This window comes from Cheilinus undulatus, linkage group 20 (assembly GCF_018320785.1).
Source record: "Cheilinus undulatus linkage group 20, ASM1832078v1, whole genome shotgun sequence".
NCBI lineage: Eukaryota > Metazoa > Chordata > Actinopteri > Labriformes > Labridae > Cheilinus > Cheilinus undulatus.
The window spans coordinates 26,521,602-27,089,887 of record NC_054884.1 but is presented as its reverse complement, the minus strand read 5'-3'; the positions used below and the strand labels follow the sequence as shown (position 1 = coordinate 27,089,887).

General features: G+C 39.0%; 15 protein-coding genes and 1 long non-coding RNA gene across 22 annotated transcripts in view; 9 read left to right on the top strand and 7 right to left on the bottom strand.

Annotated features, from left to right (window-relative positions):
- Window positions 1-76,557: 76,557 nt before the first annotated feature.
- On the top strand, window positions 76,558-137,371 carry polr3a (polymerase (RNA) III (DNA directed) polypeptide A). 2 transcript variants are annotated; one of them, XM_041815706.1, is made up of 32 exons: window positions 76,558-76,744; window positions 78,573-78,708; window positions 82,252-82,389; window positions 82,909-83,080; window positions 83,185-83,339; window positions 85,682-85,921; window positions 92,523-92,685; window positions 93,154-93,290; window positions 93,365-93,468; window positions 95,637-95,778; window positions 98,150-98,290; window positions 98,441-98,510; window positions 98,774-98,901; window positions 98,982-99,120; window positions 104,949-105,113; window positions 105,347-105,519; window positions 106,134-106,245; window positions 107,570-107,688; window positions 108,000-108,137; window positions 114,363-114,533; window positions 115,885-115,998; window positions 119,359-119,394; window positions 119,756-119,842; window positions 119,930-120,012; window positions 122,578-122,748; window positions 123,058-123,151; window positions 123,237-123,329; window positions 128,494-128,658; window positions 130,840-131,004; window positions 135,178-135,309; window positions 136,538-136,670; window positions 136,766-137,371. In XM_041815706.1, exons 1-32 carry the CDS (start codon window positions 76,701-76,703, stop codon window positions 136,912-136,914), a joined length of 4,209 nt encoding a protein of 1,402 aa, XP_041671640.1. In that variant the 5' UTR covers window positions 76,558-76,700; the 3' UTR covers window positions 136,915-137,371. The 2 variants fall into 2 exon arrangements, with proteins under 2 accessions (XP_041671640.1, XP_041671641.1); XM_041815707.1 differs by lacking the exon at window positions 119,359-119,394.
- A 5,810-nt stretch (window positions 137,372-143,181) lies between these two features.
- On the bottom strand, window positions 143,182-172,763 carry LOC121528621 (pyroglutamylated RF-amide peptide receptor). Its single transcript, XM_041816136.1, has 6 exons — window positions 172,397-172,763; window positions 156,884-157,042; window positions 156,099-156,160; window positions 152,967-153,202; window positions 147,249-147,346; window positions 143,182-143,579 (listed from the first exon to the last, which is right to left on the bottom strand). Exons 1-6 carry the CDS (start codon window positions 172,761-172,763, stop codon window positions 143,182-143,184), a joined length of 1,320 nt encoding a protein of 439 aa, XP_041672070.1.
- Window positions 172,764-179,839: 7,076 nt separating this feature from the next.
- On the top strand, window positions 179,840-189,433 carry tbata (thymus, brain and testes associated). The gene is made up of 9 exons (XM_041816097.1): window positions 179,840-179,870; window positions 180,168-180,389; window positions 182,994-183,164; window positions 183,284-183,372; window positions 184,485-184,634; window positions 184,864-184,945; window positions 186,395-186,530; window positions 187,287-187,327; window positions 189,095-189,433. The coding sequence occupies exons 2-9, from the start codon at window positions 180,200-180,202 to the stop codon at window positions 189,157-189,159; spliced, it is 924 nt and encodes a 307-aa protein (XP_041672031.1). The 5' UTR covers window positions 179,840-179,870; window positions 180,168-180,199; the 3' UTR covers window positions 189,160-189,433.
- Window positions 189,434-201,672: 12,239 nt separating this feature from the next.
- Window positions 201,673-204,924, bottom strand: LOC121528584. The gene is made up of 3 exons (XR_005993488.1): window positions 204,511-204,924; window positions 203,468-203,642; window positions 201,673-201,711 (listed from the first exon to the last, which is right to left on the bottom strand). It is a non-coding gene; the product is annotated as an uncharacterized LOC121528584 (long non-coding RNA).
- A 6,103-nt stretch (window positions 204,925-211,027) lies between these two features.
- On the top strand, window positions 211,028-221,704 carry star2 (steroidogenic acute regulatory protein 2). The gene is made up of 7 exons (XM_041815699.1): window positions 211,028-211,101; window positions 213,035-213,142; window positions 213,230-213,348; window positions 213,451-213,609; window positions 214,687-214,871; window positions 216,730-216,823; window positions 221,243-221,704. The coding sequence occupies exons 1-7, from the start codon at window positions 211,038-211,040 to the stop codon at window positions 221,345-221,347; spliced, it is 834 nt and encodes a 277-aa protein (XP_041671633.1). The 5' UTR covers window positions 211,028-211,037; the 3' UTR covers window positions 221,348-221,704.
- A 103-nt stretch (window positions 221,705-221,807) lies between these two features.
- LOC121528620 (A disintegrin and metalloproteinase with thrombospondin motifs 14) lies at window positions 221,808-291,681 on the bottom strand. Its single transcript, XM_041816134.1, has 21 exons — window positions 291,034-291,681; window positions 290,277-290,692; window positions 269,638-269,794; window positions 264,923-265,119; window positions 254,581-254,664; window positions 250,498-250,745; window positions 241,305-241,448; window positions 241,051-241,183; window positions 239,175-239,288; window positions 238,842-238,990; window positions 238,264-238,436; window positions 237,966-238,099; window positions 235,329-235,452; window positions 234,990-235,070; window positions 233,710-233,873; window positions 232,332-232,497; window positions 230,174-230,306; window positions 229,843-230,050; window positions 226,555-226,684; window positions 225,165-225,272; window positions 221,808-225,061 (listed from the first exon to the last, which is right to left on the bottom strand). Exons 1-21 carry the CDS (start codon window positions 291,110-291,112, stop codon window positions 224,529-224,531), a joined length of 3,675 nt encoding a protein of 1,224 aa, XP_041672068.1. The 5' UTR covers window positions 291,113-291,681; the 3' UTR covers window positions 221,808-224,528.
- A 13,142-nt stretch (window positions 291,682-304,823) lies between these two features.
- pald1a (phosphatase domain containing paladin 1a) lies at window positions 304,824-412,212 on the bottom strand. 3 transcript variants are annotated; one of them, XM_041815649.1, is made up of 20 exons: window positions 412,035-412,212; window positions 391,276-391,473; window positions 390,975-391,077; window positions 387,523-387,702; window positions 386,940-387,104; window positions 385,708-385,868; window positions 385,129-385,204; window positions 383,011-383,165; window positions 382,773-382,869; window positions 380,648-380,752; window positions 380,232-380,327; window positions 380,018-380,152; window positions 379,713-379,829; window positions 377,816-377,995; window positions 377,539-377,736; window positions 374,632-374,772; window positions 374,465-374,536; window positions 365,063-365,203; window positions 329,294-329,449; window positions 304,824-308,757 (listed from the first exon to the last, which is right to left on the bottom strand). In XM_041815649.1, exons 2-20 carry the CDS (start codon window positions 391,458-391,460, stop codon window positions 308,608-308,610), a joined length of 2,613 nt encoding a protein of 870 aa, XP_041671583.1. In that variant the 5' UTR covers window positions 391,461-391,473; window positions 412,035-412,212; the 3' UTR covers window positions 304,824-308,607. The 3 variants fall into 3 exon arrangements, with proteins under 3 accessions (XP_041671583.1, XP_041671582.1, XP_041671581.1); XM_041815648.1 differs by lacking the exon at window positions 412,035-412,212 and adding an exon at window positions 405,594-405,960; XM_041815647.1 differs by lacking the exon at window positions 412,035-412,212 and adding an exon at window positions 396,380-396,625.
- Window positions 412,213-415,384: 3,172 nt separating this feature from the next.
- On the top strand, window positions 415,385-422,022 carry ndr2 (nodal-related 2). Its single transcript, XM_041816192.1, has 3 exons — window positions 415,385-415,652; window positions 419,036-419,808; window positions 421,569-422,022. The coding sequence occupies exons 1-3, from the start codon at window positions 415,388-415,390 to the stop codon at window positions 421,719-421,721; spliced, it is 1,191 nt and encodes a 396-aa protein (XP_041672126.1). The 5' UTR covers window positions 415,385-415,387; the 3' UTR covers window positions 421,722-422,022.
- A 2,095-nt stretch (window positions 422,023-424,117) lies between these two features.
- Window positions 424,118-427,150, top strand: lrrc20 (leucine rich repeat containing 20). Of its 2 annotated transcripts, none has more exons than XM_041816025.1 (5): window positions 424,118-424,400; window positions 425,590-425,678; window positions 425,957-426,073; window positions 426,215-426,382; window positions 426,469-427,150. In XM_041816025.1, the coding sequence occupies exons 2-5, from the start codon at window positions 425,609-425,611 to the stop codon at window positions 426,597-426,599; spliced, it is 486 nt and encodes a 161-aa protein (XP_041671959.1). In that variant the 5' UTR covers window positions 424,118-424,400; window positions 425,590-425,608; the 3' UTR covers window positions 426,600-427,150. The 2 variants fall into 2 exon arrangements, with proteins under 2 accessions (XP_041671959.1, XP_041671958.1); XM_041816024.1 differs by having other exon boundaries at window positions 425,924-426,073.
- A 5,090-nt stretch (window positions 427,151-432,240) lies between these two features.
- ppa1a (inorganic pyrophosphatase 1a) lies at window positions 432,241-439,859 on the top strand. Its single transcript, XM_041815967.1, has 11 exons — window positions 432,241-432,519; window positions 432,703-432,767; window positions 434,961-435,014; window positions 435,533-435,652; window positions 435,730-435,816; window positions 435,890-436,016; window positions 437,381-437,508; window positions 437,731-437,816; window positions 438,504-438,573; window positions 438,886-438,925; window positions 439,588-439,859. Exons 1-11 carry the CDS (start codon window positions 432,459-432,461, stop codon window positions 439,614-439,616), a joined length of 867 nt encoding a protein of 288 aa, XP_041671901.1. The 5' UTR covers window positions 432,241-432,458; the 3' UTR covers window positions 439,617-439,859.
- Window positions 439,860-440,287: 428 nt separating this feature from the next.
- On the top strand, window positions 440,288-447,961 carry sar1aa (secretion associated, Ras related GTPase 1Aa). Of its 2 annotated transcripts, none has more exons than XM_041814974.1 (7): window positions 440,288-440,331; window positions 442,870-442,936; window positions 443,129-443,248; window positions 443,432-443,497; window positions 444,131-444,234; window positions 446,215-446,346; window positions 446,454-447,961. In XM_041814974.1, exons 2-7 carry the CDS (start codon window positions 442,879-442,881, stop codon window positions 446,568-446,570), a joined length of 597 nt encoding a protein of 198 aa, XP_041670908.1. In that variant the 5' UTR covers window positions 440,288-440,331; window positions 442,870-442,878; the 3' UTR covers window positions 446,571-447,961. The 2 variants fall into 2 exon arrangements, with proteins under 2 accessions (XP_041670908.1, XP_041670909.1); XM_041814975.1 differs by lacking the exon at window positions 440,288-440,331 and adding an exon at window positions 440,346-440,467.
- A 1,715-nt stretch (window positions 447,962-449,676) lies between these two features.
- LOC121527978 (testican-2-like) lies at window positions 449,677-523,533 on the bottom strand. Its single transcript, XM_041815037.1, has 11 exons — window positions 523,284-523,533; window positions 495,284-495,292; window positions 488,532-488,577; window positions 475,360-475,474; window positions 465,785-465,884; window positions 465,163-465,277; window positions 463,773-463,892; window positions 463,438-463,656; window positions 457,592-457,654; window positions 454,629-454,766; window positions 449,677-453,067 (listed from the first exon to the last, which is right to left on the bottom strand). The coding sequence occupies exons 1-11, from the start codon at window positions 523,464-523,466 to the stop codon at window positions 452,922-452,924; spliced, it is 1,254 nt and encodes a 417-aa protein (XP_041670971.1). The 5' UTR covers window positions 523,467-523,533; the 3' UTR covers window positions 449,677-452,921.
- A 10,391-nt stretch (window positions 523,534-533,924) lies between these two features.
- Window positions 533,925-556,320, bottom strand: ascc1 (activating signal cointegrator 1 complex subunit 1). 2 transcript variants are annotated; one of them, XM_041815522.1, is made up of 10 exons: window positions 555,996-556,320; window positions 555,759-555,861; window positions 555,531-555,628; window positions 555,266-555,444; window positions 555,032-555,165; window positions 554,190-554,309; window positions 553,970-554,094; window positions 551,694-551,767; window positions 548,444-548,606; window positions 533,925-534,963 (listed from the first exon to the last, which is right to left on the bottom strand). In XM_041815522.1, exons 1-9 carry the CDS (start codon window positions 556,108-556,110, stop codon window positions 548,490-548,492), a joined length of 1,065 nt encoding a protein of 354 aa, XP_041671456.1. In that variant the 5' UTR covers window positions 556,111-556,320; the 3' UTR covers window positions 533,925-534,963; window positions 548,444-548,489. The 2 variants fall into 2 exon arrangements, with proteins under 2 accessions (XP_041671456.1, XP_041671455.1); XM_041815521.1 differs by having other exon boundaries at window positions 548,465-548,606.
- An 87-nt stretch (window positions 556,321-556,407) lies between these two features.
- anapc16 (anaphase promoting complex subunit 16) lies at window positions 556,408-561,569 on the top strand. The gene is made up of 4 exons (XM_041815523.1): window positions 556,408-556,543; window positions 556,848-557,001; window positions 560,778-560,852; window positions 560,960-561,569. The coding sequence occupies exons 2-4, from the start codon at window positions 556,860-556,862 to the stop codon at window positions 561,067-561,069; spliced, it is 327 nt and encodes a 108-aa protein (XP_041671457.1). The 5' UTR covers window positions 556,408-556,543; window positions 556,848-556,859; the 3' UTR covers window positions 561,070-561,569.
- A 1,444-nt stretch (window positions 561,570-563,013) lies between these two features.
- ddit4 (DNA-damage-inducible transcript 4) lies at window positions 563,014-564,845 on the top strand. Its single transcript, XM_041815015.1, has 3 exons — window positions 563,014-563,165; window positions 563,407-563,636; window positions 563,737-564,845. Exons 2-3 carry the CDS (start codon window positions 563,456-563,458, stop codon window positions 564,234-564,236), a joined length of 681 nt encoding a protein of 226 aa, XP_041670949.1. The 5' UTR covers window positions 563,014-563,165; window positions 563,407-563,455; the 3' UTR covers window positions 564,237-564,845.
- A 557-nt stretch (window positions 564,846-565,402) lies between these two features.
- dnajb12b (DnaJ heat shock protein family (Hsp40) member B12b) overlaps window positions 565,403-568,286 on the bottom strand; it is an 8,700-nt gene continuing 5,816 nt past the window's right edge. Inside the window, exon 9 of the mRNA XM_041815948.1 lies at window positions 565,403-566,313. The gene's annotated coding sequence lies outside the window, so the exon portion shown is untranslated. The remainder of the gene's footprint in view (window positions 566,314-568,286) is intronic.

Below are 568,286 nucleotides of genomic sequence, written 5' to 3'. Positions count from 1 at the left end.
TGCGTACATCTCTGAATGTCCATTCTTAATTAAGGTTTGTGTACATTTTGACACATTTGAAATTCTACTATTTTATGGTTAAAACGCTTTCATTCTAGGTTTTTGCACACCTTATACTGTGGCTAAATAACTGTCTGGAAACTAATGGAAATTTTCAGAAAAGTAACACATGACATTAAAAGGTAGCGTGCATATCTGGGATGGCAGCTGAGATTATGGCATGCGGTGCTATTATGCCTTATTCTTCCATTTAAATCAATAATAAGTGTGAAGTGTGATTGTCAGGAGTTTTAAATGTTTGTATGAACAGAAAAATAGTCATTAGCAAATCGGCATAATAAATCTTGGGAATATACAAGTGACAACCTCTGCTGCTCTGTTTGGACTCCCCTCTTTCTGGCCTGTACATCTACCCCAGCTGTCTAACTTAGGGGGGCTGGTTGTGGGAGGTTGGGCTGGAACAATAGACACCATTTGTCCTGCTAAAAGGTGACAGGAAGCATTGATTTCAGCCTGTTCCAGCCTTGTAAGCCATCCCAGAATTGGCTAGTGTGAACATTAAGAGGAGATTGGAAAATTTTAGGTAATTGTAATTCTCAGGGGTTGTATAAGGATGCAGGAGGAAACTTTCCTGGGTACTAAAGCCACATCAATTTTATTGAGCAATAAAACTCCCCACATGTTCAATAGTTGCAAGGTGCTGCAGAATCTGTTTAAAAGTGCACAAAGGTGGCACAAAGAAGGAGGTGATACACATCGAGCACATCTAACTTTATCGTGTGTTGAAGTTACGTAGGAATCTGCAACTGATGTCAATCAGCATGGATCGCTTGATAAAATTAGACAAGCTGTGCTTATCAGAGTGTGTTTCCAGAAGTTATCTAGTCCAACTGAACTTGGGTTTAATGAAAGAAGAGCAACAAACATATGTCAGACGCACCATAAAAAAACCTTTGAATGTAGTTAGGCAGCTCTAATTGATAGAGTTTATGTCAGCATCAACTATAAAGTACCATAAAATGGCTTTTTTTTACAACTTTGTCTTAAGCCACATGGTATTGCCTTGATAAATACAAAAAAAAGTCTTGGCAGACGAGGTGCAGCAAGGCTAAAATCAGTGCAAAACATTTTGCACTGCTGCCAAAGCATGGCACATTTTGTGGAGGTCTTCAAGGTAAACAGAACAGTGATTTTATTACAGACACTTTCTCGGTTGATCTCTTGTGTTTTGGGGATTTTGATTGTGTTATTGTGTTGGAGCAGAGGCTCGGTGTGTTTTTTCCATAGACTGTAGAAAGAATTGGACAAACCCTGTGTGACGTCAGCCATCTGATTACAATAGGCAGACTCAAACAGCTTTTGAAGCTAATCCATGGCACCTTCCATATTGAAATCACTGTCTCTACCGATCTTTGGATCAACCAAACGGCAGACAAGAGCCCGCCCACTGAGCTTGACTTCCTGTCAGCTAAGCTAGCACTAATGCTGGCCTTCTGGAGGTAGTGTCTGCTTGTCAAGCTATCCGTCAATCAAATGAGACGCGCCAATCAGTGCGGAGCGAGTTTTTTCCTAAATATAATCGTAGCGATTGGTTTACAAAAAAATTCACCCCCCATACAGTGAGAAGACATGAAGTCATTAGCTAATGAGACATGTTTAGTTTTTGAACCAGGCTGTAAACCAGTTTATTTCTTGTGTAAAATCGGCTTTTTAACATGTGTTGTGTACAGGACTTCCAGTGTTCCTGTAGCCAGCCTCAAGTGGACACTTGCAATATTGCCACTTTTTGCACTTCTGCATTGGCTTCACATTTCACGACCGGAGGTCGCCATTTGTTTTTTCCCCTCCCTGCAGGCTGGTTGGGGAGGGCAGGAGCACTGGGCAGTCATGGCTGCAGCTCGTTGGGCGTCACAGCTGCAGTCAATCTTTGGGCAATCAAGATCTCCTCTTTACCGCTTCCTGTTGAGCCTTCAGATGTCAGAGTATCACTTCAGCTTCATGAGTGGTAACCAGCTTTCTCAACTCTAGTTGACTTCAGAAGCGCAAGAAAGATCAGGGATCACTAGGGATAAGAATAGAGAACTGGTTCCAGTTGAGAATGGTTCTAGTTGGTTCAATCCATTGACATCATTTACATCTAGTCTTAACAATTCCCTTAGCTATGTCTTACTTCAGCGTGCCTTGAAAAACAGTCTCGCAAAAGGTGTCAGCAGGTACAAGAACAGAGGAAGTAAACATGGCTGACAGTCACAAAACAGGCTAACACGGCATGTAATGACTGTCAAACAGGGATTTCAGCATATGATAGGAATGCATCTTTTTTCACCAGAATGGTTAATTTTGTTACAAGATTTTCCAGAGATCTAGGATTCACAGACTAGTTTTATATTCATATTTATAACTTTTGTATATTTTAGCATGTTCCCCTCCCAAAACACTTGATATTTAACATTTTAAGTAATCAGAACTGTGATAGTAAAAAAGGCCTTTGAGTTGTCTTTTCTGATAAAGACTCATTTGTTGTTCTTCTTCACTAATTCTTCTCTTGAGTTGGTATTATATTTGCCACATGCAGACAAACTGTCCCAAAGAACAACAAAACACATCCAGCACCCACACGTCCTGCTAGCTCCTCACATAAAAACCAGCACAATGTGATCTTTGAGAGCCGGGGCCGGCAGATGTCTGTGTTTTCATTTACAGTTCCCACCTGGTTATGAATGAACAACCGCCAGGCTCCAGAGAGCAGCCCACATCCTCCACAACCAAGCAACCAACCAAACCCCTGGCTGCTTTCCAGTCCAAATGTGTTCACAGTGCACACTTTGCTGCTCGCTTTCTGTCGCAAAATATGTGTCGGGGTTGTGCATTCCTGAGGGTCTACTTTGGGCCACGTTTGAGAGCTGCGCTTGCGATTTCAGCTTCACTTTCTTTCGCTGAAACGTGAAAATGTGAGCTAAATTATAGCTGTAGAAGACATGAATTGTGGTTTCATTTTACCAACCCCCTAAGGTTCACGTGTGTCCTCTCTCTCTTACATCTTTTATTAGAAGTGTGTTGTGTTTGGGGATTGTTTTTAACCTGTTCGACAAACAGTAGGGGGAAGACGAGGACCGGATTCTGCACTCCATTTGACAAAGTGCCATGAGGGGAATGAAATAAACCCCATTGATTCTCATTACAGCAGCAGAAAGAGAGCAGACATACCTAGACAGGTTGTTCTGAAGCCTCCTGATGGTTTCCTCCTGGTTTTTTTTCTTCTTTCAGACAATATTTTTGAGAAGCACCACAGATATCTGTCTGCCGGCGCCCCATGCTGCTGCTGCTCTGCTTTTTTGGGGGGAGTGTAGAGCCAATCAATGTGAGCTTACAAAGGGGGGAAGAGCGTTCAGAAAGCCAACTGTTCCCTCAGGCCACAGGCTCTGAAGAAGAGGGAGAGACGGAGGGAGACAGTGCAGAGAGAGAGAGCGAGGCGAGGGGGTTGACAACATGTTTCCTTTGCTGCTGTACACAGAGAGGAATAACATGATCAGTACAGCACTGACATGCAGCAAATACAATAGGCTACTGACTACAGCTGCACATAAAGGTGGAGTAATGCTATGGTGAAGAATATAATACAGCTAATGCTAATGGCTATGTATTAATTCATCATTAATGGATAATAATTGCATCAATTAGACATATCTTTTTCACACTGTCAGCTTACGGTGCTACTTACAACCCCTGATGTTTCGCCTTCACGCTGTAACTCTGGCATGTCCGACTGTGTATTGATTTTTTGTTTCATAAGCCAAAAAACTATAACAGATCAACAAATACAGCCACTGTGAAACAAAGATGAATGACAAGGATGACCCAGATAAGCTGTCAAACAAAAAAGTGAATCACAACAGACAAAATACAATGAGTTGGACAGCAAACAACACAATAGTCCTTTAACATGGCATTAGTTTAACAATGGTAAAGAGTCCATTCCTCAATGGTAGCACCATAAAGCAAAGCAAAGCTCAAACTATGATGGTAAGCACAAGCAGGGGTGTAGCTAGGGATTTTGGGCCCCCAGAAAGAGTGTTACACTGGGCCCCCCTTAACCAGCTAGCCAAGCAATATCAATATTTTTACTATGGTTAAATTAAGTTTACTTGCATTAATAAGCAGTGCTGGACAATACCATCTGAACATTTTAAAGGAGAAGTAGCCCTCCCCAGTATTTTATTTTAATCTATTTGATATAAATTTCACTCTGTTGACCAATTCATTTAGCTGCTTTTGATTCAATAATGACACTTTTACTTAGAAAAAATAAATAAAAACACAATTTTCATTGCAGGCTTCTTAAGGGCCCTTCCCGGCTGTGGGCTCAGGTAATCAGTACCCTTTTACCCCCCTGTGCTACGCCCATGAGCACATGAGTCAACCAGCATAAAGGCCCACAATCAACCACACATAGCAACTTGAACAAGCAGATGCAACAAGCCATCCCACTATAACTATTATTCCAGCAACATGAAATTTAAAATACCAAGTCCAGTTCAGAAATATTACATAAGAAAAGGCACATTGAAATACCTAGTTTCCTTTGACTCAGTTTGTATGTGGAGGCCCTTCTGTGTGTTTTCATGCCATGCTCTCTCATGTTTCCGTAACACAACGTGTGACAGCGGAAGTATAATGAATGCACAGAACTGCACTAGATGCATTTGATTTTGGAGGTCAAAGGCCACTAGGCCTTATGTTCACCCCTTACTTTTGAGCTAATATCTTAAAAACACTTTGAGTGATTTTCTCCAAACTTTGTGCTTCAGCTCATTCAACAGACACGCCCACACCACTCGAGAGCAGATTTTACTGCCTTTACTTTTCATGATTTTGAAGCTTAATCTTTTAAACTTAGAGATGTTTTTCATGACTGAAATTTGGCCTGGTGCTTCATAACACAGTGGCCAATCATACAACAAACCTAAAATGAAGATTTTTTTTTATCACTTTATAGGGACTTTAATGCTTTGGGGATTTACTTCAATCTTAGCACAAATGTTCACACTGACTATGTAAAACTAAAAAGATAATAGGTAAAAAGCTAAGCTCATCAGTTACCGTGTTCATGTCATGCTTGTGAATGTGATATCACAACAACGCTTTGAGAGATTTTCTTCAAACTCTGAACTAATATCCACTCTGACTTAAGACGACCTTAATCGGTTTTGGAGTTTAATTGGCAAGTTTTTAGGCCCTCAAGTATGAATGTGATATTATGACAACCCTTGCACGCATGTCCAATCTGATTCAAAGACTAAATTATTAGATTTTAGAAATTATAGGTTAGCCTGTTAGGTTGGACCTTGCGCTCATCTCTTTGTAGGCATATCTCAAAAACACTTTGTGGGATTTTCTTCAAACTTTGCATTAGTGTCCAGTCTGGCTCAAGCATCACCTTGAGTCCTATGTGAACCTACATTTTGACTGACAGAGGTCAAGGTTATTGTGTCTTTTGTTAATACTTTGCTTGTAAGATTTCTAATAATTGCACTGCCAGTGTTCTTGATCCATCGCTGTATGTTGTTTGCATAATTCACAGAGGTATATAGTTCATGATTGTAATTTTCTTATTGTGGTTGATGGAATATCATCCCTGTGCTGTATATATCAATAGAAAAAGCATCAATGTCATGTTCCCAACATAAAGAATCCTATTATTTTTCATGTATTAGGGTTAATCATGTGTTACTTGACAACAATGATCACAAAGTTAATATATATTTTCTTTATTGGTTAATGGTTGATCTGTTGTGTACATGGCGTCGTGCTGCACTGTTTAACCCATACTATGTGTGTGTTTTCATGCTCTGAGAATTATGCATAATTTGCGTCAAACAATCCCTGCGTGACAGATTGAGCTCACAGTGGGTGTTCCACTTAATAAAATCACTTGTGTGCAACAACTCCCACCTTGACATCCCTCTGTTCCCTCTCACAGGAAAAAAAGGTTCAGGTATAATGGGACTGCTGTGAACACTTTTTTTGTTTTCATTTTATGTATTAGCTGACAGGAGGTTAACTAGCTATTTCCAGCTCCATTATTCTGCTGTAACTCCAGGGCAGAGTGAGAAGTCAATTATAGTCAAAGCATACAGTGTTTGTCAGAATCTCCTCTGCTGAATCATTTTCGGCTAAATGCAGCCGTTTAATTATTACCAAGACATTATAGGGCTTAATGAGCTACCACAGTAAATTGAACTGCTCAAATAAAAAAGCAGTTCCTTAACAATATCAGAGCTATTCCGCAGAGCGCTGTGACATTTGAGTAAGATGCTCTTCTTATCGCAGACGATAGGTTACAGCACCTCAGCTGGGAAATGTCACATGTTTTTTAAGGTCAGGGTGGATCTTTTCTGTTATTTTTCATTAAAGGAGCTTAGCAGAGTCATTTCCTACGACACGTATCAACATATATGCAAGATGGAGAGGATTTAAGGTGCAATTCCACGGCAGAAACAGCCTAGTGATGCTGTACGCTACCTGGGATTGTTCATGTTTCTATTCAGTTCCTGTAGCATTTGAGTTATAAGAGAGTTAATGTGAGCTCACTATTGGTCTTTCATGTCAGTGAATTGGCTCATACTACTGATATCAACAAAGTCTGATGCTTTATTTTGATATGGCACTGAGTTCTCCATCATGAACACCTTTTGTGTTATTGTTGGTACAAAATTGGTAAGTGCACAAAGCTGCTTTCGTTCTCTTTTAATGGAAATGAAACTAAAAGCAGCTGTCTTCCTCCTGTGGTTTAAGGCTGTGTTTTTAAGCTGGTCGAACCTCAGGACTCAAAACCACTTCCTTAATGAGAAATCATGACCCAAATCTCAAAGTTTACTATTGGTCATATTTATTTTAAGTAAAATGTTGCCATTTGGACATTAGATGGAACATACCTTGATTAATTCTCTTGAGATGGACAATGAACTTGGAAAGAGGTAGATGACAAGGCATCAGGAGTGAGTATTTCCTTGATTCGCTTTCGCCCAGAGTGACGATAGTGGTGGAGGCAAAACTTTTCCACTCAAAGCTGTCCAAGCTCGTCAATAGAAATACCTCTGTGCAATTAGGACATGTTAGATAATTAGTGCACAGTTCTGACTGTTTTCTAGATAATTTCTTGACTTCTGATGAATTGACTCAATGCATGAGTCGTGCAATGAGATGTGCATTCAAGTGGTCTTCCATTTTGCGGGTGACTTGCTGTTGTTCCTAAATGCTTCCACGTTTTAATAATATCGCTTACAGTTGACTATAGAATATCCAGTAGCGATAACATTTCTAGAACTGTCTTATTGCACAGGTGGCATCCATTACAGTGAGTTCTTCAGAACGACCTATTTTATATCATAAATGTTTGCAAATAGAAACTGCATGGCTAGGTGCTTGATTTTATACACCTGTGGCAACAGGTCTGATTGAGACACCTGAGTGTAGTAATAAACCAAATGTGACCAAATGCTTTTGTCCATAAAGTGTATGAATGTGCAAACCACGTCAGACTCAAATTGTTCACAGAAAGGCTTGAAAAAGTAAAATATTTCCAAGTTATGCTTGAGGTAAGCCTCTAGGTTACATTCAAAGAGAATAATAGCAGAATAAGTGACTTAATTGTTGCTTGTTGAGTTGCATTATGGGTCATGTGGTCCTCAGAGGTTGACAATAGAATATTAAAACTTGTTCTGCACAGTTTTAAAACTATTTTGTAAACTGAAACAAAATAAATCCTGAATTTCTTTTCTTGCTGAGGACTGAAAAGTCAATCTGAAGAACATGAATCAAATCTCACCTTTTGTAGCCATAGCTCTGATTCAACATTCCTTGAATACCACTGCCAGATCACAATGGAAAGAAGCAAACATGACCTCTTTCATCCTTCTTAATAAACCATCCAAGTATCAGTCATTGCCATATAAAGCAACAGGAGGTTATTGATGTGAGAAGTGTAACATCTTGTCAAGCCCCATTGAGGGGAACAGCAGTATTGTTCATAAACACTCACCACCATGCACACGTCCACACATTTGAACCGATGCCCTCATGACAACATCTTCTCCTGCTTTACAGCTTCCCTCATCCACCAGTCTGTTTGTCATGGGTTGCCGGGCAACAGGCTGCATAAACACGGCACCTGACATGTCGAAGGAGAGAGCAACCAGGCGTTCAGACACTTGTCTGCATAGCTCTGTCGACTCCACTCACAAACATGCACTTATCATGCAGAAAATAGAAGCACACTCTTACATGTGTTCATGGAAGAGCTGAATAGCTCTTAGAAATACAAGCACGTTCACTGCCGCACTTACATTTTAGGCTTTTTTTTGGCTTCTCATTGGAAATTCCCCTTATAAATGAGCAGTTACATCAGGATAGAGTGGATAAAAGAGCAGTGTCTCACAATAAATGGATGGGGAATTTATCAAAAGAGCATCTGAATAATCACAGTTAAATTAAATTTGTGAGGCAAATCAAAAATAAACACAAAATGTTTTCTCTGCTGCAAAAACAACTTGATATGACAACAATGTTACAGATTATATCTCAGTTACTGTCAAATATAAAAGTAATTGTGTAAAAGGATATGTAGAATCATGTGTAATCTGTTTATTATGTGGGTTTATGGCTCTATCCGTACTACAGCGAGAGTGCAGAAAGGTTCACGGCTGTTTTTCCTTCTCTGTTATTTATCAGGCCAAATGCTTTTAGCATCAAGGTCAAGGGCAGGTTTATTTTCATGTAAACACTACGGGATGGAGCAGCAAAAAAAGAGTTGTGGCTTGTTGGTAGAGGAAAAAGAAAAAAGAGTCAGGGTTAGAGAGGCACTAAGGCAATAAATGAGGAAAACATACCGTTTTTAAAGATAGAATATGTTGAATTTTCACACTGAAATGTTCACGTTGTATACCAGAAGTATTTTGCTACCCCTGATAATGATTGAATTCAGGTGTTTCTATTCTAACATGACTGTGCCCCAGTGCACAAAGTAAGGACTCTATAGGGATGGCTTGATGAGTTTGGTGACTGCCCTGTACCGACCCCTGACCTCAACCCAACCGAGCATCTTTGGGATGAACTGAAATGGGGATTTTGAGCCACGCTCCTCATCCAACATCAGTGCCTGACTTCATCAATGCTTTACAGAATGAATGGGCACAATTTCTTACAAAGCACTCAAAAATCTTGTGGAAAGCTGTCCAAGAAGAATGGAGGCTGTTGTCTCTGCAAAAGGGAGTCCAGCTCCTTATCAACGTACATGTATTTGAATACAATGTCATTACTTGTTGGTGTAATGGTTCTGCGTCCGAATACTTGTGTCCATAAAGTGCTTTTTTTTAAGTTCACAACAGTTTTCAAAGCCATAAAAAAACCTTTGCTTTTGATGGTTTCCTATCTTGTCATAGTGGCCTCCATGACAGGAATGCTATCAAAATGCATGACACGTTCATGATTATTGCAAAGAGTGGTTGTTACATCAAAAACTGCAACACAAAAAAGTGAGACACTTCTACTCTAAGCTGCTGTTCTGTTGCCTTATCTCATTCATGTTTTTTTGCTGTTTACTTGTGATGGGACACGATTATTCTCTATCATGAGTTTTGTTCCCAGTGATCCCCTCTAACCATTCCCCAACAACTAGATCCCCATACCAGTGGGTCCCCATTAGATATTTCCACGTGTGCTACTCAGTGCTCCCCGCCTCTTTTGCTTACGTTACATTTTAAATGAAGCAGAAAACTGCATTCCATAAGGTGTATGTACTTATCAGTAAACCAAGAATGTTTAAAGGATGTATTTCACATAATGATGGAGAAAAGCTGTTAAAGGTGGCCTTCCTGGTTGGTACTCCAAAGCATTCTGGGATTGATTGCAGTGTTAATATTTCAGAATGTTAGTATTTAAGAGCAGACAATGTCTTATCTTCCATTTGGAAAACTTCTTCTTCTCTTTGAAGTGTGCATCAGAAAAAAAACTTGTGCCTTTCCAGGCAGCGTCCTTGAGTGGACGGGGGCATCTCTCTTTCCCCTACATGTTGACTAGGCAAGTGGTTCCCAAAGTAGGGGTCAGGACCCCCAGGGGGGTCACAAGACAGAGAAGTGGGGTCGCGGAATGCTTTCCATAAAAAAAGAGAAATTTTATTTTATTTAAATCAGAAATTTTATCTATTATTTTCAAAAATGTTGTTAAAATGAATTCAAATTAAAATCAAAACGTAGTTATTAAGTGATATTTGTGCTTAAGTGGGAGTAAGGGTTGCAAGTTTGTGCATGATGCTTTGTGCAATATTTTGTGCTTTATCCCCTTAAACAGAGGATGGGGGTTCCCAATCTCTGACGGCGTTTTTTGGGGGGTCATGGGCTGAAAAGTTTTGGAACCCCTTGGCTAGGCTATCTAGAGGGGGTGGTGCTCACAGAAGCACAAAAATCCCTGCATTTATACAGAAACATGCTAAAAGACATTTAGTCTTATCAGTGTGAACATAGAGCTGAGAACAACAAATCCCAGATGAAGACTGTCATTATATTCATTGATGTTATATTTACTTTATTAGTATTTAAAATGTTACATGTTATACATGTAAAAGACAGTGCATGTTCATATTCTTTATTTTGAAATAGTTACATTCTAATTTGAACTCTGCAAGAAACCTGAGAATGGTTTGCAAGTCGCCGGGGTTGCAAACCAGGTGGGCCTATTTTTAACAGCTTTCTGCCTCATTTTCTTAGATTCATGTATGAAAATAAAACTGCAAAGTGCTGTTCTTATTGAGTAGAGTCCTTAATTCAAAACAAGTAGTTGGCAGTACAGGTGTGTAGAGCTGAGCAGCTCATATAAATGCGTCATCTTTTGTTATTGTTTTGATTGAGAGCCCATTGATGGAATTTACAACTGTGCATTTAAGGTAAGATAAAGTAAAATAAATGCCTTTCAGAAGAATTTCAAGCATGATACTTAAGCTAAAAGTGAACATTTTATTACACTGATTCTGTGTGGATTGCCAAGAAACACTCCTTAGCTGAGTACAATGTCTGACCCCAGTATTTGTTCATCATTACAAAGAGCCAGCGAGGGAAATAAACACCAACAAAGTTCAGTATTTGTAATTCAACATGTAGAGTAGAAAGAAGTGATGTTTTCTGTACCAGTTTTTATTTGTGTTGTCGTGTAGAGTTCAGGTGGAGTTTAAGAGTCTCACTGCCTGAGGGAAGAAACTGAACAGAAGCATTTGTGACGCCACACAGATGGCAGCAGGGCATCCTTAAACTTGACTTGCTGATGTCAGCGTGTCTCTCGGCCAAATAGACAGGGAAATGCTGCATCTTTGTCACTCTGGTAAGGCCGAAATGCGCTAGTCTAATCAGCTTTCTGTTTCCACACCAAGTCAGTCAAGCTGAATTAAATTTCCGTTTTAAGCAATATAAATACACCTTTAGTTTTTACAAGGCTTACTGTAGGTCTTGGTTACCTACCGACACAAATTTAGGCTGAACTTGTTCCACCTTGGCTCCGCTGACACTCCCAGCCTGTATACCTTCACTGTTTCTAGAAGTCCACTTTTTCACTCCGCTGATTTTTGTCAGTGTGGACAATTCAAGGAGAGCCTTTCCTATTGATCTGCGTCCTACAAAGGACAGAGTTGAGAAACAAGATGGATTTCATATATCTATTATCTGATGTGACTCCTCCTCTTTAAGAGGATATGGATTTTCTGCCACTGATTCGAGGAGTTAGGTATCATTGAGGATCCCCTGCCTCTAAAGGTTGTACCCAGTAGATTTTCTCTGCTCGCTAGGATCACAGACTAAAAGGTTGCAATGTAGTGTATAAACTTTAAGCTGACATTTAGCTTTCTGGTTGCCCTGAAACCCTGTTTTCCAACATCCAACACTGTGAGAGTGAATGTCTCTGTATTTTGGACAGAAAAGGGAAAGCCACTTAAAAATTAAGCAGGGTTTGTCTCCTGTTTTTCTGTTCCAATCAATCACTTTTTATTCATGTGACACCAATCATTACCAAACTTGCATTATTACACATTACACCCATGTAAGTTTTTATTTCTACAATGCCTGATGCCATTATATGACTGTAGAAACAAATGAGATCAGCATAGAGAATGACTTTTTCTATTGTTATTTGTTGACAACTGAAACCACTGCTGTTGTGTGTCAAAGTGAGTAACTGGGTACTTATTAGACTGTCTTTTCCCTCATAAAGCTTCTAAATAAATGAAATATTTGGTAGTTAAAACAGCATGAAGATAAATTGAAGGTCTAGAAAGAACTTGTTATAATTTATGGGGAAATTGTTTTATGAGTAAGCAAGCACCATGCACAGTAAAAAATAAAAAATAAAAACATAAGTTTAACAGACAGAAATCCCAAGCAAGACCAGATTCAGAAGTAGACAGTCATCTGCCTTGACCCGTAGTTGGCAAAATACACAGCTCCATATTTTACTGAGAACAAGCATAGATAAGTAAATAATACTAAAGTACAACTGAAAGTTGGTCTGGGAACATCCTGAGGCACAGCACTGGATAAGTTTCATGTAAGAACATATAAATATTCAAATTACTTCAGAAAAAATCCAAGAATGTTGTACTATCAGTGCATGACTTTAGTCAATAATACATGGGTCTACGTTCTACAACTCACTCATTTGAAAAACCTCAAACATGGGCTTAAAATGGAGATCTGGGACGTACAAGTAAAGCAACTCCCCTTACGTACCAAAATCGATGTTTACCGCTCTGGCTTAAATTGTTTGTCTGTACTTGTACAACTTTCGAAAGTAGAGCACAAATGAGCCTTTAGACAAACAACACAGAGAATGATTTAAGAAAGAATGTTGATCAGCTTGATCAACGAAAGATGCTTGCTTCAGCTCATTAGCTTCAGCTAATGCTAATGTAGCTACACTAGCTATGTAGTTAATATTACTGTGTAGGCCAATGTAGCAAACATAGCTAAAGCTTATGCAGCTATGTTGGCTTTAGTAGATGTAGCATAATCTAACCTCGCTTCATTAGCTTTAGTTTTGTCAGTTTTGTAGCTACGTTACCGATGTAGCCTATATAGCTAATGTATCTTCATCAGCTTTAGCCCTAGTTACGTTGGCTGCTTTAGAATGTTTTCATGGAGGACAAGCGTTTTTTTATGGCAACAGACCGTCCACCTTTATTTTCAAAGTTTTAGCATGTATTTCCTTTTTGACAGAGGCAGTGTCTCACAGTAGTGGTCTGCAAGAGGGGGCATCTGAGATCTGTGTTCTGGAGCCAGACTGTCTCGAAGCACTTTACTGCATTATACAAAGGAATTATATTTGAATTCCTCAATAAATGTCATGAAAAGTTCTACTTCTTTAGCAATTACACTCTCAAGCTAACTGTCTAGCTTTAAATATCAGAAAGTCATTGCGAGGACAGTATAGCTACAGTCATCTGCTTCAAGTGGATGGATTGATAAAATGGTATAAAGCTTAAGGCTTAAGCCTGATAAAATGGAGGTATTTTACTTAGAGCTCTATAAACTTATGCACTCTGTAGAGGATCTGGGAAAATTCTAGGCAGACTTCCCCTGAAATGTTGCTGTGTTGCTTTCTCACACATGTACCAGGGTCTCTGGGGAAGGCCGTGATGAAAAACACAGAAAATCTGACAAATTAAAAGAGTATGAAACCAGAATGATGATGGAATAATAAAACTGACATTATCCTTGTGCCAGTAAGAGAAGCTGAATATGCCCTGAATTGTTCAAGCATTGATGGCTCATAGTCACCACAGCTTCGTACGGATAATTTACCAGGGCCCTGGCAGGAAAATTTCAGGTATAGTCTGGGTGAAAAATTGGGTTGTTGAAGTTCCTATGTGCAGCTTTCTGTAAATTTTTGGGGATGGTTTATGTGGAAACGCACTTCAGATATATTCTACAGCCTGAATGTGGAAACCATGCAGCGTTAGCACCCTTAGCCTGCTAGCCCATCCACAAATCATCTCCTTGCTCCTTCCACCAGACTCCCTGCATTTGGCCGGCGCTGATAAGGCCCCGGCGGAATGACCTGGGGGGGGGGTCACAATTTCAGCACTGAAGTCGACGGCGTAGATAGACCACTGCGTCCATCAAAGTGTAACTTCAGGCTGTCTCTCTGCAGTGTTGTCATTTCCCGGGCTGTGGGATGCTTTGAATTAATCTGAAAAACATGGAGGGAGAGATAGCTCCGGCTGTTGTGAGTGCCGAAGCTCCTCTTGGCCTCTATTTCTAACGCATTGTCGAAACATTCAGCGAGGTTAAATGGATTTGTGGAATCTCACATCTCAATGGAGTGACAGTTGTGGTTATTGTGTTTTGACAGAAATTACCTACAGATGACCTCCTGATTAAATGTCATGAATATCTTTATGTAAAGTGAGAATAAAAGAGGCACTGGTAGCTTTCAAAGCATGTACATTTTTACACAGTGTTTAATGACTAATAGAAAGGGATCATGTCTGCTATTAAATACGATTAACTACACAATCACATTAAGCTAAATGTAAGCAGTTATGTTTAGTCCCACTGTTTATTGCAGTGATTAACATTTCCAGAGATGTTAATGCACAGTTTAAGCACTTAATCATTTCCTTTAATAAGGCATTATTTTGGATTCCACCTCAAAGATCAATCCATGGACCCCATGATTGCATGAAGATTGTATTATGTACTGTATATAACTAACTTATTGATGAGATAAACACAATTTCAGGGAGCTCGTGCTTTCGATATTGCACCATCTGGCGTGGAAGTGTTGCAGGGATTTTGCAGAAGTTGCACTACTCATGAAGGATTAATGTTCGTGTCGTGTGATTGTGTTATCACAAAGTCGATCTCCTGTGTGTGGAATTGATTTGTAAATAAATTCTTGACAATTCCCTTCGTGAAATAAATCCCATTCAGAACAATAAAGCTGCTGGCACTGTCTTTTGTTTGTCCGTGACTAAACAAACAGGAGCTGGAACATTGAATTAGCCTCTGTGGTGTGTGTTTGGTTGTGTGTGTGACAAAATGCAGCTATTACCGGCATGATGGGGAGTTCAAAATGAGCTTAGGAGATCTTATGTGATATACAGTATCCATCAGCAATGGGTGAAGGATTTATCGCTCAGCTGTTACAGTTTATAATGTCTCCAAAAACATTTAATCTGTTGTCACTCACTTCTGCATGCAACTTGCAGCTTTCTCTGTTTGCTATCTTGTATTGATTTTACACAGCATAACTTTTGGCCAATCTATTACTTAATGTGATACACAGCACATTCAGAAAGTATTCAGACCACCTACATTTTTTTCAGTGTTGCAACCTGATGCAAACTTTTTCTGAGGCTGTTGGGGCCACTTTAACATCCACAATGTGAGGTATATGAAATTTTGTAAAATCAAGAAAACAAGATCTTATTATTTTGGCTACTTATATTTTTACTATGTACATTGTTGTATCAGTTTAGTCACAGACAACAAAAAGATCAATAAATTCTTCTTGTCAAAATGTTTGTTTACAGAATTAGCATGGTAGCACCTCCTTGTGCTGAAACTAAGAAGTACAATACTGTCAAGCACAAGCTTCATGATCAGATGTAGGCCATATCTCCTTTTTTCATCTAGACTTTGCTGCTGGCCAATCAAAATTGGACCACGGGCTGCATTTGGCCCCTGGGCCATAGTTTGGACACCCCTGGTTTGAATTCAGTACTCATTAATCTGCGTTCCCCATAATGACAAAGTGAAAACAGAATTTTGGAAGTTTAAAAGAAAAAAAAAAGAAAAGAAAAATCCCATTGACATAAGTATTCAGGCCCTACTCAGTACTCATCTGAAGCACCTTTTGCAGCAATCAAAGCCTGACAACAAGCTTTGTAAACCTGGATTGTGGGATTCTCTGCCATTCTTTTTTGCAACTTCTCTCAAGCTCAGTCAGGTTGGATGGGGAGCCATTTTCAGGTCTCTCCAGTGATGTTCAATATTGGGCTGAAGTCAGGGCTCTGGCTGGGCCACTCTAGGACAATCAGAGTTGTCCGCTGCTGTCCTGGCTGTGTGCTCAGGGTCATTGTTGTGTTGGAAACGGAACCTTGGACCCAGTCTAAGGTCCTGAGTGCTGTGGAACACGTTTTCATTAGGGATAACTCTGCTCTTTGATCCATCCAGCGTTCCCAAAACCCTGACCAATCTCTGAGTCCATTTAGCTGAAAACACTCCAACAGCATGATGCTGCCACCAACATGCTTCACTGTTGGAATGGTATTGTGCAGGTGACAAGTAGTGCCTGTTTCCATTTTGTGCTGAGGCCAAACAGTTCAACCTTGGTTTCATCAGAGAGAATCCTGTTTCTCACAGTCTGAGAGTCCTTCAGGTACTTTTTTGCAAACTCCAAGTAGGCTTTCATGTGTTTAGCACTGAGGCATCACAGCAACGATAAAGAGAAATGGGAGGCACCTGGGCTAAATTTCAAGTGCTTTGCAAAGGGTCTGAATACTTATGATTGCTCTATTTGGTCACCTAGCCAAAGGACTGTCAGACTGTGAGAAACAAGATTCTGTGGTCTGATGAAACCAAGATTGAACTGTTAGGCCTCAGTTTTATACATTATGCCTGGAGGCAGGGGCGTAGCTAGGGATTTTGGACCCCAGGAAGCATATTACACAGGGACCCACTTAACTGACTAGCCAAGCAACTTCATTTTTTACAAACATCTATGCATTTTAATGTATTTTTGAAGCATAATTTCCCAATTTATGAGCAATATTTTTACTATAGTTTAATTAAATTTACTTGCATTATTTTGCAGCTCTGGACTGCACCATTTGGATTTTAAAGGGAGGAGCAGAGCCTCCTCAGTAATGTATTTTACTCTATTTGATACAAATTTAAGTCTGCTGACCGATTCATTTAGTCACTTTTGATAATAATGCCACTAATAACTAAGAAACTGTGGGCCTACTGTGGGCCTGGGTAATCCGTACCCTTTTCCCCCTGTGCTACACCCATGTTTGGAGGAAGCCAGGCAGCGCTCATCACTTGCCCGATTCCATCCCAACAGTGAAGCATGGTGGTGGCATCATCATGCTGTGGGGGTGTTGTTCAGCAGCAGGGACTGGGAGACTGGCAATGCTTGAGGGTAAGCTGAATGGAGCAAATAACAGAGATATCCTTAAACAAAAGCCTGTTCCGTAACAATGTGTGGAGTAATAAGAACAAAAATCATGTTTTTCTTACTGAAGCATCAACCTGCTACTTATCAAAATCAAAATAGTGAAGAGGCTCTCTGAATGTACTGTATGTAATTTCCTGTCTCGTGGCTTCAGAAACAGCCTTTACTAAACTTTATTTGTTAAAAAACTAGGACAATAGTGTTAAATTAATGTGAATTAGCAGAAATATGATGATAAAGTGTCTAAATAACAAGAGTGAACCGTAGAGAGTCAGTCAGGCTTGAGGTCCAGCAGGAAACCACACAAGGACAACCTGAGGGCACTGCGACAATTAACACACACGTACTCGAGCAGCGGCACAATAATGCTGGGCACCTTAAGGACCTTGGAGAAGCTAAACCATCCTCATTCAAGCATTATGTAGGTGCCAACTGTCAGAGGTGCCTCTTGTTGTTCCATAATGATGATCAAGCACTTCAATGTTCCTGGCTCTTCTGTTTTTCCCCCCTGTTTGCTCGATGATAAAAGGCTTTTTATGATCCTACTTTTCTCTCCCTATATGTATTGTTTGACATATGTTGTCCCCTATATTTCCCTGACCCCTCCTTGAACCCAACACATCCATTTAATGCAGCGGATAAATGGCGGCAGGCTTGTCTCCGCTCTGGGACCTCTTGGCACTCGGCTTGAGCGCTGAAAGAACACTTATCCCCACTCACCCACATCAAATTCATTTTCTGGCATTGACGCCGCGCTGTGGCATGGTCAGATCGTTCCGAGTCAAGGTAAACTGCCAATAATACACGCCATGAAACATGATGAAACATGAAATATGTTGGCAACACAATGAGCAGTGTGTTTCTCCTTCGCAATCTTCCCCCTTTGACTTCCTCTCATTTCTCTCACTTGAGCTTTAGTGGCGCCATAACCCCCCGAAAGGCAATTACCATGACAACAGCAGTCAGGATTTGCACCACAGTAATTAGAGTGGTTAGAAAAAGGAGGGAAGAATGTGTTGGGTTTTTTTGTCTGATATGACACACATCAAAGTGTGAGGTGCAGCCCCGGGGAGGAACCTGTGGGTGGAAACAAGGAGGTGAAAAATATCTCCAGCAAAGAGAAAAGCAGAGGGCTAGAGCTGTATCAGGTCAGTGTATTAAGATATCCATTAATCACCATGATACAGGGGAAGCAATGAATGGAGCAGACTGTCTCTGTGGAAGTGATGTCATGCTCATGCCTGTAGTAAAAATGATTTTAGAGCAGGGACCGCTCCTAGCAAAAAATCATAAAACACTTTGTGATGGAATGACTTTTCTTTGGGTATGTAAACACTTGTATGGACCTCGCAGGAAAAAAAAAGTGGGAGGACCATTTATTTTCTTGATTCCACTCATTCTGGCTGAAATTCCCAGCATAGAGCGATCCTGAATCTCATTGCCCTGGATTTGTTTCAGAGGTGTGTGCGGGCTCACCTCCAGCCTTGCTCTGCCGCTGTAATAGATGTGTTTGTTGCTAAGTGGCGGTTGTAATGGGATGCTTGTTTGCCTTGCTCGCTGCACTTTCATCCTTCACTGTAGTGCTAATGCTGAGCTGCAATTTGTCTCACGGCTGCAGAACAAAGACGCTGGGAAGTTGTGTGGCATCTTACACTCTGTGCACAATCGGATGTATGTTGTACTTGTGAGCATTTGTACTCATTTGCCTCCAGTTGAGGCAGGGTGAAATGGCCGTATTGAGCGTCTCATTTCGTGCTGCTATTGTGCGGGGGCAGAATGAACAGTAGAGCTCCATAAAATTAGTTACTGCCACTGACTGCCATCTCTCTCTTTCTGTCTCTCAAGGCCCATTCAGGCAGATGACGGTTCACCAGCTTGTCTGTTCTGTGTGTGGTTCTGCCTATTTACAATGCCTATAGAAAGTATTCACCCCCTTGGATGTTATCGTTTTATTGATTTTATCAACCAGTCAAGGTCAATACAGTTTGGCTCTTTGAGAAAAAGTTACCAAAAAATCCTCTTTGATGTCAAAGTGAAAACAGATTTCTACAAAGTAATGTCAATTGAATAAAAATATGTAACATAAATCAAGTGACTGCATAAATACTCACCCCTTTAAGGCAGTACTATTTAGTAGATGCCCCTTTGGATGGCATTCATGCTACCCTCTACCTTTACAGTCCTTTCAGGGCCGGCTGCTAAGAAGCATCCCCACAGCATGATGCTGCCCCCACCATGCTTCACAATGGGGATGGTGTGTTTGTGATGATGTGCAGCATCTTGTCTGTTGGCCAAAAACACTGATTGGTCTCATCAGACCGAAAAACTTTCTTGACTATGGAGTCTCCCACACGCCTTTTGGTGAACTCCCGTCAAGATTAAATGAGTCACAGTGGCCGTACACACACTTCCATACAGGTCTTTTTTGTTTGTTTTTTTGTTTATTGATTGATTAATTATTATTATTTAGTTCTTTTGTAGTTCTTTTTGTAAAATATGTTTTTGCTATACAATTAATATTATTAGTATTATTATTTACCTTTTTTCCCTTTTCTTTTTTTGTTAAAGGATACATATTTTACTCTTTTAAGACAAGTTTATATTGTTCTCAGAGGTCCCCAAAACATGCTTGTGAAGCTTGTTGCCAAAAAAATCACTCCAGTATAGGATTTTTACAAGTCTAAAAATCCCTTTCGGCCCTGATCAGAACGAGCTGTTTCTGTGTCTGTTGCTTTAAATGTTACTGATCTGTCTGACTCCACCCCTGACCACACCCCTCTCAGGAAATGGATTTGGCTTCATGGATGTGGCTCTCCTAATCCCTCTCTCAGCTGGCGGCTGAGAGGAAGATCAGGAGAGGAGGGAGGAATATTCAAGTGGGAAGGGGCCAACCAAACCTGGGGGTGGGGCTAACTCCCCACATGACATCATGGGGGGAAAATCTGAGAACGGCTTGTTTTAGCACACATTTTCTGAAAGGTGGAGAAAGAGAGGATGGGAGGGAGTGGATTTTTCTGGTACTTGAGGGGGTTATGGACAAGCCAGGGGCACATAGTTTTGTTAGAAAAGCCTGAAAAGTGATTTTTGCATAATATGTCCCCTTTAATCTGTCCGTCTGTCTTTTTTGGAGCTAATAGGGGACTTTGGGATGTTAAAACTTTACCTATGTAAGGAAAATATCTTTGTTTTGTAATTATGAAAAGCAATAATAAACACTGTGAAAAAAGACTTAATTTTTTTTAACCCATTTACTAACTTGTACTTTTCAACAACTTTTTCTCTGAATTGTTTGGAGTGTTCTTTTGTCTTCATGGTGTAATGGTAGCCAGGATTACAGTGATTAACCAGTGACTGGACCTTCAAGACACTTTGATCAGTACTCCTGTTTATTCATCTCTCCATCCCTCCTTTCCCTCAATCCCTGGTTCTGTCTGAAGTTTCTGCCTGTTTAAAGGAATTTTCCTTGGCAGTTTTTCACTGATGGAATAAATAAAGTTGGATCAATGTGAAAAATACAACAAGGAGCATTTTTGTTGTGATCAAACACTTAAAAAAGATAGATTGTTTGATTGATTTGCAAAGAGATGAGAGTAAGGAGAAGGCAGGAGTGAAGGGAAAGATAGCACCGGATGTCATCCCATACATCCTTTGATCCATCCCTGTCATTCTGCATTTCCTTTTATCCTTCTTTATCAGCACATCCTGTCACGGCAGGTTGCATTTTATCAATGAGTCTGCTCTTGCTTGAGGTTTCTGCTTAATTAAATGAAGTTTGTCTTTGGGACTGTTAACAAGGGCTAGCTCATTGGTGGATCAATGTTGGGTCTCTTTAAAGTATGGCTTGACACGATTTAGATTCAAAGTGTCACGAGAAAAACTTTGTGGTACAAATTAAAACTGATTTGTTGACAAAGAGAAGAAAGTAAGAGGTAAGGGGGATGGTAGAGATAGTGCCAAGGATCTTCCTACACATTCAGACTGTCACTGTCTTCAATGACTCATTCAATCATGGCTAATCTTCATGGCACGCCTCCATAGAAAAGTCCCTGCTGCTTTCTCACAAACACTCCGCGCGCTAATTCCATCTCAGAGGCCCCTTCGTGTCACCTACAGTTATTGCTGTCATGAATGCATCATTTATATGTCTGAGTATCTCGGCCTCTACACACGATGACCCTGGGTCAGCCTGTGGTGTCATGAAATATTCAGCGTCTGGTAAAGCCCAGACAGACCTCTGTAATTTTTGTTGTGATGAAGTGGGATCCGCTTTGTTACTCTATCATTAAAGGCCTCCTTTAGTTCGAATTGTTAGATGCTGCTGCCATACTGGTGCAGTTACTGCAGCAGTGTGTGAGTGCGTGTTTCGCCTCTAAGTGACATTTAATTTAATTAGACATAATCATCGAATGGCGCATTCTTGAGAGTCACAGCCGCAACCTGGATATGTGGATTTGTGTAGAGAAATCCAGAGCATTAAAGAATGTGTAACCTCGTTTGTTCAGGATGTGAGTGTTTGCTTCTAGCAGGATTTGATTTATTTAGGGTATTTGCACATGATTATCATAATGATAAACAAAGAACATTGATTTTAGGCCACATCAGTAAATAATATGACAAGTAAAATGGCTTTCTACACCCTATTATCTATTTTAATTTTCTATTAAAAGGTAAAAATGTCATTCATTCAATTCAGTAGTGGACTCAGAGAGGGGGTATTGCCACACCCGGTGCCCTAATGTTTGAAAGATAGTCCAGAATGCCTTTCCAGTGGGTGATGTTATTCCATTCCAGTGAACACTACGTGTCAAAGTGACTTCTCAGGAGCCTTACGACTGGATAAAGCATGATAAGGTGTCCTCTAGTTGCACCCCCAGTGAACAATGCATGACGCAGTGCCCTTGAGTTGCCCTCCAGGTGTCTTTCCCATTGGCACTTTCTTGACAAATGTGGTAAAGTGCTCTCTAGTTGCGCTAGAGAGCACTTTACCCAATAAGCAATACATCACAGCTGCCGTCTAGGTTTCCAGGCCATTTGGCAAAACTTGATAAGGTGCCCTTCTAGGGCAATGGTTCTCAACTGGTCGGTAGGTTGCAGAGCCATATTCAGTGTGTCTAAAAAACCAGTGGAAAAATTGGTGGGCTCCTAGTGGACAATACATTACAAAGTGCCCTCTCGGGCAGTGGTTCCCAACCTGGGGTCTGGGGACCCCTAGGGGGGGCGCCTAAGATTTCAGGGGGGGCGCGGGACCCTGTCTGCTCTGACATTGTCAAAATTAGATGTTCATTTAAAAAAAAAAAAAAACATGATTACAAACCTGGTGTACAACATGATATAGGGGCCAACTTAAAAGATTTAAATAGAAGGAAAATCCATTGATTTCTTATCAAAAAGGTAAAAAATTTGTCTGGAAAAAAATCCAAATTTTTGAGGTTATAAAGTCTTATATTAACAACAATTCAGAGTTTCACAAGTCAGGAATTTACAAGAAAAAAAATCAAAATTTTAGAATTTAAAAAGTCTTACATTGACATTAGAAACTCAATTGCTTTGTTTTTTAAAAAGTTTTTCAAATCCTAATTTTATAACAGCGTAAAGTCAAAAATTTACAAGAAACCAAACTGGAAACAGTGGTCAGATTTTGAATTTGGGGCTTTATAATCTTAAAAATTCTTATCCGGGGTTCAGGGACAGCTTTTAAAGCCATAAAAAAATGTATTTTTTAAATAAATTAATTTTTTAAACCTGTTTTTCTTTCCTTTTTCTTTTTTTTTCTTGAAATGAGTCTCCTTTTTCCGAGTGGTACTAATGCACAATAATGGATAGTTTGGACATAGATCTTTAGTCAAGAACAAGTCTATATAGGTCTGTTATGTTGGGATTTTGTCAATGAAAACAATTTCAAATGATGTGTACTTTTTCCACGTGGGCCCGAGGAGGCTTAGCTTTCTTCGATGCAAGTAGGGGGGCTCTGAGGAAAAAAGGTGGGGAACCACTGCTCTAAGGGGACATTCTGGTGGACAAAATGTAGTAAAATAGCCTCTAGTTGGGCTCCCAGTGGGTAATATGTGACAAAGTACACTCTAGGACAGTGGTTCTCAAGTGATGGGTTGGGACCCAAAAGTGGATCGGGAAACTTTTTCAAGTGGTTCGCAAAGTGCCAGGGAAAAAAATCCAGCATAAAGGTTATTGTATGGAAGCCCTAAGGGCACAAACATACATGTGTTTATGGGTTTTTCTATGATGATGAGTAAATTTCAGTGTTTGTCTCCAGATTTGAACTTATTTATCTCCTTATCTTTGGATAACAAGCAGCTTTTTCCAAGATATTGAGTGAATTCCTTATGAAATTACAAAATTTCCATCCTGTCTTGGGAAAAATGAGTAAAATGAAATGCACGAATGCATTTCCTTCTGTAATGATGTTCTTATAAAAAATGTTTTGGCCTGGCTCATTGATCGATTGATTGTGTTTTTCTTCCATTTAGGGTCCAAACTGTCAAATTCTTTATTAGATATATTTTGAGTGGTTGAAAATTTTCAAAAATTTGGGTCACAATTTCTCTTAAGGAGATGGTGGTGGGTCCTGATGTACAACCAGTTGAGAACCACTGTTTTAGGATGCTCCTCTGATGTACAAAATGTGCAGGACTGCCCCCTAGTTGGGCTCCTAGTGAGCAATACAGGACAAAGTGTCTTCTCGGGCACTGGTTCCCAACCTGGGGTCCGGGGCCTCCCAGGGGGTCGCAAAGATCTTAAGGTGGGGCGTGAGGCTTTGTCTGCTCTGAGGCTGCCAAAATTAAATTTGCAAATATTAACTAAAACCATCATAAAGCAGTTGTAAAGTAGCTCACACAAAAGGCTTTTGATAAGAAAAGCATGCATAAGCCTTTTTTAGGGTTTTATTAGTGAAACAATTGAAATCGATGTTGATATCTGGCAGCAGTGTGCCACTTTTTGTTCTCTCCTGGGTCCTGGGGGGACTTCGCTTTTCTTGGTATTTCTTAGGTCTTGAGCAAAAAAGTGGTAAAATGGCCCTTTAGTTGGGCTCCTAGTGGACAATACATGACAAAGTGCCTTCTTGTGTGCCAATCCAATGGACAAGATGTGCTAGAACGCCCTCTACTTAGGCTCCTAGTGAATAAAACATAACAGAGTATCTTCTAGGATGCCCCTCTGGTGGAAAAAAGTGCACTCCAGTTGCACCCCTAGTAGGAAACACATGACAATGTGCCCTCTAAGGTGCCATTCTGGTTGATAAAATGTGGTAAAGTGCCCTCTAGTTGCACTCACAGTAAACAATAGGTGACAAAGTGCCGTCTAGTTTGCCCCTTCATTGGACAAAATGGAAAATTCACCTCCATTGGATAAAACATGTTGAGGTGTCCTCTAGGGTGTGCTTTTAGTGAATCACCATGACAAAGTTTCCTCTTGGGTTCCCTCCAGTGTAACTTGGTAAAGTGCCCTCTAGTGTGCCCTTCTGATGGACAAAACACAGCTAAGTGCCCTCAAGGGTGCCCTTTTGGACAAAACAGGTTGTGAGCCCTCCAGAGTACCTTTCCAGTGGACAATATTTTATAAAGTGAATCTAGGTTGCCCATTGGACAAAGATAAAGTGCCCTCTAGCATGCCCATCTGGTTGACAAAACTTGGTAAAGTGCCCTCTAAGGTGCTGATCCAGTAGAATTGTGGATATGATCTCTAGGATACTATTCAAGTGGACAAATGATGAAATGAGCCATAGGGTGCCCTTCTGGTGGACAAAACCTGGTTTATTGCCCTCTAGGTCGCCCTTCAGGTCTCTTCTGAAGGGTGCCCTACATATAGCAGGTACCCTTTTTAATATTTTTACTCCCACCCCTCAAACATCCTAAGTCTGTCTCTGACTTAATTGCTATTTTTTGCACCGATGCTTCAGTGCTAACGCTCAACCCACCTCCCCTGATTTTTGTATTTCTGAAATGATATTCTACAAGACTTGTAGTGGAGTCGCTGCTGAGTCTTAAGTGGATTCCATGCTGTGTTTTGATAACTGGGCAGTGCGAGAGTCGGCCTGCTGGACCCTGAGGAGGCTCTGATTACAGGTCATAATGGGACCCAGCTGTCAGAAACAGAAACCACGCTCTGTCAACAAATGTATTTTCACCTCTGTTCTGTGGTGTCAAACAGCAATGAGCACTAAATGTTCAATTTGTCTAGCGGTAAATACATTGAATAATTGTCCTGAAAAGCTGAATTTAAGTGTGGGTCACAGGGTTAAACAGGACAACAGGTTAACATAATAAATGATCACAGACGAAGGAAAAGTTGTTGTTTTTATATTAGGGAGTGATATTCAGCAGCAAGATCATTTGAATGTTTTGAGCCTTTAACAGCAGATTTATTTACCAAGGTAAGAGTAAAATCAGCCAAAGAACCAGACTTGTTTATCAGCCACTAATTAATCAATCTGTTTCATTTCTTTGTTACTGATACAGCATGTATTTAACAAAAACATTAAAACAGGCAGGATTAACATTTCAACACAAGGTCTGTGATATATTTGCACATTTAGGATACACAAAGTAGACAAATATTCATGATGTTGAATGACAAGTGCTCCCATGACCTCTTAAAGTTCTCACCTTCATTGCTGATTCTCGCTAACATTTGCACATTCCACCCATTTCTTAACCCTCTATGGTATGCAGTATGATGCCAGGTGGAAAAAAATATGAATGGTGGTTTTGTCATAAAATACACTAAATAAATATAATTTAAAAAATATCCCCCAAAAACTTTTTTGAAGGATACTTTTTGGGTTGCGTTGCCTTAAGGCAACACTGTCCAATAATGGTATGGAATGAACAACAAACAATACAAATACAAACAAAACAATCCCTGACCATTACACCAACAGGGAATGTAATGGCTTTATATTCAAATACATGTACTTTGATATGGAGATGGCCCCTCTTTTGCAGTGACAACAGCTTCCTCTCTTCTTGAAAAACTTTCAACAAGATCTTGGAGTGTTTCTGTGGGAATTTTTGCCCATTCATTCTGTACAGTAGTTATGAGGTCAGGCACTGTTGTTGGGCGAGAAGCCCTGGCTCGCAATCCCTGTTCCAGTTCATCCGAAAGGTGTTTGATGGAATTGAGGTCAGAGCCTTCATGAGCATGAAGGCCAGTCATGTTCTTCCACACCATCACATCAAACCATGTCTTTGTACTTCTTGTTTTGTTGCCACAAAGTTGGAAGCATAGCATTGTCCAAAATGTCTTGGAATGCTGAAACATTAAGGTTGTCCTTCACTGGAGATAAGGGGCTCAAAGATTGAAAAACAGCCCCAACATTATCTATCCTCAACCAAACTCCACAGTTAGCACAATACAGTCAGGCGGGTCACATTCTCCTGGCTTATGCCATACCCAGACTCACCCATCTGACTGCCAAACAGAGAGGGGTTATTCCTCACTCCACAGACCAGTGACTGTGCGAATGCCATTGGAAGTTCAGAACTCTTCAGTAGAGCATTGGCGACTTTTATGCACCATGGGCCTTAGCAGTCACTAACCCAGCTCTGATTTTGCATGGTCTTCTGCTTCGTGGCTGAGTTTCTGTTGTTCCTAAATGCTTCCACTTTCCTATAATGTAACTTAGAGTACTGAAATTTCCTGACCCATGTTATTGAAAAGCTGCCATCCATCACAGTACCACGCTTGAAGTCACTGAGCTCTTCAGAACGACCTGTTTTGTTTCACAGATGTTTGGTAATGGGGACTGCATGGCTAGGTGCTTGATTTTATTCAACGTGTGGCAACAAGTCTGATTGGAATCCAATAATTAACAGGTGTGGCCAAATACTTATGTCCATGAGTTGTATGTGGAGAATTCTAAAGAGCATGTTTTTCATTTTATCAACCACAAGAGAGGTCTTGATATAGATATGTGAATGTTCAAGTTCTACTGGGTGGCGTTGATCAGCATGAATTGATGGAAATGTTGCAATCTTTGCCAAACTTCTTGTGAACTTTATCTCATTCGGCAAATGTTATGTTGTCGAACCTTTGTCTGGAAATGAGGCTTTAAAGTGGAATGAGAACAGTATGTACTCTAAACCAAATTCCCTGTGAAATTAGCGATAAGTATTTGCCGTGAAGGTTTGTGCATAACATCCTGATGGATTGTTCCTAGAATAAAATACTAATAATTAAAGGTTTAAATGGAAACACCAGGGGGGAGAGTATTCCAGGATGCTTCCTTCACTTATTTACACGGATCTGTTGCATGGCAGTGAATCCACACAGCGGGCCTCCCTGCCTGTTCTCTCCACAGGGCATTCACATAAAGCACACTCAATATCTGAGGTTCACTTGGCGCCACATGCAAATGGTGACTTATCTCTAAATGCTGCTGGGGCCAGATCAGGCGAGGCAGGGTTATAGCCCGCTGTGGTAATTAATTTTGGCAGTGGTGGGTTTGTGCTCACAAAGGTCTGGATGTGCCATCCCTCAAGGCTCATGTGTTTTCAGATACTCTGAGAGCACGCCACAGTCTGCAGCCCAGGGCTACGGCGGCAACACGATGCTGCAGCTGACCATAAGAGGCGGAAAGACCACAGACAGGCTCATTGAGCAGCTTCAGAATGAGAGCTCTGGTTGTAGCTCTGAATAGGAAAGCAAAGGAGGAATTATTTTCTTTGAGTGACTCTCATAAAAGAAAAAAATGTCGAGGTAGGACTTGACTCGATGGTTTGCATGGTAATATAAGTAATTTCTGAAGAGCTGGAGTTCATTTTCCCTCTAAAGTTGTGAATTCATCATCAGGAAGTAAGAAGCACAGGGATGAACTCCTGGATGTGCGCTCAAGGGCACACGCCAGGATACGGTGAGAGGAAAAGTGTAATCTGCCAGCACTGACACTGAGCGCTGACCCGCGACCAAGGGCTGATGGGATACAATTTCAATCGACAGGCTCAGCTATTGCTAGGTACAGACCTGAAGCGGTTTAGGTCATATTTCTCTGGCCTTCATTAATTGGTATTTTGACTACAGTCCTCTCTCTTGTGGTCGACCACCCGTCCACCCACATGAAGTCCTTGAAGTGTGACATTGCAATTACACTCGCTGTGACACATGGGAGAAAATCCCAGTCTGCTAATAGAGATCTGGCCGGCCTCTTCCCCCGTCTGCACTGAAAGGAAAAAGGAATTTTCAATAACATGGCCATTTATAGCTGCTAGCACATGGCAGAGTGAAGCCGAGAGCACAAGGAGAACTACTTTTCACTATTGATGGGTGTATAAATGCTAATGGTTGGGCAATCAATACAGCATTACAGTGCCCTCTGGTAAATAGAATTATGATCTGGATGCACTGTATAAATGATCGCAGGATTGATGTTTTAAAGCAGGGCATTATGTTTGACTGTGTATTCAGCACAAAGAAAAGGTCAGTGGAATGGAAAAAGATCATCAGACCAGGTCAATAATCCTGGTGTAACATTGTTTTTGTCGATGGTACTGTCGAGCTGGTATTTAACCAGCTGCATTATTCATTAATTGGCAGAGCCTCATCTTTGTTGGGTAGGATCCTCTGTGATGTTCTATAATGAATACACACATCTTCTGTGATCAGCATCAAGAATGCAGAGTGAATATAGCTGAGTGTTGCATTATTCAAACATGATGCTTTCATATAGACACAAGGAAAGGAAGTGCATGTTGGAAGTACAATGCCATATTCATACATTGGGTTGACAGAACTTAGTGAGAAATAAACTTAATATGGTCAGTCATAGACTGTACATACAAATGGACAACATGCATCAGCCTCCTCACATTAGACAAAGTGAAGTCAAAATACCCCTGAGGGCTTACAAGTTGCAAATTTGATGAGGGAATCTTGAATTAGATTTTGAGTATTCAGCTGCCTACCATTACAACAACAGGGATTGTAAAGACATTGCATTCAACCCCTCTGTTATAGCTACAACAGCCTTCATGTTTCTTGGAAGGCTTCCCACATGATTTTGGAGTGTTTGTGGGAATTTGTGTCCATACATTCTGTAGAGCATCTCTGAGATCAGGCACTGATGTTTGACGACTTGGCTCGCAATCGCCCAGTTCATCCCAGAGGTGCTCGATGGGGTTGACGTCAAGGCTTTGAGTGGGCCAGTCAAGTTATTCCACACCGAACCCATCATGTCATGTCTTCATAGTCCTTGCTTTGTGCACTGGGGCACAGTCATGTTGGAATAGAGAAGGACCTTCCTCAAACTGTTGCCACAAAGTTAAAAGCATAGCATTGTCCAAAATGTCTTGGTATGCTGAAGCATTAAGACTGCCCTTCACTGGAGGTATGGGGCTGGAACCCTGAACAGTCCCAACATTATCCCTCCTCAACCAAACTTCACAGCTGGCACAATGCAGTCAGGCAGGTAACGTTGTGCCGGACTCCACCAAACCCAGACCATCCAGATAAACAGAGAATCTTGGCGTGTCAGTCCAGTGTGAGTGTGCGTTACACCACTCCATCCAATGCTTAGCATTAGACTTGGTGATAAGGAGGCTTCCATGCAGCTGCTCAGCCATAGAAACCCATTCCACACTTTTTGTGCTTACATTAATGCCAGTGGAAGTTTAGAGCTCTTCAGCTATAGAATCAGCAAGCCTGCCAACAGAATTGGTTGGGCCCCTGAATGAGCCCCCCACAGTTGTGATTTACTGATGATGTCAATGCATGTGCTGGATCAGTAGCACTGGTGCTAGGTCCTGGCCAACAGTTACTTCACTTTGGAACTAAAAAGTGTGTCAAGCTATTATTGGGTTATGATGTTCAAATTTGGGGCACTATGAGAACCCTTTTCACCAGGTTTTCTGCCCATTTTTGCCACATTTTTACCTGTTTTTGCTTCTTTTAAACCCTTTTTTCACTACTTTGAACGCTGATTTTTTGCTACCTCATAGCAACTTGAAACACATTTTTGCTACATTTTGCATAACTTAGACCATTTTTGGAGCTGTTTTCACATTTTTCTTTTTTAACACATTTTTGCCACTTTTTACCTGCTTTTCAACATTTTCTCAACTATTGTAACCCTTTTCTGGCTTTTCTTGGCCAAATTTTGCCACTATCCCATTTTTGTCTCTTTTAACCCATTTAGTCTATCTTTAACGGCTTTTCACTACTTGTTTTCTTCCAATTCTTTCCACTTTTAACCAATTTTCAGCTTTTTCACCTCTTTTTATAATTATTAGTTATTTTAGTTCCTTCTACTTTATTATCTGGCATCCTTACCTTTGTGCACATCATGGTTTAGCGCTGGAGTCCGACATTATTTTCCTGATGGTTTAGCCCAGTTTGCCCATCCATATTGTTAACAATTCCAAAAACAGTAAGTCTGCTTTAAGAAACAAGGTTTACCTTTTGTAAAAGGCTTTACTGTATTACTGAAACAAACAAAATAATTTTTGTTACTTTTAAAAGAGTAGTTAATAGTCAGGGTAAATAAAAAATATGGTTATCCCGCCTTATGGGCGGCCTTGAGAATCAGCAGAGCCTTGGCGACTTTTACGTACCATGCGTCTTAGCAGCCGTTGAACCCACTCTGTGGTTTTACATGGTCTTCTGCTTTATGGTTGAGTTGCTGTTGTTCCTAAACGCTTCCGCTTTCTAATAATATCATTTACAGTTGTGTGGCATCCATCACAGTACCACGCTTGAGGTCACTGCGCTCTTCAGAACGACCCACAAATGTTTCTAAATGCAGACTGCATGGCTTGATGCTTGATTTTATACACCTGTGGTAACAAGTCTGGCTGAAACACCTGAGTTCAATAATTAACAGGTTTGACCGAATACTTTTGTCCACAATGGTGTATCTGCACCACTGTTTGCTGTGGTCATATTGGCTGCTGTTCAAAATTAACTCAGGATAAATAATGTACTTTTAAAAGTTTACATTTTGGGGCATAAAGAACTAATTTAGAATCAAAGAAATAAATATTGGTGATTCTGATGTACATGAATTTTTCCAACTCTGCTTGTAAGAAGGTTGACTTTCTATCTGGGTCCTCTGCTGTTAATTTCTAAAGGTATCATCACAAAAACCAACACACCAGCGGACTTCTAAGACCCCAATATGTCACACGTTGACAATCTCTTTACACACTCTCATCCCACACAATTTTCCTTTCCTTTCTCCTCCATGTAGTCATTCCCTCCTGCATCTTGTAAGCCCCTTTTTTTCTTTAGGAGGGGTATATGGGGGGGACCCCAGTTCTCTCCACCTCCTTATCCCTAAATCCAGGCTGGTTTCCATGAGAAACCGGCAGGAATGTGTTTCATTAACATTCTTTGTGGAATGCATATGCACTTCTTGTTCATCAAATCTAAAGCAGCTCACCGCCTCCCCTAATCGAAAGCAGCCCATGACGCCTTTTAAGTGGGGCTCAAGTGTCCTCTAAGCAGCAGCATGTCCATATGAATGCCACAAATGACCACATGTTGGAGGGTGTTGATCCACAGCCAGTCCCGTGTGATCCTCTGCATTGAAAAGGAAGGATACAAATCATTTTGGCAAGATTATGAGACGTAAATAATCTGTTTGTGTGCTACAATATCGGTCGAGTTGACTAACTTAAAATCAAACATGGGCTTATGACGAGGATTTTTGTGGGTTCTGTGTCATATCACGTGCCTACTTCAATGTTTTTACCCGGCTTATTGCAGAGCTGAACCATGGGGCCCTTTCCTGGTTTAAAGGAACCCCAGAGGTCATGGGGACCTTTACACTGAATTGGCCTTTGGGGCATACACACACAAACTCACGTACGCACACAAACACAAACATTGAAACAGAAACCAAAATGGGGTTCAGATACAGTTATCTGTCAACCCCACATGTTTCAGAAGTAATACAAAGCTCAACCATCGTGGTTGGCTGACAGGAGAGAGATGAAGCCATTATAGTGGGAGATTTTTACCCTCAAATCCAACTGGCTCATGGGAAATCTCTACAGAGTGATATATGTACTGATGTCTTGTTTGTAGGATGTTGTTTTTATCTGTGATGTGATATCCCACTGAAAAAATGTGTTCACTCTTCAACAATACCTTTAAAGGAGTTATTAACTCAAAATCTCAACATCTAAAATAGATATTTCTTATATTTTTTATTTTTTATTTTTTTTAATTATTTTATTTTTTTAAGTAAACAGTACTCGATCACTCCTGATATTTTGTGTGATTGTACACAAATTATTTGACAATAATCCCTTTGTCTGTAGAGTTTTCCCAGAAAAAAACCCAAGTGGTAGGTTCAGGGTAAGGCAGTGGGGAAGGTGATATATTTGAGATCCGGTACCAAGGGTTAGGCTTAGGCGCTGGCAGCTGAGTCTAACAAAAAGAAGAAACTTCTGCTTGGGACTTCCGGCATGGATTGGATGTATCGCGACGCCCATGTTGGCCATCTTGACTGCAGTTGGGTCCCTCTCTCTCGGTTAGGGAAGTTCCACCTGTAGGGACCAACTACCAACTTTTATGGAAGAGCACTTTCTGGATGAAGGCATGCATTTCAGTCTTGTTGCTAGTAGTCAATCAAATTAGCTTACTCTGGGTGGCATGATTGTTCAAAATTTAGATATAAGGAAAAAATTGCAGTGGAAGACAAATGTGTAAATTATAGATTTTGACTTGAGTTATACTCAAAAGATGTATTCCCACTACTTAAAAACTTTCAGGTTACCACTATTGACGGGAATTCAGGTTCTTTTTAGTGATCCACGAAAAAGAGCCGGCTCTTTTTACCTGCTCGTTCAAAAATGACACATCACTAGTTACAAGTATTTTGACTATTTTCTACTTGTTCAGTTTTACAGTGTTGGTGTGGGACCAAATAACATGGGTGGATTTTGATATCACACACTACCCTGCCCAACACAGGGTATTTGCCAGTTTGTAGTGCTGTCTAAAAAATTAGCAAATACTCATTTTAACTCACAACTCATGGCCCAACAGCAGATGTTAACAAACCAAGCATTATCACATCATGCATTTGAGTGCAAAGCATTGATGTTGGAATACTATGTGGAGAATTTGAAGACAGAAACAGCAATTTGTAATACAGACTTGGTTTTAATGAGGACTTTTTCCATAAAATTAATGTGGTAGTTTGTAATTATGATAATGACAGGCTCAAGTCCATAGTCAAAATGCACATAAAAAGTTATATCGCAAAAATATGTTTCTTAATTTTGTTAGAAAGAGGCATTTTTCCACAAGTACTTCTGCAAAAAACAGATAAAATTCAGACTTGCCCTGAAGGCTAACTGAGTCCCTGAAGGCAGTGGGGAGAAAAGGATCCCATGAGACAGGACATGGTGTAAAAAGAACTACATGAAAGTGGCGTACGGAGCAGCAGACTGCTATACAACGCTATGATAAGAATACATGCCTTTATATCAGTGCTACGTGTAATTAGACATAACCTTTCAAAGCAGATGGATCGGCCAGATTCCATGTCTGTCATCAGGTAGGTATCTGTAAAGCTCCAATTTGAAATAATTGTGCCAAGTCTGAGATCAGACCTGACCAATCAGTCTAATTTGAGAAGGACAAGGCAGAAGCTACGGGTGTGGTTTAGGTAAGCCAGTAACAAAAGTAAAACTAAAAGTACACTGTAAAAAATGTCCGTAGAAAATACGGCAAAAGACTGTCAAATAGCAACAGTAAAAGACCCTAAAACAAATAAACATATATTACTGTATAAAATACACAGAATTGCTGTAAATCAAGCAACGGTATGAAACCTAAATTTTTACAATTAAAGTACGTAATAATTACAAAATTGTACCGTTTAAATGAAAGAAGATTGTGAAAATAAAGGAAAAATACTGTAATCTTCAAGACGGGCAATTACTCTAAAAATTACAGTAGTATTTTGTTAAAATTACAGACTTTTCTCTCATGTACATTTAAATTCACAGTAAAAATCTGTGAAAAAAATTGCAATCACATACCGTAATTTTAGCAGGGACAAGAGGTTAAAAATACTGCATGATCAGGAAAGTTCTGTAGAAAATACAGCAAAAACCTGTCAACCTGCAAAACCTGTGAACAAGCACCAATTTGTTGTTATGTTCACATTTGTTTCTCAGTGCCACACCACATGATGCTGCCTTGTGAAATAAACGGACAGTTACAGTTAATATGAAAACCTTATTGAAACAAGAATGGTACCAAAAATCATTTTGTTTGTTCTTAATTTGATGGATGAAAGTGGTCAATTATTTTAGTTTAACTGATTTATTGGAAAAGAATGATGTTAATTGCTCTCACAAAGAATGCCATTGCATTTGTAAAGCCATTCCACTTCCTTTAATGCATCTAACACAAAATACATTGATGTACTTTAATGTTTCAGTCAATCTTCCAGAACTGAAATTGGATGACATATATTACTGATAGGAAATATAACAAGGTAATTGGAAAGAACTATTTTATATATACATAAAGAGAGAGAGAGAGAGAGAGAGAGAGACATACTGTATATATAATATGTATATAATACAGTTGAATATATAGTATATACATTATATAAATACAATAGTTATTTTTACTGGTTAAATAACTTAAACATGAATGCAAATGGAATGACAAGAAACCCTCCATAATCAGTTTTAGAAATGAATGGGAACTGTACATATAGTCTATCAAATTGATTTCTAAGGGAAAAAAAATTCTTTAAAAAAAACAATATGAAACCATGGTTTAGTTTCTGAAATTTTAATTTACTTCTCATACCTTATGTAATTTAATCTAAACTTCTCTTTACCTGTATGTGGGGTTATTTATGTCTAGTAAATACGTTTTGTTTCATGTGCCAACGCTGTATTAACTATTGGAATCTGTTCAATAAAGTTGTATCAATATAAAAAATAAATATATAAAAATAATTTTGAAAAACTGTTTCCCGTCGCCATTCAACCCTGTCTACACAGCAACGTTTTCTATTCTGTCTGTACTAGAACAGCGATTTGGGTGTTTAAAAATGGAACAATTTGGAAACGAGCTACAGAGTGAACAGTTTTCAGTCACCTCCCTCCATGTACACAAACATTGCTGCTTTCTCGAAATGCGTTTGCGCACTGTGGTTGCAGTCAATTGCCATGCGCGAATACGGTTTCGCGCAGGCGCGGGGAAAGAAGGACCTTATACGCATGCGTGTGTGGTTCGTTGGAAAATCAAACCGCCAACGGCTGCCTGGTAAACTACAGCGTTTTCGTGTCTTCTGTGGTCTCGTGTGCGCGGAAATATTTCATAAAGTTGCTGTCTGCTCGTAGAACGAGCCGCAAACGAAGATGGAATACAAAGCAGGACATTGGCGTGTATTAATTCGACGTCACCCGTAGCATCAGCCTACGAGCTATTGGTAAGGTATGTAGACCTTCTTTTGACGTAGTGTCAAATATTTCTTGAGTTCTTTTCATTCAGTAACACTACGTGTTTATAGGTAGAAGTTGAATGGGTCAGGAGGCATTTTGTTTCAATCCTAGACCAGCCAACATTGCTGTTTGATTTGTATTTTTTGCTGTCGTTTTAGCGTGGAGAACGTTTAACACTTGCTGTGTTGGGGTCCATAAGCGAACCCCAAGCTCAGAGCTAACTCCGCCCACTTCAGACTTTTGAAAAATGCACAAAAAATGGGCGGTTGGGTACTGGGAACACTGGGAAGAGGGAAAGAAAAAGGACGGAGTTTTCCAGATGAGGTGGGAGTGACCGTGAGGACCGTGATGTCCCCTAGCCAAAAAGTGAGAGTCCCGCCGCAGCACTGATGCTTCAGAGCGACCTAAGGTGAAGGATTTTTCCCTTTCAGAGTCATATTCATATCTGTGTTCAGAGTCATATTCATATCTGTGTTCAGAGTCCCCTGAGGTAGGCTTTCCAGCTTATTCCTACCCCTCCATGAATATGGGCGCAACTTCCGCTCCGTTCTATCTAAATGGGACTTTGCATAGAAACGAGATGCTAAACGTGACTGTTAAAGCAATTTTAATACCAAACTACATAAACTTAGACTGCTTAACCTCAAACGGATAATATTATTATTTCTCTAGCCTCTACTGGAGAGTTCAAATTGATGACATTACTTTAGATAACATACACGGGCATATTTAGCTAACTTTATTAGCTTTATATCAGTATAAAAAGATACATTTCTAGTTTGTAGAGTTGCTGAAATTCTCATTTTACAAACTAATCCCTCTAAAATATGGGAATTATATTTATAAAATTATCCATGACTCAAGTTGCCAGCTCTTCAGTTTGGTAAATGTCAAGTTTTGTATTAAGATTTAATGATAGATTAATACTAAAAGAATCACATCCCCGATGCATTTAGACAGTGGACAGCATGTTGTGAGAGACATATTTAACTTTGTCATAATATTAGTACCATGAACATAGCAACAGGTACTGAGCATTACAGAAAATATGATTAAAAATTTTCAGCTCATTGATTTAACAAAAATGAAGCAGTATTTATTCCAGCAAATATTTATTTATTTCAGAACAACCACTGTTGACACTAAATCACTTTAGTAAGCCTTTGGAAAAATCATGTTTTTGCTATTACTGTTGCTGTACTGGAAGTTCCACTTCCATTCATAGCTACAGTAGACCCCCAGGAATAATGTGGTATCCACCTTATTTACTTATCTACAGCTTATAATACAAACAATGTGAACATGTGATAACAAAAATATAAATATTTACAAATTCCAGAAGAATTCCTATTGAAACAACTGTGGTTCTTTGTTAGTGTCTATAGTTAGTTGCTGTACTTGAATACATGTATTTAATGTAGCCTACTTCCGTTTTGGCACCGGAAGTTTCGCCCATATTCACATTTACAGTAGCGGCCCCAGGAATAAGGTGGATAGTGTGGTGGTGGACTGTGGTGGTCCTGGGCACTACCTGTTTGCTCCAGCACCTCCTAAATGCACAATGGGGATATGTGCACGTCAGTGTCATGGCACTAAAGATTTAATAGCTCACTTGATTTTTGCAGGATGCCACAAAGCTCAAGATTCAGAGAGGACAGTTGGAGGGCTGCTCAGAGGACATAAAGGGTATGGTGTTTCCCCTTCTCTCCTGTTTCGACAAAAAAGAAGACAACCTCTTTTGCCTTGTTGAAACATTCTAGCCAGATGGGGTACCAGTGGAAAGCCTACCCCATGTATTGTTTTTTGTAGTAAGTGGATCTCAGAAACACTTTAAAGACTCATTTGGATGGTAATGGATGATTTGCTTGTAATTCTTTTCTACTTTTGTCATCCTCCCAGGAGCCTCTTGCTAGGCTTCAAGGCAGCTCATGCTATGCATTGACCAGCATTGGGATCCACTCAGGAGTTCCTACAGAGGTAATAATTTTTCCTCTTTAGAGGTAGTTATATGGTATAGTGTAATGCTGGCAAAATGTTGTATTTCCTTCCAGCCGTGTGTATCATATGATACAATATCAGTTATTTTTATAACTGTGTTATCGTCACCTGTTACAACTGCTATCCTGAGGAAGACGGTTCAGGACAATAAGAGTCAAAACTAACAGACTGAAAAACAGCACATATCCCAGAGCAGTTGCAATAATAAACTAGAAAAGCACTCAGAGAGCGCAGACCTCCGCCATTAGCCCTATCTCCCAATAGTGAAGAGTCCTTTAAAAATTCCTAGATCCAGACGATGATCTGGATCAGTCCCAAAATCAAATCAGTTCTTCCTTTTGCCATTTCTGACATTTCCTGGAAATTTCATCAGAATCTATCCATAACTTTTTGGGTTATGTTGCCAAAAAAAAAACTAACAAACCCTGCCGATCACATAACCTCCTTGGCAGAGGTAATAATAATTGCACTGAATGGAACTGTGCAAAATTTCGTACTTGTGTACAATGACAATAAAGATTCTGGTTCAGATTTTTAGGTTTGATAGTATCCAAATTTTCAAATTTAAAAAACAAACAAAAAAAAATAGATGTGCAGCATTTTTTCTAAACCAAAACTGTTGTGAGCAGAAAAAGCGCAAGGGCGAGCAAGATGACATACAGAGCTGTGGGATCAACACACACTAAGTGGAGGGGGTAGCACCAGTCACAGCTTAGTGTTGATTTTAGAAGAACATATAAACACAGCAACACCCATCTGATAACTGCTTGACAGCTGGATCACTCTACATGTATGTCTGCATTTTTGTGTCTGCTGAAGCTTCTGCCACAAAACACAAGGGATGTGACAAGACATTCAGCTCACGGGACAAGAAGAGATTGGGTCCACTCCTTTTTTGAGTGAATTCAAAAATTGGATAGTACTTTGCAATCAGTGCATACATAAGTGTTCAAAACTTCTAAGTTGACATGATTTGGTGCTTTACCTTGTCTTTCTATTTTTCCTTACTCTTTTTTAAGGTCCTGTTTCTTCTGCTAGTAGTGACTAGGACTCCATTACTTCATACTGTCTCCGGTATTCCACTCTTCTAAAAAGACGCCAGTTATCAAGGATTAATAATGGTAAGCCTTGCACAGCATTTGTACATACCTCAGTAAATTCTTAAGATTTATCTTTCTTTAAGCAACATGAAGCCATTTTATGTTTATTTTATGTAGTTTACACCAAGCACTGCATTAATCTAGTCATGTAGAAATACCCAGAATACTGCCATGCCACTGCTTTGTCCAGCTTGTTCTCAGTGTTCTGATGATCACACCATATGGGGGCCAATACAGTTTTCTGTGTGAGTCATATGTTTTCATTATGATTGATTTAAAATTCAGCACCCATCATCTTTGTTACAGCAAAATCCTTTTGTACCCCAAAGCATTTAGGGTAAGTGTACCCATTAGGCCCACCAAAATCTAAGTTCACGTATTTTTCATAGATACTAAGATGGTTTATAAACATGATCATTTGTTAGAATGAAGGATTAATCCCTCATTTGAAGGTATATTTATGTACTTATGCATATTTTAAAGAACAAATTAAAGAAATGTTATGAATAAAGTCAAAAGTCTGGCATGGCCTTAATTGGTACGTAAGTACCATTTAAGCCCACATGTGTTCCAAATAAGCCCACAACCACGTTTATTGACAGAAATTTAAAAAATTATTACATTTTTCAAGTAGTAAACATATATTAATTCAGTAACATGTTATACATGTTAAACACAATTTATTTTTGAACTTGGCTTTAATGTTTGGCTTGTAACAATGGACCACCACAAACATGACTAAGTAGGCCTAAAACTAATTTTCATTGGCTTCAGTATTTAACATTTCATTGAACATTTTATTTAATATTGACAAAATTTGATTCAATATTGACAAAATAAAAAAATGTGTTTGTTTTTAAAAGTATTAAATGACATTACAGTGAATCAACAATATCTTATTGAACTTGGATTTAATGTTTGGCTGTAACAATGATGATTTTAGGACAGTTGCTGTAATTCCTCTTTTTTGTTGGCATTTTTCTCACTATAAACAAATAATTATGCAAAATTAACTGACATAACAATTCTTCTGGGCAGTGTGTGATCTGTGATGTACTCGTGTTAATGAAGTTAGTATAACAACATCCAACACAGGATTACAGCGAAAAGCTATCAAACCTCAAAATTTCATTTTTTTCTATTGAAACACATAAGATGGGCTTAAATGGTACTACAGTGACTACCAGGGAAATGAAGATAATATGTTCTCACCAAAATTAAACTAATGTTTAAAGAAATGCCTGTAGCCTAAATATGCTGTAAAACTTGCCATCACAGTTATTCCTCTTCTGCCAAACTTTCTGAATTATCAAGGAATTCTTGTTCAAAGTTTTATGTAAGATTTATGTAAAATGAATCAGAAAACACTTAGTTTGTGTACTTATCATTTTTAATCATTAAGCAGTGTATCTGTCAGTAGGGCTACATGTATTGACTAGTGATTAGCTCGCTACGCTAGCTAGCATGACTCATCTTTTCACATAAAACTAAATAGTAAGAAATTACAAAAAACTACCTGTTTATACACAAAAAAAAACAAATCAATAATCTCTCAAATTACATAATATGAATGTACTTAACAAGTCAGTGGCTGAAAATGGTTGAAAAGAGGTTCTTTCTGAGGGGTCCCAAAACACCAAAGTTTTGAGGCGACTTTATCTGAGCCTCCTTGAGACTGCACAAATGTAGGCGGGCCTTTTTCAATATCTACAAATGTGATTGTGTCAAACAAAAACTGACATATAATTAAGAAATTGTGTGATTGGACAAAATAATGTATAGCATAAGACAGGCCCCTCTTTTTTTTTTTTTTTTAATTGACTTCAAATTCGCAAGTGGGCTTAAATGGTGCCTGGGCTTAATGGGTAGGCTTACCCTAATACAATACAATAATAACTTTATTCATCCCCGAAGGGAAATTATATAGAAATTATATATAAAATTATATATTATATTTACATGTAAAAGCAAATTCTATATTTATTTGGGTGGTCTTACAAGAAAATATATATATATAGAGCATAGTTTGCAAATATTTATCTTGTGGTTCAACTACCTAAAATCACAATATAACCCTTATGAATGGTTCATACCAAGGTCTTTTGCTAACACTTGTGGTTTGGGCTATTGTGTGTAGCTTTAAATCAGTGTTAATTTAATGACTAAAACTATGACTAAAAATGTTCATCGACAGCTTTGTTTTCCATGACAAAAACTAGACTAAGACTAACAAAAATAGATCTGTGATGACTAAAACTGACAAAAACTAAGTTTAGTTTTTGACTAGAATGTAATGTAGTTTTCGTCGGACATTCAAAATCCATGATATCTCTCCACTGTGGGTAATTCTGTAAAAAAAACAATGCAGCTATAGCTCTTCTGTCTCTCAGCTGTAGAAAGCAGGGACCCCAGGTTTGGCAGGGTGCAGAGAACATCCCACTATGACTTGGTACCAGATGTAAACAAGACAATAAATGCTTGGACTAAAAGTAAAACCTAAAATGTGAGGACTTTTTATGGACTAAAACTAAATGGACAGAAATGACTAAAATGTGACTGAAACTAAAATTCATTTCACTTAAAGACTAAAACTAAGACTAAAATTAAAAATATCTGCCAAAATTAAAACTGCTTTAAATAATGACATCAATTCAAATTTATGTTTAGTTTTTACAGCAATAGCTATGTCACTTTTTTGTGTGGGTCCATATCTTCTTGGAGATGTGAAGGAGGGAGCTCAGTGGATACAAGCCTGGGCACCACAGCTCTAAACTATAAAGGAAAAGCAAATTGCAATTAATATGTCATAACTGTCTCATTATAATCAATAACGGAAAAAGTAATTGGCTGTTGTTAGGTGATTGCTGACTTAATAGCTGGCACTTGTGGGTACATTTGCGTTTCTTTCACCATATTCTATTATAGAAATGATCTGTATGTACTGTACACACTGTTTATTTTATTCTGTTGTGCTGATTGTAAGCATGGCTTATTAGAGCCTAGTTTTCTCAAATTTACATCTGTGTAGGCATTAAACTGAAGCACTGAATCACTCTGACTTTGCTTTGTATATGTACTTCCTGCAGAGAGGATGGAGCCAGTCCAAAGTAGAACACCTGATGAACTGTGCTCGAGTCTTCAAGAAGATGAAGTTTCTTGGCCATGTGAAGCTTCCCAAGTGGAAGGCCTTCTTCAGTCAAGACTGGACTCATTACTCTTGAATCATTTAGGGGCAAGTGACTTTGTTTCATCTTCATGCATTACACCAAGGACTACCTGTCATACATATGGACACAAGCTTTTTCTTCCAAGATCTAAACTGCTTTGTGAGTATACAGACAAGTTATCAGATGTGTTGAAAGGTTTTTTATTGCAAACGTATAACTGCAGAGTTTCTTATTGTTTATCAGAGAGCTTGAATCTTTTGTTAAAAGTAGGAGTATTAGGGCACTACTGCAAAAATCTAAACAAAATCTAAACTACATGTGAAATTTCACATGTTTTGTACTGTAAAAAATACAGTACAACCACAGTTGCTGGTAATTTACTGTAAAATTTAAAGTAAGGCAGTATTAAGCTACTACTGTAAAATCTGCAAACATCAGCTGTAATTTCTCATGTTTTGTACTGTATTTTTTACGGTAAATTTCTGGTAACCACAGCTGCCAGTAATTTACTGTAAAATTTAAGTAGTTATAATAAAATACCGTTAAACATTATACGGGTCTACTGTTTTTATTACTGAGATACATTGTATTTAGGTTTACAGGATTTCTGGTGTTTTTAAAGTAATTTACCGTAAACAGGTTTGTTTCATTATCGTTATTTTTACAGCCAATCCCTGTAGAAAATGTTGTAATAGAGCTGTAATTTCTACATCAAATTACAGTAAGTTGTACAGCAAATTACCGTAAATATGGTTACAGTATAACTGTTATTTTTACAGCAAATCCTTGTATAAACGGTTACAATATTGTATTTTTTTAACAGAAATTTACAGTTAAAAAAAAACAGGTTTGAACTGTAATATTTACAGTTGTAGAATGAAACCACCGTTTTTTCTCATACATTCTCACCGTAATTTTTACAGTAAATCTCTGGTAACCACAGCTGCCAGCGTTTTACCGTAAATTTAACGGAATTTTTTTTTACAGTGTAAACACTAAAATGTGAGGACTTTTAATGGACTAAAACTAGACTAAAAGGATTTTTTAAGTAAGAGTACACTGTACTAGACGGCCCTGCAATGCATTGCAGCTCTCAGCTGACCTTTCCAGCTAGCCGATGAGTGGCCTACAAAAAAAAAAAAAAGGACTAAAATAATGATTTTCAAACTTTTTTTGTCCAAGGCACACCAAAAATCAAGCTGAAGTCTACTAAGGACTATATTCATGTCCTTGCAAAATAGCCTCTTTAGCATGTGTCGCAACATGTCCCAACTGCATGCAATGTGAGTGAATGCCAGCTTCACAATCAGTTTCCTTTTGTAGCATCCTGACACCATTTGAGGGATGCACTGCAGCTCCAGGTTTATCCCCAGTCACCCTGTTCCTATTTTCCTCTCTGTTGCTTGCAATTGAGATGGACAAATAACAAGGGAAGAGGTTGCACAGAGGATGAGAAGGCACCAGGAGTCCCCCACCAGAGGATATTCTTAATTTTCCTCCACTTTTCTCACTCCCAAAACTTGTTAGCTTGTTTTACAAAGTGGAGTGTGATTGAATGGATATTCTCCATATCCATTTACATATTTGTATGGTCTGACTTGCGCTAACATGGAGACAAAACTATGTGGCTCACAGTCGTTAGAGGCGTCATACCTCAGATTTTCCACTTTCTAAGTAAAAGCATGAGGTGTCATATTTTTACATGTAGATTAACAGGGCAGAGAATTGCATATTTAACAGATAACAAATGGACAGTTAGCATGCAATGCTGCATGATGCAATGCAATGTCTAACGCTTGCATGCAGTAAGGACACTGGCTTTAGTGTCTTTAGTTGTTGCATAGTTGTAGTACTAATGTATAGTCACACATAGACTTGTCTCAAGGTACACCAGTGTGCCTCGGCACACCATTTGAGAACCACTGGACTAAAACCTGTTTTAAATGTCAAATAACATTACAACTGCTATGTAACTAGATTACAAATTAGCACGTTTATTGGTGTTGAACTCTATTGACAATCACACTAGCTTTTTGCTAGCTTAGCAGCAAAGCACGGATTAGATATATGTCAGTATAGCAAAACCACAGTAACTGCTTAGTTTGCATTATATAGTATAGCCTATGTTTGAGTGTGTAAGTGTAGTAGCAGTGTATAGTATGTTGTGTTGGACAAAAGTTTTTGGGAGTTTGAATGAAATTGTGTCAAGAAGCAGTAGCCTAGCTTAAAAGCTTTTAAAATATAAAGAATTAGTTTTTTTTTGTTTTGTTTTTTTTTACCCTTTGGCATACATGCTTTAACCAGTTATCACTTCTTTCCAGAAGTTACATCCAAATTTTGATTCCACTTTTTTGTCTGTTAGCTTATCGTGGAGCTAGAGGTGATTAGCCTTTGTTAGCATAAACAGTGTGAGAAAGAAAAAACAGCTAGCTGTGTACAAAGTGCTATGTCCCTTTCTTGGTGTCTGGACAGACTTTAAAAATAAAATGACATTTCAGTGAGTGCTGAAGGCAGACTTTGTGGATTTATTTGTTTTTTCCAACTTTATGGTGTTCATGCTAGCTAATCTAATTAGCCTTGGCTTTAGCTACTCATATGATAGGCTGGTCTGGATCTTACACTTGGCAATGAAATGAATCAGCCGATTTCTCCAAAGTTTAAAGAGTTTTTATGAGTCAGACATGAAATACCACTCGACTCCACTAATTTGGGCGACCTGATGAATGGCTATGTCAGAAAGCTGGACACACAAGGCTAAAGTACCATCAGACACCTATGGTGAAAAATCAGTCTTTAAATCAGTTGAGGTGCACGTTTAAGTGTTTGCATCACATCCTTTACCTCTTTATGACACGGTGTATGACTCAAAGGTGTATGCTGTAGTGGTCGTGGAGATGCTCTGACTCAACCGGCCGCTGACACGGTGACTAGGAGGCACTTAGCTGCAGGAAACACAAAGCAGATCAAAACAAGGCCTGGTTGATCTGTGTGGTCTCTTTGTGGAGCTGTCGGACGTGGAGAGGCAACAGGGAGCACAGGGTGGGGGAGGCCGGTGGTTTCACCTCCTCGAAAATCAGACAGAAAGTCATTGATTTTCCCATGACATACCCAACCCCCTAAAACACACCCCCTTGGAGTCAGACGGCTGGCGTGGTGAACATGCACCAAACACGCTTCTCAAACCTAGAGCCCTGCCCCCCACCTCGGTCCTGCGACCACCCCCTCTCCTCAGATCTCTCCTTCTCCCTCTCTCTCTCTTCCTCTCTCCCCCTGTCTCATTTATGCCTTTGCGGAGCAGCTGCTGCCCAGAGAACGGAGGGAGCAGCATTCACATCTGAGCACATTAGTCACCAGATGTCACCTTTTGCTGCCAGCCCATCGAACATCCAGGCAGACAATGCCCCATGCATTCTGAACATCTGACTTACGACGTCTCCTACAAAGGGGGCTGGGTGGCGCTTTGGACCCCGACAGCCACAGCTTGGTGGAGCTCAAAGCCACGTCGACAGTGACACCTACAGCCTGGCCAAACAAACTTGAGGAGGAATCTAATTGCATTAATGTAAAAAAAAATCACCTTAAGAACCAGATTGTACCACAGCATGACTAGATTTTACACCACAACAAACATCCTCTTTGACGTGCCAAGACTTTTGAGTTTTTGCTTGTTTTTTCTTATACCCTAAATATGTCTGAGCCGCTCAGAGATCTGAGTCATGTGGCGTGATGCTTTCTGACAACCCTGACGTTGCCGTAGACACCTGCAACAGATCTGCTGCTGTCACCTTCAGGGTATCAAATCTGTGTTCAGATTGAGAGACAGCAGCTTGACACGCAGAGAAGGCCAAGAAGAAGGTCTCTACCAAAGAAGTAAACACTGTTAGGGGCTCGCAGAATAGCATGAAAAGCCCAGAGGCATAATATGTATGAATTGCAGAATCCCATTAACTGGCACATGTACCTTTTTAAGCCTCAGGTTGATGTGAAAGTTTTCTATTACAAAATATGCATCTTTTTCAGTGTATGCACCCACACTCTTAAATAATTCATGGCAGTCTGAGAGTGGATGTCGTGAATGAAGTGATGACACCCCCTGAGCCCCATTTGTATTCAGTAGTGGGAATGACTTTAGTTGTCTTCAAACCTGGTCTTGGAGTTTGAAGACAAATATGTGTTATAACTTTATAAGAGACATGGCTGTCATACAATAGCTCCAAGAGGACATATATATCCACATTTATTTTTACTCCATTTTCCTGTGATGAGTGAATTTTGGGTGTTTATCCATCACATTATCTTCACTTCGCCGTGCCCTCCACAAATGCAAGTTAAAGCCTTATTGTTCTGATAAGAAGCCATATGTGAACACAATCCAGAAACACTGCTGTCTTCTCTAAACTAAAGCTCATTTAAAATATACTGAGGCAAAATGGAAAACTGTTCTGTGGTCAGATGAAGCAAAATTTGAAATTCTTCTAGGAAACCATGGACAAGGTGTTCTGCAAACTAAAGAAGACAGGGACCCTCCAGCTTGTTATCAGCTCACAGTTCAAAAGACTGCATCTCTGATGCTTTGTGGTTGCTTAAGTGCAGGGGTGTCAAACTCAATCACAGCGGGAGCCTCATTCTGCATTTAGGTCCAACTGAAGAGCCTAACAGGGTCAACATTTAACCATAATCTGTTAACCTCATTTTAACTTAATAACGAATTTAAAAGGGGAAAAATGATGATAAATGATTGTAAGATTACAAAAAGTCAAAAAGATACGTTTAAAGGCTTTAAAATATGAGAATAAGAGTCAAACTTATTAATTCAAAATGTCAAAACTCAAAATTAAAAGTCAAAAAAAGTTTTAAAAGGCAAATATATGAGATAGAAAGTCATAGTCTTGAGTTTAAAAGGTCAAAATATAAGATAAAATTTCAAAAATATGAGTCGAAACGGTTAAAAAAGAAGATAAAAAGTCCTCAGACCTCAGGGGGCCAGTTTTAATAAAAACATATGATCTTGTGGGCCGGATTTAGCCCCTGGGCCACGAGTTTGACACCCCTGCTTTAGTGCCCATGGCATGCAAAGGGTTAAATATAAGTATCTTGTTGCACCAGCTATGCCTAAGTTCTGTCTTAAGCTATGGTGTAAAGATTGCATGAAGCCCTACGTTATAACAAGTTTTGTCATTGTTTGATTGCACCACAGAGGCGTAAGGTTCATCCTAACTAGTAGAATGTCATGTCCTGATGGTTCCACTTGATCTAACTGAAAGCATTTTTTAACCCAATGTTTGTTTAAGTGCTGCCTCTTCTTTCAGGCAAGGCCTTGCATATTTCAGCAAGGCAATGCTAAACCACCTTTATCAAAACAGTATGGCTTCACAGTGGAAGAGTCCGGGTGCTGAACTAGCCTGCCTGCAGTCCAGACTGTTCAACAATAGAAAACATTTGTAGCATCATAAAACTAAAATTCCAGCAAAGACAACGCAGGACTGTTGAGCAGCAAGAATCCTACATCAGACAAGAATGGGACAACAGTCCTGTCCCAAAACTCCAGCAACTGGTCTCCTCACTTCTCAGACATTTACAGGCTGTTTTTGAAAGAAGAAGAGATACTACACCATAATGAACATGGCCCTGTCCCTACTTTTAAAAAATGTGTGGCTGCCATCAAATTCAAACTCTATTTTGACACTGTTTTATGCACTTTAGTCATACTCTATACTTGTGTTAATACTTCAAATAATTTTTGATTTGTACCTCACATTTGATGCACACCTTTGTTATGCCTTGAGGCCTCTTACTATGTGAGGGCACAGGCTATTGCCTTCCTTTCCTTTGGTGGTAAAACTGTTTTTATGTTAACTTTTTATTGACCGACACTTGACTCTATTAAGTAAACTAGGGGCTTGACAACAGATGTGGTCAGTGCTGCCCATAAGGGTGAATAAAGGGGAGAGCTTTCTGAAGCCCAGTCAAATGGGGTGCTCATGGAGGTCAGGGAATTCATGACCTTTTGTAAATTTAAGCCATGACAATATTTCATTTCTAACCTGAATAATAACCACTCTTACCAAAGCAACAAAAAATAATTTTATTTATTTGTGTTGTCGTACAATATAACCTTTCAAAAACTATAAACCCCCTTTTCTTGTCACGAAATAACCTTTTTATTGGTTATTAATTTCAGACTTCAGTGCAAAGCCATAATGTACACAAACATCAGGATACAGAAGAAAAGCAGTGAAATATTTGTCATTTCACATGGAAAAGCAATTACATAATAGTAAAAAAAAATGCAAAAATTTGTTAAAAGTGGCAAAAAAAAGTGGCATGGGCCAGATGTGGCAACAAAAGGGTAAAGAGTGGTAAAGACTGGAAATGAAATGGGATTAAAGTGCCAAAAGAAGTGGCAAAATGGGTGAAAAGTGGCAAAAATATTGGCTGAAATGGGCAAAAAAAAAAAAAAGAAAAATACAAAAATGGGACAAAGTGCCAAAAGAAATTGCAAAATTGTGAGAAAAGTGGCAAAATATTGGTAAAAAAGGGCAAAAAGTAAAATATTCCAAAAATAAGTGACAATAAAAAGGGCATAATGCAACAAAATTTGGTAAGATGTGGTAAAATGGGATAAAGTTGCCAAAAAGTAGTGGCAAAAATTTGTGAAAATAAGCATAATACTGGCTAAAATCGGTATAAAAAAAACTGGCAAAAATTTGTTAAAATGCCAAAAGAAGAAGCTAAACTGAGCAAAAAATAGCAAAACAAGGGATAAAAGTTTGTAAAAGAAGTGACAAATACATAGGCATTAATTGGCAAAAATGGAAAGAAAGCAGCAAAATTTGGTAAAAGAGTGGTAAAAATGGATGGGACATGGTTAAAATTGGCAAAAATGTAATAACGATACCAAGAAGAAGTGGCAAAAATGGGCATAAAGTGGAAAATACTGTCTGAAATGGGCAAGAAATGGCAAAAGGGGATAAAGGTGTCAAAAAAGTGACAAAAACGGGAAAAAATGTGCAGCAATAAGAAAAAATTAGTTAGAAAGCAGTAAGGGTCGGATAAAAGTGCCAAAAAGAAGTGGGGAAAATGGGCAAGAAGTGGCAAGCCCTGGAAAAGATTGCAACAAAGTGGATAAAAGCACCAAAAAGCGACAGGCAAAAATGGCAAAAAGTGACAAATATGAGCAGAGAGCAGCCAGAAATTTGTATGAAGTGGTAAAAATTGGTTACAAATGGCAAAAATGGGAAAAAGAGGAAAAATGGGACAAATGTACCATAAAGAAGTGGCCAAAAAGTGGCAGAAATAGACATAGAGTGGCACAAAAGGGCAACAGATAGCAACAGTTTGTTAAAAGTGGCACGAAGTAGTAGCAAACATGAGCAGAAAAAGTGGTGAAAAGGGGTTAAAAAAGTAGCACAAATAAATAATTCCAACAACCCAGTAGTAGTTTGACACACTTTTCAGGTCCAAAATGCGTTAACTGATAGCCAGGACACTAACCCCAATGCTACTGATCCAACACACGTGAGATTATCAATAAATCACAACCAGGCCATTCTCTGGGTTTTCAGGGGCCCAGCCAGTTCTGTGGGCAGGAATGCATCTCAGTAGAGTCTGGTATTGTCTTAACTATATTAAGGCATGTTTTGATAAACGCATGTGCTGGAATACAGTTTAAATAGCCTTAGTTTACATCCTGCAGTGGTTAATTGCATCCAAGTGAAAGAAGTCATCCAAACTAATGAGCATTTGACTATTTCTGCTTGTGGCTTGACACTGCAGTCATATATCCACAGATCGGTGCACTGAATCAGACAAAACAACTATTGAAGTGCTCTTTTACTCCCATTGTTTATCCTTGTTACGCCTTATCAGCAGCGTGATGCTTCCTCCTCCATCCGCGCCGCCTCTCTCTCTGCTTCCTTCTCTCCATATATTAAACGATGGGTGGCACTTTCCCCTCACAGTGCTATCTGCTATGTGGAGTCACCTCCAGACACATTAACATATTTAACATCAGCTTCACAGACTTCAAAGTCAGTGCTTGCTTTTCTCCGAGAGATGGGGAAGCGCCACCAGGAAGCCGGCGCAGATTGCAAAGCACTAGGTGTTCCCCGGGGATCAAATATCCATTTAGGTAAGAGGAGGGGGGGAGGCTATAAGCAGAATTCAATTCATTTATTTGCAGTGGTGATGATGTCTTTAGCAGTGACTTTAAATATTTGTTCAGTGCTAACCGCAGCTTTCACTGCAGTTTTGTGATGTTAACATGAAGCTAATACTGGAGGGAGCACTGAGGATTTCTTAGGTTTTTATGGAGGGTGCTGTCAGAGGGATTATTTCCATGACACACAACATAACACACAGCAACAAAACAGAATTTAAGGCCATTTGCATGAAATATATTGTCATGCAAATTAACACCCCAAGTGTATTTTCCTTCTTCTGCTATTTCTTGATAAATCGTCTAATCTGTACATCCACGTTGCCAGGAAACTAGATAAACAGTTCACTAAATCTTCAGTAAGCCACATCGCTCTTTACCTGCTCTTTGTCCACCCACAAAGCACCTCAGGTCAGTCGGATTCGTTCTCATTGAGTGCACACTTGATGGATAGCTTGTCCCAGTGTGTGGCCAGTAAAACAACCACTAAGGCTAAAGAGAGGTCAGTGAGCATTTTCCGCTGTTTTACTGTACATGGCAAGCTTCAAGTGAAGGGATGTATGTGTACATTGACAATGGTAAGAGACATGGTACCACTGACTATATATGTTAATATGGACGCTAAACCCCTATCTCCATTCCATTGTACAAAAGTGAAACCAAAGTACCCGGCACTAGGACATACAGGAAAATGACCATCCAGATTGTCATCAAAGCAGAGGTCAAAAGCCAACATTTGTTGTGGTGTGAGGGTGTATTAGTGCCTATGTCATGGGTCACTTGCACATCTGTGAAAGCACAATGCTGAGAGATTCATACAGTTTTTGGAGCAACATGTGCTTCTACTAAGATGACACAATTTTTCAGGAATGTCCCTGCTTACTTCAGCAAAACAATGCCAAGCCACATTAGGCACGAGTTACAACAGCATGACTTCACTGTACAGGAGTGTGGGTACTAGACTGGTCTGCATGCAGTCTAGACCTGTCCCCTATTGAAAATGCTTTGCCCATTATAAAGAGCAAAATAAAACAACAAACAACCCTGCACTGTTCAACAGTTTAAGAATGGGAAAATCTTCTAAAGCAATCCATGTCTTCAGTCAGGAGCTTGCAAAGTCGCTGGTAGAGGAAAAGGTTATCTAACACAGTGGTGAACATACTCCCAAGCTTTTTGGAGCATGTTGCAGGCATCAAATTAGAAATGTGTGTATAATTAAAAAACAAGAACTAGTTTAAGATGTATAGACCTTTTAAGTAAAAGTTGGGAGCATACCAGTCATACTAAAGTCCCACAATGCATTGCTGTTTGAATAGTGCGGAGGAAAAATGAGACTATGTCAACTAATCTGAAAAGCAAGTTAGTCCACAAGTGGTCAGTTTGTTAGCCTTTGGCTCACTAGCAACAATCACAATCTAGCCCAAAAAGTAGCCTTTAATTCAAAGACATTCCATGGAGGACAAGCTTTTTTACTTTGCTTTATTAAATGTTTTGTAATCAGGTGTTTAACTTTTTTTTAGCTTACACTTAGCTTAATCCTTACTCTAACCTAACCAAAAGTTTAATCCAGTTTTATTTTGAAAGTTTTACTGTGTTTTCATTCTGACAGAGAGGTGGCGTTTCACAGTAAGAGTCTGTGAAAGGGGGCGTCTGAGAGCTATGGTCTGCAGCCAGACCCCTTTCTTTAATCCAGCAAGCCCCAAGCGCAGTATTTAGTCTAAAACCACAAAATATTGCTGAGTTACTTTCCATGTGAGAGACTCTTCATTTTGAACACTGCTCCATGGCTTTCATACGGCTAATAATGAAGTAGTCCTAATAGCAAAATAGTATGATTTTATCTGCTTTGAATTAGCCCACATAATGTCTCTGTGTTTTAATCTCTTTAAATGTGCCATTTTAAACCACCACCTTTCTGTTCACACACTGTCTCTGTTGATTTTTAAACATACATGCTCTGTTAATAATGTGGTTTGAATCATTAATACGCTACATTGTAGGCTCCCATTATAATTGGAAAATTAGTTACAGCATGGTGTCTAACTGCTTCCTACAACACTAATGCTGTCCCTCTCTCTCCCTCTGTGTCATCTAAACCCTATGCTAATGAAGCACAGGCCCACAACATGCAGGAGGTTGAATATCAATTTAATCAGGCCCTCCCTGCAGGGGCTTTCAGAGAGAAATGACAGCCAAAGTGCATTAGTAATTCTACTGCTGTCACTTCTCATAGCTGCTTACCTTGCAAACAAACTGCTCTAATGGCACCTGCCTGCTGGGCAATTTAGGCACTGTAAAGGCAACAGAACATGAAATGGACTGGAGACCACTGACCTAAATAGGAAAAAGCTGGCTCCAAACAAGAGATGGTGGTCTTATCATTGGAGCGGAAGCGTGTGTCATATGTACCATAATTTAAATACTTTTAGTGTCCCTCACACTCTAAGACACGGTAATCTTTACACATGACAGAAAGAGACCGTTAATCAATCACACACGTGTCTGAGTGCCATTTATGAAACATCAGCATGGTTCAGTTTCCTTAAATCTTAAGGTCTTTGATTAAAATCTACAGATAACAGGTACAAACAAACACTTAAATACACAAATGAATAGATAAAAGAAAGAGTTCATTACCTCCACTCATACAATTGAATTGCTTTGACATAATCCCCTTCTATTCCTCAAGGGGATGGGGGAGGGAGAGAGAATGATGGGATTGGTGGTTGTATGTGTGTGCATATTTAAGTGATTGTGCGTGCGTGCATGTTGGGGGAGGTATGGCTCATTTCAGTGTCAGCCTGTGTTCATCAGCGAGGGAGAAATATGTCATTTCTCACTACACCCGGTGTAGCAGCTCATGTTTTCATTCACTCTCTGTCATTATAACACGCTGATGGTGGACTGTCAGCTTTAAGACCTGATTTAAACATGATGGCTGGTGAACTAGCGCCACCTGTTGTTGATACTCACACACCAAATGTCTGACCTAAGCTGCAAGAGTTATGTTTTTTACTGTTTGATTCTGAAATAAATCATTCATGCTGTTTATTTGTCTTTTTTTTTTTGTCATATTCGCTCTCTTCTTCCTGGACTGCAGTGCCAGCAGACTACATGCTCAATATGCTGCAGCCAGATGCCTCTTAGCAGCCAGGACCCTTCACATCAATATATCAGGTCAATAGTGTTGGGTGGTATTGAATGTGTCAGAGAAAAGAACTTCACTCCAGGGAGGTGGGTTGGTGGTGGCAGGAGGAAACGCCAGCCAGTTTGAGTAGATCCATTGCAAAGTAGAAAAAAAGGAAAAGAAACTGTGTAGGAGGTGATGAGTCAAGTAGTGGCATGACAATCTATAACATTATAGAGGAGTTTTATTAGAAATCTGCATTTAAAGTTAAGTTAAAATAGACAAATGCTGCATAACTTTCAGAAAATGTAAAAAAAAAACGGCTCATTTTAATATTTTTGTCTTCAGAGCAGGCACAAGAGTGAGAAGCCCTGATATCACTGTTGGTCATATGAGATCAAAATGGTGCTTTTGTCACCATTAGACAAGACGCTATCTTTGGCAGACAGTTAACACTGCACATCACCACAAACACATCCCCGCTGTGAAGCATGGTGGTGGCAGCATCATGCAGTGGGGATGCTTCTTGGCAGCTGGCCCTGGAAGGCTGGTAAAGGTAGAGGGTAAAATGAGTGCGGCAAAATAAAGGAAAATATTAGAGGACAATTTTATTCAAAAAAGGAATACCAGCTTATTTCCAGTTAATTTTGGAAGCTACTTTAAATCTTGAGGTTAAAATGCCTTTCTGTTTCAGTAGCAGTTTAGTCAACAAGAACTCAAAAAAATTTTTAGTCTTTACTTTTTTCAAAACATTTATTTTCTTTAACCTAATTTTTTAACCATATTGTAAAAAATAACCTGAATGTAAAACATTCACATTGATGCAATATCAGTATTTTAACTAGTTTAAAATCTACTAATGAAAATATTGAATTTGGAATTTCTCTCATCTAATTTCTTCCAGGGTTTTGACAGATTTTATGCACGAGGAGGGAATTTAACGGAATTTGAATGTCTTGAATTCTTGAAAATTTGAATTCCCTTTAAAATTATAAGAGGTTTTCAAATCAAAACAATTCCTAAATTCCCCCAAATTTTCAAGACATGACTTAAAATTTCTGTAAAATTCCAGAAATCCCTTCAAAAATACCCCAAAATGCCCTCAAATTATAGCCAAACATTTCAGTAAACTTTTCTGAAAAAAGCCCAAAGATATAAATGAAATTTTCACCAAAATATTCCATGAAGATTACTGATTTTCAGGCAAATTATCCCAAATTTCAAAGCAAATTCCACTTAAAATTTCTAATCAAATTCCCAAATAATTTCTGCTAAATTCCCTGGAAAATGTCTCCAAAAATTCCCCTAATCTGAAATAAAAGTCTCTAAAATCTCCTGAAAATTCAGGAAAAATTTGCAGAAAATTTCCTACCCGAATATCCAATCACATTTCCAAAACTACTCCTAAATACTCTCAAATAGTCCTTAAACATTTTGGTAAACTTCTCGAAAAAAGCCTAAAGATATAAATGAAATTACCAAAAGTACCAAAGTAAGTAAATACCCCCAAAAATGAAAAAAATTCAAAGGACTTCCCCAGGAAAAATCCTGACAAATTCAATGTGAATTCTCCAGAAAGTTTATAGAAATTCTGGGCAGTCATCTCAAAAATTCCAATAGCAGAATTTATTACTATAGTGCAGGAAAGCCAAAAGGCAACAATGTTCTCATATGTGCACGCAGGGTCTCAGGAGGATATACATTGCACATTTTTGACATTAGTTTGGCTTTTTCTATAGAGAAAATCTCTTTAATGTCAAAGTGAAAGCATATTTCTGCATATTTGACATTAAAGAGATTTTCTCTTTTAAAAAAAGCCAAATCATATTGACCATGACTGAAGTATAAGTCGAAGGCACTCAGAAGACAGACCTTTACCTTGTAGCAGCCCATTGCACATTCACCCTTGTAGATGGGATGTTTCGTGTTGTTCTCTGGTCTTTAACATAGCAGAAACACGACCAGAAGATCTCTCACAGGCATTACGTCGACCTGTAATGAGGAGCAGCCTGGGGTGATTAGTATTGTCTTGGGCACATATTAAACCCTGATTGGATGACACACAGCAAGACTAAACATTTCCCATTCAGTCACTGCGACTGCTCATTTAAGCGCATGCAGACACTGAAAGGCAGTGAGGCTGTGTTTGAACACAACGGCTGGGCTCCCCTAAGTATGCATGAATATTTAAGGTGCTGCATGTAGTCAAAGAGCCTACCTGATGGTCTGTTTAAGTGAGGCTGGATGCTTTTTCAGCGGACTCCCTCTTGCCTTTAACTACTACAAAGCCCCAGTGAGAGTCCCCTTGAAAACAATTGATTCAGAGTCATCTATCTCATAGCCGAGGGCTGGGTAATCACAGCCGCAGAATCAAATCTACCACACTCCTATTCCACTGGGGAGAGGAGTCTGTAATGAAATAACCCTCCTCGCTGTTTAATTGTCTTTTTTTTTTTAACCAGTGGCATATGGATCCAAGAGTCAGTTTGTTGTTTCACCAGAGGAATTAAGAAAATGATCTTATTACGACTTATACTATAAGGCCTTCAATGAATCAAGACAAAAATGAGCAGCTGATGTTTCAGGCTGTTGTTAAGCGGTATAATGATGAACAGAAACTGCAGATCAACACAGAATTTTGGGTGTTGTGTTTTCATGAACTGCAGGTATCGGCTGTATGCAGGAAAACAGGAGTGGACTACATCTGTCAATCACAGAGCTCATTGACTGGCATCCTGTATTATTTTTGAGAAATCTCTATCAACATATGTCATGGAGAAGGAAGTTTCTGCCTGGAAAACTGTTATCTCTTTTTCGGATTATGTGAAGGTACAACTGAAGCCCCAAAAACGACTGGTCCTGAAAAGTTCATACACTGCTTTCCACATTATTAAGCAAATGACATTTTTCTCTTATTTTCCTAAATATTCAGCTGTTTGAGCATAATTCAAATGTTTTTGAACAAACTTCATAATTATAACCGTTATTTTGTTTTTTAAATAAAAACCTCAAAATGCACTGTTCCACATTATTAAGCACAACAGAGTTTTAAAACATTTATAGATTGTAAAGAACTGAAAGTGGTTATTCACTGAATTTGCAGCATTAGGAGGTCATATTTACTTAAATCAAAAGCTATTTCAATCAAAAACATCTTAACAGGACAAGTTCCATGTTAACATAGGAGCTCTTCTTTAATATCACCTTCACTATTCTTGCATCCATTGAACTTGTGAATTTTTGGAGAGTTTCTGCTTGAATTTCTTTGCAGGATGTCAGAATATCCTCCCAGAGCTGCTCTTTTGATGTGAACTGCCTCCCACCCTCATAGATCTTTAGCTTGAGGATGCTCCAAAGGTTCTCAACAGGGTTGAGGTCAGGGGAGGATGGGGGCCACACCATGAGTTTCTCTCCTTTTATGCCCATAGCAGCCAATGACACATTCATTGCAGCATGAGATGGAGCATTGTCATGCATGAAGAAAATTTTGCTACAGAAGGCACTGTTCTTCTTTTTGTACCATGGAAGAAATCGGTCAGTCAGAAACTCTGTATACTTTGCCGAGGTCATTTTCACACCCTCAGGGACCCTAAAGAGCCTACCAGCTCTCTCATGATTCCAGCCCAGAATATGACTCCGCCCCCTCCCTGCTGATGTCACAGCCTTGTTGGGACATGGTGGCCATCCACCAACCATCCACTACTCCTCCATCTGGACCATCCAGGGTTGCACGGCACTCATCAGTAAACAAGACTGTTTGAAAATGAGTCTTTATGTATTTCTGGGCCCACTGCAACCGTTTCTGCTTGTGAGCATTGGTTAGGAGAGGCTGAATAGTAGGTTTATACACGACTGCAAGCCTCTGGAAGATCCTACACCTTGAGGTTGGTGGGACTCCAGAGGCACCAGCAGCTTCAAATACCTGTTTGCTGCTTTGTAATGGCATTTTAGCATCTGCTCTCTTAATCTCTTAATCTTAATCTGTCAGAAACCTTCCTCATTATGCCTTTATCTGCATGAACCTGTCTGTGCTCTGAATCAGCCACAAATTTCTTCACAGTACATTGATCATGAATAATATTTCATGAAATATCTAATGTTTTTATGCCTTCTCCAAGGCGTTGCACTATTTGAGGCTTTTCGGCAGCAGAGAGATCTTGTTTCTTTCCCGTATTGCTTGAAAACTATAACCTGCTTAATAATGTGGAACAGTGCATTTTGAGGTTTTTATTTAAAAAAAAAAAATAACGGTTATAATTATGAAGTTTGTTCAAAAACATTTGAATTATGCTCAAACAGCTGATGACTTGAAAAATATTCTGTCATTTGAATTAATATTTAGGAAAATAAGAGAAAAAATGTCATTTGCTTAATAATGTGGAAAGCAGTGTATACTGTACTTAGGTCTTAGGTAAGTATTTGGATTTGCTTTTATTTACCCCCACAATGAATATGAAATAAAACAAACAAGGTTTAGACTTTCAGCTTTAAGTTAAGGGATTTCACAAAACATGGACTTTACAGTTTGGGACTTATCAATTTTATTCTGAGTATCTCCACTATCAGGGGCTCAAATGTGTTTTAAACTAAAATAATGTAATAAAGAAAACTTGTCCAGTTCTGATAAAACTGCACACTTTTTCAGCAGCTCTGGTTCTGGAAGTAAAAGTTGCCATTGACATTTTGCAAAATCCTTATTGCAAAGCTTTTAATGCATGAACCACGCTATCCAGCCACACAGGTAATGGTGAGTATAAAACATTATCTTTGGTGTGTTCAAAAACTAACATTCAAGACTGTACATACTTCTTTACAAGAAGGAAGGAACTACATATCCCACAATCCGTTGCAATTCATTTTATCTGTTTTAAATGATGTTTTCAATCTTTCAAACCATGCATGTACTTTTTTTACACTTATCTTTATTATAGCGTGCACATTTGAAATAATAACGTTGTAATATTTGCAACATTTTGTTTGATTTTTAGATGCTCCTCACCTACATCTTGACATGTAAGCACAGGACAGTTTGCATTCGGCTCTACTTTTGTCATCCACATTTTTATTCAGATAGCCCTGAAATGCAGACAAGAGTTCAACTTCTCTTAACTGCTCAAATAATAAGAGGCTAAAATCATGTCAGATGCTATCGAGTACAGTTTCTGCAATGATTAATGAGCATGATTAGATTTTTTAGGTACAGTATTAGCCCTGATTCTTGTAGTCAGACCTGCCCACAGGTAAATTCATTGTTGTCACTCTGATAAGATTATGATTCAGGCCAAAAATGAAATATGGTTATCACAGCTTAACTTTAAAATGGATCTTGATTTTGTAGACCCTGTGTTTGTCTACAATTTTCTTTCTGGTTGCCATCAAGCCCAGCCTCTTTCCTGCCAGCATCATCATATCGGTTAATTGGGCATGGTCTGTCATGTCTATTGGTCAAGTCACAGCACAGATTAATGGCTCTTGGCTCAAGATCTTCCATGCAGGCTTCATAATATCAACTCACAGGCAAGTTAAACAACATGCTGAACTCAAAAAAGCCTCCCCAGCTGTTTGAAACATGTCTTTAAAATGCCATGTCAATTAAACTCTAAAAATAATCAGCTTTTATTATTTGAAGTATCTACACATGAATAGAGTGAGTGATTTATCATATAGCTATGTGTCATGAAAACTCCAGATCTTCTGCCACAGCCTCTACACGATGAAGCTGTAAGATTTTGAGCCAAATATAGATAGTAATGCATCTTTCCACTACAATAAAGCTATAGAAACTTCTTTAATGACAACTCTTGAAACACATCAAGGACAAGGAAGAACATGTCTTTTTGTTTCTGAGATGAATGACCCTTTATGAAAGAAAAACATCATCCTAGGAAGTGTGTGCATCATCACACACAGATGCACACACTTCCCCACAACTCTGATCTCTCCGATTGTGCAGTATGCAAATGTTGTGCCATCAACTCGGCCTAGCAGAGAATGACAGGAACATTTGATGCAGCGCTGCTTTTTAGTGGAGTCCCTGCAGAAAGCTATTTTCACAGGATGTTATGTATGCATTTTTCAGACAGATTGCTGCAGGAGACAGGAGCTCAGGAGGGGAGCAAACACGACTGGAATGAAACACAAGACACAGTCTGCTGAATGAAGCCGACCACGACGCAGGCTGTGAGGAAAGCTGCATTCAAAGCGGCATTTTATGCAGAACTGAAATAACATGTTCGGTAAATCTTTGAAATCTTTACATGAAGCTATCCCTGGATCAATGACACAGTCAAATGAAACATTTAACTCTCATCAGCATGACTCATTTTGGTGACTTGTTTACACAAATGAACATGCAATGCTGCTCCGTTCACTGCTTACATTACTAAACCAATTATACAATAAGCTGTGAATCACTATGCAGCTTTGACTCCCTAATCTGCTGCTGTCGTTTATTTGCATAATACAAACTTGAACTAATACAGTGAGTTAGTGTAATTCTGCCCTGCATGGTATTACACAGAAACACCTTTATGAAACATTAGAGATATTCATAGTGCAGCATTTTCCCTCTACAGAGTGGCTTCAAGCGGAGCAGATCACACTTTAAAGTTTGAGATAAAACAGGAAAACTAAATAAGAACATCAACACTTCAATTATAATATGCTGTATTCTCTTGATTAAATCCCTGCTTCTTTATTAAACCCATTAATGTCAGTTTAAGTGGTCTTTTCAGCTGTGATTTATTTAGTTTAATTGGCTTTTCTTAGCCAATGGTAATAATAAATAAACAACCCACAATTATCCAACATATCACATTTAAAAAATGGCTTAAAGATATAATATGTTGACTTTTTGCATTGAAATGTCAGTATTAATTATAAAGATAAGCAAAACTATGATGTACAGTGCATTCAGGAGGTATTCATACCCCCCTCACTTTTTAAGATTTTGGTAAGTTGCAGCCCGATGCTACAGTCAGTTAGTTTACCTGGTTAAACTGAGCAATCAGGGATGAAGGACCTGAGTAAAAGAGGTGACCAAGACCTTGACTGAGCTCCTGAGATCCTGTGTGAAGATGGCACAAAGTATCAGAATGAAAACCATTACCTGGGCTTTGTGGCAGAGAAGCTAGACGGAAGCAAAACACATAAAAGCCTACCTGGAGTCTGCAAAAAAAAGCACCTGAAGGACTCTCAGACTGTGGGAAACTAGATTCTCTAGTCTGATGAAACCAAAGTTGAACTGTTTGGCCTCAATTCTAAACGTTATGTCAGGAGGAATCCAGGCACCACTCATCACCTGCAAAATATCATCCCAGTAATGAAGCATGGTGGTGGCAGCATCATGCTGTGGGGAGGTTGTTCAGCAGAAGGGACTGAGAGACTGGTCAGGGTTGAGGGAAAGCCGAATGGAGCAAGGACAGAGATACCCTCAGTGAAAACCTGTTCTGCAGCACGACAAAGGCCCTAAGCACACAGCCAAGACAACACAGGAGTGGGACAACTCTGTGAAAGTCCCAGAGTGGTCCAACCAGAGCCCTGAACCCTATCAGACACCTGGAGAGACCAGAAAATGGCAGAGTCCCCATCCAACCTAAAAATGATAAAGGGGGTCTGAATACTTTCTGAATGCACTGTAGGTTTGTTTTATAAGTATGATATGCACGATATGGACAACAGTATTCAGCCACACCTGTTAATTATTGAATTCAGATGTTTCAATCAGACCTGTTGACACAGGTGTATAAAATCAAGAACCTCGCCATGAAGTTGCCATTCGCAGCTATCTGTTATACAAAATGAGTTGTTCTGAAGAGCTCAACAGCAACTCAGGCATGAAGTGGAAGACATAAAATCAATATAAAAATACATACATAAAATCACTGAGCTGCGTTTCCAGTACCCTTAGAAATGCACAAAATCTAAATAGTGCAATAAAAAACTGGTAATGGAAACACCTGAATTTCATAAAATCTCTCAAATATTGCTAAAAAGTTTTAATGTTCTCATGAGGAGGCTTTTCAGATGTTTTGATAAAGAAATATATCGCAAAAGTGCAATAGAAACACTTTTTCCGCATTCACAGGACGTGACATACGGTGACTCTTCATAACATCTTACTTATACTCTTATACCCTTTTGCCATACATATGGACTTCGCATCTTGATTATCATTAGTTGCCTTTGTCTTTTGTTCAAAATTGTCAAGGCAACCGCTGTAGCTTTCTTGCAGCGTAGTCTCATGAGATAAGATTTTACGAAAGTTGCAAGGCTAATGCCTAAAACTCCTTTCAATGGAAACACATTCAAAGCGCAATTGTACTTAGTCGAAATTTAAGAAATGTTGCTTTTATTTTGCAAAAAACTGTAATAGAAACCCAGCTACTGACTGCTAAGGCGCATGGTGCATTAAAGTCGCAAACGCTCTGCTGATTTCATAGCTGAAGAGTTCTGAACCTCCACTGGCATTAATGTGAGCACAAAAAAAGCACACCAACACTGGACTGTAATGCAGTTGCAATCTTAATGCTTCATAGGACATTTTTGGATAATGCTATGCTTCCAACTTTGCAGCAACAGTTTGGGGAAGGTCCTTTTCTGTTCCAACATGACTGTGCCCCAGTGCACAAAGCAAGGACCCCAAAGGCATTGTTTCATGAGTTCGGTTTGAAAGATCTTGACTGGCTTGACCTCAACCCCATCGAGCACCTTTGGGATGAACTGTAATGGAGAGACAGGCAAGACAGGCCTTCTGGGCCAACATCAGTGCCTGACCTCATAGATGCTCTAAGGAATGAATGGGCACAAGTTACAATAAAACACTCCAAAATCTTGTAGGCCTTCCAAGATATGTGGAGTCTGTTATAGCTGCAAAAGGGGGTACTCCATATTAAAGTACATGTATTTGAATGTCATTACAGTCCCTGTTGGTGTACTGGTCAGGCATCAGAAGTGTATCTTCAAATCTTAATCGACATATCAAAGAAGAAGAAGGCATACCACACCAACTGCCCACTGTAAAGACTCTAGATGATACACGTTTAAATTCTCATAAGCATCCCTTTTACATTATGCTTCAGTTTATTTCTGATGGATTAAAGGAGCACAGCCAGTGAGTGCTTCAAGAAATGTGTTTCCTGGCTTTCTGCAGTTTTTCCCTGAGGAGACTCAGACCCAACCCCGCCATCTGCTGGCACCATCCAGGTGAACAAAAACTCGTGCTGGCAGATGACCCAAAGCACCTTGTGTACTCAATATGAAGAAAATATGTCAGACATCCTCAACCCTGGTGGCTTTTTCTTAAGGAGTTTGATTTAAAGCAAGATGACACTTGTATGAGCAATAAGACGCACTCTTAAATAATCTTGGCAAAAATAAGGATCATTTATGGAGGAGTGAGAGCGAGAGGGAGCGTGTGGGGAGGGTCGTTGGAGGGGGTTTCAATGCTTCTGAGAGGTGCCTCATTTTCCAGCACCATCTGTTCCTGCTTCTGCGAGCTGGAAGCCTCGTTGGTGTCAAACACCTCCCACACGCTCTGAGCAGGCAGACACCAACAGCAAGGACTCCATCACCTGTTTCAAACAACTGCACAATGTGACCCGCTGCATCCGTTAACTACTAATCACACCGTGTTTGATGATGTTGTTAACCCGCTGTTTGAGAGGTTCCCTCCCTCAGGCTCCTTAGAAAAAGTTCCAACCAGCCCTGAGCCACTGCTAATCTGTACTTTGGAGGAGTATGACAATGAAAAGGTTGACGGAGGAAGAGAAAAGGCAGAGGACCAGGCCGGACCTGGATGACCGAAAGATAGAAGGAAGACAGAGGCGAGCGAACAAGGCCACGCTCCTCCATTTCAATCAGCTACCGCCGTCTCACATGGCAGCGGAGCATCCGGAGGGGAGGCGCCGTCATGAATCCTAATTGCTCCCTTTTCACCACATTGCAGGGTGTTTCTATGCAAATCTGTCCAGAGAGGTATCTAGTTTATGCAAAGGCTGACTGTATGAACTGAAATGTGAGCAGAAATCTTGCCCAGACAAAAGCCTTGGTGGAGAGATGCTGGTGTTATAATTCATTTGGATAAATTATTCATATTGCACATGGCTCTCCTGAGTGCAGGACAGAGTGCGGTTTCACACACGCTGCTAATGTTTTGACATGTATGTATTCCACTCCATCCATGGGCTCTGGCCTCAAGTTAAGATATATTGCTTTAATAAGAGTGACGAAGATGCAAAATAATGAGAAGACTGGGAGGAGAGTACACAGCAGTCCGCTGAGAAAGACTGAAACGAGAACATTATTCTTAAGCGTGTGTGGACTTGCAGAAAATTCTGGCACATTTTTAAACCTTTATGAACACCCAGTGATGCACATTTGCAACTCCTACACTCCTTTAATATGTACACTGCAGAACTAAAGATGGAACGATAGCTGTACAGATCTTAACACGGTTTTAGTCAGAACAAGTGGACACTTGGGCTGGGGTGCTTCAAAATTTTATGTGTAATATATATTTCTGTGTTTAATCCAGTCTGATTTTTGGCTGTTTCTACAGCCCAACATGCACTCATCCATCCATTTTATTCTGCGTATCCAGGGCCGGGTTGCAGTGGTGGCATGCTAAGCAAGTCAGCCCAGACATTCCTCTCCCCAGTTACATTTTCCAACTCTTCCTGGGGGATTCAGAGGAGTTTCCAGGCCAGATTTGAGATATACATTCCCTCCAGCAAGACCTGGATCTACCCCGGTGTCTCCTCCTGTTAGGATGCGCTGGAAGAACTCCACAGGGAGGCGACCAGGAAGCATGTATTCTATGTCTTATTTTATGATTAATATGTACTTCTGTGTTTTATTAAATCTTATTTTTGGCTGTTTTAGCACCCCAGCATGTACTCATCCAACCATCCATCTTCTTCTACTTATCCAGGGTTAGGTCGCAGTGGCAGCAGGCTAAGCAAGTCAGCCCAGACACTCCTCTCCTGAACAACATTTTCCTGCTGTTCCTGGGGGAAACAGAGGCATTCCCAGACCAGATGAGATATATAATCCCTCCAGCAAGTCCTGGGGAATCCTCCAAGTTTGCCTGGAAGACTTCTACAGGTCTTCCTTAACCTCAACCACCTTAACTGGCTCCTTTTGACATGAAGGAACAGCGGCTCTACTTCAAGCTCCCTCCAGATGTCTGAGCTCCTCCTCCTATCTCCAAGGCTGAGCCTGGCCACACCTCCTGAGGAATCTCATTTCGACCGCTTAAACTGGGGATCTCATTCTGTCTGTCATTACTAAAAGCCCATGACCATAGGGAAGGGTGGAAATGAAGATGGACCGGTAAATTGAGAGCTTTGCCTTCCAGTTCAGCTCCCTCTTCACAACAATGGTCCAGTACAATGACTGCAATACTGCTGATGCTCCACCAGTCTACCTGGCGATCTTGCAGTCCATTCTAACCTCACTCATGAACAAGACCCCGAGATACTTGAACTCCTTCACTTGGGGCAAAGACGCCCTCTTCACCTGGAGGGAGCACTCTACGGTATTCCCAGTGAGAACCATGGCCTTAGACTTGGAGGTGCTGACCCACATCCCAAAAACCGCCCCGGCACTGAAGGTGTCTTTCCAGATGTATAAGCTGCCCATGCCATAAGCACTAATGCAACCCTATACCATCAGAGATGCAGGCTTTTGAACTGTTCACTGATAACAGGCTGGATGGTCCCTCTCCTCTGTAGTCACGCAGGACACGGCATCCATGGTTTCCAAGATAAATTGAAAATTTTGCTTCGTCCAACAACAGAACAGTTTTCCATTTTGCTTCAGTTCATTTTAAATGAGCTTTGGAGAAGATGGTGGCATTTCTTGATATTGCTCACATATGGCTTCTTCTTTGCATGATACAGCTTTAACTTGCATTTGTTGTAAACATTTGACAGAGTAGAGTCCAGAAACTCCTTCTTGCTGGATGGGTGTAACAGCCTGCTCCTGAAGGAGCTGCTCAAGGCCCCACAGTGTCATGCAGTGGGTTAGAGGGGTTGTCCATGATGGCCTCCTCTTACCCACTTCTTCCTGTAATTTTTCAGATGGGCACAAATATTTCAGATTTGGGCTTTGCAAGATGGATCTACCTGACAGGAATGGAATCTGGCCAGTCCATCTGCTTTGCAAAGCTACTTTTCTCACAGTATCCCTAATATTTGTCTTTCTATCTATATTTTTAGAACAACTTACTGCCTGCTTTAAAAAAAAGAAATCCAAAATCCATTCCTTCTGTTATTGTCCACTTGCATCTGTTAAAAAACTCAATGAATAAACACCACAACCCTGGCTCTGCTGATTGATAACCAATCAGAACTCTTTGTGAAACCGACAGTACACAGTGTAAATTGTGCCGATCAATATGAGTTGTGAGAAGAATACAATAAAGCTCATCTCCATCTGAGCATGGATGTACACACAAATACACTCTGACACGGGGCTCTGATTACAAACAAACTCGTCGGTCACAAACAACCATAATCTATACTGTGCTTCCCAATGGCTCTCATGGGAAGCTCCCCTCATTTCATTTCTCATCTCATCCTCTTTCACTTTATTTCCAGTAATTCAAAGCCACTAAATCCAAATATGAGGAGACAAGGAGCCCTGCTGTTTTGACAAGCTGAATGACTACAGGCAATGATGTGCTTCCCAGTCAGTCTGTAAGCAGCACACGTTGCCCAGCCGCCGCCTCACTGTGTGTTTAACCAAAACATGTGCATCCCCGTTCCTGCAGCCACCTGACCCCCTCTGCAGCATCTTTTTTGAGGTGAAATTGAAATGGATTGTGTCGCTCAATATTTTATTGACATCAACTTCATAGAATGTTGCTACAGTGACACCGGGGATAATTATTTCACCACAGATTTCTTCCTCCCTGCATTTTCTCTCCCTCTTTTCTCTCTCTCTTTCTGCCTTCCTCCAAGCCCTTCCATTCCTGTAGAGAATTAGTTCTGCATAAATTACCCAGTGGAATATTGAATCAGTCTCCAGCCACCAAAGGCGAGTCTGTGCGGCTGATTACTGAGCGGCATGCACAACATGCGTGCAGACAAACACAGAGGAAGAGGGAGAAGGGGGGGGGGGGGGGGGGGGCTTCTAAGAGAGGAGATGACACCACTGCAGAAAACATGGAAAGAGGAGGGAGAGAAGAAGAAGAAGAAGAAGGGGGAGGGGGAGATCAGCCAATCTGAATATGAGGAGTGAAAGCTGTATTAGCCACCCAAGCTACACACTATCTTCTCATTACTTAGTCATTAGCAGGGCCGTGGTTTTAAAGGAGGGAGGGATCAATCAATTGTCATGGGTCAATGTTTTGCAGCCCTATTATGAACCTTGGGTGGCTCTGTAAATTAAGCACAGTAATTACTCATGTTAATTACACAAAGATGGAGGTTGCATTGATCTACAAATATGTTTTGCATAATGTAAATGGTAAGATGAGTAAACACTGGGTGGCAGTGGAGTATATAAAAGGGTGTCACAATGATCAGATGAATGAGGGAGGGTGTTTAAATCATGTATTTACTCTGCAGTAAAGTCCTGAAACCACTGCAATTAACCAGTTAGTCAATCAACCGCTATTTCTGATATAATTACAAGGAAATTAACAAATGTCCTCTTCTTCTTTATTCTCTAATGTAAGGATAAGTGACTTTCCCCTTTAACTGTTATATTAAGCAAAATATAACTCCAATTCCAAAAAAGTTGGGGCGCTGAAAAACAATGCAATGCTTTTCAAATCTCTTACCCACTTTTCTTTAAAGAAAAATAACCTATTTTGAATTTGATGGCTGCAACGCATCTCACAAAAGTAGGGCCATGTTTACAGTTGCATAGCATCCCCTCTTCCTTTTAACTACAGTTTATAAACATCTGGGAAGTGAGGAGACCAATCGCTGGAACTTTGTGAGAGGAATATTGTCCCATTCTTGTCTGATGTAGGATTCTAGCTTTCCTGGCATGTTTGAAACGCTGCACAGCCCTGAGTTGCCGAAGACTTCCGCGAGACTGAATTACAAAACCACAGAGAACCACGAATTCACCAGGAATAGTATGTGAACAGCAGATTATTTTGCCTTTTTGTGGTTGATTTGCCATTCATTTAAACATGATTCCAACTGCTATCGCCAAGGGTGAGATGTATGTTGTCTACAAAGAATGTGTGGTTTCTATAAACTGTCAAAAGATTTCTGGTTGACAGAAAAGTAGCTTCTGCCTGTCAAGCTATCTGTCAATCAAATGAGACGTGCCAATCAGTGTGCAGTGAGGTTTTCCCTCAATATGATTGAAACGACTGTGGTACAAAATTGTCACCCCCACACAGTAAGAGGACATGAAGACATTAGCTAATTAGACATGTTTGGTTTTTTGAACTAGGCTGTAAACCAGTTTATTTTGTGTGTAAAAAAATGGCTTTTAACGTGTTGTGTACAGGACTTCCGGTGATCCAGCCAGCCTCAAGTGGACACTTCAACATTGCAATTTTTTGCACTTATGCATTGGCTTCATTTTTGCCGCTTGGTGGTTTAATGTGAAATTTTGTCTGTTTCTACCTCAAAAAGTAGTAGCTCTATGACCCGCTGGCCTTCTGATGACCTTTTGCTTGTGCCACATGATGAGTTGAATGTTAATTTAGTTATTATTTACAATGAGTATTGTGTTGTATTTTAAAGTTGACCAGATACGTTACATGTTTTTCCAGCTGATTGGATCAATCTGCTCTACATGGATTGATGAGGTTTGGCATCGGCTGGTGCCGAAAATAGACCGGGTGGTCTAGCAGAGCAGAGTGGAGCTTCTGGGATGTGCCAGAGGCTGACTGGAGCAAAGGAAGTAGTATTGCAAAATTGACTAATTTTTTCTGCAGTGCACTTTGTTGGCAGATTGCAACACAGGTGGAGTATGTGGAAATTGGAGGTAAGTTTGAGGCCTTGGCTGCTGTTGAAATAGCACTGCACTTATGTTTTTCACATACCAATCGATGAATTACACTGTCAAGGTAGGTGACCTGCTTCACAGCTTCCACAGACACAGATTCAATGGCAGCATCCAAGGTATCCCTAGTGCAGGAACATTCCTCAGGAAGAAAAGGGTTTTTGGAGTGCTCAGTGTGTTTGCACTGCAAGGAAAAGGAGCTAGAAACCCCAATTCCAAAAAGTTGGGGAATTACAGCATTACACATACGGTCTTACCAACGATACCCAAAGATGCGCCAAAGAGAATTCCTCACAAAGGAGTCCAGTCGGCACCTCTGGCCATCAGTCAACATCCAGGCCCCACATGAGTACAGCAAGACAGGACAGATGAAGGACCTAAAGTCTCCGACTTTTGTCTAAAAGCTCGGATCCTGGGCAAGCCACACTGGCTTGCTCACGAGCCTATCACCCCATGAGCAAGCCCAAGTCTACAGTAGCTCTCAGCCCGAAAGCCTGGATCTATGTTTAGGCCCATAAAACACACAGTTCCAGCAGTCAGTTCTTTTAAAGAAATTTAAAAGCTCATGCCAGGACTTCACTTGAGGCTGGTAGGTGAGCCCTGAGTGGCCTTCAGCTCTGGTATCAAGTTCCAGGTTTAGCAGTGGTGTGTTGGGAGCTTGTTGACATGCCGCTGCGGGTGTGCTAGGGGTTGAACTTGAGGTGTGTCATATGATTTATGTGTCGCTGTGGCGCTACTGTGTTTTGGGCTTAAGATGGTCCCAACATTCTATCACATATACACACATCTCAGTGATCATGCGAGCCCTATAACCAACTCAGTTCTTCCTACAGATCTCATTTTTTGCTTTAAAAAGTAGAAAATTATTCAGCTATTTATTCACATTTTTGTTTAGTTTTATAGATTTTTGCTAATTACTGTTAAAGTTTTATGAAAATTCTTGGCTTTTACAATGTATGTTCATATGACAGAACTTTGTAACTTTCTTAGTGAGGTAAACTCAAATATCTACTGGCGAACAGCAGAGCGACAAAGGGCAGAGCTAATGTGATCGGTCTGAGTTTAGAAGTACATTTCGAGCACGCACAGAGAGTTTCTAACCTGACTCGCCAGATGGATTTGTTTCACACATCAATCTGGTAAATCTCTCATAGACAGCATTTGGGAGAGGGCAGAGGCTTTGAAAAAAAACTCAGAGGTGCATCCCTACTGAGGAGTAAACTCCATATAGAACAACATAACGTGAACCATGGCGACTGTAGACATGTCAGTACACGACTTTTGTCGTTTTTGAAAAGAAAACAACTCAATACTGTTCTTTGTTCTTTTAACGAAGAAATGTCATCAAGTTCTGATAAAACTGGCTCTTCAGCAGCATTCACGCTAATCTCTTCCGCCATAATTGCACCGGCCTCTTGTTGCTGCTTGCTTACATCACAACTCCGCCGCTCTCGAAAGTACTGCCCCTCGTCGCTGATTGGACCAGTCACTCTCTAACTGGGCCCAAACTATTCAGGCGTGAGCTTTTCAACATGGATTCGCCAGTGAGAAACATAGAAATGGGTGAATCCATCTGCTTTGCAAGGTTAGAGAGTTTCTTAACTGCACAGAGAAAGCTTTGTACGTGTTCACAGGGAATTTTGTTTACGTGCACACAAAGAAAGTTACGTAGGTGTGCACAGAAGAGGCTTTATAGCTGCGCAGAAAAAGTTTCATACCTGCACAAAGAAAGTTTTGTATGTTTGCACGGAGAGAGTTTTGGACTTGCAAAGAGAAAAGTTTATCCGAGTGCACAGAGAAATTTCGTACGGGTACACAGGGAAAATTTAGAGTGGCCACAAGCAGATTTGAGAGCAAGCAGAAATTTTGATCACAAGGAGGCAGTTTTGAGCACAGAGACAGGTTTTAATAGAAAGTTTGAAGGAAAATATGAGCCTAAGATCGATAAGTCATGCTTTCAAAGCAATAAAATGCGCTCTTGTGTTTTGCAACGGTCATTAATCCAAACTGATCTCCATCCACACAAGGTGTGCATATGCTCAGTGCACTGTTTTATAAATGAAACTCCAGCTCTCCTAAAATCTGTGGCTTGACCGATAAAAATTACTAAGTGTGATAAAATCCCTGCACTTTAGAAGATGTACCTTTTGGAAAGTGAAATAAAGTTCCTGGGAGTTCGTATAATTTGTTGTCTTGAGTACCTCCAAAAGTCCCTAAGGAAAGTTCCTCCAGTGGAAATGCAGTTTTATTGAATTTCTGGGACCTTGCTTTGAGCACTTTTCAATCATTTCTGGCTTAAAGTGAAATGATTTGGCAATTAATTGAAAAAAGTCACCTGGAGATAGCTTCATCTAGTGAATACTGTTATTGATTAAGTTCAGGATTTGGTGGAAATGATCCCAGAATCATTATGTGGTCATCACACACCCTGAGGGCTTCAATACATACAAGTGAGCAAAGAGGGAATTATAATTCATGTGAGAGTATTTCTCTTCATCTAAATCTAATAGCCTACAGTATTAAGGGCTGGTGACTAAATCCCAGGATCCCCAGTCCTGAGGGAGACCCAGTTTTCCTCGATCTGAGCAGTCTGGGAAATTCAATTCCTCCACAGGGAGTACTGCGTGCCTCAGTGTGAGTGCTCATAAGATTGGACTATTAGCCTGTACTGTATTTGATAGCTACACAGAGATGCTCAAGAGGCACTTTAAGGAGGATCAGTGAGCTGCCTCTCATGATGGAAGCATGCAGGCAGAAGTCCCTCAAGTGGTTTTAAACGTTCATATGCTCTTTACACGTGTTTACACATGCTGATACATTATGCTTCTTACTTTTATAGTCATCTAGTTTTCACCATAGTCAATACTTTGATACGTTTTTGATAGTGTGTTTTAAAATGTAATGATCTCCATTACTCTGATACATGACAGTATCAAAACGTACCAAACAGCTATGAGACTACACCTATTTCATAAGAAGGGTATGAAGAGGAGGAATCAGTCAATCACAAAATTGCAGCCAAAACTCCTCCACATGGTCTAAGTTGCACAGAAACAATGAATTGTGAATTTTTGAAAGAAATGAACAGAATTGAGCCATCAGAAGGGACTAGAAATTCAATAACGCTGCATTCCTAGTGCAGGAACTAAATGTCCTTTGGGATACTCAGTGTGTTTTCACTGCGAAGGAAAAAGATGTAAATAACCCAATTCCAAAAAAGTTGGGACATCAAAGTGGATAAAAACTAGAAAAAAGTGGCTCAGTGTTGCAAATTATTTTATTTAAAAAAAAAATACATTTTATTATTTCAAATTATTTTATTTTATTTCTCATTTGAATACAGCACTAAGACAACATATTCAATTTTCCTCTCCTTTACACAAATACTGAATTTGATGCCTGCCATGTGTTCCAAAAACCTCTGGGACAGGAGCAAGAAAAGACTAGGAAAGCTGTGTAATGCTCAGAAATACCTGGAATATTCTAAAACTTAGAGACGGTAACAGGTGATAGTTTCATGATTGGAAGTGTAAAGATCAGTCCTAAAAGTCTCACTTGTTCACAATCATTGGCTAGGTGGGCATATAGTCTAGTAGTCTATGACTTATGCCCCTCAACAAGGACCTTTAACAGTGGTTTTCAATTTTTTTTTTTCCCAAGGCACACCTAAGATCAAGCCAAAATTTCAAGGTCACCAAAACTATATCTATCTACAAAATAGCCTCTTGTTACATGTTACAGTAAACGATGTGAAGCATTAGTTCAGGCAGGCCACGGAGTCAAGCATATAACTGAGATCAGCTTATATCACACAAGCCCTCATCAGCTGATGGCAAGTTAATTAACTCTAAGCAAGCTATTGGTAAATCGCATTTATGCTGCCATATTTAAACACTACACTTTGCTGCTCCCTCTGTAAGCCTCTTTACAGCCTTCCTCCACCCCAGCTCCTCCTTTATTCTGCCTCTGACTTTATCAGTGCCATAACTGTTAATAGAGAAAACTATTAATAACCACACATCATGTGTGTTTTTGTTGACAAAGTGGTCCTGACTGAACTCAAGTTATTGTGTAGTTGTAGTAATTGTTGTAGTAATTACTAATGGTTGTACATATTCCCACAGCATACCAAGACTTGGCTCAAGGCACCCACACCACTTGAGAACCACTGCCTTAGAGGTTTCACTATCTTCTGTCCATAACATCATCCAAAGAGTCAGGAGAAGTCCGAGAAATGTAAGGGCCAAAGCCAAAAACCAGCGCTGAATGCCCATGCAGTACTGGCAGTGCTCCAGTACTGCATTAAAAACCAGCATCAGCCTGTGATGACGACGTGGCCTCAGGAACACTTTGGAAAACCCTTGTCAGTTAACACAGCATGTTCCTGTATCTGCAAATGTAAGTCAAGAATCTACCATCCCAAGCAAAAGCCATATATCAACAAGATCAGAAGAACAGCTGGCTTCTCTGGGCCTGAGCTCATCTGAGATTGACTGATCTAAAGTTTCAAATAGTTTTTGGAAATATTAAACATTGTATCCTCTGGACAAAAGAAAATATAAATGTTGTTATTAATGTAAAGTGTTAAAGCGAGCATCTGGGATGTGGGAGTGGATATGTGCCCATCACATGGGTAACTTGCACATCTGTGATGGTTCATTAGTACTGAGAGCTGCATGTAGGTTTTAGAGGAACATATGCTTTGATCCAGATAACATCTTGTTTCAGCAAGACAATGCCAAGCCACATCCTGCATGAGTCACAACAGCATGGCTTCACAGTAAAAGGCGTTAGACTGAGCTTCCCGCACTCTAGACCTGTTTCCCGTTTGGTGCATTATGAAGCATAAAATATGACAACAGAAACCACTGAGCAACTTTACATGTCCATCCAGCAAGTTTGAGAGAGGTCTGGCTACACCTCTGATGGCCACTCTCACAGCCTGTTCATCTGAAACGCTGTTTATTTCAGACTGGAAATACATGCTTAAAAATTCTAAATAAAACCATATTAAACTTCCATTAGGGTTAATGTAAGGGCTAGGATAGCAATAGTTAAAAACCTAACCTGCAAAACCTGATTAAAAAACGTTTGATAAAGATGACTAAACAGTCTGCTTACAGGAAGAAAGCTTGGCATCCATGAAAACACTAACGCAGTAAGCGTAGCTCATGAAGCTCTTTTAGTTGCATTAGTTATCAAGCTAATGTAGCTAACGGAGCTACATAACTAAAGCTGAGCTTAGAAAGCAGCCAGGTAAGTCATGTAGCTACATTAGCTTTAGCTATGTTTGCTAAACTCCTGTTGCTAAAGCTAATTTAGCAACACTGGCTTGTATAGTATTGCTAATTACTTAGCTAGCATAGCTATGTTGGCCTTAGCTAAAGCTAAAGAAGCTAAAGTTAGCCATTATTTGTGTGACTGCATCCTCAAATGGGTCTTTAGTCTTGACACAATGTAATCCTGGATTTGACCTCTGACCTTTTGCTGTTTTGAAATGAAATGTTAATTGGTCTGTAATGTTTGCAGTGTGTTTATTTCATGTAACTGTCAGAATTTGTCTATGAATAAAGTTGAATTTAAAAAAAAAAATCTAAAATGTATTGGCAAATTAGGGCACTTCCGTTCTGAGCATCTCAGAGAATGGCCTGTGAGAGACCCAGCGTTGTTGTTAGAAAAAAAGGGGATGTAACACAGTGCTAAACATGCTCCTGTTCCAACGTTTTTGGAACATATTTCAGTCACAAAATTTGCACATATTGTTTTTTTTTTTTTGCCAAAGATAGTATCCATATGATCTGATTGTTATCAGAATCATCTTGAAGTTTAAAATTACTGTATAGTAACAACCCTAGCTCCTAGATGTAAAGATGAAGTGATGCAGGGTTATTATAAGAAAGCTTACACCATGCTGAATACAACAGAAGAGGTTTAATTAGAGGCCTGTGTGGGCTTTAAGTGGCAGCATTATTAAGAAATGAAAATTCAAATTCAGCCCTGCTATTTTCACTGTCGGTGGTTGGAAGTTGACAGAACAATTAATCAGCACAGAAGCGGAAGCACAACTGTGGAAGGAAACCCTCATCAGGAAGCCAACAGGACTTCCACATCAAACAGCGCAGGTACAGTTTCATTCAGCCTCCACACACTTTCTCTCAACAGATTTACAACTGTTGGACGTGCATCTGGCGCCATCTAGTGGCAGGAGCTCATACTGAATCAAGGGTGCAATTTATGACCCTCGGTCCTACGTGGATGTTTGAATGAGCTGAATATTACCCTTTTAGTATCACTTCAATATTGGTGTATTACTACTGATATGAGCACACTGGGCTATGTTTTCATACCCACACATGCTTCAGTGTATCTAGGTTCCTTTGTTTTACATCAAGAATACATCAGAGTGTCATACTTAATTGTATTTCTCAATTTAAAGAAAAGCATCCAACTGTACAGATCCTTAACTTGGCCCTTGCAAGATACATTAAAAATAACCACATTAGTAGGGGAGACTGGGAGCAACTGTAACAGGGGCGATAGACCATTTTTATGTTTGTACACAATGATGATGTATTTTGTGGGTAGAACCTAATCTACAGAAGAAAGTTAGCCAAAGTTGACTTCATCGTCACTGCCTGTTGCTCAAATGAAAAGAACACTCCTATAGTGTTGCGTAATCAGTAATGCTTCCAAGACTGACACAACCCCAGTTCAACGAGACTGATGTGTCTCAAGTTTTTTTTGCATCTTCTGTCAACACTGACACCCTGGTGTGACATCAGTGACATGTGTCCTGATGTGACCAATAGGTCCCACATACACCAGGATTTAGCTAGGCTAATTTTCTTGACCTGTTGTCACAAGTAAGTCAAGTCCTATTCCAAGTGTAGCCAGTCCATATTGCCCTTTTACATAGGGGCAAGTCCACAGTTGTTTTGTCTTTTTTGTTTTCATCATTTCATAATAGTAGCAAAAGACAAAAAAATGTGTTGACTGATCAGGCTGTAACTTACATATTAAGAAAGGCTTGACCATGTGGACACATTTGCCAATTTTTTTTTTTTTCAGTTTAAGACAAGTCATCTTAATCTAGGCATGCACTAAGCAATTTTTGGGAAATTCAGAAACACATTTTTAGCCATGCAGCTCGCTTTTAATCATTACTTCCTGTACAATATGTGTTAAAGAGCATTAACTTCTAAATTTAAAAAACAATAACAACAACAACAATAACAATAACAACAAAAAACGTTAAGTCATAATAATGAGATTTTAGCTCTCTGTCAATCATATGAAACTGGCCTTAGTTTGGCTTTGACTACACATGACAGTCAGTAGGACAGTCAGAGTGTGATCCACATTTCATCTACAAACAACATTTGCATGTAAATTTATGGTCCATATTGATCCATATTCTCATGTTGTTGATGCCAGTAAAACTAGGTCATATTTAACTGTGCAACTCAGCTTAGATACTCAGGACCCAGCTCTTTAAGTAAACTTATAGTAGTTTTTACTTGAGTAGATTTATTGGGCAGGAACTTAGTTCTTACTTACTTGAATAGATTTTAAACATAACTGTAGTTTACTTGAGTACAATAATATTCTACTCTTTCCCCCTCCTTTTACAAGTTAGCATGGAAAAAATAGTCTTATATAGAGAAAGTAACTGAGACTTAGATAAATGTTTCCAGACATAATGGTATCATTATCATATGGTTTTAATGTAAAAAGTTTAACTTTATGGTTGGGTTTATTTTCTTATTCAGTTATTCAGTGTCAAACAATTTTGGTAATTCAGAATTTGTCCAAACAACTCTGAAAACCTGGGACAAAACGAAGGGAATTCTTGTGTGTTGGTTTTATTGAAATGGCTTATTGCGTGTGTTCGGCCACTAGGCGTCAGCACTCCTCCAGAATGACCGTGCTCTTTTTCTCGTGGTCCCTCTTTGTTGTAGTTGTTGTGCTAACGCGAGTGCTGCTTTCAGGTGTTTCTGGTTAATAATGCTTCTCTACTAACTCAGTCATACATACGTACAGGTTTTACAACGGGTTTCAAGCTCACCTATCCAGATGGCTCTTGAAGGTTTTTTTTTTATTTGCGAATCAAAAATGATGATTGAAATGAAATAAATAAAGGCACTTCGGTATAAATTCCGCATTTTTTGTTCTTTTCTTACTGCGAATTTAATCATTATAATTGTCAAAAAGGGCCTAATCATTATCTGAGATGCCTTTCTGGTTTCATTTACAAAAGTCCTATCCTATCGGTTAGAATTATTAAAAGTGTGAGTCAGCACCGGGCATTCAATTCACCAAGAAGAAGGCGATCTTAAGAGCACCGATTCCCCTGAAGGCATCACTGCTGCGTTTCACATGCTATCAACACATTGCATGTTTCCTGCTAGCATTTTCACAACATGGGAATGCAGAGTGACAGCGTGTTGGTTAAACTGCGAGTCTAGCATGCTGGAATGAGAACAGAATAAAAGTTGACGTGTTCTTCTGGCGATTTGTTAAGAAGAAGCTGCCAAAATGGTGAAGGAGCAGTTCAGAGAGACAGATGTGGCGAAGAAAATGTGAGTAAAATCAACCGAGGAGCAGCGACAAGCTAGTTAGCTCACCTGTTAGCTCGTGCCAGTGTCAAGTGTGCAATATTACTGACAATGACAACTTTTTAACAAGTATGCAAATGATAAATAAGGAACTGAAAGTTTATGTAGTAAGCTGACATTTATCGCTTTAAAACAGACTAGTTTTGGTTTGAAAGAATTGAACGTTAGCTAAAGTCTGCTCACTACGTGTAAATTGATTTATTAATCAACACCAAATCAGCTCAAACGTCACCAAATTAATCAGTATTAACAATAATGCAATTTAGGACCAATTAATATAACTGTAATATTTATATTTTTTGTTTTCGACCTGTTTATGCCGTTCTTCAGTGTTGATATAAAGAGGAGTAGACGACATGAACTTTACTTTGATTTCTCCTTTAATTGAGAAAATATAAACAAACAATCTCATTTTAATCTTGTACAGCGTTGTTTCTCTTTGTTTCTCTATTGTTTAAAATAAATAACAAAAATGACAGGGAATGCAAGTCAAGGATAGATTAAAATGTGTGGAGTGCATTCAGAAAGTATTCAGACCCCTTCATTTTTTTCAGTTTTGTTATTTTGCCGCCTGATGCTGCAAATGAAAAAACATTTTTATTCTCGTTAATCTACACTTATCATGACAAAGTCTAAACAGAATTTTAAACGTTTTGTAAATGTATTTTTAATATGAAAACTGAAATATCACATTGACATAAGTATTCAGACCCTTTGCAAAAACACTTGAAATTTAGCTCAGTTGCCTCCCATTTCACATGATTGTCTCAGAGCATTGAATTGATAGGACATGATTTCGTCTCTATAGAAGGCCTCACAGCTGCATATCAGAGTAAAACCCAAGCCATGAAGTCAAAGGAACTGCCTGCAGAGCTCAGAGACTGGACTGTAGCAAGGCATGGATCTGGGGAAGGGTACAAAAATGTCTGTTGTACTGAGGGTTCCCAAGAGCACAGTGGCCTCCATAATTCTGAAATGGAAGAAGTTTGGCACAAGCAATTCTTCCAAGAGCTTGTACTCTGGCCAAACTGCACAATCGGAGGAGAAGGGCCTAAGTAAGAGAGGTGACAAAGAATCCTATGGTCACTGTGACTGAGCTGCAGAGATCCTGTGTGGAGATGGGAGAAGTACAACAATCACTGCAGCCCTCCACCAATGTGGGCTTCATCGCAGAGTGACTAGATGGAAGCCACTTAGTGCAAAACACATGAAAGTCCAGTTGGGGTTTAAAAAAAAAAAACTCCACATGAAAGCCAGGTGTAAGGCCTTCTATAGAGAGGTGTGTGCCTTCCGAACCAAGTCCAGTCAATTTAGTTTACTACAGGTGGTAGAAGCATCTCAGTAAAGATCCAGAGAAATAGGAGGAACCTGAGCTAAATTTCAAGTGTTTTTGCAAAGGGTCTGAATACGTAGGTCAATGGGATATTACTTTTTTTTAATTTTGAAGAGACTGACAAAAATTTATAAAATGCTATTTTTACTTTGTCATAATAGAGGACTGAGTGAAGATTATCAGAACAAAATTGAGTTTTTTCAACTGTAGCATCAGGCTGCAACATACAAAATAGAAAAAAGTGAAGGTGGTCTGTTTACTTTCTGGATGCACTGTATGTATCCTTCCATTTAATTTACAAAAGAACAAAACAACATTGATGTGACCACTTCTCTTCATCATTTCCACCATCCTTATCAGTAGATCTTAAATGACTAAGCTCTTCAGTCTAAGTATGGAAAGAATAAAACACCCAAAATGAGCTGAAATGATTTTTCTTTACATTTTGTTTGTTTCCAGAAGCCACATCTGCTTTGGTATGAAATCTGCGGAGCAGATGCGCCAACAGGCTCACATCCAGGTGGTGAGTAAGAATCTGTACAGTCAGGACACCAAACATACTCCACTGCCCTATGGAGTGTTGGACCATCGAATGGTAAGAAAAATAAACATCACTGTTTACTGTTGTTTGACTTTGCATACAAAAGAAATCAAACATGTATCTTACTATCCTAAAACCTCTTTGGTAGAAACATGAACGCAACTTCAAATATTCTGACCTAAAAGCAACACTTGTCTTGCTGCATACTTTCTATAGTAACTCAAATTCATTGCTTCAGGGTTCCCATTTAAACACTTTGAAATTACTCAATTTCAGAGCTTACCTAAGAAGAAATATCCAAGGAAGTATGTGTAGTGAAGTAACTATAGCAGCTAAAGGGGTGTTTGAGTTAGTATGTGTTAAATAAAGGTTTGAAAGGAAAAGCAGGAGGGTTTGAGAGATTAGTAAGAGGAGAGTGGGGAATAGGGGTGAAACAGTTTTAATGATAACTGCGGTAAAATCCCTGTGATTAGTGAAACAAACACTGTTTAAATTTGAATTATTTTTAAAACCTTTTTTAAAAGCAGTGCATTATTACCACAGTAAATATAGTTCAAACAGCATTCATGCAGGATTTCTTTTTTTTACTGAGGTGAATTGGAAATCCACATGAGAATAAAAAAAGACTTTTAAGGGACAAGAAGACATTACTGTCTTTCTCCTCTGACCACTTTCTGTCAGAAGATGGAGCGGACAAACACGAAGTGAGTCTGTATTTTAGAGTTTAACCTCTTTGAAAACACCAGAAAATAACATTTTGGGGCTTTTTATGGCTTTGAAGATGGTATATCATCAAAAATAGGGGTTAGAGAGTGGGAAATGAAACACAGGAAAGGGGCCACAGACTGGCATTGAACCTGGGCCCCCATGAACCCAGAATGCAACCTAACTAGACCATCTTTGCTCCATCAGTACTTTTTTGAAAAAACAATTTTAACACATTCAAACAATACCATTATAAAACTGATACTGTCCAAATAAAGAGGATATGACATGTAGATATCATTACATTATTAGTGGTAAGCTCTAAAATGGGCAGTTATACCTTTTTTAAAGAAAACAACTGCTTTTAGACCGCTTCACTAAAAAATCAGACTGGTGGGATATGGGATCAATTTTTTTCTCATAGTTATCACAGAAGTCTTTAAGAAAGCTTAATTAGCTTACCACAATTAGAAGTAGGATCCTTCATTTCTTTGTCGCCATGTTTTGTCTTACTTGTTGCACAAATATGTACATAACTGTGTTGTTGATGTAATGCAGTGGTTCCCAGCCTGGGCTGTGGGCCGCCCTGAGGGAGTGCCAAAGATCTCAGTGGGGGCCCGGGACCCTATCTGCTCTGACACTGTCAAAATAAGATGCACATACATTTTTGTGAAATCATAATTTCAAACATAATGTATGATGGCATATCAGGGCAGACATAAAAGATTAAATAATAAAGAGAATTCATTACTTTTTGAGCAAAATAAAAAAAAGAAAAAAATTAAAATTTTGGTGTGGGTGAGTTTATGAAGTCGTATGTTTACAAGAAATAAACAGAATTCAGAGTTTAGAAAGTATGAAATTTACAACAAAAGGGAAATTTCTGAGTATGAAAGTCTTACATTTTGACATTAGTAACAGATATTTCAGGTTTTTAGAATTGTAAATTTATAGCAGTTTTAATTCAGAAATTTACAAGAAACTTGATTGAAAACAGTGGTTGGATTTTCAACTTATACACTTACAAAAATTTTGGTTCATATTAACAACTTTCAACATCAAATTTTTTTTTCTATTGTTCATGAATAAACGACTTTTTAAACTTTAGAGTTTATTTTTATTTAAGATGAAGACATTTTCTTCATTTTATTTTTAGAGTGACCCTAATTCTCCGTCATAACAATTGATAGTTTATACATACATCTTTTGTCAAAACAAGTGGTTAGGGCTGGCCAATTAATCGCAAATTAGATTAAATCTCAATATGGCCTGCTGCAGTTTTTATTGTGGAAGGTGCAATATTTCTTCGACCTGAAATTTTTGTCAGAATACCGGATTAAAACTTTTTGCAGCAGCAGAGATGTTTTAAAGGGATACTTCAACATTTTGGCATATTTGACCATTGCCATTATCCCTATAGTCTTACTAATAGGTTCATTACCTTTAGTTGTCGGAGCAAGCTATTTTTAGATCCGCGCTGCCGAGTTGGGAGCTGCTCTGCCAACGCAATGGATGCTCACAGAATCCCAGCTTTCCCTCATCAAACTCATCAAATACACAATCCAACAACTCAAATGATCTCGTGGACAAGTTGTGACCTGCACATTCACCACGCTATGAAATAATAACATTTAATTATGTAACATTACGACACATTTGTGATGGTCTCCTGCCTCTAGGGCCTGCTACTGTTGTGTGTGTTTTCCCCTTTACTGGTGTTTGTCTGTCCCTGCAGGCTTGGGAGGAGGTCTGCGCCGCACCTGGGCGGATCCCCCAGGTGCATAAGAGCTGGCATTTACGTCTCTTCACTCTCTGCTCTGCTCTACCCTGCGCTGCTGCAGCTCTGCCCTGCAGCGCTGCGATTCTTCGTGCGCACCATGTTGTTACTTTAGTTATCATTTCACTCAGTTGTTAATCTCTTAATTCACATTTTGTATCAGCTCCTAACTGGGCACCGCCGATTTAAAAATAGCTTGCACCAGCAACTAAAGGTCACAAACCTATTAGTAAGTCTATAGGGATTATGGCAATGGGTGAATTTGCCAAGATGTTGAAGTATCCCTTTAAAAGTGATTGCATTACATAACATGCAATCACTTAAGTGCCATTTTTAAAAATAAAAATCTGCAAAAATCTTATTTTCTTCATTTTTGTACATTTTTCTTTTTAAATATGAGAATGACATAAAAATGATCACTTCTCTCAATACAAGAATTCAAATCTGATTTGCAATACAAATCAAAATCATCACAATAATTTATTTTTTCAAAATTGTTAAGCCCTTCTTTAATGTAATATTGTGTTGGTTTTAATATAGAATGATTAAATGCCTTTTTTTGTTGGAAAATACAAAAGATGAGAAACTTCAGAAATATTCACATCAGTATTGACTTTGACCAAATCAGTGTCTCTCAACTGGTAGGTCTAGACTTAAAGGTGTGTCAAAGAGCTGTTTCAGCCCACATCAATACATTTTATTAATTCCTGGCCATAATGCTTGAATTTGCTTGTTTCCTCAAGATCTTGACTGACCTCCTTTTTTGGAGATAAAAAGGCTGTTTTTCCCAACATAATTGGATTACTTCCTTGAGAAATTGCCATCATTTTTGTTAAAGGAGAGCAATTTGAATTTCTCCTTTCAAAGTATGTGGCCGTCTAAAATAGAAAATAAAAATGTCCTTTCAAGGCCTCTGTATTGGTTTGCTTTTGAAAGTTTGCTTTGTCCTGCCCCTTTGTCGCTTATGGTTTGTTCCATCCAAGATTCAAACTGCAGCATTTGTTGGTCAAATATGTTTTTGTTTTTATGAATTTAGGTCATAATTGCATTTTGCACTGTTGAAACATCCACCCTCACATGGCAGCCCTACTTCTCTGCTCTTATTTTTGCTGCAGGGGACCAGTGAGAAGGACAGACCCTGTCTGACATGTGGGAAGAATCTGGCAGATTGTTTGGGACATTATGGCTATTTGGACCTGGAGCTGCCATGTTTTCATGTTGGATATTTCAAAGCTATTATAGGAATCTTACAGGTGAGATGAAGTCATTAAAACTGTATATAAAACACTCAGTGCTTCACATATTTAAAATGTAAATAAACGTTTAAGATACTTAAGAAAAACAATAAAATCATATATTAATATGAGTCATCCTTTGCATACTGGCTCTGTGGAAGACAGTGTGTGTGCAGAAAGAAATTCTTTTGATGAGATTAATGAAAAAAGTCCATGTAGGAGCAGAATGATCATTGTCCCCTAGGTGGCGCCAGAGTATGATAATTGGAAAAGGTGGCAGAGACTGCTAAAAAGACTGTTTGAGTGTTTATGACTAAATGCGGTGTAAAAGCCAATATGTTTATTACCAGTCAGCGTTATATAAGGTAAATGAATCTGTTAATATGGTTTTACTGCATTTTCTATCATTTTGAAATTCTTCATGTTTGAATAGATTGTTATATCACAAATCAATGCAGCCATAATTTCAGCTGTTTTGGTTTTAAGAAGATACTTTAGATGCTCTCATCATAATGTGTATTGTTGTTATGTCTCCAGATGATCTGTAAGACCTGCTCGAGCATCATGCTGTCTAAGGAGGAGAAATTGCAGTTCATGGATTATTTGAAACGACCCAACCTGGCGTACCTCCAGAAGCGCGGGTTGAAGAAGAAAATCTCTGATAAATGCCGGAAAAGGACAGTCTGTCTAAATTGTGCCGCCTTCAATGGTGAGAAGAGACAGTTATTCTGTATTTCATCTGCTGACTTTTTATGGCTGCAGTTTTGATGTGACATTTAGAAGTGTCTGAATTGTGAGCGCTTTATTCTTCAGGTCCTGTGAAGAAATGCGGCCTGCTAAAGATAATCCACGAGAAATATAAAACGACCAAGAAGGTGGTGGATCCTTTTGTGTCCGAGTTCATGCAGTCCTTTGATACGGCCATCGAGCACAACAAAGTGATGGAGCCCCTGTTGACCAGAGCCCAGGTGAACTTTGAATCCTTGATGTACATAAAAAACACACAGCAGAAGTCTAGTCATGATGCTGCTTTACTGCTGAAGAAGTGTTTAAGGATTGTTCTTAAGAGATATGTGCTTCTGTTGTGCTGCTTGTAAAAGGTTTGTGGACTCTTTTTTGTGTGTTTAATATAACATGTATGCCAGATTTCATGTAAAATATTATCATGTAAGCTTTTTTCTGTAGAAAACAACACCTGGTAGAGGAACAAAAACGGAGTCATATCAGTTTTTAAACATCAGAATACCAATCTTTAGACTCTGTGTTTTGTTTTCTTAAACAAGTGTCCACCTCAATGAGATTCTTATTTTGAAATTAGGCTGAAATGTTAGGTAATAAAACCAAATTAACACAAACCTAGAGCCAGTATGTGCTAATAAATGTGCAAATTTTTAACAACAATAAAAAATGTTGCTTACAAGTAGGGCTGCAGCTAATTATTTTCCTTACTGATTAATCAGCTGATGATTTAATAATCAATTTATCTGAGAATTTAGTTTAGATTTCCAATCCTAAACATTGTTATTCAGTATATAGTGCACTCATTATATCCCACAATGCATTGTGAAAAGCAGTGAATGACCGATGGCCACCAGCCCAACAATATTAACCATCATGCATTGCAGTTCAGAGCTTTAATGAACAGAAAGTGACGGTTGACTGCTCTTATACATGACAGATGGACTATCTCTGATAAACTCTGCTCTGTGGGGGTGAGTGTTGTCATCTTGGAGGATAGAGTTCAGTCTCAGACTGTGGATGTATGGGATTGCCACTAGTTGCAGAATCTCATTTCAATATCTCTGCATTGAGATTGCCTCCAATGATTTCAAGCGTGGTTTTTCCAGTGAGAGAGATGTCGCCTCACATTGTCACACTGCCTCTATCAGAAGATGTTACTCTATCGGTGCAGCAATCAGAATAGTGTTCTTCACATCTCCTCCACACTTTGACACTATGATCCAGCTGCCATAGTGCACGTGAAAGGCATAGCAGGCCTCCTGACAGCCCTATGAGACCTGAGATTAGCTGTTTGCAGTCTGTTTCAGATTGTTTGGGCGGAGAGCTGTCTGCCAAACTCTGACCTATAGATGACAGCCTATGATTTCTAAGCGCTGACAGGGTCAGAGAACAGTCTTGGAGTGTTGTCTTCTTTGAACGCCCACTTTGCAGCCTGTCTCTGACATCCCCCGTTATACGGAACTTGGTCTTCATTTTGAAGATGGTACAAGGCCCACTCCAAATAATGCCACAACTTGGTTTTGTGGAATACCAGCTTGAAGTTACCCTATTCAGATCAGTTAGACGTGACATGCTGGTTCTTGGAGCAGACACCTGCTGGCCACTGTAGCAGAGCCCATGATCACCGGTGCTGACAGTCAGGTGCCAGTTGTCTCGAGAGAGAAAACATCAATTATAGAAAAGATGAAGTAAAAGCTTTTTTCTAATAAAAGGGTGTCTTGAGTAGAGAAGTGAAATGAGGGTCCCACTCCACAAGTCTAATCTCCTTGCGGATCTTAGACTAACACCTGGTTCAAAATGGGATAAAAGCTTGGAAATATAGGAAGGGGCTAGCCTATTATCTGCCTTAAGAGCTTTTAATATAATTTGAAAATTAATTCTAAAAGGCAGCAAGTGGAGAGAAGCTAAATTGGGATATTATGAGCACATTTGTTGGTACTTGTTGAAAGCCCAGCTGCTGCATTTTGTATTGTATGCAGGCGGTGGAACGATTTTTAGCTAGGGCAAGTGTAGTGTGAATGCAGTAATTGAGGTGGGAAGAAATAAAAGCATGAATGAGTGTTTCTAAGTCTTTAGTTGACATGAGGGATTTGACCTTGGCTGTATTTCTGAGCTGGTAGAAAAAGGATTGGACAACTTTTCAAAGGTACAGCTCAAAGCATAAGTCTTGATTGAAAATTACTCCAAAATTTCTGGCGTAGGGCTTCACATAATGACCTAAGATTTTTAGCTGAGAGGTGATTTGATTTCTTTTGCTGAGGGACCAATGACCATAGAAATGAGACATTCAGGAGCAGAGGTAGATTTATCTAACATCCTTGGGCTTTGTTAGAGTGTGCTGAAAGGTTCAATAAAGTATGCCTCTAATGCAATTAAAAAATAACATGCTTAGTACTTTAGTTAATCATGATTAATGCTGGAAGCCCTAATTATTAACCATTTTATCAGTCTGCTTTTGAAGTCTTAGCAGTATTAGAATCTGAGGTTCATGAGATTCAACCCTCGGTAGATTATCAGCACGTCTCTTCATTTTTACAGCTTTTTCCCGTATTTATTGTTTCCTCTGTAGGAGAATCTGAATCCTCTGGTGGTGCTGAACTTGTTTAAGAGGATCCCCCAGGAAGATGTCCCTCTGCTGCTCATGAACCCAGAGGCTGGGAAACCTGCGGACCTCATCCTCACCCGCCTCCTGGTGCCTCCCCTCTGCATACGCCCGTCTGTGGTCAGCGACCTGAAGTCAGGCACCAACGAGGACGACCTGACCATGAAGCTCACTGAGATAATCTTCCTCAACGATGTCATCAAAAAGGTCAGACTGTCCTCTGCTCTTTTTGTGTCTTTAATCCCTTGTCCAGCTGAGGCTCTCTGAAAGGATGCGACTTGTGCGTCATAATATCCATAAAAGAGAAAAATGGCACTGGAAAAGGAAAAGTGGACCCCTAAGGTCATCTGAAGGTGTTATGATGCTTTTTATTTCACCTTACTACACAACGAAACACAAGGTGTACATGAAGTGTGATTTTGTTTCCGTTCTAACCAGCTAAGCTGTCTCTGAAAAGCTGTTATCAGACAGTGCTGCCACTTTTTCCAGATCATAAAGCCTGAAATATCAGTTAGTAGCAAATCCTCTCTGTCTTTTCTCACTCTCTCAGCCAAAGTCAAAAAAGATCACTTATTAATTGCATGTAACCTTGCCATACAGATGGACTGGCCAGATTCCATTTCTGTCATCAGGTAAATCCATCTTGTAAAGCTCCAATCTGAAATGACTGTGAGTTTGTAGCTACAGGTGGGGTTTAGTTGTTCTGGAAGACGGTAGCAATGGCTGCTGCCTGTGTAGCCTTTAGCCTGGATTAAGCTATAATATAGTAGCAGTTTTATCAGAACTGGACCACACGTCTTTATTAAATAAAGAGCAACTAACAGCACTGAAAGCTTTTAATGACAGAAAATATGTTTTTGAGTTTGGAATAGTTATGGGAGGGGTTTGGCTGCACTGTAAGCTTGTGTATACAATGGCTGCTGCCAGTTAAGTGTTTAGCCCAGATGTAGCTATAACAGTGATCATCAAGCTCCCTATCTGGCCCCCAAAAAATGTAATTCTGAAAATATGAGGAAGAAAAAGTTGTTTTTTTTAAGATTATCTTTTTTCTTTTAAGAACTATGAAAATCAACCCCAAAACAATCAACACTGAACAGTTTTATCAGGAATGATTTAACGTTTCATCTGCTTATTATTATTGTTTTTGAGTTTTAGAAAAATCCACTTGTCGGCCACTGTTATTAAATATGATGCATGATAAACACATAATTTTTAGTCCAGGAAATAAGCCTCAACCCAGTGATGGACTAACCTTGCAAAGCAGATGGATCCACCCATTTCTGTGTTTCTCACTGGCGAATCTATCTTGCAAAGCTCCTGTCTGAACCGCTTGGGCCCGGTTAGAAAGTGACAGGACCAATCAATGACAAGAGGCAGCTCTTGGGCACATTGGAGTTGTGTCACAAGCAAGCAGCAACCAGAGGCTGGTGCAGTTATGGCAGGAGAGATTAGCGTGGATTCTTCTAAAGCGCCAGTTTTATCAGAACTTGACGAAATTTCTTCGTTAAAAGAACAAAGAACAGCACTGAGTTGTTTTCTTTACAAAAACGACAAAAGTTGTGTACTGATGTGTCTGCAGTCACCATGGTTCGTGATATGCTGTTCGATATAAAGTTTGTTCCTCGGTAGCAGCCACGCACACGCACCTCGTAGCGGCTACAACATGTCATGTTTTGTTGCTCTGATTTGCCCACAAAGATGTGACAGACAGAACATTCGTCCAGTCACCCTCAGAGTTTTTTTTTTTCAAAGGCTCTGCCCTTTCCCAAACACTTTCTATGAGAGATTTACCAGATGGATTTGTGAAACAAATTCATCTGGCGTGTCAGGTTAGTGATGGACATCATGGCTGCCCCAAAAATATCGACCTAATAATTTTTTAATTGCCCTCTCGTAGCTGGCTGCAGTATAGGCAATAAAGACTGATCTCATTGCTATTACCTGTATTAGCAGGCATTAGCAATTATTGTAGAAAATACAAATTCTAATACAATAATAATTTAATAAGATCAAATCATCTGTTTTAATTTATTTAGTTGGAAGTCTGGCCCCCAGAGAGTCTGATTATAAAAAAGTTGGGCCATGTACAAATGTGGTTGATGACCTCTGAACTTTAGTATCGCAGCACTTTTGTCAGAACTGGTCCAAATTATTTTATTACAACAAGAGAAAATAGCCAGACTGAAAGATTCTCTTGGCAGCGAAGATTTTTTTGTACGACTCCCGACTGCCCTTGCCATGAGTTTTATCCACCAACAAGCTCCACTTTTCTTAAATTATGGCCAAAATAATGCAGATTAATGAAACATGTGCGCATGCACATCTTCACGTAGTGTTCTTTTTATAAATCCCACTCCACCTGGAAATGTGGCACATAGATCTGACCCCTTTTTGTGGCCTTTAGACGCCTACATTTAACCTTAAACGATCTATCATAGCTTCTTATGAATGAAAATGCTTCTCAGTGAGCTGGCAGAACAGATGCTTTTGGTGGTGAATCATGATGGCAACTGGAACGAAATCAAAGAAAATAAACTTTCCAACACCAAAACTAAGGCGCTTTTGAAAGAAGGGATTGTTAAACAACACTGATTATTAGTTTGCCACAGTGTGAACGGTCACAAACTAAAGAAAAAAACGCAGACTGACACAACGTTGCTGCTTCATTCACACGCTCCTCTAACAGTGTTAAAAATCCACCTTTCACACGTTTCACTGCAGTTATTTGTTTATGGGGTTCATGCTGATTTCTTCACATAATGTCAGATCTCTTTCACTATAGGATATTATCAAAGACAATTTTAATTGACTATTACAGGATATTGACATAGAAAAGTTTGATCAATGTACAAAGACCTTTATTCATTTACTCTTTAAAATGCTGGCAAGCTCAGCTTGAACTATAACTGATCATGAGTATGTATTATGATTGTGTGAGAGTTGTCAAGGCTTCGTTAATACTTCCAGTTACATTCGTTATTAAATACATGCAGGGGATAATTAAATGCTCAGTGATAAGAGGGCGAGGATGACTCAGTGGGAAGTAGACACCACTGTGTCCACGTGCGGCTTACAGCAAAGCCTCTTGGCGTTTAGATTCGTATACCAAACATTGAAGTTGTGATTTGGACACTTATAATCAGGGCGAATGAAGGTGAGACTCTGATAATAAATTGTACGGCAGGTTTTGAAAAAAAAAATATAAACACACTTTCACATTATAAAGTAAAATACCACTAGACATGCATGAAAATTAATCTGTCTGCGTATGATGGTGTGGATTGTATTTTGTATTTACAGGGTTCCTGCACTCCTTAAAAAGACTTAAGTCTGATTTTTTAAAATTAAGGCCTCAAAAAGTCATTTTTTGGGAGGGGGGGCGGGGGCTGTACATCTCAACTAGGGCTGAACGATTTGCAAAAATTAATCTTATTGCAATTTTTGTCCCCAATTTTGCGATTTAATATGTGATTATTCTCAGGTTAATCTTATGTATTTTTAAAAAAAATTCAAGCAATAAATAATTCCATAAATAAGACCATGTGCACCAAAACAATGAAATTATTTCAGAAGCAATTAATCCACAGTAGCATGAATCTGAATACGGGGATGCAACAAGCTTTAAGCTATAAAGGAGGTGGCCAGGGTGGAGGAGGTGAAGCTGGCTACCAGCTGATCGCAGCTGGGGTATGACTTTCGTGAGGTACACTAGGCTTCATCAGTTTTATTTAGAATAAGCTTACTATTTTTACACATATTGCAAATGTGATTTCATTTGCTTTGTTTTAGGACATTAGAATTTTTATGTCACTTATTTTGATTAAGAAAAACATACATAAAACATGAGAAGAAGGATTTTTTTATAAACTATTTAAAAAAAAAAAAAAAGACACTTGAATTTTTGCATAATGTGCATAAAATCTCTGCTGCAAAAATGATTTATTAAACTGGTATTTTGACACATTTAAAATTAAAGAAATATTGTAACTTCTACGATTTGTAAATTGCAGCAGGCCATATTGTGATTTTATCTAATTTGCAATTAATTGCCCAGCCCTGCTCCCAACAGTGTAAATCATAAATCAGCCTTATATTGATATAAAAATACACTCATGAACTAATAGGGGTCTGTGGTTGCATAGGGTGCCACAAGCTCCAGGAGGCCCATTGTGCGACTCTGGAACATTTTGAATGACGCTTCAAAACATAAAGTAACAACCAGGCTTTCTACTCCAGCAATCCTCTCTCAGCTCCTCTTGACTAACCGAAGTTTTCAGTAAATTTAAGCACAGAAGAACACATGAACTGGTATGAACTCCAATACCTTGAACCTGATGAATCAAAAGACAGGGAGGTGGATGATGTACTTATCACCAAAGACATATTTTGTTTCACATGCTGAGTGCAACTCTTGCCAGATCAGATTGAATAGACAATGCTATTTTTTTCATCCACTTTCTTTTCTGAGCATCTTAATCTACATTAAAGGGCATCATGAATGGTCTAAGGTTAGACATAAGTAGCATAAAGAGCTCATTGAAAGCAAGAGAAATGAAAAAGTGCTCTTGTTCTCTATCTACTGTGTAGGAACTTTAACATAAACAGTTTTGTGCTCATGGTCAGGTCACTTTATATAACTCTTTTTGAAACAGAAAACTGAATAAAAGTTTCTGAACTGCATGAAAGTCATGTTTATCAAAGTTAAGATGTATTTTTAAGGTGATTTAAGAACTCAGCTCTATATAAAAGGTGTTAATAAAAAAACTGTGACAATCAACTGGTGGCTTTGGGGCCACATCAGGGCCTCCAAAGCTTCCTGTCAAACATCTGAAGATGATTAAATTCAGTAAATGTTCTCTTACCTTTTATTAATCACTACAGCTATTGAAGGAGCCCCAAAACAATTTAGATTGAAATATTTGTTACCAGGAATGGTTTAACATTTGGTTTGGTTTCACCAATCACAACACAGCACATTTGAATCAAACCAAATGACAGACATAATTACAGCCCCAGAAATATGTGGCCAAAGTGTCTCAGTCGCCACCTACATTTTAGTAGAAAAAAAAATAGTAAACAATAACATGTTATTTAGACGAAAAATATTTTATATTCAATAATTTTTGAAAGTCCAGTCCCAACAGCGCTGTGAGGAAAAGGCTGGCCTTGGTTCAGATGTGGTTGAGGACTCTAAATATACCTGTTTCATCGTTCATCCCCTTGAATGTTTGACCCTTATGCTGATTTTATAAACCAAATTGAAAACTGATGTCTACAAAGTTATGTCAGTTCAATGAAAATATATAATGTCAAATAAGTGATTGCATAAATATTCACTCCTTTAAAGTAACTGATCTAATTCAGCAGAGGTCCAGCCAATTGGTAGTAGTAGTATCTCAATAGAAGTGGCTCAAATGATTGTAGAACAAAGACACCTGTATCCAGTCACTGGTTAATCAGTATTCCTGGCTCCCATTACACCATGAAGACAAAAGAACACTCCAAGCAACTCAGATAGAAGGTTACTGAAAAGTATAAGTCAGGGGATAGATAAAAAAAAAACATTTCCAAGGCACTGAACATCCCCAGTGGTCGGTTAACTCCATCACCAAGAAATGGAAGGAATATTGCACATGTGTACAAACAAACTGAGTGACCAGACAAGGAGGAGACAAGTGAGAAGCCACCAAGACACCTGTGACCACTCTGAAGGAGTTACAGGCTTCAGCAGCTGAGATAGGAGAGACTCTGCATACAACAACTGTTGCCCAGGTTCTTCAGCAGTCAAGGCTTTATGGGAGAGTGGCAAAGAGAATGTCACTGTTGAAGAAAACTCCTTAAATCTGGACTAGAATTCACCAAAAGGCATGTGGGAGACTCTATTGTCAAGTGGAGGAAAGTGCTTCTGTCCATTAAGACCAAAATGGTGCTCTTTGGCTATCAGACAAGATGCTGTGTTTGGCAGATGCCAAAAGCTGCACATCACCACAAGCACACCATCCCCACTGTGAAGCACAGTGCTTGCAGCATCATGCTGTGGGGATGCTTCTCGGCAGCCGGCTTTGGAAGGCTTGTAAAGGTAGAGGGTAAAATGAATGCGGCAAAATATAGGTAAATCCTGGAGGAAAATCTTATTCAGTGCAAGAGAATTATGGGTTGAGAGAAGATGTATTTTCCACCAAGACAGTGACCCGAAGCATACAGAGATAGCTACACAGAAATGGTCGGGGGTCAGCAATGTGATGCCTAGTCAAAGCCCAGACCTCAATCCAATAGAGAATTTGCGGCTGGATTTGAAAAGGGCTGTTCACGCCAGATCGCTGTGCACCCTGACAGAGCTTAAGCAGTTTTGCTAAGAAGAATGGAGTAATGTTGCACGATCCAGACTGGGGTTGATTTATAAAATGAGAAAAAAATTGGTAAAACATCCAAAGGGGTGAATACTTTTTATTGGCACAGTGGGCATTTTGAGCACAATTCCAGCTTTTGCCAGCCAATCCCCTGCAGGGTCCTATGAAACTCAGTGCCCTAGTTTAATGACGAATGATGGCTCTTACTCATACATAATTAACTTTGCTGAATCAGTAGAAAGCAAAGGAAAAGATAATTCAGATTTAACAGACTATACTCACATTTTTGCGTATACAACTTTAATCAGTGAAGCCAGACAGAAACTTTTGGGATCTCAAAAAGACCAAACTGTCTTCTGCATAGTTTTTACATCTTTGTATGTGTCATTGAATGCCTGTCCATACCTCTGAAATTATTTATCATAAACACAGCTGACATAAATCCCTGTGTCCTGTAGCATCGTATGACTGGGGCAAAGACTCAGATGATCATGGAGGATTGGGACTTCCTGCAGCTGCAGTGCGCTCTTTATATCAACAGCGAGCTCTCTGGCATCCCGCTCAACATGGCACCTAAGAAGTGGACCCGAGGCTTTGTGCAGAGACTCAAGGGGAAGCAAGGTGGAGTTTGCATTAAAACTGTGACACCTTATTAAAATATTGAAGTTTTGATCTCAGTTTTAATGCAATGTCAACACATTGCAACAATTAACTGTGCTGTGAATTCCCTTAGGATGATACATAAATGAAAACAACCTCTCTGCCTTTATGCCATTAATGGTGTGCTATCTCTTTATCAAGCTGTGTGTTTAAAGTAAAGAACAGCAGAATCAGGCAAAATATTAATCTGTAAATGTGGAAAAGTTTCTACTTTTTTAAACTTATATTTTCACACAGACAGCTAAAGGGCACCAACGTGACAGCCTTTGCTTGCATTTTTTGTAACATCTAATTATCCCCAAAAGACATAACTCATAATCATTAGGCACTTGGCAGGTGTTAATTAGATGCTCTGTTTTCTCTGGAGTAAACTAAGCAAACGTTTTAAAGAGCAGACTGTTTTGTTTTTTTTTAATGTGAAAACTTCAGGTCGATTCAGAGGAAACCTCTCAGGGAAAAGAGTGGATTTCTCTGGAAGAACCGTCATTTCTCCCGACCCAAACCTGAGGATCGATGAGGTGGCCGTCCCTGTGCATGTGGCCAAAATTCTCACGTACCCAGAGAAGGTAAAGGAAAAGATTAAAGTAAAATAGCTACAATGAAAGAACATGATAATGACATTTTTGATGCTATGTTACAGGTGAACAAAGCCAATCTGGAGCTTATGAGGAAACTCGTACGAAACGGTCCTAATGTTCACCCAGGAGCAAACTTCATCCAACATCGTCACGGTCAGATGAAAAGGTGAAGCTGTATCTTAAAACAGCACAAAAACTTAGAGACCCTGTAAAGTGAAATCCAAAGTTTGTGTCTTAACACACTAGATATGTTACAATATGGTTGCTGTAAACATGTGAAAACGCTGAGATCTATTGTGACTGTATTTTGGATTTAGACCGCTAAAACATCTTTCACTTGGGCGCGGCCAATATGTGGGCTCGTGATGTCATGGATAATGATCCCGCCCTTCTAACACTACAATATAAAATCACAGGGCAATTCATCTCAGCACAGTCTGTTGTTAGCTGATGACACTGCCTTTATTGAAAGTTGACAGTTAGTAACATGCTGATTTTTGTTCATTGTGAGGTAAATTTGCCAAATCTATCAGCCACAGTGGTCTATGGATCATTGAAAGTATCATAACAGAGATTTGAGCCAGAAAACAGACTTTTTCTCTTCTTCTAAGGTCAGCAAAAGGGCAAAGGGCAGACTAATGGTGCAACTGCTTTCCTCAATTCAGATTGTTGCATAATTTAATTTGAGAGGATTGTATTTCTCCTTAGTGGGCGTGGCTTCAGCTCATTCAACAGACATGCCCACACCCTCCTGGAGCAGATTTTACTGCCTCATTTTTCATGATTTTGATGCTTAATTTTATAAACTTGGAGATTTTTTATTTGACTGAAATTTGATCCGGGGGTTCTTACCACAGTCACCTGTCATACAACAAACATAAATACAGATTTATTTTCACTTTACAGGGTCTTTAAGAAATATGTGTTCGGTAGATTATTTCTTTGTTGTAACAATGCTTCTTGGCAATAAATCATACACCGTTGGAAAGGCTGTTTATTTCCCTTTTAAATGGTGTCACATTTACAAGGATCATGCGTTCATGGGATGAGCAGCAGAGCTGAGTATGTGGGTTGTGTCCATGAAAAATTTCCCAACTCTACTCAGCCAATGCTATCAGCCTATTCTGCCATTGACTTTTGTTTGGTTGATAGGATGATCGAAGTCTGAAGAAATAAAACCTCAGCAGCATATGGAAGGACTAAACACAGCCACAACAGCCTAGCATCTCCTCCTCATGCTGGTCACCAGTAGGAATGAGTACCAAACTTCAGTACCAATGTAACACTGGTGCCAACACGTCCGATACCTACCGGATAAAATCAAAACAAAGATTTCTGTGCCTCTTTTTGGTACCTGGCCACCCCAATGCAACCCAATTCCAAATGAAAGACAAAAAATACCTTATGGATATAACGTAATTTATATAGGTATACACTTGTTTTATTCAGCAGAGCTTGAGTGTGTAATATTCATTTTGCTACCAGAAACTCTGCTCAAGTCCTCCTTATTCCACCTCCTCAATGAATTGTCTCTGATGCAGCACTCGTATATTAATTTTGACTGCGTTTTTTTACCTAAGGCTGTCATAATGGTTTGGGTTCTTTTTATCCCGAGCTCTAAAGGCATCTTTAAAATTTAGCAGTTAAAAATGTTAATTAAAATAAGTTACTTGAAGTTTAGATGAAATTAGAGAGGCTAGAGTTTTTAGTAGAAAAAATACACTTAAATAGGAGCTGGGTTATTAATAGTGCATAATTTGCTGAATTTGAAGTTTAAAGTTGCAATTATAAAACTACTTTGTTATGTTGTTGACCAAGTCATTTTATCCTCCTGAATGGATTCAGGCACCATTGAGGAACCTGTACCATAATAAAAATATTGACTCATCACCGGTATCGGATAAAACCCAAACCCTAAATCCAACCCTAGTCACCAGTCTGGTCACACACTGCTGTGGGATGGCATCCCATTCTTCAACCAGCATTTGTCAAAAGTCTGCCAGTGTGGTTGTGTTGGTCACTCTCTAACAGCAAGCCCAAGCTGATCCCGCAAGTGTTCAGTGGGGTTTAGGTCAGGACTGCTGGACGGCCATTCCATCCTCTCCACTCCCAAATTCTGTCTCGGATCTTCCATTTAAAAGTGAAATAAACAGACTTTCCAACAGTTGAAGATTTACTGACAAGAAGCATTGTTACAACAAAGAGATAATCTACCAAACACAAATTTGATTTGATTTGATTGAAAGCTTAGTTCAAATGGAAACCTCCACTTCTCCTATGTTGTGGTTCTGCTTCTGAAAGTAATTTCCCCACCCAATTTCCCATTTTTGGCAGGTTTTTGAAATATGGAAACCGTGAGAAGATGGCACAGGAGCTGAGGTTCGGTGATGTGGTGGAAAGGCACCTGATAGATGGAGACATTGTCCTTTTCAATCGACAGCCATCTCTTCATAAACTCAGCATCATGGCCCACATCGTAAGCCTTGACTGCACCTAATTATCATCGTCTTTTAAGCAGATTTTTGATGAAAGGTTAACAACACAGAAGAAAAATAAATGACTTACAGTCTTATTAAATCAGGCTGTTGATGTTCTCCACTCAGCTTGGTGTCATGGTAAAAATTTCTTTATTTGAAATCCAGAGTTTTTAAGCAAAAGACATGAAGTAAAAAGCTGTATGTGTCTGCAGCAATGGCCAGCGCCCAAGACATTATGTCCTCCCATTTTTCCTTCCATTCAAGGACATTCTTGTGAACATGATACCTCAAGAACCCACCTCAAACTTTGCACAGATGTTCACTCTGACTCAAGGATGAACTAGTTAGATATTAGAGGTCAAGTTCATCAGGTTTAATGTTCATCCCTTGCTTCTTAATGCAGTATCTTAAATGCTTTGGAGGATTTTCCTCAAACTTTGTATATAAAGTGGCTCTAAAAAGTCTACACACCCCTGTGCCACATTTTGATGTGTAAAACCTATAAAAAAATACAGAGAGAGGAAGGTGAGTGCTACATAGGATCAAAATGTCTAAAAAATTTAACCAGGATCAGGTGCTATTCAGGATGAGAGGACAAGAATCAAATATTAAAAAATCAACGAACAACTTAATAACCAGATTATTAGCAAATGGAGTCCATGGTAAGGTTGGCGGTCGAACCTTAAGATCCGAGGCACCCTGATTTGATTAGAAATCCTTTATTGTACAACAGGGATGTCCAAACTATGGCCCGGGGGCCAAATGCGGCCTGTGGTCCTTTTTTTATTGGCCTGCAGCAAATTCTAAAAATTTAATGAAATATGGCCCACATTTGAACATGAAGCTTGTGCTTGACTGCTTCATTCCTTTTGGTTTCAGCACAAGGCAGTGCTTCAATGCTAATTCTGTAAACAAACATTTTGACAAGAATTTAGTGACTAAATGAAGGCAACACTGTAAATGGAAAACATATTGGCAAACAAAATAATAACTAAAATTTGATTTGTAATGCCTTGATGGGTTATGAAGTCTAATAGCAGTACTGAATGTGTTTTGGAGGCAGAGCCAGTTGCCAAGGCCAACCAGGGCCCCCTGAAATCTGATTGGCCTCCCTAAAATCCTTAAAATGATTGGCTGTTTGCCTTGTCAGCCTTTAACTATCCATTTAAGCATACCCAATCACTAAGCACATCTTAACCATCATAAGATTAGTTTTACTAACTTTAGTATCCTCAAGGTGAGGCATATGAAAGTGGCGCCACCATCCTTATATATTTTCATATGTGGCACTCAGTGGAAAAAGTTTGGACACCCCGTTATACAGGGATGCATACACATCTTAACTCCAACCAACATAACGCCTGTTCAATAAAGGATTTTAAATCATATCGGAGTGTCTCGGATCTTCCAGGCATTCAACATTTTTAGCCATGACCTATACAGTTCAATTGTAATAATTACCCCTGGTAATATTTCTGGAGATTGCTGGGGATTTTTAGGCCCTTGGGACATCCACAGCACAACAGGGGCTCATGGCAATCCTACTACCTACCCAGACAGTACCCTAGACCAGTGGTTCCCAACCTTCATTTCTAGGAGCCCCCCGTGTATTGTAGAGGAGCTGAGGACCCCCAGGACCCAAACAAAATGTGATACATGAATATCAAAAAATACCAGCAAATTTAAAAGTGTTAATTGTTCAAATCTATATGAAATAGCCCTACACAAAGGTTTTCTTATCAAGAGACTTTTGCATGAACTATTCATAAGTGTTTTATCATGATTTTAGTTAGAACGAGTTAATCTAATTCTAACAGAGTCTTGTGCTCCCCCAACGGGGGTCCCGGACCCAAGATTGGGAACCAGTGCCGTAGACCGTTTTTAATGCCACAGCCACCCTTTACCCTGCCCTTAAGGTGTGTACTTTATTCTTTCAACAGATTGTTATCCCATGCCCTTTGTAATATGCAAGGACATGACATCCAGAGTGTGACAGAGGTTGTGTCAATCCTCCTTCCCACCTAATGGTGCCCTCAGACAGCTAACCCGCCTCATCTGTGCCTCACTTCAGTCTCAATTTTTTTGGCCTTAACATGCCTAAAAGTTATGTACAGTTGTGTAACTACAAAGTAGTAGTCTCAATTTTGCTTTTAAAAAGGAAAGATGTTGAGAAGTTTGAATGCACTCAATAAATCAGTGCTTATCTGGGACCTTGACACACTTTTGATCCTGTATTTACATTAATTTTCTACTGAACAAAAGCATTTATCTGCTTAACAACATTCTGTCCAAGGAAAGCAAACTAAAAGAGTCATTAATCATGTTGTAACCTTCATTTTTCAATTCACTTTTGCTCCTCTAAACTTACAGGCTAGAGTCAAACCTCACAGGACGTTCAGGTTTAACGAGTGTGTGTGCACCCCGTACAATGCCGACTTTGATGGGGACGAAATGAATCTTCATCTACCTCAGACAGAAGAAGCCAAAGCTGAGGCCCTTGTCCTAATGGGGGTGTGTATTATTATTGCACCACGTGTGGTCAGAACAGTATTCACAAAGCTACCAGTGTAGAGAATCGACTGTGAATAGTGGTCCACAGGAACTGAACGGTTAGAAGAAGATTGTCTGCACTTAGACACAAAGTGTTATCTTTTCTTCCAGACAAAAGCTAATCTCGTCACTCCGAGAAACGGTGAACCTCTGATTGCTGCTATTCAGGACTTTCTGACAGGTCAGTGCTTTGATTTTGTCTTCTAATTGTATATAGTGTGAGGTTTCTGCCTAAAGGAAGAGCTCCTAGTGCTATGAGTAACAGGAAGAGGGTTATTTTCAGTATTTAAAGGTTTTGAATTATGTAAAGCTGATGTCTAACATGGACAAAATGAAACCTCATTTAAAAAAATGCAGTGCTTTAAAAACTAAAAACACATTTATTTGTTGTTAAAACCAGATTTGTTTTATTCTATTAACATAATTGCGTGTTATAATCCCCAGGGGCCTACCTCTTGACCCTGAAGGACACCTTCTTTGACAGATCAAAAGCCTGTCAGATTGTGGCCTCAATCCTGGTGGGCAAAGATGAAAAAGTCAGAATCTCTCTGCCCCGCCCCGCTATCATTAAGGTATTTCACTCCTCAGAATGTATTTGATAAATCTTACTGATGACCAATCTGTAATATTCTGCTGTGTCTTTGTCGATCAGCCCATGGCTCTGTGGACGGGCAAACAGATCTTCAGCGTCATCCTGAAGCCGAGTAAAGACTGTCCAGTCAATGCGAACCTCCGGACCAAAGGCAAACAGTACTGCGGGAAGGGAGAGGATCTCTGCCACAATGACTCCTGTGAGTTTTTACTGGAGGTCCTGATTAGACATGGACTATTTTAATCTGAAAAGTGTATCAAAATGATAAAAAGATAGTATGTCAAAAGTTAACATCTGAGACATTTGTTTGTCAAAGCCTCAGACGATACTCATGTTCAACAAGTGCAGTCTGACCACTCAAGGAACAAAGTGTGAGGCAACAAAGAAAGTAATAAAAACCAGGGGAGGAAAGCTGTACATACGGGTGCATCTAAAAAGCTAGAATATCATGTAAAAATTATTTTTTCCCCAGACAGTTTAATTTCCATGTCTTCTAGATTCATCTCGTACAAAGTGAAACATTTCAAGATTTTTTTGTGTTAATCTTAATGATTACAGCTTACAAGTCATTTACCCAAGTGCATACAGACCTCCACAACGCGCCTAGCCTTGCAAAGCAGATAAATTTGCCAGATGCCATGTCTGCCATCAGACAAATCCATCTTTAAAAGCTCCAATCCACATTGTTTGTGCGGGACAGTACGCTGTTCAGACCAATCAGCTTCATTTGAGGAGAACGAGGAGGTAGCTATGGGTGGGGTTTAGTTGTACTAGCCGATTGCAGTCAAGAACTGGACAACATATTTGTTTGAAATAAAGAGTTTAACAACACTTAAAGCTGTTCATGATGAAAAAGTTGTTTTTGCTCTTTGCCAACCTGCTCCAGCATGAGCTTTTAAGAGTTGCAGGGTAGTTTTTAGGTGTACTGTGAGTGGTTGTATACAATGGCTGCTAGTAGAGCGATTAGCTTGGACATAGCCACAGCGGCAGTTTTGTCAGAACTGGACAACATTTCTTGATTAAAACGAGAAAAAAACAACAGTGAAAGCTTTTCATGACAGAAAAGATGTTTCCGCTCTTCTCCAGGCCTTCAGCATGGATTTGCAATTGTTACGGGTCGGGTCTGCTGGTATATCCAGTGGCTGCTGCTGCAGTAGCTATTAGCTCAGATGCAACTCTAGGAAAGTGGCAGTTTAATCGGACCTGGACCACATTTTCCTTTGAAACAAGAGTCACACTGAAAGTTTGAAGATGTTTTTGCACGTCAAATGACCGGCCTTAGCATAAATCTATTCACGGAATTAGGGATGTTCCGATACCAGTTTTTCCTTCCCAATTCCGATACTAAGGTGTTGGGTATCGGCTGATACCGAGTACTGATCTGATACCAGTGTGAACTCTCTGGACTGACTGTGCAGACTGGCAAATTATTGGAGACCTGTATTTGACTCACATTGCTCAACAAATAGAATCATAATAAACAGCATCTCTGTGAATCCTAAAGTTGTTTTTCTGTTGATTATTGAGTTTTACTGCTAAGTAAACTTAAAACAAAAAGTAAGGCAATTTGTGTTTGGTACATTATTTCTTTGTTGTAACAATGCTTCTTGGTAATAAATTTTATACCGTTGGATAGCCTGTTTATTACCCTTTTAAATGATGCCACATTTGTAAGGATCATGCATTTGTGGGATGAGCAGCAGAGCTGAGTATGTGGGTTGCGCCCATGAAAAATGTGCCAAGTCTTCTCTGCCAGTGCCAAACAGCTTATTCTGCCATTGACTCTGGTTGGGTGTTTGGAGGATTGAATAATTGAAGTTTGAAGAAACAAGACACATTGACAATTTAACAATTTATTCATTTAACAAACAGGAGCCTCAGTAGTGTGTGGAAGCATCATACACAGCCACAACAGCCTGGCACTTCCTCCTCATGCTGGTCACCAACCTGGTCACACACTGCTGTGGGATGGCATCCCATTCTTCAACCAGCATTTGTCGCAAGTCAGCCAACGTGGTTGTGTTGGTCACTCTGGCATGAACAGCACACCCAAGCTGATCCTGCAAGTGTTCAGTGGGGTTAAGGTCAGGACTGCTGGCAGGCCATTCCATCCTCTCCACTCCCAAATTCTGGAGGTAGTCTCTGACAAACCCCGCTCTGTGGGGGCGAGTGTTGTCATCTTGGAGGATAGAGTTCTTGCTGACAGGGTGAGAAAACAGTATTCTTGGGGTGTCGTCTTCTTGGGACACCCACTTCGCGGCCTGTCTCTGACATTCCCCGTTATATGGAACTTGGCCTTCAATTTGGAGATGGTACTAGGGTTCACTCCAAACAATCCCGCAACTTGGTTTTGCAGAACAGTAGCTTGAAGTTGCCCAACCGACGGGCTCTATCCAGATCAGTCAAACGTGGCATGCTGATTCTTGAAGCAGACATCTGCTGACCACTGTAGCAGGGCCCATGCTTGCCTGATTGGCAGCACCTGGGGGTACCAGAAGCTCAAAACAAGAGTCAGTAGCAACAGCAAAATAAGCCGTTTAGCATTGGCAGAGAAGATTTGGCACATTTTTCATGGGCGCAACCCACATACTCAGCTCTGCTGCTCATCCCAAAAATGCATGATCCCATTATGCTCTCTTTGAGCAGCATGGCGTGATTACGGAACAGCCTGTGATTGGCTGACAGACCTTCACAGAGAGTAAACAACATGGCAGTTAGCATTCGAGCTCGCGGTAGTAAATGGTTGTAATTCCATTAAAATGAATAAAAAAAACGTCCAGTATCGGGTTTACTGGTGTGGATTTATTCATTAAAGTCCTGAAAAGTCACACAAGTTACAGGCTCACTGAAAATGCTGCCACAAAGGTGTCAGTGACAAGGAACAATGGCTAGCTTCAAAAAGGAAAACAAGTAAGCCGTAACGATTTATGGTTCAAAAGATTTTTGACTTTGGATGAACTGTGTCACTTCTTGTCGTGTACGATAGCGCTGGTCTGGAAGGTGTTTTGACGATCTCATTCAGAGAAAAAAATGCCACGCAGCCACCACTCTTTGCTGCTGCAGTGAGTCCTTTGTTTCTTCTTCACTGCTCTAAAAACAGTAGCGGTAGTTTCGGGCAGTGGAGAAGAACTGATTTCCGGTTTATAGCGCTTACATTTAGCATGGCTAAACGAAGCAAAATATAAAGCAAAACTAAATGGTATTGGGTCGGTGCATAAACTGGAAAGTCCTGCCCTTCCCAGATGCTTGCTATGGGAGCTTTGCACCACGGATGCCATCCAGATTCTCTTAAAGCCATTGGTAACGAGGCTATTGAGATGTCCAAAAGGGGAGGAGATAAACTGAAGAAACTATTACAAAGAGAAACTTTCTGGATCTAGGCTACAAGTCCAGGACTAAACGAGGAGCTGGACTACACCCCATATCTGTATGTCATGTTTCAAGTTTCTTTGTTTTTGCTGATTGTGTGACAATGTAGTGCACCAATTAGGAGTACACTCCCACTTTTCTCACAGCACCTGAGATGAGCAATTGACTCTTAATGCAAGGCAGCTGCCGCAGCCTTAAGATCTGTAAGCAGTCACTTGTTTTAAATAACCTGATAAAGACTTTGTACATCGAAATGCGTAGCCACTTTAGCCCTTTAATCACAGGCGTTTATTTTTGCAACAGTGTGTCTTAGTTTTTTCTGGTTATGAATTTTTTTCACCCTCGACAAAATACAACTCTGAACTTCTTTGCGACCTAAGAGCCTCTGTGTTAAACATTTGAAAATATTTGAAGCAGCACTCCTCAGCCATCTTGGTGGTTTTTTTTTTAGTGTTTTTTAAATTCTGAATTTGTGCACTCCTTCATTGTCTTAAGAGTGCCTGTGTGGGTGCTGATGAGCTTCTTCATTTGCACATTAAAAACAGCACTTACTGAGTGAGAAGTTCATGATCAAACAGAAGTCAAATTTTAATCTGTAAATCCCATGTAGATATTAGAGAAAATTTGGGGAAATATGACATCAGTTATACATCATCTCAGCTCTCTGCTTATGCAGAAACTATACATTTATACCCTCCTGAAAATATGTTATGTAAGACACATAAAGGCACTGACTATCAGATCTTCAGCTCCTATGCGATAATAAAAACTGACATAATGTACATCTCCTGCATGTGGGAGTTATGGTAGTCTTTATTATGATGACTTGAAGTGCTTGTATTCATCATGCAGTATGCATTATTCAGTTTCATCTCCTCAGTGGCACACAAACCACTCACAGACCTCGATATCAATGAACAAATACATTATTTGGTCCTACACTGGCCTGCAGTGCTTGAGAGCAAAGCAGTAATCCTCCAGAGGTCACATGTTCTAACAGGTACAGCAAATTGATCCTAACTTTCAACCTGTTGAGATTAGTCAATCAATTTATTGATGTAGAATGAACTAATTGCCTCTCTGAGGCAATCGGTTTACAATTACATTCGTTGTTTAGTTAAAATGTCAATCATTTAGCAGTTCCAGCTTCTTATTCTTGAGATCTGCTCTATCTAAATCATTGACAGGAAATGAAGGTTATTTGACATTTTGCCTGTTGGGTGGATTAAAATAGTAGCACGTAGGATTTTTGATACTATTTGTTTAATCTGAAACTAGTCCTTAACCCTAACAGATCCAAATTTATGTTATTCTCTAAAAACAGAGACCTTGATAACATTACTTAACATCAAAAGATGATTGTGAGACAAAAGATCAATGTTTCAGTATTTATTTCCAGTTATTTATAACTGGATCTGATACACAGCTTAGAAGATAGTGTTGTTTGTAACAGAACACCACATTTTTAGGTGAGCAGAAGTATTGAAACAGATAGACTTTGGATAGATTAATGTGAATAACTGAGTGTTGAAACTGAAAACACTGGACTTTGAGCACCTTGAATTCTCTGCCTGTCTGATCTTTCTCCAGACTCTGGGACCTTGATTTACAAATGGAAATCTATTGGACCTATTTCCCCTTAGCACGTGAGGGGTGCTGTGACCTATGTGGTTCAGGAGTGACTAACACTAGGAACAAGACACTTTGTCTCAGTCCACTCCTTGTGAACCTCCCTTAAGTTCTTGAATCATCTTTGTTTGACAATCCTCTGAAGGCTGAGCTCATCCCTTTGCTTGTGCACTTTTTCCCACCACACTTTTCCCTTCTAGTCAACTTTCAATGAATATGCTTTAGAATAGCCTCTAAGAACAGCCTGCTCTTTCAGCAATGACCTTTTGTGGCTTCCCTCCTTGTGGAGGGAGTCAGTTATTGTCTCCTGGACAAACGTTAGGTCAGCAGTCGTCCCAGTGATTGTGGTTGTATGAACTGACCCATAGTGAGAGAATGAAGGCTCAGGAAACCTTTAAAAATTGAAATTTTCTGCAAAATATATGATTTTGAGTGAGTAGACTGGTTTGCCATAATTCTCAAGACTAAAACAATCTTGAAATGTTTCACTTTGTATGAAATGAATCTGGAGTTTATAGAAGTTTTACTTTTTGATGAAAATCACAGACTAAAAAAAGAACTTTTACTTGATGCTCTATTTTTTAGATGCACCTGTATAAATGTCCTCCAAAATAAAATCCATCTATAAAAGATGGTTTAATGGATCCTTCTCGCAAGCATATCAAAAGAAGAAACTGGAGCAAAGGTAAAAAAGATGTATTAAAATGCAAAATATGACTTGTGTACTCCTGTTTCTTCTTTGAATTTGCCTGTAAGATAGAGTCTATTGAGGCTTTTTTTAAATGTACTGATCCTTTCTGAAAGAACCGACCTCCACTTGTGGAGTGGATGAAGCGCCAGAGACCCCTGCTGTGAAATATCTGTGTGCTTTTTTTTTTTTTTTAATTTTCCAAGATAAAATGCCACAATCTTCTTCAAAATCATTTTCCACCCAAGCTGATTTCCCTTCTGCACTCACCAACCTTTTTCGTGTATATCAAAGGCACCCTGCTACCTATTTAATGGTATCAATTCTTGTCACATTCACAGTCGTGGTGATTCACAACAGTGAGCTCATGTGTGGCAGCATGGACAAGGGCACCTTGGGATCTGGATCCAAGAACAACATCTTCTACATCCTACTGAGAGACTGGGGACAGCTAGAGGCCGCAAACGCCATGTCACGCCTGGCGAGACTTGCTCCAGTTTTCCTGTGTAGGTTCTCCATAGGGTTTGAACAATACAGTTGCGATATTAAGCCCATTGAAAATGCAAATCTCAGCAGAGATTAATCCAAAAAACATCATGAAATCAGTGAACTTTGCTTTAGTTTGGTGCACAGAAATATTTTAAATCATTTTTTAAATTCTGAAGAAATTATAACATGTAGAATATATATATATATATATATATGGCTTTTCTTTTTTTGTTTTTACATTAATTTACAGCCAATCGGGGCTTTTCCATTGGAATTGGTGATGTCACACCTGGTCAGGGTCTTCTCAAGGCCAAACAGGACTTGCTGGATGATGGTTACAAGAAGTGTGATGATTACATTGAAGCACTACAGACAGGCAAGCTGCAGCAGCAACCAGGCTGCACAGCAGAGGAGACTCTAGAGGTAGGCTTGATGACATTTGTCCATATGTGGAAAAAAAGGAAAAAAACGTTACATGTTCTGGTGTGTCATTTATGCAGGGATTAACATTTAAAAAAGCAAATAGTAAATGAGGTTGATTGGCACAGACATCCACTTGTCCTTTGCTTTTGTCTGGCTCCTCTCTTGTAGTTGTTAGTCTGTTTGCCCAGGTGAGGCAACATCATGTGTGATGACATTGTACTTAAACAGCCTCCGTGGTCATGGTATCTTCTCCTCAGTATCTGATCTGTGTAGCCTGTTGATCTTGTGAGAGTTTTATCCTCGACAAGAAATCTCTTGGTTTCATTTTACAAGGTCTTGTGTGCACATCTCACTACCAAGAACTACAGAACTAAAGATCCATTTATCCTTGACTGGTGTGAAATATTAAGGTGTGCTTTGTGCCCGTAGAAGTATGAACCTGCCACTTTATGTGGGAGTTGAAGTGTTTACATGCACAAAAAGATGCCAGACGTGAATGCTTGTCCCTGCATGCTTCTCTGGATTTCAACATTTGTTTGCTCAATGTGGTTGTAAAAAGTTTTCTCTAGTATCAGGCCCCAAAGTCATCTTGTTTAGTGTTATTTGTTCAACAGGCTCTTATCCTGAGAGAGCTGTCTGTCATTAGAGACAGAGCTGGTAGTGCCTGCCTACGAGAACTTGACAAAAGCAACAGCCCTCTCATCATGGCTCTGTGTGGCTCCAAGGGTAAGCTCACTGCAAAGGAAATGTTCCTGTTGATTTTTCATTTATTTTACTGTATTTCTTGTGAAAAAAGTAAAAATCTAAGTTAAATCAGACTACAGTAAAATCACCTGTGTAAAACACTCTTAGAATGCCTATGTCTTATTTATCAGTGCAGCCAATTGACCTGTATGACATGCTAAAATATGCTGTCATTACCAGAAGTTTTGTCACCCACTGTATCTTACCAAACACTATTGAGAATTTGCCCCATTCAGTTTGCAAGGGGCCACTTCACAGCTCAAAATGTGTTAGGACACACAGTGCGTGTTGTGTCCCAGGGTGAATAGAGTACTTGTTCTGACACTCTAACTGTTTAGGGCTCATGAGAGCTTGATGGAAGAAACTGAGCTTATTTCTGCTTGTTTTGATGAATGTTGCTCTGAACCACTGACCTGCGAGGGGCATAATGATGTCAATTAATAATTAATAATGGGTTGCAGGTGGCTAGATGGTTTGGGGTGCGCCCCATGTGCGCGGACGGCCCGGGGACCCTTTACTGCATGTCTCTCCCCTGCTCTCGTCCCTGTGTCTGACTCTATACACTGTCCTCCTCTGTCAAATAAAGATGCAAAAATGCTCAGAATAAATCTTAATAAAAAATAAATAATAATAATAATAATAACAACAATCAAATACTCTTTGAAATGCATTTAGTTGAAATTATTGTGATTTATTTTTGGCTTTTTACTGCTGAAAATTGGTATTAATTTTTCCTGTTTCAGGTCTTAAAAAGCCTTGAAAAGTTTTTCTTTTAAATTTGATATTAAAAAATATGTAAGAACCCTAAAAAAACAGTTGAAATGAGAAAAACAATTAGTAGTGACATGGAACACAGAAAATGTTCAGGCCTAATATTTTATAACAAAAAAATAATGGCTCAGTTATGTTTATAGATTAAGTTTAAAAAAAAATGTATAGCCTTATGTTTATTTAAAAGATTAATCACTCATGTCAGGGAAATACAAATTACAACCAAAAATAATCAGGAAATAAAACCAAAATGAAGGGAAAGTCTTGTTTTTCTGTATCGCATGCAGACTTAAGATTATAACTGTTTACATAGAGGGACTGAGGAGTTTTTGAAGATAATACGTCTCTGCAGAACCTCAAAAGCAAAATAAGCAACCAGGGACAGTTGATTTATTCTTGTAGAAGTATTTTTATGGCACACGATAAACATTTGTGACCTTCAGTCCACTTTCTGCATGCTTTTTCTGTGCTGCCATGAAAGGACCTTGGAAAATGTACATTAGTAACCTGCTGTCATATTTTTGTGTACTTACAGGATCTTTCATCAATATCTCTCAGATGATTGCCTGCGTGGGACAGCAGGCCATAAGTGGCTCTCGAGTGCCTGATGGCTTCGAGAATCGGTCCCTGCCTCATTTTGAAAAGCACTCAAAAGTAAGAACCCAGCTAATCTAGTTTTTATTTACTTGCCGTCTATAACTCAAAGAAATCATTCTTTTCATTATTTTCTTTATTGTGGTATTGAAAATAACCATTGCATAAATAGTCATAATGTTTAATCAGTCTGATGGGCTTTAGTATATTGATTCATTGCCTCTGCTTTTGTTTTGTCTGAGAATAATGTGGAAGGGAACAGTTGAAGTTATGGCATATAATCACAAAGACATAGGGATGACATCTGCAGGCAGGTTTCACATGTCCAAGAAAACCCCCAAACCTGTTTCCTAATGACTGAATTTCAACAGCTTCCAGCTGCAAAAGGCTTTGTGGCTGACAGCTTCTATGACGGCCTGACGCCCACAGAGTTCTTCTTCCACACCATGGCCGGTCGGGAGGGTCTGGTGGACACTGCGGTGAAAACTGCTGAGACGGGATACATGCAGGTAATGCCAGAAGATTTTTCATCTCTATTCCCTGTGGCTTCTTGTTCTCATAATGATGCCTCAGAGACACACGTGGACAAAATTGTTGGATCCTTCTGTTAAAGAAAGAAAAACAATTGCGCCTGAAACTGGCAAAAATAGTAATACATAAAAATGTACTGAAAATTAACTAATGGAAATCTGACATTGTTTTTGAATTGTGCTTCAACAGAATCATAAAAACAGTCTAATGAAACCGGCCTGGACAAAAATGATGGTACCCTTAACTTAATATTGTGTTGCACAACCTTTAAAGGGCAATCACTGTGATCAAGAGATTTCTGTAACTCCCAGTGAAACTTTTGCACCTGTTTGCAGGTATTTTAGCCCACTCCTCATGAGCAAACTGCTCCAGTTGTCTCAGGTTTGAAGGGTGCCTTCTCCAGACTGCATGTTTCAGCTCCTTCCACAAATGTTTAATAGGATTTAGATCAGGTCCACTTCACAATAGTCCAATGTTTTATTCTTAGCCATTCTTGGGGTGTTTTTTAGCTCTGTGTTTTGGGTCGTTATCCTGTCAGAGGACCCATGTTCTGTGACTGAGACTAGGCTTTCTAACACTGGGCAGCACATTTGGCTCCAGAATTCCTCGATACTTTGGAGATTTCATCGCACCTGGCAGAGATTCAAGCCACCCTGTGCCAGATGCAGCAAAGTAGCCCCAGTTCATACCCGAGCCTCCTCCATGTTTCACAGTAGGGACAGTGTTCTTTCCTTTCTATGCTTCATTTTTGCATCTGTGAACATTGAGCTGATGTGACTTGCAATAAAGCTCCAGTTTTGTCTTATCTGTCCAAAGGACATTCTCCCAGAGGCTTTGTGGCTTGTCAGTATGCCTTTTGACAAATTCCAGTCTCGCTTTTTTATGATTTGCTTTTAGCAGTGGAGTCTTCCCCGGTTGTCTCCCATTAAAGTTCACTTTGGTTCAAACAGCGATGGTTGGTGCATTCTGACACTGATATACCTCTAATCTCTTTGGAAGTTGTTCTGGGCTCTTTGATTACCATTCGTGTAGTCCGTTTCTTCATTTGTCTTCTTTTTCTTTTGGCTTCAGTCCCGTGGACCTTAAACTTCTGAATAATAGGTGTAACTGTAGTCACAGGAACATCAAGCTGCCTGGAGATTTTCTAATATCCTTTACATATACTTGTCTATAATAGTCTTTCTAATCTTCTGGGACAACGGTCTCCTTAGCTCTCTGTGGTCCATGTTCAGTGTGGTACACACCATGATACCAAACAGCACAGTGACTACTTTTCACCCTCTAAATAGGCAGACTGTTCACAAGTTTAAAGACATGTGATGCTAATTACAGGACACACCTTAGTTTAACATGTCCCTATGGTCAACTTGTTTTACATCTTTTCTAGGGGTACCATCATTTTCATCCAGGCCAGTTTCATAATTATTTTTTGATGATTCTGTTGGACCACAATTCAAAAGCAGTGTCTGATTTCCATTGGTTATTTTTCAGTACATTTTAATTTGTAGTTACGTTCCAAATTATTTCAGTGACCAGTGTGTTTTTTTTTTTTCTTTAACGGAAGGATGTCTGCAGAATTTTATTATAACAAAATAAAGAAACAGCAGCCACGCTTTCAGACATATCAAAAAAATCTCTGGGTTTGTGTGGATGTTTCTGTCTGCATGTCCAGCTCTTCCTATACCATCTCTAGGTAAAAGCTTTCACCTCAGTTGAGAATAACTAAGCTTTTCAGTGATGTCAAGAGGACCACAGGTTGATGGTATTGTCTGTGCACTTGCGTATGCTTACATGTGACTGGGGATTGACATGAACTTTTTTAACACCATCCACTGTGGCTAATGGTTACTAGCCACTCAGTGTTTCTACAAACCACAATTCTGTTGTTGGGAAAATATGTTATATATCATATGTATGTCTGGTATAAGAAGAAACATGTGCTCTGTCTTTCTTCCCCCATCAACATGATCAGTATAAGCTCTCCTCTTAATAAAGCACTTCTCTGTGTACAAATGAAACACTACAGAGACATGTGTCATACTAAACTGAAAGTTCAGGTCTTTGTTTATCTTCAAGTACTCTGAAACTTTTGCTCTCAACCTGTGGAAGCCTGAAGTCTGCACTACCAACATGTTAGCGCGGGTTTCTGTGTAGGTGTGTACCTGAGTGTCGTGTTTGTGTGTGTCATTGTTATGCAGCACCAAAGAAGACGAGGATGAGAGGAAATGATGCACCAACGGTCAAAGGGAAAAGGGATGATAGGGAAAAGAGTGACAGGAGGCCAGGAGAAGATGATAGAAAAAGAAAAAAATGAAGATTGATCACGAGTCCTGTATCACAAGTCTGAGTCAAGTCTCAAGGCTTTTGTGTGTGAATCCAAGTCAAGTTTTAAGTCACTGATGTGTGCGACTTGAGTCCCCATTTCTGGTCATTCATAGCGCCTGATATGCTGCTCTGCACACCGCGATATTTATGACCCTTTCATGCTCTTGAATAAACCTCATCCACATGCAGATTATGACAGACACTCTTTTAACTTAATAAACAAACACTGCAAAAAAAGGGGGGCTTAATATAAGATAACACTAAATCTGAGAAGAAAGGTACTCAAAACTAGTAAAATAATCTAGAAATCTAGAATTTTCTTTCCAACATTTTTTTTATCGTGTTTGAAGTCAGAAGTATTCTGCACAATAAGTGGCATTTTTATTGATGCTTTTTTGTGTGATTCTTAAATCAAGCAACTTATATTTGTTACTGAATCTTGAATAAGATCTATTTTGATGAGACTGTGGGTGAGAGAACTAATATAGCTTATTTTAACAGTTATTTAATAAACCTAAGGACTTCCTGACTAATTAAGACAAACAAGATATGATTGTGCTTGATTTAAGATTATACTGTAAAGTTACACTCTAAAGATAAGAAATTAACTTTTAAAACAAGATAAATTATCAAACACTTTTTAATCTAAGTTTTTAAATCTTGGTAAGCACCAAATAAATTGCAGTGTAGGAGTTTTAACAAAATATCACACAGGCATAGAGACAACAGAAGGAGATGCAGACATGTAATATGTGTGGAGAGAGAGAAAAAATGAGTAGATAAGTCAATAGGGACGAACGAGTTTCATCATAAAGCACATTTGCTAAAATACATAATCCTATATGAATATGTTACAATAGGCTGTTTCTTAAATAATTGTTCCCATTCTGCCTTATTTGCTAAATATGTCAAATGCCATTTGCATGTGGAGAGGCCTTTTTGACCGCATAGGTAAACTTTACACTTCATATTGGTCTGTGAAACAGTCCTAAAGTTACTCCTGATGATAAAACCGTAACTCAGGCCAATCAGACATTGATCAGAAAGGACACTGCTGCATAACAGTTGTGAGAACCTGGAGGTGATAATTTGCAGAAAAGAGGGAAATTGTATTGTCGATAAAATTTAACTGAGTACTGATAGTTAAAGTAACAGCGAGAAACTGTTTTCTGTTTTATTTTGTCCTGTACATTTCCCAATGGTTTTTAAATATCCTGCTTTTTTTAAACATGGGGCATGTTTAAATAACATTATTTTATGTTATATAAAATAACACTGTCCAGCATAACCTTTATGATTGTAATCACTCACCTGAAAAGCTCATAAACCAGCCTCAGAATGATATTAACGTGAAGGAGAGCATGCCGTTATTTTCTTTAATAGTTGAAACATTTTCTTTTATTAAATGGCCTAAAATTGAATTTCTGTTGTTAGTGTATTAAACCTTATGACATTGTGCTGCTCGTTAAAATAAAACGGCTGGTAAAAATGTGAGTTAAGTTCAATCCTGACAAACATACATACATGCATGCATAGATAAATAGCTAAAATACTGAATAGAGAGAATTAATAGAGGGTTTTAGCAATGTTTTGTTTAATATGTAGAGAGCATAAAAAGGCAGCTGTGAGAGGAAACTAGACCCGACCATTTATAGACTTATTATATTGTCTGCTTTCATTAAAAGAAATGCATGAACACCATGATTCCTTTGAGTGTTTGTGTCGGTGTTTGTCAGCCCCCTTACACATGGACTTGAGGGTGAACTGATTGGATTTTGGAGAATAAAGATCATTATTTTATGCATTTTTTAATTATTTACATTTAACTTGCTCTATAATCCAAAAGTTTCTTACAAAACCTGGACCTAAACTGCTTAAAACATAAGTTTTCTCCCTCAAAATTCACCCAGACCTCATTCTTGACCCACTACTGTGCTCTCACTATCCTGCAATGTTTTCCCCCTTGAAGATAAATAATGGCCAGGCAGTAGTTCTGGTTGCTTTTTCAGTTCTTGGTTGACATGGGTAATGCAGTGATGTGCAGTTCTTGTCTAACAACACAACACAGGTGGTTATTTATCAAGGATGGGACTGAGCAGAGAGCCCAGTTGTATCCAGGCAGTGAGGCTTTGTGATGTCAGGAATCCAGCATTTTTTTATGTTGAGTCCTCAAACCCTACAGACTCATTCTGCATTGAAGCAAACATTCAACACAGCCCATTTAAACTCCTGCAGAAATTAGAAAAGTCCTTTGTGTTACTATAAAAATGTGTTTATTATGTTATATATGTTTGTTCCCTGAAAAATGCAGGAAATTCAGAAAGAAGGTTTTGTGCCCAATTCCTGCAATCTCACACCGGAATTCAGGTCTTGATTGATCATCTTGGACTTAACACAAGCGAAACATCAGGTTGAAGACACCACGGCTGCAGCACTACTCATATGATACTGAGTCAGTCAAACAATTCCAGCGCACAGACAACTGTAAACATTTGACAGCAGCTCTGACACAGAGAGGAGGAGGCAGGGTCTTTTGGTAAATTGGTAAATAAGATCTGTTCAGTTCTGGTCATAAAGTTGGTAGAAACAAGGAAAAAAATGGGCTCAAGCTATGTAAAAAAAATCCTTCTATGACTTTTATTTAGCCCCGCCAGTGGGCTAGAAGGTTGAGCAAATTGATGCTAATTTCCGACCCTGGTTCACAATACAGTTTTATCATGATTTTGAGGTTTGCTGTTCTTAAAAAAAACATGAGATTGAAGCCAATTAATGAATCATTGTGATGCATTTGCCTAAAAAGGAAAAGGGAAGAAAAATATCAATTGCTCTTATGTTCCTCCATAAATACAAGTAATTATTTTTTGAAGGCTGTATGGTGATAAAAGATCAATGCTTATTTTTTTCTATATAATAATAACACTCATAGCTTAATCGTAATATTTAACAATTAGGGCCCGAGCTCCTACCAAGGGTTGGCGAGGACCCTATTCTATGTCTGTGTCAATTTTCTGTCAGAAGAGTTGCTAATTTAGAGGCTTTAACTTGCTCAAAACTCACCAACCTTTATAGAAAATTGTCCCCCAGTGAAATTATTTTTCTATTTTGGTGGATTTGTGTAAATTCAGATTAATTCAGCTGGAACAGGAAGCTTTTTGCAGGGTTGTGCCTTGACAACCTTGACCTGTACAGATACCTCAGAACTGTGTAACTCTGAATTGAACTTTGCTCAGAACACAGAGAATAGTTAAATGTAGTTGAAAAAGAATTCTCTTGTTGCAGAAGCTGAAATCTTAGCATTTCTGAGTGGATTTTATCTTGTCATCATTCTCTTATTGAAAGTCTTTTAACATTTTCTTTTATTTACTGGTTGAATGGGTTGTCTGTCAGGAAGGAAATAGTTTGAACCACACTTTGAAAGTCTGCTTCAAGATTATTGGAGTCCAGCTGAAGGTCTTGAGCTCCCTCTGGTCCAGAAAGCCAAGAGAATAATAGATCAGCCTGGCCACACTCTCTCATCTGACTTTTCTCTAATGCCCTTGGAGCAGCGCTATCATGCACCCCCAAGGAAAACAAATAGATACTCAAACTCATTATCCTTTTAGCTGTCACGTTTCTAAATGCTGAAACTGACTTGTGGTCAATGCTCACTCTAAGACTCAGGTGTGTCTTGTATTCTATAAGTCTTTAATGCATTTCTGGCATTGTATTTATCGTATCGTGGTTGTCTATATGCTGCTGTGACTGTTTTGCTGACTGTTTTTAATTTTTTTTAATACTTCTCTAAACTCTGAGTATTTACTCTGGTCAGTACAGGTATAGTTGGCCTCTGTAAACCTTTCTGTTGCATAAGGTTTTTTATCCCTGTCTGTGCTCTACAGAGGCGTCTGGTGAAGTCCTTAGAGGATCTGTGCTCACAGTACGACCTGACAGTCCGCAGCTCCACAGGGGACATCATCCAATTTATTTATGGTGGGGACGGTCTGGACCCCGCTGCTATGGAGGGGAAGGATGAGCCGCTGGAGTTTAAGAGAGTCCTGGACAACATCCGGGTGAGTTAAGTCTGGAGCAGATGAGACAAGAACTCACTTGGCTTGCCAGTTATTTGATTTTCTTTTTTAGATTCTTGTAAGGCATAATTTATTGTATCATATTTGATATTTCTTAAGTTTATTTTAGGCTTTCATGCTTTTATTGAGAAAGGACAGTGGATAGAGTTGGAAACTGTGGAGAAGGAGAGTGGGGAAAAACGTGTAAGACAGGAGCCACGTGCAAGATTTGAACCTGCACAACATCCTCTGTCCACGTGGAAACAAACATTCATACTGATGCCTAATATTGAAGGTTATTTCTTCTTTTTTCTTCATCGATAGACACAGATATAGCCCAGCGTCTCTGTGCACTGATACATGTTTGAGCAAAGATTGACTCTTAGTACCATAAAATCCAGTATGAAAATGGGTTATAAATATCTTCCTGCAAGAAGTTTTCCATTGGTAAGTCTAAAACCTTCAGTTTCTGTGCAGCAGCAGAAATGTTTATATTGTGCAAGGGTTCTCAGACCTAATAGTGAAGTTTAAGCTCTCCTTTGGACTGCCTTATTTGCACAGAATGAATTTTTGCAACACCGCCATATCGGTTCAGATTTGTGCTTTGTGTTGTTTTCCCCACATAAGGCTTAACCAGTGCCACCGTTAGCATAGCAAAGTTTTAATTGTTTTGCTATAGCACGTCGAGCAGCTCGGTAACTAACCAAACATCACCAACCCATGCTGCTGTACTTAACATGCAATACAGGTAAAACCTAATATAACTGTGCCAAAGGGGGTGCTAGAAGCCTAGTCTGCATCCCTATTTATCTAAAGGTGCACTCACGCAGCAATCTGTACTCATACTATACAAAAGTCGTTTGAACCCCTCCCAAGTATTCCTTTTAGCCCGCACTCTCACTGTTCAGTGCATGCTGGCCTGAGCACAGATAGGTCACAGGCCATCTGTCATCACGCAGAGCATCCACTAATGATGAATTTAAATGTCTTGATGATTCACCCTAAGTAGGCATTAAGAATTGTTGTTTAGGGCTGTAAAATAGCAACCAGTTTATGCAATATCTGCTCTGACTCGGTTTATTTCACCTGACCTGGGATCAGTTTACAGAATTGAGTGAGGAGAGAGAGAGAGGTTCATTGTGGAGAGCTATCCCTCACCGTAGAGTTCAAAGCCCTTTTCCTGCAGAATGAAATCCTGTCTTTTGAACTCGTATGAATCCTACAGTTGTTCATCTGTCTGAATCCTTGACATACCTGCACATGCCATGAGCTTGTCCTATTAGGAGACTTTGAGCTGGGATTAAGTGCTCTTGCAGTGCTGTTCCCCATTTACAGTCGTCTCCTTTTCTTTTAGGCTGTCTACACATGTCAAGACGAGCCTGCACTCAGCCAAAATGAGCTTGTCCTCACTGCAGACAGCATCATGAAGAAAGCGGACTTCATGTGCTGCAGAGACAGCTTCCTGGAGGTATATTCAGCTTGCTGCTTGACTGTGAATTACAGTTTCCTTTTTCTTCTTTTTAACTGATTTGACTTTGAATCATGTAAGAGGTTGTTACTAAGGTGGAAATCCTATCAAGGAGAAGCTTCAGAGTTAGTTAGTTATCAAACCTAAAAGCATCAATAGCTTTTACAAACTCAGTGCTCAGTACTCAGCTTTGTTTCTTTTTAGTTTTTTTGTGCAGGAAAAAGCATCTTTTAGGTCTTAATACAACACCATTAAATAGAAGCCAAAAAAGTCAAAATTTTGACACTCTCCCTGCCTCACTGTGAGCCTTTGAAACCTTAGTTTGGAGTGTTTTGGTTTCTGTAACTCGTTCATTTGGATCCAGCTTTCCTTTTATCTGTGAACTGGTTAGTCAAATGGAAAAGTGTGGCTATGTGATGATGTGTTTATGTAAACAGGCAAGTAATGAAAAATACAAAATACAGTATTAGGTCTTATTCTCAAAATGTCATCTGCATATTTTACTCACAAGGCCACTCCAGGAGGCATTTGCAAAAAGCACGGCTTTTATTTTACATGCTTATAGACTAACATTTTCAAAATTTTCCCTACATTTTGAAATCACATATTTTAAAAAGATGGATATTTTCTGGTAGTTTATTGTTCAGAAAAGTACCAAAGTTTTCGCACTGTTTATTTTTAGGCTTTACAGAGAAGGACAGTAGGTAGACTCAGAGACGGGGATGAGAGGGCGGGGTACGACAAATGGGAAAGGAGCCACATGTTGGAATTAAACCCGGAGCCTGTCATGCACACGGGGTGTGACCCCACTGCTGCACCCCTATTATCTATTATAATAGATAATAATATAATATAATTATAAAATAATTATAATACTATATCTATTATGTCTTACCAGTTTAATATGGACACATTTAATGCCTAATTTAGAAAAGAGATTTATATTTTGGCAAAAGATGTATCCTGTAGGATAAACCCTGCTTTGCTTTCATGGCAATTCATAAAAGACAGTATTGGTATCATGGGTGTCGCACACCAAAACTATCCGTGCATCTCTACCGACCAGGCTGTATATTACTATATTAGTAAAAGAGCAAACCCTGACAAATGTTGTATTCACTCTTGTAAGCATGATTGTCAAAAATTGTATATGTCAAGACATTTTTCTGCCCTAAATCTTTTTCATATGGACGACAAGTTTCGCTACAAGATATGCAAAGATGTCCGGTTGCGGTAACTTCTGTGGTTAAGTCTGTTCCGCTGACCCTACACAGAGCTTAAGGTCAGCTAGTCACTGCTGACTAGCCTGTCTTCCTCAGCGATTTAATAGAAGGTGTCCAGATGGTCACTAACACTCTGATGTAAACTTACTGTAAGCAAAGTTTCCACCACCAGTTTGGCCCTGCCCAGAAGACCCATCATCACTGTATTCAAGGTTTCTTCAGTACTGTAGGTGTTTTCACAGAATTAAAACAAAGCTTGGCCGTCATTACACCTCTAGATATTCATTCTGGTTCAGGGGTGGTGTAACGTTTGTCTATTGAGCTTTGGTGTTAAAAAATATGAGAGCATGGCACAGTCAAACACAAACTGAGTGCTGACATCCCCTGCTGGCTCTGCTGATCATGTTCTTGCCTCTATTACTACCACAAGTTGGCAAAAGGGAGAAATCTCTTTTTCTCCCAGTAACGCCTCTGCAGCTTTTATAGTGAAGGCGAAAAATCACAGGGACAGAAACATTGCTCCTGGAAACGGCTGTGAATCAGCCTTCTGTTTCTTACTTTGTTTTTAATTGTACTTTATTACAAGTCAAATAATATGAAAATAAGAGGGGTAACCTCGACAAGCATTTGAATTCCATTGAGTCATCAGCATAAAGAGAAAGGCGTTCCTATTATAGCAGTAAGATGCAATTAAATTTTTTTTTCTTTAAATTTTTTAAACGCAAGTTGCATATAACAGTATAGCATTACAGACTTTCCTGGATTACTTTTTAAATAGGGCTGTTAACATTAACAGATTAACGCTTGTGATTAATCTTGAAAAAATAATAGCGCAATTTAATCATATGATTAAGTTTGACCCCAACTTCCTCCCGTAGTCCTCCAGCACGGATGGTTACGTGCCTGGGGGTGAAGAGGTGACAGGCGGGTCAGACACAGCCAGCAGTGATGAGTGAGGCGACAAACCCAGGTCTGCTTGTTGGTGATTTTCTTTTTAAAAAGCTGGCAAATGTTAGTAATGATAAAACCAAAATTGTAGGTACAAGCTGCAGTGATGAACTGTCTTTACACCGAAGCATGACGGGTCTCAAGTTCCACTTTCAGGCAAAGCACATCTTTGCTAATGTTAGCAAAGATGCTAACAGCAACACAGGATCAGGCCATGGTAATACCACTCTCTTTAGCTGTTTCAGGACAGTTTTCTTCTTCAGCTGCTCAGATAAATGCTGAAAGTGTCCAGTTTGTTAACAGTATTAATCCAGTGAAGAAATCCGTGGTGGAATTGGCAAAATAGAAGTTAATTAGCGAACTTTACGAGCTAAAGATGGAAAATATGATGCATTCAGTAAATTAGACGACTGTATTTTATACGTTATGATACATTCAAATGTCACATAAAAATGAGAAATTTTAGTTTTTTAATGAGAAACTTCAATAAATACAGTTGTGAATATGTGTTTATATTTGAGGGATTTACAATAGATGTGACAGACTCCACCAAGCTATAGAAAGTATTGATAGTGGTGTTGATAATGATTCAGATCAACACTTTCAATGTGCTGTACATAGAATTAAAAGAATAAAAATTAAACACTTCACAATAATAACCTTTAAAAATCTAAAAACATAAAAAATACTTATACTAAAAAAATACTGTGATTAATCATGATTAATCACAGTGTAGGGATGTGATCAATTTTATTAATTTTTTTAATCGAGTAACAGCACTACTTTTGAAATTTTCCATCTATTTTCTGGCCACTCCTTTCCCACTGGAAGTTAGAAAGGATGGTTACTTACAGTCCAAAACTCTTTCAACATATGCTTTCCAGTTTTTCTTTTTATTTAATGCTCAGTGTTGTCAATATATGAACAACAGAAAAGGGGAAAGGGGGGGAGTTGCTCCTTGTAAATGTCCAGAGATCATCATGCATAAGAAATAGCTCATATTCAAAATAAAGGCATGATAAAAGCAAATTATCACAAGTATAAGGTGAATTCAAATTAATTCAGATCCAACTGTTCATTTAGCCCACATCCAATAAAACTTATCTTTTCCATGACGTATATTTCATGTACAAGCAGCTTATGATATTTTTGAAGTAATAAATGTGAATCTTTCCCCCTTTTTGTGAAGGAGTTAACTGAAACAGGCTCAGAGAAGTACCTGGAGGTAGAGTGACAGCATGCCAGAGTGTGATTTATTAGAAGTGAGAATGCTGTGTCAGAAAGAATTGCTAATTGATGTCATACACCCAGGTTTTGCTGTTACCTGATGAAATATTAATGGTATTTCATTGTTTGAAAGACTCAAGTTTTAACATGGCATTGTCCTCTCCAAATCACTGCTGGTGTTTTATAGACAGATTGCTCAATGCAGCTCACTTGGATTATGTTCTCTAACTCTTTACTAGAATATTTAACAACTGCATGACAGTGCTGCAAGTGTCAAACAGCATACGCACAATGCGCTCTGTCAAAGACTTTAATGAGCGTCTTGGTTTTGGAAATTTCTTTTTCCCTCCAAACTTTAGGAGATAAAGAAATTCATCAAAAGCATCTCTGAAAGGATCAAGAAGACCAGAGACAAATATGGCATCAACGACAACGGCACCAGCGAGGTAGATACTGTCACTGGAGATTTTAGGAGATGAACACACGAAGATAACTAAAAGCATAACGCTATTTCTGTCTGCTTTGTATTGCAGCCAAAAGTTCTCTATCAGCTGGACCGCATAACCCCCACCCAGCTGGAGAGGTTTCTTGAAACCTGCAGAGACAAGTACATGAGGTACATGTCCATGTTTTGCTTTGTGCATTAGCTTTCTGTGTCCTTTATGTCGCGTACAGGACACTGCAGAGCTGCAGGTGTGCCTATTTAAACAAAAGCAAACCTGAGCCTGACACACTGCAGGGCAGGGAAGCTGAATGAAGCGTGACTGACACTGAATTCACACAGATTTTGCTCCGTTCCTGCTGAGTTGGACTTGTGGGAATAATTATTTGTGCTCCTGAAAGAAATCAGCTTGTAGCTTGCTTTACCACTGCTAACTTTCACTTGCTCATCGCTGTGAACAGAGAGCTAAAAAAAAAGTTACTCTGAGATCCTGCACATTATAACCTCTGGTAATGAGAAGTGAAAAAAACATGGTGAACAACACATATGAGAGGATCATTATGTTTCTCCAAGTTAAAACTAGTTAATACTGGGATTCATGCTGCAGAAGAATCTGCTCTTTGCTGTATTTTGGCTCCTTATTAAAGGGTCAGGGTAGTTCTTTCTGTTTCGACCAACCTAAAAAGCATAGTGAAAGGTCATCCATTGTAATGGCTAGCAAGAAGGTGCAATTGTTGAAAGAAAATAAGATACCAAGGTTTGTAAACAGAGGTAGCAACAATAGCTTGGTAGCATCTACTCACCCACATTTCAGGGTCAGCCTGGGTTCTTTAAAAGAAGACTTTTAGACTTAAGGTGACAAAATGTCTCAAAAGGTCTTGTTTACACTGCAAAAACACAAAATCTTACCAATTATATTTTTCTAAATTCTAGTCAAAATATCTTATCCCACTTGAAATAAGATATAAACACCTAAAGAGTTACATTTCAGTTAGCTATATGAACTTGTCCTTAGACAGTACATCTTGAATATCTTGACAAGTCAAAGTGTATTGAAAATATTTTGTGATGAGTCATATCTCAGATGAAACAAGCTTTTTTGACATTGCATAAGGTTTTTAAGCTGCTGTGTAATTTGTAAAAGTTGAATTGTGTGTGTGTTTGTATTGTGCTCTTGCAAAGGAATTTTTCAACTGTACCTGAAGGTGGTTGAGGCATAGTTGAATGCGGCAATGCACAGTCAAGAATAGTCATGTGCAGACTTGATTTTTAATTTTTATTTATTTATTTGTTTGTTTGTTTGTTTGTTTGTTTGTTTGTTTAATGTTAATTTTTTTTCAAGCATAAATCTCACCAAACTACCATGTTTTTATACTACATTTAACTAATTTCATGCAGATATTTCAATTTAAAAATGGTAAATCAGATTTGAAATATTCTTTGGTGACCCCCCGTCATTGTCTCATGACCCCCAGAAGGGTCCTGACCCCCACATTGAGAACCACTGCTTTAGAGTGGTTTAAAGACTGGTATTCAAAGTGTGAAGTGGGTCTCACCTGGCAGTGCCAGAAGAATTCAAGGGAAACACGGAACCATAAACCAGAAAAAAGTAATTTGTTCAACTAATTTAGTTGCATGGTGCAAAATGGAGAGATTCATATACCTGCAGAGGCACATTCTGGAGTAAGCAGAATAAAGGAAGTATGACCAAAGCTATTTAAACTACGGACTTTCCTGGACTGGTCCTGATGCTCCACAGCCACAGTATGTGATTTGCAAAGAGCTGCAAGCTTTTGATTGCACAAAGCCGTGTAAACTTCAGCATCATACTAAGACAAAGCACCAAGTTTGGTTACCAAGCCATGGGAGGAAACTGGAAGGAATCGCGATAACAAAAAACAACTGAGAGATTTAGCAACGGAAATACCTGGACAACCTGTGTGAGAGCAGGTTTGATAATCAAAAGCAAGTACAAGGTAAAGCTGAAAGTGGAGGATGATAAGCTGTTGTTCTCTTTACATAGTGCGACCCTCTCTCAACTGCACAGACACGGACTCATTGTTCCCACAAAAGTAGAGTGAGCACAATTTAAAAAGGTAATACTGACACTTGGTAAACTGCAGACAACAATAAACGTATTGCCACAGAAAAAGGGATGGTTCTAGACAATATGCAACAAAGAGCTAAAAAAAACCTTACTTTTTTTTAGATAATAGACGCATATTTTTAATAGTTTTGTTTCATATTTTTTAGTCCTCTTATTTCTTGTGGATGGAGGGCTGCAGAATAAATTGTGTTCTTCTAGATGAGACTCACTCTTCCACACTTTGAAAATCCTATATTAGAGAATTAAAAAATGTTGTGAAACAACAACAACAACAAAAAAGTCTCCTTTGTCTTTTTAACCCCTTTGGTTGTCACGACAGCGGCATTGACTCTCTTTATTTGATCGGCCACTATTGCTCTCTCCCTCTCTCTCGAGCTTGTTGAGAAATGCTATGTCTGACACTGCAGCAGCATTCAAATTGATTAGAAATAATTTAATAGGAATAATCACTTCTTTTTTTGATGGCCATGCTTGCTTCTTGTTGCTCAGAACGAGGTCTTAGTATTGATTTCAGACTGTTGCATAACCAGACAACACTCTCTACAGGGCCTCGCAGAGGCTGTGTATTTATAAACAGGGTATACCATCAGAAAAACAGAGAATGAAAGCTGAAATTGTTACTTGTTGTGTAGAGCTCAGATGGAGCCTGGCTCGGCCGTAGGAGCTCTTTGTGCCCAGAGCATCGGTGAGCCTGGTACTCAGATGACCCTGAAAACCTTCCACTTTGCCGGTGTCGCATCCATGAACATCACACTGGGGGTTCCTCGCATCAAAGAAATTATTAATGCCTCAAAAAACATCAGGTGGGATTATGTAACCCCTTTTCTCTCTACTTTGTTTCCTTGTTACCCCTCTGTCTTTCTGGCTGAGGAAAAAAAGCAGAATTGTTATCTTTCAAAGTTTTCTGTGAATTCATTCATAGTTACAGTCTCTTTTGTCACAATTCTTGCACGCATCTTTTTAAAGACCTCTCCAGCTCTGGAATTGTCTTATCACTTTCAATGAAGAATAATTTTATGTGCTTTAAATCTTAGCAGCTTGTTAGATCAAAGCAGTGCATAAACCCCTAACTTTTTGGATTTTTCTACTGAAATCCCATCCTCGCCGATCAGCACGCCTATTATCACAGCTCATTTGGATGTGGAGGATGACGCTGACTTTGCGAGGCTGGTGAAAGGAAGGATCGAGAAAACTTTATTGGGAGAGGTGATGAATCCTGACATATATTTTGTTTACTGCTTTCACTGCTTCAAATGAACTAACTCAGTTAACTCTTTGGCATCCTTCATAGATTTCTGAGTACATTGAAGAGGTTTTTCTACCTGACGACTGCTTCATTCTGGTTAAATTGTCCTTGGAGAGGATCAGGCTGCTTCGACTGGAGGTACCACAACTTTCTTTTTCTTACCTTCTATCTTTTAAATGGACTGTTTTTTTTTTTGTTTGTTTGTTTGTTTGTTTTTTTTTAGGGCTGCAGCAATTGATTATTTTCTAATCGCGTATTCCATCCATCTATCCATCCATACTTATCTGCCCATTAATTGGATGCTCTAATAATAAATATTGCATTTTTTGTTATCAATCACTTTTGCTTTTTTTCAAGATAACAATAGTACTAGACAAATATGGGAAGATGGGTCCCTTAAATAAACTAATTCTATATTAAACTGACAGCATACACCTTCAATGTTCCAAACTTATTTTATTGAAAAACATTGAACAATACCCGTGAAACAATACAGACTTGCTGTTTTAACTGCACATGAGGTAGTTCTCTCAAATATAAATGAAAAGTTTAGAGCATTGCTGTCCAAACTACTAAATTATGTCAGTTCCTTTAGTCTTTCATTTTTCACATTTTAGTAGGTAGAGGTACATGTGAAACCGATCGTATCCACCGATCTTATCTAAGTATTGGCCGATCACCAATCCCCCAAAATTAAGGAAATCTGCGCCAATTCCGATTTTGGCCGATCGATCGGTGCACCCCTAGTTTTATTATGACTATTATAAACAAAACACTTGTTGAGAAACAGGAGCACTTCCATCATTAGTTTGCAGCTTGATGCATTCTCTATCAATTTAAAGGCCAAAACTATGACTATAGTTCTCATCATTTTCATTCCTGCGTCATCCTGTCTGTGTTTTTCCCTGTAATAACCTGCTTCCTCTGCATCAACCTATAGATAATGAAGTCATTATAATTCTAATTGTTTGTTTGTCTGTCTATGATATATTTAATGTTTTTTTTAGCATTTGGCTCACAAACACTCAAAATCATACTTGTACATGAGAATGGGAACAGTTTTGTATGCAATATAGTTTTATTTAAAAATGTACTTGAAGATAAAGAAATTAATTGAAATGATAGGGTAGGTTAAGGGTTTTTAATGATATCCTCCACTTCTCTTTTGTGGGTGGTCAAGATGCAGCCAGTGTTTAGTTAAGGTCTTACCAGCCATTATTAGGATGCTAAATAAATAAATAAATATTAAAATGTCCTGAAAAGGCAACTTTTCCAAACAATAAAAGGAAAAAACAAAAGGTATTTTCATATGCGTATGCACTCTAATATTTTGTGAAGCTTTGAGTAGTCTCTCTACAACACATCGTAAAGGCTGGGATGTTTCCATTGGAGTTCTGGATTTTTTTCTCTGTCTCGTTGTTCCTTCTCACAGCACCAACTTCATCTCTCTTCTTTTACTTTGCTGTTTGGTCTGTTTACATTTGAGACTGCTGTGTTCTTATTGGTTGACGTCAGTGTGGTCAGAGAACATATCGTAAAGGGCGGGACAAAAATCAGACATGCTAGACTTTCAGTCAGGAGGTTGTGAGGTCTTGCTCTTGTTTGTTGTTCACTATGACACTCTACATAAGATGAAATGTGTGGTTTCAACACTGCAACTGTTAGGTCAGGCTATAATCTTGCTGAAAACATGTAGCCTGACCTAGGCTTTATACCTTGTGCCACAGGATTGAAATGTCACAAGATTTCTCATCGAGGTGAAAAGTGTCTTGCATAAACACCAGGAGTACCAGTAACACAGAGATGCTCCTGACACTTTAAAGTTTTTGCGTGGCAGCTAAATGCTACTGCTAAGCTTTTGGAGTCAGTAGAGAACAAATCGAAGAAGGTAATTCATGTAAAATAGCCTTATAGAGAAAGATATACCAATGTCCCACCCTTCTATTGTACAAGAAAGACCAACCAAGGTTCTCATCCAAAACACAACGATGGGTGCAAAAACCCAGACCTGAGACAAATCGAAAGGCAGCATGGTAGAGTCTAACAATGAGTCTAACATTTTCAGAGAGGATGAGGAAGCATGCATTTAAAGAATATCGCCATAATCAATTATGGACAAAGATGTTGCTTGAATGATATTTTTCCTTGCAGCAAAAGGAAAACAGCGTTTGTTTCAATAGAAGAAACCCCAGTTTTACCCTCAGTTTCTTTGCATGACAATCAATATGTTGATTAAAAGACAGATTTTCTTCTAGCTAAAAGCCAAGGTATTTACATGTTTGAACACATTCAATTGCCTCATTGTTTTAGGTAAAAATCTGAGCAATATCTTTACTTGTGACTTAGACCTGGAAAAGCACATTATTGATGATACAGCTTTTTATATTTGAGTATGTTTTAAATACTCTTTAAAGTACTTCTAAAATAATTTAAATGCTTTTTTTGGTGACTCTAGCGGTGAATGCATTTTGTAAGTTAAAGATATAGTAGAATATTAAAATGAAAGATTTAAAGGGGACATATTTCACCCTTTTAAGACAAGTTAATATTGGTCTCAGAGGTCCCCAAAACATGCCTGTGAAGTTTGTTACTGAAAAAACACTCCAGTATAGGATTTTTGCATGTCTAACAATATCCTCTGTTTCAGCCCTGCTTAGAATGAGCTGTTTCTGTGTCTTTGGCTTTAAACGTTACTGATCTGTCTGACTCCGCCCCTGACCACTACCCTTTCAGGAAATGGATGTGGCACTGCTGATGTTACAATGTTACAGACACTTTTATCTAATGTGAAAGACCTGACTGGGATTTGAACCCTCAATCTCCCAGACCAAAGTCAGCAGGGTAGCCCACTGAGCTATCCAGCATCTCAAATGGAAGCTGAGAGGAAGATCAAGAGAGGAGGGTGGAACTTTCTTCCAAGCGGAAGAACCAAACCTGGGTGCGATGCTAACTCCCCTCATGAGGTCATGGGGGGAAAATCTGAGAACGGCTTGTTTCAGCACACATTTTCTGAAAGGTGGGGCAAGAGAGGGGAGGAGGTAATGGATTTTTCTGGTACTTGAGGGGATTGTGGACAGGCAAGGGGCACATATTTTTGTTAGAAAAGCCTGAAAAAGTGATTTTTGCATAAAATGTCCCCTTTGACATGAAGAGCTGTTAAAATGTACAGTGTTAGTCAGAGTTAGACATGTCAGTACTGACAGCCTATTCAGTACAGAGGAATTAATTAAAACATTTCTGAATAGACCTGATTGCGTTGCATTTGTAATTTTCAATTATATAAAAGACACATTTCCCACTGTTTTCCAAAAATTGAAAAATGATAGACTACAAAATCATCTGTGACTCAGTGTGTTCTCTACGTTGTTTAGTTAGTTTTTATTCAGGAAGCAGAATTAAATCATTCAGTACTGAAAATATGTCCTCATTTTAACATTTGTGAACCAGTGATTTCACATTAATAAGTGAGTGTACAGGGAAAAGTGGATACAAAGGAACAGAATAGGACAGAAGAAAAAAAGAGTACACTCAGAAAAACAAAAGTACTCTCTTATCCCTCCTGCCTCCCTGAGGACTCTCAGGTCAGTGAATTAATAGCCTAGCTTGTTTTTACAGTGTCCTTAGAAAAGGGTTCCCAAACTTTGTTGAAGTGCCTCAATTTATCTAAAGTTAGAGACGAATTCTATCCAAGGGAGAAAGCTTGACTCTTTCGTCTTGCCATAATTTCCTTCTCCATGTTGTTTACTGCAGCAAATGAAACGTGAAAACCTATGTGATAAAGTTGAGCTCATTAAGTTCTTTACAAACGTCTCCCCAGATGAAGCAGCTTTTAGATAATTTGAGAGTCTGAAGAAGAAGAAGAGTACAATGGATCTCTTAATTAGAACTTCATGGTCTGTAGGATTAGATGAATAATAGAATATAATACCAATGCAAAACAATAAACACTTATATTGCAATTGTATTTGTCTAATTAAAATTTCTTTCATTGCCTTTCCATTCTCTTTAATTTTCTCTTGTTTTTAAGCGCTTTAAGTCTACGCTGTTTCTGCCTCGCTTTCAGCTCTTTGTTAACGTGAGAAACACAATGAAAACATGCCACTGTTATAGATAACTATTTTCTTTACCTCAATTTAATAATTATGGTGAGAAATACACTGATGACATTACAACAAAAATCTTTCAAAACGTCATCCAAGAAGCACATATGGTTACTCGTTACTGAGGAAAGACTGTCTCTATCATGGGCTACATATTTCAAAATTCCCCATCATTCATCCAACAGCACTGAATCATTTCAATAGATTAACATGAGACGTTTTAAACTTATAGTAAAAAAAATTGTCTCATTTCAAACCTGAATGAGTTTTATTTGAAGAGCCCTGAATGTTACAGTCATTAAAGGGAACAAATATAAAAATGACTTTTTCAGGCTTTTCTAGCATAAATGTTTTCCTGGCCAGTCCACAATCCCCCCAAATACCAGAAAAATCCATTCCCTCCCCTCTCTTTCTCCACCTTTCAGAAAATGTGTGCTGAAACAAGTGGTTCTCAGCTTCTCCTCTCATGATGTCATGTGGGGAGTTAGCCCTGCCCCCAGGTTCGGTTGGCCCTCCCTGCTTGGAAGAAAGTTTCGCCCTCCTCTCCTGATCCTCCTGCTTAGAGGAGGATCAGACGAGCCACATCCATTTCCTGAGAGGGTTGTGGACAGGAGTGGAATCAGACAGCTCAGTAACATTTAAAGCCACGGACACAGAAACAGCCTGTTCTTAGCAGGGCTGGAACAGAGGAGTTTTTTAAGGCATGCTAAAATCCTATACTGGAGTGTTTTTCAGCGACAGACTTCACAGGCTTGTCTTAAAAGGTTAAATTTTGTCCTCTTTAAAGTCTTGCACTTATGTAAGCCTTAAAAGTCTTATGTGATTGTCAAGTTTTTTGTTTGGATATTGTCTAGACTGGCGTGTTTTTTACAGGAAGCATTCTCTGTCATGAATTAAAGCTTATGTCTAATATCTAGTTCTACATAATAAGCCTGAATGGCACAATACTGATAATGAAAGTTAACTTTAATTAAAAAATAGTTCTTTTTCTCCTTTGGAATCTTCATTTGTGCAAAAGCATTATTACATTAACACCACAAGCCAAAACACTGATTATTTAACTTCTTTAAAAAAGGGGGCTTAGACAATGTCATAGCAGAAAACATGGGTTTCAAAGCTGCAGTGTTGATCAGATGCATTAGTGTGCTCTGTGGGGTGAATAACAATGAGATCATCACCTTGATTCCCTCTGTGCCTGTTAGGTAAATGCAGAAACTGTTCGCTACTCCATCTGCATGTCCAAACTGAGAGTGAAGCCGGGAGACATCGCCGTGCACGGCGAGGCGGTGGTGTGCGTGTCTCCACGTGAGAACAGCAAAAGCTCCATGTACTACGTGCTGCAGTCACTGAAAGAAGAACTTCCCAAGGTCTGACTGGTGAAAACACACAGTATTTGTTTCAGTTTGGCTCTGTTTGATACATAGACAAACTATTGAACATTGATGTAAGTGTTCATAGCCACAAAAACACTCTCTTCCTATCCTTTTGTTTTCATTTCGCCTAAAGTACTTGATTTTGTACTTTATTCATATTTAGGCGGTGCTGTCGCATACATATGGGTTATTTGCACAGGATTGCATTACAGGTTGATTTACTGTATAATCCTGTTTTTTTTAACTGTATATATATTTAGATTTGTACTTATATGATCATTTGTAGCCAGTATTTTATTCTGTTCTTTATGTTATTAACAGCAAATTTACTGAATCTGACATTTGGCATCCTCCTTATCCTCCAACACTCACTGGTTGTCGTCCCACTATCATAATTATGAAAAGACCACGACATGTATGGCTTTTCTTCATCCAGTTTGCATCACTAGGGTGGAAAAAATGATAAAAATTTGTTTTATGAAAAAATTAATGCTATTTTTAGTGCTACTGAGAGGATAGCAGAGTTAATGAAATGTTTGCAAGTTATGTTACACAGTTGCATAAAAAATTAAGACTAAGCAAATCGTTACACTTATTTTAGTTCTCATTCAGCTGGCGAGTTGATGATCCTTATCCCAGGATACAAAGACTAAAAAATAAGGCCTTTATTGCTTGTGGTAAGTCAAGATCATCTGCCAATGAAACAAGCTAAATTTTACTGATGTGTCTTGAAATAAGTTATTCTATAAAAATATTCAAGACGTTCAACAATTGAAATTTACTCATTTCATTGGCAACTGTTTCTTACTTACTACGTGATTTGTGCCTTATTTTCTGCTCTTAATGGCATGAAACTTGATTTTTCATGACTTTTTCTTCGAATGTGGAAAAACCCTCTGAGGTTGACGCTCTCACTGGCAAGTTTTCACTGTTTTTATTAATATCTTTGTCATTTTACATCATAAAAATGCGGTTCAAACACTTATGTGAACTGGAGAATCTCCTCTTTCACTTGCTATCCCACTTGATTCACACCCGGAGTTACAGGGCCAATAAGAGAGCAATGGGCACCTGTCATCACCTCCCACTGTGCATCACTGGATGAATCCTCTGTCTGAGGCAGGGAGCAAGAGGAGAGGATTAGACCTGTTGATCTTTAATGATGCTGAAGCGTTTGAATGTTGCAGAAGCTTTGGAAGAAATACAGAGAAGCAGTGATGAAGATGAAACAGTGTCATTTTGGTGAAGCTGCTCAAAAAACAATTTAGCTAAATTTGATTTTAGACATGTTTTCTGCACTTTCCTATTATTTTATTCATATGTTCCCGACTTTGGTAAGTCTATTTTAGGCACCATAACTCATCCACCTGAGTCTATGTTGTGTTATTTGCAAGTACCTTTAGAAGCTGAATTTTATAAATAAAGGAAAAGGCGAGGAGAGTTTACTACTGTTCCTAGTTTTCTCCATTTGTGGATAATGGCTTTCACCATGGTGGCTTAAGTCCCAAAGCCTTAGAAATTGCTTGTTAATCCTTTCGATACTGATAGAAATCATTTACTTTATCTCTCATCTGTTCTTTAATTCTTTAGATGGCGACATGATGTGCTGCATTTGGAGATCTTTTAGCCTACCTCACTTTGTCAGACAGGTTCTATTCACGGGACTTCTTCATTCAACAGGTCCAGCAGTAATCAGGCCTGGGTGTGTCTAGTGAAATTGAACTTAGCTTCTTAAAAAATGAGGTGAATTAACTAATTCATGTTTTAAGTAGATGGGGAGAGCATTACTTTTTTATATGAGGCAAGGTAGGTTTGGGTGGCTTTTTCCCCTAAGAAGTGAAATCAGCATTTAAAAACTGCTGTTTGTATTTACTCAAATATGCAAATAATAAGAACTCATTGGGGGGAAAATATTTTTCACAGCACTGTAGCTCTGTGCCTTTATAAATCCAGAAATTTATAAAGAAGAAAAAGAAGTTAAGTTGTAAATCATGCAGTAAACTCTTCAAAATACTTCTTCTCATCCTTGGTGTTTATCTGTTCTAGGGCCGCTTTTATGTTAAGCTGTCTTTGACTCCTCTGATTCAAATCAAGGAGTTTAATTTGAAGGTCACGTTCCTGATTGTGTATTTTTCCTTTGTGTAAATGCTGACATTATTTCTAATTTCTTGGAAGGTGGTGGTTCAAGGAATACCCGAGGTCGCCCGAGCCGTCATCCACATTGATGAGCAGAGTGGCAAGAACAAGTACAAACTCTTGGTGGAGGGGGACAATATGAGAGCTGTCATGGCAACACATGGAGTGAATGGCAGCAGGACCACTTCAAACAACACATACGAGGTATTAGAGGGAGGAGATTTAAAGCGTATGGAGCTGTAGATTAAATTGGAGCCCTTCATATGTCCTTTTCATTATTGAGCCCCTGCTCTGCAGCTACAACATGAAGCTTTAGATTGAAATGACAGACCTCCAATATTGTATCATACCTGAATGCCAAAGCACAATATATAAAATGTTGACCAAGGCATTTTGATGAAAAGCAGATCCTCAGCAGTCATACACATTTTAATTAAAAGGGGTTTCTTGAAGTGAAAGGCAAATGTTTCACATATATAAGTGCTCTTGTCTACTGAAGAGGATAAGGGCCATTTTCGAAGGAGAAAATAATATGGACAAATCAAGATTAAAGTCTAAATGACGAGAATAAAGTCGAGATTTTGAGAATGAAGTCGAAATTTCAAGAATAAAGTCGAAATTTGAGAATAAAGTTGAAACACAATTTTCGAGATCAAAGTCGAAATGACGAGAAAAAAAATCAAAACTTCTTATGACTAACAGCGGATCATAGACGCTGTGTGTTTATGTGGCAAAGAGAGAATCTCTTTGTTGTTAAATCTAATAATAAGGTATAATTTCACATATTCATTGTTATTAAGCAGAAGGCATTTTGTACACAGTCATGATTCTGTTATTGTCTTAAATATTATACTATACCATATAATATTAAAAAAGGGAACACTTTGTCAGATGTTGTCCATTGGACACTCTAGTTAACAGTATTGAGTATGATGCATAAAGAAAATGTTACCTGCAAAACGCCATGTACACGATGTACATTATATTTTTGTATGAAATTTAGAAATAAAAATCCCCATATGTTTAAGCACACCATAGTATAGCTAAAGCAGTCTGCCGCAGCTGAGAATGTAGTATTGGTTGTAATTTTTTTTTTTTTTTTCTGAGCCTTTTGATACTTTGATGGATCTTGACTGCCTTTCACTGAACAGGTGTTTGTAGGAGGTAGCAGATGCACGCTCTAAGCTGTATTTCTTTTTCTGAGAGCTTGAAAAAAACCTCAGCTGAAAACTGTTTTTTGTTGTTTTTAGAAAATTCCACCTGGTTGTGTGGGATTGAGACGCTTGAGTTTCTTTTTTTTTATTCTGCATAAAGATGAATGAAATTTTGTCCGAGCATGTACAGCAAAAATCCCCACGTTTTCATTGCTGCTTTCATGCAGCGCCCTTATGCTTTTCTTCAAATATGTCAGTAGAGTTGTTTAAATTGATGTTGCCTATCCCACCACAACAAATAATGATCAGTAAATGACTGATGAATCTCCCTTTGCTCTCCCATTACTGAGGTTCAGTCTGTCACCTGTGCGTCTCTACATGCGATCAGACGGGAGAAGACGAGAGCTGTTCTGTCTCTCCTGTTAATGTATGAGTATTTAAGACTACAACAGAGAATTGTGCCTGTCTCTACAGAATGCCTTATGCCTTATATCAGTGAATATGTGGAATTATACCTAATTATTGGATTTAACAACAAAGAGATCTCTCTCTCTACCACATAAACACACAGCGTCTATGATCCACTGTTAGTCATAACAAGTTTTGACTTCTTTCTTGTCATTTCATCTTTAATCTCAAAATTGTGTTTCAACTTTATTTTCAAAACTTTTACTTTATTCTCGAAATTTCAACTTTATTCTTGTCATTTCAACTTTAATCTCGACTTGTCCAAAATTATTTTCTCCTTCAAAATTGGCCCTAATCCTCTTCCGTACTTTGTGCCTATTTCTATCTTCCTGTCCCTTTTTTTTTCTTTTTTGTTTTGTTTTGTTTTGTTTTGTTTTTTAGCACACCTTAGTATAGCTAAAGCAGTCTGCCGCAGCTGAGAATGTAGTGTTGGTTGTAATTTAAATGTTTTTCTGAGCCTTTTGATATTTTGATAGAGCTTGACTGCCTTTCACTGAACAGGTGTTTGTAGGAGGTAGCAGGTGCACACTCTAAGCTTTATTTCTTTTTCTGAGAGCTTGAAAAAACCTCGGCTGAAAACTGTTCCTGAGTTGTTTTTAGAAAATTCCACCTGGTTGTGTGGGATTGAGACGCATGAAGAATGATGACTGCAATTACAGTTGCAAGAAAAAGTATGTGAACCCTTTGAGACTTCTTGGATTCCTGTATAAATTGGTCATAAAATTTGTTTTGATCTTCATCTAAGTCACAACAGTAGTCAAACACAGTTTGCTTAAACTAATACCGCACAAAAAATTATATAATTTCATGTTTTTATTGAACAAACGTAAACATTCACAGTGCAGGGTGGAAAAAGTATGTGAACTTTTGGATTTAATAACTGGTTGACCCTCCTTTGGCAGCAATAACCTCAACCAAATGTTTCCTGTAGTTGCAGATCAGACCTGCACAATGGTCGGGAGGAATGAAAACATATCATTTTTTGTGTGGTATTAGTTTAAGCATACTGTGTTTGTCTATTGTTGTGACTTAGATGAAGATCAGAAAACATTTTATGACCAATTTATGCAGAAGTCCAAGAAACCCCAAAAGGTTCACAGACTTTTTCTTGCAACTGTATGTCCAAGCATGTACAGCAAGAACCCTGCTGAAGCACAGTAAATCCTCTGAGATTTCCAAACGTCCCGGGAAATTTATTTGATTATCTGAATTTGTACTTCTGATGGCCTTAGTTTAGTGCAATGCAATGTCAGAAATGTACACATTTATTTTTAAAAGCACAAGGGGAGGGGGGTGCAAGTGCGCAGCTCTGGGAAATACAGGTAGAGAGAAGCACACAAAGTGATGTATAATGTGTTGTTTTGTGATTATTTTGCAGCAGTCACACTCACAATAACTTAGGAGAGGGTTCCCACGGATTCTCAAGAGTCTCAAATTGGGTATTTGAAATTTAAGGTCTTAATGAGTATTAAAAAGTCTTAATTTTACCAGTGAGAGGTCTTACATTTTAGATGAATGACCTGGAGCAGTTTGCAAAAGAAGAGTGTTACAAAATTCAGGTTGAGAGGTGTAAGAAGCTTGTTGGTGGTTATAGGAAGCGATTGGTTTCAGTTATTTTTTTCCCAAGGGTGGGCAACCAAACACTAAGTTGAGAGTGCCAACAATTTTGTCCAGCCCATTTTTTAAGTTCTGTGTAAGTTTATGTCAATTTTGTCTTTTTTCTTCTGTTTTTTTATGTTGTTCAAATGCACATAAAGGGAATAAACGTGTATGTTGTAGCTATTCACTTCATTTCTTTTGTTTGATAATTTTACATTTATTCATTATTTGTTTGGGGAGAATTTAAGGATTAATTTTGATACAGCTAATGTTATCGTATAGAGTAATTAATTATTGATTGGGGCTTTTGTTTTGATATATTTGGTAGTTTTGCACAAGGTGACGTCTATATTATGGGCAGGTAGGATAGGATGGGCGTGCACCGGGGAAGGTGAATGGTTTTTTACCAGGAAGGCATGAGTCAGACAGAGAGGGAGAACGCCAATTGTTTGTGAGAAGCTTTTGTGAATAAACGCTTCAAAAGTTATAATTTTTGCATGGACATTGACATTTTTGATCCTGCGTAAGATCTACTATCCCCGGGCCACAGTGGTCGCTTTGATTTTTTGAGTTTATGAAATTGTTTGTTAATTGAAAAGAACAAATCGCCGCTATAGTATATACCAAAAACATTTGTAGTTGCAACAATTTCCGGGAGTGCCAATACTTTTGTCCATGAGTGTAATTTAAGTACAGAGGTCCAATTTCCCAGCATGTCCAAAGCAGTCTTTGAACTTATCTGCTCTATTGAAACCCATTGTCTCCTCATGAGTGAAGATGTAGGACAAATTTAAACCCATGAAAAGGATTGAAGACATTTGCTTTAAGTGGCTCTTTTGACAAAGGAAGGACTTTAGAAGATCTGAAGCTGTAGAAGGTTTCCTTTTTGTTTCTGCCTTGAATAAATTTTATCCTACCTGTGTGATGAGAAACATCAATGCAGCAGTGAGACTTTAGTGTGGCAGCTGCATTTCTAACACACCCTGAAGGTTAAAAAAGATAAGTGGAAGCTTTTCGCTTAGTAGGTTGAGTAAAATCAAAAAAGATAATCTCACATATTACAGCCTTGGGTCTTTTGCAATTTAAAACGACTAAACATAAACAGATTGAAGCTGTCCTGTCACTGATTTCTTTTTTTTTTTTTTTTTTTTTCCAGGTTGAGAGGACTTTGGGTATTGAAGCTGCTAGATCCACTATCATCAATGAGATCCAATACACCATGGTAAACCACGGAATGAGCATTGACCGGCGTCACGTCATGCTGCTGGCAGATCTCATGTCCTACAAGGTATGACCACTGCAACAGTAACATAGTTCAGATACAATAACCCTTTATTGATTCACAGATGGGAAATTTATGTTTCAGCAACACAGAGACAAAATAAGGTAGTAGGGAATCCAAATAGAAACTAGAGTAGAAGAAATTAAGGTGCATGATTATGATACCAGAGTGAATAAGATTAGCTTTCTAATAATGAAATCATGTTTGAAAAAAATAGATTTGTTGTTAGGCCGAAGGCTGAGCTCATCCCTGTTGCTTGTTTTCTTACCACATTTTTCCCTTCTTGTCAACTTTCCATTAATATGCTTCGATACAGCCTCTGAGAACACCCTGCTCTTTCAGCAGTGACCTTCTATGGCTTACCCTCCTAGTTGATGTTGTCAGTGATTATTTTCTGGACAACTGTGAAGTCAGTAGTGTTCCCCATGATTGGGGTTGTGACCCATGGTGATGGAATAAAGGCTCAGGAAACCTTTGAACACTGGACTTTTCCACCATGTTCTAATATTTTTAAACTGGGGATTCACTTTAAAATGTTGTTTTTCCCTGAGCTTGGACATATAAAAAACATTCACATTATATTATAGCACAGCTGGAAATATTTGGCGCTGTAGACTTTATTCTTTCTTTGAAAAACTGTTAATTAGAGCAGAAAATGGTTTAAATAACTCCCATGCTTCCACTTCTTGACAGAAATCCTAACAGTGTGAACTTTAGCATCATGTGGTTGTTTTGAGCCACACAGTAGCACGCTGTATTGATGCACGATGTATTATGATAATGCAGAGAAAGGAAACAGAAGAGCTCCTTCATGCAGCTCTCATCTCGTCTGGCTGCTTGTGCAGAGTTCAACTCAGTCCTTGGATCAGGCTGATGGGGACAGAGGGGTTAAAATTTCATGTAGATCTCTGGTATCCACAGACAAACCAAAATAATTTTGTGTTTAAGAATTAGCCTGTCTACAGTAGAGTTGCAAAAATTACAGGAGTGTTTCAGGAGAAATGACAGAACGGGAGGTGGGCGGGAGATGGCCCAAAAATAGGTAGGTATGGAAGAAGGTTTTATCAGCTATACTCTAACCCGAGGGTGTTCACACTGCTTTTGGCTTCATTGTCAGGTTTTTCCGATGTTGTCTGTTTTTATACAGTCTACGTCTAAGTCTAAGTTTTATTTTTATAGTGTTTATGTTAAAGATAATTTCACTGATTCTGTGTGTAAACATTTGTCCTTTAAGGGGGAGATTCTGGGCATCACCAGGTTCGGTTTAGCCAAAATGAAGGAGAGCGTCCTCATGCTGGCCTCCTTCGAGAAAACAGCTGATCATCTCTTCGATGCCGCCTACTTTGGCCAAAAAGACTCAGTCTGCGGTAAACTAATTTCTCACCTTTGTGACAAAACAAACTTCTCTCATCTATTTAATTGGCTCTTAACATTTCCTGTGTTTCCTGTGTTCCCGTCTCAGGTGTGTCTGAGTGCATCATTATGGGGATCCCGATGAACATTGGAACAGGACTGTTTAAACTCCTACACAAAGCGGACAAGGATCCCTCCCCAGTCAAAAGGCCTCTTCTGTTCGACAGCCCAGACTTTCATGTTCCTCTTATTAGGTAGCATTGAAAAGAGAGCCAGAGTAAGCTAGTCTTTATCATATGGACAGCTTTACTTACCTTTAGAACACAGAGGAGCTGAAGTGTCTTGCTTTTCTTACTTTTTTGCTTTTCAATGTGCATCTTCCCACAATATCTCACCTTTTGTTCCTTCAGTAGTGGCTCTTATCACTAAGTTTTCAATTTTTCACATGAAAATGTGGCTGCAGATGGATGAAAAAATTACCTCTTAACCACAAATCAGATCTCACCTGATTAGCCCCTGTGTGTCTCTGTTGTATAAACTGCTTTTTTCTTGGCAATGCATCCCAAAGTGCACTTCAGGAACAGGGTTATGTCTGTCTTTTTTTTTTTTTTAGAGAGAGGTTTTTGGTCTGCAGACTTTATGAAGTGGAACTGATCCGGACTTTTAGAAGCAGTTCATATGATAATAAAATATTGTATATAATGTGATAAAAATATATGACCTTGAAACTCTTGGGAAGGCTCTTTTTTTATTCCATGAAGACTGAACTCTGGTCCATTTCTTAAATATTTGAAGTTTTTGAAACAATTTTGGAATGGAGAGTAAAATGGCAACCCTGTCTGCCTTCCTACCTATCTCCTTTCCTACCTACCTACCCACCTACATGCCAGTCTATCTACCTCCCTCACTGCCTGCCTTCCTTCCTTTTTTCCTCTCTTTTTGACTGTCTGCCTACCCACCTCCCTCCTTCCCTCTCTCCCTCCCTGCCTGCATGACTGCCTACCTACCCGACTACCTCCTGCCCTTCCATCCTACCAGCCAACATACCTCCATTCTCCCCCTACCTACCTACCTACCTACCTACCTATGACTGCGATACGCTCCTGGACAGTAGTCACATCCCAGGACGTGTGAGGTTAGTATTGTGGCACACTTCTGCTTTGTTTGTTGGAAACCAAAGGCACAACTTTTTGCGTTTCCTTGACTAATCTTCAATAAAAGTCTGCCTGAAATCACAGTCAGTGGTCGGAGAACAGAGCAGACATGCTTAGAATCTGTGATTCCTCTGTATATGAAGGACTACAGGCAATGCTGCTGCCATCACAGACAGAGCCTCATAACTAAAAGCAGACACCTACTTAGATGAGCTGGTGGGCATTCCTGCTCTTAGTGCCTCTCTCATTAATGCTGTGGAAAGGTATACAATCTGTTGATGGCAAGACGTGTCGTTAGCTGCTCATGTTACAGCTGCAGTGTTCATTAATGAAGAATTATAGTCATGGCTGATCACGTAGACTAAAAACTTCTTTAAACATTGTTAGAAATAGTTATTTAACAAGCTACAAGTTCATTTTTAAAGTTTACAAAGAATCGAGTAGCTCTACAGAGAGAGGAAAGCTCCACATTTTCTCTTTACACCATTCCTCCTCCATATTGGTTGTACAAAGGGCTGGACCCAGACCAGCAAAAGTAGGAGAGGGTTTAGATAAGTAATCTGAAAGTAGCATAAAGACCCAAATATATAAAACCTAACCTAACTTGCTATAGTCTCCCTTTTTAATCAAAAACTGTATATCAATTAAGGCGGTGTCAATTACTTCTAATATGTTCCAGCCCTTTAGCACTGAGATAGTGCCAGTCACTGGCTATGAATATTGCCTCCACTCTCCTGCCTGCATGCTGTGAATTTTTCTGAAGGTTTCCCTGCGTGAGTTCTCCCTCAGGTCCCCCCTCCAGGCAAGAAAATATTAGTGAGCTAGCAGAAGGAATTTGGAGGATAGTTGGTGTGAAAGATTTGGCCGTCGGCAATTTAGGCAAAGCTTAGTTTGAATATTTTGGGACGTTTTCAAGAGTTAGTGCCATTTCTGTCATTGAAATTCAAAACACTTTAAGGCCACCCAGGCTTTTATGTCCTGAGGACACTCCAGCAGACTCAAATATATACTTATTCCTGCAGTTTGAATACAGGTTTGTGTTTTGTTATGTAGGGCTCATTCCTTTCTCATTTTCAAGTCCACCCAAGAAATTTAGATATTCACAAAACTAGTCATGCTAATATGCACACAGTTTTTTTTTTTAAATACAACTTAGCCTTTGGTAGATAAGAAAGCTGAGGATAGACAGGAATAATGGAGAGCGTACAGGAGACGTGCACCATACAGTGTCAGGGTTAGGATTCCTACGGGCACCAGAAATCTATTTTTACACTGACATTAAAAAGAAGGGATTTTTTTTTTTTTTGCTCCAAAAATGCCAAATTTGTTGACCCTGATTGATTTATAAAATCAGGCACTGTAGTTCCATTGGACACTTCCAGAGTTAACATGCCGAGTGTACTACCAGACACATCTTCATTCAAGACGACTCTCAGCTTTTTTTAAATACATATTTTATTAATCTCAAATTGCATTGCTGATATATTCACAGGAGAAACAGACATATTCGAGCAATGACAGAAAAATAAGATACATTTCCAAAGCAGAGAATAAAAAGAGCATCTTGTACCAAAAAAATATAGACTCAGCTTAATGTTCATTTGCTTTAATTTTCTCTTTTCAAAGGACAGTTATAAAAAATAACAGCCATAACATGACTATATACAACATCTACACCAAGAGAGGTAGGGCTTGATTAGTTCAAAGGTAGAAGGGCAGGGTATTGCAGGGCTTTTTTCATCAGAGGAGAATTGAGAGGCAATTTCACAAACCCCTGGAGGACCTTTTTTGTAAACCCCCACCCCATTCCAATACTTCATTGAAAGTCCTTTATTAAAAGGCCCTTTATGAATTTAACTCGTGTGGAAACCGAGGAGTCCAATTTATTAATGCGATTAAATATTAATCCTTGAGAAATGGCCCCTTTTCATGAGTAGTGACCGCTCATCCTGTGGTTAACATTTAGATAGCAAAATGACTTCAACATTCCTGTGAATCAAATTTTGAAGTCAATTTTCTCAACAATATACTCATAATTGTGGCTAAAAGCCATGCTGCTGATACCTTTACAACAACAAAATGACAGGAGACATCAACAGTACAAAAATATTCCACAACACCATTACACAAAAACAAAATTTGCATTATTTACCTTGAGTAGGTCGTTTCAATAAATGTAACATTTACTTTTTTTGTTTGTTTGTTTGTTTGTTTGTTTGTTTGTTTGTTTCTTCCTGACACAAGAAAGACGAACCTTTCATGATTAACTCCTCAGGTACAACATTTTCTACCAGTTGTACTTAAAATCTTACATTCAAAAGACTTGGCTTAAATATGCATGAATCAGACTTAAATATTTAAGTTGAAGAGTGAAAATAGTGGATGATATCTTTTGTATCATCCTGTTTGGTCCAAAAACTGCAGACTTCAAGTTTTGCACTGTCCATTTAACCCTGTTTCAAACATTAAGGCATGTGGTCCATAGGTCTTAGGTTAATCTTGTTAGTTGACACCAGTATTATTGTTGAACAGTATTTTTTTTTTTTTTTTTATCTTTAGAAATTGACCAACAATAACCATCAAATTTTTGTGCTCAAACTGTAACTAAGCCACCCAACACAAGCAACAAGGCTTTCTTTCCTCACTCTACTGCCTGGATGTAAACAAGAACAGTGAACTAAACTGTGAGTATGGTTCTTCTGCATCCCCCTAACCTGTCTTCTTTTTCTGCATTTGTTACTCTCTCTCTTTTGTCTTTATCAATTTTGGGAATCGCTGAACATCATGGCGGCAGCATGGTGATGCAGAATAACTGGTCCTTTTTCCAAATGGCTTGAACAGTAATGTCTCAGCCTTAGCAAATTAAAAGTGAGTTTAAATGTTTTGTGTAACGCTTGATTAAAATCTCGATTTTAAGTTGCGTGTTAAAAAAACCCTAAAACTACTAGGTACAATCTGGCTGGAGTTTCTGTATAAAAAACAACAAAAACCAGATAAAAGAATCTGTGTAATATCATCCAATAGGATTCTACAGAAGCATCATCTGTTCAGCTTTGATCACTTCATTTTCAAATTTGTGTCTTCTGTTGAAGATCTTAAAAGATCTGTTTCTATGAGGTTTCTGCCCTGTTGAAGTAAGTTTTTTCCTTGCCGCAGTAACTTTGCAAAATGTTGCTTAGTGCTGTGCTTACTGTTTATTATTTAAGTCTTTGTAAATAATATAATGGAGCGTGTAGTCTAGACCTGCCCTTTTTGTGAAGTGCCTTTAGATGACATTGGTTATGATTTTTATTGTTTTTTTTTAATACTTATTTTTGGGCATTTTATGCCTTTATTGACAGAGGAGGACAGTGGACAGAACTGGAAACAGGGATGAAAGAGCTGGGGAAAGACATGTGGGATAGTGCCACAGGCTGGATTCTAACCTGGGATGACCGCGTACATGGGGCGGGCCTTTGAACAGTAGGCCCCCTGCGCCCCACATTGGTTATGATTTTGCGCTGTAAAAATAAAGATTGAGTTTTTCTATCCTATAGGAGCCGTGCGTCTGTCAGTTATTTTGTCTAGAAAGGGGAGATAAAGGTTTATGTAGGCTGTGTCAGGCTTATTTGCATATAGACTGCTAAAACGCATAACCACGTTCAGCACAGCCCTGTAAAACTGCAAGGCAGACTGAAGTACCTTCTGTAGCTTACACTCCTCGTGGAGGATGTCACTGATTGTCTTCTGAATAACAGCGAAGTCAGCAGTCTTCCCCATGACTATGGTTGTGTGCACTGACCCATAGTGACAGAATAAAGGCTCAGGAAACCTTTCCAGGTGTTTAGGGTTAATTAGCTGATTGGAGCACTTTTGAGGACTGAAATAACTGACTTTTCCATAATACTCTGATAAATTTGAGATACTTTTCTTTTTCCTGAGCTTTTTCACTTTTTGAATTAAATTATGTAAAAAGGGACTTTGTCATGATACTTTAATTTTTTGAGATGCACCTGTATGTTAAGAATAGAACTGACCTGAAAGGAGCTGAGGTTGGTGTTGGTTAGCTGGCTTGAATACATCCATAAAAGCAGATTAGTTATCATTTACAGCCAAAAGTCATTTTTCCGATGTGCTCCTCTAAGTGGGTCCCAGAGAGCAATTATACAGCGACACTGACATTTCGTGCTGATTTGAGATGAATCTAATTTCCTGCTCACTGAAAGAGGCTCAAAGACCTGCAGGTTTCAGACAGTCTCACAGCAGATATCTTTCCTTCCTCCAAAAAAAACATGTATATGCACTGTCATGTTGGATTGTTCCATTTCTTTCCTTTCTGCTGCTCTTATAATGAGAAGGGGAAAAACCTCACTTCTGGCATTGCAGAGATACACTGCCTGGCCAAAAAAAAAGTCGCCACCAAAAAAAAGGTCACACACTCTAATATTTCATCGGACCGCTTTTAGCTTTGATTACAGCACGCATTCGCTGTGGAATTGTTTTGATAAGCTTCTGCAATGTCACAAGATTTATTTCCATCCAGTGTTGCATTAATTTTAATATTGATGATGGGAGAGTCTGACCACTGCACAAAGCCTTCTCCAGCACATCCCAAAGATTCTCAGTGGGGTTAAGGTCTGGACTCTGTGGTGGCCAATCCATGTGTGAAAATGATGTCTGATGCTCCCTGAACCACTCTTTCACAATTTGAGCCTGATGAATCCTGGCAGTGTCATCTTGGAATATGCCCGTGCCATTAGGGAAGAAAAAATCCATTGTTTAAGAAATGAGAAGTTACTCATTGCATCAGCTGGGGTTAAATAACTTGTTGCCAGCTCAAAGATAATTGCCCATGCAGTAATTATCCAATAGGAGGCTCGTACCTATTTCCTTAGTTAAATCCAGGTGGCGACTTTTTCTTTGGCCAGGTAGTGTATATATAATGTATAAAAGTGGACTTAGTCTCAGTGGCACCACTTGCTGCTCTCTGAAGAAGAGTTCTGAAACCCTGAAAATGGTGGATATACAGCCTCAAGCTAACATTTAAGCAGCCAAGTAAGAGGCAAAGGCCAAGCAGGTGGTCCTTTACCTTGCTAAATCACCCCCACACAGCCTATGCTCTTAAATACATAAGCTTCTGAGTTGAAAATTTTTTTTTTTCACATTTAAAAACTAGGCATTTTGAATAGGTGTGTATAGTACTGTCTTGGATTTTGCTGTCGGCCTTAAGTGGACACTTGAGAAACTTTTTTTTTTTGTTCTTTTGCATCAGCTTGATTTTTCAATGACAAAAGTTGCTGGTTACAGAGATGCACTAGTTTTAGAAAGAAAACAGCTGGCCTTAGGTTTGCATCTGGTGATCTAGACAACCTAACTGTGAGTCAGGCTTTTCTCAGTTCCCTTTTGAGGAGCTGTTTGCAGGCAGCTCCGTCTGAATGGTGGAGATTTTCTCTCCTATTATCTCCAGCGTGCTTTCTCGAGGCAAGGTACTGGAATGGCCTTTTTCCCCTGAGTTCTGGTTAGAGCTGGTGGCTTCGTCTGACTCCAGGAAGGCTTCCCTGCCGTGCGGTTTGCTGAACTGCACAGTCATCTTGGGTGCCACTGCAGCGGTGCCTTGCTGGTTGGGTTTCCTGATGCAGTGGGAGAGGGTGGAGACGCAGCTCTTCTTGAAGTTCTCGTTCATGAAGGCGTACACGATGGGGTTGTTGAAGCTATTGGAGAAGCCGATGGCCTGGACGATGGCGAAGATCATGTTGACTGTCACTCCGTCGTATTTGTTCTCCAGGTCATCTGGATATTGAAACACGAAGATGAAAACTCAACCTGAAGAACTTCACAAAAACTTTGGACAAATGGTAAAAATGACCAATTTAAGCTAAAAGAATATGTTCCTAATACAATTTAAAAATGAACTCACATAGATGATTGTAGCAATATTTCAAAACATGGGTTCAAGGACCAAATCTTCTACAAAATATCGTTTTTTCTCCCATTACAGGTCATGACAAATTGAAGAAAGTGTTGGCCAAAAATGAGTATCACTCCCATACCAGAGCAGCAGATTAACACTAATCAGTCATTCTGCTGGATTTCACTTTTCACATGTCTGGTTTTACTTTCTGCCTTAAATCCATTTAGACCAGTGTACAGTGTAGCCCTTTTCAAGTCCAGCCACAAATTCTCTCTTGGCTTGAGGTCTGGGCTTTGACTCGGCCACTCCAGAACATTGACCTTGTTGTCTTTAAACCATTTTTGTATATCTTTCCCTGTATGCTTCGGGTCACTGTCTTAATGGAAAATAAATCCTCTCCCAAGCAGTGGTTCTCTTGTAGGTTGAATAAGATTGTCCACCAGGTTTTTACTATATTTTGTTGGTTCATTTAACCCTCTATCTTTACAAGCCTTCGAGGGCCAACTGCCAAGAAGCATCTCTACAGCATGATGCTGCCACCACTGTGCTTCACTGTGATTGTGGTAATGTGCGGTGTCTGGTGCCTGCTTAACATAGCATCTTGTCTGATGGCCAAAAAGCACCATTTAGGTCTCATCACACCAAAGAACTTACTCCCAGTTAACCTTGGAGTCTCCTGCGTGGCTTTTGGCAAACTAGTCAAGATTTAATGAATTTTCTTCAACAGTGTCTTTCTCTTTGCCACTCTTCCATAAAGCTTTGACTGGTGAAGGGCAACAGTAGTTGTATGAAGAGTCTCTCCCACCTCAGCTGCTGAAGCTTGTAACTCTTCAGAATAGGTGTCTTAGTCGCCTCTCTCACTAGTCTCCGTCTTTCACGCTGACTCAGTTCGTGAGGACAGTCTGACCTAGACAGATTTACACATGTGACATATTCCTTCCATTTCTTGATGATGGGTTGATTACCTTGGAATTGTTTTTATCTCCATCCCCTGACTTGTACTTTTCAATAACATTTTCTGAGAGTTGCTTAGGGTGTTCTTCTGTCTTCATGGTGTAATGGTAGCCAGACATGCTGGTCAACCAGGGACCTGACCTTGCAGACACAGGTGTCTTTGTACTACAATCACTTAAAACACATTCACTGCACTCAGGCGATCCCCAGACTCAGTGCTGTGATTCAAGCCAAAGGTAAATCTACTAAGTACTAGTGCTGTTAATTGGTTAAAAAAATTAATCAAGTTAATCACATCCCTATGCTGTGATTAATCATGATTAATCATTTCTTTAAGCATTTCTTTAGTTTTAGTAATCTTTAGATTTTTTAATGTTCTTATCATCAAGTGTTTATTTTCATAATTATTTTATGTACAGCCCTTTGAAAGTGCTGTTTCAAAAATATGTATCTTTATTGTTATTATCTATAAATTAACATTTAAAATACTACCATTTACTTGCATTTTTGTTTGAGATAAATTAGGGCAATTACAGTGTTTAAATGAAGAAATATTAAACAAACTAGAGATTTTAAAATTATTTTTGTTTTGTTAATCAGAGTGTCTTAATTTACTGAGCAATAATATTTATAAACTGCAAACGAGCACAGAAGACAAACACATCAGGTAGAAAATAACTTCTGCTGTAAAGTGAATGATCAGGTGTGCTGTTACCCCAAGGAAGCCGAAGTTGCTGACTGATGTCCACTGGTCTCTCATCAGTGTAATAAATGTAGCTCGGGCCAGCTGCTTCACTTTAGTTGCCTTTTTAGCTGTCATACAGTTCACGGATTCTTGTGACAGTAGTTCTCGTAGGTGGTACGGGGTCATCCGAGGCAACCCGGATGATATCTCTTGTCGTCAGTGATGTCGATGGTCTGCAGTCTCTGGTGACCCATTAGCGATCGCATTAGTTAACTTAGATGTTGTCGTTTTGGGGACAAATCTGGGTCTGCTGGACTGCGCCAGTGTAGCTTGACAATATGACTTGACCCCGTGTTGTTGTTAGCATCTTTGCTAACATCAGCAACATTAGCTATCATGGCTTGATCCCGTGTTGTTGCTAACGTCTGTTGTTGTCAACGTTTTTGTTTCCTCACTTATCACTGCTGGCTGCGTATGACCCGCCTTTAACCTTTTCACCCCATGGACGTAAACATCCGCACAGGAGGACTACGGGAGGAAGTTGTGGTCAAACTTCGTCAAATGATTAAATTGAGTTGAATTATTTTTAAACAGGTTAAGCTTTCCATATTAATCACTAGCGTTGACGCATAAATATTAACAAGCCTACTAAATACTGACCTGAAAGAGGTGAATATTTATGCAAACACTTATCCTACATTACATATTTTTAATTTGTCAATGTGTAGAAATCTGTTTTAACTTTGACATTAACATTTTTTTTTGTAATTTTTCCAAAATGGCAAATTATACTGGCCATTATTGATTTATAAAACAAATAAAAATCTTTGGTCATAAATTGGTGCGATACAAAGATTGACAGATTGATTGCTAGATTTGTAGAAAGGTCTTTTTTCTATATTTGAGTTAGTGCTGCAACTTTTGATTTACCAAAGTTTCTGATTTTCTTTCAAAATAAAAGCTGGTTTTGATCAAAACATGGAGACAGTTACCCTGGGCTTAAATGGTGTGAAATAAAAATAAAAAGCACAACAAAGAATAGTCTCTAGAGACTGTCTCAACTTAATAATTCACCTTTACCATAATGCTTACACAGAGACATTCGTGCATCCACTCCTGCATATGTCTTGTCATGTAGAGGTCTTATCTTTTTTAAAACATATAAACAAACTGTGTATTCAACAGCATAGGCACTTTGAAGCTGTCTCCAACATTTAAGTTACAGTTTCTGATCTGCTCACATGTAAATAATCTAAAAGTCAAGATTGTAAGTGCATTTTCTGAATTCGTAATCAAGTAACATATATCAATCAAATGTTACTGATTGGAAGTGACTTTGTACTATTGGCTAATATGTTTAAGAATGTTGCTGCACAGTCATTTACCTGAAACCAGTGAACTTTTAAGGAGCTGTTGGGTATTGGTTTAGACTGGCATACTTATTGATACCTAATAATATATTAAGACTGTTTTGATGATAATTTTAACACTGGAAGTGGTAATGGCTTTTTTAATATCATTAGCTAACTCCTTTTTCTTAATATGACAAAAAATATTCCTTCTCTATGTAAAGAACATAAAAATAGCTGGTATTATTAGTATTTCTCCTCTACCGTGTTCCCTCATGTGGTTCTTGAGCTGGCAAGATGCGTGCAGAAGAGAGGGCTTGAGCGAGATGACAGCATGACAGAAAGGGTGAATAAAAGTTTCTAAACCAAATAATGTATTTATCAAAGTCAACATACATGTGAACTGTTAAATATAAAACTGATAGTATTCAATGGGCCTATAATATTTTCATAGCGGAAGACTTTGTGAAATCAGGATATGATTGTCTAAAGAGTCAGTGCAGCATTGCAAATTGATATGATTCTTATTCCCCTCACCAATTAACACCAGTGATACTCACAGTACTCAAACAGCATGTGGACTGTGTGGAAAGGTGCCCAACAAATGGTGAACAGCAGAACGATGGTGACCATCATTTTCACAGCTCGTTTCTTTTTCCTATAAAAGGTGAAAAAACAAACAGAGGTGAGAACCCAGTGAAGGAGGTGACAGATAAAAGCTCCAGCAGGGAATTTATATTTTCACATTTTCACAAAATGTAGAGTGTCTTTTGTATAGGATGCAAATACAAGACAAAAGAGTCAATCCAATAAGATCCACAAATCTAACTAAAAGTGTTAGTATTGACAGCTATCTTAAGTCTTTTTCACATTTAAGTCAAACTGATAAGAAGCGATTTGATCAGGTAAAGGAATAATAGTGAATTCACTCTTAATAATATAGATAGGCTACATATAACAAGATGTAAACTAAACTTTAATTTGTGTTTGATAGATTATTTCTATGTTGTAACTATGCTTCTTGGCAATAAATCTTTTACCATTGAAAAGCCTGTTTTTAAATGGAGCCACATTTGTAAGGAACATGCTTGTGTGGGATGAGCAGCAGAGCTGAGTATGTAGGTTGCACCCATGAAAAACTTTGGTTATTCTGCCATTGCCCATTTGTGCTGTTGTTGGCAACTCACGCACTGAAACCTGAACACAGAGCGGGGTTTATCAGAGACTCTGGGATCAGCTTAGGAGTGCTGTTTGTGCCAGAGTGACCAACGCAACCACATTTATCGACTTGCTTTAAAAAGCAGGTTGAAGAATGGGATGCCATCCCACAGCAGTGTGTGACCAGGCTGGTGACCAGCATGAAGAGGAGGTGCCAGGCTGTTGTGGCTGTGTATGGTTCTTCAAACACGCTACTGAGGCTCCTGTTTGTTAAATTGATAAGTTGTTTAACTGCCAGTATGTCTTGTTTTTTTCAAACTTAAATCACCCTATCCACCTTCCACCAAACAAGAGTCAATAGCAGAATAAGCTGTTTGGCATCTGCAGAGCAGATTTAGCAAATTTTTCATGGCCGTAACCCAAATACTCAGCTCTGCTGCTCATCCCACAAATACAGGTACATCTCAAAAAATTAGAATATCATGAAAAGTTCAATATTTTTGTCACTCTTTTCTGAAAGTGAAACATAAATATTACATAGACTTGTTACACATAGAGTGAAATATTTCAGGCCTTTATACCTTGAAATGTTGATGATTGTGACTTACAGATAAGAAAACCCAAAATTCAGTGTCTCAAAAAATTAGACTACATAGGATCAATAAAAAAAGGATGTTTTACACAGAAATGTAAGGCTTCTGAAAAGTATGTTGATTTTTATGCACTCAATACTTGGTTGGGCCTCCTTTTGCATTAATTACTGCATCAATGTGACATTGCATGGAGGCGATCAGCCTGTGGCACTGCTCAGGTGTAATGGAAGCCCAGGTTGCTTTGATAGCGGCCTTCAGGTCATCTGAATTGTTGGGTCTGGTGTCTCTCATCTTCCTCTTGAGACTAACCCATAGATTCTCTATGGGGTTCAGGTCAGGCCAGTTTGCTGGCCAATCAAGCACAGTAACACCATGGTCATTGTTCCAGCTTTTGGTGCCTTTGGCAGTGTGGGCAGGTGCCAAGTCTTGCCGGAAAATGAAATCAGCATCTCCATAAAGCTTGTCAGCAGAAGGATCAATGAAATGCTCTAAAATTTCCAGGTAGATGGCTGCGTTGACTGTGGACTTCAGAAAACACAGTGGACCAACACCAGCAGATGCCACAGCAGCCCAAATCATCACTGACTGTGGAAACTTTACACTGGACTTCAAGCAACATGGATTTTGTGCCTCTCCACTCTTCCTCCAGACTTTGGGACCTAGAATGATATTCTATTTTTTTGAGATGCACCTGCACATGTGTCAGCATTTAAAAAGGAAATAAACAGGCTTTCCAATGGAATAAGATTTATCGCCAAGAAGCATTGTTACAACAAAGAAGTCTACCAAACACAAATATCCTTCCCTTAATTTTTGTGCTAAGTTGGTATATGTCCAATTTTATGCAGTTTATTTGCCTGTAATGCAATCATTCTCATATTACTGAAATGTGCAATCAATGAGGATTAATTAATTAATTAATTAAGTAATTACAAAGCCTTCAATTGTGGTCTTTACATCACTTGCACAGTTTTAACCTTTTTAATTTTAGTCAAGATTTAGTCCAGGAGTACTCAAACATTTAAGTCCAGCTTTAGTCAATAAGAAGTCCAATACAGTCATCTGTGAAAGTAACACAGCTTAATGGGTGGGATTCTATTTAAATACAGTTAACTTCTAACTATCTTCCTTTCTAACAGCTAGTTAACATTTTATATGACTCCAAGTTTGAAGGTTTAAATAAAACTTGATTTTGACTAACCTGACACGCCAGATGGATTTGTTTCATCCATCTGGAAAACCTTCAATACTAAGCATTTGGGAAAGGGCAGAAGCTTTGGAAAAAACTCAGGAGTGTGATTGGATGAACCTTCTGTCCGTCACATCTTTACGGGCCAATCAGAGCAACAAAACACATGACGTAGCCGCGATTAAGGTGCGCGTGCAGAATTTTCCAGGCTGATTTTTCTGTATTAACATTCCTTTTTATTGGTGTTTTGTAAAATTCTAATTCAATCAAATATCAATGTGTTTCCTCACAATACAATCCTGTAAAATACACTTTAACTTTTTGAGCACAAAACACACAGATATGCGTAGCCTAAAGTGACACCTGACTGCCATTTAAATAGAGCTCAGTCTGGACTGAAAGACAACTGCAGATTTTCTGAAAGGCCTCAATGGTTCAGTGTAGATAAGAAATGTAGCCATAAATCAATGTCAGCAACTTGTTTGCCCTTTAAAGATATCAGCATGCCAATATCTGACATTTGAACAAAACTGTTATCTGTCCTGCCCAAAATTGAAATTTAGCCAACTAAAGATATCAAACCTTTTGTGAAAAAGTAGACAGCTTGGTAGAGAGAAGACAAATCCCCCCTCCCCAAAACAGAACATATTAGGCAATGAAATGTAACCACATTAATACAGGCTTATAATTACATTTAGCTGTCCTAAAACATATCTGCCGCAGGTATAATACTAAACCTAAGTCCAGTGGATATTACATGTTTAAATTACTCCCTTCAGTCTCCTCTTTAGCAGGTAAAATGCTCTATAGGGTTTAAGTCTGGAGATAGACTCAGCCAGTCTAAAACCTCCCACTTCTTGCCCCTGATGAACTTCTTTGTTGTTTTGGAGGCGTGGTTTGGGTCATTATCTCACTGCATGATGAAGGATCTCTCAATCAGTTTGGTTGCGTCTTTCTTTAAATTGGTAGACAAATTGTTTCTGTAGACTTCTGAGTTCATTTCAGCTAACATCATGTGTGACATCATCAATGAAGATTAATGAATCAGTCCCAGAAGAAGCCATGCAAGACCAAGCCATGATATTACCTCCGTTGTGTTTCACAGATGAGCTTGAATGTTTGGGATCAAGAGCAGATCCTTTCATTCTCCAAACTCTAGTCTTTCTATCACTTAGGTAACTTTTCACCTTTGTCTCATCGGTTCATAAAACTTTGTCCCATAATATTTTTGGGTGGTCTCTGTAGCCTGGCTTTCCTATTCTTCTTGCTAATGAGTGGTTTCATCTGCTGGTTTAGCCTCTGTACTTATGTTCACCAAGTCTTCTCTGAACAGCAGATGGTGATACTTTCACTCCTGCCCTCTGGAGGTTGTTGCTGATGTCACTAACAGTTGTTTTAGGATCTTTCTTTACAGCTCTCTCAATGTTTCTGTTGTAAACGACTGATGTTTTCCTTGGTCTACCCATTTGAAATCTGTCACTGAGTACGCCAGTGGTTTCTTTCTTCTTCAGGACATTTCTAATGTTTGTGCTTGTGCTTTGATTGATTTCCCATCTCCTCTCATCTTCAAAATCGCTTGTTTTGCACACACAGACAGCTCTCTGTTTTTTCATGTTGATTACACCTCTAACTATAAATGCAGACTGCACAGGCAAAACCCAAATCTGAATCTGAGTGTAGACATTCAGTGCTATTTATTGTGTAAATGATCAATGTAATAGGACACACCTGGGCAACAAAAGACAGCAGTCAGTCAGTTGCTCACATGAAAAATGGGTGGGTTCGCACAAATATGTAAACACCTGGAAAAACAGCTGAGATATTGATCTCTTGTCTCATATTCATCTTTTGATGTCAAACCCAAAAGTTTTAGTCTACAGCAAAAACAAAGAAATTGGCCTCACCGTTCCAATACTTTTGGAGGGGAGTGTAGCTGTAGGAAAGTGGCAGTTTAATCAGAACTGGACCACATTTTTCTCTGAAACAAGAACTAAGAGTCACACAGAATGCTTGTCTTGGCAGGGAAGATGTTTTTGCATGTCTCCCGCCTGGCCTTGGCATAAATTTATTCACCAAACAGCTCCATCATTCACAGTTACGGCAGGAAGCGGTAGCCCGTCTGCTTAGGAGAAGCATATGAAACAGTCTATCTGGTGTCTTAAATGGAACAAAACATGATAGACAGGAACTCAAATATGCCTGAAAAGTGCACAGATACAAAGAGCATGCAAGCCAGTGTTAATTTTGGCAGCTATTTTTAATTTTAGTCTTAGTTTTAGTCTTTAAATTAAATGCATTTTATTTTTAGTCACATTTTTGTCATTTCTATCCTTTCAGTTTTAGTCTAGTTTTAGTCAACAAAAACTCAAAACATTTTAGTCGAGTTTTAGTCCATAAAAAGTTCTCACATTTTAGTCTTTACTTTTAGTCCAAGCATTTATTGTCTTGCCTAAATCTGTTACCAAGTCATGGTAGTGTGTTCTCTGCACTCTGCCAAACCTGGGGTCCCTGCTTTCTACAGCTGAGAGGCAGAACAGATACAGATGCATTGTGTTTTTGACAGATTTACCCACAGTGGAGAAAAATCATGGATTTTGAATGTCCGATGAAAACTACATTACATTTTAGTCTAGTTTTAGTCATCTTGACGAAAACTAAACTTAGTTTTTGTCAGTTTTAGTCATCACAGATCTATTTTTGTTAGTCTTAGTCTAGTTTTTGTCAAGGAAAAAAAGGCTGTCAACGAATAGTTTCAGTCATAGTTTTAGTCGACAAAATAAACACTGATGCATGCATACATATTATTTGTACTCCCTTTTCCCAGCATGCAATTTTTGGGAAACTGGTGGGGAATTACTTTGTTATCTTTGGAAAACCAGCGTTGTTATCTTGAGAAAACTGGATGAATACGTGGAAATCTTGAGAATACGACAGTGGAGACTGAAATGTACTTGTTATCACAGGTAAAGTAAGTAAAATAAAAAGTATTGAAGCAAGTCCTCTTAAGGCCTTATAGACTTTTCATCACTGTTTTTTTTTTCCAGGCACTTTTTCTCAACCCACTTTTGGGCCCCGACCCATCACTTGAGGCAAGTGGATCAACATAGACTGACAAGCAACTTGAGATGCAGGCGTTATGCTGAAGCTCAGAAACAACCCTTGAGACTTACATGCAAATATCTATTTAAATGAAAAAATCTGACAAGCAAACATCTTTTCCATGCAAACCAGAACACTTCTGACATAATAATGTTGTTCCTTGTAAATGTTTCTGCATCGGTGTCTGAGTTTAGTAGGATACACAAGGCATCTAAAAAATATTTCATAGCACACTGTACCTTGAGATCTTACTGATCTCCCTGTGGTTCATTGTGTCCAGGACGGATGAGTCTCCCACCCTCTTGCGGATCCACAACTCAATGCAAATGCGCGTGTAGAGGAACAACATGGTGACCAAAGGCAGCAGAAACAGGGCCACCATGATGAAGGTGGTGTACACCTGCCTGTGAGTCATTGATCTCCAACTCTCCTGGCAGCACACGTGATAGTGATCATACAGGAAGTCGTACTTCACCTTTAATAGTTAGAGGGAGAGAAATGTCAGTGCTATAGGAAGCTCTTATCAATGGGGCGGCATTTACTCTGAGGGTTTGTGACATATGGAGAGGAATTATAACTACTGAGTAGCTACTGATTTCTCCATTTACAGTACTGTGCAGGACATTTAGACATGTTTGGACCAAAAACTGAGGGTGAAGTAAGGCATAGATGCAGAGAGAAAACCTGTCTGAGAAGGAGGACTGAAACATGCTTTGGGGGTATGGGAAAAATAATCTGTTGAAAAATAAAAAAGTCCACACCTTTATGGCAGAGCTGGGGGTTGATGTGGTGAGTAAGCACAGCCTAGGGCAGTGGTTTCCAACCTGTTTTTTTTTTAAGGTCCCACCTTTCTCGTATCTAAGAAAAACTAAGCCCCCCCAAAATCAATTTTAATTGTTTTCATTGATAGATCCCTACATAATAGACCCACAAACACCTGTTCTTGACAAGAAATATTTATAAACTACCTATTATTACGTCAGTGTATTAGGGCCACTCTAGAATAAATAAACAAATAAAGAGGATCTGTTAATTTTCAAGAAAAACTTGAAATTCTCAAGTCATGGTCAAGGTTGCCTAGGGGTGGACGATATGGAAAAAAAAATCATATCACGATTTTTTTGATGGCCAGATGACGATCTCAATTTTATCACGATTTTTTTCATGAAATTTCAAAGACAAATTTGCAAGTTAGTAACCAGAAAAAACAAACTTTTCTCTGATTTTTCTGTATTTCTTCTGCACCATCCTGTTGGCCAATGCATTATATGTGTGCGTGTGTGTGTACAGTGCTTAACAAATTTATTAGACCATGTCATATTTGTCTCAGAGGCCATCTAGCATCATGAAGTGCTTTACCATTTTGAACAGGAATGTGGAATTTCGAACTGAATTCACCTTTTTATACCCAAATTTGAGCCAGCTCACTGGGCTTCTCTGAGAAGTCAGAAATTAATCAAGCATAACATTCAACCTCTAAAACTCATTTTTCTGTTCAGGAATGCAAGTAAATAACTATAATTTGACATATTAATCAAGAAATAATAATGTGCTTTGCTATTTTTTCAGTGTTTTTGTAAATCAGTAATTTGAAAATTCAGGGATAACAATAATAATTATATTTAGCATTAAAAATATCATTTCGGTTAAAGAGCTTCTACATATTGGTGTATTAACCATTGCAGAAACGTAAAAAATGATTTTGGTAATTACCAATGCTGTTAATTTAGGGCAGCTGTGGCATAAACCTTACTTTGGGTGGTGGTCTAATAAATTTGTTAAGCACTGTATATATATATACTGTATGTATATATGTAGAGGTCTTATCCCACAATATGTTAAAGTTCCAAACATTTATTTTCCTGCATTCTGATCTATTCTGTCTTCTGGAACCAATTTCTAAATTTTCTGCACCACTTTAGAATTATTATGTGTGTCTTCATCTGTGTTTTCAAATCTACTTTACTGTTTATTAAGCACATTTTGACACTTTGATTTGCATTTTAAAGTATATGGTCTTTAAAAAGAATTCCTGCAGCTGAAGCTTTAAACAAGTAGCCTGTTCATACAGTATGCAATTTAACATCACATTTACTTCAGCCTTGTTTACAGACTGCCAAATAAAGAAAATATAAATATGGCACACATTTGATGAATTTTTGAGATGTGGTTATGCAGTTAAGTAGTGACTGTATGTTATTTTAACGCAATTTTGATTTATATTTAAAAAAGGTTGTGTATATGCTGATTTACTGCTCTGAATAAGGCTGTGATGAGCAGTGACATAAACGTGTCACACTGGCATCTGCCTGCTACTTAGAATGAAGGAGAGAAGAGGAGGAAAGGCAGGATTACGTGCTGCAGCAGTATGAATGCAGGCCAAAGAAATGCTAAAATGTAAATGATCAATGAATGATTTTACTGTTTAAAACATTTTCTAATAATGATCCATGTCTGGACCTCCGCCTCCCTCCATAAAAAGACGCTGATTTAAAACGTTTCACCCGTGACTGCGTTATCCTGACGTTTACTTGCCAGGTGGAAAGGCTTGTAAATAACTTGGAAAATAATATCTGAAAGCGAAACAATGTTGGCTGTTACAGTTACAACAGTAGGCTACCTGCCTCAGACACATTTTATCCCGCTGAACTGCGGTATTCGGACAGCAGACCGGAAGACACTTTAGAGCTCATCAAAAAAACGTTGATAAGCTTTGTGCAGATTGTGCAAATAAATATTTTTTTGCACACTGCTGGTTCAGAAAACCAAGACGAAGCTTCATATAAGAGTTAGAAACCGTCATGAGAACTAAATCTTAAGTTTCACTTTCACTCGCAGCGTGACTTCACTGCATCAGGGAGCGGCGGGGGCAAAGAGCGAGAAGTAGTAGAGCCGATCTTACAATAAAACAAATTAAGCAGATCGGCAATACATTGTATTTCTTCATGATCTTCTTATAAGTTCGCCCCATTGCAGAGGTCTGTAACAGATGAGCCCAAAACGCCCCACCATATAGGTCTGGTGCCAGATGCCTCTTGTTTTTTTTTTTCATTAAAAGATAAAAACTCATCTGCGTTTGTTTGAGCTTCCAAAAAATCCCCCCTAAGTTTAAAGATTCCCCCATGTGAAGAATCAAGGGGGGAATACCCCCCAGTTGAACACTGGGTAGTCTTCATAGAAATTTTTTCATCACTCTTAAAAAAACACAAATGAAACAACTGTTAAAACTCAGCCAAACATCCTTGCCTGAACCTAAGGAAATTAATTCTTTCTCTGGCAACAAACAAAAGCTGCTGTGATTTAATTATGTTCCATGAATGTGTGCTGATTGAAGGATGCTTATGAGAGACTTGTTATGATATTTGTTTTACCTCAAGCTGTTGTACAAACAGCATGGGTGAGCCCACCAGCACTGAGGCGATCCATACCAGCCCTGCAGGCACATACAGCACAGGGACAGACAGATGCAACCATCAGATAAATCATACAGCTGCAGAGGAAGTAATGCAGAGGACACTATCACACACAGGCTCCACAATTAGATTTCTCCTCAATAAGAGACTGACAGTCCCTTTCAATATAAGCCACCCCTCCAATTAAAAACCAGTCTTTGTTCACAATTAGTCTCCCTTTAAATGTTATCTAAAATGACAGATATAAGTTTCTGAGGCAAACATTTATATCTCTGCTGCTGAGCTGATGCTCATTCTTACATAGACAGACAGTTCAAAGGCTTAGACTAGCTTATGTCTCTCCTGGAGTGTTTTGTGTTGCTTTTTAAACTCTTGAGAAAAGAAATCAAAATCATTGCACATATTAAACAAACATGCACGTCAACATCTAAAGTATCAAGCATGTTCCCCCCCATGCAGCCTGGAGCCTTCTCTATAGAAGGCTGCAGAGACAATTACATGCATCTTTGCACAAGAAGAAGCTAGCATTGATGAGATCCCATACAGCGTTAATGTTGCATGCATAGCATCGAGGATGGATTAGCTGTCATGCACTTGTGAACGCTGGTGTAGCACACAGTGCTTGATCACTTTTAATTTAACGCTGCTGCAATAAACATGCAAAGTGAACCCTTTTCTCCAAGAACACACAAAAGAATCGTCACCCAAGAGGTTAATAAGCCACTCTCACAAACATAGGATACCTAACATCTTGTATGCTCTTCTGGATGAGTACTGCCTCCTCATTTTCAGCGGGAACACTATACCCTGGTATCTTTCAATGGCGATGCATGTCATGGTGAGGATGCCTGTCACTATAGCCGTGGTCTGCACAAAGGGGACTGTCTTGCAAACAAGAACTCCTGCAGGAAACCAAGAGGGGATAAAAAACAAACAAGGGTGAGTAGATGTCAGGAAACACATTTCTATTCAACCCACACCTCTACTTGTTTGACTAAAGGTTCTTCTCCTCATCATTTTCACTTGCCTGAGGAGGGAGGATTCGTTAATATGACAAGTCGGCCATCTCTAATAGCACATTGAAACAGAATTCAAAGTTAATGAAGCATAAAACCAGACAATAAGCTCACCATAAGCTAATTATAAGCCTATCTCAGTAGCAGTGCGTGCTTTGAGCCTGTCAGCTATTGCTATGGCATTCTTACGGCCAACTGTTAGTTGCATTTCCATAAGGGTCCTTGTTGGTTTCAGGCAATGCAATCATGCAGGGAGTCATGTAATTATTTTTTCATGTCTCTGGATGAAAACAAGACCTCTGTGTTATGTTTAGGATATTAAGAGAAAAAAGCATGATGCACTCAGAGGGCTGTACCTGAATTTAGAGCCTACGCAACCTGTTTGTAAAATGTGTGAAACTTTTAAAATAATTTATGCCGTTCAACACTGTGTCAGATTTAAACTAATAAACCGAGTCCACAATTCTCCACATACAGTGCTTAATAAACTTATTAGACCACCATCCAATAACAGCATTGATAATTACCAAAATCATTTTTATGTTTCTGTAATGGTTAATACATCGGTACATACATCAAGCTTTTACTAAATATTTATAATGCTAAATATAATTATCCTCATTATCCATGAATTTTTAAATTTGCCATTTTACAAAAAAACTGAAAAACATTGTAAAGCACATTAGTATTTCTTGATTAAGTTGTCAAATTATAGTTATTTACTTACATTCCTAAACAGAAAAATCAGTTTTAGTAGTTGAATTTTATGTTTGATTAATTTCTAACGCCTCAGAGAAGCCCGGTGAGTCGGGTCAAAATTGGGCATACAAAGGTGGAGATCTCACTGAAGATGAAAGTCCATGTTAAACCACTTCATGCTGGATGGTCTCTAAGACAAATAGGGAAAGACAAAGTGTTCTCACTGGGTGGTCAAGTATGCTTTGAGTCAATTGCCAGTCAACTGGTACTAACAAAATGCACCAATGAAGAGGTGCTCATGAAAAGCAAATTACAAGTGCTTTGTTGCATCATGTCCCTGATCTGGAGGTTTCTTTCCACCTAAACTAGTTAGCTCATTGAAATGCTTTGAAGAGTAGTGTGCATAATACATCTTTATATGAACAATTAGAAACCAGAGAGTGTGGCCAGAGATAAGAAATGTGAGCTAAAATAGCTGACCTCTGGTAAATGACCCATCCAGTGAAGGACTAGACTGTTTTTATTCTAAGTCTAGTCATTCTCATTTGATGACAAGGATTTCTCCAGAGGTCAAACCTCAGAGCAGAATAAAGGTACTTGTGCCTGCATGCTGTAAAAATTGTCTGGAGACAAACATATTATTCCAACCCATACAAAGAAATGGTTTCAGATAACTTACACAGGTACATTGAGCTAACTTTATTAGCTCTGTATCACCTGTTTGCGTGGAAATAAGGCAATTGTGTTTTGTTAAACGATGTTGGACACAATCTTATATATTTTTAAGCAGATGTAGAGCCCAGTCACAGCCTTAAAAGGAACCCTACATGATCAGACAAGTTCATCTTGTTGGTCGATTTTTGTATCTCTTGTATGTATAATGAACTGAAAAACTCACTAGATATCTGCATTTTGAGTAATTTGAGTTAATTAACTCACCAGGCTGCAGCCATGTTTTCGTCCGCGCTTGTGATGTGACATCACAGTTCCGCAGTGCTCCTTGCGTTTTTATGCAGTAACCGCTGTTTCAGACTGGCAGCCCATGAGGGCCGATCTTAGGCCGCAGCATGTCTCACGCACGGAGAATTATAAAATTTGAGGTCTCGTGTATATTTTATTTGCACCATGAGAAGTTATCTGTCCATCTAGACAGGAAAATGATAAATTCAGAGCCATATTTACCTTCTTGTAGCAAATATTTACATTTACAAATATTATTTAGTGAGTTTTTAGTTAAATATACATTTGAGAGATACAAATATCCATCCAACATGATGAACTTGTCTGATCATGCAGGGTTCCTTTAAACATTTCTCTTTTGGCAAGGCAAGGTTATTTGTATAGCACATTCCAGCAACAAGGCAAGTTAAAGCGTTAAACACAAGACAACAACAAAAAAATGGGAAAAAGAACCAGAAACATGAAAAAGTGAAACAGCCAATAAATAGTAAGGATAAACACAAAGAAATTAAAAGAGAGAAAAGGAAAACAAATCTGGCTAATAAAGGACAAAAAAGTTTTGGGATACTCTAAAATTTTAAGTTCCCATTCTAATCTCTGTTACTATTCGTTTTTACTAATATCCATGATTCACATGGTCCCCCCTTCAGCTCATGAATCTGAAATTGCCTATCAATTTATGGAGAATCACATCTGATGCATTCAGAGAGTGAACAGCATGTTCATAAAACCACAGCTGTTAAAGACAGCTGTCAGTAGGGGTGGACCAATTATTGGCCTGGACGGTTATTGAGACCAATATTTGGCATTTAGCAAATTATCTCAATCAGCATTTTATTTTTCTAACAATTGATGAAATAGATTAAATAAATGGTGTGCTACTTTGACCCAAATGTAATGCTTTCAGACCAACACAGTTCTGGTTCTGGTTCTGGCTCTGGCTCCGTTCTGGAGTCTCAGAACCTTGGTCCTTTCTGGTGTACCAGTCCGCATTCACACCAGTTTAAACAAAACCAAAGTGGGAGGACATGATGGACATGTACCACCACATCTCGCTTCACTTCTGCCCAAATCTTTCTTGCTGTCCTGGTATTCCTTAGTTTCTTGAGTTAATTGTTAATTGAGTTAATTATTTGGTCTGGCGTCCGAGTGAACCCATTCTTCACCATCTCTTCCGCAAGTTTTGCATGTAACTTACTCTTCCTTGTGCTACTCTCCAGCTTCACCTGGAACTCTGTCGATTCCCAGATTGCAAAAAAGGGGCTGTTTTTGGCCTTTTTCAGGGGTCATATCTGGATTAACTCCACTGAGGGATTTCATCTGATTTACTTGTACTTTGGCACAGAGCTACATGAGACATGGCTGATGAAAAGTTATTCTGGGTTTTCTCATTAGTTGAAAGGTGTGGCGAGCCCTCAAATTTGCATATTTCTTTGGTAAACAGGAAGTAGTTTATAACTCAGCTGTGCATTGGACTCATATTGCTCAGGAATATTGACGGTCATGGCCTGCATCTATTCATATGATCAGATTTTTAACAGATCCAAGCGCCACCTAGTGGTGACAGGAAATGTCAAGGTTTATGGTGCAAGCTACAGTGTAAAAAATATCCAAGATATCCACTTCAAATTTGTGTCAGGAAGGAATAAAGAAGTGGATCTAGCTTTGTGAAAAATAAAATTGACTTTTTGTCAGAGGGCGTGGGCTTGGTTGGGCGACAAAGTCAAGAGTTGCCATTTTGTCTCGCCAAAAATTTTTAAACAGTCATAACTCTAGTGTACATGGTCTTATCTGAGACAGATTTCATGTGCTTGATAACAGTCCAGGCCAGAACACATCCATACTTGAAACTTTTAAAAATGATGTAGCGCCACCCTCTGGCAACAGAAAGTCACTACTCCTGAATTTCACATCGCAGCACCTATATGGTTGGACAAATCATTCTGAAATTCACTCAGGCAGTTCCCAAGGAGTTGGCCTTACACATATACAATGGTCAAATGTCTACGTTAAAAGGCGTGGCCATGGCAATTTTTTACTTGCCATGAAACAGGAAGTAGATTTTTCAAATGGTTATAAGTCATCTAGAGCAATGAAACTTGGCAAAGAAAAATCTCATTGGCATTCTTAGATGACTGATGTTCATTTTGTAGGTGGGCGTGGCCTATTAGTTTAATGGCGCCCCCTAGATCATTTCAAAAATTCAGCCCCCCATCAGGTTTAACCTAGATTTTGAACATATGTGGGCAGATGTGTCATGTCAGGACACAAAAAAAAAATCCTTTTGGACCCATATCGTAAGTCAAAAAGGAAGTCGGCCATTTATGATTTTTTGGTAAAACAAGCCATATTTTAGGGATCGTATTTGAGCAAACTGTCCAAACTACTTGATCTTTGGTGTAGAGCAAGAAGAGATGTCTTAGGTCCAAAGTTATTTGGGATTTTCTCATCAGCCAAAAGGCATGGCCATGGCAGCCCCTTAAATTAAAATGCTTCATCATGTGATAAAAGTGGCTGGTGCTCACTAAAAAATTTCCATTTATTACAAGATTCCTTACCTAAAATGGTGTGGCAGTGACAATTTTTCATTCGCCATCTAACAGGAAGTAGAATTATCTAGTGCTTACAAAAGTTGTAAACCCATGAAACTTGGCAGAAACACAACCAGTAGCAAAACGAGATGATTGATAGGATGATTGTCGGTGGGCATGGCTTTTTGGTTCAGTAACACCCCCTACAGTAATTTGAAAATTCAGCCCTGCAGCAGGATTATCTGAGGATTTTGAAAATTCTTGAGCTTATACTTCATTCCAAGTTCTACTAAAAAGCCTTTCAGACCCATGCCGTAAAACAAACAGGACAACTGCCAATTTTATTTTTGTGGTCAAAAAGCAGCTCATTTAGCATGATTATCACTACAGCCAATTTTACACAAAAACTATCCTCTGAGAACAGAATCCCTTTTCTTCTTTGTTTTTTTTTTTTTTGTTTTTTTTTTTGTTCTTTTTTAAGGTTTGGTGTTTTAATGTCAATCAAATCCACTAATGTGCCTGAAACTGCTGTAGTGTGCATGCCAGGCCAGTAGTTGGCAGTGTGACTGACAATGAAATGCATGCACACCTTTCCTTCCTCCTGGTGGTGTCAATAGACAAACATGGCTGACACACAAATGTTTGTGTGGACAGATGAAGTTGGGTTGCTTCCTAGTGACAGTCAACCACAAAATAAATACATATTTAAAAAATGGGAACATATAAACATTGGCAGGAAGTGAGCAGCAAACAAACAGCACATTTTTTGTGCGGTCTGTGCAGCACCAGGCTAAAATCAAGTCTCTGACGGACTACATGCAGAACATGGAGCAGAAGAAGAGACAGCTGAAGAAGAGCCAGGACGCTCTGACCGAGCTGCAGGCTCACAGTTTGCACATTTATATTAAACATTAAAACATCTTAGCTCAAGTAAAAACAGGTTAACTTGATGGAATTTTCCTCTTTGTTTTTCATCAGAGAAAATACACGAGATGTCAGGAGAGGAGAAGGAGAACACCAGCAGACACAATGGGGACAGGGACATAAAGGTGAGGAGGAAACACGTCACTGAGAATCTCTGTTACAGAAATGTGAAATAGCTGAATGTTTTTATGTCTGTGTGGCACATAAAACTCTGGAGGAGCAGCTGGAGAACCACAGAGAGTCTCACCACAAACAGCTGAGCCGACTGAGAGACAAGATCGAAGACGAGCAGAGGATGCTGGACGAGCTCACAGAGTAAGTCTGACTGTTTTGTATCCAACTACATTTTTAAAGACGTTAGAGAGCACAGACATAAGAAGAAACATGTGGCGTGAGATATTTTAATCAAAGTCTGCAGTAAAATAAGTATACTAATTATTTAGACCAGTGTTACTGAAAACTGCTCAACCAAAGAGCTAAATTGTTGAAAAATACCTTTGCAATAGCCACATTTAAAGTTGTGAAAAGTGTCAAAAATGGATTAAAAGAGACATAAGTGGTCAAAAAGCAGATAAAAAATGGTATAAAGGTTCAAAACTGGAATAAAATGGCAAAAACTGGGTGAAAAGTGTCAAAAAATTAGTTACAGATAACAAAAATGGTCAGAAAGCAGCAAAAACTGTGCTAAAAATAGTGAAAAGTGACTAAAATGGCCATAAGTGGAAACAGAATTAGTGAAAAGGCAAAAAATAGGCATTAAATGGCAACAACTAGGTGAAAAGTAGCAAAAATGGGGGAAAAGTGATATTAAAATAGGAGTTATGGATGATACAAATAGTTGGAAGCTGCACAAATGTGGTAAAAATAAGTAACAAGTGACTTAAATGGGCAAAAATGTGGTAAAAATTAATGAAAAGTGAATAAAATGGTCAAAAAGCTGCAAAAATGTGGTATAAAATAGTGAAAAGTGGCTAAAATGGCAAAAAGCTGAAAAAAATGTGTTTCAAAAATAGTGGATATGACTAAAATGGGCAAAAAGATGCAGAAATATGGTAAAAATGAATGAGTAGTGATAACAACGACCAAAAGCAGCAAAAAATGGTGAAAAGGTGCAAAATTGGAATAAAATGGCAAAAAAACAGGTGTAAAGTGGCAAAAATGGGTGAGAAGTGACATTAAAAAAGGAGTTACAGATGATAAAAATGGTCAAAAAGCAGCAGAAATGTGGCAAAAAAAATAGTGAGAAGTGACTGAAAAGGTCAAAAGACAGCAAAAAATATTGGTGAGAAGGTGCAAAATTGAAATTAAATGGCAAAAAATGGGTGAGAAGCGACATAAAAATGGAGTTGCAGATGACAAAATGGTAAGAAAGCTGCAAAAAATGTGGTAAAAATAGTGAAAAGTGACTAAAATGGGCAAAAAGATACAAAAAATGAATGAAAAGTGACTAGATGACCAAAAGCAGCAAAGAAAAAAAAGGTGAATAGGTGAAAAATAGGCATTAAATGGCAAAAACTACATGAACAGTAGCAACAATGAGTGAGAAGCAACATAAAAAGGAGTTACAGATGATAAAAATGGTCAGAAAGTGGCAAAAATGTGGTAAAATAATAGTGAAAAGTGACTGAAAGGGGCAAAAAGTGGCAAAATGGGCTAAAAAAAGATGTGAAAAGTGACTTAAATTGTAAAAAGCTACAAAAATGTGGTATAAAAACGGTGAAAATTGAGTTAAATAGTCAAAAAGTGGCAAAAATGTGGTAAATTGTTGGTGAAAAGTGATTTAATGGGCAAAAAGCTGCAAAGAGTGACAAAAGCGTAAAAAGTGTCATTTAATGTCAAAAAGCAGCTTAAATTGGGTGAAAAGTGGCCAAAAAATTCCTAAAAAGGGGAAAGAATTGCAAATAGCAAAAAGCAGGATAAAAGTGGCAAAAAATACAAAACTGGCAAGAAGAAGTGGCACAAATGGGCCAAAAGAGGCAAAATGGCTTAAAAGTGTCAAAAAAAGGAAAAAAGAGAAGAATTAGAAATAAGGGTAATGAAAAAAACTAAGAGAAAAAATAAACGTTGACAATTAATGCCTTCTGTATAAGCGTGGGAAACAAACTGATTAATGTGACTTGATATGGATCATTCCTGAGGGGAACGTTTTTTAAGGTTTCTGGGGAAAAATATTTGAAAGGAAGACATAAAAGAGCCACAAACCATCCCAATGAAGCCACACGTTGAGTTTTACTCATTTAGACTAATAACTGTCTGTGACAAGACTTGAACTGGATCTGGAATTTAGTCTAAAACTGTCTAAACCGTGCCTAAAATTTTGACTTCGAGTCCACAGAGACGAATGAAGCAGTAGAAAAATCAACAAACCTATTCATGTTTGATGTTTTTTAGATCTAGGATATTTCCACAGATTTGACTGGTTCTCACTGAACCACTTGCTGGATTAAATGATCCTAAAGTTTGTTTTTTATTGTTTTTTCAAACCAAAGTAGTGACAGTATTTATGACTGTCTACTGTGTGTGATCCTCATGAGGAACCACCCCTCTTTACTGAGTCAGGAACTTTTAGCTGCATACGACTGTAGTCTGGCTTTACACTGGCTCTAAAAGTCTACACACACCTGTTACATTGTTGTTGTATGAAGGTTCCCTACCTGGGGTCCGGGCACCCCTAGGGGGGGCGCCTATAATGCACTTTTATTTATAGAGTCATGATTGAAAATGTAATGTAAGAGGAAGTATTAGAGCCCTCTAAAAGGTAGAACAAAAGAAAGAGGATCTGTACATTTCTTGGAAAAAGGTGACATTTAAAAGTACATTTTTGAGATGATAAAGTCGTATTTTTTCAAGAACCTGAACTCAGAATTTCCTAGTTCAAAAGTCCTAAATTATTACATCACGCACTTTAAAATTTCAAGTTTGTAATGTCAGAATTGAACATTCTAAAGTAGTGGATTTACAAGGATCCAAACTGAAAACAGTGAACAGAAATGTCTCTTCAGAGTCTGGGGAATAATGATAATGTGATCATTCTTGGATCATTTCCTCACTGATCAATCCTACTAAAAAAAATCTCCTGATTAGGTGATCAACTGTAGGACTTCTGGAAGGAAAACAGCTTATTCTCTTGTCATTTTCTTTTTCCACGGCTCTTTTGGATTTTAAATTTGACAAAAAATTCTACCTTTTAGAAATTTCCAGTTTTCTTTTTCTGGTAAATTTATGACTTGTTACATTAGAAATGTTTGAGATTTTACTTAAAAATTGACTGAACTTTCTCATTTTGGTATTCTTATGGTGGCTCTAAATGCCGTTGCAATGATGGATAGTTTATATGCAGATATTCATGAAGAACTCCTTTATGAAGGCCTGTTATTCTGGGATTTAGTCAATAAAACAATTAAAAATTATGTTTAATTCCTCAGAGACCATCCCTGGGGGGCTTTAGAGTGTTTAGAGTGAAGCCAAAGACTGTTTGGAGAAATTTCCAGAAACCAGATGAACAAAATGAATATATGTTAATGTGGTTTGTTGACATTTCTCCTGACAGTTACTCTGCCGTTAAAAAGCGCCCAATCAGAGCTTAGCGAGCATCTCCTCTCAGTCTGAGCCAGGGTCTGCTGCTGGAACAGAAGAGGCTGATGTCAGACTACGGCAAACTGAAGACTGGAGAGCAGGAGAAGGACGCCAAGCTGCAGAAACTCATGTGAGTAAAGGACTCATCTGTACGTTTATTTATGTGGAATGTGAGTTCATGTGGTTTTTGTTTGCAGGCTGCTGAATGAGCAGAGGGAGCAAGCCAGAGAGGACCTGAAGGGCCTGGAGGGTCAGGGTACCAAAGTATCATTTATTTTGAAAGGGCATTTGAACGTACGGAAATCAAGGAAATGGACAACTTCACTCGTTTTTCGATTTGTGTCCAGAATCAAAAAACGAGTGAAGTTGTCCGTTTTCTTGATTTCCGTATGTTCCAATGCCCTTTCAAAATAAATGATACTTTGGTACCCTGACCCTGGAGGAGACCGTGGTAAGTATTCCTGTTTCTACAGCGGGGGAGATGAAGTCCCCATGAGGGGCTCAGTGATCATCCATGCATGCAAATAAAGACTCCATCCTGTAAAATTCCTGCTGTGTCTGTGTTTTTGTTGCATAACCCCCTACTTACATCTCTGATGGCTCCCCAGGGGGGCGCCGCACCGCGTCCCCCCTTCTCCATCAGGCATGCCTTGATCCAGGTACCGGCCACAGTGGGGTTTGAACCCCAGCGTCCCCTGCAGAACTGGTCTAGTCCAGTCCTCTGTGCCACTGCCGCCATACCTCTCACACTACCATCTCTTCTCCTGGCGTATTTATCCTCTTTGTTCAGGATGTGGCTTTAAAATTCACTGAGACCAAGATGGGAGTCGAACCTGGAACCTCCAGACTCTGAGTCAGTCCACTATCTCATCAGGCTACAGAGCCAGACACGCAGCAGAGCCTCAGAGGAGGTTTTCCTTCTTTATTTGGACTCAAATCTTGAAAACTTAAGGACATTGGTTAGATTTGAAAGGCAAACTCCTGTCAAGGTCTCCTGAAGTCTATATGTGGACTCAGATGAACCCATAGTAAGATTTGAACCTGTGAACTCCTGATTCACAGTCAGTTAGCTTTTCCACTAATCCACTGAGACATGCACCTGTTTGTGTTTCTCAGAGGATCTGATCTTTGCTTTTGGGGATTGGACTTAAAAATGCACCAAGAATCAAACCTACAACCTTCCAACTCTGACAGTCCTCTTTACTCCTGAGTCAGCGATTTACACTAGCAGCTTCAAAAATCCACAGAAGATTTGAACCAACAACCTCATGACTCCAGAGCACTTACCTGCCCAACTGAGCTAACATACAGGCCAAAACTAACCCTAACCCTTTCTCTGAGACTTCACATCTGGAGTAGAACATCTCTACGATCCACAATCTTTGCTGCTGGAGACCATTTTCATACTAGAGTAGAACATCTCTATGATTGACAATCTTTGCTGCTGAAGACCATTTTCACACTAGAGTTGCACATCTCCATGAGTGATGATCTTTGTTGCTGAAGACCACATTTTCATACTTGAGTTGCACATCTCCATGAGGGATAATCTTTGCTGCTGAAGACCATTTTCATACTTGAGTTGCACATCTCCATGAGGGATAATCTTTGCTGTTGAAGACCACTTTCACATCTTGACTTGCACATCTCCATGAGGGATAATCTTTGCTGCTGAAGACCATTTTCATACTTGAGTTGCACATCTCCATGAGGGATAATCTTTGCTGCTGAAGACCATTTTCATACTTCAGATGAGATATAAATGATATAAAAGCATTGACGAAAATGATGAAACAAACTTGTACACATCTTGAGCTCTCTATTTGCTCCTCTGGTTGATCTTTATCACCAATGATTGGAACATTCAGGTAATGCTTTTAGCCAGTTGGTCATTTTTCTCTGTGGAGTGAGCGTGCACACAAGGGAAAGGGAGTGAGGCTGCAAGCATGCAGGAGAGAGAGAAAGAGAAACAGTGGCTGAGCCAAGCAGAGCAGAAAGAGGAGCTGTGAAAATGACAATACAGTGATTTGTTCATAATTTGGAGCTGCATTCAGAATTTTCAGGGTGCATGCCTCCTTCCCATTAGTTTTACTGCCAAAATAATGGCAAGCTCTGGAAATTAATGACAGGTATCACCCTCTGTTTCTATGACACTGTGAGTGTTGCAAAGCTCACATAACCCATAGGTGCATGGGTTGCTACGTATCCACTTTCGCGTAACACCTCGACATGCAATGGGTTGCGAGTGCCCGTTATTGCTGCTTGCAGCTTTAATTATTATTATTTTTTATTTAACCTGTATTTAACCAGGATAAAATCTCACTGAGATTAAAAATCTATTTTTCAAGAGTGTCCTGGCCAAGACAGCAGCAGTGAACAGAGTTTCAGACATACATAGAAACAGTCATACAACAATACAAGATACGTAGACCAAGATATGTAGTCCTTTTGGATCAGAACAAATTTTTTTTTTTTTAAATTCAAAATTAGGTTTGGGAACCATCATGGAGCCCTGTCGGTTGAGAGGCCTATGTGAGGTGCGTCACCCCCTCTGGCTTTGTTTTCACTCTCCACATTCTCACCTTTTGTCCCACCAACATCACTATCTGACTGGCTAGATGTCACACGACTGCCAGCCAAACAACACAGAGGCTGGAATGGCTCTGATACAGGGAGAACAGTCTTAGTAAAAAGTTGAAACTGAACTGGATTGGTCCCTACAGTATCTCCTTTTGAATGGACTTCACATTTAGATCCACTTTCCAGTTTTCCAATCACTCAAAAGTGTTTCACACTACACGGCACATTAGCCTTTCAAGCAGCAGTCACACTCGATGAGGCACTCACCTTTCCATCTCATCTCACTCATGGACACATACATCTGCCTTCATGAGCTATTTCAAGTTCACTTTCTTGCAAAGAGACATCCCAGATAGCAAAAAGTGATTGAATCAACATTGTGATACTGTCAGGCTGAAGACTGCAATCAACATTGATGTCAGACATTAAAAAAAACATTGAAAGTGCTCGCTATGATCAACATGGAAATAATGTTGAATTTCCAATCAGTTCTGACAATGAATCAACCTTGATTCAACTATGATTTGATCAACATTGAAAGAATGCAGAATTGCATCAACTATATAAATGCATTGCGTTATACATTGAAACAATGTTATCCGTGAAGGGAAATTCATAGTTTACACAGTTTTTGTTGTTTTTGCATATTACACACACATACAGTGATGGTGTTGCTGCTCATTGCTAAGTGCCGCTGTGAGCTGTTCAGGGGTTTAGTGCCTTGCTGAAGGGTACTTCAACAGTGCTCAAGACATGATGGAACCTCTCCAGCTACCAGACCAAGGTCCAGCTCCGCTCCCACCTGGACTTGAACCAGCAACCTTCCGCTCTCCAGCCCAATTCCTTCCAGATCTCGCTGGTCTCGTGAGCTGCCTACATGTCCCCCCCATCAGCACCATTGAAACGATGTCAATTCGTTGTAGGGCATTTCAACATTGAAAAATCATCCTCTATACTACACTGATTCAACAACAGTTTTTCAAACGTTGAAATGGTAACTGTAATTAGACATTGAAACAACATAGATTTCTTAACCTCAACCAAAAATAACCAATCTGATCAAAATCCAACATTGATTTAATGTCTTTTGCTATCTGGGATTTAATTAGAGACACAGGCCTGCACTATTCCAACTAATCAAAGTTACGCTGTATCTCCGAGCCACAGCTTCCCTCATGCTACAATTTAGGGTCAACATGGAAGTTAGACCAGACCAGAATCATTTTCTGAGTAGAAAATTTGATGTACTAATTCAGCTGTTTACATATTAAAAGTATCAACAACAAAAAAAAAGGACAGCACAAGTTAGTGTTGCACAATTAATCTAATCGCGATCCTTATACAAGGCTGTGTATTATAAAATTGCATTAAAGTCTGCAATTTTTGTTGTGTAAAGTAGTACTTTAAAAAATGTCTTTTTTTTTGCAACTTAAGATTTGTATGTTTTGAGCTGAGAAATGTGCACTTCAGAACCATCATTATTCTCAGCAGTCTTATTGATAAAGTGTACTCATTTTAACATTTGTGTAAAACTGTCCTGTACAATTGTTTTCATACTCAAAGGCACACCTAAGATCAATCCGAAATCTCAGGGTACACCACATTCACGTCCATGCTACACAGTTGCTTTCGCACTTGTTGCTGTGTCTTTAGTAGGGATGCACAATATTGGTTTTTTTTGTTTGTTTGTTTTTTTTGCTATCCGATATGCCAATTTATTACAGATTTATTTTAGCCTAAAACAATATCAAAATATTTTGTTTGGATCAAAAACATCAGTCCTTATACCTCATGTGAAGATCAAGGAATGATGATGAACAAAAGTAAAGACTTTAGCTGGTCTGGTGGTCCTGACTAAAAGAATCCCTGATCTTAGTTGGACATACAATAGGTCAATTTTTAGAGTCAATACAAGCAGCTACTTATATCCAAAATAGCACGTATCGACAGCCAATATAGGCCTATATTTAGGACAATGTTTACAGCCAATATAGAAAGATATTTATAGCCAATTTAAGACGGTATTTACAGTCGTTTAGGAAGATATATCCAATTAGGATAATATTCACAGCCAATAAAGAAGGTTATTTATGGCCCATTTTGATGTTACAGCCAAGAAGGAAGCTAATTACAGCCAATATAGAACAATATTTACAGACAACAGGTATTTTTTTACATTTGATATAGGCCAATAATAACAGCAAATTTAGTAAGATATTTACAGCAAATATAGGCCAAGTTCACAGCAATTAAAGGACAATATTTACAGTCCTTTAATGTCAATATTTAAAGTCAATATAGGAAAACATTTACCAATCATGTCGCCTGATATTTACAGCTTATATTGGCACACACTGACAGCCAACATAGGTTAATATTTACAGTTGATATAGGCTTATCTTTATAGCCGTTTTAGGATGATATCCACAGCAAATAAAGACCAATATCTACAGCCCTTTAAGGACAAAACATATATCTAATATTAACATATATTTACAGCCAATATAGGCAGATATTCAGAGCCGATATAGATCATTATTTACAGAGGATATAGGCCAATATTTACAGCTGATACAGGCTGTTATTTACAGCCGATATGAAACAATATTTACTGCAGGAATAGGCTAATATCTACAGTTTGTATATAGTTGTAAATATCAGCAGAAATTTTCATTTCTGCCTTTACTAATGATTACTCTTGAATCTTTTTAACTGCAGATTCTGATATCACACCAATAATATTGTGCATTCCTTATCCCTTGTTGTGTAGTTTTACGATTTCCCACAGCACACCTAATCTGGTCTCAAGGCACACCAGTGTGCCCTACCACACCATCTGAAAACCACTGGTCTAGTTTATTCTCAGTCACACAGTATCACCAAATCAAGCAGTACTAGTATCAGAGTTGCTTTTGATTCCTTTTTCTTCTTGTGATTTTTCTTTTTTTTTTCCAGTCCTCGACAGGTCTAACCTCAGGACCCAACATCACCTCCTAAAAGTTATGCACATGAAAGACATCCACTCTTTCCTGTTGATCCACAAATGAAGATGAAATGTCTCATTTTAAACACTTAAATGTCCCATGCTGCAGCTTTTTGCTGACGCTATCATCCTGCACTCCAGGATAAGGGGTTGTAATATGCTACCTCAGCAACAATTATCCTTAACACAAATGCTATGAATGCATAATTGTGAAGGAAACATTTAGAAGATGACTGGTATTTCAGCGTATTTGCACAACATACTGCTGATGGCTACTGTCAAAGGAGCAGGAACTGAAATTTAAACATAAAGAGACAGGACAGGATGGCCAGATCCACCACCCTTGCACTTAAAAATAATTTTGCAGTTTGGGACATCTTTACAGAAGTCCTGTGTGGACTTGCATGTGCTTTTTTTTTTTTTTTTTTTTCTCTTTTTCACATGAAAACATGATTTTGGTTGTTTTCAAGCGATCTTGAGAAATGAACACATAATTAAGGGAAAACCAGTTTTGTTATCCCAAGATAATTACATTTATGAGACAGGGTCTCAAGAAAACAGCCACAAATTACTCATTAGCACAGCAAAACGGATAATAGTCACAAAATGGTCTGTTTTGAGCTTCCATACAGTATTGCCACTGTTTTCTTCTAGACACACATGTGGGACCCACTGAAAAAAAACGGACCCACTTGTCCTAGTCTATTCCTATAACCAGAGCTCATTAAAATGAATATAAATGGCTTAATTTGCCAGCCATTATGCACTAAGTTGCATGCATGCACATGTTAGTATTTGCAAGACTTCCTGATGCAACATAGGTTGATTTTGTATTTTCCAAAGAAAATGAAATACTTAATCCATGTTCCATGTGTATTCAATGACGTAAATGCTGGATTTTGAGGAGCATATGAATTTTTAGTGCGTAACTGAAGTCCTGAAAAGAAGTTTTTAAACCGTGAAATTACAGTGAGGTATCAAACTTACCCCCAAACCACTCCGACGAGATATTCTGCAGCAGAGTGAACGGAATGCAGAAGAAAGTGATGAGCAGGTCGCTGACAGCCAGAGAGCTGATGAAAATATCCGTCGCCGTTTGCGTGGCGCGCTTTTTCAGAACTATGTAGATGACTAAACTATTCCCGGCCAGAGCCAGGACAAAGATGACCATGTACACGATGAAGAAGGTAGCCTTGGCGCTGTACGGTAACTCGGGGATGTAGACGAGCGGCTCGATGTTGTAGGTGTCGATGAACTCCTGGCGGCTCAGGTTGTAGTACTGGAGCATCTCCTGCAGCGCTTCAGGGGTGATCTTTGTGGAGCTCTGCTCTGCATCTGTGGAGGCTGCTGCCATGATCCTCCACACCTGTCACCAACTTGTTTGAAGAAGAAAAAAGAAGAAGAAAGAGAAGTGAAAGCACGGGGATGAAATCTGTAAGAGCGACTGTTCCTCCTTAGGTCTGCAGAACATGATGTTGTGTCTGCAGCTGTTCAGCCGTGGTCATATGTTTATTGTCTGTATGTGTGGGTTAGTGTGTTAGGAACAGGGGCGGAGCCAAGAGGGGGAAATATCCGGGACTTAGCCCAAACCAATAAGGTCCAAAGGCATGCCTTTTAGGGCTGCAGTAACAGATTTTTTTTTTGTAGTCGAGTATTCTATCGATTCTTCTGGCGATTGATCGAGTACTCTAATAAGAAATGTTGCATTTTTTTAATCAGTCACTTTTGCTTTTTCAAGAGAGGTAGTACTAGACAAATGAGAAAAGAAGCTGGGTCCCTTAAATGAACTATTTCTATATTAAAAATTGTTATTAACAGGTTCTCTAAAGAAGATATATTTTACAAAGTGCAATGAAGTTCTGATGGCAGTTTACATTTCTTAAAGTTACAAGGGAAGGAAGTTAAATAATTACATTAGATTAAGCCATATTTAGGGTTTTAGGGATCCTTTACCAGGAAATGTTTGGTGCCAACACTTTTTTTCTTTCATTATAGTTTATTTTTATTCTCCAAGTTGTCATTAAAGTAAAGGGACACTTTATCGTTTTAAAATCCTCTATTTTATGCATGAATGTAATATTTCACATTATAGCAAGAATAAATCTCCATCATTCAGACAGCGGTATGATGTCTGAACGCAGAAAAGAGAGAGAGAGCAAGTAAGGGAGAGGGGGAAAGCACCAAAACAGGACTTGAATCATGAAGCCTGGCGGTGTTCTGTAAAACTGTCGGGTCAATCAGAGAAGTTTATTAAATTTCCTTAAGTCTGCAGACACAAAATGAGCGCTGCGAGTCATGCAGGCAGTACGTAAACCCAGAGATCTGCGTAGGTTTAAAGGTGCTGGCGTAGTGCCGTATCTGCCATGAAGCCGCAGTCAGTGGATGCGTAAAATCGCAGGACGAGTGCCTGTAAACATCACTGTATCTCTTTCTCTTCCCTCGTAATTTTCGCGCCTCGTATCATGCATGTTACGTTATAGTAACAGCGAAAACAAGTGCATTGTGCCACACATATAGCCGTCCGTACAGAACACAGCACGCCGCGCAACACGCGGCGCAATGTCCAGCCTACAGCATGGCCATATATATGGATACATGACTGATTTGAGCGAAGCTTTGAGGCAGATAATTTGCCTCGAGGAATTTTTTGAGTCGAATTACCTGGATAATTCGAGGAATCGTTTCAGCCCTAATGCCTTTTGCCCTTATCAGGCACTTGTATTCAAGCTAAGATTTGAAATCCCCCAAAACACCCCCTAACAGTCGCCAGAAGTCGCAAAATGACGTCATCGCCTAATTTGCATAATAGTCTGTATGCATTTAATGGTACTGGACCCTGTAGGAGAGAGGAAAAATACCATGAGGGAGACAAGAAGTAAGTAAAAGGACCTTAATATGTGTAGAACTACAAATGAACTTGCTTCTGTCGATTCTTGTTTTTATAACATCACAATTCCAACCCTCCTCCTTTATCTGGGCTTGGGACTGGCAAAAATGACTCGAGAGATACTCTGGCAGAGTTACTTTAAATTTTATTTTTAATTTATTATTCAATTCATTATTATATTTTTCTTAGAAGTTTATTTTTCTTACATTTGGTTATAATTTATATTTAAATAAAGGCCGATATTTACAGCTTACATTTAGGCCGGTATTTACAGGCAATATAAGCCAATATTTACAGCTGATTTAGGCTTATATTTAAACCATATATAGTCCAATATTAACAGCCGATAGATGGCATTTACAGCTGATATGGGTAAAACATCCAAGGGGGTGGATACTTTTTGTAGGCACTGCAGGCACATCTCAAAAAATTAGAATATCATGAAAAAGTTCAATATTTTTTGTCACTCATTTCAGAAAGTGAAACCCATATATTATATAGACTCATTACACATAGAGTGAAATATTTCAAGCCTTTATTTCTTAAATGTTGATGATTATGGCTTACAGATAATGAAAAGCCAAAATTCAGTGTCTCAGAAAAATTTGAATATTACATAAGATCAATAAAAAAAGGATATTTTACACAGAAAAGTCAGGCTTCTGAAAAGTATGTTCATTACTGCATCAATGCAGCGTGACAAGGAGGCGATCAGCCTGTGGCACTGCTCAGGTGTAATGGAGGCCCAGGTTGCTTTGATAGCGGCCTTCAGGTCATCTGAATTGTTGGGTCTGGTGTCTCTCATCTTCCTCTTGACAATACCCCATAAATTCTATATGGGCTTAAGGTCAGGCCAGTTTGCTGGCCAATCAAGCACAGTAACATCATGGTCATTGTTCCAGCTTTTGGTGCCTTTGGCAGTGTGGGCGGGTGCCAAGTCCTGCTGGAAAATGAAATCACTATCTCCATAAAGCTTGTCAGCAGAAGGAAGCATGAAGTGCTCTAAAATGTCCTGGTAGATGGCTGCGTTGACTGTGGACTTCAGAAAACACAGTGGACCAACACCAGCAGATGCCATGGCAGCCCAAATCATCACTGACTGTGGAAACTTTACACTGGACTTCAGGCAACATAGATTCTGTGCCTCTCCTCTCTTCCTCCAGACTCTGGGACCTTGATTTCCACATGACATGCAAAATTTACTTTCATCTGAAAAGAGGACTTTGGACCACTGAGAAACAGTCCGGTTCTCTTCTCCACAGCCCAGGTAAGATGTTTCTGACGTCTCTGGTTCAGGAGTGGCTTGACACGAGGAATGCGACATTTGTAGTCCATGTCTAGGATTCATCTGTGCGTAGTGGCTCTTGATGCACTGACTCCAGCCCTAGTCCACTCCTTGTGAAGCTCCTGAAATGAGTGACAAAAATAATGAACTTTTTCACGCTATTCTATTTTTTTGAGATGTACCTTTATTCATGAGGCAGTTTCTTCATATTTCCCTCCCATCCCTCAGTAATAGAAGACAGGGGAATAATCACATTATCCAGCTTAAGGATTAAGAGCTGATCTTCACACATTTGAATCTCTCTAATGGAAAACACCAGGGCTCCTCAATCAGTGGCAGCAAGCACTGGAAATCCCAGAATTTATGCAAGGTATCACTGTTGCTAGGAAGAAAGAATGCCTTTAGACATGTAGTACTTAAGGTTTAGGATAAGCTCATCTTTACAAATGCAACCATTAAAGCGGACATATTTTACCCTTTAAAGACAAGTTCATATTGTTCTCAGAGGCCCCCAAAATATGCCTGTGAAGTTTAATGGTGAAAAATCACTCCAGTATAGAATTTTTGCATGTCTAAAAACCCTTCTGTTTCAGCCCTGCTCAGAACAAGCTGTTTCTGTGTCTGTGGCTTTAAATGGTAATTAGCTGTCTGACTCCGCCCCTGACCACACCCCTGTCAGGAAATGGATGTGGCAGACCTGATGTTACAATGTTACAGACATTTTTATCCAAAGTTTAGGACCTGACTGGGATTCAAACCATCAGTCTCTCAGACTAAAGATAGCAGAATAACCCAAGCAGGGAGGGCCAACTGAACCTGCAGGTGGGTGCTTACTCCCCATGTGACATCATGAGGGTAAAATCTGAGAACAGCACACATTTTCTGAAAGGTGGAGAAAGAGAGGGTGGAAGGGAATACATTTTTCTGGTATTTGAGGGGATTGTGGACAGGCCAGATGTACATATTTTTGTTGGAAAAGCCTGAAAAAGTGAGTTTTGCATAATATGTCCCTTTAAACTGCAGCTAACACAGAAACATGCTGGGTCTCCACCATCATAGTTCAAATACTGCCTTCAATTTGTTTGATAATCCTGACTCTGAGCACTGTGGCTTTAAGGAGACAAAATACAAATCTTTATAAACAAATCTACTTGCAGAGGATTGGTGTGTTAATGATTGGGTTTGTGATGTCTACAGCACCATGAAAAAGATCAAAGAATCCTTAATGCTTCCTGGAGGGGAAAATTAAGTGTAGCAGCACTCAAAGCCACCTACCTTTTTCTTTGTTTTTCCAATACAAGAGAGAAGAAGGAAAACATATTCCATCCTCATTTTAATTCAGTTTGATCATGAGATCTGCTTCGGCGCTCTGTAATGCAGCAGTCCTATACCATGTTGATTTGGACTTTTTTGTATGACTGTATCATTCAATCTTAGTTTGTTTTATGCCAGTGCATATCCAAAGTTTCCAGACACGTTTCAAAGAGGCTAGGTCAAGACAGTATTGACTACATTATTTAGGTAGACCCAACATTAGTACTAAGCAACATTTAGTAAATTTACAGAGGAGAAACTCCCTTCCCAGAAACCTAGAGCACAAACAGATTCATGTTGTCAACCAGTCTGTCAGTGCTGTGTTTACAAGTGTTGGGGGAAAGAGAGAAGAGGGAGATGGAGAATGAGAGAAGAGGGAGATGGAGAAAGAGAGAAGAGGAACATGTAGTAAGAGAGAAGAGGGTGGTACCGAAAGAGGGTCAAGATGCAGGAAGAGGGAAGAAGGGAGTGCAGAAAAAGAGAAGAGGGTGGTGCAGTTAGAAAGGAGAGGGAGATGCAAAAGGAGAACAGGAATGTGCAAAAAGAGAGAAGAGGGGAAGCTGAAAGAGAGGCAATGGAGATGTAGAAAGAGAGAAGAGGGAGGTGCAGAAAGAGAGAAGAGGGAGATGCAGAAAGAGAGAAGAAGGAGGTGCAGAAAGAGAGAAGAGGGAGATGCAGAAAGAGAGAAGAAGGAGGTGCAGAAAGAGAGAAGAGGGAGATGCAGAAGGGGGGGTGCAGAAAGAGTGAAGAGGCAGGTGCAGAATGAGAAGAGGGGGATGCAGACAAAGTGAAGAGGGAGGTGCAGGAAGAGAAGAGGAGGATGCAGAAAGAGAGAAGAGGAGGTTGCAGAAAGAGAAAAGGGAGATGCATGAAGATAGAAGAGTAAGGTGCAGAAAGAGGAGAGGGGGATGCAGAAAGAGAGAAGAAGAGGTTGCAGAAAGGGAAGAGGGAGGTGCAGGAAGATAGCAGATGAAGGTGCAGAAAGAGAGAAGAGGGAGGTGCAGAAAGAGAAGAGGAAGGTGCAGAAAGAGAAGAGAGAGATGCACGAAGATAGAAGAGGGAGGTGCAGAAAGAGAGAAGAAGGAGATGCAGAAAGAGGAGAGGGGGATGCAGACATAAAGAGGGAGGTGCAGAAAGAGAGAAAGGAGATGCAGAAAGAGGGAAGAGGGAGGTTCAGAAAGAGAGAAGAGGAAGATGCAGAAAAAAAAGAAGAGGAAGATGCAGAAAGAGGAAAGAGGGTGATGCTGGAAGAATGGTGAGGACGATACAGAAAGAGAGAAGAGGGAGATGCAGAAAGAGAGAAGAGGGGGATGCAGAAAGAGAGGAGTTGGTGGTGCAGAAAGAGAGAGGTGGGAGATGCAGAAAAAAAATGGACTAGAAAACAGAGAGGAGGGAAATCCAGAACGCAAGAAACAACAGCGCACCAACGAGTGAGCTATTTTTATGGCTGGTCTGGCCATAAATCCATCCTCCATTTTCTTGGACTTTGCTATGATATCATTCATGTTTGTAACAACGTGTGAAGAATGTTTAGAATTAGCATGTTTGATAAAAAAAAATTCTTATATTAGCATACCTGCTAAGATGATAGTGAAATTGAGGGGAATGATATTGAGTACTATAGCAGTTAAAGTTGAGCTGCTTTTAGATTCACTTTAACTTTTCAGATAGTGATGACAGATATAAGGCAGATTTTGTGTTTACAAACCAAACTAAAATAGAATAAAATCATAGAGATTAGGTAGCAAACATCCTTAGTTTTAGTCTTTTACAGCAGCATACACAGTTAATCAGATTACTGCTCTTGCATGCTTCAAAATACATAATAAACATGCTTGTTTATATTCTGGTTGGCTAATCATCCATTAGTGCAGAAGTGAGGGGCATAGCTTCTAGTGCTTTCTGTGTAAGAGCATGTCTCAACAAACTTTCTGTTTGTGCTTTTATATCATGTACAATCAGACAAGGTTGAAACATTCAGGGTAACCTCCTGGTTTTCCTTACTTGATATAAATTGAGACCTGTCTCTCAGCAGAGGCAGTACCTGCCACTGTATATCAGATGAACGAAGCAAAGATAGAAAACATCCTTGAAAAGTTACTTAGTTCGCACCTGTTGAGTCACTTTCTTCAGTCTTTCTACTCCACCAGCAGAACTTTGCATAAATTTATTAACTGAAAAACGTAATTTTTTTTTGCAAATGTGGAACTAGCCATTGTGTTCTTTTTAGGTCAGCAGTGGTTTTGGCCTTGGAACTCACCCGTGGATGCCATTTTTGCCCAGTCTCTTTCTTATTGTTTATTCCTGAACCCTGACCTTATGAGTCAGATGAGGCCTTCAGGTCTTTAGATGTTGTCCTGGGTTCTTTTGTGACATCCTGGATGAGTCTTGTGTGTGTGTGTGTGTGTGTGTGGGGGTGTGTGTGTGTGTGTGTGTTTTTGTTGCTTCTCTCCCTGCCTCAGGCTTTCCTTGTAGGCACAGGAAAGGCAGGAACATGTAATATTGCTGCTTGATGCTTTCCATGTATATAGGTTCGTGGAAGTTCAGAAGGGTCCCAGCACTGTATCTTTATGTTTGAAGGAATAATGTGGAAAATATTCATTATTTCCTGGCTTTTTTTACATTTATGTTATACCCTTACATCAGAGTATTAATGGGGCAGCAAACTGGTAAGCAACACAACAGGGGTTGAGCCTTATACATAATATTCCTCCTGCTTTTATCATCTTCATTTCCATTTTTCTTGAATGAAATACTGTGGCTAATCTATACAGTAGTTATACCCTTTAGTCTTTACGTGCTAAAAAGCAACATTATTGCTGCTTAAAAACCCTGTTTTAATAGTCTCCCTGAGAGTGCCAATCATTGTGCCTGACGCGGTTGCCATTGTTCTAAGTTTACTCGGCTTCCTAGCAACAAATAACAACACAGCACATTCAGTACTACAGGCTGCAAGCTGGACACGGTTTTCTCAGGTAAACTTGCTCTGCATGAATAGTTCTGGACTAATCTTGCTTTTTTTCTTGGTAGAAGAGTCTGTCAAAACGTGTACATTTCTTGGTGAAACTTGAAACTAAAGATTTTTTAAAAAGTGAGTGCAAATTAGGTTCAAGCTGCTTTTGTCTGGCTCTGTGTTGGATTTTAGTTTGTCTTTAGCAGGTGTGGGCACAATTTTGCAATGACAAGAGCCTTTCATATTAGATTATCTGGTTTTCAATCACATCCCTTTATAAAAGGACCTTTGCATAAGGGTTTTTCTCTCATCCCTTTAGATTTAGATCCTCAGCTGTGATTACTTTGAGACATGTCCATAACACCCATTGACTGCCGAGGATCAACAGGAGAGAGGATCGACAGTCAAACGAGTCAAGTCCCATTGAATGACAACTTTACCAAGAGGATAACCACAAGCAGTGCACGCTTTGGTGCCTTGAGTCATCACACCTTCTTCTCCCGACACAACCCACATCCACACAGGGTGAGGCATATTCAAGGTGAGCAACAGCAAACTAGGTAAAAATTAACTTCCTGTACTTTGGGAAAGCAAGTTTCCTTTTTAAAGACTGACACCTGAATTATATGTTTTACCTCCACATTGTTTGTGTTTTTGCATCAATTTAAGCAGCAGAAACATTAGTGGGAGTCTTCATACATAATTGCAAATTTCCCTGAAGAAATAAAGTCAACCAATGATTTACAATACAATATTCCATTTTTCAAACATTGAAGCCGTGTTAACTGTTTTTTCCTTTTCTATAAAAAACAAACATCCTTTTGATCCTGCAAAACAAAAGAAAGGAATTACACAGCTTAAACATAAAGAGGATACTGAACATGTTTTTAGGACCATCATGTGTTTCAAAGGACTGTGATTTATCAAGCATTGTTGGCTCCCTTCTCACCAAATAGCAAGTAGGCCGGACAGTCCTGGGAAGGTTCACCACTGTTCCTAGTTTTCTCCATTTGTGGATAATGGCTCTCTATAAGATTTTAGCTTTAAGATTACTTCACTTTCTCAGACAGGTTCTATTTAAGTGATTTCTTGATTCAACAGTTCTGGCAGTAATCAAGACTGGGTGAGTCTAGTGAAATTGAACACAGCGCTCCAAAAAAGGGGGGTTAATCACAGTTAATTGATGATTTATCAAGAAAGGGGGAAATGCCTTTTTCACATAGGGGCCAGGAATATTTGGATCGTTTGGATAATCAGTGTCCTTTTGTTTGATTTCCTGATTTTGAGGGGAAAAAAAATCATTTTGTCTTATTAATCTTAACTCAGCTCCCCCTTATGACAAAGTAAAAACAGAATTTTAAAAAAATAAATATTTATTTAAAAAAAAACCAACTGAATGACACACTGACATAAGGTTTAAGACCCTTTATTTAAAAAAACACAAATTTAGCTAAATTTAGCAATTTCTCTGGATTGTTGCTGAGATGTTTCTGCACCTCAATTTACATATTTTGTTCAAAATTGTATTATGTTTACTGTTTTTGGCTCATCTGGCTCTCAACCCTGACAGCTATCAATATAACACAGAAAACAAAAACCATCACTAATTTTATATTTTCAGATGATTAGACACAAATTCAAAGAGGCCTAATTATAAATATTATCTTCCATTTTGTTCAAGTTCACTTTGCTAAATGCTACTAGGCTAAATATACTAATATATTCCTTTGCACCATTGTGCCTGGGCTGTGTGCCATCTACATAGAAATGTAGACATGCCACAAATTGCTTTAAATAGCATACTTTGTCCCATCAAAATAGGTAGTCTTTAAATAATAACGATAATAATACATTTTATATATAAAATGCTTTTCAAAAACTCAAAGACACTGTACAGTAGTTAAAAAGACATTATACACCGAGTAAAGCCAACATAAAAGGTAAACAAACAAGCAAACGAGTAGCAATGTGACCGGACAACATCAAAATCCCGCATTTAAAGATTTATTGTAATTTAGAGAAAGTAAATTGTTTTTATGTTTTATGTCATCAAGGTAGTTCTTTGAAGAGGAGTGCGTGTTTGTGGTGATAGAGGTGGTGGAAATGTAAAGTTGTATGTCACTGGCATATTGGTGAAAGCAACATCCATGGTGGTTAAAGTTATTACCAAGGGGGAGCAAGTAGATGACGAATAGAAGGTGCCTTAGCACTGAACCTTGGGGGACACCTTGCATTAGAGAAGCAGTGTCAGAGGAGCAGCTATTGATGTAAATTAGTTGTTGTCTGTCCATGAGATATGATTTGATCCTGGATAGTTTCATACCGGTCATGTTAAAGAAAGTGTTCAGACAGGAAAGCAGGATGTTGTGTATTCATCAGTGAGTAAATACAAAATGCAGTTTTATAAGGATGATTTCATTCATTAAGGGCAAAAAATTCAAACTTACCTTGCCTCATGTGAAAAAATAATTGCCTCCCTTGTTAAACCATGAATTTACTGCAGCTAACCACATTTTTTTGAAAGCTGAGTTCAATTTCAATAACCACACCCAGGACTGATTAATGCCAGGTCTATTAAATCAAGAATTCACTTAAATAGAACAAGGTGAAGTAGGATAAAAGATCTCAAAAGCAGCAAACCATGCTGCATTCTAAAGAAATTTAAGAACAAATGAGAAAGTCATTGACATCTATCAGCCTGGAAAGGGTTACAAAGCCATTTATTAAGGCTTTGGGACCAGCGAATCACAGTGAAAGCCATTATCCACTAATGGAGAAAACCTTAGTGGTGAACCTTTCCAGGAGTGGCCGGCCTACCAAAATTACTCCAAAAGCGCACGGACAACTCATCCAGGAGGTCTCAAAAGAACACAGAACAACATCTAAAGACCTGCAGCTTAGGTCAGTGTTCATGAGTCAACATTAAGAAAGAGACTGGGCAAAGATGGCATCCATGGGAGAGTTCCATTCCATCTTGATGATCCCCAAGGGTGGCACAACCAGCTAATATTGGGCAAGTTTCTTTTTCACATAGGGCAAGGTAGGAGAAATTAGGAAGGGGCAAATAATTTTTACCAGCACTGTATGTGTGGATGTGTATGCACATGTCCTGCACTGTGACCATGATGCTTTTTTCTTCTCACAGGACTCAATGGTCGGCCTGTTTGCACAGTGCGAGATGATTGGTACGTTACAAGTTCTCTATACCCCCATCCACTTCTAAAGAGCCACGTCCTCAGAAAAACAACCAATCCATTAGCCTCCCTTCTGTCCTCAAAAAGTCTAAATGGAATCAGTGGTAATGAAAAGAAATCAGGTATGCTCATAGCAGCAGCCAAGTTGAATAATCTATGCTCTGAAGTTTTGCTTTCAAAGATCTGCATCTGAGCTTCCAAATAAAGCTGGTTTTTTTTTTTATTATTCTTTCTCTCACAGCGTTATTTTCAGAGGCCTGGAGAGATGAACTCAAAGATCTTGCTGCAAAGGTCACTTTGTCCTCTCAAGCGCAAAAGGACAAAAAAGTGGTACTTCTATTCCTGCAAAAGTTTGATTAACATTCAAAGTTGCATACTGGCACTTCACACTGATCACAAACCTTCCTATTTTTGTGTAAGAACTAAGGCTTAACTTTTATTTCAAACATAGCTGAATAAGATTACACAAGCTTTTGGATGGATTCATTAAGAGATGTTGCCACAGTCAAAATCTGCCTGCAAGGCATACTCATTGGTAAATTAACACCTTGAACTTAAAAAACCTTAAACTTGAAGATTAAACTAATGGATCAAACCATTCATACTTAGAGGCAGAAGATGCACTTATCAGCTAAGAAACTAAAACTTGTAAAAACTAAATTGTAAACTAAAACTTGTAAACTAAAATGTAAGTGAATGCCCCTTTAGAGGTTTGTTTACATCCATGTTATTCACATTTCTTTCATCATGACTGGCTGTAGCCAACTTTGTCCATCCATCAACATACTTTACAGTTAAAGCTTGACTCATGAGACTGTTAAGTAGAGGTTAAGTTAATCCCTGTGTTCATCAAACACAAAGCTTACACAATGATGAAACAACTCTCTAGCTAATTTAGAGCTAATCTAATTAGCATACTTTTAGATTGTGAAATGATGCCCAGAGAAAAACCGTGAGGAAACGATCATGAAAACTCCACACAGTAAAGATCCAGCCTAGTTAGACCCACAATGTTCTCACTCTAACCAGTACAGCTAATTTGTGACCGGTGCTTACAGGCTTATGCAAGCTAACCTCGTATAATGAACATAATCCCTTAAGGCCATGTTTGGGTTAGCACTAATGAGCTAACACAAGATATCATGCTTTACAGTCAGTGCTAACCATATAGCTGTTAATTGCTACTAGTATTATAAGCTAGCTCCTGGACTATTTTGCGATCAGGTTCTTTTCCATCAGTGTTATAGCTATCATCTTACCAAATGCTTAACTATATTTTAATACCATCCTTTTAAAGACTGCTTTCACAAACTATTGCTGCTCCCCCAAAAATAGAGGACCTTTTTTTGTTAATATTTTTGGTTCTTTCTCATTGCATTAAACAGTATTCAGTGTTCAGAGTATCAGTGGTTAACAAACAGGATTTTTAAAATTTCTTTCAGGACCAACCAGAGGAAGAATTAGTCCGCAGAAAGACCCAGTATTCAGCTGAAACTGGGAGAATAATTCCACCATCTTCAAAGTCCTACCAACACAGATCATATTCCCAGCGCTTGGTGTATCCACAGCCCCTCCATGATCAAGAGCTCATGGTAAAACAAACTTGTTTTTTTCTTAGGCATCAATTTAAGGTTGAAATGACTGGAATCATTGCAAAATTTTAAGCAGCTGAGCAAAATGAGCAGTCAAAACATCTTTGAAATTCATAAGATTACACAGCCATTGTCCAAAACTATACTTCATCTGCACTGTTGTTGTAAAATACCCCCTTGCTTGTTTTTTTGACTGAAATATGTAACAGCCTCCCTGCTCTCTTGTCAGGTGCTGGAGCTGCTTTGTCAGATCCTGCAAACAGATTCTTTGTCCACGGTGCAGCAGTGGCTTCTGCTTGCAGGCCAAAGAGGTATAAGACTTCTCATTTCCATACCCAGTGGGGTAATGTCATGCTAAAACAGCCAGTTTGAGGATTTTTGTCTAATTTCTTTAATATCTGATGACACATTTTAGTGCAGCAGGTGTATTTATTTTGTATTTGACATGAATTTTGAAAAGAAGCATTTCCTAAATCAGTTTCTCTGTAAACAAGGCAATCTGACATTATAGAGTCCTGACTTTACAGTCAGGACAAAAAAGTTGGGTCACAAAGCCAGTACCATTCAACAAAAACAAATAAGGCAAGAAAATGTTACGTTTGTGTAGTGGTAGGACCCAGGATGCGGAGACGGAGAAGCAGTTTTAAACAGTTTTATTGTGCAGGTAAGTGGGAACAGGGGGGGGGATTCCAAGAGTCCGAGAGGGTGAGAGAGTGCTGGGGCTGGCTGCGGTGATCTGGGCAGGAGGCACTGGAAAGGAATGGAGAGGCACGTTAGAGGTGAGCACAGGAATAAACAAACACTGGAGAATACTCAAAATTTTAAATAACGAAACACTGGTGAACTTCTCTGGAAGAATCTCGTGAGAGAAGGAGCCTGGAGCTGACGTTTACCGTGAGGTAAGTTAGGCGAGACTCAGGCGCTGTAGAGAGCCGCAGCAGGTCTAAAGTAGTGATCTAGATGAGTGATTCGCTGCAGGTGTGAACTCTCCACAGCACCAGGGGGGAGGGGTGGAAGCCTCAGGAAGAGCAAAGAAAGTTAGCAGCCAGTCACAGCCTCCGAAAACCGGAAGTTTCACAAAATAAAACGACTATACACAGTAAAACACCACAGAAAATCTATGATGCACTTTTATTTTAAAGGATATGTCTCCATCCCTTTGTTCCATGACATCTTTTGTGTCAACTCAATCCAAACTGCACCATTTTCTTTAAAAAAACCTAATTTGGGTCTTGATTTGTCATTAAAGGGATGGAGGTGGGTCCTGAGGATGTCTTTATATGTGTGATCATTTTAGGAATTTTTTACACATGACAATAAGATTCCAAGTTAAAGCCTCAGAGGCTTTTAGAATTTTAAGACATTTTAATGCATACTTCAGGGATGTACTGGTGGCTTTCTTTAATAGCTTTTTGTTTCATTTTCAAGCACTGGAAGACCTATAAAAAACCTCCGTTTCATTGACTAAAGAATAATAAAATAATTAGGGTGACCCTACCTGGTTCACGCCTGTTTTTTTGGTCCATTCCTGTGCAGGGCTCTAGTGATTGTCTTCTTTAACTCTACGATTTCTGCCTTGACTAAGTCTGTCACTAGTGTCTTGGTAGTTGATCTGACATCTTTAGAAAAATCTTTTACTAGTTTTCTTTCCAGAGTCTTTGCAGGGGGTCACTTATTTAATTAACCACTTTGAGAGCATGCTTCACTGACACATCGCACTACTGAAATACTGACATTTTTTCCATCATTTTTTCCCTCAGAGAAGGACCTGGTGATGGGGATGATCACACAGGCTCTGGATGGGGTTGACTTCTCAGGTCGTCCACAGCACTGTTTTCTCCCACTCGTTTATGGGCCACAATTTGACCAGTCGTGGAGGAAGCCACAGAGAACCAGGTCAGGATTGTTGCTTGAATTTTAACGTCCCTGTAAAGTGATAAAATATGGATTTTAGGTTTGTTGTATGAGAGAAGGCTGTGCTATAAACCACAAGGAAAAATCATTATGAATCATATCTTTAAATATATTAAATTAAGTTTCAAAATCATGAAAAAGTAGGAGTAATATCTGTTCTAAGATGCTGCTGAGGTGTCAGCCTGTCCAAAAGGTGAAAAACTCTGGAAATGGTGTTGATGTCATTTTCAGAACTTTGTTCCAACATACTGTTGGGGACCAATACAATAAAAGAGTAGGGATAGTTGGAACAGTGCAATAAACAATAGAGGTACTTATCATCCCAGTAGCCCTTGTAGCGCTTTCTAGTAGTGAAAAGGACACTTTTCAGTCTCTCACTAGTGAGACCTGAGGAGAACCCCCAGGGGTCCAAGAGTACTCAAGCTCTTGTGACCCTCTCCTCTTTTACATGCCATCACCTTCCCTGTACTGTGAATCTCCTCACAGCACCCACCTTTCTGTTTGCAGCTCAAATTCTCTAGAATGTTCTAGTGAATGCCAAAGAAAAAAAAGTTCTTTGGTTTTATTTTTGCTTAAAAGGTTGGACAGCTACAGCACGCAGAACAAATTGAAAAAAACATCCTCCAATGCCTCTGCAAGGCTGCTATATCTGAATTTGCTTTACAAGGACATCATTGATGTTTATCCTTCTCAAAGTTTATTGTAAAAGTTTTTAACCTTGTGTGTTTAACTCCATAGCTCTTACAAAGAGAGGCAAACTTCCAGTGATGAAAAACCAGGTAAATAAATGGTTACCTTCTATCTTTCTATACTCTTTGTGCTTTTAAGCTTTTTTTTTTTTTTTTTTAAGATTTATTTTGGGGCCTTTTCATGCCTCCATTTGATAGAGGAAGGGCAGTGGATAGACTCGGAAACAGGGAAGAGTGGGGAGAGACATGCAGTAAAGGGCCACAGGCCAGATTCGAACCCGGGCCGCCCGCGCACATGGGTAGCACCCTAAACCACTCGACCATCTGACAGTCAACCACTACAATCTACAACTAACCAGTAATAAAAATAACCCCTACTTTCTTTCAAAAGCCTTTCCTGGTTGACCTAAGATGAAAGAGGAAAAAGTAAGTGTGGTCTTAGTGAGAATGGGCGGAGAAATTAAAGCTGAGGTTAATAAAAGGAAAAATTGATTGGCTGAAATTACTCCTGTCCATCAAGCAGTCCTCTGATTACTGAAAGGAACCTGCATGTTATCTCTAAATCAACCCAATCAGCGGAAGAAGACTGAGCCAGTGGAGCCATAGATTAAATGGAGCCCTTCAAATGTTCTTGTCATGATTGGGTTGCTGCTGTCTTCTCAAGTCTGAAGTGGCAGCCATACTAGATCGTATGTTTGCCCTGGAATGCTAAACCAATGAATGGCATGCGGACCAAAGCAATTTAATTAAAAATCTGATTTTTCAGCATCCTTCATACCAAACTTGCTTAAAGGTCAAAGTCTAATGTCTAATGTATGGATTCAAATTCAAATCATGCTATTCAAATTCAAAATCATTATTCAAATTCAGTTTCTAGTGGCACAAATCTCAGCCCATATGTAACACTCAACACTTCAAAAAACAAGCAATTATTGGAAATAAATGAGTGCAAAAAGATAACTCAAAAAACATACAATAACAATGCGAAACAAAAATAATTACTTTCATTGCCAAAATAACACAACAGTTAAATATTTACCACAGGGTGAAACCCATGGACTAAACAACAGGGCATGTGACACAGTTTTTGTTTTATCATGATTATTCTGTTTTCATGATTGCAGGAAGCCAACCTGTAATTGAAATTAAAACTCAATTGATTATCAAGTACGTAGTATGCTGTTTAAATATTTGTTTTAGATACAGTGAGGGAAATCACATGACCTGATTACAGAATCTAGTGCAACATTATGTAATCAAAAACACAATTATATGTAATAGACATCTCTGTTGAATTGTCAGATGTAATCTAAAAATATATAGCCAACAAAATATCTGAATATACATGCCCACGTGTGAAGTAGCCTCTTCACATGCTGGTAGTTGATGTCATTTTAAGTGGGAGAGGATGACAAGCGCATCTTTAATGAGATGTACCACAAACATGATCCCTGCGTGATCCAGTTTGATGGGTTTGATGGCCTGTCTCTCCTCTCTTTGAGGAACTCTTAAACCTCATAAGAGTCCTCACTACTCCTCGCAGTTTTCATGTTGGGGTTTATCTAAGGGCTAAGACACTCTAGATTTTTTTTTGTATTTTACCAGGATCTAGTTCACACCTCAGGGAGAAAATTATGAAAATGTCATGATTTGAAACATTTCTTAAAATTTTGCCAACAGAAGTGATACCATAGTGAGCTCTATGAATACAGCTGCACTCTAAGTAAATCATCATTTGAGCTTGTTAGCTAACATTTATATTTGTTCTTCAATTTTCTTAATAGAGTAGATACATAGACCTTATATGCTGCAGGTTAGAAATATATCCACTCACTCATTTTTGTCTCGCTCCTGCAGAGAGGATTGGAGATGCAGAGGTCCTTGAAGTCAACCCCAGCAGCTCCATTTCATCCTTGAGATGAGCACAAAGAGAGTGAAGAGTTCCTGATTTTACCTTCCAGGAGATTTGATATCAAAGGGTCTCTTCTCAGCATTTTGCTTTGTAGATTTTTTTCAGAAATACAAGTCGATGTGATTAGAAAGGAGCAACTCTCAAAACTGAATCTGCTCTTAAATTATATAACATACCGTAGCAACAATAGTGATAGTGTCACAAACTACACGTGGCGTGGTTTTTCATGACTGGATATCGCTTGTTTAATGGATTCTAATTGAGAATTAAAAGCTGAACATGTAATCTTTTATTTGCAGTACAATAAAGCTTAACTGCATACTGGTAAAATGTTTAAATATTCAATTATGATGTCTGCAAAATATAATGTAGCTTTCACACCAGAGCTGTTTGTTCTGCTTTGTTCTGCTTGTCTGTTCCTGCAGGTCTTTAGATGTTGTTCTGGGTTTTTTGTTACCTCCTGGATGAGTTGTCACACTCTTGGAGTCATTTTGGTTGGCCGACCACTCTTGGGAAGGTTCACCGCTGTTCCCAGTTTTCTCCATTTGTGGGTAATGGCTCTGACCGTGGTTTGCTGAAGTCCCAAAGCCTTGGAAATGGCTTTGTAACCTTTTCCAGACTGACCGATTTCAATCACTTTGTTTCACATTTGTTCTTGAACTTCTTTGAATCGTGATGCGTTTCTTTGTGAGCTCTTGTAACTTATGTCACTTTGTCTGACAATTTCTATTTAAGTGATTTCTTTATTCAACAAATCTGGCGGCAATCAGGCCTGGCAACTGAAATTAAACTCAGCTTCCAAGAACTATGGTTAATCATAGTTAACTCATGATTAAACAAGGGGGGCAATTACTTTTTCACATAGGTCCAGATAGGTTTGGATGTCTTAAAAAATCAAATACTCATTCAGACACTGCATTTTCTATTTACTTGGGTTGTTTTTGTTAAATAAAAAAAATTGTAAGCTTTAACAAACGTAACTACAGCTAATGTAACCACATGGAAAACATAGTTATGTAGCTTACGTAGCTGCTTTGTGAGCTTAGCTTTAGCTACATTACCTACGTAGCTCACGTAAGCTACGCTTGCTGCATTAGAATGTTTTCATGGAGGACAAACTTTTTTCCTGTAAGCAGACTGTTTATTAAAAATTTTGTAATGAGGTTTTGCAGGTCAGGTTTTAACCTTTTAATCTTGGTACTCGACTGTTACCTTAACCATTACCCTAAACAGAAGTTTGTGATGAAAGTTAAAGCGTGTATTTCCATTCTGATGAATGGTCTGCCAGAGTGGGCTTTAGAGATCTGCGGCCTGCAGTCAGACCCCTCTCAATGATGACCTTTTTTTTGTCTTCCTCTATGTTCATTTTTTCTTCTTCAGTGCTGTTTGTTTGGGATGACAGCACCGCAAACACATGACCAAGCAGTTGACTTTACAGTTTAATTAGTTTGACCAAGTGCAAGCAAAAATGTGAAAGCAGACTAAACCATATTAAAGTGCAACAAATTTGCAATTTCAGCGCCTAATCAAACCAAGTTCCCCGGTATTATCAGGTGTGAAAATGGCCTAAAATATCAGGTACAATCTGTCATTTTCCTTGAGTATATAAAACTAAAAACAATTCAAAGACATTCTAGGAGCAAAGCTCATAAACAAAATGCTCAGTGCAATAGTTATCAGCCAAGTTAGGAGTAAAGTGTATTAGTTAAGGGTGTGGATCTCTCCTTTGCAAGATGATTAGATTCAGATCTTGATTCCCAGGCACGATCTGATTCACTAACGATTCATTAAAATACAGAACGGTTCTGTCAGATTCAATTTTATCTGATCAAAACTGAAAAGGGGAAGACAATATCTTATCAGAGTACTTATCTTAAGTTTGTTATTCATAAAGAGACAAAATATATGCTCCTATAGAAATATTTTGGCATATTTGTTAACTGAAGAGTTTTTATTAGTTAATAAATCTCTTCTGTACTGATCACTTCACTGGCATCAAGGTAAAGGTTGAGCCTTGAATTGTTCGTTGATTGGGTCAGCAAATATGAATGGATTAAGAGAATCAGGGTCAGGAGAAAGGATTCAGAGTTCAAGTGTTTTTTTGTTTTGTCGGTGGATGTTTGCTTGTTTGGGATTCTACAGGAAGGACAAATTAATTACATATTAATTGGACCAAGTTTTTATTAGCAGGCTCATTTACTGGGCATAAGAAAGTTTTCTCTGAGCAGACTTTCTTAGAGGGTGAAAGTTACTTTCTAACGTTTTCCACTGGTCATACTAAGGACACACAACTTGATTTTTGAGGTGAAAGATTGTAACTGAAGGATGCTTTGACGATGTTCCGTGTATCACACCTTGTGGGCACCTGCCACTAACAGAAAGGTAAAGGTAAAAGGTAAATTCAAGTCCTGCAAGATTGAAGGTGCTAAGCCACAGTACGCTAACTTGGCACACCAGATGGATGTGTACACATCCATCTGATAAACCACTCATACACAGCGTTTGGGAAAGAGCAGAGCCTTTGAAAAAAACACGGAGGGTGATTGGATGAATGTTCTGTCTGTCACATCTTTACGGGCCAATCAGAGAAACAAAACATGTGACGTAGCCGCTATTGAGCTGCACCCCTACCGAGGACTAAACTTTATAGGGAACTACGCCCTGGTACTTCCAGCACATCAGGCACCTAAATCACTAGCCCGACTCTTCTCTACTGTTGTCCCTAAATGGTGGAATAAATTACCCAACTCCATTCGATACGCAGAGTCCCTCTCTACTTTCAAGAGAAAGGTAATGACCCAGCTCTTTAGAGGAAACTATGCACTTAGCTAGACCACTCTCCACTGCTGTCTCCAGTGGTAGAATGAGTCTCCCAACAACAGTTGGCTTGCACTGTCCTGCTCTACTTCTGGGATTTTTATGCATCTTTCTTTGTGAGTGACCCAGCACTCAGAACTTTGGTCATTAGTTGTTGTGAAGACAATTTAATGGATGGTGATGATGAGAGATCTCACATTTTGGTTACTGATGTTTATAAAAATTTTAAAAAGAAAAAAACTTGTATACATTAGGTATTTTGCCTTTAACACTGAATGGCAGCACCTACGTCCAACTGGACTTGAAGCACTTTGTGGCACTTACTGATGTTTCTTCTTGTCTAGATCTTTGCTTGTGTTGTTCTTGCTCTCGAAAAGTGTCTGCTATATGATACTGTAACATTGTAACTGCATAACACAAACTATGGCAACTGTAGACATGTCAGTACACGGCTTTTGCCGTTTTTAAAAGAAAACAACTCTATGCTGTTCTTTGTTCTTCTTTTAACAAAAAAAATTTCATCAAGTTCTGATAAAACTGGCGTATTAGCAGCATCATCATGTCTACCGCCACAATTGCACCGGCCTCTTGTTGCTGCTTGCATACATCACGATGCCACCGCTCCAGAAAGTACTGCCCCTTGTCACTGATTGGTCCTGTCACTTTCTAACCGGGCCCAAACAGTTCAGATGGGAGCTTTGCAAGATGGATTCGCCAGTGAAAAACACAGAAACAGGCGTATCCATCTGCTATGCAACGTTAACAGTACGCAGAATGAGCTGTGATAAGCAGCAGAGTCGCAGTGAATCAACTTCAAACATTAAAGCCAGAGCACTGTCTGATTTATGTTTGATTTTTACCAAGCTGAGGCACTTGAATCTCTGACATCAAGTTTAATTAGTACCCAGATGGTTATCTTTACAGCACTCGCATTGAACCAATGTAAAGTGCCACTCTCAGCTCCAGTTGAGTATCATGACAGGTCACTGTCAGCTAAGCTGTTGAGAAGAAGTTGTTTAGCATCCTGCTGGATCTACAGCTGACACTGTAGTACCTCTTTCCAGATGGCAGGAAGGGGAAGATGTGATGAGAAGCGTAGTGAGGGTCCTTAATGATGCTACTGGAAGATCTCCATCAGTAAGGAGAGGGGGGGTACTAATGATCCTGCTGGCTGTCTTGTCTTTGTTGTAGGCCCTGACACTTCCAAACCAGGAAGTGAAACCGTAAGTAAGGATGCTCTCAACTGGAAGGCATCATAATGGGCATGTTGCCTCCTTTAGTAACTTAGGTTTTTCTTGCTGGTCTCAACACAGATTTCAACATTGGATTAATATTTTGAACAGGACTAGCTACAAAGTTTGGGTGTTTACCATGGCTGCCTTGAACAAGGATCATCTTCAGCTACAGCCAATATGGTATGCTTTAAATTCCACTAAAAGCAGCAAGCAGAGCTGAGTTTACCTCAGCCAGGTACCACATTTTGGTTTAATTCAATACAAATACTATCTCTAGCATACACTGAGGAGCTACAGATTCAACCCCCTAAGAGCTCGTGCTCTCTCTGTCACACTGCCCAATGGAGAAATATCATGGATTTTCAACGTCCCACAATTCAGCACTAACATTTTAGCCTCAGTCTCATTGATACAAACTAAATTATCGTCAGAGTTTTTACTGTCAAAGATCTATTCTTAGCTTGTTACTGTCCTGCCATCCTGACAGCCTTTAAAAAACAGCTTCACTGAGCTGAGCCAAATGATCTGGATCTCTTATTGCAGATCATTTCCTGTCACAGGAGAGTGGACGGACATCAGCTGATGAACACTATGGAAAAACCGACTTTTAATTCAGTCTTTTTTAGGTCGATGAGAGAAAAAACTTCTGCCTAGATCTGTTATATTTCCATGGTTGATATCTACATAGTACATGGGCAAACCACAGTGTGAAAAGGTGAAGATTTGGTCCGATAAAGGGAGCGAGGGTGGGGGGGGGCAAATGAGAGAGAAGGAAGCAGCAGGCGCAGTTTTGAATCATCAATCATCATCTAGAGGACTTGGACCAATGCAAAAATTTGCATTAAATAGAAGCTTTTCAGGAAAAAGTAATAACGGACAAAAGTTTCAGCGTCAGTGTGCAAACATGATTACATCAATATGAGATTCATTTTTTTTTAACATGCAAAAAATTCAGACAAAATAAAATGGACTCATGTGCAAAGACCTATAGACTGAGGCTTTTCTAATCTGTGCCTGCTGCCATCCATGTTTTTTTAAATCTGAATATTTTGCTACTTCCAGGACTCAAAAGTAGCTTGACAGTAAAGAATGTTTTTATTTTTGCACTTTGAACAATTGGCATAGCTGTAAACTGCTCAAAACATGGCCTTTTTGGTAGCTTTTCTCTATACAGAAATCACTTCTTTCCTCCTAACACCCCCACATTAACCCAACACACTGGATTGACAGTTTCAAACATCCATTGCATTAATATATATTTCACATTCATCTAGGAAAGCTCCCATAAAAAGCATTTGGGAAGCTCAGGACTTTACAAAAAATTCTCGGAAGGTGATTGGAGGAAAGTTCTGTCACATTCATGACGGGCCAATCAGAGCAACAAGACAAAGTGACGTTTTATCAATGTGCTTCTCTTAAGCTAACAGGCTACCGCTACCTTAGTTTGTTATATGCTTCTCTGTGAATAAAACTGATGCCAAGGCCAGTCGTGCAAAAACGTCTTCTCTGCCAAGACAAGCTTTCAGTGTGGCTCTTTGCTCTTGTTTTAAAAAGAATTGTGGTCCAGTTCTGAGTAAACTGCTGCTCTGCAGCCACTCAGCTCAACCACTCTGGTGTGGCCACCTCACTCATGGTTATCGATTTTCATTCCATAAAGAAGACAAGCTATAAATGGATGATTGTGTCTTGTCCTACATGAACTTGACAACAGATTGGCGCAACAAGTGAGGCTATTCTGGTATCTGGTAGACCTTTTCCTTCTGGAAAAATGAGGGCACACTCTTATGGCTCTAAGTTTCCACTTAAAATAAATTGAGCTCTAATTCATTGAGAATGGGTTACTCTCTGTGTAATGGAGATTCTGTTCTGTCTCTACCCCAACCCTCCCTTCTCGCTGTTGACCAAGAAAGCATGGTATCAGGCCATAGCTGGCAAAAAATGTTGCAATATCAGAGTTAATCAACAAAACTGTTCTAGAGATACTCCTTCATATTTAGCAATAGAAATTGATGCTAATTACTGCACGGACAAGGTACGTAGAATTGGGGGTCTGACTTATTATTTTGTGGATGATTCCTGCAATCTTGCACTGAAAATTAGGCCTTTTTTCACTATTCTGGACTAAAGACAAGTGAGACATTTGTTCAAACACCTTTGACAGGTACACCAGTAGCAGTGGAGGACCGCTCTCATATGATACAGAGATAAACCACTGTAGCACACAGATGACTGTAAACATTTGAACAATAACAGGATTTTGAAATGGATCCAATTTTGCATAGGCAACGAGTGTTTTGAAGGCCAGAGCCATGTGAGATTATGTTGTCGTGTCAGGTGGCTTACCACTCAAGTTAATCAAGTGTGCACTTGATGCAAAAGCCCTTGACGTTTCCATCACGCCCACGTTAATTAAAATGCCCACTTTGATGGCTGAAACTAACATGTTTACTGCCTGGTATGAAAATGGTTTTGGTTTGAGGCTCTGGGTGTTTATTGGTACATACTGTAATATCGATTTTTTTATACTCATCTAATTTGTATAGAAATTAGGCTAAGAGTTATGTGTATTTGGGTGGATCAGTCTGACCCAGAAGTCTATTGTAGATGTCTACTAGATGTCTACTAACAACTACTTGTTGTTATGTATGTATGTTATGCCAATGTATCATTGGCATAAAGTCCCAGGCTTTGAGTCTCCATCATTAAACAGGCTGTATAAAACAAAGAAAAAATAAAATTCCACTGGCTAAAGACAAATATAAATATGTAAAGGGGCAAAAATTGCATTGTTTTATGGAGAAGAGGACACTTTTGCTCCTCTGCCTGCCTCAAAACCTTTTAACCATAGGTAACAACGCGCCACTAGGAATCAACCATGTGGACTTGTGACCTGCATTGCAGCTCTGAAGCCTGAGTTCCCTTGTTCCGACAATGGAAATTTCAAACAGATAATCTTATCATCCCAGGGTGCTTTGCAGCACTTCACACCAGGATGTGAAAATATACATCTCAGAGTCTCTGACTGGATTAGACCTGGGGAGAAACTGCAGGGGGCTGAAGACTAGAAAAGCTCTCTCCCTCCTCAGGCCTCAGGAACTTTACATATCGTCCCAATGTGCTAGAGTTCCTCTCAAGAGTAGAAGTCTTGGTCTCACATAACACCACGTTCAGAACCAACCAGAACACAACCAACTGTACTTTCATGGAGCACTGAGCCGCAGCCTTTGTGCAGAGGCATTTACATGAATAAATGTTTTCATAATGCATTCCTTCATTGACAGAAAACCTTGTCTGTGGCCTTCTGTTGCTCATTTACATAGTAACTTTTTGCTGGAGAGAAGGCCAGTGTATGGTCTCACATCTACTTATTATTTAAACACCAATATTCAATAAATAATAATAATAATAATAATAATAATATTTAAATCTTAATTCTGAAACTGTGATTTTTGTCTTTCAGGATGTTGCCCGCTGATTTATGTATCTTGATTAATTATTCTATTAAATCATATAATAACAATAATAAAAATAGATATTTTAATAATAAACAAAATCTCGCATTACAACCCCAACAGCACTTCTTGATTGGTCAGACGTGTTCTTGCCAGAAGCGAGATTGAGTAGCTGGAGTGAAAGCTTGTACTGACTAATTTTTGGGACTGATTTTTGCTCTTTTTGGCTGTTGTTAACTGTTTTTAGGATGATGCCCCTTTAACTATTAATCTTGTTTAACTATTTCATTTATTCTTTTTAATAATTACAATAATTATTATCAAAGTTTAATAATAGCCTAAATATTGTATTAAACTCTAATACTGACATTTTGATTGATATGTGCTTGCCAAAAGCAAAATTACCCTTTTCACCACTCTTTGCCAGCTGTTGCCACTTCTAACCCATTTTTTCTACTTTTCACCAATTTTAGTCCTTTTTTGCAACTTCTTTTTTGCCACTTTTAACCCATTTTATGCCCTTTTTTCACCCATTTTGCCACTTATAACCCATTTTTGGTGCCTTTTACCAATATCAGTAAACTTGTTTTTGTTAACCCATAGCTGAGAGACAAACAGACTAAAGTACAATAATGAAAAATAAACCATCAAATTATGTCCTGCATCAGGGAGCAGAAGGCCACCCCCAGCCCCCACCATGTCAAAAATTTAAAAGTGGCATTTAGCTAAAATGTGGGACTTTGCAAAGCTGTGCATTAAGGCTCCTCTGCTAGTTGATATGTTTATTCTGCCATTAACAGCTAACAGAGTAGCCAGAAGTACAGTCATTAAAAGGCTCTTAAACAGCTATGTCTTGAGGTTGCTGTATAATTAGGTACCAAACCACGCTTTGTTCACTTGATTTAAGCATGAATCAAGCTAAATGGTGTCCTCAATAAGTGATTTTATCTAAAGATTTTTTTCTCTGTAAATTTCTTTACTGCTTTATCCCCTCATGTTCACAATGTGTTTTTTTTCTGTGTAACCCTAACCCTACTTATCACCTGGCATACAAAATAAATAAGCCTTTGTAAGTTAGTTGTGACAGACGAAGTGAAAGCAGATGATGGTGAGTCACATAACATAATGATATAGAACCAAATACACCCATGGTTTTCAGTGAACTCTTGACCTCTCTGATCAGCAGAGCCTTGTTGATTTCTCTGTGATGGCCGGCCTCCATCAGAGGGTTGATTAGTTGGTTAATGAGCTCAGGCAGAGAGGGGGACACAAGCACAGCACTGACAATATATCTATTTGTTTTTTCTGATGGTTTCACAGCTGTTACACTCACATCCACAACTCAACACATAGATGCAAAATTTTAGTTGAACTGATGTGGCACTGCACCATCCTCAGCCTATACCCCTGCTTCCTGTTTTACTCACTGGTCAGCTAATACTGTATGAAGATGGCTATTGCCCCCCTTTCTGCTCAAAAGTTTGAAAAATCACAGCAAAAGTGCCTCTTGTATGTAATGTATACTAGGGTTGATGGCTGATGAAGACATCATGTAGATTTGGCAGTGATGGGGAGGTGTAGGGTAGCTCACAACCACACCACACATTTAACCACATTTAAAGGGGCAGCAGCGATATGATAGGCTAACAGTGAGGAAGTGGCGCAGTGCCAGTAGATAAGTGTGAACAGCTGATTATTATGTGACAATGAGTGAGCCTGTTTCAAAGTTCTGGTGTCAAAAGGAGTGCTGTTTGTGTAGTAAGGAAATCAGAAAATTTTTGTTGCCCTTTTCTCCAATTTTTCCACTTCCTTTTTGCTACATTTGATCCATTTAATGCCCTTATTAACCCATTTTTGCCACTTTTTTTTTCCACTGTCAACACTTTCCACCAATTTTTACAACTTCTTTTTTGCCAATGTTTTGCCCTTTTTTTGCTACATATTTTTGCCACTTTTCCCCAATGTTACCATTTATACCTTTTTTTTTTAAATTTAACCTATTTTTTGCCTCTTATTTTTGAATTTTTTTTCCCCTTTTCACCCAGTTTTGCCTGTTCTTTTGCCACTTTGACCCATCTCTGCCAACTAAAGCCAATTTCAATGATCAATTACTAATTTTCATTCCTTTTCCACTTCTGTTTGCCAATTTTGTTGCCATTTTTAATCATTTTTTGCCCTTTTCCACCATTTTTGCTACTTCTTTTTTTTATACTTTAACCCATTTTATTCCCTTTTGTTGCCCAGTTTTGCTACGTTGTCACCACTTGTTTTTCCTGCCACTTGTTTCTTTGCTACGTTTGACGAATTTTTGCTGCCTTTTACCCATTTTGCCAGTTTTTCCTCTTTAACCAATTTTTCCCACATTTGCTTATTTTAACCAATTGTTAGCCATTTTTAATCATTTTTTGTCCCTTTTTACAATTATTCAATATTTTATAATCAGTTAATTTTGCTTTAATAGTTAGCTCTGACATTAATTTCCTTATCGTTTTTGTTTTTGTGTGTGTGTGTGTGCCCAAGAACTTAACAAATTTTTTTCTACCCTTTTTGCCCCATTTATGCTATGTTTTTGCCACTTTTTTTTCCCACTACTTGTTCTTCCCACCACTTGTTCTTTTTAACCAATTTTGGCCCCTTTTCACCCATTTTGCCACTTTTCATTTTTCCTCATTTTTAACCACTTCTTACTGCCATTTTAGCCCATTATTTTCTATTTTAACCCACTTTTGCCATATTTTTTGACACTTTTAACCAATGTAATTTCTTTTTGCCATGTTTAATCCATTTTCTTCCCACTTTTTCACCCATTTTGACACTTTTTTCCACTTTTGACATTTTTTTGCCCATTTTTGCCACTTCTTTTTGCTTCTTAACCCATTTTTACCACATTTTGCTCGTTTTTGCCACATTTTAGCCATTTTAACCAATTTTTGCCTCCCGTAACCCACTTTTTTGTCTCTTTTCACAATCATTCAATTGTTTACCATTAAAGTTGTCTAAGTTTCTTCTGCTTTAATAGTTTAGCCCTGAAGTCTGACATTACTTTGCTAATCCTTTATATTTGTGTTCCCATCCACCCGAGAAAGCACCCCTCTTTCTGGGTTCACAAAAAGATGATTGTGGGTGCTGATGCTAGACCAGTGCATTTAAATGATTAGAAGATGAAATATCATTTTGAAACTGTCCTTCTTTCTGTGGCCTCCCATGTTTTAAAAAATTGTTGAAGATTTGAAAATTGTCTTGTGTGTGGCCAGCCTTAAGGTGGATGCCTTCTTACCAGTGTAGTTCGCCATGGTAAATGATTCTGAGTGTCTGGAAACAATCAGATCCCTGATTAAGGCGGTTTGAGAGCTGATTTTGAGAGGCTGAAGGGAGTGTAAGAAACCAACAAACACACTGGGGTTTTGTTTTTTTTTTAAATATAAAATTGTTAAATAAAACATGACAGTAATCATTCTATTTCAGAGAATCACCAAAGCACTTAACTGTTGACATTTTGACAATAAAACAATCAGTTTATGAATTTATTGTTGTATTCAGACCTTATTTAGACCATGTAGCCTATCCTATACATGCTGTTAACCCAAGTTTACAACAGAAAACGTGCCAATGCATTTTTACATTTTTTGTATAATATGTGGCAAGCTGTCCATGATCAACAAATAAGTGATCAGTCTCCCTGGGCTCTCCCAGGACGCACTGAGATCGTGTCTGTAACCTGTGTGTATCTGCAGCTGATTAGACAGACAGGATGAGGAAGGTAAAAAATGTAATGTATGAGAGGGTGAGATGTCTTGTGTTAAATATGAACGACACCTGTCATCTGTTAGAGTTTTCTGCACTTGATGTTATTCTGCTCCTGATTAATTTCAGATCATTACACACCAGCAACAGCCTCCCTCGCATGTCAGCTGTTGTTGCCTAATCACCAAATGTACATTGTGTTATGCATGAAATGTACAGCTTAGTATTTATATACGATCAGGCAAAGGTACAGGGAAGCTGTTGGAGCAGAGCAGTAGGGCTGTGCCCATTAAGAGAGCAGCTGTGTGCAAACGTGTGCTTGTAAAGTACAGTTTGAACAATAAATCAAGCATAATAAAGTCATTTGTCAACATAGGATGAATAAATTGAAAGAAAAGCACTACAAGAGCCCATAAGCATCAAAACTTCGTAGACAATCTTCTACATTGCCTCTTTTATTTTTTCAGTCAGAAAACGGCGTATGAAAAGCCGCACAGACCATAAAAACACATAAATACCACCCTAAATTACAGAGATGCCAATTCGTATGGGATAAGTATTACCTATGGACCTATGTACACGCTGAAACACAGTAGGTTGTTTTGCCCTGGAATTTTCACTCTGCAGATTAAAGACATGGTCAATTTGCATGTGATTAACAACAACCTGACAAGACATTAAAGACATCCTGTATGATTAGATGAATGACCACAGGTCCCTAGCTAACACTAATCCCATCAAGTCAATCTAAATATGAAATAGGTATCAAAATTAGGCACTGGTTCACACTTTCATTAAAAAAAAAAAAAAAAAAAAAAAAAAAAACCCTCCTGATATGAAAATAGACTAAAAAGAATTGTACAAAGTCTGTGTGAGGTCAACCGTTTGATTACAATAGGCAGACTCAAACAGCTTTTGAAGCTAATCTGCGGCGGCGGACATATTGAAATTGCTGTCTCAACCGAACTTTGAATCAACCTAACAGCCCACCCACGAACTCAACTTCCTGTCAGCTAGCTAGCATACTGGTTGACAGAAAGGTAGCTTCTACCTGTCAAGCTATCTGTCAGTCAAATGAGACGAGCCAATCAGTACGCGGTGAGGATTTCCTCAATATAATGGAAACGATGCTAGTACAAAATAATTCACCCCGTACAGTAAGAGTACATGAAGACATTAGCTAATGAGACATGTTTGGGTTTTTTTAATCAGGCTGTACGGGACTTCCAGTGTTCCAGTGACACATGCGGTATTGCATTTTTTTGCACTTCTGCATTGGCTTCAGTTTTCAGGACTGGAGGTTGCCGCTTGGATCTGAATTAAAAAAAAAAAGAAAAACAGATTGAGGTTACTTTGGCCTGCAGCATGAATGCAGGCTTAGCTTAAACGAATCAGGGCCAGAATACTCCTATGATTCTCCTCTTCTTTAAGAACTCACTTGACCTCTCTGGTTAGCGGTTTTCTGTTAGTTCCACCCAGAGGAGGTGAGATGTTTCAGTCGGTGTTATTTCGTATTCAGTTTTGTTCTGTTCTGTGATTAGTGCTGTAATACATCATTCTTTCACCTTTCCTGGAATTTCTGTTTCATTTTCTGCTGACATTTTCATAATTACCTGCATTCATCCCCTCCTGCAATCAGTCTCACTTGACATAAATATTTCAGACAATACAGAAAAGTTAACATGCTCTCAGCATAGAATAGGCTGAAATCAAAATTATACAGTAGATCTTTGCACGCTGGAGCTAGGAAGGAATAAAGATTTCTTAAAAGGTGAATGAACCTTTTAGCTCTGAGTTCTACCTTAAAAGATACAAGATTGTGAAATACTATGTGTAAAATGGAACTGCCATTATAATGAAAGCAAGTTGACTGTTATAGTCATGCAGCTTGGACAAAATGTACTGAAAAAACTGATAATGGTGGTAAGAAGGTGGTAAATAAAATCTGAACAACAGTTGGAGAAGGTGTGAAATTTCTGCCTTAGGATCAAAACAGATGTGTTCGTTCCTTAAAATCACCCTTCACTGTGTAGCAGTGGTGGGCGGTAAAGCAGTATCAGCGCCGTCACTGGTATAATTCCTGCCACAAGGATTTCTTTGGGTTAGGGTGAATGTGCTGCAGCATTTACACACTGCTGCACTTCACCCAGCAGATATGAAAACTTCTATTTGTTGTTCAAGCAGGTGAATTCTTTTTGCTTGCCAAGTAAAAAGTTTTTATGTCGCTAATAACTTTACAGAGCTCAGGAAACAATTTCACCTCTGTATGATTTACAAATAAATTATGTGTTGAAAAGGTCGGTAAATATTACTAAGACATTGCTATTACTAAGCACTTACAAGGAGTTAAATCAGTCTGTGGCTGTCAGATGTGTAGCGCTTTCTTCATATCACCTGTCCTGATTCAATGCCCTGGGTTCTTTACATTAAACATCTCAAGGAAGTTGTAGCATGACATGTGTTTTTATAGTGTATGCCTGTTTTAAACACCAGCCTTTAAATCCTCTTTTTAAATGCATCACATAAACTTAAAAAACCCTTGCAGAAATGTGTAGTTTTTAGCTTTTACACACCTTAATCACTTTTAACTGTTCTTATTTATCAAACTCACAAAAAGAAAATCTGAATTTCAAGTGTTTATTTACAAAAATCAATAAAATTAATTTGACTTGTTTGTCAATGCAGTAACATTTTGCAAGGATAAAATGCTCTTTCCTCTATTCCAAGTTGGCAACACTAAATAATTACCCGGAGTAAATAAAACAGTCGCCCTTTTAACTCAAGTAATGACAACTTTAAGCCTCCGTAGAAACACTTGAGGTAAGTATCAGCCCTTGTTTCTGCAGCTTATCAGCTTAAACTTTCAAGCTGAGAAAATATCCCTGATGTAACTCTTTTATCATGAGTCCTAAGTCACACAAAAAATACTTCTCACACTTTAATGTGGGCTCATCAAAATAAACACAAAAGCCAGCAATAAAGGAAAATAACCCTGTTGCAGGCCTGACAGAAATTCTGTTATGATGCACTAAGGAACGATGGCAGCATCGTGAATGCTGCAGTGACTCACCAAGTAGGATCCAATGGTTCACACGGATGACGGAGAAACGATAACTAAAACTTCGTCACAGCCAGGGTGAAGCCAGCTCCGTCCCATTGTCTCCGCCACCCTGCAGGTAAATCCACACACCTCGTCTCTGCAGCGGGCCAACAGGAACTGTTTTTTTTTTCTCGTTATTGACAAACTGTAAAGACATACATTCTTCAAGATACAGGTAAAGAACAAAACCTAATTAAAGTAAAAAAAATATATAATTAAAATAAAGGATAATAGCAAGGCATGTAAATCCACTTCAGATGCCATAGTCTCAAATGTTATACATGTACACTGACATGGCAACAATTGTTGATACACTCACCTAAGGACACATCTCCATATAAGACCTTTCTTTATTCAAACACCAACAGTCTCTTCATGTTCTCATACAGTATCCTCACCTGCTGGTTTGTATTAATCAGGATTTGCAATGACACAAAATAATTCTTAATGTCATTCTTGAAATAAATAATCAAAGGTCTCTGATTCTTCCATTTACAACTGTGGATGTGATATTTTCCCATAATAATGTTAATGTTCACCACTGTAGAAATATCATTAGATACATTATCATTGTACAATAGAATCTGCTGTTCTTCAAATGTGCTAATATTTTCTGTTTTGATGCTCAGCCAGTTTTTTGCATTGTGCCAAAAATCAGATGTAATTGAGCATAAAAAACAGATGCTCTATTGTTTAAGGTTTATTATCACAGAAAACACAACTGTCCACCTCGAATTTGAATCTCCTCCTAAGTGTTTCAGCTACAGGGTAATAACCATTGACAATTTTAAACTGTACTTCTTTAACCTTGATATTTGAGTTGCTTAATCTAATTTTCAACTCACATTTATAACCATGGAATATAATTACCTTCAGGATTCTTCCCAGAATTTTACTGTTGGACTTTCTACAATTGGTGTTTGGTCAACTTTTAAGCCCATCTGTACATCTGAGTGTGCAAGAATATTTTCTATCATTTGCATCAAAGGGAGAGGAGGAACAGAGGTCCTCACCTCAGGCCCGGCATGAAGATGGGAAGAGGAAGTCCAGACCTCGGTCTCGGCCATGAAGACATTAAATCCAAGGACAAGGCAAGAGGGAAACGGCAGGTCTCTCTCACGGAAAAGCTCTGCACAAGAGTCAGTTCAGTGCAAAGCGCGCCGTCTAGGCCCCCCTGCCAGAATTAAAGTCCGTGGAGAGTCACTAGCTCCACATTAGCATGATGCTAACCGATAGCCGAACAGTCAGTTATCAGAGCACAAAACTTGTACACGGCTTGTGGCTACAGTAAACCTTCACAATAGAGACGAGCTAGAAAAGACTCACTTGGACTCACTCTTAACTTCACAAACTTAGATAATGGCTAACCGCCATGCTTAAAGGTAAACGGACATGCAGCATCCTAGCAAGAGAGAGCACACTGCTAGTGCATCTAGCCGATCTGCCCTCTCTAACTTTTGTCACGCCCCTAAATCAATCACAGTAAAAGAAACTTGATGTCTCTCTACACTGACAAATTAGAAGCAGGTATCCAAACTTACACATCAAGACATTTTGTCACACCTCATGCTGAAGGAAGTACATTCAAACAAACTACAAAATATTCTCAGTTTTAAAGTGACAGTTTACTGTTATAGTAACTGTAATGTTGTAGCTTTGGGTTTTTAAAGTTTAGATTTCACTCTGGGGTTTATTCCGGGATTAGAGATGTCTTTTTTTTTAATCTGTGAGGCACTGTTATGCATGAAGAGAATGTGAGTGTTGAGGTTGCTTTCTTAGGATTTTCCTTTATTTAGGGAGGAAACTGTGTCATGGTGGTGCTTAAGTGAGCACAGTAATATTCCTTTATTAAGTGCACTTCCACTTATTCTGAAAAATAAACATTGGTCGTCAGAATATGTGAGGGATGCAGTGTTGTGGGTGTGGGAGGAAGTGAATGCCACACACTGCAGGGGTGGGTGATAATGGTCAGAATTTCAGTGGAAGCGGGCTGGAGTGGGATTAAGAAAAGAGTTCCACGCAGGCCTCTAGTAGTCATTAATTCATGATTTGGACAATTATGCTGGTTAACCCAGTGGTCTGACCTCCTTCATAGCCACATACATGTCCTTGTTTGCCTCCAACTCAATCTGAGGTCAACTGGCCAGCAGGTGAAGTTCATCATTCACGTCATGCATCCTTCTCACAAGGACACCTGTTGCCTCCGGCAGATAAGAAGCAGCTGGGTTTTCTATCAGCAGAGCTTCTCACGAGGCAGCATTTGGAGGATAGGTCAGCTCTGGGCCCAGATAGCAAATCACATGAGCAAGCTTGAAAATTACTGTATAATATGGAAGAAGGGAGGTGTGCCTTTCAAAACGAGAGTATAGAGTTTGTGTGATTTTTACATTTTAGAAGTACCTGAAGAAATAATTAGGCATAATATTAAATATAGAAACAGGAATCTGTGGTGATAATGGCATTACATTATGGGATATCACAGAACAGCAGCCCTCATCCACCAGATCCTTATCTTCCATTACAACCCTCTCTGCTAATGTATGCTGGAGAGCTGAGGTGGGTAACTCTGGCACAACTTCACCAACTACCAAGGTGCATGGAGGATGAGGAGAGACTTGAAGAGAACAAAAATAGCCTTCATCAGGGTCATCATGGTCTAATGTACGCTGGCACAGATGTGCAAGTAATGTGGCTTAAAATACATGCATGATCTTTGTCGACAGCCCTTCTGACACATGATTACCATTTTCTCTAATTTGCATTCCAGCAATCATATCCCCTATAGTGCTGTGCTTCCTTTAGCAGGAAAATAGAAGGGAAATCATGCTTATTAAACTATTTCTTTCTAATATATCATCTCCAGAAACTGATCAGACCATTTTAAAGCAAATAATCACACATTTGCTTTTCATTTGCTTTTTTTCCCCAAAAAGCACAGCTGGTGTATCACTTTGATAGTCATCCTTTTTAGTTGCCCTTATCATTTTTCTGTTTCTCAGCATCACATTCAAGACCAAATTAAATAAAAAATGTCTTCAAATTCCCATTTGTCTCCAGAGATCTTAGGCCCCACCAGTCATGCAGTTTTTTTTCCTGCCAATTAGTGCAGAGTGTGTGGTAAGATCGACACCTCTAATCAGTGACATTCTGCCCAACATGAGCTCTGTCATGTCAAACGATCCCCCTCAATGATTTTCTCTGCTAATGATGTCGTTTACTTTCCTGTGTGTATATTATGAATAAAATTGATTAGAGTTTGAATTTAGCACACGAATCAATGATTTAATGCAACACTTCTATCATCTTCCTGCCATTAGTCTTGATGTTTGAATTTAAGGATTAGTTTTACCTTGAACAAAGCTTTCATTTGTTATGCTTTTTCGATATCACCTACTTTTTTGGGATTAGTAGGACCTGATAAGTATAATAACAAAACATTATATATCCACAACAAGTAGTTAAAAGAATGACACCCTCATATGAGGACCATGAGTCTATTTTATTGTAGGACACAGTAAAGACAACATTGCATAACACAATATGTGCAATTCTACCAAACAGATGCAAAACAGAGTTAGAAATATCCTGAAATTTTAAAACAGTCTTCATTCTCTAAAACTTTTGTCTGCATATTGGTAAATACATAAGGTATTTTCATAGTTTCCTAGTTTTTTTGTGTCCTCAAAATCTGAAACAAAAATGATCTTAAAAAGCTTTTTAGATTTTGTTTAAATCTACAAACAAAATATTTATATTTTTTTAGTGTTGTTCAGTTAATGCAATATTTATATAAAACATTAGTAAGTATTATTTTGGGGGCTTTTCTATATTTGAAGAAGCCTAGCATTAGTTCATGCAGTATATTCGCCCAGCTGGGATCAGCTGGCTGCCAGCTGATCCTAATCATCGCCTCCCAGCTCCTACAGCCAGTCACTTCTCTTCCTCTCAACACAGCAGTGTATTTAAATATGACATACTTCTTACTTATCCCTGTGTGCATTTATGCTGCTGCACCATGCTGCTGCTGCTGCTTAGCTTCCTCCACCCCAGCCTCCGCCTTTATAGCACACAGCTTGTTGCACCCTCATATTCAAATTCATGCTTTGTATTAATTGCATTTAAACTAACTGTATTGTATTCAATCATAAATTTTATAAATGTATCTACCCATATGGGAGTTTCTAGCCATGCGCTCCCTGGAAAGTCAAAGCAGGCATCTTTTGAGCAGAGCCTTCTTCACCAAGTTTAACTGTATATCCATTTTGCAATAAAATGGTGAAATGTATGACGAGAGTGCTCCTGACTGAACTATATTTTTGTTTTAAAAGGCAAAAGCCTATTACCTCCGCCAAGGAGGCTATGTGATTGGCAGGGTTTGTTTGTTTGTTAGCAACATAACTCAAAAAGTTATGGAGAGATTTTGATGAAAGTTTCAGGAAATGTCAGAAATGGCATAAGAAAGAACTGATTAGATTTTGGGAGTGATCTGGATTACCGTCTGAATTTTTCTAAAGGATTCTGTACTATTGGGAGATAGGGCTGCGCTCTCCGAGTGCTTTTTCTAGTTTGAACTGATGTCAAAATTAAGGGCTTGTTGGTTTAATCCACATTTAACTAAAAAACATCAAAACATCATAATCAATGGTTCTATGTTTTATTATTTATGAGAAAATTAGCCATGTCATGGTAGTAAAAGTTCTGTTTTGTTTGTGACAGCTAACCTTGCAAAGCAGATAGATACGCCCATTTCCATGTTTCTCACTGGTGAATCCATCTTGCAAAACTCCCATCTGAACCATTTAGGCCCAGTTAGAAAGTGACAGGACCAATCAGCAACGGGGGGCAGTAGTTTCAGGCACGGAGGAGTCATGACGTAAGCACGAAGCAAAAATGGGACCGGTGGAATTATGGCGAAAGACATTAGCGTTGATGCTAAAGCGTCAGTTTTATCAGAACTTGACTATGGCTGTGTCTGAAACCATTCCCTACTCCCTATCCACTATATAGTGAGCAGCATATAGTGGACTATATAGTGGACTCAACTGAAAAACACAAAAATGATTTCGGACGCTACTCTGGCTGCGGGCGATGACGTCATCGCTGTCTCACAATTTAAACGTTTAGCAGCAACAGCTCGTAAATTTCCTTGACAACAGCTGAGGATCGAAATTAACGGTAGAATTTCAATAAAAACTGCTACAAAATGTAACGTATTTTCACAAAAAATAGATATACTAATAGATAAAAAAGTTGTCTCTATAGTGACAACATATTATACATTTTTGTGTGTATTATCACTTATTTTTGCATAAAGCTGATGGTCTCATGTCTTGTAATCATCATAGGGGGAAAAAGTTACTCTGTTTTGAATCCTTAATATTATCTTACAGATTTGGCAAAACCAATAAACAAAAAAGCATTTTAAAAAGTTTTCATATATGTTCCTGTGCTCCTCTCGTTCGTCCGTCATGCTTGAGAGCAGCGATCGCGATGCATTATGGTAAATATTGCTGAGCTAGTGACCATCAGTTGTTCACTACTTTTCACAATGCATTGTGGGATAGAATGAGTGCACTATATAGTGAATAACAATGCTCACTCAGAATTTGGACACTACAACAAAATGGCGTATTCACCATATAGTGCACTATATGGTGAATAGGGAGTGATGTCGGACACAGCCTATATTTCTTTGTTAAAAGAAGAACAGAGAACAGCAGTGAGTTGTTTTCTTTTCAAAAATGACAAAAGTGGTGTACTGACATGTCTACAGTTGCCATGGTTCGCGTTATTCCCCGGTAGCTGCATGCACACCTTGGTCGCGGCTACATCACACGTTCAATCACACTCTGAGTTTTTTTCAAAGCCTCTGCCCTTTCCTATATGCTTAGTATTAAAGGTTTTCCAGATGGATGTGTTTCACACATCCATCTGGCATGAGGTTATGTGACAGCAGTGTTATGGTAAAAAAAAAAAAAAATAATAAGTTTTCAAATTGTTCTTTTTCTAACTCCTTTTTGAAAATATATCCAAGATTTATTTTTGAAAAAGTCAATGGAAAAATGCAAACAAATTGTGGCACTGTTATTCTTATGAAATGAAATTTAGGGGTTCTGTTAGTGTCCATGAATGAGACTAACAGATCTAAGTTGAGCAAAAAAATGGTGCAAGGAATCCACAAAAATGACGTCCTTTCGTACATCAACTGAGTTGTATGGAGAGCACTGCATGTCATGTGCACATGTGTTTGAAAGGCACAAAAGATTTTGTGAATGTATGTGTATAAAAATGATAGCAGATATGGTATCCATTGATAAAGAGACGTTTGGCAAATTTTGCATGAAAATTTAAACATTACAAAAGTGTGTGCCATAAACTTCTGACTCTTGATCAAAAGGAGAAATGCAAACAAATTTATGGAGACATCTGGAACAAATTGAAGGAAACTCATGTTTTCTAGAAGGAGTGATTACAATTCGTAGAAACTAGGATCTTCCAATATGATCCTGAGACAAAACAACAGTCAGTGCAAACACCATCGTCACCCAGGATGAAGAAAAGCACGACAAAGCAAGTCCAAATTCAAGGCCATGTTGACTGTTTTCTCTGACATTAAGTGTATAATTTTGGAGGACTCAGTCGACGGTGAATCAACACTACTGCAAACAGGTTTTAGACATACTAAGAGAAAAAGTCAGTACCAAGAGATCAAAATTGAGGAAAAATGGTTTCGTTCTTCATCAAGACAATGCGCCAGCTCACACTGGCTCACGGTAACGCAGTTTCTGGCCCAAAAACAAATCACAGTGCTTGATCATCTTCCCTGTTCACCTGATGTAGCACTGTGTGACTTTTCCCTTTTTCCTAAGATCAAATCTGCACTCAAAGGAACATGATTCGAGTCTGTGTCAGAGGTTAAGAAACGAACTGAGAAAACTGTCTGAAGAAGACTTACTGCACTGCTTTGATCAGAGGAAGACCTAAACGCAGAGGTATGTTGATGCACCTTGAACCTTTAAAAGACTACATGGACCTTGAAGAGTTATTGGGGAATGAAAGGTTGTGAAAATATTGAAGTCCAAATTCTATGGAAAAAAGCAGAATGTTTCTAAAAACATGTATGGTATGAAATTGAAAAGGTGATATCCAGCAATTTGTGAATAAGCGAAATGTATCAGTGGTTTTAATTTGTGTGCAAAAAAAGTGAGCAGAAAAATAATGTCAAAGAAGCTTTTACATCTTATGGTCATGTTTGCCTTGACAGCTTGTAAAGGCACACCAATATTAAGCAATATCAAACTCCTTAATTAAGCTTCAAATGCTAGAACAAATGGAGAATGATATATTCACACAAAGGGACTGAATCATCAGTCAGTCTAATTGTGTTCTTCTGTAAGATCTCTTGTCAATGTGTGGCCTTCAGGGCTAGACTCAGAGCAGCCCCTATCTATCCCTTATCTCAATGAAGTGTCCTTCACAGGCCGTATAAAGACGGGAGGCGAGTTCTGGTGCTTTGCTGTCACTGTTAAGGACAGACAATATGCTGCCTGCTGTTGTCAAGCTCTGCTGTGGAATCTCCTACCCTCACCTCAGGAGCATGGCAGGTAATTATTTCATGTTCATTTGGAATAATGTTGAAGACAGGCTCTAAATTGTTGCCCTTTTTTAGACAAAAGCCTCATTTCTATTTGTTTTGTGCTTAATTTATTCTGTGTGATTTGTTTCTATAAACTGTTAATAACTCTTTCGTGTATAGTGGTCACTGACAGCTGTTCTAAAGCCATTTTTGCTGAATGCATGGATTATAATGGAATGTTTCATATCAGCGACTTTAGTGGACATTTATAAGTCATCCTGCACACTGCCACCCATTGGCCAGCTGCAGTAAGCCTACCAGGCTGTATACAGAAAATCTGACATTAAACTGATCACTTTCAAGACTTTTTCAAGACCTTCTTCAACAATTTAACCCTCAGATGGTGTACAAAAAGTCACACTTTGTACGTTTGTGATCGAATATGTCAGCATAGATAAGACCAGCCTAGATAAAAAAAATCAAATATATCAAATAAATATCAAAATCAATATCAAATATTGATACCCTTTTTGAAATTTAGCCCTTTGAATGCCAGTTCAGTGCAAAAAAATTGATTTTTGTATTGTAAAAACCATACAAAAAAAATTTGAAATTGTTTTAATGTATTACACACTGTGAGACCGAACAAGTTGAAAGTGCTCAGAATTTTAGTTGGAACTGATTAAAGTTGTTTAGTAGTGCAAATAATTTGAGTAATCATTACTCATACATTTATGTTGTGTTAACATGATTTTTAGAAGTTTAACTGCTTTGTAGAAACTTCCCAACACTAAAAAAATCTGTTCATATCCAACTCAAAACAAAATGTTAAAGTACTTTTTGTAAAGCTACATATTCTCCATTCACTAAATTTTCCCTCATTTCAAATTCTTTCATCTTGAACATTAATGCCACTCAAAATGACGGTAAGTGAAAAGTGCACACTGAACTCATGGTTGCTCCCTTTAGGTTGGACTTGTCAGTAGCTTCACTCAAGGTGCAAAAGTCTTTAATGCCCGAAGGAATCCTAGTAAAACTCTTCAGATTAAGGGATGATTGGCAAATAATTTGAATATAATGACAAAAAATACTTAGAATGGCTGAGTACTAAAACTGTGTTCAGTCAACTCAGAAAAATAAAGCTTAAATAGCTGTTTTTGAACACAGCTCTCTTTTTGTAACAACCTTCAACTGTTCGGTCTTACAGTGCATACAAATTGTATGTCCTTGAAAAGGGGATTATCACAGTCTTAAATATGCAAACAATGAGCAACCAAATGGATTTTGATGCTTTACTGTTTTTTGGAAACCAGAAGAAAGGTATTCACTTTCCCCTCATGCCAAATATGGGAAAGTGCCTGACATTTTCAAACTTTTAAAGTGTGAAATTGAACTCTATCTGAGTTTGATGTACACTGCAATTTGGCTGTGTATTTAACTTTATTATAAAGGTGTGACTTTACCTGACCAACCTGGTTGGAGATTATTCTCTTGTTGTTCTTGCCAATAAGGAAAGATCATATTTCACAGTACAGCACCTCAGTACCTCCTCAGTAACCAAAGTAAACTTTGAATGTAATACTTTTTACTTTTACTTGATTGATTTATAGAACAGTACTTTTACTAAAGTGAGTTTAGCCAGAGTAACAGTACTTTAACTTGAATGTAGTTTTTCCACGCCTGCAAAGGTAATATTACATTTGTGCTACAGGATACATGTAAAACACCTGGCTGAAAACAGAAACAGAACAAATAAACTAAGTCCCCTTCCTTCACTTTATTGTTTTCATACAATATGCGGGACAGCAACCACACCTCTAACAGTAATTAAACTTATAGGAATCAACAGATTTTTTAAACATGATGCTTTAATGAAATTATAACACTGGGGTTATTTATTTTGTTTCTATGAATGAAATAAATTCCTAATATAAAAATGTTTTTATTGTTTAATTCTGCAGGACTTCAACGTACAGCTGTGGCAGTGATAGGCCAGGAGATAACCCATTTTCAGAGATGGAGACAGATGCTACCCTGCATAGGAAAACAACTTGGATTAAGTTATAATGGTTAGAAACATGAATGTCTTTGTTTCATGAAGTTTTTTGATCATTTGATTAGCTGAAGGTCAAATACTCAGAGGTCTTCTTTTTCAGATACCAAACCAGAGCAGTCAGAAGATGAGCTGTTTTACCTTCAACAAGGCCAAGAAGCAATGAAGAAGGCCCTCAGTATTTTAGATGACAAAGACGGATGGAGAGTTGAGATTGCAGAGGTAACTTCTAGTTAGATCATTACACTTGAGCTTCTTTTTCCAAAAGTTTGTTTGCCAAGGTCAGAGCGCTTTGAATACAAACTCCTGCCGTTCTTTTCTCAGAGTAATGGGGATGTAATCTGCAGCAAAATGGTGCCTGGTGTGAGGAAGGTCTTCAGGCTGGAGGCGGACCTCGAGGCCAGCGTGAATGAACTCTATGACCTCTTGTTTGTGAGAGTGGAGGAGATGCACCTATGGAACCCGAGCATACAGCAAATTAAAGTGAGCTGGTCGCATGTACTAGGGGAAAGAGAGTTCTGTTATTTTCCTGTCAGTGCATATTTCAGTGAAGTCTGTTTAATTTATGGAGGCTTGTTGATCTTTATTTCAGCTAAATGCCGAAATTAATGATGTTCAGATGTTATTGTCAACAGGGAATGTATTTCAGCATTAGTAGAGCTTTAAAGTTGAGTCAGATTTTTATTGATGCAAATGGATTTTGAAATCTGCACAGCATCATGCACCATCTAGAGAGTGTAGATTCCCCTGAGGACCTTCTAATCTATCAGACGAGAAACCTGCAAACAGAAGGAAATGATACTAAAGAAGAGCAAAACAGAAGGTAGGATTAAGATATAAACATAAAACACAAAGTCTCAGTGGCATCAGCTGTTAGTTTTGAAGGCTATTGATGGAATAAAAGGATTTCTCAAACTAAGTTTCACTCAGTAGCAGGCGCATGCTGGATCTGAAGAGAGGAAGGCATTTTGCCCTCTAGCAAATGGCTGCAGTGTCTACCCAGCAATCAGATGAGCCATGCCCTAATTATAAAGAACTCTTAGCCTACTATTGATATTCGTGTCCGCACCGGCTAACTCCTTCTTCATACTTTGTCGTATTGACACTGTTTGAACTTTAAAAAATTCAGTTTCCTTGTTATTCAACTGCTATGACTTTTCTCATTTCTAAGTTTTATATATTTTAGCTTTTTTAGGCTACTTTCAGCAATTTATATCATTTTTTTAGCTACTGAATGTCATTTTCAGCTACTTTTATGCCATTTTATGCTATTTTTAATGCTATTTTTATCTATTTTTGTGCTTTTGGCTATTTTTGGCAGTTCCTTCACAATTCAGCTCTCAGCATCCCTATTCAATTTCAGCTGAAATTGCAATTTTGATCTAGTGTTAAATATGATTAGTTTTTTATTTCATTCACAAAACATATGTATTAGCTTCAGTATTCAACACCAGAGTGCTTTGCCCAAAGAGTGTACAGCAAATGGCATCAGGGAAGTTGTATTTCAGTCTTGCAGCATTACGCAAACAAAAAATCATATTTATGTGTCTTGTGTTATAGATTCTTAAACAGATCGGACCCCAAACAATGGTCACTCATGAGGTGTCTGCCGAGACAGCGGGAAACCTGATTGGCCAGAGGGATTTTTTAAGCATCAGGCACAGCTGCAAACAAGAGTCAAGAGTTTATCTTGGAGGAGCAGCCATTCAACTGGAGTCCTTTCCACCACAGGCAGGCTATGTCAGGTAGGTTCACCCAGCTCAGGCAACAAAAAGAGTTGTAAAATATGTTCAACATGCATATTTTACTATCTCTAACAGCACATAGCATACATAATTTCAGTTTTTTATATATTAGTTTCATGTTTTTGAGAAAAGAATATTTATGTCAGTCAGTTGATGTCAGAAATTTGACAAATGTGTGTTTAATCGGTGATAAAAGGCAGAATAATTGGTGGACAGTACCTTTGTGAGACCTACAAACTTAAAATGACATTGTGGCTGAGTAGCCTGCAGTGAGTTAGAGATATTTTGACATTTATTTTATTAGATGGCATTGTATTTACCCTGGGCCGTTTAGGACATACACTGAAAAAACTCAAATATAAGAAGTGTATTTGGGAAATTTCTACTCAAAAATCTTCCTGACATGTCCAAAAAAAAAAACATCTTATGTTACGATTTTAACAGTGGCCTAAAAACTTTGTTATAAAATTACAAAATATACCAAAAAGGTTTTAAAGGGCATCAAAAGGCTAAAAGAAAAAAAGGCCAGCGTTGCCATTAATAAGTAAAAAAAAAAAAAAAAAAAAAAAAAAAGCCATTGGGGCCAAAAAATGAGATAAAAATAAGATATCTGACTGATTTACATTTTTCACCTTATATAAGGCTCTCAACAATATGTCTCTCCATCAGAAGATTCTGAATGCATCTGACACTATTGGCAGCAGACAGGCAACAAACAGAAATACACAGATTCGCGCTCATCAAAGGCAAAAGTCATTGACTGAAAATGACCCCAGTGAGTACTACTGGCAGCAGACGCTCAAAAACAGAGGGATAACAAATAGAAAAAGACACCTCAATCACACTTAATAGATGAATTCTAACACTTCAGCTCAGGCATAGTACCTTCTTCAAAAAGACTTATTGATGCTCGAGCTCTTGTGAGCTCTTGACCTGTTTTTCTTTTTGTATCATATTTTAAGGCGCAATTACTTTACTGTTGGTTTCAAACTAAAGCATGAGGCCTTCTCTGAAACTTTTGTCTGGTTCAGCTCTAATCAATAAAAAATCTTAAAAGAAGTAAATACTTTGTTGACAATACAGCCTTTTAGACTAAGACATTGTTGTAAGACACAAAATTACAAAAGGAAGATACTTATACTTAATGTAGAAAGACGGATTGATGGATTTATGGATAAATCAATAGATAGACTCAATGTTAATAGTAATGAAAGGCAATACAAGTTTTTTCCAAAAAATAATGTGTCCAAAATAAAGTATTTTTTTCTGAATTACAATGAATAATCCAGAGACAAGCTATGTAGCTATTCTGCTGTTTTGTTTGTTTTTTTTATTAAGGAGATTTTATTTGTCAATATTCCCAAGCTAGCAGCTTAAAGTCCCAGTAATATGATAAAAAAAATCTTTTTTTTTCAGTTTTTTTTTTTTTTTTTGTATAAAAGTCCACTGTGTTATGAACCACCAGGCCAAATTTAAGTAATGAAAAACATCTCTAAGTTTATAAAATTCAGCTTCAAAATCATGAAAATGAGGCATTGATACCCGCTCTGTGATGGTGTGGGCATGTTGATTGAATGACTCAAAGCCACACCCATGCCATCAATCCACTGTTGGTTTAAATCTTTAGAGTCAACTGATCTGAGTTCTGCTCACTGCCATTTCAAATCTGAGGGGATGTGTGGGCAAGTTCCCCATCATGCCTTTGGGCAAAGTGTTTAGATGTGTTTTATATGTGTTTAGTTGTGTTTGGATGTTGCCTGTTGTACGGGGGGGTTCTTTCGCTTGTGTTTCTGGTGGATTGTTGTTTTTGTTGTAAGACACATCTGTAAATTAACAGAGTGCTTGTATACATTTGCAGAGCTGAAGATGGACCAACCTGCATCATCATCCAGCCTCTGGAAAGGGACACAAGAAAAAGTCACTTCACATGGCTCCTTAATGTGGATGTCAAGGTAAATTCCCTTTGAGTTTGTTTTTTTTTATCTGGGGCAGCATCTGCAATATTGTTTGCTGTTTATTCCCCTCAGCAAATATAAGACAGCAAATCAGATCTGTGAAGACAGCTGTTTTCTCTAACTCTGCTGTATTACTTCTCTAGCACTCTTACCAGCAATTTTTTCTGCTGAGCTTCTGAACTTTTTCAAACTTCTTCACGTTACAACCACAAACGTAAATGTATTTTATTGAGATTTCATGTGATGGATCAACATAAAGTGGCACATAATTATGAAATGGAAGGAAAATTATACATGGCTTCCAAACTTTTTTTACAAATAAAATTCTGAAAAGTATGGCGTGCAAAAATATTCAGCCCCTGGAGTCAATACTTTGTAGAGCTACCTTTTGCTGCAATTACAGTTGCAAGTCTTTTGGGGTATGTCTCTACCAACTTAGCAAATCTAGAGACTGAAATTTTTGCCCATTCCTCTTAGCAAATTTGCTCAAGCTCAGTCAGATTTGATGGAGAGCGTCTGTGAACAGCATTTTTCAAGTCTCACCACAGATTCTCAGTGGGATTTAGGTCTGGGCTTTGACTGGGCCATTCTAACACGAGTATGCTTCAATCTAAACCATTCCATTGTAGCTCTGGCTGTATGTGTAGGGTCATTGTCCTGCTGGAAGGTGAACCTCCGCTGAAGTCTCAAGTCTTTTGCCGCCTATAACAGGTTTTCCTCCGAGATTGCCCTGCATTTGGCTCCATCCATCTTGCCACCAGCTCTGACCAGCTTCCCTGTTTGGGCTAAAGAAAAGCATCCCCACAGCATGATGCTGCCACCCCCATGTTTCAGGGTGGGGATGGTGTGTTCAGGGTGATGTGCAGTGTTAGTTTTCCACCAAACATAGCACCTTGCTTAAAAGACATAAGAAGTTCCATTGTGGTCTCATCTGACCAAAGCACCTTCTTTTCACATGTTTTGTGTGTCCCCCACCTGGCTTTTGGCAAACCACAAACGACACTTCTTATGTCTTTTTTTCAACAATGGCTTTCTTCTCGCTATTCTTCCATAAAAGCCAGATTTATGGAGTGCACTTCTAATAGTTGTCCTGTGGACACGTTTTCCCATCTGAGCTGTAGATCTTTGCAGCTCCCCCAGAGTTACGACGGGCATCTTTGTTGCTTCTCTGATTGATCCTCTCCTTGCCTGGCCTGTAGGTTTAGGTGGACGGCCATTTCTCGGTAGGTTTGAAGTTGGCCATGCTCTTTCCATTTTCAGATAATGGATTGTGAGATGTTCAAAGCTTGGGATATTTTTTATAACCTAACCCTGCTTAAACTTCTCCTCAACATTATCCCTGACCTGTCTGGTGTGTTCCTTAGTCTTCATGGTGCTGTTTGTTCTCTGATGTTCTCTAACATACGTTTGAGGCCTTCACAGGACAGCTGTATTTATACTGAGACTAGATTACACACATGTGGCTATCATGCAAAATCCCAAAAAAATATATTTATGTTTGTGGTTGTAACATGAAGAAATATGAAAGTTCAAGGGGTTTGAATACTTTTGTAAGCCACTGTATCTGTACCCGCACCCTCAGATAGACTCCCTGTGATTGTTTTAGATTTTAAGAAAATTCAGGGGACACAGATGAGTAGAAAATGTGGAAGGCGCAATTTCACGGGTGGAAACATAAAGAGTCAGGACAACATATGCATAGAGAGTAGCAAAATAAATCACTGTCAGGGTCGCAGCAGAGGAGTGGTAATGAACTGTCAACTTTGAAGATGATGCAAAGATTTTATAAAAGAGGAACATGCATATAAATTAGTCATAATATGCAGCTAATATAAAGATATTCATATGGTAATCAAACAGCCATGTAGGAAAAAGTCTCATTTTAACCCCTTAAAGCCTGAAAACACAAATAATAGCCAGAAAATTCTCATTTTTTGGAACTGAAATGTTTAACTTTCTACTGAAATTAAAAAAAAATCCATCAAATTTCCATCAAATTTAACAAATTTATTTTTAGTATCTTATTTCATACAGTTTGTTTTTGTAACTGATTATCCACTTGAGGGCATTTTTATCATTTATCAGATTGTATTCATAAGTTTTTTTGAGTAATTTATTGAGCATATTGATTAGATAGAGGTATCATAAAAGTATGTATCAAATGTGATACAACAGGCGTTAAGGGGTTAAAGGAAAAGGTCATAAAATTGTTCTAATAAAACATTTCCTTGTTAGAATATAATACATTTTATTACAATTTTAAACCATAAAAGTTGGAGTAAACATGTGGAACATGAAAACTGAGGATATCAACAGGCAATACAGAGAAAGGTAATCATAAGGGTCATACTGGCATGCTATGTGTGGAACAATGTAAAGGTGAGACTTTTCTCATCCTGAAGGGGAATAACAACCCGCTCATCAGTGCCTCTGTGTTGCCTGGAGGGATGTGTATTCTCTACATTTATTCCCCATAGTTTTAAATCACACTATCCAGCAAAGGATAACTTCTGGGATAAGACATGAAAGCCAATCTTGTAGTTCACCTAAAATGAGCCTTTAGTATTTACACATTGTCACATACTTCTGCTAACCTGACACGCCGGATGGATTTGTTTCACACATCATCAGGAAAACCTTCAATACTAAGTGATTGGGAAATGGCAGAGGATTTGAAAAAAACTCTGAGTGTGATTGGATGGACGTTCTGTCTGTCACATCTTTACAGGCCAATCAAAGCAACAAAACACGTGACGTAGCAGCTATCGAGCTACACGTGCGCAGCTACCGAGGAATAACGCGAAACATGGCGACTGCAGACATGTCAGTACACCACTTTTGTCTTTTTTGAAAAGTAAACAACTCACTGCTGTTCTTTGTTCTTCTTTTAACAAAGAAATGTTGTCAAGTTCTGATAAAACTGACGCTTTAGCAGCATCCACACTAAGCTCCTATAATTCCACCAGCCTCTTGTTGCTGCTTGCTTACGTCACTACTCCGCCGCGCCTGAGAGTACTGCCCCTCGTCGCCGATTGGTCCTGTCACTTTCTAACCAGGCCGAAACGGTTCAGACGGGAGCTTTGCGAGATGATGACAGTGAAAAATATGGGATCTGGCGTATCCATCTGCTTTGCAAGGTTATACTTCTGCTGCTTCAGGGAGAAATGATCATGAGTACCAGCCAAAAAGAGCCTCTGCATCCAGAAAGTATCAATTTAAATATGTATTATTGCATATTTTAGATGAGTTTTTATAGGCTGAGACAACTGCTGGTGCATCTCAGGAAATTAGAATATAGTCAAAAAATTGTTTTATTTCAGCTATTCAATTAAAAAAACTAAAACTCATATATCGTATTCATCACGCACAAACTGATATATTTTAAGGGTTTATTTATTTTAATTTTGATGATTATGGCTCACAGGTAATGTAAACTTAAAATTCCATATTTAAGAAAATTAGAATATTACTCAAAACCAATTTAATTTTTTTTTTAACACAGAAATATTAGACTACTGAAAATCATGAACATGTACAACACGTGTGCATCGGCATATGATATAAAGGCATGATCACGACGACAAAACGAATAAAGTGAATGTGCAGTACTTTCCCTCTTGTAGAGACAGTTTTATTTTGCACTTACTTCAGGATAAAATCTCTAAAGTGAATGAACGTGAGAGTCGTTGCCATGGAAACGATGCACTTCAATCCCAGCAGTGTAAACCGGGAGGTGTTAGGGTTTCAAGCAGTTGCAAGTTTCAGCTTGTCTCATTGCAAATGTTTGAGCAAAGACACAAACGGTGATCCTCTGTCTATTTCCACATCTACTGTGCAGCTTGGAGGATGAAATGGGCTCCTGATTTCGGAGACAGAAGATGTTATGAATTTACTTAACAGGAGCCAGTTTGGATCATCTGGTAGAGCAAGTGTGCATTTACAGAGGCAACTGTGCTTGACACACTGGCTTCAGGGTCACATCCAAATCCTGGCACTGTTTGGTGCATGTGTCCCCCCACATTCACCCCACATTTCCTGTCTTTTTTATCTGTCCCATTAAAGAAAGACAAGTCACTGATTAGAGCCTAGTACTCAGGCAATGGTTCTTTCACATCCTCTGTGTCCACTTCAAAATCTTGGGCATGATTCATGTGGACTCAGCATGGTGCTCAAGTATGACCTTAAAATACATTTTTCAAAATTGCTCTTCACAGACTTCACATTGATGCCATTTGTTTTGCAGGTACTATGAAATTAAAGATTACTTTTCCTATTGCTGATCACAAAACATACACGAACTCAAGTTCAGTTTTGACTTTATTCTAAAATTGTATTTCAGTCATTGCACCTTATTACTCCTCCTCATGGGAATATTTCTTAAGCCTGTCAGTCTAAACAAGATAATGTCATTCTCAGGGTTGGCTGCCAACATCTCTTGTTAATCAGGCTCTACCCCGGGCACAGCTTGATTTCACCAAACATCTCCGCAGACGTCTGGCAGCAAGTGCTACCCTGGGCTGACTCTGTCTGTGTGAATCCCACGTGGCTGCAGCAGTCATCACCTTGGGGAGCAGTATATAATGGAGAAATAGTAATATCCTGGATGCTTAACTGAGTGACGCCCTTTCTAACATGAGCAAAGACGCTCCCTGGAGGACATGCTCGACCACCGCACCCAGTCAGGAGCTGACAGGAGAATCAGCGACCCAGTGCCAGTCTGGTGGGAATAAGCTGGTTTATTATAGGAATTACTGCCACAGCGTGCAGCTGAAAATCATTCTGATTTTCTGATTAGGAATCCTGATTGATACTGATGGAATACAAAGTCCCTGAAAATGACTGGAAAAAGATAATAAAGTACTTGACTGTGCCTGACTCATTCTTATTTATCACATTTTAAAACAAAACACCCTATAAGCAGGTGCATTTTCTTGCAGGAAATTGAGGCGACAAAATAAACAGAGATCACAGTTATCTCACTTCTTTCAAGTGTGTTTTACTTTTTTCTCCATATCACTTAAAAATTTAATAAATATTAACATTTAAAGCTTTCATTCACGTACGTATATACAAGAACTATACAATAAACATAATGTTGTTATGAACTGCAATGCAGAAAGGGTTGACAGTATGAGCAACAAAGGTTGACTATCACCTGTATTTTCCGTTTGTGTCATACCTTTTGTTTCTATTCCTGGTTGTTAATTACTTTTCATACAAGGAAAATTTACACTATATACATTATTATCTGAAAAATATATCAGTTACAAAAAAAAGAGGATTTTCTTCTTCAATTATTTTGTTTTTCAAGCGTTAAGTGACTGACTTCCACTTGGCAGACTGAAGGCATGCTACAGTGGGGATGCCGTGGTTCTGGACTCCCCAGCACATTGGATCTGGGGACAAACAAGAGCACCGTGGACAGAGAAGCCATCAGTCATCCTGCCTGGAGGGATGGGTACAGAGGGTGAAGTGTGCCAGTGGAATAATTATAACAGCAGGTGTTTTATTCTCAGCAATTAGGCACGTCTTAAAGCCATTATAAACTGATTTAATATAACTGGTCTAAATGAAAGATAACACTGATGAATGAGGAGTGAGTTTAGCTTTTTCCCTTTCTATATGAGAATAAAATGACTTGATTATCGCTGTGTCCTGCCTCTGGCGTAAACATGAAAAAGCAACATGTCCATCAGAACCACTGAAGATAGCAAAAACAAATATTCAACTCTGGTGGTAAGGTAGTAGGAATCTCTGCTGGTTTGTTAAACTAGCAGCCTCATTGTAATGACCTTTTCCTGCATGAAGAAAAAAGTAGCAAGAAAACAGATGCAATAGTTCAACGTGTGACAATTCTTGACTTTTAACTATAAACTATAAAAAACATGGACTCAGTCTCAGCAGCATTTTGAAGCCAAAAGGCAGCAGTTTGAAAAGCAATCTCACGGTAAGAGGTGGAGCTAGGTTGGTCTTATAAACATCAAATATCACTTGGGAAAAACAAATTACTAAAAAAAGCTATAAAGCAGCACAGAAACTTAACATTGTGGACTTGACTCAGGGCTATGATGCAGAAGGGTAGTTTAACCTTTCTTCACTTTGAGACTCCTGAAAGTCAAGACGGTCTGGCTGCAGACCACAGCTTTCAGACCACTCTTTAAAGCTTGTTTTCACGTATCTCATAGCTACAAACTAAAATGAGCCTGTAGCTAATGCAGCTACTTTGCTAATGTACGTAAATCTAAAGCTAAAGATTATGTTACTAATGCAGCTATGTCTACTAAAGCTCAAGCTGCTAAAGCTAAATTAGCTACACCTTATGTAGTAACGTTAACTATGAGGCAGTGTTAGCTTAACTTAAAGAGAACAAAGCTCACTATCACTGTATCCCATAGCTACAAGCTAATGTTAGCTTGTAGAAAATATACCTATATAGCTAAATCTAAAGCTAATAGAGTTACATTTACTATGTAAGCTACACTGATGACGTAGCCACTTAGCTAATATAGCTAATGCAGCTAAATATAATGCTTACTAAGCTACATTACCTATGTTGCTACTTTCACTTTAGCTACATTTACAAAAGCTTACATTTCTAAAGCAAACTAAGGTACATTGGCTTATGCAGTACTGTTAACTATGTAGCTGTGTTAACTTTAGCTAAACAAAAAAAGTGTGTTATCTATGGATACCGTAGCTACAAGCTAATGTTAGCTTGCAGATAATGTAGCTACATCGCTAATGTAAGTCATTTTGTCTAATAAAGCTAGGTCAACTTTCTAAGCTACGACGATGATGTAGCTATGTAGCTTACATAGCTAATGTAGTTAAATATAAAGCCTACAAAGCTACATTACCTGCGTAGCTATGTTAACTTTAGCTACATTTACTAGCTTATGTTACTAAAGCTAATTTAGCTCCATTGGCCTATGTAGTAACATTAACTATGTAGCAGTGCAAGCTTTAGCTGAAGCTAACAAAGCTAAAGTAAGCCACTGTTAAAGAGCAGACCGCATCCTATTCACTGTTGTGATCGATAATCCAAATTTCACAGTTTTACACTGTGGAACATCTAATTAATCTTTTAAAGTGTTTCTTTTCTTATAAATAATAAATTAAAATTATTAATTTGCACATTTTCTTCATGTGATTAAAACCATCTCAAGCACCGTATATTAATAACTTTGTTTTCGCAGTTTATAAATTGGTTATGACTGAACACTGTCAGAGTCTGTGATTATTCTAATGGCACACCCAGGCCTCCATACCGATCTCAAGCACCTCTGTGACCCTGGCCTGTAACTTCTCTTTAAATGTTCACAATACAAGTTCAATAGTAGTTCTAATGCACTTGAAAAAACAGTCTTACACAACTGTACACAGATAAAAACATGAATGTAGCAATGCAGTCATCACATTTTGAGCACGTCTTGTAGTCATTTTAGTTTACAGCACCTGACAATATTTTTTCCTCCTTCTGTTTCATACATGAGGCACACGCAGCAGAGCCACACTGTGCACAGATCATTCTTGAGTTTCGATGAGGTAACCATTACTGGTCTGGTGGAAGTACACTGGAGTGGAAAAAATCTTTGTAAAAAAAATGAAGACTAGGAGTCTTTCAGATTCTGCCAAAGCAGAGATGATGTTTGAGAGTGTCTCACTGAGCAGCATGCTCACATCCATCCCAGCTGTTTGTTTGTTAAACTGCCAGGGTTCTGTGACTCGAGTCCCTCTCGGATCCTAAATCGTCCCTTCTTGACCTGGCAGCAGCTGGTCCGAAAGTGCTGTTTGGGCTGTGCTCTTTAGAGGCACCTCCACCAGAGTCCGCTGTGGGCCGCACTGGCCCTGGAGGTAGAATAGGCCCGGGGTCTGACTTGCCCCTCCCGGCTGTGAGGGAGGAGTCTCTGGTGGGACCCTGGGATGGCGAGGCTTCTGTGGCTGCAGAGGTGGTCAGAGCTGGAGTGGTGGAGCGTAGCCACCTGCTGATGGCTTTAGTGGTTTGCGGTGGGCTCTGCGTTGTTAAAGGAGCTTTTGATAACACAGCAATAGAAGGAGTGGAGGTCTCGGGTTCTGAGGCCACAGGTGTGTTTAGGAGGTCAGGAGTGTTTGTGGCAAAAATGTCTTTCTTATTACAGGACTCACAACAAAGCTTATTATATCCAGGGATGGAGCAGTAACGGGCGAGAACCTCCATTTGACAGAAAATCGATTTATCCCCCAGACATGGCTCATCTAGAAATTAAAGGAGACGTCACTGTGAGGGAGATTGGAAAGAAGTAACAGGAGCTGTAGATGCTGAAATCGAACGACTGTGAATTAAACGGTATTGGCTTACTTGAAGAGATTTTGTGGACAGGGTTTTCAGGATCCCTTTGGCGCACAGCTCCATCTTCTACAGTGGAGTTCTCCATTGTTTCAACTGTGAGAGAAGACGCTGGCTGTCCTGGTGTAGAGAGATAAAAAAAGAAGTTTAAAAACATCCAAAGTAAGGTTTTCAACCAGCATTTACAAGATCCAAAAATCACCTGACAACTTTTTCTACTGAAACACCAACTGAGTGGTTAAAGAACTGCAACAAGGTTCTGTGTTATTTGCAGAGCAGGAGCTGGACAATTTCCTCGTGTTATTGATCAAAACCATCATTTTCAACTCACCGCCCCAGCAGTGAAAAATGGAAAAAATAACAGGATCATGAGAAAAGCTCCAGGGAAGGCAGTTGAAGCGTTTCAGCATGCCATGTGCCCCCTGCATAGGTTTGATGCATTGGCTGTGCACATCTTAAAAAATTAATGCAATGCAAATGTGAGATGGAGTCTACATGTGTGGTAGAGGTACTATGAAGGCCAAGACGGTGTGATAATCAACACAGCAGCAGAGACAACAGCAGCAAAAACTTTTCAAGCAGATCTGTTTTGACTGTCCTGAAGGTAAAGATCAGGGAGGCTTAGGACAAATACAAGAGTAAGCTGGAGCAGAAACTACAGCTGAACAACAACAACAACTTAATTGCCCCTTTGACTGGCTGACGATTTCTGATTTAAGTTCTGGTATTGATTATTGGCACTTGCTATGCTAGTTCTGAGCTCAAAATTGTCACTATATTTACTGTTTGCATTTTTGTAGTTTATAACCCACACATCAGGTAGGCCTAGGCCTGAGCACTCATGTGCCCTCTAGTGGTGTCTTCCTGTAAGATGCGTCACGTATACAGTAGGTAAGCATGCTTACAAAAAACTCATGACATAGCTAGATGCAGAAAATACATCTCTGGTCTTAATTTCTACAGCTTTAAAAATACCCAGCATATATTCAAGCCCCAAGGGTGTGACAACAAGACTGGGCAGTGAGTCCCAGTGTCCCTAAGACATCCAAAGAAAAAGGTATCTAGAAAATGTTTGATTTGCCATGTAAAAAGAAATCGGTAAGATCAGTAAGGAGACTGAGTTCATTGTAGACTCTTGACATGTTAAAGTTGCAAGTTGTAATTATGTTAGGCTGAATTATAGTAATGTTACAAAGACATAAAGTCTGGTTCAATCAGATCTTGCTTTCAGAAACTATCAGAAAACATTTTCTCCTGCCACATCATGATGACTAAATCAGCATAAAACAAGGAAACAGCCAATGACTATTGACTGGCCATTGCCTTTAAGGAAAAAACAAATTTATGCAGTTTCATTAGACTGGTGAAAATTATGCTATGATTTCACCCTCTATGATCTTACCTGGGCATGCATTCAGGTTGCAGATGAGGACTGTCTCAGGCTTCTCGCCCTCACATTCTCCGATGGTGTTGTCGCTGGCTTTGCAGACCACCTGCCTTTGCTGAATTCCCTCGCCACAGGTCACCGAACACTGACACAGCACACCAACAAACACACAACATACCAATACATACATACAAAAGAAGAAGATAAATTAAAGCAAAAGGACACAACTGACATGTAAACATGCATCCAATTGTGTTGTTTGTATTTTGATCTTCAAGAAGTGCATTTATGAAAACTGACAGCTGCCCTTTCAGAAGCGTCAGGTTTTTACTTACAAGTACGGCTGCAAAATAAACAGAATTTTGCTTCTTCTTTGACATTTACTTTCTGAACACGAGGAGTTTAGTCTTTTTTGTTTAAAAGTAAGAGTCTTTGGCTTTTTACCAGAATAACTCAAGTATATAACAAGCTTTGAAGGATGTGAAAAACATTGATTTAACTCTTTGGAGACCTTTTTTGAAATGTTAGCAGATAAAACAACAAGCTGAGCTTGTTGGAGCCAAAACAAACATATAGAGCACATATGCTCCTGAGGATTGCGTATAAAGCATTACTCATTATTTTGAGGCTGCCTAACAATGTAACTAAATGCAAAAGTTCTTTCCACTCAATCATTTAGACTACTTGGAAAAGAGCGGGCACATGGAGTTCATTTCACAGCTTATGTAAAGAGGCTATAGATCAGGGGTTTTGTCTTGCAATGCAGGGGACCGACTTTTAAACTAAAGCAACTTCAACATTTTGCTCTAATTAACATATCATTGCATTAGTATTTGTATTTTTTTAACTGTTTGTAATTTTTTTAAGTCATAACAGTGAAATGAGTTCCTACCTGCCCATACTGCAACCACCCATATAGGCTACAAATCTGGGGCTGTCATGCTGTGTTGGGATTGGTTAAAAACACATGATGGAAACAGGCCTTTTGTTTTGATTCTCAGGCAGGAAAAAACTGCATTGTAAGTGGAAAGCTGACAAGGAAAGCTGCAGCTTTATTCTGTTCTGGACAGAATAATGCTGTGTATGTGTTTATCATGCATCATATTTCTTGATAAAGGCTGACGCATGGATTTCTGTAAAACGGGTCAAATATTGAGTCATTCTAGAACTATCAGGAATATTCATTTTTTGGGGGTTCATTAATTAGCTGTAGATTTAAAGAGAAAATAAACTCTAAAAAATAGTTCATCCTCTGCAACTTCTATGAATCTAGTAATCTTTTGGGGGCCAGATAGGAAACTGTGGGAAGCTATGGGGGTCCTGACATGGCACCTTGCCACCAGTTGATGATCACTGCTAAAGATAAACCAGAGGGAAAAACAGAAGCTGGCAAACGCCACTGCTGTGGTGACATCCTGCTTTAACACCCATACGTTTGAATGATGGCTAATTGAAAAAGTTAAAGTTATTCTTCTTTTAACATTACTTTCATAACATGTTTTACAGAGGACTTCAGAAAGAACTTCTATGTTAGCTACTTTTAAAACTAGCCTAGCACTGCTACATAACTACTAGGGCTGGGACTTTATCACGTTAATTAAAATTAATTAATTATAGAAAAAATAACGTAATTTAAAAAAAAAAACGCATTTAATCTCAATTTATTTTTGCACTCTAAACAGCGTGGAATGTTTCTCATTGCATGAGTTCCCGGTATACCCGTAATACTGATGCACAGGACACAACACGACAAACACCATGGAAACCGATGAAAAGTCATTGCTGGGTTTGGTGGGCGGAAAAAATCGTTTTAAAAAACTACCGGATGGACACCTGGATAAAAGCACAGTTGTGTGCAAATTGTGCAAGAAAGAATTCGCCTATCACTGGAGCTCTTCTAGCCTCCGCTGCCACCTCAATGCCAAACATGCTGCAGCTAGCACAGACAATGTTCCTAGTTCGAGCAGGCAGTGTCGCCAATCCACACTCGACAAGATGACTAAGTTCAGAGCCAAAATGAGTAAGTCCACGACTGACAAATTGACAAACTCACGGGCAAAATGGATTAAGGTGGACTGTCAACCACTCTTGGTGGTAGAGGATAAGGGGCTAGAAGACCCAAATTATGAACTGCCATGCAGAAAGAAAATTTCAAACAATGCAATCATAATATTCCTTATTCATATTGCACTTTAGGTTAACACTCAGTGATAAAAATCAACACAATTTTGTTGTTTAAGCTCATTTATGTGTCTATTCATTGATTCAGCCATATACCAAAATCCATTTCAATTGAAAAATGTTGCTTCTTGTGTCAAATAGTGATATGCGATTGATTGAGATTAATTAATTACAAAGCCTCTAATTAATTAGATAAATTTTTTTAATCAAGTTCCACCAATAGTAACTACGTAAGCCAATAAAGCTAAGCTAGCTTTAGAAATGTGAACATAAGCAAACATAGCTAAAGCCAATGTGGCTATGTAGCTTACATATTGGCTACATAGCTGACTTCTAAGCTGACATCGCACTGCTACATAGTTAATGTTTCTATGTAAGTTCCTACGTATGTTCCTCTCTGCTCTAAAGAGGATCAGATGCACCATATCTAACTCATTTATTGCATCCTTTTATGATCTGTCTTTGCTATATTATAGATAAATCATGAAAAATGGGTGAAAATTTGTATTTCAAACACCTAGGTTGGTAAATATTGAAAATTTTATTTTTCTTTTAAATGTCCATCTGTTTCCCTAAACATCTCGTGGGCTGTATGGCACCTGCTGGTGGGCCGGAAGTGGCCCACAGGCTGGAAGTTTGACACCCCTGCAATAGTTAAATCTGATCTAATTCTTAAAATTTTAACATTTAAACATATCACCATTCTGACGGCGATGACTTACATTATTGGTTTGCAAGAGGGGCCATCTGAGATCTGCATTCTGCCAGACCCCTCTCTTAAATTTAAGAAAAACATTGCTAGTAGCTAAGCTAACTATACCAAAACTATTTTAACTTTAGTCATTGGGAAAATTGATTTAATGTCAATATCTGTTTGAAAAGTAACTGAAATAAATTGTCAGGTTATGTAACACCTCATTTCTTTTAATGTAAGACAGCTAAAGTTAGCATAACAGTTAGCTCAAATAAGCTAGTGGAGTTAGCTACACATCAGGCTATTTGATGTAAATGTTTAACAACTACCAGCTTTGTAAAAGTTTTGAGGTTCAACCTGCTCTAATGAAGCTAAGCGCCCTCAGAAGACATCAAACTCCTAGCATGATTTTGGAGTGTGTAGCTCACCTGAGACCAAGCGCCCGTCCTCCACTGTGGGGGGCATAAAGTACTGTTGCAGGCTCTTCTCATCTCAGGTCGATCAGCGGTGCAGTGTTTGCTGTGGACGGGCCTGTTGGTGCCGTTGTGGAGCATCTGCATACACTGCACCACCCTGGTTTGGTAGCCAAGCTTCCCACAGGTCTTACTGCAGGGGCTCCACTCCTCCACCACCCATCTGTGAACACAGCAGAAAAGGTTTTCCTGTCACAGAGCAATTACCTCTCCCTCCCTTCATCAAACATTCTCTCTTGATTAGCAGCCTGTCAAAGCTGATCATGTGTAGTTAAAGGTCTCTTACGTGGGCTGGCTGCACTCTTGAGTGTTGCAGCGTTTGCGGATGGGTTTGGGCTTTTTGCTGGTCTCACAGAAGTTACGATGCACCAAACGGCTGTCACTCTTCCTTCTGCATCCGTATTTGGTATATTGAATTCCTGAAGGATTATGAGTTTACAAAGATGTTATCTATATTCAGGCGAGGACAGGCAAGTGTGCAAATTTAAACTCCTTTTAATGTGGGTTACTTTCCCTCTTTATATTGTTAGAATCAACACACACCAGAGGAATTAAGGCCTGAAGAAACAGTTTCAGATTTTCAATGAAAATATGAATCGCTGGCAAGTGTTTCGTGTTTAATTATGATTAATAACTATGGTTGTTTTGTGTGCTGAAGTACTGAAGGCATTTTGAAAACACATTTTTAATCAAAAAGTACAACAAAACCACCAGTGTTATCATTTTTCTGATGATAAAATGGTTTAATTATTTAATTTTTGGTAAAGGCCATGAATGTTTGGTGAATCTCTTAGCTAAAAATTAATGCCACTTTAAAACTACGATGGCTCCAGGGACACTAAATTGGGCTTGAAGTGGTTTATTTTTTTCTTTTCAACCTTCAATTACATCTGACATCTGACATCTGACAAGGAGAAATGAATATTCAAACTTGGATGATCAGAAATAGTGGGGGTTTGTCATCACCGTCCATGGACCATTGCATTTGTCATCTCAACACAATGCACTCAGATGTTCAGCTCATAGAAAAGCATTAGAAATTAAGATTTTTCTATGGTTTTACTGAAAATTATACAGTTATAACTCAGAAAAATGGTCAAACCATGTGCATGGGGTAAATGCAACACTGATGGAGGTATCCTGAGTGTCTAGGGAATGAAGTGTATTACATCCTGTTCTTTAAAACTCACATAGAGAGCACTCTCCTTTGGATTAAACTACATAGTAGATCACAGTCTGCTTAAGGCAAAGAAGATCAAAAAGGGTGTCAACGTTCATTCAAAAGCATCGGTTCCCAACCTAGCACCCCTAAAGGGGATGCCAAAGATCTCAGGAGGGGCTCAGGGCCTTGTCTCCTCTGATGTCATATATATATATTTTTTTTAAAAATCATGACAGAAATTATATTACAGAGTATAAGGGCCACCCTAAAAGACAATTAAATAAAAATAAAAAAACACTATTTTTGAGATTATAAAGTTGTATATTTAATAGAAACTAAACTCAGAATTTCTGACTTTAAAGAATCATTTATTTAAAAAAAAAACTAGAAATTTTCAGGGTTAATGATAATGATGTGATGACACTGGGTTAATATCACAAGTATTCCTCACAGCAAAATTTAAGCTGGCTCTCTCAACTGCTATTTTGAGCAAGGAAATCATCTTCATTTGGCATGATTTTCTTCCAAACAGTCAGCTGTTTTGAAAATCTTTTTTTCAAAATCATGGCAGGAGACATATAACAGTGTATTGGTACCAGCCTAATAGAAAAAAAAATAAGAGGATCTTTGAGGACTTTTGAGAAAAAAACAATTTTTTTGGATTAAGTCCTAAATTTACAAGACACCACTCTCAGAAATTCTGGGTTTAAACGTTCAAAGAGAAAAAATCAGAATTTCATATTTTAAAAAGTACTAAATTTTGCCTTTATAAAGTCAGATTTTTATAGTCATAAATTTATTACACTGTAAGGTCAAAAATTTCTGAGAAACCAAACTGAAAATGATGGTTGGATAGCTCCAGTATGCATCCAGATGATAATGATAATGTGATGATTCTTGGCGAATTCCCAAATAATCTCTGATTGATCTGTTCCAGTCAAAAGTACCATTTGATAAGGCTCCAATCTGTAGGACTTGTGCAAGGAAGGGGCTAAGTGATACAAACCAAAGATCATATCTCGTATTTTTTTTTTTTTACATGAACAGCAATTCATGGGCCCAGTTTTAACCAAGAAATGGCAATGTTGACAGAATAACAGGAGTATGAACTCTGATATGATTCTAGATTAGATTTTGCAGTGCATAAGCTAAGCCATCAATTAAAGCTTTGCAAGAGACCTGCAGGGCAACAACAAAGTGGTAGATTTCTGTTTGCCTGAACAACACAAAGCTGTGACATGCATATTCAAAGGCTCATGCATCCTTAAACACACTTACTGACCTCCTCCACAGGGTTTGGAGCACTGAGACCAGCTCTTCAGAGCCCACTCGTACGTGTCCAGCTCAGCAAGTAGCACATTGTTGTTGGTGATGAGTGGCAATAAGTCCTCATGGATGATATATTTATACGTTAAGCTAATCTTTGCATCCTCTTCCTGGGGAATGACCTAAGACAAGGAGAATGAATTTAAAAGCAGGAATATGAGCAATGTGCGGGTAAAACTTCACAAAGTAATCCATCACAGTGCCCAGATTACCTTTTTTGTAATGAGTAACAACACATAAATACAGAAAAACTATGTTTAAAGAATCTTGCTTTCTTGGCCTTTAGCCTAATTGAAGTTTTGAGTAAACTGTTCATTCTGAATTCTTAAGGCCTGGACTGTTTTGTAGGGTATGGCACATGTGAAAGGAGCCATAGGTCACCCTAGAACCTGGAATGCCTGATAATTGAGCATGACCCCAATCCTAGGCCATCCAGGCCCCTGCTGACAACCTTTCAATTGTTGACTACAATTTGTTGAATTTATTAAATGTTAAAATGTTTCAGTCACAAATCTGAGCATAGACAAAACTTGGTCAAAGAAGCAAATGTGGTAAAATTGAAGAGTGCCCCACCAGTGGACAAAACTTGGCAAAGTGTACTCTAGTGTGTTTTAAGATGATATAGGCATGGTAATATTTCCAATAAAAAGCCCTTCTTTTCGACCAAAACTTGGTCTAGTGCCCCCCATAATTCACTACCAGTAGAAAAAACATTGTAAAATTCCCCCTTGGATGGCATCCCAGCTGACTCATCCTGGTCAAGTGCCCATTATGGTACCCTCTGGTGGGTAAAACTTGGTCAAGTACCCTTTGGGGTTCTCTACTAATGAAAAGACTGAAGCTCCCCCTAGGGTGGCATTCCAGTGGGCATATTTTGGTTTCCATTACCGTGGCCCACCAGTGAACAAAACTTGGCAAAGTGCCTTCTAGTGTGTTTCTACAAAATAAGCATGGTTTGTCCCTGTAAGTGCCCTTCTTTTGGACCAAAACTTGGTCAGGTGCCCCTCAGGGGTCTTTTTTTTCTTCTTTGTAATTATAAAAGGAGGTAAGGTTGGTAAAAATGCATTAGGTTGGAAGCTCTGGCTTGAAATGCTCATCCTATACTCTGTTGTTACCATTATAAAGAGCTGTAGCCTAGGGTTTATATCATGTCTCTTATTCCTTGCTACAGCAAAGATCTTCAGTCTGTACAGAATAGATGACATGTCTAGTGAGTTGCATTTGGGTTTTAATGTTTGGAGAAGCAAACTACTCTAATATGCTACTTTTGAGTTACTTAAGATCAAGATGAGAGAAAAATTCCAGTCCAAAGTGCTGCTGCCAGTCCCACTTACCAGCACCACAATGCCTTCATGCAAAGGGCCGCTTGTTTTCAGCGTCTCCTTCTCTCCATCCATGGAGTACTCCCACTGTAAACCGTTTTCTATGAAGCTCTTGGATTCTGCTTCTTCACTTTTAGCATTCAAGATGAAGTTTCCAGTCACTTGATTCTTCACAGCTGTCAGAAATGAGAGGAAAAAACTTTTAAGGTATGTGTAAAGGGAGAAAAATGTGTGCACATTATGTAACACCAAGTTTCATTCAGTAAAAACACTAAGATTGTCAGAAAGTTAAAAATAAATAGCACACCACCAAACAATTTTGAGATTTTAGCTTGTAAAAGCAAAGACAGGAATAGAGCAAAGAAAGAACAAGCTATGTACAGCAGTGTTACTGACTCACAACCAACTGTGCAGAGAAACTGAGTGATCTGAGAGTTATGAGTCTATTACTTCCACTGGGATTAGGAGTACTGATCTTAATAATCATGGCACACTAGTCTGTATGACTCACATTTGTCAAAAAGGCATTCGTCAGCACATTTTGCTTTGCCTATTCAGCAACATTAGCTCAAATTAAAACAAATTATTGCAATAATAAAGTGATTTTTATTTTTCTGCATTAAAAAGTATGTTTAATGTCAAACACCACAAGGCCTCTGTTACATCACCTAATGTTGTTTCGCCTTTAATCCCAGCATTCTGTTTGATCTGGCATTTTTAGGGTTTGAACGCCAAAATATGAAAGTAAATATATTATTCAAATATACTGGAATGTAATCAAACAAAGTAGGTTTTGTAGGACAAATTGACACATCCCATGAACTGATTCATATTTCTAAAAGGAAATAATAGATTCAGACACATAAATATGCATGTTATGATACTGACCCGTAGGCTGAGTACCATTATGTTTGTTGTGCCTTTCCTTTGGAGTGGTAGAGGGTTATGTTGGAATAGGTGGGCCGCCACTCCATACGAAAGGTAGGGTGAACACTGCATATTTTATAGAAAATTTTTGCTGCTGATATTTTTTTCTATAATGTTTCTATCCTGCTTTCCAAACCTTGACAAATGGAAAGGCTGCACGTGTGTATATGTGTTTGGGTGAAGTGGCTCTCTTATTCTCTTTATCATAGATGAAAGAAGCTCCCTTTGTGGCAGAAAAACTATACAGCTAGTTTTACAAGAAACCTAAACAGCAGTATGTTTATTAAGATCAGTACATACTTTATTTTTTGCTAAAAAATTATCTACAGGTACTTCATATGATTCAAAAGATGCAAAGGACTCACTAATTATATGAGGGGAAGTCTCGTTTTCTTCTATAACAATGTGTCGGGCTCCAATTGGAATGTCAAACATTTTCAGCATACCTGTAAAGACAAAGAGACACAGCATGGTAACAGTAGGGATAGGGGGTAAATACAGAGCCTGTAATGTGCATGGCTGGTAATAGGTATATTTCTGTATCAAAAAACTAGAAGCACCATTGATGCTTTGATGACAATATAGGATTACAGCTGTGCTCAAACATAGAAGAATTGATGCTTCTGTTATTGACTTTGAGCTTTAATGAGGGTGCTTATCATACCCTCAGTCATCTGGCTGATCTGCCCTCAGTGGATAAATACCGTTCTTTTTGGGTGTCTTTGTGAGTGTCAGCTTCACGGTGCGACAGTGGGAGTTGTCCCCCTCGCACACTCCACATTTGTCCTCTTGTTTGTAAGAGCCGACCTCCTTGTCGCAGCCTGCATGCTGTGAAGGAGAAAAGGACACGACAGTCAATCAAGCAGGCTGGCACTGTGTCTGACTTTTATACACACTGAGATCCCCGAAGGGAAAATGATGCCATGGGAAAAGTCAGCACGCATCTGGTTTGGAGTCTGGAGGTGGTTTAGGATGATGCAGTTTGGAAAGAAGACATAGCAAAAACAGAGCCAAAACATGGAAAAGCTGCCCTGCAACAAGGGGGATTCTCCTCTTTATCTCCAAGGATTTTAATACTGAGTCAAAATTTCTGTACATGCTCACGTTGGAGCAGACTTTACTCTTTATTTACAGTGTAGTCATCATATCACTGAGTTGATGTCTTGCAAGGCACTGCTTTTATCGTCAAAACAAGTGAAGGTCAAGACATAGAAGATAAAAATATCAGTGCTTTAATAAACATGTTTCTCTTTGCAGTCTTTGCACTGCAATGTGTTGCTGCTACTTTATTAAGAGTATTTGTCCAAGTGCTCCTTAACAAAAAATAATAATCAGCCAATCACATGGCAGCAACCAAAACATTTAGGCATGTAGACATGATCAAAACAATCAAGCATTAGAATGGAGGGGAAAGGTGACTTAAGAGACTTTGATGTTGCTATGTTGCTCCAAAACCTGTATGTGCAACCCAATTTTCAAAAAAGTTTGGACACTATGTTAAATGTCAAACAGAATACAATGATCTGCAAATTTCATAAAGCCATATTTTATTCACTATAAAACATAAACAACCTATCAGATGCTTAAACTGAGACATTTTACATCTCATGAAAAATACTAGCCAGATCAGATTTGAATTTTAAGGTAGCAACGCATTTCAAAAAATTAAGGACAGGGCAACAAAAGAATGGAAAGGTAAGTGGCACTACTGAAAAACAGCTGCAACCATAGTTAGGTTAATTGGTAACAGGTCAGTAAGATGACTGGGTATAAAAGGAGCATTTTAGAGAGGCAGAGTTTCAGAAGTAAGGATAGGCAGAGGTGTGTCTGAAAATTAAGGAACAATTTCAGTAAAATATTCCTCAATGTAAAATTGCGGAGACTTTGAATACAGTATCCCACCATCCACAGTACATAATATCATCAAAAGACTCAGAGAATCTGAAGAAATCTCTGTAGTCAAGAGACAAGACTGAAATTCAATATTTGATGCTGGTTATCTTCAGGCCCTCAGGAATGGAAATCACGGCATGGGCTCTGGAATACTTCCAGAAATCAATGTCTGTCAATACAGTTCGTTGTGCCATTCACAAAGGCAAGTTAAGCTGTATCATGCAAAGAAGAAGCCATTTGTGAAAATGATTCAAAAACACAGCTGTCTTCTCCGGGCTGAAACTGAGGGCTGAGGTAAAATGGAAAACTGTGCTGTGGTCAGATGAAACAAAATGTGCAATTCTTTTTGGAGACCACTGACCGCTGTGTCCTGTGGGCTACAGAGGAGAGGGGTCATCCAACAGCGCATAGTTCAAAAGTGTATATCTGTGTGTTTACCAGCCACTTTATTAGGTACACCTTGCTAGTACCAGGCTGGACCCCAATTTGGCCTCAAAGCTGCCTTTATTCTTTGTGGTATACAGTATAATGCAGCAATATCTGATTAAGAGGGCTGGTTTTATATGGCAAAGACAAAATTGGGTCAAGTCCATTAATATTCATCACAGATTAAATAAAGTATTGTTTCTAAATTTATGGAATTTGTACTTAAGATATTTCTGTGAACATTTCATGAAGTGCACATAGCTGACATCTATAACAATTGATACGACATAATATATTCATCACATTAAAAATAAAATAAAGATTTAACTGGGGTTAAAATCAAACTATATTAAGTAAGACAGTTGGAGTACATTTATCTCTTTTTGAGATCCACCCTGAATTTTTGAAAACAGATTTAATAACCACAGAGTGATCTTTTAACAGGTCAGCCTGAGTAAAAAGAAGTTAATGAATCACTGAAATACAGAGAAACAGCTGATCCATAGCCTTGTGTTAACAAACTTCAACATTGATCCAGCTTTAAGTCAATTATTGATCCAAACTGGCTGATGTGTGCCTTCAGGCTCAGCTTTGTGTACTTAAAATCAGGTCCATATAATGCCAGGAAAGTTAATCATTAACCACATATTAATGTCGACAGTCAACTGTATCTTTAGAAAATGGTATGAAACTCTGTCAAGTCCAAATATTCCCCCTTCAGTGGATATTAGTCTGTTTTCCTGCAGTCCGTTTCCTATTGAGCAGACAGAACAGTTTCCCAATTTTTTGCCACATTTCTCCCTCCTGTCCCAGCTTTTTTGAAATATGTTTGCAACATGAAATTCAGCAAATGTATTTTTACAAAAAACTGTTAAGTTTATCAGTTTGAAAATTAAATATCTCATCTTTGTGCTGTATTCAATTGATCTTTTTGGTTTCACATTGAACACAATGTCCCAACTTTTTCAGAGCTGGGGTTTGTAGTTTTGTTTTTGATTGCACATAGTTAATTAAAAACATACCAAACACTCTCCTCGAGCGCACACGCTGAAGGGGTCTGAGTAGCTGCACCGTGTCCCATCATGCATCACCTGGTTCATGAACACCACCTCTCCTGTTTCCTTGGACTTACAGCTCAGCTCACACTTACGAGCCTCTGAAAGGCATAATAAAGCAAACACACCTGTCTTTAAACAAATCTGATAAAGACATCAGCGGGATGAGCCTAAATCTAACCCTTTAAATATCATCTGTCCATTAGTTGTGCTGCATGAAGAATTTTAGCCTAAAAACAGAGCCAGCTTGGCTCTTTATACTCACCATCTGGGTGCTCATACGGCAGCCAGGTGTGTTTGATGTTTTTGTGGTATTTGTTGCTCCTCTGGATGCACTGCTGAGCGCGGAAGTCCTCGTACGGTCCAGCACACTCCTCTGTGTTGCACATCTGGTAGTCAAAAGCAGAGCCAGGGCAGTCTCTTCCTCCATAGGCAGGCCTGAAGGATGAGGAAAAACAAAGTTATGACTTTGAAGACGTTTTACATCTTCGTTATTTCCCAAAGATCCAGAGCTTGTCTCTTTAGCTATAAATCAGGATGTCTTCAAGGATATTTATCTTTGAACAAAGTCTAACTGGCTGCCAGTGAAAGCCTGTGTTTCAAAGATCAGAATTCACAAGGGTCTAAATTTGATGAAGGCTTCAAAACATATCCTGGGTTCATCATAGCTCATATTCTTCAACAATTAAAAGTGAGTTTTGTTTATTTAAAAATCTATTAAAGTCAGTTTGGGGTTTTCTTTCCCAGGATTTAACACTTTAAAAGTTGTGTCATCATCTGCTAGATGAACAAGAGCAGAGTAAATTTGGCCTTGAAAAGTTTCCTCACTGCCACGGTACTCACGGAGGATTGTTGCACTGCCTGTTACGGGAGCGGACTCCACCTCCGCACGTCCTAGAGCAGGAGCCATACTTTGACCAGGAGCCCCAGCTCCCATCGTGGCCCTGAGGCTGCTGACTGGTTCTCCAGATGCAGTGGCCCTTAAAGCACCACTAAAGATCCGACAAAGAGAGGAGAATAAAACAGAGTCGGGAAATAAAAGACAGAAAGTCGAAAGAGTTGAGTGGCATGACATTTGGAACCGTTCCAGACTCTTTGACTTCCCTTCAAAGAGCTCTTATTGGAAATTATTTCACTGAAAAAAAGCAACTCAGCCAATTTAGAGACACTTCTCACCTTTCCAGGCGCACACTCTGTTCCATCCACTGGAGGGCCTTTTTTGGTTTTACAGAAGTACTGATTGTCCGGGTGACTGCACCAAAGCTGCTTGCATGGGTCATAGGTGCGGAACTAAAAGAAAAACAGAAATTCAAAGCATTATTTATGAGTGAGTGATGTGACATACCTTTTTTTAATTCCAAGCATTAAACATTAACAAAGGAAAATTAAAATTAATTTTTTTAGATTTTATTTTTGGGCATTTTTGTGCCTTTATTAGATAGAGAAGGACAGTGGATAGAGTCTGAAACAGGGTCAAGAGCAGGGGAGAGACATGCGGTACAGGGCCTCAGGCCGGATTCGATCCCGGGCCGCCCATATACATGGGGAGCACCTTTAACCACTACGCCACCTGCTCCCCTTTTTCACAATTTTTAACCAAACATATAAAAGCTCATTCTATAAAGGAGGAGGTGGAGCACCACTAGCAGCAGCAGTGTGGTGCATCAGCATTAATGCAAGGAGGGATTAGTGGAAGTAAGACTTATTCAAATACAATGCTGTGTTGAGAGGAAGAGCTGTGATTGGCTGTAGGAACTGGGAGGCGATAATTAATCACAGCAAGGCGTTTGACTTCTGTGTCCAGCATGAACTAATGCTAAGCTTCACTTAACTTACTTCATTTTTAGTCCAAACTGGTGCAAAAATACACCAGAATATAGGAAATTACGCTTTTCAAGTTCAGCATTTTTGTGCAAGGATGAGCCAGTGTGACTGTCCCAAGCATGTTTCAGAAAGTATAAACTTGATTTAAACTTCCAGTTCAGTCAGGAACCCTTGGCATTAGGGCTGGGCGATGATGGCAAAAACCAAAATCATGATTAATTGAGCTTTTTACCTCGATAATGATTAATGAATGATTATTCCACCCCCAACCTCCTACTCTGTTTGTTCTGAAAAATACTTGTAAAATTTTACTTTGTATAAAAAGTAGAAAATAACTTTGCTACCAGCGTTGCACAGTCAGCTCCATGTTTGAGTTTTAGCGGACTGGATGGGATGGAGTGCAATGACTAGTACTTCTTCTTCTCTTGGGTTTCCAGCAGGCTACATGCCTTGCAACACCTGGCTGCCTATCATGTGACTACAGAGCCAGTATTGTTTTTTAAAGGGGTGGTGCATCAGTAAAGAGAGAATTACAGGGGACAAAACTGAAATAACTGGCACAGCAGGTTTATGTCGGTTAGAGGCTCTAAATGTTGGTTTTGATTATTTTTCGATTAATTTCCCAGCTCTACTTGGCATACATTTGACAATTTCATTGCAAAACGGATATACAGTTCTACATGGTGGAGAAGGCTCTGCTCAAAAGATGCTCTCTGGGTTAGTCAAGCAGCATGCTTTGACTTTCCAGGAGCGCATAGCTAGAAACCCCCATATAGAAAGATACATGTATGATAATGCGTATTGAATGCAATAAATTAGTTCAGAACTCATTAATCCTCAGTAGAATGAAACTGAATATGAGGGTGCAACAAGCTTTATGCTATAAAGGAGGAGGCTGGGGTGAAGGAGGTGAAGCTTTGCCAGCAGCAGCAGAGTGCTGAATCAGAATTAATGCAATTTTTTATCATAAAAACAACAAATTACCCTAAATTTGGTGTCTAGGATTTCTATTTTGATGTCAATAAAATTTGATTTTTACTTGCAGTTTCAGTACTCCTCAATTAAATCAATAAAGTAGAGTCCAAATAGGTTTTCTCTTTGTCAATTATCATTTTACTGTCAGTTCAAGTCCCACTTGTGATCCTCTATGCCATCCCCTGGTGTAGTTTCTATAGTTATAACTCCAGTCAATAAAACTCAATAATTCTCAGACTTGTGAAAGACTTACAGCTGTGCACATCTTATATCCAACACCAAAATCAAAGCGGCACTGCTCATCCATCGAGTAATTTATTCCAGGGAGCTCAGGAAGCCTGGGCCACTTGTGTTCAAAAGGATCATCCAGCAGGCAGTCGTAAGAACTGAAGGAAAAGATGAAAATTAGTGTAAACCTTTCAAAAAACACCAGATAAGAAGAAAGATGATCATGAAACAACAAGGCTGAATAAAGAGGTTTTTCAGATAAGAAAGCACAGAACATACTGGATGTATCGATTGAGCTCCTGCTTGCTGCAGCGTGACCAATGATAGCGGTGGAAGGCTGCTTGGACAAGCGGCGCCATGATGCTGCCCATACTAGTCTCATCTGCACAACGATTACCCTGGCCGTCATGCTCCATGCCGAGGCTGATGGGAAGGGGAAAGAGTTATTGAGCGGGTGGTGCACAGAATACAGGGAAATGATGAATGCATGGCAGAGTCACAGGAGTTTTCTTACTGTCTACTGACACATGTAAATGTAAAAAGATGAAAGAAAATCAAAGGATGGGTTTGAAAAAGTGTTACCAATAAAATATTCTTCGAAATCATTGCTGTCTTCATATTTTTTTGTGATCATAGATCCCCCCCAAAACATACAACTGTATAATGAAATATGTTTACATTGTTTTATTTTCATCTGCTTGTGTTAAGACAGCAGCAATAAACACTGATGCACCAGGAACCTTAAAACTAGATTTGCCTATCAGCCTCATTTACTTCCAAAATAAAAAACAAGAAAAATACTAATAAAACAGTCTATGAAAAAATATTTGCATGACAATGTATGTATTTTTCTTCCATTTATAACATCAGCTGTATTAATTTTTGTGCAATAATATTTGAAAGCCAGTAATACTCCCAGAAACAGAAGCTGCTGGAACTAAATAAAAAGTATTTTTGTTCATCTTTCCCTGTGGCCTTTTCACTCCAACTCCCACAAACCACTGACATTTTTACAAAGCCTCATAGAAGCTGTAGGTCAGTGCCAGCATCACTTCAATTGTACATTTCCTGTATACAAACAGAAAGCCCAGGAGCATGCTCCCGCTGTTCAAGGAGACTTGTTAAATTAAATGTGTCTGTGTCTGGATTGTCCTGAGGGGAAAATATTGATTGTAAATTTGATCTGTGTCTTTTAAAGAATGTGTAAATCCAACATGTTTTACAGTTAGATATTTAGATAACGATCTACTTCTATTAAAGAGTTATACACATTTTCAAAGCATGTCAAGAAACTTTTTTCTGTCTTAAACTGGGGGTTTAGTCAACAAAATCTGCCCTCCATAAGGTTTATTTGCTTAAAAAGGGGAATGCCCTTCAGCCCAGAAGAAGACTTTTCTGAGTGCTGACTGCTCAGCTTCATAGAGAGGACTGACCATGTAAACAGCTCAGGCGAGTGAGCCTTCTGTCCTCCGCTCAGAGTCACTCCATTCTCTCCACTTCTGTCTTATCTCCATTTGGCAAAACCTGAGGACACAGCTAACAGCATGAAAATGTTTACGACTCATCTAAAATGTAAGAAAAGTGCTTTCACTTCAGGTTAGGACAAGAAGCAGACTTGATCAGTATAAACAGACAAAAATTCATTCTGTAGGGCACTGGCATTGACCTGGGGTCGGGCATGGAACATCAGGGAAAAGTTTTGTCTACTCTGAAGTAACAACAAAAACAGTCAATGAAACAAAATAATCACAAGCCCAGTTTACAGTACTGTAGAAAGATTTAGTTTATTACACCTGTGACATTGCCTTCACTATGGATGTTGTGGAGGAATAAAGTGGGACTCTTTAGAGATGAAAACAGCATTCACCCCCTGGGATGTTTGACCCTTTTTAGTCCTCTGTCAGACTGAAGAAGATTATCCTCCAGGATTTTAAGATATGTTGTTGCATTTATTTTCCCATCAACCTTTACAAGCCTTCCAGGGCCGGCTGCTGAAAAGCATCCCCACAGCATGACGCTGCTGAGAAGCATCCCCACATCATGACGCTGCTGAGAAGCATCCCCACAGCATGACGCTGCTGAGAAGCATCCCCACATCATGACGCTGCTGAGAAGCATCCCCACAGCATGACACTGCTGGGAAGCATCCCCACATCATGATGCTGCTGAGAAGCATCCCCACATCATGACGCTTCTGAGAAGCATCCCCACATCATGATGCTGCTGAGAAGCATCCCCACAGCATGACGCTGCTGAGAAGCATCCCCACATCATGACGCTTCTGAGAAGCATCCCCACATCATGACGCTGCTGAGAAGCATCCCCACAGCATGACACTGCTGGGAAGCATCCCCACATCATGATGCTGCTGAGAAGCATCCCCACAGCATGACGCTGCTGAGAAGCATCCCCACATCATGACGCTTCTGAGAAGCATCCCCACATCATGATGCTGCTGAGAAGCATCCCCATGGCATGATGCTCCTGAGAAGCATCCCCACGGCATGACACTGCTGAGAAGCATCCATGCATCAGGATGCTAAAGTTTAGCAAAGTATCTGATGATAGACACTTTCTATTCCCTCAGAGAACTGACAGGTAGAGTAAAGCACACCGATTAGTCCTCCAGTCAGGTTGTAGCATTTATTATAATTTGAGAGGACTGCATTTCTCGTGAGTGGGTGTGGCTTCAACTCAATCGACACACCCACACCATCCTAGGGCACACGTTACTGCCTCATTTTTCATGACTTTAAAGCTTAATTTTATTAACTTAGAGATGATTTTCATGACTGGAATTTGGCCTGATGGTTCAAAACACAGTGACCAGTCATACAACAAACCCAAAATACAGATGTTTTTTATCACTCTACAGGGACTTTAATAGTTTTTGACTAGCTCAAAAATAAACTAGCACACTATTGTAGTGTTTTTTTATTTGTTTTTGGAGCACAAATATAAATATGAACCGTTTCTTGCTGTTCACTTGTTTACACGTTTTTCTCTTGTACAATTGTATAAATGCCACTCAAGATTGTGCTGTTATACTCGTTAATAGCATAGCTGTGACTATCCTCAACACTCAGGGCCTGATTCACAATGAACAGATGCGGTAGCTCAGAAACTTGAGCACTTTCAAGATTAGATTCAGCTAACTAAAATCACGATAAACACGTATGAATAATTCATGTAAAAGTATTTGATATTTAAAAAAATAAAAACATTAAAATTTATGTTTCATTTTGAAGGCAATGTATCACTTTTTTATTTATGAACCCGGGGGCCTCAGCTCTTTTTAGATGCAAATAGGTTGGGCTCAAATGAAAACAACTGAGAAACAGTGTTATATGTCTCATAACTGTGTTAAATACAGATTGATGTAGTGTCTGTAGTGTTCAGAGGTGAAAGCCTTGACGTTTTCCAAAGTAAATCTGTGGGTATGCCTGACATAGGACACATAAAATTCAAGTACTGACTATGATTAAGATCCTCAAAGCCAGTCATTATTCATAATTGTACATAGAAACAGACAAAAAGTAAACAGCAAGCTTGAAGCCTCTCGCAGTGTTCCCCAGCAGACATCTGCCCGGCATCAAAACATTTCATAATTCAGCAAACTTTTTAAGCAAAGCACAAATATTAAACATGACTCGATCAAGAGGTGTGCAGCGATTCAGCTTAGTGCATTTGATTTGGATCAGAAGCCAGTTGTTCCTTTTTTTTGGGCGGCTTTCAGACCATTTCCATGCTCTCTGACCGTCAGAAGACCTTTTGGCATGCAGGTAAAAAGCAGAAAATGCAGCAGACAGACAGCCGGTGATGAAGACATATACAGTATGTCAGATAATGACGGTGGTGATGATGAAGAGAGACATCTACAGCAAGTTATTTCAGTCAGAGCAGTGTTTTTCTCCTGCGGTGACTTTTGATCCAGCTTGTTGATGGTGGTACTGATGAATGACAACACAATGAACATATTTAGTGCCACAAGAGAAAGTATAACATGTAAGCAACTGTGACCCTTTATCTGAGAGGCAGATAAAAGGATTTCAAGAGAATGTAGATTACATTCCCATGAAGAGGCCAGTGGGAGCTTTGCACATTGAAGCGAAAAGGTGCAGCAGCAGCAGCTAAGGGCAAAAAAAAAAATTTCTCTACTGCTGATATCAATAAAGAGGGGAAAAGTGGTCTTCCTGGAAGGCTGTTAAACTCAGACACCCAACTTTAAGTCTAAAAGTGAGAACTGTCATTTGAAATAGAGGGCATTTATGAAAGTGACTAACTCATAAACAGTTAAAACTATGGCTGTGAATTCACTAATTTGAAAAAAACTGTGACTAAAAGCTCAATCTAACTTATAAAAGTCATTAACTGCATGTGTAAAACCCTGTTATCCTACAATTTCAAACCACCAAGTCAATTTTTACAGTGAAGCAGCATGTAATAATTTACATGCATTTAGAAAGGGTCAAATCATGAGACTGAAAATCTCAGACGCCCCCTCTTGCAGACCCCTACTGTGAGAAGCCACCTCTGTCGGAACTGAATAAACAAAAATTGCCGTTACATTTTAGAAGTTTCTTTTCTCTGATTTTCTTTCTGATCATAAAAATAAGCACATTGCAAACATAACAGACTAGGCAACATTTCATAAATTTAACCTGGGATTAAATTATGTTTAGACCTGTTTTAGACATAATTACATGAACTGTGACTTGGTTTGGCTCCATTAGCTTTAGCAAATACATCTACTAACTTAGCAACAATCATTTTGGGAAACAAAGTATGAGTTAATGCAGCTAACGTTCCTATGTAGGTAATGTAGCTATTTAGCTATTATAGCTATGTCAGCTGTGGTAAATGAACTATAAGCTAATGTAGCTAATGTACTTACATTGGCTGTGGGAGAAGAAGCACAGGCTAATACAGCTTACATATCTATGAAGGTAACATAGCTACGTAGATAATGTAGCTTCACTAGCTATTTATGCAACATAGCTATGCAACTATAATTGCTATATAGTTAACATGGCAACCTGAGCTATGTAGCTTTGGCAAACAAACACGTTCCTCTCAATAAATGAATTCTCCTGCTGTCCTTGTGTACTAGGCCATTGCCAGAAGTCCAGTTATAATCAAGCTATAACCATATCTCTTTTTAAGTAAAATTACAGGCCACTACAACAGTGTAGCCTGAAACCATGAAACTGAGATGTGAGGCAGATTCAGGGTTTTTTTAAACTGTAAAATATAGTTTATGTTTTATTTTTGAAGCCAAACACAGTAGCACTTGAAGATATATGCAGGTATGCATGTAAAAATGTTCAAAGATCCTTGGTTGATGCAACAGCTTTTGAACTTTTCCGGGCTTTCACTTAAGGCCAACCACACTGGTTGATTTTCAAATCTCAACAAATTCTTTAAAAAGTGGCAGCACAGACCTGAGGACAGTTTCAAAAGATTTTTCATCTTATAATCTTCTGAACAGACTCTTTTGTGAGATGTAAAAGTATGCAATATCCAGTTGGTGCCTCCTGTTCAGCTGCTCTCATTGGTTGTTTTGGGTATTTAGACATAAGACATTTAACAAAGAAACTGATTTATTTTGTTTGCATGTATTAAGCTAAGGGACTTCCTTTTTGAATAAAAACCTGCTTTTATTTTGACACATTGAAGGTATTTTTTCCTGAAATTAACTTGACAGAAAATGATGTCTGTTCAAATGAACAGTGCTTCTCATCTAGATGTGCTATCATGCCGCTCTGTGATGTGCAGGGATCATTATTTGATAGGGGCTATCCATCTATTGAGATGTGCTTCCTCTAAAATCTTTGAGGATTTATCACAGACTTTCCTTACCACTTCCAAATGCATCAAGTAGAGTTGTTTTAGAGGGATTCTGAACAGTGGGCATTAATTGGTAAAGGAGAATCATCCACTAAGATGAGCCTTCCTTGAAATCCTATTCTCTTACAATGAATAGAGAGTGAGTAGTGATCTAATATAAATTCAGTTTGTTCTGGTAGCATTATTTGACAAGGGAAAAGTTCTTTTTTTGAGTCCCATTTCCCCACTCAGTTAGATTAGCTGTTCCTGCATGCTGAGCTTGTAGCTGGAAGCTCAAACTTGAAGCAAGTCTGTGACATTTTTATCTGATTGACACAAGGCACATATGGTATTACTTCTGATTGAGCTGTCTGGAGATTTTTGATGTGAAATGAGCCATTATAACATGCAGCTGTGTCATTTTCCTACATCGCTGCAGTAGCAGGGAAATTATGGTGCCTCAGTCAAAAGGAGAAAAAATAGTAGGTGATTTAAAGAGGCAAAAAAAAAAATAATGGGCTTATTTTGGGAATTAATTACATTACATTTAACATGTTGCTGCCAACAACCCCAATGAAGACACTTCATTTTTATCCAATCTATTTTGCACTGATTCCAGCACTAGACAGGGACATTTTAAGCTCTCTGTGCACCACGGCCCACCTCACATCACCGTTGGCTTTTGTCATGGAACCTCCACCTTTTTTTGTAGTATTTACTTTGGCGGTGAGGAACTAAAGTCATCTTTTTTTGCTGAAAAATATGTTTTCAATTTATGAGACACAAATGAAAATATCTGTCTAAGACAACAAACTAAACAAAATTTGATCTCATCTCAAGATGTGAAGTGTTTGAGATTCATTTAACACTAGCATTCATTGTTGTTGCATTTTTGGGATACAAAAACAACCAACTTTAGTTGAATAAAAGTGTGTGACTGGATAAACACTAGGATTCATTGTTGGCTGACAACCTATTATTATATGTGCTAGACACAGTGGAAAACATATTTTATACATTCATCTTACCAGACTTTGCTCATTCTTGGGATCAAAAGACAACTCACCTCAGCTAGATAAAAATGTTGAACATTAGATAAACACTAGCATTCACTTTTGGCTGACGACCTGTTATTATATGTACCAGACACAGTTGAAAACACATCTTTAATGAAATTATTCTACCAGACTTCTTTTTTCAATTTTTGGGATACTAAGACCCCACTTGGACCTGATAAAAAGGTCTAAGATTGGATAAACACTAGCATTCATTGTTTGCTGACAACCTATTAGCATACGTGCCAGTCACAGTCAAAAACACAATCATTCTATCAGACTCTGGCTCACTTTTTGGACACAAAGCCAACCCACTTAAGTCAAAATCTAAAGAACTACTCCCTTTAAGGTTAGCCATCTTTAGTCCATATACAGTCTCAATTCCAAAAAAGTTGTGGCGCTGTGTTAAATGCAAAAAGAAACAGAATGCATGGATTTGCAAATCTCATAAACTCGTATTTCATTCACAATACAACATAAACAGCATGCCAGAAGGTAAAACCGAGACATTGTCCATTTCAAGAAAAATATTACCTCACTTTGACTTGATGGCAGCAACACATCTCAAAAAAGTAGAGACAGACCATGTTTACCATTCTGTAACATCCCCTCTTCTTTTAACAACAGTCTGTAAACGTGAGAGGACCAGCTGAGTTGTGGGAGAGGAATGTTTTCCCATTCTTGTCTGATGTAGGATTCTAGCTGCTAGACATTCTTGGGTCTTCTTTGCTGGATTTTTCATGCTATAATGCGCAGTATGTTTTCTTTTGGTTATTGGTCTGGACTGCAGGCTGGCCAGCTCAGCACCTGGACTCTTCTACTGTGAAGCCATGCTGTTGTGATGGATGTGGTTTAGCTGAAATATGCAAGGCCTTCTCTGAAAGAGACATCGTCTAGATGGGAGTATATTGATCTAAAACCATGATATACTTTTCTGCATTGATAGTGCCTCTCCAGATGTGTAAGCTGTCCACACCATGGGAAGTCATGCAACCCCATACCATCAGAGATGCAGGCTTTCGAGCTGTGCGCTGATAACGAGCTGGATGGTTTCTCTTCTCTTTAGTCCACAGGACTTGGTGACTGTAGTTTTCAAACAGTACTTCTTATTTTGATTAATCTGACCACAGAACAGTTTTCCATTTTACCCAAGTCCATTTTAGATGAGCTTGGGCCCACAGAGGATGGCATCTTCTTTGCATGATACAGCTTTAAATTGAATTTGTGGATGGCATAGTGAACTTTGCAGATGGACAATCATTTCTGGAAGTATTTCTGAGCATATGCAGTTCTTTTCAGTACTGAATAATTCTGTTTTTAATGCAGTACCGTCTAGGGGCCTAAAAAATTAAAAGCATCCCATACTGACCTTTGGCCCTGTTCCTTGCCCACCAAGATTTATCCAGATGCATGATGTACTATAGATGGTGGGCTATTTAACATCTGTGCAATTTTTCATTGAGGAACATTTTTTGAGATTGTTCTACAATTATCAGATAGTTTTTTGTAGATTGGTGAACATATGCTCATGTTTACTTCTGAGAGACTCTGTCTAGCTGAAATGTTTCTTTTATACCCAGTCATGTTACTGACCTGTACACTAATTAGTTGCTAAATGCCCTTCCAGCTGTTTTTCATTTGTACCACTTATTTTTGTTGCTCCGTTTCTACTTTTCTGAGATGTGTTGCTGCCATTTAATTCAAAATGAGTTAACAGTTTTCATGAAATGTAAAAATGTCTCAGTTTCAACATCTGATGTGTAGTTTATGTTCTATTGTGAACAGAATATGGATGTAGGAGATTTGCAGATCATTCCATTTGTTTTTATTTACACTTTACACAGTGCCAAAAGTTTTTGGGACTCTGGATTGCACTTGTTTTATTGATGTTCTCCATGAAAACCAACAAATTTTCTCCTATTCATCCCACAGCTGAATATCTGCATTTGGATAGAGAATCTACCATCTCACACCTAAACTCTGACAAGGGAGTGCGATGTCTCCTCGTGACCCCCGACACACAGTACCACAGCACAAGGTGCCATGGCGACTGGGCCTTGTTATGAACACAAAACAACGGCAGCTATGGCAACATCTGGAGGTGTGACAAGCAAACCAGGTAGCCTCGGGTTGTCCTCTAAACATGACACTTAAGCTTAAAAAGTTAAAAATACACTCAGTCATTGAACTTGGGCACAGGGGATGTTTGTTCACAGTTTATCTGGTGTTTAGGCTGCTCACTTCAAATTTTGTTTTGAAGGGCTGAAAAGAAAAAATACAGCATTAGGCAAACTTAAACACTCATAGAACATGTATGGTACAAAACTCCTCTTAAAGACAGCATACATGTGATATTAGGAATAAGGAGTTATCTTAAAAACATTTATTAAGCTATCCCCTTTCTGATTTTTGTCTACATGCCAAAAACCTCCTTCAACAATATCAGTTGTTTCATATCCAGGGTGGCATCAATGTCAAGTCAGCAAGGTTTTGGAAAGCTACACAGGAATTTTTTTTTCCTCTGAAGTCCCAGACTTTGTAAGGGGACCTCAGCTGCAGCCTCCTCTTTTAAAGTTTCCAATCCACCTTACCTGGGCAAGACTTGAAGCCAACCCCTTTGTGAATGGAAGTAGATATCAGCACTCACTCTGCACAGTCCTCGATCGAGATAAAATACAGTACCTTGCATACCTGCGGGACCAAAATCTTGCCTTGTGAGGAAGATGGCGTGGTCGTGGTACTCGTTGTGGTCGGGGTCGCGACGCTGCTGCGTGTTGGCCCATCGGCACACCTGCTCCAGGCTGCGGGATGGGTTGCCACGCTCGATCAGACTTATAGACTGCATTAAAAAAACAAAACAAAAAAAAAGACACAAGATGCAACAAGTTTTATTACTCATACTGTGAAATCAATCAATCTTTTATAAACTCAAGAAATCATCTCATCTGGTAAATTACAGAAGAAATTCAAAAGAGAATGCAAAGCAACTGAAAAACAGAGATTGATAAAAGGAAATTAAAATCATCAGACTGGGAGTATATACTTAACAGAGTCTAAACAGTTATGTAAAAAAAAAATGCTGTTAAAGACCCAAATCCTAAAATGCTGGGACATTGTGGAACAGGTCATTTGAACAGAACAAGACATAGTTTAATTTTACTGGTGCAGCTCTTTAGATAACAGTCTGGTGTTACCAGTGTTTAAAGTACTTTGAATATTATCTAAATGCTTTAATTAATTTAATTGTAATTGTAGCAATGAGTACATAGTGTAGTAAAATAAAGATGTAGTAGATTATAAAAATGAAAGATTTGATTTGAAGACCATTAAAATATACAGTCTGAGTCAGAGTTAGATGAGACAAACTGTGTGTAAGCATTGATAGCCTATTCAGTTCAAGAGGAGTTTGTTTAAACATTTCTGAATAGATCTGAATGCTTTGCAATTATGACTTGTATAAATGGCATAATATCCACCCATGTGTTTTTTTTTTCAAAATTAAAAAAGTGTAAAATCTCGTCTCGTCTTGTGAGATAAAAGTCTCGATCTACCCCTAGTATTTAATGTTAATCTTATTTTTTTTTTTAGGTTTATTTTGGGCTTTTTATGCCTTCATTTGATAGAGGAGGACAGTAGATAGAGTTGGAAACAGGGACTAGAGAGTTGGGAGAGACATGTGGGAAAAGGCCACAAGCCAGATTCGAACCCGAGCCGCCCACATACATGGGGCGCGCCTTTAACCACTAGGCCACCTGCGTCCCTAATGCTAATCTTTTGATGATATTATACACTATAGATGGTGAAATCTTCAAATTCCTTGCAATTGCATACTGAGGAAAAAATGCTCATTAACTCATGCTGTCAATCAAATTGAAAACCTTTCAAAGCTCATCATGTTACTGTCACCCATTAACCATTAACCCAGTCATCTGTGGGATGTCCCAGGTATTTTTGAGCATTTCAGTGCTTTTCCAGTTTTTTCTTGCCCATTTAAAACCTTTCAAAAAATGTTAAATGACAGTTCTAACATCTTAAATGCAAGATTTAGTATCAGCAAAACAAAAAAGTGGAGTATCATGAACATACAGATGTGCCCATGGAAGAGAAGTGCCAAAATTATTAATGTAAGGAGAAAAATTCAAGCAGGCCTAAAATTGAACCCTGCAGAACACCTTTAGTTACAAAAAAATATAGAAAAGTAATTCCCCTTTCAAAAGAATGATGGCTGTGATTCATAGCTTTAATGGCAAAGGCAATGACCCAAGGTCTCAAATGCTTCTGACATTAAAAAAAAAAAAAAGTGCTAGCTTCATTGTTGAATCAGGTTTGCTATTTTATCACTCCTACATTATATAAAGTACCATTTATCTGACACCTGTGAATGTTGGAGGGAAAGCCAGCACCCATTTGCTGGAGATACCCAAGGATACATTTGAAAAGATTGTGCAATTACACAACTCAATCTTGGAGAGCGCCTCCTTTGACTTTAATATCACTTTATCAAGGTGATCTGCCAGGGGAAATTACAGGATGTTCCAGATACCTGCAGCAATCATTCACAGTAGCAGCAAAAAAGACGATCCACAAGAAAATGATTACAGACAGATCCTCGAGTAGTCTCTTCAGTGATTTCAAATGGATGAGATGAAAGGACTGACTTTCTTACTGGAACTGAGAAATGATTTGTACATTACAAGACGGTAAAAATGAAAACTATGTTTTAATAAATAACCTGTTTGGTGGTGTGCCTCACACATCCAACCTTCAACTGCCCTTTACTGAACCTCCCCTTTACTGTCTGATTACCATACAAATTATGAAATGATGAGCAAACCCCCCTGTGTGCAGCTCAGGATATAACCTGTAAATTGAACATGATTAGTCTTTTCAAAAATAATTCCCATCCACATATGCTACTGTAACATGCTATAAAGAACATGCCATGTCAGCAGTAATTTATCCATAAACATAAACACCTTACATTTGAACAACATGTTTGAACAACTCTTAGAGTTAATAAAATCAAAACAGAGGAGTTATGAAAAATCTACGGTCCATAAGAAAAAGCAACTGATGCCTCATTTTTATTCAGAAACCAGGTTGTAGTTAACATTATAATATGAGACCTAAAGGGCATTCATTTGCTTTTGAGCCTACCTCAGGTGGACACTCAAGGAGCTGCAGTTTTTTTCACTTCAACTTTGAAAACACTGGAGCTTGCTGCTTAAAAAAATCCCCCATCCAATTCAAAAACTAAACTCATTCTGGGTTTAAACAATGTTATTATCTAAAAAACATCATTGCTCTCACAGAGAGTGCTTCAAAGAAAGACAAATTAAAGCCTTCAAAGGAGCCTCCAGGACATTGTCTATCTTTCCTGCTATGATACGCTCATCATGTCTGAGGTCATCTAACTCCTTCTTTGTCAACAGCTGCTTTTGCAACTAGAGATAAAATAATCCAGTTTCTAAGTAACAAGAGGCTTTTATGCAAATTAAAAGGTGTTGAAGAAGAGATGGACGTGCACACCCAACACTACATATCATTATAAGCCTACACTAGGTTATAGCTTATTTAGTGCTATTTATAATATGTGACACAAGAGCAAACCAGACAGTGCAGACAGTGTTAAGGTGCAGTGATCTAGTACTTTTACAAACACAGGAAAAAAGTCAACAGTTGAAACTTTGCAGTAGCTATCAGAAAAATGGTCACCAAACTTAGCTTGGTCCTAAAGGGGCTGGCATGGCTTCATGTCTTTAGCTTGCACCTCTTTGAAAATCAAATACTTTGGCCTTGGGGCAAAATCTGTATCCATCAAGTAAATGTCAGCCTGAGTGATGGGGGTTTATCCTATTGCATAGCAAAGCAACCCTGCACAGAAAGAGTCTTTACCTCTTTTTCTCTGATAACCACTCTACAGTCACAGAGTCAAGGCCTTTACACACCAAACGTGATTTTTTTCGTGCGAATAATTCACATGAAATATTTATTTTTTGAACATGTAGCAAGTTAATGCAAGCTTCCACACCAACTACGGCAGATATTTTTCCGAACCGTGGTCGATTTTTTTCAAAGTTTCGCTTCGAGCACACATCTGACCGGTCAAAACACTCGCCGGTCCCGAGTTTTAGAGCAGACAGGGAAGCAAAAACATCTTCCTCATCAACACCAAATTATGTTTTTCCTCTTCTCATATCTGTCTGTAGTCAGTGCTTGTGTTTTTGCCTCACGTAGCCTGATAGAGAGGGAGACAGGCAGCAGGCTGCCCCACATGTCCATGCGAACGTAAAAGCACTTCTCGCACAGCTGGAGCTGTTTCTAAACTAACGGGACTTTAGTTCATGAAATATTAACAGCACAGTCTCCTCTGACCTCAGACATACGGCTAATAAATGCTCCAGATCAATCAGCTCACTGGAATGTTTCTGAATGAAACTGTGAAACAAAACTGCGCCGACCTCCTGACCACTGTTCCCTCTAAGGGGGTTTATTGCATAATTGCGCACTGCTCTCCAACCTCTCTGCGCAGAGGAGAAAAAAGTTGTGCACTCAAGTATCCCCAACAAGTTTTCATATTTTTTTCTCATGTGCACTGTGATCTGAACTTTTCTCCTGTTTAAAGCTCTTTTCTGACCATGGCCCATACGTGCATCTGAACACAGAACACTCACCTGTCTGTACCCAACCATTATCATGCGCACTAGGACAATGTTGATGTTGGTCCCCAGTGATTCATCATGGTAGATTTCATCAACCTGAAAGGAAATGAGCAGACATTTTTACTATAGATTCAGCGATGGTGATAGAGAAGGCAATACAGTATGCAACGTAAACTTGATGCAAGGCATGTTTTTCCCTTAAGAGGAAACTGTGTTATTCAAAAGCAGGGAAGGAAAAGAAGAATAAAATTGGCTTTTAAGGCTGGTGGCACAGCTTTGCCTTATTTGATGAAAAAGGTACTTGAAGGTTTGTCGCCTGGAAGTAAACAGCCTTCATCCTTTCTTTCTTCAGACTCCAGCTCAATCAAAAAGTAACTTAACAAGAAGCAAAGTGTCCATCAAGTTGATGGACTATTGCCACAGCATCTGCTCATTAAACATGTGGGACTTTGTTTTTTTTTTAATCCTTTTCAAGTAGCGTGAAACAATGATCTTAAGATTCTGGAAACCATTCAATATAGCCAGCATTTGTTGTGTAATGGCAAAAAAGGCTGACCCAGGCATAAACTGACTGCTGTATGGCTTTTTGATAATGCTTGTTTGTGGATGATGAACCAAAGGCTAAACTGAAATCCCAAGTCCAATGTTTTCACGAGGGTTTTATTTTCATGAAATTGTTGCAATATGTCTCCACTCCTCTGAGACATCATACAAACCTTCACACTCATTCTTTTGTTGATACATAAAGTAATAAGGGTTAAATGTCTGGGGTTGTTTTTGTAAATAAGTGAGTCGTGTAACTGGGACATGTTGGTAATACGTAGTTATTAATGTGACAAACAAAGTTGTTTGGTAACCATGGAGAAGCTGTGCTCCACAATAATGCACGTGACATCTGAACATGGACCATGTGTTTTCAAACAGGCATCTTACGGCACGTGGGCTGACATGCATGTGACTGATTCATACATTTTGACTTTGTGTCATGTTGCAAGTTTGAAAACAATTTCCTGCAACATCTCAGCACATTCTAAAATTATCTTCTTTTCAATGCTTTATTTCCTCTATGCTGCAGCAACTAACTGAAAATTCTTAGAATCAGAGACTGAAAGCAGCTCGAAATGTCAAAAGACTTAGACTGTGGGAAGATTTATTGTATATATGCGGTGGTGTCACTGTGAGTATACCCACATGTACACAGAGGGAAGAGCTAAAGCATAAGTCAGACTGCATAATTTTTTTCGCCTGTTACGGTGTTCACTATGACCACCAGACTCTTTTATCATGCCTTGAAGTATGTGTTAGAGTTAGACAAGACAGTCTGGCTGCAGATCCTTCATCTCAGACACCGTATATCTCAGGATGGAAATACACGCTAAAACTTTTGAAATCAAATCAGATTAAACTTCTGTTTAGGGTTGGGGTAAAGGTAAGGATACCAAAAGTTAAATGTTAAACATGACCTGCAAAAAACTGATTACAAGACCTTTAATAAAGCAGAGTAAACAATCTGCTAACAGGAAAAAAGCCAATCCTCCATGCAAACATTCTAACGCAGCTAATCTAGCTAAAGCTAATGAAGCTATGTTAGCTACATAGGTTTCATAAGCTACAAATGCAACAAAATTATGTAGCTAGAGTAGCTAATGTAGCTAAAGCTAAGCTCACAAAGTAGCTACATAAATACTTATCTAACTTATCTACATAGCTAAGTTAGCTTTAGCTCTGTTTGCTAAAACTCATGTTGCTATAGTTAACTTATGTATAGATAACAGAACTACGTAGCTTAGTTACAGCAGCTATGTGACTTTCAAAGCTTACAGCTATGCAAACTACATCCACATTTTATCTATGTAGCTACATTAGCTTCAGCCTTGTTTGCTTAAGCTCACATTGCTAATGCTCATTTAGCTACACTGGATTAAGTAATAGCGTAAATAAGGTAGCTAGCATACTTATGTTAGCTTTCAGTAAAGCTAACAAAGCTAAAACGAGCCACAGTTCATCAAACTATTTTTAAAATGGGCGTATACATAATTTAATACTTGATTAGACCCCTGACCTTTTTCTCGATCTTATTAACGAAATGTTGCTTGGTCTGTAATGTTTAGAGTATTGTTATTAGGGATGCACCGATCCACTTTTTTTCTGTTCCGATCCGATTCCGATAAATATGTGCTGATACCGATACTGATTTTGATATATATATATATATATATATATATATATATATATATATATTAACAATTATTATTTTTGTTGGTATAATGTTTGAGGTTACATGAAGCTGTAGTAAACCACCCAGCTCCTCTTATTAAAAAGCAAAAAAAAAAAAAAAATACAAAAATGAATTGAATTTAAATGTATTCCAAACAAATTTATTTGAACTACTAGTAAACATTGATTTACTAGTCAGTTAAACTAATTACCTATCATTTTTTTATGAACATGCTTGAAATCCCTGTCTATAGTGTGCTTTTAAACTGTAAAGGACCCCCCGCCACTAGAGACCGCTGTAGCTTCAGTTAATGGCCGCAGCCTTCCTCTCTGACCCTTCACCTGATGTCAACAATCAGTAGCTTGTTGGTAGCTAACGGTGACGGCCGTTACCAACAGTTTTCCAAAGGAGTAAATGGAAATAGGGTTGTATGTGGGCTGTCAAGGGTTAGGCTCACGTATGACTACTCATCCGAAGTGAAAAGAGGCCACATATCAAAGCACGATATTAATCTGCAAAGAGGAACGAGGGCGCTAGCGGTGCTAGCTTTCAATGCTAGCGCCGCCCGTTATCAGGCTAATGTCACACCCACTCTTCTTTGTGTTCTCTCATCTTTAGACTAGTTTTTACCCTTCTAAATATAGATTTAAGTTTAATCTACTAGGTAATTATACTGCTAAGAACATCCATAACTAATACTAGCTCAGTTACACACAGACTGTCTCGCGTTGGACTGCGGTGCATTCATGGTCTACCACAAACTGTAAGATGGATTTGGATCGGTCACTTGGATCGGCGCCGTCAGTCAGATATCCAATCTATTAATTACATCGATATCGGACCCGATACCGATATTGGTTCAGATCGGTCCCATCCCTAATTGTTATTTCATGAATGCAACTGCCAGGCTTTGTACACAAAAAGGATGAATTTGAAGAATAATCTATAAATGGAAATATAGTATGCTGTACCAGCAAATTATGGCACTTCATGTCTGAGATACAGTGCCGTGAAAAAGCATTTGCCCCCTTTCTGATTCCTGAGTTTTGAAAACCCTCCAATATGGCTGAGTTAAAACAATTCTGCGAAGAAAAGTAGGCAAAAGTTCCTCCACAGTGATGAGTAAAACTCATCACCACATATTGCAAATGCTTGATTTCAGTCATTGCTGCCAAGACGCAAGACGAAGACAAGACTAAGACATGATCTTTGGCATTAAAAACTCTGACTTCTTTTTGTATGGGATACTTAAACAGGACTTAAATATTTGAGCTGAACTATTTCTCTGCTGTGCCTGTAAGGTATGTCAGCATTTTTATCAGTGTATTTTATATTAATGGAAGTATTGAGAGTGTATTAATATGAATGATTTCAGTTGTGTTATTGTCAAAAATTAACTAATCAGTAAGTAGTACAAAGAGAACACATTTGACTTAACTTTTGACATTATTATTTTGGAAAAATAATAAAGAAAGAAAGAAAGAAAGAAAAAAGTCAGAATTCTGACCATTTCTTTCCCCCCTCTCTTTCTCCACTTTTTAGAAAATGTGTGCTGAAACAAGCCATTGTCTGATTTTCCCCTCATGATGCCATGTGGGGAGTTTGGGTCATGGTCAGGGGTGGAGTCAAACAACTCAGTAACATTTAAAGTCACAGACACAGAAACTGCGCATTCTGAGCAGGGCTGAAACGGAGGGGTTTTTAGAAATGCAAAAAATACAATACAGGAGTGTTTTTTAGAAGCAAACTTTACAGTCATGTTTTGGGGACCTATGAGGCTGATATAAACCTGTCTAACAAGGGTAAAAATGTCACCTTTAAATGAAAGATTTGCATAAAAAAGGAACACAAGTTTTTAATAGACAGTGACTAAAACATCAGAAAGGTTTAATGGTGTCATGAGGAGAATTTTGAATTTTGTTCCCTTTCCACTTATTTCCCTCTAAGTTTCCACAACCCCATTAAATCCCCAAAACTTTAGGTTGATCCATTCATTTTAAAATTCTCTAAACTTTTGCCTGGTAAATCTGCAGCAAACTTATCAGGATCATAAACAACTGAAAAAGTATTGAAGAATCAGTGCCCTCTCATGATGTTGATGCAGCTGTCTTGAAACACTTTGAAGGTCTGGCTTTGAAAGAAGTTCTGCTTATTTCTCACAACAAAAGCTCCAAATAGCTCCAGAAATGATTCTGTGTTTTAGAATGCTTGAGAAATCAAAAAGCCACTGTGACTCATTTAATTTTTATTTCCTTTCATCGACTTGCTGACGCTCACTAAACACACACTCTTTCAACGAAGGTCATCCATTCTTTGGTGTTGTTGAACACTGATCAATCAGAGCAGCCTAGAGGGGAAGGCAGAGTTTTTTGTGGGAATGCAGAAGAGTTAGTAAACAGGTGTACCAGCAGAAGATATTTTTTATCTGCCAAATATCAATGCCCATGTGAGAAGGTTTCGCTTTCATTTGTGTAGGTTGTGGTGCCACAGTGGACACAGAAGCCTATGCTGACCTGGTCCTGTGCATGTTTGAGTACTTTTTGACAAAAAAAAATATATATATATCCCTGTTTCCTATCAATGATTCATGTATTAAGAATCTCTGCTGTTGAAAAGGAGTCAGAGCATTTTGGGGTTCAGTGTCTTGCCCAAGCAAACGTGGATATCTGCCTGCAGGAGCTCAGGATCCAACCCCTCAACCTTCTGGTTAAGCCACTGACCCACAGCCAACAGTGAACAACAGAAATAGAAAGGTAGGAATACAATTTAGGGGCTGTTCATTCAAAAACACCCAAGGAATAAATAATTGTATGCTTCGGTGTTCTGCAGTGTGCGAGACGTCTGTTTGTTCTTTGTCAGTCCTTTTCTCGGCTCAGCTCCTGCCCACCTAGGTTTGGATGTGGTGTAGACTGTTTTCCTACTTTTCCCTACCATTCAACAACACCCACCTACTTTCCGGTGACTCTGGTTCTGGAAGTTATATTCACCACACAAATCCCCCATTTGCAAAATCCTTCGCACAACACTTTTAATGCTTGAACCAAGCTAACCTGCTACCTGCATACTTGTGTAACCCACTTTATCCATTGTTTAAGATAGGTTTTCATTCTTTTAAACCATGCACAGTGCTTAACAGAGACCATCCAGCATCATGAAGTGCTTTAATGTGGACTTTTGAACAGGAATGAGGAATTTCAAACTGAATTCACCTTTTTATACCCAAATTTGAGCCGGCTCACTGGGCTTCTCTGAGAAGTCAGAAATAAATCAAGCATAACATTCAACCACTAAAACGTATTTTTCTGTTCAGGAATGCAAGTAAATAACTATAATTTGACATATTAATCAAGAAATAATGCTGTGTTTTACTATTTTTTCTGTTTTTTTGTAAATCAGTAAATTTGAAAATTCATGGATAACAATAATAATGATATTTTAGCATTAAAAATATCATTACGGTTGAAGAGCTTCCACATATTGGTGTATTAACCATTGCAGAAACTTAAAAAATGATTTTGGTTTTTCCAATTTTTACCAATGCTGTTAATTTAGGGCAGCTGTGGCATAAACCTTACTTTGGTTGGTGGTCTAATAAATTTGTTGAGCACTGTATGTATCTTATTTTCCACACTTATTAGGGCTCGAGCACTGACGAAGGGTCGGAGAGGACCCTATTGTTTTTCTACCTCTCACCTCTTCGAGGTCTGCTTTGGGGGCCTTAAAATGTCTCAAAACTCCACAAACTTTCCCCAAAATTGTCCCCCTGTGGAAATAGCCGGGGGGGGGGGGGGGTCGTCATCCACTTGAACATACAGGAACTGAACTACAGATGCAAAAATGCCAAAATTTAGCTTTTTTTTTTGGCCTTTTCCACTGACGGACACTTTGCACTCTGCTTGCAGCCCTAGTTTTTATTGTAGTTTTACATTGGCAATTAAAATGTAATTTATCACAGTTTTGCATGTCCACTATATGGACAAAAGTATTTGTCCACACCTGTTAATTGTTTCAATTAGACTGGTTGCCACAGGTGTAAAAAATCAAGCACATTTGCAAACATTCGTGATAGCAAAAGGGTTGTTCTGAAGAGTTCAGCGACTTCAAGCGTGGCACTGTGATGGACCTCAACCCCCATCTAGCACCTTTGGGATGAACTGGAACGGAGATTGCAAGCCAGGGCTTCTCATTCAACATCAGTGCCTGACCTCAAAAATGCTCTACAGACTGAATGGGCACAAATCCTCACAAAAACACTTGTGGAAAGCCTTCCAAGAAGAGTGGAAATTGTGACACAATATTGAAGTACATGTATTTCAATACAGTGTCATGGTCAGGCGTCCAAATACTTTTGTCTGTATAGCGTATAATAGCGCTTAATACCATGGCAGCATGTATTGTCATCAGCAACAGTAGACAGTCATCACTCACAGGCCCAGTAGGCATGTGTAAGGTCACTGGACACCCCACCAATCAGAGGCATTGCTGTGACACCCAAGGATTGTGGGTACTGTAGTTATTTGGCAGAGATTGAGAATAAACCATGTTTTTCCTCAAAAAAGGAGTTGGCACTTTACAAACTTTTCTCTTCTACAGAAGCTTATACCGTTGTTTTACAATCAGGTAGCTCATGGTAGGTCTAACTTGAATATTTCTTTGTTTTTTTTAAGAATTATTTTGGGCTTTTTGTGCATCAGGGACAAGAGAGCAGGGAGAGACATACAGGAAAGGGCCACAGGCCAGATTTGAACCCTGGCTTACGATATACATAAGGCGTGTCTTAAACCACTAGGTCATCTGTACCCCTTACTTGGATATTTCTAACCAAAAAAATAAATGGGAATTTTACTTCCGGAACCACGCTGTTTAGCTCTATTAACTGATAGCATCTCTGAGACCAGACATAACATCATTCAATCATGGGCTTAGTCTTGGAAAATAAGCATGTCCTAGATTGTTACTACCACTTCATCTTTCTATCACATGAAGACACTTCCTTTCTCCTGAGTAGGCAGCCAGATAATTGCTTACAGTTATCTCCGAGAACAATCCCACGCAGGTCAACTGCAGTGCAAGAACCTGCAGGATAGTGACACCCTCTTCTTCCTTCCTTCAGACCAGAGGCATGTCTGTGTCTTTCACTCAGGCTTGTGCTGGTTTTGTCTGTGTGCAGGCTCATAAAAGACACACATTTCAAGAAGATTCACAGCACTTCCCTTTGCCTAAGTGCCTGTGTCACTTTGCTTTCTCTGGCCGCAAAATATGACCATGCAGAACAAAAGCTCTGTCAATGCAGAGAGGCTATCCTGGCTCAAGTCCAAATTTGCTCTGGGACGCAGGGTTACACCCAAGGTATTTAAGCAAATATTCCATTCACAGAAGCCTATTCAGGTCAATAACTGCTGTAAAGAGCACTCAAGTGACCCCAAATTCTCCCAGATTTGTTACGAGCTCAAATTCCTCTAGCGGCCTATACTGACCTATATATGTGTGCTTATGTTGGACATGAGTCAGAAGCTTCTGAAAAATGAGGACAGCATTAAAAAATGGCATCATGAAAGCACTGTGATGGCTTTTGTGAGTGCTGAAGTCACATATTTTTGCTCACATCTTTATTATGAAAGGTTTTGGTGGTTCCTGCAGAGGGATGGGTTAACCCCACATAGGCTGGAGTAATTACAAAGCCAGGAGGAGCACAAATACATACACAGCTGGAACGGGAGTGTTGTGACTGCAAAATGAGAGCAGCAGCTGTGAGCTATAAGGTGCTCCTGCTTTCTGTATGGCATCACATTGACGTGGACCAAAAAAAAAAAAAAAAAAAAATGGTCAAACAACACGGCCTTTGTGCAGCAGGCAGTGCAGCAGTCACCTTGGCTTCACACAGACAGGATGTTCAGTAATCAATCCCTCAGGGAGAGTTTCTCCAGGTGGTACTACACTCACTGCAGCCGCGGACCAGGGATTCAGAGGGATTTGAGTGGGCAGAGCACTTTCAGACACAGCCTGTGGCTTACTCTTGGAACTAAACACTTAAGACCCTCGTATGTTTAAACTTTGCCTCTTGAAGCTGCACATTTCTCTTGTCTGATTCTACTTGAAATTAAGGTTTTTTTTCACATCCACTATAAAGCAACCTCTTCATTCTTACAGTCACTCCTTCTGACAGATCTTAACAACTCATAATTGCTCATTAGAGGGCCCAAGGACGGACGATGACAGCGCCACTATTATAAATCCACCATTTCAGCCTGCCAAAGACATTCAAGAACACATCATAAATGTAATATCCTCATAAATAAACACTTCATTCCATGTAAGAAGAATTTGGCAGCAAAGGTGAGCTTCTGGGGCTCGTTTCCACGCCGGCCCCCACTCAACTTTCTAATTGGTCTAGTGCAGCTAATCAGACCACCATGCACGCTCCAAATGGTAACTGTTACAGAGTGAAACCAGCACCCTGTGAAAATCTGACTTGGGGGATTTGGGTCCGTTAAGCAGATTATGGTGGTAGGAGCTGGTGGAACCCGTAATGAATTAGCTGAGAGTTTCTTTTTTTTCTCCTCTCATCTGGTAATCCATAAACAGCTAGAGACAGCAGGGGTCTGGGGGGCAAGTGTGGCAAGGTTTGTTATGAGAGTGGAGGAGGAAAATATCTCCAAAGGTGGATAAAGCGGAAAAAAAGATCACAGATCTCACAAGAGAGTGGGCTATGTCAAGATGCCACTGGTGTTACTGTTATTATCTGATGTTCAAAACATAATTTGATTTTTAAAAGCCAAACAGCTCATAAGGTTACAACTGAAGACCGCTGGGGTCTGAGTGTAGGTTGGAAAATGTCTACAATGTAAGAAAGAGAAGGGGGAAAAAGCACTTTTACAAAACGTTTTGACATCTTTTGCTAAGATTCATTCATAATGGCAGCTAGAAGTATGGGGTCAATTCTGAGAGTGGACATGGAAGGAAATGTCTTTACAGGTTGATAAAAATCGGGTTATGTGGTATGGAATCAGATGCATTTGCCAAATCTTAAAGGACAACATGTGAATTCCTATTCTTTCCCCTATTTGTCTGAATCTGATGCCAGATCATGCTAGTGTGTTCTATACACCCTGCAAAACCTTGTATTCCTGCTTTCTGCACCGTTGTATTGATCAGACTATTCCTCTCTAAATAACTAGTCTCTGTGCTATGATACAAAAGATTTCCCTTTATGTTTGACAGTGAAATGGCTCTAGACTGGTTGAGATTAGAGGACCCCTTCTCCTTGGGAATAAGGATTCCTACTCCTCTACACCAAGCTCTTGGGATAGTTTCTCTACTAACCATAGTATTTTTTTCTTAATATTAAATATTACCTTGATTTCAGCATAAATCTCACAAATAACCAAGTTCTTGGTTTAAAAATAAACTACGTTTATGCATGTATTTCATAAAAACTGGTATAATATACAATTTGAAATGATGTAAAAATATTTCTTGTTTAATGAAAGGCATCTGGCAACCCTCTCTCAGTGTCTCTCCAAGCCCCATGTTGAGAACCACTGCTATGGAGGGTATTTTTCACTATCTAATGCCATTTAAAACACACTTTTATCACACACAATTAACCAAATGATCCCAAAATCCAGACGGTATTCTGCAAATTAATTGTTATAAACAGCTGCACATATCCCACATGGGAATTAGATCCACAAGCTGCAGCCTGTGAGGAATTTCATGGTAATTTATCCAAGTAATCAAAGCTCACTTGCTATGTTCATAAGCGTGAGAGCATAATTCTGCATGTGCTCCTTGCCATGGGAGCTCACTGTAGCTTTGGCAAGACATCACCATGTCACTGCTGTCTTTTGATGTTCAAAACATAATTTGATCCTTTGAAAGCCAAACAGCTGATACATTTACAGCCAAAGAAAGTTGGCATCTGAGTATAGATGGAAAAAGGTCCACAATGAAAGAAGGAAAAAAGCACCTTTAAATTTTTTGTCATGCTATGCCCAGTAGAAATGTAGAATTGTCAATTTGGATAGTGGGTATGGAGAAAAATGTATTCACAGGTCGATAAAAATAGAAAAATAGAAGCTTCCTCTTACTGAGAAATTTCACAGTAATTATTCCAAGCAATCAAAGCCCACTTACTATGTTCATGAGCGTTAGAACATAATTCTGCACGTGCTCCTTGCCATGGAAGCGCACCACAGAGTCGTCCACAGCCAGCAGCACCTCAATGTTGTAGTCGTCCTTTTTGGCGTGCCTCCTCTTGCGCTCAGACTCCGAAAGTTTGTGTTCGACCAAATCCAGAGATGCAGGGAGGCTTGCAATCCCAAAATCTGCAACTGCAAAGTACAAAACAGTGCATAGGAAATGGACATGTTTACATTTCCTTCTCGTCTTTCAACTAGGGAAGAATATACATCATGCTGAAATTATTTGATGTGCACACTTTTTATATTCCAGTGACCTATTGTCACATTCATCTTTGCTGTGCAATTGTCACATTCTCCATCGCTGTGTGGTGCTTTGGCGACCTCCTGTCATTTTCATCTTTTCTGAAAAGTGCTTTTTTGTACTGTATTCTGTAGAAGCGCTTGCATTTTGACAGCCTATTCTGAAAAGCTTGATTTTCATGTGAACCCCTGTGCTGTGCTAAGTGCTTTTCTTTTGTGAGCACATCAGCTGGAGCTTCCACTGCTCTAACACTGATCATTGTCATGCTCTCATATGTTCCCTGTTGCATATTTCTCCAATCTAGTCAGATCTAGCTGATATTTTGTAAGCTTTTTCCTCACATAACAACATATGTTTTTTCATAACATGGTGATAACAGATATGATAACACCAGACCAATGCTGCTCACTAAAAGCAGTTTATTTTTAGGTCAGCAATTGATCACAATAATAGCTCTATTTGTAGACTGACATACCGAAAAATTAAGTGGTACCAATAAAAAATAGCTGGAGGAGCATTTTGCAACTAATTTTTGTAACTATCTCTCAGAAGCAAAGATGGACAGAGGTTCGCCGATCTGCAAAAATGTTCCTCAGTGTAAAATTGTAAAGACTTTGAACATCCCACCATCTGCAGTGCAAAATATCATCAAAAGATTCTGGAGAATCTGGAGAAATCTGTGTGCACAAGGGACAAGGCCAAAGGTCAATATTTGATGCTCTTGATTTTTGGTCCCTAAGGCGGCATTGCATTAAAAACAGTAATGACTCTGTACTGGAAATCACTGCATGGTTTTAGAAACACTTCTGAAAATCATTGTCCATCAACGCAGTTTGCCGTGCCATTAACAAATGTAAGTTAAAGCTGTATCATGCAAAGAAGAAGCCATATGTGAACTCAATCCAAAAATGCAAAATGGAAAACTGTTCTGTGGTCAGATGGGTTGATTGCATTCTGTTTTGTTTACATTTTACACAATGTCACAACTTTTCTGCAATTGGGGTTGTGTATTTTGGTACTGGCTAAGAAATATTTGTAAATATTAGCATATGGGGTGTTGGCTAAATTCTAGGGCTGGGCAGTTAATCGTAAATTAGATTAAATCGCAATATGGACTGCTGCAATTTACAAATCACAGAAGTTGCAATATTTCTTTAACTTGAAATTTGTCAAAATACCAGTTTAATAAATCAATTTGTTTTGCAGCAGCAGTGATTTTATGCACATTATGCAAACGATTAGTGTCAGTTTTTTAAAAATGGTTTAAAAAAAATCATCTTTTTTTTGTTTTATGTATGTTTTTCTTAATCAAAATGAGTGACATAAAAATGATAATGTCCTTAAAGAAAGCAAATGACATCACATTTGCAACAAAAGCAAAAATAGTAAGCTCCCTCTGTCTAAAACTGATGAAGCCAAGTGTTACTTCACGAAAGTCATACCCCAGCTGCAATCAGCTGGTAGCCAGCCTCACCTCCCCCACCCCAGTTGCCTCCTTTATGGCTTAAATTTTGTTGCACCCATGTTCAGATTCATGCTACTATGGGTTAATTGCTTCAGAAATAATTTCATTGTTTTCAATACACATGGTCTTATTTATGGAATTATCTATTGCTTGAATTTGTCAAAAAAAAAAAAACATAAGATTAACCCAAGAAAAAAATTGCAATTAGATTGTTTTTGCAAATCGTTCAGCCCTACTAAATCCCAGTGACTTGCATCCTTATTCATCACACTTATTTTTAGCCAAGTTCCTGATAAGCCCAGGTAAACGTCATATCCTAATATATGCAGTATGAAAAACTATAAGGCCTACTGTAAGGTCATAATGAGCCAATCCTGCCAATGGGGAAAGCAATATTTAACTTGTTGCTTGTTCCATTTGGAGTTGTGGGGGGTTTAAGCGAATTCCAACTGTAACTGCAGGAAAGACAAGTTCCACCTTGCACTGGATGCCAGTCAGCCACAGAGCTGATATAGAGTCAAACAACCAGGCACACTCACTTTCCCACCTATGGCCAATCTTAGAGCCACGACTTAACCTAAAGGGCATGTCTTTGGACTGTGGGAGGAAGCCAGACTGCCTGGAGAGCTCCATTAGACCAATGCATGCACAGGGAGAACACGCAAACTCTGCAAAGAAAACTCCTGTCAAACTAGGAACCTTGTTCTTTAAGACGGCAGCACTGACTACTGCATCACCATGCAGCCCTGAATACATTTACTAATTAATTGAGATAAATCTCTTTACAAGACACTCATAAAGGACATTTTTCTCCTTATATCAAGCAGTGCAGACCTTATCTTCTGCTTTTTGTATCTTAAATAACCAGTTTATCTAAAATTGTCGGGTGAATATGGCTAAAAAAAAAGGTGCTACAGGACATTTTTTGAGAAATTAGTCTAATATACTTGCCTAGATTTGGGTTTTACTGTGTAGACATCAATGCAGATGAATGCTGATGAAGGTATTAGTACTGGAGTAACTACTTTCATCCTCATGATCTCCAGTCATAACACTCCCTTTAAAGTAGTAAATCTTTGGACTGAAGAATCCCAAGGGAGTCATACAGACTCCAAACAACATTCAATCATTTCATTAAGCCCTCCAGCTGTTTCCTGTGTGAAATTCTTCTCTTGTTAAGGTTGACATCTCTGTGGCTGTGAGAACTGAAACGCTCACTAGGAGACATAACTCACAAATTTGGATATAACAGGAGCAGCAGAAAGTGTGAGATGAAATATCCGTCAAGAAAAGATGTCAGATGTAAAAAGAGGTGTGAGGCATGTGCCCAGAAAAGTTACTGAGAGCATCCTTGTTATGAGGGGTGAAAAACCGCAAAGGGACAAAATAAAATACATTCTCAGATAGAGGATTTCAATGCCAAGACAGTCCATTCAGAGAATTACAGTTATTTATATTCTGCTTATAGATTTTAAAAGCACTTACAGTATTGCTCGCCTTAAATGCTTTAGACTTTCTGTGCCACAATTAGTTAAAATTCCCTATGTGCAAATAATAGTAATAAACGAATAAAGAGGAAATGATGCATCTTTTCGACTTTTGCTATTTATGTTGGGATCAAAGAATGTAATATTAAAAAAACAGTTGTAAGCAGTCAATTTGATAGCAATATTTATTTGCGTAACCTGGTGCAGGCGTTGTGCTCCGAAAAGCGTCCTGGTAATCACATGCCCATCGCTGAGGAGTTCAAGCTTCCTGGAATGATATACGGGAACACAAACGCCCGCACCAAGTTAGGACACATTCACACTAGGCAGTCTGCACTGTGCCTGGATACGTTTGAGCCTCAAAGTCCAGCACATTTGACCAGCATGAGTACACTCTTCCGTGCTTGGACGCTGCATGCTTCCCTGGCTCTGGCAAAGACGGACAAGGTGGATCAAAGCATGGCACGGATGCAAATGAAGGAGCACAAGTGTGGGAACGTGACTTAACTTGGTGCCGGTGTTTGTGTTCCGTTTATTATTCCAGGAAGCGTGAACTCCTCAGCGATTGGCATGTGATTCTCAGGATGCTTTTCTGCACAGCACAACACCTGCACCAGGTTATGCAAATCAATACTGAAGTCATACTAATTGCTTACGTCTGTTTTTTCATATTACATTCTCTGATCCCAACATAAATAGCAAAAGTCAAATAGATGCATCATTTCCTGTTTACTTGATTTAGCTTCAGAAATGAAAACAAGAAAAAGAACAATTTTTTCATTATTTGTTATTCAATTATCAATCAAATATTAAATGAACGAATGATACACAGATTTACATCTGTCATACATGCTTCTGTGTTGAGCTAATCAGATCTCATCTAAGCAGGAATTTTCCACTGAAATAACTCAGGAATAATAGTCTAAATTTGAATACAACAGCTACCTTATTCAAAATGGGACAAGCTCTGCTTGGTTGCATCGGCATATAAGACACAATCCACTTTAAAGGTGTATCCAATAAGCCTTCTGATAGATGTGACAGGAAACAAAGGAAAAATTGGCATCTGAAAGCAAAGACAACTCTGAACTTGTTCATTTAAATATTTTTTATCTGCATTGATGTGAGGAACATGTAAGTAATGATTAGTGTACAAAACATGAAAAGCGACTAGTGCTCAAATGGACCACTTCAGTTCAGTTAGCGCATACATTTATGAAGTTGCTTGGATGGTTTTTCTGTCATTCTCTTTGCTTAGTACTTGACTCTGCTTCATGCAATAGAGACCTGAAATCAGTTTTCCATCTCATATACCTTCCTGCTCTGAACCTCCACTTAAACATCTGCCCTAACTCACATGTGAACACCCACACCCTCACTCGCAGTCCAAACACACTCAAACACAGACTCCGCTTTTTGTTTCCACTGACGTCAAGCCACAACTCCTCGCCTACCTTCATTGTGGAGGTCCTCCCTCCGCTGGCCCGACTCCCGCTTGATGGCCGACCTGCGGTAGACCACATGGACACGCCCCTTCACTTCCACATCCTGCTGGCCCTTCTCGAGGGGCTCGATGAAAAACTCCCCATTATCAGTCCGGATCAGACCTGCCTGGAAAAAAAGAGGGATTTAATTAGTGTACCCCTCCTCCTTCAAAGGGTGGTAATCCCACTGGAGGCAGTAATTATAGTGTGCCTGATCAATTGGAAGATTTTTGAGAAGGGTCAGGTATGGAGAGTGACGCAGGTAGACACAATTTAGGGCCCTTTAATTGTTTAACAAAGATTTATTGGATGTCCACATCATTTTCCCCAGACAATAATGATGAGAGGCATTTTTTGCCTGACATTTTGAAGTAAATCTCTGATAGATTTTTAAAAATCATTTTTCAAATTCTCAGCAGGCACATAACCACTCTGCACTTTTCAAACAAAGTGTTTAAATGAACTTTTTGCTCCTGAAGTATAACAGAACTGTGACTTATTACACTCCGTCTCTCAAGGTTGGAGGCTTAATTCTCAGACACATGTTGATATATCCTTAGGCAAGACAATACTGCTCCCACTGCTGCTGTGAGAATAAACAGGGTATGTTTTTTTACTGACGGACACTACATAGCAGAAAAGTGGTTAAAAGCCAAAGTCTATTAACCATTTTCACTTCAGTGAGACCTTACATGAGTCCCATTTCCCCAAGAGTGCTGCCAGAAATGGCTGCTATTATTCAAAAATAACAACACAACCAGGGGTCTATCATTAGGCCCATGATGGGTAGGTACTTCATCTGTACTTATTCGTTCTTTATCAGTAATGACTCACAGGAAACTGTTTCCTTCAACTTGGTTAGAAGAAAATTTCTCTCCATTATTCACAGTAAACCGCGTTGACATCTCCCTTGCAATACCTCTACAATGACTGCACTAATATTGCCCTTATAGTTGTGTTTCACAGTCCACAATGATTCACTAAACAGTTAACAACAATATTACAGTTAAATCTGGTTTCCACCTTTTGTGGCGTAAGGATTCAAATATTCGCATTTAAATTATCAAAATATTATGAAAGATAACAAACTAACTCTGTTCCATCCAATCCTAAATTGTGGAGCTAGACATACTGCAGTCTTGTTGATTTGTTAAAGGCGTCATCACTTCCTGTGCTGTAATGCCAGGCCATAAAACTACAATTGCCATCTACCTAAACCCCTGCCCGACACGTAATGGTGAAGTGGACTATGGAAATGCAAAATAGACAAATATACCAAACATTAACAACATGAACTGAACCAAACTGGACATCTCGATGGACATTAGGGATGCACAATATTGGATTTTTGCTGATATCTGATATGAAGATACCAAACCATTTATTGCCAAATGTATAAACAGTTTTACTTGGCAGAGAAGGCTCTGCTCAAAAGATGTTCCCAGGGCTAGCCAAGCAGCATGCTTTGACTTTCCAGGGAGTGCATAGCTAGAAACCGCCTATACGTACATAGAGACATTTATGACAATTCATTTTGAAGAGAATGAAATTAGTTCAGAAGCAATTAATCCATAGTAGTATGAAACTGAATATGAAGGTGCTATAAAGGAGGAGGCTGGGGTGGAGGAGGTGAAGCTTTGCCAGCAGCAGCAGTGTGGTGCATTAGCATTGATGTAAGCAGGGAAGTGAGAAGGGCATTATATCAAATGGACCGCTGTGTTGAGAGAAAGAGCTGTGATTGGCTGTGGAAGCTGGTAGGCGATATTTGAGATCAGCCAGCCATCGTGGCTGGTTGTCCATGTCAAAAGGTTCAGCTCGGACCATACGGTGTCATCTGAATGAGATTAAGTGCTATGGCAGGAGGCCGAGGAGAACCCCACTGTTGACAAGGAAACATAAAAAAGCCAGACTGGAGTTTGCAAAAATGTACCTGAGTAAGCCTCAATCCTTCTGAGAGAACATTTTGTGGACAGATGAGACTAAGGTAGAGCTTTTTGGAAAAGCACGTCATTCTACTGTTTACAGAAAATGGAATGAGGCCTACAAAGAAAAGAACACAGTACCTACAGTCAAACGTGGTGGAGGTTCAAAGATGTTTTGGGGTTGTTTTGCTGCCGATGTGTGCAAGGAATCATGAAACCTGGAGACTATCAAAAGATTTTGGGCCACAATGTAGGGCCTAATATCAGAAAGCTGGGTCTGTGTCAGAGGTCATGGGTGTTCCAGCAGGACAATGACCTGAAACATACCTCAAAAAGCACCAGAAATGGTTGGAGATAAAAGCACTGGAGAGTTCTGAAGTGGCCAGCAAAAAGTCTGGATCTAACTCCCATTGAACACCTATAGAGAGATCTCAAAATTGCTGTTGCAAGAAGGCACCCTTCAAATCTGAGAGACCTGAGTGTTTCAACATTCCAGTTGAGAGGTGTAAGCAGCTCATTGATGGTTATAGGATGATTGGTTTCAGTTATTTTTTCCCAAGGGTGTGCAACCAAACCCTCACTGAGTTGAGGGAGCCAACAATTTTGTCTGGCCCATTTTTTAAGTTTTGTGTAAAATTATGTCAATTTTGGCTTTTTTCTTCTACTGTTTTGTGTTGTTCCAATGCACATAAACAAAACAAAAAAAGTTATACAAAAAACATTTGTAATGGCAACAATTTCTGGGAGAAATGGTGTATTTTCTGGAAAAATGCTACTAGCCAATGCCAATGTCTGCCAATAGCAACATTTAACTTTTTAAGCTAATATCTGCCAATATTAAGCCAATAATACTATGCATCTCAATTGGAAACACACACTTTAATTGTAGCAAACTGGTAACACTGTATGGCAACCACTATTTTTCTACTTTAACTGAAGGAATAAAATTGCGTCTTTAAATAAAGAGACCCTGTATTCTTTTAACAAAAGGCTCCTAAGTGTTTAATTAGTATTAAAGTTAGGGATGCACACAGAGACAGCTAATTTTTGGGTATCAATTTAGCTGGATAAGATTTACAACTTAGTTCAATTAAGTATCTTTTTGCCAAAGCTGTCCTCCGGCACTTGGCTGAATATAAGCATGAGAAGCTTAGCATTTAGGGTGTCGTCGGAGCAGATATTACAGTGTGGTAATATTTTGAACTAGAAAATGGAAAAAAGTTGTATGTAGCCTGTTGGGGGTTAAATTCATTAGTAAGCACTCAACATAAGCAATGATAGATTTACCACATAAAGTATAAAATAAATCTGCCAAAAGGAACAAAAACTGGCAGAGCTAGCTGCTAACTTTAGCCATGCTCTATGCAGTGTACCATCCTCACATCATGCAAGATAAATACATGTGAATGGGGAAATAGGCACCTGGGAACATCCTTAATTCAGATTTTTAGACTCTCCCAGTGAGGACTGCCTGCCCCCATATGCAGAATATGCCCTATGGCCTCAAGTAGATACAAGTGTTCTGTTTTTCCACTTACCAGGCAGCTGTCTATGCTACACGACAAACATTACAAAGGTAATGAAAATCCAGCCTTTCCCACAGTGGGACATCAGTCCCAGGTATATTAATGGTCTTTTTTTTTTAATAAATCAGGCTAATCTGGAGAACCAGGAGAATTCCTGGTGGGCCAGGATGGTTCTACTGCAGGGAAAGCCGGAGTACAGCGACAGTAAAAAGATCATCAAGGTTGCACTCATGAGGAATGGGCATGAGCACTCATTGTTCGAGCAGCGACTCCAATCACATCTGCATCTTTCTATAACAAAGATCTCCGAGTGACAGCCAGGCTGGTCAGGGGGTCCGCCCATGCCCATCTGACTGATGCAAACTGATTAAATTAACAGTCATGTTTTGAAAATGAAGGAAGGCCATACATTGGTGTTAACACATGATAAAAAATACTGTACTGGATATAGTATTACACATTTTTTCAAATAATCAGAGTGTATGTAAAAATTAAAAATGTTTATTCTACAGCTGTAAAATGCAATAAAACTTAATGGTTCTCAGTCAGATAATAGGTGGACTGCTACATGGGTGTGGAAAAATGCTTGGAAAATGTGTGTACCTCTGGTGCTCTTTATTGTGGGGATCCAACTTGAAGTCACTGAAGAGATCTGAGTCTCCTCAGAGGAATTATTGATATCAAAAAAGCCAAGCCTTTATTTCGTCAAGGCGAAGGACTCATGAGTCTGTGGCCCTGATGAAATAAGGGCTTTTTTATTAGCAATCCTTCTGAGTGACTCCGAACCTTCATATTTCCTTTGAGGCATTTTTGATTTATTGTGACCATTAAATCAATGTTACTAGGTAAATTTAGCGGTAGCAATTTATCGTGACTGCATATTTGCGTACTTTGTACATTTATAAATTGACATTGCATTGCAGTGATTTCTTAGGAGTACTGAGAAGTAAGTGCACCTGATAACGAGCACAAAAAAACTTCTATTTAAGGCCTCACTTGGGCCAGGACCAGCCTTGCCCCTAGTCCTCTATTCTAAAATACCTCAATTTCAATTTACAGCATATACACATAACCCTTCTCATCACTTAAAATGTGCCCTTTAATGGTCAGTGTGTAAAACTGGGAATAATAGGGACATTTCACAGTCAGATTCTCAACTGCAAGGCTCACTTCTAGTGTGAGACCCAGCTTATGTATAATAACTAAGGCTTTTAATATGTTATTCAAAATGAAATAATTTTGTATATTCAGGTGATTAAATACATACTGAAACAGGAGATTATTCATGGATATTCTGTTCCATTTGTTCCAAGCTTGTCCCACCAAGTGCCACAAGGCTAAACATTACACTGTACCTTTAAATGTTATCAAGAACCATAGCACTGATTGTGGAATAGGTTTGTGTTGATTAATGGTGCAATCTAATGCCATAAATAGCACTGCGCCATGCTGTACAAACTTCACCAGCGGGTGCACAACGGGGTGCAGTGACATAAGCTGTTTGTATAGTGAGAGTACTGTGAAAATGTCTGTCAACTATCTTAGCCAGAAAATCAGAAATGGCATCTTTTCTGTGCAGTATCAAAATTAGAGGAGGAAAAAATCTCTCAGCTTCTTCTTCAAATAGTTTCTGTGTAGGTTGTGGTCATTTGAAGTTTTATCCAACAGACAGCTGGGGTTGGTATCAGAGGCTCAAGAAGATCTCGGTTTTCACTTTATGATGAAATTTGGAGCAATTCGAAAGACTTTCACCAAGTCAATTTGCATTTTAATTAAAACTTTGAATCACAGCTGTTGCATGCTAGCACATTGAATTTATGTATCATTCCATAATTTAGTAGGTAGGGCAGGGGAGCCCAAACTTTGATCTTGGGGTCAAATGTGACCCACAGTCCACTTTTTTTTTTGGCATGCAGCAAATTCTAAAAATAAAACAAATTATGTGAAATTTCATCTATTATCAGTCTATCCATTTATCAGTCCATCTATCACTGCATTGATCTAATCAGCTGACACGTCAATGAAGCCATAATACACCCATCAAATTGTTGAACCATGATTCCAAACGCTATGGTACATTCATCCATCCATCCATAGGAAAAGTCCATCCATCCATTCAATCATATGGACCTTCCTTTAATGCAATCCATCTATAATAGTTCCTTTTTTATCAATCTATCCATCCCATCCGAACACTCCGTCCATCCAGGCATAAATCCATATGGTCCAACCCAGAATCTCTCTCTATCATCCTTCCTTTCATCATGCATTCATCCATCCATCCATCCATCCATCCATCGGAACACTCCATCCATCCATCCATCCATCCATCCATCTATCCATCCATCAGAACACTCCATCTCTCCATCCATCCATCCATCCATCCATCCAACCATCCATCCATCAGAACACTCCATCTCTCTATCCATCTTTCCATGATCCATTCATCCATCCATCCATCCATCCAGACATCTATCCATCCATTTGACTTCCAGGTCAAAATCCAGCAAGGAACAACGCTCCTAAAATGTAGGCCAGCTTGCAGCTGTTCAATGAATATACATGCAAGATTTAATCAGACTCCAACAGCATTATCAATCTGTGTTTGTCAAACTGGGAGATACCGTGTTTTCGGTCACATCAACATGTTCACATGTATTTTGTAAGTCCAGTTTGGGTCAGACTGACACAAAAAAGTAGTTTGGTACATCAAAACAAACCAAAAAGTCACCTCTGCCATTTTTAAATGCAGAGAGAACATTGCTGCCCTGACTTTTGAAAATTAATCATGGCTACCATTTCAGTGTGTAATGATACAGATATGTGCAAGCAGTCTTTACAAGGTCCCAGGCAGTCAGACATGAAAGCAATTTATATTCCCTATTAATGTGTGAAATGTGGGAGGACCTGTGATAAAGACACCCACATGGACACGGAAAAAAAGCCATGCATTTTTAATGCCATAGTTTAAGCTTTGGAACAAAATTTGGACAATGAGATGTTCAAATCCATCCAGGGAACATTGGTCCCACATGATTCCTGTCAACACAACATGAGCAGTCTTTAATATAAAAGAAAAACGAAGCAAGAGCAATGTTGCATCCTCTGCTGAAGAACCAATGTATAGTTGGATGTTGATAAAACACCCCTAATAAGACAGAATGATCAGATCCCTTCACCTAAAGAGGAAAAAGTAATCCTGATATCCCTTAAACAAATGCATATCAATTTAAGTCGAGAACATTTGTCTTAACTGCTTAAAAGCAGTCTAAAAACAGTGCAGCAAAAACAGAAAACCTTTGAAATCCTTTCCATGTAGGCTCTAGGGCCTTAAAAACAACAGTACTGTGAAGTGAAGGTTTGACTTGTGACAGTGAGGGCAAAGAGGAGTGAAAGAATCTGTCCAGCCTCTGACCAGGAAATGCCAAGTAAGACATGCTCGAATACTTCCTCTGTGGTCTCTTATTTCAGCAGTGGCTGGAGAGTGAAGCCAGCTCTGTGAGGGGAAAGGGAGAGAGAGCAGCAGCATCTGGAAGGGCCCTCAGAGAAAGCAAATGTAAACATGTGCACACTGCATAGGGAAGGCCGGGCCGGGGGAGGGTGGAGGTTTGCTGTCAAATGTCAGGAGGGGGTACAACATTGTTAGATTCTTTTCATAACGTCTTTTAGTGAGGAGACAAATCCAATTATTTACTTTCGTTTTAATCTCAAGCCTAAGCTTTTTCAAAGCTGACAGATATTTGGTTGGTAGTTTGACAGCAAACTTATCATTGTTTATCCAGGAATATTTACTTTCAAGCTGAAGCCTGGAGTCTTCTTCCTTTCTGTTTAATTTTGTTTTGAGCCGAACACATTTATGCTCTCAAGCATTCAAATTTTTATCCAAAATCTGACTTCTTTGTGTCATTTTTATGGGCTACATAACAAAAATCTGATAGATGAATAGCATGATTTTGAAGCATAATTTTTGAGCAGCTGAACTTTTCCACTCTGAGTGGTGCCTTCCATTAGTCTGCTGTGTCATTTTGAGGTGATTACTGTGTGGGTGGTAATAGAGGTATTTTAGACTATATACAATGAAAACTATTTGCAAATATGTACACAGATCAACAAATGTGAACACAGTTCCACAAATGCGTGCTAGCACATTAAATGCATGCATGAATAAACAACTACATGCAAAGAGTTACAAACAAATGTATGCATAAATCAACAAATGCATGCAAAGATCTACAAATGTGCAAACAAATGTGCAATTGCAAACATGGACTAACAAAGGAGTAAACAGATCTACAAATTTACATGCACATCCATGAATGCAAACAAATCCATACATTTGTATGCAAATCCACAAAGTGCATTCACAGATCCACAACTGTCTAGACAGATCAACAAATGTGTGAAAATATCAAATTAGTGACGCACTGATTGTGAAAACCAGGTGATACAGATGTTTAAAATAACAATTTTGCTGATATGTATATTAACTGATGTGACTTTTTTAATGTTTGTGATTATCAACTTCCTCATACTGGACTAATCAAGCCTTTATCACTTAAAAGTGCAAAAACATGCATGTTTTTCTCTGCAAAGATTAGCACCCCTGCCTTGTTGCAGCTCAGTCTGTTTCTTTTCTCATTCAGGATGTGAGAAGCAGTGGTGGTGGGCATGCCAATCTCATAATCTGTGCTCCTGCTTTTTGCTTAACATCCTCATCAAAATGTTTCTTGTACCAGGATAGGTAAGGATGCAGAGAAGTAGATGAAACTGTATTTGTTTTAATCTTTTGCTAAGAGCCCCTAATAAAGTACTCTTTGTTGTTTTAACACCATGATCAGTTGCTGCCTCCACTGCTGTGCAGTTGAAGTTGCGGGGAGACTGTAGTGGGAGGCATGTGTCTCAAAAGGCTCTGCATCATGTAAATCCCAGTATTCCACTGAGTCAAGATGTCCCATCACAGTCAGTATGGCCCAAAAAAGTAGGCAAGGGGAATATATCTAAGGTGCCACTGTTTTTTGGCCCGTTGCAACCACATCCAATATGCAGCAAAGGCTGCAAATGCCATTGTGGTCAGCACTGCTCTGCAGCCCAAACTTGCAGACCGCTGTCTGTCATCACTATTGTCATATTTTATTATCTCTCACATCAGCATGCACTTCAGATTTGACTATTTTCTACTGCTAGCATGTGTCATATTATTTGCCGATGGGCAGATGACAGGACGACCACTGGCCAATGCATTTGTGCATCATGAAAGGCAAAATACACTTTTTCAGCTTATCTAGCAAAAAATTGTGCCCTGGTCTGTCCACAGTCCCTCCAAGAATAAGAAAAATCCATTCCCTCCTCCCCTCTCTTTCTCCAGCTTTCAGAAAATGTGTGCTTAAACAAGCCGTTCTCAGATTTTCCCCCCATGATGTCATGTGGGGAGTTAGCGTCGCCCCCAGGGTCGCTTAGAAGAAAGTTCCAACCTCCTCTCCTGATCCTCCTCTCAACTGCTAGCTGAGCGGTGGATCACGAGAGCCACATTCACTAAGCCACAGCCATTTCCTGAGAGGGGCAGAGTCAGTAACATTTAAAGCTACAGGCACAGAAACGGCTTGTTCCAAGCAGGGCTGAAACAGAGGGGTTTACAGACATGCAAAAATCCAATACTGGAGTGTTTTTTTCCGCAACAAACTTCACAGACATGTTTTGGGGACCTCTGAGACTATTACAAACTTGTCTTAAAATGTAACCTTAAATATAAAAAGTTCAGCAAATTATTGCTTTTGCAATAAGGAAACAGCTTTGCTCCCATTTGCAGCTCTATTGCTTTGCAAAAAAAAATAACTTCAAGAGGCAGATGTGGCCAACAGGATTGCAAACATGGGTTTGTCAGATGCTCTTTTATTGCTTTAAGTTCCATAATTCAGACACAACCATACTGAAAAAAATAAAGTTTTCCATTTTTGGTAATTTTCTGCTTAAACTGTAGACTCTGAGATACCTGACTAGAGATGATGGTCATCTTAATAGTACTAAGAGGCATCTAGTGACACAAGTTTCATAATTTTCACTGTGATATTTTGGGTCAAAAGCTGCTACTGGAGTATATTCTTTTAACATGATAGGCAATTAAGTACATTTGAGAAAAATCACTGTTTGTGCCATAAAAAACCCTGAAAACATCATCCAGCATGAGACAGCTCCAGTTGTTGTTTAACAGGTTTCACCCAGTGAAGCAGAGAAGATGAGTTTTTCCAGGTAGGTTTGCGATATGTTATATGAAAAATCTGTGCAGTTCAGTCAGCATCTGAAAAAAACCCCCAAAGAAGCCAAAAGGTGGGCGGGTATTTTAAAAAACGAAAAAGTCAAATACAGCAGAGCCTTAAACTCACCAATGCACCAAATTCCACACGTTGGTAAGAACAACTTTGAAGGCGGATATTTACTGTATGTAATTTCAGAGTGACTTCTTTTCTGCTCTTTGCCCTCTGCTCAGCTCAGCATAAACACCACAGTAATGAACAGATGAGGGAAAGCTTGAGGAATCAGTTTATAGCTTATAATGTTACTGTGCTGTGTATCTATTAGAGATATATCATGTCATTTGACTTGCAGAAAGGCCAAGGCATGGTTTAAGAAAAGAGAATAATGTCAAAGATTATTAAAATGGTTATAGTGGCTCAAAAATGTTGAGAAACTAAAAATCAGTGTAACCTCTGTATTCAGAGCTTTTGGTCATGTGACTGACACGCTGGCCTGGAGGGCAAAAAGAGCTTCAGATAGTCACAGCAACCATTAACTGCTGCATGTATGTAGATGTGGCAACAGGCCTTTTAGTTATAGATTTTGAGAGGTCTTGAAAGTCTCTTCTTATCTAAAGTCCTGTTTTAGCATCTTTTCAGGAATTTACTGTATTTAAAAATGTTTTATACACTGCTCTGCCCAAACCGCCTCTTGCTGTCAAATATGGCAGCCCTTGTTTTGCCCTTTTTTTCAGTTTGTTTTCTTTAAACAAACAAAAATTAAGACAAATCTAGAGAAGTAAAGAGGGCAAACAGTTTTGGTATGTATTTGCACCCTTCTCATTTCTGTAACATCCATCAAACACGAGGATGTTGAGGCATGATGTGAAATTAAACTGCATTTGCAGCAGTCTATGGCATTTGAAGATGGAGCAGATTTCAAAGTGCTGCCATCAGTGCAGCGGCTTAACCTTTAATATGTCGCACATTCATTAGAATCAAAGAGCCTGGTTCCAGGCACGTTCTCCTTGTGTTCACACAATCAAAACAAACAGAGAAAATAAGGGAAGATCACCTGCAGCCACCTGAATCCGAGGTACGTGGATTTTAAGTTTTCATGGTCACACAAGACACTGCATAAATTCACAGTGAGGATAATGACACCTATGATTAGACATGGAATCTTAAAATCCTGGCAGACTGGCATGTCAGAGACACTGGATTAAAGCTATTATGGTAACACCAGGAAGACCAATAAACCAGGGAGTATATCAGAGATGAGTGGTACTTGACTCAGCAGAGACGTGGGTTTGAAACAATCATATGTGACAGCTTGAGGTAGCCGGGGATTATTACCTGATTGATTTCTATCAGCTTTTACACCCAACTGTGTTGGGTCTCAAAGGGCAGGCAGAGCTGGAGAGTAGGATGAGGATTATTAAGAGAAAATTGGAATTGTAATCACATGCACTCATTTGCATCGACCTGGTATCAAAGTGGAGTTAAATTACGATAATTTCACCTTTAGCAAGGGTTCTATGAATTAAAGGGTTCTGATAATAGGGGCTAATTACAATAAAATTAGTCTGATTAAAGCATCCAATTGAATTAGTTTCATGGATAGGCTATTTTTACCCTCACGTGAAATCCCTCTGTTCCAAGCATAAAAACTCTTCATATTAATTGTATTTTTTACCTTTAAAGTTGATGGCAGTAATAGTTGTTGTACTTTAGTTGTAGAGGTTTAAGAGATACTTGCATTGGTAGGAGAAAAGCAATCAGTGAAAAACAGTTAGAGTAACTGTACATGCAAAGGCAACGGTAGTAGAAATAAGCAGCAGAAATAATAATGGTTGTACTAGTAGCTCTACTTGTAGCAGTACAAGTAGAAGCAGTAAAAAAGAATAAGTCGTATAAGAGCGTTAGAAAAAAATTAGTATTTTAGTCATGGCTTGATTTCCATGTTTCTTTGTGTAGATCCATCGTGCTAAACCATCAACAGTGCATGTTTGAGCATGGTTTTAGACAGACACACTACAGCGTCTCCAAATAAATACTCAGAGGAAATCAATCACATTATTGGCTGAGTTGTTTGGCTTCCTCTGAGTGAGCTCTTAATTCAGAGTCTTGGAATACTGGAATGGCACCAGGTCTGCACAGAATTCCCTACAAACTTTCATGAATAGAACAATCTCAACAAGCATCTTCCATCTCTAAAGACTGGAAACCTGCCCCCCCCCCATCCTTAAAGAAAAGCAGTCTCTCTATGATGAACGCAGAAATAGCACTCTTCTGACTAGTGCTTGTCTGGCACTCCAGTTTCCATCATATATGTAATCCAATCAGCCCCTCGTCTGTGCTAATTCTCATCACATGAGCAGCACTAGTAGCTCCACAACAATAGCTCACGCTTGTCTGGAGCTCACAGCTGTTGTCATCTATAGCAGACACCCCAGACAGGTCAATCAAACATAAACCACATCTGTCTCTGCAAACACAGCTGCCCGACTGCCAGCTGTGTGACAAAATGTATCTGAAAGATATCCGATTAATTTGCAGTTTCACTGTGCTGAATGTCTGTTTTATCACGCTTTTGGAATGCCATAAATCTGACGCCTCCGGGCACATGGCAGGAGACTTGGCTAACGTAATCTGTTTCTAGTGATGTCATGCCTCGCTGTCAGGGAACTCTGTGGGAGCGTCCCAGTTGCTGATGACACACTAAGAGCGAAGAGTCAAGAAAGGAAATTCAGTCCCATTGAAGTCAGATAACTGAAAGAGTTGTGAGCCATTCAAGCACAAATGCTAGCTTTTCTCAGGGTGTAAATATAGTAATAAATCCTTTAATTGTGAAAAGCACATAGCCTATTTAAGCAGAGATGTTAGCTATGTTAGCTAGCTCAGGAGCAGCTCTCAAGATAGCCGAAGATGGTAAAATGCTCGCAGGATAACCCAGTTTTTCCACTTACATATGGCCACAGAAGTGAGTCAACACAGCCTACATTTGAACATGGAGCTGAGACCACCAGTAGGACTGCATCCGTGAAAATCATTTCTTTTCAGTAAAGATAAAGAAAACGCTTGTAAAGCAGCGGTTTAACCAAAATAAAAGCCGGCAGAACTAAGGTCAGCATAGCAACAATGAACACGAAGGTAACTGAAGCTAGTTGGCTAACTAAAAAGAGGCTGGCACAAAAACTAGCATAATACCTACAAATTTGGAAGGTACAAGAGCAGAAAAAAAGTTTCAAAACCCCTTTGACTTACAACAGATTTCTGTTTTCTTTTATTTTCACATCAGAAATACACTATATGTACAAAAGTATTAGCCATTGCCACAGATGTATTGAATCAACCACCTAGCCATTCTGTCTTAATTTGCAAACATTTGTGACACAAAATGGGTGGAAAGCATTCATAGAAGTGGAGACTATTATAGCTATAAAAGGGGGCAAACTCCATATTAAAGAACATGTACTTGAATTATGGTCAGGGTTAGCCAAACACTGGAACAGCAACAGCTAGCAAAACAATAAAAGCTAGCAGAACTGTTTTAAAGGTATGAGTGTAACATTTAGCAAAAGGTACAAAACCAGAAGCCAAAAATGTAGTCAAACAGATAAAATATTATTTTAAATGTAAAAGTTAGCTAAACATAACCTTAAAGCTGAACCTGCAAGAGCAGAGGCTAGCAGAAAGACAATATCACCCAGTAGTTGATGCCTCCTCGAGTGAAAGAACTGTGGTGGGTCAAGGAGAAAAGCTAGGGTCATAATGACCATTTACCTCCTTAATGTATTCAAGTTTTCCTTCACTGATATTTAAGCATAGTTCAAAGAAAATCCCTCAAAGCGCTTTTGAGATACTGCATTCATTCAATGGCCCTCTAGAAGCACAATGAAACTATGATTTCTGTCTGGTATATGTGCTTGTTTTCTAGCAGTAACCACATCAAACATGCTTTTGAAGATGAGGTGAAGTTAAGACATTCAGTAAAATGCAACTCAATGAATGAGCCTGCATGCAGTGACCTCAGCATACGATTAACATGCTTTAAAACCCTGCCTTTCATCAGACATGATCTCCTCCATGTCTTCACAGCAAGCAGACACTTTAGACTAAATAATTTGCCTGCAGGCTGTCTGTTCATCTTCAAATGCTCCCCAGACACCCCTGCATGCACAGACAGGTCTGTGTTTATGTTGGCCTTGATGTAAGGAAACGCATGGACTATATTCCTAAGTGTATGACTGTAGACGCGTGAGGGATGACTTCCTGCACATCATAAAATACATACTTAAAATGGTTTTCATTACATATTAAAACTTGACTAACACTTCTTCCTTTAACACAATACAATAAAGGTGTTGAAAGTTGTTTGCATCGCTAAGACCTTTAGAATCTGACAACTGAAAAAGTCAATAGCTGTGATCAGTTTAAACAAAATACAAAGATGAAGTGAAATAAAAACAGTCCTAGGAAATGTTTGCTATGATTTGTCAGTGATTTAACCAACCTTGAAACAATAGATGGCTCTCCATCTTCTCAACTTCTTAACACATAATAAAAACACTGAGTGCCAAAAGAAGAAAACAGCCAAGGTTTGCCGTAGAGGAGAAGAGAACTGGAGTCTTTTCTAATAATTTAGCAGATTTTGACTTGGAGCATCACTAGAATAAAGTATATACATGAATTTCCAATCAGCTGGAAACCAGCTGATTTCAATTTTCACCTACTACCACCCACAGCCAATCACAGCTCTTAGTCTCATTACAGAGGTGTGTTTAAATATGATGTACTTCTCACTCATGTCTGCTTGCATTACAGCTGAAACACCGTGCTGCTTCTGCTGGCAAAGCTCAACCTCCTTCACCCCAGAGCAATTTTGGATTTTCTAGTAATACAGCATGATTGGAAGCTTCCAGCCTGTGTTTCAGCAGGGACAAAGCATTTTCTAAAATTAAAGGATATCTACAGAAACATTTTGCATTCACATGCGATCTTTTTCTGTTTTAATGAGTAATAACTTCTTTGTTCTTCTGGGTAATTTTTCTCTCCATTATTCTGAGTTGTTTTGGTGGATGGAATATAGATGTCAAGCAGCAAAGATCTAGGAGCCAGTAGTGCTAATGATAGCCACATTCTGTAAACCAGCTTTGTACCATTACAGTGTGAAGATGGTTTAGCAGTACAGTTTTAAGTTGGTTAACAGAATGCATAGGAATATATCTTCATAGTAACATAGTTATCACAGTAGAGGCTCTGATGCAGGTCTTAAGCCCAGAAAACACTGGCGCCGTCCAAAACACACTGGTGCGATCCGACATGCATCCAAACGATCGCCCATGCAAAAAACCCAGAGCAGCATCAGTGACAACAGAATGACATTGATTAGAGGCAGAATAAAGGAGTAGCTGGGGTGGAGGAGGGTTGCAGAAGGCGACCTGCAGAAGGAGCAGCAATATGAACCAGGCTAAAGTAGCTCAAATATGACAGGATGAGTGTGATTAGCCGATAGTTCACTTATAAACGCTTCATTTTTTCCACATGAATGCAATACGCCTCTGTAGATATATATTAAACCAAAGGTTCCGTAGAGAGGCAAAGTCTGGTCTTCAAAATGAAACCTTACTTTTCTGCAGTGAAACAACAAGGTGTTCTCCTGAACCAACAATACTGGGGAAATGAGGGATACCTTAGCTATATTTCAATTTTGTATTGAAGAAAATAACTTTTCTTGACTCACCATAGTACCCATAATAGATATAGTATGAATAGTTTTTTTTCATATTGTTTCCTTTGTCCTCAGAGGAACAGGAAACTCATATTTCTTTGAAAACCATGTTCAGTATTTCACAAAATATGTATGTGACCATAAATGAATCACAGTCACATCAGCAAAATCCATTACTGAAGGTGAACGTTCTTTACAGTATCTGTTTCCCTCACACAACACTCTCTGAATAATACCACAGTCTGCTGCCATGAATGCAGCTCAGAACCCTTCCCTTATCTGGTATTTATCCCATATGACTAATCATTGCATGGAAAACCAAGATTCCCCCAATCTTTTAAATGCAAAACATCACAGGGATGTTATGATTAGGAAGTGTTACATGTAAGAGCTGCTTGCAATTTTTGACAGCCAGAGACATTTACAAAAAGAGCAAATCATCCACCCATTATCTACATTGCTCTTCCTGTTCAGGGTCTCAGGGGTTTGAAGCTGATCCCAGCCACCATCAGGCAAGGGCAGGGCACACCAAGGATCGATCACCAGTAATAAGGCTGACATATAGAGGCAAACAAGCAGCCACTCTCAAACTCACACCTACAGTCAATTCAGTCACCAATTTACCTAACAAACCTGTCTTTGGACCCCTGCTCCACTGCTCCACAAAGCAGCAACATGCTGTTAAATTTGCATTAAATAATAAAGTATAACATTATGGATTGATTCCCGTAAACAGCAAACTCCAGCTGATGTGCAGCATCTGTAGGCGTCAGTGTTTGTTTTCATAGATGCATCTATCTGTCACAAAATGGATAAAAGAATGTGCCTTTAATAGCGGCGCTTATTGAAATGTCAAATGTTGACAATGTAGACACTAACAAAACGTTAAAAGCTTTCCCAACACCAAGAGCAACACAATGCTGGCAAAACAGAACAGAAAGGGCCAAAAACATAGCAGAGTAACAAAGACAAGCAAAAAAGAGGAGCGAAAGCTGGCACAAAAGACAACAGGACTGAAATCAGACGAACAACAAGTGTCAACACAAAAAACCTACTGAAGCCAGCACAACAAAGCTACTTCTAATTCTGTAAGCACCACATACTGAATAAGAAGACACAGCCTCCAATACAACAGCCACTGATTGTATGACTACTGTTTTGAAGCCTGTGCATTGTTATTCTGACCATCAACTTTACGTTGTTTTGGCAACAGAAATGACTGTATTTGGAGGACAAAAATCATACGAAGCTCAAAGTTCAAGGAGTGCAATTAGCTAAACAGACTCTAAGCAGATAGCTAGCTTTATGACTCAAATTAAGGAATCATTATTAAATCATTTAAAGTCCTTTTATGGGGTGCAGATGGCCGAGAAGTTTAAGGCGCACTTCTTGTACGTGGGCAGCCCAGGTTCAAGTCTGGCTTGTGGCTACTTTCCCCACATGTCTCTCCGCCACTCTGTTATCTCTGTTAATGACTCTATATACTCTTCCCCTATGAATAAATGCATTAACATATATCTTTACAAAAAAACTCATTTTACAATTTGAAACAGAATGCTACAGAGGGGTGTAGCCTTGCTTGCATTTATAAAGCACACTCACCCTTTAATTCCACATACTCCATCCGCACAGTGATCCACATGCAAAGTGCACCCTGACCACATCTACATGCCTTAATGCATTGAGTTGCTGTGATTGATTGGCTGATTAGCTATTTGTGTTAACAAGCAACTGAACCGGTATACCTAATAAAGTGGCGTGAGTGTATATTTAAATGTGTACATTAGTAATTTTAAGTCTTCTTCCGCTCCCCTGCAATGTGGAGTCCATCATGGGTAAATTCTGAGTCCAATCCCATTTTCACTCTGTATCTTAACTCTGGGTGACTTACTCCAGTCCACCTGGGCCCTTGGGCAAGGTCCTTAGTGCCATATACACCTCTCCCAGATGTACGTTGCTTTGGACAAAAGCGCCTGCTAAATTACACTGTAACATTGTAACCTCCAACACCCCCTACCACTGCTACGCAGATGACACTAAGCTGTGTTTTTCATTTAAATTTAAACACCTTAGCAACATCTCTGTCCTTCATGACTGCTTTTCTTCTTCTAACTGGATGTCTCAAACTTTTCCCAGTCTCAACACAGATAAATCTGACATTCTTGTAATCATTTTTATAAGGGGCCAACAGTACAAGGGACCACACACCACCAGTCCTCTATTACATCTTCTGTCTGTTAAAAATTAAGCAGCTAGTTTGTTAACACATACTAGTCACCACTTCCATATCACTCAGTTTCTTGCATATCTTCACTGGCTTACAGTCACTTTTAGGGTCGATTTCAAAATCTTTTTAATTGCATACAAAGCCCTTCACAGCCTGGCTCCTATATACAGTATATAACTGAACACCTGAGCCCTTATTCAAGAAGTCACCATCTCCAATCATCTGATCAGGGCCTTTTAACAGTCCCTTGTTCAAATTTTAACTCCCGAGGTGCATTTGCAGTGGCAGCTTCTTAACTGTTCTTTAATTTTCTTTTAAGGTTTATTTTTGGGCATTTTGTGCCTTTATTTGATAGAGGAGAAGATGGTGGATAGAGTTGGAAATGGGGAGGAGAGCGGGGAGAGGCATGCGGTGGAGGGCCTCAGGCCGGATTCGAGCCCAGGCCGCCTGCGTACATGGGGCGCGTGCCTTATCCATTCTGCCACCTGCGCCCCCCCAACTTTTTCCTGTTTAACCTAACCAATGCTAATCATAACCCCAAAACTGTGGTCTCAACCAAACCGTGACCTTTGTGAACCGTTAACACTCTAGTGCTGTACAAAAATTAATTCCCACATGGCAGCCTCATATGACCATTCAAGGAAGTTCAGTTTTCTTTTTTTTTCCTTGAGGAGTTTTGAGTTGGCTTGCTGCGAATGTTCAGCCCAACAGTTCAGCTAATACAAGTCACTTTAGTGGCTTCTATAGGGATTTGATTATATTAACCCTTTAAATCCTAGCGCGTCTGTTGAAGCACACTTTGCATGACCATAATTGCATGACTGTTTGTGTTATTGGAAAAATTCAAACAGTTTTTGAAAGCTGAGAAACTGTGCTTCACAGCCAGCATTTGGTTATTACTGTAATTTCCCCTTTTCTCACTAAGATTCTAGCATAAAGTTCCCCCGTTTTTTGTGTTTTTTCATTTTAAACTGTTAACATGCAGTAAAATGTGTTTTATCCATGTTTATTATTTTTTCCATCGTTGAGTTATGATTATAAGTGTTTTCTCCGTTTTTTAAACTTATTCAGCAGGGAGCTCCTCATTTTAGCTGTCTACAGTCTCATCCACAAACCGGAAGTCCCAACATGCAGTAAAATGCAAATAACTGCCATATATTAAAAGTTCTAGGTGATGTGTAAAAATGGGCAAAAGCACGTACTCACAGGACATTTTCTGGGCCTTTTATGGTTAAAATAAGAAAAGAGTCCAGAAACTCAGGTTTTAAAGGGTTAAGTTATTATTAAGTACCTATGCTTATGGAAACCAATTTATAAAAGCTTTGCATACTGTGAGTTGAGTCCAGCATTGAGCTGCATGGCACTGCGTCATTTTTAGCCTCTTGTTACTGCAGATCACACGTGATTAGTCACTGCGTGGCATTGTTCATACAGGCCAACCACTGTAATTACTGTATGTCGAGATAAATGGGCTAACTCTTGGAAATGTTGGCATTTTATGCTGAGAAACTGAGGGACAAAGGGAATGTAGCAGTCCAGATAAAAAGAAGCCCATTGTTTCTTTGCTGATGCAACATGAAGCTTAACTGTCCACTAAACACAGCAAGAGACCAAATTACAGGCTTGTGATAATTCAAGCCAAAATGTAACTACAGCTAAGTACTTGAATCGAAGAAAGTCAGCTCACCTTAACTGTCAAGAGGGTCGCATTTAAACAAAGGCCTCAATGCTTCAAGCATGTGTCTTTCTGTCTCATTTGTTGGTATTCAAAGGCACCAGGGGTTCAGGAGGTTATCTCCCCCTCCCATTCCTCACGTTATTTCTGTCACTACAGCTCAGAGCGCTGACAGAAAAGCTTAAGAGTAGCCTCGCTTTGGTCAACCTGCCAATTCAGATGTCACATGCACGTTTGAAAATTCACCCTAATTTGCTGGACTGCAAACATCCATTAGTGGCTCAGCTCACCTCCCGGCATTCTGCTCCATCACAAGCCTGGCCCAAACGACCGCCCTTGAGTGGAGTGATGAACAGATTAGCAGTCATAGAGGAGACACAATGCTGCAGATGCAGTTAGTTCTGCTGGGATCATGGCCTTGCATCGTAAAAGGGTTTTAACCTTGATAGGCCTTTAGATACTGTTAGTGAGACCAGGCCAAGGCTGGGGGATGCTTTGAACAGCTGTTAGCAGTGACTTCCAACCAAAATTCGCTGGAATCAAGCACTCAAATCCAGCAGGCTTGAAAGGCTGCTTTTAAATGTTTTTGGTTTCCTCTCCCTTTAAATTTAAGCTTGGATTCAAGTCAGTTTCCAGTGGTCTGCAGTTTTTGCTCTGTTAAGTAGCTAAATGTTTACAGAAACTTCTTTAACCCAACACTCTGATGTCCAATGTTCTGATGGCTCAAATCTAATAGGTTACATAGCGGTGTAGTGGTGAAGTAGATATACTCTTTAACTTGTATACACTCTAATGTGTATACTCTTTATTAAGAAGTGGGTATACTCTATGGAGACTAAAAAATAAGTTGGTATACTTGATATATGCCTGAATATCCTGCACAACACCACTGAGTAGGGCTATATAAATTAATCTTATCTTTAAAGTCAACATTTTTTACAAGCAACGGATGAAAAAACTTTCATGAAAGCGGACAAAAATGCTACTGAACCCCAATGGATGCAGTTCTTTTAACCTTACACAACCTTTGTAGCATGTCAGCTCATTTGTTGGCTTAATTGCGTGCAAATTTTGCAATTTTGCTACTCCTCATCCAACAAGTGTGCCATGTGCCTGCTCTAATGGATGCATTATGTAAGAGCATGGTGCACATGCATGTAGATCTATAATTCAAGGGCCCACTGTCAAGGACTTTGTCAGCCTAAATAGTTACCAGGAAAACTCCACATTATGTTGGCCACTCATCCCCTGCTCTCTGCATAATATGGCCCAGTGAGTGTGCATTTATGACTTACCAGTCCATCACAGTTGCTGATGGCCACTGAGGCCTCCGGCATGTCACTCACATCTCCAGTAAAAACACAGTCCCCGTGGATACGCTCCTTGGACTTTTCCACGAAGTCCTCCTGCCACTCCACAAAGGCCCCTGGGGCCACCAGTCTCCTGTTGGCCCTCAATCGGAGGTGCAGTTCCTTCCCAAAAACAGTGACATTGAAAAACAGTTGCTGAGCCGAGCCAGGGGTGACCGAGGGCATCTCGGGGGCACCGCGGGCCACCCTTCTTCTCCTGCTGCCAGAGTCTGAGGCTCCTGCAGCAGCATCACTTTTACTTCCACTTCCAACAGAAACCACGTGAGAAATGTAGCGGCCATGGGAGTCTGTGCTGAATGGCACGATAAGACCATATTCACTTAACTTTCCAGAGAGTTTTTCTGATGGGACAGACAGTGTCAAGTGAGAGTCACATTCACAGAGAGCTATGGAAAGTTCCTATGGATAGTCTAGTAAAAGTAAGCTTTATTATAGTAAAGAGAACTGAACATAACCAAATGTATGTAATAACAAAAAAACATGCAGGAAGCTTTAATTCTGCTGTATGATAGGTATGTATCAAGGAGTTCAACCCACTGCATTAGCCTTTACAAGAAGACCTGTTATGCCCACCTTGCCATGAAAGGCCCCCATTACATCTACCACTATCTCCTCACATTTTGACCTACAATGAATCTCTACATGCAGTGCAAAAGCAAAGTAGGAAAAGTGCATAACTCACCTTGTGTTTCTGCAGCGTAAATGTGATCCAAAAATAAGTGACAGAGTGAAAAGCACATCAATAAATACATACAATCCATATCGAGGGCTGTAATGTTAGAGCTGCCACTTCAGACTTTTCCTTTCTGTTGTAAACTCTGAGCAGACTCCTTCCTCCTGACAAAAAAAGCACAAATGCAGGAGAGAAGTCCTCAGAGCTGAGCTCCAACGAGGCAGCCGGGCATTTCTGAGCTTTTCCCTCTTAGACGCCAAACTTTCGGATATTCACAAGTTGTTTCCAATCTTTTGGCCTGTGCTGAACTGCAAAAACCAAGACTGTCCCATCCATTTAGAGAGCAATGGGGGGAGATATCTGGGGTGCTGATGACGACAACTCCCCGGTAAAAACCGGGACGGTTTGAAGAGGGAGCCCACTTTTTTTTCCTTCTCCTCTTTCTCTTTCTCCGTCCTCTCCTTCCTCTGATAACTTTTTTTAAAAGACAGGAGAGCAAGTTAACGCACGCCTACGCCGTGAAAAAAAAAAGTCGGAGGAGTTCAGATAAAGTGTGCGGAGACAGAGTGTCCCGGTGGTGAAACATCTGCCGTCCAGTCGTGCACCATTACGCACCAATGGTTCTGCTGTGGGACTCTCCACTGCTCCACTTGAAGCCACGAGCAGCCAACAGTGGGAGCGCCAGCTCTCCACCAGACAGCCACACGTTTAGCCAAGCGACGTTTTTTTTTTTTTTTTTTTTTTTTTTTTACTCAAAAGAGAAACTCCTCTATCCTGCAGCAAAGTCCACCTCCACGGCTGCTACTCAGTCTTAAAATCCATTTTCCTCTTAAAGAGGGCAAAAAGCTGTCGGAGAGCTAGCGTATTAAGTCATAGAGTGTGTTTACATTAGTCCACAAACACATGTCAGAGATACCATGGCTGTAAATCTGGAGTGGCAGAGGTCAAAAAGTCCCCGTGTACATGCCTGACGGAAAATGAGACTTGGGGTTCTTTGGACAGAAATCAACATCTGCTTGTCTACAAGTTTTCAGGATGGCGTACATCACGCATTTTTTGATCACATAAATGCAAAAAATATTTCTACATGGCCAAATCATCGTAAATAAATACAAATGCAGAGAAGAAGAACAGGGGTAACGCTCTACGCACAGATAAAGCTAAGGAAAGTGAACTTTATTCTGAAATTCAATTTTAGTAAAACTCAAAATCTGCTGTGCTGCCTTAACAAGTCGCGTGCAATTATTTTCTCTTTGGAAATATATTTTTTTTAAGTTTCAAAGCATGGATAAATAAATATCAGTCTTCTGCAGTTTGAAGGACTAAGAATAAGTTATCTTTTCATTTAGTGAAATTGATACTCACAATCCAGTTTCAACAGGAGGGACACTGTAGGTTGCAAAATAAAAGTTATATTTGAACATACAATCATGTGCATAAGTTTTAGGCATGTAGGGCAAGGCCCGATGTGCCACAACCCAGGGCTGCAGGGGTGGCAAGGGTCAAACTCAATACATGTTGACACGAGTGTTGCTCGGCATCCAAGGTCAAGCTTGACAGCAGCTCTTTTGACTGGCCTTTTCATACAACACGCCTGGAGACCACGGGCAGTTTTCAGGCCCTTGTCACACCCACAGCATGGCCAGGGGCTTGTGGTAATCCTACTACCTTCACTGAAGGTACCCTTGGCAGTGCTTACTCGCCATATCCACCCCCAACTTTACCCTAATGGTGTGGATTTTATTTTTTCAACAGGCTATTTCTCCATGCCCCTGGTTATGTGCAAGGACATCCAGAGCATGACTGGGGTTGTGTCAATCCTCCTTACCACCCAATGGAGCCCTCAGACGGATTACTCGCCACATCTACGCTTTACTTCAGCAGCAATGTTTTGCCAAAAGATACCTTAAAGTTCTGCATAGTTCTTCCTCGTTGCACTTATTAAAAGTTACTCAGTTAATTTAAGCTACACAGCTTTTTTGGAACAATCAGAAGACATCAAGCTGATTTCCAATCAGATTATATGATCACTGTGACACCATGCTCTTGGTGTCGCAGGACAGGCATGTGGGGGGAGGAGAAAGAAAGAGCTGTGAAGTGAAGCTGGATGATGGGTGCAATAGGAGAGAAGCTTAGGGGTTAACAACCTGTACCTGTGCTTCATTCAAACCTTACAGGCTCACTTCAGTACCCCCTTCAATGTGGCACCCTAGGTGCCCACCTATATCACCTCTAAGCTCAGAACCAGCCCTGACAACAACCGTTGTTCTTCACCAGTCAAAACTTTATGGGAGAGTGGCAAAACGAAAGCCACTGTTAAAGAAAACTCATACTAAAGAGTTCACCAAAATGCATGTGGGAGACTCCAGGGTCAAGTGAAAGAAAGTTATTTGATCCAATGAGACCAAAATGGTGCTTTTTGGCCACCAGACAAGGTGCTGTTTGGTGGACACCAAACACTTCTCGTCACCACAAACACACCATCCCCGCTGTGGAGCCCGGTGGTGGCAGTAGCATGCTGTGGGGATGCTTCTCGGTCAAACCCAACCCTGTGGCTGGATCATGCCTGATCCACTAAATATACTGTACATACAATCAAGCAAAATTGATCTTTCAGTAAGTTTAATGCTTATGAAATTAAAACATGGATATTGGTACACTATACCCTGCTATATCCAATTTAATGACCTAATGCAGTTTTCATATTTTCATAATCTGCCTCAATTCTGCAGATGTCACTGTGAGCGTAAAATCCATCTGCAGAAAACAAGCACCCTCATTAAAGCATTAGAGGCCGAGACAACAGTGCAGCAGATTTCAGAAGTGGAATAACGACCTGGATGACTGGACTCCTCTGGCCCTATTTTGCCCCACTGGAGTCCTGTTTAGACCTTGCCAGACATGAGCATGCAGAGTGAACCAACAGCTTTGGAATCTGTCTAAGAGGAAAAGACAGGGGACTGGTTTGGCCCTGAGTTTTGACTTTCAGGTAGGAAAAAAGGTGTCTAGACTGGACACCCTTTTCCCTGAACTGTTACTCAACTCTGTGTATGTTACCTCCCTCCACATACTCTGCTGCTAATTACCTCCATGCTCCCAGGATGGCCAATGCAGAGCAGGTGTGGGTTTTACGCACTCATCCCCCCAAGGATGGAGATCCAGAGTTGAGCATTAATAAGCTATGGAAACTAACCACAGCATTATAAGATGGAAACCATTAACTGCCTTGTAAGAAGTTTTATGCCCTTTTTCCATCCATACCGATTGGTCTTTGCTTTTTTTTTTTTGTTTGTTTGTTTTGTTTTGTGCCTTAAAGCCAGGGAAAAATTCCACAATATAGCATACAGTTCAATTAGAAGCCTTGTGTTTTCCCCTCTGAAATGAAAGGCTACACTCACAGTCTGTGGTTAAGTCCACACACCAGAACAATTTTCTACTACAGTGCTCACATTAGAACACTCTGTCCTTCACAAAAGGAGAGTAAGAGCTAAACTCTAAAATGCTCCAGTCTAATATTGAATCAAAGGAGGTATTCCTGAGAGAAAGTTAGGTAAATGGGATTTACTGAACTACAAACACTTGGCTTTTTCCCTCTCATGCCTCATAGGGATATATTTCAAAGTCTAGCTCGCAATATCTGCAGAGTCAACCTTTAAAATCCGAGTTGAAATCTGCCAAACAGTAGTTATCTTAGACTCTGAGGCTGTAGCTGGAAAGAATCAAGCTCCTTCTAGTGTCTTCATATAGGGAGAAGTCAGAGTACGGTTTATGGATGCCTCAGTATGTGCTGTAATGTGGTCTAACCATGCCAGTGTGCTGAGAAAATATGTGACTTTTCATCTCCGAGATGCAGCGAGATGCAAAGCAGCTGCTGGTCTGCCCGGCAGCTTGAGGGAAGAGGAGCGTCTGCGTTTGCCAAGTTACAAACCAGCGACTGGGAGACGTTGTTATTATGGTCCTCTGCCTGTGTGGATAGAAGGAGTTTGGACAGAACGGTTCAGAAAGAGCGCTGAGTTATGACCCGGGTCTGACTCGATGAGTTTCACTTGACTTTCTGTAGGAAAATGTGATTAGTCTGTAATGAGTGTGGGAGTCTTTCTGTACATGCAGCTGCAGCAGATCTGTTTCATTGTGTCAAAGGTCTATCATTATTTCCCACTGAGAGCTTCATGTTTTATGTCGTTCTGCAGAAAATGCTTTTGGTTGAAAGTTAAAGGGCTAGTTCCATTATCTATGGGAGTAAATTTACATACACCTCAAAACTGAGCATCTAAATGAACTAGGGAGTCAAATAACCAGAACTTTCCCCTTAAAATGTTGACAGAGTTTGGGTATCTTTAAACAACTTAAAATATGTTTTTAAAGAAAGATCATGGTTTGAGTTAAAGATGGCACTATTTAAGCTGTCGTTGTGGTTAAATTTTAGGGAACAATCACAGTCAAAGCACTAAAAAAAGGTTTAACTGTTAGTTTAAAACAAGAAAGGAAACATGCTGTCCTTGAAAGCACTGGTTTAGCTCAGTGGTTAAATCATGCTCTCCATGTGCAGAGGCAATCCTCAACTCTTCTTTTGCTGTAGCTCTATCCCGATTTTCTTTTTTCCAGCATTTCCTGTCACTTCTGCCCTATAAAAAAGGCAGAAAAATGGCACAAAAGTGTCTTTCCCCCAAACTGCATCTGTACTTTGACATCTTGAAAGACTTTTAGCGTGCCTGATCTCGTATTCTGGTCGTTTCATGGGCTGTAGAATCAGGTTAGGTCAGGTCAGGTATGGGAGCATGCCGATTCGATACTTCGCCACTTCAGCCTCTGGCTTCCTGATGGCTATCATCCAGGCCCATGCTAACCTTGCAAAGCAGATAGATAAGCCCGTTTCAGTGTTTCTTACTGGCGAATCCAGCTTGCAAAGATCCCATCTGAACTGTTTTGGCCCGGTTAGAAAGTGACAGGACCAATCAGCGACGAGTGGCAGTACTTTCGGGCACAGCGGAGTCATAACTTAAGCAAGCAGCAACAAGAGGCTGGCGCAATTATGGCAGAAGACTTTAGCGTGGATGCTGCTAAAGCACCAGTTTTATCAGAATGTGATGACATTTCTTTGTTATAAGAGGAACAAAGAACAGCAGTACGTTTTCTTTTCAAAAACGACAAAAGTCATGTTCTGACATGTCTACAGTCGCCATGGTTAGCGTTATGCAGTTCTGTTTGAAGTTCACTCCTTCAGTAGGGGCACAGCCCGGTAGCGGCTACATCACGCGTTCTGTTGCTTTGATTGGCCCATTAAGATGTGACAGACAGAATGTTCATCCAATCAGCCTCCAAGTTTTTTTTCAAAGGCTCTGCCCTTTCCCAAATACTGTCTATGAGTGGTTTTCTAGATGGATGTGTGAAACAATCCATCTGGTGTGCCAGGTTAGACCCATGACCCATCTCTCATGGTATCTTTCCAGATGCCCCCTCCATGACACACTATCACCCCTAGTGTCCTGGGCACCCAGTATGCAGTGGGCTGGATCAGCCCAGGGAAAGCTCACCAGGCGCCCTGTAAAAGCGCAGCTGCTGTTCCCATGTCAAGTGAACCACAGTCTTGCCAACGATACACAAAAATGTGCAGAAGAGAAATTGCCACAAAAAAGTCCAGTCAGTGCCTCTAGCCATCAGTCAATGTCAAAGACTGAAAAGAGTATAGTAAGACCAGGAAGACCAAGGACTGAACAACTTGTCTGCTAGCTCAGATACTGGGAATGCCACACTGTTTTGCTCAGCAAATCCATCGCCCCATCTATGCCCCATGCAGAATCCCCGGCTAAATGATGGTCTAGATTCCCACTTTAGTGCTTCATAATAGGCCTTAATTGGACTTAAGCTTAGCACTAAAAATATAATGAATTTTGCATAATATCAGTGTGCAGGATCATAGGCTGTAGTAAAGTCAAAATAAGCTGCATTTTTCAACCTTCACATTTAAGCAAACTTTGCATTTCACAAATGACACAACAAGTATATTGTTTCACATATCATTGAAAGGGATATCTATAATTGGGAAGCCTCCCACACAAAAAGTTTTGGAAGGGCATTACTTTTCCAAAAATTTTCTGAAGGTGATTCGATGATTGGATTAGTCAAAAGTGGAAGCATTTAGGAACAACAGCAACCTAGCTATGACGCAGATGGCCATGTAAAACCACAGACCAGGGTCAATGACTGCTAAGATGCGTGGTGCATAAAAGTTACCAACACTCTTCTGATTCCATAGCTGATGAGTTCTGAACTTCCAGTGGCATTAATGTAAGAACAAAAACAGTGTGGTGGCAACTTCATGAAATGGGGTTCCATGGCTGAGAAGCTGCGTGCAAGCCAAGTTCAATGACAAGCATTGCAAGGAGTGGTGTAAAGCACACTGACTGACTGTGGAGTAGTGGAAATGTGTTCTGAGGCTTGTCAAATCACGCTTCTCTGTTTGGCAGTCAGATGGATGAGTCTGGGTTTGATGGACTCGAGGAGAAGTTACCTGCCTGATTGCATTGTGCTGATTAGGAAGTTTGGTGGAGGAGGGATCAGGTATGGGACTGTTTTTCAGGGTTTTTAGCTAGGCCCTTTATCTGTGGTAAAGGGCAGTCTTAATGCTTCAGCATACCAAGATATTTTGGACAATGCTGAGTGGATTTATAGAGTAGTACTTTTACTTATACTTCAGTAAAATATAACCAAAGTAACTGTTCTTTTACTTGAGTACAATAGGCTCTTCTCCCCACTGGCCTCAGCACAAGCTTGCAGTAGTAATGGGCATGGTTTAGTTGTACTACACGCTGGTAAATAATGGCCGCTACCAGAGAAGCAATAAGCTTGGAGCAACATTATGGTGAAGTGAAAGTTTAAAAGCTCTTGTTGTATTGTTTTTCATTGAAACAGCTGTGCAGCTGTTACAGGGAGACATATTGTATTACGCACAGCCATTGCGTACATGTGCAACCTTGTGTTTTGGGGGAGTGGTATTTCTGCTTTGCTCTGGTTGAGGATTTTGATATTTACTCAGAAAACTGGCCACTTAATAAAAAATCTTGATTAAGTGGAGTGTGATGCTGAGTCAATTAGAACTTTGAATAAAGGCACTGATGTGTATTTTCTAAATCAGGTTGATCAAGAGCTCTTCATATTCTAAGGCTATTGCTGTTATAAATAAAATCCCTGAGAGGGCAGAAGGCACACTTGATTCTCTAAGGTGTTTGTAATGCTGCCTTTATCCTCACAAGAACAATCAAAGAGGATGCCAGCGGACCTGTGCACCCCTCACAGCGGCACCGTGCCTCTTCCCCTGAGCAGCTCTCTCATCTGCAGAGGGAAGCTTTTCACATGAAGTTCATTACATCCCCTCCGGCCGCTCACCTCTCAAAGCCGCTCTTTGTCCGCCCTAATCTCGGGATCCTGCAGAACCGCTAGCTTGAGTTTCACATTGGGGAGTATCTCAATGAGTCTGGAAGGGATTTCAAAGGAGAAGGGGCCGCTATATCATCCAAGCATGGTCCTCATGTCCTGGGCTTATCTTGACCTGGAGTCAAGTTGGCCTTATGCTGCAACTGAATAGCCCTTTTTCATATCCCAAAGTTGTTTTAACCTATTAGTCTCTGTTAGTAGAATAAGAACGAATACACAAACAGCCACTATACTCCATGGAAATGTTTGTTTTATTGTGCAGTTATCCTTTTTATCCCCATTGAGGGCCAAAGCAGCCCATAAACTGAGAGGATATTGAAGGAAACAAGGGTAATAAACTATAGAAGACACATTTTAATCCAGTATCATTGGTTTCCATTTGACATAATCCAAGATATGCTGCAGTATGATGAAATTCTTACAACTTCCTAACTCTGAGACAAGCCAGCTGTGCAAAAGGGAAAACAAGCATGAAGTCATTACATAAGAGAGTCCAAGGTGTGTTTTGTTAAACTGTGAAACTTCAACACATATGAGTGGCCACTTAGTTTAACCACGGCAAGCTGCTCCAGTTCATTTGTAGGATTTTTGCTTTTATTTGAAGAGGACTGGAGAGTGGAAGTGGTGCGAAATCAGGGAAAGTTTCAAGAAAGGTGACTCTAGCTGGGTTTCCATTAGTTTTTCGCAAAATAAAGGTGATATTTCTTAAATTTCGACTAAGTACAATTGCGCTTTGAATGTGTTTCCATTAAGGGAAGTGTTGGGCATGAGCCTAGCAAATCTTGTAAAATCTCACCTCATGAGACTCTTCTGCAAGGAAGCTGGACGGTCAAAACCTGTTATGTGGTGATACGGTTATGATTACCTGTGCAGCGGTTGCCTAACCTGGCATGCCAGATGGATGTGTTTCACAAATTCATCTGGGAAACCACTCATAGACAGCGTTTTGGAAAGGGCAGCGCCTTTGAAAAAAAAAACTCTGAGAGTGATTGGATGAACGTGATGTAGCCCCTACCGAGGAGTAAAACTCCATAGAGAGATGCACGACGTGAACCATGGTGACTGTAGGCTTTCGTCGTTTTTGAAAAGAAAACAACTCACTGCTGTTCTTTTTTCTTTTAACAAAGAAGTGTCGTCAAGTTCTGATAAAACTGGTGCTTTAGCGGCATCCACGCTAATGTCTTCCGCCATAATTGCACCGGCCTCTTGTTGCTGCTTGCTTGCGTCACAATTCTGCTGCACCTGAAAGTACTGCCCCTCGTTGCTGATTGGTCCTGTCAGTTTCTAACCGGGCCCAAACGGTTCAGACGGGAGCTTTACAAGATGGATTCGCCAGTGAGAAATGTGGAAACAGGAAAATCCATCTGCTTTGCAAGGTTCGCGGTTGCCTTGATCATTTTAAACAAAAGACGAAGGCTACAGATGATAGTTAAGAGGTAAAGTCTGTATGTATGGCAAAATCCATGCATAAGGATATAAGTAAGATGTTAAGAAAAGTCTAGGTCACCTCTTCTGTCCACATGTACCGTGCCATGTTGCCTTGGAATGAACTGGTCACGTGACACGATATGTTAGGTTCTTTTTACTTGTAAATGCGGAAAAAATGTTTCCATGGCACTTTTGCAATTTATCCCTATATCGAAATGTCTTTTAAACCTCTTCGTGAGAGCGTTAAAACTTTAGTTAGATTTGAGAGGTTTTTCATTACTTCCACTACCAGCTTTTTACTGCGATATTTAGTTTTTGCACATTTCTTATGGTAATGGAAACACAGCCACAGATAGCGGTGAAAACGAACTGCTAGGCCATTCGCGCTCCCATTTTGGCACCTTTAAGAGTAACTCCTGCCCATATGCGTTGGCCACTTCAACTTATAATTAAAGACTTTTGACAGTGACAATTACCCTCAAGTTACTTCTGAGCTGTAAGAGGGGTACAACAATGACTAAAACTCATTTTAATTAAAATGACTTGTATGCCATTCTTCAACTTGAAGTATAAATCAGCAAATGCTGAAGCTTAATAATAGCTTCAAGCACCTTTGCCTAGTATTTGGCTCAAAGGACTAAATTGATAGTGATGCCTCTTTATGTCATACTAGAGCAGTAAAAGCCATCAGTGACAAGAAGGACTCTTTCTTTAGTTATGTCTGAAGCCTCAAAGAACTGCTACAGGGTAGGCAACAGACTCAGCTGAAGAAACAGTTTCCAGAGCAAAGACATGCTTTTCCAAAAGTGGTCTGGTTTGGGTAAGCTTGGTATGGTTGGCTGGTGTTTGCAAAGCCAAGTGTGAACCAGCATGTGTCAAGCTCCACCCAATGGAACCAGAAAGGTGCGCTGGGTAAACCAAAAAAGTAGGATGGTAAGGATCAGTTATTTGGCGTGGAGATGCAAATAACTGTACGGAACCAGAGCAACTGTAGGAACCGGTTGAATGAAATGTCTGACTCTGATAAAATACAGAGTCAGAAACAGAGATGAGAGAATGGGGGAGAGACATGAGGCAAAGGAGCCAAAGGCCAGACTTGTACCCTACTTCTCGTGTTGAATTGAGGACTGTTCAGTAAAAACGCCACTAGTCAAAGCTTCAAACAGGCATGGGAGGCCAACCTTAATAGGTCCTCTATGAGGAATGGACTTCTATTTTGCAAAGCACTAGTAATTCCTCTCGGGAGATAAAGACTAGTTAAAATTTTTAAATCGAGTTTATTGGACCCCTGTAAAGCTGCATGAGAAAGGGTTAAGAGGGGCCCCAGCTTGCTCGAGATGTAATGAGATCACAGGCACTCTGACTCGAGTTGGTGGACAGCAATCCATGAGAACATCAAACAAACAGTAGGTCAGGATATCGCATTTAGGCCCTGCCTTTTTATCTTGGGAGAGACTCTACCTCTCCAAAGGGTTTTTCTGAACCTGAGTCAAGATGGATCCTCACAGTCATCATGCTGGGTCAAAAACTTCTGGTCAATGGAAAGTGAGGGATCTTGCTTTGCCCAGTCTTTTGGTTGACCTGATTAAGTGTAGTTGCAGCTTATGAAGAGTTAACATACAGGATGTTAAATCGACTAGATTTATACAATGCTAAATGGGGGAAATACATCAGTCTTGTTACAAGAACATGACCCTACTCTACTTTGAATAAAAGCTGTAACCTAACCAACATAGCTGATCGTATTTTGGGGATGTAGGCCGGCAGCCTTCTACAGTTGACTGGTTACATTATAGCTTGTATGTAGGAGACAACTCAACAGCATTCTTCTTTTAATTTGCATGTATTTCTCATTAACTTCTTATTTCTCTAAGGATTGTTTGTGCATTTCTGTCAGCGCAGGTCTTACCTCTCTGGAAATGCCAAGTGTATCCATGATACAAAGGCAAGTTTGGGAGCTTGATATAAAAACACATCCATCACCATAAAAAAAAAAAAAATCTCTGTCCTTGAAAGTTTTAGGAAATATTTGACATACTGTAAGTCCTCAGTTAAAAATGAATCTAACATAAGAATGCTCACTTTTTACATTAATCTACATATTTCAGTGCAGAAATTCTGCACACTGTGGGCCAGATCTACTAAGATCCCATTTTGCATGTACTGATTTGCGTGCACAATCTAGAATTTTGAGTTTGGGGTTGGACCGCGGTTTGCGGGTGATTTACTAAAAGAGAATGCTAAGAGTGGTGCAAACGTGTTGGAGACATGCCTATTTAAATGAGGATTTTGCATGTGTCATGGGTTGCAGCATGAGAGCCGAACGCGCAAAATGAAATTTGACCTTACAGAATTAGGAGAGTTGATAGATGAAGCCAATGAACACTTAAATGAGCTACAGCAAAGAAGCCATCGGGGAGTCGGGGAGAAGAAAAACAGTTTTCCCTGTTGGATTATGCTTTCTGGTTTTGGGTGAGATCATCTTGTTTTTGTATTTTTTACCTGGTAAACCACTGGAAGATCGCATATTATTTGTTTTTTGGGGGTTTTGCTGTGTGGATTTGTTGTGTTTTTATTCTGAAGAGACTGGTGGATTATAGACTTTTGCTTTAGCGTTTACATGAGTCATAGACATTTAAAAAATACTCAAAAGACACTTAAAAGTGCTTGGATAAGGACTAGGTTGCAGTTTTTGTTAGATTTGGACTTTAAGTTCATTATGAAATTATATAACCTGACACGCCAGATGGATGTGTTTCACACATCCATCTGGTAAAGCTTCAATAGGAAACGTTTGAGAAAAGGCAGAGGATTTGAAAAAAACTCTGTGATTGGATGAATGTTCTATCACATCTCTACGGGCCAATAAGAGCAACAAAACACGTGACGAGCCGCTATCGAGCTGCGTGTGCGCAGCTGCTGAGAAAACGTGGAACATTGCAACTGTGGGCATGTAAGTACTCAACTTCTGTCGTTTTTAAAAAGAAGACGACTCACTGCTATTCTTGGTTCTTCTTTTAACGAAGAAATGTTGTCAAGTTCTGATAAAACTGGCGCTTTAGCAGTATCCACGCTAATCTCTCTACCAGCTCTTGCTGCTGCTTGTTTACGCCTGAAAAGTACTGCCCCTCGTTGCTGATTGGTCCTGTTACTTTCTGACCGGGCTCAAACGGTTCAGATGGGAGCTTTGCAAGCTGGATTCGCCAGTGAAAAACAAGGAAAAGGGTGTAATCATCTGCTTTGCAAGGTTAGAAATTATAAAGACTGAGATAGATGAGTTTGCACACAATGTGCGCTTATGTTCTGGGGAGGTGTTATTTAAATGGGAAGCGCTTTAAACTCGTGACGTTCTCTTGAGAGATTTATTGATTATATTTGTTCAGAATAGTTGTTTATTGCATTTTGATATATTCTTTACTTTAAAAGGTTTTCTATTTTCCTTAAACCCCCCCCCCTTGTGTGTGTTTAACGCTAGCCTGAGAAAAGTTAAGTGTTCCAACTTCACACAGAACATCAGAAAAACAGGATAGGGAGATCCCAGCTGTGATAGCTAGGTGTACGCAGTATGACCCAGATGAAAAAAATGTAAACTCGCAAGGAGTTTTGTCATTGCAGGTATTGCATGACTCCTCCTCATGGCTGGCTCCAAATCCGCTCTGAGTTCTTCCAACAGCTCCAAAATGGCAAGGCTGGCTAGGCAATATTTTTTAATGACTGTTTCCTCATTCATTCCAAAAATGTTCATACGAGGGTGTTAAAAGGCATCCTCTGCGTCTTCTTTCATCGTTTCAATGTCTCCTTCTTGCCACAATAACCCCAGCCATGTGTGCGCAATTACGCATACAAACTGTTTGCACCTCCCCTTGAGACGTGTTAAATAAAGACACAGCTTCTATGAGCAAAATTGCTTTCAGGTTTGATAAATTTGCTTTGCGTGTGCTAAAATATTATATTTACATTGTCTCCTCCCAGTACACGCACCATTGCGTGCATATGCCCCATACTGCATATTCATAGCGGCAAACGTACTAACTGGATGCAGCCACTCTATTTTGCACCTTTGAAAGATGCAACCCGTAGCGTGCACTGTTAGTAAATCAGTTTGTCCTTTTTTTGCATGTGCAATGAGTTTGCACACATTTTTATACATGCAAACCTTTAGTAGATCTGGCCCTGTGTCTTTAATGCTCATGTATTTGTGACAAAGACAGTGACTAAAGCAGCCCATAAAGTAAGACTTTGTAGAAGGGAAACAAGTGTAATAAAGTATAAAAGAAGCATTTCAATCTGGACCGCTTGGTTTCCATTTACAATAATCCAGGAGAGACCGTGGTGTGATAAAATCCTAACGACTTCCGCGCTTCCAGAGATAAGCCCGCTATGCACTTACAGGACGGGAAGTGATCTGGGATATCAGCCTTTCAAAGCAGGCCAGCAAAGCCAAGTGAGCTTCACTGATGTGCCGGCTTGTGGCTTTTAATCCCCACACAGGCCTTCATTCTTAGTGACCATATTTTTTTTTAATTAAGGCCTTACCTGTCCACATCAAAAGGCGACTCAGATTAGTCCTTTGATCTGCCTAAGCTCTTTATTACTGTATATGGAAAATGTTAAGATTTCAGCCCAACAATCAATCATCTGTTTTCTGCTCCGTGCTCATAACCCGCTCCACTCCCTGAAGTTGACATCCACACAAGACAAAGAGGCCATCCGGATATAAGAGTGGAGTCTTGGCGGTGTGTATCTGGAGCAGAAGATTAGGCTGAGATAAGGAGGGGAAAGACAGGAAGCTGTGGAGGGAAGAGACAATTATTTGGCTCTGTTGCACAGGGTTTTATTGAAAATCCTCCCAGCGAGATCCCTCACACACACGGATCAGTTTTATTTTTCATCTCTGAAATAAATGGCAATACAATGACACCAAAGGGAGACATGGAGTCTTAAATCTATTTTATTTCAGCCCCCCGAAACAGCACATGAATGGCACATAATAAAAAAGTAACAGAAAAAACATTACAATGTTAGAATCCGCATATGGCTAATCAAATCACATTTTGGAGTAATTCTCTCAAACTTAACACTAATTAGATTAATTTCATTACTAATCATGGCATGCTTTTGATCAAATACTCTGAATTAATTCTAAACAGTACATATTTTGAATGTCACAAAAAAATGTATAGAGGCATCAAGAGTATGAGTATTTTATCTGGCTTTGTGGTTTTAAGGCAGGATTTATGGTTTTAAAGCACATTTTCAGTGTAAGATTACATACAATTAAACACATCATTAGCAAATGAAAGAATAAAAAACAAAAAAAGAGTAAAAAAGGGAAAATACACAATTAGAATCATTGCGGAAATGTAGAACGTCCCAACAATGATTGGGGTGAGTTTGGGGTGTAATTGCTGCTCTGTTTTACTGATAATGCAATGTTTTATTGATGTAAAATTAAATCATACTGCTATTTGATTACTTCTGATTATTCCATTAACATAAATCCTAGTCATTCAAATGTACTTCCATGGTTCATTAACCAATAATACATGGTTTGTTACCCACAAGTCTGGCTGTCTTCAACCATAAATTGTACAGAAAAAGTAGAGCAAAAGAAGTGTGCTGTCAAGGGTAGTGAATTCTGTGAAAGTCAAGATGATTATAGGGGAACTCCTTTAATGCCACACATCAAAGCTTGTTTACAGGCCTGAGGGACTTCCACTGAATGTGTGAAATAGTCTTGTGAAGCCGTTCATAGATCCATGGGAGGTTGTAACTGGAGTCAGTGACTGATGGGGCTTAAAAACTTCAACTTTGGAGGAACAGAAAGACACTGACTGGGTTGACATGGCCTTGCATATTCTGGTTTCGGCTGGGTTTTTTTTGTAATCCAGTTTCTGTTTGTGCATGAATTTGAGAAATCCAGCTTTGCTACCTATAGATCTCTGTATCCTGTTTTCTGACAGCTGTAGACTACCTGCTTCGGTGTGACTTTTCTTAAACTGTCCATTCGACTTTAGACACTTGAAAATATGTTGGATGTGTGGTGGAGGGACGGCTCGTCCACCCAGAGAATGAGTGACAGTCAGGCTTCTGTGTCTGAAGCGGATCGGTCTGTGTGAGCTGACGGTGGTGTGCTTATATTCTGCTGAACGATGAACTGAACAGTTTAATTTTCCGTCACAAATGACACATGATTGTAGACTGTGAAGACAGAGAATGACCGCCCACGCTACAAGTAATGAAGAGCTTAGCGCTTTGTGAGCCATAGATGGATATACGCAGGTGATTCCAGTGGGTAGCAAAAGATATAAGGCAGTGGTTCCCAACCTGGAGTCAGGGTACAGGACCCTGTCTACCCTGACATTGTCAAAGTCTTTTGTTTTTTTTTAATCACGATTTGAAACATAATGTACAATAGCATATTAGGGGCCAACCTATAGATAAAAAGGGGAAAAAATATGAAATTTTAGGGAAAAAATACACCTATGTGAGATTAAATTCACATTTACGAGAAACAAAATCAAAATTGTAGCGTTTAAAAAGTTGTAAATGCACAAGGAAAAAAATACTGCGTTTCCAAGTTTATAAAGTCTTACATTTTGACATTAGAACCCCCCAAAATTTAAATGTTTAACATTGCAAATTTACAACATTGCAACATTAAAAAAATTACAAGAAACCAAACTGAAAACAGTGGTTGGATTTTTGACCTTTCAGGTTTATTATCTCTAATATTCTAACTTTTGGTTCACCTACATTTACAGCTTTTAAAGCACAAACATTTCTACTTTCTTCTCATAAAATAACAAATTCTTTAACCTGACAAAAAGTTTAAAAAGTCCTTTATTTCATGAAGAATTCACATACTTTTTTTTTCCCCTAGGGTGGCCCTCGTAGCTTAACTTTTCTTAGATACAAGTAGGCGGGGCCCTAAGGCAAAAAGGGTAGGAACCACTTATGAGGGAATATATGTTGGGCCATCTAGTGGATCATTCCTTCAGTCTTTTATAATGTCCAGACAACAATCCGATCCTATTCTCTTAGTTTATAAATGTATTGTCTTTTGTCAACTGGCAGCAATAGCTCAATGAAGGACTTTACTGCTTGTTAGCATTATAGCATCAAATCTGCACGTTTACAGCAGTGCAGACTGGGTAAATGAACTTTTCGTTGGCAGGACACTCCCAACGCTCAAGTGGCACTGACTGTATTTATGGAAGTTGCTGCTTGGCTCCAACAAAGGCTGGCTACGCACAAGACAACTTTATACCTGATTTTAGGAGCAATTTGATCCTTACAGTGAACAGAGGGGAACAACTGACTTGAGGCTTGTCGAAACTGATTATTTGTCAACTAACCCTCAAGTGTAAAGAGTCAATAGGATGACTTTACTGATGCTAATCAAGCCAAAGCCTCTCTGATCTGTTACAAACATGTTTGATATTTATGATTTCAGGCCCAGCTGTCTGAGATAGGATAGCCCCTGTAAGTGGGCAGATCTATACTATCTTCTGAAATTATTCTCATGGTTTGGGGATTTTTTCCTGCAAAACAGAACATATATGACAGCTAGCTTAGGATGTACATCATCCTCCATATTTGGTCTTCTTCTTAAGTCACGTTTAATCATGCGGGTTTCTGTGAGACCTTTTGTCTCTGGATCACCTTTGTGAAGCTGTTACAAATAACAACAGGTGTGTGGTCTCATGTTCTGGCTGAATTTGCTCATGTCTGTGGTCCCCCAAATTTGAAAATAGCTTTGCAAGGTTGCATTGTGGGTAATGTAGGCCTCAGGTTTTGTCCCGAAAGGAAAATGCCTTAAAATGATATATCTGGTCCTTCACATCACATCAGTTAAAGGATGGCACTATTTTAAGAGGTTTTAAGGAATGACAGAAAATGTAACCTAACCCTAACCTGCTATTTTGCTGGATTAGGCCTAACTCATGTTCAACGTAAAAGTAAAAAAGATTAAAAAAAATGAACATGCTTCCTGTTAGTACCTGTATAATGAAGAACAAAAATAAAAGTAAACAGATAAAAGACACCTCATGAGTAATAGTGTAGGAAAAAAAAAATCTAGGAAACAACATCTTGCTCCACATTCCTCGAAAACATCCCGGCTGCCCAGCTTTAAAAACCAAAGGCTACATTTACATTTAAATAACAACAGCCTCCATATGTACACAGAGAACCCTCTTAAAAACCGAAAACCTCAAGTCAAACAAACGCACAGCCACTGATGACAGCTGTGCTGCTAAGAAAAGGACAGGGCTCGGGAAAAATATCAGGTCACACAACAGCAAACAGTTGTGACACACAGCCAAAATTGTTGGCTGACAACACAGTGGAATTTCTCTCCATAACAATATTTAACTCTCGTCTTGTTCCAGGAGAGGCTGTCAAACTGTCTCGTTTTTGAAAGAGAGGGGCTTGATTTAAAAAGGATTTACATAAATATTAGTACGTTGAAATACTACGCTTTACTGGATAAAAAAGCAAAGGCACAAATAACCTCTAAATATACAAGCACAATCTGCTAATTTTCAGCTAAAAACAAAGGGTGAATGTCATAATTGCAAATAAGGTTTGAAAAAAAGCAGAAAACCAAGTTTAAAAAGAAGATATTTATACAGGGTTAATATAGAAGGCATAACAAAGTTAATCTCTCTAACTCTGTAGAGCACAGTACTGTCTCGGTGTGTTCACAGTGATCCTCTCTCAAATGAACTCCCCGCGGAAAGGAAGAGACTGAATGTTCCTCTGCTGCCAGCGGTAGCGTAGTCGAGCCAGTGGCGTGTCCCGTGGGTTTTCAAACTCGGAGAAGCCCAGCTGGTTGAGGATGTCATAAACTCCAGCCCTGGCAGCCACCTACCACAGAAACACACAAAATAATTTTAATGGAGAGGCAGGCATTCTTTTATTTGTCCATCATGACCACACAAAGGCTCTGACCACCACGTTTTCAGAGTCAAAGTGTGTTATCTGATGGTTTCCTACATGTGCAGCTGTCGGGTTGGAACAATGGAGATCCACTGTGGGTCTGGAAACAACGGGAAGTGGTGGAAGTTGGATTTAAATTCTGCTCTAAAGTTAAAGAATACCAACACCACACTTTAAAATTACTCCATAATAAGACAAAATCCCTGGATTTAAAAGTTTAAAGGAGTCTAACACTCAACTTTAGTGTATCATGAAAACAAGGGTTCAGGACTTGAAAACTTTGGAGGTGCACATTTTTATTCCTAAAAACAAAATGTAATAACATTGAAGGAAATGGACAACAGCTATGAATAAAAGACAAATTAGTGGTGCAGCAGTGGCAAATGAAGTTGACAATTTTTGAGTTCTTTGCCACTTTTCAGTACCATGTGTTGTCAGACAATCAATGGAAAGAAAGAAAGAAACTAAAGAAATTAAACAGAAATGCTGATGCTTGAAGTTTTAGCCAAAACCTGCCGTGGGCAATAGACACAGAGTTCTACCTAAATCAGAATCCAACAAATATTTGGTGCCAAGGATTTTTATTCTTACTGCTCTGGTACAGTCAAGTGTAACTACAGTTTGATTTTTCCTAGTGTTACATCTACATTCAAAATTCTGGTGTCAAAACAACAGTCTTGTAACCTGACACACAACCTTGTATGGATGGTTGGATTGACAGGTGTGTAAGGGAACAATGGATAGGAGGATGGATGAATGGATAAAGGGGTGGATGGAGGAATGAATGCATGACGATAGAGAGAGGGATGGATCAGTGCATGACTGGATAAATGGACTAATAGATGGAAAAACAATGGAATTAATACACTGATGAGTGTCCAATTTTAGACAATTTAGATGAAATGTAAAAAGTTTTTTTCAGTCAAAAGTTAACTAAAAGTAAAGAAATATCAATTGGAAATGAAATAGCAGACTCAATCATGATGTGATACCATACCATACCACGAAATACAATTAAATAAAGTGAAACGATTTATGTCCTCTCAGCAAATAACAGGCAATTCTGCAATAAGCGATATATTGCAAAACCGTCATATAATGATACATCACACCATCTAATCAACTAAGGAATACAAAAAGGTTAAGTTCAGTAATTTGGTGTCTTTTTATGTCTTATCATGTTTCATTCTTTATCTTATCAGCACTATTTGAAATTATTCTGTTTTTTTTTCTTGAGCTAATCAAGCTGTGTTCACATTGCCTTCATTCATGTGAATGGCATTAATGTAAAGAGGCATGGAAGGTCACAGGTTTTCTTTTTCAAAAGACATTTGAAATGGTTTCATGCTGCCTACAGTCCACAACAACACGCTGACAGATTGACTATTTAAACAGATCTGATATAAGATGCCTTATTGAAAATGTTCTGCAATCAGTACAACCTTTGCAAGCTGCTCTGCAACCAACTGCATCCCTCCCAGTCCATTTATCTCATGCTGTGTTTGACAAATCAATATTTTATCAGTCATTATTGATGCCTGTGCTGTCCTGCACCCTGGAGAGGTTTTCGCTGCTGCTGCTTGCTCTGCCTTTGACTTTATTCGTAGGTTTTTGAAGGACAGGGAGGACTAGATCAAAGCCATAAAGCCAAATACATCCAAAGTAAAGGTGTCCACACAGAACAAAATCAAAATTTATATGATGATTACTGCAGTTACTACAAGTCAATCCAATTTCGTTTATATACAGATTTCATACTAATAAATCTAATGTGCTTTACAGACAATAACAAACACCAAACAAAACAAACAAAAACAAAGACAGTGTTTCTAGTAGCAATTTAGTTTTAAAGCTTGAGTTGGCATTAATTTCAAAATAGAACCCCAGATTCGTCATCACATTGAATCCTGTATCAAAAGAAATTAGCATCCCGATAACAAATCAAATGCTTAAACTTAAAAGTCTTTTTCTTCAGAAAATATTATGCCCCTTTGAATTCAATGCCTGCAACATGTTTCAAAAAAGTTGGGACAAGGTTACACTCTTTTTGTTTTCTTCACATTTACATACCTGGAGTATCTAATTTTTGTAAATGTATGACTCTTTTTCTAGTAATATTACAACTTCCTCCTCTTAAATCTTCATTCTCCTAGATTTTGTACCCTAACTTGCCTCATTACAGGCCACTGAGAGCAACAAGATGTATGATGTAGTATCTGTGCACAGCCTTGAAGAATAAACTACATCATACAAGCTTGTTAGGCAGCTGCTATCATTTTACACTGTCAGTGGAGCTGGTTGGTGAATCATGCCAAAGCCTTTTCCACAGGGTTGGGTACCATTGTTTCTTTTTCTTTTTTTTTTTTTTTTACTCTGGTGCAAAATCGATATTCTTTCTGTCTCAAAGGAGCAGGTCTGTGAGAGGTGCCATCTGAGATCTATATTTTGTTTTCTACACTTATGGCCTTTTTCTTTAAAAGCTACAACTCTGATCATGCCATTTTACACCTTTCTTCTCTTAGATATTTACAAGACAATGTACATCTTAATCTGCTATTTTTCTATTATATTAAGGCTTTCTTCTCTTAAGACTTTTTTCTCATAAATTTACAACTACAATCTTGCAGTATTACAACTTTCTTCTCCTTTGAACTCACTATTGCAAATTTATGGCTTTGATCTTGTAATATTACAAGTTTCTTCTCTTATGAATTAATTTTTAATTCATTTGTGGCTTTATTCTTCGTGTTCATTCTTGATTTATTGTAATTTCACAGCTTTTTTCTTAACATTTGTTTCTCATAAATTTAGGGCTTCTTCTATGTGCTCCTAATGCCACATCATAATAATCTAATTCTGAAGCTGTTTAGCATTTTTTCGCACCTCACCACAAAACGTCAAGTCTTTATGTAAATGAGATTGTTTATCTCAATAATGTTTCCCTCTTTAAATTGATTTAAATGCATAAGCTAATCAAATCTCCATATTGAATTTAAGGGGTTTATAGAGAACTTTGACTCCAGAAATGATAAATGTAGTTGAATCAAGATCAGTAATCATACAGATATTTTCAAAAAGGTAGACTTAGTATATAAAATTCATCATGCAGAATAAAAACATAATGCTAATCAGAGTTTTTAAAAGTGGAAGATGAATCCTGGTTGAGCCTGCTTTCTTTTCCTGTGAACATACTGAAGTGCCCTTGAGAGAGAAAGTGGACACTTCTGCTCCAGTCCATCGCGGTTTTCTGCACATTAACAGGCTGCCATACATGTGTTACGGTCTAATCAAATGGTTAAATCAGGACAAGTTTAAGGTTTAATTAAGGCGCTATAGAAATATGTTTCATTGCATAGCACACTTTTACTCCTAAGAGCCTCCTTGTGTTGATTTAACAAGTATTTACATGTGAAAGGAAGCGAACTAGACGGACATATTAACATAAAGATTCAAAACCAGCTTCTTTGTTATTGTACCTTAGTACAGAGAGGAAAAAACACCATGGAAACAATGTGTTATTGAGCTCTTTTTTTTGCCTGAGTCAGGACTGAATGAAGACTGAGAGACGTCCCTAGAGTGAGGGCTGAGTGTTCGTGTGAAGCAGACAGTTGTGCTGACTCATGCTCCGCTGTGGCTGTCAAACACTGTAAGACTGATGGTGAGCACCAGGGACAACCAGAAACATCTGGCCATAAAGCCAAAAATTGCAAACAAATACAAACAAACCTTGTAGACACAGACTTCATGGCAGAAACGTTTAAAGATTCAATACCTCATTAGGGGAGCCACAGCTTGCCAAGTTTACCCTGCAGGCAAGCTTTAAGAAGCCTGGCTTGAATGTAATGTCTGTCCTTTAAATTTCAAATAAAAGAGAAAAATTTGATGTCATTTCCATGGACTTATGCATTGATTTTTATTTCATGACCTATTAGAGAAGGATTCCAGCTATTTTTGTGGGTACACGCAGCAGTGAAGCTATCTCTTGCGGTCTGTTCTCTAGCCTTGTAATCAATACAGTTCACAGTTAAACCGCCAGCAACTGGCTGCTTTAAGAGACCCGAAGAGACATTCAGGGAATGACTTGGGGGAGGTTGAATGACCCAAAACACTTCGCCAGCTTCACTTCTTCCTCTCAGCCTCAGGCGGTCAAAGAGTCTGCAGATTTGGAGCGGGGAGGAATGTGTTGGACGGGTAAACATCCGGGTGAATAAGTGCATAAAAATGAAGAAAATATGACTGTGGTTTGGTTCTGGAGGCTGTGAGGTAATCCTGTACGACAATCCTTTTAAAAACTGCACTGTCAGGTTGAATGCTGAACAGGGCAAAAGAAACAATGAACAGGAATACTAGTATCTAGATATTAATTTTATTTACACTGATTATAGTTTAGCTGGCCAGGTTTTTGTGAACCACAAAGTGTGGTTGGATTACTTACATGCTGACTATGCAAAATCAAATTTTACAAGAGATATCATGTACTGCTTAAATGTCTGCTCTGTAGAGACAAATCATCATGTTTACATGCAGTTAGAAAAAGTAAAATTATAGGTCAGTCTGACAAAAGCTGGACTTTTAAAATGAATGTAAAAGGTTTTGTTGTTCCCATTTAACTTTTGCATAATGAGGAAAACTTCATTGTGATCAAAAATCTCTCAAGAGTGTCGAGGTTAAGACAGGCAGAAGCTGTTGAGAGTTTCAGACGAACAATGAGCAGCAATATGCAGAAGAGGTATGCATAAAAGATACTGAGCGTATAGTGTTAGTCCAGGCAGCCACAGAGTTGAGTGTTGATCTCATGCATTCCCTCATCAGCTGATGGCCAGCTGATTCACTCTAAGTACACTATTGGCTTAATGCTCTAATGCTGCTATGTTTAAACTGCTCTTGCCTGGCTATGTTTGTTACTACCCTCCTCCACCCCAGCTCCTCCTCTATGCTATATCTGACTTAATCCATGTCATTCTGCTTAATGCTTTCCATATAGGCTAAAGGAAGGGCAGGGATATCCCAGCCCAGCCCAGAACCATGTAAATAACAGTAATGAGAAAAAAAATGTATAACCACAAATCATGTGTTTCTTGAAGACTATCCTGAATGAACTGTAAATAAATAAGGCTAAGCATCTGCAGCTAGAAGTGTCTGCTCCCAAGTTATCTAACTTCCTCTAAATAGTGTCCAGTCAGAACAAATCCTTAAGATCCTAGGGGTCTCATTTATAAAACAGTGAATGGAATCCACACTGAAAGTGTACATGCACCCAAACCACAGAAGTGGTGTACTGCCCTCGCAATTCTCTCCTGAAAAAATGGATTGGCCCCCAGCTCTGCCCTTCAGCCAACAATAGACCTTAAATGGCCGAGGCGAAGCTCCTTAAGAATTAAAATGAGTCTAGAGGTTTTTCAACGAGGACCGAGCCAGCAACTAGAAGAAAGTTGAAGAGAATAATTTTCTGTTCCTGAAACTGAGGTGCCCATTAGCTGCATTTTTTTCCAGCTTTCTCTTTTCACATTTGGATGAACTGACAGGAAAAAAAATATGTGCAGATATCTTACATGCATATGGGTACAGAAATATATGTGTATGTATTTAAAGGTATTTATGCATGTTTGTGCTATGTGCATGTATAAGTAAATCTGTTGGAATATGAATATATATATTTTTGTATATATCTGATACAAACTTCAGCTAATGATCAAATGTTCAGTTTTTTCCCTGTAAAAATTCTTAAATCAAAACATACTGAAAAAGATAAATCTGAGGTGGTTGTGGATGAAACAGTGATTAGACAAAACTGTTAGTTTTCTACAGCAGGAATGGTCACAAACAAAAGACAAAAAAAAAAAAAAAGACTGACACCACGTAGCTGCTGCATTTGTGCTCCTTGTACAGTCACTCGCAAACAATGTTGCACAATGTATGATGAATAATTATTAAATGAGAGGTAAATGAAGGCAACACCTTGATGATTACATACTTACTAAATGAAATCATCATTTAAAAACTGCATTTTGCATTTATTCAGGTTATCTTTGTCTAGTATTCAAATTTGTTTGATGATCTGACACATTTAAGTGCAAGAAAAAACAAAAAAATTTAGGAAGGGGGCAAATACTTTTTCCCAGCACTGTAACTGAGAGCAACAAAGAGCATCTCCAATCCTAAAACTGGAGTGATGCAGCTTTTACGTTCACGTCTTCCTTCAGTTTCTTATGGCACACTCATACAATGATGGACCACCAAAGGGTTCCTGGAGACCTGCTGACTGGGCTCTTTTCAAGGAAAGAATGAGTAGCTGAAGTGGAATAATTAGTCAGTGTATGGGACTCTGAGGAGATCCTTAGATTTGGAGCCATTAGCTAGTGTTCTTAATCTGACTCATCTCCTCCAAAGCCCAGCTGTCTAAATAGACGATGAAGGAGTCTGAAAAAGTAAACGGTTGTGTTAGAGGGGCCCGTCTGCTGGTGGTGCCGTCCAGAGGATCAAGATCTCTCAAAAGCGGATGTTGGGGGGTTGAGATAGAGAGGGTCATGGGAGACTGGATGCAGTTGCTGTGAGTCAGAGCTGAGTCTATGAACAAACTGTTCAACTCATTCATTATCAGTCTGTTTGTAATGGATGTCAGCAGCAGTCAGGTCAGATTAATGACAATCTTTTTGCTAAAGACTTTAAACTCCAACATCTAGTCTCTTTTGGTCTGTTGTAATGTTTGTTTATTAGAAACACATCTACACATAAGTTAGGACACTTAAAGGTACATTATGAAGAATTTTTGCACTGAAATGCCAACATTCATTAAAGAATAACTATTAAATATATTTCTTTGTTGAGTTCTTACATGACATCAGTTATTTCCAACGGTTTTCAAAGCCAGAGAAATACATCATTTTTAAAGTTGTAACAGCCAATAACTTGTTACTGCAGTTGCAATGAAAGAGCCAGTGAAAACAACATGTTTCAGTGCCATGAAAAGGCTGGATGTTGCTCTAAAGACAGATGGAACTGGAAGTGTCTGTTCTGTTTCTGTATCTCATACATTACTTAAGACAGACCACGATTACCGTCCACCATTGGCTGTGCATTGTACAACCCAAGCTCCCCCAGTGACAGGTAAATCTATTCCCAAATACTCCAACTCCTGTCCCATTGTGGCCCCACTAGAAATTTCCAAGATGAGTAGAGGCGTGCTGCTCAGCTTGGCACATCTCTGCGGTGGACTTAGTTTTAATATGAAGATTCTGTTCAATACAAAACAGCACTCCATAAAACGTATTTCCTCAAAAGTAACCCAGTTGTAGGTTCATTGATTTTTAGGAAAAAAAAAAGGCCTTCCTGGTACGCCTTGTGAGTTACTCGCAAAGGATTCTGGTATTACTCGCAGTGTAAATCCCCACCTTCAACAGCTTTTCTCCCTGAATATGTACAATTCATTCATGACACAATAACTGTGGTGTACTAGGAATTCAAAGTGAGCCACACAGAACAGAACAAGCCTGGTAGAGGAAGGAAGAGAAAGATTTCAAGGACTCTGGAAAGAACAGCGAAACACGGTGGCAGTTTAATGTGCCTGAAACTTGGAACCCCACAAAGGTGAACGGAATCATGAAGAAAGAAGGATATGTGAAGATTTTGAAAGAAAACCTCAAGCAGTCAACAGCAAAACTGGGTCTGGGTCTTTGCTTTGTTTTCCAACACGACAATGACCCAACACATATGTGGCTCCTGGTGAAGAACTACCTCCAGAATACCAAAGTAAACGTTACTGACTGGCCTGCACAAAGCCCAGAATTGAATACCGTTGAAAATCCTTGTGCTGAACTGGAGACAAAGGTCCACATCAGAGGACCATTGAATCTGGAGAAGCTTTGGAGGTTTGACAAAGAAGAATGGGCTGGGACTCCCAAGAGGACATGTCTGAGAATTGCTGAAAACTAAAACAACAAGGATGTTTGGAAAAGCTGTTTCAACAGTTCCTTGCTTTGGATGAAAAAGGATTAGTTCTCTGCATTACAAGTCACATTACCATCAACACAATTTCAGAGCTGTAATTTTGAGAGGGATATTTCTTTACAAGGCTTTAATGCTGAACATTTAAAGAACTATTTTCATATTTATTGACAACTTCCTTTATGATGGCATGGAAAATGTAATGTAAAACATGACCAGCTTAAACCAACTATAATGAGCTTTCATTAAATCCTTTGACATCTCATTTCTTCCTTCTTCTATTGAGCACTTATAACACTATGAAAAAAATGTGCACCAAGATGCTTTAGGTCTCTATTTTTTCCAGCCACTTAACTGGAATCACCCTTTGGCAGATGTGAGGGGTCAGTTTTGTAGCTTATGATAAGGTTTATTTTCTACAAACCCATAACAGTATTTTAAAATCTATCTTCTTATTAATTTTTTTACATGTACAAATCAATGAAAATGCTAAGAAACCAATAGCAACTTCTCACGGCTCCCTAGTTGTCTCCTCTTTCCAAACATTTTCTACAAATACACTTGAGAGTGACTAGTCTGATGACAGTAAACAGAGCAGTGAGCAACTTGTCTTTGAGGCAGCCTCAAAGGCATCACTAACGTCAGTACTCACTGGGTGACTGGAGCAACTGGGGAGAAGCAGGCTAGTGAGGAGGCGCTGGTCTTTCCCACCGTCGGCTATCTCAAAGGCCGCACATACCGGGGCCTGTGCAGGGGGGACAGGGAGGCCTCTGTGCCACACATCAAAACAGCTGGAGTGACTGATAGGGTACCTCTCCTGCAGGCATCTGTGGTATGCACTGTACACAAGTCCTGCCATTGTGTAAAGCACCGTGTTTTGGATTAGCAAACATGGATTTCAATTCCAATAACCCCTCTGATGTTTCTGCTCTGATCTCGCTACATGGCCACGAGGCAACATGCACTAGTGACACCAGGGACAATATTTGTGCAACGTGTACACAAAGAGGAAATAGGCAACATTCAGTTGAAAAATGCAGTGTATATTAATTCAAAACCATACATCTGACTCCTGCATGGTTTACATAGTAAAATCAAAAGCCAAAATTCAAAATTGAAACGGCGTATTACATGCACTTCTTTGTTCATATATTCTGCATCATCTATGTTCACATGTGGAAAAAAGTGATCTGATCACAACGTGTTTATACATGGATCAAACATTTGATCAGAATAGAAGCATTTTAGTGAAGAGTTGATCTGCCAGTCTCATCTGCCAGCAACAGCAGAAGCAGCTGTTCCTTACTATTAAAATTTTAATAAGTGCTCTAACTCATTAGAAATTTAACTCTTTCTAGAATAAACTCATCAACAAAAGTGGACAAAGGCAGCAGCCAGTGCAACTTCCTCAAGGTCAAGGCCGCCCAAATAGAGAGCAGAAGGGGAGAGCTTTCTGGGGCACAGCTACATGGGGGGCCCATTAAGGTCTGCAAAAACATGGCCCATTCTAAATTAAGCTATGATACCCATCTTACTTAACCTACATATTTACTACTCCCATCAAAGAAGCAAAAATCAGGCATATAGCGTTGGCTCAGGAGGGCCACAGAGTCAAGCATTGCCGTATCATTGAGATCAGCTGATATCATGCAAGCACTCACCACCTGACAGCTCAGAGCTGATTTGCTCTAAGCATGCTATTAGCTAATTGCACTCAATCTGCCATATTCAAACTGCTCTAGCCTGGCTATGCTTTAAGGCTCCCTCTGCAACCCTCCTCCACCCCAGCTCCTCCTTTATTCTGCTTCTGACTTAATCAGTGTCATTCTGTTGTCATTGGTGTTTGAACAGTTCTGGGTTCTTTCTGCCTTTCCTGCCTATTGCTTTCCTTGTAGGCACAGGAAAGGCAGGGACAGGCTGTCACTGATGCTTCCACATAGGCTCATGGAGGCACAGGGGATCTAAGAACAACCACACCGCCAAATATAAACAACAATTGCAACAATAATTTGTTAACATACATTTTTAGGTAAACCTTAGCCAAGAGGCTAGCACCACTGCTACTGATCCAACATGCATGCTGATATTAAGAAATCTTATCTGGTAAAGGGCCCCTTGATTGGGTTTTTTTCTGTGGGCATGCTTGGCTCTGGTATTGATAAAGTACAACAAGACAAAATCACGTTTTGAACAAAAGCTTTTCTGTGAGAGCCAGACTAATCAGACCACAAAAAAAAAAGCCTGCGGTGTGATTTAATTTCTCTGTAATTATATTCAGAGTAGTTTGGGTAAGCTTGCTAGAGTCATAGCCTGTGTTGTAAACAAACACTGCTGGTGTTTTACGCCTCCTTCACCTGTCTACTTGCTTTGACTAAGAGATTTTATTTTCCTCCTCTCAACTTTGGCTATCTGTATTTTGTTCGTATTTCAAAATAAACCCACAGGATATAATACAAGATGTTTCTTTTCCTAAATAAATGCAAATCTCAGTGGTACAAACTCAGCTGCCGTAAACACAGGGGCAGCGCAGTTCAGGAGGACATTCAGATATGTGAAGATGAAGAAAGAGGAAGGCATGCTAAAGTTCCTGATAGGTTTGTCTGTTATGGGTAACAGGGAAGATTTTGGAGAGTAGAAGTAGACATAATTAGTGGTGACAGTTGTTTTGTTGATGATGTTTATATCATTAGGAGGAAAAAACCTGCTTCTATTCACCATGTGCCAGCACTTCATGGCACCACCTGTGTCTGATCGGACTTGAAACACTTTGTGGCTCTTACTGATGTTGTTTCATTCTGTCTTGTGTTAAAGCAATTTAACTAAACAGATATGAATAAGACCACAAATATAAGCAGCACCTTGCATGCCTGGGAACACTGTGCTCCTGCCTCTAGCCTCTGCAGAGATCAAACTAGTCCATGCAAAGACCCAGAGAGGAAAGCAGGATGGCCTGTGTGGCTCAGATGTTGTGTAACAAGCTTTGAAAGTTCCACCGGGATTGTTGATGACCCCCCTCCACCACTGCCTTGGGCGTTCACAGTTTGTCATTAATGATCCTGCCACGGTCACTGGTGATAGGCTAATGATTGTGCCTTCGGGTCGATTGGATCGGATTGGTTAGGCTTCTACCCAGCTCTCCCTGCAACTGGGCCACTAAATGAATCACAATAATGCTGTTAGTGTGGATGAGGTGAGTCACGTGTGTCACAAAACTTTCAACTATTGTCATCTGTTATTATTTTTTATTGTCAGTTATGTAGCATGGAGGGTTTTTCTGTGACACCGTGCTACTCTCTTTGGATATTCACATTGTTTGAAGGTCTATTTGTTCAAGGTAGAGAGAGTCATTGAAAATGTTAATCTAAAATTATTAAGAAGCTTCTTCTTGTTTTCAAGCCCTGTTGTTGCAGTTCTAGTCTTATCCCTTGGTGAATCTCTGCTTTCTCTTGTCAGATCTGATACACTGTAGCATGTTTGTTTGATGCTCTCTGTGCAGTTGATGGATGGCTTTGATATAAAAGTGCCTGGTTATTCGTCTCCTATAGAGGGTCTCAGTGTCATGAGAGGTGAAAATTCACCTCACATGTGTGTCTACAGACCTGCAGGGGTCACTGTAAAATATGCCTTAGACATTGCCCCCTGTGTACGAATGCAGGAACAGAATTCAGCTCAGAAGTTTGCAGGTATGTCAAGTGGATTTTTGGGAACCACATGCAATCAAACATAATTGCACTGCATGCTACTATCTTTTTAAAACATGGTCATTTTAACTAAGAAGTGTAGGTAGCAGGGATGTGATTTTAGGGAACAACCCCAGAGGGTTTGGATAACATTCATTAACCTGCCATCTACCAGGTGGATTTCAGCCATGCTGGGTGCCAGAGTTATTTTGTCTTGTCTCTTAGGTGGGTGTAAAAGTGAGAAATCCATCTGCAGTGGAGAAAATGCTTTGACACACTGGAGGATAAACACAGACCTGCACTTTCTTCTCTTACTTTGAAGCACTTTTTTTTTGTCAATGGCTGATCCACGCATCAGCTTTTTAAATGTATGTGTGTACTCCAGCAGTGTTTGTCTCTCTCTTGCATGACAGATATTATTTAATAGAACTTAACAGTTGGGTTCCAGAAGTAAAAATCTCACTTGTTTTTATACCATAGAGGATTTGATTATTGCCAGATGTATCAAAGTTAGACTTACCACAAGATACCAGAGTATGAAAGGACAGTATATGCTCCTGTAGAAGGCAAAGGTTTGTGAGATATTGCAGTTTCCATGAAAAACATGGTTCATTTGCAATTGTGGAGAACTTCACAGTGATGTGTCTGATCCGTCGGCACTCTAGTAACAATGGAAATGTCTATTGCGCCTGTAAACAATGATCGTTGACTGTTGATGATGCAATACATGCTACAAGAATGTGAAACACTACAATAAGATAAAAGTAGAAATAAGGTAGGTACAAGGTTTGAAAGCTTAAAAAACTTTCCTTATCAACGATTTTAAGTAATCACAATGGATGCTGGGATACGTAGTTCCTTCATGCACGTAAAAAATATGTGCAGTCTTATACCTTTGCCTTCTTCACCATTTTCAAATGCCATTTTTGTGTTAAATCAAGTGTTTCTACGGTATATAGGTAGCTGGTTAGCTAGGTTAATGCATTTAAAGGGTTAATATAAGGTTTTAGTGAAACATCAATGGAGGATTTATTTGGAGAATTTTACTGCCAAATCAAGAGGCACTGTAAAAGTGGGCGGCACTAGTGAGCTCTATGGAAATTACCTAATTATTATTTGTCTATTAGCTGACATGCCAGATGGACCGTTTCATATATCCATTGCATGGATACTGTAAATATTCACATCCATCTGGGAAACCTCCCATAGTAAGTGTTTGGGAAAGGCAGGACTTTTCAAAAAAAATTCTTGGAAGGTAATTGGAGGAATGTTCTGTCCGTCATATTTATTGCGGGCCAATCAAAGCCACAAGACAAAATAAGACAAAAGAGTGGAGCTACTTGGTGGATAAAACTTGTGCCGAGGCCCGTCGAGGGAAGTGCAAAAACCTCTCTGCCAAGAGAAGCTCTCAGTATGGCTCTTTGCTCTTGTTTTAATCAAGAAATGTGCCCTAGTTCTGATAAATCTGCCACTGTAGCTACATTGGAGCTAAACACTACACTGCAACAGTCATTGCTATCAGCTTCCAGTACAACTAAACCCCGGCCAAAGCTACTGCTGTGCTCCAAATTTCTCTGTAATGTGCTGTTTATTTCGATCAGGCTGAATGAAGGACAACGGAACATGTGTTTTGTCTCACCCCAGTTGTACCAGATCTAACGTCAGAGTTTTAATAGCCAGCTTTTACTGGTCTTTGGCTGGATGTCCAGCAGATATGAATATTAACAGCAGAAATGTCCAGCTGAAAAAAATGTCAATACAAAAGAGGAAAATAGTGAATATTTACATATTGTATTTTATATTTCAGATAAATCTTTCTAAAACCAACTTTCTGTTCTGTGCCAGGGTTGTTGATCTACATAGGCAGCACACGGATAACTAGAAAAGCACTCGGAGAGCGCAGACCTCTGCCATTAGCCCTATCTCCCGATAGTAAAAATCCTTTAAAAAATTCCTGGATCTGGATCACTCCCAAAATCTAATTAGTTCTTCCCTGTGCCATTTCTGACATTTCCTGAAAATTTCATCAAAATCTGTCCATAACTTTTTGAGTTATGTTGCTAACAAACAAACAAACTAACACTATCAAACTTACTAAAGAACCCTGCTGATCACATAACCTCCTTGGCTGAGGTAATTAAGGTGGTGAATATTCATGTGATCAAAGCCTATCTCCTTAGAACTTTAACTACTGGAAACTATGGAGGGAAATGAGTGTTATAGAGGGGTATTGAATTTGAATTGTTGCAGATATTAAGGATACTGAAACAAAGGGAACTGCAGACAGCTGAGCGGCATAATCACTGATGCAGCAGCTGGGATGTGGATGAGCCTGGGCCAAGCAGAGAAATGTAGTGGACCTTGATGAATGGGTAAATCTATCTATGACAAATTCTCAAATGAAGTGGAACTGTATTCAGTACAGAATCATGCCATGCTGAAGGGCATGGGTCGTTTGGGCTTCTAGCAAGAGAGCCATCTCACTTCTCCATAGCAAGTACTAGCTTGGGACTTTCTGGCTAATCTAGCCTATGGTAGTAGCTGCAGCAAACATAACATCAGCTGCAGGGAAGAGCCATTGATGAGAGGACAGCACTGAACTATCCACAGTGGACACATTTGTCTTTCATTAGGACTACTCCAAAGAAACCACAATGGTTGGATTTACAGTTTTAGCAAAGGTTACAGTTGAGATCATCAGTTTATAGGACTAATATAGGACAACTGACAGTAAGACTAAATTTTTATTTGAAATGTGGTGTTTTAAGGTGATGCCTGGTTAAAGGAGCACTGGTAAGTTATTTCATTGGACAATCTGTTGGGGTAGTCACAGGCTTATGGTATTTGGCTGGAAGCTGCTAATGTATTAACCAGTTAACGTAGAGCTAATGGTGCTAATGTGAAGCTATGTGTTGATGTTGTTTATGTATTGAACATATATGTATATTATGCAACTGACTGCATGTGTGTAAGGAAAAACTCACAACTTTCATTATGTTAGGTTGAACAATTTACACAAAGATGAATAAAAGAATATCTTTCTGCAGTTTTTTTTCCAAGGTCTGGTCATGTTTAATATGTGTCAAGCAGGCTGTAAGAACAGGGTAAAAACAACTCTGGCTTGGTTTCTACTGTGTTGGACTTGGATCCGTTCAGACAGAAACATATTTCCCAGTCCTACTTTAGTGTAATCATAAAACTGTGTCGTTGTTTCTATTTTTGCATGTTTTATTGCTGTTAAATGCAGGTTATTGGTCACCTGGCTATCTAAAGCAAATGTTTGGTACTTGTTCTAAATGGCTGGAATTTTTGAGGACTGCTGATCATTCTGGCCGGAGACAAGGTCAAGCGAAAACTCTGTCTGGCTTGTGTGAGAAGTATGCAAGTCATTAAATGTTTCCTGAATAACAACATTCATAATTTAGTTTCAAGTAATGAGGTAATCAACCAATCACCTCAAAAGTCTGTTTACAAATTACAGTTAGTGGATTGACCTTTTAAAAAAAAATCATTTAACACAAAATAATAAACCCCAGATGAATACAAAATGGAAGTGATAAACATTTTAGGATTTTTTAATCTGAACTAAAGTTGTTTAGTGTAATTAAGGTTATGATTTCATTTTAAAGAAACCAAATGCCCATAATGGAAAACTCATGAATTATAAAAACAACTCAATTCATAAAATCTTTTCAGTCCTTTCAGTGAGAAGCTGCTAAGAGCTGTTTTCATGGTGCCACTGAATGCATCACACATTTCTCCCGCTAACAGCGTGTCAAAGATCAAAGAAGCAGACAAAACAGTACACAAATCAAAAAGAAGCATTCAAGTTTAAGGTTTTGTACAGATTCCTTAAACACACAGAGACACAGTAGAAGTAAATAAAAAAAGATACACTCACTGACTTTTACATTCGCCGCTGGCTGCAAAGTCTAGAAAACTTCTAATTCAAATAGTTTAGTGCCTTTTCAGTTCAGCTCAAAGCAGATGTAATCAACTGTTTCTGAAGATGTCTAATGATGTCCAACAGGTGCCAGTAACAAAAGAAAACACTTGACCCTTGAAAACCTGCTTAGCCAAATGGCGGTCAGACATTTTCCACCTGGGATTCTGCAACAGTGCCAAAATAAAAGTCATGCTGTCATCACGCCTCTGGATTGAAGCCTATGGCATTCACTATAAAAGTCTTCTGTTTTTCTGAATTAATAATGTCACAACCTAAAATCAGAACATTTTTATGAAACCTGCTTTTCTAATAAACTGTTCCTTTTATCCTCTCTGTCACATGCATTGACATGGACAAGGAAGTGGGGATAGTTTAAGCTAGCACAATTGATGGACTGGCCAGATTCCATGTAGCCATGAAAAACTTGTAAACAATGGATGCCAGAGAAGAGATTAGCTTGTTTACCTTACCAGCTGGCTCCAATGATAGTGAACAACAAAAACAACTGTCTGTTTAGCTTGTTTTATGTAGTTTCCACCACAGAGCAGCATATGCCTACTGTGTATGAGTTGTTGCCCAGAAGGATGTGAATTACACACAATATGGACAAAAGTATTTGGCACCTTTAAACACCTTCAGGTTATTGAATTCAGGTGTATAAAATGAAGTACCTAGCCACGCAATCTCTGTTTGAAAACATTTGTGACACAATAAAGGTCATTCTGAAGAGTTCAGTGACTTCAAGCGTGGTACTGTCAAGGATGCCACCTTTCAGTAAGATTGTTTGTCAAATATTACCTCTGCTTGATACTCTACAGCCAACTGTAAGTGATATAAGAAAGTGAACGCATTTAGGAACAACAGCAACACAGCCACAAAGGGAAAGACCACAGGGTCAACAGCAGCTAAGGTGCATGGTAAAGACATGCTAAAGACATGGTTTAATGAGCCTGGTGTGAAACAGGGTTGGGTATTGTTTGGTGTTATTTCTGATGCTGGTACAAAATAGATACTTTTTATGGTGCCAGTGCCTTAATGGTGCCTGAATCGATATTTTTGAGGGAAAAAGTGTTTTGAAAGTCAGTGGGAGAGCAAAAGCTGCCTGGGCAGAAATATCTACGAGATGCCAGTCAAACATGGGATGAGAAAGGAAACTGGTGTAACTTGATAAATATATATCTCAAATTCTGTAAAGTATTTCTTGCCTTTCATTTGGAGTGGTGAGGTATCGAATTGGAGTATTGATATCTGTGTTGCAATTCAGTTCGGTAGGTATTGGATGTGTTGGTACCAGTGCCATGTCGGTACTGGAAATTGATTCTCAGCCCTAGTGTGGAATAACCTGACTGTCCTGCACAGAGCCCTGACCTCAAACCCATCAAGCATCTTTGGGATGAACTGGAACAGAGATTGGGAGCCAGGCCTTCTCATCCAACAGCAGTGCCTGACCTCATAAATGCTCTATAGAATGAATGGGCACAAATTCCCACAGAAACACTCAAAAAGCCTTCAAAGAAGAATGGAGGCTGCAAAAGGGGGGGGGCTCCATTTAAAGTACATTTATCTGAATACAATGTAAGTACAGTCCTTGATGGTGTGATGGCCAAGCAGCCAAATGCTTGTCATAAATTGTATGTCTCATGCAATGGATATGTGAAATAGTCTATCCAGTGTCTTGGGTTAGAGATAGCTGGTCTTTATCAATAATACCCATATCTGTGTTTGAAATGCAATGTTGACTTTCGTCAGCATGGAGGCAAAATTATAAAGTTCACAGCAGTCAATACAAAACACCAAACTCCTGTTTCCCCACATGCAAAAGAAGATTTACATTTAAGTTTTTGCAAGGAGAACTGGAAACCTGAAAACTCCTTACAGGTTGATTTTTAGAAGCCTGCTTACAGTGTTCACATGGAGATGGGGAAAATGTAGATGTTGGCTCGTAACTTCATACTGTACCTTTTCCACCATTTGATGCCACTTGTGTGCGACGTTATCACTTAAGTTTCAATGGCAAGCATGGACACTAAACACAATAATGAATCAGACCAGACGACTGAATAGAACATGGAGGTCCACACAAAACTTCAAAGAAACAAACCTCGGTTGGATGAGACCTGGTTCAAGTTTGGTGAGAATGGGTGAGCTCGACTTGCTTACAGAAGCTAATTAATTAATTTTCATGTGGATGAAAATTTTTTGAGAATACAGTAAGTATGGATCTGATTTAGTACTGAAAATGGAGATTTTTTTCTTCTTTCTTTTCAAAAATACCCACCTATATATGGACTAGAAAATTGTTTTCCTGAAATTCATAAGCCAGCTTTTATTTAGAAGAACAGCTTTGTTTTGAGAATGATTCAATAGTTCAGCTGTTAAATCATAAAAACACAGCAGAATTTGGGGGATTTTTAGAGGTCACGGGTCGCAGGTGAAGGTTATATGTGTGATGTTCGTATATATTTTAAACTTTGAAAGTTTTATTTATACACTTAAGTTTCTTTTTGGCTCCCTGCTTTAAAATTGAGCGCCCCTGCTCTGTAAGCACGCCTTTATTTTCTCATGGCATATTTGGGCCATTAGAGTCACTCTGATGCACCACATATATTTGCCATTCATAACAGGAAGAATATGCCCGGATTGTCTGCGCATATTTCTCTGACAATTGTTTTCACAGCTATTGTTCTGGTCTATTTTGGAATTCCAGGATTTTTCTTCGAGTTTATTCCACCTCAATAAGGACAAAGAAGGAAGAGATTTCCACTCAATTAGTTTTACACATTCCAGGCTCAGGGCCATGTTTCTCCAGACCGTCTGCTCACAAATATGAATAAAAAATGTCAGGCAGAAGTCCAAATTATGATTCAGGCTTATTTGTTTGCTTTAGGATAAATTCCAGACCCTCAAATACGATGCTTTGAGAACACAAACATAAAGACCTGTTTTGCCAATTCAAAGAAAACATAGCTTTTAGCTGCCACTGCTGCTGCCTTTGTTTTGGAAATTCTTTCATATCAAAAATAACTGATGTCTGATGTTAAAGCTTAGACGTAAACAAGAGCTAACACCTTTTAACTAAAACCAAATGCTCATAAATATATTAATGAAGCCATACAGTGGAGATGGAGTATTTGTTTACATAAATAATTAACTCCGCTACAGCTTTACCTAATCACACTTCAATGAGTTTTGTAAACTGGCCAAATACTGCTTATTCTTTACAGGCACATGAGCTTCACATATTGCAACATACATTTTCATGCAGTTTTTGTGTGTCTGTGTTTGTGTGTGTGTGCTGGGTACCACTAACAGACTACTCATTTGTCTGGAATGCACATAAATTCTCGTCTTTACTGTAGGGGCACAGCTGGCCAAACGATTAATGTAGCAACAAAAACACAGAGCTGAGACATTATGAAGTTCAGTGTGTGAAGAAGCAGGCCACAATAGAACCAGAACCATCTCGTAAATTCCAGGAGAAAAACTCAAATGAAACTCCAGGAACCCGCCACAAAATGGGCTCAAGAAAAAAAACACAGTTTCTAGTCTGCTGTTTCTTTCTGCTCCAATTTACTGGTAATCAATTAACCCGCCACACTTTTTATAAAAAGGCCTAAACACCAACACCTTACACTTGCAGAGCAACAGAAGAGAAAGCTCAAAATTAAGTCTTGAAAGTTAGCAGCAGGTTTTCCTGCATCCCTCAAGTGCCTGAGTGACAAATCTGAGCCATTTTCAGCTCATAGGGATCTAACTGTGAGGACACAATGCTGTGCATTTTGTGGTTTAATGAAGGGCATATCAACAGTTTTTTCTTGAGGTTAAATAACACTTAAAGATTCATCTAAAAAAAAATCTTAAGAAAAAAAAAAGTTAATTTTCCCATCAATTTTCTACACTACTTGACAATAACGGCTCACGAATTTCAAAAATCCACTATCTCAAAATATTAGAGAAATACAAACACCAATCAGAAAAGGAATTATAATGCAGCAATGTTGACCATGAGGGTAGGGGCTCCTTTAGTACAAATTACTGAAGTACAGGTTTCTTTGATAGCAGCCTTCAGCTCATCTGCATTGTTGAGTCGTCTTCCTCTTGACAAAACCCTAGAGATTTTCTATGGAGTTCAGGGCATCAAGCACAGTAATACCATGGTTGTCAAATCAGTTTCTGGTAGTGTTGGCTTCACTGTGGGCAGGTGCCAGTCCTGCTGGCAAAGGATATCAGTATCTCCATAAAGCTTCTCACCAGATGAAAGCATGAAGTGCTCTAAAATCTCCTGGTAGACGGCTGACAGTGTTGACTCTGGACTTGATAAAGCACAGTGGACCAAAGGATGACATGACATCCCCAACCTTCACTGACTGTGGAAACTGTAAACACTGGACTTCAAGAATCTCGGATTCAGTGTCTTTCTGGTCTTCCTCCAGACTCAGGGAGGACCTCAAGCTTGTTGGCTTTTCTTTAGTCTGGGTATATCCAATCCTTTTTGCCCAGTGGTTTTCGAGCCCTTTGGGCCTCCATGGCATGACCAGGGTCTTGTTGCAACCCTCTCACCCACTTGGACAGTACCCAAGACCATGCTTACACATCACATCCACCACTTACTCTGTCCTAAAGGTTGGAGTTTGATATTTTTTCAACTGATTGTTTTTCCATACCCCTAATGATATGCAAAAACATTCAGAGCATGACCAGGGTTGTATTAATTCTCCCTCCCACCTGATGATGCCCTTAGGAAGCTTACCCATCACACCTACGCTGCACTTCAGCCTCAGTTTTTGGTCCAAACATGCCTAGAAGTTCTGCACAGTACTGTGTTATGGAAATAATATCAGGATAGGGTAGAATAAAGTGAGAAAAAGACAGAATTAGGGTAGACATATTTTACCTGTTCCATCCATAGAGTGAAGGAGCGCTGCCATGAGTCTTTCTTCTCTAGATGCAGGTATGTGTTAAAGAGGATGAGGTAAATGTAGCGCTCCAGGTACTGCAGGCTCCTCAACAGCAGCTGCTGGCACTCCTTCTCCGTCTTGCCACTTTTGATCTATGAAAAGAGGCACAACGTATGAAACATTTTCAGTGACAGTGAAAGATTTGTACTGAATCAGAGGCAAGGTCATTCTCTCTCCTTCTGGGGTTGGCTCATTGTCCTGCCGTGTTTACCACATGTGCCTCGTAGTGGTACAATGTCAAAGGCATTTAGCCTTGCTCAAGCAAAGGGACTGCTAAGGCTGAAAGCATTGACTTGAGTTATAAAGGACAACACATGTGTTAGCTCTAATGAATTTGAATTGAAAATAAAACATCTTCTGTCAGAAAAACAGGCATGATGATAAACAAGGCCAGGAGGACAATGAGAAAAAAAGAAGCTGCATTCATGTACATGCAGTAACTGAAAGAAAGATTACATAATGTTAGAAACGGAATCGGGTCTTTCAAAGAATGAATGACATTATGCATCCAGCACACTTGACATAAAGATATTTTATTGGTACTTTTAATAAAAATTTTATTTTACACAAAAGAAGGGCTCAAAATGCTTTACACCAGGGGTAATATATTAAAATTCAAAGAGGTCCAGTCAGAGAAAATATATTAAACCAAAGGTTCGGAACGTCATAATGTCTAACTTGAGTTAGTGTGATATGTGCATCTTGGTGTGATTTCAGGGACTTGTTGCACTGATAAAATATGGAAATTTTCTTTGTCTACAGCTCACCCGTTTCTCCGTCTGTGAATCTCTCCTTTAGGGCTCTATGAAATCCGTTTAATTTTTTTGCCAAATTCCGTTTTAATATTTTGGAATTCCTTTTTTTTAACCTTTCCACTAATTTTACCATAAAAAGAGTGCCCTGCTTATGTAAATGAATAAAATGTTCACCAGTTAAATAGAAACAACCTTAAATTTATTGTGAAAGGGCCACAGTTGGCCAATGAGCCACAGTTTTGATAACCCTGATATAAAAATAACTATAACCAGTGTAACAGCCAAATATTTCCAACATTTTAAGACACATCCACATGTATAATCACATCCTAACTGATGTTTATAATGTAAATGAAAAAATTCTTCTGTTCTCTCAAACAGAGTGATAGTAACTTAATAAGAAGGTCACATTAAAGTTAAATGGTTCAAAGTAAACCTGTTTCCTAAACTTTTCTTTACTCTCACAGTCTGTAACAGTGCATGCAGTTTGATGCTGCATTGTGTTTTACTCCTGACTGTAACTTTTCTCTCCTCATCTCCCTCCATCCTCGCTGTCCGTCCGTCTGCTTCATATTAGACTGCGTTAATGCAGACACGTATAGCGTCGTTAAGCAACCAAAGGGAACTACAGTATCTACAGGAGGAATTATTGAGCTAATTGATACTCAAATGAAACATCATTTAGACAACGCGACTTCGAGTTCGTCCAGGTGTGGTGAGGTAAAATAACTCATAGCATGGATGGGTTTTCTTGAAGGTTCAACCTTATGTTGTCCTGTACTGGCCGGTGTTGAGCTAATGTTTGCCGGTAGTCCCTGCAGCTGCTTTGACATGCTGTTATTGTTTAGGAGGGGGCGGGGTGAGTGTTGTTACGCGAGGCACAAGTTGCACCCCGCTTTAGTGTCCCCCCGGAACATATTCCTCAGATATACGTTCCTCTTAAATAAAAACACAGCATTTCAGTCAAATTTATTCAAATTTTCGCAAAGTCCACGTTAAATAGTAGATTACATTTTTATTGGCCAATTCCATGATTCTATTAACACAGAAACCATAGGGCCCTAGACTCCTTGTCTAAGCTCACTCATGTTTTCGTCTACTCTCTTTGTCTTTCTAGCGATTGTAGGTCCGGGTCCAGGTCCGTATCAGATGGCGTCTAGGTCCGGACCCGGACCGGGGTCTGCCATCTGGTGACCCCTGCTTTACACTGTTAGGGAACTAACAACATCAAGAGCATTAAAAGCTATATATTGATTAAAAGTTAGAAATTAAAACACAGTATATAAAAAAACCCCAAACCAACAGTCATTTTGGTGAGACAAGATGATGGCTTTTGACTTTTACCTTATATCTCCAGGTTGTATTCAGTTTATCCTTGAGTCAGTGTGGACATTTGTGCAAAGTTTGAAGAAAATCCTCCAAAATACTTTCACATACTGAATTCACAAGCAATCACAACCATTCACAAGGAGATGAACGGAAATTAACATGAGGCACACTAACCCTGATCTCTGACCTTTTAAACCTTATCAGTTCATCCTTGAAGCAAAGTGGATGAAAATACCTCAGATAGTTCTTGAGAAGTAAAATTCACAAGAATTGCCCAAACATAAAATACAATAAAATGAGTTCAAAAGCAATTATTCCATAGTAGCATGAATCTTGAGATGAGGGTGCAACAAGCTTTATGCTATAAAGGAGGAGGCTGGGGTGGAGGTGGTGAAACTTTGCCACCAGCAGCAGCACCAGAGTGGTGCATCAGCATAAATGCAAACAGAGATTAGTGAGAAGGAAGTCATAGTTAAATGAACCGCTGTGTTGACAGAAAAAAGTGTGATTGGCTGTGGTCGCTGGGAGGTGATAACTGGTATCAGTCGACTGTCAGTTGATCACAGTATGAACTAATGCTAAGCTTCATAAAACCAGTATAATTGTGATTAAATAAATAAATATATACATCCATTTTTGCTTATCTGAGGCCAGGTTGCTGTGGCAACAGGCTAAGCAAGTCAGCCCAGGCTTCCCTCTCACCAGCCACAGTTTCCATCTCTCCCTGGCGGATTCTGTGGCATTCCCATGCCAGATGATATATATTGTAATGGGTTTAGTCGGGTGCCAGTCAGAGTCGTGTCTGACAATTTAAAAATAAACAAAAGTTTCTTTTTACCCGCACAAAACAATAATTCACACTCAGCAGGGAAAATGCAATGCAATATAAATGAGCAACATCAGCAAACAGTTCAGAAATGCAAAATAACCAAGCAAACCAAGGCAGATTTTTCAAATTATATTCAATGCAGGCGCAAGAAACAAAAGGCACAAAAAAATAAATAAAACCAAGCAATGTATGTGTGCGTGGGTACGTGTGTGCCTGTTAGTTCAACTCTCTCAGTTCAGTTCAGTTCAGTTCAAAACACCAGCATGTCTTTTCACCGTCACACACCAGAAATACACAAACACTTGGCACTCATGCTTCCATCGCGCGGTCAATAGTCAGTCCGGTCAGTCGGACTTCGTTTGCCCTTCTGGCAAACCCTCAGGATTCCTGCCCAGAGAGGATGAGATGCTCCTTCCGATGACTCCACACAGGAAGGAAACACATAATAATCCTTCTTGGTCTGACGTGGACCCAGGACCGAAGGACACAAGCACAACAACAAAGGCGAACACGGCGTAACACAATGGAGACAAGGACTTTTTTCAGCGCAACTATGGCAAGTAGCCGGCGACCTCCTCACTTTCAGCCAACCCGAGCAGCCTCAGGCCGTCATGCTAATATACTTCCCGGAGGAAGAGTTTGGACCGCGCGGGGAAAACTGGGTGAGTGGGGATTGGTGGTGGATGACTCGTGGGTGTGGAGGAATGAACTCGTGATTGACTGTGCACAGGATGGTGGGACCTGTGTGATGATGAATGTGGATGCAGGAACGCTACAATATAATCCCCATATCATCAATCTGAGTCCTGGGTCTACCCCGAGGTCTCCTCCCAGCTGGACACACCTGGAAGACCTCCACAGGGAGGAACTCAAAAGGCATCCTGATCAGCTGCCTGAACTATCTCAACTGGTTCCTTTTGAGGCTCTAATTGGCGATTTCTCTGAGCTTCTCAACCTATCTCTAAAGCTGAACCCAGCCACATTGCTGTTGTTGAGGGCCTCACCATATCTCTAATGTTGCCCCGTCCTGAGGAATCTCATTTTGACTGCTTGAATATACGATTTCATTCTGTCAGTCATTACCCAGAGCTCACGACCATGGGTGAGTGTCTGAACTAAGATCGACCCGTAAATTGAGAGCTGTGCCTACCCTCCAAAAATGGCCACCTTATGTGTGCCGTGAATCTGGGAGCTATGTTGTAGGGGGCACAGGCCCCTGGTAGGGTCTCCCAAGGCAAATTATTCCTGGGGAAAGGGGTTGGACTAAAAGTGATTCAACAACCCTTGTGAAGTGGCAGTTTTTGAGTCACCTCGGGCACTGGACTGCAATCATCTAGTGCCGGAGCTTCTCTCCAACGGGCCCAACCAGGCTGAGGCCAAAGCGGTAACATGGGGTCACTACCCTGTGGGTCCACCACCCACAGGGTCAAGCATAGGGGTTAGGTGAATTGCATGCTGGGCACAGGCAAAGGTGGGGACCTGGGTGCCCTGATTGGACCTTGGAACATGGATTATGATGAAAGATCAGGATACAAGATCTTGTGAAAATGCCTGAAATGTGTCAGTTATCTCTGGAAACTGGAGAATAAAATGTCTGTACGTTCTCTTAGGGCTTATGCTCTTAAGTAAACTTCCCATTTTTTCTGTTATTATTCTGCTCCTATGTTTATTCCATGTTAAATAATAATAAATAGAAATGCAGCTAAATTGAAAATGAGCACAGAAGTCACACAAACAACACGTCATTAATATAAGGCAAACAAACAGAAGGGACTTGATTTGTCGCACCATTACCGGCTCTATTTTTGTCTCATCACGTTCAAATAAATCCTGCAGACACAAATGGTGTTTGAGCCAATGTGAGATGAATCAACTATCAATAAGATCAAACGTGTTTCCAGCTTATATAACACCCTCATTCCTGTGTGTTTCTGCTACATCCTTCTTCATCACCCCTCCTACATGGCGATTATTTCCGCTTAGCGCCAACATAATATTGTTTAACCTAGTCTGCCTCAGGCCACCAGCTCCAACAACAGATAGTCTGTGTGTCCTCTAAATTGCAGGCAGAATCGAAACACATACTGTGAGTCACGCATCAACAGCTTTGACCAATCTTTTACAGTACACAACAAAAGTTACCACCTTGCGCCTGCATGCCTCAGCCAACAATCAAGTTTGTATTTATTTGATGGTATTGTCCTCTACACACACTGTGAAGCTCTGACATGTAGATTCTTTGTGTGACATACATACATCGTCCAACAAGGAACCAGCAGATGTCAATATTTCTTGGGTGATTAAATACAGTCCAATTAAAAGGATCTCTTTCTTATTAGAATCTACCTGCAAAAAAACAAAAAAAACAAAAAAACAAAAAAACAAAAAAACAAAAAACAAAACAAAACAAAACAAAACAAAATAAACCACAACATCCAGTTCTGAATCTCGGACAGGCTGTTGGCTAAGATGCCTCCTGGTCACTTCACTGAACTCAGCATACCAGGATCTGTGGATTTTATGGGCAGGTACAACTGTGTATCATCAGCATAGAAATCATAAAAAACACTGTTTATTCATAATGTGACCCAGTAAGAGGATATATATATATATATATATATATATATATATATAGTGCTTAACACATTTTTTAGACCACCTGTCATATTTGTCACAAAGACCATCCAGCATCATGAGGTGCTTTAATGCGGACTCTTTCATTTTCAGTGAGCTCTCCACGTTTTATCCTTTTGAACAGGAATGAGGAATTTCAAACTGAATTCACCCAAATTTGAGCCGGCTCACTGAGCTTCTCTGAGATGTCAGAAATTAATCACACGTAACATTCAACCACTAAAACTATTTTTTCTGTTCAGGAATTCAAGTAAATAACTATAATTTGACATATTAATCAAGAAATAATAATGTGCTTTACTATTTTTTCCGTTTTTTGTAAATCAGTAAATTTGAAAATTCATGGATAACAATAATAATGATATTTTAGCATTAAAAATACCATTTCAGTTAAAGAGCTTTTACATATTGGTGTATTAACCATTGCAGAAACATAAAAATGATTTTGGTAACTACCAATGCTGGGAATTTAGGGCAGCTGTGGCATAAACCTTACTTTGGTTAATGTCAGGATGGTCTAATAAATTTGTTAAGCACTGTACGTATATACAGGCACATCAACATGTACCTGGTCTAGACTGCTTCTTCTATTATGTAATTTTTAACCATGTGATTATAATTCCATATACCATGGGAAAAACTGAGGAAGTGAAATGGTATAAATTGTACTTACAGGTACTACCAAGGGAAGTGGAAGTCGACTTTTGTAACCTAGCAAATGTTAATGCTATTGAAAAGCACTCTAAAACAGAAGTTTAGGGTGCTGCCAGGGCAAAAGTTGTGTCTATGGACACAAGCCTCAAAGCTGTGTAACATCCAGGGAAGGACTTCACTAAGTCATCTGCATTAGCGTTACTATAAAAAAGTTTTTAAAAAATGCATTGCATGTGATAAAATACCTCATATGAACCCAGCTGCACGCACAAAAACAAACTTTTCGTTGCAGAGCCTCAACAGCTCAGCTGAGCTTTAAAGTTCCTTGGTTGCAGTTACCTGATCAGAGGAAAAATAAAGCTCTTGAGTCAAGAAAACTTCAAGCTGTGAGAAATCTGATTCTTTTCTTTTAGAAAATACAAAAATAAAACACTGAACAGAACTTACCCAGCTAACAAAAGAAGTTTTGACACGTGGAAGATATCAGATGGTTAGCCATCAACCAAGAGACTCCCAAAACACCAATGTCAATCAGTTTTGATGAAGGCAGTCATTGTTCTTCATCATGTTTCAAAGCTAAGTTAATAAGACTCAGGAATATTTCATACTTCATCAACACAGTATGTAAATCCCACTGCCAGTGGCCTATCATCAAACAATAACTGAAGTTGTCTTCTTCTCATTTTGAAATGAGGATTATGTTGAATTAAAAACTGCAGTCCATAAGATGTATTCACTAACCATAAAATCACCGTTTTCATTTAATGGATGAATTTAACACAATGAGAGAGAAAGGCTGTTGAAAGCGGCTGTGAATATTTTCTAAGTCTTTTGTGAGAAGCTCTTTCTGTTGACAACTTTTCTCCCTTTTTCACAGATTGTTGAACCTCTGTCAATCGTTACTAGTGAGAGACACTGCCTCTCAAAAATGCCCCTTTTGTACCCAGTCATGTGACTGACCTGTTGCCAATTAACATATTAGTTGTGACCCAAGATTTTTGGAATAGGGGCAGTCTTTCATGTAGCATCAAGAGTTTTGTCCGTTGAGGTGGCTTTGCCATGTTGGCTCCCTTGGCAGGTGTAAAATTTATGAGGTTTTAAAAACTGCTGGAAATATTTAACAAGTAATCTATAAAAAATATACACTGAACACAAGAGTAATCCTTTTTAATTTAAATAGGCATTTCAGAGGGAAAATTTTACATATTAACTTTCTTACAATGTAATGTGGATAATTAAGGTGCACTTCAATTACAGGCTGTGAGCAGCATTAAGGTACATGCAGACAGGCTTTCATCACTGTGTGAAGTTGCTTTTCTCTTTTTCGCCTTTATTTTCTTCCCTCCTCTAATTGATTGCAGCCTTGAACGCTCCCAGGCATCGGGTAAATGGTTCTGCTATCCAGCTGTGTCTCTGAGGCGAAGTGCAAGGTGCAAGCTGTACTGGATAAAATGTCAATAGGGGTTAAGAGAACGTAACAAGAGGCAACGAGGGGTAGTCTAGCTCGATGAGGTGTCAGCACTTTTGCACCAGAATGTCGTCTGCATCCTTAACGAGCCCTTCGGAGAGCCGGCGGACTGGCTGGTGTTTTTTTTTTGCTCACAGTTTGAGGCATGTAAGGCAAGTAGGGACATTCTGGGGGCTGAGCAGAAAGTTTACCAAGTAGGTGGGCTTGTGCTCAAGGTAATTTGAAATGTGCACACCATAATACGATCATTCCAGAGCTGAATGACGCAAGAGAAAGAGGGGGAATGAGTGGGGTTTCCTGTCCATTCCCAAACAGCCTTAGTTGGATCCCAGTTTTCCAAGCAGAGGAGAAACTACACCTCTTCAAACAATGGATCAGCTGTGTTTTGTCCAGCGACTCTCCCTGGCTCACAGAGGAAGCAAAACAGCACTCACACGCCACTTTCTCTGAACTCTTCAAGTTAATATTGACCACGACGGCAGAGCAGGTGGACCTGATCACCCTGCGTGCCCTGCTACCCCAGGGGGCTTTCCAGCATTTCATCTCTTAGCCTGAAAATCCACAGTGCCAAAGGCTGGCAGCAGCTGTTCACGCACAAGCATCAGCCGAATACTTGGCTCCGAACACCCAAAAATACTTAGCTCAGTTTGAAAGGATTACATAATTCACACCTCTACAGTCTGCAGGATCCCAATTCTGTTGCTGCCATCTGTCTGCCTGCATAAGACTGGACCATATGTGTGGTTGAGCGGCCTCTTGAGCAGAAATTCCTTTGCAAAACAATGTTGGGGAAAGATGTGGTAAAGGAGGGGAGTAGAGTATTTCCATTTCATGTAGAAATGGCAGCCTTAAGAGCTTTGGATTTGCCTGTTTAGAAATCCTACAGTGCAGGCTCTTGTATTGGTGTGAAGATGGAAATTGAAACTCCTGGTAACAACATCAATTCATTAAGGGACAAAAACAGAAAATGTTTCAGAGAGAAAGAAATATAAAGGGACTTGTCTGCAGCCAAAGGTAATAATAATTCATACGGCTGCAAAGGTGTTATGATGAACCTCCTCAGCTCCGTTTAGACCAGACTAACAAGGAAGGCAGGCCAAACACAGACCACATACCGTTATCAAGAGAAAGCAGGAATGCTTATGCTGAGCAGAACTATGACCGAGGTTGATATGAAAGGCAGAGAGGTGGATTACTAAAACTGAAGCTGTAGGAAAGTATGTTATCACTGCAAAAACACCTGTTGAGAGAAAAATGAGCCCACTCCTACACAATAAAATGAGTAGAAATGGTTTGTGGCTTTGTGTCTTTAATGAGGCATGTTTTTGACAGAGATGCTCCAGTACCAGAGTGGGTATTTAAAGTGATAGAAGCACATTTGGGGGGATAATATTGATACAGCTGTCATTTCTTTCAGTAGAATATGAAGCTACAGCCTTGATGGAGGTGATAAGCTTTGCTTATCTCCAACTAAAAATAGTGGGAAAAACAGGCAGTCAGGATCAGACCAAAAATATCGTAAAACATTCCTTCCATGAACTCTAAAGCCCAAAAATAAACATGTTATATCCTATTGGTTTATCCATGCAAAACCTGAATGTAAAAGCAACAAGTTGAGCTTAACTTAGAGGTTATGTCCTGGGCTATTTTTTAGCAGCTATCTTGAGACTCCACGTTCTGCTTCCCAATATTCTTATACCTTTTGCGTAAGGATTTAACAAAAGTGGCAACAGATCTTTAAGAGTTAATTTAAGCTTGATTTTTCCATTTACCAGAAATAAGGTGGCTGTCAAGAAGACACAGAAGTAGACATTTTGTCTTTTTGCTTTTTGACATTATTGGATAGGGCAGCTGAGGAGAGACAGGAAATGAAGCTCAGCATTAGTTCATGCAGGACACGGTAGTCATACGCCCAGCTGTGATTAGCTGACGGCCAGCTGATCCCAATTATCACCTCCCAGCTCCTACAGCCAATCACAGCTCTGTCTGTCGACACAATGCTCCATTTAAATATGACATCCTTCTCATTAATCCCTACTTGCTTTAATGCTGATGCACCATGCTGTTGCTGCTGCTGGCAAAGCTAAACCTCCTCCACCCCAGCCTCCTTCTTGCTCCCGGATATTGAGATTTGTGTTACTATGTATTAATTGCTTTTAACTAATTTTATAGTAATAGTCAAAGTACAGTATAGTATTGTCATGGATCTATCCATATGGAGGGTTCTAGCTATGTGATCCCAGGAAAATCAAAGCATGCTGCTTGACAAACCCAGGGAGCATCTTTCGAGCAGAGCCTTCTCTGTATGACAAGAGTGTTCCTGACCGAAATATGAGGAAAGAGAGTGGGGGAAGATATACACCAAAGATGTGCCAAGACTGGGACCCAATCATGCAAACAGTACATTGAGGACTATAACCCCAACATATGGGTGCCTGCCTTACCAACTGAGCTGAACTGGCAGCCAATAAATTCAGTTTTTATGCTCAGTGGTTAAAAATGCTCCCAGAGGCAGTTTTAGTCATTTAGAGGCCATTTTAAGACCATTCCAATTTAGTCCAAAACAACCATATCAAATATTTTCAACACATTTATAAGCATAGAGGAAGAGCTAGAGGAAATATAAACAGTCAACAGGACTTCATCAGCTCTTAGAAGAACATCATAACTCAACATTTTGCTCAATATGAAGACTGGGCCCCAGGGCTTTTTGGATCTTTGTGTTGGAAGTAGAGGTCCTCATCAAGGACTTTTTAGGATAAACTTGAATTTTATGCTATTTTATTCATTCTTGGCCTATTTTAAACATGCAAATACAAGTCCCAATCACTCAAAGTAATTCTTCATTTGTACTTTGTATTCAGATGTTTTCCTCCTTTTCAATGCACACCTACAGTGGATTTAGAAATACCAAAGTTTCAGAAGGACAATCATCACTGCAGCCCTCCAACAGTCTGGGCTTTATGGCAGAGTGGCAAGACAGATGGCAGAGTTTGCAAAAAACACCTGAAGGGCTCTCAGACTACGAGAAACAAAATTCTCTGGTCTAGTGAAACCAGGATTGAACTGTTTAACCATTATGTCTGGAGGAAAACAGGCACTGCTCATCACCTGTCCAACAGTGAAGCATGGTGGTGGTAGCATCATGCTGTGGGGGTGTTTTCAGCAGCAGGGACTGGGAGACTGGTCTGGGTTAAGGGAAAACACAATGGAGCAAAATAAAGAGATATCATCAATAAAAACCTGTTCCACAGTGCTCAGGGCCTCAGACTGGGTCAAAGCTTCACCTTCCAACATGATAATGACCCTAAGCACACAGCCAAGACAACACAGGGGTGGCTTAGGGACAACTGTGAATGTCCTAGAGGGGCCCAGCCAGACTTGAACCCTATTGAAAATCTCTAGAGTGGCCTGAAAATGACTGTCCATGAATACACTGATTTTAATTAAATCCATATTGATTGTTTTTCACCTTGAGTACCTGAAAATCCATGTTGTTACCGAGAGAGCCAATCTAAGCCAATCGTGACTTCATTCCTTTATTTTCTTTTATATCTGTCTTGGTTTTGATGTATGAGGTGAATCTTCATGATTCATCCTTCAAGATACTTAGCACTCTATCTTTCAAGACTGGGTGTCTTACCTGACAGTATTTAGTTGGTTCCTCCCTCCTCCCGTTATTTGCCCTCCACTAACTCTAGTCTATCTCTGCAACTCATCTTTATCTACATTTTTCCTTTTCTTTAATTTCAGCACCATTTCCTAAATATTCAGTGTACTATTTTTGTCCTCACTTGTATTGTCTTGTGTTAGTCTATTCTTAAATTAGACTATGGTTTCGACTGGTTAGCCTGTTTTCCCTTGCATCCCACCTCATATGATAAAACTGCTTTTGCATGTATGCCTTCTGTGTTATGACTGTTCTTTTAATATCAATTTAATTATTTGGCACACTTTACACGTAAAACCCACATGTACTTACATATGTCAAAACAAGATACAGTGTATCCTCACTTGAATATTTTTATTTCATTTTATTTTATGGCGAGTCTTCTACATGGATTTATGTGTCCTTTGTTCTGTTGGGGAAGGGGTGGGAGGGTTTTTCTCCTTAGTTCAATTTAAAAAAGAAAAACTGGAAATATGTATTGTAAGCATTTTGTCACTCTGTGCATGTATATTTCCAAATGAAAATGAAAAAAAGGCACTCAATTTGAAAATTTACCAGTAACAGAACCAAGCTAGCTAATGTCAATGCTACACTACACTGTCTTTTTTATTCTAAAATATACTTTTAACAAATTTAATTAGATTAATCTTGTTTATTTGACCTCTAAGGGTACACTGGAATACATTCAGTTACCTTAGGACAGAGACAAGCCAGCTGTGCTTGAGTTGTTTTGCTGTTGCTAACATATAATAGTTTGGAAATGCAATTTTACAAACAGCATGAGGTTTAATGTCAGGAAAGGGAATCAAGTCAGCCACAAAGCATCTTTTACCACATGTGAGCTGCAAACCTTTATTCAGTTCACTGTGAGACATAAACAATTTGAGAAAAACATCAACAATGAAAAGTGGCTGTTGAGAACCTTTTTGTAGAAGGCATCTGATCACATGAAGGAGACATTTCAGCTAATATGCCATAAAGATTGACAGATAAAGAAAATAACCCTTGCTTTGACTTCAAGCTTTACACTCTCTTCCTATATAACTTGTTTTCTTTTAGAAGACACAATTTAAGAAATCAAAATCAAAAAGAATATACCTTATAGCAATGAAATAAGTTCAAATGATGTCTCTTTGTGCATGATTTAAACCCAGGTAAGTTGTGGCAGATGGTGTTTCTGCCTTTAGATTCAAAGATGAATGTTCAAACAAGAGTCCACAAAAATTCCCGGACAAGCGTCACAGGCTGCAGCCTGCAGGTGAAGGTATATTAAAGAAAAACACTTCCCACCTACGAGACACACTGCCCATCTCGCGCCTTTATCTCATGTAAACAGAGTAAGCCAGAGTCACAGCATTCGGCATGAAAGGGTCCCACATGCAGGGCAAAAATGAGACCTTGATGTACAAATGGCAGCCATGTCAGCCCACAGTGAGTGCTATTGATTTACTAAAACCACAGGCTTTCTGCTCAACGGGGAGCCTCATTCTCCACTTTTGTTAAAAGCGTTAAAGAATAAACGTGTTACAGCATTTCATATTTTACAAACTAAAAAAATGAAGAACAACAGGCTTCATGACACTCATTTTAGTACAGGATCTGGATGGTCCATTCTGACATGTCTGATCTGTGATTTATGCTTTGTATCGCCCCAAACACACTGCCATTCTCTACAAATGAACGTCATCATTTTTTTTTAATACAACAAAGTCTTAGTTATTTTAATATTCAATAACAGAGCTCAAGTAGACATTTCTGGCACAGCCTTGCCAACTGCTAAGGAGGATGAATAAAGTCCTAAAGGGAACAGAAAGCCACAGCAAAACTTCAGAGAACTTACTTAGACCAGCAGCTCTCTGGGCTACATGTGTTGCTGGAGCTTTCTGTTCCCTTCAGGACTTTAATCATTAATAATGAAAAAGAACCAAAGCTTTATAAAACTCAAGATCTTCAGTCATGTTTTTCTAAATCAAAATGCCATGAGTGAAGAAGAGAGAGCACTGTCTAAAAGGCATAAATATAACCTATAGTTTCATTTTTCTGCAAATACAATAACATGCAGGAGTTCTAACTTGTTGCTAACTGAAAACATGAATGCACAAGCCATGGCCATTATTTTTTTCTGTGGTTACATAACAGCCCATTTAAACTATTTAATTTTAAGCTGTATTAAAAAAGGCATTTCACAGCACAATTTGCAAGTCCTGTTACTTTTAACTGTTTAAACTAAGAATCAGTTTGAATTTTCTTCTGGGTTTTAGGGCTTCAAGGTCAGTGGTTATTTATTAAGGGGTTACTTTGGAGTGACAGCTTGTTTACAGTATAAAATGCAAATGAAATTTGTTTTAAGTCGATCTTGTTATCAAAAGAGTATCAGTAAGGCTGGACACACCTGATTCTTGCTGTTTTTATCCCCCTCCAATAATTGTGAGTATAGAGTTAGCTCAGGCAGGCCAAGGAGCCGAGCACTGCCATATATTTGAGATCATGCAAGCCTTCATCAGTTGATGGCCAGCTGATTCACTCTAAGCACACAAGTGGCTAATCACACTGCCATATTTGAATAGCCCTAGCCTGGCTAAGCTTTGCTGTTCCCTCTATTAGCAGCTTCTTGCAACCTCCTCCACCCTGGCTCCTCCTCTACGCTATATCTGACTTAATCAATGCCATTCTGTTGTCATTAATGTCTACTCTGCTCTTGGTTTTTCGCTGCTTTTCTCCCTGCCTCAGGCTTTCCTTATAGGCACAGGAAGTGCAGGAACGTTTGCTGGTCCAGCTTGATGCTTTCCACAGAGGCTTGTGGAAGGGCGGGGGGATGCCAGAACAGCCAAACCACCAAATATAAATAACAGCAATAAGAGCAAAATTAATAACTGCTAATAAAGAGAAACATTTATAACCGGAAATTGTGGCTGTTTCTTGACAAAGTGTTCCTGACTGAACTGATTATTTGTCTGTACATGTATGAGGTCAAATAAAGCCAATATCTAATGGACTTTAGAGAAAGTGAAAACTATGCAGGGGAAATGAGCAGTATGGAAGGATTTTGTGTTCATCAATACAGGTAATAAGCAAGCTGAAACACAGGGAACTGCAGACAGCTGAGCAAGATAAACACAAATGCAGTCGCCAGGGCAAGGATGGCCTGGGCCAAGCAAAGAGTTGTAGTGGACTCCAGTGAGTCAGTAAACCTATTACAAATTCTCAAATGAAGTGTAATTGAATTCATCACAGAATCATGTCCTGGCATAGGTCGTTTGGGCTGGTGGCAAGAGCACCATCTCACTTCTCTATAGCTAGGAACAAGGTGATAGCTTTTATCTTATCTAGCCTATAGTAGCATCAGCAGCAACCCTTACTTCAGCTGCAGGGAAGAGTCACTGATGAGATGAGAGGACAGCACTGAACTATCCACGGTGGACTATTTCGTCTTTCTTTGTGACTACTCAAAAGAAACCACAATGGTTGGACTTTACAGTGTTGGCAGAGGTTACAGTTGAGATCATCAGTATATGAGGACTTAAAGGACTGATGGTCAGACACATTTTTCAGTTTTAATGTAGAGTTTTAATGTGGTTTCTAGTTAATGGAGCACTGGTTAGTTTTTTGGTTGGAAGTGAAGTGCTGTTGTTATGAAGTGTTTAACATAGGTGTATATTGTGCAATTGACTGCACATGCACTTTCATTATGTTTATTTAAACAACTTACACAAAGGCAAATAAATGAACATCTTTTTGCAATAATTTCTAAGGTCTGGTCATATATTCATAAACAAGCTGGCTGTAATCACAAGCTAAAAAGAACTCAGGTGCAGTTTCTACTGTGTTGGAGTTGGATCAGGTCCAGATAAAGCAAGTTTCCTGAGTCCTGTGTTAGCGCAGACATAAAGCCGTCACAGTGTTTCTGCTTTTTTATGTTTTATTATTGCAGGTTATTGGCCTCACGGCTATCTAAAGTATATGTCCTGTAGTCATTCTAAATGGCTGAAATTCTCGAGGTATGCTGGTCATTTTGGCTGGAAACAAAAAAGTCTAGTGGCAACTCTGAGCTGAAGTAAAGGTTTAATTTCACGATATCCTGTATGTATCTTAAAAAAATATATCAAATATTGTGGGCCTAGCATTACTACCTGAGGAACTTGGCATATAAAATCCATGCATATTGACCTATGCACACCTATCAAAGTTTTGTTTGTTTCTAAAACAGCTTCTCTGAAAATACAGTATAAATCCTCTGATATACCTGTCCATCTTATTAAAGGTGCAGTGTGTAAAACTGAATATCAACATCTAGATGTGGGTTCTAGATTGCATTTCTCTGCTGGAAACTGTGGCAACCAGTTGAATTTAATGTGTATCTGTAATGTGAATACAATACAGTACAATAACTGTATTTATTTATTTTCCTTTTTCCTCTATGTTACCATGGAAACATGTAAAAATCCAAGATGGCGGCATCCATGGCGGGGACCCTCCGTATGTATGAATTAAAGGTTTATTCTGAGTTGTTGATGTTTTTTTTTTTTTTTTTTCAAAATAGCTATTTTTGAATTTAGATGACTAAACACTTATTTAGATAGACCGTCTTAGAAATGTTTTGCTTTATGTTACCAAGTTTGTTCAGCTAAATGCTACTAGGCTAAATATTACACACTGCACCTTTAACTAAATGGTGAATTGAATTGTGTTAAATACACCTCACCTGATTGCAATCCTTTGTTTATTCATTCTTCTACCAAATGAGCCAGTGCCATGTATGCCAGTCTTTCTGTTCTAAATCTATGTAATCTGTTGGCTGGAAATTTGTGTCTAGTAACTTCCTCTTGTGTCAGTTCAAATACTGCAAGTTTAAAAAGAATCATACCAACTGCATCTTAAAAGAAAAGTTACAGGGGATACAGAAGGGAGCGTCTGAGTTTAACCCCTGAACGGTGGCACACAAGTGTTCATGCTTGACCTTTTCTGTGAGCTCATGGGCTGAACTGAGACGTGCTCATTACAGAGAATTCAAACCGCATGACATATGGTGCCAATTACCAGCTGATGGGGTTGCTGAGGTAAAAAGGCTGATCCATATTGGCCCTTCCCACCCAGGTTAACACAAGCAGCCATTCATCCCATTTCGCAAGAACACCTCCCACCCAAATCCTAAACCAAACCCTGACCTGTCTAGAGTGGACAAGAAGCTACACATGGCTCCAAGACTGGATGTACTCACTACTCAAAGTCAGCTTTACATGCTAACTCTCACTTACGTTGATGAAGGGCTAATCTGCAATTTTTTTTGGACACACTCTGCAAGGGTGACTTTTTTTCTATATTCTTATAGTGTATATGTGAATGTCACAGGAAAAGAAAGATCAAAAGGAAGCCGTTCTGTGACATGCACTGAAGTTTGTTCTTAACAGTGTGTATGAATATAGACGAACAGACAGGCTAAATGGATTTGTCAAATGACTCATCCTCACCTCTGTTTCATTATTCCAGCCTTTTATGTGAAGCTACTACGTCTAAATTCATGGAAAGGTTAATGATCTGTATAGTCCCTTTTGTACTTGTCATGCTTAGCTTTTCAATTTCAAACTTGGCTCAACTTTTCCACTCAGACTCACTAGGACTTCAGCTAAGTTTCATACTTGAATGTTCAGAAGTTGCCCAAAATCCTCTCATGCTAACAAAGCTTTGATAAAGAACTGCATATATATAAAAGCCTCTGAGTCATAGAGTTAACCAGTCAAGTTTTAAAAGAGAATACTGAATGCAGCAACTTTCACCATGGTCAAAGCCATTTCTCCTAATTTGAATCTGGTTTTGTTTAAATCATATTTTACCAGCTTGAAGTCTCTTCTTCCCTTCCACATTCAGTGGGATAGTAGGAAAACCACTGCCTGGGCTCTGTGCACAGAATCCACACAAAAGATCTATTTGTACCGCAGAAAAGGGCTTCATTCATTCCCTCAAATGAGCAACTATTCGCCCGCTTTGAAATTGCTGTTACTGTTCTGAACATGAAAAATGTTATGTTTTCTTCCTGCAATCTGGCAGCTGCTACATTAGCCTTGCAACTTGGTGACTGCGGCTGAAACACCTTCATCCCTATAATCAATCAGCACAGACACACTCACACCTTCACATTTCATCTGTTTTTTTCCCGTGTGATTCAAAATTGGCTCATTTCTGACATAAAAGTACTCATGTGTCTTCTTTTCCCCCGAGATGTAAAGCACATGGTGGTAGCAACTAAGGTGGCTATGATTTGAATTTTTTAAACTTGGAAATGATTCCAATAAAAGTCCAGCTGTAATTACATAACAGCAACAAAATCAGTCCTCCTCACAACCAATTTATTTGAACACCAAAAACTGTTGGCAGACTACTGCATACTAACTAATTTGTAACTTTACTGAAATGAAACACTTAAAACAAATTTGTGCAACTTAGCCAATTTAAACTTACATTGACATGGATCATGCTGCAGCAAGCGGTGAGGTGTGGGGGAGGTGTGCCTTTCACTTTCTTTCTCACTGCAGGCTGGTTAGCGAGGGAAGGAGCAGTGGGCAGTCACAGCTGCAGCTCATTAGGTATCACAGCTGCAGCAAATCCTCAGTAATCAAGACTTCCTTTTAATCACCAAGTGTTCAACGTTCAGACAGAGAAGTGGACGCATACCCAGCTCCTCTCTAACCTTGGTATCCAGTGGCTTTATGGTGAGTTTTTTTGCTTTGTAACTCTTTTTTGTCCTCCTCTTTGCAGTGCCTCTGTCTCTCTGCCAGTACACTCATCACTGTTTGCACTATTTTTATTGTGAAATAAACTCCTTTAAGCTTATTACCTCGCCTCGAGCTCTGCTCCTGAGTCCTTTTCATTTGTCACAATTGTTTCTTCAATATTATAACACTACATCTAATACTTAGTATAAACAGCCAAAAAACCCAAACATTTGTTGTTCCTCCCTTCAACGGAAGAAGAAAGAGAATGAATGACTTCCACCATTTATTGAAAAAAAAAAAAACAAAACTTTTAACTGCCACGCGGGAGATAGTTTTGCTTTTACAATGACATTATAATGCTCTGTCCTGTCCACGGACAGAGAATATTTATTGTGGTATCAAAAAAAAAAAAACAACAAATGAAGACTTGGGAAAAAAGTGACATCAGCATTCACCAACTACAGTCGCACTTTGAATATAACAACATGTGCAAAATAGATAAAAGGCCTTTTGTGGTCTGGGACACCTGCCTTCAATTAATTAGATGTTACTATTAGGGGTGTTTGAAAATATTGATACACTAAAATATTGCGATATTTCACAGCATGATACTGTATCTATATTTTAAAACTGCAGTGTCCACAATAATTTATAATTTAGGCCTCTTCTCTTCTGTTCAGACAACAAGATCACACAAGCCTTCCAGTCTGAGTGAGACTGTCGCTCATGCCTACCCAGCAGAATGACTTTTGCTGCATTCATAGCAGATATGTGGACTTATTTTGGCTTCCAAAATATTAAAGGCAGTACAAACTTCGACAGGGGTCAAGTCATTTGGAAGATATACCAAGCCAGAGTGAAATACTCAGACAACATGACGAACCTGTGAGCTAAACATCATAGTGATAGCATCACAGCTAACGTGAAACAAGCCTGTTGAAGCTGCCGTTGGTCTTTGCTTGTGCAATCATGATCACACAGTCAATACTTCAGAACAGAAGCGCTAAGTGATTGTAGCGGTCTTTTGCTCATAAAGGAAAATAAGACACAATTATGGATTGGATTATGGATAACAGTTATGGATGTCTCAAGAGGAGGACAATATGGACTGGCTCTCTTTCAGATAGGACTTAAAGTATGCATGTAATAATGTAAATAAAATAAAATTTACACATTAGTTTTAGGGAATAAAAGGGGATAAAAAGTCATTGACATCAGGTCAGGGTGTTAAACTAGACAACGATGTGAGAAAAATTCTCACATGCTAGTCTTGCTGAATCGTGGTCATGGGGCGTCTTGGACATGTCACTAATTATGTCAACCTACAAGACCGTTAGTGGTTCCTGACTGTCTAAATTCAGCCCAAGTTTTCACAATGAGCTGCGACGTTGCAGTCATGCTTAAATCTGGCTGAATTTGTGTAGTCTGAGCCGACCTTTAGTCTCTTGGAGGGTGACTGGATGAACGTTCTGTCTGTCACATCGGGCCAATCAGAGCAACAGAGCACGTGACGTAGCTGCTACCCACAGACTGTACCACACAACACGAACCATGGCAACTGTAGACATGTCAGTACATGACTTTTGTCATTTTTGAAAAGAAAACAACTCAATTCTGTTCTTTGTTCTTCTTTTAACAAAGAAATGTCATCCATTTCTTATAAAACTGGTGCTTTAGCAGCATCCACACCAATGTCTTCCGTCATAATTGCACCGGCCTCTTGTTGCTGCTTGCTTATGTCACGACTCCGCTGCGCCCCAAAGTTCAGCCCCTTGCTGATTGGTCCTTTCACTTTCTAACCAGGCCCAAACGGTTCAGGCAGGAGCTTTGCAAGATGGATTCGCCAGTGAGAAACAGTGAAATGGGCGTATCCATCTGCTTTGTAAGGTTATGTCATTACATGATGACTTAAAAAAACTGATATAACGTGAAATACAAAAGTTTGGAGAACATTTACTCTATTTTTTCTACAGAAAATGGGAAAATTAGATAGTTAAAATGTTAATTGATGATATATCGCCTTTCTCATAGTATCGCAATACATCACAATATATCAATATTGGCACCCCTGTATTGCCAGATGTAGCATATCCCCAGATTCTTGCCAATACACAGCTCTAGCCACTATGATTGTCCATCAGTAAACGAAAAGCATGATTTTATTTACATCCATCCAGCCTCACTAGATGGCTACTCTCTTGCTATCATCATGATTTCATCCATCAAATGACAGAACATGAGAAAGTACCAGAGCCATTCCACCATAATGTTTCCTAAACATTCCTGACTTAACCAACTCTTATGTTCCTTTCTCGCATGATTTTTAATGCTTTTGTTCTAAAAATCTGATCGTGCCAGCTTGGCCAGTAGCAGAGAAATCTAAGTTGAATATCATCTGGCTTCAAGCTGCAGAAATGCTCCTTATAGATCAAGATGATATCTTGGAACTCGTCTTTAAAAGGAGCAGAGGAACTGAGCAGCAGAAAGTGAGAGGAGAGCTAGAAGAGATGCCTTTATGTTAATGGTTTCCACAGATTCCAATCCCACGTCTGTCTTTTTCCAGTCACTCAGCCCCTCTACGCTGATTAAATCATGAAGGCGAGGTTGAGGTGGGTTTTAGGGGCAATCTGTGTCGATCCACACTCTGAGCGCACAGAAATGCCATCACGACATCTGCACATCCATCCATGGGGCTGATATTGTGGATTCAAATCTCTAACACTGGTTTAACTTTTATTTTATAACAAAACTGTAAATTAAGGAGCTCTTTTCAGCAATCAAACCGAACAAAACAAAAATAAGCCTCTTAAAAAGTCAAAAACATTATTAACAAAAGAAAGAATTCATTGTTAAATCACTTTTAATGAGAAAAGACCAATTTCCTCAAACAAATGACTAGCAGAAACCCATCACGTGTCTGGTGAGCAGAGATTAGAGAAGCCACACGAGGAGACAGAGCTCATCAACCTAGCCTACACAGAGACTGGAATATCTGCCCACAGTAACCACAAGCATTATGGTACATTCTGTACGTGCACATGCCTGGCAACGGAGCACACAGAGACTCCCTCAGAGAATCAATCATTTACTGAGCTATCAAAATATTTCGTGAATGCAAACCCAGACAGTAGGGTATTAAAATGGCGTGTCCTCAGGCAAATAAAAATCTGAATATTTCAAAACCCACTGGAGCTCTTCTAATCACATTTTTACTACATGGCTCATATTGACACTAAGGGTTAATAGAGAGCAGATGTATTGATTTTGTTTTTCAATTTAGAAAGCCACAAAGATAAAGGAACACGTTTGTGAGCCCTCAGTGCAGCATGCTCTATTATTTCCAGAAAGTGATTTCATGGATTTATTTTCCTTGATAGTACATCATCTCTATAGGGAAGACCTACAAATGTGACAACTCTGCTAAGCCAAAAGATGGGATTTCAACTGGTAATGTACTGAAGTGTCAAGCTGATACCAATTCGTACTTCAACATTAGAAACATCAAAAACTGTGCCAACTAGTGTTAGGGGGAAATGTGTCAAAAAGGTATCTGTTAATTTGAGCAGCAGGGAGAGATCATGTGACTGGTGCGCTGTATTACACTTATTCATACAGCTAAAACTATATAATAAATCACCTGTTTCATCCAAATACGATATGAGATACAAATGATACAATATGGTTAGATCCAATAAGATACGATACAATTACATACGATATGATATGATGATACGATTATGATACAATAGAAACATATGATACGGTACAATACTATATGATACAATACGATTACGGTACAATATGACCCAATGAAATACGATAGGATAAGAATAGGATAAGATGTGATACAATAAGATACAATACCGAAAGACAGTGGTTCCAAACCTTTTTTTTCCACAGAGCCCCCTCCTTCAAATATCCAAGAAGAGATGGGGTCGCGGGTCGGTACGAATTTGGTTCATTGGGAAAAAATTTACATCAAGTTAAATAATTCTGTGTTTCCCTCATTTATGACTTTTAACTACCAATAATGCAGCTACAGTTTGGTCCATTTAGTGTTTTTTTAGAACTACTGGTGTTCACTGGTACAGCCTGGGGTGTGTTAAGCATGAAAGAATTTAGCAGATTCATTCTTACTGAAGAGTGCTGTAACACGATCACATCGTCATTAGTAAAGAGCTGACATCGGTAAAGGACATCAGTCTAGCTTATGTAAACACAGGATGGGATGTTGTAATGGAGCCTGAGCAGAGCACTTACAGTCCACTGTACTTCTACATATCCTTGCATTGATCTTTAATTTTGTTAGCAGTTAATGTCTTAGACCCTCTTAGTTTAAAATAAAAACAGCATGGAGAAGCCTTAAGAAGGCTGTGGATCTAGAGTAACTCCACTGCTATTGCAGCTGGATAGCTTTTCTGCTTTGTGAATTTTGTTTTGCCTCTTTGTTTGTTTAAAAGCAGCTAACAATCAGTTCACTTCAGCCATGGGCAGTGAGGAGAGATCTATCTTTATTCATAAACGGCAATCATACAGGTGTAGTCTATGTCCAAAATATGGAAAGACTCGGCTAAAGAGTTCCAAAATTAAAGATGATGGCGTGGATCCATGTTTTGACTTTCTATCAATTTGATAAACAGGAAGGGATCATTACACTCCTAGCTTGTATGTTCAACAACACATGCCACTGGTACAGGGAAAAATAACTCTTAGTGTCTGACTGTTGCTGCATCCAATTTTGGATTTCAGCTGCTTGTTTTCATGTCATGTATGGCTCCTGAGGCTCCACGCGCATATGACAGGGAGGACATCATGCTGTGATGCTCATATGTAATGGCAACTCGGGAAGAATTCAGGGCCTGCATTTCCTAATATTTTCAAGAAATCATTATCAGTACATGCATGGGAATAGCTACTGGAATATTGAGCAGATGTCTCTGTTCACTTCAGTCAGGAATATTTTAGGGCCATGAAGCCTTTCATGCACTCTCAATCATGCAGCCTTTCAATAGGCTTTCAGTGAATATGAAATCTGTATTAGTTTTATCGTTACTTGAACAGAATGAAAGAATGCAGAGAGGGAGAACTGACTTACTTTGATAATAGCTTCTTTTGGAAATAAGTAAAGAAAGTCACACTTGACAAGGCTGATGTGAATGTTCTTCTCTGACTGTGAACTGTTGACGCTTTGGGAGTTGTTAACACAAGATTTGCTCAAACTATCCTCACGTATGAAAGACAGCTTCCCTGCTGGGATGCTGTGATTGTGCAATTCCTGAGGCAATTCAGCCCAGGCACAGTTCCTGCATATCCCACATGGTTGGCATTTTAGTTGCTCCACTATTGGGGTTGTATTCCCATAGGTATCTCCACGCTGTCAGGAGCTAAGGCTAGTGTGAAACAGACAAAAAAAGGTGGACCTTCTCCTGGTGAAATGATTTGGGGCTTAGCGGGATTGGTCAGATACCAGGACCTACTCAGGGCATGTTTTGACACTCGTGCGCAGTAGTTATTCCTGGTCTGTGGGCCGTGGTGGAATGACAGGTTTAGTGTGTGCAGGCAGGAAATGTGCTGCCTCTCGGTGCATTGCTTGGTGAGCTCAGTACAAGGGCCAGTGGTTAGGAAGGGGGTGGGGGACACGAGGGAGGTCAGGCCAAAGTGCACGCAAGGGCAGTTCAGTTATTCAGGGTAAAAAGTGAAAGACTAGGAGGGTGAGTGTAACAATTTCTGGAGTGGTGACTGAAAGAAAGGAGAAGTCTGAAGTAGACAGAGTATTTAAAACAAAATACAGAGATTTTAGAGCAGGTGGGGGGGGGGTCTGGTGTCTTTGTTGTGTCTTTTGTACCAACAGCTCTCCACGAACCAGAATAATTCCACCTGCTCACAAGGGCAATAATTAGCTCATGCTAGCTCATTCACAAACTGAATGAAAAGAACCCCTGTAGCTACTCTCACAGCCTACAGCGACCTCCACCTTATTGTTTCTGTGATCCGGGCTAAAAAATAAAAAGAAGCATAGCTGGAAGTACAACAAAAAAAGAACCACCATTAAGCTGAACCATCATAATAAGCAGCTATCTAACCTATCAGTATTCTTATATCACCCGTAGTTGACTGTGGAATATCCAGCAGGGATGAAATTTCATGAAACGTCTTATTGCAAAGGTGGCATCCATTATGGTACCATGCTTGAAGTCACTGAGCTCTTCAAAAGAACCCTTTTTGTGTCACAAATGTCTGCAAATGTAGACTGCACAGCTGGATGCTTGTCTTTACGCACCTGTGGCAACAGGTTTGGTTGGAACACCTGGATTCAATAATTAACAGGTGTGACCAAATACTTTTGTCCATATAGAGTAGGTAAGAAGCATTCTGAAACAGAGAATGTAGTCACTGCCAACAGAAAAAGGGCCTCATTCGAAAGAGAAGTACAGAAAGGGGAACAATGATAATGCTAATGCATGGTGGTGTTATGGTTTAAATGTGACCTGTACTGGTGACTGTTAACCCAGTGAGATACTGAAAATAGAAAGTACTTCTAAATGCCCATTTGTGTCATCTGATGAGCACGTTGTTTTGAAAAAAAAAATCTAAACAAGGACAGTATCTAGCTACGAAGGCATCAAGGATTTTTTGAATGCGTGAAGATTACCTTCAGTGTACGGAGGGACACCTCTTGAGGGACGTGAGTCACTTCACTGAGCATAGTCAATAACATTTGTGTTAGGTATAAATCATCATTTATGTAATCATGCCATCAATTTTGTATAATTCATCAATCTACAGTGCAGCTTCTTGCAAAGCTCATACAGAAAAGCTTTGAAATAAATCCTAGTTTTTAAAGAAAGTTCCTAAAAGTTTAGCTCGAAAGGACTTCAACTTGAAATTACAGGTCAGTTTGGGATGCTGATTTTTCCCCAACACCACACATAACATGAGTAAGGTAAATCTGAAGACCACATGATGAAAGACTGATTGTAAAGCATCATCAGTGTTGAAAAGCCCCTCAGTCTAATCAGCAGGGGAGCGAAAATAGCAAAGGGGAGCTACGCAGTGCTTTGACTTTGAAAAGGCCCATGATTTTAGCAAAAGCAGCCTAATGCAGATTATAATTTTAGAGGGGTTTGCTCACCAAGGAAACTGTTTGCCAGGATAGCACAGCGGGGGATTCCAATTTCTCTTCCAAGGTTGAAGGTGTGCTAATCAGTAAAATCTCCTGCTGGGCCAACAAAACTATGCTTACTACTATGCTTACTTAGGATGATTATAAGCTGGAGGGAGAGTGATTGGAAAAGAAACATGGCATAAAATAATCTTTGAGCCGACACTTATACTAGAAAAACAGCTAACTAGGCAGTAAATTACGTCAAAAATAATAATCATGACTACTTTGATTGATGTCGAGATCCTGCATGTTAACTCCTGTGTGCATAATTTTGTGTTATATGGACAAAATGGCATGTGTTGAGGTCATTGTTTGATCTTGATTAGCTGTTTTTTTTATGATCGTAGTTAGCTGAAATCAAAAGTGGAATTGAAACTTGACTGGCTGATTATTTGCCCAGGACTTAGTTGTCAAAATTTTCAAAAGTTGTATACTTTTTAAAACAGCATGGTTCAAACAAGACAACAGAGATGCACACAAGACATTTTTTGCAAGTCCAAGTCAAGTCTCAGGTCTCCGATTGTTGTAATGAGCGTTCTATGATATGCCTCTGACGTCCATTCTGCTTAGATCGCTGCATTGTTCTATCTAAGGAATATGAATCCTGTATTGTATTTTCACCATCAGTAGGGTGGGGTATTGTCTGTGGCTGGCTCGCCATGGTGTGGGCATGTGTACACTTACATATGAACAGGGCTTGACATTGAAATTTCACACCAGCTACTGTGACTAGTGGTTACAAGCCACTCAGTGTTTCCACTAGCCACAGTTCTGTTGTTGGGAATGTATTTGCTGTGTATCATGTGTACTTCTGCTACAAGATGAAACACATGCTCTCTCTTTTCCCTGATCAAAATGATCAATATCAGCTCTCCTCTTAAAAAAGGTCCTCTCTGTGTACATATGAAACACGAGTCATATTTCACTGATGGAGACAGACACTGAGACACTGGAGATCAAATGTTCTTGTTATTTGTCAGAAATATTTCTTCAAAGGTAGGTATTTTATACTAACATAAAAACCCTAACTGTTAATGAACTGTTTGTTCTGAAATAAAACAAAAACTCAATGAGCACTTCCAATTCTCTCCTTAAGAGACTTCTGTCATCATTTATGGTGTAAATTTCTTTATATAAGTAAAATCAAGTTAAATTTCACTTTATTCAGCTGAATCTTCTGGACTCCTTAGTTACTAATTTATCTGTTACAGCCTCTTATCCATCTGTCTCTGTTTCTTTCTACCTCCATGAACCGTATTTAAAGTTGTAATGTTCCTATTGTCTTTAATGTCCTTCATTATCAATAAGCGGCAATGCAGAGACTCAAGCATTAATTTGTTCCCCATAAACATATGATATTAAGGGATTAATAACCAAATAATATTTTAACATTGCGCAGACCGATGGCTCACGCGGGCAACACAGAGACACACACACTGGAGCGCACAAACAAATGATGCTGATCCTCAGTGGTCAGAGGGAGCTTTAATGCAGGAGAATAAAGTTTAGATATTCTGAAACTTTTGCCCTAAACAGACTGAAGCCTGAGGTCTGCACTACCAACATGTTAGCGTGCATTTCAAAGTAGGTGTGTGTATGAACATTGCGTTTGTGTGTCATTGTTATGCAGCATGAAAGAAGATGAGGAAGAGAGAAGAGCAGCCATTGGTGCTGCGTAAAAGATGCAAACGGAATGGGAGGAAAGGGGAAAAGAGTGACGGGGACAGGAGATCATGATGGAAATATTAAATCCGAAGATTGTGCACTAGTCCCAAATCACAAGTCTGAGTCGAGTCTTCTGCGCATGAGTCCAAGTCAGTTCTCAAGTCACTGATGTGTGCGACTTGAGTGTGACTCGAGTCCCCAGAAGTCTCAAAAGTATTAAAGTTACTAGGGATCCATACTATCATCAGGATGACATTGGCATTAACAGATACTAGCTGAAAAAGTTCAAAGCTCAGTTGGTAGATCAGGCACCCATATACAAAGGCCAGGGTCCTCAACACGCTCATGTGGGATCGATTCCTGGTCTTGGCACTTTTTGGTGCGTGTCTTCTCCTGCTTTCTCTCCCTGTATCATGTCTCTCTTCACATGTCCTATCCGAATAAAAGTAAAAAAAAAAGCCCAAAAATGTGTAAAAAAAAAAAAATTCGTAAATAGTAAATATGAACATTTCTGACAATATTTACAACATATATATTGGCTGTACATATTGGCAGTATGCACCATGTATCAGCCTTTAATATTAGAAAATATACAACTGTGCCATCAGGTGTAGGTGTAGGTGTTTGCTAGACACTCAGGGCCACCTCGGCAAAAGTGAGACCTTAAGCAGACACTGGTATGACCCCCCCAGAAGACCCTTGTCTTTCAGCAAAACTAATTTTTATCTGAAAAAAGGTGACACAAAAATGCTCATTAAGGTTTATTTCCTTTGCCATCTTTGATCAATACTGTTATCCATAAAATGTTAAGAATAATACTGAAAATTGCAGTTTACAGTGCAACTGTAGTTAGCATCTATGCTAATTGTTTGCACACATGCAGTCCTGAAAATTTCAAGACAATTTCAGGTCAATCTGAAAATGTTGGTAGATTTGAGAAGCCTAATAAATCATGTCATGTTCAGCATGCAAGAATACATTCTCATTAGATGCATTAGAGTATTATTAAAAGCCTCTACAGCAGCAGTGGAAACTCTTAAAATAAATCAGTTCCTGAATAGAAACAGAGTCAAAGCAGCTGCACATACCACCTCCAGCTCACCCGATCCTTCAGGAAAGTCCCCAGAGACGCTTTATTTACCACTACATATGCTGCATACATGCATCGGAATTCTCTATTTTATTCCAACAGTTCACTCATATCCAAATAGCTCAGCTGCATGCACCTGCTCAGATGTAATACAGTCAAAATAAATCATTTCTGTAGATGGCTGTAGCAAACACAGCTATTGGCATTGGCATGTGAAACGCTGAAAATTATGAATAAAAACAACAACCTCTGGCTCCCGCTTTCACCCACCTTCCCACTCGGTGCCAGACTTGAAATAAAAGCCTCTTTTCACGAGCTGAGAGGTAATATGCACTTCAGGAGAGGAGCAGAAGGAGAACCTGTCTCTGGGTCAGGTGGGCTCTTTTTCCTGCAATATTTCCTTTGGCCATCACCTACTTCATCATGTAATTGGCCCACTTATGTCAAGTGGTCACCCTAAATGAGAAGAAAACTGAACAAAAAGGCTGTCAGGGCTGTAGAAGCTGTATTAAATGTAGAGTGAATTAAGGGGCTGCTCATGGGCATGAGGTTTCTTACTCTTACATTTGGAGATAGACAATGCATCGAGCTTTAAGATATATCGAACTATTTTCTAATAGGATAAAGGGTAAGGCAACAGTGCATAGCACTATACTTGATGCTGGTTTGAAAAGAAGACTCCAAGTTTAATGGTCTGTTGAAAAAGATGTTCTGATGGTTGCTGAGATATTTCTACACCTTAACTGGAGTCCATCTATGAGAATCATGAGTCCCCTCCCAGCTAAGAAATGGGATTTTGGGTCCATCTCGCCAGGCCCTGATTACATAATGGCTGCCAGTTAATCTCCTGAGAAGTCTCATTTTTAATCATTTTGATATCCCACCCTATTTTCTAGTCAGTTCAATCTAGCTATAAGAGCTATCGTGATCATCTCAACCTCTACAAAACCTGCTGATATGGAACAAAAACCTCCCCCACTTCTTCTGTTAGGACATCCACCTTTCCTCAAGAAAACCTGCTCCCTGCATTCTCCCCTTTCTGAAAATATTTTTCCACTGCCCCGTCCAGACCGTGAGGGCCTTTCTTTGGATGGACACACACTCAGCATGATTTATAGATCATTCAGTCTTTTTGCATCTAGTCTACAATGATGAAAAGGTTTTCATTATTTTAAAGACATATGAAAAAATGCTGAAGCTCACATTTCAATGATAAAAGCCTCTGACAATGACATGAAATTGCCTCAGTTCTCCTTTCCTCTCTTTGTACTTTCCCTATGATTGTCACTGATTGAATTTTCTGTTCAGAGGAAGTATACTTTTGTATTTTATCTTATCTATCTAAATATTTCCAAATTTTGAAATTATTATGCCATCGTGCTATGATAACTCACACCTATCTGTAAACACATTACCCGGATAAGAAAAGCTGATACAATACTTGCAAAATCAAACAACACGGATAACTCTCTCAGTGGGTGACGTTTGAATTTAATTGATCAAAAATAACAGGCAAACTCCTGCAGACAGTCAAGACTGAAAAAAGCCAACTGGATAATTGAAATGATGCTGACAAATTTGTGTGATTAAGATGGATTCTTTCTCTTGAAGGCGACGTAGTTTCTTTAACCTCCTGAGACCTGAGCTGTTAAACTTGATCACAAAGCCTACACATTCCAATAAAAAGATCCCCAAACATCCCAGTTACATTTTTGAATATTTTCAAGCAAATTCCTCTTAATTTTTTAAACTCAAATTCCCCAAAAATGTATATTACATTCCCGAAAATTTCAAGAAAATGACAGAAACATCTAAACAGATTCTCTGACATTGCAGTGAAATTCTTGAAAATTTCTAAGGACCCCCCCTTCAAAAAAATTCTGACCAAACAGTACAGATAGATTTCCCAAATTTCCATGAACATATCTTAAAACTTCTGAGTTAATTTCCCCAAATACCAAAGCAAACTCCAAGCAATTTTCATTAAATTTCCAAAAAATTTCAAAGAATTCCTAAATTTCCCCAAACTTAAAAACATACATATGAATTTCCAAAATTTCATTGAAAATACCTAAAATATCAAGCAGTTATCCCCCAAACTTTCAAATCAAATTCTCAAATTCCCCAAAATTACAAATGCATTTCCCAAATTTACATGAAAGTGCCTGAAAATGTCCAAGAAGATACAATTCTACCAAACATCAAATTAGACTCCCTGAAATTTACATGAAAGTTCTTGTAAAAAAACATCAAAATACCACCCCCCCACCAAAAAAAATAAAATTTAACAATGGATTTCACAAATATTCCATGAGAAATTTCCTTCAAATTTCTCCCCCTAACCTCCAAACAAATTAACTAAAACTTTCATGAAAATTCATAAAAATTTCAAAACATTTGAAGAGGTACACGATTCCTAAATTTCAACAAAAATACAAAAGAATTTCAAATATCCCCCAAATCAAACTCTCAAATTCCCAAAAATTACAAATATATTTTCCAAATTTCCATGAAAATGCCTAAAATTCTCCCAAACATTCAAAGAAATTCCCTGAAATTTTCTGAAATTCTTGCCAAAAAATCCGACATTAACAAATAAATTACCCAAACTCCATGAAAATACCTTAAAATGACTTAGTCAATTCCCCCAAATACCAAAACAAATTCCCTAAAATGTTCATTTAAATTCCTAAAATCAATTTTTTTCTCTAAATTCCTTAAAATTATAAATTTATATCCCATATTTTCATGAAAATGTCTGAAAATTTCTTGGCACATTCTCCCAAATATCCAAACAAATTCTCTGAAATTTCCATGAAAATTCTTGAAAATGTCAGAGAACCTTCAGTCCCAAATTCTCTATAAAACTCAAAGAAACAAATACAAACATATCCCCAAAACTGTCATGAAAATACTTTGAAATCCTAGCAGTTTTCCCAAAATATCCATATTCCCTTAACAGTTTAACAAATTACTTAAATTTCAATTGATATTTTGGACAAAAATGTTCAATTATCCTGATGACATCCTTTAAAAAAGAAACAATTCAGGAGCACAGATGGTCGAGTGGTTTAAGGCACTACCCATGTACACGGGCAGCCTGGGTTCGAATCCGGCTTGTGGCACTTTACCACATGTCCCTCCCTGGCCTCGTCCCTGTTTCCGAGTCCATCCACTGTCCTTCCTCTATCCAATAAAGGCATGAAAAGGCCCAAAAATAAATCTTTAAAAAAAAAAAAAAAAAAAAGAGACACAATTCATTCAGGATGAATTGAGGAAGTAAATCTTCCTTTAAGGTAGCTCTGATATCAGAGGATGCATCCACAATGTTCATTCTGTCTGGCTGGCAGTGGTGATTCACAGGCCCTTCAAGAAGAGCCCATCTCTAAAAAAAAAAAACACCCACCACCCTTCTCAGGCCCCTCTGGTAGCTGGCGGAGGGCTCGAGTCCCAGTGTAAATATATTTTTTCTCTATCAAAGGCACATTTTCCAACCACTGTCAAAGGGGAGGAGGGTGCTTTCAGTGGGGGAGGGCAACCAGAAGAGAGAGACAGAGAGTGGGGGTGAATTTCCCCCCTTCTTACTCGTCTGCCACTGCCTGCCGGGTTTTCACATCTGGCACTGTTTATCACCTGGCCTGCTGGTTCAGGCAGGATGAGGGAGGCTGAAAGGGGAACACGGTGCCAACATGACGTCTGCAAAAGTGAGGCTGGGTGATACGTCAAGTTTTTAAGATATACCAATGCAACTTTAGATGACATACATGTTAAAAAGATCTTTTTTTATCAGTAAAAGTATGGATTCATGTTGATTTGGAACAGAAGAACTCCAGATGGGGGGCAGGGGATGATTTCTGCATACAGAGGTGCTGTCAAAAAGCCAAAGTTTTGTGTTGTTTACAGCTGAGCCAACTTCAACAATTGTGTGGAAAAACCCTACTTTTTAATCACAAAAGTGGTGACACTTTCAAGGAAAAAAGATGACAAATGTGACTGAGAAACGGCTGCAGATCTGGATTAAAAACCTCCTTTTAAAGCCTGGAAGAGCGGTGTTTGTGTCTGTTTCCACTAAGCAGTCCAGTGTGGTTCAGTATAGTTAGTCATGGTTCATCAAATTTCGTTTGTGCTGAATACTTATGTCAAAGTGATATTTCAGTTTTTTCATTAATAAATTTGCAACATTTCTAAAATTCTGTTTCACTTTGACATTATGGGCTACTGAGTGTATATTAGTGAGAATAAATGTGTTTTTTGACTGTAGCATCAGGCTGCAACATAACAAACGAATGCACAGTAAATCCCCCTGCAAGAGCCGATGCACGGTTTTACACCAGTGATATGAAAAATGATTTTACGTCTCAATAGGTTCAAACATTATTGATGTTGGTGTTTTTAAAAAAACTCAAATCAGGGCTTTACATGCCTGGTTTTGATCTCTATCTCTATCCCTATGAATGATGCAACAAAAACATGATATCTTATCGATAAAGGTAAGATATTTAACAGACAGGGATGATACCACAACTACGAATATAAGAACCAAACTTCTCCAAAACTTAATTTTAAAAGAAAGAAAGCTGATAGCAAGCCATTTTTCCTGAAGCTTGGCATCAAAAGTGACAGACGGGGAAGGAGAAAGAGAAAGACAAGGTTCCCGGGACAATGAGGTCCATTGATAGAGTGGAGACAGGACCGGGTGCCTCCAGCACGCCGAGAACGGCTGACGGTGCACAGAGGCACAATGATTGCAGTCTGCATTACAAATGGCTAAAACAGAGCCGTGGTCCTGCAGAGGCCACAGCATCAGGAGAGACCTTGTCTAGATTAGCCTTGAAACCTCAATCCAAGCTGAGTTTGTCCTATTTATGCCTTGTTTATGGTACAGAATAACTGAAAGAGCAGGGAAAACTCTTTCATATGAAGTTTTTGCTTCTTAGTGTTGTTTTTTCCAGTGTAAAATGAAGATAATGACTCAATTTCATCTTATCTGTTTTCTCTTTGAGCTTTTATTTTTTCTTTGAGCTTAAAAGATCTGGAAAAGAGAAGCCTAGCTCATAAACAACCTTTTACATTGATAGACAATGAATGCATATAGAAAACAAAGCAGCTGTTTCTGGCATGCTATTCAGTTCAACACCACACTGATCACAACCGCGATATAACTAGAAAAAAACATCAGTGTGTCCTTGTGCTTTTTTCTCAGGAAAACTCCAGTTACTGCTGAAAGTCCCACAAGTGTAACATGTATTTTCCTGCCTTTTTTCTCCACTGTTTTATATTTACACCTAAAAGAGCACTACAGTCAATATCTGTGCACTGCAACTCTGTCATTCATACATCTGACAACCAAGACACAGCTGTAAAAGACATCTGAGTACGTTCTTGTCGCCATCTATGGGGCTTAAGTGGAACTGCATCTCAACCTGTAATAACCTTCCGGCAGTGTCCCTGCATTAAGAAGATGCTGAAGATTCATAAGTAAGCAGGAGTTGTCTGTTATCGGTTTGACTTTCTTTGGAAGGCAGATAAGAGGATTTACTTGACAGCCCATGCAGTGAGGAAGAAATTTTGCTTCTTTTGTACCTTACCTTTGCCATAACTGTAACTCAGATAGTGAATGTGTGTAGCCTAGTAAAGTAGGCTATTATTGTTAGGCCTATTTGTTTTGTTCTTTTTTGTTGCCATAGCCCCATAGGCTGGTCTAAAGATGTTCCTGTTCATGTTCCTTGCTCATTTTGTGTTAAGATGCATCAAGTTATTTATTAGTCAACTTGTCAGTGCAATTAAAGTTTCAACTTTAGTTCCACCTTCTTGCCTTCTATTTTAAGATGTTTCCCATTAAGATAACATTGTGACAAACAACCCCATAGTGTGTGACAACCATCCCCATGATGGGGTTGGCCGTCATAATGTCTCAGAATGCCTTTGATAATTAATTTTTGTTACAATAAGTTGGAAAATGAGAGGTATACACATTTCAAACAACACCTTAAGCTTCAATTTGATGTAGTAATGACTGCTGAAAGATGTTTTGATGATGAGCAATTCACACTAGAGTAAAAAGACAACCAAACTTGTCATCCCCTACCACAAGGATACATCCATTTTCATTTACTTTGTATATAAATGATATCCGAAATCAAATTGGGAATTCAAAACTTCATCTTTACGCTGACGACACAATATTATATTCCATTGTGCCCTCTAATGGTCAAGCCTTTTCACAACAACAAACTGCTTTTAACTCATTCCAGCCAGCTCATGTCCACCTTCTGCTGAACACTCAAAAACCAAAAGACATATTTTTAACAAGACAGAACATTGAACCCTTGCTGCATTTTCAATGTTAGACAATGTAGACATTGAAACTGTCCAGCAGTTTAAATACTCGGGAATCTGGTTAGATCAGAATGTCTTGTCAGTCACACATTTCATGTTTGGTGAAAAAAAATTAGGCACAGACTTGGGTTTTGTAATAAGACTAATCCTGTCTCACAATGTCAAACAAAAAAGGTAGTCCAGGCTAAGATTCTGCCCGTTTTAGACTATGGTGACACTCCATACACATGCAAGTGCTTCTACCTTGAGGCCATTGGAGGCTATACAGTTGCAAGAAAAAGTATGTGAACCCTTTGGGATTTCTTGGATTTCTGTACAAATTGGTCATAAAATGTGTTCTGATCTTCATCTAAGTCACAAAAATAGACAAACACAGTCTGCTTAAACTAATACTGCACAAAAATGATATGTTTTCATGTTTTTATTGAACAAAACATATAAACATTCACACTGCAGGGTGGAAAAAGTATGTGAACCCCTAGGCTAATGACTTCTCCAAGAGCTAATTTGAGCCAGAAGTCAGCCAACCTGGAGTCCAATCAATGTGATGAGACTGGATGTGTTGGTTAAAGCTGCCCTGCCCTATAAAAACACACACTAGTTTTGAATTTGCTGTTCTCAAGAAGCATTGCCTGATGTGAACCATGCCTGGCACAAAAGAGCTCTCAGAAGACCTACGATCAAGAACTGTTGACTTGCATGAAGCTGGAAAGGGTTACAAAAGTATCTCTAAAAGCCTTGATGTTCATGTGTCCACGGTAAGACAGACTGTCTACAAATGGAGAAAGTTCAGCACTGTTGCTACTCTCCCTAGGCGTGGTCGTCCTGTAGAGATGACTGCTAGAGCACAGTGCAGAATGTTCAATGAGGTGAAGAAGAATCCATTGTGAATGTATGGCTCTGTAGGCTGGCTTATCTGTGTGCTCAACATGAACAAGCGTGTGACTATCAGGGAAAGTACAGTAGCCTACCACCCTTGTTGTTAAGACACTGATTACGCAGCAGCTAAAAAATAAAATAGTTTAATTGAAATTGAGTGGCTTTATGCATACATTGTGTCTGGGTACTAAATGAGAAATGGGGAAAAAGATAAGGAAATAGTTGAAACCTGAGACCCCAACCTAAAAAAAAGCGATGAAAATAATGACAAAAATCTTTAAATGTGACAAAAATACCAGAGAAACTGTCTTACTTGGTTGCAGAAGTCCTTTTTTGGGCACTTTTAACATTAAAAGACTACAGGTTGAATATATGAGGATTAATTAAACCTTTTGGTATTATTTTCATAGCTTTCCTAGCACAAACTTTTGACCTGTTTAGGTTTTTTTCTCTCATTTGACGTCCTTTGTGGTTTAATAAGGTACGATGTAATTAGCCCTGCAGGGAGCTTTCTGTACCTGTCTGTACGTGCAGATGATCATCTCCCTCAGATGGTAGTGCATGGGGGTCATGGTCTCACTGACAGAGTCCAGGGCCATGTCCACCTCCCTCTTCATTCTGTGGCCATCAGGGAGCAGGCGCACCAGCTGCATCACGACCTGCACACCAGAGACAGAAACTCATTATACAGAATGCCTACAGCTAAATAAATGTGACCAGATGGCAGACCAAACACTGACATGTCTAGCTTGTCTGCCTCTTGCTTAACAAGGCCTTGGGTTATTTAAATAAATGAGAGACATGCTGTTTTTACAGTAGAAGAAGAGGCAGCAGCTGGAACTGTGACATTGTTTACTGGAATTTTTTTTTTTTTATCCTGAAACCTTGTGAAAACTTGGCACAAGTTAACTTGTTTTCACTACGTCATTTCAACTCACCAGGGAACAAAAGTTTGCTTTCCTCCATCTCATCTTTTTGCCTTTTCTAATTAGGTTTTCTCATTAGAATGATTTCTTTAAAATGCATTTCAATGATTGAGATGGCTTTTCTAAGTACTTGGAATTGCCTCTCAGTACAAACCCAATTTCCATAAAAGTTGGGATACTGTGTAAAATAGGAATCAAAACAAAATAGTGATTTGCAAATGTTTTCAACCTTCATTTCATTGAAAACAGCACAAAGATGAGATATTCAGTGTTCAAACTTTTAAGGAAAGACGTACACACTTAGAATTTGATGCCTGGAAAAAGTTCCAAAAAAGTTGGGACATTGGAAAGAAATTACTGGGAAAGTTGTGGACTGCTCAAAAAACACCGGGATCATTCCACAGGTACACAGGTTAATAAGTAACAGCTGATAGCACCATGACTGGCTATTAAAGGAGCACTCCTGAAAGGCTCAGTCATTTACAATGAATGATGGGGTGAGGTCTTCCACTTTGTGAAAGACTGCGTGGGCAAATAGTCCAACAGTTTATGCACAATGTACCTAAATGTGCAACTGCAAAAAATGTAATACTTTATCATCTACAGTCCAAAATACCATAACAAATTCAGAGAATCTGGAGAAATCTCTGTATGTAATAGGCCTGCGCTCAAAAAATCAATATGGCAATAGATCGTCACACCCTGCCAATATGTGTATTGATACAAATTTTATATAGCTGGCATTCACACCAGTAACATTGATCTTAGTTTCTGCCTACTTCCAGCGGTTAAAGCAAATATACTAGATTATTTCAGATTTCTTCAAATACCAGAAAGTCAGGAGTTAGACATGAGTCATGCAAGCTGTAAGAAGGTAAAACACTGCAGCAACACCATCTTCATAGACACAAGTCAGCAGGCTAATTAGCAATCGGCAACATCAGCTAGGCTCACTGGACAAGTCTGTCATCCCAACCAGCACTGAATGGTGCTGTAAACTCAAAGTTTCCCTTGACTTCTGATCAGAAGATCATAAACAGTACTTTATGGTTCAAGTGGGTTTATAGTAAAGTGAAATCAGAATAGTATATGAAAAGTATTTTAAAAAACAGCAAGAGTCAACAGAGAGGGCCAGTTTAGGTTTGAAAAGTTACATTTTACTGTATTTGTATCTATTGATAACTAAGTGATTATTTGTAGACTTAATTTTCTTGTGTCTCTGAGGATACAAGTGGTATTCACAGAGTTTTTGTCATCAAAGATCTATTTAGCTAGTCTTAGTCTAGTCTTTCTAATGGAAAAGTGTAGCCATAGTTTTATTTGATGAAATTAACACTGCATTTCAAATTGTTATTAATAATAGCAGTTTGGTCCTCCAGGCTAAAGAGAAAACAGACCATCCAGACAGTGATAAACGCAAAGATCAAAAGCCAACGTGTGCAATGGTTTGGGGGTGTATTAGTACCAATGGCATGGGTAACTTGCACATCTGTGAGGGTTGCATTAATACTGAGAGGTACAAGTGCATATAGGCTTTGGAGCAATACGTGCTTCCATCCAGATGACATCTTCTCCAGGGACTTCCCTGTAAGTTACAACAACATGACTTTGCAGTAAAAGAGTGTGGGCACTAGACTGGCTTGCATGAAGTTCAGCTATAGCTTCCATTTAAAATCTATGGTCCATGGTCCAACCCTGTACTGTTTAGCAACTTAGGATGTACATCATTCAAGAAAGGGAAAAAAGCACCTAAAATTCTTCAACAAATGGTATCATTCAATTCAAAGACGCTTGTAGGTGTTTTTTATTGGAAAAGGTGATTTAACAAAGAGGTAAACATGCTCTTGTCCCATCTTTTTCGGAGCATGTTGCAGGCATCAGATAAAGAAAGTGTGTATATTTCCACTGAAAAATAAAGTTTAAAGGTTTGAAGGTTTAAGTATCTTGTGCTTTATTCAACCGAATATCAGTTGAACAGTATTGTGAATCACTGTATTCTGTTTTTTTATCCATTTCCCACAAATTTTACATTTTATTTTACACATTTTGGCATTTGGGTTTCCTAGAAATGTGCATGTGTATCACTGAGCTAAGAGCAACCACATACTTTTCAAAATAAGAGCCAGAAATACTTTATTCAACCCCTGTAGGAACATCAGGTTTGTACCATTAGACAAACACTCATGACAATTTTCCCCTCGACCTGATCTCATGTAACACTCAGTCGTCTGTCTGTTGTAAAGAAGGGTACAGCCTGTCACTTGTGACCTACTCTACTTATTGGTGTGATTGTGTGGCAGCATGTTCCTGTACTGTGTTGACCTAGCTAAGAGAGAACGGTTTCCACGAACATTATGCAGCTCCAACCTAGTTCACTCTGCATGTAGATGCAACCTGTGCAGGTTGTTTACTTTTATATATTGACACTGAAGAGATAAGGATAAGGAGGCAGAGGCAAGAATAATCATAGAGACAGGGATCAGAGAAAAGACCATGAGAGATAAAACCTCATTTTCTCATTCAGCACGTGGGCTAATCTACAGCAGCATTATTGAAGGCATGCTGCCTGAGGTCTAGTAAACAATTTGTTCTACAACCATCTCCCTTGTGGTACTACTTTTTCTCTGTATTATACTGAAAATCATGACAATTTTCTCAATACACAGACTTAACAGCAGCTAAATCCCTTTTGTGCTGTTTACAAACTGTCATTTCTGGCGGTAGTGGTAGTACACTGTGAACACCGCGTTGATACATTGCAAAAACTCAACTTTTAGCAGGTGTTTATGTCTTAAGCATACCTAAAGCAAGCCAACCCTACCTGAAAACTTTAGATAAGCATCCTTTTTGAAGAAAGTTCAATAAGAAATATGGCCTTTATTACTTCAAGCAGATAAAAAACCCTGCCAAGCATCGATTAAACAAATACCTGGCCATAAGTTGAATCTATCTTGACCTCATCATTCATCTACCAATGGAGTTGTCAGTAGATCAATCAATGGCTCCACCTGTTTATCAATGGGTCCACCTTTCTATCATTGGGTTTACCTACAAACCAAACAACTTACAATCATGGACAAAAGTATTTAGCCACACCCGTTACTTATTGATTTTAGGTGTTTCAATTAGACACGCTGCCACAGGTGTATAAAAGCAAGCACATAGCCATGCAGCCTCCATTTTCAAACATTTGCGATACAAAATGGGTCATTCTGAAGACATCAAATGTTGCACTGTGATGGATGCCACCTTTACAATAAGACAATTCTGGAAATTTCACTCCTGCATGATATTCAGTCAACTGTTGGTGATATTTTACAAAGTGGAAGCATTTAGGAACAACAGCCATGAAGCAGAAGACCATGTATATCTTGGTCAAAGACCGTTAGGGTGCATGGTGTGTTAAGGTTACTGCACTCTGCTGATTCCCTTAATGAAGAGTTCTGAACTTCCACTGGCATTAATGTAAACACAAAAACTGTGTAGTGGGAGTGTCAGGGAATGGGTTTCCATGGTCGAGCAGCTGCAAGCAAGCCTCATGGATGGAGTGGTGTAAAGCACACTGACACTGGACTGTGGAGCAGTGGAAATTTGCTCTGTGGAGTGATGAATCATGCCTCTCTGTCAGATGGTTGGGCATGGGTTTGGCGGATGCCGGTAGAATGTTATCTGCCTGGCTGTATTGTGCCAACTGTACCATGTTTTTTGATTTCGGGATTGTCTTTTAGTAGTTCATCCTCTTATTTTATAATTATTAGCCAAGTTCCTACCTCCAAGAAAGTTCAGCAAAGATTGTTCTTTTTGAGGAAGATCAGAACTTTCCATGTTTCATCTAAGATGATGACTCTCTTTTACAGAGGTTTTATTGAATCTGTTTTAACCTTTTGTATTGTGGCATGGTTTGGTAACCTAAACTTGGCCAATAAGAGTCGTCTTGGTTGTCTTGTAAAAACTGCTGGAAAAATCTCAGGCAGTCAGCAGGCTTGATTAATGGCTTTAACAGGCAGGTCCTGGGGAGGGCTAATGCTATACTGGACTGTCCCAATCATCTATTCAGTGCAAGTTTGAGCTTTTGCCCTTGGACCAATGTTTCAGTGCTGAAAAGTGCTATACAAATAAAGACTGACTGATTGAATGAACTGTCAAGTTTTGCTGATGAGAGATAATGTAATGGGGCTGTTTTTCAGGGTTTAGGCTAGGCCTCTTATCTCCAGTGAAGGGAAATCTTAAAGGGATATTTCAGTATTTTTGAAGTTGGGCCATATGAGCTACCTAGCAGAAGTGGCATTCACCCTATTATGCATTGCAAAATAATGACAACACACAGAAGCTTTCAGGGTATAAACCAAAATGCTTAATTTTTTTTTGATAGTGCATACATTTTAGCCAAAAACTCACTAAATTCTGGGAAGTAACTGTACCCTTACACTGTATAGTCTCACTTCCTGGCTGGTACAACCAGTGAGTCCTTCTTAAAGGAGTAGTGCCCACTGAAATCATTGGAGGCTAATGCCACTACTACTGCTACATGCCTCATGACTCAACTTAAAAAATATAGAAATATCCCTTTAATGCTTACACATACCAGGCCATTTTGGACAATGCTATGCTTCCAACTTTGTAGCAACAGTTTGGGAAAGGTCCTTTTCTATTCCAGCATGACTGCTCCAGTGCACAGAACAAGGACTATGAAGACATAGTTTGATGAGTTTGGTGTGGAAGAATGTGACTTGCACACACAGAGTCCTGACCTCAACCCCATGGAGCACCTCTGGGTTGAACTGGAATGGAGACTGCAAGCCAGCCTTTCTCGTCCAACATCAGTGCCTGGCCTCATAAATGCTCAACAGAATGAATGGGCACAAATTTCCACAGAAACACTCCAAAATCTTATAAAAAACATTCCAATAAGAGTGAGGGCTGTTATAACTGTAAAAGGGGGTGAACCCCATAATAAAGTACATGTATTTGGAGACCATGTCATTACCAAGTCCTGAGGAAGATAAATGCCCCAAAATGCTCAATAATTGTCAAAGTTAGTGACTAACTTGGACTACCAGCAGGTACCTAAGCTTGTAGGGTACAGTACAGATTTTTAAAGCTTTTCACCTAAAATAGCCACTTTCTTTGGAGTATTACAATGCACATTTTATGCTGAATCCTGTTATGTCTGGTCAGCCCATTAATAAGCTAAAAGCTCTGCAAAATCAAATCAAGAGAGCCAAAGCCAGCTGTGACTCATTCTACCATGTCACACTGTGTTGTGATAAAATCTGACACATGGTGGGAAGCAAATTTGATTGTTAAGTAGAAGATAAAGTAAAAATAAAAGTAAATGATATTCTAACAGAACCACAGGTGGCAAAAAGTGTCAAAATGCTTCAGAGCATGATCTATTTTTCCACATTAAATGACATCAATTCCTCCAACATGTAATGTTAAGGGCATCAGAGCCATTGCAACCCCTCATTGTTCGATAAAGCAGAGAGGATATCAACATCACACATCCTTTAGAGGCTGAATTGGAAGTGGAAACGGTTTCTCTAGCAACCCCTCTGTGTATCCCAGAAACTGTGGTCACCCTCGCTGCTGTGATTGGCATGCAGTATTGTGTGCCTGCAGAGCCTGGCCTCTTTCCGTGCATCCATGTTTACAGTATTTAGGACACGGCCGGCAGGTTCCCAACCACTGACTCATTGTCATGGCTCTTAATCAAGGAAAACCTCCCAGCAGCTCTGATTCACAGCAGCCATTCAGAGCAGATGTGAAAGGCACTGGCTTTGTTCTGTCAGAGCTTTCAATCACAGGTGCAGACGTGGAGTTTAGAGGGCTGAAGAAAGGCTGCACAGAAATACTTCTTTATGCAGCTGTATGCCATGTATTTTCAGTTCAGTAAAGAGAAAAGGTTTACAATAGTTGCCATACAAATTATCACCCACACAAAGCTCCTGTTTTGAGGTTTGCTGCTACACAACAGTGACCCAAGTAAAGAGTCATCACTGCAGAAAATCAGTTCAATCAATTACAAGGCTTCAGAAGATACTGTGAGCAAAGAAACAACACAACAGCAAAATAAAAGGTCAACACTAATGAGGATAAAAAGATGGCAGACAGAGAGAGATATCAACTTGTTTACCAAGCGGCATAAAGCAGTTAACCTTTAGCAGAGTTTATTGAATTTATTAAACACACGATAAATTTGTCGCTGTTCAACAATGATGACATTTAATTATCAGGTCAAACTAAGATAATTAAAAGGTGTTGACAGGATCTGTGTCACCTCCCCTGGCTGACTTAGTTCAGCTTTCTTTATTTTCTCCTCATGTTTCCCAGTTTTGTCATTTCCTGTTTTATTCTGTATACTTACCTTGTGTCTCCCTTCCAGATCGCTCCTTCCTGCCCATCCCTACCTGTTCCCTGCGTCTGCAATCACCTCATGTGTTTCACCTGTGTGTGACTGTCTGAGTGTGTCCACCTGGTGATCCTCATCTGGGCTTGTCTTCCCTCTCCTTGTGTATATATACCACTCACTCCCTTCCTTCTGTGCGAGATTGTCTTGTATCAATCCCCTTGTGCATCACTTTCAAGCCAATTATCCTGATAGATCCTTTGTGTTTTGACCCAGTTTTTGTCCTTAGTTTCCCGACTTTTGCCTGCCGTATTTTTGTACTTCCGCCTTTGATAAATTTCATTACAATCTGTTTATTCAGAAGGCTTTTATTATCCTGGTATAGTAGCTGTGGCAATATGAACCCTTTCCATTCAGATTATAATCATTCTGTTTACTTGGAAGGTGATTTAACTTGTGCCAATGTATTTCAATGAATCATAAAACATGTTTTTATCTTCTTTAACCTGCTAAGACTTTCCTACAGCACAGCAATCATTTCTGCTACAGGGATTTTTGAGATAATTTCCCAAAATGTCCATTGAAGTTCAAGTAATTTGATTGAAATGTTGGAAAATTTGCTGCTTAGATATTTTAGGGAATTTGACTGAAAACTTCCTAGGATTTTCATGGAATTTCAATGATATATTTGTATAATTTGGGTAAGTTATCTTTGAATTCATTTTGACATTTTGTTAAGATGTTTGGGGACATATTTTGGAAGTTTACTGACATTTTCTAAAGAAATTTGGGAAATCATTTGTTTTTTGGGGGGAAATTTGAACTTGTTCTTTGAAATTTGAAAGGATTCCATACAAATTTCAGGAAATTTGTCCGGGGAATGTATTTGCAAATGTTTGTGAATACACTAGAAAGCTTTAGGGGGAATTTACTCTGAAATTTGGAACTTTGGTTACAAAAAAAAAAAAATCAGAAATTTAAATTAAAATCTAGGGGGGGGGGGGGGGGTTTGTATGAATGTCAATGCTTTATGATAAATTTTCACTGAAAATTTGGGGATTATTTGAAGAAATTTTAGGGTACCCTTAAAAAGTATTTAAAAAAATTTTCATAGACATTTTTAAGTAATTTCTCTGAAAGTTAAGGGAATGTTTGTGGATTATGGAAAGGAAAATTACCAAGAAATTCCCGTCCAAAGATAAGGCTTATGTTTTGATCTATCAAATTTCACTTACACAGTCTGAATGAGAAACTAAAAATGTATAGGAAAGACAGGCTTAGATCTCAGAAGTTAAGGGCTTCATTAAAGCTCTGTATGTTCAGTGCATGCCTCATCAGCTCCCCGTTATTTCAATGCTCTCATAAGACACTTATACCAAATGATGTGCATCAGACACAAGTCAAGGGCATGCATTGAAAAAAACAGAAAGTCATCGAGACAAAACAAAACATTTACAAGCTTTTGATTAGATTGGCTGTATTGGGTATTTTTATTCTGTTTTTGGCTTTAAAGTCATAAATTCAGTTTAATATGGATTGACGAAAACACAGGAAGTTTTAGCTCATTAGTATCTACAAAAGATGTGACTGGAATCAGATAAAAAGCAGGAGAATACAGTAAAATCAATAACACTTTAAGGACTGAAACAAAGAATAATCTGTTACTCAACAATAACTAAAGTCTACAACATTAAGATGTGTTGAAAATCTAAAACTTGTCAGTGAAGCCGACCTTAGTTCCCTAAACATAATTTTCAAGAAACTTTAAATATCCTTGTCTAAATGGCTTTCAGAAATGAATAAATGGAGAAGAAAAGCTACAGTCCGTGAAATGAGAATGTGTGTCATCTATTGATCATATGGACATCCTGGTTCTGTAATGGATTGATCCAGACTTGATGTGGACTCACTGCCCTGGCTATGACCCTGTGTCCTGTGGGAGTCAGCCACGTAATGCCTACCATGTCCCTTTGTTTGCTTGTTTTCATCTACTCTGTGGATGTGGGTGGGTAGATGGCAGGAGGGTGGGGTGTTTTACGTGAACTTTTATAGTTGTAAGTTTAAAAAAACACAACAAAACAAAACAAAAAGGAACAGATTTAATACTTACTTTCCTCTGTTTCCCCCTTTTCCCACTCTCTTTTACAGAGAGAGAAATGAAGCATATAGCACTGATCTCACGCAAGCCGTCATCAGATGACAATCAGCTGATTTCTTTTCTAAGCATACTACTGGCTACTCATGCTGCCATATTTAAACTGCTCTAGGCTGGCTATGCTCTGCTGCTCCCTCTGAAAGTTCTTTTTTTAAACCCTCCTCCACCCCAGCTCCTCCTTTTTTTTCTGCATCTGTCTTAATCACTGTCATCCTGTGGTCATTAAACATGTGCTGTTCTTTCTTGAGACAGTTCATGTAGGCTTGTGGAAGGACAGGGGGATCCCAGAACAGCCATACCACCAAATAGCAATGGATGCAAATAATAACTGCTAGTAAAGTGAAGTATTTAGAACCACAAAACACGTGTTTCTTGACAAAGTGGTCATGAATAAACTCATCGTGTTAACATTTTTAAATCTGAGCTGCTAGTTCTGTGACTTTTTCTAAATCCTGACTAAAAAGCAGTCAGTTGGAGTTGATAAACATACCTCAAATTCTCCTTTTGTGTACTTCGCATCAGGAACACTCACAATCTCATCATCAGCAAACTCTGGAAATCCCTGCAGATAGATGAAATCCATGTTATGATATTGCTGCTGATGAATTACTGACACATTCTGCAGGCAACATGAATAAAACTCTAGGATTTACTTACATTAAAATGCCAGAGAGTGAGAACAGCAACAACCATGCCAGTGGTGGTCCTGCCTTTACCGTTAGAGCAGTTAAAAACGAAGGCTGAGTGAGAGTCTTCAGCCAGAGAGCTCTTCATGGCCTCCAACATCTTATCAAAATCCTGAAGAGAAAAAACACATACAGGATCAAAGTTACACAAAAAGGACTAGTGCTGTCAAATAATTAAAACTTTTAATCACAGTTAATCTCAGAATTTCTACTGTTAATCCTGATTAATCTAATACTTCTATTGCATTTTTGCTGTTACACTATTCTGCATTTAAAACTGTTTTTGTGTTATTTTGGATCTTTTGTTTTTTCGGGATATGAGGCCAAGGGTAGTTGACTTCCTGTTTGGATACAGGCCTGCTCTATAGGTAGATCAAAGATAATGGCATGGATGTAACCACGGGGAAAGTAACTTGTTATGGATTGATAAGGATATAAGGGTTCAGCAAAATGTGAATGTTTGATATCACAAGGTTCAGATGACTTTTGACTTGTCCACATGCAATATCTTTTTATTTAACCTAAATAACACAGTGTGCCAGGGTCCTGCAGAAACATTTAGAGGGCAGGTGCTCAAAGTTAAAAGGGAAATACAGAGCTACAACATCAATTGATCAGTAAGTAAAGCAACTTAGAATTAGGGCTGCAGCATTAATGCATTAAAAGTGATCAATAAAGGTCCATAATTAATGCATTGTTTTTATTCATTGCAGTTGATTACATGTTTTTTGTGCCTTTCAGAACACTTTGTGGTTAAAGCCACTGCAACATCTCTCTGCTCTGTGGACAAGTCTTGTATTATCAAACATTTGCCTTTTAAGTGTTCCCTTTGCAATCCATAACCAGTTCCTTTTTCGGTGGATCTTTTTATGTTATAATCTTTTTTTAACCCAAAGCTTATTATTTTCTGCATGTCAGTATCCAAACATGAAGTCAATTACCTGTAGTCAAAGACAGGACAAAAATCCACTTTTAAACAAAACTTTTTTAAATGCAAAACAGTTGAATGTCAAAATGTAAAAAGGTAATATTAATCATGATTAACAATAGAAATTCAGAGATTAATTGTATGTTAAAAATTTAAGTTGTTTGATAGCCCAATAAATAACTAATTGCAAACTATTTTCATGATTATTTATTGAAGTCAGGAGTCGATTAATTGATCAATCATTCTTTAAACAAAAACTTGAATATTTGTTGGCTCCAGCTTCTTAAATGTGAAAATGTGCTTACTTTTTTTCATCTGTCACAGGGATTGAGACTGATTTTTCTTACAATTAAAAAAACCTCTCATAATTAGAATTTGTCTTGTTGGGGAAAATCTCAGTGCAGCTGTATATTTTCACCACTAGAGGGAGCACAAGGCCAGCTCACTGTTCAAATTATTTATTACAGGCAGCAGCTGAGGCAGCTGATAAACACTGTGGAAGGTTTTCTATTTTCATCAGACTTTGAAAAAGCTGTTTGAAGGTTCAACTCTAGTTTTGGCCACCTGAGAACTGAAGCTGTAGTTTGGGTTGCATTTTTAGTTTCTTTCACTTATTTGGGATCAGTAGGACCTGCTAAGTTTCAAACCCCAGCCTTGTCTTTGAACAGGTATTAGTTTTGACCACAAATGTTGTCCACAAATGTCCTGGGGGTCATGTTTCCGCAGAAAATACAGCACTGATTAGAGCAGATGTTTTGGCTGTGTGTTGGCAAGTTGGTCGGTTGTTGGGCATCTTCAGTCAGAAAGATATGGTGTCAGTCATTAAGAGAAGTATGGCAAAGTCATTTTTCTGTTCATGATGGACCAGAGGGACTTGTTAAGGCCAAGCATGAACAAAATTTACAAAAAAAGTTCAGACTTCTTGGCAAGTTATTATTTTCCTTTCCCTAAAACTTCAAAGAAAATCACCTAAAATGTATGTGAAAATGATTTAACTTTTTTTAGGTACCTCACAGAAGGTACCCAAAATGTTTAAGGTTAAGTTTATCAAAAAGCCTATAAATTCCAGTGAAAATTTCCTTGAAATTCCATGTAATTTGCTGCAAATCTTCAAGGAAATCCCTCAAAATTTCAAAGCAAATTTGCCCCAAAATTTCTTATAAAACTACCCAAAATTTACGAATAAATTCCCTGAAATTCACTGGCAAAGTTTAAATAAAATATTCAAAAATTACAAATACATTTAGCAAATTTCCATGAAAATATCTGATAATGTCTGAACATGGTTATTTCAAAAATCTTCACAAATCCCTTTGACATACCCCCAAAAAATTCAGACAAAATTTCCCTCAATATTTCTTATCAAATTACTCAAAATTCATAAATCAATTCCCCCAAATTCCTATAAAAATTCCCCCAAATATTACATAAATTTCCTGAAATTGCCATAGAATTCTTGAAACTGTTACAGCTCCCCAATCCCCAATTAAATTCCCCAAATCTACAATAAATCCCCTGAAATTCCTCACCAAAGTTTAAATCAAATTTCAAAAAGATACATATACATTTACCAAATTCCCATGAAATTCCCTGTTAATTTCTAGATAATTTCCTCAAACATCCAAACAAAAACACAAAAATATCAGAGCAAATTTTCCCCAGACTCTCTAAACATAACCCAACAGTTTCCATTGACATATTCAAACATTTCACAGCAAACTGTCCCATTGTTTCATCAAATTACTTAAACTTCAATGAACATTCTGGACAATAATCTAAAAAAATCTAACAGCAGGGATTATCTAGTAGGAAAGCTAAAATGCAATGTCAATATAGGTACATGCATGATCTTAAAAAGTTACTGTTTGGTTCAGATTCAGGTAAAGGTTGTCCGGGCTTTGTGATGGTTAAGGTAAGGTATTAATGCATCCATTTACTGTGTATCTTTACCTCCTCTCTGGGCGCACTGCAGTCCAGCAAAGGAATCCGTTTGTAGATGAGGCCCTGATGTGATTTTTTGTGCTGGTTGAAGATCTCCTGCACCGTCAGGCAGCTTTTGAACATCTTCATCTGCTTCTCCTGCTCCAGCGTCACCTCCAGCCACTTCTGAGCCCGCAGGACCTCCTCCTTCAACGACGTCTCCAGTTTCTACAACACAGGAGAGCATTTCACTACAACAGGAACTACCATAAAGACTATGGACTTAAAAGCTCAGTTTTCTCACTACCTCTATTATCTGTGGGTCAGATGAGGGGATAGAAATTGGCTGGTCCTGACAGGACGGCTCCCGTGGAGTGAAAATCTGCCCGTTTCCTTCCAGCACCAGCTCCTCCTGCAGGTTGACCCACAACACGTGGCTGTGCTTCCTCTTCTCATCTGTCAGATGGGCTAAAACTGCTCCGGTAGCCTAAACACAAAGCATGAGTTTATGATGATGGAAGTCCGGCTCAAGCATCCTGAAGTGGGTGTGCAACCGTCCACAAAACCATCATGAGTCATTCCTCTCGAGTCTATTTGTATTCTTATGTATATTCATGACTGCAGGGATGCAGGGATGAAGACGTCTGCAAATGTAGGCCTTACCTTACCTTTAGTGTTTTATCTTAAAGCATGTGTGGCCTAAGCTAAAGTGGGGTACATGCAGAGCTAGGAGGAGAATATGATGCATAAGATTTTAAGCCAATTTTGGGTCAAATTCCTCCCTTCTGACCAAAGTCAGCAAAGGCCAGATTATCAGATGGTTCTAAAAATAACAGATTTTCCTTGGGTGTTAGCTGAATTAAGAGTGATAGCCCACCCCATTCTGCCTGAGAGATTATCAAACATTAAATATTTATATTTGGAGATTCTTTTGTGTGGGGGGAGAACACTGAGGATAGCCAAGCATGCACTCTGGATTATCATATGAAGGAAGCACAACAAACACAGCCATGGCAACGACAGACAGAGGACATGGTGATATCTGGCAACAGCAGTAGTGATTATACAACGTGTCCTTTAAACCACATCGAAATTGACATAGAGAAGAGTCGGATCAAATTGATACCGCAGTCAATGTAGCAGGTAGCTAACGGTTAGCCCTGTTTAGGTTGTTTACTCTAAAGTTGGCTACCAAAGATTCTGAGTTTATAAAGTGGAAACTCTAGTTGTCAGGGAATGAATCTGTTAGCGTGTGGTCTGCTGTGTTGGTCATCTTGTTGCAGACCACATGCTAACAGATTCATTCCCTGACAACTAGAGTTTCCACTCTTGTGGAACAGTATAATAACAAAATGGTTAAATTGGTCATTATTTGTCTCCACATGTGGGATCGCTCACGGTTTCAAAATCAGTTAAGATTTTTAAAACATTTAAGCGTGTGCCACAGGGTAGGAAATGTGCACCCGCCACGGAATGCAGGTGTGCAAACTTTTGCGAGATCTTGCAAGACGTAACCAATTTTTTTTTCCATCATTATTTTTATTTTTTTCCCACTATGTCCCTTCCAGGGAGTAGTGCTGCTTGTTAAAAAAAAAAAAAGACGTTAAGAAATTGAGAGGCTGGTAAATTTCCGAATCCACCAACCACAGTGGCAAGTCGCCATAAAAGTCCATTTCCATCCCTGGTGTGCCATGTTTTAGAGTAGAAAGGTATTTGTGAAAGGAATTTATAGAAAAACATCTGCTTAGGTGTAAATTTGTACAGTTTTTATCCTGTCTTAAGCGGTCTCTAATTCTTTTTGAGTGTGCAATTTGATGGTTGTTTGGCCACTCACTCTCTAAGCACTCTGAGCTACAACTACATGTCTGCAAGATGCTAAACAACTAAAGCTAAATTGATTCACATTTCTGTGATCAGAGTAACAACATGCCTTATTGATCAAGTTTGCTTATGCAAGGATTTTTTTTGGTTAGCTTTGCAAACAATGCACAGAAATCAAACATTAGATAGAAAAAAAAGTATAAAAAAGTATAAAAATTGGGATTTTAATATGTACAAGCTCTTGTTGTATAAAAAGAACATGTGCAATGATGGCATGGTTGCAAGGTCTGCATAACAGCTCTAAAATAGAGGTTTCAAGGTGGAAAAGTTGCATATTGTTGTTTTAATGTGGTTAAATATGCAGTATTTTAAATCTGCAGTACCTCTGATGTTGGCTGAGACACTCCGTAAACAGGCATCTTGGGCACTCGTCTGAAGTTAACTGCCTTCATCTCCTTCACTGTGCTGAGCAGATCTGGAGCCAAAACCTCATCAGCAACCTGTGCAGCAGCAAACGCTCATAAATTATTCATAAGTATAATGTTTAGTGTGTTTGAATGATCACATAGCTGTGAGAAGATGAGAAGAAAAAATGATGAGGAAAGCTCTGTTCAGGCCATGTGCATCAATGAGGGTCTGATTTTGCATGACAGAATTAATCATCAATATCAAAGCTGGATTTCCTCACCAGGATTCGAGCTCCTCTGGTGACCAGCCCAGCGGGGGCGGACAGCTCTGATACGTCCATGCAGGCCAGTAACCTGTACAGCCACGCATGGCAGCACATCCACTGGCTGAAGTTGGACACAAAGGCAAGAGGATACTGCAAAAAAAGACAATTTGGGATGTAGCAAACTCTTGAATTTTGTAATGGATTGAATTATAAAGGGAAACACCTTTACCTGTTCATGTAGGTATGCGTTAAATACAATCAAGTAGAAGTAGCGCTCCAAGCTCTGCATGGTTCTGTTGAGAAAGTAGTCTTTGGTACTGCTTCCCTAAGAGACAGAAATATCTTTGAATAACAGCTTCTTTTTCTGTCAAGTGTTTCATTCTTTCGGTAGTGGAGCACCTGATCTTAACCTGAGAGAAAGATCCTGCTGATTTTCAGTCAAGCATGAGACAATTATTCAAACACTCTGATATGTGTTACATCAGCTCAAGGGTCATCTGTCGAGGACTTTTAAAGCATCATTATCATTGATTTCTTGCACACGTGTGCTTTTTACAGCAGGAGATGAATATTTCTGTTGAATATAAGCTGCTATGGCTGTTCTGCTCTCTCTGATTTTCAAGAGAAGAGAGTATCATCACTTACCTGAATTTTGTAATCTTCTCCAATCCCCTCAAGTTTACTCTTGTTCTCATATATAGCTTCTTTTATGTTGTGCATCTCGGAACACAGGGTGATAGCTTGATCAACCTATCAGACAAAAAAAATACATATTATTACCTTTATTTATTATATTGTTTAGTAAATAGGAATGGCTTCTAAATCCTGATGTCAAATTGATTTAGTATTTTTCAATTAATGTTATGGCCAACTTCAGCTCTGAAACATTAGCTGATCTTATCATGTTAACAACTCTGGCAGCTGCTCACTAATGGGCCGATAAAGTGTATTCAGAAAGTATTAAGACCACCATTATTTTTTTCCAATTTTGTTATGTTGAAGTTTCATAATACATTTTTTTAAATTGTATTTTTCTCACATTAATCCACACTCAGAAAACAGAAAGTTTGCAGATTTATTAAAAAGAAAAAAAAAAAAGAAATATCACATTGACATAAGTATTCAGAAGCTTTGCGTACTACTTAGTTGAAGCACTTTTTGCAGCAATTACAGCCTCAAGTCTTTTTCGATATGAAGCAACAAGCTCTGCACACCTGGATTGGTGGATTTTCTTTTCTTAGGGTCATTGTCAGTCTGAGGTCCTGAGCACAGTAGAGCAAGTTTTCATTGAGGATATCTCTGTACTTTGCTCCATTCTGCCTTCCATTAAACCTTGACCAGTCTCCCAGTCCTTGCTGCTGAAAAACACCCCCGCAGCATGATGCTGCCACCACCATGCTTCACTGTTAGGATATTGGGCAGGTGATGAATGGTGCCTGGTTTCCTCAAGACATAACATTTAAAACTGAGGCCAAACATTTTTGCCTTGGTTTCATCAGACCAGAGAACATTAGTCTTCGCAGTTTGAGACTCCTGCAGGTGCTTTTTGCAAACTTTAAGCAGGCTTTCACGTGTTTTGCACTGAGGAGAGGCTTCTGTCTAGCCACTCTGCCATTAAACAAAGATCAGTGAAGGGCTGCTGTGATGATTGTTCTTTTGGAACCAAACAGGATCTCTGGAGCTCAGCCAGAATGACCATCGGGTTCTTGGTCATCTCTCTTACAAAGGCCCTTCTCCCCTTGTTGCTCAGTTTGGCTGGGTACAGCACATGGAAGAGTCCTGGTTGTGCCGAACCTTTCTCTAGCCTTCCCCAGATCTGTGCCTTGCAACAATTCTGTCCCTGAGCTCTGCTAGCAGTTCCTCTGACCTCATGGGTTGGTGTTTGCTCTGATATGCATTGTCGTGAGGCCTTTTGAAGAGAGGTGTGTGCCTTTTCATATCATGTACAATTAATTTATTTTACCACAGGTGGACTCCAGTCAAGGTGTAGAATCACTCAGCAACGATCAAGAGAAAAGGGTTGAAGTGGTTGAGGTTCAAGTATTGCAAAGTCTGAATATTTATGTCAACATGGCATACAGCGCTCAACAAATTTATTAGACCACCTGTCATATTTGTCTCAGAGACCATCCAGCATCATGAAGTGCTTTAATGTGACTCTTTCATTTTCAGTCAGCTCTCCATGTTTTACCATTTTGAACAGGAATGACGAATTTCAAACTGAATTCACCTTTTAAGACCCAAATTTGAGCCGGCTCACTGGGCTTCTCTGTGAAGTCAGAAATGAATCAAGCATAACATTCAACCACAAAAACTCATTTTTCTCTTGAGGAATGCAATTAAATAACTATAATTTGACATATTAATCAAGAAATAATAATGTACTTTACTATTTTTTTCTGTTTTCCCAAACACTGTAACTTTGCTAAACGTTACTTAGTGCTGAGCTCATGGTGGTTTAGTGTTGGGTCTTGGTAATTAAATTCTAAAAAGAGTGCCGGTGAGACCTGCCCTTTTTGTAAACTATCTTGTGGCAATAATTGCAATGAATTTAGGCTATACAAATAAAGACTGACTGAATTATTTGTTGATTAATTAATAAACTGTTTGACTGTTTAAATAGACTCTCCATAACCACAATTCTGCACAGTATAAGACTAATAAGATATAAAAACAATTATGCACACCACATTTTTGAGTCAAGCTAATTACCTCATAATGATCTTTTTAAAGTAGATGTTGTGATAGTATTAACAGTTGACTGCTTTACCTCTGCCATGACCTGCTGCCCATTAGGCAGCTTGTTGATCAGAGTCTGGATGACCTGGAACAGTGGTTTAGGCTCTGAAGCTGCTGCCTCCTCAGCTCTGCAAAACAAAGACAAACCCTAGTCTTAACAACCATCAAAACAGACCTGAATGAAAACCATTTCAAATATACATTGCTGTGATCTTTTACCACGTCTAGATCATGTACAAATTTCTGTCCTTTGATATTTGAGTTCTTACTGCTGCTCTGGTTGTGAATCCCCCCTTAGGCGATTCATGACCAGTGTGCCGAGGATCATGGCGAGGTTTGTGCGGCCCACTCCCACCTGGCAGCTAAACAGCAGAGCAGGAAGCGGCTGGGATGCATCGTGGGTTCGAGACAAGCTGGTGCTCTCCTAGAGAACAGACCAAATACAAGAGGCTCTCATGGATGTAAAGCACACAAGATGAACAGTGATACAGCATTAAGGTCATGTAATGAGGACGGAAATGTTTTCTACCTGGTGTTGTTGTGTTGGTAAACACTAGCCTGAACAATGACACGTATTACCTGCAATTCACAGCAAAATGGCTCCTGATTTAAAGCCCTCTAGTTAGGTACATAGATTTTTGTACAGCAACACAATTATTATAATTTTACACCTTTTAACCAACAATGGATTCTAAAAAGCACAATCAAGATAACAAAGGAGATAACTAAAGCGGATGATGTCAGAACCCTTTTCCTTGGTGAAGACAAACACCTTCACAACTTCTAGACAAGCCAAGAATACTCTGAAGGTGTATCATTGTTACACAATCTACAATCAAGAGATGCCATCATGAATGTAAATACAGAGGCTTAACAACAAGGTGCAAACCTCTAGTATCATTCAAGATCTGGAATCAGATACTGTGGACAGATAAAACAAAGATCAACTGAATGATGGGAGGATCTAAGCATGGATTAGGAAAGGAACAGCTCTTAACACAAAGCATGCCATATCTTCTTCAAACATAGTGGAGGCAGTGTTATGGTATGGTCATGTAGAACTGCCAGTGGAACAGGCTCACTGCTGTTTACTGATGATGTGACTGCTAATGGGAGTAGTGGGAGGAATATTGGAGTGTATAAGGCTATATACACTATATAAGATTGCAGCAAGACCATACTGCAAAAGCAACCAGAGAGTTTCAGGGCTTCTTGCAGAGTTTACAGAGTTGCAAGGTACAGATCTGGGGAAGGCTACAAAAAATGTCTGCTGCACTGAAGGTTCCCAAGAGCACAGTAGCCCCCATAATTCTCAAAAGGAAGAAGTTTAGCACAATAAGGACTCTTTTAAGAGCTAGTTATCTTGCCAAACTGAGCAATAAGGAGAGAAGAGTCTTAGTAAGAGAGGTGACCAAGAACCCGATGGTCCCTCTCGCTGGGCTCCAGAGATCCTGTGTGGATATGGGACAAAGTTCAAGAAGGACAACCATCACTGCAACTCTCCACTGATCTGGGCTTTATAGCAGAATGGTAAGACTGAAGCCTCTCCTCAGTGTTAAACACATGAAAGTCCACTTGAAGCTGAAGGACTAAGACTGTGAGAAACCAGATTCTCTGGTGTAAATTAATGAGAGAAAATAATGATTTTAACGACTGGAGCATCAGGCTGCATCATAACAAAACTGAAAAAATGAAGGGGGCCTGAAAACTCTCTGACTGCACAGTCTGTCTTTTCAAATCCTCAAACTATGTTTTCCTGGTCCACCATATGTGTTTTGGAACACACAAGTAAAGAAGAGGAAACTGCACTTTTGCAGCCTTTTTAAAAATCACAGCAAAGAGGAAGTGAGAGAACATCCAGGAAGTTAAATGAGCTGGAAAGCATGAGAGACTGCTCAGCCAGGAATCTTTCAAAAGGAGCGACAAAGCTGTGAGTGAGAATTCATGAAAAAAAAAATTGATGCAGTGTGAAATACTCTAATTTAAACAATGCTAAAAGGAAAAAAATGAGGCACTTCCAACTAAACTGGCTGCTCCAACTCAGTCCAAAAATGGGCAAAGCAAGAAGAGAAGAACATCCTGTGTGAATGAAGTGCAGGATGGAAACCAGGCAGAGCAGATGACCAATGAGCAGACATGAAGAGCCTGCAGGTTTCTGCGATTTAGTTTACAACTATCATGACTAATTGCACAGACAGGACTGAATAAAGAAGTGACATCTGGATTTAAAAGAAGATGCTGACTTTTCCCTCCCTCAGTGAGAACATCCAGATGCTCTACAGTCATTTATAACTTTTAAAACTCTTCAAAGCAAGATCTTGTAAACAAAAATGGTCCTTCTACCAGCTAGCGTGTTGAAAGTGTTGGTGTTTTTACACACATCTTACCCTGAGTATGCTAACAAATGCGTCAAAATCTTCTTCCAGCGGTGCTCCCTCTGTTGGCAGTGGTAATCTGTAGTACCTGCAATGCAACCGGATTGTTACTGAGTTGTTCCATCGCCTGTGTTGTGTCAATATTGCCCCTATGTAGGTCATAGCAAGATGCATACGCACACATCTGACCTAGAAAACACAGCTGAGCTCCTTCATGTTGTGTTCATGAACCACAAGATAGGAAAAGGATTAGAAAACAGATAAAATCACAGATTTTATTAAAAATGCACCACCTGCAATTTCAAACTTCCTGTAATGAAGGTTTTGCTCCTTTATGCGATAAAACCAGTAATGATGGCCTTCAATCAGCCCTTGACATCTCAAAATAAGCTCACACTGCTAATCTGATTTTGAACAGGATGCTGCAATCTTAAAATTTAACACCCCACCTCCTCTTTTCCTTCCAAAAAAGCACAGCAACCGCCTTTGCACAAACAAGCACTATTATTTATAACCTTCCCTGCTTATTCTGCAGCAGGCAGGCGGACACATGTAAACTGAGGGGGCTAATAAAAGAACAATGTAAACAACCTGTAGGCCGGCATGGTGAACATGGGCCTCTTGTAGACCTCCTCCGTCACGTGGATGTCCTCCTCGCATGTTATGGCAATCTTCTGCGGCTCGTCTTTGAAGAACTCGATGTCGTTGTAGACGTAGAAGACATTTTCGTTGAGCTTTGCAAAGTCATGGAGCTGTGGAGGAAGGAAGGATATTTGTGATGATTCTGTAAACTATGATTGCACAAGCAGATGTTAAGTAAAGCATGGTGCACATTAAAGGATAAGCACGCCAAGTTTGAACATGATTTTTGAGCACTCCAACAACAAGACATCAGAGCAAAGTAAGGATTTTTGGATTGTTCAAAACAGTGATCATTTAAAGATATGATGAAAAATGTTCATCAAAAAGTGTTCTAATGCCAGGGACTATGACATTGTAAAACAGATCATTGATGATAAAAAAAAAAACTCTTAAAAAGAGTATGATTTTTGTTGGTAACCAGATGAGGTGGGACTTCAATATCGGTATTGGCTGACCTATATATGTCATTTTGTGTATTTATTGTTCACATTGTTATGTAGGTACTTGTCTAATGTGCAGATTTTGCATTATTGTAGGAATGATGTTACTGCTTCATGCTGTGCAAGGGGACCTTCTTTTTTTGCACATTGTTCTTTAAGAAGCACCAGCATAGCATTGGCTACTTTTATGCACAATGCACCTTAGCAGGCAATGACCTGCTCTGTGATTTCATGTGGTCTTCCGCTTTGTGGCTCAGTTGCTGTTGTTCCTAAATGCTTCCACTTTCTCATAACATCCCTCACAGTTGACTGTAGAGTCTCCAGCAAGGGATTTTATGGACCGTCATATTGCAAAGGTGGCATCCATCACAGTGCCACACCTGAAGTCACTGAGCTCTTCAGAACGACCCATTTTGTATAGAGACAGCTGGACTAGGTGATTGATTTTATACACCTGTGGCAGCAGGTCTGATTGAAACACCTGAGTTCAATAATTAAGTTGTGTGGCCAAATACTTTTGTCGATATCAGTTACATAAAAAGAACAGTGCCGTCTATTCTCTGAAGGGAGTGATAATGAACATTAACAAATGTAGCTGACTCTAGACTGACTCCTTTTAAAGCCAAGGCTTCTTCCTTATAAGCCATTAAAAAGCTGTTTAAAGGTCAAATCTGTCACTCTTGTGGGAAAAAAATGCATGACAAAGATATTACTTTAACCACACTGGGCTTTAATCATCACCTCCTTCCTGACAGTGAGCTCCAGGTTCTCCACCAGCTCTTCCTTCTCCAGGTCATGAAGGTTTTCATGCAGGTTTTCCTTCCTCCTTGGGGTGTATGGCACAAAGTCGTCATCCTTGTGCAGGAAAACCACTGGCTCCTCTCTCACACAGAGAAATATGACCTCCTGTTAGCAGAAATACAAGAAAAGAGGCTTCTGAAAATAGCTTTTTGAAGAAAATACACATCCTCCAAGAGCTACTGGAAACAATCATTCAGCCCATGACTAAGTTCTTAAGAGACGCTTAAAGTATAATTTTCTGAATTTCATTTTAATTAGGGTAAGTTTTCTTGCTGCTCTAAGCAAAGAGATTCTTTTTTCCACTGGTACGCACAACCACAACTTTCTGTTAGCTCAGTTCAACAATTCAGCCACAGCCTCCTCTCAGCACTTGACTCCTCAAATATTTACAGACAACACAGATAGACGGAGGCCTGCTAGAGAAACGCGGGAGGAGACAGAGAGGAATTGAGGGCATGTAAACCGCAAGGAACAATTTGTTTGAGCTCATGTTCGTGGATTAATACGTAGAAATGAAAATAACCTTGTGTCCCTGCGCTTGGAGCCTCTGAAGGACTTGTTTGAAGCCGTTCAGGCTCGGCTGACCCATCCCATACAGCGGGTACGATCCCTTGACTTGACGGAAGTTGGGCGCTCCATAGCTCCCTGTGGTGTTTAGGACATCTGCTTTGCTGTACACGTCCTGGACCATGAAGTATTCCCCCTGGAAAGTGAAGACACTTTCATGAGATGTAAACTTACACTTTGCAAGCTTCCAATAAAGAATAAAGGAATAAATTCAGCTGAATAAATATGCTTTAAAATCTGAATTAGCATTCATTTAGGTTTAATTATTGCTACACTGAAAGACCTCAATTGATTGTCACATTTTTTATACTTTTTCATCATCTTACCAAGCTATTTTCACAGTTCAGACAGCATCCAGGAGTTTTACTGCATTTTTTTTGGTGTTTCAAAACAAACTGACCTATCATTAGGTGCCTGAGAAACAAGGCTGCCCACAAGGGCGGATAAAAATGACAGCTGTCTGGGGCCCAGCCAGACTGGGGGCCCATGGAGGACAGCAAAAGTAAGGTCCACTGTAAAGCTTAGCTGTGATATCCATTTTTTACCTAGCTAATAATCACTTTTATCAAAGCAGATAAAAATTAATTTGATTTATTTATGCTGTAGTTCAAATAAGGCCTTTTGCCTTGTCTTAAAACAGTATTATCTTTTTATTGGACATGTAACAATGTGGATGGGAAGATTAAACTGAACAGTTTGGTAGGTTAAGTCAGACTTCATAGATACGACATCATGTGCACAAACGTCAGGATGCCGAAAAATAAAGCTCAAAAAAGTGAACCAACTTTAATGGAAAATGATTACATAATTGTAAAAAGAGACAAAAAAAGGCTAAAATGGCAAAAGTGGATTAAAACTGGCAAAAAGTGGTATAAATGGCCCAGAGTGGCAAAAATAGCTGTATATAAGCAACGCAGTTGACAGCAATAAACAGTATTAGTTGGGGTAAAGCGGCTAAAATTGGGTTAAAAGTTGCAAAGTGGCAAATATGGGCAAGAAGTGGCAAAACTGAGTGATAAGCAGCAAAATGGGTTAAAATTGGCAAAAAAGTAGCAAATATGGGCAAGGAGTGACAAAATGATAGTACATATGTAAAGCAGTTGCAAAAATGGGCAAGAAGCACAAAGAAAATGGATTAACAATTGCAAAAACAGAGGCAAAATGGGCTATAGGCTATAGGCAAAGCAGTAACAAAAGTTGAAAGAAGCAAAAACAGGGGCAGAAAGAGGTAAAATTTGCATAAGGTGGCAAAATAGGGGCAATAAATGGTGAAAAACAGCATGAATTGGTGTAAAGTGGCAAAAAAAAATGGGTAAACGGTGGCAAAAATGGGCATGAAGCAAAAAAAGGGTTAACAGTGGCAAAAAAAGAGGTCGAAATGAGCAAAAAGTGGTAAAAATGGGATCAAATACGCAAAGCAGTAGCAAAAAAAGGCTATTAAGGGTGAAAAACAGCATAAACTCATGTAAGGTGGCAAAAACAGGTCAACAGTGCTAAAAAATGTAGCAAAAATGGCTGGAAAACATGATGTAAATGGGTTTAAAAGTAAAACTGATGAAAAATTCCAACATCAGAACTCAGTTATAGTTTAATGCACTTTTCAGGTCCAAAATTATAACCAGGAGGCCAGGACCAGTTCTACTAGTCCAACACATATGCAGTGATAAATGCATGTGATACATCCCAACTGGGGAGGGCCCATTCACTGCCCATTCATTTTAGGGGCCCAGCCAACTCTGTAGGCAGCCCTGCTAGCACACCATATGATTTGAATAAGTGTTTCAAAGCTTGAAGATCTGGTATTGTGACAACCCAGTATTTGAACAACCATGACATAGCAATTTATCTCTTACCTCAAGCTCTGTCAGATGACAAACACCAACCCTGACACGTTCTACTTACTCTGTTGTAACAACAAGTCAAATCTCTCTCATCACCCCCCTCTCTCCAAGATTTATAGTGATGTGGTTCCATAGAGCCTGACAAGCTAATCATAAAAATATCACTGAAAAGGAAGGAAGTCTGTCACCAACAAATCCCCCTTTGAATCTTTTATCACAGATCTTTTGGTTCAGTTGTGGTTTATTGTCACCTGGGTGCTTCAGACACAAATGCACAGCAGATATTCTTACCCTGCAGAGGCCTGGCAAGATCAGCGAGGGAAAGACATGCTGTAAAATGTCTTATTTTGGTTTAGTTTATTTGTTTATCAAGTGACAGCTTGCAATGGCCTTAATCATTCATACATCATAAATGAAAACATGGTTGCACCAGATTAAGTGAGTCGCTAATTTCCATCTGTAGTCCCACATAAAACTGACACAAAACATACATAACAATCCTGCAGCAAGGACAAACACCTAGTTTAAAAAGATAAAAACCATAGATAAACCTTCTTCTAGGAGATATAAAAAGCATAATTAGAAAGTGACCAGGACGCAATAGCAACAGTATAGAAACACAGGAAGGCAATAGTTAATGGCATGACTAACACACAATAGCAACATTAAGTAGTGCCAAAAATGCAACAATTAGTTAAAAAAGCAACCAAAATTCATCAGTGGCATCAGGAGCTACCAAGCTTAGTAGCTACATTATAAAATGACCCATATACAAATGTGGATTCCCTGCTCTGTATAAGCTCTAATAAAGACAGGATGTTACTGATGGTGAAACCGCTGACTTAAAAATACACAATCACTTCACATCACTTCCTCTGGATTATTATCTTTGCATCATTTTGCACTTTTAAACTTACATGTGATTTTAATAAAAATCAAACAATATGGGTTTCTGTTTTGATACCACAGTGGTAAAAAAAAAACTTGATATCCAATGTTTTCTTTATGTTTAATAAACAAAAATTGCACTGAAAATATTTCAGAGCCCCTGGCAAAAGATGTGTTGCTCTTTTTAAATCATGCTACTGCTACTGCTTGTTGATATAGAGATTTGACTGTTTGAATGTGAAAACAAAGTATTTGAATTATTAAGTGCTGAAAACCTAAGATGTATTTTTAGGTACTTTTTTTAATCAAGGCAGGTTTTGAAATGATTTTAGCAACATGCATATAATCTATACATACCTATGTTTATTGCCCTTCAACAAGCCGGGACAAATATCTTGTGTGTTTTAACTCTCTTGTTAATAAACTCAATTGGATTCAGATTCTGATGTAAACAGAGGCTGCATGTTAAATGTGACAAACTGCGAATGCATTTGCAGACAGAGCAGAGGTGACGGAGCACATCAAAGCCCTGATAGGAGGGTGACATTCCTGCTTGAATGGCTGCCCACATCATAAACCAGCGCATGACAATGTTCCTACGTCACTCTGCAGCGTGGACGTGTGAGTGTGAAAGGAGCAGACAGCGTGGTGGGAGGTTTGTGGTACATGTCGGACTCACCTGCACCAGGTAGTGCTCGGGCATGTTGTCCGATATCCGACCCACTTTGTAGTTGGTCTTGAGGATTTCATCGTGAATCTGGAACTCTTGTCTGCAGTTGTACCTTTGAAGCAAAGAGCAGCAGCAGGGACGGGGGTCAATTCAATTATCAGCTACTGTTTGCCAAGCCTGAATTGACAAATGAGATGATAACAGGGGCAAACACTCCAGCTAGGGGTGAGAAAGGACGAGGGGGGTCTTCACAGTGATCAAAGAGGATTAACACCCAATTGTGAGAACGCGGATTCAGGGAGGGACTTACGTGATGACGACAGGTGCCACTTTGTTGGTGATAATGGACTTGGCCTTGTTGTTGTGGATGCTGACAGTCTGGAAGGGGCTCATGCTCAGAGACTGCCTGCTGTCGGCCATCCCGTTACCATGGACACTCTCAAGCGGCGACGCTACGGAAACAGGTTGTGGTGCGGCACTGGCAGTTGTACCCATGCTCCACAAGCAGCTGTGAATGACATCGCAGTAGACTCAGAAACAGGAAGCAAACACAGACGCGGTGGCATGTGGGGGATGGCAACACCTACAGACATAACTGAAGTGTGAAAATGCTATTTGGAGAATGTCTTGCACTTCAACACTGAAAAAAACTGAAAAAATGTATTAGTCATTGATATCACGTAACAGACACATACTTTTGAAGGTGTACAAAAGTGAGAAGGAATGCCAAGAATAAGATTTAAGAGCCTCCAAATCTGCTCTTGCATTACTAACAAGTTGCCTCCTTTTTCCCTATCTAAAGCCTCATTTTCACAACGGCTGAAACAATACAAGAATTTTAAACCTCAGAATAAAACCAATAAAAATCAAGGCATATCAGTACCTGCTTTGATAGCATGGCTACAAAAGTAGAAATTCTAGGCACCCCATTCTGGGTCTTGTTTTTAATCACAAAAGCTGCGTGTTAACTCCTGCTGACTGTAAATTTAACAAATTCTCTTTTTTTCATTTGCTCTGTCAACATATTTGTGTAATTTAAGACAGTTTATAGGATTTTGCCAGCAATTTTTATGGACTTATTCCTCTCCTATACAACTGTATTAGGAAAAGATGTAGCTTGTTTTAATGCTTTGTAACTTCTCAGTATAATCAATCGTTAAAATAAGACAGCTTATATTGAAAAGTATCAAAAAACTGACTACATTTACTTCCACTTCAAGTTCCTACTGGGCTAGCAACCGGTGTTTTCTTTTCCAACTTCAAAAGTTGAAAATAGTACCAGTTATCCGTACACTTTTGGAGAGGTTCCATAGCCCCTTTTACATTGCCTGCTCAAGCTGGGACTTTTACACTTCGCTTTCAATGTTAATGTTGCAGAAGCACTATGTTGGAGTGAATTTGTTCTGCCTCTGAGCTGGCATCAGAAATAGTAACAGAGACAAAACAGCGTCAATGTAAACATCAGTGTGTCTGTATGTTAGCTTCACACTGTTTGCACGCCTTATCTCTCCTGCTTCTGCAACCCCATAATGTAATAAAATAACCCCGGCTATTACAATTCTTGCCCTTGTATGATTCAGTTTAGGTTGTCAAAAATGATCATACTCCAATACTATTCAATTCAAAATGTAAAAATATGCCATTATTTTCAAACAAACAAACAAACAAAAAAGAAGAATGAAAGCTACCAAAATGTCATCAACATATTTATGCAATTTAGACAGTGTGTAGGACTGCTTGTACTTGTTTTGAACATTTTCCAAGTTATTGGGTGTCCAGGACTTTACTTTGCTGTGGTATGCAAACAGATATTGATATTACGTGTCAAATGATTATAGGTTTATCAGCGCTGATATTAATATTAATTATTAGTAGTGCATGTGAGCGATAACCGATATCCATTTTTTATGACAACCAAAATGTACTTAATCTGGCAAAATTAAGTAAATCAAATAACTCTGTCAACATGAGAAACTGCACAGAGCAATACAGTCACAGTCTTGCACCAGGATACAGGAAGAGATGTCGTACACTCCCTGTGTCCGTGCCACCCAGATCTGAATGTTGACTGGCTGGTAGTTGTATGACATCAAGCCAGTCAGACGGTGTTGTACACAGGACATTAGGTGAAACTATAGAGCAGGGGTCATCAACTACATTTGAACATGGGCCAGCTTTGTCAGACAGGCACTTTGGGGGGCAAACTCTCAAAAAAAACTACAGACATTTTTTAAATAATTTAATTAACATATTTTTGTTTCAATATTTTAGTTTCTTTCAAATGTATATAATTTTTAGGCTCTAACTGTGAGATCAGTTCCTATATTGCAGCTGGCCACAAGGAGGTGATTGAGATATTTTAGTTGAATATTTCTATGGCTGTCATGTCGTCCATCACTGGGTTTGACACTAATAGTGATATGATAAAAACCCAAACAGGAAAACTGCACTACCAAAATGCCCGAAGCCGAAAGTTAACAAAGAAAACAGCAGTTTTTATCATGAATGGACTGATAAAAATGTGTTTAACATGCATCGTATTTCCTGATGAATCTGTTTAATTCTCAACTGTTTTTTGAGTTGTTTTAATATTTGTAGGAAGTTTATTTAACAAAATAAAGATACCCAAAATACAACAATAACACAACATTTTTTATTCCTGTGCACATTTTCTGAATTTGATCATGTTCTGGGTGCTGCATAGGAGGATAATGGGGAGCCAGTTGATGATCACTGCTGTAGAGAGTGAAAAAAGACCAGAGTGGAAGACACACCTTGCAGTGGGGCCAAAGTAGCACACCTTTGAATTAATTGATTTTGGCCAATTATTGGTCAAATAAAATGCTGATACCAATAATTGGCTAAATGCCAAATATCAGCATCAATAATAGGCCATGTTGATAATCGGTCCATCCCCTAATTGATACAATTTGATCTTAACTAGTATCAAAACTGGTATCATGTTAACCTTAGTTCAGTGTAAGTGTACAAAGAGTATTGAAGCTTTGTTACTGGACTGCAGCAGTCCAGTAACAAGTAAAATGATGCAATACTGCCTTGCTGCTAGGCTTAAAATCCTCCCCGACAGGCATATTTTCATGCAGGCTGTGTCAAGTAGAGCTGGCATGGTGAAATGTGGAATAACAAACTGAGCTAAGCTTATGTCAACCTGTGCTGACCAAAGGCTTTCTCAAGGGTCATATTTAGCATCCAGACATGAGAGGGGTATGAAGATATTCCAAAGAAAGCTAGTAAGATCAAAACAACAGTGCTATTTTAAAACTCCTGAGAGGAGGTTTCTGTTCTTATGGATTTTGGTGCCACCCGTGGATAAGGTGACACCCTCTCATCCCCCTGCTTCATCCTGCATTATTCTAATAGTCAAATAAATCACCAAAGATGTGAGGGTTAACAAAGTAAAACATTAATCTGTCATTAAAGATGTGAATGCTAACAGTTAATCACTTAGTTCTGCCATTAGACAACTGAAATAATTATTTATATTAACAATAAAACTTTATGAAAGTCACGGGGCCTGCCCTTGTGTAATCAGTTTGCTCTCTTTGCTCTCTCATTATCACAGTTATTTACAAATCTGCTGTGTACAAGTATTATTCAAGGTCCAACCAAGACAGTAACAACAATAAAACTGCATCAGGAAAAGTCCCCGTGATCCAAATCAAGGAAAAGGTTTAATCTATAAAGAACCACTTCTTCAAATCTGCAAAAAAAAAACCCAAAACTTTAGGTACTTTAGAATTTCACAATAAAAGCACCTGGGCCTGTTGACAAGTGGTTCAATAAGCTTGCTAAAGTACAGAGGCCCAGATGCTCTTGCTTTGAAAATGACATTTACGGAAACTGAAGTTAACAGAAGATAAAGGTTTCAGAAATTATATGTTAAAAATGAATTTTAAAAAATACAATTGCCACAATGAACAATCAACAGATTGACAGGTTTGTACCTCGCTCTGCATTTTCCTCACTGTTGAAAATGTAAACAAAAGCTGTTTCTGACACCTACCCCGCTGTAACTGTTATAGGCGTTGTAAGAATTTAGAAATAACTTCTCTTGTTTTTTGTGGTTATGTTTGCTTTTTTAAGTCATGCAGAGGCTTCCCTTTTATTATGAGTCTGTTTCATAACCAGATCAAAAATCCTTTGAGGAGCTTTAACCCCTTAAAGCCTGTTGTATCATATTTGATACATACTTTAATGATACCTCTATCTAATCAAAATGATCAATAAATTACTAAAAAAAAAATCTGAATACAATCTGATAAATGATAAAAATGCCAGTAATCAGTACGCTTTTTCCCCCTGTGCTACGCCCATACTTATATATGACACAAAGCAGAGCAGATGGAACATTTTGATGTTTCTATGTGTGACAAAGAGTCAGTCTGAGCTCTGTTATCATATCGTGTAACAGGAACAGTTTGTTTTAGACAGACGGAATGAGAAGAGATTTAGGCGGTGAGCTTGTGACACTTCTCTGTTTGTTTCAGTCAGGCCTAAAATCACTGTAAAGTTCATATCAGTGCACGTAAATCACAGCAGCATGGGATTAGGGTGGAGTGTGAGGCAGTATGTATATTTGATTCAGAACACTTAGACCCCCACACGAGCCGACCACAGGTTTCTAACAAACCTCCTCCTCTTTGAATAAACAGTTAGCTCTGCAGGGCTCTCTGCAGATAAACAAATGAGCCCTCGGACGAGCGGCATGAACAGCACTGCTCCTTAAAAATCCCACCTAGACAGTCAGAAAGCTCAAAAACTAACACTTAACAACAAAGTAGAGCGCAAACTGACAGAGGTAAGACTGCAGCTACAACGTCAAAATCAACTGGATATGGCACAGCTGAGGGAGCACAGAGGGGCTAACCGAGCTCAAAGCACCTCTGTGTGATCTCCAGCTCTGAAGAGAGTGGACTCTCATTGTACAGCGAGGCTCTGTTGAGAGGGAGAAGTGCCAGCTGAGTCACCGCTGCTCTCCTCTTTGTTGTGTCTGGATCTGAGTGGGCAGGTCAACCTTTTACTCCTAGAGCCCTTTGATTCAGTGGAGGAGATTCTCTTCTAACAAGCTCTTTGGGTGGACAATGACACATTGATGTGCTCGCTACTTTGTCTGCTGGTACGCTCAAACAAATTGAGACGCAACGCGTGAACCAGCTTGCTATGAGTGAAGTGTATGCTACGCTTAAGAAAAGTAACGAGAGCAAAAAGAAGCAAAATCTCTATAAATTCTCCATAAAAGGAACCCAAGTTTTAAATAGTACTGTGTTCCAGCTGCTCAAATCTATTTGAGTCCTCACCACATACCAAAAGCATCTTTTTTTGCCATAACTCTGAGAAGAAAAACAGCACAAAAGCCTCCACACTGAGAAAATCCACAAAATGTCTCATCTTACGTTTGGGATGAAGCACGATCTGAACTTCGAGATCCTTTTCTCTGCTGCTTGTTTTCCGCCATAGTTCCAAAGGAGTGTGAGAACTTGGCATCACATCCAAAAAAGAAATCTTCCTCTTTTAGATTCCCCTTCACCCACCCCCCCGGCCGGTGGGAAACACCCCTCTTGGGAGCTCGCAGTGCCTGCCTGCTTGGCACAAAACCTCCAAGAGTTTGAGCTGCAAGACTGTGAAAGAGTGCGTCCTCCTCGCTCCTCGTCCTATCTCCTGTCTGATGTCTGAGAGCAGATTCATGCAGGAGAGTCAAGTCTCTACGGAGTGGACCGGGGAAGTACTGGTACATCTGGCAGCCAGATGGTTTAAGTTCACTTCGCTTTCACAGGGACTGGCTTTACACAAAGACGACACAGTTGACTCTTACTGTACAGTTGGAAGTACAAAGGGACACACTGGAAATATTACTCTGCAAATCAAATGACAAGAAATTATTTGACTCATTTATCAATAAAAAATCAGAAATATGCTGGTTATAAATTCCTAGTCTCTTGAACTTTGTAGTTCATTTTGCAATATATTTGCCACTACTGACATTTACATATAGTTCAGTCCTAACTATATACAACAAACTTTCAAGTTTAAGGAATAAGGATTAATAAGGAAAGGATTTCAGCTGGCGTAAGTCTGTTGGTCCAGCCTAAAATTCTGCCAACTGTATAAGTGCATATGGATATCTACTACCAATATATAGAGAATTAATTATATTCAAATTTAATTTCACAATAATCATGACCTAAAATATTATATATCAGTATTGTCACGATATATAGATATTATTGATGAAATCTAAAAAAGTAGAGATTTATCATTTTCAATCAATGCACTAAGTTTGATATTTAAAAGCCCTAAAAATCACATTAACAAAACGTGGACCATTCATATTTGGTTTGTAAAACAAACTTATCAAGAGTTTGATACTTGGCAACTGCTTTGATACCATGTGCCTTAAACCAGGGATTCTCAACCTTTTCAGCCTGCGACCCCCAAAATAAAGGCGCCAGAGACCCGGGACCCCTACTGTACCTGAAGGTGGCTGAACACAGCCATGCACATTCAAGAATAGTCATGTGCAGACAAGGCCGTCCATTATGGGGGAAAATGGGAGAGCTTTCTGGGGACCCAGCCAAACTGGGGGCCAGCAAAATCATGGTCCATTGTAAAGTTAAGCTGTGGTATTTCATATTTAACCTGAATAATAGCCACTCTTATCAAAGAAACAATATCATTTTAAATCATTTCTATAGTAAACAGCCCTCTTAAAAATATAAAACCTTTAGTTAAAAATATACATATATATACATATAGCTTAAATGGGTTAATAATGGCAAAAATGGTGGGAAAGGTGGTGAAAATGGATTTTAAAAGTAGCAGAAATGGGTTAGAAGTGCCAAAAATTAGATAAAAGTGGCAAAAAAAGGCAAAAATTGGTTAAAGTGGCAAAAAAGGGCATATTAGGTGGTAAAACAGGATTAAAAAGTGGCAAAAAGGGTTAGCTGAGGCAGACATAGGCAAAAATGGGTTAACATGGCAAAAATGGGCATATCAAATTTGAAATGTGGCGTAAAAAGTGGTGAAGAAGGGTCAATAATGGAAATAAGGGGTCAACAGAGCCGACAATAGTGACAAGATTTGATTTAGAAGTGGCAAATAAAGAAAAAAAGGGGTGGAAAGGGTTTAAAATTGACAAAAAATGGGTTTTAAGTGGCAAAAATGTGTTAAAATTGGCAAAATTGGTGGGAAAAAGTGATGGAAACAGTTTGAAATTTGGAAAAAATGGTGTAAAGTGGCAACAGTGCACTTTAGAAATATTCTTAGTATTTAAGGCATTTGGAGACCCCCTCTAAGTGTCTCACGACCCCCAATGGGGTCCCAACCCCAAAGTTGAACCCCTGCCTTAAACGACATGTTATCCATTACTTTCATGTTTAATAGGAAAGAAAAGGACTAAATTTACCAAATAAACAGATATACAAGTCATATTGACAATCCAATGCTCTTTATAAATCTGAAATCTAGTCTCGCACCCATTCCATGCTTGGGCCCTATCAAGCAAAGAAGATTTTGGGAAGTTATACAGCAGAATGAAGCTGTAAACACAAAGGTTTGATTCTTGTGAGGACACTTTTGACCATGCAGTGGCCAAGAGTGTCTTGACATCACATTTTAGTCTCAACTTCAGACGGCATGACATAGGGGAAAAACAGCAAAAGCATCTCTTTGAAAACAACGTCAAATTTGAAGAGATGTAGCAGTATCACAGTATCCTAGTGATAGAAGAGTGTCTTTGCCGAATGGTAAGTCTTAAGGGCAAAAAGTTTCGTTTTTTAGCAGAGCAGAGCAAAGGGAAGTGGGAACTGCTACCATCGGCCTTTCCCTACTCATCATCCTTTGTTACTGGCTTGATTTTTGGGCTTTTTGCCTTTATTTGCATGTAACAGCTGAAGAGAGACAGGACATATTGGGGAAAGAAATGTATGAAACAGTACCAATACCAGGAATCAATCCCACAACCAGTGTGTTGAGGACTACAACCTCTGTATATGGGCGCCTGCTCTACTAACTGAGGTAAATCTACGCTGTACCATGATTTGAAGCAATTAGCAACACCATTCTTGGATTCTCCCTGCAGGTTAATGCCCCAGTGTCTGTGCTCAACTTACTAACTCAGGGTCTGGTCAGTATGCACAGCTGACATACAAATCTAGCTCCCTTTTACAGATCAAAATACTACCAAACTGCTCCGCTCTACCAGACAGTCTGTTTACTGTGCTGCTTTACATCTGGGTAGCAGAGTATTATGTAAGTTTGGCATTATAGATAGTTGTGCTGTCTAATTCTGGTCAATATGAGCAGGGCTGACTTGATCAGGCTGTCAACATTTAGAAGAAAAATGCACAGTTTCAGCCTTAGTTTCAAGTCTTCTGTACACTCCTATAAGAAGTTAAGATTTAATGTGCAAGGCAAATATATAAGATGCCTTTTGTCTATTTTTAACCATTGTTTGGACTTGAAACAGAGCTTACAGTCTGTACATTCCTCACAGTGAAGGGCATCAACATAGCAAACCCTTTTTCAATCGCTGTCGCTTTAAGGACATTTAATCAGTAGGTTTCCTTCACCCACCACCACAGTCATGCATGATAATGTCCATGTTCCAATGTGGCTGCGTCGACGGCTATAAAACACTCTGACAGCAGGCTCTCTCCTCGTCCACACAAGAACTTCAAATCCCATGTGCTGTTGTTATTTGCAAAACGTCTACTTCCTGAAACAGGCTGCAGTTTTACAGGCTTTCCAAGGAAATGTAACAGAATGACTGCTGCAGCTCAGAGAGTAGCATGCAAAATGCTTCACTGCAAACCTCCTGTCTAACCCTACAGGCTGCTGCCTCTGCTGTAAGATCACACTCTTAGATACAGAGCATTGTTGTTGCTGACATGTCAGACACTGATTTCATGGGCAGGCCTAGTGCAGAACGGGCGGAGGCCTAAGTAGAAATAGCCCTCAGTCATAAACATCCTCCTGGAGATCCAATCAAAGCAGCTCATCAGAGAGGCTGTTTACCCCGCATGTGGACTGGAGAAACATCACACTGCTCGAGAAGTCAATAAAGCAATGACACAAACTGGTATTTACTCTAATGATGTGTGACAACGATAAAAAAGTCAAAAAGTAGTCTCTCATTTTGAAATTTCCCCACTGCATGGCAAGAACACGACCTTGGAATCTGCAATCCTCTCTGAGCCAACCAGTGTTGTTGCTCCATTCAGGGCTGCCCTATTTAAATTCAGCCGGTGTCTCAACTTTGCTGTAGCAACGTCTTCAGACAAAAGGGCCTGAGTGTAGACAGGAAGGAGCGTGCAGCTGCAGGATGCATCTGTTAGGTGGCCGCTGAGGAAGGATGCAGAGCGCTCTTCATTCAAGAGAGATGCAGGGGTTCAAGAGGAGAGATGGGGTCATTCTTTTAATGGTGAAGAAATATTTCAACACAACATCAAGATGGATATGAGAGCAGCAAAGTCACGGCAAAAAAAAACCACACAAGAATTAAAATGCAACTAGCTCACTTGGCAACGTCATTCATCTTATTCAAGAGCCCTGGGTATTTCTGGTCTCCATGGCGGCCACTCATTCAGTCTGCTAATGCTGAGTATAAAAGCCCACTGGCTGCACAAAAGCACATAAAAAATGACAGAGGTGTATGAATAAAGCGGGCAGATTCATGCTCAATTGACCAGTGTGTATTTAAGTCTCAAAGCTCCAAATAAGGATGGGATCATTAATTTCTACCCTTGTTGATATTCCTTAATATAGAGATTCTTTATTGATTCCACTGTTGGTATTTCTTGATTATTTGGAAACAGAGACACAGAACATAAATATCAATTTTTATTTTTCTATGAAAACAAAAAAAAATCTTCAAAAAACAAAGATTTACTTATTCAAGTTTCTCGCCTAAACCTGCATCTTCCTTTTCTTGGCATAATGACTTTTTATTTACACTCATCTTTCACTATATGGACAAAAGTATTTGGTCACACCTCTTAACTATTGAATTCAGGTGTTTCAAGTGGACCTGTTGCCACAGATGTATAAAATAAAGCACCTAGCCATGTAGTCGCAATGTAAACATTTGTGATACAAAATGTGTCGCCCTTAAGAGCTCAGTGATATTCCTTAGTCAACTGTGATATTAGAAAGTGGAAGCATTTTGGAACAACAGCAATGAAGCAGAAGACCTACAGTCAACTACTGTTAAGGCGCATTGTGCAAAAAGTCGGTAATATTGCTGATCCCATGGCTGAAAAGTCCCAGACTTCTACTGGCATTAATGTAAGAACAAAAACTATGCCGCGGGAGCTTCACGAATGGGTTTCAATGGACTTTCTGCTGCATGCAAGACTCACATCAGCAAGTCCAATGCCACGCTTTGGATGGAAATGTATTCTGTGGGGTGACAAATCACGTTTCTCTATTTGGAAGTCACATGGGCAAGTCTGGGTTTGGTAGATGCCAGGAGAACATTACCTGCAAGACTGCACTGTGCAAACAGTGAAGTTTGGTAGAGGAGGGATCATGGTCTGGGGCTGTTTTTCAGGGTTTAGGCCAGGCCTTAACCTTGCAAAGCAGACGGATAAGCCCGTTTCCGTGTTTCTCACTGGCGAATCCATCTTGCAAAGCTCCTGTCTGAACCATTTTGTCAGAACTTGACGACATTTCTTTGTTAAAAGAAGAACAAAGAACAGCATTGTATTCTTTTCAAAAACAACAAAAGTCGTGTACTGATATGTCTACAGTTGCCATGGTTCACATCATGCAGTTCTCTATGGAGTTTACTCCTTGGTAGTGGCTACGTCACATGTTCTGTCACTCTGATTTGCCCGTAAAGATGTGACAGACAGCACATTCATCCAATCACCCTCCGAGTTTTTTTTCAAAGGCTCTGCTCTTTCCCAAACACTGTCTATGTGAGGTTTACCAGATGAATATGTGAAACAAATCCATCTGACGTGTCAGGTTAGCCAGGCCCCCAGTCTCCAGTAAAAGCCAATCTTAATGCTTCAGCAAAGCAAGACATTTTTGACAATGCTTTGCTTCCAACCATGTGGCAATAGTTTGGGGAAGGCCCTTTTCTATTCCAACATGACTGCACCACAGTGCACAAAACAAGGACTATAAAGACATGGTTTGATGAGAAAGAACTTGACTGACCTGCACAGAACCCTAACTTTAAGCCCACTGGGCACCTTAGGGATGAACTGGAACAGAGATTGTGAGAGAGGCCTTCTCGTCTATCATCAGTGCCTGACCTTATAAACGCTCTACAGAACGAATGGGCACAAATCCCCACAAAACACCCCAAAATCTTGTGGAAAGCCTTTAAAGAAGAGTGGAGGCCGTTATAGCTGCATAAGGGGGACCAACTCCATATTTAAGTACATGAATTTGAATACAATGTCATTGCAGTCCCTGTTGGTGTGATGGTCAGGCAGCCAAATACTTTTGTCACCATATTGTATAGTTACCTTTAAAACATCCCAACACTACCTTCATCCACCTTGCAGAATAAAGCAGAATGGGGTCCTTGGGGAGCCAGGTGTCAAGCCCCATCCCTACTAAAAAAATGCAAAAGATCATCAGCATAGAGATCGATAATTCCTTTAATGCCTAAAACAACTGTCACAGGTAGAAGAGCGTTGTAGTTAGTGATGTTCCTAAGTGAATAAGGTCCCATCTGATTAAATGCTATTTATAACTGTGTTAAGTGGGCTAGTCCAAAGATAAGAAAACACTCAGGAAACAGCCAAAACTGGGCACAAGTTGTTAAAGACTGGTCATAGTGACAGATGGTAAATGGTGTGAAGTTGGTTTACGAAACATAGCTAATGTTAGCAGTGCTAGCATCACCAACCTTCACTGTGTATAATTTTATCCTAACTGTTGTTTATAATGTAAATGAAGAAATCCTTCTCTTCCCTCAAACACAGAGTGACAGTAACTTAATAAGAAAGTAACATTAAAGTTAAATGGTTAAAGTGAACCTGTTTCCTAAACTTTTCTTTACTCTCACAGTCTGTAACAGTGCATGCAGTTTGATGCTACATTGTTTTACTCCTGACTGTAAGAGTTCTCTCCTCGTCTCTCTCCATACATTGCTGTCTATCCGATTACCTCAAATCACGTGATATCACGTTAATGCAGACACGTATGGGCTTGTTAAGCAACCAAAGGTACTACAGTATTTACAGGAGGAATTATTAAACTAATAGATACTGTAACATCATTTAGACTACGGGACTTTGTAAGATCTCGAGTTTGAAGCCCTCAAGAGGTGAGCAGGTCTTCAAGTCATGACTTCAGCGGTGTGTCTTGCGCACAGACATACCTCTCTCTCTCTCTGTGACTCTCTGGTGTGGTGAGGTAAAAATAACTCGTGGCACGGATGAGTTTTCTTGTAGGTGCAACATTATCTCGCACAGTACTGCCTCATTTTGTGCTACACGATGTTTGCTGGTGTTTCGTGCAGCTGCTCTGACATGCTCTGTATTGTCTAGGAGAGGGGGGGTGTTTGTGAAGTGAGGCACAAATTGTCCTATGCTTTAGTGATCCCCGGGACATATTCCCCAGATATACGTTCCTATTTCTAAAAAACACAGCATTTCAGTCAAATTCACTCAATTTTTGCATTTAATAAATTCAGATTTTATTGGCCAATTCCGCGATTCCATCTGCGTTTCCTTTAACGTGGAAACCATAGGGCCCTAGATAAGTCAGTATTTTTTTAAGGTGGGTCGTATGAGGTACTTTGCAATAGTAGTGGCACTAGCCTCCAGCGATTTCAGTGTGTGCTGCCTCTTTAAGGGGCCCACCCAAGTTACAATGCAACTTGGGTGACGTGCTCGTCCACCTGCAGGACTGTTTTGCCCACAAGAAGCACCAAAATTTACACAGACCTTACAAGAAATCATAGAAAATCATATGCAGAATGTAAAAGATACCTCAACTTTGCTCAAAATATCAATACAATAACCTCAATAGAAGCTTAATTAGATGTTTCGTAATCTAAACCAAATTCACAATGTCCCACAGCCGCACATTCATCACAGGAAACGAGACCCCCAAACCATTCAACACAAACCACATGTGCGCACACACCCTGAAGCAGAGGAAGTCTGAGCATACCTTGACAGGAAATGCTCAGTTGTACTCTCTGCAGCTTCCTCCCTGCAGCTGTACACATGTTTCACCAGTGGGGGTAAAGGGTTACTTTGAGGAGTGATTCCACAGGACATCGCCAGTTCCCGAGCTGAATATCGGTGCCGCGCGGAAATGAGCTCAGCGCTTCCTCTGCAGAAAAAATCCTTTTGTTTTCAATGAAGCGTTGGAAAAAAAGTCATTATTTGACTGAGATGATGCAGGGATCTGAAAAATAAATTGACCCCAAAAAACAGTATTGATGCATGGTTTGAAGATGCATTTGCCATAGCTGATCAAATTAGGGTTGACACAATTATGGAATTTTTGAACTTCAATGCAACACTAGTATAAATCAAATGATATTAAAAACTCTGTAGTTAACATGGCAACCAAACGTAAGTCCTAGGCACCCAATTTTGGGTAATTTATTGTTTTCAACTCTTAGAAATTGCAGACAACTCCTGCTTACAGAAGATTGCCTGCAAGTTTAGCGCTCCTTTCTTGTGAAATAGATGGCTTTTCAAGCTTCAATGCTTTCAATACTAAAAACCATTTAAATCATGGAGATTTAATCATTTAAACAAGCAGGATTGAAAAGTATCTAACATTTGGACAACCTTGAAATGAACTAGCGCCAATTGCTTTTGTACTGCGAGATAGACAGCCTCTGTGAAGCACTCTTCCCCACAGAATGCAGCCAAACCTACTGGGATTTCTAGAAGCAAACTGTGCTTCTGCAGTGAATACAACATAAATCACATGAATAACCTTTACCCTCCAACATTCTTGCTTTCCTTACAGCTTCAAGCGGGCTAAAAAGAGAGCGTGCACTTCTATTTTTAAAAGAAACCTCTGCCTGTAATTTATTTCAATTTTTGGACTGCTATTTTATCCTCCAGTGATTTGAAGGCTGCAGAAATGTGGCTTTTCTGTCTGACCACAGAATTCTGCTGTGCCATCTGACAGCAGATCCTCTCTGCAGACAGATCTCATTGCATGTTTCGCTCCACTTGCCACTTACTAAAGCTGCAACTTGTTCCTGTGTGCAAACACATCCTGACTTGACGGATGCGTTTGCTAAGTTGGCGTAGGAAGCTTGAGCCCAGTCAAACAAGGTGCTGGTCCCCTTGTGAAAAGGAATGAGAGCTGATAAACACTTGACAGGGGTGACTAAAGGCATCACATGCCAAGAAGAATGTAATCCGTGAAGCTATGTGGATATTAAACATGACTGGGAAAGAAAGCACAGAGGAATATGTGTAAAAAGAAGTTTGGTATTTACTGCTTGTAAAGGTTGCAGAGCTCAATTTGAAATCTCAGATAAAAATCACACCTGGAATTTAAAGTGGTGTTTAGACAGCGCACGCTTCCTCTTTGAGGCTTCAGAGACAAGCTGGTGTCAGCGGCCACAAGCCTGCAGCAGTGATCAAATGTCATAACAGAGAAGTGTCAAAACTATACCTGACATCCAGCTGATCAGTCCTCCATCCGAGAGGTGCTTCAGCCTCTGAGGAAACACAGTAACAAATTCTCCGTGGGTTTTAAAGATCCAAAAATGACAGCCCCCCTGCAAGCAGCAGCACCGGTCTCAGTCGCACATCCTCTCCCTCTGATCAGTGCGTCAATCCCTCTCCTTGGTCGCACTACAGCAGGCGGCGGTCTCGCTTCATTAAGGCGTCCACACAAAGCAAGTCAATGAGGGTGTCCTTCAGTGATCTCAGACAGGCTCCCAGCAGGAGGAGGAGGAGGAGTGGGTAGCGCAGCTCTCTCTGTTGCTACTTTTTTTTGCATGCATGCCCGGTGGATGAGGTGCAATACTGCTAACTCATGCCAGGATTTCTGTTTGTGCGCAACTGTGTGAGGATGTGTAAAGAGGATGTGGAGGCGGACCCTGAGAGGCTTACTCATCACCCAGTTCAATCACTACCGGAGCCTCCTGGCAGCACAGAGCCTCCTACACACCACTGACCTTTAAACAACACCCCGGCACAAAAATTAAACCTGCACTTTTTAAAACTGAGCCACAGATGTGTGAAGTAACATAACCCTGCCAGGAGGGAGGCAGACAGTCAGTGACAACAAATGACTTCACGTAAGCCTAATTCACAATGATGCTCTAATTACTCCATTCATTAGCGGTTAACACGTGCCATGTTTAAGGCAAACAGGCTTACAGCTGGGCAAATACTTAGATTTAAGCTCAGCTACAGAGGGATGTATGCTTTTACTCTTGCAGTCGTAACTCTGAGGTCAGAGGGCCCATCATGCACTGCATGTCCTGTTACAGCCTGTGGGTGCTATACAGCAAGACAAAGTCGAATAGTGTCCAATCATAATAGATCCATACAGACTCTTCAGTGCTTTCCTTAGGCAGTATGGATGGCCACCACACCCTTCCTCGTTCTGTATGTTTAATTTTGTGTTTCTGCTCTTTTGACACATTTAATCAGCAGTATGTTGTATCAAGATGCTAGGATGCTTCTGAACTGTTTCACTTGGTATTCACACCCAATATTTGAAACGCAACAAGTCTGTTGTAGAGCATTACAAGGGAGAGGTGCAGTAGTGTGACCTGGGCAGTCACAACAACATTGCAGGCAGATAAATACCCCCCTCATCAGCTGTGCACCTAAGCAGCATGCACCACTTTACAATAACTTAAAGGCTGTAGTGGCCAAATTTGTCCGTGGAAAAATACTGTTTTCAGCAGATATTTCAGATTAAACAAGGCTGAGCCAGCAAAGAATTTGTGTGTTAAATGTAGTGCAAATTTGTGGTGCCCCGCTACAATGGCGAGACAACAAACATGCATGCACCATCTTTATTAGAAGAAAGTGATGCAGGACTCATTCAGTCTAATGTTACACAGTATCATGATGATAAAGATACAGAAAAGAAACATAAATTCAAGGCAAAAAAAAAGTAAAACGTAAAGCATTTGCACATCAGTGAATTTGAAAAGACAAATTTACTGCCCTGTAACTTAAAGTCCCTGTAATGGGATTTTCAAAAAATCTGTATTTTATGTTTGTTATATGATAAATTACTGTGTTATTAACCACCAGGCCAAATATCTGTCATAAAAAAATTGTTACGTTTGAAAAATTAAGCTTCAGAATCATGTAAAATTAGAAGATCTACTCCTGGTGTGGGCGCGTCACTTGAACGAGCGAAAGCCACGCCCACTCACAAAAAAGACATTTCGCTCTCAAACTTTAAAATTTTACAACCTACTATCTATGTCAGCCACAAGGGAAACAATCAGATTTGTTCAAATTTGATGTACAGTTTAGAGCTAAAAAGTCTCACATTCAATTTCTCATCCTTTATTTAACACCTCAGGAATTCCTCACTTCTCATTTTTTGAGGTTATGTGAAGTTATGTTTTCCTTTCATTCATGAAATGTCTGAGTTGTTAAGTTGCTGCTGAAAAACCCTCCATTTCATGATGTTGCTCTTCAAAATAGAAGTCTTCATTGATGATTTGCATTGACCTTTCACTGAACAAAAGACAGCATTTAGCTGGCTGTAAATTTTCAAAGAAAGCAGTGGCATCAGCTAACAACAGACTATTTAGATAAACTGCCAGTGATTTTATACCGTAATTTCAAAAGCCAAATTTCAGTCACACATCCTAGTGTTTTAAGGTTACAGAAATCTTATTCCAATATATCTAGTGTGTTTACACACAAATTTTGGATTTTACTTTACAGGGGCTTTAAGAAATAATAATTTTAAATAAGTTACATCAGAATGATATCTGTATTGGCTCATATTGGCTTAAAAAGCTGATTATTGTATCAGTAGACATGAACATCTCTGCAGTTCTTTACAACCAATATACTAGCTGCTTACACTCACTGTAAACAGGCCTATTAGTCGTTTTTTGTTGTATTTTAGGCTCAACCTATTTCAGTCTTTTCCTTTGTTCACCCTCATTCCTTAAACTTTAAAGAGTTTTTTTTTTTTTTTTTTTAAGAAGGGATGTTCTGATTGTGATAAATTAGGGCAGACACTGATTTTAAGAGAAAAATACAGCTGTACCAAAGCTTTTTTTTCCCCATCACTTCGATTCAAACCTTGGTTCAGTTTCTTTTCCAGTTTTGGGACTTACCAGCCAGTTGCTTAACTGACTGAACTAATGGGGAATTCATCACTTCTTTTGGTGTGTAAGTCCTAGTTTGTAAACATTTTTCTCACATTTGACCATCAAATCAGACCAGACTTTGTCCAATGGTTAACTTTTTCTGTCCTGTAAAGAAAGTCTTAAAGGGTTGCAGAGAACTGTCCAACAAAATACACGCAGTATTTTCAATTTTATGTACTTTTTAATGCTATCAATAGCATAAATGCCAGAAATTTTATTTAAACATTAAAGTATTGATAAGTTGGACAATCTTAATGCAGGCACAAAAGCTTAACAACATCTGGCGAGTCTGTGTGAGGGAGTATTTTCTCACAAAAATATGTCATCAACGGTCGATCACCAGATAGAAGTAGAAATTAAGCTTATTTGGAAAAGTAATAAGCATGTTTTTCAAGATATGGATGTCAAATCTACAGCTGCCACACCTGTTCCTTCCTTCCTGCAGCAGCGCGGGCCCCCAAGACTCTGAAGTTGTTGCAACACTCTGAAACACAAAACCCTGCCACAGCTCAGAAAAAAAGGAAAAAAAAAAAAAAGGCAAAGACATGAATGAATCAATCCAGTGAGTGACCAATCGTGACACGTGATCTCATTCTTTTGAAGGGATTTGTAAGATGAAGCCTGAACATCAAGAAACATGACATTGTAACTAGAAGGTTTAATTCCCATCATTTTTGGTTTGATGGCAGTAAAGCGGAACATGAATTGAGGCAAGAGGATGTTCAGTGACAGATTAAGGAAAACTTCCTCTTCTAAATGATCTGAATGGAAAAAGAAGCATGCAGCCAATATCACCTGTCCAAATGCTTCCCCCTGTCTGGTATCTGTCTGATATAAAAAACAGAGATCATTTGTTCAAAGCTTTGATATCTATAGGAAGGAGGGAGATGGATAAGGAGGATATTTAACCTCAGTTTAAGTTCAACCTTATATTCTTATATAAAACGCCATATATTCCTGCAGCGCTGCTGTCAAATCTTTTTTTTCCTTCTATAAAACATATCCAAAAATATATATAACCAACGCCAAATCTGGTGGTGTGATGAAAAGACAATTAGATTACAAAAAGGACATTATATGGGGTGTAGTAAATATTCAAATGAGTCTAATGTTGAAATATGACACCTTGTGGTGAAAATAATCCATTACACCCCAGAGTTTACACAACAGTTTTAGCTATATAAAGACATTATTCAAAAATTTTCAGTAACATATCTGTATATAAGGTAGGTTTAAAGGATATTTGAAAGGCTTGTATCACATCAACCATTAATCAAATTTTCTGAAGCATCTTGAGCTTCTGCAGGGGTTTATCTTGCCCAAAGAAATTCACACCTAGTTTTTCCCATGCTCAGATTATCACTTGTAAACAAGTACAAACTACCCCAAAATAATTCATAATAAAGCCCAGATCATCACACGTACATCAGCATCTTTTCAAGTGAACCCCTGTTTAGATTAACATCTCCTCTTAACAAGACAAACTCTGAATGAATGGCTCAACCCTTTAGGATTCACATGTCCCCTCATGCAGCATTTTCTTGCCCCCCCCCCCCCCCCCCCCCCTTGATTAATTGTGACATTCCAGTTTGATCTGCTGGTTTCTGTCTTCCCTCAGGACATGAGGTAAAGTGATATGAAGAGAAGAGTCTGAGCCCAGCTGCACGCTGCTAAATCAAACAAAGGCCAGGGCTGCGCTACATCAAAGGGGATCATGTGCTTAGTCTTACTGTCCTCTATAGACTTCTTTTGCTTTATGTAACAACATGCTTCAACACATGTTATGAATGCTGGTCTTAATCACTGCACTTGACTGATGTTGCAGGATGTGCTAATGACTCAAAGGCTCAAAGTTTTCCTTTCAATCTTAGCACTTTCTAAGCATGAAAAAGTGATAAAAAGACAAGTCTATGTTGGCGATTAGTTCCTATTCTACACTATAAACAATTGATGGAAAAAAAAGAGGAAACTCCTTAATTCTCTCTTTCTGGGGGTAACAGGGTGATGGGGAAAATGATCTGAAGTTTACTGCTAATATCTGAAACAGCAATATCAGACAATTAAAATGCTTGGACGTTTTTAATCAACATTTAAACATATGTTAACCCTTTATAAAGGACTTCTAGATTAAGTTTAAAGGTGCTTGCTGGTTATTTTGGATGCTGAAGTAGTCTGTTACCATGTTAGAAGCTTCCTGTGAGCCTCAGTGAACTCACTGCTGAACAGATCTTGTTACTGATGCACAAAGCAAAAAATTTTTATTATTTATGGCCTATTTGTATCCATCTAAAAGCATTGGAAACATTACATAACATCGGAAAAGATGAATAAAATTGTAAATTGGGTTTGGTTTGAACTGATATTTCCAGGGTATTTGGCTAAAAACGCATCTGAATCGGTTTTAACCGATAAAGCATAAAGTTCAAAAAAAGGCTAAGAAAACAAATTCATCACATGTCATTGTTTTGATGGGTGTATGATGTGATGCTGCTGTGCCAAGTAGAGTGTAGCTAAAGTTAACATCTTAACTTTGTTCCTCTTTTAAGATTGATATTGTGTTAATGTTGTTATCCATCACTTTGGTTTGGTAGTTATAAATGAGTAGAATCATTGAGACACACAAAAGGCTAAGCTTTACATTTTTATGTTTGGAAAAGTGCCAAAGTGGAACTCTGACAGAAAAGACAGGGCGTTACCAGTGGCTACAGTGGCTACAGTGGCCAGAGCCTCCCTTATAGTTTCAACAAAGAATTTGACTTAGATTTCAGGCCTGTGTTTTTGAGAAATGACACATCATTAGGTTGACTTGTAAATCATGCGCCAGTTGATTTGACATCCAAATGCAGCTGTTTAGCCAACTAGCCACACGCTTTTCAAGTTTTAACAAGTCAGCGGTTTTATTTTTAGACCGTATTGCCCAGCCCTTGCCTAAGCCTATACTTAAGTGTCTTAAAATGTAACAACAGGTACAAACAATGCAAATCACAAGCCCTGGGATTTGTCCGCTGGGTAGCATCGGGTCACTTCCAGCCTCTGAGTAATGTCAAAAGTCATATATTGTGAGAGATAATGGCTTCAGATCAAGAACAGAACCAATGTAGTGCTCGTGTCAGCATAGGCCAGCGCAGTGTCGCTACAGCGTTGTTTCATGGCAGCAATATAAACCAGGCTTCATACATGGACAAAATCAGCAAAGTCTTCTTTGTCCACAGGGGGCGCCAAAATCGACACAAACTGACAGTTCATCACAGGAGCTTTAATTGTTTCGGGTACTTTAATCATTTGCAGCAATATCTGAAAATTTTATGTTCATGATATACACCCTTAATCATAAACAAAGAAACTGCTAAGTCTTATTATAGACAATCAAAATAAGACTAGACTTTTAATTGCAGGTGTATGCGTTCACATAAAATTTCTCTGCAAAAGAATACCCACTTCTTTGCCAAGCAAGTCATCCTGTATTACTGCCTGAGCCTCTGACCAAATCACTGGCTCGATTCAGTGCACAACACAGTGCAGGCTTGGAGCGTGGGGGGTGCCAAGCACATGTATGCCCCATCACCCAGCACACAAACCCTTCACAATACGAAAATACCCTTCAGTGTTTCATGTGCTCAGTTAAAAATACGACAAATGCACAACTTAAACGGCCTTCTGAAGCTGTGAAGAGTCTATGCATCCCAAACGGTACAATGTCAAACTTATGCCGTGGCTCGTGCAACAGAAGCCGTAAACTTTAAAGCTAAACTCACCATTTCAGCACACGGTAGGTGAAAAGTCTTCCGGCACAAAAACAGCCATCACTTCAACGTTAAGTTGTTCCAGTACAGAGGATGGAGAAAAGGTGCAGCGGCTTCTGTTTATGATGCTAGAAAGAAGCATCCATTGATTTTTTTTCACCCTTTCAGGGGAAATTTACGAGGAAAAGGTTTTCGCTATGTGGATAAAGGCGAAGAGCGCATGCGCAGCTTACGGTCATCCTCGGATGCACTCTAATGAGCTTCAACAGCACCCAAAAAGAGTCGTCCAAATCTTACTAGACCATTAATTACCCGGTGTAGTAGAAATATAGCAAATGAATACAAATAATTATCTCATTATTGCATATTTTAAAGTGCAAATACCAGGTCATCATTTTAAAATGTAGAAAGCAATATTATTGTAGGAGTTTTGTATGTACGTAAACTGTGTAGGAATTAGTGGCCTAAATGTTTGGCTGTTTGATTTGATTCTTCTGTATGTGATATTTTACTGGCCTTACTGCATGAAACAGTGGCCTCTGTTACTTTTCTAAATATTCATCCTCCACCTATAGATAAGTCATACACACTAAGAGTTATATCTATGTTAAATAAAAGAGTAAAATTGTGCTTTAGGACATAGCAGGGGAGATTGGGGTCAATTGTACCAGTGTTATTAAACACCCCCAAAGATGTAAAAACATATCTACATCCGTATAAACAAAACCAAGAGTTAACTCATTAGTTAATTCATGACTCTATGAACCCAATTCCAAAAAGTTGTGGCAATGTGTAATATGTAAATAAAAACAGAATGCAATGGTTTGCAAATCTCATAAACCAATTTTGGGTTCAAAGTAAAACATAGACAACATATCAGATGACAAAACTTACTAGTTCATGAATAAATACTGGCTAGTTTGAATATGAGGACTTCGGCACACCTCAAAAAAGTAGGGACGAGGAAAGACTGGAAAAGTAAGATGTACTAATACAAAAAAGATAAAGGACTATGCAACTAATCATGTCAATTGGAAACAGGTCAGTAATATGGCAGGGTATAAAGGGAGCATTTTAGAGAAGCAGGGTCTATCAGAAGTGAAGATGGGCAGAGGTTCACAAATCTATGAAAACTGTCTAAAAATTGTGGAGCAGTTTCAGAAAAATTTTGTCAATATCAACTTGGAAGGACTTTGAATATCCTACCATCTACAGTACATAATATCCTCAAAAAGATTCAGAGAGGGGGCGCACAGATTGCCTAGCACTCTAAAGTGCTAACCATGTATGCAGGCGGCCTGGGTTTGAATCCAGCCTGTGGCCCTTTGCTGTATGTCTCTCCCACTCTCTCTCCCATTTCCAGCTCTATCAACTGTCCTCCTCTGTAGAATAAAGGCATGAAAAGCCCAAAAATATATCTTAAAAAAAAAAAAAAAAAAGATTCAGAGAATCAAGAAATCTTCATGTCCAAGAGACAAGACTGAAGGTCAGTTTTGGATGCTTGGGATTTTCAGTCCCTAAGGCGACACTGCATGTAAAACAGGCATGATTCTGTACTGGAAATCAATGCCCGGGCTCAGAAACACTTCCAGAAATCACTGTCTGTCAACACAGTTTATCATGCCATCCACAAATAAAAGTTAAAGCTGTATCATGCAAAGAATATGCCATATGTGAATGCAATCCAGAAATGCCTCCACCTTCTCTGGGCAGCAGCTCATTTAAAATGAACTGAGGTAAAATGGAAAACTGTTCTGTGGTCAGATGAATCAAATTTTAGAATTCTCTTTGGACCCGCATTTTTGGAAAGATGCCGTGTCCTGCAGCCTAAAGAAGAGAGGGACCATCCAGCTTGTTAATGGTGCACAGTTCAAAAACCAGCATCTCTAATGGTATGGGGTTGCATTAGTGCCTATGGCTTACACATCTGGGAAGGTACTATCAAAGCTGAAAAATATATAGAGGTTTTGGCCTTGCATATTTCAGGAAGACAGAGCATCTATCACAGCAGCATGGCTTCACAGTAGAAGAGCCCAGGTGCTGAACTGACCTGCCTTCAGTCCAGACCGTTCAACAACAAAAAACATTTGGCATTTCATAAAACAACAAATCGAGCAAAGATGACCGAGGACTGTTGAGCAGCAAGACTCACACATCAGACAAGAATGGGACAACATTCCAAACCCCAGCAACTGTTCTCCTTACTTTAGGACATTTACAGACTGTTGTTAGAAGAAGATGGGACTTTAGACAATGCTTAACATTGCCCTGTCCCTAATTTTTTGAGATGCATTGCTGCCATAAAATTAAGAATTAGCTTTTTTTTTTTCATAAAATGGTAGAACGTCTTAGTTTCAACATCTGATACAATGTGTATGTTCTATTGTGAATAAATTATGGGTTTATGAGATTTGCAAATCATTGCATTCTGGTTTTAATTTACCTATTACATAGTGCCCCAACTTTTTTGGAACTGGGGTTGTACATTATGTATCAATATTGGGAGAAAAACAGCAGAAATGTGATTCAAATTGCTTGATTTCAGATATGGGGGAAAATATGATGGATTTTAATTGTTGCAATTGGCCCCAAGTTGGGGGGCAAAATAAAAATAGCATCTTTAAGTTCACTGAATAACATAGACTTGTCTTTATTATTTCAAAATATTGTAATAACCCTATTAGAACATAGATGTTTCTTATAGTTGAATGCTGACACATGTTTTTTGGAGGAAATGTTGGAGTTAGAGAAAATGTGAAGTGTTACAATTAACCCCAGTGTCGCCTAATAAAACTTTTTTTTTATTTTACAGATAAAAAAGTATATAAAAGGTTTTAAACTCTGCCCTAACCATGTAAAATGCTAATGTATGGGATTTTCACTACTGCAGTCCACTGGTTGTCGATTCCTTTCATTTCAGACTCTTATAGACTACATTACACTTTGGGAAAGCCTAACAATTAGTGTTAGCCAAATAAGTGTAACAATTAATCCACAGGATGGAGAATGGGCTGCAGAAGCCCAAAGAACATGGTGCAAACAAAGAGTTTCCCCCTTGTAAACAAGCACCCAGGCGCCTCATTACCAACGGAATGGGTGATGAGCTGTCAGGTAACAAGTCTTGAGGACGCATGTCAATTTCCTTTAATGTTCTCAGCTACTTGTTAAACATGAAAGGGGATGGGTGAGCGCTGCGGCTAGGAGGTCCCAGCATCTGTGTTGTTGCTATTTGCATTCGTCTTTGCTGTTAATGCAAAGGGTGTTGGATGTGCATTCGTCTGGGACCTCCCGGCCACCGTAGGTGAGGGTATATAAGACACCCCTAATCTCCTAGAAGAGGAATTTGTCATTAACCCGTCCGGAAAATGCGCTCATTGGGACCTGTGGCTCTCGCGCTGCACGCATCACTGCTCGTGCTGGTGGCTCAGGAGGTCCAAAAAGGCAAAGATGGAGTTTATACGAGGTCGCTGCAGCGGTTTTCTCTCATGGATAGAGCAACTGGATACCATCTGCCTACCTACATGATGCATCTCTACAGGAACTTCAAGTCCAACTTTTCCAGGCCTTTGGATGCTATGGAGCAGGTCGCTGCGAGGGAAGCTGACACAGTGAAAAGTGTGGTAGCCAAAAGTAAGAACGACTTGATTTATTCCCAAAAATTCTGTGAGTGAGAATATAAGTGAGGAAAATAGTGGTTAGAAGCACAAAAAATTAGAGGAAGCTGTTATTAAGGTTTAGTGAAGTCAGATCAAGCCTCTGAAATGTTAGTGTTTTTTGTGTGAGGTGTTGTCCTGTCAAATCTGCGTGCCAGACGACCTCAGAAGCTCAGAATCCACATCCAGCTCAAGTATCTGAATAACCATGCTGGGATCAGCGTGTGAAAAGGCAGCTTCTCTGTCTAATTCTCAAAGCAAACCTCCTCTTTCTTAATTGGCTGATGTTGATTAGATACCTCGCCAGACATCCCCCTATACAAATCTCTTGTTAAGCCAAATCAACAACTTCCCTTAGTTCTTTCTTCACACTTGGCTTGATTAGATTAGAGCTCGGGATTTAATGGCACAAGCAGCCAACGAGAGGCCAGCCCTCCCTGCTGTTGGGTTTAATTCCACATCGCTGCTAGGTGTCAGAGTTATTACCTATTTGTTTGACTGAGGATATGCAGAAGCCAGGAGGACAAGCAGGGACGTGTTAAATGATTGGTTTCGGCCGTGCTGTTTTGGTTTGAGTGGATTAATAGTGCTCACGGTTTGCACTTTTGATCAACATGCTAAGCTAAATGGGCCCAGGCAGTGAACAATACAGAAGTGAAATGTTTAACATGCTTTAATCCTTCAGATTAATTTGAGCCACACCTGTTCTCTGAATCACAATGGTGCTCTTTGCAGATGTGGGTGCAGCACAGGCTTACCTACAGTGGAACAATGGATGGACTGTGTTGAAGAGGCCTAACAGGCATCTTTGAATTGCTCTTTATGTACAGGCATTGATCATGAAGTTGTAAAAGTTATCAAAGGGAGATTTTATTCTCTTTATATCTTACTTTGCAGAATGAGAGGTTGGATCGCAAGTAGCATAAATTTAGCAGACAATGCTAACATGTCAACCCTCTATAACATGATTTTGAATGATAAAAAAAACAGAAGATTATTCAGGGATGAAAAACAGTACAAAAAATATGATTATATACTCTGACAATTCACATTTGAAATAGTTGGAAGCAAATGTTTATGTTTCACATATATATCCCAACTGAAGTGGGCTCCTTAGAGCTTAAATATCAAAAAGTATAATTTTTTCCGCCCATCCATGTCTACACAGCTTATCCCCTTTGGGGCTGCAGGGAGAGATTTGAACCTTGGTTCAATTTCTTCCCCAGATGTGGGACTTATCTGACAGTTGCTTTACTGCCTGAGCAATGCAGAATTGTATAATTTTGAATTTTGTCATATCTACAGGAAATTTTGTGCCTTATGAATCATCACATAGATTCAAAAGACCCAAATGAATACTGCCTACAACAGTCTAAAACAGCATGGGCATGAAAATAAAGCTGCTATTTCAAGGTTTCATTTCTAATTTACAGTGTATTTTGCCATTTTGCTTTATGCCACCACAACTGGAAAAGCGCTCAGAGAGTGCAGACCTCCACCATTAGCCCTATCTCCCAATAGTACAGAATAGTACAGAAATTCCTGGATCCAGATGGACATGATCGCTTCCAAAATCTAATCAGTTCTTCCTATGCCATTTCTGATATTTCCTGAAAATTTCATCAAAATCTGTCCAGAACTTTTTGAGTCATGTTGCTAACAAACAAACTAACAAACCCCGCTGATCACATAACCTCCTTGGCAGAGGTAATTATCTTAAAAGTAAAATACCAGAGGTAGAAAGATAAGAATATTGTATTTGATTCAAAGTAAAGTTAATCTCAACTCAGCTTTATTTTCATAGCACCGGAAATAACGGGAAATAAAATAACGAGTGAACTAAAAAATAAGTTGATATATAAAATAAATAAAATTAATACAGTTGAAGACACTAGAATATGAAAAAGATGCAAAAATACACAAAACTGGTGACAGTAGGACCAAATAAAAACAAGATAACAGTAAATAATATTAAAATAAGCAGTTATATAACTCCATACTAAAAGCCAGCTTGCCATTTTATTATCCAGGGGCTATGAGTTTCAACATTTTGAGCTGATTAAAAATAAATATAAAAGTAAGATATATGACCTCTTAATCTATGCTAGTGATGGTAGAAAAATGACTTTACTTGTTCTTTATTGTGAGAAAACAACACATTTCACCTTTAGCTTCTTCAGCTTAGCTCTGCATAATCAGCATAGGTGTCCAAATACATACATAAAGTCATGCTGCCAATCATCAGTCTATATTACTCAAAGAACAGAAATTATGGCATGGAAATGTAAGGTAAAAATGATAAACAGTTAAAAGAATAAGAAAAACACATGATTGCTCTAGAGCATATTTTTTCAAGTGTTTTATTTTCAAATACAATGCCTTAATGATAACATAGAACTAAAATAATTAAAGAATTACATCAGCTCTCTCTACCATTAAATAAGGAGGAGTATTTCCTCTCTCTTTGGGCCTGAATTACATGTGGAGAAAATAAGTCACAAACAGTTTCACAAAAAAATGAGTCCACATGAGTTCATCCAATTCATGATCCAAAAAGCACCCCTCTCTAAGAGCCGCTTAATCAAATTTCCACCTCTGGGTTTACAAGTCACTCTTCACTGATTCATGGTTTTTCTCCTTGTAGTGCCATAGAATGGCATAAGTTATTTTCCAGTTTTTGGCCTTGTGAGAGGCTACAGTCACACTGCAGGCCAGATCTGATCTTTTTTTCTGGATGTTCACACTACAGTAGAATTTCAGAAGAACAGATATGGATCTGATTTAGTTCCACTTATGAAAGAGGCTTGAATCTGATATGGAAAGATCAGATTCAATGTGACTTGTGCTGTTCACGCTGTCAGAAAAAAAATCTGATACAAGTCACAAATGGAAAAAAAAAATAAGATCTGGGTCACTTCTAACTGCAGAGTGAAAATAGCCTTAGTTTGACCTACATGCAATTACATCCATTTAACCGTCATTTAGTCTGCTTTTTCTTGCTAGAATTAGAGATATTCTAAAGAGACTTGGCCAAAAGTAGCAGCGACACAGTTAATGAAATGATGATCAAACTTTTATGGAAGATTTTAAAGAGTAAGGTTGCGCCCCTTGCATACAGGTGGCCCAGGTTCAAGACTGACCTGTGACTCCTTTCCAGGATGGCATTCCTCTGCTCTCTCATCTCTGTTTCTGACTCTATCCACTATCCTGTCTCTTTAAATAAGGGCAGAAAAAGCCAAAGGGAGAGGGACTAAAATGATCCGCTAAAACATGTGTAGGATTTAAAACCACAGAGTAAACTAGTTTTGCCTACGAATGCGTCTACCACTTTTGTTAATATTTCTCTTCTCACTTTATCAGGTTTGACCTACAGACAGAAGCGTTGGTCTGCTACCTTTGACCTCCATGCCCTGCTGGCTGACAAACAGATCCAAGCAGCAGAGCTGAGAGTCAGACTTCCTCAGACCCAGAGTGCCTCCAACATCACCGTAGAGGTCTATCACCAGACGTGCCATAACCACAAGAGCTGCCAGGAGCAGCAGCTGGTGGGGCTGCTCTCTCAATCATCTCTGGTCTCTTCATCTCAGAGCTGGAAGGTGTTCAACATGACGAGACCTCTGTTGAGCTGGCTCGGGCAAAAATCAACAGCCAGGATCCGACACAAGAGAGTGTCGAGGAGAAGGAAAATGGAAACAAAGAGAGGCCCGTCACTCCCGGATCATTCTGTCTATGTGGCGAGTTCAAGAAGAGAGCAGGACGTGAGCGACCAGGCCTTGCTGGTCGTCTTCTCACTCACAGGCTCGGATGAAAACTCAAAGGTCAAAGCAAGCTTACTCCACACAGCTGAACAATCTAAGTTCTTGTCCCCTGCTGAAATCAAAAAGGCACGTAGGCCGAAGAGGCGCAGGAGTAAAAGGGGTCAGAAAGAACAAACAGCGAGAAGCCCGCAGGCATCCAAAAGAGGGAGTGAAAAATCTCTCTGTCGCAAGGTCGACCTGCATGTAGACTTTAATCAAATTGGATGGGGGTCTTGGATCATCTTTCCTAAAAGATATAACGCCTACCGCTGTGAAGGGTTCTGCCCTGGCCCCCTGGGAGAGGAGCTAAATCCAACAAACCACGCGTACATGCAAGTGAGTATAGCTCTATTTATCTAGCTATTCATCCATCCAGTTCTGTAGCAGGATTTGTCCTGTTTCAGGCCAACATATGGACCGTCGGTCATCCAAATATGGGAAAAATATAGTGCAAGTAAAACCTGGAGTTTTGGGAAAAGTAGAAAAAGTCTGAGGACCTTTCATGAAAAGTTGAAGTGTAGCATAGAAATGACTTTTTGAAATGTTGACTGCAGATTGACTTTACATGCAGAAACTAGAACAAGAATTGATGAGATATGTTCTTAAACCTCTGCAGACGCATACAGGTAGATGCTTGAGTGCTTCTTCTTCTTCTTTTGAATTTCCAGCAGACTAGCCAAGCCTAGCAGCCAAGGCGTATTCCACAGGTCCTTAGCACTGGTTAGTCAGCGCCTCAAATTCTAGCATACAATTCAGTCCGTGAACAACGTGAACTTTAGCAACATGAACTTTAGCAGTGTGAGCTTTAGCAATGTGGACTTTAGCAACGTTAGCTTTAGCAATGTGAACTTTAGCAATATGCGCTTTAGCAAATGTATTTAAAGCTGTCATAATTATGGAAATTACATTGATACGTAACTTATGTAGCTGCTATTTGAGCTAAGCTTAGCTACGTAGCTATGTATTGCCATTATCTACATAGCTTATGTAGTTAACAGAGTTACATAAGCTACGCTGGCTACATTAGAATGTTTTCATGGAGGACAGTTTTTTTCCTGTAAGCAGACTGTTTTCTTGGCTTTATTAAACATTTTGTAATCAGGTTTTGCAGACCATTTTTTTGGCTTTTAACTTTTGGTATCATAACTGTTACCTTAACCCTTGCCTTAACCCCAAATGGAAATTTAGTCTGATGTTATTTCAGATTTTTTGGCATGTATTTCCCTTCTGAGATACAGCTTCTCATATAAAAAGTTTGTGAGAGTGGCCGTCAGAAACGATTGATCTGCAGCCAGACTGTCTTTGGGGATTTTGGACACAGAATCTTTACATTTATAGGTTAAAACAAAAAGTGAATTGTAGCGTTAGGCTTAACCTAACATTTGAAATGCATGTAACCATGTAGATATGTTGGTTCAACCAAGATTGTGGGAAATTGAAATGCAATACTATAATAAGATTATAGTACTGAAGTCTGGTTGAATATTGATGCTAAAGATTGATTTTCTTGCATGTTTACACCTTAATCAGATCCAAACTAGACTAGATGCTCTGCACATGCTTTGCAAGGATATGTTCAACTTCTTGACTCAGAAGTCAAATTACATAAATACCAGACATAGCAAAGGTCATCTGTCATCTGCAACAATACGCATTTTATTTGTACTAAAAGTAAGAAATAAGCAGAGATGACAAGACAAGACAGAATGAATATAGTGTTCTTGTTTTATCCAATTAATCAGATTTTTTTCTTTATCATACAGTGATTAATTGTGGAATTATTTAATATGTAAATGTATTTTGTTTGTAAATATTTAATTCCATTTTTTTACACTGATTTGGCAGTAACGGATCTGTTCATGCCAATAAAACAAATTTAAACTGAAAAAATGAACAAGCTGAAAGGGATAAAGACCTTCACTAGACCAACAGACTTCTACCAACACATTCTTTTTTCTTGTTGCTTACATATGGAGACAGGGACAGCAGGCCATTCAAATATTTTATTAGAGCAATGACCACAGCTCATACCTGGTTGTTTTGCAGCTTGAATTCTCTCTTTAACTCCTCTGCTTTGTGTCTTTTTCTTCTTTCAGAGTTTGCTGAAACACTACCACCCTGACAGAGTGGCCTCTCCTTGCTGCGCCCCGACCAAAATGAGCCCATTAAGCATGCTGTACTATGAAAACGGGGAGATGCTGCTTCGACATCATGAAGACATGATTGTGGATGAGTGTGGCTGCCAGTAACAGCTACAACAGAAGCAACCGATTTTTGCAGAAAAAAAAACACTTAACTGGACTGAAAAAAGCTCTTTGATATTTGTCACTGTGCACTGTAAGATTGTAATGAATCTATGTGCAGAGATGACTTTGTAATTGGTAATGTGAGCTCTGATTTGTGAAGACATTATTTTTAATGTGCTGAAATATGGACTCTGTAACACATTTCCTTAAAGCTGCTGTCACAATATAATGAATAACTTTATCCAGCCCTACCAATTTCAGAAATGTAAATGATATATAGTTTTATATTCCTGCACTGCTTTTGTTGTACACTGTGACTGTAAATTAATGTATATTTAATGTATATAATAAAATTTTATTTATGTTAACCTTGATATGAATTTCTTTTATATCACTGGCCATATGACTTTCACAAATTTAATGGAGGGTTGTTTGCAGCTAGTGTTGACTTCCAGAAGGATTCAACTTGGTGAGTAGAGATGCACTCTGGAAGATTCTGGAGCTCTGCAGGATCCCAGGTGCATTCATCCAGTTGATGTCTGCCCTTTATTCTGGTACAGAGGGTGCTGTGAAGTGTGGGGGCTCCACCTCTGTCTTCTTCCCAGTTGATTGTGGGGTGAGGCAGGGATGTGTTATCGCCCCTATGCTCTCTAGTACCTGTATGGAATTGATAATGGGTGGGTAACAGGGGCGGTGAACTATGGAGTGTTGATGATGCTGTGATCCTTGTGGAGACTGTAGATGTCTTTGTGGGGAATCCTAGCTTGCTGAGTGAGGAGGCTGGAACTGTCAAATGTCTATATTGTCTATTGATCTGATGACTGTGAGACTGAGACTTGGACTAGTACAAGTAATAGGTTCCCTGAGCAAGACAGTGTGTTCCCTGTATCTGATCATGAGGATGAAAGTCAGTCTTTTGGCCCTTTTAGTCCTTCCAGTCTTACTATATTCTTGTGAGGCCTGGACCTTGACTGATGACCAGAGGCGCCGACTGGACTCCTCTGAGACATCTTCTCTTCTGCGCATCTTTGAATATCTTTAGCAAGACTGTGTGTCTAATGCTGATGTGATCAGGAGAGCAGGGATGGGAAGAGTCCGCTGCCTGATACGGGAACGGCAACTGGCACGCTTTCCCAGGCCTGATCCAGCTCACTGTATGCTGGGTGCCAAGGACCCGGTAGATGGTGGGAGCGACTGCGTGTGTCATGGAGGGGTCAGCTGGAAGGATACCTGGAGAGAAGAAACATGGTCCTGGCAGAGAACCGGAGGATGGACGGAGCAGTACAATACATGCAAAGTGCTGAACCATCATATGCTTCCATACCTAACCTGGCCTGACTGGCTATATCTCAGAATAGCATTACCATATGTTATTTTCACAGGCAGTTATCAGTTTTGAAAGCTTGCATTGTTTATGTTATGTCTATGTTATGAGTGTATCCTACTGTAAGTTCATTCACTATCAAATATTATCTGATTTAATGCTGGTATGAGGATCTTTTGTGTTGAGAGAGAGTTTCTTTCTGTATCAAACTTTTTTTTTTTTGGTAAAATTTAATTCATTCCTACAACCAAAATCTCTCAGGGCTGCCCTGGTGTTGTGTATATTGTCATACAACAAAGATTAAAAAAAAATATTCACAAATATTCCCTTGAACATATGGCTTATCTACACTCAGATAACTGGCACATAAATCTGGTACTGAACTGTGCGTTACAAAAAGAAAACACCAGAATAGTAGGAATTTTCCAGTTTTAGACTGTTTCAGTCATCCATAGTGGGTCATGGGCAAACTCCCCCTCACAGCAAACATGGCATTGTATGAGCTAGTAGAGGAAAATCCAGCAAATACTGTAAACTGACAGCTAGTTGTAACAATGGTAAACTATTCTTCTCAGGCCAGGGAACTCATTGTCCTTTAAAAATCCACTGACTAACCAGGAATTTGCTACTGCCATGACCATGGCAGCGTTCAAACTGGGAATAGTTGAACTGGACTCACAGGTAGGGCAGCATTTACCTTTCTTGGAACACTGCCGGTAAAATACTTATATAAGGGAAGTCTCAATGCGTACATTCAGATATTTAAAGTTTAAAAGCTGTAAAATGTTGGGATTTTGTTGCCTTTTGTCTTTCAAACGCCCAGGTCTGCGTGAAAAAATTAAGAAGTATTTAAAAAGCAGGTTTGAGTAGCATGTCCGAGGATGTGACATAATAAACGTTAACCGTTTTACCCATAGCTTTGCAAATAAATGTAGTAATATATTTATTACTATTACATTTGCTACTTTATGTGGGATGTTATCGTTTTCGGGTTACTTAATGAGTTGTTTCACTTTAAATTCATCGTCTGCGACTCTAAAGCGCAGCACTGACTCTGATAAAGTTGAGACAAATATTCACTGGCCGGCTTTTTTTTTTGCTAGTAGCCTAGCATGTTTAACTGTCGCCAAACAACAATGATTGAATTCCCACTGTAATATAAAATCAACGCTTTCGTTTTAGCTGTTGTTGCTGAGTTTTTATTTTCCTAAAAGCGGAGTAGAGTTCAGTTGAATTACCCTTTCCGGGGCTAAAAATACTCACTCACCAAATTTGACAGTTCAGCTGCTGGAGCTAACGTTGGCTAGCTAACTCAGACAGCTGTCAGGCTCTGTTAACAGTGTTAGCTGCTAGTTTGGGTAAGTAGCTTCTTGGCTTGTTTTAAATCAAACTGTAATTAAATAATGACTGTGGATAGCTCAACAGATTGTGTTTGTATCAATCTGGCAGTGTTTGCCTGTTGTAGGCCTAACTCTTATTAAATAATAACGTGTAGCTATTATTATAACATGATGTCACTAGTGTAAACAAGAAGTGAATGAAATAAATACAGCTTTCAGACTTTTTTTTTATTATTTCACTAGTTCATTCAGCTAAACTGGTTTACAGAATATCATACTTGCTATCATAGAATACTACTGAGTAAAACTATAATACTTTAAGTCATCTGTGAGCACTGAAACCAATTTTATTGGGGACACAGCAGGTTTTTCCAGTTGTAGGTGTTCCTTTAAATAAGTGTCTCTTGTTTACTTTTTGTTCTTTTAAATCCTTAAAAGAAACTCCTGCATACTGTCCAACTTGCGAACAAAGGATTATTTTTTTCCAACTTTTCAGTACTAACCCTTCATCAGGCAAACGCTGTTGACCATAAATACATTATGAAGCCAGTTATTGTTTAAATGTTAGCATACTTCCAGTTAAATGGACTTTTTCCTGGTATGTATGTATGTGGTAAAGAAGAAAGTAACAACATAACAATCGGGGGAAAACTGTTACAGGGTTTGAAGGGGCAAGGTTTTAAGGTTTTAAAGTGTAAAAATTGCTTTGCTCATCTATTTCTTGAACAGGTGCAAACAGTGTTTAACTGATGAAGGTCTAGTACTGAAACATTGCAAATATATCTCTTTTTTTTGCCATTTGGACAGTGTGCAGGAGTTTGCTTTGAATTTTCTGTTGGATACGTTGCCTTCCAATGCACCAGTCTTGAAAAATACATGTGCGATGCAGTAACGTCCCCCTCATTTTTATATTGCTACTTTCTAAAATGAATTGTGTCAGTACACCTACCAAAAAAAAAGTCAATTTAAAAAGAGATGTGCTTACAATTAAGCAATAAATGGCCGTACAATATACATTTATTGATTATTTCTAAAGCCACATTATGTGCCTAAGATAAACAAAGCCTAGGAACATGTGTAACACTAAGCAGGTAGAGCAGCAAGTTTGTTGGATTCAAGAAGCTGAATGAAATATATGCAAAACAGTGTGCTATTAATGTGCTGTCCTGTGTGAAAGAGTAAGAGTAATGTTGCAAACCTCATTCAGGAACACCTCCAACAGAAACATGGCCGAGGCAGTCGCAAATGTGGCCCGAAGGATAAATGCAACAGTTGAGGAGGGGAAAGATAGTTTGGGTAAGACTCCCCTCATTCCATCTTTTTCATCTGTATCTCACACACACACTTGCTGAGTGAAGAGCGCTGATTTAAGACTGTTGTTATACCACATTTGACCAGCAGGTGGTACCAGTGTCTTAATTTCTCTGCCTACATAATCACGACTAAAAGTTGAAATGTAAAAACTCGTATTGAAATGCCAAAGAGTATATATTGTTGCTATTGAGTATTCACCTTTTTTCATGATCTTTTCTTCTCTGCAGATCTGTCAAACTGCATGCTTGTTTCTTTCCCAGACGGTGTGTTCAAGGTCCTAAGGAGTGTGACAGAAGACATCCGCATTATCACTTTAGCTGACAATGAGATGAAGGCCATCTCCAGCAAGGTCTTTTCAACCTTCACTCAGCTAAGAGGTAGTGGATGATATCATTCAGCAGATGTTTTACTGAAGAAGTCTTTCTTTAAAATGATTGTGTTGACCCTCTGGCTCCATCCTGTATGAAAGAACAGACAAGCAACCCCTCTCTTTACTCTTCTCTTGAACTACCTTGCAGAACTTGACCTGCAGGGCAATGTCCTTACCAAGCTGCCTGACAATGTGAGAGAAATGGAGCACTTGACCAGCATTAATCTGGCAAATAATCGCTTCTCCAGCTTCCCTGATAAACTCACTGAAATAGCTACACTGGAGAGAATTAATTTAGAGGGAAACACCATCAATGGTAATAATGATACACAGTACTAATACTGATAGCTTTTTATACTGTTATATGACTTAATTTAATGTTCATTGTGTTTACTCCTCCAGAGATACCAGTGGAAAAGCTGTCTAACATGCCGGCACTGAAGTGGCTAAATGTAAAGTCGAACCCTTTGGACTCAAACACTCGGTCTGCTCTGCAATCACCCCACAGTTTTGACATATTGACTTCAACATAGTCCTAGAATGTGTGAAGACACTAAAAAAGACTGCATGCTGTGTGCCTTGAATTATTTTAGTTGGATTCCTATGCGTGCCTTAGGGATTAGAGAACATATTAGATGATGAGCCGAAGATATCAAAGCCAGTTCAACTTCAACTTCAACTTTATTGTCCCGTGAGGGAAATTTGCTTTGCATGCAGGTAAAAACATAAAATATAGGGAAGACAATCACACAAGTTTAGATAAAACACTGAAATGGACAAGTGCACAAATACCTTCAAGGACAACTGAAGGCAGAACCATCATTACATTGTAGTGAAAATAGAATGCATCATAACTGTTCACTTTTAAAAAAGTTTACAAAGGACAAGACTTCAGCGATGTTTAGAGGTGGCATCCTACTTGATTCAGACACAAAAAGCTGCAAATGGTGTTTGCAGGTGCAATCTATCTCATTTTTCTTCATCTCTTTCTTAAAATGATTCTGTCTCAGATGAAAGTCTGAAACAATTCCTTATTTATTACTTTTGATAGAATAAAAAAGGATTTTTCAAATAAAGTATATGCCCTGGAAACAATGCAGTCTGGTGTGATTTTTGCTTGAGTTATCCTAAGATGAAAGACTTGGCTTATAGAAGTGTTAATGCTTTACTACAAATTGGAATTGTTTAATAGTTTTTATCAGTCACACATTTTTGCACAAAAAAACATTAATAATCATAATATTTCAGAGGCGTCTCCTGAATATCCTGTTCCTGCACTGAGTACATGAGACCCATTTATCAGCTTACAGACTTAAAAATACAAGAGTAAGAAGTTAATCATCAGATATAAGCAAGTAAAGTTCATTTGATATTTCCCCTTTTTATAGATTGAAGTCTGAAGTGCCAGAGCTAGATTGATTGACAAGTTTTTATTTTCCTTGTAGGGCAATTTTGAGTCCACACAGGCTATTGGCATAAAAATACCCAAATACATACAGTGCTTAACAAATTTATTAGACCACCATCTAAAGTAAGGTTTATGCCCCAGCTGCCCTAAATTAACAGCATTGGTAAAACCAAAATCATTTTTAGTGCTTCTGCAATGGTTAATACACCAATATGTGGAAGTTTTTCAACTGAAATGATATTTTTTATGCAAAAACATTATTATTATCCATGAATTTTCAAATTTACTGATTTACAAAAAACTGAAATTATAGTAAACCTCATTCATGTTTCTTGATTAATATGTCAAATTATAGTTATTTACTTGCATTCCTGAACAGAAAAATGAGTTTTAGTGCTTGAATGTTATGCTTGATTCATTTCTGACTTCTCAGAGAAGCCCAGTGAGCCGGCTCAAATTTGGGTCTAAAAAGGTAAATTCAGTTTGAAATTCCTCATTCCTGTTCAAAATGGTAAAACATGGAGAGCTACCTGAAAATGAAAGAGTCTGCATTAAAGCACTTCATGATGCTGGATGGTCTCTGAGACAGGTGGTCTAATAAATTTGTTAAGCACTGTACATGTAATACATAACTCCTCTTCTTGATAGGCGCTGATAGATGAGACACAAATCATGAATGTACAGTTTGTGTAATGGAAGCAGTGCCTACAGCTTATTTAAAAACCTAACAGCTGATGGAATAAATGAACTCAGATATCTGTTAGTTTTGGCCCTCTTAGCATAAGTAAACCTCCCTACAGCCATGTCTAAATCTGCATGCAGAGAGAGCTGAGGATCTCCCACAATGGCCTTTGCCTTCTGTGTGGTTCTCACTTGAAAAACATGGCTGAGATCATTCAAGTAGGTGCCAACAATCTTTTGGCAAAGTTACAGAACCAACATATAAAAGTTAAGATTGACTCAGTTAAAGATGAGTAAACATTTATCAAGGGGATTTATCCATTTTCTTCTGCTTATCTGGGGTCAGGACATGGTAGAAGTAGGCTAAACAAATCAACCCAGACATCCCCCTCCACAGCAACACTTTCCAACTCCTCCCCCAGGGTCTGCTCCAAGTTGAACATGCCCAAAAGACCTCAAAAGGGAGGCAACCAGGAGGCATCCTGATCAGATGTTGAACCACCTCAACTGGCTACTTTTAATACAAAGGAATAGCCTCCTGGTTCCCTCCAGATGCCTGAACTTCTCACCGTATCCCTAAGGCTGAGCACAGCCACCCTCCTCCCTTTTTGTCGGCAAAAAAGCAGACTGAAATTATTACTCATGTTTTTTAAGAGCCCCAAAAGAGGACGACCCCATACACAAAAATCTGCCAATTTCTATGCAGGAACTCTTAATTCTTAAAGCTTTTGCCTTAGAGTAGGTGTAAGATAAATTGTGTAAATGCAGCTTTTTGACCATTTCTCATTTGAATAAAATGTATTGACAGGACCAGCAAATGCCTGAAACCATCTGGTCCACTGTGGCACACTTAAACTTGACTAGACTAAATTTGTCTTGGATAGATAGCAACATAAATAGTTATCAGCCTCATTATCCCTCCATATACAAATAAGTCTGCAGACTTCACAGTCCCAGGTTCAGAGTATTTTCCTTGAGCTTATCAAGAATTCTATAAATAGCAAATCTGCTAAGTCTGGGTACGATATAAGCTCATGTTTTGGCTCACTCTTTTGAGCTTGTGCAGTTTAAGACACAGAAAAGAAAATATACAGAGTTGCAGCAATATGAAGCAATTAGTAATTTAAAGTTACCCTTCATACACCCACTTTGGGAAATCCTTTTGATTGCTATACCAAATTACCAAATAGATGCAATGATCTTAAAGCCAACAAAGTAGAAAGTCCTCTGCCAAGAGTAATATTTAGTCAGGTGTGAGGCTTAAACGTCACGTGACTCCTCTACTGCCCAGTCTGTGACCTTGTATACTACTGTGCTTGTGCTGACCTCCACTCACCTTTCATCAGAAAGCAAGTAGGATTAAAGAGGAATATTTGTCATTTTCTTTTTGTTTCATGTCATTCTTGTAAGCAGTTCTAAATACTAGGGTCTCTATTTGCAGCATCTTTTCATTTGTGATCACAGTAAGTTTTAGATTGTGTTCCAGTTACATAAGCAGAGCTCATTTTCAAGTAGCCAGCTTCCTTTTAATCCTTCCTACATGATGTAGTAAACTCTTTATTAACAGGATGTACTCATCTTAGGTGTGAATGAGTGCTATAATAAGCATGCATTCAACACAACAAATTTAATGGCACCATGGTGACTACGTTGTGGCTCCCACGAGCCTTTACCAGACTGCCTTGTGTTTATGCCAACCTCTAAAGCCACTTATTCAAACCCTGTCTGTGTGACCTGTTAATGGCTTTTAGCACTTTTTCCATGCCAACAAAGATTTCCCCCAAGACCTTGTACTGCTGTTTTACAGCCGGACTGTTTGGATTTCTGACATCAGCTTAAGATGTTTTTTCTTCAACACTTTTGGTCCAAGTGTTATTAAACACTCTTAAAATATATTGTGACAGCAGCTAGATTATTGTTGTATCATACATTGTTAATTTTACAGACAAGTTACTGCTTTTTGAGAAAATATAGCACAAGCATAACAAATTGTTAGGACAATTACTTCCAACATACAGAGTGTGATGCACATCAAGTTGCTGTGCTTTGCAAAGTTTGCTACAAGTAGCACAGTGATGCACTGACACATCTTAAATTTGTTAAACCACAAATACAAATACAGATATTAGCTTAAAACAAGGAGTCCAAGCATTTTCAATAGTGTCTTTTCAGGAAAGTTAAGGATGACTGGGCCACTTTTATATACTTCACCTAAGGTGTATTAAAGTGGGTAAAAACAATCCAACGTATGCTTATAAATGCTTTGTAATCACATATAGTTAAAGAAACCCGCAACAGCTTTCCATTAATGACTGACAGGACAAATGTCCAATCATTGGCAAGGATTTTGGGATGCAAAATGTGATCTGAATGATATTAATACTGGCAGATATGACAATTTCTGCTGATATTTCCAACTGATATTTTGGCTATAAAAATCTACCTGTACCAACTGTAAATATTGGCCATAGGAACAAATAAGTTTGTGGACTTTAGCCTGGACCAATAGACCACAGTCTTTTTCTTTATTCATGATCATTCCTTATACATACTAAAGTGTAAAGTATGTTTTAAGGACTAATATTTTTTAGTTTGTTCATCCTCAAACTATAAATTGTGTCTTTCAAGGACTGAAGTTTTAGGTCTGAACTACATTTAAATATCGGTATGAATATAAGGTAATCAAAAATTGGTTTAAAATGCAATATGGCCGTCACAGACAGTACAATATTTATGTAACCTGAAAGGTTTTAAAGTACCAGTTTAACACATTCTTTGCAGCAGATGTTATGCTCTATACATTATGAAAACATTCAAGTGTCTTTGTTAAGAATAATTTATAATAATCCTGCTTTGCTTGGATTTGTATGTTTTTCTTTATGAAAACAAGAATGATATTTTAAGTCATTTTCTCCTTCAATATAGTAATTGACATTAAATTTGCAATATAAGCCAAAGTTATTGCAATACATGTTTTTTTAATTATTCATCCCTAGTTTAATTTTTTCTTATACTGTTTGCTGGTTATATTAAGATTGTTTTGTTTTGTTTTTTTGCTTGTGTTTGTTGAATAACACAAAAGAGGAGGACCCAATAAATATTCTCATATTATACTGCAATTGCAATATTGGGTTGAAAAAAATGCAATTTGATTATTTTTGCGAATCATTCAGCCCTAATATCTAGCCAAACCAAGAAAAAATAAATAAACTAGCCAAACCATAAATAAAATATATTATTTCCTTTGGAATATTCTTATACATAATTTAAACAAATTCTTGTAAAACTGAGAAATAAAGTAGCACAGCCTAGTTTTAGATCTAGTAAGTATAATATACCATAATCCATTTTATTTTCAGACAAAAAATGGACAACAAATCTTAGTTTGGACACGTCTGGGTTGAAATATGCGCTACAAATGCAATGTTTCAGAAATATCTTGCCAAAAATAAATAAATGGAAAAAAACTAGTCAAATTATTTACTGAATAATACTTTTAATATTTTAATAATGCTAATGTTATTTATGGATGATAATAATATAAATATATGCTTTATTTCAAAAAGGAAAAAAAAATTAAAACGTGTTGTAGAAAAAGTAAAAAAGAAGTTTGTAGATGCTAACGTTGTAAATCTAAATCTTGCTTATATAGTAGCACCAGCCAGTCATTACTAATCTACTATTTTATTAATTTATAAGCCAAGGATGAATGTCAAAGAGGACACGTAAATAATTTTACACTTCATGTTTCTAAAAATAGCTAAATAAGTATGTTACCAAATAGTTGGAGTGAAACTACAGAGATAAGAAGGAGGCACGCTAGGTAATCCTGCTTTGTTAATTGGTTTACTGCTAACACCAGTCAGCCCCATCTGTTTTTGCCTGAAAAGGGCCCTCAAAGGCCTCCGAGGGTGGCATGAGGGAAATGAAAACAAATCACTTAGCACGCAATGAGGGTGCAAACTTCATATCCACGCCATTCAAAGCTTCGCGGAGAAGTTAAAATAATTAAGGATACGTTGTTGAATCTTATTCAGCGCTCGTTTCATGGGCAGGTTTAGTTAGTTAGCTTCACGTGCTAATTGAAACACAACAGTGGTGGATACAAAGGCTAGCATGGCTGCATCGTCTGTCCATACTGCACTCCTGTTGTTGTCACTTTCAGGCAGGTGTCAGCTCTTTAACCTGGCTTAAGTAGTGCGCATGCTCGCTCTTCCTACCTCAATGACTGCTGCCAGTCAGGAGCTTCTTAGTTCCATGAATTAGTGCTTGGACCGCAGAGGGAGACTCTGAAACAGCAGACATGAGCTTTACAATCGAGGAGAGGGGCAGGCCAAACACTCAGGACTACAGGGTGTTTTTCAGTAAGAACCACTCTCTAATTATTGTCACTGATGAATTTGCCTCTTATGTTTTGCATGTGTGCTCTTTTAGCTTGTTTAGCATTAACTTCAGTTTTGACAGGTAAATGTATCGTCAGAGTTTTCAGTTCCTATTAGAGTAACAATTTTGTATGTGATTGAAACATGCATTGTTCCTTTTTGTAGAAAACTCTGCAGGTGAATACATCTCTCCATTCCATGACATACCTGTGTATGCTAATGAAGCAGAGGTGAGCATCACAGTAAATACTGAAACTTTTGCTCAGAATCAGATCTGTTTTCTGATTTTGTACCTTATAATGAGTACAAAAAGCTGCACCCTAACCATGCTCCTTACCTTCTATCACAGGTTATGATTTACCTATCATTGTAGTTTTTTTTAACTTGTATTTACTAAAGGTGAATAAATTGAGTCCCTTTGGGCTGTATGGAGGAATCCGAAATACTTTCTATGCTTTAGCCCTGCAATTGTGGCAGTTTTTCTTCAGGGGACTTTCTCCAACAGTAGCAATTTTCAAGTTGTCTTCAGTGGTGGACATTGCACCACCTGGGGGTAATAGAGTGTGTGTGTTTAACTTATTAAAGTCAGTAAATTCTACCTTAAGCTCTCACAGAATATGGCACAGTAGAGCCGCTAGTATTACTGGTACATACAAATGGCGTCAAGGCTCAAGAGAGTCCATTAAGTGCCTCTATGTTGGATGTAGTTTTTTTGCAGAGAGATACAACTCCTGTCCCACCACTAGCTCAGCTACTTTTACTGTTAGAATATTCCATTGCTAATAAATTATTTTTTTTTAAACTGGTAACTTTTTTATATCAACTCTTCTGCACAGCTTCATTATTGTTTAGTGACTGTTTTTCAGTCTATGATCCTTGCCATTTGTTTCTGAAAAAATGAAACACAGGCCTTTTAAATTGGTTTGACAAAATAATTTTTTGCTACTAGAGGTGGCAAAAGTACATGACTTCAGTACTGAAGTAAAAGTACAGTTAAAGTTTACTTAATTAAAAGTACTGATCTATAAATCTACTCTTGAAATCTGTGGCAGGGTGGGGCTCTTGCAAGAGCAAAGCACAGAGTCAACATCATAGTAAGGCAATGCATACTGATGAAGAACATGCATGATGCGTCTTTTGTGAGCACATAAAGCTGCTGGCAAAAATTCTAACTCAGTGGATAACTTCACTCATGGTGCAACTGTGTCTCGCATAAAAAACAACAATCCAGCAGAAACATGAGCAAAGAAATTCCAACAGGAATCACTGTACAACAAGCAACATCCAAACACATCCAAACGCTCAGTCTAAGCGCATGATGGGAACTCTGCCCATACATCCCCCAGATTTGAGATAGCAGTGGGCAGAGCTTATATCATTGGATTCTAGAGTAGAACTAACTCTGATAGTTCAACGCTGACCAATAACTCCGAGCCTGAAGACCATTTCACTCAGAATGGACTTAAAATCAACTCTGAAATGTTTAACTCTGAGATTTCAGCATTACAGTTTTTGCTGTTTTGGGATATGATGTGGAATCATTCTCTCACAATGGGCTACTGTGTAGTCATGGAGGTGGAAAAAAGTACAAGAATATTGTAATTACAGTAATATGAGTAAATGTGATAAGATACTTTCCACTCCTGATTGCTGCACCCCTTCTCAACCAGCAAGGGTGCTAGATATATTCAGCTTATTAAGGTTTTGTAAAGGAAACGTATTGATTTAAAAGTAACTCTTTAATTCAAGATTTATTAAAACAAATCAATTGTATTTGCTCAGAAATAAACTTCAAATTATAAAAAAATAGAGAACCATAAAATATCTTGATAAAATCATCAGAAATGCACGACACTGTGGGCATTATATGAGTATGATATCAGCAGATATTAGCCAAAAAGTCAATCATCGGTTTTACAGATATAAAATTTCTACTATTTATTGCCAATATATCGAGTTTTAGGCAGGACCAACAGACCTACGTCACCTCAACAGTCTTTCTCTTTGTTCATCCTTATTCCTTAAACTTCAGAGTGGGTTTTAAGGACTGCACTTTCAGGCCTGAAGTACATAAATAATCACTGATATCAATCATTCAAGTTTTATCTGTATAGCATCAATTCATAACTGAAGTTATCACAAGATTTTTTACAAAGAGGGCACGTCTACACTGTACTCTTTGATATATTATGATAAAGACCCAATATTAATCACCATATATATGGATTCTGGTATCAACTAAGATGAATTTGTAAATATCCCTACATCAAATACTGGCAAAATATTGTGCATCCCTTGAAGTCATATTGTGAACGCAAAAGATTAGATGGATAATGAGTTTCACTGAAAGGTTTGTAAACACATAGCTAAAACTGATTTCTTTTTTTGGTTTTACAAAGCTGTATTTTCTAATCATTTTTCAGAATATTTTCCATGCTGTTGTTGAGGTTCCAAGATGGATGAATGCAAAGATGGAGGTACGTTATTATGTATTTTTATATAATATGTTTATGCGTGTTGCCTTACTCTGGGTGTGTCATTACTTAAGGGGCCACATGAGGGGGTCAGTGTGTCAATGAGCATCTCGGCCTATGTACTGACTATTTACAGTATTTGTTATTGTCTTTGACATTTCCTGTTTACTATTTGTAAATATATGTATGGACTGGATAGACTGCAAAAACTGAATTGTCCTTTGGGATGAATAAAGTTGTCCAACTCTGCATCTGAGTGTTCCCTCCTTGTATAAAATTGAATTACAAAATATTCCTATTTAACTGTACACTAATAGTTAGAATGGATATTGGCAGTTATGTGGTTTTGCATTGCTTTTTATGCAGTAGTGATGTTTTCTCATACCACAATAATGATAAGTCGCTAAAATGATTTTATGCTTTTATTAATTATGCTTTTTATGAATGACGTTGATGTTTCTTTTTGCATCAGTTTATTATTAATGACACAAGATAATATAAATGTGTTGTCTGTTCATCAGATTGCCACTAAAGATCCTCTCAATCCACTGAAACAAGATATGAAGAAGGGAAATCTTCGATATGTAGCAAATGTTTTCCCTCATAAAGGCTACATCTGGAATTATGGCGCTATTCCACAGGCAAGTCAAAATCCAACCATACATGAAATACAGAAAAATATGTGCCTCCTACATCAAACATGTTTCTCCTTTTACAGACATGGGAAGACCCCAACCACAAGGACAGCGATACAGGCTGCTGTGGAGACAACGATCCTATTGATATATGTGACATAGGAAACAAGGTACTGGAACGACTGACTACAAGCTTTGAGGGGGCAGATTCTATTACATTATTAATGAGTCTTTGGTTTTCAGGTGTGTTCGCGTGGAGAAATAATCAAAGTAAAAGTGTTGGGAACTCTGGCTTTGATCGATGAGGGAGAAACAGACTGGAAGGTCATTGTGATCAATACAGAGGACCCTGAAGCGGACGACTTTAATGGTATGACTAAACCTGCAATGTATGGAGTCTTATGAGTGCCAAAAAGGACAATAATTCTTTTCAGGGAAAAAATACAAATCAAAGAAACAAATTTGGAAATCAATATATATGAATATATAAAAGTTAAAAGGCAGGTCATTGTTAAATGGTTATATTTTTTCATCTGTTTATTTATCTAAATGTTGTATTTAAATGTATTTATAATTTGAAATCCCCTTTAAAAAGTTTCTTCTTTTATTCAGTTACTCAGTTTTTTATATTTTAGCCTATCTTTTAAGAATAGAGTCAATTTTTTTCTTACATATACTTTAAGGCTTTTTCTGCCTGCATGTATTGAGGAGAAAAGAATTCAAAACAGGGATGAGAGAGTGTGGGAGAGACGTGTGGGAAAGGAGCTGCAGGGGGGACTTGAACCTGGGCCACCATGGGGTGTGACCTAACCACCAGGCCATCTGTGCACCCCAAAATAAAGTCAAATTAAGTGAACATTGTCTGCTTAGGTTCTCATTCATCCAGGTCATGGTTATCCAAATCTTCATGAAAGAGGCAACTGGACTTGATTGAGGTTCTTCAAGACGTTTCACCTCTCAAAGTCTAGTTTCCCCCTTCATGAATATTTGGATAAGTGAATATTTTCCCCCTAGATTTAAAGAGTAAGTAATCCCCTGGGCCATTTTTAGCTAAAAACCTACTAATATGGACATTTAGTGACATTTTGATCAATTAAGATCCAAATCTTGACATTTGGGTACAAAATATGCAAATTCTTTATATACTGTATTATTAGAAATAGGCACAGTGACTGCCCTCTACAGGTTGAAACCATGCTACTGCAAATTGGTATATCTAGTGATCTGGCCTGCTTTCATCACCTTTGAGCTCAAGAATGATCGTCCACTCTTTTGGCAGCTCTGATTCGTCTTGTTAAAATTTCCTCATTTAAAACTGTGGTGAAAAAAATGACATTTAAGTTCAGTTTTAGCAACTTACAGCTGAAAATCACAGGTAGCAGCAAGCTCTGCCAATCAGAGACATCTCTATGTTGTCTTATTTCTCCTCCCCTTGCAGCCCTGTTCTGAAGCATTTTTGGAAATTCTAAAGGAGGTGCACCTCAGCCAAACATTGGGGTTTAGTAGCTTTTCAACTTTCATAACATATTTTTTCACCTTTTTATTTTACTGGCTTATTTTATAGAAACATTCTTCTCTTTTATTTCTGCATGTATTGCCCCATTCTTATAAGGACTTATTTTGAAAATGGCATTATTGAGACTCCGTACAATAGAATCTGCTGGCACTACTGTAAAAAATGCCCTCAGTTACAGAAGCTATTCTGACATTTAGTTTTCTGTTTTTTTATTGCAGATATCGATGATGTGAGACGACTAAAGCCTGGGTACCTGGAGGCAACTTTTGATTGGTTCAAAAGATACAAGGTCCCAGATGGGAAACCAGAAAACCAGTTTGCTTTCAATGGAGAGTTCAAGAACAGGGTACACCTTTTCAACTCTTAAACAATGTATTTGTGCTTTATTCCAAAATGTAGCTGCATGCTTCTAATCCTGACAGTGCTATGGTAACAGTTTTTAGTGTCTTATTTGTTACATCAAACATGGAAAATTGAAATAATAAGCTAATTTAAAAATGAGAACATTTTGAGCACTTTGTCTATGAGGTAAATTTGTCTTTCTTATCTGAGAACTGTGTTTTGGCAGGATTTTGCAATTGAAACAGTCAAGAGCACCCATGAGTTTTGGAAGGCACTAATATCAAAGAAGACCAACGCTGGCGAGTTAAACTGGTGTGTTTATGGTTAAAAATTCAACTTCTACTTTGATCTAGATCAGTGGTTCTCAACTGGTCCTCATTTAAAACCCACCACCACCCCCTTAATGGGAAATTGCAATCCAAATTTCAAAAACATTTTCAACCACTCAAGTTTATATATTGAAAAATATGGCAATTTGAATATTTGATGGAGCAAATGCGATTGAACAAAGGGAATAATTAAAATTGTTTAAAAGCTCCTCATTACACAGGCCTTGTGAAGGCATGCATACATATTTATTCGAATCTGTATTCTGTCATAACGCAAATTCTGTTGTTTTCCAAAGTCCTTAAGAAGTTATCACTTTATCAAGAGAAAACCAACTTTGTTATCCCAAGATAGTGAGATACATAAGCTGAGAAAACATCCTAAATTATAATCAAAGAAACTGGATGTATGTCTGCTTAGGGTGTCTGTACATCATGGACAGTTTGCCATATGTTTTTTCAAGGCACACATTTTGCAATAAACTGAAAACAGTTTTCTTGACTCCAACACAGCAGTTGAGATCCCCTGATCTAGCTGACAAGTGCAATGATTAATATTTCCCTGCTTTCTGCCAATCAAATAGTGACATTTTAAATAATGAAATGCCTTTCATGTCCCTCAGAATCCAAATGTTTTTAAGGCTCAATTTCTGTTGTTTGTATCTTGTATCAGCATGAACACCAGTGTCTCAGACAGCCCATTCTGCTGCTCTGCAGGAGACGCAGAGGCTGTGGTTAAGTCGGTGAGTCTATTTTATTTTTAATTTCATATTAACAGCTTGACATTTAATAAAGCTGTTGTTTTGCCTGTTTAACAGAATGTTCTTTAAAGTGGCAAGGCCTCAAACAGTAGAAGATTAGTATAAGAAGACAGACAAATGCTCGAAGCATTTATACTTTTTCCAAAACATGATTTAATGGCTTTCTTTCAATAGAAACCAGCCCTTACACATAACTACTCTCTTGATTGTAGCCCAGCTGTTTAGCTGTATTCCTTGTGACCCTCAAGGAGCATTTGCTCAGAGAAAAAACACTATTTGATTTTTTTCTTACAGGCTTGTGATTTTGGAGCTGAAGATCCCATTCCAAGTTCAGGTGGGTATTTTTTCACACATTTCTTGAACACAGATCTGATATCTTCTTATTCTACCAGGATGGGAAGTTAGCACCAGCCAAATACAGTTTAATTTGCTCAGCCACTGGGGCAGTGTAACACAATGATTTTGATGATAAACAGCATAAATTGCGTCCCAGTTTTCTGCTTGTTCCTACTGACTTCATTGTCAGAACTAAGCAGACCGTCTTGCTCACTGACCAAAAAGCTCTGCCTTCTCCCCCTTGTGTGAGAGACGCTGTCAAATGTTTACAGTTGGCTGTGTGCTGGGATGGTTTGACTCAATATCATATGAATAGTCCTGCAAGTGGTGTATCTGTTAAAAGGTCTTTGAACAAATGTTTGCAGGATTGTAGGAATCTTGCACAAAATATTTAATTTTCACAAGCCTGACACTCATAATGCAGGAAATGCAGCTGAAAATTTTCTCTTTTTTGAGTAGCCTTTCACTTGAGTACTTTTAGACTTGTATATCATACCTCATTACATTGTATTGTTCTTTAAATAAAGTGGCTGGCAAAAGAAAATGTGAGTGGCTGGCAGATTTTTAAAACCAACATCCACAGTGGGAGGTGGGCAATAAAGTTAATTTGCAACCCTGTCTACTGAGACTACACGTAATTGATTGTTGTTGTTTTTTCAGTTGATAAATGGTTCTACTATGAGAAGTAAGAAGAAAACCCCGAAGCACTTCCTTCATCTGATTTGACCTATATCAGATTACTGCAACTTAATGGACTCATTCATACTTTGTGCCCAATCTAATGGCATTTTGTTCCTGTTTTCTGTGGATGTCTGGTTGTTTTTGCTGTCTAAATCTGCTTGTTGTTTTATGTGTCACTTCAATGTTATATTTATTTTAGTGTTGGAAGACTTTTATTTCAATACTGAGAGATCATTACAATAAAAATACAAAATCCCCAGATATTGTGAATTTCATTAACTTTATTGTAGCTATTACATGGGTTTCTGTGTAATGTGTTCAACACAAAATGGTGTTTATGCTATTTAAAAAAGCTGGTCAATGTAGTCTGCTGCGGTGCATTTTAAGCTACCATAAAGTTAACTTATATTTTTCAACGACTCTGTCATAGTTTTTCATTAGGTTAGGTTTTTGTTCGTTTTTGTGTTCTATTTATTTATTTTGCTTATTTTAGCTTAGGTAAGGTTGGTTATTATCACAGTGGGATTTCTTAAATGTGCTTTAGAGAGGGGTCTTAAAATACCCTATGAACGACTATACTGCCGTCAGGAAGAGGGCGCTACTGCAGCTGCTAAATGCTGAATTGTATAACACGAAGAAAAGCAAAGCGGAACTGAGATTGACTGTTTCCAAGGAGACCACCAACACCACGGAGTGCTGTGCTACCGGGGCAGTGCGGAGAGGGTAAGCCAGTTAACGGTTAAGACAGAAAATAGTTAATTTGTATAAAGATAAAAATAACATTTTGTGTTTAAATGAGTTGTGCTTGAGTTCCGTACACCTATAAACATTGCTCGGATGCACATGAAGCCATACTGTAGTAAGTACCTGTGCATTAATGTTAGCTAACGCCAATTAGCTAAAAGCGTTATCTCGGCAACACCGTCGATGTGTTAAGCACCCCACAGTCACAAAAACTAACAGACAGGCATCTATAGATGCTTCTGTTTGTTGTTTCTGACACATTTAAATCTACATTGGTAGCTGTCTGTCTAATAATATAATGTAGAAATTTTGTTTATCAGAGACATGGAAGGACCCCTGTTGAGAAGACTTAAACGTAGTTAGCATGTTTTATTTGGACTTGTTGCGTCCTAACAGCTGAATTCATTATCACAACTGAAAAGCGTGTGAAACTATACGTTTTGAGGCAGTAGTGAAGTTTTTTTTTCTGTATAAACTGGATGGTTTCATAAACGGTAGGTACATTTTCCTAACGGATAGCCTGTCTGTCCAGTTAGCCACCTGTTTCACGTGTGGGTGTACTTGAAGGGTTACGTCACATTTACCTCCTGTTTGACGTAACGTAAAGAGGTTAAAGCCTTGGTTGTGTGACACCGTGAAATAATGAAAACAAGGGAGATGTAATAATAGTTAAAGGTGGCTCTGGTTTAAGTTCTTCAGTAAACCATGTGAACCAGAATGCGCTAGGACCGTGAAACCAGTTCACTTAAGTGGATTGCATTTGTTACAATGCGATCAATTGAACCTATGCCCCTTCCTTAATAAAAAGCTAAATGAGTCAAAAGGGGGGTCATATATTCGCATTTAAAGGCTACACTGTTTAAAGCTTCAGTGAGGAGTTGTAAAATTGACTGAAAGCAACACTGAAGCCTCTATTGGACCTGCCAAAGCAAAAAAGAACAATGTTGGGTTTAATTATTCCAATAAAGTCATTTTTAATGCTGCTAACCACTGCCACGTGTCACAGAAATAAGAGATGCAGGATATTAAAGGCTTGATATCAGCATAAGCAGATATTAACATTACTAGTTATATTTTACAATCAATAAATTGGCCTGTATACGCTCTGTTGGTGGTAGGTTCGAAGAAGTTTGTGGAGTTTTAGGCTGGACCGACAGACCTAAATTACCTGTCTTCCCCTTCATTCATATTTTTTCAATAGACACAAGCAATTAATCAGTCTATATTTTCACCAACACCTTATCAGATAACTCAACTAGGGCTGAATCAGTTTGGAAAAATATCTTATTGCAATTATTTGAACTTCAATTGTAAATTGGATTTCAAGTGTTATTTTGACACAAATTTGAGGTTAAATAAATATTGCACCTTCTGCAGTTTAGATGTTGCGGTAAGAAATGTTGGGATTTAATCCAAATTTTGATTAATTGCCCAGCACTAGTTCAGTCCTTAAAACACACTTTTGAGTGTGTGAAAGTCACAGACTTTTGTCCTTAAAACACACTTACGATTTTCAGGAATGAAGATAAACGCAGAAAAAGACTTAAGCTAACGCTGGTCTGTTGGTTCTGCTTAAAACACCAACAGTTTATTCATAATTATTGTTGATATTTATTGCCAATATAGCCTTATACTTACAGCAGAAAATGGGTTGTAAATATGGGCAAAATATAGTGAGTACCCAAATGTAAGTTCTCTTTTTTTGACAGTGTTTTTAAACTGTTGTTTAAGCCATCACAGATATCCAGGTGTGTAGTAGAGGGATGAAATTCATCAAATATTGCCGGCAAACGCCTGAAGTCTGTCTAGATTGACAAAAACATTGGCAGCATTTTGGTGCTGACACATTGCCAGTGTTGTTGTGTAATAAAAAAGTGTGTAGAAGTTCGCTTGCAATTTTTGGTAACTGAAAAAAGACATTATCTAACATTTGGCTTCTAGAACTTCTATTATTTTTCAGTACCAGCATAACTAGTGTCAGTAAGTTTTGAATTTTCCTGGAATCATTTTAGAAGTTTAAAGTTGTGGTATCATGACATCTGTATTGTCTAATGTCAAACCAGCACCTATGGCTATTAGATTACTCCAGTCAGTCCCTACCTTCAATAATATTTGACCAGAATGTAGAATAAAAATTGTGTAGTTTTGCTTGCAGCCAGACACTGCAGGTGTTGGACCATTTAATGAGACATGTACCAGATAATGGCCTTGTGCAAAAACCTACACAGTCTGTGGTTTGGTGAAGTTGAATGAAAACCTAGAAGAAATTGGCATATTTTTAAAATAACTGGCAAAATATGCTGAAACTTTACCAATGAGATGTTAAATAATTATCAAATGAGGTTTGGGGAAAAGAAGGGGGATTGAAGCCCTGTCTTCATAATTATAGCACTTAAAATAAACCTGTTTGGACATGTTTTATCATTTTTAAACAGCCACCGCTGATGTGTTGTCTATTTTCTGGTCATCCTGTGCAGAACAATGTAATTCTAATCTCTCTCCTCTTGTTTCCATCAGACCAGCAAGATGTCGTTTTTATTTGACTGGATCTACAGGGGGTTTAGCAGTGTCTTACAGTTCTTAGGTAAGTTCTGCTTTTCAGTGTTTGTAAAGTTTTTGAGACTATTCAAATTTAGTTATAACAGTAAAAGCAGCACCACTGGTTTTTATTAAGGAATATTTTAATATTTTGGTCATGTTCCACTCTAGGGATTAAGAGGGCTTTGGATTAAAACTGTGGGTTGTTGCAATTGCATTTGTGTAACATTTCCTCCAGGTCTCTATAAAAAGAGTGGGAAGCTGGTTTTCCTGGGTCTGGACAATGCTGGAAAAACAACCCTTCTACACATGTTAAAAGACGATCGACTGGGCCAGCATGTACCAACGCTGCACCCAAGTAAGGAGGGATTCTGATTGTAATGTGATGATCATGAAAGAATTTAGTGTGTTAATTTTGTTAATAAACACAAAAACATAGTAGTGTGTCATGGCTTTCAATGTCATTTCCAGCCCTGTAAGTGACACAATGTGGACCAAAAATTAAAGCAAAAGAATGAAAGATTTTATTTTTTACCCATAGCATCTGAAGAGCTGACAATTGGTGGGATGACATTCACTACATTTGACCTGGGAGGACATGTACAAGGTGACTTTTCTCACCATTTTTACCCAGTGACAACCTTGTTTATGTTAGATTTATCAGCACCTCTTTGATGACTTTTTGTTAACCTCTTTGTTCTTCCTTTCAGTATCAGTAATTTCTGCAGTGATCAGAAACATGTTGAAGACAGCAGAGGCAAGCTGACTAATGTCAGTTCCCGTAGCTATCACATGGTGTCTCTGCTGCCACCACAGTGTTGGTTTACAGTTTCAGATCAGCTTGAATGAATCTACTGAGCCTGTAATATTCAGCATATTGGAAACTCAAATATTGTGGCAGTGCTGCAGAAGATCAACATGAATTAGGTCTTTTTCAGTTATTATTTGTGGAGCTTAGCTTGCACTGCCTTGTTAATTCAAATATAAATCTTAATATTTTAAGAAACCCCAATACAGATGTTTTCACTGTCGGTTACACCATGCTATTTATAAAAGTTTGGCTTTGTTGATTTTTATTAAGTAAAATGTTATCATTGAGGCATTTCTTCCTGTAAAATCCACGATGCCACTATAAACGCATTGTTTACTCAATCATCATACAGAGAGACAATACATACTAATTCTCATCATATTGCTGTTAGATGATCTAATTCATAAACTGTTTTCCCTGTATGGACAGCTCGAAGAGTGTGGAAGAACTACCTCCCAGCTGTCAATGGAGTTGTTTTCCTTGTAGACTGCGCTGATCACGACAGGCTCACAGAATCCAAGACTGAACTTGATGTAAGCTTAAAAGGAACCCATCATGATCTGACAAGTTCATCTTATTGGATAGGTATTTGTATCTCTTAAGGCCGGCTCAGACTACACGATTTTTTTGGTCGACAGCCTGGCTGCACTACAAGAGTGATCCCAACTGCTCACTGTATGCTGACGTCACCACTGTCTCCAAGACTGAGGGCGAGTTCACAGGTTGTGGGGGGGTGTCAAAGAGTGTCAATCAGTCTACAACAGAAGCGCTCTATGTGATTGTAGCAGTCTTTTGCTTGTTGAAAAGGAAAATAAGAAATAATTGTGGATTGGATTATGGATAAGACTTATGGATGTGTCAAGAGGAGGACAAAATTGACTGGCTCTCCTTCAGATAGGACTTAAGGTTTGCATGTAATAACGTAAATAAAATAAAATGAAAATATACACATTAGTTTTAGGGAAACAAAGGGGATAAAAAGTGGTAAATCTTATAAATGATGATGCAAAGATAAGGAGCAAATCCCCCTCCTGTTGGTAGACGTTAATGTCAGGTCTGGGTGTCAAACTAGAGGACGATGTAAAAAAAAATTCTGACATGCTAGTCTTGTTGAATCCTAGTTGTGGGGTGCCTTGGACACGTCGTTAATTATGTCACAGTACAAGACCGTTTGTCGTTACCGATGCTCTAAATCGGGCCCGAGTTTTGACAATGAGCTGCAACTTTGCAGTCAGGCTAAAATCTAGCTGAATTCATGTAGTACCGGCCTTTAAATGTATATTAAACAAAAACACAGACTAGATTTCTGCATTTTGAGAACATTGTAGATATCACTTTTATGTGTCTCACTGGGACCCACCATGTTTTAGGTTGCGCAGCACTCTGGGTAGGGTGACATCTGGCGACAGTGGTCCGCGGCCTGTACTATTTTTATGCATTAGTCACCCATCAAATCTTTATATAATGAACACGGACGTTGGTGAAGAGAAAAGTCAGGAAGGTGTTGCTGTCAGTGTAAACCAAAGTGAATGTAGTCATAGAGGCAAAAAGACGTGTGGAGCTGATATTATTGTGTCTGTATCCAACAGTCAGGACTCACTGCTTACTCAGGAAGACTCCTTTTCTCTTTCTTTATGTCTTAGCAGACACTAAGGCCCTATTTACAGGGGACATTTTCAGGGGAAAACAAAACTTTCGTCTGTCTACATGAGAACGGCGTTTTGGGTGACTGAAAACAGAACATTTCGATGAGTTCTACGGTAAAAAGTTTTCAAAATACCCCTGTCTCCATACAGACAGGCAAAACACAACTTTCCGAAAACCCACATGTGCACTACAGCTGCAGCCATTTGCCATGTGTGAGGAAGGTTCTGCTCCAAAGATGGAAGGGCCTTTACGCTTGTGTTTGTTCACTGAAAATCACACTGGCAACTTCTGGCCCTGGCATTTATACTACTGCGTTTCTGATTTTTCGTATAGTCTTGTGAACATGGAGATTGTTTTCAAAACGTTGCCATCTGCATGTGAAATTATTTGAAATCAAAGCAGAATGTTGTTGTGTAAACGGGGCCTAATACAGCTACTATAAAATCTGCTCCACTCACGTCTTTTTGCCACATTCACTTTGATTCCTACTGATAGTAAAGTCTTAATGATTTACTCTTCACTAACAGTGCGATAATGTTCATTCTATAAAGATTTGATGGCCGACTAATGCGTAAAAGTAGTTTCGGCTGTGTACCACTGTCGCCAGATGACATCACACTACCCAGAGTGCAGTGTGGACTAAAACATGGCAGCTTTCTGTTGAGTTTATAAATTCAAATTTTCTCAAGATGCAGATATCTAGTGTGTGTTTTTGTTCAGTACATAAAAGTATCTTTCCAATATGGTGAATTTGCCTCATCATGTTGGGTTCCTTCTTAAAAATCACATTGAAGCTGTTTTACCCACTCATTGCTGCCTGTTATTTGTGAACCGCAGACTGACATTGATGATTGTGTTTTTACCAGGCTCTCCTAGGAGACGAGACTATAGTCAATGTCCCTGTGTTGGTGTTGGGTAATAAAATTGACCGCCCTGAGGCCATCAGTGAAGGAGGACTGAGAGGAGCCTTTGCTCTTGATGGCCAAGTTACAGGAAAGGTTGGTGTAACACAGACCTTGTCTTGTACTTGTTAAGTCGAACATTATGTATGTCTTTTAGCTACCTTGTGACGGTAACCCTCATTTATATGTATTATTGTCAACAGGGAAATGTGTCTTTGAAGGAGCTGAACGCCAGACCGCTGGAGATTTTCATGTGCAGCGTGCTGAAAAAACAAGGCTACGGGGAAGGTTTCAGATGGTTATCACAGTACATTGACTGACACGTGGTACTGAAGCATAACCAAAGGGGATTTTTCTTGACACATTTTCACAAAGCATGACAAAGACTTGGCGCCTTTGATAGTGTCACTCAGCCCAGATTCAAACAGCATTATTAAGAGCATATTCTTTTTAATACTTAAAACATTTATTCAGGATTTAAAGGTTTCTATGCAAACTTTTAAAAGTGGTTCATGGTGAACTGTCTGTCCTTTTAGTGTTTATTAATGTGAAAGCTATAAGAAGTGTAAATGAGTAGTCTTATATTATGCAAGAATGTAGATATGTACACATCAGCACATCAGTGATTATTTATTTATTATGGAACAGACTCATGTTTCTTTAGGGGATTTATTTGGGCAACTTTAAGCTTTTCTGACATCTGATTAAGAAGGTCATGTTTAGATTTTTATGATCAGATAAACAACTCATATGATTAAATTCATTGAATATGATGCTAGTAGCTACTGCCTTCAAAGCACAGAGCCAAAGATGTATGGTAATGACTTCAGGATTAGCAGGAAGGGAGATTAGACTTGGACAAAAGATTTCTGGCATGCTGAGCACCGAGTCAAAACAACTCCGCTTGAAACCAAAAAAAGGATAAAAGACAGCACGTCCCACAAATACAGGGGGGAAAAGATGATACAAACTCAGCCGAACTGAACTGCTCAAGTTTTGATCATGTGCATCTCAGTTTCAGGGTTGGAATTGGCCTCTGTGCAGCTTTTCCTGAATTTGTTCATTAATGTTATATGTTGCATTGAAGGCAGCTAAATTGCTATTGGACTGAAATTTAAGGTCTTTATAACATAACTTAGAGATAAGGCTTTTAACTGGCTGCCCTTGCTTATTTATATCATGAAGGCTGCATCAGTACATTAGTCCTAAAACATGGGGAAGCAGTAAAGTTGGCAGCCATCTTTACTGGAGAAAGACAATCTAACTCATTAGTAGAAAGGTAAGAAAACACTTAATTTTGAGCCTCTTGCTATCAAGTCTTAATTTATTTTGTTATCTATATTTATTTATATATGTATTTATTCTACAGTGGGAAATATAAAGCACAGTATAGTGTAGTCTGTGCAGCTGCAGGATATGCACTTTTTGATTATTTGCAAAGATATGAGAGTGCACTTGCACTAATTTTTTTTTGCTAACATCTGAAATAATATGTCAGTCTCATTGTTGATACTGATGTTTTTGTGTGTATGTGTAGATATTGCATTTATATGCCCATAATTAGTGAAATCGGTATGGGCAATAGAAATGTGATCATTCCCATGGACATTTTGTTGCTTTCTTGCCTCCTTCTGTACGGAAGAGGATTAGGGCCACTGGAAAAAAAAAAAAAAATTGAGGCAAATATTTTGTTTGAAGTCAGAATTCTGAGAAAAAAAAAGATTCTGACTTTTTTCTCAGAACTCTGACTCCTGAAAGATGTCAGAATTCTGAGATTTTTTTCTCACAAGTAAAAAACAATTTGTGTCTCAATTTTTTTTTCATTGGCCGTAATCCTCTTCCGTATTTATGTGTATAAAAAATGTGAGTATAAATGTTAGTGAGATCAGAAGATACAAAACTGATTTTATACCAGGAGCCTAAAATGTTTACAGAGACAAAATGCATGTCACTAAAATAATGCTCTGTTACATAGACAGGACTCCTGTCAATAATGTTAATACAGTTGTAAATGTTTGTACCATAACTGTCCTTTAGCTGTAGCTATAATGCACTGGAAATAAAGTATTTATATCTGATTATAATTGACCTAATATATGTAGCACTGACCTGTGACCTGCTAATAGTGTAAGCTATGTGATGAGTGGTGAAGTGTTTTAATAAAGCCAACTTTTTTTTTGACTCATCTGGTCATGTGTGTTATTTTATATGTAAGTATTCAAGTCTGTAGTAAATATGTGATTCTTAGCTGTTCATGCCCAATCCCTGTGCAACCAGACAGAGCTTGAGCAGTTTTGCAAAAAAGAATGGAGTAAAATTGCAGCATTAAGATGCACAAGCCTGATTGAGACGTATCCACACAGATTCAGTGATTGCAGCCAAGGTGCATGTACTAAATACTGACTAGGATGCTAATTATTTTGTAGAAATCTGTTTTCAGTTTGATATTTAAGAGTTTTCTTTGTCAAGAAAGCCAAATATATTGAACATGATTGAGTTGTAAAATCAATACAAAGGGTAAAACATCCACAGTGATGATGCTTTTTATAGGTACTGTATAAGACATTTAGTAACATTTAGGGATGCATTGCAGCACTGCATCCCATTCTCTATTGACTGACCTCAGCATTTTAGTCAAGGCATTTCATTAGTGCCTATCAGATTACTATTTGTTCTGCAGTAAAGTGGTAAAGGTCTATTCACTCCAGATTTGATGGTGATACAGTGGTCTGCCATGAGGCTGTAATTTGTTCTTCAAGCATGAGGTGGCAGCTGAGCACCAAAATAACCCCTGCTAATGTTCCCACTTGCTTGTTAAAGACTCAGATTCTGCAGCTAGTGTTTCACTGCAGGCTTCATGATTATTGCTGATGTTGAAACTGTATTTACTTAATGCCTTGTTAAACATAATCATATGTAACTGCAGCTGTTAGCAGCTTTAGCTGTAATAAGCTTTACTAATCCATTCCTCACACACCAGGTGGGGACACAAAGGTCCTGAAATGTATTTTAGTTTTGCAAATGTTAATAAGCAATATGATCCATTCGTGGAAGGCTGGTTTTTCTTGAAAATAAAGTGCTTAGAATATGTTTTATAAGGTAAATGTGAAAATGTGGATCTCCTGAGGTAAGAAAAAGCTAAGAGCTGCAGTCTGTGATGCATAGCCTCTCCTTAGCACCTTAGAGTGTGAAATCAACCTGCCTTTATCGCACAAATTTATTTAATTTTCCCGCAGGCACCCATAAGCACAGTGTTCCTTTCTTTATCCAGCAGGATCATGGCAAAAATACCCATCATTAAATACACAGGATGATGGAGTGTGACTCTGTTGTTGCAGGAGCTGCAAACTTAATCTGATTTCTCTCTGGGTGATCACTTTTATCCCTGAAATAGAAAAGATTAATATGAACATCCAGCTTGGCTCCAGTGCCTTTATTAGTAAAGTGCTCAGCCTAGAAGTACATTCTTATTTACTAACATGCAATACTAAAAACTACCAAATGTCAGACCTACTCATAGCATGAATGAAGACATGGCAACAGTGATCTCATAGAAAAAAATTACATTTGAATTCAAGTATACACACAGAACTTCAAGTAATGCACACATTTCTTTTTTATAAACACAAAATACATTTTTTTAAAGTTGCAAACAAAAAGAACAAAACAAAGTTGTGGCACATTCTTCAACATGATTTCAGAGTTAGCATTGGACAGCGGCTAGTGGTTTCTACTGTAGGTGCAGTTTGGATCGGTAAAGTACATTCTATGGGTTTTTAATAAAAGATATCCAACTTGGAATATACGTAGGTCCTGTTTGTGTCTCCACTTAATTTGTAAAGCACACACAGTAAGATTTAAAAACGACTATTATCTGTTGTAGCTTATCCTTTGATGTTAAGGTAGCTTGAAACTGTGGTTACCTGAAATCGTCTAACCTTTGTTCACAGATCATTTACAATGGGTTTATTTACAGGATCAGTTTGGAAATACATAACATCATTATACAGAGCTGCTTTACAGAAGGAAAAGACGTTTTGGGAAATATGCTTATTAACTTTAACACTCATATTGATGGAACTCAATATGAAACTATGGCAACACTATATATAGAAAACAATACCTATAACAATACCCACTTGTTAAATGCTTAGAAATCCATTCCCAGAGGCAAAGTCAAAACCCAATGTCTAGTTAAAATAGAAACCGAATGTCTGGTTGATGTCAAAAGCAACGTCTAATGAAGTTAAAAATCTCCATCAAGTTGATACTGAAACCATCTAGTTCTGGCAAAAGCCAATGTCAAGATGGTTTTCAAACACTACCTCTAGTAAGGGTTAAATCCAGCGACCTGAATCCCAATGTGGAGATGACAAAACACATCTGACTTCAAAACTGAAGAACTTAAAACCTTCCATCTAGTAGACACAAATCCACAAGTAGCTGAAGACAAAACCTAAGGACTAAATTCACTTACAAGCCAAGCTTATAATTGACCTTCTGGAGAGGGGTCTGGCTGCAGACCATACATCTCTGAAATCCATTCTCACAGACCATTCTTCTAGGACAGTTTATATCATAGAAAGAAAATGCTGTAATTTGCTGGTACAACATATTTTTAGTTGTGGATTTTTTTTAATTCCAACTTTATTCATAAATAAAGTCTGTCAGTTATATGCATGAAATAACCGCATTGCAAACTTTACAGACTAAGAAACATTTCATAAATAAAACAGAAAAACAGTTTAGAGGCCTAATCTGGGATTAAATTCTGTAAAGATATGTTTTAGAAGTAGTTACACAAACTTTGGCTCATTTAACCTTCATTCGCTTAAGCTAAAGCTAACATATGCTAGCTATATTATTAACGTTACTACCTAAGCCAGTGTAGCAAAGTTAGCCTTAGCAACATGAGATTTAGCAAGCAAGCTAAGGTAGCTATGTAGATAGTGTATCTTAGTAGCTTACATAGCTGCTTTGTGAGCCTAGCTTTAGCTACCTTAGCTATGTAGCTACGCAGGCTATAGCTAAGTTAGCTTTAGCAATGGGAGCTTTAGCTGACATAGCTTAAGCTAACTTCGCTATGCAGATATCGTAAATACACAGCTTATATAGCTGCTTTGGGAGTTTAGCTTTAGCTACGTCATCTCTGTAGCTCCACTATCTACATGTTTAACACAGCCAACTGAGGTATATAAGCTACACTGGTGATGTTGGAGTGTTTGCATGGAGGACAAGCGTTTTTTCCTGTAAGCAGATGTTTACTTGGCTTTATTAAACCTTATGTAATCAGGTTTTGCAGGTCTGGTTTTTGACTTTTAACTTTGGTATCCTAACCCTTACCTTACCCTCACTCTTACCCTAATGCTAACCAAAAGTTGAATCCAATTTTATTTTAAAAATTTTAGCATGTATTTCTGTATTTCTGCAGATGTATTGTCTTACAGTAGTGGTCTGCAAGAGGGGCGCCTGAGAGCTGCAATCTGCTGCCAGGCTTGGAAATATCTATCCCCGTAGCACCTATATGTACCACCATGCTAACGAATTACTGCTAATTTGTGCTAATTTGTAGTTTGGTTGGCCATATAGCATTCATTTTGATTTTTAGAGCTTTTAATCACGAGAAATACTGAGTAGTAATAATTTTGCTGATCACTGTTAAGGACTCCTTTCAAGTTAGTATGTGATACATTGCTTTTATATAATTACCCGTTACTGCTGCCTTAGAATATAATCCAGGGGTAAACACACATTTTATTTAGTATGAACACTTCATGAAAACGCAATTTAAAAATCGAGCATATCATGCTAGTTCAGGCAGGCATCATCTTATCTCAAGCGAGTCCTCATCAGCTGACAGCCAACTGATTTACTCTAAGCACACTATTGGCTGATTGCACTCATGCTGCCATATTTAAACTGTTCTGGCTTGGCCACGCTTTGTTGCTCCCTCTGCGAGCTGCTTTTTGCAACCCTCCTCCAACCCAGCTCCTCCTTTATTCTGCTTCTGAATGTCATTCTGTTGTCACCGTTGCCTGTTCCTTCGTAAAGCTTTCCACGTAAGCTCATGGAAGGGCAGGGGAATCCCAGAACAGCCACACTGCCAAATACAAATATGGGCGATTAGTGCAATTGAATAACCATTAATAAAGAAAAATACTTATATCCGCAATTCCTTTGTATATTTTTTCTACATTTAAGCTTCATAATGAGATGTTTCAAGCACTTCAACAGATGATATCACAAGAAAATAAGCATATTTTCCAAAATGTCAGCTACTCCTTTGATTCCTGTATGACAGCAACTGTAAAACTCAATAAGTTTTCACACAATACAAAATTACTGGTAATCTCTATATGCATAGATGGCAATCAGACGAGATATAAACTCTGATGGACTTTAGCTACTTATGGCGCAGTAGTCGGTGGTTTCTCCGTTTCAGGACGGCAAAACAAAAAGCTCTGTTGCTCAAAAAACAGAGAGGAGAATGAAGCAATTACACATATCTAAGACAAAAACTGGTCATTGTGTCATCACTGGACCAGCACCACTTATCCCATCAGGATGATACACATCCCAGAATCCTTTGCTGTCAGGAGAGAGCCATTCCCGTAGATTTTCAGACCAGCAGCTATGACTCGGCTCTCTCTTTCACCAGGGATCAGACAGTTCTACCAAATGTACCCCCCATCGTCTGCCTCCCCCTCCTCCTCTTCCTCCTCTTCTGCCTCCTCTCCGTTGTCCTCCACCTCCTTCTCCTCTTCATCCTCCCATCCCACTCCGCTCCCAAAGTCTCCAGAGTATCCCGCCACTTCATCTAGAAGAGCACACAAACAATGACTTTGTATTACTGAAATGATTGGCTAATGTATTGATTAATTCATGCAAGATACTGCAATTAGTTTTTAAAATATCAATAGTTTATGTTTCTCGATATCAATTATTGTTCATTGAAACGTTTTGATTGGATAAACACGATTATATAGACCGTTTCTGGCTAATGAATGATAAGCCTTCACATGCAAATCTCCAATCCCCTGCTGATCAATGTAAGATTCTTTTTGGGGCATTTTGCCTTTTTTTGATGGAACAGCTGAAGAGAGACAGGAAATATAGAGAGAAAGAAAGGGGGCAGATGTGCACCAAGAATGCACCTAGACAGGGATTCGATCGCAGGACCAGTTCACTTAAAGGGGACATATTATGCAAAAATCACTTTTTCAGGCTTTGTGCCACTGGCCTGTCCACAATCCCCTCAAGTACCGACCCCCCCACCACCACCACCACCTTCTCTTTTTCTACCTTTCAGAAAATGTGTGTTGAGACAAGCCATTCTCAGATTTTCCCCTCATGATGTCATATGGGGAGTTAGCCCTGTCCCACGGTTTGGTTGGCCCTTTCTGCTTGAAATAAAGTTCCGCCCTCCTCATCTGATCCTCCTCTCTGCTGGCAGCTGAGAGGAGGATCAGGACAGCCACATCCATTTCCTGAGAGGGGCGTGGTCAGGGGCGGAGTCAGACAGCTCAGTAACATTTAAAGCCACGGACACAGAAACAGCTTGTTCTGAGCAGGGCTGAAACAGAGGGTTTTTAGACATACAAAAATCCTGTACTGGGGTGTTTTTTGGGCATCAGACTTAACAGGCATGTTTTGGGGACCTCTGAGACCAATATAAACTTGTCTTAAAAGGACAAAATATGTCCCCTTTAAGATCGTACCCCCCTGTTCATGGGCACCCGCTCTACCCTCTGAGCTACACCGGCACCCAGGCAGGTTTTCATTGAGGATATCTTTGCTCCACTCAGCTTTCCCACAACCCTGACCAGTCTCCCAGTCCCTGCTGCTGAAAAGCACCCCCACTGCATGATGCTTCAACCACTGTGCTTCACTGTTGGTGTGGTATTGGGCTGGTGATAAATGGTGCCTGGTTTCCTCCAGACACAACTTTAAGAATAGAGGCTCAACAGTTCAATCTTGTTTTGATCACAGTCTGAGAGTTCTTCAGGTGCTTTTTTGCAAACTCCAAGCAGGTTTGCATGAGTTTTGCATTGAGGAAAGGCTTCTATCTAGCCACTCTGCCATAAGGCGAGATTAGTGGGGGCTGCAATGATCATTGTCCTTCCCCAGATCTGTTTCTTTTGCGCTGATGTGCATTACCAGCTGTGAGGCCTTCTATAGAGAAGAGTGTGCCTTTCCAAATCATGTCCAATCAATTTACTTTATTCCAGGTGGACTCCAATTAAGGTGCAGAAACTTCTCAGCAACACCGCAGAGAAACATGAGGCACATGAGCTAAATTTTAACTGATGTTGCAAAGGGTCTACCTTCTGTAAATTTTTTATTTATATTCTTATTTTATTTATATCAGTATCAGTTACCACAGTCTGGGTTTCCATGGATTCTGGTTCCCGTCATCTCTCCACCGTGTTGGTCAACACACCAGCACTCCCCTCGGCTCTGGTCACACTGCACTTTCCTGTAGTAGCCGTCTTCATCACAGCTGGGGACGTACGTCCCTGCAAGGACACACATAGAGACATGTTGACTATTTAGTGCTCACTGTGGCCTCATGCTGACGCCTTAGTGAAGACTAAAAGAACTCCACAGAGACAGAGAGAGCTCTCCTATTTGTTTTATAAAAGTTCTAATATGCAGCTGGATGTTATTGGGTACAGACTGTTGGCATGTTTTTCTTTCTTTCTTCTTTGAGGGTGTCGTGTGAAAACACAGCGACAGCCTCAGTGACAGAGCTGCTCTGTTTTAGCCTCCCTTAGGACCCTCTTGTCAAACCCAAAGCAGAGTTCTCTAACAAGCACCAACACCCCCCCTACATACACACATACAATCTGAAGCCTAGGAAAAATACAAACAATGAGACAAGTGGGCTTCAGGGATGGAAGAACACATCTTTGTGTTTGGAGCTGAGGAGTGAAAAGCAGCTGTGCAGAATGTAGAGCGAGATAAAAAAGAAGATACTATAGCATGGGGTTTCTCACAGAGCTAATCCTCCCCGCACATACATCCTCAGCCTGATTAAGGTCTAATCCCGCTACAGCCATGCACTTTTGATCTCCTAAATGAGCCTCCTCCTGCTTCTCTCGCCTCTGTGATGTACCGTGTTACATAAGTACACCAGAGAACCGGAGCAGGCGTGGGGGCACACAGCAGCTACCAGACGGTGCACCTCACCACTATCAATGCACCTTTGTGTGGCTTAGAAATGATAACAATGACTTGGTGAGGATTTCCTTCCAAAATGTAGGTCTATTCAGGTGCACTGTCTACAAATCCTCAAACATGTCTTTTATCTTCAGTGTTACAGCGTTTTTAGGCTGGTGCACTGACATATAAAGCAGTTGTGGCACAGAAACTCATCCATCTTCAATAACCATACCAACTTTAACTTTGTACTGATTTTGGTGCCCCCTGGTGATAAATCAAATCCCTTTGTAACATGTGTAAATAGCTCTGATTTCTTTAAAGAATCAAAAGTACCACACACTTTAATCTTTGTTGTGAAAACAAGAAAAGAAAAAAGGCTAACATCATGCAATTCCAAGCACAAAATATAGCTATACAGATAAAATAAGTCTTGTATCTGGTGATTTTGTTTGCCTTTTAGCACAGCAGTCCATTTAAATATGATGTACGTCTCATTAATCCCTGCTTGCATTAATGCTGACGCACCTCGCTGCTGCTGCTTGCAAAGCTTAACCTCCTCCACCCTAGCCTCCTCCTTTATAGCATAAAGCTTGTTGCACCATCATATTCAGATTCATGGATTAACTGCTTTTGAACCAATATCATTGTAATCAGTACACATTGTCTTAAATGTATATATCCATATGGGGGTTTCTGGCCATGCACTCCCTGGAAAGTCAAAGTATGCTGCTTGATTTACCCAGGGAGCAGTTATTGAGCAGAGCCTTCTCCACCAAGTAAAACTGCATATCCATTTTGCAATAAACTGGTTAAATGTATGACAAGAGCTATCCTGACTGAACTAATTTTTTTTCCAGAACGCGCCATGATTCATCTCTGGCATGTGCTAGAATGCCACTCCACTCTATACCATGAGACATGTGCCAAGCCCAGTTTTTACCTAGCTGCTTTCCAGCACATTTCCATTTGCACAAAGTGGATTGGCCCACACAGGCAGATGGACGCAGGACGTGTTTAATTTCAAATTGAAACACCAGGTTAAGACTACTGATCGTCTATACCAGGGCTATTAAATTACAAATTCAACTGGGCCAAATTTTAAAATCAAGAAATGTAGCTGGGCCAGACATGTTCGGCGCCCAGTAAGCAGCTTGTAATGTCAAATTTCAAACCAATACAAATCAATTTGATGAAAAATATGCACTATTTATTCATATTCCCCCTTTCAAATTTGGTAACATGACAAAAGCACACGAAAAAGTGCGAAAAACACACCAACAGAGCTGTATTTGGACATAACCTGAGGTAGTAGGAATGTTTTTCTCACTTGAATAAAAATTAAACAAATAGGAAGAAAAAATGCAGTTCTGTAAATAATAATTTTGATCACATCTTACCCAGGTGTATTTTTAAGTGCATAAAAACTAAATTTGCACAGTTGTAGCTACAGTTGAAAAGGGCATGTTTGGTATTGGTATCTTGGGGCTACTTCTGTCAGCATCGCTAGCTATGCTTCAAAACAATGCAGTGCATTTTAGGTAGACTGTTGCTAGGCTACACAGAGTGTTGCATTCACGGTCTGAAATGATGTGGGATTTTATGAAAACTTTCGGAAACAGGTTGCCCTCTGCATCTCTGGCATGACCACAGGCTGGGCCACTTGGGGGTTGGTTCTGGACCGCATGTGGCCCCCGGGCCACTAATTGAATAGGCCTGGTCTGTACCATCACTGTCGACACTGTGTCAGAACAGACAGCAAATAAACTGCAAATCAGCCTCACACAGGCAAACTGATAAATGGCTGTTTGTTCTTCTCTTTCCAACATGAACTTGTTATGTGATGAGCCAGCAGCTCTGCTGCAGACTGGGCTGAACTGGGCTTCAGAAACAGACCCAATAGACAAGGTCATATGCTGTTAAGAGCAAAAACAGATGTATCTCAGCACACACAGATCTTATGGTTTTTAGGCAACAGGATATACACAGAAATATTTATTCATAGTAATGAGTGTCAACACTTAAATGTTCTACACTAAGTTAAAGAAAAGCTGCTAGCAGGCAGTTAAAACAAAGCTAGAAAGTATTTTTTTCTTGATTTAAATCCAATTTTTAAGGGAGGGCTATGCCACCCCAGATCACCCCCAGGAGACACCCCTGCTTATATGATGAATGCATTTACCCGACTTCTTCTTGGCTGCCTCCTGCACTTGGATCCTCTCCAGCTCGGCGAGGCACGGTGGCTCTGTCAGAATCAAACAGAAGACAGGGATGACAGACAGGCATAACTTAAAACTGCTCCTGCTAAATACTATCTCAATCAATGCTCTTCATTATTACACTTTTTATGTATTGATATGTTCAAGAAGTCAACTTTTTTACTCCCTAAAGAGCCTGATCAACGGTTGAGAGCCCCAACCTCTGAACATGGTCTGAAAACAGAGAATAAACAAGCTGAACAGATAGAAATAGGCAAAAAGAGGATATACATTTTGTATTTAGCATCCAATAAAATACAAATTTCCTTTACACAGACCTCACTCTAATAAAAAAATGTATTTTGAAAACAAGCAGTGTGACGCTTTCCCCAGAAGATTATCATAAAAGCATTGGCTCCTTAAGGCTGAGCATGAAGCAGCTTCTAAATATCAGCGGCTCATAATGAAAAATTGATTAGGCAGTCAGTGTAATCTATTGCATGGAAGTTAAATGCCTGATCGATGGGATAATCAGCGTGCAAATGAGGTTACAGCCAGATATATCCTGTATTTGTTCAGTAAAGGTCAAGTGGTGCAGATGTAGATACAGCGTATGTGTACAGCTAAAAGTAGCACTATGGGTGAAGGTTAGAAATGAGAACATGGAGATTACTGATCACCGTACAACCACACATGAAATGTCAGGTACAGCCTGCTCCATTTTTCTCATGAAATATATTCAAGCACAGCAGGGGGGTTTAGATAACTTCTGTGGTCATTTTGTCTTAATATTCTCGTAATCTGACCAACAGCGTCTTACTGTTCCACAGCTCTGGGAAATGCTTTTAGCATTGGAAAGTACCCATTCACATCAGTGTTTACATGTATCCAAACAGGGTGAGATAAACTGTGATTAATAAGGCTTACATGACAGTGATAATAAATATAATCCATAAAAAGGCAGTGTAGCGCACCTCAAATTCTGCATGTGACAATGACTTTACAGCTATACTTATCCAGTACTTCCATTTGATCATTTTTGTGTCCAAGTCTAGTTGCTCTTGCATCTTTCTGGAGCTGATGTGAGCCTTTAGCCTCCTGACAAACAGCTGCAGTGTGCCCATCCATCAGCCACATCAGCCACCAGTGCTGGGCAATTAATTGAGTTTCAATTCCAATTGCAATTTCAGCTTTCCAAAATCATGAAAACAAGATCATAATGATTTCATGATTACAGTGCAACTTGCTGTGTTACTGAGAGAGCTGCCATTTGTATTGAATAAGTAGGACCTGATTAGTTCAAAAGCTCAGCTTTGAACAGGAAGTAGTTTTGACCAAATATGAAGTCCACAAATCTCCTCAAAGTCCTTTATATGCAGAAAAGTTGTCTTGAGTGAGAAATGCAGTCAGTCATTGAGAAAGGTATGGCAAAGTCATTTTTCTTAGTATTTAGATGATGGACCACAAGGATTCATTCAGGCCTAGCATCAACAAATTTTCCTCTAAAGTTCTGAATTCCCTGGACATTTTTCTTTCCAAAATCCACACAAATTCAAAGAAATTACCTAAAATTTCTTGAAAATTCTTAAACACTTTTAAGTTTCCTGCAAGCACCTTAATATTTCTTCAATATTTCCCATATATGTCACTGAAACTTTATCATAGAGCCTTAACACTGCAATACAAATCTTTGAAACATCCCATGCCTACTCTTAAAACGTTCAAATTTCCAAAAATTTTAAAACATTTTACCGACAAAAACTCTTCTCAAATTCCCCAAATTGTATAAATATGTTCCCCAATATTCCATGAAAATTTCAAAATTTTCCAGAGCACAAAAATTCTCTGAAATTTACATAAAAATGGTTGAGAATTTCAAATTACTGCCCTGCCTCAAATTACTCAAAATTTACAAATATATTTTCTAAGTTTCCAAGAAAATACCCCCCCAACCAAATGTTTTTTAACAAATTCCAAAAATATTTATCTCCTAAATTTACATGAAAATGCCTAAAAATACACATTTCAATTACCAAATAAGTAAATAGTGAATAATTACATATTATATATTATATATCTATGAAAGACAGCACATGGCTCATTTAGGCGGTAAATTTTCATGTGATCAACATGGATGACATTAAAACAAACAAGCATATCTCTGGGGGACTTTAGAGCTACTGAAAACTATGCAGGGAAATTGCTAAAATTGAATGATTTTGATGCAGGTAATAAGGTGGCCAAAACAAAGGGAACTGCAGATAACCAAAGAGGTAAAAACACTGATGCATCAGCTGGGACAAGAATGGGCCTGGCCCGAGCAGGGGGTTGCACTGGACTTCAATGAGTGGATAAATCTACTGATGACGAATTCTCAGATGAAGTGTAACTATATTCAACGCAGAACTGTGTCATGCAGAGAGGCATAGGTTGTTTGGGCTGATGGAGAGAGCACCATCTCACTTCTCCAAAGCTGGGAGTGCTAGTTCAGGGCTTTCTTGCTAAACTAGCCTGCAGTAGCAGCAGCAGAAAGCATGACTTCAGGATAGCACTGCACTATCAACACTGGATCCTTTTGTCTCTCTTGGAGTTACTCCAGAGAAACCACAACAGTTGGATTTTACTGTTTTACTGGAGGTTACGGTTGAGATCATCAGTTTAAGAGGACTAATATTAAAAAAATAGACAGTAAGACTCAAATTTAATTGTAATGCAGAGTTTGAACTTGGTATCTAGTTAATGGAGCACTGGTTAGTTATTTATTTGCATGATTTGTTGGTGTTTTCAGTGGGGGATGGTATTAGGCTACTGTAAGCTGCTAAGTTATGGTAATGGCTAATGGGCTAACGTAGAGCTAGCGGAGATAATGTGAAGCCAAGTGCTGCTGTTGTTTATGTGTTAAATACAGGCATTTCCGAGGTATGATCAGTTTTAGACAGAAAGATGTTTCCTCAGACCTGCTTTAGTGCAGACATAAAGATATATCACAGTGTTTCTGTTTTTGTATGTTTTATTGCTGTTAAATACAGATTATTGGTCACATGGCTATCTAAAGAAAATGCCTGGTAGTTGTCATAAATGGCCGGAATTCTTGAGGACTGCTTGCTATAATGTCCTGGGACAAAAGAGGCTTGTGGAAACTGAGTCAAAGTGGACATTTGCATGAAATATAATAGAAATTTCCCAAAGTGTTCTTGTGATATTGGGTTCACAATAATGACATGGTCAATGGGACAGACTTATACATGCACAACCTGAAGACACAGTGCTCACTCTCTTGGCTATTGCGGGCACAAAAAACAAATTTTGGCTCTACCAATTAGTCTCATTAGTGAGTGTTAGGTGTTGGAAGATTACACTGTACAGACCCAAGCAGAGAGGTGAGGGTGAACTATCAACTTTTTTGTAGCATGCCCAAGAAAGATATAGAAACAGAAGGGTTGAAAATTCTGAGTTGGATCTTTAGTGTTTTGATGAAAAAGTTATGGTGCCCTTTGTTTCTGCATCACAAAAAATCCCTGATTTAAACTAGTACTGAAAGAAACTGAGAAGTCTTTTTTAGGGGTACGTTAAATTTAGTCAAAGCTTTCTTATTCTGCAGCAAGTTGGAGAGACAAAACTCAGTAGTGAGCAAAGTTCAGAGAGGCCGTGAAGAAGGACTTTTCGATTTGCCAGAAAGCGATTCTGGCAATCTGACAGTTGAGTCAGATCAAAGAAACCTCGCCGAGATTGTTCCCAGCAGGAGAGCAGAACGGCTGATCATGTCTCAGAATATCATCAGACCTGGATGCTATGTGGAATATAGATGCATGTAAGGAGAATTCAAGCATGAGTTTGTGCAAAGTGTCAAGGGTTGAAGTAAGGAGAAGCAACAGACAAGCAGAAAGGGCTTAAAAGGTGTTTATTAGTCTGGCAAATGCCACTGTAACATTAACTGCCTGTGGCTCTCAGACAAGGAGGAATAGTTTGACATTTCTGAAAAACATGATTATTCATTTTCTCGCAGGGGCTTTGATGGAATGATTGATACCACTTTACTATCTCTGTGATAAATATGGAGCTGGAGCCAGGAGGCAATTAGCTTAGAATACAGAGAGAGACAGAAAAAAACAGCTAGCCTGGCGTCATAAAATGTTTAAAGGTCAATGCTAAACCGATTTTTCTACTTTGATTTTAGAAGGAGCAGAAATGTAGATAAAAGTTTGTTTTGTGGAGTGAAAAGTTAATACTTCAAAGCTTTAGAGGTGAATGTAAGTGTACTTGTACCTTTGGACTGAGTCAGGATAGCTATTTCCCATGATAACAGTGTTAACTCTAAGCTAAGATGATGAAATACAGAGCTACGCTACTTTGCTATGTGTTTTATTGATCTTCTGGTCAAACTCTCAGCAGGATAGCAAGTCAGCTGCTTTAAGTCTTTTATGCTAAGCCATCCTTGATTTTTGATACAGTTTACATATAAGAACTGTATTGGTCTGGATAAGTCTGATAAACGATTTTTTTTTTTGGATGGTTTTGTTCAGTTGGTGCAAAACTGTGGATAAATATTGATAAACCTGCAACAAAAGACTTTACAGATGCAACAAAGAATTGGAGGAACCCAAGACAGGGGTTTAAGCCAGTCACTTGACAAAATCCTTTTACGATTTGCAGTGATTAGCATCACTGAAAACAGCATGCTGCTATAAAGGTTCAAAAGAAGGTGTCGCTAGCAATAGTGTAGCAAGATCAGGGCACTTTTTGTGGCATCAACAGTGCCAGAAAGTAAAAAATTGTACTGTACTTGGCTCCATTAAGCTGAAAAACACCCCCACAGCATGATGCTGCCACCACCATGCTTCACTGTTGGGATGATATTGGTAAGGTGATGAGTGGTGCCTGGTTTCCTCCAGATATAACATTTAGAAATGAGGCCAAACTGTTCGATCTTGTTTTTTTCAGACCAGAAGATCTTGTTTATCCCAATCTGAGAGTCCTTTGGGCACTTTTTGGCTAACTCCAATAGGGCTTTCATTTGTTCATGAGTTTTGCATTGAGGAGAGGCTTCTATCTAGCCCACTGCCATAAAGTCAAGATAGGTGGAGGGCTGTAGGGATGGCTGTCCTTCTGGACCTTTTCTCCATCTCCAAACAGGATCTCTGGAGCTCAATCAGATTGACTATCAGGTCTCTTACTATGGTCCTTCTTCACAGATTGCTCAGTTTGGCCAGATCGACCAGCTCTTTGAGCCAAACTTCTTCCATTTGGGAATCATGGAGGCCACTGTGCTTCTGGGAATTTTCAAAGCGGCAGAAATGTTTCTGTAGCCTTCCCTGGATCTGTGCCTTCAAACAATCCAGTCTCTGAGCTCTGCAGGCAGTTCCTTTGGACTCATGGCTTGGTTTTTGCTCTGATATGTATTGTCAGCCGTGAGGCCTTCTATAGAGAGGAGCGTGCCTTTCCAAACACTGTCCAATCAATTTAATTTTCCACATCATTATTTGTATCCAAATGCCAATAACAGATATAAATCTATGTTAATGTAAGGTTTAAACAGGATCTAAGAGTATTTTCATTCCTTATTGTTGAGATGTGAACAAATAAATGAGAGATATGAACTGAAAAGTGTCTTGTGAATGTTAGGTAATCAGTTTTAAAAATACTTATACATCAGACCCTTTCACAGCAGCCATTTCTCCACTTAGCAATTAAATAGGTTGGGTTAAAATAAGGTGAGGCCTTTGCAAACCCACTTCTCCCATGTGATGTAACCTTGCTATTAATTCAAGCTTTCAAAGACCCAAAATAGACTCAGCTTTCATGACTCTTGGGTTGAGTTTCTTTTCCTTACTTTCCCTCCAGAAGCACAGGCACCACTCTGCTGTGGAGACCTTCCCATCCTTGTAGCTGTCGCAGGAGTTGAAGAAGGGTCGGATGCAGACCTCGTATTTGTCCAGGTTGATGGCAGCCAGCTCAGCGTGGTCCAGATACAGGTCACCATTTGTGTCCAGCCTCGTGAACATCCAGCCGATGGAGTCTTTACAGCTGGCTACCAGGCTCCTATCCAGGGCTGTCAGAAACAATTAGCATGGTGCTTCAGTTTCTCTGTGTTTATAACACAATCTTTGCATAGACAATTGAGTCATAAGTTTGGAGAGAATAAAGCTGCTTTGCAAGTTTTCTAACCTGAAGCGGTGCCAGCTCTCAGCTTGCCAGAGTTATTCTGCTTGGCATTTCCATGAAGGAGTTGGAACCAGTCTCTGAGGCGGTCACCCAGGTCTGCCAGGTCCTGGCCGGTGCAGCTCTCTGAGGGAGCGAAAAAAAAGGAAAACATGTATTCAAAACCCTGGCAGACACTTAACAGCAATCTGACTCACCTTAAAACAAAGTAGTGCTACTTCATCCTGCTCCTTCAGAGGCACAGTCAACACAATGAAAGGTTTCCCTCGATGTAAAGCTCTAGAGGTGGATTTTTACGCTGTTATTTACAACTCTGATCTGATCAAAGAAAACATTATTTTGCAATTAACTCTACAGGAGCAAATTCCTGTCATCTGGTATAAATCCACTTTCAGTCCCAGGCTTAGCACTTATAGAAGAGTAACATTTCATCCTTTTGATCAATTGCCATGTACCCAGGAGCATGCACAATCAATAGTGTTTGGCTGCAATGATAGATAGTGTACACTCTAAATAATTAATTACTACATGATTGAAAGAGCAGTTGACCCACATGGGGGGATTTGAACAACAGTAATCTCTGGAATTGGTGAGTATTGATCTCAAACATCAAGCATCAGGTTGACTGCAGACTGCATGCCACACAACTTTTTTTTCTTGCAACCCTGAGTCATAAAATTCCTGTACTCAGGGATGGTTGTACACATCCTATATGTGCTGAGCATGAGTTCACATGAATCGTGCCAGTGCAGTTGTATGCCTTAAGTCACATGATCCTGATGACATGGGAATGTCAAAATGAGGGCGAGGAAGAAGAGCAGCAGCAAGGAATAAATGCTAATGGAGGAATGTTAGTACATTCAAGCTCTATATGGAGCTTTATGCTGCTGTTATCCTCAGAAAATTTCATGAGGTAAGATCCCAACACTTTAGAAAAAGGAGATTCATGCCACTGGTTAACCAATTTGCCTAGCATGAAGGTGATCAATAACACAAATGACTACCTCTTTACTGACCACTCAACAGTTCCAGGGTACTTAACAGTAAAGTAAATCAACTATTTTAAATTTTTTGATGTACCCCAAATAAATCTTCCCACATCCTTATATGTTTTATACTCTGATCATGTCTAGTCTGCATTCATGCACCCTTTGCACATCTTGCAACCCTACTATCAATGCTCATGGACTTGTATTTACTAGAAAAAATACCCAACAAGAGTTTGTATATATTTATATTTTTTTGCTTTTTTCAGTTTTATTCCTTTTTGTGCTTATAACATTTAATTCCTGTACATTGAAACCAACCAAAGTATCAGCATCAATGCATGCAGAGGAGGGTTAAATTATTAATTGAGATGCATTATTTAAAAAAAAAGTGAAGTTATGGTACTTGCCACGCTTTGTGTCAGCATTTGTGACGGTTCCAGGAGTTGTGGCACAGGGGCAGAAGCCAGTACACATGATGTTGAGTTCTTTGCCTGTGAGGCAGGCTTGCTGCTCCAACTTGCACTGTAGGGGGAAGAGAGAGAGGGGGGTGCATTTAAAATATTTATGGGGGTGACCGCAGGAAAAAGAGATTGCTCATTCAGATGAGACACTGCACTTAGAGAAAGCCAGCGAGAATGAGCTGTCATTTTCTGCTGCCTCCTCATGCAAGGTCAAAATTAAAAACTATACATAAATCAATAAAGAGTCCTGGCAGTGGCCGGTATTCGGTGATGCCACTCAAAGCAGCGTCACTCATTAATCATAGGGACGCATTGAGCTGATGCACTTGTCCTCCTGCGAGCAGTGATGAACTGTGCTGCCCCGCTGCGCCCACGTATGTGTCAGCGCAGCAGGAAACAGCACTTGACTGGACTCCTCTCATTATTTAAAGCGATGACAAGGCTACTTTCCATTTCTTTTAGGGCGGTTCATGGCGGCAGGAAGCAGTAATAAAGCAAAAAGAAGAATCATTGGATTAAGGAGCAGAGTACTTTCAAAGAGTTATGCTGGAAGGGGGTATTTTCTTACCTCAGAGGCGTAGTTGTGTCCATCAGAGCCACATACTGGAGAGGAGGCAGCAACAGGACATGGCTTACAGCTGCTTTCATGAAGCTCTGGTTGTTTTACTCTGAGCATGAGAGAAAAGCATCAAAAGTCAGTGATGAATCACAGAAACTTCATCTCAAAGATATTCTTACATTTTTATAACAGTTGTGCAACTTACAGTCAACAATAAAACAATACTCTGAAAACATGATAGCAGCTCTGAAGCTGAGAATGTTTAAGCCTATGGCTAGCACCAGCATGCTAACAAGCCAGTAAAAAGATTTTCTGTCTCCTGTCTAATTTTCAAAGGTCTGAATTTTTTCAGCCACTATCATGAGGTCAAAACCTTTTTTAATTTTGTTGAAAAACTCACAAAATGACCTCACAGGTATGTTGGTTAGCCACTTTTAGCATGCTAATGCTAAATTAAGAAGGCTAATGTTGCTAAACATTTGTATCCCTTTCAAAACAGCACCATGAAGTTTAGTGTTAAGAGGAGATGGTCATCTTAGGCAATTATGTACAGCCATGTTCGAAGGCATAAAAGTACATATTATAATTATCTGTCTAAATTAAGGTGTTAGCATGCTAATATTACCTAATTAGCAGCACAAAGTAAGCTAATGTTAACAGGAAATTCTTTTTGTGTGTATCAGCCAATAAATAGAACATAGTAAGATTTCAGCCATATGATGGAAGATACACTATATAGACAAAAGTATTTGGACACCTGACCATTACACCAACATGGACTGTAAAGATATTGTATTCAAATACATGTACTTTAACATGGAGTTGGTCCCCCTTTTGTAGCTATAACAGCCGTCATTCTACTTGGAAGGCTCTCCACAAGCTTTTGGAGTGTTCCCGTAGGGATTTGTGCCCATGTTGTATGAGAACACCTGGCTTACACCTCCATTCCAGTTCATACCTAAGGTGTTCAGTGGGGATGAGGTAAGGGCTCTGTGTGGGCAGGTCAAGTTCATCCACATCAAACACATCAAACCATGTCTTCATAGTCCTTGCTTTGTGCACTGGGGTACAGCCATGTTGGAATAGAAAAGAGCCTTCCCCAAACTGTTGCCACAAAGTTGGAAGCATAGCATTTCCCAGAATGTCTTGATATGCTGAAGCATTAAGACTAGCCTTCACTGAAGATAAGGGGCCTAGCCCAAATTAGAGATGACAGCAACAACAGTAAGCTAGCTACCAACTGCTCCACAGGGCTACTGCAGAAAACTGATTTTTTAAAACTAATGTGTATTTCTGTATAAAAACAAAAATGTAGTTTATATATATATATAAATAAGTATATTAAAAAAATAAAAAAAAGATTCTCCAAATAACTCAAGTAAAAACAATTATTTGACAAAACAGGATAGCTCTAGAAACTATAGCAACAAATGCAAATTTTGATTGATTGATTGTTGAACCGACATAAAAGTAAAGTTGTACGTGGGCATTCACAATAAAAGCACTTGAAAAAAATAACAACTACAGACTTACATGAAGAAAGATTTGTCTGAAGTGTCATCTTTATTATTTATTTAACTTAGCTTTAGCAGCAACCACCATGTCAGTCAGCCTTGCTGTCACTCTTTCAGCTGCTTTTTCAACCTCTCTAAATGCCACAGTCTGCTTCTTTGAATTATCATGGACTTAAAATGAGTGAATCATGAGTCAAAACACGCATTTAAACAGTTGTTTAAGCCGTTGTAATACGAGTTGCTGCAGCTCATATTAACACAACAGACAGGACGACACAGTACAGTCGCTTTGTGTTGCTGTTAATAACTTAGTGAGGTGAGGACACACCTTTACCCTCATAACTGTGCTTCACATTAATCACACACTGAAACACCTAACAAAACTAATTGTGGATTAAGAATGATGAATGTTGTGGGAAAAATTACAGTGCCAGAGAGTGGGGACCCCACAGTATGTGAAGGTGGTTTAAATATGTGGTGGTTCCCCTCAGCTGTTCACATTTTCGAATAAGCCTTTCCAAAAACAGGCATAGAAACAATAGAAAATAACATCTTTAAATACTTTATATTATTTTACATAGTAAGGCATTGAAGAAACGCTCAAAGAAAAATACAAGTGATCTCCATGCAAAGACTGTGCTGAGTGGCAGGCCTGCACACAGGAATGGCTGAACCATTCACTCAAAAATGCTGGACTGAATGACTATCTTTACCTCCCCTGGATTCCTCCTGCAAGTAAACCTGAAAATTCACACTCTTTGACGAGAAGTGACCTTGCTACACTCAGTCAACGATTTTCAAATACAAACCGTTTCTTTTGTAGACAGTATTTTTTTTAGAGAAACTTGTTGACAGAAAGGTCTTTGGGTTTTCAGAGTAACAGATCTGTCTTCTATCAGGGTCGAATTTATTTTCTAAAGACGCCCCGACAGCAAAATTACTAGGCTTCTTCTGCTGAAGACTTAAAGGCTCACCTTTTCAGACACCACACATACATCTTAATGACTGAAACTTTAACTCTAGCTTGAGCATGCTCAATTACTTGTTTTTCATACTGCTGTCAAGATCATGTGTTGTGAGCTGATCTGGACCCTCTAACTTCTGATAAAGAGGTCAATAATTGTATTTATTTCTATCATTTGGAGCCACTTCTTGGTGAAATCTTTCATTTTTGCTGTCTGCTCATATGGAGATTGACTTCCTGTTCAGTGAGCACAAGCTTCTTTAGTATCTACTTAATGACGCTAGAATGGTTTAGCGAGCTTGTGTTCGTGCTTATTACCCCTTATTCAACACCCTCTCTCTCATCTCTGGAGTGACTCGGTAAATGAAGCACTTTAGTGTGAAAGATAAACGCCTGTCGCGGCAGATAGATGCGCAGGTAGTAATAATTCACTCCATTAATTCTTTTCAGACTGAAAATCTTGCTCATTTGTTTTTCAGTCAGAGCAGAATGAATGGGCAGAGATGCAGACACTTTAACAAGGTTAATCAAGGAAAAGTGAGAGTCTTTATGAAAGAGGAGCTTTTGAAACTTTACTTTTAATCCTCATACAAAATAAAAGATACTATAACTTCCATTTTCTTTTTAAATGCCTTGAATGTTAAAACTTCATGTTCACGGGAGCGCAGATGGTCGGGTGGTTTAAGGCGCCACCCATGTACGCGGGCGGCCCGGGTTCGAATCCGGCCTGTGGCCCCTCACCGCATGTCTCTCCCCACTCTCTTTCCTGTTTCTAAATCTATCCACTGTCCTTCCTCTGTCAAATAAAGGCATGAAAAGGCCCAAAAATAGATCTTTAAAAAAAAATTCATGTTCATTGCCAAGTCTTGTTCTGTAAATGTCCTCTTTAACCAACACGGGCTTTCTAGTAAAAAATGTATGGTTTTCAATGTTGACATTTTTAGTCTCATAAAATAAGACTTAAAAATAAGTATTATATAAATTATAATAGAAACCACATTGATAAGACTGTAAGTAATCAGTCCATATCAGTGTCCTAATTACTATTAGCTTTGTTTGTAGTCACTTCACAAGCCAAATAGACTGTTTCATATGCCCTCTGAATGGGATATAGTTCACATTCGTCTGGGAAACCTCCCATACAAAGTGTTTGACAAGTGCATGACTTTTGAAAATATCTCAGTAGGTGAATGGACAAACATTCCATACATATTCATGACGAGCCAATCAGAGAAACAAGACAAATGAGGTGGTGGGCATGCGCAGCTTTGGTAGTAACTTGAGCTCGGCAAGCAGGCACTGTCCTGGTTTACGTAGTAGGTGGCTAAAACTCACGCAGAGGCCTGTCAGGACTTGGGGGAACATCAAAAACAGATTCTTTGCCAGGAAAGGATTTCAGTGAGGTTCTTTGCTCCTCATTCAATAAGGAAATGCTATCAAAATCTGATTAAAAAAAACTGCCGCTGTAACTACATCCAAGCGAATTGCTACAATGGCAGCGGCAGTACTGCCAGTAACTATTACAGACTGTGTACTGCAATAGTGACTGCAGTATTACAATACTGTGCAATCCTGTCAACACTGATGTCAACTGTTTGTGTCCATGTGATTAATGTGAAGCGGATAATCATGTAAAAGGTGTGTTCTCACCTCCCTAAGTTATTGACAGCAACACAAAGCGACCGTGATGTGTCATCCTGTCTGTTGCTTTCATACGAGCCGCAGCAACTCGTATTACAACAGCTTATAATACAAAAAAAATTGCAGGTCAGGAGAAGAACAAAAACATCTTTTCTGTTCTCTTTGCTCTTCATTTAATAAAGAAACGTAGTCCAGTGCTTCTAAAACTACCACTATTCTCTAGCTACATCTGAGCAAAACGCCAAACCTGTGCAAGCCACTACTATCGGCTTCCAGAGCAGTTAAAACCAGCTCGTAGCTACCACCTTGTTCTTCTCAAATGGTGCTAAAAAGTCACAGTTGTTTCAGACTGGAGCTTTGCAAGATGGATCCGCCCGGTGACAGACATGGAATCTGGTCAATCCATCTGATTTGCAAGGTTAGTACAACAAACTAACCTTGTGCCTCGAGCCTTCTGCTCCTATTATAGGTGTGCATTAAATATGCAGTACAGGTAAAAAAAAAAAAAAAAAAGAAAAAAGTTACTTTCAATGATGATGTGTAATTTCAATGTAAATAAGGTACAGACAGTGAAAAGCAGCATCAAAACAGACTTCGATTAGCCCAAATAGTCAAGTTGCAGACTGATACTTTGAGCTGCAATCTCTGTCAGAACAGAAGTGACTTCACTTTGTGGTTGCAATGTGATTACATTCATAACCACACTACAAACATTACAGACAAAGCAATATTTCATAAATAAAACAGAGCAAAAGGTCAGAGGTCCAACCCTGGGTTAAATTATGTATCCAAAATAATCACCCCCTTCAATACAACAATTCATATCGAATCAACAATATGAGTAAAAATAATTTCCAACAACTGTACAACTGTACAGTATGTCTGTCCATCACAGCCATTAAAACTGCCATCTAAAATCAGACTTTAGATTGGATAAAAACAGCATGTAATTACAGTTGTTTGTGGCCATGCTAACAAATTCACATCAGGAGCTGCATTCAGTGTGATTATGGTATACAGGTACTGTTGCAACATCACTGAAAATGTCTCACACCATATAAATGGAAATCCAGCCTGAATCAGAAACGTGATAACTGATTTTTTTGCCCTTTGAGGATGGTGAAAACAAGCTGTTGATACAACAAATTATCACCTTTAAGTAGATATGACAAGCTTGTTAGCAAAATGTTGTTTATTTATACATCCAGCAGACATGTGGTAGCATTAGCATTCATTATAGGTCGTGTTTCGAGACACCTGATAAACATGAGGCTTATATACAGTTGGTACCAGAAGTTTACATGCACTGTATATAAAGATACATAACCTTTTGTTCTCACTTACATTAAATAATTTTGGTTAGGATAACCAAAATTATTTCTATTTACTAAATGACAGAATAATAAGAGAGAATTTTTAAGATAATTTTTTAATACTTTCTTCAAAGTTAGACATTTCCTTAGAATTTGGTAGCATTGCCTTTAAACTGTATGACTTGGATCAACCATTTTGGGTATCCTTCCACAAGCTTCTCACAAGAGTTTGCTGGAATTTTGGCCCATTCCTCCGGACAGAAACGGTGTAACTAAGTCCGATTTGTAGGCCGCCTCTTCAAATCATTGACTTTGAAATCATTAAACCACTTTGTAACTAATTTGAAGATATGTTTAGGAGTCATTGTCCATTTTAAGACCCATTTGCTCCCAAGCTTTAACTTCCTGGCTATTGTTTTGATATGTTGCTTCAATATTTTGTCATAATGTTATTTACTCATGATGCTATCCATTTTGTCAAGTGCACCAGTCCCTCCTGCAGCAAAACACCCCAACAACATGATGCTGTCACCCCCGTACTTCATAGTTAGGGTGGTGTTCTCAGGCTTGCAAGCTTCTCCCTTCTTCCTCCAAATTTAAAGTGCTTTTGCAAACTGTAATCTGCTTTTTTTTAATGTTGCTTTAAGGGTAATGGCTTCTTCCTCACTGAGTGGTCTTTCTTTTTTTTTTTTTAAAGATTTCTTTTTGGCCTTTTTGCCTTTATTGGATAGGACAGTGGACAGAGTTGGAAATAGGGAATAGAGCGGGGAGAGACATGCAGGAAATAGTGCCACGGGCCAGATTAGAACCCGGGTCGCCTGCGTATATGGCGCACGCCTTAACCACTCTACTGGCGTGCCCACTGAGTGGTCTTTCAGCCCATGTCGATACAGGACTCGTTTCACTGTGGGTAATAACACTCTCCTACCAGCATCTTCCCAGGTCTGGCTCTTCCTTTTGTTCTAGGGTTGGAACGTTTCCTGGCATGGAGGTGATCAATATCACAAATTACTCAATCCTGCAGACCTTCAAGCAATTAGCAAGACAAGAGTTGAGAAGTCTTGAACTGAGCTAAGGGGATAGCTGAGCCCCTTGAACTTCCACAACACAAGTGGTGGGTGACAGGCTTTAGACAGAAGCTTTTTTAATCCATGCCTGCTTCAATTTCTCCATGTGCTTTTTGTTTTTCTTTTTGTTTTTTTTTTCCCAGAGTGTGACACTACTTTCATGGTACAAAAGTAGAGTAGGAATATTTTTATTTCGCACTTTGAATATTTGTAATGGTCGCAAATATCATCAAACATGGCCTTTTAGTAGCATTTCTCTATGCAGAAATCACATCTTGCCCCCTATCTGGAGTTCTACGTTGTTGTGTGGCGTCATCTGCAAAGAAACTATTGGACAACCCTTACGCTTGGCTTTAGCAGGGGCAGTGGAATAGATACATTGAAAGCAAGTTAAATGTGGAATCATCACCACTGTACATACACTTTATATCACTGTCTATTCTCAGTGCATAAATGAATAGATTTAATGATGTTATGTAACTCTTACTTTTCAAGTAAAACAAGATGCAAATGAATCAGATGAGTTATTATGCTGTATTTTTCCGATCCGCATCATTTGATTTGTTTAAATATCTGAGGTTTTATTTACTTAGACTATAGCAGCCAATTTGGCACAAGACTGTCAACAGCTTTGCAGTTTTTTTCTCTTTTTTTTGTCATGTGGGAGATATCCAAGCTGTCCAAAAATCCTATATTTGGCCTGGAAGGCTGATATGAATGTTTTTTTCCGATCTCAGCTGCTTGTATTTATAGTCCCTGTATCTGACACGAACAGAACGTGAGCAAAGATCTCTGCTTTCAGTTCTGGTCTTATTGTAAACACAGAATAGAAATGCATAAACAAAGACCAGACGCAGAGTTTGAGGGCACACAGAAGCAGAAAATATCAGAAGTAGATGATCAAAATCTCTGCAGCCACTTTCATGCTGTTTATTCTGCACAAACATGAGACTGTGGGCTGTTTCCTCTCAGAGAGGATTATCAAACGAGCTGAGAAGACTTTGTCCACTTTTATCTTATTTGACATTAATTTTATACAGAGTCTTTGCATTTATTTATGACTTCACAAACTGATGATCTATGTAGTTTTAAGTAATTAAACTAATAGTGGCTTCATTACTAATTAAAATGGAGCCACAAGAGTTCATGAAACTTTATGCATTCAATAAATTCATGATGTGTCATGAATTAGTTAAGCATTAATTAATGCATACACCCTTGACATTTAACCGTTAAGCTTGAATCTCTCTGTATGCCTTAGGTATTATAGCTTATAGAAGCTAACAGGGATCAAAATATATCTATGAAGCCCAGTAAGGACACAAAGATTTGAAGCTTACATGTAACTAACTTCCTGATTTAAGAATTTAATAAATGCAGAATAATTAATGTTTGACTTTAAATGCCAGCAGATTTACAGCCGTTAAAAATACTTTACTTTAAAAGGGCCTAAACCTAAATTCCTCCTTGGAGTATTTCAGATGGTGCTGAACTAAAAAAAAAAACATATTTAGGATAAACATATTTCCACATTTGTTGCAGTTTACTCAAAATAAATAAAATGTGTGTATATCTGTGTGTAACACCTCCATTCATTAGCCTAAATCAGATCAGTGGGATAAAAGGAAAGGTGCAGGGAAATATCTGGCTAAACAAAAATACACTACCTAGAGCTTTAATATCTTTTTATTAATGTAAGCCTCTTCCATCATGTCAGAAATGATCAAATGTAAATGTTAACTGAGAATTGGCTGAATTATAATGCAATGGGCAGCAAAGCACCCATCTGTTACTCTCCTACTCATTAATTATCAAAACTAAAGGTACATTACAGGAAATCTGGCTCTTTTAAGAGATCTACATCATTTGGTTCAGCTCAGTAGAGCTGATTGTTTGGCTTCCAAACAGCTTTTCATCTGTTTTCAACAGTTTGCCTTTTTATGTGAAATAAATTGCAACAAACAAGGGAGGAAAGGAAACTGCAACTTGAATGGGAGTTGGCTACTGTGGCTCACACTGAAGAGCTGTTTTGTGGGACAAGCTTGTTTGTGATCAGCTCATCGTTACTCGATCACTCGCTCTGCAAGGTTTGCTCAGTGGATAGTACATCACCATTTCAGTTTCTTACAAAATGTGGCATTAATGGGCAAAATGGGACATAAGTGGCAAAAAATGGGCAGAAATAGGCAAAAATGGGTTAAATGCTGTAAAAACTGGCAAAGATGGACAAAAAGTGGCAAACAAGAAGCTAAAGTAGGAAAAAGTCACAAAAAGTTATTGCAAAAAGGAGGCAAGAATGGGTGAAAGAAAAGTGACAGAAATGGGTGACAAAGGGTGAAAAAAGAGGCAAGAGGCAAGGGGGAAATGGGCAAAACTTTGCGAAAATAAAAGGAAAAAAAGCCAGCAAGAAAATGCAAATATAGGCAAAAAGTGGTTAAGAAGTGGCAAAAAGATGTGGCATAAAGATGTGGTTATAAAGTACCACAAATAAATCATTCCAACATCAGAACCATATGATACCTAGACACACTTTTCAGCTCCAAAATAAAGTAGCTGTTAGCATCAAAAAAATCAAGCTTGTACTGGAACTCTGGCATTATTTTTGATTCTGGTGTCTGCTAGCACTGCGAGCAAACCATCAGTGAGGTAGAGGTCCAAAAGCACAAATGCAGTTGCAACATATTTGTCACGGCTGCTGCAAAAAATTCAAAAACTGAGGTCTTTGAAATTGAGTCTTCAGTATTCATAAGGTATTAAACAGAAGGACGCATTCTGTTTTTTGTTGCTTTTTGCATTCAGTTTTATAACTTTCTATTCCCATATTTTTCCAATCATTACTCAGCATGATTGTTTCTACAAGAATGACATCACTGCTGACTCATGACACTCCCCGACCCTGTTCCTGATTTTAATCAATAGCTTTCCAAGCGGACACTGAAAAGCTTTTAACTGGTACACTCTGAGGTTGTTGACATCATCGGCACAGAAATATCTGTCCTGTACACGAGGAAATCGCTTCGAGTGGCAACAAAAAAAAAAAAAAAGACATCTCTCTGGTGGCTTAGGGAAGAAAAGTTCTGCATACCTGTGCTCCAGTTTCTTGCGATTGACACACATGGCTCTCTGGTAGCCCTGAGCGACACACACCTTGTGGCGGCTGCACTTCACGTTCTGGCATGGGTCCTTGGTGGTGTCCAGGGCTGCAAAAACACAAGACTTCATATGTCACTTCCAGAAGATGTGCTCTTTATTTTTGTCACCTGTAGTAGATTTATCAGCCTTGGCTGGTTTTTTTTTCACATCTTTTGACAACCAGACATGTCCCAGAGATTGACAGCAAAGTGAAGCCATACCATCTAATCAGGTTCTGCATGTTTCCATTTACAATCATCTCTTATGCTCACAAAACGATCTTTTACACAATGGCATACAGTAAAAATCATGAAATGCGTAATGAAAAATATTCTATCCATGCACACAAATGAGCCCATTGATTTTATAGTTGAAAACATGGACGCCTTGCTGTCATTAGCAAGGCAGCTCGTCATCGATAGTACAGCCTGCAGTCTCCACCGGCTGTCTGTGATTGCGTGAAAACCTGACAGCTCTGATTGAGCATCTTTTTCTCTCGGTTTGTCACATCTCACTTCCCCCGTGTCAACTTATCACTGTCTCTCCCCGTCTCGCCTTTTCTTCCTTGCGCACAGACACGCACTCTCCATCTTTGTCTCCCTCTTTTTTTCGTCCTCCCCCTCCTCTCTCTCTCTCTCTCATCGGAGGGTTGAAATGTTCAATGCCAGCTGCTTCTTCACTGATAGACTGAGACTGAAATAGCACCCTGTCCTCCACCTTTCTCATGCCTTTGGTCAATGCCACCCGAAACTTGATGTCACACAGTCCCAGTCCATCCTGCCAGAAAGGCCTCAGAGAAAAAAACCTCACAGGCTGGGATAAATCTAAGAGTGAGTGGCAAGCGGCGGTCGCCCAGAGAAATTTAAGCTGTGAAATCCTGAGTCAGCTTTGAGCAGCTGCTTTGTAGTCAACACGGTCAACAGACGAAGCCGCTGCCAGCCACATCCCTGCAAAGCCAGAGAGGAGGTGATACTCTGGTGCTTACAGCGGGAAGGTGTGAAGGTACGGTGGACTTTAATGGCATCAACGTATGACAAGACAAGTCTAAGGGAATCCAAAAATACCTGCAGTAGGCTGAGTGCTACTGGTGTTTTTGTTCAGTAAGAACAGGTATAAGACTGAGCTGGGGACTGGAGTTCATAAAGAGGAGAAGTGCTGCTCAGCCTCCCAGCTAGCTTGTGATACAGAAGTCTTTGTTCCTACATACTGTGATGTGATGGGGTATGATATAGGAGCATGCTACATGTCTGCTGCACAGGGTGTGGTAGCAGACGTGCTGTACAACCAAGAAGCAACTTCGGGTGGTAAAATGAAGCCAGTGTGGGAGTAAAACAATGTTACGAATGTCTGCTGTAAGGGTTCTGAAAGTTTAAAAAAGGTAAGAAAAGATTGTTCCTTTTAGATCCTGAGTTAAAATGTCGATTTTGACAGCAGAAATAGTTGCATACTGCTTGAAAAGAAACCCAATTCTTATTATTTTGACTCGTATAACAGATTTGATATGAACTGCTGTAATGACGGGAATGATCGTTTTATGTTATGCTTTTTTAATGAGAAAAACAAAAAGGATTTTTGCAAACTGTGATAGAAAGAATTGACGCGAGTGTTTCCATATGTAGAGGGTGCATCTGTGCTGCGCCACAGACACATTTCAGGTTAAAGAAATTTTGTACCTTCTGTGATTTGAAAATCACACCAGTCAAGAATCTAATTTAATCTAAATCTTATGACTATAATTGGTGTGTCTGTCTGGATTTGCATGCTATACTGTCGCTCCAGTTGTCCTTGCTTCCTCTCAGATAACTTCATGGGTGTACTGGTTTGAAACTGGTGCCATGAAAAAAATCATAACCTGACATGCCAGATGGGTTTGTTTCACACATCCATCTGGAAAAAGCTTCAACAGGAAACGTTTGAGAAAAGGCAGAGGCTTTGAAAAAAACTCGGAGTGTGATTGGATGAACATTCTATCTGTCACATCTCTACGGGCCAATCAGAGCAACAAAACACCTGACGTAGCAGCTATCGAGCTGCCCATGCGCAACTATGGGGAACAACGCAAAACATGGCCACTATAGACATGTTAGTACTCGACTTTTGTCGTTTTTAAATAGAAAACAACTCACTGCTGTTCTTTGTTCTTCTTTTAACAAAGACTGTTGTCAAGTTCTGATAAAACTTATGCTTTAGCAGCGTCCACGCTAAGCTCTTCAGCCATAATTGTCCCCCCTCATACTGCTGCTTGTTTACGTCACGACTCTGCCGTGCCTGAAAGTAATGCCCCTCGTCGCCGATTGGTCCTGTCACTTTCTAACCGGGCCCAAACGGTTCAGATGGGAGCTTTGCAAGATGGATTCGCCAGTGAAAAACAAGGAAATGGACATATCCATCTGCTTTGCAAGGTTAAAAAAAATCATGAATCTGTACAAATTTTAAATAAAATCAAAAGTTGTTGTGCTTTCCACTTCAGTTTGCCCCCTGTATAATACTCACTTCCCCTGTACAACACATGCATTCAAGTTGCGTTCTTTTAACCTCGCCGCACCTCAGTTGAATGCCAAATTGCTAGGACTTCATAACTTGGGTTACTGGAGGTTGCATTTTTGACAACGTATCCAGCTGGTAGCTCTGAATTTCTGAGTTCTCAGATTAAATGGAACATGTGTTCTATTCACTCCAGTACAACGCCAAAGAGGAGACAGCCTTGGCTCTCAAACACATGCTCAAAGATGGAAATAATGTTGGGCTTTTGAGTCTGCTGAAGCCACAGGTAAGCTTCTTTATTATTGATCCTGCCACGCCGGTGACTACTATAGCTTGTGCAAAGTTAGGTGAAATGTCACGTCAAAACAAATCAGGGCAGATGTTCAGGGGGCGTCTTTTGATGACAACTATTTACCTTCTAAATAGCATTAAAATGCAATTACACCACTTGCTGCTCTACTCTAAGAATTTATTGTTGTCTTCAGACGCATTGAGGTGTTTGTGTAGTCACAAAGTAAGTTTTAAGCCTTAGAAATGGGAAACAAAAATACAGGGGACTGGGGGTGCCTGTTCAAAACAATTCAAAAGGGAGTTGACACACAGAGAAAAGCATCTCGTTTCGATAGATAACATCTCCTCATTCATAACAACAGTACAAGGGATTAATCCCTGAATAACTCACATGTTTTTCTTATGTTTTTATAATGTTTTACTGAATGTTACATGAATTTTACAAGAGTACCCGGATGAAGCCGAGGACCTCAACTTCATACTGGAAGTTGGACGAGCACCGCCATATCTTGTCTTCTAATACCGGAAATCACTTGAACTGAATGTCTTCTTCATTGTTATATTTTTGTGTCGCCACCATGTTAATAGAGGCCAGCAATTATGATTCATTAAAATCACTTTAATCTCATTGTTTGAGCTTTTTCCTCTAAAAACGTGCATATTCCTTGCCTACTTGTATTGCATTACGTAGCAGACCTGCCACCGGCAACATGGCGGTGATGCTGACGTCTGGCCAGCCAATCAATCTGCCGTTGCGAATTATGTCTGTGCTCAGTAAAATGCAAATTTAGATAATAAATTGACTCATTAAAATCAATTTAATATATAATTGCTCTGCTTTGTAGTCTGAAAACCCACATAACTTTTGTGTACTTGTATTTCCTTATGCGGGGGACTTGACTCTATTAATATGGCGGCAACGCACGAAGAGAGAAAATGTTTATTTCAAGTGATTTTCGATATTAGAAGACGAGATATGGCAACTCTAGTTGAGTTGAAGTTCAAGTTGAGGTCCTCGGCTGCATCCAGGTCTCTCACGAACATTGTCACATTTCGGTTGTCACAGTCCTTTCTTTAGTTAAAATAAATCTCTCGTCAAGTGATTTTATCATTCGTATAGTCTAACTGAGCTGGGGAAATTTCAGAATAAAAGCATTCTGTATTCATGTGAGGTGAGTTTCTTCACAGAAATGCTAAACCAGGCTTAACGCTAAACCACCAAGTACAACATGAATCATACTGTGTTTGTCTTCCCTGTGACACACTCAGTCGATTCAAAACAGAAAGCTTTGGCAACAGCTGAAGTTTCACCTGGCACGCCAGATAGACTACGTCATATAATTACTGCATGTATATATTTCACATTCACCTTGGAAACCTCCCATAGAAAGTGTTTGTAATAAACTCTTGGATGATGATTGGATGAACATTAAGAGCTAATCAAAGAAACAAGACAAAATGAGGCAGTAGACATGCGCAGCTCTAGTACTAACCTGAGAGCTACAGGGTGTAGCTTGTTGGTGGCTAAAAGTTCACGCAGAAGCCTATCAGGAGACATCATCTTCTATCAGCGCTCTCTTAATCTACTAATTAAAGGCTGAGACATAAATGTGCATGCAGAGGTCCAACTGTACATGCATTCAGTGATGTCTGCAGCCACGTTCTCTTTAATGGGGCTGCAGCATACTCAAGTTAGAGAAGTGCTGAGTTAGAGGACAGCTATTGTTAGTGGTTCTATGTCATTTGAATTTTCTCTAGCTGTATTTAGTTTTAGTTCCAAAGTACAATCCAAAGATGAGAAAATACGCTGAGGATATTTGTGCTCAAACATGACCAGAGGGTGTAGTAACAATGCAGAAAACCCCACTGTTCATCCTCATAGGGAAACGGTTTTGTGTGTAAAACTGTCTCCAGCTACAAAAACAGATGCTAACTCTAGTAGACCATAACATAAGCTAGCAGCTCCCATAATGCTTGACCAGTATCAAAAGGATTAAAATTAAAGTGACACAATATTAATATCAGTGAGAAAGGGCTGATGTTATGTCCAATGTTAGGATAGTTGAATTGTAAATCCTTTAATGTAAATTTATAATGGGTTAGGTTATATCTATCAAAATCTTAGCAGCAAAGTTCAAAGAAAAATGTACTGAAATGGATGAATCAAACTTTAAAGCCATTCCAAAAGCTTGTATTTTGTCACAGCTTGACTTTATTCTCTTGATGTGTTCCAACAGGTTTTCCTCTCAGTCATAATTCAACCCCAGCAGGAGAACTTTACCCAGACTGCACCACTGCTGCCACATTTGTCTGCTGTTATTCTTTTGATTTAAGACACAAAAGCTCCTAAAATTCACCTCAAACTGTCACCGTACACATTACTGTGACTTTTAACTTACAATAAAGGAAGTAAAAATGTCTGATATTTTCTGTATGCCTCAGTGGATCACATCAGGTCTCTTCAGTGGGAGTCATCAGTCAGGTTTTCCTCAGGCTTCCTCCTCGTTCATCTTAAAGAGACTGTATTGTCGCTATGGTATGAGGCTTAGCGTTTCATGTCGCTAACAGACATGGATCATAAACTTTTATGGCAGCAGGGAACCAACTTGTATGGGATCTATTTTTTATACTATTCTCTCTCTTCTGTGCTGTTTTGTAATCTTAAAGCTACTGAGCAGCTGCTGTACCTGCTGCACACTCAGAGAAACCACAGCCTGTGTGGGACTCAGACTAATGAACAGACTGAGTATATAAAATGCAAATACTAATACTAAGGCTCGACAGTCCTTTTTATGCATTAATTCTTTAATAGAAACTCCATATGAAGATAAATATCATCATGGCGAGACAAAATTCTTCCAGTAAGTGAGTTATAGCTTTGAATATAGATGACACATTCTACTTAAGGCTGGCTGCAGAAGCACTGGAAGGGAGCTTCATTCCCTGATTGAAACAAGCCTCAGAAATCCAGAAAAAACTTACTATTCTATAATCTGAGCTGGGTTTTTTTGTCCTTTTTACAATCACAAATGCTGAAAACTAAAAACCAAAATTAAAAAAATTGGTAACATTTTTATTTGTGTTAATTCAATTCCTTGTTTTCCTGTTTTAGTAAAAGACTTGTGAAAAAGGACATCATGTGACCAAATGGGAAAGGAAAACATTTTAAAATAAAAGCCTCCATGTCAAAATAAAAGCAATCCATGTTTTTATAGTGTATTATAAACAATATTGCTGTAGGTCAAGAGGTTTAAGACCTGCCTCAGCTCGTCCTCTCTTTCTGTTACTATGCTGATATAAAGTTAGTTTGAGACAGTGTTTTCACATCCAGACTTTGTCCAATCTTCTCTACTTTTCTAGTCTTACACTGAACCAAACTTGAAAGCAATGTACCTCCAAAATTCAATTTGTCTATAAATGTCTCACTGGTTTCACAAGCTTGCCCCTGGAGTTGACTGTCTGCTGTTTAGTGCTGACCTAGTAGTGTACGGTGTACATTATTTAGACCCTTTTCACTCAAATCACGTCATGAGGAATTGATGACAGGAAACACAAATGTTCAAGGTTTTTTTTGCCTTACAACCAAAATGCTTGAAAATGCCAAATGGCTCTTTAGATTTTTGAGGAGCTCTAGAGCGATATTCTCACTTCTGCACCCTGTTTTATATCAAAGATACAGAATGGATGCTTTTAAGAAGGCAGGCTCTTACAGAGAGGTATCCAGGAAACAGAAAAATATAATTGTATGATTCACAGCCCATACTCACAGTTAATAATAATGTAAATTTCTCAACCTTTCACTGGCTGATATTTCCTTCACAAACATAAAGCTTTACTCTGTGTTCCCATAGAAACTAAGCCGGGTACTTTTAATATACTTTCAGATGTGCAGCTTTCTCTTAATACTTATGTTCAGTATTTAATAGCACCTTCAAGTCTGCCTCCAGGCAACAGCTTAAAACCAAACACGCCTCTTACAGTGTATTCTTATATGACTCCCACACACTGAATTAGGATACAAACATGAGATTTATTTTTTATATTGGGGATCATGTGGGCTTTCCATCTCGCCTGCTCTCTTGATTATATATTGTGGAGTGAAGCAACTATCATTGTAGGTTTTAAATCCACCTGTCATCATGTCAGCAAAGACTGCAATGAGCTGGTGTCCTTCCTCTCTGAGGGAATTATTTTCATAATAATAATGGAGAAAAAAAAAGTTGAGATAGATGCTTTTCATTAATTTATCATAGACATGTGGTGCAAGCTCAGTATATTCAAGTACTAGATTCAAAAGATATAAAATTAAAACCATTATCATTTAACTACATCCAGGTTGATCAGCATCTCAAAAACAAAGACCGCAAAAGTCTCATTAATAAAAAAGTAATAAGCAAAATATAAATATGAGTCCTAATGACCTTAACCTTTGGCTTCCCTTATTCAAGGTAAAAAATACTATGTATGACAATGTAGCTAAATTAGCTTTAGACAGAGCTAAAATAGCTACTCTACCTTCGTTAATACAACTGCATATGCCAATGTAGCTGCATTAGCTTTAGCTAAAGTTAAAGTAGCAACTCAACCGTCGTTAATGTTACTACATATGCCAATGTAGCTAGGTTAGCTTCAGATAGAGCTAAAGCAGCTACTCTACCTTTATTAACATAACTACACATGCCAATGTAGCAATGTTAGCTTTAGCTAGAGCAAAAGCAGCTACTCTACATTTGTTAACATTACTACATATGCCAGTGTTGCTAGGTTAGATTCAGACAGAGCTAAAGCAGCTACTCTATCTTTGTTAACACAACTACATATGCCAATGTAGCTAGGTTAGCTTAAGCTAGAGTAAAAGTAGCCAATCTACCCTCATTAATGTTACTACATATGCCAATGTAGTTAGCTTTAGCTTTTACAAGGGGCTTTGGCAAATGTAGCTAATGCTACGTTAGTTACATAGGTAACATAGCCATGTACCCAACATAGCTACAGTAGCTTGAGAAAATGAAGCATAATCTAATGTAGCTATGTTAGCTTTAGCAACATAAGCTACGTAGCTATTTAATGAATAAAACATGGGTTTATATGGCTTGCAAAACTGTAAAAGGCATAGTCTCTAGCGACTGTACCCACGTAGCCAATGTAGCATTGTTAACTCTATCCTTAGCTACATTAGGTGCAAGTGATTTCATGAAGGACAAGCTTTTTTCCTTTAAGCATTGGCTTGAGGAGATAAAGGGCTGAGCATCCTATTTGTAATGTTACAAGTGGTTGAACGTTATTATGACTTAAAATATAGCTCCATTTCTTGTTATATTTCCCAGCCTTGGCATGAACTCACGCAACAACAGCCACTGTGTAAATATGGTCAGTGGTCAGCTCTCTCCCTGTCTCACCTGGCACAAAGTCTTACAGCTAAGACAGGATCCTTCAACAAAAGCCTTCAAAAAGGAATCGTTCTACCTTTAAACTGTCAGATGGGCGTTTAACTATAAGTGGCTCTGGACAGAAAGAAAAGATAATCCGCAAAAGAGCTGTTATTGCGCGGCTGAGAAATTGTACCAGCCGCCTGACACCCAAAAGGTTTAGCTTCGATAAATATTAAAGCTTGAGCAAGTCATGCCTATTTGACAGCTCTGAGTAAATTAGTTTCAACTGGATTTGCAATTACTGTCAACCTAGAAGACTCTTTTATGCCCTCAGATTTAATTGGTGGTTGCTGTGTTAGAGCTGCCCACAGATTTTAATTCAACTCTGATGGGGCTATAACTTTATTTACTCCTTATTAGAAGGGATACAACACACTAATTCGCCTCTAATTCTTTTTTATTATTACAGATTATGGCAGAGTTATTTCCTGAAGTTGTCGTTTAAATTAAAGCATAATTATTTTCTCCTGGCATAAAACAGAGCTCTATTTAAATGTTAAGGTCAAAAGTTGTAGCTATTCAGTTGAGTCAAAGCAGCAGACAGCTTACTGTTTTGAAATTATACCTTCAGAAAGAGCAGCCACTGCAGAGCTGAACTGATGTCTCAATCAGCTCACTTAAAGAAGCACAGCGGGCGTCTGAAGTCTACTTTTAGGTGTTTTTTTAAATCCAGGGCTTGCAGGTACACCTTGTCTGAGATTCTGCTGTCTAGTTGAATTTGTAACGAAGAGGACCTGGATCAATTAGGTCTGCAGAATTAGTCCCAGTGGGAGTTGGGACGGGGATGAAATCAATGGTATTCAAATGAACATCGCCCACACTACAGCAAGCGAGGCATTTTCTTCAGACTACATTAGTTATTCCCACTGCTGGGTGAAAAGAGGATTGGGAAAATGTCTGGAGATACTTCTTTAATATCTTTCTACTTTGATTTAAGACTTCTGAAGAAGCGTGGGTGTGGAAACACACCTGACCTCTCACCTTGCATCAGCAGGTACACACTGCCAATACTAAAGACCCCTTGCCTGGTAAACTCACGAGTCTGGGCATCTCATCTTTGATTCAGTCTGTCAGATGTGTCTGGGCCTCGCATTCAGGCTGAACTCCCGCAGTTTAATTCAGTCTGAGACAATCACAAACACCTATGTCATAGGTAGAAAGATTATCAAGAACTGATTAAGAACAGGGTCATGGAGCTTTTTGTTAAAGCCTTCTGATGAAGGCCGCTTTAATCCGCCATGTCAGAAAGCAAACCGTATGATTGTTCAAGTACAAACGAGTCAGTGTACGTCTACATTTCCTGGTTGAAACGAGCATGAGAAATACTGACAAACTCTTGTTACTCTGAAAAAAGGGAAAACAAAGCCATTTTTCCATTTTATTGTTTCAACCACAAAAACAAAATAACAAAAACAGACTTCAAAGAAAAGGGTCTAATTTTTGGTTGTTTCAACAGCATTTTTATGTTTTCTTGTTTGAATAAAATAGTTGGAGAAAAGAACATTGTGTGATCCAATGGGAACATTTCACAATAAAAGCCTCCATGTAAAAAAAAGCCAGTGTACTTTTAGGCACTTCCATTTCAAGGTTGAAACAACTTTTAGGAATCCAGAGAAAGTCTTGTTACTGGGTTTTTGGTTTTGAAAAAAACTGCAAAAATGAAAAAAATTTCCCCATTTTTCATGTTTTGAAAAAAAATGGAAAAAACTGATTTTCCAATTTTTATTGTTACAATCACAAAAACGGAAGAAGAAAATACAACATTCAAAGTTATGGGTCAATTATTTTTCGATTCTGTTTTCTCCTTACATTAATGAATGACTTGAGGAAAAGGATATCATGTGACCCAATGGGAAAAGAGCACATTTAAAAAATAAGAGCTTATATGTTAACAAAATGTTGTATGCTGACATTTTGTGAACAGATCACTGCCTAAATATTTATTTTTTATCTGAATCTAAATTTGCTACTTAAACCACCTCGGCTATTTGATCACAAAATAAAATCTATATTGGTCCACACAATCCTTTGCTTGTTGTTGTTATTTTCTTATATTTTTTCATCTAAGTTTAAATTTGTTTTGAATCAACATCAACATGAAGCGATCATACTCTGTCGTCCTGTCTGTGGCTTTAATACGAGCTGCAGCGACTTGTATTACAATGGCTTAAAAACTCATAACTAGCTCATCTAAAGTCCACAATGATTCAAAGAAGCAGGCTGTGGTTTAGAGTGACAGCGAGGCTGACTGTAAACATTTTTAAATATTTATTTCTACATTTTCCTCTTTATAAAGTCACTTTTATGTCAATTATTCAATTTGCTGCAGTAGCTCTGTGGGGCTGTTGGTTGTCTACAGTTGTTGCTGCTATTTTTACAGTGCAATGATGTTTAAATATTTATTTTGAAACTTTAGATTTGTTGGGAATAATATTAAGTTTTATGCATTTTAAAACATGTTGTGGTCTTAAAATAAATACTGTTTGAGGTTTACTAGAGCTTTGTCTAACCTTACACACACACAAAAAAACAACAAAAACATTAAGAGTTGAATTTAGATTTGAATAATAATAATGAATATTATTACTGAATAATAGTAATAATATTCATTGTTGCTTAAAAATAACCCTATAACCAGAACACACTGTTTATATTTTCGAAGAGATAAGTAATATCTGAATGCATAGATGGAGAATACTACACAACAAAAAAGACGAAATAAGAAACTAGAATTTTAAAGTGCTTTTTTAACTCTCCTAAAGTATGTCAAATTGCCATTAATTGCATCATTATCTTCTTTTTTTCTTCTTTTATTATTTCTGAAGAAGGACCTCTACGCTTAGGATTCTTCTTTTTAATGGATATTTCTGCTTAATATTACTCAACATTTATGTCTTTCTAATATACTCACATACGTTATTATTAATTTCACACCCACAAAGATTGATGTTTTTTTTTTTTTTTTTGGCCACTCTAAAGTTGATTTGGTTATTTTAGCCTTAACTTTTTCATAAAGAAGCAAAAAGGTCAGGAAGCTCTCAAAATTTTTAATGTAAATATCTATGTATTTTGCACATAGTAAGTATTCATCAAATTTTTGTATGTTTATGATTAAGTATTAAAATATAATACTCTGATGATATTTTCTCTGTGCATTTTCTGTATGTCTGTGAATAATTCTATGTGTTACGTACTTTTTAAAGTATGTGAGTGATCTCATAGTCCAGCTGAAAAAAAATCACCTTGTCTCCAGCCAGCCTTAGACCACAGATCATTGGTTTTATTAAATATTTAGACAACTAATTATTAAAAGTGAAAGTGTCCCTGCATTGTCTTAACATGCTATATAATTCAACTTTACTTTGGATCAACCACATCTGGTTTTTAGACTGGTTACTGAGGAAACTTCCAGGCTTAAGACTTTGGTAACACAAAATTCCTCTCTCGCTATTGCATTCTTTATGGTTTGGTGGTTTGGATGTACACTCTATGGACAAAAGTATTTGGCCACACCTGCTGGTCAACTGCAAGTGCTATTATTAGAAAGTGGAAGCGTTTAGGAACAACAGCAACTCAGCCATGAAGTGGAAGACCACATAAAATCACAGAGCGGGGTCAACGACTGCTAAGGTGCATGGTGCGCAAAAGTTGCCAACGCTCTGCTGATTCTACAGCTGAAGAGTTCTGAACTTCCACCGGAAGCCAGGAGAACGTTACCTGCCTGACGTTAGGCAAACTGAAGTTTGGTGGATAAGAGATAATAGCATGGGGCTGTTTTTCAGGGTCTGGGCTAGTCCATATTAAAATACATGTATTTGAATACAATGCCATTGCAGCCCCTGATGGTGTAATGGTCAGGCGACCAAATATTTTTGTCCACATAGTGCAAGTTACTTTTTAACAGACAATAGCAGTGGTATATTTTATTTACAAAGCCACTCTAGGAAAACTGCCATCTCACCTCTGTACCCTTCTTTAATTCAGCCCTACTGGTTAGCACAGGAAATTTTAAATTTGTTTTTCAATAGTTGTGTTTTTTTTCTGTGTTGTTGAAGTTGGGTTTTTTTCATGTGCTTTGTGATTTTGTATGGCTACAAGCTTGGGCTGCTGTCTTGTGTAGGAGATTTAATCTCAAAGGGACACCCAAGTAAAGGAAAGAAAGTAAATTTTGAAAATAGAAAAGCAAAAATTTTAGAAAGGGGAATTTCCGAGAAGGCAGCAGGTTAATCTTGAAAGATGAGTCATTTTTGAGTTTTTGACATGCTCAGATCTGAATGACTTGTAGTTTTTGTGACCAAATGTAGTTCTTTTATCGATTGATTTCATTTCTGTTTGATACATAAAGGCCACTTGTCTTAAAAAAACATATTGCACAACACCTTCCTTTGGATTTATTCCTCCTTCTCAGCTTATTTTCAAAAAGTGAGATTTTTTTCCAGAAGAAATGGACCCTGAGGAGGTAAATGTTACCCTGTGGGAGTTCTGCGCTAAGCCCTCAGCAACAAAGGCAATTATAGTCGGCTTTTCAAACTAATGGATCCGACTGAAGGCTCAGCCTCTCCTCTCGCTGAATCACAACAGCGTTCTCAGCCTCTACAAGCTGTGACACCGCAGACCGGCGCTCAACACACTGGACGACCTCAGACAACTGCTGCAATTAAGAGAAGCGGGCTCTCGGATAAATGAGCTGTACTATTTCACCGTGTCGAGCAGATGTATGCAGGCAGACAGCACTTAGCTTCGATTATGCTGTTTGAATGCACTTTTTTGTCTTTGCATTAGAGCTGGCCATTTAAGTAAAGCCATTAAAATACTGAAAGCCTTTGCACAGTAGGAAACACTCAGGCTTTGAATAAATCCACTCTAAAGTCCTCAGAAACCCTTTGATTGAACAAAATATATATATTTTCTGACTTACTCTCATCAGAGCCCATGTTCTCCTCCACGTTTTTGATGTAGTCATCCTGGAAACAGAAGATATTTCCATTAATGGATTTGATCATTTATATTAGGCAACACAGTGTAGGAAGAAGCATTAATAATGCAGGAAGTTAACAGACGCACAATGATACAGAAAATTAATCACACACAATCAATGAGGGTGGAAATGTAAAGTGTGGTTTTTATGGTTCATACTTAACCAGCTCCAGATTGTTTCAAGAAATGGTCATCTTTTACGAGCCCAAATCCTGAAAAACAGCCCCACACCCTTAGCCCTCTTCCACCAGACTTTACAGTTTGCATAATGCAGTCAGGCAGGTAAAGCTCTCCCGGCATACGCCAAACCCAGACTCAACCATCTGACTGCCATCAGAACATGTTTCCACTGCTCTACAGTCCAGTGTCAGTGTGCTACACATGGAAACCCGCCTGTGGAAATCCATTCCATGCAGCTCCTTCTGCAGTTTGTTTACACTAATGCCAGTGGAAGTTCAGAACTCTGCTTTCATGAACTATCCTACTGCAAAGATAACATCCATCACAGTACCATGTTTGAAGTCACTGAGCTTTTTAGAATGACCAATTTTGTGCCACAAATGTTTTCAAATGGAGACTGCATGTCTGAGTGCCTAATGTTATACACCTGTGGCAACAGGTCTGACAGAAACACCTGAATTCAATAATTACAGGTGTGGCCAAATACTTTTGTCTATATAGTGTGTTTATGTTCTGATTCATTTCTTTTACATACTTTTTCTGCTGATAATGTGGAAAACTGCTTGTCAGTATGATGGTTTCAAAAGGATTGGGACACTTTTTGGACACTTCTAAAGCAGTGGTCCTCAACTGGTTGAGCCTAGGGTCCCACCATCCACTACTCCAGGGGTTAACATCGGGTTTGGGACCCCCTTGGGGGTCATGAGACACAGAGTGGGTTGCCTTCCACAATATCTGCATAAATCAGATAAATTTAAATGAAAACATGGTCATTTTGTGTGATTTATGCTGGCGTGTTGCTCAAAGTGATCCTTAAAATGCAATTCTTCTCATGACTTTGTTTCAATCTTCAGGTGCAACGGGGTGAGATGTTTGACCTAACAGTACAAATTATGTGATGAATCAAAGCGACAGGACAAAACAGACATGTTTAAAGAATCTGATGGACTTTCTGGCTCAATTTTTGCTTCCTGGAACACATTCACGGCCCAATGAAGAGGGCTCCATAACCAACTTTTGGGTCCTGACTCACCAGCTGAGAACCACTGCTGTAAAGGATGATTTTTTTTAAACCAAGGTGCAACTGAAACATTTTACCCAAATTACGTATAGATTTGTTTGCATTTTAAACCTATACTTTTATTTGAGTTGGCTTGAAAACGTTGTGTAGAACTTCCATAATGCTATCCACTTGTTTTCTATCTGTTTATTTAAGGTCAGACTTTAGTTTTGAATTGTACTTACATAAAGGTGAATACAGTGCTGATTACAGACCTGATGTCCTCACCTGAGCCTAAGATCATCACACAAGATCCTCCTTTGCCCTACAGGATTACTTGAGGAGGTGACTCTGCCCCAGAGGGCCCCGTAGACTCAGTGTGAACTCTCTGAGGAGATCAGACTGACTCAGTACGCCTTTACAAAAAAACTCTAGAAAAGAGCTTTGTAAGGCATTTGCAAGATTCTCTCTGAGCACTAAAGCTTGGTGCAACACAGCTACTTTTCTTTTATGTCTGAGTTCATTTTATCTATTATTTGTGTTCTACATTTTTTGTATGAAAAAAACTGTTGTCATGTAAGACTTTCAATGTCAAGTGGAAACTATGAAGATTAAGAGTTTCTTTATCAAAGAGTTTCTTTATCAAAGTCACACTGAAAGATTGATACTACTCTAAGACCTGTTTTCCAAATATAGGCTCAACCAACTTTGAATTACTTAGCTTTGTGTAAAGGCTGATGACTGAGGTAACGCACCTCAAACTTCTCCCTTTTGCACAGAAATGAAGCCAAATTAACCCTAAGGAGTGCTGACATTTTGTGCAATTGGAGATAGAGTCTGTATAGTAGGGATAAGCTGAAATAGCTGTCAAATTGACAACACAACTTCTGCTACTGAAAAAAGAATCTTGACAAAAAATTTGCCATCGACAGCAGAAAGGATTCTATTTTGAAGCATAAACCCAAGGTCATTTAAAGTTCAATAAGTAATGTTAGCTTTCGCTACATTTCCTCTCACTCTTCCTTCTTTACTGCAAATCCACACAGCACCAGAGGAGTTACATTGGCCAATAGAGCTGTCAATAAATACCCTTAGAGAAAAAAAGACTTAAACTCAACATTAGCATTATAGTAACCATCTTTCTCAACAGAAACTGGGTTCAACTATGTGTTAAGATTGTGTTATGATTTATAAGATTGATTCATGTCCTATCTGTTTACATAGAGGAGGCAGGTTTTATGGCCTATTGATAACAGTAGTCCAATGTCATTTCCTGCTCTCCAGAGTGACCGTGCACCCATCTGGGTAAAGCTAACACCAAGTTGTGTCATTTGAACTGTTGGATTGATGGTCAGAAAAGTAGGTCTAGGTCTGTCGAATGCTAAAGACCCAGCTCTTTAGAGGACACTATGCACTTAGCTAGATTCTTCTCTGCTGTTGTCCTCAGTGGTAGAATGAGTCCCCTAAATACAGTTGGCCTGCACTGTTGGAAATGTTGGAAATACCATCTCAAACTAAGCCTGTGTCTGAAATCCCAACCAATCACTTTACAATGCACTATATGGTAATAAGCCATTTTGTACAATCAGATTGATATTTGGTAACTAAATGATATTATTGGTCTTAAAAGCTACAGCATATAATACTGTATTTTTGTGAATAGTATTATTTTGGGGCTTTATCCAGAGGAGGCTAGTGCAGAGCAGAGTGTGTCTGTAGCCTTGTTAGAGTGTGGAGACATTTGGCTCACACTGTCCATCTCTACTTCTACTTCTGAAGTTTTACACCCAGCTCTTTGTTGAGGACCCCACACTTGGTTCTTGGTGCAAAATTTGTTCGTGAAGGTGATGATAATAAGGATCACACATTATGATTTGTTGTTTCAATGGTGATGTGTATAGTTTAAAAACTTTTCTATACATCAAGTGCAACATTTATGACATTTTGCTTAGTCTGTATTTTTTGCTGTGAAGGTATTTCATGAATATAACTGCCAGATTTTTTTTTTTAATAAAGTTGAATTATTAAAATAAATGGAAATACACTGTACCAGCAGATTAGGGCAATTCCGTTCTGATGGAGATGGTGTCCCAAGAGGGTCATAAAACTCCACTATGTCTCCTGTGTGTCTGTCTGTTTTAAGTTATCTTCATGTGGCATCTCTAATTTTTGTAGAATTCTCTGTCACAACCTGCAGCTTTTTTCTTTTTGTCCTCTTCTCCCTGCTGTTTTTTTATGCTTCCTCTTTTTACACCAGCACACTGACAAACATCAGATTAAGCTGACTTCTTTCTGCAGATTGATATGATTACAGTAAGTCCTCTATAATCCGTGATAAGAGCCGCATTGTTAACTACCATATGCACTTCATAGCAACAGTTTTCTCTTCTTGATAAGGGTGTTCTCAATTCAACCGGACAATCATTATCAAGTATCCAACACAGCCAATTTATAATGGTTTATAATACTCTCTTACCTCTTAAGCTGAAAAATTGTTTGAATCCAAAAGATCACAAAGCTTTATGTAGTTTAAGAAAAGTTAACTTCCACTGCAGAACAGCAGTGATTTTATTGACAAAACACTCCTAGCTTCAGGTAATCTTTGATTTTTCTGTAGTTAGGCCTCAAGTAAGCGTTAAAAAGCAGCTTTTTATGCATCAGAATCATGCAAAGCTTGAAATTTCAAAGTTTTGGGCTAAAAAGGACCATGTGAGGTGAATAACCTCAAACCCTTTATTTCTTTTGTCTTCTTTAATCAGATGCTGCTTTTAAGGTCAAGAATAAATTGTGAAATTAGAATGAATAAAAACAGCCTTTTCATACACTCTGAAGCCCATCTTTTTCAGAGTTCTGCATAAATCCCATGTTTATTTGCTCCTTTTTGTCCATTTGTAGTTGTAGATGTAGCTTCTGGCATTAAGCACACAGGGCATGGAGGACTCTGAGAGCTTAAAGAATCATAAAAGCCACAGACTATCTCACTTCTTCACAGTTGCAGAGGGAATATTTGCAAACTAACTCTGTTTTTTTTTAGATTGTGTCCCTCGCGGCGTTGCACTAGAGCGATAATAAAAATTTAGCGTCCCTCTGCTGTGCATCCATTCTGACCCATTTCTCTCCATGTTTGTGTGCGTGTCAGGACGGAGAGGATCAACTATAAAGCGGTTACTACCGGGCACGGGGCCCAGAGAGAACCCCAAGGATCAGGTCTGTTCGTATTTTGCTTGGTCTTATTTCGCTCCTGGGGACAGAAAGATGGAGCTCTGAAGTCAGCCTGCACAAGTAGAGCTGGAGGCGTCTTAAATAATGTGCAGTAATAAAGGGGGTATTTTTGTGTTTACACTTGTTTTTACTGGACTGCAATGATTGCCGGGGGAGTACAAAAAAATATATGTCCATTTATTCTCCTGGTAATGGAGGTACTTCAGCAAATTATCATAGGAGAATTTATGACCATTTGGCTGCACATGTACAGCAGCCTTCCTGGTTTTGGTTTGTTTATTGCATAATTGTTACCAATAATGCTGGTCTTTATGTTGCAATGGAAATGTCTCTGCGACTAAGGACTTAATATTTTGCATCACTTCCTAATAAAACTGTTTAGATGGTTTCTGGAGCCCAATGATGGCGGTGGCCATGCTGCAAATGTCATCTCAAACTGAAATCTCAGGATTGACCAGTAGGGAACAGCGAGTTGGGAATGAGTGTGATTTCAGACACAACCTAACTTACAATTAACCCTTTCCACAGCACTTTACTTTTAAGAAAAAGACTGAAAAAGATATACCCAAATTGAAATGGTTATTGTTCATGAACCCCAGTTACTACAAACTAAACCCGACCTTTCCTGAGAGCAAGGGGTCATAAGTTTCTCCTCCATGTGTCAGAATGATCCGGGATCTATCTGACTCTGAGTTATACTTGCTAAAACACAGAAAGTGTTTTAAAACTTAAGTTAAAAGTGTGATGTTCAAGCATAGACGCAATGGAGCCATTTCCACTGGCTTAATCAACTACAAGCTTTATTTGACGTAAAACCCCCCAAAAACGCCTGTTAAATGAGGGGGTTTTTGTAGAGCAATGTCCAGGCAGATTTTAAAACCTTGCATCTGGTTAAGAGTTGGAGCTAAGGCAGGCCCATTATCAACCAAGCAACCAGCTACAATGTACACATTGATCCAGGATGTAAGCATGGGAATCTTAATATGGGTGTTAAAGGGATTTTTTGGGTATTTTGAAGCCAGCCTCTAGTGGACACTAGAGATACTGCAGTTTATGCACTTTCATATTGGTTTCACTCATTTACTCCGGAAGTTGTTGCTAAGAGTAAAGAATACTTAGGCAGCTCAACAGTAGACGTGGCTAATTTGACTGACAGGTCAGGCTGCAGCTGTTTGCCAGGACGCTACAAGGGAGTCTGGCTGCAGACCGTACATCTCTGACAGCCACTCTCACAGACCGTTAATCTGAGACACCGTCTGTATCAGAACGGAAGTTCCGTTTTTTGTTTTTTTTTTAATTCAACTTTATTCATAAACAAGGTCTGGCAGTTACATTCGTGAAAAACCCACATTGCAAACATTACAGATCAAACAACCTTTCAAAAATATAACAGAAAAAGTTAGCTTTAGCAACACAAGCTTTAGTAGTATGAGCTTTAGCAAACATAGCTAAAAATAATCGTGTCTATGTAGCCACTTTGTGGGCTTAGCTTTAGCTACATAGCTATGTTAGCTTCATAGCTACTTTAGATTTGCCGCTACATTAGTAATGTAGCTACATTAGTTCCATTACTCACATAGCTAATGTAGCTACATTTGTTATGTAGCTACATTAGCTTCATTAGTTACATAGCTACATTAGCTTACACTGTTAGCGGGGCCTAAATGGGCTATGCATTCATGGAGGACGAGCTTTTTTCCTGTAAGCTGACTTTTTCCTCTGCTTCATTAAATGTTTTGTTATCTGTTTTTTCAGGTCAGGTTTTTAAACTTCTTACTTTTGGTATGCTAACCCTTACCTTAACCTTTACCCTTTCCCTTGACAAGAGTATAATTTGATGTTATTTCAAAAGGTATAGCGTGTATTTCTGTTCTGACAGAGAAGTCTCAGATAAACAGTCTGTTAGAGCAGTCGTCAGAGATGTAAAGCCAGGCCCCCTATCAGATGCTAGACTTAAGTTTGGCTAATTTTTTTGTCTGACTTTAAACTGTTGGCCTTACTCTTGTTTTGTTTATTTTCTTTTTTTTTTTACTTGCATCCTAGTTGGTGAGATAACAAAGGCTATATTTTCCCCTCTTTGGCAGTTTCTAGATTAGCTCAACTAAGCTGGAGTCATAATTTCTAATATGGCAACCAGCTTTGTTTGGCTTCATAACACCTCTTCAGAAAGTGATGGTTGATGTCATTGAGACTACGTCCATTCAGTCTATGAGTACAATGCGTATTTTTGTGCTCTAGCTGGCTTAAAGGAGGTGTCAAATGAAAGACAAACACTTCATTGTACAACTTACCTCAACTTCCTGGAGCACCGACAAGCAGCAGTGAGAGAGAGGGCAAAGAAAGAGAGAGAGAGAGGCATGGTTAGAGATTTATAAAAACACTTTTCATTCAGCATGCAAACACTGGCTTGGTTTATTACAGTTATGGCAGCAGTTAAACTGTCAGCCCTTAATGCACACTGATTGCAAATACACGCCTTAGTCTCGCTCCTCTCTGGGGACGACATAAGACATTCACGGAGGATTATGAGCGGCTATTAACCGAGGATGATCCGCTGCCACTTCTATGAGCTGGCGGGGGTCCTGATCTCTAAAAAAAGGCCCAATTTGTGTCTGTTTACAAGAGAGCTGCAAAAATGCAAGCTCAAAAGTTTTGAAAAGCCATGACACATCACATGAGGATTGGGAAAATAGAAGAAAAAATTGGCGGGAATCTTCAAAGTCAAAGGGGAGATGTGATTTAAATGTTCTTTTATAGACACGCAGAGTACATTCACTAAGCATAGCATTGACAACGCAGACAGATATAGCTCCTGTAAAGTACAACCTTGAGTTAACAGGGGGAGTGACTGCTTTCCTTTCATTTCATTTCGCCGTCTTGGCTGGGGGCCAAGGGCATTACACATCAATACCCTTCGCAGCCTCGCTCTCCTTCTCGCTGTGTGTTTCATCATTCAACGCCGCGCTGTATGGAGAGAAATATAGCACTGCATGGTTTTACTTCTGCAACTCAACCCTGTAAATAAACCTAATTCTTCCGCACATACCTGTCTACTTAATATATCACTTTGTGCAATTTACGGGCTGCACAAGGACGAGCCAAAGAGTCGACAGAAGGCTTTTAAAGGCTGGAATTCATCACAGAGTCGCAGCAGGACTTTAGATTTCACCTCTCGGGCTGCTTCCTGGAGGTAAATGTTTTCTCTGTGGCAGTGGAAATGTCCAGGTGAGACATATACAAGCTTAATATCACAGTTTGATCTTTAAAGTCTGCAGGATTTCTCTGAGGGGTCATAAGAGAAGATGAGAAAGGGGCTCTGAATATATGAACAGCTCTTTCTTCTTTCTAGATCTGCATCCTTGCATGTTTTTAAAGGTTATAGCTGTACTTTAAGGGTGACACAGCTCTTCGAAGAACTGCTAAGTCATTGAAATTGAAAGTAAAGTATGATAAATTCCCCCAAAACAAGCGGCCTTATTATGAAGGATACACACAGCATGCCACAGATGTAACGATTGCTTAGTTATTCGCCACACTTCTGCAATTACCCAGCTTGCTGTGCTGTACGGTCCAATGGGACCGGAGCCTCGCAGTGAGTCCTAAAGGCTGCTGTGCTTATCTTCTCCCAGCAGCAGTGTGATGGCAAGGACACCAGGCTGAGGCTGCTTTTTTAGTCCTTCACCAAGGTTGAGAGCTAACACTGTCCCGATGAATCCCAGCCAGGCTGCTGTTACAAGCCCAGACAACTAAGAGGGAGGGCAGGGCAAAGCAGGCAGGAGGGAGGGACGAGGGATCAGGGAGCACAGGGGTACGATATTCATGGTGGAGGTCCCCAGAGTTATGTGATTCATAGCACGCACAGCACCTCCTCTGCCATTTGTCAACAGGGCTGTAATGCAGCCGGTGTAAAACACAGCCTGGAGGCTAATGGAGCTTGACTATCCAGATGCTGTGGCTGCTCCTCCTGGGCCGCTCGCTGGTATTAAGCTGACAGTGTTTGGCCGCGAGCCTGACGGCGCTCCTCCGAGTTAACATCTATCTCAACCAGACCGAGCCCACGACAGAAATACCACAGATAACCCTGAACCACCTGACCCCAGCCTCACGTGGCACACCTATCAGGAGTGAGAGTGTGAAAATGTTCATACATACACATTCCAGCTTTGCAAGACCACAGCAGGGCTTGAATTTAAACCGTTCTTAATCACTGACTGAAAATTTGTCCTCCTTTTTAAAGCCCAAACTTCGGCATTTTGGCTGTTTTTTGGAACCAGATATGACCATATTTGACCTTATGAAGGACACATAAAGCTACGCTTCACTCTCTTCAAGTTACCATACTATCGTCAATCCCCATTCCAAAAAAATTGGGACAGTGTGCAAAATTTGAGTAAAAGCAGAATATAATGATTTGCAAATGCTTTTCTACCTATATGCTATATTAAATACAGCAGAAAGGCAACATATTTAATTTTCAAACATTACTTACTAGTTGGAAATACTCTGCAGTGTAAAGCAGATCTAGATGGTTATCAACGCAAAGTACAAATGCAAGCATCTGTTATGCATTGGGGTGTACTAGTGCCAAAGGCATGGGTTACTTGCACATCCGTGAAGGCAACATCAATACTGAAACTACATTAACTACATGGACAAAGGTATTTGGCCACACCTGTTAATTGCTGAATTCAGGTGTTTCAGTCAGTCCGGTTGCCACAGGTGTATAAATTTAAGCACTTAGCAGTTCAGCCTCCATTTGGAAACATTTGTGACACAAAATAGGTCATTTTGAGCTCAGTAACTTCAAGCATGGTACCGTGATGGATGCCACCAATGCAATAAGACAGTTTGTCCCAGCTGGATATTCTGCAGTCAACTGTAGGTGAAGTTATTAAAAGTGGAAGCGTTTAGGAACAACAGGAACTCAGACATCAAGCAGAAGACCACGTAAAATCACAGAGCAGGGTCAACAACTGCTAAGGTGCATGGTGTGTAAAAGTCACCAAGTTTGGTGTGTAAGAACTTGACCTGACCTCAACCCAGTCAAGCACCTTTGGGATGAATTGAAACGGAAATTGAGGGCCAAGTGTTTCTGTCTGCTCTGAGGTTGTCATAGTTACACTTAAACATGTGAACTAAAATCATGAGAGTACATTGACAAGAGGGTTAATACATTATCCTCAGTCTTTTAATAAGAACGATTGTGTTTGAGCCTATTCTGTGTGGATTTTATCAATGAAATCAATCAAAATGTATCTTGACAGCACTGCATACCTTCATGTGGTTACCAGGGCGCTCATTCACACTGCCATTTCAAGGTGTGATATTTACATTATGTCATATGCTTTGTTGTCTGATTGGCCCTTATGAAGGGGGTAGACAACCCTCTGAGATTATTTTCAAAAGTTCTTCTTTTACCAAATTCTATCAATAGATGTGAGACATATCCCATGCAATGGATATGAGAAACAGTCTATGTGGTGTGTCAGGTTAGACATGTTCATTAAGAAAAGAATAAATCAAAAACTTAGCAGCTTATTAAGACTCCAACAACTCTGCATAAATTTTTAAAACTGCTAATAAAGAGATTAGATTATTAAAGCTGTAAACGTATTATGCACAGAACTAGGTGCAACAAATCTGCTTGAGATGATTCACAAGTATGAATTGCACTGGTTTTTTTTTCCTTTCTATGAAAAATAAATCCTGTTATTTTCTCAGCTTTGTTTTGTTGCTGTCTGGAAGATTTTCTCACACGCCTTTCAACATGCCTTGTTGTTCTTCTCTGCACTTGTTGCATGCATCATTTTGCTGAGTACCCTGAATGATTTGTTGTCAAAGCTTCACTGGATGTGGACATAAAAAATTCATGTTACAAACATTTGAGGACCGCTCAGCAAAAAAGTCCATTTGCTCTGCATTTACAAACATGTTACAACAATCCCAAGTCACATTACTGTGAATTTTAAATTTTGTCGCTGAAATGTTTATTTTGCCTTTTTTTCCAACAAACCCATTTGAAAGTACTTTGCTTTAATTTGTCTGATCCTCTTTGTAGTGCATTCATACTCTACTGGGTTCTGCATCTTTGGAGTCCTGTTGTCATTTATAAGATCTAAGTATCTAAAAATATATTCATGGCATTTTTAGATGCTTATTTTTAAGAAAAGGGTGATTGTTGCTCCTTCACACTAGCAGCAGTACAAGCACTGTTAATGGATCCAGATAAGGCATGTCAAGCTGTAATATTTACATATGTTTATACTCAGCATCAGTTTCAGAGGTCAAGTGCTTTTCATAAAAGACACCCCATATCCTTGACTCCTCTTACATGAAATACAAACAAAACAGTCATCTAAAAATGAAGGGAGTAAAAAGAGAACCGTGAAAAGAAGCTTTTGCATCTCTGAGAGTCAGAGCTCGACCTCACTTCCCTCAAACCAGAGAGAGAAACGCTAGCAGTGAAAAAGAAATGTCACGGTGCAAATCTGCATCTGCTCGCCCTGCTGCAATGATCCATCACGTGCACGCAGCTCGCTCGCTCACTCGCTCCATCACTGCAGCTCATCTGTCCCTGTAATGTGACAGGATCGGTACAGTCTGCCTCCTAAAGGACACTCGCACTCACAAATCCACACAAACCCTCAGCTCACGCTGTAAAGAAGTGTGCTGTAAAAGGAGGAAACATCTGAAATCAAACCAAGACAGACGTCAAAGATGTTTAGAAAGGACAGCAGATTTTTCATAGATCACAACACCTCCACACACAATTATCTGCAAACGCACACACATTATGTCTCAGATTATGATCAGTCATCTACAGCTGATGTGGTGATAAGCTCCTCTCTGACCACAGAACCTCATATCTCAGATCTTACGCACAGATATCATACAGTTATGTTCACTGGTGTCCTATCAGCTGACACTATGCCAAAGCAAATTGATATCCTGATTCATAACAGCTTAATATTTTGGTAATACTCTGTCTTGGAGCTAAATGAGGTTGGTTAGCTTTGCTGGCATAGCACAGAGACTAATAAAATGAGTGAGTAGGTAGCATGGCTCCTTCCAAAAGATGGATTAACACTTACATACTTTGATCTCAAAGTATTATATAGTATAATAGTTATTTCTCTCACTCTGGTTCTGTTCTGGACCTGTTTTGATTGTGGTTGTGTACACACAACCACAATCATGGAGAAGACTGCTGACATGACATTTCTCTAGGAGACAATCGTTGTGGTCCTCCACAAGGAGGGTAAGCCACAGAGGGTTACTGCTGAAAGGGCAGGCCGTTCTCAGAGGGCGTACCAAAGCACGTTCATAGAAAGTTGACCGGAAGAGAAAATTGTGGTCAGAAAAGGTGCACAAGCAATGGGGATGAGCTCAGGATTGTCAAACAAAGCAGATTCAAGAATTTGGGGGAGCTTCACAAGGAGGGGGCTGAGGCTGGAGTCAGTGGAAATGTAGTCCAGGAAATGGACTACAAACGTTGTGTGTTTTGGTCAAGCAAGTCCTGAACCACAGACATCATAAGTATCTCACCTGGGCAAAGGAGGGAAAGAACTGGAGTGCTGCTCAGTGGTACAAAGTCCTGTTTTCAGATGAAAGTAATTTTTTTTTTTTTTGGGCCCTTTCGTGCCTCCATCAGATAGGAGAGGACAGTGGATAGAGTCAGAAACAGGTTTAAGAGTGGGGGTGAGACATACGGTAAAGGGCCCCAGGCCGGACTCGAACCCAGGCTCCCCAGATGAAAGTAATTTTTGAATTTCATCAGGAAATCAAAGACCCAGAGTCGGGAAGATCAGAGATACACAGAATCGAAAGGGCTTGAAGTTCAGTAATTTCAGTTTTCATAGTCAGTGATGGTTTGGGGTGCCATGTTATCTGCTTCTGTTGATCCACAGTGCTTGATCAAGTCCAGAGTCAACACTGTCAGCTGTCTACCAGGTGATTTTAGAGCCCTTCATGCTCTCATATGTTAAGAAGTTTTATGGAGATTAAGATTTCCTTTCCAGCAGGACTTGACACCTGACCAGAGTGAAGCCAAAACTAGCAGAAACTGGTTTGCTGACCAAGGTGTTACTGTGTTTGATTGGCCAGCCAACTGGTTTGACCTGAACCCCGTAGAGAATCTCAGGGGAAATGTCAAGAGGAAGATGAGAAACCCTACAATACAGACGAGCTGAAGGCTGCTATCAGAGCAATCTGAGCTTCATGACACCCCAGAAGTGCCACGGACTGACTACCTTCATGACACATCGTGTTGATGCAGTGGTTCATGCAGAAGCAGCCCTGGCCAAGTAGTGAGGGCATAAATTAATGTAATTTCCCAGATGGTCAACATTCTTTTATCATAAATACTTTTTTTTGATAGGTGCTTTGTCATATTCCATTATTTGCTGATGGGGGATTTTTTTTATTTTTTTTGAGCTATTTGCCATAATCATCAAGATTAAAACAAAAAAGTCTTGAAATATTTCACTTAGATTAATCTACAATATATAAAAGTTTAACTTTCTGAATGAAATCAGTGAAAAAACTGACTTTTTACTGTTATATATTTTTTGAGATGAACCTGCAGAGAAGCCCTAAGAATACATGTATCCATGTATTTTTTATTTGGCTGTTTTCCCTTGATTACAGTTAAACGTCTGCTGTTTTCTGGGAATCTCCACTTCTTTATGTCATTATCTACAGTTATCTAGTATATTCTCCTGGCATCATGAGTGAATATACAGTGCCATGAAAAAGTATTTGCCCCTTTCTGATTCCTGATTTTTTTTGCATATTTATCACACTTAGATGTTTCAGATCATCAAACCATTTCTAATATCTCACAAAGGCAACTCAAGTACAAAATGCAGTTTCTAAATGATGATTTTATTTATTAAGGGGGGAAAAATCCAAACCTATGTGGCCCTATGTGAAAAGGTAATTGCCCCCCTGAACCTAATAACTGGTTGTGCCACCCTTGGCAGCAATAACTGAAATCAAGTGTTAGCAAATAACTGGTGATGAATCTTTCGCGTCACTGTGGAGGAATTTTGACCCACTCTTCTTTGCAGTATTGTTTTAACTCAGCCATATTAGAGGGTTTTCGAGCATGAACTGCCCGTTTAAGGTCACACCAAATCTGTTCCAGGATGGTGTGGGCGTGTCTGAATGTTTGAATGGGATGAAGCCACGCCCACTAAGGAGAAATAGGATAGGAAATAGGAAAGCTCTCACACCATTATCCTGCACCTTGACCTTATGAACAGAGTGCAGCTGCCTGGCTCTGTGCCAGAGAAGAGACAAAGTCTGTTTTCTAGCTCAGATATCTGTTATGATACTCTAATCTATAGACCACTGTGGCTGATAGATTTGACACATTTACTTCACAATGAACAAGAAAAAACAGCATCTAACTGACTGTTCACTTTCAATAAAGGCAGTGACATCAGCTAACAACAGACTGTACTGAGATCAACGGCTCGGTGATTTTATATTGTAGTGTTAGAGGGGCGGGGTCATTCCCCACTTCATATTTGCCCCACCCAAATTAAACCCTGCCAGGAAAGAGGTGAAAAACTTTCTAATGGTCTAAATCCAAAATTCAGTCACATGTAGGTCTCAGTGTTTTCACATGTTTACAGCAACCATATTCCAACATATCTAGAGTGTTAAGACAAAAATGTTGGATTTTACTTTACAGGGTCTTTAAGTAAAAGATTACTGATTTCAAAGCAAGCAATCTCATCAGCTCACTTGTGTTTAAACTTTATTGAAAAAACAATATTTCTAACAAACATTCCAGTGAATTCAGTATGCTTTGCTTTTCACATGAAATCTATCAATCAGGGTAAATCCACATGCTTCATCCTCCTGCCATATCCCTTATGGATATTCCAGAGGCGCTATTTGCAGTTGAGACATCAGTGAAGCAGCAGGATATGAGTACGGGGTTAAACGATGATCCGGACAGTTTAAATTTCCTCCTCTTGTCATTTATCTGGCTTCATAAAGTCATTTACCCCGTCCGTGAGTGGATAAACACAGGCTGATGGATGGACTGATGATCTGGGTCATGTCTGTAATGAACGAGAGACTTCTCCTTAGCTGATTGTGCCGCTTTGGGCCGGGGCCGTGTCATCCTATCAGATCACTCAGGTGTGTCTGGCTCTCTGACAGGCAGGACATTGTCAGCCCATCATCCCTCGGCACGTCATTTGCAGAGTCATAAGAGACTCTGATAAATGATTCTAAATGAGCGTATTACTTTAAAGGGCACATGGGCTGAGGTTTTAGGGAATCGGCTTTCCATCCTGCACATCTCTGTAGTTACAGAGGAGCAGCAGGAGCGCATCTTGACTTTGCCGTGTCATTACAGCGCCCAGATTCAGCATGCTGGGCACTGAGTGGAGGAGGTAATGTCTCTCTCTGTTTGTTCCTCACCACTGTCTTTGAAAACAGCAGAGAAATGGGGAGAGACACTAATGGCGTGGGCCCGCCGCAGATTGAACCACTTAGAAATGCATTAGAGTGTTCCAAAATGAGGCTGGGAGTCTCCTGGCCTGAACGTCCTGGCTTTAGAGTGGCAAAACATTGAATTTTCACTCAAACGTGAGGCCAAAAACACACAGAACAAGCCAAGGACATATTTTCACGCCTCTGTATAGTAATAATACATCCCCCTATAGAAAGAATTTCACTGTTTTCTGTAATTGAAGCATGGCAAGGCAATGATTTCTGCACCATATTTGCTCTGACACGATCAAGGCTTGTATTACAGCCAGTTTGACTTGATTTTATGCCCTGTAAACAATAGAAGTGTATGATTTTTTTATCACAATCTAAGGAAAAATAATAAGGGGGGCACTGATTGCAGCAAAACACCAGAGCATTATGGGATTAAGTCACAGCCCGGTAACACAGAGCTGGATCAAATTGATCATCCGAGCCAGAGCGCTCGGGGGCCTGCAGGCAAAGGACACATGTTGTTTCACAAGGTAAGACGCCTGCCTGCAATGCAGTACAGCATGGAGCACAATCTGCAGCCGTCTCTGCACAGTGAAGGGCAAATTTTGAGCCACGGAGTGTCAAGCGTGCATCCATCTGAGACTTTGCACTGTGCAGAAATCAGAAATAATCCAATTGAGTGAAGAAAATACAGATGATTTAAAAGGCTCTATCAAGTCACATCGAGATTAATGGCTAGTTTAAATAGAAGAAGCTTTTTCAAGACTGAAATCATTAAGACCGTCTGACAGGAGGCTTTTATTTTATTCCGTGCTGCTGCCTTCAGCTAATAAGACCACATTTCAGGAAGTTGCATCACAGAAATGAACCTTTTTCTCATTCTCAGGAGCCCGTTAGCTGTGGCCTCCAATCACTGATGAAGAGACACATCAAACAGTGGCCGGGGCTCACATTTCTGTAGCCAGCTCTGAATTTGAATCGAAGCGTTGCATGCTCTGAGAGATGCAGTAATTGGAGAGGAGGAGGAGGAGGAGGATGGTGCAGATGCAAAAAAAAATGGATTCTGTTGGACCTTGCTGCTGAGCCAAGCAGAACCCTGAAGTCTCTGCAGCATCTTACCCCCCCCCCCCCTTCCCGACAACATTTGCAAAACAAAGAAGCAGAGAGAGAAGAGGCGAGCCTTCAGGTTGAGCTCCACTGATGCCCCAAGGAGCTCGCAGCTTACGTAGGGCGCTCTTTTTGCAGTGCTGAGCCATGCTGCTTCTGCATACAATAGTAACAGACAAAAAAAACACATAATGAGGTGAGCTCGAGCGCAAGAACAAAAATGCTACATTCCAGTGTCATTTTCATTCTTCATTTAGTATCAGCATTGATCTGCAAACACAAAAAAACACTCAAAACACTCATCAACATACATGAGAAGATGAATGAGCTTAAATCTTGTTTGGCGTTAGCATACTTATCCACTGAAGGAAACTAAAATCAATACTGAATGTAGCGGAGGCAAAGAAAATATATTCAGCTCCAATAGAGTCTAACAAACTGATTTTTGTTGCCCTAAGACAAAAATAAGCCATGCAGGCAGGTTTTCTATTTAAAATACAAGCTAGCTTCATGAATCTGTTATTACAGAGCGGTGGCTGATTTGGATTTTTCCAAGAGGTTCAAAAATGATGCTGAGATTCTTCCCCTGATCACGAATCATGATTCACTATATAAAAAAACACAAGAAGAAAAAACACAGGCACAAGTTAAAAAGTAGATTTCAATCCAGTAAATGATTCTAATTCCAGTCTCAGACTGAAACAAACTACCTCAGCACAGAGCTTCCCCTCTACTTAACTGAGAATAGTTGTTTCAACCAGCTACCCTTGAATTGAACTCTTGTGATAAAAGAGCTAATGTTTGGACAGGGAGGGGTTTGTGTGAAAAAGAGAACACCATTGAAGCATGTAAAAAAGCACCACTCTAAGCTGTGAACACACAGCTGAGAACAACAAACCTAGAGGTAGTTTAATTTTGAAGGTTTTGAAATAAAGTTCTTATCCTTGCAAAGCCAGTGTATCTGCCATATGTTATGTCTGTCATCAAGTGAATGCATCTTGCAAAGCTTCAAGGTGAGATGCTTGTTCTCAATCACAGAATTAGCTAGATCAGGAGGAAGAGGTGGTAGCTACTGGCGTGGTTTTGTTGAAGTGACTGCAAGCCTGTAAACAATGGTTGCCAGTGAAGAGATCAGCATGTAGTAGCCGTAGCAGCAGTTTTATAAGGACAACAGATGTTTTGAATCTCCTTGTGACAAGTTACAGCAGAGTTTAATGTACCAACAGGCTTCACTGACAGCTAAGAATCATGTGTGGACATGACGGTGGCTTCATGTTCAGTTTTTTTCAAATGTTTGGGTTTTTTTTTATGAGCCTTAATGAATGTGACAAAACTTTCAGCCAGCAACCTTACAGGTTTTATTTTGAAATGTTCTGTTCTTCCCAAACACAGTATATGGGGTGTTGCCCAGATGGACGTGAAACATATCTCATGCCATACATATGTGAAACAGTCTAACACGTCAAGTAAAAAGGCTATAAATCAAGTGTATAGGCTTCAGGCAGGCTGTGGAGTCAAGCACTGCCATTTAATTCAACTCAGCTGATCTCACGCAAGCCTTCATCAGCTGACCCCCATCCTGATTCGCTCTAAGCCCACTGTTGGCCAATTGCACTCATGCTGCCATATCTAAACTGCTCTAGCTTGGCTATGCTTTGCTGCTTCCTCTGCAACCCAGTTTTTGCAACCCTCCTCCACCCCAGCTCCTCCTTCAAGTGTAAAATGGCCCCGAAAAAATGCAACATTAATTTTCTTTACTATCACAAAGCCCCGATTTTAATTGTGTCCTCAACTGGTAGGCAAATTTAACCATAAATGTTAAGTGTTAGTAAGAAAATATTGTGTTTTATAATGGAATGATATAACAAAGTTAAGTTTGGCTTAGTTGGCAGGCTACCAGAAATAGTGGTCATGGAATGTACCTTTATGGAACTGAAGTGGTCACATGGGTCGCCTCCCTGGATCGGGCGTCAAGTGTATAAATGACTGTCAATGTGTGCATTCTTTGTCTTTGGCCTGTGCATTTGTCAATGACCGCAGCTGCAAGTAAAATTCTTGAGAGAGAACCCAGTCTTCTTGTCTCTGTGAAGTTTCTGAATCTTCCTCTTGTGCCAATACATTTATTTCCACATAATATTAAGAACAAGTTTTCTTTTAAAGTGGGCAATGACTCATTGTCCTAAAACCAATCCACACAAGAGTGTATCAATACACTGCTGAAAATAGTCCCAAAGAATTCTTGTGTTTACGCCTACTTCACTTACATTTAACATTAACTTCGGATGGTAAGCTGTATGTGGATTTTTTCAGCCCCTTGCAAAAGATAAAACTATCCATGTATTAATGCATTCAGTAGAATCTAATGTCTTTGGCAGCATTGAGAGAAAGATTGCAGGTTTAGTTGGTTTTGGTGTTTACTTCAGATTCAAACATGACTGATCTCTGGTTACCAATCCGTGATTACAGCATCATTTTACCACATAGATTTTTTCCTAAATTTTTTAACAGATTTTTTAACATCAGGTCCATTGAAGCCACACAGCGTTATTCAAACTGTCAAACACACAAGTTCATAAACAAACATCATGGTTAAGAGGAGATAATGATGATAGCCAGGCCAGCTGAAATGCTGAGGGGATCTGCATGAGACAGCTCACAGGGGGTAGCTAAGTTAAATATGCTAGCTGGCTGATTACATTTAATTCCCGGCGTCTGCTATGGCAATGAGAACAAATTGGGTTGTTGTGGCTGCTGATAATGCTAATCTCCTGCAGTGACAGTGGGATATTACAGTAAAACAGGGAGCCACATTGAGATGTCACGTTATGGCTTTGGGAAAGGACTACATCACGCATAAATGAGATCCTGTCGAGTTCTTTCAACTGAGAAAAAAAAGCTATTAGCGCTTTAGCTCCCCGCCCTATCTCTTCTATATGAATTCCTTGATTAAGGTCATTTTAATATGACTTTGTAGTGTGTATCCATTACGCTGCCAGCTCCACAGATTAACAGTCTCCTTCCCACACTCATAAGCACAAATACCCACCACATGCCTCACATGCTAAATACAGCTTGTTCACAGACAGGATCACAGTCCCTTCCAAGCATGTCCTTGACACCTCCTTCTTACTCTGACAGTTAATACTGAGAGCAGGCTTGGCTCTCCCTGTTCCTCCATATGCAGCTCTGGGACAGTGGAGCCAAAGACAAAAAAGCACCCGTCGTGTCCAACACTGAAATCAAACATACAGAAGACAGAAACAGAAGCAGATTCTCCTCAGGCAAGAGCATGTCCTTGAAGTTTTCGAGCTGCTTGTCCTAATTGTACCATACCTGCCCTGCTGTTTCAACAGTGAGGGATTTTTGGCCTAAAGCAAATAATTTATCAAAGCCAGGTTGAACCTGGACACCTTACATTATTGCACCTTTTGTAACTGAACATGAGCAGTATGTCTGTGTTTGGTCAGGCTTTGGATGTAGAGCAGGTCACTCTTAAAAAAGAGGCATACTCACATTTTTGGGCAGCAATTTTTCTGATGCTTAGCTCAAGATGAACAGCCAAAATGTTCAAGTATTGTAACTGTATGTGTCACGGATCTAAAAAACCATGTTTAGCCTCAGGACCCACCATCAACTCCTAAGAGAAATTGTAACCCAAATGTCTAACATTTTTCAACCTGGACCCAAGTTAGCCCAAAACAAAAGATAATTCATAAAACAGGATAAAACAAGCATGTCTTAAATGAGATGCATAGCCTCTATAGCACAATGAAAAGGGCTCCGTGACCCATTTTTGGGTCCCAACCCAGCAGTTGAGACCCACTGATCTAGAAAAATATTTGACAAGTTTGCAAAAAACACTACATCGCAAGCACTTGTAAGCACGTTTCTACCAGTATTTCCTAATCTGACGCCAACAAATTTTCAAGGTATATACAAAGCTATCCACACTGTGGCCAAGCATGCACCTGCCTCAATGTCCATTTTGATTGGACAGTGTGAGTGCTTCGTACCACTCTCAGGCATAGTACATTTCCTTTGCATGCACACAAGCATGGATGTCCTTGTGTGCATGCATGAACAATGCAGAATCCCGCCTCTGACTTACAATTGATATGATCGCTCCCTTAGACAGTCTTTTTAAACTTAAGTGGAGTGTTAAAAGGCCGTATCCAACCAAAACAAATCAAAATAAGTCACAAAGTTGGTAAACTTGCTGTCATATTGTCTGTGTTTCTTTACGTTGTGACAACCCAAAGACAAAATGATTACGTATCTGTTTCCAGGCTCGGTAAGGCTTGAAGGCCTGGCTGCTGATGTTAGCTGTTGTCCTGCAGTAGCTGATAGGTTACCACATATGCACCATTGCATCCATTCTAGTTTTCATTATCTATTACATTTTTTGTTTACAATCATTTGGAAGTCATGATATTAATGAAGATCAAGGCTGCTGTATTGGTTTATCACGTTTGCGAGTTTCAAAAACACCCTGAGGTAGCCTTAATATATTCAGCACAGCTTTTTTTCTGCAGAGTTAAACATTTCCACTTGGATAATGTATGCACAGCTAACTTGCTGAATTCATTTTTTCAGGTTTAATCATTTCCGCTCAAATAACAGGTCCCATGACCACACTCTGACTGGAGAGAGATGTGAATTAAGCAGGTGAAGCCATCCTCAAGTGTTTACCCAGTGAAGGGTAAACTAAGGTTTCTGCCTCCTGTCTGCGAGCGATAACAATAAAGGTCAATGCAGATAAACAGATAGGGATGTCGGTGTTGTCAAGAGGCATTTGAATTTCCTGTTGATACAAAACTAAAGGGGAATTTCCAGGAAAATACACACAGGGGAGAGCTTCATGTAGCTCAATTTTTTTCAGGGAATAAAGATGGCTATTTTAGCTTTTTCCAAACAGTAAATGATCTGAACATCAGGAGTCTCAAAAATGAGATTTAGATTATGAGGGAAATATAATACATACAAAAAACAAACAGAATCAGACTTCAGCGAAGCAAAACGGGTTCAGTTATCTCTTTGAACCCAAAATACATTATTTATAAGCTTCATCAAGGCCTGCACCACTGACATTCAGTGCGGTATCTTCCAAATATTAGAGGGATATTTTGTTTTCTTTTTAGTACACTATATTTTAGCTGTTTCTTACATTACTTTGTCTGCCAAAGAAGAAATGTGACTCGAGGGACAGAAATGTTTGTTGGGCTTCGGCTGGTCAAACACTTTGCTCAAAACTGGAAAATCTGAACAACTTCTGGATGTTTAGATATAAATGTAAGACCTAACAGTCTCTGTGTCCACAGAAAAAGACATTCTGCTTGGAACGACAGAGTTTATGTGTTCTAATAAAACTAAACAACAACTAAATTGATAGCCTTTAATACATACATATCTATCTCTCACAAGATGAATTATAATTCCATCAACAATCCCCGTATTATCATTAATGTTACAAAAAGTACATTTGGCCACATTTGTTAATTGGGGAAGGCCCTTTTCTGTTCCAACATGACTCTGCTCCAAGTGCACAAATCAAGGACTATAGAGACATGGTTTGATGAGTTTGGTGTGAAAGAACTTGACTAGCCCGCACAGAGTCCTGACCTCAATCCCATGCAGCACCTTTGGGATGAACTGGAAGGGTGCCTGACCTCATAAATGGTCTACAGAGTGAATGGACACAAATTCACACAAAAAACAACCAAAATCTTGTGGAAAGGCTTCCAAGAAAAGTGGAAGAAAGAGGGACCAACTCCACACTGAAGTACATGCGTTTAAATAAAATAGCATTACAGTCTCTATGGGTGTGATGGTCAGGTGGCCAAATACTTTTGTCCATATAGTGCATTTCGACACCTCAGTTCATGACCAAAACATCTCACATTTATGACATTTTATGACATTTGCATCAACATGTACTTGCATTTTGTTGCATTTTGTAGCATGCTAACACACTAAATCAGGCTAGTTATTACCATTTTTTATCAGCATTTATCTAGGCACTTGTGTTCATCTCCAGCTTACATAAATTCACTATTTTGACTCTGATTTCAATTACTGCCCAAGAAATGTATTCCAAATCTATCTATCGGTGAAAATAACAAATTTTATGTGATAAAATTTTCAGTTAGAGCTTTCAAAGAGCTTTATTTTGAAGTTAGTGAGCCTACAGTGCATATAAAAAGTATTATGGATGTTTCACCCTTTTACAGATTTTTATAAATCAGTCATGGTCTATGTAATTGAGCTTTTTTGACAAAAAATTACTCAAAAAAATCTCTTCAATGTCAAGGTGAAAACAGATTTCTACAAAATAACGTCAATTTAATAAAAATATGTAATGTAGAATACATGACTGCATAAATATTCACCTCCTTTCACGGGGCTGACCTAATTCAACAGAGGTTCAGACAAAAGGTGCTAGCAGTTGCACAATTAGTGAAATTGGGATCACCTGAGTGCAGTGAATGTGTCTCAAGTTATTGTAGTATGAAGACATCTGTGTCTGGAAGGTCTAGTCATTGGTTAATCAGTATTCCTGGCTACCATTACACCATAAAGACAAAAGAACACTCCAAGCAATTTACAGAAAAGGTTATTGGAAAGTGTAAGTCATTCGGATGGATACAAAACAAGACTAGGTTAAAACCTAGTATATGGCTGACTGCAACTATCTGGGATGCCTGTTGAAATGCCTGACTGAAATGTGTGTTCTAGCAGAGCGAATTTTTCATGGTTGTCAGTAGTTTATTATTTTTTAGCCAAAGGTATAGTAAGCGGTTACTGAAATGTAAAAAGCTACATGTTGCCCTCTCTCTCTGTCCACTTCAGTGTGTGTGGAGATGAAACCTGAGCAGCGTCATCCCCCCTCCCCTCCTGCTTTTCTTCTACTGCATCTGATTGGTTAAACACAGACAGACACACACATCAACTCAGCTGACGCTCTCTGTATTCTTTGCTCTTACTGTGCGAAGGGAAGACAACACTACAAGAAAAGCGCAAAAACCTCTCCTCTGCACAAGACAAGCTGTCGGTGTGGCTCTCTGCTCTGGTTTTAACAAGAACAGCGGTCTAGTTCAGAGTAAACTACAGCGGTGCTACTGCGATATCCACCCCAACAGCAATTGCCAGACAATACGGGACAAGCCCACTGCCATGATCAGAAAACCAGACTGGGAATGGAAAGAGAACATTTTTTTCTGTCACAGAAAGCCTTCAGTGTTGCTCTCTGCACTTGAATTTAGACACGTTGTCTGGCTCAGACAAAAGCGCCGCTGCGGCTCAGTCCCAGCCTGGGGACACAACACTACAAGAACAGGGCAAAAACCTCTCCTCTGCACAAGACAAGCTGTCGGTATGGCTCTCTGCTCTGGCTTTTACGAGAACAACAGTCGAGGTCAGAGTAAACTGCAGCGGTCCAATTGCGATGTCCAAGCTAACAGCTAACGATGGACAGTATGGGACAAACTCACCGCCATGATCGGAAAGCCATGCCGAAACAGACAGAGAGTAAAGCGAGAACATTTTTCTGTGACGGAAAGCTTTCAATGTTGTTTGGATTTGGACATGTTGTTTGGTGTAGACAAAGCACCGCTGCGGCTCAGTCCCAGCTAATGACAGGTCTGCTAGAGTCATTAGCTGGGACACAACAACTCATTAGCAGTCTACAACCACTAACCCTTTCCCTGTAACTATCACATAATCATGCCAAAGCGGACAGGCAGAAGAGCGACTACATTGTTTTCTGTCACAGAAAGCTTTGCGTATTGCTCTCAGCGCTAACTGTGATGAAGAAATGTGTCGGTCTGGCTAAGGTCGAGCTTATGTTCAGCTAGCAGGCTGCAAATACAAGCACAACAAGTAACCCTTAACTATCACACACTCACGCTAAAGCAGTTTGGCAGAAGAGCAAAAACACCATTTCTGTTACTGAAAGCTTTTTGTGTTGCTGTCTTCGCTTGTTTTAATAAAATGTCCAGTTTTGACTAAGTGCTGCTGTGATTAATTCAGAGCTAATTGCTCCTCGAGTAGCTAGCGTACACAAGCATTCACACAAGAATTTGCCTTTTCCCCCTTAACTTTCACATAGCCATGCAAAAGCAGGTCAACAGAGGAGTAAAAACATCTTTCCCAACATGAAAAGCTTGTAGGGTTGTTTTTATTCTTTGTCATACAGAAATGTGGCCCAGTTCTGGTTAAACAGAGGCATTGCTAAAGCTATATCTGAGTATTTAGAGCAGTGGAGGCAGCCATTAGAGAGCTTTTAGCACAAGTAAACCCCACCCATAGCACAACTCTGTATGTATGGCTCTAGGTAACACAGTGGAGGCAGCCATCACTGCCAGCATTCAGTAGAAGCAAACACAACTGTATTCTAAGGCTTATAAATTAGAGTGAGTCAGTTACTTACTTACTTACTCAGACACAGACATTGCCATGTGTAGGGCTGAAAAAAAACTGAACATCTCTTGGAGTTCAGTTAAACCCATCATCAAGTTTGGAAGGAATATGGCACATGTGTAAATCTGCCTCGATCAGGCTGTCCTCATAAACTGAGTGATCATGCAAGAAGGAGACTAGTGAGACTACTGTGAAGGAGTTACAAGCTTCAGCAGCTGAGATGGTAGAGACTCTGCATAGAACAACTGTTGCCCGGGTTCTGCACCAGTCAAAACTTTATGGGAGAGTGGCAAAAAGAAAGCAACTGTTGAAGAAAACACATATTAAATCTCACTAGAGGTTGCCAAAAGGCATGTAGGAGACTCCATGGTCAAGTGGAAGAAAGTTCTTTGGTCTGATGAGACCAAAATGGTGCTTTTTGGCCATTAGACAAGGTGCTACACATCACCACAAACACACCACCCCCATTGTGAAGCACGGTGGTGGCAGCATTATGCTGTGGGGATTCTTCTCTGCAGCTGGCCCTGGAAGGCTTGTAAAGGTAGAGGGAAGGAGAGTGCAGACAATCTCACTTAGTCTGCAGGAGAACTATGACTTGGAAGATTTTTTTTTTCCAGCAAGACAAAGACTCAAAGCAAATAGTGAAGCATCTTCAGCACTGTACATGGTAAATATGCTGTACTGACTTATTTCTAAACTTGTAATGTGAGAGTACACAAGCAAGCAAGTTGGATCTTCTGATTGGTCAAATTTCTGTATGTTGTAAACTCTGTTTATGGAAAAAAGAAAGACATTTATTGATTTCTTTCTTGTACAATGTGTTTATCACATATTTAAATATGAGTTATTGTGTGGCCTTACCAGCAATCTATCAGCTTCCATTGTCAAAATCACAGTAAGCAATGATATCATTTTATTTGTTTGCTAAATTGCTTTGACATTGATTGACTATTGACTGTGCCTCTTCACCCGCCTCAAATTTATCAGACACACCAGCACAGTGGTAGTATTTATCGCTCTGCCTGCAGCACAGCATAGAGGAGCTTCACCAGTATGACTCTCAGGCAGATGCCACTATAAATAATGCATGAACAATAGAGCCAGAAGAAGAACCTTGGAACAGCTAATTATTCAGTCCAACATTTTTTTTCAGCAACTCAGGGAGAAGTTAATAGCTAAAAAAGATGAAATTCAGTCCATCTTTGCTATGTGGCTGGCTGTGTTAATGCAGTAGGTGCAGTCAGGCTCTATTATGAAACAAATTAATCTACACATACCATCCAATCACGGCACGCAGAGTCCTTGGATTCAGCCATAGAAAGAGGATGGATTTTATATATTTGGACAAGCTGTGAAACGTGGTTTTTCCCAGTGTCAAAGGCAGCTTTAGCAGTTTCTCTCTGTTTCTTTTGCAGGGGCACAAAATTCCTTTTTTCAAGGAGGAGAGCATTTCCACGGGACCAACATCACAAAACAGCCTCTCCACTCAATTAGGAGTCACCCACGCTTGTGTTGGGAAGCAAACAGAATTTCCTTCTTCTGTGCTTCCACTGTGAATGGTATCAGAGCAGACCAAATATGCAGTAAATCCCAGCTGACATTCACCTCCAGAGAAAGAAGCTCTTTTACCACCATTTCTGCCATTTTGATCTCATTAGTGTGCAACGAGATGATTGCCACAGATAGTTGATCTGATAGTTTGATCTTCAGATTCACTCAGCAGAGAAAATGCAAAAAACTATTAGCTCATTACAGTTCCTCGTCTTAATTTTTCAACCCCCGCACTGCTTTTCCCTTATAATTGGAAATCAGCCTCATTATCATATTTTCAACAACTGTCCTCTTTCTCTAATTTTTCATATTGGTAATTACACTGGCAGTTAGCGCTGAAGCACAAATCCTGAGGGAGGCTAATAAATGGCTGAGGTTGATGACAAGAGCAGAAAAACACACAGCTGGCAGCATGTCTCCTAGCTAAGTAAAAGAGTTCAGTGTCACTAAAGATGCACAAGCATTCTGTTCAGTAGAAAAATAGAGTGAACCCTGCTCTTGAATTTATCTAAGAGCTCTCACAGAGGAGCTGTATTGATGTAGGATTGGTGACCAGGCCATCACCATCATCCAGTTCACAGCAGCATGGATAAATAATGAAGCTGATCCATCGTTGGAAACAAACATCGGGCTGCTCATTAGAGCTCAATCGGAGCTTGTTGCCGTCCCTATAGACTGTAAATGTTTAAGTGCCCATGTCTGTACTGCTGAACTGAGCAGCTCCTTTAGTCAATTAAAGGAAAATAAAAAGCCAAGTTTTTAATAGACCTTCATCCAATCTACTAATGTAAAAAAAGCAACCATTCTCTGATTCCAGCCACGGAAATGTCCAGAATGTCTGCTTTTTTATGTGTTTCGTAATTGTAGTCGTATCCAGTATTGTCTAGTTGACTAAACATAAGGTATACTTGCTTCAACTACACACAATCTACATCGGTTTGATATGTATAGTGTACACGCCCTCAAAACATAAACATTATAGAAATGCACATGACCTGGGGAGTGGCAATGTGACAGTCATGGTTATGGGATCAAAAACAGTATTTTAGATGGTTTTCAACGGGACATTTTTTAACGTTAGAAAAAATGTGTCGGCTTTACCAAATTAAAAAAAAATCTGCCATAAAATAACTCAAGACAGTCCGATTGCAGCTTCATTTGTCTTCATTTCTGACGGTCACCTTCATGACCCTTCATCTGAAACGTTGTGTTTCTCAGCACAAAAATACACGCCAAACTTGCAAAATAAAGTATATTCAAACTTACGTTTAGGGTGAGGGTTAAACTAATGGTTAGGATACCAAAAGTTAAAAGTCAAAAACCTGACCTGCAAAATCTGATTACAAAATATAAAATATATGATATATAAAATATTAAACATAAATAAACCCAAGTAAACAGTCTGCTTACAGATAAAAAGCCTGTTCTCCATGAAAATATTCAAAGGAAGCAAGTGTAGCTTATATAGCTTATGTAGCTCTGTTACCTATGTAAGCTACGTAGATAACAGAGGTGTGTAGCCATGTAGCTGAGTCTAGCTAAAGCTAAGCTAAGCTCACAAAGCAGCCTTAATGAAATCATTCCCAGAAGCCAGATTAGCTAACATAGCTCCATTAGAAGTGTAAGCTATATAGACAACATAGTTATTTAGTAAATTAAGCTACATAGCCTTTGGAGCTAAAGCTAGCTCACAAAGCAGCAACATAAGCTCAAATTACATTATCTGTGTAGCTACTTTAGCGTTAGCAAAGTTAGCAAAAGCTCATTTTGCCTAAGCTCACTTTGCTTAAGATAGCTTAGCTATAGAAAACATGGCTACTAAGCTGAAGTAGGCAAAGCTAAGTATGTGTGTTAATGTTAGCTTTAGGTCTGTTTGCTAAAGCTCATAATGCTAAAGCTACCACAGCTACATTGGCTGTCACTTAGGTAGCTTGCCTGGCTATGCTAGCTTAAGCTAATAAAGCTAAAGTGAGACACAGTTCATGTAACTACTTTTAAAATGGGCCTGTACATGACTTAATCCTGACCTTTTTCTGTTTGAAATGTTTCCTTGTAATTTTTGCAATGTGTTTATTTCATGTTGCAACTGCCAGACTTTGTTTCTGAATAAAAGTGATTTAAAGAAAAATGGAAATACGCTGAACCTGCCAATTGCAACAATTCCTGATTGAGATCTACAACATTTCAGATAAATGGGTTGTGAGGATAGCTTCAGAAATGAATGGTCTGCAGCCACACCGCTCTCAAACACCTGGTAAAGTATTGTACAACAGCATGCTTGTGACCACTTGACATGCTAATTTTGCTATACAGTATGTCTGTCAGAATGGCTTTGGTCAAGTCCTTTTCTCCATTTTTACTCATTGTGACCGAAATGTTATGTAGATAAAATCCCTCTTTTAAGCTGGAGACTTGGAGCTTGTAGCCTGCATGCACAGTGTATTAACATTCAAGCTATTTTCTCTTCCTTCATTTTTCATGGATTCTTTTCTTTATGAATATTAACTATGTAGAGTTAGAAACAGTGAGAGGCTTGAGTAAAATTTAAGGAACCGATCATCATGCTTTAATTAACGCATTTATCACTGTCCTAAATCAAATTAATTTGGGGAGCTAATGAGCCCTCATATTTTAGCCTAAGTCATTGCTAATCTTAACAACCAAAGGAGACATGGAGCCATTTACCTGAGAAAAATGCAGCAATTCTCCCTCACTAAAGATGTGGCTGGCAGGAGAGCAGGTGCAAACTTTAAACAGACCTCTGTGCTTGGCAGAAAGGCTGTGCGGCTCCTTAATGAGTTCCCTCTTTGCCCTGCTCCAAGAGATGCTGTGAATGAACAGCACAGTATTGTTCACAGGAGCGGTGGCCTGAGCTCTCATCGAGCAGATCCACCCAAACACACCAGAATGCAAAGTGCTACTTGTGAATAAAAAATACGTCAAGTAGATGAAAATCTTTTTATAAATGATTCAGAAAGATGCAGATAATTTCAAGCTCCTGGCTTCTGTATTTGTAGCCTGTTTGATATTGTGTGGATGGATTTGAAGCTAAAGGATTCTGAATCAGGAGTTTTGACATCTTGACATTTTCAGTGCGTCATGATTACAGTTTCACCATAGATGTTAGTCATATCGGAGCTTGTGGTGTAACCCGATGTGAATTATCTCAACACCTCCTGCCTCTGCAGCTGTTGGTGTTATTGTCCCACCTTCAAGGCTTCCTCATTATGCCTTCATACCGGATAATCAGTCCAGCTGAAGCACCAGTCAGATCAATCAAGCTCACGTCACAGTTTCCGAAGCCAACATATACTGATTTTTCACCATGTTTTATTTAGATGCAGTATGAATATTCCTGCCTGCTGTTTTCACGCCACCTGTTTTTCCCACGATAAACAAAAAGCGACCTCTCACATTTCAGATGGTGTATACAGCAAAAAAAAGGAGCAGAACCAGCTGTCTGTCTCTCAGCAGTATCAAACCTTGCTCATATGCTGTCATTCAACAACGTCTAATGAGATTCACATAAAAAATGGAAATAAACAAGTGCATAAACCACAAATCTTTCCCATGCTTGATGATGGCAATTTAAAAGCCTGAGGCTTTTCTTATAAGCAAGACGCCAAAACATAAAAGCTACAAGTTCTGCATAAAAACAAAATCATATTTTACACGTTTGCAGGCTTGTGTCCATACAACCATTTCTGCTTCCAACAGTGCTTATTGTTGCCAAGTTACAAATTTGATCTTTTCTTAGTAGTATACATAAGGTTGTTTTAAATAGCTCTGTGTGCCTCACATATTCCTTTATTAAACGGAAGAAAAAATAAATCACTAAGAAGACATGAAAACAATGTAAAGACATCCTGTCCTGACATTTGCAGCACTCTGTAGACCAGGTAATAACACCCTTGAAAAGACAAGTAGAACAGGTGTTACTGCTGCCATTGTTGTTGACATAGCTGATATCAGCAGTTCCGCCTCTTCTTGATTTTCATTGGTCAGTGAAGGAGAAGTGACACTGTCAAGTGCGACACTACTTTCAACTAGGAATATGTGCAGTCAGATGGCTAAATGGCGAAGCTAGCTGTCAGCTTGTTTAACCTCTTTATGAGACAAACTCAAAAATATGGGTTTAATTTTTTTCTTATTATTATTACCATAGGAAAGAAAGTGATTTTTTTCTACAACTACAAAAATAATAAAAACGAATGAATCATCATAATCGTAAACTTCAGTTAAGTTTGTAATTTTATTCTAAAAGTTAGAACATGTTGCAACTGCTCTCTTAAGCATTCACTGCAGTCTATACTAGGGCTGAACCATTGCGAAAATGATCTAATTGCGTTTTTTCCCCCCAATATTGCGATTGCGATTAAATATGCAATTGTTTTTAGGTTCCTCATTTTACATGCTCAAAAAATATATGCAAGAAATCTTTCTATATTATAACAAGCACAGTATTAGGTTAGTTAAACTAGGGATAAAATATTTACAAGAAATCTTATTGCAATTTAGGCTTGTACAGCAAATTTCAAATATCAATTGCTATATTGCAGGGGATGATCTTTTTCATAATATTCTTATTTTGATGAAGAAAAGCAAATACATGAACAAGAAAAGTAGGATTTTTGTAATAAAAAAATAAAACAGACATTTGAATGTTTGCATTGTGTAGAACATAAAATAGGAAAAAAAGATGGTATCAGACTGGTATTTTCCACACAATTCAGGTCATAGAAATAGTGCACTGTCTGTGATTTGAAAAATGCTGCATGCCATATTGTAATTTAATCTCATTTGTGCTTAACTGCCCAGAGTGTGTAGAGTGAGAAAAAACAAAGTTCTCCCCAATTATAATCCCCAGCTGGGACATTTTGTTAAATGTTTTATATAAATAATTTTAACAATTTTTAATCACATCCATAATTTTTTAATGAAGCTGGTCAACAAGTTTGTTTTCATTCTGGCATTAAGAAAACTTTCCCTAACGATCAGCGGGAGAAAAGTCAGATTAATCCACCAGGATTCAAAGCTGCACAAAAGCAAACAGAAGAAAGGGCAAACTGAGGAAGCTAGGAAATAATTTGTTAATTATCACTTTCAAACTGAGTCTTTTGTCAGTTTTACATATAATAAGAAATCTAATCAGTTTGATTTGGACTGTATTAAAAAAGCACTTTAAAGGCATCAAATCAACATTGGGGAAATGCAATCACTTTCTCTGTGTTCTCAAGATTTAGAAAATGGATGTAATGGATCCATCTTTCATTTTTACCCTGTTTTGGTGTGACAATAAATTAAGCATACAGCATTGGTTCAGGCAAACAATGCCATATTAGCTGACCTTACGCAAACCCTCATCAGCTTCTCTGAACACGCTATTGGCTAATTGCAGTCATGCTGCCATTTTTAAACTGCTGTAGCCTGGCTATGCTTTGCTGCTCCCTCTACAAGTTGCTTCCTCTTTGCAGCCCTCCTCCACCCCAGCTCCTCCTTTATTCATTTCTGACTTAATCAGCGTCATTCTGTTGTCACTGATGCCTGCCTCAGGCTTTCCTTGTGGGCACAGGAAAGGCAGGAATGAATGCTGTTCCTGCTTGATGCTTTCCACCTTTGCTTGCTTAGGATAACAGCCACACCACCAAATATAAATAACAGCATTAAGTAAAAACCAATAACTGCTAATAAAGAGAAAATATATTTATAATCACAAATCATGTGTGTATCTCGGCAAAGTGGTCCTGACTTAAAATACATATTTTTTGTTTTCTTGGGATTCATACTTATTTACCTTATCTTGGGATGACAAAGCTGGTTTCACAATTATAATGTGTTTATTTTTCTATAAAGAAAAAAAAAACAGATTTTGCATGCTTCTACAGGAAACACAGTACATTAAATGAAGGTTCTCCCAGGGCTTCGATAATGATACACTTTTTAAACATGTTTTTTTGTCCCGCCTTCATGTTTACTCATATGTTTTGTTCCATCTAAAGTCCGAACTGCAACATTTTTCATTAAGTAAATTTGAGTGGTTGAATTTTTTCAAATATGAGTTGTAAATTTTTCATCCAGGAGATGGTGGTTTGTCCTGAGGCTAGATCAGTTTAGAACAACTATGTTAAAGTTTTGTTGTTTCACTGAAATACTCTCACAGGAGCTTAACACCCTTCACCACCTGTTTTGCAAGTGCCGAATCAAAATGTTGATGCAAATGAAATGAAATGTGTTGTATATTTCATCCATCTCCTAACCCTGCCTTCAAAAGATTTCTCAGGACAGAGCAGGTGCCGCTGCCCAATGTTTGTCAGCAAAAAGCTCCATAAGAAAGCCTCATCCACCTCTACCAGGCCTGCACTGATTCAGTAAGAAAGCTGAGGCAAAAACAAGCAAATATAATATTCAATTTTGCATCACAGGACAATTTACATTCAATTACAAGCTTTCCGGGCCTTCAGGGCTCCTGTGCAGCTGGACACTTTAATATGTACCACCAAGCATGGCCTGAATTAACACAACTGCTGTCTGGCCGACATCGATAAGGATATCTGTCTGAGGTGATATTTCTCTGCAGTGAGATCAAACAAACATTCAGCTCTCGATTCTGAAGCCTTGATCTGAGCTGATGCAAATGGACTCCTCCAGAGATCTGTAAAATCAGGTTGATGTTATATGGTTAGGCTTTTTGGTACAAGGATGGTAATGCTGCTGTAACATTGAGCCTCATCTGACACATGACCTCAGCATCTCTTTGTCTACAAACCTTTTACTGGTCAGGCTTTATGTTTGTGCAGGTATCTTTTTTAAGGGAAGGAAAGCAAAGCCATCCACCTGATGTAAAAGTAGTCATGGTAGCTAACCCAGACCTTTAAAATTAAATCTATAATAATCAAGCAACATTAAGTAGAGGATTGCAGAGTCATCTCAAGCAGCCAGCAGGTTGTTAGCATAGCCTTACAGTCTCATGAGCCATACCAGCCTCTGTACATTTCTGAATTGAATGCTCCGTACAATTTCTGATGTACTCTACATAAATATTCCTACATTTATTGTCATTTTTATAGGTATTTTATACATTTATTAGCCAAGGGGCTAGCAATCAAAAACAATAACATGAGCGCTACTTGCAAAGCATTCTAAGACACTTGCAGCCTTAAACAGGATGACAACTTTTAACAGCTTTTCTCCCTCATTGTCCACAATTACTTCAGTCATTTTTAAATTGTGATTAATTGCATGATTTATGGTCCCTTTCAGCTCTCTTTGGTTACAACGCATCAGTGTCTCCCTGCGGCCATAGTGATGTTAAATAAGTCCACCACTACTCCTTAATTTCTCATTTCACTTAAAAAAAACTCACAGACAGCTCAGTGGGTAAGTCAGAAGTTATCTGAACCTTTTTGATGATCTCTTATTTTGTTTCCAATCCATAGCAAGTTCCTTTTTTCTGTGGTAAAGTCCATGTTTAAATTGTTCTACCTCTAAAAGCAGATCTGTACCCAAACGGGAAGTAAATTAACCTTAACTGAAAACAGTAGAAAAATCCAAAATGACATGAAAACAGTTAAAAATGCGAAAAGTGGAATTTTAAAATGCAATTTAAAGGGTGTGATTAATCACAATTACAGAAATTCAGAAAATAATCATAATTTGAAAAAAAAAAAAGCAATCTTGGCATCCCTACTTTAAAGTACTACTTGACACAAAAATAATTGCTGCCTTTTATGTGATTATGTACTTGCACAGCCTGACATTGCAATTGTGACTGCGATCTGATTAATTGTGCAGCCCTAGCAGAGAAACACAAAAAATTAACCTGTGAAATGAGGTCAGGCGGGATGACCTCATCTGCCACCTCAACCATCCACTTACAGTATCATTCTGTGGCAATATCTTGCATATCTTGTCTTTCACGGTGGCTCTGCCATTGCAGCTGCTGTGACAAGAGACATCCTGTTACAACTACTAAAATCAAGAATTACTCTGGCCTGGAAAACTGTTGGAAATATTTCAGATAGCTACATGTAAGCACTCAACCACAAAAAATACATGGCATAGGGGTAGTCGCTTTTAATTAATAAAGACTTAGAGTTAACGTTCTACATATTGTCTCTTTAAGAAAAAAAAAAAACGAAAAACTATTCTTGAAATTAAATGCACCTGAAATAAAATATTTATTTGTTTCTTAAAGGCTTGTTGATATTTATGACTTAAGGCCCACAGCTGACATCTGTCTGTGTGGCTTTTTGCTCTAGAAGCTTCTTAGCTTTGAGTCCTTATGTGCAATAAGGTAGATCAATGTTATTGATCAGTATAGGCTAGATACAATGTTGGGAATATCACAGTTACCCAGAAGGAGCTTGGAAATGAATTTGATACTTAGGCTAATGTTAAAGACCTTCATAAATGTTTTTATTAATCCTTATTGAGACTTGAAGTCTCAATTCGAGTTTTAAAAATCACAGTTGAATGTTGATTTTGGTTTTCTTATTTAAATAAATAAAATGAGGAATTAAGGCACCTTGCCAAATAAATCAAATATTTCTTACTGGTTGTAATTATATTAGTGTAATTTAAATGTAACATTTCCATATTTTGAAGTATATATTGAATACAAACTGCTATTTTTGCTGTCGCGTGCACTTCTGGGTGACAGTGAACTGCGCTCAAAATCACCTGAGAAAGCATCAGCGCGAGCGGGGATATGACAAGACAGCACGCGCTCGTATAATTAACACTAAAGACAGCACTCACGTCTCTGAAGCGGTTCCAGTGTTTGATCTTCCTGCCGTACTGGGAGATGGTTGACAGCCATTGCCCGTCTTCCATGAAGTTCCCGGCTTTTCCTGCCTCCTCTTTCCCACTTTTGACGACGTCTACCTGGAGCGAGATGCCCGCCAGCAGGCACAGGCACGCGACGATCCGCACAACGACCATGTTGGCTCGTGCAGGTTTATTGGTCAGGGATGTATCACCTCTTCCTTCTCCTCCTGCTGCTGCCGCTGCTGCTTCTACTGACTGAATGGAAACGAGAGAGAGAGGAGGAGAGAGAGACAGGGGGAGGGAGGGAGAGTTAAAGGAGAGATCAGATCCTGCACTAATCATTTATTTCTGCTCACTTGGTTTCATTATTTTCCTCTCTTTTGGGGCTTTTCCCTCTCCTTCAGCCGCACACACTCACTTATCGTCACACTGCAAACGAATCATACAAGTGGAACATCTGTTTATTGCTGTGCTGATGATCAATCACATTTTATTTATCATATTAAATGTTTCTGGAAGGATTCCAATGTCTGTGTCAGGGAAATCAGCTCCAATAAAGTCATGCTCTGAAATGAGTCACTCGATAAAACAATGCAGATGAAGTTGGAGGAGATTTAAGAGGGAGGAAATTGCTTAATTGAGTTAATGCCATAAGGTAGTGGTGATAAAACTATGCCCCATGAATTGCTGAGGGTCACTGACAGGCTCCCAAGGGGCCTCTTGGAAAATTAGGTTAAATTTAGCTGAAAATGAGCTCAATTTCACTCTTAATTCCTTCATTAGCACAACGATATGAAAGAATATGTTGGATGAGCTGTGTCTTTAAGGTGTCTTCATTTTAAATATGAAGCACTCAAGATATTTAAATACCTGGAACAAATTTTTTAAAAGCACCCTGGTCTTAAATTGAGTAAAAGTGGGTGACCTTTAATGCTCCTATGAGTTTTTAGATGGTTAAGGAAAGGACTGAAATAAACACAGATGCTTCAGTGAGTACGAAAGCAAACAGGACCATCGGCAACAACCGATGACATAGGAAACTTAAGAAACAACATTATAAGCTATGGTCATGCGATGCAAAATTGTTCAAAGGCAGCACAAGGATTTTACAATATGCACATTGCAGGATCAGCGAAGAGGTTAGGCGTATGCACTTTGTCCACAAGAGGGTGCCAAAGTCAATACAAACAAAAAGTTCCCAAACAAGAGCTTTAACATGAGTTATTTTGGTTACTTTGCTTATTGTTCAACCTTCAAAGCTAATTTGATTGGCCAGATTACATGTCTGTCATCAGGCGGGTCTATTTTACAGAGAGAGGTCTGGCTACAAATCACAGATCGCAGACGCCCCCTCTGCAGACCACCACTGTGAGGTACTGCCTTCGTCAGGATGATAGCGAGATAACCGCCAGTATGCCATATTTATTGTTTTCGCAAACATTACAGACTAAGCATCATTTCATAAATAAAACTGAAAAAAATGTCAGCTGTCTTCAGCACGCTTTGATTCTCAAGCTTTAGCTAAAGTTTCTGTAGCTTCACTAGCTATGTAGCTATCATTAATACATAAGTTAATTTAGCCATGTTGGCTTTAGCTTTAACAATGTGAGCATAATCAAATGTAGCCAAAGCAATCAGTGCATCCCAAATTGCATATTTCTGTATGAATACTACATTCTCTGAGTACATAAGCGCACATACAGAGTTAAAACTGAAAAGTGTACTTATAGGTGCAGTGTGTAATATTGAGCCAAGTAGCATTTAGCTGAACAAACTTGGTAAAATAAAGCAAAACATTTCTAAGACGGTCTATCTAAATAAGTGTTTAGTCATCTAAATTCAAAAATAGCTATTTTGAAAAAAAAAAAAAACAACAACTCAGAATAAACCTTTAATTCGTACATAGGGAGGGTCCCCTCCATGGATGCCGCCATCTTGGATTTTTACATGTTTCCATGGTAACATAGAGGAAAAAAGGAAAAAAGGGTAAATAAAGTTATTGTATTGTATTGTATTCAAATTACAGATACACATTAAATTCGACTGGTTGCCACAGTTTCCAGCAGAGAAATGCAATCTAGAACCCACTTCTAGATGTTGATATTCAGTTTTACACACTGCACCTTTAAATGCTGTGTATTACTAGCTCACTCAGAAACATCCAAGAAATGGACGTAGAAGCTGGGTGTACACTGTATAATTTCAAGCCGACGATACAACGGTCGTGGCAGAATTTCATCTCATACTGTGCGACTGAATAGTTTACAACGCATGACCATCGTGCACGAGTTGTGAGCTCAAAATGTACGATCTGACAGTCGTGCATGACATGAGTGTTCACACTGTGCAACCAAAGTCGTGACGGACTGTGACAGAAACCCGTGGAATTTCCTTTTTAAAAAGTCTCAGGGTCTGAGGTTGAAGTGTTTCCAGTCATATTCTCTCTCCCCCCCCCCATCTCTCCCGCTTTCTCTCTCGCACACTCTTGCTCTCTCTCCCTCTCCCGCTATCTTTCTCTGTCTCACACAAACAAACAGCATCATCTCTGTCAGCTTCAGGTCCACGGGAAGTGCAGTATTTCCTGGTATATTTCCTGGTTTATTTCCTTTATCATAGCGGGGGTGCATCAGAAAGGCTTCTAGCCTTTGTCATGGTAATTTAGGACATTGTCTTACAGTTTACAAAGGACAACAATACCCCCCAAGTTGTTTATTCTGCTCCCATTTCTGCTCTCACTGTGAAGTGTCTGGAGTGATATGACCAAAATATCAAACATGCCAGAAATCCTCCCGACCAGTCGGGAGCAGGTTGTAAGGTTGTAGTCAGGCTATCGATGCCCGATCTGACTGAGAGTCGACTCTAAATTCGTGGCTGAATCGCAGGAAAATCGCACAGTGTACACCCGGCTCTAGTGTTTTAGCAGATTTTGTACTGTTAGCATGCTAGTGTGCTAGCTAACACTAACATCCGCTAGCCAGCTCACCTGGTAATAGCAATGGCAGCACATTAAATCAAGAAAAATTTATTTAGGGCAAAATGAGTTTGTTTTATTAAGGCAAATAATGTTAACTTAAAAATCAAGTTACATTAGTTCATTAGTGAGTGGAAATAGCAGTCAAATTTTAACTTTAATATCAGGCATCTCATTTTAGGGGAGAAGAAGAAAGCAGAGAAAATTAAACCATTTTTATTTCCTGTTAGCCTCAAACGTTAGTGTAGTAGTGAGACGATACTAACCTGCTGTTATAATGTACTCAGTACTGCATTTAAGTTTACTTCAATATGGTATTAAAACAGAAGAATGCTTTTTAGGCACCTTGTATGTTAGATATATATAAGTAGCTACCAAAGCTACCATAGCTTTGTTAGCTAGTTAGCATGTTTTTGCTGAAGCCCACTTTACTAAAGTTTAGCAAATGTAGCGTTGTTAGCTTTAGCCTTACCTATGTAAGTTGTGTTAGAGTGTTTTCATGGAGGACAAGTTTTTTCCTGTAAGTAGACTCTACTCTGCCTTGTCATCAGGTTTGGCAGGTCAGGTTTTTTAACTTAACTTTTGGTATCCTAGCCTTTACCTTAACTCCTGCCCTAACCCAGGCAGAAGTTTAATCCAGTTTTATTTTGAAAACCAGAGTACCTAGTGAGAACCAACATATGCATGGGGAGAGCATGCAAACTCTGCACAGAAAGGCCCTGATCGGGAAGCAAACCAGAATGGCAAAATACAGTCATATAAATAATATGGATGTTTGTCCCCTTAGGGCTTCCATACATCATTAGCCCTTTTCACACATGAAGCCCTAATAAGTCAGGATAACATACCCCTCCAAAAGTCCTGACTTGCTATGTGCTAGCAGGAAAATTTCAGGGTAAAGTCAGGGTGAAAAGCTCTGCTTCTTGGGTTCACACATGCAGCTCACCCAGGTAAATTCAGGAAATTCTCTGGTCTTTTGTGCAAGTGTGAATAGGGCTATGGACTTTTAGCCACATCTTTTTTTCAGGCACAGATTCACATCCAGTTCCGTGACCCACTTTTGATTCCCAACCCACCAGTTGACAAACACTGCTCTGAAGTAGCTTCACAGACAGTCGTGGTGCTTCACAGAGTCAAACTTATTAAAAGGAAAATACATTATTACAATTTTCAACATATTTTTGTTTAAGTTGGAGTGGCTTTTTAGGAAAATGTGTAAACCAAGAGGAATTAAATGAAGCTGCAGGACCACAGATGATGTCTGATACTCTTTAAAAGTCAAAAATGTATCCCAAGATGACAGGCAAAAAGAATCATTAATTGATTCTGTTTGTTACAGAAAGACACAAATTAAATCAGATAAAACTCACAACTCTTGATGAAAAACTAGGACATCTTCATGTTTCCTTAAAGATTGATGCTATTTAAATTCTAGTAGATGGATTATCTAATGAATGAACAAATTTTTTCACCTCTTAACTCTTCATATCCATCAGTTTGTCCAGTCAAGTTCATAACATTTTTGCCTTTACAGTGGTTTGCTATTTCATAATTCATACACCACACTTCGCTCCTAGCCTTTTGAACACTATAGCCTAGTTTAGTCATATTTTTGGCCAGTTTATCCTGTGAGAGGCATTTGGGGCAAAACAGCATCTCCTTAATAATTCTCTTCCTCCCATCTGTGCCGAACACATTCGCTGTGATAAAAAAAACAGACCCCAGGATTACCAGTTGGTGATTCGATTAACACAAATTAATTATGGATAGCCGATGCTAAATGTCAGCTCCATACTGAAAACCCTCCACAAAGGTTAAAAACAAGACAAGCCCTGAAGATGAATGTGGGATCCAATATCTTTAGAGAAGCCTTTCCCAAACGTTACCAAGCTAGGCCCACCAAAACCCTCATGCAACTAAAACATGAGATGCAAAGTATTTACCTCCCTATTTTTACTTTATATACAAAGCATTTATTTTTAAAGGCATTAACATTAATAGGAAAGCATTTGCAGAGTCACATATAACTAACAGACCCCTAATCATCGTGTTTTGGTGATATCTGCCAAGTCAACTGTATTTTTATTGTACTCTTTGACCCTACAAATGCTTTCCTAGAAACCCTAATGTCTCCAAAGGCACTGATAATTTCTTAGAATTTCATAATCGTAATGTGCTGTTAGAAAATATTCAATAGAGTGTCACCAGTAATCCAACACCAGTTAAACATCATTCAGAATATTTAATAAAAAGTTGACATGAATGTTAAGTATCCTGGATGTATTATTTGATTCTGGGACTTCAGATTGTTTTATTATAATTCAAAACATTGTTTTAATTTTCAAAATTAGATTCATGGGTTATGTATTGCAATGTATAAAAACACATAACATCAACCCCACACTTTAGGAAGCACTTCCATAGAGCAGTAGTTCTCAACCTTGGGGTCGGGACTCCCTTGGAGGTCGCGAGACACTAAGAGGGGGCCTCCAGATTCCCTAAAAAACTAAGAATGTTTTTTAAAATTCCAGTGTTGCCACTGTATGCCAAATAACCACATCACAAACATAACATAGAAAGAAATATTTCATAAATAAACCAGAGAAAAAGATTAGATGTCTAACCTGGTATTAAATTATGTATAGACTAGTTTTAGAAGTAGTTACATGAATGGTGGCTCACTTTAGCATCGTGAGCTTTAGTTAAAGCTAAGATAGCTATGTTAGCTAAGTAATTAACATTACTACATTAGCCAAAGTAGCTAATTTGGCGTAAGCACAAGCAGCTAAAGCGAAAGTAGCTAAATAGATTACATACATACATAGTATATGGTAGCTTTATGAGCTTAGCTTTAGTTAGTTAGTTAGCTTCAACAATGTAAACTTTTGCAAACATAAAGCTAACACAGCTACGTAGATAAAGTAGATAGCTGCTATGTGTGCTTAGCTTTAGCTCCATTAGGTACGTAGCTTACGCAGCTAATGGAGCTACATAAGACTGCGTTGCAATGTTTTTTATAGCTAATGTTTTGTAACTAGGCTTTGCAGGTCAGGTTTTTGACTATTATCTTTTGGTATTCTAACTCATACCTTAACCCTTCCACTAACCCCAAACAGAAGTTTAATCGTATCTGATTTCGAAAGCTTCAGTGTGTATTTTCATTCTGAGATATACAGTCTCTCAGATGAACTGTCTGTGAGAGTGGCCAGCAGAGATGAACGGGCTGCAGCCAGACTGATTTGGGACATTTTAGAAAACATATTTGCTTTCTGGCAAAGCATTAAGCTAACTTTAAATCTTGCTAGCTTTTGGCCACATTCAAACACTTATTAGCATAGCCTAGCAAAAAGACTTACTAGCCTAGCTTTGTACAAAGCAAAACCTGCAAACTCTCTAAAGTTAATTTTGCACTGGTTATTTGTGATTTTGTAAGCTCATGTCTCCCTCTGCCACTTACCTTTGAGCAGTAGATTCAAAAAGGCTCCCTAGCTAGCTAGCTAGCTAGCTAGCTAACAGCTTCCCTGGAAACAGACAGCCATTTCCAGTACTCATAAAATGGTTGTTTTTACACTTTAGTTTTATACACACTGAAAAAAAAAAACAATTTACTTTATTTTTAGATAGCTTTACAGTTGCTGCTGGTTCTTTGTTAGTTTAAAGTTAGCTAAGGTATCTCTAGCTGTTTCTTCTTTACAGCTCTCAGGGCTAAGCTACGCTAACAGGCTTCGTGATGCACATATCTATCAACCTTTTAAACAGAAAATAATCAAATATTAGTTTCTCCCAATACTTTGGTGTTTTACTTGAATGTTAAGGCTTCAAGTTGACAGTTTTAAGTTTGTAATACAAAAACAAACTACATAAGAACTAGCATAAAGGCTAACAATAGCACAGAAGTAGCCTTGCTGGTGGCTGTTGCCTTCTACTGCCTGATGGGTATGCCTGGTCAAATTTTGGGCATGCCTGCTTACCTTAACTCTTTGTTAATTCATAGTAAAATGCAGGCATGTATCAAGACACTATGAAAACAGTAACCACGTCCACTGGTACACGCTAGGCCTTATCAGTTGTCATGATTTTAAGCTAGGTTTTGGTTACTTCTCAAGATTGAGCTTCCTTTCATCTTTTGCTCTGTGCATATGAAAAACGTTTCTGAGATATCTGAAAATCAAACATTTTTACCATAAGTCCTTGACTAGAATTTAAAACAGTACTTCATCAGATTAAATAGTGATTATCTGAGCTGTGTGAATGGACTGAAATGGTAAAACATGAGATGTATTTAAGATGCTGCTGTACTGTAACTTTTCTTCTCAAGAATCAATGACCTACAGGGTTCTGCTGTACCTGCACATCATTTTAAGTCTGCCCACGTTATTCCTGCTTCTACCTAAACTCTCCATGCCCTCTCTCCCTCGGCTCTCCATTTCATCCCCATGAAGATAAACATAATCCAGCGCTCTGCTCACTCATTTGAGTTTAAGGTTACCAATATTGGCCAAGGCCGAGCAACCAGGCGCGGGATCACATTCCTGGGATGCTGTTTAGCTGGCTGAGCTAGCATCTGACACTGACATCAAAAACAGTCGATGTGGCAGATGCAGGCTTTTCCTGCATGTGCAGAGCTTTGGGAGGCAAGGGCAGTGGGAGAAACGTCCCGCAGCGTCAGCCAGCTGTGCATGTCAACACTGTGAAACGCTGGACATGATGTGTTAATCAGGAGGTCATCGTCAGTCCTGGATGAGTGTGCTCTGCAGATTAATGGTCAAATACCTGTGGGAGGTTGTTGTGACAAACCCACAAAATCTGATGTTGATGCTTCAAGTTACTGAAAGGAGTTTTTAGCTCAGAAATGATGCATCACCAAAACCTTCAAAGAAAATCAGACCAGCAAGAAAAGTGTTTTTCTTGACATCCATTTTTAGTAAGTGTTCATGAGGTGATCTGGCCAAAGTCAGATAAAATTCCCTAGTTGAAAGGGCCTCATTATAAAAGGATAACAGTCAATATCTCTGCATGCAGTTAGAAAAAGCTGTCTCATGAGGAAATGTCAGCACTGATGTCAAAATTAGATGTGGATATATTTTTAAAAAGTCATGATGGTGAGATGAAAAGGAGTGGAGACTCTGAGAGGAGGATCTGGTCAGGTTAGGTGGATGTAGGAGACTGATGACTGCCCCACTGAGCTCGGTACGACGTGACGAAACAACGTAGGAGACTGATTACTGGCTGATCCTGGTCTGAAGTTGGGAAAATGAGGGGTCAAGACTGGCAGGAGGAACTGTCTCTTCATCACTTTCAGTAAGCAGCCCCCAGTGTTTCCTGTGTTTAGACAGAAAGGAGAGGAAATAAAGGGGTTCTGGAGGGGTGGGGGTGCTGCTTTTAGTGAGGACATAACAATATATATTTAACCTATACTAACATTTTTTTCTTGTTTTGCAGTGTGTAAAAGGAGCTACTGAAAAAGCAGCTGTGAAGAGTTGTATCATCATTTAGCAGGGATGCTGCAGCTTCTCTGAAGTATTTAAAGACTGTGCTCTGCTTTGCACCATTAGCTTTTAAAGATTTTTTAGATGTTTTTAGGAAAACTGTGTCAGGACTTTGGCAGAGAAAAATCTCCAGAGAACTCTTCTACACCGTGTGGAAAACATGTTGACAAAAGCTTTGAGTGTTTAGGGATGTTTAGGAAGTAGATGCTCTTAACATTTTTTGTAAAATTGCAGCGAGCCCTCATGCACTTGCCTCTTCAGCCCCATTAATATGTGGAGTAGCAACACAGTGACCAGCAGCCCTGGAGGACTTGTAATCACTGCAAACCATTTTTATATTCGTGGTACATGAGCTTCAGGCGGTAATGACTCTCTAGCATGCTTGTGCCTCACTGATCACATTGAATTGGCACTCCATTTCAGCACCAGGAAAATCATTTCAGCTCAGATATCTTTCAATTCTCAACCTCTATCTGAATGATCAGATCAGACTTTTTCTGTTTATGGAGAATCTCATTATGCCTTCAGTTTAATTTAGGAATAATTTGTGTCTTTTAGTATTGAATAAAGGGATCAATAACATCACATGTGAACATCCTCGACTGTCTTTATAGCATTAGACTCATGGTCCTATGTTAATTCATGTGGCCTTTAAAGCCACTTGCATGGTTGAGATTTTACTTTCAAGTGCTTAACTATAAGTCCTGTGCTTGTTGGATGAAACCTTTCCTGCAACCTTAGTACACAATAGGTCTCCTAGTACAACCCCAGTTCCAAAAAAGTTGGGGTGTTGTGAAAAATGTAGATAAAAACAGAATGCATGATTTGCAAATTTCATAATTCACAATTGATTAAACAACATATTAGATGTTGAAACTGAGACATTTTACTATTTCATGAAAAACAATTGCTAATTTTGAATTTGATGGCAGCAATACATCTCAAAAAAGTAGGGACAGGGCAACAAAAAGCATTTTTCAGCTTACTAGGTTAATTGGCTAAAGGTCAGTAACGTGATTGGGTATAAAAGGAGCCTTTTAGAGAGGCAGGTTACCTAAGAACTAAAAGTGGACAGAGGTTCTCCAATCTGAAAAAAATATATATATATTTTGGAACAATTTCAAGAAATATTCCTCAAAGTAAAATTGCGAAGACTTTGAATATCTCACCACCTACAGTACAAAAGATTCAGAGAATCTGGAGAAATTTCTGTGCACAAGGGACAAGGCTGAATGTCAGAATTGGATGCTTGTGATCTTCAGGGACCTCTGGCATTATATTAAAACAGGTACTAGAAATCCCTGCATAGGCTTAGGAAAAGTTCCAGAAATAATTGTCTGCTGACATAGGTAGCCATGCCATCCACAAATACAAGTGAAAGCTGGATCATGCAAAGAATAAGCCATATGTGAACACAACCCAGAAACTTCTCTTGGCCCAAGTTCATTTAAAGTGGACTGTGGCAAATTGGAGCACTGTTCTGTGGTCACATGAATCGAAATTTTTAATTATTTTTGGGGACCACAATGCGTCCTGTAGACTATGGAGAAGGACCTTCAAGCTTGTTATCATTGCATGTTTTAAAAGCCTGCAACCTTGATGGTATGGGGTTGCATCAGTGCCTACGGTGTGGACAGCTTACACATCTGGAAATACACACGCAATACCGAGATGTATACAGAGATTTTAGAGCAACATGCGCCCACCCAGACAACTTCTCTTTCATGGAAGGCCTTTCATATTTCAGCAAGACAGCGCTAAATCACATACCACATCCATCACAACAGCATGGCTTCACAGTAGAAGAGTTCAGGTGCTGACCTGGTCAAGAGTTTTAGTTAAAAAACAATATGGCACATCATAAAACAAAAACAACAGCAAAGAAGACCCAGGATCATTGAGCAGCTAGAGTCCTATTAGATAAAAATAGGACAACATTCCCCTTTCAAAACTCCAGCAACTGCTTTCCTCCCTTTCCAGGCATTTTAAGTGTTGTTAAAGGCAGAGGGAATTCTACACCATGGTAAAATTGGCACGGCCCCTACTTTTTTGAGATATGTTGCTGCCAACATTTGTCATAAATGGTAAAATGTCTCCATTTCAGCATCTTATATGTTTTTATGTTCTATTGTAAATAAAATATGGGTGTTTGAGATTTGCATATCAGTGAATTGGTTTTTATTTTCACATTTTACACAGCGACCCAACATTTTGGAAAAGGAGTTGTGTATAATATAAAAAATTATAAGGTCACACTTACAGTTCATACTGTAAATTACAGAACAATTTTATTCTCATTCTTTTTCTATGATAGAAAAGTAAAATTTGGTTGTTTTCTTGCTGTTTGTTTTTGACCAACTTAGCTTTAATGCTCTAGTAGATTCAAGGTTTATTTTTCATTTCCATTTTGAGCGTGTATATATGGCCTCAGGGCACAACACTCCTCTGATGATTGCCTTATGATTAATGTTTAAGTAGATCTGACTTTAAAATACACAGTCATGAAAAACACAACGCACAAACTCTTATATTCTAAAGCAGCTCTACACAACCTGTTCAACACCTCAGATTCACGCTGTGGAAGAGCGCATTTAATTGTAAAGAGATTAACTGATGTCATCTGCCCCCTCCCTGTTCCTCTAAAGGCAGATGTTGATAAAAAATTATCTATCCACTTCGCCAAGCATACTCAGTTTACATAAAAGAGGAGAGAGGGGAGGAAAGCTTCATTTAAATAACATCCGACAACACTGAGAGGAGGAAGATCTGAAGGGCTGCTAATCTGTAAATATTTGCAGTGCATAAATGTATCTCATCGATTTTGTGTCGTACAAAAAGTTTATTTTCTTATTTATAGCTTATTAGATTCTCATATTCATGCTGCGTATAGTCTATAAGGATTGCTTCAGGAATTTCTGACAAACAGCAATTAATCACAACAGGCCAAGGTTGGACTCTTTACAAATGAATTCATTTTTTTCCTGGTAGATTTTAACAGGATGTTAGAATACACAAACTCCTGTAAGCATGCCGAGAAAACAAAATCTCATCAGATGTTAATTTTCCAACTGATTTCAACAAAAGATTTGGTGAAGATGCCAGAAAATTCTGATGCGAGTCCATTTATGTTCGTCTGTTTCCCAGTTCAGTACTGAAGTTTCTTCATCGGTAAGACAAACACTTTTCATGTAAAGCCACGTCCAGTGATGACCTGCAACACAAAATTGGAGATTAACAATCTCATTCAAAAAGCAAAATAATAAATGTGATGATGCTCTCACATTGCAAGATTGTTGTGTACACCAGGAAGAACAGGGATCCTATTTAAAGGTCACAAATTAGATAGTTAGTACCACCCCCAGGTGCAGTTGGCCCTCCCCACTTGGGAGAAAGTACCACATTCCTTTCTTGATCCTCAGGAGAGCCACATCAATTTTACTGAGCGGACGGAGTCAGGGGCGGAGTCAAACAGCTCAGTAACATTTAAAGCCACAGACACAGAAACAACTCGTTCTGAGCAGGGCTGAAACAGAGGGGTTTTTTAGACCTGCAAAAATCCAATACTGGAGTGTTTTTTCACCAACAAACTTCACAGGCATGTTTTGGGGACCTCTGAGCCCGATATAAACTCGTCTTAAAAGGGTAAAATAGTGACCTTTAACTAAACCTAAGGCGCCATAGCACCTTATTAAATGTGATCCTCAATCCTCATCAATGAATCCCTCTAAGTTGCTGACATATTTAGAGTTTATGTACTTCTTCAAAATGCCACAAAAATGATTCTGTATGTGGAGCTCATTTTATTGTTGCTGCTTCCTAAGCTCTGCTTTTTTCATCTATAATTCAGTCAGATATTTTATTTCTATTAATGTATTCTCTTTATTATGTTATTGCTTTCAATGCTCCGTACTGTTTGCTGTTTTTATTTATTCGTCTTATTCATTTATCTATTTACTTTTCTGGATAATGCACTCACTATAACATGGGGGGTACAGGTTTGTCTCGCATCTGTGTAGTCAACTATGTACACTTTAATTGATGAGCAGCACTGGACAGGCCCTTGCACCTTCATGTTCGGGTTTGTGTGGGTTGAGACACAGTTGCAAAAGAGGCTGCTGCAGTGGTTTCTTTCAGTAGGCCCAGAAAAATTCCTAATGGGCTGGGCTGGTTTTAGGGCCGGTGCAGAGAGACAGTAAACGGGCTGCACTGACACTATTGTTTGAGTTGCATGTCTTCTCACAAAATTCTCTCTACACTCGGTCGGGTGGGGGGTGCAGTCTGTTTCTGCTGAGTAGAAACACTCCTGTTACATTGGTTCTACGTGCAACTTGTCAACAGTTAATCCCTTCAAGACACAAGAGAGTCAAGGTGATAAGAAAGATGGATAACAACCACAGCAGAGTTGGTAAAAAAGTAAGACAAATAAGAAAAAACAGAAAGATTTAGAAGCTTAAGTGGCCTTATGTTCAAATTTATTTTGATATTTTAAGCTTGCAGCTTAATGTCTGGAGGTGGCAAAGGTAAGCAGGCAGAGCCAGATGTGCAATAATATACACTGTGCAAACCGCTGTCCAAGTTTATAAATCAAATCAATGAATTGTATGGTGTTAATATGCAATACACTATAACAACCATCAATACTAAGAAACACAAGCCATGAGAGTGGGCAGATAGGATTCAGTAAAGAAGTACACATTTTATAATAAAGAGTGAAATCTATACCTGTTCTATTTGACAAGTACCCTGAAAAAACTGTGATTCAGTGCTGAATAAATAAAACTGATTGGCTTAATGTTGACTGGAAAAAAATCAAACAGAATCAGCTTTGTAAGAAGGTAAGACTTCATAAGAAAAAACTTCATAAGACTTTTAACATTTTTAAACCTATCCCTAGAAATAATAATAATCACAGTTTTGAAACAGTCATAAATATGAGACAATTTCAAACTTGATTTTTGTGACAGCAGTAGTGCCAGGATCCAGTAGCATGCCCAGTGCAATTGTTTCTGTCAATTATTTCGTTATGATGCGATACGAAAGTTGTCCACAATACAAATTGTTTTCCCATACAGCAGTTTTTAAATAATGACACAATGGAAGACAATCAACTCATGATGTAACCCAATATCTGGTAAATGAAGAATATAAGAGACAAAGTGCATGATTAATCTATTTATTTAATGCAACTTAGTGTCAGTTTCACCTCTTATCATATTTAAAATTTTAGCTTATTATCACCGCTGTCTGACATAACACCGCTGTCATCTTCTGTGGCCAATAAACTTATGTTCGTTTGTGTGGGAAGCACCACTGTGACAAGTTATGCAGTAGTCACACCGAAAGGCTAAAGAGTCTTTTTAAACCGGCAATTAAATTATAGTATCACACAAGCTAGTTTGGTAATATATCAATACTTTGTCCCAACCCTAGCTGCCGTTAAGATAAGGTAAAAAAAAAAAACAGTGATAATAAAACTGACATGTTTATGTACTTATTTTCAAAATGATACTTTTAATAAATACATAAAGACCTTTTCAATTTCCTAATGCTAGTGTTAATCACTATCTAATGGGCTCTTCTGTTGTTACAAAACTATTGCAACATCACAAACAAACCTGCTGCATTTCCTCCTCAACAGTAACTTCAGTTTGTTGTTTGTGAGCTGGTTGCTGCCTGTGTAAGGTGCTACCACAGCAGAAAAAAAATGTAGCCTGAATCGAGTTCCTTGAAAGGAGAACCATCAAAAGAAGTTATTTTAAAGTTGAGGGGAGAATAAACCACATCAGGAGACATTTAATAAGTAATCTCCTGTGACTTACAGCTGTAAAAAGAGCCGCTGTAAACGCGTTTGGATCTAATTCAATTGGATTCAAACTGGGTCACACAGCTATTAAAAGTGCAAAGTAACTTTGGGGTAGTCTGACAGCAGTTTGCCTTTAAAGTACCGTAGCTGCTGGTTCACTCTGTAGGCAGCTGCAGCAGGGGTGGAACAGAGTGCAGCACCTTTTTCAATTAAATGTCCACAATAGACAGAAGCGAGCTAATATTCTGAACTCTTGACATGTTCGGTCTCAGAAGAAGATTTATTTTAGCCGTCTTTATCAAGCTTATACCAACCACTATAAACGACAAATCCCCATCAGTCTCACTCTACATCCTCCCAATACGAAACAGCTTTGAGTGCTGCATGAAGGGATTTCACAGTGAACAACTACGGAGGGGATGGATGAAACATCTGAACAGCAGTCAGGAGGAGGATTTGTTTAATAGTTTATAGCTTCCAATATGGAGGGAGTCGGAGTAGGAAACCTCAACTTCTACACATAAACCTGGATGATGTCTAGTAAAGGTAGTTAATCAGTCAATGAACAAGGAATTAATCAACAAAAGGCTGATGCTGAAACTTCATGAATCTGCCATAAATATTGCTTTAAAGCTGCACTATAGCCAGTTTTGCTTTGCTAACACTGGACTAATAGTTATGATAATAAGGAAGGGGGTTTCTATCTACCACTCCATTGCATAAGGGCATTTGGTGGGTCCATGTACGTGAATGTCAACCATATAACAGTACAGATAAAGGCCAAAATTTGTACTCACAGCTTCACAATAACGAGACTTAACTCAAAAGTTATAAAGTATCTCTCCAACTTGGCATAGTGCCGTGGCACACAAGCTTGAGCAAATTACAAAAATATATGAAGGGATCTGTCAGAATGGATGGATCCAGTGTTTTCTTTGATTTCAAAGAGTGAAAGAGCCACAAAATCCTCTACAATGTTTTTTCCCTTATTTGCCATGCCAAAAGCGCATCAAAAAATAAACTCAGCATGCAAAGACCTCTAGTCTTATGGTTAGCCACAGGATTATCTTAGAAGCAACAGAAAAAGCTTTAGGGTGTCTGTGAATCAGCTACTGGAACACAAGCTTGGGTCTGACCCACCTGGCTGTCACCCCGGTGCAGATGCCTGATGATCTAAGACCTGAAACATGACCCTGGTTTCAACACCAAGGACGTTGTCTTAGTCTAGCCAGCTGGCATCTTATGAAACTAACATGACTAAATAAGCTGAGCCAATTTAAATTTTTATTTTGAACACTTCTATAACAAAATTGAAGCCTCTTGTCAATGCAGCTAAAATGCGTGGCAGATTTAGGCATTTCTCTCTGTGTGGAAGAACTTGACTGGTTTGCATAGAGACTTGTCCTCAACCCCATTGAGCACCTTTGGGATGAACTAGAATGGAGATTGTGAGCCACGCCTTCTTGTCCAACATCAGTGTCTGACCTCATAATCGTCTACAGAATGAAGGGACATAAGTTCCCAGACACACTAGTAAAACTGACCTGTTAATCTGGTGCTACCCAACAAGGGTCAGGACATTGGATTGTTAATTGGGAATTTGGGAAATGTCCCAAATTAGTACATTTAACCTCATCTTTCATTGTTGTAGCCATCATTTTACATTATTTTACTGTGAAATGGTTGTTCCCCTTTCTTCATAGCTAAAGATTTAAATAGATGTAAATAGTTTCAGCAGTTAAATGAGCAGAAATGTCATTCACTTATTCGAGTGCGTTAAATGTGGAGATTTGCTACTTTCCATTTGATAAAATAAGAAACATAACAGTTTTTCATTCAAAGGAAAACAAGCAATTTCAAGATGTCATCTTTACTAATATGTTTGAGTATTTTCAAAGATTTCCTGAATAAAATAAGTATAGTGAAAAGCGAGGGATTTTAGTGGTAAGATTTGTTGAAGCCTATTTTCAACTCTTATTGTGCAGAGGGTATATAAGGTAAACAGCAGCTCTGAATGACTACCTGCTGTTCAAACACTCTCGGCTTTGTGCCTCTTCTCTCTGTGTGAACGCTTCCAGCAGTAAACAGACGTGGACAGCTGCAGGCAGCCTCCAGACTCAGCGCTTTGAATGATAAAGAGCTGCTGCAGCGATCACCTGCTTGCTCGCTGGAGACACAGATCAAACATTTCAAATACCCTCGCCTTGGCTGTCTGTCAAGGCCGCTCGTGCCTATTAGTGACAGAGTGATCAGCATGAGGTTCAAACAGTGATGACACTTAACTGGAGACTCGCATCCTACGTAAGAGAACTATCAAATGAAGGCGATGTAATATTTCACTGCAAAATGATATCCAGTTTGAAAGATAGTTGATTTCAACTCAAGGACAACATCCATCAAGTCTGACTATTTAAACAGTGAGTACTGGAGGGGAAAAAAGTGACACGGCATGAAGCCAAGGGCTGAAATGTAAACAAAACACTTTAAAACCCACAAGATTTTAGTATGTTGAAGGATAACTGTAGTTCTCTCAAACTGTCAAAGAAGAAAAATACCACTGTCAGAGTGAACACTGTTTGTATGCCTCAGTCTTCTCATGACTTTGTTTTTCTTTGGAAAAACTATCCTATAAAGGAAGACAAAAAAGTCTGAAATTTTCAGCTGTTTGAGAAAATTACCAGGTGATATCATTACGTAAATTGACAAAGATAAAAACATCTTAAAACTTAGCTTCAACCTTTGCAGTTTTCCTCAACAAATGACGACATGTCAAAGGCAGATGATTCATCGTCCGGATTCACTTCTGCTCTCATAACACGGACTCTTTCAAAAAACGTACTTCTTGGTTATTTTCCCTGGTGGTAATGGATCTCACCACTCAGCAGCTTTCAGACACTGTCCCGTCATTTTCTAGCAGACAAAAATGACACAAAGGCCTCTTCTTTCAAAGTCAATTCATCATAATCTTCTGGTGCTAGTTCAGGGTGAGTTGTTTTGCACAGCTAGGTTCCAGTTTGGAGACAATTCAAACATAAGGAATATGACAAAAGTTACCATTAATGACAGGAAAGTCAGTTGTGAAAATCTCAGTCATATTTCAAGTTAAACGACTTATTGTAAAGCTACCAACAGCTAATTCTTCACATACTGTTACCATTAGAGCCTGATCGATATGGGATTTTTGGGGCCGATGCCGATACCGATATTGGGGGCTAAAAAAAGGAGCTGATATCCGATATATCGGCTGATATCCGATATATTGGCCAATAACCAACATATCTGCCGATATATGAAATAAGAACATTGATATACACAGGATATATGAACCCAAATTCTTATAACACCCAAAATATGATTCAAGACAAAGAAGCAGAACACTACTAAATTAAAATAAGGAACTTAAATTAGTAACACATTCAGCATAAGGACTGTAAAACGCTGTACAATAGTCTTATATTAGATAATGGTGGACATGGGAATTAACAGTTGCGTTTATCATTGTTTATTTCACAAAGATGCCACTTAGACGACGTTAAAACGCTGTATTACGCTCTCGAAAACTTGTGTGAAAAAATCTAGCATGCTGTCCTTGACGTGCCCTAACAGCGTGTTTCTGCAAGGACGTTATTGTCATGGGGCACTAAAGTGAAGTGTTATATTGTTTTGGTAAGTCACAGCTTACCATGGAGTAAAAAATGCAGTTTCTCTCGCTGTTTCTCTGGTCTTAGTCCTCTTCTCTGCTGCAGCCGAGTGAGTGAGTGGGGGAGAGCTGCTGCTGCACTCGCTTGTGTGTGAGGGAGAGGGGCCAGGCACTCGGGCTGAGTTCAGCAGGGACACACAGGAGCAGAGCGACAGAATCCCCGCACTGCAAAAAAGTTACATATTGGCTGATGTTGATTAATCTGTGATGTGCTGTAACCGGCCAGATTAATCGGCCCGCCGATCAATCAGTCGGGCTCTAGTTACCGTTGTTATTGACATTATAGCCATATCTTGGCTATAGCTTGGGGGTGGGACTGGCCTGCTAAGGCTCGGCCAACCTAGCGATGGAAAAGCAAATCGGCACAGCTTGGTTTGGCCCGGCACGGCCAAAAACCATAATGGAAGAGTCCCATTTCTGTATCGCCTTCTTCTCACTTACCATATCTCCCTCCACCCTCTCTCCACACCTCCCTTTCTGTATGTCCCTCTGCCCTTTTTCTGCACCTCCCTCCACCTTCTTTCAGTATCTTCTTCTGTCTTACTGCATCTTCCTCTTCTCTCTTACCATATCTTCCTCCATCTTTGTAAATTCCCATTGACTGGTGTGTTTGATCACTTAAAAGACCTTGGGAGCAAAACCTTATAATTTGAGCTTAATAAAGGGTAAAACATGGCAGGAGGAGCGGGAGTCTACCTACAGAGATGTCATCTTAGTGCACCTTCGCTGTCAGTTTCCATCTTTTCAGCTAGCAGGATGAGTTTTAAAATATTCTACAAACCTCTCTGTTAAATGAACCTGATCTACATTCAGCCAGAACGCGCACAGGTAAAAACTTTACGTGACTTTAAAAAGTAATCAGGGGCTTAATCGATTTTATGTGTTTTTAACTTACTCAGCATGCAAATCAAACATACCCACTACATTTTAAGGTCACGTCTGTCAAACATCCCTCTATTTTTCCTTTAAACAGCAGATGCTAACTCCAGCTCTCCTGGATGGAGGCTTAATTTGTCATTAAGCTGTGAAAAATTGGAGAGTGCTGATCTGAATATTAAAAGCCAAATAATAAGCTAAAAAGATGTGACTTTAATCACGTAAGACCTATTTCAGACAGCCTCTGCATACAAAAAGGCTGCTTTGAAAACTGCAAAAGAAAAAAATATGTGACTGGATTGATATTTTAACCATTTTGGTCGAGGTAGAAAGATTTCAGTGAGCAAACAGTATATAAAGTTGCATCACACCCCGGTTCAGCTTAAGGTTTTAGAGCTACTGGCTCTGATAAGTCATTAATTTGGCTTCAATTTAAACAGCTCTGTTCCTAAGGATAAAACTGTACATAAAAATTCAAGTGAAGTGTTTTCAGACCATAATGCAATGGCTCTTCACCAGTGAGTATGTGGAACCAGCCTCTGAAAACATACGGTCGTGACTGATTGATGCATGAAAACAAACCCATGCACACATGTTTCAAAGACAACTAAGCTGTTTAACATTTTAATTAAAAACCCGGCTCCTGTGTCAGCTCAGATCCTCAGGAACGGAGCTGCAGATCCACAGAGGGAACACAAACAGACACCGAGGTCTCATTAATGCTGCCTATTGAAAGGGACACATGCTCGTCACGAATTCTCAAGGGTCACTTTGGAAGTTCCCTCAACAGGAAGCAGAGAGCTGACTAATTAGAGTGAGAGATGTGGCAGGGATACAAAAAAAAAAACGAGGGTCCAACAGTGAGGAAGAAAACTCCCCCACACAAACACACGAGGCCACATGGCTGCTTCATGAGTTAAGATAAAGCACCACCCACACAAGGCATAAGAACCTGTTAAAAATCAGATAAATGCTGTATATAAAAGTCAGTGTTTCTATTTTCTGATTATGTGACAAAAGGTATTTTTTACTCTTCATTCTCAGCTGGTGGGTCTGGACCCAAGAATGGGTGGCAAAGCCTGTTTCAGTAACACAGATGTGTGCCTGGAAAAAAAATAAGAGGCTAAAATCTATTATGTGCTTTTATTTTGAAAGACACGTCTCCATCTCTTTCTTCTATCACATCAATTTTTGTGGATAGATGGAAACAGGGGTGAGAGATTGGGGGAGAGACATGCAGGGAAGAAGCCACAGGCTGGACTTGAACCAGGTCCACTCGTGGGCCATGGGGCGCACGAGGCCATCTGCAACCCAAACTTCCCACCTTTTTTATCAAAATCTGTTGGTTATGATTGAAAATGCAAGAAATCTGGGTCGAATTTTGTTGTTTTGGAGGTGGCAGTGGGCACTGATGCCTAAATGTTTTTATGTTGTGAATTTATCATTTATGGGTATCTGCTTTCTGTTCTTTGTATTATACATTTAAAATAAACCACCTGGGAGGTCTGGCCACCTTTCTTAATTTCATAACCATGATTTGAAACATATTTGGCTTTTATGGTCAGTTTCCTAAGTTTTACAGCTTCATAAATAAAGATATTTTGCCTTTTGGTCCCTTTCAATAACAACTAATATTGATTTTTCTTGGATATAAGTACATAAAGGGGCTTTGAGGAATAAAAGATTTAGAAGCAGTGCTTTAAAGGGTTCATCTAGCAACAACAGATGCTTCCAGCCTTCCTTGGACTTGAGCATGCTGTCTCAAAATGTCATTTGTTGTTGCTAAATAAACTCTCTCGTTGTACCTTCCTGGTGAGCAGACCTCTTTGTTTCTTTATGCTTGTTTGTTTGGATCCAGCACCCACCAAAGGATGTGCATTTCTTTTTAATTTTCTTACAGTGTTCTGAATTATTTTCTGAGGTTGTCGTGCATTTTTCTTTGCTTTATAAATCTTGAATAAATGAAAAATTTGGCTATTTGTTCACCTTCTTTATGTCTTAACATTTTAAACACACAGCATTTAAAATTCTACCACCAGGGGGCTCTCAACCAAAATAATAACAACACGATGAGTACAGACCAGCTCCGCAGAGCTGTGCTGGTTACTACTGGCTATGAATTGTGGACTCTGTTCAACCAAAATGCCACCTTTTGATGCATATTTTCCAAACAGAGAAACTGTATTTTTTTCATTCATAATTTTTTCTTAATGACAGAAATGCAGCTAAAAAACACTTCACAGCCATGCTTGAAGCAGTCATGTTCAACCAAGAAGTGCTTTTTTAAGTGCATCTCTCCCTTATTAGAGAAATTTAAGATAAAAACAAAACAACAGTTTTCTGTAAATACACCTTAAGAGGTGCCATTTTTATTCAACAGAGTCCTTACTTCTAAACACAAAGTAGTACTGAGAAGGAGGCTGCGGAGCTGGGAGTGTGGAGGGATCCACGTACAAAGGTGAGATAGGACGGCTAAATCTGAAGCATCAAGAACAAGACACATCCTGTTACAATTATGAATATTAATCATTTCTCTGTCTTTGAAAATTTTGGACTATCTGAGATACCGTAGAAATCAATTTCATAAAACAAAGGAATGGTCACTTTTCAAGCTAAAACAAATGTTTCAGTGCACAAATTCAACATACTTTTCCTTAATTGGTTACATATATTTAGCATTTTTGTCACATGTCTCAATTTTACATTTTCATAAATTTAATATCTATAGTCTTTTGGTCATTTTACCTGGTTTTACATCTCAATAAATGGAGTACTTCTTCCTGTTTGGTTGTTTTATATTTCTAAAAATATACAGTGTCATATGTCCCTGTCTGTTCATTCACACTGCTGGCCCCTCCCCACTGCTTCCACAGCAAATTATTTGGTGCTTACCAAGATTTAAAAACTTAGATTAAGAAGTGTAAGATAATTTATCTTGTTTAAAAGATAATCTCTTATTTTTAGTGTGTAACTTGTAACGACTTACTTATTTCTAGATTTAACAATCTTATTTCAAGATGCATGGACAGATAATTTCACTAGTTTTGAGTACCTTTCTTCTCAGATTTAGTGTTTTTATCTTATTTTAAGCCCGCCCTTTTTGCAGTGTCCACTGATCCTGTTCCTCTATAACAGTGTTTCCCGACCATTTTTCCTTTCCCTGAATCAGCACTCGGGTTTTTTGGATGCCAGCATTAAAGTGACACAACACAACAGAGAAACATCTGCTACTGACTTTGGTTCATGCCACATTGTTTGCAGATGTTAAACTGAGGCATCTGTGCATCCCTAGCTGAAATGTGCCAACAAATAAAAATATGTCTTCAGTGTGAGTCTGAGGATGACGTATGCTCCTTCATGTGGGTTTCAGCATCATCATTACTGAGGACATCTGCCTAACGCGTCCTTAATCATGTCCCTGCCAGAAAAACAAGGATACACAGTCTCCATGAATTTCATTAACTTGCAAATCACCCTCTCTCTCTCCCCCTCTGTGTCTGCTTACTATTTACAGTCCCCAGAAACCTCACTGTATGTCTTAGCTGCATGTGGGATATGCAGGTTGTGTACTCCTGACCTAGTAACAAGCGTGCTCTCAGGAGGCAGGGAGTGGCTAATTATGTCCCTGAAAACGTACATTTTATGGCCACAAAGTGTCACAGTTGATGCATCAGCCGGCTGGCTGACCAAATTTGCATCTCCCTGACTAATGGCGTCTGTTGACATGGCTCCAGGAGGACAGGGGGAGGGAAAAAAAAAAAAAAGAAAAGGCAAGAAAAAGTCACGCTACTGCTGAAATGGGAGGGTGGACAGCACAGGATGGCAGAGCTGACAAACAGAAGCGCCCTCAGTTTGCATCAGTGTAACTTTTGCCCGCCCCGAGATCGCCTTCCTGCATGCCAAGCAGAGAGCACCGCCAGCTGACAAGAGCACTGAAAAAAAAGAAAAGAAAGCTCTGATGGCAAGATCAAGTGACCGAGGCTCTGGGTGTGACGTTTATGTTCACGGGCACTAGACAGACGTGAGTGGGAGCGAGGTTAGGGTTGATATTGGGCATGGATAGAAAGATGGAGAAACACAAACTTTTTTAATAAACCATGTCAGTGACGCATTAACACATTCATGAGGCTGCAAGATGAAGGGAAATGCTTATGTGTTTTATCTGACTTGCATTCACTTGTTAGTGAATGAGATCAGTTTGAAACTCCGCCAGAATGTTTTAGGCGGTCTGACTTGGCACACCATTTGTCTTAAAGGGATACTTCCAACATTTTGGCAAATTTGCCCATTGCCATAATCCCTATAGTCTTACTAACAGGTTCGTTACCTTTAGTTGTCGGTGCAAACTATTTTTAGATTGGTGCTGACGAGTTAGGAGCTGCTCTGCCAACGCAATGGATTCTTATGGTATCCCGGCTTTCCCTCATCAAACTCATCCAATACACAATCCAAAAACTCCAAAACGCTCTCGTGGACAAGTTGTGACCTGTACATTCACCAGGCTATGAAATAATAATGTATAATTATGTAACATTACGACACATGAAGCAAATACTTGGAACTATTTCTTGAGTAAACCACTGGGCGGAGTGACAGTGCGGCAGCCATGTCTGGAGTGTAGTTCTGGCTTTGCATTTACCTTAGGCCTTGATTAAATAAGCAGCCATGCCGGTAAAGAACATCATCTGGGTGTATGTTGCTCCAAAACTTTGTGTTCCTCTCAGTATTAATGGTGCCCTCACAGATGTGCAGTGAGTACCAACACACCCCCAAAACCATCACAGATGCTGGATTTTGAACATTGCATTAAAAACAATCTGGATAGTCCTTTTCCTTTTTGGTTGCAAACAACTGAGCCTTTCAGGCTTCTTTTATACTCAATTATGGTACTACCACCCGCTACTAATTAACCTTTTTACCTGTGGGATTTTCCAGGTGTTTTGCAGGATTTCACAACTTTGCAAGTCTTTTCCTACCCCATCCCAATATTTTTGGAACACATTCCAGGCATCACATTCAGGATTTGTGCATATCTTATAAAAAAGGTGAAACTGTTCAAATTTGGAATATTTACACTTGTGCCTTTGTGCTTGAATTGAATATAGGTTGAAAAGGATCAGATAATCACTGTGTTCTGCTTTTAGTCACATTTTGCTCAATGCCCCAGCTTTTTTGGAACTGGGGTTGTATTATCAGAAAACCCTTCTTATATATGTTCAGGACAGGATCAGTAGAAATATAAATTGTCCCACTCTAGTCACCATAAAGCCAAAGTTACTCACTGGAGCTTTTAATGTAATTTGATTTGCAGTAATGTTATCACTGCTGTAGCTGGAAATGTAGAGCCCATTATATCACTTTATTTACTGTTCTGCTAAATCCATTGGAAAGCACCAAATTCTAATGTCTTTTATATATTTAGAAAACAAATCTAAGTCTGTGAATTAGGTATAGTCATGAGGTAAACAATGTAGTTCAGCAAAAAGTAGAAGATGGGAAAGAAAAGTGCAAGAACTTGAAACTGGTATGCAAGAAGGTGTGATGGAAATCAGAGTTCTTTGTAAGACCTTAAGGTTTGATTTCTGGAATAAAATGACCAAATTTAATGTGCATTACCACCACCACCAATAGGATTGGCAAGGGACTGTTCATTTAGAACAGATTTCAAAATAGTGTCTCTCATGTTTGACTTTTTCCAATTTGTACAGAGTGAATAAATTCTGTACGTTTAAGTAAACTGTCGCTGACAATGTTTCCCCATCAAGACTAATCCAATGCTTAAGCCCTACTTTGCTTGACTTATTTCCTTAAAGAAGCCCATCTTACACGTTATCAGTAATCTCCTCTATTAAGAAAAGAGCATCGCTGGCAAAGCAACACAAATTTTCTGTGATATTCAGACAAGACTATCTCTGTGTGCTAGAAAATCCCCTAATGACAAAAGCAAATCTATTTACATAATCAAGATGACATTTATGCTTCTTTTGTTCTGTTTTGGTTTTGATTGTCTCTTCCATTAAAATCTATTTGTGCCATTAAATCTGATGTTGTCAAACCCCCTGAGGAGAAAAAATTGTCTTGAGACTAAAAGACACAAACACTTATCTGCCTGAGAGTGATTATGCATGCAAGTTTCATCATTTCAGTAATTTTTCACTCAGCTCTTTTATTTTTCTGCCCTAACGGTTCCCATAGGATGTAAAAACAATGTAATTACTGCAAACACAAATGTAACAGATCTCCTGGAAAAATAAGCCAGCCTGATGCTGCCACCTACTGGACAATGCTGCTAATGCAGTTTCGATAATTTACCAGGTTCTTCATAAAGAGCACCTCAGAGTATCAGCAACGATGAAGCTCATGAGAGGTTGACGCTCCCTGAAGACGAGTAGTAGCCGGTGCAGTCAGTGGAATATCTCTGAGACAGCAGGATGGTTTTTAACTCAAAGCCTCCAAAGTGATAAGCTCCAAATATCTGTAATCAAAACAACACATGAAAAATGTACAAAACTCCACAATCATAAGAGCTTCTTTCACATTAAAATCATGTTTAAAACCACAAGACAGCTAAACCTCTAAATGATTTTTTTAACCGTCAGCTCTGTGGTCTCAGTCCTTTTATTGTTGAAGTCTATAGAGAAAATAAGCCACTCGAAAACTCGTGTTACCATCGCTACAGTTGAGAGAGATGCTTCTTTTCATTCAAAGGAAACAAAAAACAAGGATTTCTTTTTATCGAATAAAGACTTTCTTTGCCAGAGAGCAAAGCAAGGTCAGAGTTTATTAGTCTGTACTGTCATACGGGTTCAGTCAGTGTTTTAAAATGTGCATATAGGACATTTCCATGACATAATGGCTTTTTTTTTTAATCATAAAGATCTTTTGTTACTTTTTTTTGAAATTGTAGGGGAAAATGTTTAAAAGATAGACTGAGTTAATTAACATAGTTATAGTTTAATTCCAGACAAATTTAAGATTATTTGTGCTGTAACAGAGCATTAGGAAGGGTTGGGTATTGTTTGGGGTTTTTCCTGATGCTGTTGCTAAATCAACACTTTTTGGTGCCCAAATTGATACTTAGAAGAGAAAGAGTGAATTAATAAAAGCTCTCTATGTTGTAAGATGCAAACAGAATCTCTAATCAAAGGAAAGAGGAGTGACTTCTTCACATAGTGCATTTCGTGCATTTCTTTTGGAGAGGCAGGATGGGGCGGTACCAAAATGAAGCACCAAAATCTGTCTTGTAATTTGGTACAGTAGGTTTGGATGTGTTGTTATCGCCAGTACTACGTTGGTGCCAGATTTTGATACTCATCCCTTGTATTAGGGTCACGTTTATAACAATAACTTTATACTATTATTGGACCAAGTTTAAAGTTAAGGAGATTTGGATTTAGATTTTTTACTCTGGTTTCCCTATATGGCAATTTAAAGTAAAGTAGTTTAAGTTTTTAAACCTAGTTGGTTAAAATCCTAAAACAAGGGAAAGACTCAGGATGAAATTGTGGCAGAAATGAAACTACAGTTGTGTTCATGTTTTTGAGGGGTGAAAGAACGCTAGTGATGCTTCCCCATCTGCTTGCTCTCATTGGCTGTTGTGGGTGCTCTGTCAGAGGCACTACAACCTCAAAACGTAAATATCAAAAGTATTTGATATTTCTGATTTGGGGTCTGGGAGGCTCCAACACGATATGGAGCAGTAAAACAAATGTGTTGACAACACACACATGAGGATTATTCAGACAAATAATCGTTTGCAACAGGCTCCACTTGGGATACTCCCCCAAGTGGAGCAGGCTTAAAATTCTGTGGCCAACCTAAACAGTCTAGGGCAAAAGGCCTTAGTAAGAGAGGTAACCAAGACCCCTCAGTGGAACACATAAAAAGCTGCTTGGAAATGGAAAAAAAACAAAAGCACCAGAAGGACTCCCAGACTGTAAAAAACAAGATTATCTGGTCTGATGAAACCCAAATTAAACTGTTTGGCCTCAATTCTAAACATTATGTCTGGAGGAAACCAGACACCACTGATCACCTGCCCAATACCATCCCAGCAGTGAAGCATGGTGGTGGCAGCATCAGGCTGTGGGGGTGCTTTTTTAGCAGCAGGGACTGGGAGACTGGTCAGGGTTAAGGGAGAAAATGGAGAAAAGTACAGAGCTATCCTCAGTGAAAGCCTGTGCAGCACTCAGGACCTCAGACTGAGCTGATGATTCACAGCCAAGACAACACAGGAGTAGCTTAGGGACAACTCTGTGACCGTCCTAGACTGTCCTTATCGAACATCTCAGGAGATATCCTGTGGGGAGATGGGACAAAGTTCCAGAAGGACAACCATAACTGCAGCCATCCACAGATTTGGGCTTTATGGCAGTGTGGCTAGAGTGGATTTTTATGTGTTTTGCACTGAAACACAAAATTTCAAAAATTCTGTTTTCACTGTATCATTATGGGATACTGAGTGTAGATTTATGAGAGAGAAAAATGAATTTAAACAAATGTAAATAGGGAGGGGGGGTTGGCATACTTTCTGAATTCACTGTCTACTTGTTGGTAATGCTAAGCCACATGTGATCAGGTCCTCCTACATATCATGTATGTATATTCATCATAATGAAAGACCACAGTGGTGGTCACAGAAGTAATGGCTGATGGCTGAACTCTATTGAAACTCTGTTCCAGGATCCTGAAATACTAAACATGTTTGTGCTGTGAAATTGGGCCAAGTTTAACTAGCTTCTGAGTAGATCAGGAGGGTTTAATTACAAATCGCAGCTGCAGAGGGAACAGAATCATTTAGTCACAGCTTGATTTCATCACACCTTTAGCTTTGGAGGGTCACAGCGAGTCAGGAGCAGAAATTAACCTGATTGTCCTCTGTGCATGCTGAAGTGGAATCAGCGACCCCCTCCAAAGACCTAATGATCTCTGTTCTAAGGACTCTGAATTCATTTGAAAGCTCTTAAATGCCACTAAGACTTTTAATGCAGTGGAAATGTCACCTAGAGTTAAAAGATCTGCACACACATTAAGTTGAATATGCAGAGTTTGTACGGTGTAATATTGCTTGATTAGCCTTATTAGAGGGATAAAGAAGATGCCTGTAATTTAGCTAAAGATTTCACATCTCTCTGACTGTATTCTTGGTTTTTCCTACCATATAATGAAGAAATAGATGCAAGTATTGTGGACCATTAAGTGCCTAAGCTGTGCTAATTGTATGTGTTGTTTGCTTTATGGTCCACTTCTAGGTTACATTTAAAGCTTATTTGAGGAGTTTCTATCCAGTTATGAAAAAGACAGAAATTAATATTGATGCCTCTATGTGATGTGCAAAAGCAAATGAAGCCACAAGAATAAAGACTGCCAGTTTCTACAGAGTTAAAGTCTTAGATTGCTGCCACAGATGTAGGTGTCAGATAAGGGAAGAAACAGACAAAGATTTTTTTTAAATGCTAAATCAAGATCCTCCTGTGTTTTTGTCATCTGCCATTAAATTAAGGATGGATATGTGTATTTCAGGGGTGTTCATAAAGGGATGCAGGGGTATTTTTCCACTAACCTTCAGTATATTTCTGGCATCGAAAGCCTCCCTTTCATTCATGGTTTGCCTTCCTGTTCCACCTGTGTCTTCACCTGGAAAAACACCAGGAGTGTCAAAGAAAGCTGAACAATGCAACAAAGAACAATAAAACTCAGATATCTTATCTCCTGATGGCATAAACATGTTAACTGCTGCATCAGGTGGCAAGAGTAGGGAGACAATCAGGGTTATTTAGTTTGTGAAACCGGTTTGTGAAACATAGATAAAAACACAAATTTTAATAGGATTTGTCCACATGTTGGCAAACACTGACTGGTTACACAGCCCCCCTGCCTTTGTGCGGTGTTGTTGGTCAGAGCAGTGCACATTTGAGAACTGGGGCTGGACCTAATCCATGGCCAAAATGAATGAAGCCATTGTCATGGTACTTGGAAAACATGGTGCACGGTGCACGTAAACAGAGTCGAGGCCAAACAGAGAACGAGCTGGCTGATGTCTATCATCAGAAATCTGTTGTTGTAATTGTTCAAGATTCTGTTTGTCGTCACTGCAGCTCAGGTCTGAGCCAAAAGATAATGAGGGGACATTGGTAAACATGTTCAGTGCTGGGGCTGCCAATGTGATCAGAGTGAGTCAATACTGCTTTTATGAGGGCTGTAGGCACAACAGTGAGGGGTGTACTACCAAATAAGATTATTGATTTAGTGAAGTATGTTGGGTAGAAAGTCTGAGCTTTAAACCAGATCACCACTCAGAATACTTCAACATTAGAGGAAAGTTTATTTTAGGGATTTATGATATTGGATTTTTGTTTATATCTGTACCAATGTTTTAAAACTCATTTTAGCTGATATCACTACAGCAATATTCATAGTCTTTCCTGCACTAAAATGTACCTGTTAGTCTTATTATAAAGTGTTTCAGTCTGTTTAGAAACAGACATAAACAAGACAAATAACATTTGGTTCTACTTAAAATGGTAAACTATTTTTTTAAATAAAGACACTCAGTGAAGAAAAAATAAAAGCAAGCATCATCTGCTTCTGAGAGCACTACAAACAGCACTGTACAGACATATTAAAAATGAGTGTTTTCTAAGAAATGACAGGAATGGTAAAATTGAGAGAAACAAAAATGAAAAGCTTCAGCTGAGGTAGTTCTGTTGCCTGAGCCTGGAAACTTCAGAATCTATTCATACAGTGCTGTGAAAAAATATTCGCACATTTGTCATACTTAAATGTTTCAGATCATCAAACAAATGCAGGTTCTTTTGCGTCGATAGGCTCTTGAAGTACTTTTTGGAAGGCTGGCCACTCCTGGGAAGGGTCACCACTGTTCCAAGTTTTCTCCATTTGTGGATAATGGCTCTCACCATTATTCATTGGAATCCAAAAGCCTTAGAAATAGCTTTTTAACCCTTTCCAAACCAATAGATATTGATAACTTTATTTCTTATTTGTTCTTGAAGTTCTTTAAATGGCGGCATGCTTTGTCACTTTTTGAGATCTTCCAGCCCTCTTCACTTTGTCATACTGGTTCTGGCAGTAATCAGACCTGGCTGTGGCTAGAGAAATTGAACACAGCTTTCCAAAAAAGTGGTTTATCACAGTTAATTCATGATTTAACAAGGGGCTTATTTTCTTTGTTACATGGGGCCAGGTAAGTTAATCTAACCCTAAATTAAATCATCATTTAAAAACTGCTTTTTGTATTTACTTGGGTTATTTTTGTCTAATAATAATAAAAAATGTTTTAGTATCTGAAACATTTAAGCGTAACAAGTACGCAAAGAAATCAGGGGGCAAAGGCAAATGCCTTTTCACAGCACTGTACATTCTGCTGGTATGCAAGGCAGATATATCAGCTGTAAATTTGGGAAACAATTTTCTTACCTGCTGATATTTTTCTTAAATTTGTGCAGGAACAGTTTTCTAAAAAATGCATGCAAACTTTTTTTATTATGCAGAAAAACCTAAACCCACTCCAGTATTTATTTTGTTCTCTCCTCATTTCAAATGGCATTTTCTTTTTTATTTTTCTTTCATCATTAAGAAAGAACGGGATGACTTTAAAAAGAGACGGGATGTATGAGGAATAGAGACCAAGGATGATGTGACACTTATAGCTTAGGGCTAGAGTTCAACCCTCCATGGATGTGGCCGGGATTCAGCTTCTACGGTGCACACTTTTTCAACTGAACTAGCTTAACACACTCAAAGGAACTCTGATTTTGTCCAACTTCTTAACTGCACATTCCCCTGATGAATATTTTAATGTTATGATAACATCATTACCTGTGGAGTCCTTCCTGAACAGAGTGTTCATCACTGTGCCATGAAGCTTCACTCTGTCCCACTCTCTGACCATCAGCCCGGCTGAGACAAAATGTTCCACCAGCCTGTCTGCAATCACTTGCAACCTAAAGAGCAGTAATATTTGAAGGAATGTTAGGCTTAAAAAGCATAAATTATGAGGTGAAAACTTGGCAAATAAACTTTGTTAGCACTGACTCACTTGTCAGATCCGTCTTTCACATTAACTTTGGCATACAGGACGTCTACCATAGCTGGATCATCATTCATGTACTCTATTCCTGTCACCTCCAATGGCAGAGGTTTCCCTTCTGTGATGTCCCTGTTAGAAGACAGAAAAAAAGATAAGAACAGGGATTCAAAATCCAAGTGGGTTTTTTTAGGACATCAAATGTAGTCTGTAAAAACACATTAACTATTTTTACAGAGGAATAAAGCTTCTGTTATTCTATATTTTTCTTACTATTGACAATTCCTAGACCAATGCAAAATATGCATTAATTCTTCTCCTATGGCTTTCCAACTTACCTTTCTGGCACTTAGACCACTTTTCTTCTCGTGATAATGTGTATCTTCAAAATTGGATCACAAATACATTGTAATTTTTTTCTAAAAAGATACATGATTTATAAAAGTAGTAAATCCTGTAGACCTTTAAGGCAATGGGATAAACATTATATTTGCTGAGGACTTAATTTTGTGTGGATTTGTCTGTGCTCAGAAGAATTAACAGCAGGACAGTGCAGGCTGGATTAACTAAGAAACAAACAACAATACCCTAGTTTATAGAAATGAGGGAAAATGTCACCTGGTGCAAAAGTTCTTTCAGTATTGTGCTTGTTTCTGGCAAAGGGGATAGGTTATATCAGCCTTTGATGTAAAAAAAGAGGAAAAAAATAACTGTGTGTACTTTGTTGAAAGTATAAAAACAAGGATAAAGTAACCTGATATAAATGGAGCTTGAGATGTTTTAATAAATCATGTTGTGATTTTTCCCAACTTCACATTTAGATCTTTTGACCACCAAGTTGTCTGACCCCCTACCTGATGAAGTGCTGACATTCTTGGAGATGTTCAGAGGCTTTCCTCACTTCCATGTCATTTAAGAGAGCCAGGGTGCCGACCGTCAGGTGAAGCTTTGCAGGGTTTTGAAAGATGCTTTCATCTACTCCATAATCCTGCACATTGAATAGAAAAAAATGTAATATAGAAACTATTCAGAATAAAAAAGGTCATCCGACAGAACGCCACTTATGTTGACGTTTCCCTGTGTAATACCTGTGAACACTGCTTCAAAACCTCCTCCTTAAATGTCAGGAATCCTTCCTGAACTTTCTGGTCATTCAGAGGGAATGATAAGAAGTGTGTGAATGGCTGCTTTTTCCTGAAACTCTCCACAAGGACTTCAACTCTTGTGACTGCAGACGAGACTGCAGCTTTCTGGGAACCTGTAATAACTGTGGAGCAAATGAAAAGATGAATGTTTTAACCATTTTGTTACAAGACTGCTCTTTAACCTGTATAATAATGTGATCATCCTCACTAATCTGTCCTTCCACTCCTTGCTTAGGGATGCTGATTGATGTCTTTGTGTCAAACTCCAAGCGCCTGCGTGTCTCTCCTTTCTTCCCAATTATGTACCTGTGTAAAGAAAAGGGATCAAAAACAAACACAGACACACAGTTTACAGTTAAAACCAACAATGTTTTGCTTTCACATTGAAGGGGATATGGAATAACAACACAAAAGGTTAATTTTACAAAAAGCTCACTTGTAAAGCACACTTGGGACGTCGATGGCACATCTGTATCCTTTATCAGTCTGCTCAATGAAATGGGTATCACAGGATTCATCTTCTGCAAGGTCTTCACTCTCTAAACAAGAAAAAACACAATTATACAACCATTATGTTGGTTTCATTTCTTGGAAACTAAGGCTACAGGCAGCTAACATAGTATGAGCTGTAATACTATAACAAGCTGTTAAATACTGACAGCATTCAACTTACCTGGTGGTCCCGAGTAAGAGAAATCTTCTTCTTCTTCATAATGTTCTTCTTTAGTGATATTCCTCCTGTATATCCTTCCATCTATATTTATGAGAGGTGGACGTAAAACATCCATAGTGTGACGTTTCTAACGTTAGCTTCGCAAAAGCTAACCTAACCGTGTAATTGATGTTGGGGTAGCTTCTTAAGTTGGTTAGCTATACCAGTAAGCTGCAACGTGAGCTTGTGTAACTTTTTAAACCCGTATATGATAAAATAACATTACTTTGTTGCTCATAACCTGTATGTTACCTGACTTTTATGTACGGAGTATCATTCTTTACGACACACAGGAACCTCTAGTGGGGTTTTGTAGATCTCCAAACGAAATGACCGGTCACTCAATTAAAACTCGTCGTAGCGATCCATCCACATACTTTTAAATCTGTTTCAACAGCTCTAATGCTATAAACGTAAAGCGCCTCCTTTTGTCGTAACACTACTGTGAAGACATCTAAACAACAGAGATAACTGCGCGGATTGAAAGTCGGATTTATTTGGCACGGACGGTAAATTACATGTTTACATTACACTTCATTATTTCAGTGGTGCGTGTATTCCCATTTAGGGTACGCGTTTGTAGTCTACATTGTGGTCAGAATCATAGTTAGCTTTCTTGCTAACCACCTAGCATAGTTGTGGCAGTTGGTAGCTTCCTTTAAGTGTACTTTAAAGCTAGGGTATCAAAACCTACTAATGTCAGCTTTCGAGTGCTGGGTTTCTGATGGTTGTCTGCCAAACTGTAGCAACGCGTGTTACTCGGTTTTAAAGCATTAACTGTTTGAGTAATTTCTTTTTTGTGTGTTTTTAAAGTTTCCTGCATCAATGGCTGCGTCTTCTTCATCCTCCTCGGCGGGAGGTGTTAGCGGCAGCTCGGTGACAGGCTCTGGATTCAGTGCTTCAGAGCTCATTCCTCCAAGGAAAGTCCTGTACACATATCCTAAAGGTGCTGGTGAAATGATGGAAGGTGAGTTTTTACTCAAAGGCGTCTGACTAAAGCTGTCTATTACATCATGTACAAAAAACGAGAGATTTTCTTGTAAGCATCATGTACACTGAAAACACTGGCATTGTAGCTACCTCCCCCACAGGCAGCTTATTCCTTTTAAACCTTCATTGTTTTCGCTAAAATTTGTAGCGTGTTTGCTGAAGTTTTTGTTCAGAAAGGTTATATTTAAGAAATCTGGACATCTTTGCAGATATTTAAGAAATATACAGGTTCCTCACTGTCTCTTCTTTAAGAAAAGCAAAGGATTATTGATGGTGTAATGACAGCAAATCAGATACATGCACACAAGAGTGAATTAAACCTATTGTTTGTTTGTTGTTAGATTCTTTAGTTTCTTATGTAACAATGGATTTGGGATTTTCCAGTTTCACACAGAATTTAAGTTTGGGTTTCCCTTTTTCCAGTCATTTGGGAAGCAGTCAAAATATCAAAACCTAGCACAAAAGAAAGTAAATTTGTGTTTTATAGATTATTTCTTTGTTGTTACAATGCTTCTTGGCAATGAATCTTATACCGTCCAAAGCATGTTTATTTCCCTTTTAAATGGCGCCACATTGGTAAGGAACATTTTGGCTACTCGGGTGCAAACAGCACACCCAAGTTGATCCCACAAGTGTTCAGTGGGGTTGAGGTCAGGACTGCTGGCGGGCCATTCATCCTCTCCACTCTCCAAGTCTCGTTTTTCCAATGAGGGAGTTGCTGCCCCACACCATCTCACTGCCTCCACCAAAAGATGTTATTCTATCGATGCAGCAGTCATTAATCGTCTTCTCTACACTTTGACCTTACAATCCATCTGCTGTAGGCAGAATCTGGACTCAGTGTTGAACATAACAGATGCGATTTAGGCACCTGATTGTCAGCACCGGGGGCTGTTAGAGGCTTAGAACAAGAGTCGATAACAACAGCAAAATAAACAGTTTGGCATCGGCTGAGAGGATGTGGCAAATATTCAAAGATGCTACCCACATACTCAGCTCTGTTGCTCAGCCCAAAAATGCACGTTCCTTACAAATGTGACACCATTTGAAAGTGAAATTAACCAACGGTATAGGACTTAATGCCAAGGGGCACGTTTACAACAAAGAAAAAAAATCTACCAATCACAAATTTCCTTACCTTTTATGCTAAATTGACATTTTTGTGAAGTAGACTGAATATTTTTAAATTTTGCCTCTGTGAAAGGTGGACATAAATCAGTATGTTTTCAAACAATGCAGCTGCAGGTTCTACAAACAGGATTCCTAATGATTCCTGAAAAGTTTTAAATAGTCTTAAATTGCACATTTGAAATTTAAGGCCATAAAAGTCCTAAAAAGTCTGATTTTGTCTTTTTTTATACTGAGGGAGGTCTTAGATTTTAGCAGGCACTTTGAGTAAGACATACCTTCCCTTTATCCAGCTGTTTTATAGCCAACCCAAGACAATTTTCTTCATCTTCCCCCCGCTGATTGTTGCATGAATATTCACCATAATTGAGGGAATTCAGTATTCCATGTTGTAAATTTCCTAGAGGAGGACCCTCAGACCCCTCTCTGATTTTGTCTGAGTCACTGTTATTTCATAAACTCAGTACTTTTGTGACACACTAGTCCAGTGAGTTAACATAGTTTAATAGTTCAACTGTTTAGATCAGATGAGCACACCTGAAATTAGCACCCACCACCAGTTAAATGCGGTTACTTTTGAGCAGTATCAAGTGAATTTGCTCAACCTACCGGTCAACAGAGCACGTAAATAAAAGTAATGTGATTTTGTGACAGTAAACGGCATAAATGAACGAAGTCCCTTTTTTGTTGTTTTTTGTTTCTACCGACTTTATGAGCAGAACTGAGAAGAACTAATCACTAACTGACTGAAGAACCCTGCCTCCCCCTCCCTGTGTCAGAGCTGCTGTCAAATGTTTACTGATGGCTGTGTGCTGGGATGGTTTGACTCAGTATCATATGAGTAGTGCTGCGACTTGTTCACCTGCTAAAGCTGTCTCTAAACCAATGTTTCACTCATTGTAAGTCCAGGATAGTTAAACAAGGCCTGAATTCCAGTGTTAAATTGTAAAAATTGTGCACAAAGTATTTATATCTTATGTCTGACGCTCAAGATGAAGGAGAATGCTGCATGAATTTACATTGCCCCCATACGTCTCTCAGCAAACCTTTGCATGAACGAGAACCTTTCAAAAAACACGGTTTGAAATGAGCAACAGTGTGGATGATTGGTGCACCAACTTTCTTTCAATCTACTAATCTTGATTGAGAAACAAGATCTTGAATATTATACTATAGTACTAAATATTGTAATTCTTGATTTTTATCTTTTACCTTATTACATTTTGCTGCTTGTCAAAATAAAGTGGCTGATAGATTTTTGAATCCACCAGCCAAAGTGGCAGGTAGGCAAAAAAATACATTTCCAACCCTTGTGTGATCACTCAAGTACTTACTGTAAAAGGGCAGAAACAGATGCATCTGTGCAAACCTAGCCATTAAGTGTTCTCTAGTTTGACATTGCATGATCAAGAAATGCTCATTACAACATTATGAAGACAGACGTTGGGCTTATATATGCTGTCTTTTTACACATGCTGCAATTTTGGTGACTAAAGTGGACCAAATTTGCAAAGGTCTTTAGCCTCAGTTTCCATTGAATCTATGTGTGCTGCACTCAAGGGCTAACTGCTCCCTCTCTAGTCAATGTTTTTTTTTTTTTGTAGCATGTGCTGTGATCGGTCATGTTGACCCAGACAGTTAGTCAGACAGACTGCACAAAACACAAGTTCAATTTAAATATAAAACCCCATTAACAATAACTGTAGAGACCGTCTCCCATCAGTATATCATCATTATGTCAAAACAGGCACCAAGTGAACAGCAAATCAACCTCAAGAAGGCAAAGTAGCCTGTTGTTTGTATTTTGTTTTCCTTATTACCATGCGATCTTGTGATCTCACAAATCCAGCTGTTCTGGGCTTCACTTTAGAAACTGACCTGCTGGCGAGGGTATGGCCCCCGGACAGAGCAAAACCATAGTACGGACAGATATAGATTTAAACAGCTGCTGTGGATTTTAGGAGTAAAACTTTTCAGTCTCAGATTAAAGCAGGGGGGGATAAAGATCACAGAGTCCAAAAAAAAGTCTAAAGTAAATGACTACACTTGCTTTTAAAATACAGCCAGCACTGACTGTGATCATGACTAGATTTGGCAAATTATGACATCCCAAACAGGCTTAAATATTTCATAAATATTATAATAAGTTGAAGTAGTGGTAACTGTACTACAAGTTTTTGTACATGGTAGTTTGAGACATCTCATTTAACTTCAATAAATTCTTCCCAGTCAGAAAATTGCTCACCCTCTTCATTATACAGCATTTAACTTCCTCTGTCTGTGAGGTTTATGTGAGGGACCAAGGCCACCAGGCTCTTTACTTTCACTCTTTGTGTTAGTTGAAAATGCTCTAATTATTGTGGTTAGTTTGCATAAAAACACAGAGCACTGCAAGGTTAGCAAAGTGATGAATAGGACCATGATGATGCTGAAGGTCTGGCTGCATTTACTTCAACACTGTGAAGGTCATATTTACATAATGCTGAAACCTGAATAACATTCAACCTGAAGCACCTTTCAGGAGCAGTATTACTATATTTTATGTTGATCTTGTGAACATAAAAGTTAATTTCTGTGTTTTTCAAAGAAATCTTCACCATGGTTCTACAACTTCTTTCTTTCTAGATGGCTCAGACAGATTTTTATGCGAGTCTGTATTCAGCTACCAAGTTGCCTCTACACTCAAACAGGTTAAACACGGTAAGCCAGTTACTGTACATGCAAAGTAAATTTTAATGTTGTTTGTTTTGTATGATCCATGAAAATCTTAAACTCTAACAGAGCATCAATTGTGTTCCTTTTTCCAGATCAACAAGTGTCCCGGATGGAGAAACTTGCAAGCTTAGTGGAAGAGCTGGAAGCAGACGAGTGGCGGTATAAACCGATTGAACAGCTCTTAGGTTTTACACCATCCTGAATGCAGAGATCCATGTGCCTTTGGTTGATAAACCATCCCCTTCTATTTGGCTTGTTTATTTGTTTTCATAGATATGTTCCTTTGTGGTTTTATTCTATATCTTATTTGTGAAATATTATCCAGAGATACTGAATGTGAGATCTCTTAACTTTTATGAGCATGGTTTTCATTTTAAAAACAAACAGCTTTGAGTTATATAATAAGAAATAAACACTTCAAAGTTTTTTCACAAGTTCTTGTGAATGTTTTCATATGGCTTAGACTTGCAAAGTTGTTTTTACAGTCAAATCTGCTCTCAGTCTCATGGCTAAGGAGAGAAAACATCTTTGGTAAAGTAATAAATCCCTTCAAGTGAGGCATTGTGTTTCCACATGGCTGCTTTGTAACTCTGAAAACCTGCTGCCTGCTCAGTCTCTCCTCTCTCTGTGAGTCCTCATCGCTGCTCGCTCCAGCATCACAAAGGGAGCTTGTAAATAAAAAAAAATAAAGTCATACTCGGACATTCCTTGGCTCAGTGGGGTTTGTTTCCTTTGGGTTGTCTTGACTTTAACTGTCATCCTTCGTCCTTCCACGGTTTCATCTGCTCACTTATCTGATTGTGACTGTCACGTCTCTGTTTACAGCAAGGAATCAGGCAGATCTCTGATGTTTTGCTCAGTGGCTGAATGTTTTCAAACAAATGAGGGGTGGGACTGTACAGAATGTACTGTTCTGTGCATAAATGCCTAAGGACGGCCCTGGACACAATAAGACACACCCCTAGCCAGAGCTTATATGTCCCTTTTTAGGAGGTCAAAAGTGCTTTCACTGCATACTTTCTAGGAATTGGCTGTACAAGATGTTTGCTCAAAGTTCTTAAAAGTTAATAAGTGTTTTTTCACATGAGCTACTGAAACCTTCAAGCTCAGTCCACATTCTTTGCATTTAAAAAAAGGGGAGCATAACTCCCCCCTCAAAACTTTCTGCAGACGACTCTTCATTCATAACATCCTCCTCAGTACGTGCTGTGCTTGCGACACGTGTTTATGTCTTTCATTTCCAGATATAAAGTACAGGCTGTCCCACTCACGTGTATTAACACAGTGCATATTTGGCTACTTTCCAGAAAGTTTTTTAAACAAACATGGAGTATGCCATGTACAGTATGACCCATGGCAACAGCATTTTTCTGCCTTGTTATGCCACTTTTATGTTTTATTGCCATATTTGTGTTTTACATCTGGTTCACCACAGGCTACTGAGTATAAAAGTAACTGCCTTGAAAGCATTCATAGGCAATTTTGTATGCCTTAAGGCAATTTTAAAGCACCACATTACATTTTATGACCATATCCAATACTTCAAAGCCTTAATACAATAATTGTTTGTTTGCTACTTTGCAGTGCATCCACATTATCATGCATTTTTTCAATTTCAGGCCAAATGTGCTGTAAAAATATAAACATTTAATATCATTTTTTGTATTTTGTCATGCATCCAGAGTTGTTTTTTCGCTCCTGATGGTGTTGATGACTTTGATGTTTGCCTCTCTGTGTGCCAGATGAAAAATTCTGATGTAATGCTTGAGCAAAACAGGTGACGTAATTGTGCACTGCAACACTGAGCCAGCAGAGCTAAGCCTGCATAGACATGCTGCCGGACTTCCATGCTAGCAATACACTCTGGATGCTTATACAGTTAAGATAAATATGTATGCTCATGAAAAACACAAAACAAAGAAATAACATATGACCACTGCAAGTCCAGGCAAGTCTCTGTACATTTCCATAACACTGGGGTCTGCTATTCATCACCCCAACCCCCCTTCTCCTCCTCCTCCTGTTTGTCTCCACTGCTGGCATGTTACCAGGCAAGATACAGCGCAGATGGCGTGCCTCTCTTTTTGATTGGTTGGCTGAAGAGGGGAGGGTGTGGCTTAACAGCCCCTATATAAACATTGTTGCAGGACAAACCGCAGAGCTTGGCAGCTGGTGAGAGACGTTAGAAGCGTCGTGAATAGAAGTTTCTGGATAGTTGTTTTTGCAGACAATGAGAAAGAAAATAACTATTTAAAACACTCGACAACGGACTTAAACGACGTCGCCTCCTATAACACCGTAAGTACTGCGATAGTATTGTATTTTTTTGTATCATTGCTGCTATTTTGAACAGTTTCAGGGCTGCTAGCAACCTTGAAACAAAGCTTCTCTTGCTCATGACTTTACAGTTTGTTTATTCCCGAGTAAGCTGTATTTTTAATGCTTATTACCAAGTAATTATGAGTTAATTACCTACTAAAAACAATGTTTTATTTCGTGTTTGAAAGCTTATTAGTGTTTTTACTCTTCTCATAAACAGAAGACCACAGGAGATACTACTACTGTTGAATACAGCAAAGAAGACAACCATGCCTGCTCTCTCTTCTACCACTGATATCAGCTCACCTCCTTCCCCAGTGGACAGTAGTCCAAGGAGGATGTCCTGGGGCAAACTAGTGCAAAGATTTACAGATTTCAGCACATCCGGCAATAGCAGTAGTATAGAGTCTGGATCTAACAATGGCAGCAGGAGTGATCTCTCAGAGTCAGGTAAGCAGCCCTACACACAATTATTAATCCTTTATTTAGAGATACACTAGACTTCTCCTTTATGCATGGTTCTAAATGTAACTCATTGTCTTTTCAACAGGCTCAGATGACTCCAGTGACCTGTCACCTTGCAACGAAGACCTGTTCTACGATCCAATGGAGGAGACCATCCTCAAAGAAGTAGTGGATCTTATTGCACGAAGCCTGAGAGAAGCCAAAGACTCAGACTGCGCCTTACGATGCACAAAACTACTTATTCCTGAGAAACTTCTTGAGCATATCGGACAGGAGCTCCTTCACTTGGCAGCTAGCGAGCCGTGCGGCTTAAGAGGGGCTCTCATCGACCTGTGTGTGGAGCAGGGGGCCTTCTGTGAGAGCATGGGGGAGCTGTCTGTGGACCCTTACCTTGTCCCCACCTTTCAGCTGACTCTGGTGTTAAGGCTGGAGTCTGGTGGACTGTGGCCAAAAATCCAAGGACTTTTTAGCACAAAGTCTCCTTCCACTCCAGTAGTGAGACAAGAGATCAAGCTTAGCACTGGTTTTCGTGTGATAAAGAAGAAACTGTATTGTTCAGAAGAACTGCTTATTGAGGAATGTTAAATATTATCTATGCCTTTTAAATGAGCTCACAGAAGAGCCTTATTACTGTAACTACACGTATATGATGCCTTCTGAAGAGAGAGGATGGACTATGTTACGGTACAGCCTATTGTTCCTATTGTAAGGGAGATGAAGGTACCTGAAGCAGGTGTTGCTTCAGCACCCACTCCACACTGGTGGTTGGATTTTCTAATGCGTTACCATCCTGATGTATCAGCTAAATAGGCATTTTGCAAGCATTAAAGTGCGTACCTCAGTTTCTATTGAAACAATATGAAAGGCAGCTAGCTATATGGTTATATTCATTAAAGACCATTGTGTTTTTTTTTTGTTTTTGTAAGTGGCAATTAATTGTAACGTTTACCAGTTGATGAATTGTACTCCAACCATACTATTAGGGACCTAAGTGACTGCTTTACTTTAAGAGCAAAGACGTACCACTGCTTGCCTTGTGCAGTTTATGTGCAAGCTGCAGCTAAATATTTCAAACTTTATCTTGTATCTGTGTGGACCTGTTCGCATTCAGCCTTATTTATTTGACATTCAAATACTCATATCATTGCACTGTTTTTGTACTTTCATGATGCAAATAAATTATTTTTTTCTACAGCTCCTGTTTTAGTTGATTTCTTTCAAAACTTGCCAGGTCTGTTTCATCCAGTCATAGTTTTACATATCCACAGGATTAGATAAATATGTGAAAAAAAAACCTTTAAAATTCAAGTGTTCAGTTTTGCTAATCATAAACCCACATCTGTAAAGCTGTCTCACTTCTTAAACAGTAGCATAGACTTCTTAAACAAACTATCTTTATCAGCTGAAAATACACAAGAACCAGCTATGATCAGCTCTATCCTGCAAACTAACACATTTAAAAACATGCACAGAAAAAAAATACTGTGGTGAGGCAAAAATAGAAAGCGGTGCTGCAACATCTGCCAAAAACAGCCGAGAACATTTGCGGTAGAAGACTGTGACACTGCAGTTCCAAACTAGCACATGTTGCACGTCCTCCCAAACGTGAACATGCAGAGGGTCATGTTTCTAGTTCTCATTCCTAGTTAAAGCCAGCCGGCGGACTTTCTACGTGCCCAGTGTGCTGACTCAGCTTTTGTCTCTGCATTCTGTGCTCGTTCTGCTCGGAGCAATGAGTCACGTCCAACACGTTTGAGCATTCATATTTTATTTTCATCAGGGGAGTAAAAACAGGGTGGAAAAAAGTGAGCAAGGGTTGTATTATTTTCTTAGTCTGTTGATACATTTCTTTCATAAATAACACTTAAAATAAATAGCAATCTATAGACATAAAGTGTGGCAAAAATGCTTTTTGCAACAGTCATTCATCAGAAACATTTAGCTGCAAAACTCCACACTCAGTGGGCTACTATACCTATTAATCGTGTGGCTTTTTATAAGGAAATGCCATAAATATACACTATGCAATTCTATACTTAATACAGTTTAAAGAGGCAAAGTGTAAAGGGACATTTCCTACGTTTTTCTCTCGCACAGCAGCAGAAGACAAATAAGGTGTTCAAGTGTGATAAAACCTAGACATGAGTGTATATTCGTAAGAGGTTTCACATTATTCCTGCATAGTTTCAGAATGTGCATTTAAAGCAAAAACAGCAAATCTCCCTCAAACTGCGTCCCCTGCTGATATGACTGCGTGGAAAGAAAGAGGAAGCATTGGCTGTGGTAACTAATCAGCTGCTACATCAATAACATCCGTACGACTACATCTATGCTCTGGTTTCTTGCCGCATTCACACAAAAACTATGAAGAGGCCTCAGCCTTCTTCATCATGGCTCTCAGGTTTAACCGGGGCTCGGAGATCATCCGTACCCAGTTTTTGTCAGGAGGACAAGCTATTTTTCTTTTTAAAATGCTAAAATAAGTTTATATTTTAATTTCACAGACTTAAGTTCCACAGAAATGGTTTCACCCAGTTCCTGTGATAGATTTGAAGCAGACTGGTGCTGGTTTGTTCACGTTGCTTGTTGATTCGTCTTCATTTTTCAGATATTAAAGCTCATGTATTTACAGCCAACTATCTTTAGTGTTAATCCTGGACATCTGAAACAAGAGAAAAAAACAGACATCAAGAAATAAGACAAAACCTCTAGGTGATCACAAAAAATGCACTCAAAAGTAAGAAAAATTACAGAGGCCCTTTGTGGACATGCATCCATTTTTCTAACAACTCCTATTACCTATGATAATGCCTTATATCTGTTATTTTCTTGAGATCTGTTTATTTTTCTCTCTGTCTTGTGGTAACAACGCTGGTTTTACATGACAACAAATTAATTTATCAGATTACCTAGAAAGTATAAGCATGTTTTTTCAGTACACATCTTTTACACTCGATTTGAGCTTTTGAAACTCTGGAAATCTGAGGTAAAGTCTGCATAAGTTTTAGGCATGTAGGGCACTAAGGATTCATGTGACACAACCCGGGGCTGGAGAGGGAGGGCAGGGGGGCATAGTCAAGCATGACAAATTTTGATACACACATCTTTCACTTCTGCAGCCAAGGTCAAACTCAACAGCATTTCTTTGTTTGGGCCTTTTTTAACCTCTGGTGATAAACCTGGAGTCTACCAGCATTTTTTTGGCTCCTGGAAAATCCACAGCACAACGAGGGACTCTTCTACCTGCTACCTACCCTAGGCCATGCTTGCTCGCCACATTGACCGTGTACACCACCCTTAAGTTGTAGACTTTGCCATTTTTTTCAATGGACTATTTTCCCATGTCTCCCGGTAATGTGCAAGGACACCCAGGGCACAAACTGGGTTGTGTCAGTCCTCCTTCATGCCAGATGGTGGCCCCAGACGGTTTGCCCGCCACATCCATGCCTTAATGCAGCCTCAGTTTCTGGCCCAAACATGCCTAAAAGTTATGCCCAGCACTGTACACGAATCAAGATTGGAAATGTGACACTACACTCAACTCCCACTATGATATGTTTATTATCAATAGTGGGAAAAGCAGACAAATTGATTACTTAGGTGAAAGTGTAAACACTTCTAGTCAAATATTACTGTAATACAAGCGAGAGCTGTCAGAAAAATAACACTTGAGTTTAAGTATGAATAATTTTTTAAACAATTCAATAGAGGAGCTCCAATCTCAGTCATACTTTGAAAGTGTAAAACCTACAAAATGTTTCAAAACACACACCCCTACACAGGGGAAGGATCATTATGTAAAGAGCCTTTAATCAGCAACTGGATGCACCTGAGATGTTTAGAGGGATCATCACGCATGTCTGACTTTCCAGAGGAAAGTCCAAGGTGAGCTGAAATTCTCTCAGCATTAATAGTATAAATCTGTTAAGTCAACCTTCTCTTTACGAATTCTCTTAGATTTATTTGCTTGTGTTTATTTAACAAGCTGGAAATGTAGTTGTTAATGTAAATAATTCAAGTATGAGGCTGTTACAGAGCTTCAGCTGTGATCACCCATCTTTCTGTCTGAGGAACCCTTAAGCCTCTTAAAGCCCCCCTCCCAATTCTTAGCAGTTTTTTTTTTTTTTTTTTAATCTTTGGAGCTCTCTTAGAGGCAGAGATGCTTTGTGACTTTGCTTTTATCTTTACGAGGATCTAGTCTTATCTCTGATGGGAATTCTTTGAAAACATCATGGACCATGTTTATGAAGTTTTTCAAGTTCAAAAAGTTGCTCCTTGTGAGAACATTCTAAGAAAATTCTTAGAATCGTTACCTTTTCTGAAAATTTCCCCTTAAAGTGAAGCCTGGATTCTTGTAATAACAAGTTACTACTAAGGTGAAAAATCACTAATAGGGAAGAGGAATTTTAAGACACTGAAACGTTTCTCAAGCAGAGGAAAAACAGCATTCATAAAGATGAGGGTTTCTGTTCTTGCTTGCTCACAGTTGATCTAAGAATGTTCCTAAATCACTTTTAAACTAGGAATCCTAACTGGGATTTTCAAGCTACGATAAGATCTCTGTGAGAGGGTTCTCAGAAAGTTTCAGAACAAGGACCCCTGATTCTGAGAATTTTCTCAGATTCTTTTCCCTAG

Excerpts from the sequence above, each read along its gene's own strand:
- polr3a (XM_041815706.1), top strand. The coding sequence starts at position 76,701 with ATGGTGAAGGAGCAGTTCAGAGAGACAGATGTGGCGAAGAAAAT. Across the intron at positions 105,114-105,346 it reads ACTTGCTCCAGTTTTCCTGT|CCAATCGGGGCTTTTCCATT; the intron begins GTAGGTTCTCCA and ends ATTAATTTACAG. Across the intron at positions 108,138-114,362 it reads CTGAGACGGGATACATGCAG|AGGCGTCTGGTGAAGTCCTT; the intron begins GTAATGCCAGAA and ends TGTGCTCTACAG.
- LOC121528621 (XM_041816136.1), bottom strand. The coding sequence starts at position 172,763 with ATGGCAGCAGCCTCCACAGATGCAGAGCAGAGCTCCACAAAGATCACC. Across the intron at positions 156,161-156,883 it reads AAGAGCATACAAGATGTTAG|GGCTGGTATGGATCGCCTCA; the intron begins GTATCCTATGTT and ends ATGTGCCTGCAG. Across the intron at positions 153,203-156,098 it reads TGTTTGTACAACAGCTTGAG|GTGAAGTACGACTTCCTGTA; the intron begins GTAAAACAAATA and ends TAACTATTAAAG.
- tbata (XM_041816097.1), top strand. The coding sequence starts at position 180,200 with ATGTCCATAACACCCATTGACTGCCGAGGATCAACAGGAGAGAGGATC. Across the intron at positions 180,390-182,993 it reads CAGGGTGAGGCATATTCAAG|GACTCAATGGTCGGCCTGTT; the intron begins GTGAGCAACAGC and ends TTCTTCTCACAG. Across the intron at positions 184,635-184,863 it reads TCCATGATCAAGAGCTCATG|GTGCTGGAGCTGCTTTGTCA; the intron begins GTAAAACAAACT and ends CTCTCTTGTCAG.
- star2 (XM_041815699.1), top strand. The coding sequence starts at position 211,038 with ATGCTGCCTGCTGTTGTCAAGCTCTGCTGTGGAATCTCCTACCCTCAC. Across the intron at positions 211,102-213,034 it reads TCACCTCAGGAGCATGGCAG|GACTTCAACGTACAGCTGTG; the intron begins GTAATTATTTCA and ends TTAATTCTGCAG. Across the intron at positions 213,610-214,686 it reads CGAGCATACAGCAAATTAAA|ATTCTTAAACAGATCGGACC; the intron begins GTGAGCTGGTCG and ends CTTGTGTTATAG.
- LOC121528620 (XM_041816134.1), bottom strand. The coding sequence starts at position 291,112 with ATGGATTGTATGTATTTATTGATGTGCTTTTCACTCTGTCACTTATTT. Across the intron at positions 254,665-264,922 it reads TTCTAACGCTCATGAACATA|GTTGATGAAATCTACCATGA; the intron begins GTAAGTGGGCTT and ends ATTTCCTTTCAG. Across the intron at positions 250,746-254,580 it reads TAATGGTTGGGTACAGACAG|TCTATAAGTCTGATCGAGCG; the intron begins GTGAGTGTTCTG and ends TTTTTAATGCAG.
- pald1a (XM_041815647.1), bottom strand. The coding sequence starts at position 396,441 with ATGGCGGAAAACAAGCAGCAGAGAAAAGGATCTCGAAGTTCAGATCGT. Across the intron at positions 391,474-396,379 it reads GATCGTGCTTCATCCCAAAC|CTGCTTGTGGAGCATGGGTA; the intron begins GTAAGATGAGAC and ends TGTCATTCACAG. Across the intron at positions 377,996-379,712 it reads TGTCTCAGCCAACATCAGAG|GCTACCGGAGCAGTTTTAGC; the intron begins GTACTGCAGATT and ends CTTTGTGTTTAG.
- ndr2 (XM_041816192.1), top strand. The coding sequence starts at position 415,388 with ATGCGCTCATTGGGACCTGTGGCTCTCGCGCTGCACGCATCACTGCTC. Across the intron at positions 415,653-419,035 it reads GAAAAGTGTGGTAGCCAAAA|GTTTGACCTACAGACAGAAG; the intron begins GTAAGAACGACT and ends TCACTTTATCAG. Across the intron at positions 419,809-421,568 it reads CAAACCACGCGTACATGCAA|AGTTTGCTGAAACACTACCA; the intron begins GTGAGTATAGCT and ends TTCTTCTTTCAG.
- lrrc20 (XM_041816024.1), top strand. The coding sequence starts at position 425,609 with ATGGCCGAGGCAGTCGCAAATGTGGCCCGAAGGATAAATGCAACAGTT. Across the intron at positions 425,679-425,923 it reads GGAGGGGAAAGATAGTTTGG|ATCTGTCAAACTGCATGCTT; the intron begins GTAAGACTCCCC and ends TCTTCTCTGCAG. Across the intron at positions 426,074-426,214 it reads AACCTTCACTCAGCTAAGAG|AACTTGACCTGCAGGGCAAT; the intron begins GTAGTGGATGAT and ends ACTACCTTGCAG.
- ppa1a (XM_041815967.1), top strand. The coding sequence starts at position 432,459 with ATGAGCTTTACAATCGAGGAGAGGGGCAGGCCAAACACTCAGGACTAC. Across the intron at positions 432,768-434,960 it reads TGTATGCTAATGAAGCAGAG|AATATTTTCCATGCTGTTGT; the intron begins GTGAGCATCACA and ends ATCATTTTTCAG. Across the intron at positions 437,509-437,730 it reads ATGGAGAGTTCAAGAACAGG|GATTTTGCAATTGAAACAGT; the intron begins GTACACCTTTTC and ends GTGTTTTGGCAG.
- sar1aa (XM_041814974.1), top strand. The coding sequence starts at position 442,879 with ATGTCGTTTTTATTTGACTGGATCTACAGGGGGTTTAGCAGTGTCTTA. Across the intron at positions 443,249-443,431 it reads TGTACCAACGCTGCACCCAA|CATCTGAAGAGCTGACAATT; the intron begins GTAAGGAGGGAT and ends TTTTACCCATAG. Across the intron at positions 446,347-446,453 it reads ATGGCCAAGTTACAGGAAAG|GGAAATGTGTCTTTGAAGGA; the intron begins GTTGGTGTAACA and ends TATTGTCAACAG.
- LOC121527978 (XM_041815037.1), bottom strand. The coding sequence starts at position 523,466 with ATGGTCGTTGTGCGGATCGTCGCGTGCCTGTGCCTGCTGGCGGGCATC. Across the intron at positions 463,657-463,772 it reads GAGAGCTGGCACCGCTTCAG|CCCTGGATAGGAGCCTGGTA; the intron begins GTTAGAAAACTT and ends TGTTTCTGACAG. Across the intron at positions 454,767-457,591 it reads GGCAGCCAAGAAGAAGTCGG|GGACGTACGTCCCCAGCTGT; the intron begins GTAAATGCATTC and ends GTGTCCTTGCAG.
- ascc1 (XM_041815522.1), bottom strand. The coding sequence starts at position 556,110 with ATGGATGTTTTACGTCCACCTCTCATAAATATAGATGGAAGGATATAC. Across the intron at positions 555,445-555,530 it reads AGGAGTGGAAGGACAGATTA|TTATTACAGGTTCCCAGAAA; the intron begins GTGAGGATGATC and ends TTTGCTCCACAG. Across the intron at positions 551,768-553,969 it reads GTTCAGGAAGGACTCCACAG|GTGAAGACACAGGTGGAACA; the intron begins GTAATGATGTTA and ends GTGTTTTTCCAG.
- anapc16 (XM_041815523.1), top strand. The coding sequence starts at position 556,860 with ATGGCTGCGTCTTCTTCATCCTCCTCGGCGGGAGGTGTTAGCGGCAGC. Across the intron at positions 557,002-560,777 it reads TGCTGGTGAAATGATGGAAG|ATGGCTCAGACAGATTTTTA; the intron begins GTGAGTTTTTAC and ends CTTTCTTTCTAG. Across the intron at positions 560,853-560,959 it reads ACTCAAACAGGTTAAACACG|ATCAACAAGTGTCCCGGATG; the intron begins GTAAGCCAGTTA and ends TCCTTTTTCCAG.
- ddit4 (XM_041815015.1), top strand. The coding sequence starts at position 563,456 with ATGCCTGCTCTCTCTTCTACCACTGATATCAGCTCACCTCCTTCCCCA. Across the intron at positions 563,637-563,736 it reads GAGTGATCTCTCAGAGTCAG|GCTCAGATGACTCCAGTGAC; the intron begins GTAAGCAGCCCT and ends TCTTTTCAACAG.